The sequence below is a fragment of the Talpa occidentalis genome, unplaced genomic scaffold (assembly GCF_014898055.3).
Source record: "Talpa occidentalis isolate TD23 unplaced genomic scaffold, MPIMG_talOcc4v2.1 talOcc4.4, whole genome shotgun sequence".
Classification (NCBI taxonomy): domain Eukaryota; kingdom Metazoa; phylum Chordata; class Mammalia; order Eulipotyphla; family Talpidae; genus Talpa; species Talpa occidentalis.
Genome location: NW_023604295.1, coordinates 145,294,278 through 145,859,952, shown reverse-complemented (window position 1 = coordinate 145,859,952; position 565,675 = coordinate 145,294,278). Strand labels below are relative to the sequence as shown.

General features: G+C 54.9%; 7 protein-coding genes and 1 long non-coding RNA gene across 11 annotated transcripts; 4 read left to right on the top strand and 4 right to left on the bottom strand.

Moving 5' to 3' along the window:
• Positions 1-8,381: 8,381 nt before the first annotated feature.
• On the bottom strand, positions 8,382-8,871 carry LOC129146801 (uncharacterized). The gene is made up of 3 exons (XR_008554060.1): positions 8,852-8,871; positions 8,636-8,706; positions 8,382-8,484 (listed from the first exon to the last, which is right to left on the bottom strand). It is a non-coding gene; the product is annotated as an uncharacterized LOC129146801 (long non-coding RNA).
• A 1,836-nt stretch (positions 8,872-10,707) lies between these two features.
• On the top strand, positions 10,708-57,822 carry PINX1 (PIN2 (TERF1) interacting telomerase inhibitor 1). 2 transcript variants are annotated; one of them, XM_037526544.2, is made up of 7 exons: positions 10,708-10,770; positions 13,005-13,114; positions 14,150-14,242; positions 15,589-15,667; positions 18,320-18,412; positions 23,603-23,679; positions 56,965-57,822. In XM_037526544.2, exons 1-7 carry the CDS (start codon positions 10,752-10,754, stop codon positions 57,436-57,438), a joined length of 945 nt encoding a protein of 314 aa, XP_037382441.1. In that variant the 5' UTR covers positions 10,708-10,751; the 3' UTR covers positions 57,439-57,822. The 2 variants fall into 2 exon arrangements, with proteins under 2 accessions (XP_037382441.1, XP_037382442.1); XM_037526545.2 differs by lacking the exon at positions 10,708-10,770 and adding an exon at positions 11,077-11,212.
• Positions 57,823-72,436: 14,614 nt separating this feature from the next.
• Positions 72,437-78,382, top strand: SOX7 (SRY-box transcription factor 7). Its single transcript, XM_037524750.2, has 2 exons — positions 72,437-72,746; positions 75,804-78,382. The coding sequence occupies exons 1-2, from the start codon at positions 72,509-72,511 to the stop codon at positions 76,718-76,720; spliced, it is 1,155 nt and encodes a 384-aa protein (XP_037380647.1). The 5' UTR covers positions 72,437-72,508; the 3' UTR covers positions 76,721-78,382.
• A 14,855-nt stretch (positions 78,383-93,237) lies between these two features.
• CUNH8orf74 (chromosome unknown C8orf74 homolog) lies at positions 93,238-115,745 on the bottom strand. Its single transcript, XM_037526543.2, has 4 exons — positions 115,637-115,745; positions 114,051-114,243; positions 93,937-94,334; positions 93,238-93,563 (listed from the first exon to the last, which is right to left on the bottom strand). The coding sequence occupies exons 1-4, from the start codon at positions 115,682-115,684 to the stop codon at positions 93,327-93,329; spliced, it is 876 nt and encodes a 291-aa protein (XP_037382440.1). The 5' UTR covers positions 115,685-115,745; the 3' UTR covers positions 93,238-93,326.
• Positions 115,746-145,628: 29,883 nt separating this feature from the next.
• Positions 145,629-159,339, top strand: RP1L1 (RP1 like 1). Its single transcript, XM_037526714.1, is given in 8 exon segments — positions 145,629-145,848; positions 145,851-146,173; positions 147,785-147,905; positions 149,281-150,668; positions 151,083-152,045; positions 152,047-152,509; positions 152,604-153,314; positions 159,194-159,339. Coding segments are annotated over 8 exon segments (4,335 nt in total).
• Positions 159,340-187,988: 28,649 nt separating this feature from the next.
• On the bottom strand, positions 187,989-194,666 carry PRSS55 (serine protease 55). Its single transcript, XM_037524749.2, has 5 exons — positions 194,539-194,666; positions 194,011-194,203; positions 192,748-192,998; positions 191,433-191,575; positions 187,989-188,318 (listed from the first exon to the last, which is right to left on the bottom strand). Exons 1-5 carry the CDS (start codon positions 194,591-194,593, stop codon positions 187,998-188,000), a joined length of 963 nt encoding a protein of 320 aa, XP_037380646.1. The 5' UTR covers positions 194,594-194,666; the 3' UTR covers positions 187,989-187,997.
• Positions 194,667-199,501: 4,835 nt separating this feature from the next.
• On the top strand, positions 199,502-215,260 carry LOC119258035 (serine protease 52-like). Of its 3 annotated transcripts, none has more exons than XM_037526542.2 (9): positions 199,502-199,631; positions 200,433-200,480; positions 200,966-201,057; positions 201,679-201,932; positions 202,837-202,976; positions 209,039-209,231; positions 209,930-210,171; positions 211,318-211,439; positions 211,975-212,462. In XM_037526542.2, exons 1-9 carry the CDS (start codon positions 199,571-199,573, stop codon positions 212,011-212,013), a joined length of 1,191 nt encoding a protein of 396 aa, XP_037382439.1. In that variant the 5' UTR covers positions 199,502-199,570; the 3' UTR covers positions 212,014-212,462. The 3 variants fall into 3 exon arrangements, with proteins under 3 accessions (XP_037382439.1, XP_037382438.1, XP_037382437.1); XM_037526541.2 differs by lacking the exon at positions 211,975-212,462 and adding an exon at positions 214,977-215,260 and having other exon boundaries at positions 199,503-199,631; positions 201,011-201,057; XM_037526540.2 differs by lacking the exon at positions 211,975-212,462 and adding an exon at positions 214,977-215,260 and having other exon boundaries at positions 199,503-199,631.
• Positions 215,261-224,294: 9,034 nt separating this feature from the next.
• Positions 224,295-468,000, bottom strand: MSRA (methionine sulfoxide reductase A). The gene is made up of 6 exons (XM_037526539.2): positions 467,865-468,000; positions 362,787-362,855; positions 344,387-344,506; positions 299,636-299,740; positions 282,179-282,285; positions 224,295-224,777 (listed from the first exon to the last, which is right to left on the bottom strand). Exons 1-6 carry the CDS (start codon positions 467,998-468,000, stop codon positions 224,613-224,615), a joined length of 702 nt encoding a protein of 233 aa, XP_037382436.2. The 3' UTR covers positions 224,295-224,612.
• Between the last annotated feature and the right edge of the window lie 97,675 nt (positions 468,001-565,675).

Here is a 565,675-nt window from a genome sequence, read left to right as displayed (position 1 = left end):
TCTTCCCTGGCCGGAACTTAGCGCAAAGGGTAGCCTGAACATGCCCCCCTCCACGTCCCACGTGTCATTAGTCAGGGGGTCCCAAGGAACCTGCTAGAAAACCCCCATCCCCAGGAACAAGATTTGTTCCCTTAGGGTACTAGGTTGGTGGAGACTTGGTGGGGTTCAGCCGCCACCTGCTGTCTGATCTCTAGCATCACAGAGGCACGTCAGGGGCTGAGAGCTCTGTGCCCCCAGCCCCTCCCTTTACAGAGAAGCAGACTGAGCCCGGAGAGAGGGACAGTAACCGACCCCGGGAGCACGTTAGGTAGAGCGAGGCCAGAGTCAGATCCCACAGGCCTCTTCCGTCCCACTCCGACTTATCACCAGGACCTTAGAGCCCCCCATAATTTGTGAGATTCAGATGACATTCCCCAAGTGGTCATGGTCTATGTAGGTCCACGAGGAAGAAAAGGGTTCATTTTCTCAGCAACCACAGGGCTGTGAGCACAGACTCCAAACCCAGCTCTGAGCCAAGTGAAGAGCCTTGGGAGTGTGAGTAGGAAATGAGACGGTGGCTTCCTATGCTTTTTAAATTTTTTTTTTATTTTTATGGAAGAGCTGGGGTACAGGATTCACCAGAGACAGAGCAGGGAACAGAACAGGCAGACTGACGAAACACGCTGCTGAGGGGAGCAGCGGGCGAGACAGGAGAGGTCTGCCGCGCCATGTGGCAATCTCCCTGGCCGGCCGGGAATCGAACCCATGCTGCAGAGGCTGCGGACAGCTTCACAGAGCGGCGCTCAACCCGCTGCGCCACCGGGAGGCCTGGCTTACTGTATTTTGAAGGCCAAGGAAGAACAGTGAGAATTAGAAACAACAGAATCTCAGCCGACCCCCTGCCCTTACCGTCTCTTGCTACCGCAGCTCTAAGGGGCCCCCCACCCCTTCTCTGCTCCAGACCCTCCGGCTTTCCCTTCCCCGAGGCACCCGAACTCTCCAGGAAGAACATCCAGGCCCCTTTCGGGGATCTAGAGGGAAACCATAGCCTTTTCTTCCAAGCGAGTCTTCAGCGTTTTCACCATCCCCCTCCGTGAGTCTCCTGCGCGCGCCTCCCCTGCTGACCCCAGAGGGGAAGCTCGGGGCGAGGTGTGTTTCCCCACACAGAATGACGGGCCCAGGAATGTCCTCCTGGCGGACCCCCAACTGCAGCCCCAGCCCGCCCCTGAGGCAGGGGGGCCAGCCTGGCCCCTGGCCGTGCCCCAGGGAGAGCGTAAACCTCCACTGAGATTTGCTCCCGATTAGCAGCGAGCGTCTTCACTGAGAGTGGCCACTGCCCCGGCCCTGCCGCTGGCCCCGCGGCCTCCAGCCCGTAAGTCTTTTCCTTACTCAGGGGAGAAATGTCTCGACTCCAGTCCCATCACCCTGCCCTTTCTCCAAGAGGTCAAGGACCTGAGTGGAAGCTTTGCAGGATTCCCTTGGAGTGTGGCTGTCCCAACCCTTGACACCCCCCTCCGACATCATAAATATGAGGTCCCCTCCCGCACCAGCCCTCAGCCAGCGCCCGAGGGGGACAGTCGATGTCCTTTCCTGGCGGGGGTTCCCCTGAGGAGTGGCTGCGGTGGCCGCTGTGCCCCACTAACCCTCAGGGGGCGCACGTTCTCCCTAGGAGATGCCAGGGCGCCCCGCTGGGAGCACCTCCTGGGGGCTTTGCAGGGGTGGGGGCTTCCAGGGGTTGCGGCCGAGTGGGGCCAGTTGCCCACGGCCCTCAGTTCTGGCCTGAAAGGAGGCAGAGTCATGCCCCGCAGGGTAGGCCGTCGCTCCAGAAGCCAGTTTGCTTGGTGTTAGTCATCATTACTAGACAATGATGTGTTTTTTAAAAACTAGAGAACCTTTCATTCACTTTCCCGCCTTCCCAGCACAGCCCCTCACCGTGGGCCCCTGCGCTCTCCCCACCCGGGGCGCCGTGCAGACTCTCAGTTCTGCTCGCTGTTATTTTGGTTGCTGCGATTTGTGTGCTAAACTGTTAGTCAGTGGGGAGAGTCGAGCTCCTGGGTCCCAAACATTCCTAAACGTGCCTGCAGGACACAGCCCGAGAGTACGGAACCTCGCGGTGGCACCCGGGACCCCAACCCCAAAGCTGCTGCCTTTTCTGGGCCCCACTGGCACCCCAGAAGGGGTCTGTAAACCCCACAGACACTAACGGGTACTGGCCATTATGATTTTCTTGAGGCTAATTGGCAGGATTTTCAAAAACAGCCCCCTGCTTTTCAACATGGTCAGAGCAGAGTTGACGCGCTTAATGGAGCCTTGTATTTAAAATATAATTCCAAGCCAGTGTCCTCACCCCCGCAGAGAGGGTGCTGGGCTGCTTCTGGCTCAGGAATGTTCCCCTGAGACTTCGGGTGTGAGCCCCCTGGGATCCGTCTGTGAGATGAGGCCTTAAGCCACCTCACCTCTCGATTTGCACTGTGGTCTTTTCAAAGCCCGTACTAAACGCGTGTGTGGGGAATTGCACGACCAATTCCCACCCACCCATCAGCTCCAGCAACAGTCAGCTCGTGGCAGCCTCCTTCCTGAGGCTTGACAGTCACATTTGTTTCCTTGTTGGTCCGTCATGGTGACCCCTGGAACCTTGGACAAAACGCCATCCCCTTCCCAAGGGACCAGAAGATGAGGGCTTCCGTCGGAGAAAGCTCAGGCAGGGCCCCAGGCCCCAGACGCTGGCCATTTTGACATGTCGCTCTTCCCTCACATCTTGTTCCCACAAATGCCCGCCTGTGAAGAGGTCCTGAGCGATGGGCGCCATTGCGGCCTCAGCCCCCAGGCTTTCCTGGAGAGCTCTGCAGACCGCAAACTGATGCTAAAGGAGCGCTTCTCTGCCTTGTTTCCCGAGCTCCCGTGGGCGGCATTGGCTGGAGCAAGGAGTTGCTGGCCTTTGTTCATCCAGTGCCTGAGAGCCAGGCCTCCAGTTCCAAAGTCTTAGCAGTCAAGTTGTTGCCGAGCAGTGAGCTCCCTGCACGATGCGCACGGAGGCTGACACACATGATGCCAGGCTTTGAGAGAAGAAAGTTTTATTGCAAACACACTGGCAAGGAGGCAGGAAATAAACTCAAATCTGCCTCCCCAGTTAACAACAGGAATGAGGCTCTATAGATTTGGGGGCCAAGGTTGAGGGAAAAAAGTAAAATTGTACCGGCTGTGGAGTGGGCCGAGGTCCAGGCTGAGCTCACTGGCTGGGTGCAGGCCGGCCCGCGCTGGGGGAGTATGGAGAGGCATTCTTCTAGATAAGTGGAGTTTTGAATTTTGCCTCTGGATGGACCCCACCCCAACACCCACCCCCACATTCACAGGCTCCGGCTCCAGCCAGCCTCGCGGCTCAGTCACTCCTGCTTGCTCTCGCTGGGTCCGCTAAGAAAGCTGTTTCTGAGAACACAAGCCTCAGAGAGAAAGTGAGATCAGTTTCTTTTCTTTTGTGCTGTAGGGTCTGAGATCAGTTTAACCATTTACAAGGTGACAGCATCACCCAGCATCTTGCCTGAAGTCTGCCCAGAAGGACAGGTCATTTCCCCAACCCCGGCCCCCAGCCCCGCCTCCCCCCGCCCCCCAGCAAGGAGGAAGGACAAGGTTCTTCTGCCTGTCGTGGTCTCACTTCTGGGTGCCCCTGTGAGTGGATTCAAGTCAAAAGAGTTTCACTTCCCTCAGGACCCACACACGGGCTCACAAACCTTCCTAAGACCTCACATTCCTGTGGCCTTTGTAGCTGTCATTCCATCTGCGCCAGGGGGAACATTCCAGAACCTGAAAGGCTAGTCCCGTTCTCCAGCTAAGTCAAGGGCTTCCTGGGGCAGGTGGGCCTTGGTCTGGCTTTCCAGGACCCGCGTGGACAGGCTGTCGGGCGGGCCAGAGCGTCTACAGCAAAGGACTTGCCCCAGCTCTGCACGAGCCCTGGTGCTTCTGCTTCTCACTCGATAGCTGGGTGAGCACAGCCTGCCCGCCAGGAGAGCCCCTCAGGGAAGAGTCTAGAGAGTAGGAACTCGGTCAGGTCTCCCCAGGTCAGGGACGAGCCTTCTTTTCCATGGAGCCTTCCAAAGGGCAAGCCCTCCGCTACTGCACACTGTAAATTCAGAGCTTCGGGGCCGAGGCCTCCCGTGCTTGGGGAACGTAGCTGAGAGAAGGGACTCCCTCTGGCCTTTTGTTTACCTTCAATCTGGCTGAATTTAGCTGCCCTTAACTTCTCGTTTGCTAAAGTCCTTATTGCCTTAACAACCACCTAACAAGCAGTCAGAACCAGAAGAGAACGCCCCTTCCAGGGGACCCAGTGTCAAGCCCCCCCCCTTCCTGGTCTCCCCACTGCTGCTGTGCCTGAAAAGAGTCCCAGCCCCAGCCCCTAAGGGCTGCATGAGCCTCTCACTGAGACAGAAATATCTGGCTGAGGGCGAGCCCAGCCCGGCTCAGGCAGAGAGAGCCCCCCTCCCCCGCCCGCTCACGTCCCCACCCCTTCGGGGTCCTTCGGTCTTGCTTTGCTTCAGATCTGGACGGTGCAGGCCCCGCCTCTCGTTCCAGAGACTCCGCGCCCATCCTCCTCAGTGCCTGTCCTGGGGACCATCTAGACTTCTCGCTCTCCCGAACATTCTACCCACCTTCAGCATTTTCTTCAGCCTCTCCACCAAGCTCTTTCAAACACAACGCAGTGCTGTCTTCCTGTGGACAATAATGAATGTATCTACTGTAAGCGCAGACCATGCCGAGAAGTGGCTGGGTTAATCACAAAGAGGGTTTTTGTAAAGCCTGTTTATTTTTTTAAGTCCGTTCTGAGCATTTCTATTTTACCACCCTTCACGTGGTTTTGGGGAACCCAAATTGCATCAAGGTCTCATGCCAAAACAAGCCAAAAGTTGTTTTCTTCACCTTTTTCCTCCATGCACCATGATTTCAGCGATTGTTTCCGTGTCATTTTAAATGTTTTCTTGTGACATGTACTGACGATAAAAGTCATCTTGACAAAAAAGATTTATACATGAATCAGAAAGTATTTATTTCAATTTTGTACCTTTCCATTTTAATACATTATAATGTATTGACTCAACTGAGATAATATAAACAGTTCATTTTAATAACACGTGTGTGCGTGTGCCTCTCCTTCCTGCCCGCGGGGGAGGGACGGGCGCCCGAGGGACCCCCGCCTGCGCCGTCGCCTGTGCCTGCCCCCTGGACACCTGGGAGGGGCGACGAGGAGGTAAGTGGGCGCCCCGGGCACCAGCTGCCCCCACAGCCTGACACGCCCCCTCTGCCCACAGGTGGGGCCGCCCTGCAGAGGACCGCGCACCCCAATGCAGGCTGCTGCCGGGGTGACGGGGAGAGCCCAAGCACATGGGGAAGCAGAGAAGGAGCTAGAGAGAAAGGTCAGTGTTCAAGGCGGGCGCTGTGGGAGAGACAGGAGTCCCAGGCTGTGTTTTCTGAATGTAACTCTTTTTGCCCAAGGCCTTACCCTCGATGACTCCCTGGGGCCAGCTGCCTTCTGGTGCAGCCCACAGACATCCAACAAAAGGGTTTCCATCGGGGTAATTTCTCGTGGCTATGCCAGGGTAAACAGGACCTGGGCTGGGCTCATCTGCTGGGCGGCAGGGGGCCGGCTGGGCCGGAGGCGCTGGGAGAGCGGGGGAGCGGGCGTGAGGAGCCCCTGCACTGGGCTTGCATTCAGAGGTCTTTTGAAGCATATCTGGCAAATGGGGTGCTGATTCTGTTGCAGGGCATCCCCTAACAATTCCAGGAGCTTCCAGACCGTGACCCTGACTCTTGGACACGGTCAGTGTTAAAGAGCCTCGTCTGGGGAGAAAGCAGCTCAGTACCTGAGCGGCCCGTGTCGGTATCGACCTTTCTTCCCAGTGGGAGTTGGTCCAGTGGGGTGACTCTGAAGGAGGGGGGCTGAGGACAGGGAGGGGGGCAGAGTAGAGAGGGAGGCAGGAGGGAGAGAGAGAGCAGGTCAAGTAGGAATGGAGGAAGGAGAGTCAGAGAGGGAGGAGGGGAGAGGGAGGAGGAAGATTTGACCAGAGAACAGATGGGGGCGTCTCCGTCCTCGTCCTCGGCTGCAGGGGCGGTGAGTCCCCGCAGTCAGCCACTTGGCCCATCTCCCCTCCCTCAGTTTTCCCGGCTTTCCATTCCCTTGCCTGTCCCTTCCCAACCTTTGTAACCAAGTAACTCTCTGCACTCCCTCCGGCTCCTCCCCCGGAATGAGGCTGGGTGGGCACACACCCCCCCATCCCCTGTCCGCCACCCCCACAGGCCCTGGTCAGGCTCTCGGGAGAATGCCTGAGCCCAGGAGGGGGGCTCACGAGGACGCTGTTTCAGGCCTAAGTCAACGCGTCAGACGTGAACTCAGGGCCGACTAGAAAGTCAAGGGCTCAGCAGCCCTCCGAGGGGTGAGTCTGGTGACTCTTCTTCCAGCAGGCAAGAGGCAGAAAGCCCCGCCCCGCCCCGCCCACTCCTTTCCAAATCTCTTTTCCAAAATTCCCATTATTGCACAGACAGGTGACCGTCGGCTTGTGAGGTCCCCCCGTTTAAAGAGTTTGGGTGCGGGAGAGAGACATGGGAGGCCCGAATACCCTTAGCCCCAAATCTTTCCTCCTCGAGTCCACATGCTTTGCTAAACGCTTTCATCCAAGCCGGCACCGGCACCCCTTCCGGAATCCAGGGGATTTGCCGTGGGGAGCAAACACGATCCAGAATGTCGAGTTCTTCCGTGGCCAGAGGTCTCTGTGCTATTGCCGCCCCCCAGATTCCAGTCCACTGACCTGACCTGTGGGCCACCAGGACCGGGGTCACCTGCACAGGAGCCTGCCTCCCGCAACGGAAGGTGGCCTTACCCGAAATGACCTTCTTTCTGTGAATGAGACGGTGCTCCCCCTTTGCCAACGCCACAGGCTGAGAGGCGCAGGGGCTTCCCCAAGGCCTTTCCGCAGCAGCAGGTGGGACAGCAAGAACCCTCAGAGGATAAAGTGGAGGATCAGAGGTGCTCTCTGCCCCCACCCACAGCACCTCCACACGATGGGGCACAGCCTCCCATGGGGGTGGGGGGCCACATGCACCCTCATCTCTCGCTTCCTGCCTGGCTCCCTACACACCGCGTCTGCTTCCTCGTCAGGCTCCAGAGCCCCTTCTCCGGATCCCACCAGCTTTCCACATAACATGGGAGAGTACCCTGCTGGGCAGGGCACCCTGTGTTCCTGCCTCTCTGGGTCTTCCCAGGGACAGGAGCTTCTCCCCGGCAACGGATGCAGTAAATAGACTCCCTTTTAAGTGAGACCCCAAATTCACCCAGGCAGCCCTACCCTTTACAGTGCCAAGACACTAGCGCCAGCTGTGAGGTGGGGTCATGTAGGTGTCGTTCTTGGCTCAAACAACTTAATTTCTCTGCACCTCCATTTCTCCAACTGTAAAGTGGGCGCAATAGCATCACCCACCCAAGGGATTTCTGTGAGCACTAAAGGAGACAACTGCAGAGTTCAGAACAACGCCCACCCCAGACAAGAAACCTCTCCTTGACCACACTCCAGCCAGGCCCCACCTGTCCTCCCTGCTGCAGGCCCGTAAAGACTGGAGCAAACTAGCAACACAGTTTCTAACAGTGCAAGCGGCTGCCCTTGTGCCCTGTGCTTCCTGCTGCTGAAGTATCGGAGGGCACGGAGGGCTCAGAGGGCACGGAGGGCACGGTGGGCGCGGTGAGAGCTCTAGAGCTAGAGCTGACTTTTAAAACGTGGTGAACTGTGGACCAGACGCACGAACGGACGTTTCCGCAAGAGGACGCACAGATGGCAGGTAGACTCGTGAAAAGATGTGCCACGTCGTCAGCAGGGGGGAGCGCAAATGGAGACCACAGGATCTCCCCGCACGGCCGAAAGAGCGACAGCCCGGCGGGAGAGCGCCGCGCCCAGCCCGCTCCCGCGTGGCCGGCGGAGAGGGACAAGCCGCGTGGCTGGCGGAGAGGGACACGCCGCAGCCCGTGGAAGCCGCTTTCGTCAGTTTCTTCCAGGTGTAAAGGTACAGTCGCCGTGCGACACGGCAGTTGCTCCTGGGCATTGACGCCAAGCAAATGGCTGTTTCTGTTAGACGGGAACCTTCCAGGAACACTGCCTCGTCCAAGCAAACCTGGAAGCAGCCCCGATGTCCTTGAGCAGGCAGAGGCCGGGTCCTCTCGCCCTTGGACGCTGCCCGGAGCCTCTACAGGGCGAGACGGCCGGAACAGGCAGTCACTGGGGTGGGTCCGCAGGGAACGGTGCTGAGGGAAAACCAAACAGAATCTAAACCAAATCCAAAAGTTGCATGGCGTAGGGCTCCACTCGCGAGACAGTGTTCAAAGGACAGTGTTCAGGGATGGAGGACAGACTGGCAGGGGTGGGGGCGCCAGGACGCGCTGTGGGTCCCGAGGGTCTGGGCCGCGGCGGTGACGGTTGGTGGCGACGCCGTATTGAAAATGTTCAGTGTGCCCAGAGCAGGTCTTCAGTCCTTTCAACAAGTAAAGAAATACGTAAGTAAGTAAATGTGCGGGGTGACGCGTGTGTCCATCTGCTTGAGGTAGCCCCTTCAGGCGCGCACGGTGTTCCAGCAACACACGGTAGCCCTCGACACGCGCCAGCCCCTTCCCATCTGCACTCACACCTCGATAACGCGAGGAAAACAGCTCAGTCACCACTTGCCCCCAGCGCTGCTTTTCAGTGACGATTATCCCTGCGAGAAGAGAGCGACGTACCCGTGACTAGGACTACGGGGCTCCCCTCCCCTCACTGCCCACCTCGCCCCGCCCGCCCCTCCCCGGCCGCCCCTCCCAGTTAAACGCACACCCAGGCCAGTCAAGCTTTATCACGAGTGTTACCTGCTCTCAGTCAGTCAGTTTTTATTGTGTCCAACCTTGGGTTGCTCTCCCGGGAAAACTGCTTATTCCTGAGTCTCTCCTGGCGTCTGGGCATTTGGGGCTTGTGGGAAAGGCAGCGTCTCTGGTCCCCGCCCAGCCCTGCTGGAGCAGAATTCTCCTTTGCACAAGGTCCCCTGGCGGTCTCAGGCGCGTGTGCCGTTGAGGACCCCACCGGAAGAGGCTGTGCCAGGGGAAGGCAGCACAGCACTGAACGTCCCACATGGCATGCTCCTTAAAAGTGCAATTTCCACTCTTGATGACCAGTTGAAGATATAAAGAAGATTCTGTGATTGTCTGGAAATCCCAAAGTGAACACCAGCTTTCTCAGTCAATGGTCCCGAGAGATGTCCCAGGCACGGGGAAGCCGGGGTTGGAACAGATCTTGGAAACCCCCGTCTGCCCCGCGTTCACCCAGCAGCCTCTTCCACACATTCCTGTGGGTGCCCACCAGCGCCTCCGGGCGGCACTCACCCAGCCACAGGCGCCACTCTCTGCCCCCCACGGCCTTACTGGGGTGACAAACATCACCTGAGCTACAGTAACAGTGTGGCCAGGAACAACACGGTCTTCCTGAAGTCATCTGCCGGCATGCGTGATGCTGAGCAACGCTGGCCTCCCATCCGGCTGCTGTTCTCTGGGCTGTAAAACCACCTCCCACCTTCCTGGTCGAATCAAACAGAGCTGCTAAGTGGCGTACGACCCCGTAGCCCTGCTCTCCTAATGCCGTGCAAGTTCAGCTCCGGCTTAGTCCTGTTCCCCGTGGTCCCTTACCTGCTCCTACCTGGACTGCGGGAACTCACTGACCTCGCATCTCCTCCCTCCGCTGCCCCCAGGAGCCCCCAACAATAGCAGGGATTCGCCAGCATTCCTGTCCTCTTGCTGGCGTGCAGAGGTTCACCTGGGCTGACTAGGCTCCTTATTTAATGATTTCATCTAGAACAGGAATCCAGTCGTCCCTTCTCCTGGCTCCCGGGTGAAACTCAGTGTTCCGCTCATGAGAAGAAGGCTCCCCCTGCACTGTCACCCGCAGCTGGGAGTCACCTGTCCCGATCCATGTCCTTGTTGTCTGCCTGAGGTTCCCGTTGCCAGAAGCTCACCTGCACTCCCCTGCAGACAAGTATCTACGGAGTCCCTAGTCGAGTTCAAATGATTTTGCTAGGTGATGACGCAGATACAGAGAGGAATTTGATAGGGGCAAAGTTCCAGAAGGCAAGTGCAGGGAAACAACAACAACAACAAAAACCTTCATTTTGTTTGAAGACGAGAGAGACATTTCCCCCAGTGCAGTTACTGCTTACCTGGGGATCCCACAGACGGAATGGGGTGTATCAGAGTCAGGCTGTCATCCATCTAATCTGCCATTTACCATCTGCCCAGCTACCTGCCTTGCCCTGAAGCCACCTGGCCTCCCACCCACCTGGCCCGTCTCTGAGGGCCGCGGTAGGACGTGAAGAGGACGCCGCCCGCCGCGAAACTCCCGCGGTTTCCAGCCACTCCGCGGCCCCTAAGGGCTGTTTATTTCGGGAAGCACCGGGCTCGGCCTGGAGTGATGGCTGGTGGGGTGACCAGGGGCCCGCGTCCAGCGCTGGCCCCGCAGCAGACGCGCCCAGGTGGGGAGGCCGCACGCCCCGCCCCCTCCGCCAAGCCCCGCCCCCTCCGCCAAGCCCCGCCCCTAAGCCCCGCCCCTAAGCCCCGCCGCGTCTGCGCGCTCTGCCAGGTCGCCTCGCCCCGCCCACTCGTCGCGTGCGCCGGAGCGCGTCGCGCCCCGTGACGTCACAGCGTGCGCCCTCGCCGCTGCCGCCCGTGTGCCCGGCGTGCGCGCCCCGCTGCTCCGCGGCCGCCGCGTCCCCCGCGCTGCGACATGTCGATGCTGGCGGAGCGTGAGTGAGGGCGCGAGCCCCGAGGGCGCGAGGGTGAAGCTCCCGGGAGGCGCGCTCCGCCGGGCCGAGGGGCGCGGGCGCGGGGCCCGGAGCCGGCAGCCCCAGCTTCGGCCCGCCCTGCCGCCCCGCCCGCCTCCCCGCGTCCCCCCGGCCGCTGCGGGTGCCGGTGTCCGCGGGGACGCTGGTCCTCACCTGCCCCGCGCGCGCGGGCCGAGCGGGGCCCGGGCCGGCCCTTCCACCTGGCGGGCGGGGCCCCGCTCCCCGGGTCGAGGGAGGCGCCGGGCCGGCGGGCGCGCTCGGGCAGGGGAGCCCGGTCTCGGAGATGCGGAACCGGAACCAGAGCAGCGGAGCGGTCCGAGCGCCGAGCGGGACGCTGGCCTTTCCCAGGCGTCGGGCCCAGTGACTAAGTCTTAGTCCTTCGGCTTTGACCGCGTTCCTTGGGGTTAGGACCACTCTTTCTTGACTACCCTCGGCCGCCGTGCCCCGGCCGGCCTCAGTTTGCCTTTGACATTTACCTTCACTCTGGGGTCCTCTCACCCCATCCCTCTGGAGGGCGGCCTGGCCCGGGAACGGTGGCCGCGGTTGCCTGCCGCCAGATGGCGGTCTTGCCGCGGCCCTGAGAGGCCGGCCCGTTGCTTGGGGGCAGTAAGCTTGGTGAGCGGTAAGGGGGTAGTTTAAAAGCCGCCAGCAGCCACCACCCGGGGGGCTTTGTGAAATCAATCAGTTGCTGTCAGCACTCTCTCACAGAAAGGGATGGAGGCATGGGAGCATGAACCGAAGCAGGTTCGGTGCCCTTCCAATTCTGCCGGCCAGAAATTGAGATGAAAATGATTGACCCAGAGTCATTGATCCAGTTGTCACTCTCTCACTACATTCTCACCAGTACGGTGGGCAGTTTTCTCTTGTTTTTAAGTGGAAATTCGTAGGAGTATGTTTCAGCTGTGACCCTGCAGGTGCTATTTCTTCTTCCAGAAAGAAGCGGGAGCCTACCTAGATGGTGGAGATCCCTCCTGCTTTTCCTGTTCTGTGATGTGTGTTTCAGTCAGCATGCCCGTCACAGCCTTATCCCTGGCTCTGAAGCTCTTTTATGTCTCTTGCTGTGAACAGTATCTGTGAGGCTATCAAAAGCTTCTTTTACTATCATCATCACTAGGCTGACTTTAAAATCGATGAGATGGTGACGGGGAGGAGAGTTCTGAGTCTGAAGTGGTGTGCAGGTGTGAAGCACCGTTTGTCGACATCGGCTGTTCCAATCTGTAAAGTGAAGAGAATATTTCCTGTTCTTGCCCCACCATGACTCTCAAGTCTCAAATTTTTGTTGTAACACATAATATTTTGTCTCGTGTCTTTTTAAAATGTGCTAAATTAACATCTGCGGCATCCCTTGTGATTAGCTCTTGGGACTGGTGGTCTTGTTTTAGAGATGAAAAAAACAGAAGCATAGAAAAGTGCCATAATTTCACTGTCCAGCACTTATTTTCTCTGGTAGTTGATGAGCATGGGGTCATCCTGCAGTTACAGCTTTTCCACTGCACCGAGGGTGCTGTTTACTCTGCTGTGGACCAGAATCTGGTCCCTCTGTGTTCACTACAGGGGCTTACCCATTTTTCAAATCTAGTAGTTTTCTTTGTTTTTCTCAACAACATTCTTTATTCTTTCTGTAATTATCAAGTGTTACTGTACTGGGTCTCCTTTATGTAAGACAGGAAACCAGACTTACACACCTTGCTTGCCCCGCATAAGCCAAGAATTTCATTGCTCTCATAGCCTAGTCTTATATAATTTGGTGTTTCAGGCTCAGGTTTTTGGTCAAGATACCAGGCTTTTCATATACTCTACTTTTCCAGGGCATATTTGACACTTGGCATTCATTACACTTTATAATTAAGTCCTAACATGGACAGTGCCGCTGCTTTAAATAGCTGCGCTTTAGCTGAATGTGGAGCCCACTGATGGAATACTGGTGGTTCGGTTTGTCACATTTGGGGGGATGTCTGTGTCTATCCAAGGTCGGTTTGTCTGTTGGGAATATACAGCTGCTGGGGAAAACCAGGATGATGATCTAGTCTGATGACACTTCCATGAATGTGCAGTCTCATCCGTGGCTGATAAAGTACAACGTGTGTCATTCTGTGCATGTGTGTGTATGTGTGTGTGCTAGGCCTGTGTGTATTTGTATGGTGTTGTCCAGGTTTGAGAGAGAAATTGCTGATGAGATGTTTTGTCATGTACAGGTCGGCGGAAGCAGAAGTGGGCTCTGGATCCCAGAAACACTGCCTGGAGCAATGATGATTCCAAGTTTGGCCAGAGGATGCTGGAGAAGATGGGATGGTCTAAGGGGAAGGTACGTCAGAGAATAGCTAAAGAGATCTGAGCCTGGAAAAGATGACAAGTGAGGATTGCAAATGCGTACTTTCAGGAGACTGTTGGGAACATAAATGTCAGCTCTGTAATTGGAAGTACCACAATTAGCATCTTTCAGACACTGACCTTTTAGTTGCTCTTGGAGTTACACTTAACCTTGGAGTCACACTTAACCATCAGAGTTACAGAACCATCAGGACTGTATGTTGCTATATTTTATTCCCTCTATAACAGACTACCCATGTCCTTCCTTTTTATTCCTGATTCCAATAGGGCTTCTGCCGACATCACTACACTTACATCATTCTTGTCAAGATCTTTGATGATCTGATCGCCAAACCCATGGCCCTTTGCTTTTCTCAGCTTTACTTAACCCCGTGGCAGCATTGGACATAATTGAGTATCTCCACCCCCTTGAAATTCTCCCATCTGCCTTCTCTCCCACCGTTGTCTTTCCTGCGTTCTCCTCTACCTCACTGGCCCTCCCGAGTTTATTATGAGGTCTGGTCGCTTTATATCATCTTATTTCCTCTTTGATCACCCTCTGTGCCACCCTGCCTGCCTGAAGGCTCTCCAGCACTCCAGCTCTCTGGGGCACCTTACAGATACTGCTTACTGGCGTGCACTGAAGGGAGTCCCCATTCCACAATGAAGTTTTGTAAAATAACTTCATGGCGAGAACTCTAGACTTGTAGTATGTCCATTGGGCTGACATTTCTCGGCTTCTGCGGCACGGAAGAAGTTGTGTTCATAGTGTTTGCATGGCCTTGAGTGGCTGTTGGTTTGAAACACTGCCATTCGTTGTTTTACCTGTGGCCTTGGCTTTCCGGGTGCAGCTGGTCAGCACCCATCAGACCTGGGTCCCTACAGCCCTAGATCTGGGAATCCTCATGGGGCCCTTGGGACAGCGTCTCAGTCCAAGGTGCTTGGGGACTGACCGGGCATCAATGAAAGGCGGCTGCGGTGGTCTCTCTGTTTATCTGATGGACACTGACTCTCTGTTCAATCTCCACAGGGCTTGGGGGCTCAGGAACAAGGAGCCACAGAACACATTAAAGTTCAAGTCAAAAATAACCACCTAGGACTCGGAGCCACAGTCAACAATGAGGTGAGCAAGAGTGTTTCTGCGGGGGCTTTCACCGTGTAACTGACTTTTATAAATGTAAAACCAGAGTCCAGTCCAGTTGATTGATTGGCGCGTCGGCCATGTCTCGGTTACCGATGAGCCCGTAACTGGTGACTGTCACGTTGCTTGTTTATGTCTAAGTGACCCAAATTAGTGTTACTGCTGAACTTTGCAAAAAGTATTCTTTTTATAGACACTCCATTTTGGGACCGAGGAATGGTATCTCTGCCAGTGCTCTAACATTTGAGTCGTTACAGCTGGCATTCGGCTTTAGAAACTCCTCAAGGAAGTGCCATTTTCCCGTCCCCTGGTCTGACTGTTGGTGTTCAGCAGTTGAGTTGCTCACATATCCTCGCAAGCATGGACTCTGGCAGCAGGACACCAGAAGCTGGCGACTCAGCCTTTTCATTTTCCTTCTCTTTTTTCCTTTTTCTGCTTTAGAAAGGGTCTCAGCTGAGAGCTTTGCTTTTAAGGTTTTGCAGCCAACAGAATCTTGCAGAAAATCAGAGAGTTGGTGTTCGGGAAGCTGAACTTTGATTAGTTCAGTCTCTCTTGGAAGTGGGCCAGAGCAATTGAAATTTTCTGGACTAACAAGCTAACATTTTAAACTAGTAAGGAAAATTTATGTTAGGTTGGTTTTGAAGGTAGCTGTTGAGAGATAGTCACAGATGTGCTTAATTTTTGAGCACATCTTTGCTTGGTAAACATTTTCAGCGTACCTTTAGTTTAACTGTTAGTGTTCTTTAAAAAGTTGTATGAAGCAAGTTTGTACATTGAAACCCTGCTTCCCGCGGGTGTAGTGTGACTGGGAGGTGGTCATCCTCTCGTTTCAATCGGGGGACCAACTGCCCGGCTGAGGGGGCTTGAGGCCTTCCTCCCATGCCTTCCCAGCGTTTTGTGAAGTTGGGTTCGATGGAGGCAGATGGAGTTGGCAAAATAGCTGAAGTTCAGATGAGCAGAGAAGAGAACTGTAAATCCATTCCTGCTTTTTTCCTTTGGCCCACATAAGTTTTCCCTCAGGGAAATAAGATTTTTATTTTGCTTTATTTTGCTCTCTGCCACACATGTTGCCTGGTGACGGTCAGCTGACTGTTGATAGGTAACCCACATGGAAATCTCAGCTTAAATTTGTAACAAACCTATTTTTAATACTGATAGAAGTAAACTACATTTCACATTTATGTTATTCTCCAAACTTATACTATTTTGATGAAACAATTAAAATTTCAGGTTAATTATCACATTTCTTTGGGCCGACAGTATATCTTATCTCAGTCTGTGTGGGCACCACACTGGCTGGCTTCTGACTGACTTGGTTGTATTTTTAGGACAACTGGATTGCACACCAGGATGACTTTAACCAGCTCCTGGCTGAACTGAACAGCTGCCATGGGCAGGAGACAGCAGGTAAGGAAGCTGTTGCGTTGTTACCCACAGGTTCGTGAGGATGTAGTCTCAAGGGAGAACGTTTTCACCTCTTCTCGCTGTCAGCGTCACGTCGGCCAGTCGCTGACTGAGCTGGTACAGACGGTCACTGCTGCTTGTGTTGCAGGGGTGCTTTCCTTGCGTGACCTGCTCTGTCACAAGTACTATTTCCCAGGAAGAGCTGAGAATGGCAGAATAAATTCATTTAGTTTGCAGTCTCAAATAGCAAAATGATCTTTCTGAAATGTGACTGAAAACATGTTTTTAAAGTACAAAGTCAGATATATCAACTAGCACCATACACAAGCAGCTTTAAATCAGACCGCTTACCAGAAAAGTCTTTTGCATTACTCTGCTTAATGGAATTTGTTTTACTTTTTGCTTCTATAAGAGATTCAGATCGCTCAGTATGGTGAAATTTGAAATTTGTTGCAGGAAACTTGGTGCTAGCACTTGTACTTGCAAGCTGTAGGAAGTAGAAACGAAACTGTGGCCTGCTGGTTTCGCGCGTTACGAGGGCAGGTGGGCGTGCTGTTGCGGGCAGGGGCGGGGCATGGTACTGCCTTCAGACCTGCGGGCCTCCAGTGTGTTAGCCTTTACAGAAGTTTCTTGTCAGGTGGCTATTTGGAAGGCAAGGCTGTCACTTCATTTGAGACAGCTGCATATTCATGAAGAAGTCTAGACTATTATCTCTTGCGCAAACTTTTTTTTAAATAGTGCTAAATACACATAATCTAAAATGGAAAATCTTAACCATTTTAAGTGATTTTAAGTAGTGTGTTAAGTACACGACATTTACATTGTAACCAGTGTCCACTCTTCGTCCTGCAAAACCAAAACTGTCCCTATGAAACTGGAGTTCTCTGCTCTCCCTCCTTCCCACCACCAGCACCCCGTTTTATTTAGTCTCTCTCTTTGACTGCTCTGGGAAGCTCACATGAGTGGAATCATTCAGTATTTGTCCTTTTGATTCTGGATTATTTTACGTTCCATCGTGTCCTCAAGTTTCATCCAGAGTTGTCACTTCGCCTCCCTTGAGCTGAGTGGCGCTCCCTGTGTGCGCAGGCCACGTTTGGCTCATCTGCTCACTGATGACGGGCGCCTGCCTCACACCCTTGGCTCTGTGGTGGTGCCGCCGTGAACGTGGGTGTGCAGACACCTCTCCAAGGCTCCATGTCCTGCCCTTTCCCGCCCGCCCCCCCCCACCCCGTCTTTTGTTCTTCTGGGTGTCACCTGGAAGTGAGATTTCTGGATCACATAGTGGTTCTATTTTTCAGTCTCTGAGGATCCAGAAAACTGTGGCCACGGTTTCCTTTTCCTCTAACCGTGCACAAGGGTTCCGCCTCCCCCACTGCTTGTTTTCTGTTTACCTGGGCAGCTGCCCTGAGAGGGTGAGGTGATGTCCCTGTGGCGTGGCTCCTGGGGTGTGGCTGAAGAAGCGCTCGGGGGTCGTGGTTTAGAGATGAGCGCGGAGCCACACTGCCAGGATCCCAGCCCGGCTCTGACCCTGTGTCATGCACCTTGACTGCGCCCTAAACCTCTCTGCCTGGGTTTCCTCTTTGGTGGCCTGAAGATGCCGGCTCCTTCCCTGGGAGGCGGTTGAGGCTTAAATACGTTGCTACAGCAGCAGTGCTTGGCGCTGGGCAGCACACACGACGGCTCAGCCAGCGCGGCGCCCTGCTCCTGGCTGCCGTGGCAGCGTCCCCGTCGGAGCTGCCACCCAGAGGAGGTCTCTCCTCTGATTACTTTCGGTAATGAGCACGCCCTGCCGGTAAGTGGGGCGGTAGTGGTAGTGGTAGATGGATGGTTGTGTCAGTATGCGCGACACTTCACGCTTTTCCTGGTGTCATTAATGAAATCAAAGGGAATAGTGAACTTTCTCCCCAAATAGTGATTTTGAATGCTCTTAAGCTAATGGATATTATAAATAACTGTACTAATGACAGCAGGATATCAATAAAATTTGAAATCTCTGCTGCCGATGACAACCTCTGGTATTGCAAAGTGGCAAGGGAAGATGACAGATAGCGCGTGTGGCATGAGTTTGTAGGGATAACAATGAAGGGAATGTGCGTGTGTGAGATTGGGCATGTCCGCTGGCGGCTCCTGATGGGGGCTTGACTTTGGCGGTGCCTGGGACATTTTTGATCTCTCAGTTTGGGGCATCCTGTCCCTGAACCTTCCACTTGTCCTGTTATCTGGAGAAGGTTCTGTCAGTGGGGTCACAGCGTGTGCCGCTAGCCCTTCTCACTCCGTGTGGCCCCAGGGTCAGTCAGGCGGTGTGTGTCGTCGCTCACTGCCTCTCCCATAGCCTGTACGGCGAGGCAGCGCGGGGTCTGCTCAGCCGTGCCCCTTGTGGAAGGAACTTTGGTTGTTTCCCATGTTTGCAGTGGGGGGTGAGACTCCCGTGAACGCTCAGGCGGGGCTTTTGTGTGCGGTTTTTTGATTGCTCTTCCTGGCAGATTTTGCAGGTGTCTGCAGGATGGCCTGGCCTGGCCTTGAGCACACAGCTGAAGGGAGATAGCCCTCCTCAGTGGGTTAGAATTCAGCAGCAATGACGGTGTGCCCACGGTTTTCGCTTAGCGGAGGCCATGCGCTGGTGACGCTTTGACCTTTTTTTTATTTTTTTTTGAGATTCCTCAGACAACAAGGAAAAGAAGTCTTTCAGCCTTGAGAAGAAGTCCAAAGTCTCCAAAAGCCGTGTTCATTACATGAAGTTCACGAAAGGTAAAGCGAAGCGTTTCTTCCTCTGCTGTTGAATTTCCTGTTCACTCACGCCCACCAGTGTCGTTTCTTGTTCTGTGGACAGAGGGGGAGGCTGGACAGCCTGACCACCTGGCCTAGGGGGGCTGAGGGCCCAGCTCTGCAAGCTGCCTGGAACAGTCAGATTCTGCACACCTGAGGTGGGGTTCAGGCCAGGCACAGGCTGATGGCCACACTGAGAAAGGGCTTTCGTGGCCTGCTCAGAAAGTGACGTGACCATTACACATTTTCTGTTCCGTCCCGTGTTCCCGTGTCTTAGAGCAGAATGTCAGTGTTGAGTATCCTCAAAAATGTGCCACTTTAGATGCTCGGGCTCTATGTGGGAGCTCCAGGGTGGCAGATCTTGCTGCTGAGACGACTCATGCATCGCGGCGCACCTGTTTTCCATTTCTCGGAGTGTTGAAGTAGCATTCCCTGTCTGCCCAGACCACCAGAGCTGGGTGGTCAGCCCCACCTCCCCGCTCTGGCCCCTGGCCGGTGCGCCTTCCCCTGTGGCCACCAGGTGGCGACCTTGTGCCGTCCCAGCGCTGCCCGGCTCTCCAGCAGTGTCTGGACAGAGGTGCACTCCCGGCGCAGAAGCCCGTCCAGTTCATCGTCTCCCCAAAGTGTACCGGTGCTCTCTGGTCACCACGTCATGCTTGTCTGGGACGTGGTGGGAAAGCGCATCCTTCACATGGGTCTGTTGGCCTGACTGGGGGTTCCCTCACAGCTCGAGCCTGCCCAGACGGCTGTGGGAGCGGGAATTCCCACTACTGTCAAGGAGTAATGGGGGCTCTCATTTCGGGGAGACCCCCATAAGTAAGGGTGGATTTGCCTTCTGCCAAAGCCCATGGCGGTGCTGAGTGGATTGGCCGGGTGCTTGGCGGGTGGAGAGGGGGTGGGAACTGCTGCTCTCTCCCTGCTCCCAGCAGGTGCAGTTTGCAGGACTTGTCTTCCTTTTAGTCTGGAACCTTCCTTATTGCTTTCCTTATGGCTTCAGAACAGGCTTCTCTCCATCCGACCTGCTGCCGAATACAGACGGTGGTGGGGCCTCCCAGTCCTTTTGAGGAGAGAATGAAGGGTCACTTCATCCCCTAAACAAGCCCCCCTTTTCCTCAGACCCTAGAGGAGAAGCGGGCACACGGTGTTAAGTGACGGTAGCAGGGGCCTGTGACTGTGGGTGGGGTGGTGGCTTTTAAGCTTTCACTTTTGTAAATAGAATCTTCCGGTTTTCCTTTATACCTGACTACATGCATGATTTCCCCGGAAGCGTTTGCTGAAGCTGGTTTAAGGCCCTTTAATCTGCCTTAATCTCACGGACGCCGCGAGTGTCTGCTGTCTGTTTCTGTGGAGCCACTCCCTTGCCCTGGTGACCCTGTCTCCTGCTGGGGGCCTTGCCTTCCTCCTCTGGCTTTTAAAACCAGGTTTGCTGTTGTCAGCCTGTCACAGAGGGAGGGTGCTGTTCCGCAGCAGCAAGAGGTGGAGACAGCCAGAGAGGCGGGCTGGGAGAAGGGATAGCAGAGCTGCTGTGTACAGGGGGTGCATGGAGCAGGAACAGCAGGCCCAGGAGTGAAGGAGAGGGTATTTGCGTCCGCTCGTGAGGCGCAGGGCAGGGTGGCTACAAAGCCTTTATCTTGAAGTCCCTGTGGTTTCCTGAAAGGCATCCCGGGAGCAGCTGCCGCACTGATGTGCCGGGTCGACCGAAGGTGGTCTCCTCGCAGTGACTGTCCTGGGCCCGGGGAGCCTGCTGCCGGCCACCACCCTCGAGGCAGAGCTCTCGGCCACTCCCCTCCCATCAACTCAGTTTCCTTCTTTGCAAAATGAGAACAGATTTTGAAGTCGCTATTGAGCTCTGTTTCATGACCCATTTTATGAAACATTTGCTTGTTCTGCATTTTGGATGTAAGGACTTTATCCCATGGTTACGCTCGTAAGGAAAGCGACTAACTCACTTATTTGATGGGGAAGACTCATGTTATAACCGCGCGGATGGTCCAGGAGTGAAGACGCGGGAAGATGGCCTTGCATGGCCTGGTGTGAAGCGCGAAGATGAGGTTTACTTCAGTGAGCTGTCAGCAGCCAATGGTGCTGCGAAATTCGCTGCTGCTGTCTCATTTTACAAGCTGATTTCATCCGTATTTGTTGACAATCCTAACTCTAGGGTGGTTTCTCTTAACTTGAAAACTGTGTGGCTGGGTCACATTTGCAGGGAGGAGAAAAATGGAGAAAGTCCCCATTTTGACATTTCCAGTAGATGCAGCCGCATCCAGGACGTGGGGGAAGCATGGCGGGGTGGGGGAGGGGAGGCTGGAGGAAAGGTGTGTGAGCTGTAGTTGTGTGCTGAGTATCTACTCACGCTTCTTATTCCCGTGATGCATTATATTTTGCTTCTGAAGCAAGAAAATTCCTGGCACAAGGTATCTTGTAGTCGGCTTGCTAGTCTGGAACCAGAACTTTCCTTCCCAGCGTGCACACTATCTCCCCTCAAGCTGGTCTCTGCCACCTGGGCCGTAGGTTGCCTCTTCTGATTCTTGCTACATTAAAATAGAAGGTAGCTCTCTCGCAGGCTTCATGACACTGGAGCGGTGTCGTCATGGTGTGAGCCCCCTCCCCCAGCGCCCCCAGGCCTTCGCAGGGCCCTCTGCTTCCCCCACACCTCACCTTGGTGGGGGGGGGGGGCTGTTGTCTCCTGCCCTGGATGGCTCAGCCCCGTGGTTTTGTTTTAAAAAATCAAAATACAATGACAGTTTTCTCTTCTTGATCAGGATGCAAGGGACTCTTTTAAGCAAGCGCTATACCTCTGTAAACCTTGAAGTGGCTTTATTTTAACCAACGAGAGTTCCTCAGCCCACCCTGCCCGCCCTTCCCGCCCTCTTTGCCCCACTGGGAGGGCGAGCAGTGCTTCCGTGGGCGCTTGGACACTTCTCCCCTTAGAACTCGTTGGCGCTTCGCGGCTCCGACACTGCCTCAGACTCCTGCTTCTCCGGCTCTGGTGCCTGTTTGCTGTTGTTTTCATGGCTTCCCGCCTGTGGATGCCCCCCGGGCCTGCTTGCTGGAGAAACAGCTGAAAAGGTGGTGCTTGGAGTGAGCTCTCCCGGGAAAGCCCGCGCGCGCCCCTTTGTGGGCTTGGCCACATCAGCTCAGCTGCCGGAGGCCTTTTTCCTGGCTCTAGAAAGGCCCCAGCCGCTGCAAGCCTGGCGGGTGGACCTCAGCGCCGGCTGCGCACGCTCTGGCCTGTCCTGAGCGCTGAGTTCCCAGTGGTGGTTGCTGTACTTTGACCATAATTCTGAACCGAGACCCATGAGCTGCCGGACTCACTTTTAATATGTATTGTTTACCCAAGAGTGGCCCTAACTTTACAACCTCCGTAGGCTGCTTCACCGGGCCCACTGCTCCCAGCTCCCAGCACTGCTCCATGTTCCTGTCTTCCTCCTGTTCCTCCTGCTGGTCTCTCACTCTTCTTTCTTCTCTGTGTTTTGTCTTCCAGATCAAATCCAGAGAGCAAGGCCTGTAACAGTCCTGGTTTCTACATTTACTTAAGTGAGCTTTGCTAAAGAATAGCACTTTGTCACACAAGAACCCATCACCAAAACTTTAGCCTCGCTTGCACCTGCGCTGGTACAGCTCACGGTCGCCCCCGCCCGGCGGTTTTCCCTTGGCTCTTAGGTTTGTGTTGAGGCTCCCCCACAGACCGCCCGTCCCTGGATCCTGGTCTGTTCTGCCTCTGCCCTCCCTGCTCCCCAGCGGTCCCCCTGCAGGCTCCCCCAGCAGCTGTCCTGTGGGTGATGCTGTAGAAGAGGTCTCCGTTTACATTCTGTTAGCCTGTCTTTCCGCTCCCGAGGGTAGCTTAGCGAGAGGGGAGCTTTTCTGAACCTGCCCCGGCTGCTGCCCCACCACGCTGGGCCCCGGCGCCAGTGATGCCCGACGTAGACCTAAGACCCCGCCCCCGCCCAGGGCTTGCCCACGTCTCATCGGCACCGGCTCGCTCCCGGCTTCTCTGGCACTTTGCTGAGTTCTTTCTGGGACGGGCTTTGTGGTGTTCCTGAGTTTCCCGCAGGGTCTTTTATCTGGGTTCTTCTGAATACTCACTCGTAGCCAGGAAGCTGTCGTTTCTAGCTAAGGAAGAAAGCAGCAGAGGGCCCGGCAGGAGTGTCCCCACAGGAACAGGTCCTGCCAACTGGCCCGCTGTCGCCAGCCGCTGCCTGTGGAACTGGTTTTGCGTGAAATCTCAGGGTGTTTTGTTTTCCATTTCATGGAGTCACTGAGCAAAATCCTAAGTGGCTGCCCCCGTGATCGGCAGTGAGCGCGAACTCCTGGGTCACGACGTCACTCTGCCCGCCAGTTCGTGGCAGGACACCGCAGGACAGGAGTCGTGACGGTGGAGCTCGGGCTCCAGCTCCAGCCAGACATTCCTGTGCGCCCCGCCTGAGGCTTTCCGTGAGGTAGTTGCATTTTCAGACGCACCTGCCTCGGAGTTGACACATGGGACAGATTTGGTCGACTGCTCCCAGAGCGGGACTGGCGGGAGTTCCAAAGCAGCAGGTTTTAAATGAGCTGGGTCGTGGGTTGGAAACGCAGCTTAAAGCTCAGTTGTTTAAATAGGGATCGTGGATCCTTTGGCCACTGCTTTACCTGAAGCCATTTAATTTCCTGCTCTTGCTGCTTGCACTTTCATTTAAAGTGGCGTGGTGACAACAGGAGAAGACGCTTTCAAAAGAGAAATCCAAAGCCCTCTCGCCCAGCCCAGCAGCTCCTTGCATTCATCTGCCCGCGGGGCCGCAGCTCTGCCCCGCGCTGGGTTTCAGTCCACACCCCTTAATCCTCAGGGGGCACACAGTCTCCTGGAGTACATAAGGGCTGTGCTGCAAGTGGGGAGCTGGGACCTCAGCTCGCAGCAGCCGATGCTTTCCGCTGCCTGTGGGCCCCGGTGGTCCTGCCTTGGCACTGAGGTCGGGCGCTGCTTCGAGCACCCATATTTGCTTTTCAGTGTTCTTTTAGTTTAGATTTAATTTAACTTTATTAATTAAAGAGCTGTAATCTGTGAAGGGAAGACAGTAAATAGTTTGCAGAATTGTTCATTTATTCAAAACCATTCTTTTTTAAAATGTGGTCTACATTTGTGCTGCTTATTCTAGAAAGAAAGGTCTTGCTGAACGGCCTCGTCTTGTTTTCTAGGGAAGGATCTGTCCTCTCGGAGCAAAACCGATCTTGACTGCATTTTTGGGAAAAGGCAGAATAAGAAGACTCACGAGGTATTCGATTTTCCGCGTGGGTAGAACTCCCCCGTCTGTTGCTACCCGGCTCTGCACAGACTCACCCAACCTCACGGAGGCTGCGGTGGTCTTGGGGGGGTCACAGGGTAGGTGATGTTTCATAAGGAAACATCTTGGAAAATTTGTTGGTGTCCCTGGTTTTTTCCGGTGGGAGGACTGGACTGGGAGGGTGCCAGTTACTGGTCTCCTCAGAGGGGGAGGCCTCTCCCTTCCCCACAGGAGAGGGAGGTCGCTGCAGGACTCCGGGTGTTCTGCTCAGCCTGCATCCCTGTTTAGAATATGCCTGGGGGTGTCACTGCTGCTCTGGCCCTGCTCTCTTCCATCCTTAAAGCACTTTGCGACGTGGAATCTGGAGGGAGGGGCTATGTGTTACCTGCTTGTGTACCAGATTATTTCAAAGCTAGAAGAAGGTGACAAACTGTCCTTACCCAGCCTCTTAACTAAATCCCTACATAGCATCAATCCGTAATTCCTAGTCCTGACTCTTAAACAAGCTGTGTGAGTAGCACTGACATGTGTGGTATTTCCCGGTGTCACCCTGTGTGGTGTGGACGGCAAAGCACTGTGAGTTTTGAAATGTGGGTTTTTGGAGATAATGGGATAAAAAGAACTTGAGTTGATGTTTTCTGCGCAAGCTGGACAGCGTCCTTGCTCCATGGGTCCCCTAGTCTGCCTCTCAGTTCCCAGCCAGGGTGTTTCATTGGCTCCTCACATGTCTCCAGACTGGCAGAAAATTTTCCAAGTTGGTAACTGTTCGTTACTATTATTTTCAAAGACTACAGTAACGAGTTACTAGAAATTTTGTTTAGCGATGTCCCTGGCAGGTTGGGATGACATTCCTGGTCTTTCAGCACCGTTCTGCCCCTGCCCCTTTAGCAGTGCGGATGCAGGCCCCGAAAGGAGACCTGGGCTCCCGGGCCCCCGCCTTGCTGAGGGGCACGATGCCTTCTCGCCCCTGCTCTGCCCAAGCCTCGCCTCCAGAGCCAGCCCTCCACGCCTGCATGGGGCATCGGCACCTCCCCCGCCCGCCGCGTCCATCCTTCCCGCGGCCCCTCAAAGCCTGTGCCCTGGGATTGTGTGATCATCCTCCCTTTTCTCCCTGCTGCCCAGCTTCCTCTTCTGCAGCACCCTCTTGGAAATTTTGTACTTGACCCTAGGAAGACCTCCTATTTGTGGGCCTTGGGCAGAACTGTAAAGGAATGAATATATTTGGCAAAACAGGAAAGCTTTCCTCTGGAGGAGGCCCTCGCTCTGGCCCTCTGGCGGTGTCAGTCTGAGGACTTGGTGGAGTTGGTGCCGTGAGGTTTTCACGCTGTTCCTTGTGGCTGGACTCCTGGTGGCATGGTTGCTCGTAAGCGTGTCAAAGCAAGCAGCCTGCCTGTCTGCAGGGCCTGGGAAACGCTCCCTGGGCCTCAGCCGGCGGCATCTGCTTGGCTGTAACTGGCGTAGCGAAGACCATGGGCTGTGTGTGTGGAGCGGCTGCTGCCGCTGCTGCAGGTGAGATCCTGCTTGCTGGCGCTGTCTGTCCTCCGAGCAGCCAGCCCCATCTGTGGCAGCTGTCCTCGGCACTCAGTCGCTACCTAGGGAGCGTTTCAGAAAGCGCTCATGCCAGGCTTCCAGCCCCCCGCCCCACCCCAAACTAGGGTGGGGAATGTGGAAGCCCTGACGTGTGCCTGTACTGGCCTGGCTCTGGACTGCGGTGCGCCTGGGAGCTTTATTAAATGGAAGATTTGGGTTCATGCTGGGAGGCGGGGAGACTGAGACTGTGCATTTCTCAGGGGTTCCCAGGCCACACCCCCACCCTGGGTAGGGCTCTGCGTGTTTCACACTCACCACGTGCTGCAGGTCTATATAAGACAGACCGTCTAAGTCCGGTCATATTTGAAGGCACCAGGTGAAGGGCCTCTGGACAGCACCGCCCGCCTGTCTTTCACATGCACGTGGGCTCCATCTCCCCGCTTTGCTTGTCTTGAGGCTCACCTGTACCGCGTCTGAAGGCGCTGTTGCTAAGACACCTCGCTGTGCTGGTAACAACAGCTCTGTGGCCAAGAGCAAGAGGCCTTTGATCAGATCTGTCTGAAAGTACAACTTCTCTTGGCTCCTGTTTGCTGCTGGAAGGAAATGGCTTTGTTTTTCCTCCCTTGACCCCATAGCAATGCTGGCGTTTGTGTTTGGCTTCACCACAGCAGAGGTGCTGCCGGAGGCCAGACACCTGAGGCGCCTCAGGAGCCAGGGCAGCCTTGGTGTCAGAGGCGCGGTCCCGCTGCAGTGCACTAGGAAAGGTGTGACCCAATCTCGTTGCTGCGCCTTGAATGAAGGGGCCGTGGGCAGTGGCCACATCTGGCTCAGCAGCACCCTTTCTCACGCAGCGGCCTGCTGCTTCTGCCACCCTCACTGTCTCAGCCACCCAGACCGCAGTTCTCACGCTTCTGAGCCACGCCCTGCACTCCCAGTAGCGCCTCGGCTGGTCCTCACCACGCTCCTCCAGATCAGCACGTCGTTCCCGTGTTAGCGAAGAAACTGAGGCTCAGAAAGAGGGAAGAAGCTCCAGTGTGGGATTAAATCCAGGTTCCTGTGACCCCAGTTAGTGCCTTTACCCTCCCTGTAGCCATACTGCAGGGGTTTTTGGCATTAAAAAAAATCTACATTTAAATGATTTAGTTATGCTTTTGAAGGTTTATTTGAGCTTTTGCTGGAGACTTAGCAGCTAATACTCTATTATGACTTTGTGAGGAAGTATTTGGCTGTTATTCTCATTTTGCTGAAAATGGTGTATCAATTTCAAGACCTTCCTTTCTTGCCGGCAGTCAGAGCTGGCGGTATGGGCCCGACGCTCGCCTCCCAGTGCCTCGGCCACTCTGGGGACACGTGGCCGTGGCGCTGGGGGCGAGGGAGGAGCGCCAGCCCGAGTTTCTGGGGCATCAGTGGTGGGGCTGTTGGTGTGTTTTCTGGTCTCAGAGGGAACGGATGATCTGCGCACACTCACATCCAAGAAACATCGGCCCTTTGATTAACAGTCATAAGAGGTTTTTTTTGTTTTTACTTTTACTTTTGAAATAATTGCAGATCTGCGGGAAGTCGGAAAGATGGTTCCCGGTGGTTCCATGTGCATAACGAAGTGCAAGAAGACCAGGAAGTGGGGACTGGCCCAGGGGGCGGCGGGGGGAGGCGGGGGTGTTCTGTGCCGCTTCATCATTTTTGTGGATGCTGTGCCACGCCCTGATTAGACACAGAGCGAGCCCCTCACCCCAGAGATCTCCCTCTCGCTTCCCTATGACTGTGTCCCTGCCCCCAAGCCCAGGGCATGGCCAGCACAGTTGATTCCAAGTAGAATATCATGTGTGCGCCGCGTCACCGCGTCAGGTGGGACCGCAACTGTCTGGGATGCTCAGCTCAGGCCTCCTGTGCTCGTGTGTGCTGCACTTGTGTCTCCTGGGTCCGCACAGGTAGCCATGTGGCAATCGGGTCATTTGATGCCTCAAAAGTCCAAGCCTGTCGCCACATTGTTTCCATTAGTGATTTCCAGAGTAGAGCCCACTGGCACGCTGTATAAAGCACTGTCGCTGCCATGGCCATGCTTGTCACCTGCTGGGTGAGGCTGGCGAGCCCCTGGAAGTGCAGGCCCCGTGGGACAGGTGCACACCCAGGTGTTGAAGCCCACTGTGCCGGCAGGCCTTTCCCTGTTTTCCTCAGCTTCTCAGAGGAGTCCTCGATCCAGAAAGAAGCTGTAAGATCCATGTCTGTGCATAATTAAGGTCTTCCCCATCCACAGGGAAGTGAGTCATCTGAATGACACTCTTCTCTGTGAGGGCTGTAGGGGTGGGCCTCGGACTGTCTGGGGAACCGACTGTCCCCGCCCAAGTGATTCCTTGATGACTTTGCGTGTATTAGATGGGAAATTAAAAATACAGCATCAAAACAAAGCAGCAGTCCAAGCTAAACCCAAAATATCTAGGACATATTTGTGAAACTTAAATGCTCTCTTCTGCCCTCTCTCCGACCTTTGCGTCCTTAGCGGGGAAGCGCCTGGCTCGCCCCGCAGGTCCCCAGCCCGGGGTGAGTCAGGGCTTAGCACACGATGGGGCATCCCTGACTGAAATCTCATTGTGCTTTTTAAAAAATGGTCTCAATTGTTGCTCATCTTAAAACTGTGGCTTGTATCGCTTGATGGTTGGCACCCAAAATAGCTGTTGTTTTCGATTTCTAGATAACCGTCTCTTCTCTGAGAGTAGAAGACAGTCATTCATGAATGACCAGTCTCACGCCGGTTCCTGAGAAGGGTTCTGGAATGAGTGTTTGCTTGTGCCATGTTGTGTTTTTAAACATCTGGGGCTGTGTTTCGTTGACAGGCGTCCCGCTGCCGGGGGGCTGTCTCCCGGCCTTGTGGGCGGGCTGGCCTGGCGCGTCCCCGGCCGCGGCCATGTGTGGGGCTCGTTTCTTCCTCTGCAGGATTCCTGGCTGAACCAGTGAGGGCGTCACCGATTACTAGTCACTCAGGAAACTCTTCAGAGCTGTCAGGTGCGGGCACGGCTGGTCATTCGCTTCTCCTTCCGGGGCCGCCTTCCCCCGCGTCTTTGTACCGCGCTGGTCGGGAGGCGGCGGCGCTGGGATGCCGCGAGCCTGTGGAGATGGAGCGCTAGCTGCAGGGACGAAGGGCGGGTCGAATGGACTGAGCTGAGTGAGGAGGCCCCAGCCCTCAGGCTGACCCGAGCCCGGAGCTGTGAACACGGCGTGTGTCTCTCTGTCTGTCTGCGGACTAGGCTGGCGGGTTGGCGTTGGAGACGCTGAAAAACAAATTCCATTAGTTCCTATCTGGGTGAACTTCCTGCTGCTCCTATTTTTTTTTCCTCTCTCATATTTTCCCTCCCCCACCTTCCCGGTTTCCTTCCTCCCTGCGGCGCGTTTCCGGAACCGGCCTTATCACTAGAGACAACACTCCTCTGTCCCAGCGAGGATGGAGACTGTGTCACCAGCAGCCCCACTCTGTTCTCTAGGCAACCTGCCTCTGGCAGAGGCTCCTGGCAGAATAATCGTCAGTTTCCTTACCTTCCTGACCTGTTCACATCGGAATCCTTGTGTTTCTCACACTCTCCAAGTGGACGAAGGTGGGAGACCCAACTAATGCCCGCGGGCCTTGCATTCTGACGGCTGTGCCTTTTGAACCGGAAGCTGGGCTTCTGTGCGCTCCGTCTTCCTTTCTCATTGGTTGTCCTGAATCTCTCGTCTGTCACTTGTCTTGCGGATTGTCTGGTCTGAGGGAAACCTCAGCACACCCTGTCTTGTGCTTCATTGAATTCACAGGGGGCTTGGACTGTCTTCAAGTTCTGTAAATTGGCGTAAGTGCCTCTTCAGGGCGATCCCTGGGAAGAGAAAGTGTGTGTTGTTGTTTTAATTTTCACACGTCATGTCGTTGAGGGCAGGCTCTTCGTGCTCGCAGCTCGTACCCGTGGGGGAGCTCGGCTTTGTGAGCGGCTTCGAGGGTGTGGGTGACTGCGCTGGACTCGCGGTCTCCCTGCAGCCCGCCTCTGCCTGGCCCGCCTTCCCCCGGAGCCAGGCACTGGGTCCAAAAGTTGGACATTTTTCCCAGCCTAGTATTTGCTTAAGTCATCTTTAATCTTTCATGAAGACCTTTAAGAGACACATTTAAACTAAGCCCACAAGCAAGTCAAACAGTCCCCTTAAGGTCTAAAGTTTCTTTCTTGGGGGCCTCCCCTGGTGGCGCAGCGGTTGAGCGCTGGGCTGCGAAGCTGCCCGCAGCTTCTGCAGCTCCAGTTCGTTCCCCGGCCGCCGGCGAGGGTCCCACAACATACATACATACATACATACATACATAAATAAATAAATAAAATAAAGTTTCTTTCTTGCCAGCAACAGTGATTGCAGTCATTTCGTCACTTTGCTTAGCAGGAGCAGTCATGCCTCAGGGAGACATTAGACCAGAACCAAGTAGATGAAATTGTGTGGCCATCTGTAAAGTCTTATTTAACCCTGGAAAACTCTGCCTTGGCTATGGTAAGACGAGAACGAAACGCGAGGCTGGGACGTCACCAGATCCCAAGTTTCCCCGCGGCCGAGTGCAGTCACGACGGCCCGGAGATGTGGGGGTCTGAAAGCGTGTTCTCACAGCCTGAGCAGACGTGCAGCAACAGTGAGACCACACGTGGGGCACTCGCGTGGGGAGCAGCTGCCTCAGAGTGCTCCGCTTCCCTTGGCTGCAGCAGGGGAGCGTGGCTTGGCTTCTCTCCTTGGAGCTCTGTACGCGGGCACCTTGGGCTTTACTTGCTTCGGCTCTGTAACTGGGGTGCTCTTGAGCTTTGCCAGCAGGTTGTTTCAGGGGTTCAGGACCTTGGAGAGCTGTGAGCAGTGCCAAGTGTCCTACACGTGCCTACTCATCTGTGGCCTTGGTTTTCTTGTTGACGCGTGTGCTCATAGTGGAGTCTGTTTTCCAGAGAGGCCCTAGTGGTATCTTCTATCCATGGGCTTTTTTAGATGATCCCTGCCCTCCACATCAGGAGGTGGAGCCCAGTCCATCCCCCCCCACCGCCCCCCAAGACCCGCTGGGCAGGCTGTGGCTTGCTGTAGCCCATGGAAGCTGGTGGTGGGCTCACCCCGTCACCTCTGGGGCTCCTTAGCTAAGATCCTGCTCTTAAGCCTTCGGCCTTCATGTCAGTAGCCCAGCTGCTCTTAGCTCCCAGCCTGCAAGGAAGCTCAGGTCTAGGCTAGCTCGTGTGGGAGACTGTGACATGAAGCGTTATGAAGGTACCCCAAGATTGCATGAAGAGGGGGGTATCTGGTTGCCCCCCACTGTGTTGGCACTAAGCACTTTTTGACAACAGCCACCGAGAGTGACCTTGAGCCTGAACTTCCCAACCAAGCTCCCCCTTGAATTGCTAACCCACAGATCGTGAAGCAGTTGTTATTGTTTTAAGCCTCTAAGTTTTGGGGCGGCTTATTACCTGGCTGGCTGAAATTGCTCTCTGAGGACCCCTCACTCTACATCTGTGTGAGCGTCTGTGGATGGTGAAGTTGCCAGAGCCACCTCAGCTGGTGGAGTGCAGTCCTTTCACCTAATGACATGTCTCGTTTCTCTGTTCCTCTGAAGGAAGTGCAGCCAATGGGCTGTGCTGCTGAGTGGGCCTGTTTGCACCTGACGGGCCTGCATTTGAGCCCATGTGTAGTTGAAAGACTGTGATGTGGGGCAAGTTATTTAACCTCTCTGAACCTCGGTTTCCTCATTCACAAAGTGGGGGTAATGAAATACCTGTCAAGGATTAGTAATGAGCATGCGCTGCTTAGCAACGTCCTGAGCACCAGGTAAGTGCAGCGCAGTTGCTGCTGCTAAAGGCTCTGTCGTCATCACCACACACGTTGACGATGGTGAGTAATCACATCCCCTGAAAGGTAATTTAGAACTGAAAAAATTGTAATCCACATGCACAGCCACTCCGATTCTGAACAGTGTTTGGTGTGAACGCCCTGGATCCGTCCTTGCCACGAAGTCTTCCCTGTGCTTAAAATCTTCAGTCAGAGGCTTTTCATTGCTGTTTTGCCCACAGCAGTTACAGTGCACTTCGGGATGTCGTCAATTTCCGGCTACGCCGCGGCTAAGTTAATGGTCTTCCTTCTGCGGGAGGTCCTGTGTGAGCCCAGGTGGGAGTCCGGGCGTCTGCTTAGAGTCACTGCTTAAAAAGGTGAGATGCCCTTTGTTGTCGTCCTGTATGAGCGGCCATGGCCAGGACGCTGCTGACGCTGATTCTCCTTCAGGGTGGGTGTGATGCTGCCCTGTCCTGACAGACCCGCCGTGTTTTAGTAGATGTCAAGATAACAGGATCTTGAGGACAGAAAGACCCTTAGGATTATGTACTGATGTTCCTGTACCAAGTGGGACTATTTCTGTCATCACTCTGGAAGTTAGTCCGATTCCATTAACACTAGAAAGAAAGAGATTTTTTTTTTTTTAAAGCAATTTTTTTTAAGATTTATTTATTTATTTATACAAGCACTGGGTACAGTCAGAGGCACGGGAGGGTGAGAGAATTCACCAGAGCCAGAGCGGGGAGCAGAGCAGGCAGAAGGACCGAAGTACACTGCTGAGGGGAGCAGCGGGCGGCAGGAGAGGTCTGCGCGCCATGTGGGACCCTCTTTTGGTGGCCAGAGATCGAACCGGCACTGCAGAGACTGCGGGCAGCTCGCAACCCAGCGCTCAACCGTTGCGCCACTGGGGAGGCCCAAGGAAGACAGATTTTTTAATGTGCGTTTCAGGGAGTGCTTTGGAAGTAAAAGCTGTTCTCATTTAGAGAGTGAGCATCACAAGAAACACCACAGAAATCTTAGCTTGAGCCGACGCTGACTAATGAGATCCAGTGCCTTCTGCGAGAACTTAGGGGCCATCCCCAGGAGGCACTTGGGGCACAAGCCTTCCCTTCCTGCATGTGGACATCCCTCTGAGCAGCATCACGCCCTTGGGGGGAAACAAAGATGGATTCGTAGTTTCCTGCCAATGCTAGGCTTGAACCAGGATGATTCTTTGACTTAGTAAGACCTTCCTTTCTGTTCATCCCCCTGAAGCCAGACACAAAGATACGCCCAGGTTAGGCACATCTGTTTTCTTCTCTTTCCCACAGTAGCTGTAGTTCATGGATGCATATTTAACAGCGCACAGGGAAGGAAGACCTCAACGGTGATGAGTACCCAGTGCGTGCCAACTGCTATTCTAATTGCTGAAGCTACAAAGACAATAGGACTTTGCTCCTTCGTGGAATTCTTGTTCTTCTGCTAGGTGGGGGTGGGGGTGGGGGTGGGGTGGGGTTGATGGGGGTTGTGATGGGGGTGGTGATGGGGGTGGTGATGGTAGTAAACCTTCAAGACAAGTGAGACACGCCTGTGACTGCATCGACACAGACTGCTGGTTTGGAATCTTTGGTGTGGAGGCCAGAAAGCCGGGTGGTTTTATCTACTTGCATGTGGAATTGCACAGCCGAGGGCAGCGGCCTGGACCCGCCTTGTTGGGGTGTCTGGCAGCACACTGGCATTTCGGCGCGCCTGTGGGCTGGTCCTCTGCGGGTGCTGTGCTCCCCTCATCTTTGGACCTCAACTTCTTGGTGCTTCAGTGCTTGTCAGAGGCCCAGGGGCAGACGGGAAGTTTAGGAAACTGGTAGCTCGCTAGGCCCCTGCGTGGAGTGAGACGGGGGTGAGCAGTGCTGGCGGCTGGACCGCTCCTTGTCTGTCCTGAGCGCAGGGGACACCGCCCCGGTGAGCAAGCAGCATTCCAGAGCGGGAGTTGCTATTGCTGCTGCTTTTGATGAAAGGAAGAAGAGCGAGGTATTGACTTTCTGGTGCTTATTCTATCAGTGGTCTGTTAATCAACAGAGGATAAATTATTGCTCTTCAGAAACCGGAAAGGATCCCCCTTGGCGTGAAGGCGTGTGTGCCTCTCCTGTTTGTTTTTTCTCTTTATTGGCACAGGAGCTCGCCTCTCGCCAGCGCTCCTTGGGGGTTTTGTTAAGGACTGAAGGGAAACTGAAGGGAGCTCTTTTGATTTATCTCCTATCCTTTTCTTTTGGTCACTCCACAGGGCTGAAATAGCCGAGTTGGCTTTAATATGTCGCCATTAGAGACCAAACGTTAGCTGGAAGGAGCCATCATGCCTCACAATGAAAAATGTCCCCTGATTGGCTAATTAATCAGTCAAAGGGGAATGACATGGCTCTCGGCTTGAGGGACTCTGCGGGAGAGAAACGGGCTGTTGATAAATGGTTTTCCAACAAATTCATATATCAAGGAAACTTAGTCATTTTTTAACTATAGTTTGTGTGACTGCAGTTTTTTCCAACTTTTTCTTTTCTGCTGCTCTTGCTGTTTAGCTGCATTTCTTGTTGTTGTTGATAGGAAAGTATAGGATTTTAGACATGAGAATATAAATTCTTTCTACTTCTATATGCCTGGTAGTCTGACTGGTTTTCATTGTCTAGGTTTATCAGTGGGTGAAAATCAGATAGCTTTTTCCGGAATAAATTGGGAAATTAAATTTTCCTGCCTGCCTTCAAAGCGAAAATCTCTAGATTCGGGTCCACGCTGCTGAGGTTGCTGCCCCGCTTCCTCCGCTCCAGGGTAGGGCAGCACTGGCCAACCCCTGGCCTCTCTGCTTTCCTTCCTCATCTTAAGGACGGTGGTGATGGTAGCCGCCCCCCGCCCCCAAGGGTGCTGGGGAGCATGGGCGAGCTCATTTCTACAGCGGGTGGCACCCACTGGGAAATGTTTTTTTAACCAAAGTACTATAGGCACATAGATCTAAAAAGTAAGCTGCCCTGACAGCTGTACCAAGCAGCAGCGTTCTTCCGTCACACCCCTGCCAGCAGCATTCTTCCGTCACAGCCCTGCCCTCTCACCTCGGGCCTGCTCACCGCACACCTCAGTTCTCTGCAGATGAAGCTGTGTTTGTGCTGCAATGCCCTTGGTCATCTAGCAGTTAGGATCTGTGAGCTGCTCATCACAGCTGCAGCGCCAGCTGTCAGACTGGGATGGGAGCAGCAGCACGCTTTCCTCAGAAGCGGTTAGGCGTAGGTCAGTGAGTTATTGGTGTTTTGAAACTAGGAAATTTAGGTGCAAGTTGCAGTTCTGTCACTTAGTTTGCAGAGTAACTTGGGGCAAGTTGTCGACTTTTAGAGCTAAAGGGACTATCTTGTTCTTTCCTTGACTTTCCAGAGGAAATGGAGGCCACAGAGGTGGGGAGTGCCCATCACAGGCCAGGGCTGGGAACCCGTCTTTCACCTTGTGGCCAAGGGCATGTCTCTGGCCGTTGCTGCCCTGAACTTGTACATCCTCCTCTGGAAATGCCATGGAACCAAAGCCCCGAGAGTCGTCATGACGAAGCAAATGTAAAGCGCGTCAGTGCCCTGGAAATGATGGCGCGGGTGGGTGCACGCCAGTGTCTGGGCCGTGCTCATTCGCTCCCACTCTGTGAGGAAGGGTTTGAAGTGCGGCTTTGTGAGCCATCGGTGGAATTGGCCCTGGTCCTTTACTCCTCACCTCCCTCTCTGTAGGGTGAGGCACGATTAATCTCTGATACTAGGAAGAATTTGCTCCGGTTTTTAATGTGTTTTTTTTTTTTTTTTTTTAAGATTTGTTTATTTATACAAGAACCGGGGTACAGGCCAGATGTGCAGGAGGGTGAGAGGATTCATCAGAGACAGAGCGGGAAACAGAACAGGCAGACTGACGAAACACACTGCTGAGGGGAGCAGCGGGCGTGACAGGAGAGGTCTGCCGCACCATATGAGACCCTCTCCAGCCGGCCAGGATCAAACCGGCGCTGCAGAGGCTGCAGACAGCTTCATAGTGCAGCATTCAGCCTCCTGTTTCATCAGGGGAGGCCCTGGTTTTTATGTGTTTTAAGACTCCACTTTTTAGCAATGGTGTGTGCGTGCAGTGTATTTATCTTACTGAGCTTGTGATGATAAAATACAGAGTTCAGGAGGCCCACGCCAGTGACAAGCAAGGATCTGAGCTGAGCTTCAGGTGCTCTGCGCATAAAGGTAGGCGGGGCCGCTTGTCCATGTCGTAGGTGCTGGTAAGCGCCTCGGTCAGCGTGGAGGCTGGCCGCGGGAAAGCAGAGAGGGGATTGGTGTCCTCGGCCATGGCTGCTCCTGTAACATTAAGAATTTGACTCTCCACCAGATCAGGTAGATGAGCGCCCCTCTGTTGTTTTCATTGAGCATGATTAAGAGAAAGCCATGTGCTCAGAGCAGCACTTTCCATAAGATCCATGAAATGGTCGTCGCTGACGTTACGTGGGCCCCTGCAGGCCATACATCTGACCCCCCCCCCCCACTCCCCTGGCACTTAATAGCAGGTCACCCTCGGTTGGATGGGGGCACCTGGGCATGTGCAGTGTTGACTGGGTCACCAGCCCTGACTCCCACCCAGTTCTGTGTCACAGAGTCTGCGGGACTGTTCCTGCATCCAGGGTCTCATTCTGTGGACGTGACAACGTAGATGGAAAAAATGTCATTTAACCCTAAACCAAGCGGCCAGCAGCATTAACCCAACAGAAGTAATACATGACAGGATGACAGGCATGAAAAGGATGACAGGCAGTGTGAAGGACAAGGGTGACGGGCAGTGTGAAGACCTGGGCCCGGCCTTCACTCTGCCGTCTAAGCCCTGTAGCTTTTCCGAGCCATGCGAGTCAGATGGTGGCTCAGCCAGGGCTAACCTGGACCCCAGTTCAGAACAAGTTCCTGGTTCAGCTTTGTCAGCTATCAGCCTAACTTGGAAAAAACTGTCTTTCCCGAGGAAGTTCCTCAGATCCGCGTCCCAACCCAGAGTCCCAAAAAGTGCCCTCTGTCCCCTGCTTGCTTGCTGGCCGGCTGGCATCTAAGGGTCCTGCTGCCGCCGATGCCTTGGCTATCCTGTTTCACCACTGCCCCCGCTGGGGCAAGGTGGCCCCAGAGAGGTGTGGGTTGTGGCCCCCTTGGGTCTGGCCCCAGTGGCCATGCTGTGCCCTGGGTGCCTTCCCAGGACAAGGCCACTCAGCGGTAGCCAGGCAGATGTGGTGGGAATGGACTAGAATCTTGGGCGGCCGTGGTGCACAGGCAGGGGTGGGGAGAGCTCAGCTAAAGGAAAGTGGGACAGGAGCAGACACGTCTGTCCGTCAGCTGCTCAGCAACCGCCGGGCCTCTGGGCCCAAGGGAACTGTTCGGCTCAGTGTCAAAGCAACAATACGAAATATGTCCAGTGTGAGCACACTTCAGGTCTTACCAGTTTTGCTGAGGCCGTCTCACCCAGATGCCATGTGTGGTCAGTGGTATGGAGCACAGGGCGGGCTCCTCAGCTGTGCAGCTGAGCCCACCGTTTGCTGTGGTTTTTCCTTCTGTCCAAATACAGTACAGTGGATTCCAATTGCACTGAATTAAATAGAAATAGAAGACCTTCTTTAAATAGTGGATTTTATTTTAAAATATTTAAAATTTTATCCTATTGCTTATCAGTTTTCTCAGGAAATAGGAAGGTCATTTTTCTAAAGCGTGTTTGGCTACAGACGCTCACTCTCTCATGTGACAGAGCAGGCAAGTCTTCCTGCAGAACATGATGTGAGAGAAGTGTGTGGCGCCCCAGCATCGTGACTAAGTCCAGCGCAAAGCACAGATATCCTTAGGATTTGGGGAGACCATTGTCCCTCTAATATCAAATAATCCTCACTTGTGCTGTCTGGGAAAACCATATTTTGTGAGCAGTGGACACTAGGAGGCGCCACTGAGCAGCATGTATGCGCTGCCGGGCTCCCACCTCCAGTTCTCAGCAGGGAAAGTTTGTTAGATGGGTGGTGTTGGCGCTGGCTGGATTCTAGAAATAGGCGTTTTTAAAAGTTTACAAGTAACTGTGATAGGTAATTTCCAAAACATTTCCAAACCATTAGAAAGAAACCTTCACCGTGGGGTGTGCAGACGTGGGTGTCGGCCAGGTTACAGGTGAAGGGCTTTTCCTAAATACCCGCCTGTGCAGCTTCGGGTCACCTGGTTGGCTTTTATTAGTCAGGTGTCCTGGCTGCATACTGGATCCATAACAAGACAGTGTACGTTTTCCTCTTCGGTGAGTCCCATTTGCGTCTGCGCCTTCCTGCTGCCTTTTGAAATCATGTGTTAGTTCAAAACTGTAAGAAATAGTGTGTTCCCACAACACCTAAATCCGCCTTATTTCCAGTTGTGCTTGAAGAAAGAGAACTTGGAGGTGGCGGGAGTCAGTTCTCAGCGACGGCTCCGCGAGGCTGCTGCTCTTCCTCTCCGCGCCCACGCCAGGGCCTGCGCGGCTGCAGGGACTGCGCACGGGCGCTGCGGCCAGGCCAGAGGCGCTCCACGACAAGTTTGGTTAAATTTTCCAAAATTGGGGCTCGTGCCTCACTCAGAGAAAGCCTCCCCGTGTCTGTATCTCAGAAGTACCTTGCAGCTAAGAAGGATCCAGAAGGGTTCCGGTGCACCGTCTGCCCTCCCCTCCAGTGCAGCTCTCCTCCTGAGCCGCGCAGGGCTGCGTTTCCTCCGCTTAAAAAGGCCTGATGCTGCTTCTGGTTAAGTAAAGTAACAGTTGTTTGACTTCATGCATCGCTTGGAAACTTTATACTTCAATGCGTTCATAGGGAACTGGATTTTCTGATGTTGATGCATTCATGTAGATTTTTTTTCTCTCCATCAGAAATTGAAAGACTATCAGTTCTGTTGTACCACTTCCTAATTGCCAAATGTCTGGAGGAATTGTGTCTTTCTGTGACTGAAAGTAGCTGTTTTCTTTTTCTTCAAGTTATTAGAAAATACCAGAAGTTGGTTTGGGGAGCTTTTTGTCATGATGATGAAGCCCTAGAAATAAAGGTGAATTTAGATGTACTTGGTCCCAGGCATCTGTGCTTAGGTTTTTCCCCTGAATCTGATCCAGAGGTTCATTTTATTTGGAATAAAATAACTGTTTATTCACCCCTCCCCCCACCCATGGTAATTTACATGATTTCGGCCATATTTGTCTTTAGAATATTTATTTTTTAAACAACTGTCCTGCCTCAGCACCCCATGTGCAGCCTCTGAGTTCAGCAGTGAACCCCTTTTCATTCCCCTGGTCTCCTTAAACCAAGCATGGGCCCGGGGTGTCCAGCCAGAGCCTTTGTCAGGCAGGGAGTGGGCGACCGTGGTGATCATGCCTTGTTTCCCGGAGCGTGTGATTTAGGCAGGGCAGGTATCAGACCCCAGGGGAGACAGCGAGGGGACAGAGCCCCTCTGGGTGATTTAGACTGAGTCTTGACCTCAGCCCACTGCTCTCATTGCCCTGAGCCCCTGCGCTGCCTGCGGGGCGGCCCCTCTCCAGCCAGAGCGAACTAGGGCCAGCACCAGGTTCCAGTGGGCCACACCCCATGCCTGTCGCCAGCCTTGGGATGTCTCCATTCTTGCCCTAGGCCCCAGGCCTCTGCCTGGCATTTGGTGACACTGGGTGAGCTTTTCTCACCCAGGTTGTCTTGGATCTCACTCTCCGTGGAGCCCCGAGTTCTCCCGATCGCTAAGCTTTCCCACTTGGCACCAGTTCCCTCTATGAAATCAGTACCTTTACCATTCTTCTATGGGCATAGCAGTTTTTCTTCATCCACCTCCTGCAGTTAGCGCCCTTGCTCCAGGTGTCCATGTAAATTCTGTGTCAATTAAAGGAGAACGAAGCTGAGGCAGCTTGAGAGGAGATTCAAGTATTTGTGAATAAAGACCTTTTTTGTTGCCTTTTTTGTCACTATCATAATATTTGGATACCAGAGAATAAATTTTAATTTAAAAAATGCAAGACTGCTGTGCCAGGCTTGGTTTTTCTTATAAGCAGTGAGGGTAAAGGAAGTTACAAGGTAGTTAGTTACAAGGTAAAGGCTTTTTTACTGAACATGATATAGATGGTTGAAAATTTGTGTTGGCATCTTTTGAAGGCCCCTTTCTGCCTCCTTGATTATAGCAGCTAAGAAAGACAGCAAGGAAGGGAGCTGCTCAGAGAACTCTCTGGACCTCCCTGGCCTAGAGGGAGTCTGGCTGCTCTGGGGTGGTGGAGGGGGGAGGTGTAGGTCTGGTGAATTTTCTCACTTTGATCTTAGCCCCAGGGGGCTTTGTTGTGGTCCTTGTGGAGGGAATTAGCCCTAGAGTTTTGAGTAGCCTCAGGGAGCTTTGGGTTTTTATTTCCTGGTTGTGTAAATAATAACTTGCTTTCTAGATGGACACAACATCTACCTCTTTAAACATCTGGAAGTGTGTGCTGTGTTCATTTCTAACCTCCACCCTCGTCTGCCAGTTCTTTCCTTCCCTCACATCAAGTCTCCTAATCTGCCCTGGACTAGGACTCTTGCCCTGAGTAAATGGTCTTTCTGTTCCTGGGAGAAATTGGGAGTGCTTTCTGCGCTTAATGTCACTGAAAACAAAATACCACTTAAAAACATTTAAACACTCAGATTTTAGTCTGAAATCCTAAAAGTCTGATTTGAAGGCATAGGTTCTCTCTCTTCAGTTTGTAATTGAATTTATTTCAACCTTGAGCAGATACACTTTTGGTAAGACAACAAAAAAGAGGTGTCTGTGTGAATGTATGTATAGAGCCTATTTTTTTTAATATAGTTGTAGTGACAGATTTTAATCCCAGTGTATGAGCATTGACACCTTGGTTCTGGACAGTCTGTTTCTACAAGTATACCTTTGCTGTGTTTCCCGGATAGTCTCGCTTTTGAAGGAAAAAAAAATCCATGAATTATTGTGCTAATGACCAACAATTGCTAAGCAATTAGCAAGTCCACTTCCCAACAGTTCACCTTTGTTGGCCTTGAAGACCATGCTGGCTCTCCAGTTCGCCAGAGAGGCTGCCCTGGGCCGAAAGGTTGCTCATGCCCAGTGGGATGATTTTGCCTCGTTTCAGTCTGTTAATAGGTGTTCACTGCAGTAATGCTCGTTTTGAGTTTATCTTGAGCACAGCCTCTGCAGGTGAGAAGGAAGGAATGCACTGAGAGGCTCCCTGATGACTCACCTGATCATGATTTGTTCTGACAGCGTGGGCTGTGTTCACTTGGTGCTGACAGAGAGCCCCAGGCCAAGTGACTTATCCTCACTCTACTTTTATTTTTGAAAGTGGAGATCTTTTTATTTGGTTTGACATTAACATCCTTTCATAACAAAGATTAAAACAAGGGTCTGCATCCCACTGGACCTGTGCGTTCTTCCCTCACTGTCACCCGTTTGAAGCTTTTTGGAGAGAAAATCATCATCTTGGTCCAAACTCATGAGCAAGCTGAGCTTGGGAACACAGCTCTTGGCGCCGAAGATGCTTAGGCCGTAGTCATTTGGCTTGAAAATGTTTTATAGAGCAGCTAATAGAGAATTATATAGAGAATATGCTTATTAAAATAGCTGTAGATGGGCGAACAGCTAACTCAAGCTGGTGCTTCTCGAAGCTCTTTCACGGCAAGATCTGGCACACAGCACGCGCACTGCGAGTGGCGGCAAGGCCTGGAGCAGCTTGCTGAGAAACGGCCACGGGAGCATGATTTGGCACAAGGAAGAGGAGGAGCCCTCAGCCAGGACCTGGAGTGGGGTGTGGAGCCCTCTCCCCCATGGCAGGGAGAGCCACCTCCTCCGGGGAGAGGGGAGAGAGGAGAGGCCGCAGTGACCTAGAGTATGTGCCCCAGGCCGCAGTCAGCAGAGCACGCTGCATTCTGCAGTCACCTGGCGGCTACCTCAGTACACATGGTGCTGTGCCTCGTCAGCGCGGGTCCCTGCTGTGTCACGTGTGCATGTGTCACTGGTTACTAGCACGGGTATGCTGTGGGCCATGAATCATGACAACTTTCAGGCCATCCTGTCCTAATTAGAACTTGTGTTTCTATTACATTCACCTGTCAATACAGCTTCTTGTGAAAAGCTTTTTGGAAAGTTCCTTGAGCCCCATGCAAGTCCTGTGGTCCGCTCCCGGCTCGCCATCCAGCCCCGTCACAAAGCCGGTCTCTTCGCTGTGGGTCTCCTTCGTTCAATCACCCCATGGACTGTTCTTGAGCATCTGCTGGGTGCCAGGGCCACCCGTCAAAGCAAGGGACCGAGAAGAAAGGCACGGTCCACTCCCTGTCTGCACCCCAGATCTCCAGTGCCCTCGAGGAGACAGATCGTTGGCTATCTTGGTGCAGTTTGGGGTGCGCACATGGCCTCTCTGGAACCCTGATGGTGTGCTGTCCCTCGCCAGGACTCCCACCTTCCTGGAGGAGGACGTGTCTAGCTTATCCATAAGGGGCAAATGTCTTGGTACAGGAAGAAGCAGGGAGGGTTTTATGATGAGTGCAAAGGCGACATCTAGAGCGTACTTGGAGGTGTGGGTGGAAGAGGCCAGCAGGTGAGGGGCTGCGCCCACGCAGCCTCACCAGAGATGGCTCTCGGGAGTGGGGGCCTACAGTTGCTCATCACCCCAGGCGGGGTGCAGGGAACCACGTGCAGAGGTGACTTAGGAAGTTGTCCTCAGTCCCCAGCTGCCAAAAGTCCCTTCTTTCTGCTCTGGATCCCAGAGGATCTCCACTGGGTCCTAGCACCGGGATGCCCGCAGGCCGCAGGCACCCACTCCCTGTGCAGCTCAGAGCGAGGCAGCCCCACCCTGGCCCTTCTCCCAGCTGTGACGTCAGATTCTTACTAGAAAGTCAGGCCACGCCGGGACACCCCGAACACAGAGAGCCTCGCTGTCCTTTGAGAAGAGCACGGCTGTGCTTCTGGCTTTGCCCGAAGCCCAAACTGAACTAGTTTGCCAAGCAGGTTTGACCTGTGGGGTTATTTCCCAGATGAGCTCTGCGGCTCCTGGGCCCTGACAGCTTTGCTGCTGTGCCAGGAGGAGCCTCAGCGTTCCAGGCTGGTCATCTGCAGCTACCACCGGCAAGGTCTCCCCCACCGCCATGCGTTGCTGCTCACTGAAAAGGGCTGACCCACACAGGCTTCTCACACGCAAGGGAGGGCAGTTTGCTGCCACCAGAGTGTTTACAGATCTGTATTGGATTTTGGGGCGGATGTTGGAATGTGGGTCATGGTCCCCAAAGGGAGGATTTTCCCAGAGACGCTAAGGAAGAGGTGAGGTGGGGTCCTGGCCTGTGGGCTGAGGGATGTGAAGCCTGGGGGGGGCCTGGTTATTTTTACCATTTCAAAAGGGCCTCATGGGTGCTGGAGGTAAAAGAATAAGAACGAGGAAGGGTGAGGGAGGGCAAGGCCAGGTAGCCCTGTTGGAGGCTGTTATTCCAGAGAGGCCTGGGAAGCCTGGGCCAAGGTCGGCTGAGAACTGGAGAGAAAGGAACGGATTCCAGCCATAAAGGGACAGATGCCCAGGGAACCGGAGTGATGTGGGGATCAGGGCTCCAGGACCACCTAGGTAGCTTCGTGGGCAGGTGGTGGGTCCCTGCTGGAGAAGCGGAACAGCAGAGCCGCTCGGCCAGTGCTGAGAACGTGTGTCCCGCAGCATTTGCTGGCAACTGTCGCCCGGTGTAGGGCCTGCCTTGCCTTTGTCCCTTGGGTCCATCTGCATCTGCAGGTCCCCGCTCCCCTGGAGCCCTGTCTTCCCGAGCCGCCTTGTCCCGTCCCTTCATGTGACAGTTGCCCCTCCTGTCCCTGTGCACGCCTACGCGGGTGGGGGCCTTTGGGCCCTGCGGGAAAGGGGTGATTGAGGAAGGAGGGCGGAGCTCTGCGCCTGTCACCACCGGGACGCCTTCAGAGACCTGGGCCGGCACCTGCCACCCAGGCAGACTGCGGCCTGACCGGAACACTGCAGCCTGCAGGAAAGGGCGCCGTGCCCTGAGCTCACGGGGCATGTCTCTGCGGGCAGAGATGACTTCATTATGAAAGCAGTGACCACTCACTGTAGAGAAGTTGCTGCCTCTAGACAATGGGTTTAGAAGGAAAAGCCATGGTCCAAACACCAAGAACTATCCATCATTAAGACCTTGGTGTGTGGAGGCATGTGGATGTGGTAGAAATAGCACCCACCTTTCCTGGCTAGCTGGAAAACAGGGCCACAGTGTCCAGCCTTGACGCATGCACACATCTGTCTCTCGGAGCTGGCCTGTGCTGCCTGCTGCCCTGGCTGACCAGATGCATTCTAGAACACTCCTCCATTGACTGCTGCTAGCTCCACTCCCTGGCCGTGTCCTAGTGGCCTCAGCACTCAGGGGAGAGCAGAGGGGACCGGCTGGGCTGCGCTGGAGGAAGTGGGCCTGGGCTTTGCCATTCCCACCTCCACCTTCATCCTGCCCCTCCTCTCTCCCCCTCATCCTGCTTTTCCCAGTCTCCTCAGTTCCCTGGTATTACATAATATTCCTGTTAGGATCAGTTCCTGTTTTGCCAGCAAGAGGAATTGTGACTCTCTCAGGGAAAAACCCTGTTCTAACATTAGCAGCGCTGTTGTCGGCGGTGTATGAGCTCAGGGGGAAGCACAGCTCTCCGCTGTCTCTGCGCCTCTGAGTCAGCGCACAGGTGGGGTTGCCTTTCTGGGGGGTTGCCCCCCCCCCATTTCCTCTGCAGGAGGCCCACTACCATTTCTCTTGTGGTTGTAGGACTAGAGCTGGCTTCAGTTTGGCCAGCTCCTGGTGTCACTTTCTCTGCCTTGGCTGATGTACTGTATTCAGGAAAAGTCCTCTGTTCCAGTGGCAGATGGGTTTTCATTTTTAAAAAGCATTTTATTGTGGAAAGCTTTAAGTATAATTAAAGCAGAGCAGCAAGAAGAGCCCCTACCCACCCATTCCAACCTGTGATCAGTTCACGGCCAGCCTTTGCCGGCCCCCGCTCTCCCCTGCAGCCAGACCATCCCTGGACAGCCTTCCCCACACGGTCACATTTTATCCTTTTCAGCACAGGCCATGGCAGTGCCTGAAGGCGTGAACCGCAGTTCTTGGTGTCAAGCCCCGTCAGCGCTCACATGGCCCCTGTTGTCTCGCGACTGGCCAGTCGATGTGTGTGCTTGGACCCGGCCCTGGGGGGTCTGTGTCTGTGAGCCCTTTGAGCTGCAGGTCCCATTCCTTGTCTTTCTTTTTCCTTGTGGTTCATTGTTTAAACTTCGGGTTCCTTGTCTTGTAGAGTTTTCTAGGTTCTAGATTTTGTTTATTTTGTCTCCCTAGTGACCTTTGATAAGTTTACTTTATAAAGAAACTACACCAAATCCTTTCCTGTAACTTAAATTACCATCCGTTTAGCATTACAAGGCATTTTGGATTAATGAAAATGTGAGAAGGTGACAAGGAATCAGGAGCCAGAAACTTCTGACCCGTAGCATCTGCCAGCATCTGCCAGCTACGTGAGTGGCCTCCACTCGCCCCTCCCATGTCTTCGCTCACGAGACCCCTTCCTCTCGTAGCCGCAGGCCAGCCCACAGTCTTTAGGTAACTCATTCTGCCGTCTGTAATTTGATTTGCCTTCTAACAATCTCCACACTTGTCTAGCTAATGAGCAAAAAACTATTCCTAGCACATCCTTTGTGTTCCTTTATAGTCAGCGTGACTGCCTCCTCACTGGGGGTATGCCCTCGCGCAGACACACAGCCTGCACCGGAGCCCTCATGCAGTTGCACACAGCCTGCACTGGAGCCCTCATGCAGTTGCGCACAGCCTGCACTGGACAGGAGGACGTGCACGCGTGTCCAGCGGCTGCGTGCTCAGCAGACTTACACAAATCGGGTACTTACAGATTGGTCTTTTCATTTATTCAGTGTTGTGAAAAGTATTTGCATTCAAAATAATTCATTTCTTATTTCAGTTTAGGGAAAAGAACATTTACTCAGCGGAAAAAGCAGCTACAATCCCACCTTATTTAAACTGTCCCAGTGGGATTGCTTTGATAAGAACTGATTGTAATTAGTACAGCACATGTTTGTATATAAATGAAGGTTACTAAATTGCTTGAAGCTACCTGAATGCATTTCTATTAGGTAAATTAAATATTTACCTTGGCCTTGGAGGTCCTTGTAATTAAGTCATTTGGATCCTTATCACCTCAACACCATTGGATGAACTTTAAGAATCTTGTCTTTTGTAGACCTTGGTTCTATTAAGGAGGATTTGGTAATTTCCTAGGCCAGACCTCCCATAAAGATAATGCAAGAAGGACCCAGCCCTAAATTAGTTGGATTTAACTAATAGCTTTAAATGTGATTTAATATATTTATTGATGTTTATCAGTCATTAAATTGTAAATTTTATATAATTACATTGGAACCACTTTATAACAACCAAAGAGTTCTGTTTACAACTTAGTCTTTAATTCACCTGAGAACCTTCGTGGGAGTGTCCAGATACAGCTTTTCTTCCCTAGAGAGACGTGCAAGTTCTCTGTGTTCACTGGGAGTCGGTGTAACGGTTTTGTTCATTCTCACCTGAAGCCAACAGAGCATCTGGGAAACTCACTGGGGTTTCTCTCTGCACCTGGGCTCGGCCCGCCAAGAGCTCGTGCTGAGTGAGCCTTGAGGTTTGCCTTCTGAGGCCTGTTTTAAGCAGAGTCACGGCAGGGCTGGTGGGCAGCCTCCAGGACCCTCTGCCCCGAGGTGTGGCCGGGCCCTTCTGTGGCTCGTCCCCACGCATGCTGTCTATTTCACTTGATGGACTTTGACGTGTTCTAGGAGCTTGAACTCCAGATAGCTGTCTGACAATTGCTTAAGCTTATTTTCTATCTTGATTTCAGTAAGCTAGATTTGATGGGGTTGATATTTCTACAAACAGAAAAGCTGACCTGGGGAAGCTTCTCTACAGACATTTCACACCAGTACCTTTTTCTAAAGGGAAGGTGGCTTTTAATTGTTGAGTACTCCAGAAATCAGTAAGATGATTTTCTTTTATTTCTGTTTCTCATCAAGACTTGTGAGTAGCATGTCAGCTTTAGAGTATTATTCCAAATCTGTTAACTTTCAGACTGGAAATTACATGCCTGCTCACTGTGTGACCCTAAGGGAGTCTACCTGGACATCTTTTGAAAAATTGTGACTGACGTTACAGTGACAGTGAATCACTCGTGTGGTTAAATCGGTTGACATAGATGGTCACCCTCACGCTCACCCCTCCTGCTGGTCCAGGGCATGAGCACACTGGGAGGCCAAGATGGCGCCCCCTGCTCTGCTGTGCAGCCCATGTTTGTATATAAATGAAGGCAGAGACAGAGTGCCTACCATGGTGACACGCTGTCGTCACTGGCCACGGTCTAATGTGGACAACTTTTAGGGATTGTTAGAAGGGTCTAGAACTGTTTGGCTGGTACCTTGTGGGCACTTTCTTAGAGCTAGTGGCTAAGTTAGCTGTTGACACTCACTCTTCATTTATGCTGCAGGGGCAGGGGCAGTGCTGGCCCACACCCTGGTTTCCACAGGCAGAGTCTGTGACTCACCTCAGTGCGACCTCTCGCTACCTCACCTAAGGAATAGTATCTACTGTCTGTCATTACTGTGCCACGCACATTGCCATCTTGCTTCCTCCCTCGTTCCTCTGGTCAGAGCCTTCCTGTTCCCTGATGAGTGCTCAGCAGCGGCGTGGTGGCACGATGGATGGGCACAGGAACAAGACACCATCGCTGCTCACAGTCCTCAGAGGCGCACTGCCCGCCAGAACAGAGGCGGCCGCAGGTGCCGCTCCAGGGTGTGGGGACCCAGACGATGTGGCGATGAAGCCAGCTTGCCCAGACACAGAAGGTGGCATTTGCGGTGGCCTAAAGGAGCCAGGTTCTGGTCTGGCCTCTTTCGTTCTCTGACAGGTCTGCATGGATAAAAGATCGTCATCTCCACACAGACAAAGTTGCTTGAAAGGCAGAGGGTCTCCTGGGAGTGGCAGGCTAAGCGCTAAGGGTGGGTGGAGAGGGCCAGGGCCCACGCACCTCCTCCCTGTGTTGCTTTGAAATAAATGCCAGTGCTCTGAGCACGCTTCCGTGCTTCGTTGCGGGTCTCTGGATGCTAAAGGACTGTTTAAAAATGTTTACTCCGAGACCATGATTGTACCCTGGCAGAGTGGGCGATCCCCGCACGTCACCTTTGGTGAGTGTTCAGAGTCAGTGTTCGTGAAGGTCAGAGATTTGGGTTTTCTTTACAGTTGTTTTGAATCGGGACCCTAAGCGTGACCTAACATCTGGCTGATGATCTATTGTTTTTTTTTAATCCGTGGCTCCCTCCATATCTTTTCTGCTTTCATTTTTAGAGAAAATTTAGAAGTTTCCCCATACCTGCTATTTGGTGGCCCTGAGGTAATAACTCTGTAAGTATTTTGTTTCCTTGGCCAGTTTTCAAATGAAGGCATTTGTCTAACATTCTCCGAAGGTGGCCAGAGCGTTTCCTTTCTTGTGTCACTCATGGATTGACATACATTTGATGTATTTCATCGTATTGCGTTTATTGTTATATTGATCAGATTTTCTATCTTAACCCAGTCGGAGTTGGCCCTTGGGTTCTCTTGACATGACCCAAATGGTATTGCTCACTCCTCCCTACCTGGGGAGCGACCAGGCCCACCTTGTACATGCAGGCCCCGGATTTGGAGTCCTCCATCTCCACGCGGTTCCTTTGGGTGGCGACGACATTTAGAGAGGACATTCTGGGCAGCGGGCTGCTCGTCGCCACCAGCTCGGCGTTTCGTCCTCAGCCTGGTTCCGTGGAGAGAGCCCTGAGGTGTTTTTTTAATGATAAAATCTATTAAGTGTTTACACTTATATACAGTCAGTGCCTATTCAGAGACTTAACCTCGTTAATCTTTCATCTTTATTTACCCATGGAAAGAAACCTTGGAATCTATTGATCCTAGAAATAAAAGCATTAAAATACCACATTACTCACTTGGTTATTTCCATTGTCTGTTCAGTAGTCACAGTATAACACCAGTGACCTGATTATCAGGAGAAAGATGAAGCATTTGTATTTTGTTCTGTGTTGCTTTTTTGCCAGTTCCTTTTCTCTTTAAGGTATAACTACACTAGGCTTATACAGCCAAATTAGGGTGTTTTAAGTCTCCTGGAATTTTGTTCTGTGATGTAGTCAACCAGCTGGCTGTTGAGTCAGGTTCGTTTGTTCCACTGTGACCTTAGGAATGGCGTTCAGAGTTTGGTTGTGTTACACGTCCGTGGACTGCCGGTCATGCTCTCTGCCCTCTCGGTGATACTGTCTTCACTGCTCTGTGGTTTCAACTTTGTGCACTTTGCAGTGGAGCTGGGCTTCGAGGCCCCTCTTCACCCCTTCGTCCCACATCAGACTGCGCCGTGCTTACTGCCCGTGTGTGTGGCTGGGAGGGCTGCGGCAGTCCCGAGGCTCCGCGCGTGTGCCCGCGGCATGGCCTCGGAGCGCCTCTCGCAGAGGGTACATGTATTTGGGGTCAAAGAGAGAAACAGCACAGGTTTTCTTCCGAAACTGAGTTCATTCTGAATCCAGCCCAGTTCTTCATAGAGGGGCGTGGAAACAAGACAGCCTATGGATTTGAGTTTCTAGCTCCCTGGGGCCGGGTTGGTCAGTTTCACAAGGACCCACTTGGCACCGCCCGGTTCTGAGACACTGTCTTGGACAAAGGGCTCGCTCTCCTCCACAGTGACTTGCAGAAACGAGAGGGGAGTCAACCTACAGCCTAAAAGGAATTAACCAGTCACACTAGGACCCTTATCTGGAACCTGAAATCAATCATAACGAGAACCCAAAGCCAACAAAGCCCGTGGGAATGAGCAGTCACTGTTTCATGCTGATAGGGGGTGCGTGTTAGTCTCTTTATGTGATGAGATTGTACTTATGGAGTTTTTCTTGGAACTGTCACCTTTTCGAGATGGATAGTCTCTGTCCACTTTGAGTCGCTGGCCGTGGCGTTGGCCATGGCGTGTGGTGATCACTGAAGGTGGGTAGTGGGCACATAGGGTTCAGCATACTGTTTTCTCTGCTTTTCTATATGTGTGAACATTTCCATGATGAAAATTTTAAGAAGACTGCCGACTTTGTGTCACTTCCGCATGAGTCCATTGGGGATCCCTGTGTCCAGAAGTAGGTTCCCTTAGTCCTGACTCCTGGCCGCAGCTATCCCCGTTCCTCACCCCAGCCCGGAAAACAAGCAGGATCCCCAGAGCACATGCCCTCTTAGAGTCACCTGTGTGATGTGTCGCAGGCTCGGGCGCGTCACCCCAGTGCCTGCTCTGCCGGGAGGCGTGCCCCAGAGCTTGCTTTTCCTTTGCCGGTGGAAGTGGAATTGTGAGTGCCCTGGCCCCAGAAAACTGCTTGTGTAAATGGAGGTTCCTGTGCCAGAGGAGATGTGCTCACCGGTACGTGCCCAGGAGCCAGTAGTGCCGGCGCTCGGGCAGGGCTGTGAGCAAGGAGCGTGGTGGCGCCTCCCAGCCAGAAAGGAAGTTCTTAGGAAAACTTCTAGCCGCAGCTGCCGTGTGAGCAGAGGCCAGCGTGTGTGAGAGGCACCTTTGTTTGTTGTTGCCAGACCGTTGCAAGATAGTTAGAAGCCTCCTCTCTTCCTTGTTCTTCCTCCCTGCCTCCCTCACTCCCGCGGCTGCCCGCCCAGCCCCCTCCTCCGGCCGGTTTAGTTTCTTGCCAGGTCTGGTGCCGGCTGCTCTGGGAAGTAGCAGGAAAAGCTGATAAGGTGCTGAGGACAGAAATCTCTGCCCTTATCTCTCCCGCGCACACGGAGTGGAGAGTGCATCCTCTTCCTGCCTAGGACGGGAGACATAAACCGCCCCTCTCTTGGCAGCACGGACTTCAAACACGGCTCGGGCCTGCCTCTACTTGCTCGCATCGCCAGAGAGGAGAAAGTGGGTCACCGCCTTCTCGAAAGTTGTTTCAGTACCAGTAAAAATTTACGTCGTCTTCTAGATTGACAACCACCACTTCATATTAAGACATTCGTTTACAAAGAAGAAAAATCAACCACGTGTGCGTGGGGAGGAGTGACCCAAACGCCGGCCTCTGGGCGTTCAATTTGGTTCCACTTCTGCGAGGACGCAGGTCGGGCCTGAAAGGATTAGATTTGGCTTTCTGTTTGTTGACCGGATCAAGCCATGGCTCTAGGAGGTTTTGTGATAAGAAATTGACACGCAGATGGCCTAGTGTTGGAGAAGAGTGAAATATTGGCTCATTTTTCCTTCTGTCCCTTTGTCCTGCCAAAAAAGCAGAAATAACATTCTCGCCCAGATTTCCATTCTATGATGTCATGAAAATGGGATGAAGCAGAACCTCCCTTTGGTTGAGGGCAGGGCTGGCGAGAAGGCGAGGCTCTGCTCCTGGCGGGCAGTCTGAGGGAGCGTGGTGGGGCGCGGGAGACCTGGCTCTGGATGTTCCCAACTCCTCCCCAAGCCCATGACGTCCTCCTCCGTCCCCTGGGTCCTGGGTCCCCAGTTTGCAACTTGGGACTTTACAGCATTGGGAAGATGAGGGTTGAAACTTTATTACTATTTTGGGGAGAAAGCAGTCCCTGGACAATTCTGATAGACAGCCCCTTGTTCCAGTTCCAAAATTAGGAACCACTTGGAGAGTTGCATGCTATGTGATGGCAAAGGCACTGTTCTTCTTGAAAGTTCTGAGCCCCACCTGAACCGCAGTTCCCCTGAGGGTTACTTCTTGGCCTTCTTTTTTTTATTTGATTGGAAGGAAGGTGCTCTGCTGAGACTTGGGCGAAGTCACTGAGCAGCCTCATTTCCTTGTTCTGCAAGTGGGGCCTAGAAGGCCCCGTGACAGGTTCAGAATCAGGCCTCTGTCAGATGGAGTCTGATTTTTGACACCCAGGTTGCTGCCTCTTGTATTCTGAACTCAGGGCCGCCTTCCTCCCTCCCTTAGGCTGCTGTTTCACAGCCACGCTGCTCAGAGTCGGGGCCTCAGAGTGGCCTGGGACCAGGCCGCAGGCACGGAGAGCGCGCCGGCATGTGTGTGAGCAGTTGGTGGTGGTGGCGTATCTGGACCGGAACTTGTCTTTAAATTCTGTTTTCCTAGGTTTTTTTATTTTTTGTTTTGTAACCAAAATCTTGACCCACAATGGCGTGGAGACTCAAGAACGCCTGCCCTGGTGGTCTGAGACACCCCGACAGTGGCAGTGAGTCCCGCGGAGGCAGGTCTTGCTCAGGGAGCCGGCTTTGGATTTGAGCAGGTGGGGGAGGCAGTGTTGTCACTTGAACTCTCACTGTCTTACCATCTTAGCTTATAAAATAAATAATACATAAAACTCAAGAGATGAGAGAGGTGGTAGTGTAACAGCGGAAGCGAGGGGGGATGTGTTTAACAGCCGTGATGTTTGTTTTTACGAGCGCTTGCTGGTTGCAATCCCAGGGCTATTGATTAGGGTTTGTGTTGAGGGGGTTCTTTGGTGGTTGGTTTTCTTGTTTACTTTCTATTAGAAAAGTAAATTCACACTATTTTTGGAAATTTTTTTTAAAAGATTTATTTATGCATACAAGAAGTGGGGTACAGGCCAGAGATGCAGGGGGTGAGAGGACTTACCAGGGACAGAGCGGGGAGCAGAACAGGCAGACCTACTGAAATACACTGCTGAGGGGAGCAGCGGGGAGACAGGGGAGGTCTGCTGCGCCATGTGGGTAGCTCCCTGGCCAGCTGGGGATCAAACTCGTGCTGCAGAGGCTGCGAACAGCTTCATAGGTTGTGTCTTAAACCCCTGTGCTACCAGGGAGGCCCTATTTTTGAAAATTTTTATTGTGATATGAACACTAACGTAGGAGCTATAACAGATCTTATTTTTTACTACATGCCTTAATGAGTTCAGAATTTAATTTACTCATTACTAACTTAAGTATCCTTTAAACATAAAATTATTTGGCCTTACTAAATTTACTCCTGTGAGTATTTTGATTTTTGGTTAACTCAAAAGAACGTGAAGAGGATCGATCTTACATGGTGCGTGAGAACTGAGAAGGGGACTTATTTTGTATAAAGTATTTTTTTGCCTAATTGATTTGCCTTTCTCTTTAAAAATAATCTTGACTGTTTATCCCAGATACTATTTGTATTCTGTTTCTAGTTTCAAAATGCCAGGTTCTCTGAAACCTTTCTCAGATGCGTTGTTGGAACCTGAGCTGGAGTTGCCACTGCCCTGCAGCCTTCTGTGCTGTGGAGCGGTCGGAGGGCAGCCCCGCGGCAGCCCCGCTGCAGCCCCGCACAGGCGCGCTGTTGTCCTGCGCTCAAGGGCAGGGCGCGGGCCGGGGCCCAGAGGTGCTCCGTGCGGTCAGTCTGGACTATCTTTAGACTCCACCTGAGGGCTGGCGCCGTGTCACACTGGTCATCTTGCTTTGCAGAGCCTCGTCTGTCTTGGCGTGGCCAGTGCGTTGTACACACCTGTCCCCCGAGTCCCTGCGGCTTCCCCTCCTAGCGTCTTCTGGGAGCCTGGAGACCCGCTCTCTTTTCTTCCCCTCCCTCCCCAGAGACCCTGGGGCTCTACAGCAGTCTCTGGGAAGGGGCTGCTGGCGCGCCCCTGGACCATATCTGCGCGGCTTCTCTCGGCCGGATGATCTGAGCGGCTGACCCGGTGCGTGGGAGAAAATGAGCTGCTTTGCTGGCCCCCGCCTTCATCTGAGGCAGTGGCCCAGCTGAGGCTGGTGCTGCCCTCCTGTTGTCCAGTGAGGATCCCGGCCTTCTGTCCCTGCTGCCGCTGCTTCTAGGAACGCCGTTCCAAGTGGTGTTTTCAGTTCAAGATACAGCACTGGCTGCACCTTTCCCTGAGCGAGGGGAGCATCCGGGGGGGTGCGCTACCCTGCTGTCTTCTCAGAACGAGCTCCTGCCTTTGCTTGTGACGTGCCCTGAACTCCCTTGTGCCCCCGCCTTTTCTTTTGCTGGTAAGAACAGTTCCACCTACACCCCTGGCAGTGGCCTGTGCCTGGCCAGTCCAGCATGGACCGTGACATACCTGTGCACCACAGTGGCCCACTCCGTCCGGTCTCATCCCCCGCAGGTGCTGTGGTGGCGTGTGGACTATTAGACGGGCAGGATAATGTGCAGTGACGTGGTTGTGCACACACTCCCCAGCACTACCTCCATCTGAACCAGGCAGAACGTCATTCCATCGCTGAATCTCTATAAACCAGACAGGTGCAATTTCTGCCTACCAGTTTCTGTTTGTCACAGCTGTTCTCCTGAAAAGTCTGGAAAAATTACAAGATGTCCTTTCAGATTGCTGGTTTGAAGTTTAGCTTTTCAGACTAATCCAGCACAGGCTGACGACCAGACTCAGGCACAGTGCGCGCTGGTCATGACTAGCAGCAGCCATCAGCTGATCACAGTCGCTGCATCCTCTACCTGGAGCTCTGGGTGCAGGAGGCAAGTTTGCTGGAGGTGTTGGCCTTGATCTGTGTCTTGATGTGGAAATCGAAGGCTTCTGTGCTCTTGTCGCTCAGATCTGTGGTGATGAGAGAGGTGGGTGCCCACAGGCTCTGCGAGCCTCCTTCCCACACCAGCCAGAGCTTTTCTGTTTATGGTGTATCTGCCCAAACGCCTCCCTGCATTCTCTGTGCAAACTGCTTCGTGTCCTGTCCCATACAGACGCTACCACCGTCTCTGGGGACAGCAGAGAAGTCGCTGACTGGCGCGGAATGCGGGTGCTGGAGCACCAGTGTCCACATCTGGCCAGCGCGGGCTGTGAATGCAGCGGCGCTGGGGCAGCAGCTGCAGAGGAGCTGGGCCTCTGGTGGATTCCCTACAAGAAGCTCGTGGAGCTCAAGCCTCCAGATGTGTGGGAGCGCTTAAACACAGGGTTCCGCACCTTTCAGACCGCTAGCAGCATGTGGGGGTATTCTCATTGCTCTCTCGAGGCTCCCTGGGCACGGTCTTTTATTTCCTACCTGGAGGCATGAGTAGCCCACGGTTTCCAGCACTCTCTGGAGTCCGGGCCAGACCTGCTGTTGGGGCTGAGAAACCTGAGAGCAGGTGAGCTGGGGGAGCGCACCCTGGTGGCGCAGGGGATCCCCAGGAGGGGTCTTCTCTGCAGTGTGGGGGTCCAGCTTGGGCTTCACTTCCTGCTTCAACCCACACACTTTGCCAAGGAAACGCGCATGCCAATTTGACGAATTCTAAAAATCTTAAACCTGGCCTCAGGCAGTTGTTGAGTTGAAGAGCAAACTAGACAAGATAGTTGCTTTCCAGGGAGAAAGTAGCATCTGTTTCCGGTGACAGTTTCTTGCCATGAAGCTTCGTGTCTGTTCGCTTCTGCCGTCATCACAGGTGAGCGGGGACCTTAGTCCTGAATATTATGGCCATGGATGGGTTTGTCCATGCTGGGCCAGTTTTGGAGAGTATTGCAGGGGGTGGCTAGAAAAGGGGCCTGTGAAGTGGAGAAGAGGCCTCTTCCCAGGCCGCTGCCCCGGGAGGTGACATGATCATGCGTGACCATCATCCAGGTAGCGATGGCTGCTTGTTCGGGGACATCCAGGCAGCGGCCCTGCAGTCAGATTTCCCTCTGTGATGGAGCCGGGCCGTCCCAGGTCCCTCCTGGTTCAGGGGTGCTGCTCCCCCTGGGTTTCAGAATAGTTACTGGTAGGGAAAATTGAGGCCCTTGCTACCATTGGGGAAAGTCGGCCTTCGGATGTTTTTTTGACTCATGAGCTGTAGAAGGAATGAGAAGCCTATGAGGCTTTGGAGATTAGCCCATGAGACAGTTTTTAGCACACAAGCAACCGTTTCAGCCCCTGCTGTCTCCATGCCCTGCCACGCTTGGTGCGTGCGCAGGCCTGAGGTTACTAGATGCCATATCACCAGGGTATGATCATGAGCATAGTTGCTTCTGGGATTGAAAAGGCCGCTGAATTCAGCAAGTGACTCCAAAATGCTTTGTATTTTTCCAATAAGTAAAAGTGTGATTAATACCACAGTGTGGTGGTGCAAGGGGTTAAGACATAATCTATGAAGCTGTCTGCAGCCACTGCAGCACGAATTTGATCCCTGGCCAGGGAGCTACCCCACATGGGGCCAGCCAGGGAGCAACCCACATGGCACAGCAGACCTCTCCTGTCTCCCCGCTGCTCCCCTCAGCAGTGTGTTTCAGTCAGTCTGCCTGTTCTGTCATCCGCTCTGTCTCTGGTGAGTCCTCTCACCACCCAGGCCTCTGGCCTATACCCCAGCTCTTGTGTGCATAAATACGTAACTCTTAAAAAAAAAAAAAAAATACCACAGTGTGACCTAACTGTTAGGAGCAGGAATTCAGAAGGTAGTAAATAGGTGAGCAAAGTGTGAGCCATAAGCCCCAAGTTGAATTTGAGTTCCTAAGACTCAGATACACTCCAGAAGAGTCTTCCCACATAAGACAAACTCCTATTAGCATGCTCTGAGCCGGGCCTGTGGGACCTCCTCCAGCCCCTTCTCAGAGACCGCATGACCATGTGCCCTTGGTGGATGGCTCGACCTTGTCCCTCACACCAGACTGGGCCAGCACCAGGGAGGCCTTGACACCGTGGTTCGTTCTGCTGTGCAGGATTGTAGCTGTTTTCAACATTGTAGGCACAGAAAGACAAAATGTCCTTTTCTTCCTGGTGGGGTAGCTGTTTTGTTTTTGTCTTTTTTTTTTTTTTCCCTCAGTGTTACTTGATGGGAATTGAATTGAACGCTGGTGGATAACACCTGGTGGATAACACCTGGTGGATAACATCTTAGTGCAGCTTGGTTGGCATATCCACGTGCTCCTGGGTTTTCTGCGTCGCCCTCGGTGGACTGGCAGGCTCGCTGCTCCAGGGCCAGGGGCTCTGCTGTCCGTCCTGCCCACCTTCCCAGTGGGTCGAGGCTCTGACCCGCTGAGCTGCCTTCCCGTGCCACTATGTCGGGAGAACGGGCTTGGGGTTGGTTTGTGATCGTGCCGGCTCACAGCACACCTTGGCCCCTGAGGCCAGAGTAACTTGTGGACTTCTAATTTGGAAACTGCTTTATTCAGAAAACTTCTCCCCCCACCCCCACATACAAGGGGTCGAAACACCATCATCAGCGAGCACGAGGGACAAGCCAGGCAGCTGTCGGCCGCTGGCTTCTGCTCAGTCTGTGGAGCAGGGTCGCTCCAGACACTGGCGTGACTTAGAGTGGCCCGTGCACCCTCCACCTCGAGGCGAGGGCCTTCCTGCGCACGCTCGCACCCCTCCCTCCTGCAGCGCTCAGCCAGTCGGGGTGCCAGCTTTTCTTTTTTATCCCAGCCTGTCGTGGTAGGAATCGTCTCTCTTCTCAAGACTATAGCTCATGGTTTTAGTTAAAATTAAAATGTAAACCTCACTTAATCCCAGTTGTTAGGAGTGATGCTTCATATTTAGAGACAAGACTAGCATAATCATGAGCAGCTCGTTTGCGTCACGATGGGGAGGGGGCGTGGGGGAGCCGGGCACACTGCTCTTGCTTCCGGGGGCCTTGCTCAGCCATGGAGGGACCTGCGGGCCTTGCTGGCCAGGGCCCTGGCCCCACGGGGGTTACCGTAGGCAGGGGCAGCTAAGTTTCTAGGTCACGGACAAAGATTGCATGGAAGTGGGTGTCTCACCAAGTCCCAGAGCCCCAGGGCTGCAGGATGGCAGCATCCGTTTCCTACGGGACACTCCGGCAAGTTGATCGCCGCTGATGACGTGTCGCCCAGGCGCTGCCAGTTCAGAAGCCCGCGGAGGGGCCTGCGGGCTGGCTTCTGAAGTCCGCTTCCGTCTGGTCAACCCAATGCCCAATTCAGTGTCACCCTGAGTGCTGGCCACCTTCTCACTTCTCCTGGGCCCCTGCCCCAGGTGGGGTGAGCGCCCCGATGCTGTGACAGTAACCTGCTGTGCTTAACCGGTTTTAACTCTTCTCCCCACCCTGCAGGACGAGTCCCACCCCGCCACTCCGGACGGGCACGTGCCCTCCTCTACCACCACCAGCGCCTTCACCATCCAGGAGTACTTTGCCCAGCGGATGGCAGAGCTCAAGAGCAAGGCCCAGGGCTCGGCTGCGGGGCCCAGCCCTTCGGAGACCCAACTGGGAAGGAAAAAGGCCAAGAAAAGAAAGAAAACAGATGAAAACGTGGAGACGCACACCCATCCCCAGGCCAAGGTGAAGAAGAAGAGGGAGCAGGTGGAGTCTCCGCCCGGAGACCCTCGTGAGGCCGACAGTGCAGAAGCTGCTGCTGCGGCCGGAGACGACGGGGCGTGGCCAGCTGAGGACCAGGACTTGCCTCAGAAGCCCAGGAACAGGAGAGGGAAGACACCGCTCCACAGGCAAGCCCAGGCAGCGGTGGAGGCGCCCCTGGAGGAAACCCTGGTGAAAAAGAAGAAGAAAAAGAAGAAAGGTGCTAAATAACTCCCTCCTCTGGGGGGGCTGCCCTTCCCCGTGGGCTGTCGGGCGCCCTGAGGCCAAACCCCTGGCCTGAAGTCAGAGCCTGCCCCGGGGGGAGCGGGCAGGGCCTCCTTCAACCTGCCCTGGGCCTGGGGCTCACCCTCCTCTTCCCAAACCATATTTCCAGGAGAACTTTTTAATGTTCCCAACCTTGGGTCGTCAGCAAATAAATTCCTCCCGAGGCTCTGCCCTCCCCTGTGTGTGTCCTTCCCTGTCACGCACAGCAGCTGGCGCTGGAAGCGCCGTCCGCACGGTCCCGAGTCCCCTCAGTGACGGCGGCTGAGCTTCCTTCTCAAGGGCTTAGTCTAATTAAAGGATTAGGAGGCAATAGTTTGGATTCAGATAGTTCTTTTTGTTCTAGAGCCAGCCAGCCATTTTTTGCCAAGTAGGTATTACATGATTCCATTCCCGACCAGAGCGCTGTTCGGGCCCCTTTGGCTGGCGTGGGGAAGTCGCTCCAAGGCCCTTTCGCCCACTGGGCGGTGGCAGCCGCGCGCTGGCGCTCTGCGGTCTCCCCACACGGCAGCGTTCAGGAGGAGGGCTGCGGGCTGCCTGGGTGGGGAGCCTCCCCGGGGGCCCTGGCTCCGGCAGTCACAAGTCCTTCCACTTGGGGGTGCTTGAGGAGCATCCTGTGGAGCGGACCCCTCATTTCTCACAACACGGAGGTCTGCGGAGGCTCAGAAAGCCGGGTCTAAGGTCACGAATTCATTCACCTGGAAAGGAAAAGATAACCCGCAGTGTCCGTCCCTGCGGAGTCACCAGGCCTTGCCTTCTCCCCTCCCGGGCGGCCCCCGGCCTGCGTCCACGCTGGTTTCTGTGGTTGCGTATGTACCACGGAGCCACCCAGACGGGTCTCTTTGGTCTCACGTCCCGCTCGGTGACTGTTTGGTTGCCTCCATGTGGCCGCATGTGTCGATCATATTTGAACACGCAGATTGTTCCTCTCGGGGGCACCACAGATGAAGTGCCTGCGGGGAGTTGTGAGCAGGACTGTCCCCTGGGCCCGTGCAAGCTCCCGGGGCACAGGCCTGCATGACTCGTCCCGATGCCCCAGCCCCGCTCGGAGCAGGCGGCGGCCCCTCGCGTTTGCTCTGCCTCCTGCCACGCCCTGGCGTGGGTCCCGAGTTGCTGGTGAAACTCTCTGGGTTTGCCCAGGTGACTTCAGACCCCCTCACACCCTGCGCGGGGCGCCGCGATGAGGAAACGGCTGCGGACTTAGCCATCGGCCCGCGTCTCTCCTCCTGCCCCGCTCTGCCTTCCTAGTCCCGGCCTCTTCCTCCTCCTCCGCCTTCCACGCCCTGTTCCCTCTGCCTGGCTGCCCCCCTCCGTCCCGTGCGCCTTCCCCTCGCAGGTTGGCCGCCCTTTGTCCTGCTGCTGCTGGTGTCGGAGCAGCAGGGCCGAGGCAGCAGCTGGGCCTTTCCGGGCTGGGCCTGCCGCTTGGCCCTGGGTGACAGCCGCCGAGACAGACGCTGATCCTGCGCCTGTGCCCCGGTGCAGCTGGGGCCCGGGGTCTTAGAGTTGAAAAACAGTTTCACGAATCTCTGGTTTTATAGTTGCGTGCGTGCACACCCCACGGGAGAGCCTCCCGGTGTCACAGCGCTGGCTTCACGGCCCCAGAGTTCAGAACCCAGACCAGGCCCAGTCTAGGAAGGCACCGAGGAGGGTCAGAGCCCCTTGTCTTCACAGCGGGCACAGGCCAGGTTACCTCTGCCTGTCCTGTCTTGTATGTGAAGCTGGAGTTCCAGAAAGGAAAGGGGGATGGTGCCATTTAACGAGGGGGGTGTGTGTGTGTGGTGTGTGTGTGTGTGGACTGCCTGTTTATTAAACTTCGTTTACAGTAGAAGTAAGAGCCCGGCGTGCACGTGGAGTTGGGAGCCGGAGGAGACCGGTGTTTCCAGAGCAGCTGAGGTGACGCTGAGTGCGGCGGGGTGAGGGGCTGGGGAGGCAGTGCAGGCAGGAGCTGGGGGAGCTGAGGTGCTTGGAGGGGGAGGGGAGCGTGCCCGAGCGTGCCCTCAGCTGCGCGGTGTGGCCGTGGCTCCCGCGGGCCGCAGAACGAAGCCCCGAGTGGGTCGTTCACGTAAATGGCCCGCTCGGCCGAGCACAGCGAGGCCACTTGCTTCGAAGGAAGCGGACACTTCCCTCCAGAAGGACGCAGAGACCCTGCACTGCTCGCGGGTGTCTCACTTCAGGCTGCTTAGCCTTCTGCACCTCTGGAAGTTGAACAACGGGATGGTTCCGAGCCGTGCCTGTCATCGGCGTGATGCCATTTGGATGGTTAACGCACGACCCCTGCGTTTTTCCTGAAGTTTCACTCAACCAGGAGGTGCGCGCCCTGGCTCACTGCTCTCCCGGCGCCCCCGCTTTCAGAGGGGCCGTGGCTCCAGGCAGCGCTGCCCCAGGAAGAGGCTCTGGCGCTCCTCGGTGCTGAGCAGGTGACCCCAGCGTGGTGGGCCCGGTGCCTGCCCCGTCCCAGGCGTCCCAGGCGCTTCGCCGCCACCCGCTCGTGGCCCCCCTGAGCGAGGCTGCCCCGTCGCCGACCCCCTTCACAGAGGCGCTTCCCCAGGGGCCGCTTTCATACCCCTCAGCCCGCTCACAGGTCCCTGCCCCTTCTCGGCCCTCGCCCTTCCCACGTCCTCCTCTGTCCGGCTCAGTGGAATTTTCTGTTGCTGAAGCTCTTACTCGTGTCTGCTTTCCAGCGAGAAGCTGCTTGAAAGCAGCTGGTTTACGATAGAAGGACGAGCCCGGCGTGTACATGGGGTTGGGAGCGGGAGGAGGAAGCGGATGTGACGCTGAGGGCGGCGGGGTGAGGGGCTGGGGAGGCGGCGCAGGCCTTCAAGAAGCTTATGGGCACTCAAGTTCCTCTTATTGACCCAAGCTGCAGAGCATACTTTGGGGTGCCTGCATGTGGGAAGTTCTGTGGGTTTCCCATAACAACTTGGTCAAGAGGTTGCTGGGAAATTGGGTCGGTAACTCAGCTGCTTCAAGCCACCAAGGTAAAGGAATTTCTTCTCATCGGTGGAAAATGCTGCCAGTCCTGAGAGCCGGCCGCAGCCCCTCTGCTTCCCGCCTTCACCTGTTGGCCTACTTGGCAGGAGCGAGCCGGGGCCTGTTCTTAGAAACAGCTTCCGAGCAACTTCAGCAGCCTGGGCCCCTGGACCAGCCCGCAGCAGCGGCGTCCAGGTCGGAGGCAGAGCCAGCCCACGTCACCTGATCATCTGCCGCCGCTGCGGGCGCAGCCTGTCGTGCCGCGAGGCCCAGGGCACTCGACCGCGCTCCCCGTTAGTGGGCAGGGTGGCATCGGCCCCTGATAAGGGGATACGAGGCTCCTTGCAAAGAAGGGTGCTTGCTGCCAGCTGGGGAGCTCCGGCACGCGCAGGGGACACCGCAGAGCCCGTGGCAGGGGGCGGGTGTGAGGCGGCAGGCGGAGGCTGGGGGCGGTTGCGCTTGGGTTGCCCAAGTGCCCCCCAGGGATGCGTGGGCCGGTGCCACCAGCACGCCCAGTTCTCCTCCCCCCGGAGCTGAGCGTCTGCGTCAGCGGGAGCAGCGGACTCCAGGAAAACCGAATTCTTTAACAGCAAAGAATTTTGTAATTAGCTAGATCTCGAATGTTCTGTTTGTAGTTCCTCTGTGGAGGGTCCCTGGGGAAAGGTGCCCGGGCGCTGGAAAGCCGCCACTCGTCCTGAAAACCGCTACTGAGCCCCACTTGGGACGAAGGCCTGGCCCCTTCAGGGTGGAGTAACATCCGCCCAGGGGCCGCCCCCTCGGGGTCCCCCAGCCTGTCCTCTAGTGGCCACCGTGTCCCGGAGCGCTGGGGGGATGCAGGCCGGCCTGGCCTCTCCCGGCTCCCGCCTGGCAGCATCTGGCCAAATGGAGGGAAGTAGTGTCTCCCACCTGCTGAGTCTCCCTCCCAGAGCTCACGGGCCTCCTTCCCCTCCCCACCCCCCCAGTCAGGCCCACCTCCACTGCGGGGCCGGCCCCCGCTGCCGCAGGTCACCAGCTCGCCAGGCAGTGCTGCTTCCGGGGCCATTGCACCCGCTGCCCCGTCCCCACCCGCTGTCCATCTGGCTCTGGCCACGACCTGGCTCCTCTTTGCTCCCTCCGCTGCCTCCCCGTCATCCCAGCTTCCCCAGCCCTCCGCCCCCAGGCTCGAGGCCCTCTCTCCCTCCGCGGGATTGCCACGGAGCTCTCGACTCCCCCCTAGTCTGCCCGGAGGAGCGGGGGCCTCTGAGGGACGGTCGTCCTCCCGGAGTGCCCTGGACAGCACCTGGCGTGGAGCAGTGCAGGGCAGCGCGGCGAGTGAAGCACCAGCCGGGACTGCGGGGTGCCCCGGGCCCCACTAGGGCTCCTGGGCATTCCCAACCCTGTAACTAGCCCCTACACAAGAGCTTGATTAGGGACGTCTCCCGAGGGCATTTGTGACGGTCACCTGGCCGCTGGCATCTCAGGCGACAACCTCCCAGGACCCTATTCGCCATCTCCCTCTTCACAGAGGCGTGACAAGACAAGCATGAAGGGAAAACACGCGACCGCTCCGCACACTCCACGCGCAGGAGGGGAATGTGAAGAGAGGGCCCTGCCAAGAGCCGGCGGGGCCAGAGGAAGGTGCGTGTGCCCGGATGAAAAGCTCAGGCAGCTCTCCCGCGCCCCCGCCACCCCTGCCCCTGCACCACCTCTTACGTGCTGCCCGGCTACACGCCCACCTGACTGACAGGCTGGGGATGAGACACCCTAAGGTGTGGCCAGGTCATCCTGAAGACACCCGAGTCCCAGGAAGGCTTAAGGCACCCGCTGGGGCGGGCGGGGCTGGCACCCTGACTCAAGGCTTCTCAGGTGACGGGCCTCGGGATCCTGCCCGCCCTGGGACTCTGCAGCCGGCCAGCAAGCTGTCGCAATGCGGCCTGAAGGGATTGCCAAACCCTGCGTGCGGGCAAGGCCCTGCCAGCCCGAGACGAACAGGGGACACGGGCCGTGCGCCCGGAGCAGAGGGAATGAGTGTGGCCTGGGCGCGAGGCAGGGGCTGCCTGGGGGGTGGGGGGGTGCCTGCCGGAGGCGCCTCCTGCAGAGCTGAGCTGCTGAGCACGTCCATGGGGCAGGACCGGGGCCAAGTCCCCGGGTCATGGAGTGACAGAGCAGCTCTAGCAGCCGCCACCCCTTTTTGGCCCTGGAGAGGCTGCGAGTGTTGTGCTGGGAGCTTGTTCTTAGGAACTGAGCTGCTGCTTTCTGCTCAGTGCGTGACGCGGTCAGGTTGGGTGCCAGGCGCTGACAGCTGCTGCGTCGTTCACAAGCCGAGGACTGGCCCTCCGGGTCGTCAGAACGGTGGCTGAGGCCTGCGCTGGGGGTCAGGAGTACCGTGTGACAGAGCCTTGCCCCCCTTCAAGAAGCTCACCCTTCAGTGCACTGTGCCTCGCGAGTCGGGAGAACAAAGGCCTCGCGCTTCCGCTGGAGAGTCACAGTAGCAGGCATCCGCTCCGGAGGACGTCGTCTCCGCCAAAGCTTCGGGGCCCATGGCGTACGGTCTCAGCCAACGGACCTGCAGGTTCAACGATCACCGTCCCCACGATGGCTTTTGCAGATGGAAAAACCCACTAAAATTCCGAGGGAATCTCAAGGAGATTCAAGTAGCCAAAAAGGGTCCTGAAGACCGAAGCTGGACATCTCACCCGTTCCGATCTCAAGGCTTACTCCACAGCCGTGGCCACCCAACCCTGCGTCACCACGTAAAGGACACGTAAGCCCGCAGCTAAGCGGAGAGCAAGCCCTGCACCTGTGGCCCCGCGGGTTTTGACAAGGGCAGCGAGACCGTCAGTGAGGGAAGCGGGGAGGCGTCTGTCCAGCCCTTTTGCCCACTTCTTTACAAACTTAGGCGTTGGTTTCCTTGGTGTTGAACCCCCAGAGTCCCTGGCATGCTTTGGCTACGTCCTTCACACAAATCAAGGACTTTTTGCAACTGTTGGGGTGTGGGAAAAGTCATGTAGTTTTGCTTGAAAAACAGAAAAAATACATCATGACGTTTCCCACAGCCGAGTATCTTCTCTTAGTCCGTGGCCTGTCCGCAGCGTCCTTCCTGGGGCCGTGTCGTGCGCGGTGACGAAGGCCACCTTTTCCGCGGTGGCTCCGGGTCTGTGCTGAGCGCCACGCTGGCGGGCGGTGCCGGCGGGGCCCGCCGTGCCTCGGGGCTCACCTCACAAAGCAGCGTTCGGGTCCTCACTGTCCCGTGTGATGGCAGCTGCAGCGCTCGGTAACTGTTCTCCGTCAGCTGGAGAAAGTTCTGCACCCCGGTTCGCTGAGTGTTCTCTGGGGCACGATCCGGTGCTGGCGTTTGTCGCCTGCCTCTGTGTCTTTTGCTACCATCCGCCGTTTTTCTCTCCAACCTGTTGAGGTGAAGTCATCCATTCGTTGGCGTCCAAATGCGGACCCAGTTTTGCCTAACGGGTCGCTCCCGCTGGGCCGAGGCGCCTCAGGCTCTCTGTACATTTTGGAACTTGATTTGCTGCTGTGCCAGGAGCACCTCCGCCTCCGTGTCCACGGGGGGTTGGCTTGGGCCTTTCCTTTCTCTCAAGGCGGCGCGGCTGGCTCGCAGACCGGCAGACCGAGTGCGGAAACATTCCTCCGTCTTCTGGAAGGGATGGCAGATGATGGGCATAACTTCTCCCTTCGGTGCTGGTGGGACTCCTCTGGGCCCAGGACCTTCTGTTTTCAGATGATTACTGACTCAGTTTCTTTAACGGCGCCTGTTCTTCGTCTTTTCCTTTGCGTGAGTCTTGCAGGGGGCGTCCTGCAGGAGTCGGCCCAGCCCGTCCAGGCTGCCCAGTCTGGGCCCGTCTTTCACAGTATTTCTTTATTGTCCTTTCCGCGTCCTGCGGTCCGAGCGGGTGTCCCCGCTCCCGTGTCTGGCGTCCGTGACGCGTGTTTTCTAGCTCTCGGCGCGGCTGGGGGCGTCTCTGTTTCATCGACCTTTTCACAGAGCCAGCCCTTGTTTTCGTTAATTTTTCTCTTTTAAGTTCCGATTTTCAGTCCCATGGGTGTCCGCACTCATTTTTATTGTTTCTTTTCTTCTGCTCACTTTGGATTTAATTCAATCTCGTTCCTCTTCCCTAAAGCGGAAACGTAGGCTGCTGGTTTTAGCTCTTCCTTCTCTGCAGATACATGCAGGCGGCCCTCTGCTTCTCTCTAGGCACAGCTCTTTTCCCTCGAAGCACTGCGTTTTCTGCATCCCGCCAGTGTTAAAACGTTGAATTTTTACTTAGGGCAAAATATCTAAAACTTTTTCCTGAAATTTCTTGTGTGGTGGTGTGTGGTTTCGCCTCCAAGCATCTGGGGATTTTCAGGGATCTCGGCTCTAGATTCCTGGTCTGACGGACCGCGCCTGAGGGCACGCTCGCCCGGTGTTCGTGGGGTAGGCGAGGGCTCCGTGTGAGGTTAGCGCGGAGAGCGCCTGTGACGCGAGGGGAGCGGCTGACCCACACGCAGATGCCCGTCCGGGCGGCGGGTGCTGGCCAGCGGCGGCTCCCGGTCCCCTTCAGGGGGTCTCCTGGAAGCGGAGCCGTGATGCCCCTGGCAGCTCTGTCCGCTCCCCTCGTGTGCTTTGACGGCCGCTGTGACGTGCATGCAAATTAAGGATATGGGGGGGGGGCGTTGATTTTAGAGCCGGCTTCATCACTGGGTGATGCTCGTCCTACCCCTGAGACCGTCTCTGGCTCGGAAGTCTGCGTTCTCGGAAGTGAACGTGCTCCGTAGCTGTCTCTGGATTAGTGTGTCACACAGTCCTTCCCTTCTACTCTGCATCTTGCTGGTTAGGGCGGGATTCTGTCTGTCCACCTGACCAACGCTGTCTTCAAGTTGGTGTATGTGGAACATTGACGTTGACGGTGACGGGGGAGCTGATTTAATAGCAACTGTATTTGCTTCTGTTTTCTGTTTCCTTTTTCCCTTTTGATTCTGTGCTTGCCTTCCATTTCTCTGCTTTCTGGGGTTTTAATAGAACCTTTTAAAAATTCTGTTTTCCTCTTTTCTTAGCGTATGAATTGTCTCTTTTCCTGTTTTTACTTTTAGGGCTTCCCCTCCAGTTTGCCATATTATTTTACAATTAATCCACATCAGTGGCTAATAACCCGAAGGCGGTTCACCAGCACTCGGGAATGACAGTGCTCCTCGCGTCTCCCTCCTGTCTCTCACGACGTGGCTGCCATTCATTTGACTTAGGTATAAGCTATAACCACCTAATCCTTTATTTCTGTTTTCACTTTGAACAGTTACGTTAGCTCAATTCGGAACAAGACAAACTCACGTTCCTCCCCGACTGCTCTCCCTGCCTTTCCCGACACCCCGCTGTCTGACCCACATAACTTCCCTTCTCTCTGGAGAACTTCTTTGTGGGAGAAGCATGACCTCCATTCTCTGAGGGCTCTCCGAAGAGCCGTTCACTTGCAGTTGACTCACCCTGTCTCTTGCTGGCGCTCGGTGGCCCTGGCGGCATCTGAGCGCCCATCGCGGGAGGCCCGAGTCAGCGGGAACCTTCTCTTACTCCTGCCTGTGTCTTTGCGGTTCGAGGCACTCTCTGGCCGGCACCATCCAGTCGGTCTGGCTCCTGTACGCTTCCTCACAGGCTCTGCTTCTGGAGGCTGCAGCCCAAGTGCCCCGCGCCGCCATCCAATGGCAGGGCTTCTCTGCACACTTGCAGGTGAGGCCCAGCCCCCGGCGATGCCGGAGACTTTTGTAAATCTCTCCCCTCTTCGCCCCCCTCTGCTGCCTCCTCACCTCTGAGACTGCCAGTCTGCTTCCCTTCCCAGAGCTTCCTCCAGGCGGTCCACCTGGGTCCACCTGCCTGTTTCTCTTTGCCAGAACGACTGTCCTGCCCCGCGGGCATGTCTGAGCTCTTATCTCACACTCCGAGCCTAGTTTTGTGTTGTCTAAAGTGGGAGGACAAACCTGGCCCCTGTTTCTCCATCAAGGGCAGAGGCGGCAGTTTCAGTAACTTGCCGGTTACGTCCTTAGGTGTGATGTTGTTTGCGTGGATCCGACCCCATTCCATTCAAGCCCTACCTCTGGAAGGCTTGCGGGGAATTAAGCACTGGGCGGGTCTCGAGAAAGCCTCCAGGAGCCACTGGCCTGCTCTGCCGCCCGCTCGCTGCCGCTGAAGGTGAGCCTCAGTCCCTCGCGGTGGAAACAGGAGATAACAGCATAATGAAATGAGATGTGATGCATGAGAGCACCTTAAATGTTTTGACTAAAAATACCTGTTGACGTGTGTCAGATCCACCGAGATCAGCGGCTCCAAACGTGAAGTTAAGGAAGCGCAGCGTCGCAAGCGAGGGGGTAACTGTGGTTATAAAGGCAGCTGGAGAAAGTGTCTCCTTGACCGTGAAATATGGTGGTTGCTACCGTACAAGGAGGAGGGAGCCGGGCGGAGAGGGCCGAGGGGTCCGCGTGGCGGTGTGATGGGCCCTGGCGGTGGGCGGGGAGACGGACCCGTGTGGAGACGTGAAGCCAAAACACACTTAGGATTATAACTCTGTGGCAAGTCGGTACAGTTTTATTTTTTAAAGAAAGTCAATTGAAGAATCTAGAAGCCATTTTCCCTACCTGGACTTTGATTCTTGGCACAACATCCCCAACTACTCATAAAACTACAAACCCCAGGTCCAAATGTGGACCCAGAGCCCATTAAGCCATTTTCAAATGCAGCTTTAATATCCAAACCCAACCTGACCCTTTAAATTGGCCCTAAAACACAGCTGGGCCTCAGCATTCCCCCCTCACCTACCCCTATTAGCTTCTTTTTTTTTTTTTTAAAGATAAAGATTTATTTATTTATACAAGAACCGGGGTACAGGCTAGACGCGCAGGATGAGAGGATTCACCAGAGACAGAGCGGGGAACAGAACAGGCAGACTGATGAAATACACTGCTGGGGGGAGCAGCGGGCGAGACAGGAGAGGTCTGCCGCGCCATGCGGGTATCTCGCCAGGCAGCCGGGATCCAACACACACTGCAGAGGCTGCGGACAGCTTCACAGTGCGGCACTCAACTGCCTGCACCACCAGGGAGGCCCCACCCCTATTAGCTTCTTCGGGAGCTCTGAGAAGCCTTCTGAAGCAATGGCGGTGAGTAGGGTTGCCTTTAAATATGCGCTGGAGAGAGGCGTGAGGGAGGACCCACCAGCCCTGGGCCTGCTGACTCCACTCAGCCAGTCGAGGGTCTCTCTGCATTACTCAGCTATACTTTGTCACCTCAAACCCCCCCTGCGCTCACCACCACCACCTCACCCCTGCGCACACCCACACACCTCACATACCCACACACCTCATGGTAGTTTTAAAACACGGCCACAGTTCTTTCATAGTCCCTATGTGGGGGCCTGGGGAGCTATGTACCCTCCCCTTCAGCCTGGCCAGGCGGTGACTGCTCGACCAGTGAGAGTTGGTCACAGACAATGCCATGGGACTTCTGGACCGAAGTCATAAAGGCCGTGCCCCTCTGCCTCGCTTGAGCAAGCAGTCGTCCAGGGAGTGGAGGATCCATCCTCTCGAGGCCACCTGGAGAAGCCCTGCATGGTCCCGGTCAGCGGGCCCAGCTGGCCTTTGAGTCAGTTCAGTCAGACATGGAGTGAAGAAGCTTCCAGAGGCACCGGTGCCTGGCTATGCGAGCTGCTGCCCGCCCTTCACACTCTTCCACCGAGACCACAGGCAGCTCCCGAGAGCCGGCCCACACCACCCTGGCCACGGCGCCAGCTGTCCACACTGCCACGTGCAGGTGCTTCGCATGCAGGCATCTGAGCCGCCCCTGCCCAGATCATTCAGCTGGCGTGGACTCCGGGCGGCGGCCCGTGGGCCCATCTGAGTCTAAGCAGGTGCCGTGAACACGTGGCGTGGCCGGCCGCCTGCGCAAAGGCGCCTCTAAGGCCACGGCCCCTCAGCTCAGAGTGTAAGCCTGGGAGCTCCCAGGTGGCGCTGCCGTAGCGACCCACCTGTGCTCCTGGGACAGGAGCTGCCTGCTGAAGCCCACCTGCTGTCGCCCAACTCGCCATCCACTGCCAACTGCCCCTCCGCCTGCCCGCCGCCTTTTCTTCTCTCCTTGAGGGGAAGCGCCGCGCAGTAGCTCTTGGCTGTGGGCTCTGGAGCCCGCAAGCTAATGTGCCTTACGGCCTGTCTCCACCCTGGGCTCTGAGTGGGAGGCTTAGCTGGCCCTGAGGGGCTGTACCCCAGGAGCCAGCCTGAGAGTTCCAAATAGCAGCCGCTCAGCAGCTAAAAGTGAGCAGCCCCTCCAAGCCCACACCCCCTCTCGGGGCCAGCGAGTAGCACACCTTTTCTGTGGAGACGGGCTCCCGGGGAGACGCAGAGGCAAATTTCCGAATGAGCCTCAGCCTGTCTGCCCACTGCCCTTGGCCTCCCCGGCCCCGGGCCCCCCCTGAGCCCTGGGTGAGGGCCCTCCGGTCCACGCAGCCCTCACTGGCCCATCAGGCTGGACCAAGGCCTTCTGGCTGCAAGTCAGGCTCTTCCACCCCTCAGAGGGGACAGTGTGCACCTGGGGAGCAGGGGGACTTTTGTAGGAACCCCAAATTCTGAACCTGGGTTTCTGTCCCCCTGTGTTTTGTTCCTTTTGGAGTGAGAGGGTTCCCTTACCTTCCTGTCCCACATTTGGGGCTGTGCAGCCTGAAGGCCCTGCTCCTTCCCCTGGTGCCCTCTAGAAGGCCCCTCAAGCTGAGATGCGGTGAAACTCTGTCCACTGGCGTCGGGAGTCCTGCCAGCTTCCAGGCCGCGCAGGGGAGCCCACGGGAAAGTCACAGATCCCAGCTGGGAGGCCCCATCCTCTCAGATTGTTCTGCACTGGGAACCTGGAGGAATTCCTGAATGACTAGGCAGAGCCGCGTGGGTGGCAAGAGGAACTCTGGCTGGGGGTGTGGGGGCCAGTCCCTGGGGGAGGGTCTGGCGGGGAGCCTCTGCCCTGAGGCCAGGAGTTCCCCAGGGCTTGTCACTGCGCCTTCACTTCAACCCCTCCAGACAGGACAGGAGAACTCTGCTGGGACAGAGGTCAGAGGGAAGTGCTGCCCTGTCTGCTCCCGGGCCTGGGGAGGGATGGGGGCGCCCACGCGCCCCGTGAGCACAGGGAGAGTGCCGGCTTCCCGCCCAGCCAGCGGGGCGGGCACGGTTAAGCCCTGGCTTTCGCAGAGGGCAGAGCAGCCGCCTGACCCCAGCGGGTGGGCGGGTGAGTACTTGCACCCCAGGCCCCCGCCAGCCCCGCACAGCGGCTGTCCAGGGCCCGCGCCGGGTGCTCCGTCCACCCGCAGCTCCAAGCCAGGACGAGGCTGCAGGGTCCAGCCGGGCCAGGAAGGGCCCCACTCCGGGCCCCGCGCCCCGCGCGCCCCGCCGCCACGAGGTCTGTGCCAGCCAGAGAGCTGCTGGGGGGCCGCCCTGCAGGCCTGGTCCTGCGCCCTCCGTGGCCTCACCCTGCACAGTAACTACCGTCGTGGAATAAGGGGCGCCGCCCCCACGAACCTCTCTCCGCAGCCCGGGCTTACCCGGTGGGAGGTGGAGACCCTGAGGTCGCGGGTCAGGGGCGCGCGCCGTCCCGCCGGGGCCGCGGCAGCCACTTCCCGCGCTGCGCCTGGTTCGGGCCGCCACGGAGCCGAGCGCGCCGGGCGGGAGGGGGCGGGAGGGGGCGGGGGGGGGCAAGAGAAGGGGGAGGCGTGGGGGGAGAAGGGGCAGGACAGAGGGGCTGAGGGGAAGGGGAAAGGAAGACAAGGGCGCCCGCGAAGCCCCGTGCAGGGCGCGGACTCTCCCCGCGGGCCAGGCCCGGGACCGGGCGGCGCTCGGGCTTCCAGACCCCTCGGTTCGGCGGCCGCGACCGCGTGCGGGGGAGCCGCGGAGGCCCCGGGGCGTCGGCGGGCGCTGGTGCGGGGCGGCGGGGAGCGCCCGCCCGGCCGCCAGCGCCCCCCCCCCCCCCCCCCCGGCCCCAGCCCCCGCCCCCCGGGCCTGAGCTCAGAGGCCGAGGCGCGCTTTGCAGCCGCGCGGGTGCGGATTCACGGATTCACCGCAGCGGGAAGAGCCGTCCCGGCCGGGCCAGCCGCCCCGGGAGCGCGGGATGGAGCAGCCGGAGCGGCGGCCCCGACGCCCCCGACGCCCCTGCCCTGCGGCCCCGCCCCCACTGTTTCCTCCGGTTTCCCCGAGTACGAGCCCCGCCGACCGCTCCGCGCCCCCGGGTCCGAGCAGCCTTCGCCCGGCGGGGCCGCCCCAGCGCGCCGTGCGCGCCAGCCCGGGGCCGGGCGGCGGGGGGCTCGGGGCGGCGGGGGAGCGCGTCCCTGGCAGCCTCCGCCCGGGGGGCCCCTCCCCCCACGGCGAGTGGAGAAGGTCGGGGTCGGATTCCTCCTCCGGGTCCTCCTGCTCCCCGCGGCCCCGGGACGCACCGACCTGGCGGGTTTCCGCAGGAACGCGGGGCCCGGGGTCAGCGCGGGGGGCCGCGGCTCCGGGGTGGGGCGGTGCGCGGACACGCGGCACCTTCTCTCCGCTCGCCACCCCCGGGGCCGCCGCGCGCGGGCAGCGCCCTGGTCGCTCCGCCCCGGCTCCGGGATGCGCCCCCGCGGCCGGGGTGGGGGTGCACCTGCCCGTCCCGGCGCCGCGCCGCGCGCCCCGCGCCCCGCGCCCCCGCAGCGGAGGAGCGCTGCTGCCCGCCGGGGCGGCCCGACCCTGGTGGGAAGGGAAGCCGATCTCGGGCGGCCGTTTCCCGGGGCTCGCGGGGCTGCAGCTGAGCTCGGGGCGGCGGGGACTCTGCCTCTCCCCGTCCGCGCGGCGCGCGCGTTGGGCAGCGGAATCGGGCTCAGAACTTAGGGCCCCGCTGCCTGGGGTGCCGCTGGCCGCGCCGGCCTGCTGGGAACGTCCACACGCCCGTCGCGGGTCTTCACAACGGCCCGTGGTGTCTGTTCCGTGACAGCCGCCCCGCGGACAGCAGGGCCCGGGAGAGCCCGGCGCCCAGGGTCCCGCGGTCAGTGACCCCGGCGCGGAGACCCCCGCGGCGCCAGGCCCAGCGACCCCCCCCCCCGCCGCCTCCCGAGGGTCGCCCGGCGGAGCCCGCGGGGGTGGCGCTCGGGGAGCGCGGGAGAGCTGGTCCGGGAGCCTCGGGCCTGCGCCGGGGGAGTGGCGAGGCCGTCCCTGCTCACCTGAGCTGGCAGCGGGACGGCGCTGAGCCTGGGCAGCCGCGCGCGCGTCGCCCCGACAGGGGGTGCCGGCCTCCGAGGGGCGCGGAAGGCCGGGGCCGACCAGTCGGGCCCCGCGGGTTGAGCGCAGGCCCAGAGCCTGCACCCCGCTCGCCTGGGGAGTCGGGGTGAGGCGGGCCCGGGAGGCTCGGGTCCTGCCAAAGCCCCGGGGAGCGGGAGCAGAGCCGGGAGAGGCCGCACCCCAAGGCTCAGCAGCCCTGATCCGAGGAGGAGCGAGGAAGAAGCAGCGAATGAGAAGGAAATTCACTGGGGAAGAGCCGCACCCCGAGACCAGGGGGGCCAGAGGAGAACTCAGAGACAGTGAGGAAGGGCGAGCGAGCGCGGCAGACCCCTCGGCGGGCAGGGGGCGCGGGCCGTCGAGGGGGCCCGGGGCGCCGCTGCGGGCGCCCCCTCTTCGGAACGGGCCGGGCGGCCGGCGGGGCTGGCCAGGGGCTCCGGGTCGGGTGTCCCGCGCCCGGGCGTTCCGGGGAGACCTGTCCGGCGTCTGCTGGGCCCCGCGCGGGGGTGGCCGGGGCCGGGGCCGGGGACGCGGCGGGGCGCGCGGAGGCCGGGCGGGCGGCGCAGGGGCGGGCCGGGGCGCGCGCCTCCCTCCCCGCCCCTCCCTCCCCCTCCCCCCCTCCCCGCCCGGCGGGTCGGAGCGGGGCCGCGGCCGGGGCGCGGAGGGGCGGGGAGGGGCCGCGCCGCCGTCGGGAGTCCTGGGCGGACGCGCCGCCCGGAGCTGATAAATAAGGGGCCGGCGGCGGCGGGCGGCCAAGTCGGACGCCGGGACCCGCGCGAGGCCAGGTCAGGCCGGCGCGGGCGGCGAGGCGAGCGACCCGGGCGGCCATGGCCTCGCTGCTGGGCGCGTACCCCTGGCCCGAGGCGCTCGAGTGCGCGGGGCTGGAGGCCGAGCTGTCGGACGGGCTGTCCCCGCCGGCCGCCCCCCGCCCGCCGGCCGACAAGGGCGCGGAGAGCCGCATCCGGCGGCCCATGAACGCCTTCATGGTGTGGGCCAAGGACGAGAGGAAGCGCCTGGCGGTGCAGAACCCGGACCTGCACAACGCCGAGCTCAGCAAGATGCTGGGTGAGTGGCCGGCGGCGGGCGGCGCGGGCGGGGGGCGCGGCGCGGGGCCCGGGGCGGCCGTCCTGCCCGCGCGCGTCGGCGTCGGGGCGGCGCGGAGGCGCGCGCGGCCCGGGGTGCAGAGCGGGGCCCCCCCGCCCCTCCGCGAGCCCCGCGGCCGGCGGGCGCGGCCGGGAGGCCCCGGCGGGGCCAGGGCGAGCCGGGTCGGGCGCGCGAGGCCCCGGGGACCACGGCCGGGCGCCGGACCGAGCGGCCGCAGCCTGGTGGACGCGCCCGCCGAGGTCGGGGAGAAACCCCAGCGGGGAGACCCGCGCGCCCCGGAGCGCTCCCCGGCGGGCCTCGGGGCGCCGTGGCTGGGCCTGACGAATTTTCGCCGAGACCGCGCGGGGAGGCCTCCTGGCGGCCGCTCAGCTGTGGAGCCGACAGCGGCCCGGTCCACGCCGCAGACCCCACTCCGCGCCGGCCTCGCGGCCTCTGGGGCGTGGAGGGGCGGCGCAGGGGCCTGGGAAGGTCTGTCCGGGCCGGGCTCCCTCCCTGCTCCCTGCGCTGTCCCCGCAGCAGGGGCTCGCGGAGGGTGCGGGCCGGCCAGCCCCCGCGCCCCAGAAGGCTGTGAGGGCGCCCCTGAGAGTTTGGGCCGCGGTTCTTCTCTCTCCCGTCCGGCGCTTTGCAGCTCTGCCCGGCCCGACCCTTCGCCCGGCACTGGAGTTGCTCATTTTAGCCCCAAACCCTTTGAGGCCACTTTGCACGCGCAGCAGGCCCCGCGGTGAGAAGGGAGGGAGTGCGGCAGCGCCTGGCCTTGCCCTCCAGCCCCTTGGAACCTTTTTCCTCTTTCCGCTGGGCCGCGCTCTGGGCTTCTTCCAGGTCGGAACCAGTCAGGGCCGCTGCCGTTCTGCGGGCTCGCCGGGCTCCCAGGGGTCCCTCCCCGCAGCCACCCTCCTCCGGGGTGGTGCCTCCTGCCAGCCAGGCCGGCTCTAGAGCCCCCTCCTCTGCGAAAAATGCAAACATTCTGTTTTCTGTGTGTTGGGGCCCAGATATATTAACGCACAATAATCAAACACTTTCGTTCACCTAAAATTTCCTATTTTTCCAGATTTGAAAAGAAGTGACGTTTGTTTTGTGAGCCCCTGAAAGTTTTCGTGGTGGGTCCTGGGCACTGGCACAGCTTTTGTGCCCAGAATGGAGCTGGTTTCTGCAACAGGCCCACGCCAGACAAGGGGGGACAAAGCAGGCCCGGGAGCCTTGCCTTTGCAGTGAGGGTCCCCGGAAAGGGCAGGCAGAGGGAAGGGAGCCCCCCCCCCCAGCTGGGGCCGGCTTGCTGTGGACTCGGGCAGTTACCTGCCTTTGGCAGGAAAGCCTCCGCTTTGTTCCTGCCCAGCCGCGGGACCTGGGCGCCGGGCACGGGAACCCACAGCGTTGCTTCCTAAACTCTGGGCTTTCTACCCGGTGGACAGGGGAGCTGCGAGGAAGTGCTGGACACCGGACCCCACTTTCTCGACTATGTAACTTTCCAATCTTAAGCATTAAAAACTTCACCCGGTAGCAGCGGTTGTTTTAGGTTATGAAGGAGAAAGTGCATAAAGGCCGCTGTGAGTCCAGTGGCTCCGAAAAACGAACCCCAACCCCCAGGCTCACGGGGGCCCCAGAGACCCGTTTGACTTCCAGTTCACCGGCAGGGTGTGGGGTGTGTCTGGATCTTGGGCCAGCCAGAGACCACTCTGAGGCCTCGGCCACAGCCTGGGCCGCTCACCCTAACCCCAAAGCCGGAATTCTTAGCGCCGCTTGCCAAGCCCCCAGCAAGTGACAGCGACACAGGCTGGGAACAGTTGGGGTGGCTAGAAACCTTCCACCAGGACATGACCTGCAACAATCTCCTTCTTCCTGCTCCCCTTGCCGCAGCCAGCTTGGGCACTGAGGGACACCCCCACTCTTAGCTCTGTGTGGGGCCCTGTGCAGGGGGCTCCAGGGGAAGCTAGCCCCCCCAAGGGCTTAGTGAGGGGTACTTACGCCCTGGGCTAAAATCTCTCTCAGACTTCAGGACACCTGAGTCCTGGGGGACATGTAGGATCTCCAGCCACCCTCAGAGGTAACAATCCAGGGTCTAGAAGAGCCCAGAAGCACCTTCAGAAACCGGCAGCCAGCTGAGGGAGGGCAGGCCCTTTGAGCCATGAAAGAGAAACACTAAATGATTGCTAAGTCAGTGTCCAGGCCGCTAAGGGACAGAAAATACAATGAGACCAGCAGTTGAGCCCCGGTGGGGTGTGCGGGTGCCTCTCTGAGAACTTGTTGAGGTGGGTGGGTGGCATCACAGCACCTTTGTTGTGTGGTGAGAAAAACAGTCCTGGGAAGTTGAGGGGTTTGCTTTTGTATAGAACCTGTGACTGCGCCTGTGTCCAGGGCCACAGAAATACATTGTGTGTGTGTGTGTGTGTGTGTGTGTGTGTGTGTGTGTGTGTCCCCGCGGGGCTTGCATTGAGCAGCTCCCTGGCAGATGCCACCTTCTGGTCTTCATACATCAGGGTCCAAGCTGACCGTCCGGTGACAAGGGTAATGGTGGGTCACCCTCAGCGAGCCCTAGCATCTGCATGTGGGTGTGAAACCATTGCCGGGGCCTGAGCGCCCTCCCCAGAGGGCCTGGGAGCTTGAGGCTGCACCTAAATGCTGTGGGGTCACTTCCTGACACCTACAGAGGCACGCAGGAGTGGACGAGCCCCTCCAAGGAAAAGGGATCCCCAGTGACTCCTGTGGTCCTTAAAGACTTGTCCCGTCCTGGCACCGGGTCAGCCGGGCCTTTCGCTGTGAAGCCCCGTTGTTCGAGGCTTGTGGGCTCAGGTGGCGGGACTGGGCGGTTTTGCAGGATGGCTTCACTGTGCGCTCAGGGTCTGGGCTTCCGACGGTGCCAGGCGGAGTAGGTGGCCTGGGAGTAGGGGGCGCCCGCTTGTGAGCCGTGCCCACGTGAGCATGTTTGCACACGCGCGCACAGCTGGCTGGGAGGTCGCGCCGGAGAAGCGCTGCGCCGCCGCTCAGATGCTAACAGTGACCCTTGTCCGCCTTTGCGAGCAGGAAAGTCATGGAAGGCGCTGACGCTGTCCCAGAAGAGGCCCTACGTGGACGAGGCGGAGCGGCTGCGCCTGCAGCACATGCAGGACTACCCCAACTACAAGTACCGCCCGCGCAGGAAGAAGCAGGCCAAGCGCCTCTGCAAGCGCGTGGATCCCGGCTTCCTCCTGAGCTCCCTCTCCCGAGAACAGAACGCCCTGCCCGACAAGCGCGGCTGCGGCCGGGGGGCGCTGGGGGACAAGGAGGACGGGGGTGAGTACTCCCCGGCGGCCACCCTGCCCAGCCTCCGCGGCTGCTTCCACGAGGGCCCGGCTGGCGGCAGCAGCGGCGCGGCGGGCAGCGCGGACACCTACCCCTACGGGCTGCCGACGCCCCCGGAGATGTCGCCCCTGGACGTGCTGGAGCCGGAGCAGACCTTCTTCTCCGCCCCCTGCCAGGAGGACCATGCGCACTCCCGCCGCATCCCCCACTTGCCCGGGCCCCCCTACTCACCCGAGTACGCCCCCAGCTCGCTCCACTGCGGCCACCCCCTGGGCTCCCTGGGGCTCGGCCAGTCCTCGAGCGTCTCGATGATGTCCTCAATACCCGGCTGTCCCCCGTCTCCTGCCTATTACTCCCCTGCCACCTACCACTCTCTCCACTCCAACCTGCACGCCCACCTGGGCCAGCTCTCCCCGCCGCCCGAGCACCCGGGCTTCGACGCCCTGGATCAGCTGAGCCAGGTGGAACTCCTGGGGGACATGGATCGCAATGAGTTCGACCAGTATTTGAACACTCCTGGCCACCCGGACTCTGTGGCAGGGGCCGCGGCCCTCAGTGGGTCTGCCCCGATCTCCCAGGTGACTGCCACGGAGACCAGCCTCATCTCCGTGCTGGCGGACGCCACGGCCACGTACTACAACAGCTACAGCGTGTCATAGAGCACAGGCCGCCTGCCTGCCTGCGCCCGGAGTGCCCGGGGGCGTGGCGACTCTCCGCGGGGCCACCAGCTTTAGGGCCTGGTCCGCAGGTCTGCACCGCAGGGGACCAGCCAGGCGGATCGGATTGTAGGCCCCTCCCCTGCCGACTGGTGTCCCAGCCATTCCTCTGACGCCTCAGGGGCCACCCAGCGGCAAAGAGGCAAGAGAGTTGCTGGAAGTTGCTGCTTCCTGGTCACATTCACCAGCCGCCCTTCTCTGCCCCTTCAAGGAAGCAATTGGCTGGAAAGCTGCAGCCACCACACCTGGCCTGCTCTGCAGTGCTCTCAGGGGCTGCCTGATCTCCGGGTCCTCCAGGTGAGGAGCGCCAAGCCAGACCCCAGTTGCGCCTCCAGAGCCTGGGGATCGCAAGACATGGCCTCCCGTCTGCTAGGGGAGGAGCCAGACTTGATACCCAAGGCAAACTCAGAGGGAAGCAAATGGATCTTGGAGGCTTGTCCTTGCGCCAGGGGGCGAGGGAGCCTGGCACAGCCGGGCACCGGCACCTCCGCTGGATCCCACGTCAGGGTTTCCCAGGGGACCCGTGTCCAGCCGGAGAAAAGACTGGATTTGGGCAATTGACTAGGGTGATTGGCTGCATTCCTGAGAGCACGACGGAATTCAAGCTGATGTCTTTAAATGTTGTTTTAGAAAAGTCCTTGTTTGTCACACATGCCCATTTCAGGAGAATACACAGAACCTGAGTGTGCGCAGTTAGCGTGGGGCTCACGTAAGGAGCACCTTCCTGCACCCCGAGGAAGAAGTGCTGTCCTTTCCTGCAGCCATCAGATAATCCGTTAATGACAGCAGCTTCTGGCAACTTCCTCTCCCTAATCCCCCGCCGAGCCCCCGAGAACCTATAAGGAATTTCAACAAAGCAGCGTCACTTTCCTCCCAGCTGGTGTGTTGATTTCTTGAGCTTCCGCCCCACTCCCTTTCCTGGGGTAACTTCTCTCCTTCCTCGACTCCCTCTGTCCCGAGCCGGCCACTGTTTTGAGGGAGCCCTGACTTTAAAAGCCGCAGCGAGGTTTCCAGGGCTGGGTGGGGATGGGTTCTCCTCGGCACCCGCACCCGCCACGGGCTCCGGAGCCCCTGCCTGGACACTTGGGGAGAAGCGGCCCGCGGCACCTCCCAGCGCCCACTTGCCAGGCCCAGAAACGCACTGTGTGTGATTCAGCAAAGGTTTCTGAGTCCCGCCCCGCTCCACACGGCCGCCAACCTTCTCCCAGCCTCCGTTGAAGGAACGTACCTAGCCACGGACAGTTGTCTGGACGCAGCGGCGTCTGCTTGTATGAAATATGTGTTTTATATATTCTGCTATTATTTTCACCTTATATTTTATATTGTTGAGAGATCCTTTTTTTTTCTTCCAAGGAGTCTTCTTGTAAAATCACTTATAAGATCCGATTAATAATTATGCGATTACTGGATATGACATTTGGCAACAAGTAGTAAATCATTGACAGTTTGGTGCAGAGCAGAGTGCGTGTTAATAACCTTGTGAAACCGTGTCGCAGATACTAAGCTAACTGTTCTGGTTTGGGGTGAGAACAACACATGCTTTGCAACAGTTGTAGATATCCATTTGCCTAAAATATTTAATTTAAATAAATGTGTTTTTTGTACCATGACCATTGGAGCGTTTGAAATAGTTTTGCAAAAGGCGGTCTCCGTGGCCGGCGCGGTCCTCCGGAGGGTCTTGGCTGCGCGGGCCCAGATGCGTTCCTCGGCGACGGTGTCTTTGAACAGGCCATGTCTTGGGGGTGAGAGACCTGGACACAGCGGCCGTGTGTGATTATTAGCCGGGGAGGAGAGGCCGCTTGTCCCACCGGGGACACCAGCACCTTGGTGCTGGGGGCGGGTGGTCACTGGGCTCTCCGGACAGGAAGTACGTTCTACCCGGGGGCTTGCTGACTTCAGGCCGCCACGTTTTTCCTCCCTTTAAAACAGCCTCGACAAACTCCCAGCCTGCCCTCCTGACCGCGCTGCCCTGCAGGGTTTCACAAGCCGTGGGGGAGTCTGAAAGCTCACCCGGACCTTGTGGGGGAGAGGGCGGGGCAGGGGTGGGGCCAGCAGATGTAACATCTCCTGAGACCTGGGATTAGAATGCCAGCCAAGAGGCGCTGGGGCAGCGGGGATTACTCAGTGCCCGTGCGGGTCACCCACGTCTGGCTTCTCTCTGTGGGCAGCAGTTGGGACTTGTTTGAGTCAAGGGCAGCTTGGGGTTCTCCCAGGCCCTCTGGGCCAAGGAGTGGGTCTTGGGAGGGCCCAGATGGGCAGAGGCTCAGCCCTCAATGTGATCATAATCTGCAGTCATTACTTTAATAGCACTTTATAGGTGTAGGGAGTTTTACAGCCAGTTTTATGGACTGTTTCTCATCCACAGCCCCAGGTGGGGCCTGTCACCCAGCCTCCCCGCTGCACACCAGGGACACTGAGGCCCGGGGCGGGGGGCGGTGGCGGGGCGCTTTCAGCACCCCTCGGATTCATTCCTGGCAGTGCCAGACCGCAGCCTTGCTGCTAGAGGCCCCGAGTGGTGAGGGGGCGCTTGGCCATGGCGAGCAAGGGGTGGCATGGACCCCCGAAGTCACTGCTGCCGGGCCTGCCATCAGCTGCTGGCCATGGCCGTGGCAGGGTCATCACTGGTCAAAGCACCGTCTGGCAGTGCCCAGCGAGGCACAGGCCCTGCCAACGGGCACCTCGGCCTGTTTCATTCCAGGATGTGCTGTGGGGGCGGGCGTGTCCCTCCCCTGTGGGCGGGAAGGCTGGAAGGGGGCAGGCCCTGGTCCCTCCCTCGTCCACTGTGTCTGAGCTCTGCCCAGAGCCTGGGATGTGGAGCTGTGGCTGCCGATTGGGGTACCCAGCTGTCCCCCCAGCCCCAGTGACAAGAGCACTTTCACTTTGCCGGATGAGAATGAACACGTATCTGCGCTCATGAGTTCTTTCTGTGAGATCCTCTGATGCCAGGGAGAGCGGAGGAGGGTTCACTGATGCAGGGCCTGGTGGGGCCCTGGGGATGTGCCCACTCCACCGTTCTTCTCTGCAAACTTTGCACACATGTTTTCCTTTCAGACCCCTCCCCGCCATGGTACAAGCTGCAGGACCCACACCCACTGGCCCCTGTGGCCATCTTCTTTCTAGAAGCCTCTCCAGTCCACGTTCTGCTTCTACCTCGCGGTGTTTCTACCGAGTGGAATGCCTGTGGTCCGAGGAGCTCTCCTTTCCATGCTTCCAAGACCAGGCAGACTGTGCTCCCACCCCCCTGAAGACCCCCACACAGGTCCAGCATGTCCCAGGCCTGCCCAGGACGTCTCTAAACCCCCACCCATCCCCTCAGCTCCTGCAGAGCCCTAGAGGGACTTGCTGACCGCAGGCGGGGCTGGGCCTTGCACCATCCGCAGGGCAGACATGGCAGCAGCCCCATAGCGAATGGCAGAGCAGCACCCCAGAGCCTGGCTGCTCCTGTGAGCCTCAGTACTAAGACCTGACACCCTAATTTCCCAGCCTGTCCCCCTTCAAGCTGAGACCGAAGCCTGTGTGTGAGGTTCTCGGGGCTCCAGGTCGGAAGCGATGCGGCCGCCCACCTGCTGGAGCCCGGGCCGGCGGCTGTGGAGCTGCCCATAGAGCCGAGGGTGTGGTGAGCCTCCGTCCCTGCGCCCAGTCCTCCCCACGCTGTGGATTTCATCCCGCCGAGGGGGGCCTGGAGAAGAGAGGAGGGCGAGGGCGGGAGGGGGGCGGGCGAGCAGAGGAGACGTCCGTCTTGTCACGCGCCGTCCTACGCAGCCTGTCAGCACCTTAATTGTCAGAAGAGACGTTGTCTTCGTAGAAAATAAAATAAAAACCCGTCGCCTGCTGCCCACAACTTGGAGACATTCCCGTGATCATTCCCCGCGTGTCCGTCCAGCCTTCCTCGGCGCGGCCCGCACCCGGCGCCCGCCACACGGACGCAGCTCTCCTTACTAGCACATGAACATCTCACCACGCCTTCTTCTGTAGGAGGTGTTTTCCTCCTAGTGAAAAATCAGCGCGAAAACATAACAGAGGCCCCCTCCGTGGCCTGACAAGGCCGTTTGCCGCCAGCGCACTCCCGTACCCGGCCGCTGCGTCCCGGTGCGGCCGGCGAGGTGGCTGCAGGCGCGGGCTCCCCGGCGGCCCGGCCTCCCCACGTCCTGTGACAGCTTCGCCATGTGCCGCAGCGAGGCCCCGCGGCCGCCCGGCCAGACACTCCTCTCCTTCCTTTCTCCCCAGGGAGCGGCGTGGCTGATGGGGGCCTCGCCGTGGGCCCGTCACAGCTTCTGCCTCCCGCTGCCCATTCTCCTTCCCAAAGAGCCTCCGGGGCCAGCTGGGGCCCAGGCTCCCCGAGGCCTGCTTAGCGGGATTCGCTCGGACCCGCTCCTGGACGGCAGGGCCCTGCGGCCGGGCCTCCGCGAAGACCTCGTGTGCGTTGGCTGCTGGTTCCCATGGACAAACTGGGGGTGTCCCCCGAAAGCCAAGGGGAGTGGCACGTCCTTCTTGGGAGGATTATTCCACCAGCCAGCAGCGAGGGCTTGGCTCCCCAGAGAGCCCCCCAGCCCTGCTGTGGCTGTGTTCCTGGGGTGCACATAGCTCTGGCCTTGGGGGGGGGGCTCTGAACACAGAGAGGGGGCAGTGGCTATGGGGAGGGGGCTGTGGACACGGTGGGGGGCTGTGGACACGGCGCCTCTGGAAGGGACTGGGACGGGGCAGGGTCTGAGCATCCCCATAACCAGATTTTGATGGACTCGGTGACCCCCAGGCCTCTGCTGTCCTCCCAGGAGCAGCTGGGGGTGGCAGGCACCGAGGAACGGTGAAGCCCCCTCTGCCAGCGGGGTGCTGTTGACGGCTTTAAGGGGCCTTAGACAATTCAGATATCCTCGGGCCCTGAGATTCCCTTGAGAAGTCTGGAGCTGAGTGTCCAGCCCTCGTCGTGTCGGGGTTGACTGCGAGGAACGGGGGAGAGTAGCCTGCAGCGTGGCCTTCGGCCGGAGCCTGGAGGATTCTGTCGCGTGCTTTCTCCAGACCGGTTTGAAGGAGGCCGGTGGGGTCATTTCGCCTGGCCCTCCTGGGATGGCCTCTTGGCTGCTCGTGGGAGGTGGGCTTCTCCTTGACGTGAGAATCCTCCAGAAAAGGGAACCCTCTCCCTAAGCTCTGTAAATCCACCCCCATCCTGTCCAGGGGCTCATGCCCCTTCCCTCTGTGTGTGTTGGGGGGTGGCCATTGGCACCCCCTCCCTGCCCCCCACACCACCTCCCTCGGCCCAAAGCTGAGCACCTGCACGGGGGTGAGCGGGGGTGGGGATTTCTCCAGGGCGTGGGCAGGTGACGACCACGTGGGAACCTCTGGAATGTTCTGCATGTGGGCGTGGGGCGTGGACATTCTCGAGGTGCGTGCCACCTCGTCCCCTGTGGGTCCACTACCTGCTCCCTGTCCTCTTGCTGTTGCTTGCCTTTGGTCCCACGCAGGGCTGCGGGGTGGCGGGAGGGACCTTAAAACAAGAGAAATGCTCCCTGGGCAAGGCCCCGCTCGCTTGGCGGGGGTTCTAGGGGGAAGGTGAGCAGGGCCTCCGCGGCCCCCGCTCGTTCCTCTGGTGTCTCCTCACACGTTGGCTCCTCTGTCCAATCCCAGCGAGTCCCGGAACTCTCTTTTCCTTTATTCCCTTTCCTGAGAAGGGCAGCGCTGACTCCCACACCTCAGGGGGTGTGCAGCCCCAGGGAGCAGGTAGCAGCCTCCCCCGGCCAGAGACAGGGGCCAGGGCCTCGTTCTGCTGACCGGCAGCCCGAGGACAGGGGCCTGGCACTTGACTCGAAAGAACGCGGGACTTGGAAGTAGGAGATTCTCAGCTCCATGACCTTGAAAAAAATCACTGAAGGTCAGAGCTGGAAGGAATGGCTGTCAGACCCCAGATTTGATGAAAAAGGAAATGGAGCGGTCAGGGGGCGGCCTGAGAGCCAGCAGCCCAGAGCAGAAGCCAGGAGGGAGGAAGTGGGTGGAGGGCTGCCTGGTGGAGGCACTGTGAGGCCCCACGGGCCGCCGAGGAGGACGGCTAGGAGTCGCCCGAGGGGGACCTGCCGCTCCGTCACTGGACTGGGGGGCTCAGCAGTGGGCAGGGGCGAGGGGCACAGGGCTATGGGGTGATGGGAAGAAGGGGTGCTGGGGATGCAGGTGGGAGGGGACAGGAGCCCTGTGGGTAGCCTTCAGGACGCTGGCCTTGCTGCTGCTGCCCAGGGAGTGAGGAGGAGGGGAAACAGGCCCCAGCATCCCCCTAAGGGGAGCCAGACATGTGGCCTGGGTTCCCGGACACTTCAGGGCTCGTGGTGGCGTGCCAGGGTGGGGGCTGGCACAGAGGTGCCAGGGAGCCCCCCAGACATGTCTGGGTACCCCTTTGTCCTGTGTCCACCATCCCAGCCTGCCCTGACCTGTGTGGCTGCCGGTGACCAGGGCTGACGAGGGGCTGGGGGGCCCGGAGCGTGCCCAGGCCACTGGTTACTCCACACTTTGGCTCCCCAGTGGGCAGCGGGAAGACAGAGAGGAGGGCAAAGGCTGGCGGGAGGGGCAGAGGGGGGCGCAGGGCTGCTGAGTGTTTTCCTGCCCGGGAGCGGCTGTGACCAGGAGGAGGATGTGGCCCGAGCTCAGTGTTTCCTGCCTGATAAGCCAGCCCCACCCTGGGGGGCTGACGGGCCTCCCTCCTCGCCCAGAGCCTGCCCAGGGAGGAGCGGCCGAGGAGGAAAATCACTTCTCCAGATAACTTGCCAGGCCCAGCCTTCCTCCCCGGCCCTGTCCCCGCAGCGGCCACAGGAAACGCGCTGGGCCCAGCCCGCCCGCCGCGCCCGCCGCCCAGCGCTCCGGCTCCAGGCCCGGGACCCTGGCGGTCTCGAGTCCTCTGTCCATGTCCCCCGCGAGCGGACGCCCCCCGCTCCGGGTCAGCCTTGCCACGAGGGCTGTGTCTGTCGGGTCTGTGCCCGGACGGGAGGCTGGAAAACTGGTCACTGCTCACGGTCAGGCCCACACCGGCCCCCGCCCCCGGGCACTGGCTCCAGGGCGTGGGGCGCTGGGACCCGTGGTCCTGGGAGACAGGACGCCGGCTATGACCTGCATGAGACCAACCCCCTCCGAGCATGACCCGGTCTGGGCCTCAGAGCCAGGGCCACGCTCCTTTTCAGTGTTCATGATGGGGGGCCAGGAGCAGCAGGCACAGGGGCCACTGTGAGGAGGGCTGGGTACCCCAAGAGGGCGGGGGCCGCTCGTGCCCTCCTCCCCTCTGGCTATAGTGAGGAGCATCCTGCCTCACCTGCCCCCAGGACCCAGGAGCCTGGACTCCACATTGTGGGGGTGGGGCTGTGCAAACAACCCCAAGCAGGGGAGGGATGCTTCTCAGCATGGTGGGAAATAAGGGTGGAGACCCCGAGAGAGGGGGCGCTTCTCACAGTCACAGCCACAGAGCTGAGCGTCCGGACGCCCAGGTGACGCTCAGGCCACAACAGCGCGGCTCTCCCCCAGGCCACCGTCCAGGCCACGTCCTTCCACCCCCAAAGGCCGGGTCACCTCCACCCACCCTCCCCAGCCCCTGCTGGCGAAAGCCCCCTCCAGACCCCACGGCGAGAGGCTCTCTGTAAAGACGCACCAAAGGGCAGGAGAGGCCGGCGCAGGAGCACGCGCCTGCCTGGAAGCAGCGTCTGCGCAGGTGGGGAGGGACCCCGGAGTCAGCGTGCGCCCCGGCCTGCACATTCGGGCGTGGCTCCCTCGACAGAGCTCCCTCGTGCTTGGGGTCCCACGTGTCTGTGCTGCAGTCCCGACCCAGGGGCGCCTCTGCCTTTCCCAGGCAGCGATGACCCTCAGGGGCCCAAGGGACCGAGTGGGATGGCCTGGCTGGAAGCAGAGGCTGGAACGCAGCGGCGGGAGACAAATGTGCACTCCCCATGCCCAGGGGGGCGCCGCCGCTGGGCCTGCTCGCGGGTGGGCATCAAGCAGCCACAGCCGAGCCTCGGGCCCTAACAAACCGCAGGTGACCAAGGAAGGTGGGACCTCCAGGTGGGACCTCCCCGGGCAGCAGGATGCCTGGCCCCCCGATGGCACAGGCTCCCGAGCGTGCCGCTCCCTGTTTGGGGGCGCTCAGAAGGAAGGCATTTCATGATGCTCCTCAGGGCCGGCCCGCCCGCTCCTCGGCCGTGTGACCTCGGCAGGTCACTTTCGCTCCCTGGGCCTCAGTTAACTGGGAGGTCAGACTTGACTGTTTCCAGAAGCCAGAACACCCTGGTTCTGCGGTCTCCTCCTCTCGGCTGCTGGCCTCAGCCCGGAGAGGCAGCCGTGCTGGGGAGTCCCCGCTGTGTTCCCTGAGCAGAGCTGAGGCCCCCACCTCCGGGCCCTGAGCCCCTCCCTCCACGTCGCCCACTCCTGCCTTCCGCCCCGGGCGCCACCCAGCCCTCGGTCCCAGGCATGGCGTGGGGCCCCCACACACCTGGCCTGGCCCCGTTCCCATGTGTCACCGAGCCGGCCCCGCCCCCTTGGCGGTCCGCCCCACCGTGCCCACATCGCCTGATCCGCTCCCTTCGCTCGTCTGAGCCCAGCCCTGCAGGTCACACAGGGGCACCCTCCCTGCCAGGTGGGGCGAGTGGGAAGGCTGAGGGAGGATGGGGTGGGCACGCAGCCCACAGAGACTCCTGGCTCTGTCCCCCCCACCAACTGCTGTCCCCTGCAGGCCCTCCTCACTGTCGCTCACTCACCATCCACTCACGAGCTTGCCCCCCGCCCCGCCCCAGGCCAGCTAGAGGCTCCGGGAGGTCTGAAAATGTCCTCCTTTTGCTCCTGCTCTCACCTGGCGGGCAGTGCCCAAGAGGTGAGGCTCAAACTTTCAGAGGGACGTTCAGGTCCCAACTCACCTGGCAGCCTCTCCTCCCACAGCACACCCTGTGTGCCGGGCTGGCAACTTTCCAAGCAGGATACATTTCCTCACACCACCGTGTCTTCCCATAGGCTGGTCCCTCCAGCTGGAATGCCTTTCCTTGCGCCTTCACTCAGAAGATTCCTGCTCCTATCTCAGGACCCAGCTCAACTCTTCCCGCCCAGAAAGCCCATCCCACCAGCCCTCCGCCTACCCCACCTGCCCTCTCCCAGCACCCCAGGAGTTTGGGGCCCATTTCCTGCACACCCCCAGGCTCTTCTCCCCACACAGGCAGTGTGACACGCAGCTTCTCTCCTCCCCCTGGCCTGGGAAAGCGTTTATCTGCAAAGGCATCTGACTTCCCTCCATGGGTATGTCCAAGAGTGTCTCTTAGATGACAGGGCAGCTGCCCAGCTAGCACACATATGCCCCCCGCCCTCAGAGCTGCCACCAGTGATGTCCTTGCTCTGTGACTCAGTTTCCCTTCTGTAAATGGGGGCTGGCTCATGGCAAGAGCCTCCAACCATGGGAATCGACAGTCGCAATGGAACTCGCTGGGGAGATGGCCATGGAGGGTCCACACCCCACCTTGGCCTCAGTCAGGAGCCAGCACTGCCTGTAATCCTGTCCCCGCCAGGCAGGTGAGGAAGAACGCGGTATGGCGTGTGGGCAGTACATGACACGCACACACGCCCCCTGCACACCCGCACAGGGACGCACACATATGTGTGCACACACATGCATGTACGCACAGGCACACCCCGACTTTCCGAGACCTGTTATCTGGCCGTGGACGTCGCGTTGCCCCTGAGCCCCTCGGGGACCCTGACCCTGACATCAGTCACGGCCTCGGGTTTCTCAGGGGGAGGAGCCGGCTGCGAACGTTATGGTAACACGGACGCTGAGTTCTCTGGAAATAAATGCAGGCCCTTGGTGAGTTCCCTTCGCAGGCCTATTGACAAGCTCGTGCTGTCTGTTAAATACGTCTCGCCGGCGCGCGTGGAAACCTAGGAACACGGGCACGCACAGGGAGAGGAGAGGCAGGCGGCAGCCGGCCTGCGCAGGCCGAGGGGCCGCAGAGGGAGGTGCCGAGGGACAGGTCGCAGGCGGAGGGAGCAGGCGAGCCCGACCCTGCCATGGCGGACGCCCGTGGGGCCCGTCTAGACGCCTTCCTAGCTGCTGCGCGCTCACCCAGAGATTTCGCTTCCTTTCGGGATATTGGGGTCCTTGGTCAGAGAGAGCGTCCAGGCCCGACGAGTGCTCTGCCGCGGGCCCTCCCAGACGGCCTTGGGCGCCTGCCCTGGCCAACCCCTGCATCAGCCCCTGTGCCTGGAAGGGGCACCCGCCCTTGCCAGGGAGCGGGGGCGCTGTCACGCGGCCTGAGCCTGCTGTGCAGTCCGGGTGGGGTCCTGGGCCGTGCAGGGCAGCTGCCCACAGGCCCTTCTGTGCAGGCCCCTCTCCCCGGGAGTGCGGGGGCTGCCTGGGGGCGTGCCTAAGACAAGCACCTGCCCCCCACGGCCGTGCTCCGCTCTTCCCACGCCAGCCCGTCCTCTCCCCTCAGCCCGCCGCCGAGGCTCTGGCACAGGCGGTGAGGGGTGCAGGCCCCAGCCGCCAGCGCCACGCCGGGGGCCCGGGAGGGAGCTGCCCTGTCTCGGGATTCCTCCCTCCGTGAGTCAGCGGCTTGGCCAGGCTGCCCCGACAGTGCTGGGAACCGTGGGTCCTGGCTGCCAGCCCGCCTCTGCCGTGCCCCATCTTGCTCAGGGCGGAAACCTCTCTTCCTGGGAAGGAGGGGCAAAGGCCCTGGGGTACCCTCTGATCGAAACTGCACCGGGGGCTCGGCTCGGGAGGTCCTTTCCCGCGTCGCCTCTGTCCTGCCAGGCCGTGACTGTGCAGGACGTGGCCTTCCTGCCTCTGCGCCTCCTGGGCTGAACCCCGTCCAGCTCGTGGCTCAAGGGAAAATCTGTGCACGGAGGAGAGTGACGCCCTCGGCGCTCGGCGCCCCCTGCGTGGCGTGGACCCGGGCTGTCCTGTCCTCCCGTTGAGCCTCGGCTTGCTCAGCCGGAAGGGTGGGATAAGGAGACCACACAGGGAGGTGGGTTGACTTCCACGCCGTCGCCCAGGCTCCCTGATGGTGCAGGGCCCCTTCCTGCGAGCCCTCCTGGTGCTCCCCGCCGCGGGACAGGCGGGCAGGCCGCGGGGCACTGCGGGATGTGCACGTGCGGCTTGAGGGCGGCCCCTGGCTTCCCTCTGGGAGCCTGGCTCGCCCCCCCCCCCCCCCCCGGCCCCAACCCTCCCACACAAACAGTCCTGCTTCCACCAGCAGCCTCCTTGGGACGGGCCCCAACCCTCACCGCCCACCCAGCTTCGCAGCCACGAGTCTCTGCTGGGGCTGGGCCTGGCCTGGGCAGGCGCCCTGTCCTCCCCACTCAGAAGGCTCCCAGCCCCCAGGCCTGCCCTTCCCTGCCCTCCCGGTGCCCAGGTCCCTCCTGGACTTGGGCCAAACCCCTCCTTTGACCTGCTGCCCCTCGTCTCCAGGGGCCGGTGGACTGAGAGGGAGGTGTGTGAGCCTGTTCCGCAGCTGGAGCTCCCTGGGGGAGTGCTCGCACCGCGGGGGGCGGGGGGAGGGTGGGCAGCTGAATCCCAGAGGTTACTTATTAGCTCAAAAATAACAGGTGTGTCCCCGGCCCTTTCAAGCCCGGGTTTCCTCATCTGAGCACTGAGACTGTGAGCCGCCCACCGCTGGCAGGAGCTCAGCCCGGAGTCAGGCCTCCTCCCTCTCCTGGCACCCCCACACCTGGCGCCCCACACCGGGGCTCCGGGAGCGACACGGCTATGGGGGTGGCCAGTGGGGACTGGCAGGCGTGCGGCCACCCCACGCACACAGGAGGGACTGGCAAAGGGGCCCGAGGGGCCTGGAGCTCCAGCCCCACCCTGCACACTCAGCCCTGCACGGCTCCTGGGCTCAGCTTTTGAGCAGCCTCCAGCAGCCGCTCGCAGCGCGGGGGGGACGCGCTTCCAGGGGTTGCACTTGACGGCCACCAGGACTCTGGCCCTGCGCTGGTGTCTGCTCGCCACTGACCCTGACCGCGACCTGGGGCCAGTCCCTTCCTTCCCTGGGACTCGCTCCGTCAGCTGGACAGTGGGGTGGTGGCAGGGGGTCCCCTCAGCGCTAGTGTTCTGAGACTCTGAGATTAAAACACAGGCTCCTGCAGTTCCGAATGCAGGTCGCTAGCGTTTCCCTCTGACGTGTCCGAGGAGTGAGGCTGAGTGGGGGACGGCACAGTGACTGCTGCGTAATGGCTGACGCATCATTGGTTTATGCATTTGCTTAGGCCACTGGCCATTTGTTTGTCTGATTATCTAGGGTTCTGGGCCAACGTGGCAGATCAGAGGGGCCTACAGCCGCTTCCTCCCTCTCTGCACTGAGAGCCAGCTTCCCTTTCCCCGTCCCGGATTCCGGCCTGGCCTCCCACTGCTTTGACCAACCAGCCTCTGCCTCTTCCTGCTGGAAGCCGCTGCCATATCGTGAGGGAGCCCAAGGGGCCAGGCGGAGAGCCCGGGTGGGGGAGGATCTGTCTTCCTGGGCGTCCTGCCAACGGTCACACCCGCGTGCAACGCCATGGTCAGCTGTCTGGGGAGTGTGTCCCTCAGCCCTGGTCAAGCTGTCCCAGGGGAGGCCATTTGGAGCAGAGATGTGCTGTCCAAGGGGCCCTGTGTGCGGTGTGGTTCGAGCGCCGCTGCCTGAAGCGCTGTGTGGGGACAGCGTGCCGGGCAGAGCAGCGCCGGGTGTGGAGACAGTTCCCGGGAGTGCAGCCCAAGCGCGGGCGCTGCTCGCCAGCAGACCCAGAGCAGTGGTGGCTACAGAATATGGCTTTTTCGGGCGGGACCTTAGGCAGCAGGGAGGAGGAGCAGCGCGAGAGGAGCAAGGCCAGTGAGATGTGTCCCGAGCGGCCCACGCTGCGGCCTTTGGTGCTAGATCCCGCCCCGACCTTGTGTGAAGCCCCGCGGGCGGCATCTCACAATTGTCTGAGGGACGGAAGAGAGAGAGGCGCTGGGCCCCGGGCGCCACCTCCCACTGCTGGGGTGACCCGTGGCATGTGACCCCTAACTCTTCTGGAAAGTGTGTGTTTGACTGCCCGCCTGAGGGTGCCCCATGGTGGACGTGAGAAACGTCCCAGGTAGCAGGAGGACGTGCCTGGTCTGGGCCGAAGGTGAGATGCTGTCAAACGAAGTGGACAAAATCTGCCTGGAATCAGGTGAGGACTCGGGAACGGAGGTGGCCACAGGAAGTGGCCAGGATGACCTGAGAACCTGGCCGTGTCGTGCCCCTCGGCACTTGGGCAGCGGCCACTCCACGAGCTGTCAGACCACCTTATTCTGGGGTGTGAATCTCAACCACCTGCAATCTTTGGTTCAGAGCTTGAAAGCGAGTCCGTTCCAGGACCCGGGGGCACCAGCTGTGGTGTCCTTGAGATGGTGGCTCTGGGGGAGGCTCGAACAGCGCTGCCCAACTTTTGCCAGCAGCTCCATCCTTTCACTAGAAAAGTCCCAGAGGCTTTGTTCATCTGCCTGGCCTACATCATTCACACAAACAACAGAAGTGTAGGGAATCTTCCAGAAGAAAATACATGCGATGAATCTCGACAATTTTGAGCTCCACCGCGTGCTCCGTTGCAGTGTTCTAGATTCTGCTGGAAGCCGGAAACCCACAGAAAAGACAACCTCCCAGATGACGGGGCTGGTCTGGGATTCAGAAAACGATGTCCCCGTTCTCTGGCCCTAGTGACTTGGAGCCTCCCGGTGCCCTGCTCACGAGTCCTCCCCTGACTCCAGGCAGATTTTGTTCACTTCACTGACCGCGTCCCTCTAGGGATGTTGCCAAGTCCCCAGAATCTGGGGGCAGAAAGGGGCCTCTGAGGGACGCCGCGCTTCCTTGCTCATTTCAAAAACGTGGGCACGGCCTCTCTCTTCCCAATCCTTTGAGTGGGTGTAAAGGCACTACCCATGCAGGAAAGCCCCGTGCTCCGGGAGGACATCCTGCAAGGACGCCGTGAGCAGCTCTAAGAGAAGGCCGGCGCTGGCAGCGCGTCTCTGGTGGATTCCCTACGGAGCGAGGAGGACTCGATGACTCTGTTGCTGGGGTGGAGGGAGCATCGGGGATTGGGCAGTTCTGCTTCAGGATGCTTGACCTTGACCATGTGCGAGGTTGCAGAGGAGAGCTTGGTCCCCTGCACCCTGAATCACTTCAAAGGAGGAGGCCATGGGCAGGCCACGGTGTGGGGTCAAGGCCGTGCCCTCGGAGGGGTGGCTGAGACAGGAACGCTGCTCCAGAGGGGAGGGGTTCTGGCTGCTCCTGCATGACTTCACACTCCCGATTACTCAGCTGACCTTGAGCAATCATTGCACCTGTCTGAGCCTCAGTTTCCTCATATGTGATGGGGGAGGCAGGCCCCGCCCTGCCTGTTTCATTGACCTCAGCCAGACCTTAGGTGTGTGCTCTGACTCAAGCCAGGGCGGGGCGGGGCTGCTGGGGGCAGGAGCGTGGGGCAGGGGCTGGCGTCGGAGCTCACGCCGGCAGCCTCTCCCGCCTCTCCTCTGCTTCTCTCGGTGTGTGTTTCTTCTCCCGGGCAGGGTCACAGCTGCGGGCTGCCCCCAACTCCTGGAACCCCACAGACGGCAACCAAGAGGGCAGAACCCTGCCAGCTCTAGGTGGAAAAATCCCGATCAACCACCAGAGCCGGTGTGTGGGTGGGGAAGGTGGGGACTCTGATTGGTCCCCTGGGGTCATGTGCCCACACTTGGCCCTGTGAAGGGACCAGGGCAGTGGGGCGCTGTGATTGGCTCACTTGGGGAACAGCTCGCCCCGGGAGGCCCCAGGTGGCAGCACTCCGAGAACCACCTGTCTGGGGAGCAGTGGAGACTCGTCGGCTCGATGCCCTCTGAACCGGGAGGTGGAGGGACCTGTAAGGGGTCGTCAGTGTTTCTTTATTGAAAAAGCTCTAAATCTGTTTTTCTCCTGCTTCACTGCGCTGTGGGGGACCTAGAGGGGTCGCCACGACGGACATCACAGCCGGCACTGGGCGCCTTTGACCCCCTCTGCCAAGTCCCCCAGGCCCCTCGCCCACCCTGCCTCTGGTGGCCGCCGGCCTGCGCTCTTCCTGGGCCGTCGGTGCGCGGGTGGCTGGACCCCGTCCTCCGCGGACTTCGTCCCTAAGGCCTCGGAGGCCGCCGTGGGGCTGCACGTGCCGGGGTTTCCCCGCGCTCGCGGCTCGGTGTAGTCCATCACCTGGACACCAGCTCCTTTGGCCTTCACGGCACACCTTGCCGTCGTGAATGAGGCTGCCGTGGAGGGGGCGGAGAGCTTCAGGGTAGAGATTGCGGTGCCTTTAGGTAGACGTGGACAGCTGGTCCTACCCTCTGTTGGTTTCTGCGGAGCTGCCTGCGGGTGCCACAGGGGCTGGTCATGCGCCTCAGCTGTGGGCCCTGGGCCAAGCCCCGGCTCCACTCTGCGTGGCTTGGCTGAGGATGATGGGAACTCGGCTTCTTACTCGTTGAGAAAGTCCCGACGCCTTATGGATCAAGGTCCTCCCATCTGAAGCAGAGAGCACGGGAGGAGCTCCCCTGAGTTGCCCCGGCCCTGGCCCCTTGGCGCTAGGTTCAGCCTCTCTTTGCTGAGCCGGGTCTTGGCCATGCCCACGGGTCTGTGGGCATGAAGTTCTGTGCCCTGTGAGGGTCTCGAGAGACAGGGCGGGTCCTTGTGGCCAGCCCTGAGAGGCTGGACAACCACAGTACAAAGGGGTGAGTGCTTAGGAGCTGGTGGGTGAAGGAGAGAGCAGCAGGGACGCAGGAGGCCTCAAGGGGCCTGATCTGGGGTCTCGGGAACACACTGGGAGCTCAGCAAACCTCGCAGGTATAATGCACTCTCCCTGCTGGCAGCGGTGGGGGTAAGGACCTGGGGGGCACGGGGAGAGCCTCTGGGTAGCGCCCCCTCCCCTCCAAGGCCTTCCCAGCCAGAGGTCTGCCTGTTGGGGTCAGCCCCACGCCGCGGAAGCCAGCGAGCGCGAGATTCGTGCGGAGGTTTGCAGGAGGCGAGCCTCAAGGCCTGAGTTCTGGTCCTGCTGGTGACTGGGAGGTGCTCCGTCTGCTGAGCCTTGAGCCTTAGAAAGTGGGAGCAACTGCTTTTGCCCTTGAGAGTGTTAGGGAAGGTGGGGCTCTCTCCGACTAAGAGAGGCACAGACACCAGCCAGTAAGCCCCCCAAGCCCAGGTGAGAGCTGGGGCCCAGGCCTGGAGGGACAGCAGAGCTGGGCCTGTGGCCTCCAGCACAGCCTCCCGCTCCATGCGGTGCAGGTGCCCCGAGGGACGCGTCCTCCGAGCAGCGACCAGCCCTCCAGCAAGGAGACCGGCGTGAGCACACGCCCTCTCCGATGCGGCCTCCCGGCCCCCGGGAAGGAGGCCAGTCCCGTCCCTGCTCTGGGTTCTGGGCACGGGGGAGCGGTCGGCCTGCTCGCCACGCGAGGGAAGCCCTGGGGTTGCGCTTGCAGGCCGTGGAAGATGGTCCAGAAAGATGGGGCTGGAGGACGCGTGTCATTCTGGTTTTTAATTGCTAGAAACCTCTGCGCTGCCGGTGCCGGGGCTCAGCCCGACCCATCTTCAGGCCGCGGCGCCGGGACCTGCTACTTCCTGGCTTTGCCTTTCTTTCCCCTGCTCGCTTTGGACAGCTTGAGAGGCTCGTCTTGGCCAGGCTGGCTGGTGATGCAGAGAGGGAAGGGGGTCGGGGCGCCGAGGGTTATTGTCTTCTTCTGGAGCTTCAGGTCCAGGATGTCGAAGGTGGCCTGGATCTCGTGCTGCAGCAGCGCCCTCAGGCATTCCACCTGGACGCGAATGGCCTCGCTGACCAGGCTTTCTACCTCCTGCGGGAGACGGGACCGGCTGGTGACGGGGCTCTGGGGAGGTGAGGTCCGCCTGCGCCCGGTGCCCCCCCACCCCACCCCCCAGGTCTGGTTCTCTGCTCGGCCTCCTCCACCTGGCCAAGACCTCCATCTCCCCCTGGCCCCCTCCCCACCCCTCCGAGCCGCAATGTCTCAGGGTGGCGGGAAGGGTCACGGGCTCAAGGGCCCCCGGGACTCGGCATGTGAAGCCCAGGCAGGTGCCGGCTGTGCTGCCCCCTCCAGCCCCTCCCATGTGGGCAGACTGTGGGGTCCTGTCCGCCTCCGTCTCCAGCCTGGCTCACACTCTTGATGGGAACGGGGTTTGCAGGCGGCTGGGAGCGGCCCCCCATCTCACCTCTCTCCTGAGGGCCTGGCCCTGCGGTGCCTCCGAGAACCTCTGGTGCAGCTGCTGCTCCTTCTCCAGCCGCAGCGCCTCCTGCAGGACCAGCACGCTGGCGCGCCTCTGCGCCTCCGCCAGCCCCAGCTCTGCCACCTGCTGCTCGCGCCTCCAGGTGGCTCTGTCCACGCCCTGGGCCAGCGGCAGGGGCTGGGGCGGCGCGCACACCTCTAGGTGGGTGACGGAAAGGTGGACGTCCTGGTCCTGGCCCAAGACATACTGGTAGAGCCTGTAGTGGCGGATGAAGGTGTTGTGGCAGTAATCGCAGAGCGCCCGCAGGTGCTTGGTGCTGAAGCGCCCCTGGTAATCGCGGAGCTTGCTCGCCAGGACTGTCATGGCCTCGGTGATGGAGCAACCTGTGGGCAGAGAGCGGCCGGGCGTCAAGGGCAAGCAGGCCAAAGCTGCACCGAGAGCTGGTCCATTCAGGCCCCGAGCCCCTGTGCGGCTGGTTATTCCGTGACCATTTGTTCCCTTGCAAGTCCTGTCGCGTCACATTTCCGTTGTTAGCTCGGCTTCTAGGAAGCTCAGAGCTAGTTTCGTGAAATGACTTATTTATTTATCTTATATCTTATATATTTTTATCTTATATCTTCCTATATATTTATTCCACTCCTTACCTATATTTTGTTTTTTAACTTTTTTGGGGAAGATTCATTTATTTATGCATGCAAGAGCTGGGGTACAGGCCAGAGGTGGAGGGGGTGAGAGGATCCACCAGAGACAGAGTGGGGAACAGAACAGGCGGATCCACTGAAATCCAGGCAGGACAGGTCTGCTGTGCCATGTGGGTAGCTCCCTGGCAGGCTGGGGATCGAACTTGTGCTGCAGTGGCTGGTGACAGCTTCATAGCACTGTCTTTAACCCCTGCGCCACCACGAAGACCCCTTTGAACTCTTGGTTGAAAGACTGACTTTAGCTGTTTTATATCGTTTCCACTTCAAACCCTTTAGCCCTCTGATGCAGCAGAGCCGAGATGTTGGGGGGGCACCGTCCGGGCAGCTGTTAGGTTGTGGTGTCGCAGAGTGGGGCAGATGCTGCTTCTATCACTTGATGGCTCAGCTCTGAGAGCTGCACCATGGGTGCGTGAGCCCCCTTCTCCCTGCCCCTCTCCAGATGGCGCTAGGGTAGAGATGAGGCTGGGGAGACAGGGCTCCCCCGGGATATGACTGGGTCTTAACACGGGGCGCCTCCCGTGTGCCCGCCCTGCTGAGGGACATCAGGCAGAGAGAGGCCAAGACAAGGGCAGAGAAAGAAACTGCCAGGCCCCAGACCTAGCCCTGATCCAGATGCCACCCTGAAGGGCGCTGTAAACGCAGCCGAGCCCCCCAGGCCCCTGACCCAGGCTCCACCTCCGCTCGGTGGTGACCAGGAGTCACGCGCTCCGGGGAGCCCAGGGTCCTCTCCGCTGCAGAGGGAGACCAGGTGTTGGCAGTGGGGAGCCGGCTTTCCCTGCGGGCAGAGGCCCTCCAGCGCCCGTGCGTGGGTCCGCCAGGGAGCCTGGTAGCACCCCACTCCCCAGCCAGGGTGCTCCATGCTCCGTTGGGGGAGGCTGTTTCTCTCTCGTCTACGTCGTCATTTTTAGCGCCCCCCCACCTCCTGTGTTCACGTTACTCCTTGCTCTTGGCCGTGCGCGGGGATGTTCACCTTCATCTCCCCCAGGTGCTGAGAGGGTGCGGGTCTTGGCCTTAGCGAAAGATCAGCAGGCCGTGCCCTGCTCCGCTGGGAGTGCGTCGCAGGCCGCGGGTGTCCCTGGATTTGGGCCCAGCATCCCGGGGGAGGGAGGAAGCCAGCGCAGGGTGTGGAATTAAAGGCCGCGTGTCCCCTGGGTGCGGGACAGACAGTGGCCTGAGGGAGCTCTCCAGCCCAGGCGGCGCAGGGCGGGCTCTGGGCTTGGAGGCGTGAGCCAGCTCTAGCCCTTCCTGCCACAGCTTCATCCCCTTAAGTGCCGAGCACGGGAGAATAAAGCTTCCTTTCCAGGATTGCCGCGAGGTCAGCTGGGATGACGTGACCCGTCCAAGCGCAAGTGCAGGGTGCGCGGCAGGCGGCCACCGGGAGATACCGTAGGAGGAGGTTGGTTTCTGCCCTGTGAGAAGTCGCTCTTGTCGCACCTGTCCTTCCTTCCAGCTCTCCACGATCCATGCACACACGCGTCCCTTTCTCCTTTCTGGTCCACCTTCCCTTCCTTCCACCCAGCTGTCCGTCCATCCACCCGTCCATCCAAGCCCCCGTCTCTCTTGTCCCCGCTACCCACCCATCCGTCCACCCTCTCTCCCCCTCCCTCCCTCCCTCCCTCCCTCCTCCTCCATCCACCCACCCACCCATGCATCATCATCATCATCCATCCATCCATCCATCCATCCATCCTCCGTCCATCCATCCAAGATTAATTTGTCCAGCTGTTACTAGGCGCCTATTCATTGCTACACTGTTTGGTCCTGGCAATGCTGTGAGCGGCATCCCTGCCCTCCGAGCACCCCCGGAGAAGCACGCGCGTAGATGTCATGACTTACGTGTAAAGAACAGAGTCAGAAGAAGAGGAATGTTCAGTCGAGGACTGACGGAGGATGGAACAGGAGCCGGGCCTTAGAGGCTGGCGGAACTGAAATAGCAGAGGGCGGGAGAGCCCTTGGGGGGGACAGCCCGAGTAGGGCAGAGGGCAAGGAGCAGGATGGGGACAGTCAGGGCCCCTGAGCGCACCCCTGGACCTGCGCTCTTGGCACCTACGAGAGGCGACAGACAGTGGCAAGGGCTGAGTGGAAAGGTGGGCGGCAGACAGATGGAGGCCCTGCAGGCGGGCGGTGCCAGCCACGCTTGCCTTGGACTGGCTGGCACAGGTGGTCATGTGGAGGCCGGCGGGAACCCGAGGCCCGTGAGGACATGCAGTGTGTGGTCAGAGACAGGGACATGCATAGCGCTGGGGCTTGATAGGCGTGGGTGACGGAGAAGTGATATCCGCAGCCCCACTCCTGGGTTGCCAAGGGCTGGCACCCGGACAGCACCACCACCCCGTGCTTGCCAACAGATGGCTGGACTGAGAGAATGTGGGGCACGGGTCGTGAGCTGCTAAACGATGTTTCGGTTAAGGAAAGGGCGCACCGACCACGGGCCTCTGCAGCCCAGGGTGTGGTCATTACCCGCATGGTGGGCGAACAGTGACGAAATCACAGAACGACACATTTCTCAGAGCAGGTCCTTGTCATCCAGAACCGACCAGACAGTGGAATACTATGCAGGCGACCCGTCGTGGGTGACCTGGACGGCCGGCGGCCAGGAGGCTGCCAGAGTGGGCGCGGCACAGAGGGCAGGTGCCTGTGCGGGCCCCCGGGTGTGTCTACAAAGGGGAGACTTCTAGAAGCAGGGGTGATGGGGTGAGGGCAGATGCTGACCAGGCACCCCTGGCCCGAGTCGTGCGGGATCAGTGCGTTCCGGGCACCTGCTGCCCAGCGCCACAGCCTGGCGGCGCCAGTTTCCTGGGCTTGGCGCCTGCTGAGCGGGCAGTTCCTGGCCGCTCTCGCTGTCGCACAAAGGCGGCGGCGTGACGCAGGGCCAGCTCTGCACGCACACCCCGGAACACGGGGCTCGTCGTAAACACCCAAGTGTCACTGACACCGCAACAAACCGAGGAAAACCACGACTGAACATGAGACGTCTGAGGGCCGCGGGTCAGGGGCTGCTCCGCGGCGAGGTGAGCAGCGCCCTCCCCGCTTCTCACCTCACTGACACACCTGCTCACCTGCCAGCCCTGGGCCACCGGGCCAGCGACCTCGCCTGCCTCATGGCTGGGGCCGACACCACGGCCCCGCCCGGGCCTGTGTCCCCGACGGAGCAGAGATGCGAAGCTGCTGGAGCTGAAGCTGCAGCCGTGACCCAGGGCCGAGCCAGGCAAAGGCCCGCCGGCAGGGACAGGGTCCAGCCCTCCGCGGGGTCGCCTGCCCTCGGGACCTCACTCTGACCCTGTGCCGGGGCCTCCCTGCGGGGCGGGCTCGTGCTGCCGGGACCCGCGGCGGGCGCGCTGCGCCTCTTCCTTTCTGCTTGTGGCCACAAGCCACCCGGAACCTTTGGTCTCTGCGGCTTCTTAGTTGCCCACGTGCAGCGCGGGACGCATGAGGGGCGCTGTGTCCTCTGAAGCCGTGCGAGCCTGTGCGAGGTGTTGGGGAGACCGGCTGGCAATGCGGGGAGTTATGGGGGTGCAGGCCTGCGGGGGCACAGGGAGGCACCCTGATCCAAGATGTGGGGGGTTGGGCGGGAGCCAGGGGAGGTTTCTCAGAGTCGCTGGAGGCCAGGGTGGAAAGACGAGGGGTTTGTTGGAAGATTGGGCGAGGGCGGGGGAGGGGCACCCCGGTCGAGGGGCCTGGGGGTACAGGGCCCGAGCGGGTGGGGCCCGAGACCTTCGGTTTGCAAAGCGCGTGCCTTGTGTGCAGCTGGGCCCCTTGCGGAAGCTCCTTAACCAGAGTTCCTGGAACCCAGGGGTGGCCCAGGCTGGAGCCCCAGACCGACACCCACAGTTTTGCATGAACCCTTTTTCTGGAGAGAGTGTGGGTAGAGGATCACAGATTCCTAAAACGTCAGTTAAGAACCGAGCAGAGCTGCAGGGCCGCGGGAGGTGCTAGGCTGGGAGGCGAGGGATCAGCAGGGATCTCAGCGGGAGGGGACGGCCTGGACAGGACGGCCAGGGCCTCCGGGAGGGAGCGGGATGAGGTCATCGGGCCTGGCTCTCCAGGTGGCACCCCAGGCCTGCGTGGAGGCGACTGAGTGAGCGTGATGAGGTGAGTCAGCACCCCTCGGGGCGTGCAGGAAGGTGGCCTGTCCCTCCTCCAGCCTGGTTCAGAGCTCTCAGGGGCCGGGCCGCTGCCCCTCAGACATGGGTGGCCAGGACTGCTGTTGAGCACCGCTGGCCCCTGGCCTTCTGCACTTGACCCCGCTGCTCTGGGCAAGGCCAGGCTTGACCTCAGAAGTCCGGTGGTTGTGCCAAGCACCCCAGCCAAGCGGCTGCCCTGCTTGGGCCTGAGCTTTGGTCCTGTCCTGGGGGCTGTGCAGCCCCGGGGTGGGCCTGGCTGGGCCGAATTCTGACTTCTGGCTCCCAGGCTCTCTTCCATCCACTCCTGGTTTCCAGCCAAGTTCTTCCCAAGTGGGCACACGAGGCCCCCCTTCTTGGACCCCAGGCCGCTCTCCATTTGCCAAAGGTTGAGAAGACAGGGTGACTCAGAAAGAGGATTAAGTCTCAGGGAGAAGCCTCTGGCTGCGGGGCGGACAGATCCCTACCTGCTCCTGCTGCTCTTCAATAACAGGGAGTGGCCCTCATTTGCATTGGCTGCTGGAAACTTCCTGAAGCTGGTCCCCAAACCCTGGAGGCCAGCACCTGTGCAGGGACTCAGGAGGAGGCCAGGGAGGAGGAAAGAGCTGGGGAGGGATGGCAACACCCGGCTTCCAGAATCAGGGCAAAAAGGCACTGGGCTTGGGCCAGGGGTGCTGGGCCGCCTCCCGCCACGCTGCCCCCGGGACTGGGAGAGAGCTGGGGGGCTGTGCTGCCTCCTGCAGGGCTGGGAAGGGTGATGAGGGGCTGCACCTCCTGGGTGGGCATGAGGGGAGGACCCAGGCGCACCCATGCCCCCTGACAAACCAGTTTGGTTGCCCCCGCCTTGACTCCGGGTAGGAAGCACATCAGGCCACAGCCAGGCCTGGTTCCCAGGGCTGGGCCACTATGGGGGAGCAGGCGCTAGTGCCAGGCCCCACCTCTACCCCCACCCTGCACCCGCTGTCCCCTGCCCTGGGGTCCCGCTTTCTGCCCTTGGGGAGGAAGATTGACAAACTTGATCACCCCAGGGGCCAATGCCAGGGGCAGCTCAGAAGACAGGGTGTGCTTTCCTCCAGGACGGTCCTGCAGGGGACTCTGACTGCACCCCACATTCCCTGGGTCATTGTGGCCTCCGCCCAGCTCCTCCCAGTTGGGAGGCAGGTGGAGGCACCAGCCCCACTTTCCTGTGAGAGACTAAGGCTCAGAGAGGTCAAGAATCTGATCAAGGGCACACAGCTGCTGCCAGTCCAGCCTTCACCTGCGTAAGGCCCTGCAGCGAGCCACCTCTCCCGCAGCTTTGGGGTCCCTGGAGGCGGACACTGGACGGGGACCCCAGCCTTCTCGGTCAGTTTTCAAAGGATGTTCTGCAAAAGGCATCACATAGAAATGAATGCTCCGTGGCCAGAGGCCTTGTTGGAGCCAGAGTCCTTAGGTGCAGCCAGCGGCCCAAGCCTTGAGCATTTGCTGTTTCTCCAGCTTCTTGCAGCGCGTCTCTGGTCTCTGGTCTGGGAGCGCCTCTGCAGCTGCGGAGCCAGCTCAGTCCGTTCTCGCCAGGCGGGAGCAGGGCCTGGGGATGGGAAGGGTTTGCCGGCGGCCCCTGAGGCAAAGCTAGGACCCGGCTCCGCCCACGGGTCTGGAGTCAGGGTTCAGGACTGTGGTGGGGGTGTCCCTGTCACCCTCAGAGCGTGCTCAGCATGGCCAAGGCTCTGGCACCCTGGGAGGTCAGAGACCTGGGCAGGGCCCAGGGAGGGGCCGGGCGGAGACAGGGTCTGACTCTGCCCTGGGGTTTGCTCCGAGGCTGCCCAGGCCCCAGGACAGGAGTCTGGACGGGAGCCGGAGCATGTGCCTCCTGAGACGGCGCCTGGCTCTTGAACACGGGAGCACAGACGGGGCCTCCACGCCTGCTCTGCTTCCAGGTCCCTCGAGCAGGTCCTTGGCTCCTCCATGCCTCAGTGTCCCCGTCTATAAAACTGTGGCAAGGAAAAGGGCCCCCTTGTTGGGGCAGATGAGGGCCGGTGTCTACTGCTTCTGCAGTCCTGGCCCCCAGGAAGCACCCCAAACATGACGGGGTTGCGGGATCGCCCCGAAGCCTCTGCATGCAGCTCTCCTGGAGCAGCCTGCCTCTGCCCAGGGCGGCCCTCCCCGGGCGCGCGGCCCTCCCTGGTGTCTGCTGCGCTCTCCCTCCTGGGCCTTTGGGTGGGGCCGGGAGGCGGGAGCCCTTTCCTTCCTGACCACCCAGGTGCTGGGGGGAAGGGAGGCTGGGCTTGGCTGGGCCCCACATCTGGGGAGCGGCGGGGAGCCCTCTGGGTCAGACTGCTCGGTGTGGCCCCATAGCACGTGGTCCTCCCCGACGTCGCCTGTGCTTCCTCCTCTCCCCGCCCCGGCGAGGGCACCCGTAGCACGGACCAGACCTGCTAGGATGGACTGGATTTACCAAACCCCGAGACTTTCCAGAAAGCTCTGGACATGGGATTGCCGCTCGGGTGTCGGCAACAGCGCCGCCCACCAACAGCGGTGCCGCTCCCCAGCCTCAAGGACCCCGGTCCTCTGTCCACCTGTCCACTTGGCTGTGGCCCGCGCCGCCGCTTAACAACAAAGAGGCTTAGACAAATAACAAGAAATCGGGGCTCAGCCCATCTCCCACCCCAAGGGGCGCCCGTCACAGCTGCCACGTGTGCTTCAGGGATGAGTGGAAAATACACGGAACATACAACGGTCGTTCTTCCACCAGCGCTTGTCACTTTAATTTTGTTTATTTATTTTATTATTTTTATTTTATTTTTTTCTACACTGCTGAGGGGAGCAGCGGGCGGCGGGAGAGGTCTGCGCGCCACGTGGGACCCTCGCCGGCGGCCGGGGACGGAACCAGCGCCGTAGAGGCTGCGGGCAGCCTTGCGGCCCAGTTCTCAACCACCGCACCACCAGGGGAGGCCACTTTAATTTTGTTTTATTGTGATAAAATACACAGAGTGTAGAGCTTATCTTTTTAGCCCTTTACATCGTTTTGTGTGTACAGTGCGAGGCACTAAGTCCGTTCACGTCACGGTGCAGCCCCCGCCACCGCTGCTGTGCTGCTGTGGGTTTTTTTTTTAAGAGATTTATTTATTCATGCATACAAGAATTGGGGTACAGGCCAGAGGTGTGTGGGGCTTGAGAGGATTCACCAGAGACAGAGTGGGGAGCAGAACAGGCAGAAGGACCGAAGCACACTGCTGAGGGGAGCAGCGGGCGGCAGGAGGGGTCTGCCGCGCCATGTGGGAATCTCCCTGGCCGCCCGGGAATCGAACCCGCGCTGCAGAGGCTGCTGACAGCTTCACAGAACTGCGCTCAACCCACTGCGCCACCGGGGAGGCCCGTGGGACATTTTTTATCACAAAACTGAAACTTCACTTCCAGTAATCACTAGCTCCACGGACTTCCCTCTGGCTGGTCCCCAGGATCTCCCGTCTACTTCTGTCCCTGCGAGTCTGACCACGCTGGGGCCCTGGTAGCAGCGGATCCTGCACGTTCGTCCTTCGGCGGCCTCGTCACTCAGCAGCACGTCCTCAAGGCGCATCGGTGTGGTAGCAGGCGTGAGAACAGCCTTCCTTTTTATGACCAAGTAATATTCCACCGTGTGGGCTACATTTTGTTTATCTGTTCATCTGCTGATGGTCCTGAGGTTGCTTCCATCTCCTGATTTTTGTGAGCCGAGCATCTATGAACAGGGGTGCAGGCTGACCTTCCCTATAAGGTCAGAGACATTGGTGGGCACCCACAGTGCTCAGAGCTGCTGGTGGCCTAGGGAGGGTCTCCAGGTCTGTACCCCCGGTGTGTTTGCTAGGTTTGAGTGGAGATTTTGTGTTTCCTTCTTGGGGGGACCACCCTACTGTTTCCCACTCACTAAGTTTTGTGGTTTCTTGATTTGTCTTAAAAACAAAAAACCTAGTGATGGATTTTATTTGCTTTTTAAAATTTTCCATCCTGCCCACTTTCCTGGGACTCCAAGCGCAAGCGCAGACATGCGTTTTAACGCCCGCCAGGGGCAGGGGCTTTGCCAAGGCCTCCTCTTTGCCCACAGTGGTCTCCCCGCCACCTCGTCTGCTTGGCAAACTCGTTCTCAATGCACCTGCCTCAGCCCCCAGGACTTCATGCTGGAAGGACAGACTCTGGGCCAGAGGGTCTCAAGGTCGGTGCTGGTTCTGCGCTGAGTGACCATTGGCAAGTCGCGACCCTCTCTGAAGCTCAGCGGCGCCGTATCAGGAGGGGGCACTAGTGCCCACCCAGTGAGCTGAGCTGAGGTGATCTTTGCCAAAAGCCTGGAGCACCACATGGGGTCCCGGCTCACGTGCAGTCCCTGGCAGTGCGTGGGGGGCTCTGGGGTTGGCTCAGTGAGGGGCAGGGTTAGGCTGACTGGGGAGGGCTCGGGGGGCAGAACAGAGGCGATCAGCAGAAGCTTCAAGGAGACGGATTCCAGTGCAGCCACAGGGAGAACTTTCTAGAAGCAAGCGTCTATAGTGGAGTGGGTTAAGGAATGAGGAGGCACGTAGCTGAGAGAGGACTGATGTGCGCATGGTGGTGGGTGCTGGACAGGCGGCCACTTGGGTCCCTTTCAACTCTAAGAAGCTCTGGTGTTTCCACAGAGTGGACAGGCCCCTCGGCACATCAGGTCGGGCTCTGCAGCATCCCAGACTTGGTGACGGGAGCTTGGCCTTAGGTCCTTGTCATCATTCCTGGTCCTGCCATGAAAACAACCAAGGGTCTCCTGCCCTCTCACGCCCAGCACAGCACCCAGACTGAGAACGGACACACACCTGGTCCCCTTCAATGCCGGGGGCTACGAGGCCACCCAGCATGCCCAGCCGGCCGAGGAAGGACACAGAAGTTACATGTAGGGCACAGCGCCAGGTAGGGCACAGGGTCACTCCTAAGGTCAATGGCCCGGTGTCCAGAGCACTGCCTGCCCACACGCGGGTGCCAATCCAGGCCAGCACACTGGCTCCCTGGCACAGTTGGGCCTGAGCCACCCCAGCTGCAGCTGCCTGCCAGGCCCAGCTCACAGGCCCGGCTGTGCGTCCCGCTGACCCAGTTAGAAACCCAGCCCCGAGGTGCTGACCTGCTCCAGGCTGATGCCGCTCTCCCCGCCCCAGCAGGCTCCGCGCGCAGCCAGGGCGCTCCCGGGCTCTTGTTCCTCAGACCCTCACGGGCCTGCGAGCAGATCCCGCCGGGCAAGAGGAAGGTCAACGGCGTGTGTTCTGGTCAGGCCAGGGCTGGAGCTCCGGCTGCATTTGTCAGGTGCAACCTGGGACAAGTTTCTGGACTTTTCTGGGCCTCAGTCCTCTCACCTTCCGAATCGTGGCCGGGGTGCACAGGGGGGTTCCGGAGGCTGCCACAGCGGGGGCTCCGCTGCCCCGACTCTCCTCCTCACAGCACGCCCGGCCCTCAGGGAGCTGGGAACTTTCTACGGCACAGTCTCCTCTGGTGAGCTGGGGCCCCGCTCGTGTTCTGGAGCGGATTAACAGTCCCCCCAATCCACGCCGAAGCCTAACCCCCAGGACCTCAGAATGTGACTCCTGGAAGAGAAGCTCGCTGGAGGCGCAGCTACGGCGGAATGAGGTCATGGGAGGGTTCACCACCCAAGGAATGTAAAGAACTCGGCTAACGCAACCCGCCAGCACCCAGCCGGGGAGGGCGGAGGTCCGCGGGCCCTGCTCCCTGGGCAGCCACGGGAGGCAGGTGCGAGGGCGCGCGGCGTCACTCGCCAGCGGGGAAATGAAAGTGGAAACCCCGAGGCGCGGCGGCCTCACTCCCACGAGCATGGCCTGGCACACGCGTGGGAGAGGCTCCGGGGAGGGCTGCACGCGGGCGCGGCCTCCGTGGAAACTGGCATAGCGCCTCCTTGAGAAAATATAAACTGAAAACACCCTGTGGCCCAGGCATACCCCTCCTAGGTGCTGATCTGAAGAACTGGAAAAGGTTCACGCGCCCCTGTGCTCACGGGGGATTTTCACAACAGCCAGAGGCAGATGCCGCCTAAACCCCCACGGCCGTGGCTGGATAAAGGGCGATCGGTGCACACAGGGGACACCGCTCCGCCGTCACAAAGACGAATCGTGCCTTGAGTGACGGCGGGCGGCAGCCGAGACGACGAGGCTAGGCAAGAGGACTGAGACAGTGGAGGGCCGTTCCAGGCGCTGCTCCTCACATGCAGGCTGGCAACAAGCGCAGGGGACAGAGACGGCGCCCAGGGGAGGGCGGCAAGAGCGGAAAGGACACAGAACTGCGGGCAGGTGAGGTGAGGACGGACCCTCGCCTGCTTTATATGGTTTTGTGAAGCCATAAATTTTATTAAAGGCAAACAACAAAACAAAACAAAGCAACGAGGCCGTGGGGGCGGCCTTCTCTGACCGGGCGGTCCCTTCGTGAGACGAGGCGGCTGGGGCCTGGTGCAGAGGCGAGGCTGCCGGAGGCGGCAGGGTGGCGGGCGCGAGGCGGGAGTGAGGCCCGGAGGACACCAGCCCTGCCCCCCGGCTTCCGACGTCCCTGTGAGCGGGACGTTCTGCTGAAGCCGTCTGGCCTGGGCAGACGAATGGATGTGGGGACCAGGCCTCAAGTGGGGGTAACTGCTCATTTGCCCCAAGACCTCAACCTGTGGCCTCTAGAAACCCATCCTCCACCAACATAGATGCTGCCCCCATCCTGGTCCAGCCCGGGGCGTGTTGGGGGGCCAGGGGAAGCCTCCATTCCCTGAGAGCAACCCCCTGTGGGGCAGGATGCCTGGGGCTAGCGGTGAGCACCTCGGTCTGGCTCCCGGTTGAGGTGGGTGGCGGCCTTCCATCTCTGGCCCCCTGGCCAACATTCCCTGGGGATTTCGGGGGGCGCCCGGGTGGACACACCGAGGACAGCGCTGTGACACACTTCTCAGAGTCTGCCTGGCCGCCTTGGCCTCCTCCACCCGGTCATCAAGGCCCACTTCCACCAGCCCCAGGGTTAGGGGCCAGGTCTACAGGACCGGGGTTCTCCCTACCTGAATGGTCGAGAGTGGGGAGCCCACCAGATGGTGACAAGAGGCAGGAGCTGCTGGGTGGCCGGAGCCAGCTCTGGGGAGGCACTGCCCCTTGGGCGCCGCGGCTCACCTGCCCCAGTTCCCTGATGTGCACAGCCCCGAGCTGGGTTTGCGGTCAGAGTTCAGACCCACCGGCTTCCTGGGCAGCCTGAGCTCTCTAGCTCCACAAGGCGAGGACGGAGCCTCGGGCCCCCAAGCGCTCCCTCGCCCGCCCCTCTGGCCTCCTGGCCTGGGTGGTTTATGCAAAATTCACCCCTTCCCGCAGTTTTCTCCCACCGGGCAGGGCTGTCAGCCCTCTGTCCCTCTGCGCGCCTGTGACTTCATCCTGGGCCCGAGGGGCGGCAGGACCGGATCTGCCCAGGGCTCCTCAGAGGCTGGCAGGGGAGGTGCCGAGCACTGTTTTCTGGCCTGGAGTTGAGACCAGAGCATCCCGGGACAGAGTCAGCTTATGCTTTTGAATAAAGGGCCACCCTTCCCCTCCCGGGATGGGGCGATGGGCCGGGAGATAAGCCAGCCGCTGGCGGTCCTGGCAGGTCCCGGTGCTGTTGTGCAAGCGCCGCCTCCTTAGGTGCCGTCTGACAAGTTGCTTATCTAGCGCGGCGCAGGCCAACTTTCCCAGCCAGAGGAGCAACACAAAACTCAGCAGAGGGGCCTTCCAAGAAAGTGACACCCAGAGAGGATTTTAGAGTGTGAGCTCACCGGGTGGTGGGACCCCATCTGTCTGCACCCCAACCCCACAACCCGACGGGACAGACAAGTGTCCAAGGAGGGAAGTGGGGACACGGTGTGAGATGTGACCTCCCAGCTCATCCTGCCCCCAAGAGCTAGAGGTTGTCCAGGCCTCCAGACTGCGGGTCCCTGGTTTGATTCCACCTGCAGGGTGAGGAGAAGGCAGACATGGCATAGAGAGAGAGCTCCCAAGGGCAGGAGGCAGCAGCGTCTTTTCTGGACCATCTTTTGGCTGTCAGTGCCTCCCTGTGCATGGGAGGGCCGGGCTGATGGCTGAGGGGCACTTACTGTGTCCCCTCACTCTGCTGTCCTGCCTGCTGTCTGGGTCAACCCCTCCAGCCGCCCGGTGTGTTGGAATGTTTGCCCTCACTTTTTTCAGGATGAGGAGAAAGCGGCACAGAGAGGTCAAGCCCAGTGCACTAGGTCACACAGTAATACGTGATGGAGGATTGAGCCCAGATCTCTGGCTGCAGAGTTTGGGGCCTGGTCACTCTGCGTTGCTGCCTCTGATGTGGCTTGTATGTCAGCCCACAGCGAAGCGGCCGAGATGAGTAGGGCCCTGGCGCATTCTCTCTGTGTTCTGAACACATGGCTTTCAAGTGCATCAAGAGCCTACTCACTCACTCATTCATTCATTCATTCATTCATTCATTTCTTCAGCATGGCACCATGTGCCCGTCCCTGACTGGCGCTAAGGGACAGACAGAAGGACAAAGTGAAGAGGGTGAACACCCTTTCCAGACATCTGACCCCCGCCCCCCTGGTCTGACTTTCCTTTTTGTCTAGTTAGGTCTCGAGGGAGGAGTTTGGGTCAGAACTGAGCGGGTAGAGGAAAGCGAGGTGGACGGAGGGTCTGGGATGGGGGAACGCAGTGCCCCCGCAGGCTGTGGAGAGGACGGGGCTTATTGAAATCAGGGGTGAGTGGTCCAGGGCTCTGGGGGGTCGTGATGGGGAGATGGCCCCAACTGGGCCTGATGCTGGAGGCCCAGGACTGGCCCCAGGGGTGGAGTTCGGGGAGCTGGAGGCGGAGCCGAGGTGGTGTGGCACGGAGGCTGGGGCTCTTAGTCAGCATGGCCTGCGGGTGCCAGGGCTGGGCCTCCGGAGGGAGGCTGAGTGGAGGGGAGATTTGGAAACACCTGCCAGTAGACAGGGCTGGGGTGAGATGCCCAGGTCCCAGGCCTGGGGTCCAGGAGGGAGTTGGGTTACCAAGAGCTGGTGGGGACGGGGGAATAGAGGGCCCATGTGGGCCAGCCCTTTAGAGACCGTGGTGCAGGCCTAGGAAGTGTGGTTCCGATTTCATCAGATGGGAGAGAAAGAATCAGAGCGGAACTAACTCAGCGAAGGCAGGAGCTATTACAGACAGAGCTGGGAGGCAGCCTCTGTGGCTGAAGGCTCCATAGCACACCAGAGCCCGTGGGAATGCCTGGGTGCCCCGGACCTCCAAGGAGACCCCCTGGAGTAGGGACAATAATCTCAGCCAGCCCCACCACAAGGTTACAGGGTTCCCTATCTGCCAGTGACCAGTCCAAGTGCTTTACACACGTGAGCTCATCGACTCTCCCCAATGCCCCACAGGCCAGGGCCATTCTTGTCCAATTTTGCAGCAGAGGGCTCTGAAGCACAGGAAGTTTAAGGGAATCACCAAAGTCACACAGCGAGGAAATGGCAGAACTGGGACTCAAACTCAGGCTCCAGAAATGTTGAGGTCTAGCGATTGCACAAGGGCAAGATGGGGAAAATGATGATGAATTTTAGTGGTCTGCCTGCCCAATGTAAATCAATGTGACTGTGATGCCAGCAAATACCATAAATGCACCCACAGGCTATATAAACAGGAGCATCACCACCAGAACAGGGAGGTGATAAAATCCCTTCCTGATCACGTCACTGATCTAAATGCAGGTTGTATTGTGTTTGGACCTGGATGACATTTTTTAAGAATGATATTGACAAACACAAGAATACCTGGAGAAGGCTGAAAGGGCTGTGATGGGGGGAACTGGGGTGGGGAGATGTATGGTGTGATGCCACAGAAGAATGATAAAAGGCACTGGGGGTATCTAAATGAGAGGACATAATAGTCACATTATATAAAGCTCATTAAGCATCGGCTTCTAGAAGACAGACTGTGGCCAAGTAAACGTGACGAGGACAGGTGGAGCTGCCTATAAGGAAGAAATACAAGGTGGTCCTGCAAAGGGGTGCAGCGACTAAGACGGAGGGAGCATCCCCCTTATTTGGCGGCTGCCGGCAGAGGCTGGAAGAGCTTCATCAGCTGGTTGAGGCAGCTCCCTGTCATGAAGGGAATTAAGTTTCTGATCCCTAAGCCTCCTTCCAATGCGAGGTTTTAGAAGCCCGCAGGACCTCGATCGCCTGTGTCGGCGCGGCAGTCCCTCTGTGGCCAGAACTGCCAAAAGCCCCAGCGCGATCTAACCGCCTGGGTTTGAAGTAGGGTTTGCATCACTATCGACTGTTTCTCAAGGGCTGGGCCGTGGAAGGCTCTGATGGAAACTTGAAAGCGCCCGAGTTCCCACCTGCTCAGGGCTGACATTCCTCTTCCCACTCATCAGTGTTTGTTCTGGCCTTGCGCCACCGCAGAGCTCAGAGGACGGGCTTGAACTCTGGTACCCACGTGGCTGGGCGCAGGGGCAGCAGGACCCAGAGGGATGCCAGGGCGGGCCTGGGGGCGGCTGCGGCTGGCTGGGGCGGGATGGAATTTCCCAAGAAGTTGTGAAAACAGCCTCTGAGCAATGCCTTGTCCTTCTTGCCCAAACCTTCAGATGGGACCACGGGGCAGGGGCGCGGGCCTGGAGGAGTGTGGAAAGGCGCCCACGGAATGGGTTGACTCGCGAGCACGTCGGGCGTGCAATGGGAACACGGAGAGGCTTGAAGCGACCGGGCAGAGGCTTGCGTTTGTGTCTGAGAGACTCCCATGGCAGCTGGGTGAAGGGGCACCGAAGGGCAAGACTCGAAAGCAGAGGAGCAGCCAGCAGATGGAGGCAGGCGAGTGCAGAGGAGAGGCGGTAGTGGCAGGGGTGAGAAGGGAAGGATGGAAGGGGCCATTGGCAGGACTGGGGGGCAAGCGCTGAGTGCCCTGGAGGACGAGGCATCGCGCACTGGGGGTGGGGCCTGGTGCGTTGGGGGTGGGGACAGCATGCCCCGGGGACAGGACATGAGCTGTGCTGTTTGCAACTGTTGGAGATCTTGGTCAAAAGGCCAGCGGGGGATCTCATATGTGCCCCACATTTAAAACAATACGATATTTTGAAAATGTAGTTCCGTAATGATGAAATTCAATACAGAGAAGTTTCCAACAGAGTACACGAGCGGGGCTGTGTGGGAGAGACAAGAGCTCCATGGCGTGGACTGGGGTCCAGAAACAGACACACACATCAGCCTCGCTCTGCCAACGGGGTGGGGCTGTGGGTCGAGCTGCGGGTGGAGCAGGGTGATCTCGCAACATTGGTGTTGGAAGGGCTGGATGTCCACAGGTGGGAAGTGATTCTAGAATGGACCTTCCACCCTTTCCAATAATGAAATCAAAGTTGGTCACAGACATAAATGGAAACTGCAAGACTATAAAACTCATAGACGACCCCACGGGAGAAAATCGAGATGACCTTGGCTTGGTGACCTTTTTGATACCAGAAGAATTGGTAATCTGACTTTATGAAAATCTGAAATCTTTCCTGGGCAAAAGACAATGTCAAGAGACTGAGAAGACAAGTCATGACTGGAAGAATATTTGCAAAAGGCATATTGGCAAAGGAGTGTGACCCAAGATAAACAGAGAACTCTTAAACCTTGACAATAAGAAAACACCCTGGCTGAAAAACGTGTGAAGACCTTGACAGACACCTCCCCCCAAAAGATATATGGACGGCAAATGAGCCTCTGGGAAGACGAGCTGATCGTAGATGACCAGGGAAATGCGCGTGGAAAGGGGAGTGAGGCGTGAGTGCCCGCCCACTGGAGTGCCCAGCCCCAGAACACAGACACCACCAAGTGCAGGCGAGGATGTGGGGTGCTGGGAACGCCCACTCATTGCTGGTGGGAGTGCACAGTGCTGCGTCTTTGGGAGGCAGTTTGGTTTCCAACACAGCCAGTGAGCGCGCTCCTGCGGGTGACCCGGGGGCAGCCGTGGCCTTCCTTGGTATTTCCTCAAAGGACTTGAAAACTTGGGCCGCAGGAAGACGGCACGCAGAGGTGTAGCGCTGTTTGGTCTGACACCCTCACATCTCAGAAGCAACGAAGATGCCCTTCAGCGTGCGTGGACACGAAAACTGTGTCATCCTGAGAGCAGCCACTCGGAGCCCAAGAGAAATGAGCTGCCTCGCCACAAAAAGACACGGAGGAAGCGGAACCGCACGTGACTCGGTGGACGAAGCCACATGACAAGGCCACTTACCATGCGCGGGGGCGCTGCACGACGTTCTGAAAAAGGCAAAACGCTGGGGACAGTGCAGGATCAGTGAGTGCTACAGGGGTGGGGGTGGGGGGCTGAGTAAGCGGAGCGCAGAGGATTTTCAGGGCAGTGAGTCTTCCCTGGAGGCTACTGGAATGGTGGGGTGCGCCATGACCCATTTGTCTACACCACGGAGGGGACACCGCTGAGGACGACCCTAACGAGCGCGGTGGCCCCTGAGTGCCGATGGTGTGGTGTAGGGTCCTCAGGGATAAAAAAGGAACATTCTGAAGATGGGGGTGTTGCTAACGGGGGCGGCTGTGCATGGGGGGACAGAGGTTCTGGGGGGAATCTCTGTACTTTCCATTTTGCTGCCAACCTACACTTGCTCAAAATAGTAAAGTCTCTTAAAAAATAGTACAACCCGAACCCACAAAACTTATAGAAGAAAATAGGAAGAAACCCCTGGACGTGATCTCTAAGCACAAGGCAAAACTGGGAAATCAGCACAGGCGAACACCTGGCCCCGAGGAGCAGCCCAGGAAGGAAACCCTCAGCAAGACGGACGCCGCCGTGGAACGGGAGCAGCAGCTGCAGGCCCCGCGTCTCACGTGGGCGCGGCAGCCAGAGGATAGGGGCCCCCGCGGCTCGAAAGCGGATGCCCAAATAATCCAGTTAGAAAATGGCTGAAGGACTCCGGCTGACATTTTTCTGAAGACGACACAGTGTTGGACGGGTCCGTGGAGGGGACGGCAGCTTTAGTCAGCGGGAGATGCAAATCAAAACCGAGGAGAGGAACACCTCCCACCTGTTAATGACTCTCCGCAAAGAGAGAAGCGCTAACAGGTGCAGCGAGGACGGGCCTCTCCTGCAGTGGACGCGGCCTCCGCGGGAAACAGTAAGGAGGTTCCTTAAACTGAAAAGGGGGGCGCCGAGCGACCTCGGCCCCGCTCCCGAACACGTCCCCAGGGGAGCCGCGTTAGGAAGAGAAACACTGTGGTCTCCCGCGTGCGGGAAATGGAAATAAACCCTTGTGACGGCCGGAGGACACGGAGCAGGATCTCCATGACCCGAGCAGACGCGTGAGTGAGGCGTCCTGGAGCCCTCAGTGGCTTTGCAGGCTTTTATTGGGATTTACCAGGCACACGGCAGGCAGGGGTGCTGGGGGGCCAGAGGCTGGCAGGCCTCCCAGCCCCCAGCAACTCTTCACTCTACCTGGGCTCTCCGGCCTTCTCTGGGGACTTGTTCTCTGCTACTCTCCCGTTCGTTGTTCTCTCTCGTGGTTCTGCTGGCGTCCCCGTGACGCCGCTCTGATAAGCCCAGTCTCTCAGCCCGGGTGCACCCACCTACCCATGCCCACACCCCACTCCAGGTGCCGCCATCAGGCATGCATGCAGGACTGCAGGATCCATCATCAATCTTAATGGCAGGAGGGCACAAAAGCCTGACACTGTTTACCTTACCCTACAACCCTGAACTCACGGAGGCAGGAACAGATGGGGGTTGCCAGAGGTGGGGGCATAGGTGGACAGGCCGTGAGATCCCTGGTGCTGGGGAGTCAGGCCCTGCGGTCGCTCTAGCTAACGATTCTGTGTTTTCCACCTAAAAGCTGCTAAGAAGAGGCCTCAGACATTCTCATCACAAGAAGGAAAAAGATGGAGCCAGATGAGGTGCTGATATTAACTAATCGTATCGTGGTAAGTGGTCCCTCACGATAGGCCCAGAGCAAATCACTGTGTTTTCAACGCATGCAATGTTTTTTGTCAGTTACATCTCGAAAAGCCTGGAAACATTAGTACGAAGAATCAACATTTTCATGTCCCAGGCATTTGTGACCATGGCCTTTAGGACCGGGGTCGCCCTGGACACAGCACTGTCCAGGCCTCACCCCCATCTCTCTGGGCGTCCTAGTAGTGTCCTTTGTAGTCAAAGGCCCAACCTGGGGCCACACGTCTGGTCTCCTGGCACCTTTTCAGCTGGCGTAGCGCCTCTGTATTTCCTTGGTTCTTGCGACCTGAATGTTTCTGAAGCTGACTGGAGAGGGGCTGTATGCACGTCCCCAATCTGGTGCTTTCCCATGGAGAGAAGGCCCCGAGTTTCCTAGAAGCGTCACAGGAGGACGCTGGGTTCCCCTTCTGAGGGGACAGGCAGTGCGTTTCCCCTTGCAGGTGATGTCTTCTTGCATCCTCTGGCCAGGGAGGCATCTGCCAGGCTCCTTCATGGTTCAAGTCTTCTTTGCCCCTTTATGGTCAGTGAGGAGGCTGCGGCACCTCGGTGAGTGTGTGACTGTCCCGATTCTCACGAGCCTTGCCCACTGGGTCTGGCACCTGCGGCAGGGTCCTGGCTGAGTTGTGTTACTAGGACGGTGACCAGCAGGGGCCACTTCATGTATTTGCTTCATGAATGAATGTGCATCTCACAGCTCAAGAGGCATCGGTAGATGACATGTCCTCGCGCCATGGACTAATAGGGGAGACGCGCACCTCTTGTCAGGAAGGCCCCACACAGTGGACGGGTGGGGGACACACCCTCTCTATAAACTCACCTGGATGCTACTCCCCCAACCCTGCCAGCAAGCCGACACCTGTCAAGGACTCCTATAAGACATTCAGCAAGAAAACCCGATGGCAGGAACAAGGTGAGTGGTGTGAGAGGACGTCAATGAAGAGCTTTAAACAATGATACTTCTGATTTATGTTAAGTAGAAACAAAGTTAGATAAAAACAAAAGCTCTGAATTATGGCCCCTTCCTCTCACTTCCCTAAAATAAATTTGATTTCTCTGAGCCCGCTCTCAACTGCCTGCCCCTGAGGTATTGATCTCAGAATGAAATTCATACTAAAGTGTGAATGACTAACTGAGAAGCAAACACTCTTGTTTCTGTATTGAAAAGCTTGGAATGGTGCAAGATTTTTCATCCAAGGACACTCGTGAAAAGACTCAGTGAGAATATTCTGCTTGCTCCACCGTTCAGAAGCTACTGGCCTGTGTATTTATGAGCATGTGAGGAGGCCCCCTGGGGCCATGGACACAGAGGGGTCCACTGCACCCTTCTGCCCTGGCAGGCCTTGCCAACTCCCTCCCTGGATGCCCGGTACCTTTGGTTTCCTTGAGCAGCTCTTCCATGAACTTGACCACCTGGGCCACCCCCACCCATGGGAAGCCTTTGCCCACAGCAAAGATGATGCTTTCATACAAGGTGTCCAGCAGGATGCTTCTGCGGGCATCCCTCAGCTCATCAAACTCCTCCCAGTTCAGCAGTTTCCGCAGGTGCTCCCGTCCTTCTGGTTTCTGCAGGACACAGAAATCAGGATGCCCTCTTCACTCACAGAACAGTCCTGGGATCCCCTAGTGGTGCCCCACAGTCCTGAGGCCTGGCTAGGTATGTGGGTATGCCTTTGTGTTTAGACAGCCTTGCCTCCCCTTTCTAGGGAAGAGCACTTTTCTCCAGCACTGCCTGGCTCAGTACCCCAGCTTCATACAGCTCAGCGGGTCCCAAGTGCTCCTTCTGCTTCCCTAAAATAAAGTTTGACTTCTCTCTGGCCCACTCCCAACAGGCTGCCCCAGATGGACAGTGAAACTTAGACTAAAGTGTGAATGACTGACCAGAAGAGGTTTGGGGAGGCAATGCTTTAGCAGAAGAAATGTATCTTGCTTTGTGAAGATTCAGGCCCTCTGGCAGGCCAGGGGGCAAAGACTGGGGTGGGTCCCCTTTTATCCTGTGTGTTCGTCAGAACTCATTCACTTGAGAACATGACTGGCCCTTCTCGGAAGAGTCTTAGGGATCATCGACAGATGTAGGAGAAGCAAGACCCCGTAGAGGAGTGGTAAGAATATTTGTGGCATGGAGCGGAGACCCGCCAGTGGAGACGTGTTGCTCCCTCAGGGTGACGGGAGGTTCTGGCCGGAGGAGCTGTGTGTGTGGGCGTGTCCAGTGGCAGACTTGGTGCAGGGAGCCCCCTGTCCTCAGCCCCTGTCCCTCCACCGCTCTCTGTCTGGTCCAGGCAACCCTCTCTAGGAGCCTCCGCAGATGCCCGCATCAGCGTCTGCTGGGTCAGCAGCTAGAAGATCTAGGCGGAGGGGGAAGCTTGTGCCAGGGGAGGGAGGGAGGCCGCCGGGGCAGCCTTGCTGGCGCCGGCCCATCAGATTGTAAATGCAGGTCAGAAGCCGACCTGGGCACGCAGTGGGCCTGGGGTCCTCCTGCCTGAGTCCGGCCCTTTCCTGACACCCTGTTCTGGAAGAGGCTTGCAGGAGGCCCTCCAGCTCACACCTTTCAGTCTTGGAGCTGGATCTGAGAAAGCAGCGTCTTTGACCCCGTCCCCCTCCCAAAGCAACAGAACCCCCTGCTCCACACACACCCCCCACACTCCCCAGGCACAGCGCGAGTCCCAGGCTCGGCAGCCCTGCGGCTCAGTGAGGGCGTTACCCGCCATAGCCGGCCCAGGGCCTCTGGCCTCCGCACTTTGGAGCTGGCCCTGGGGGCAGTGGGGTGCGCAGGCCAGGGGTTCCCACAGGGCTCCAGAGGCTGGGGGACCGTCCTTGTGGCATTCCTGTGTGCCCCCTGCTGTGGGCCTCAAGGGGGACACAGGGCCACCCGGGGAGTTACCCTCCAGGACTCCCCTTAACCCCTCATCTTAGGGCCACTGAAGAAATGCCCTAAACAACAAGTAGGTTTTCTCTTCACCTGGAATCGGAAGACCCTTTTCACTCCCTGGGGGGTTAAGAGCGCCATGGCCCCGCGTCCAGCTGCTAGGAGGCCTAGCAGGACTGACCAGGCCCCTCCTGAGGCCGGGGGAGAGGGCACGGCTTTGTGAGGTCATGAGGACCCTCCTGGCAGCCCAGCCCGGGCGCCGTCCCTCGGGCCTCTCTCCAGCCCGGCTGGCTCCAGACCCCCCTCGTGTCCAGGGGCCGCGTCCCTTTCCTGCCGCCCTCTCCCTCCTGGCTCCTTCAGGGCGTGTCCCCTCACATGTCCCAACCCCCACGTCCTCTGGCCGCGTCCTGTGTCTCTCCTCCCATCCACGCACAGCCCGGGACGTGTCCCTGCGAGGTCACCGGCCTCCGTCGTGTCCTCTCCACGCCGCTCCCCCCAGGACCTGGCGTCCCCGCCCTCACTGCCGGTGGTGTCTGTGACTCCCTCTTTCCCACATCCTGACTTTGCTCTGGGGGTGCAGAAACTGGCTCTGTGGGGATGTTCCCAAGCCCAGCACCCAAGGGTCCACCAGGCGGATTCTTAGGGACCCACCTGACTCCCTCTCTCCTCTCTTGGTAGCTTTGCACCTCTCTGTCCGCAAAACCCTAGTGCCCTCTGGTCTCCTGAGAGCAAGCTCTGTCCGCCAGCCCCGGCCGCGTGCCCAGGGCCCTCAGGGAGGGAAGCCCAGCACCGGCTGGTTGGTGGCTAGGGGCACCCCTTGGCTCTTGGGGCTCGGGCCTGGCTGCAAGTAAACAGGACACGCAGCCGCTGGCTGTGCTGACCACAGCTCCGGGGTTCGCCCATCCTGCACCAAGGCGCGCTGGCTAGCTGGCCTCTCCCGCCCTCAGCCCCCGTTCACACTCTGAGCCCATGAGGTTGACTGTCCTCGAGATGGCATATGGGTGGAATCACACAGTTTGTCGTGCTGTGACTGGTTTGTTTCACTTAGCACAGTGTCCTCAAGGTTCATCCATGTTGCGCAGGTGCCAGAATGTCCTTCCTTTTTTTTTTTTTTTAAAGATTTATTTACTTATGCCTACAAGAGCTGGGGCACAGGCCAGAGGTGCAGGGGGTAAGAGGATTCACCAGAGACAGGGCGGGGAGCAGAATAAGGGGACTGACTGAAACACACTGCTGAGGGGAGCAGCGGGAGAGCCAGGAGAGGTCTGCTGCGCCATGTGGGTTGCTCCTTGGCTGGCGGGGGATCGAACTTGTGCTGCAGTGGCTGCCGACAGCTTCGCAGTGTGGTGCTTAACCTCTACGCCACCAGGGAGGCCTGAATGTCCTTCCTTTTGAAGGCTGAATAATATTCCATTGTGTGGCAGGACCACATTTGTTTATCCCCCACTCACCTGTGGATGGACACTTGGGTGGTTTCCACCTTTTGGCTTTTGAGAATAATCAAACATGGGTGTGCAAATGAGAGCACTGCAATTTGTAGGATCGCAGCTCCGCACTGGCCCTCACCTCTGGCCCAGCACCTTGTAACTGGTGACTTCAAAACGTGGCCACAGCGGGTGAGGCAAAAGCAGGAATCTTCTTCCAGCTGGAATGTACTGTTGGACGCCAGCAGCCCATAGCCAGACTTTGGGGCTCAGGAATTGCACAGTGACAAACAGTGATGGGGTCTTGGGTCCCACGTGGTTACTGCCACATGGAATCAGCTGGAAGCAAATAGAAGCCAAGTCAACTCAGTCTGGAGTGGACTGTATTCCACCGAAAGCTCAGCCTACAACATCCCGTAGACGTCTCTTCAATCCCTGAAGCTGTGCTAATCCTCGAAACCCAAAGGAAAGCGGTGAACCTCTTCTGGGGTCACCCTCTCAGACACAGGTCTAAATTGGGGGGAGAATGGATGAAGAAGAGCCTTCCAGGGGAGAGAGCCCCTGGCCGGGCTGGTTGGCCATGAATACAGCCCATGGCCAGGACCAAGAGCCTGCGCTTGTTCTGCTAGATGTCCCATGACTGCTGCGGGCGGTGACTGCGGGTGTCCTGTTCCTCCCTGTGCCTGACGGGAGGTTTTATGGAAATTATCTTCCTCTCGGCCACTGCATGTGGAATGTGCTGGGACTGACTCTTTGAGTTTTCCTTTTTAGAGTTTTGGGCCACAAAACTCATATCCAGACATGACCGCGAGACCCACCCTTATGCCCGTGGACATGAACGTGGAGAAGGGCGTGTGTGACCGGGGGACAGCCACAGAGGGCAGATCTGGGCAGATACTGGTTGTGGTCTGAGTGACATTTGTTGTCCCCTTGTCTCCCCCACAGAACCCCCATTTTCCCAGGGGTAACAACGTTTCCTCCTCCCGTGCAGACTGGAGCAGCCCCATGACAGAGTGTCTGGGTGGGTCTTCTGGACTGGAAAGTCTGTTTGCCCGCTACCCTTTCTTTCAGCTGGGAACGCGGCGGTGACTGCCGGAGCACCAGCAGTCACGCTGCAGCGTGTGAGTGAGACCCCACCCCGAGGTCCCTGGATGACCAAGGCCTGTGGCACCAGCCCCTGACTGCTGAGCCCAGGACATCTTGTGTGTGGAAGACCAAGCACCCACATCTTGTTTAAGCCGCTCTTCCTGGGGCTCAGGTTTACATGTTGCTCCACACCCCCCTCGGGTCTGCAGAGACTGCTTTCTGAGGCTCACGTTGGGTCACACCAGGTCACGAGCTGGCCCAGGCGACCAGGGGCTCTTTACAGAAGTAAAGTGATTTGCCAGGGCCAGGAAGTGGGGCCGTCCAGGTTTCAGGATGTCTCCCCTGTCACCAATGTCAGCTGCACGTCCCACTTCCTGTCCAGGCCCTGAGAAAGGGACAGTAAGTCGTCTGGGGAGAGTTTTCCCGGGCTGGGGAGGGTGGGAAGCTGCTCGTTAACATAAAGACGCCAGGCAAGGACAAACATCCTGATAAAGCGAGTCCACCCCACCGGCGACGCTTGTCCAGAGGCCCGCTGAAGCTTCGTGACAGGAGGGGACCCCTGGAGGAGGAGGGGCAGGTGCACAGTGGAGAAAGGTCACGTTGAGGGCCGGTGAGCCTCAGCACGTTGCCCAGCATCACTCAGCCACGCAGAAGCACCTGGAGCCGGCGCGGTGGCCACTCTGCTCGAGCATGGGGCGCAGAGAGGCGGTGCCCGGCCGCCCCGCCCTCCTGTGGCTCGGCCCTCTCCTGTCCTCCTCTATCTGCCTCCGTCTGGAGTTTCTACACCTCGGGACCTCCTTCTAGGGTTTTCGCCCCTTTTCTGGCTCTGTCCAGAGGCTCTGTCCAGAGGCTCTCCGCCCCGGTGCCAGGTGGGGGCTCACTTTTCTGGCCACAGCCCACCGCCAGCCCCGCCTGCCTGCCCCACTCTCCACCCCTCGCCGCTGCCCCCACCCCAGCTGACGTTCACTTATCACTGTCACCCCGCAGAGCGTCGGGTCCTTCAGAGCAGGGTCTCCGCTTTGCGCCCTGCGGGGCCCGGCCCGGGGCAGACTTGCCCTCGCTGTTGGTTGAAGCGGTGAAGGCAGGCCTCGCCCCACGCGCCCCAGCAGAGGGAACTACTTTGCCAAGGGCGAGCTCGAAACGAAGTGGCTGCACTCAGAGTGTGAGGACAAGAGGGCCCCGGTCCCAACATGCTCCCGGAGAGGATGGCTCAGCAGGAGGCGGGGGGTGCCACTGGGGAGGAAGGTCAGGGCGGAGAGAGAGGATGGGGTCTGACAGACAGCCGTGGGGGGCACTGGGGACCCCTTCCTCCCCACGCCAGTGGGTGGGCGATGAGGCGGGCATGGTAAGGCCAGCGTGGGCAGTTAGAGAAGGGCCGTGGCGCAGAGCGGCCCTGACTGCCGGGTGGGAGAGCCACGTGGACGGGGCTTGAGAGTGGGGGGGTCCTCTGCAGAATTTCCAGCAGTGTGATGGGGCCCCCAGGCTTGGGAAGAGGGCGCTGGACGCCTGAGCGGGAGTGGGGCGCGGGAGATGCTGAAGGGCGGCCGAAGAAGCGGGCATGGCTCGGAGGCGCGGCCCCCAAGGGGGGTTTCCATTGGCCACGAAGGACGTGGGCGTGGCCCCAGGCCTCCGCGCTGGACCAGGGCAGTGATGCAGGGGTCAGAGCGGAGAAGTGGGGGACCTGGCGGGGTGGGCGGGGCTGGGGGCTCCAGGGAGGAGGCCGGAGAAGAAGGGAAGGAGGCAGGGTCTGAGGGCAAAGGCCGCCGGGACAGGCCTCAGCTGGGAAGCGCGAGGACTGTCCGCTGAAATAATCTCCGCTATGAAGCCCCCTCGGGCCGCGCTGTGCATGGGGCCAAGGTGGACAGCGTCCCCGGCGCCCCGGGAGAGGAGGTGGGGCGGGGGGGCGGGGCAGGGAAGGGACAGTGGAGCAGGGATAATTTTAACCCTCTGGACACGAGCCAGCCGTTATCAGAGGCCCGTGCACAGGAGGGGGCGAGTGTCCAGAACAGCTCTGGCGAGGACGGGCGGCCAGGGGCGGTGGAGACTTGAGCTGTCCTGGGGCTGATGTTGCAGACATGAATTTGAAGGAACTTCGGTCCTCGGGGGCGAGTGAATTCCTCCAGCAACTTCCAAGCCGTGCAGGTGGGAGAGGGAGGAAGGAGCTGGCTCGAGAGCGTGTCTGGGGCAGTGCCACGGGCATAGGCCTTGCACGTGTCCCCTGGGACATCCCCTGCCTCGCTGCTGGGATTCACGCGGGGTCACCTCCTGGAGCTTCTGTTTCTGAGAGGAGTGGGGAGCCCAGCCAGCCTGTGATGTCAGCCCCACTTACTGCTTCCTGTTTTTCTTCTGGTTTTTGGCAGTAGAACTGTCTATATGGTCCAGGATGTCTCTCCTGGGTCCCTACCCCGAGAATACAAAAACACCGATTGGAAGGGACAGCTGCCCACCTCCGCTGGCCGCTCACCGCGCGGGTTACAAGGGTCTAGATGTGGGCACAGCCCGAGTGGACAAAGGGGGGTGATAAAGAAGACGGGGTCTGCATGCACGGCGGAACACTACTCAGCTGTTAAGAAAAGCAGGTGAGATGCTGCCGTGTGCGGCAGGTGGATGGAGCAGGAGGGCGCGGCCCAGCGCTGTCAGCGGGAGAAAGACGGACACCGCGTGAGCCCCGCGCATCTGTGGAATAGACAGAACAGAGCGGCGAGACCCGACCAAACCACACCACACCCTAGAGATCTGACTGCAGAACTGAGGCTCCCAGGCAGGAGGGAGGGGCGGGGAGGCAAAGCAGGGGGGTCCCCATGGACTGTGGTGGAGGGACATGGGGTGTGGTGTGGTGACATACATCTGTGCCCCTGAATCATACACTGGGTTGTAAGCCAGTGTTACCTCAATAAAAACTAAATGAACAGAAATAAAAGGGTTATTTGCTTCCTGGCATCACCTGTGTTTTAGGAAGCCTACTTGCCTCTTTTTAGGTCCCTTTTCCCCATTCATGCCCCACCGGGGAGCCCAGCTGAGCGCGGGCACCCCACCCTGGCATTCTCTCCCCCAGGTCTCTGTGCCGGCGAGGCAGGGCATCCCTCCTCAAGTGCGCTCAGGGCCGTGTGTGGCCCCAACCCCCACGGGGCACATTCTGCTCTGGGCCCGGGGCTGAAGCTGACTTTTCCTGGCTTCCCTGGCATCGTCACGGGCGCCCAAGGACACAGCCCATGGATGGTTAACAGAGGCGCCGGGTCCTGAATCTGCTCATGGACACAAAGGCCCCTGGGCATCAGGCTCAAAAGTTGGAGTTGCCTTTTGGAGCTTTTTTTTTTTTTTTTTTTAAAGATTTATTTATTTATTTATACAAGAACCGGGGTACAGGCCAGATTCGCAGGAGGGTGAGAGGATTCACCAGAGACAGAGCGGGGAACAGAACAGGCAGCCTGACGAAATACACTGCTGAGGGGAGCAGCGGGCGAGGCAGGAGAGGTCTGTTGCGCCATGTGGGACCCTCGTCGGCTGGCAGGGATCGAACCGGCGCTGCAAACAGCTTCACCGTGCGGCGCTCAACGGCCTGTGCCACCAGGGGAGGCCCGCCTTTCAGAGCTTTGAGTCATCGAAGCAGGTCCTCTGTGGGACGAGGCCGTATTCCCAGCCGGCTCAGGGAGCTCAGGCTGCTCTTGGGTTGGGGGGCGCTGGGTTCAGACGACTCCGCTGCCAGGTGTGATCAGTAAAGTCCCAGTCACGCCGAAAGGGTCTGGGTTTGGCTGACAAAACGTGTGGCCACTTAGCGGTCACTCCCTGCACTGCCCTCCGGCTCAAGGACCGCTTTGCACATATTCTGTTTTCCCTTCCCCTGCGGTGCTTCTCCACATTCCTCTGGGGAGAGCAAAGCGAAATGTCTCCTGTCCTCGCGTTCAGGGTGAATCGGCGCTTCGCAGACGCTCCGCGAACGGGGCCGCCCCACACTCCTGAAATTTCTCCTGCACTTTCCAGCTCACGCGGTTTCCCGAAGGTGTCGCCAACACAAACCCACGCGGGCACCGTAGTCTGAGGTGGGCGAGAGCTCTGTGCGGGGGAGCTGGGTACACACGGGCCGGTGACGAGGCTGCTGGGCCCCCGGGCCTCCCGACAGCTCAGTTGGGTCTCCCGCGCTGGGTGATATTCCCTCTCTGCTTCTTTCCGGGAGCTGGGGCCAGGATGTGTGTTTCTGTGGGCCCCCTGCCACTTGGGGTCCCCGGTAAGCCCACGGCGTGGCCCAGGGGCAGGGGCCCGGGCGCCAGCTGCAGAGCCCGCTAAGCTAATTACTGCCCCGGCACATGGCGCCCTGCTGATCCTCTTCCGCACCATCACAATCCAGCCCCGCTCTGCGGAGAGCTGCAGGGCGGCTGGCCCCAGGGCAAGTGGACGGCTTGGGCAGAGGAGGCTGCGTGGCCCCTCTGAGGGGCTGGGACGCCAGGCTCTTGGGCGCAGGAGAGCGGCCCTGAGGTCGGCCACCAGCCCTGCACCCCGGGAGGCGTGACCCGCTGCAGCAAGGGCGGCGCGCCCAAGCGGCCTGGCTGGACCTTCCCCTGGGGCTGCTCAACGCCAGCCAAGCCCGTGGGTTCCCGGAAGACGGTGAGTGGGCACTGCCTTTGTCCCTGGGGCTGGCCCTGTGGGCAGAGCCTGGTGCTGGGAGTGGCAGAGCACGGGGAGGCATTCAGCCTGAGACTCTGGGGGGCCCCCAGCGAGGGGTGTCCAGGTGATGCGCGGCGCTACGGAGGGGGGAATGTGGGGTGGGCCCAGGCCGCGGGGGGCTAGGTGGGCCCAGCCTGCCCCGCTGTCTGGTGCTAGGTCACGTTCACACACGTAGCAGCCGGGACCAGGTTCTTGCTCCTTGGTTTATTAGCACACGTCTTGCTTTCCCCCCCTGGACCTGGAGGAGAAAGGGGGTGGCTGGGGCCTGAGAGAGCTGCCTCGCAGAGCCGAGGCGTGGCCGCCCTCTTGCCCACAAGGCCGACAGCCGAGCTTGGAAGGCACATCTGCTTCACAGGGGTCAGGACTCCCAGCCATGGCTGCACGGGGCCTGGGCCACAGAGCGCGGCCAGGACCGGGGCGGGGCTGTGCCCTGAATCCCTGAAGTCAGCACCACCGTGGCTCTGTCCGCAGAAGGCAAGGGGCACTGGGAGGCCAGGTGCTCTGTTTCAGGCCACCCCGGCCAAGGAAGTGCCGCCTCCAGCCCAGGTTTGCCAACAGAGGGACAGACATGGGGACAGCGGCGGTGCTGGCTGGGCCCATGCTTGGGTTGGGACCTCACTGAACGTGCCCTCCACAGAGGAGAATGTCCACTCACAGGGAGGGACAGCATGACTCTGACCAGGGTCCTGGGGGTGTCTCTGGTCACCTCCCCTCAAAGGGGCACAGCCCAGAGGGCAGCAGGGCCTGCTTGAGGCCGCCTGCAGGAGGTGGGACCCGTATTGGTTCCTGGTGACTCCCCTGGACTATCGACTCATCCCGAGATCCTCTTACAATGACGGGACCTCCTGTGAGCTGGTCTCCTTGTCTAACCTCGGGGGTGAGAGAAGAGCTGGTGGCCATTTTCAGCAACTTGGTGCTTCCTGTGCATGTGTGTGTGGGGTATCTGTGCACATGTGCCAGCGTGCATGTGTGTGTGCAGGCGGAGGGGCCTCCGTGCCGAGAGGCCACTGAGTGGCCGCCGTGGGCCACAGCCCTGGCTGGCACTGGCGCTTCTGTCCAGCCGCAGGGCCTCTGCGGGCAACTCAGGAGCCTTCTCTACTCCGAGGGAGAGAGCCCCAGTCCCTTAACCTTTCCCCATAAAGCACATGTTCCAACCCTTTAATCACCTTGGTGAGTCTCCTCTGAACTCCCTCCAAGATGCCATGTCACGGGATAAGTATGTCGTATAAATTAGCCAGTAAATCAGTCTGTCAGCGGGCTCTCTTGAGCAATCCCAGGCTGACAGGAGGTGCTGGGCTGATCCAACCCCACATGGGAACAAAAGGGTTTTCACTCTGGCTCAGACCGCAGGGTCACTGGCCTGGCCGTGGCCAGAGTCTTGCTGGGAGGACACGGTTCCTCGAAGGTCATCATCCCCCAAAGACCGGGGCCTCCCCTCGCACTGAAGCCGGGAAATGCTTTAAGTGGACCCGGCCGGTGCCTCCTCTGTTCGGGGCTGGGGGCGGGCACTGCGGAGGCGGGAATGTGGGGTGGGCCCAGGCCACGGGGGGCTAGGTGGGCCCAGCCACCCCACGGCGGCACTTAGGTGAGCTGCTTGCAAAGCTTCCCCCAAGAGGGGCGTGATCAATATTAAGCGAAGCAGCCCAAGAATTCAGAATTTGGAGAAAACCCCAGTTTTATTTGCACAGTGACGTCACCGGTCCTTAGTGCGTGAATTTTGGGCGAGCGTGGTAAGCCCTCCTGAGCCTCGGCTTCTTTGAGGATATCGCGGGGGGATTTTCCCTACCAGGAGGGAGTGTCTGGCCCCAGGACAGCACTGTGCAGGCCAGGGCTGCCGTCCATCCGCTGGGTCTCTTGTTCACTCCCCAGTGCAGAAGAGCCGAGCCTCGTGTCTCTGCCCGCCGTGGGTGTGGCCGGGCCCCCATCTTTGGGGCTGTAAGTCCCTTCGGTCTACTCTGGAGCTGCACGATCGTGTCACCTCTTGCTTATTGATCCTAACATAATCTCCTTCGAGGTGGAGGACAACCTCTTACTTGCGGTACAGCCTGCGCTTGTGATTTTAGTCTCGGTCAGCCCCTGTCGCCTTGTGCCCTGACCTTTCTGCTTGGACGTCACTATTCTTTGTAGTTTAGCCTCTTTGTAGTTTTCTGGATTAGGAGGAGTGCTCGGTCCTTGGCCAAGGCCTGCCCTGGCCTGGCTGCCCGGGTGACGCTGGACAGGGCGCCCAAGACATCTTCTCCACTGCGCGGGCGTCCGGTTACGCGTGGTCCTGGTGGAATGTGGGCTCCCGGGCCCCGCCCTGAACTTTCTGATTCAGTGAGTCTGGGTGGAGGCCGATAATTGGCATTTCTAAGAAGCTCCCCGGGAGGCCGCGACTGTGGCCCAGCTCCGGCACCATGAGAACGCGAGGGAAGAGCAGCCGGGAGCCGCGTGGAGCTGGACCTCACGCGTGCGCCTCCTTCAGCCTGTTTCTTCCTTTGTAAACGTTTACCTTACAGACTAGATTTAAAGGTAATAATTAGACAAATTATGGGCAAAGAGCTTTATACACTGTAAAACACAAATACCTACTAATAGCTTCCTATTCCCCATCAGCTTTAGCTTACTCACCTATAAAATGGGGATAATAATAGTAATTTTTACAAAGGTTAAGTGAGAGGATCTATATAAAAACACCGTGTGCAATAGAAACAACTCCAGAGTCTGTTCTTATGCCTTACCTGGGCCTGGATTTCCTCATCGTGGGGTGATGGGCCGGCCGGCGGGTCCGTGCCGTGCCCAGCCGTGGTCACGTGGCGGCTCATTGTTCCAGCTGAGAGTTGCAGGTTTGTGCCTCCCTCCCTGGCTGGTGCTGCCGTGTCCTCTTGACCCCTGTGGTCAAAGCTGCCTGTTGAGTGATCACTTAGGGTGCTTTGGGCTGCGGGAAGCAATTCCCCTAAAAGTGGCTTTAAGATCTGGGGTTCTTTGTCTCACCCAAAAGAGGTCCAGAGGCAGAGTCGGGTTCAGGGTCGATGAGCCCCAGGACTTGACCAAGTAGAGGCTCTTGACTTTCTCCTGATGGTCACGTGGCGGCTGACGAGGCGCCGTCTATCCCTGACAATCAAACCAGGAAGAGGTGAATCCCTGGCTCGTGTTCCTTCTATTGGCTGAGAAAACTCTCCCTTGCAGCTTCTGAAGTTGGCCAGGCTTGATTCACAGGCCCTGTAACAAGGGAAATGGTGGTGCACGTTTGGCTTACACTGGTCCGCCGACCACCCGCGGCTGGAGATGTGTGAGCACGTGGACACCCACAGGGCTCTCAGCCCTGGGGCACGGGGTTCAGGAGTGGCTGGAGGGGAGACCAGCCACAGCGTCCACCTTGCCAGAAGAACTTCCTTGCACATCTACCTTGTGTGTGGCACCGGGGGGTGTTCCTGTATCAGGGCGCAGCCAGAAAGAGCCCCGGCGGAATCTGGAAAAGCCGTCTAAACTGGTGTTTGTGAGTCTTCACAGGAGAGACGGAGCTCCCGGGAGCCAGGGCAACCGTCCAGCCCCCCATGGGGAGATTTCCAGGGTCTGTACCACCTCGTCCCTGGGTCGTCCTTCCAAAGAACCTGGCAAGGAGGTCAGATCCTTCAGCGGGTCACAGAAGAGAGGCCAGGACTGAGCACACGAGACCTGGAGTCATTCTGGAAAGCAGCTCTGGGCTCTGGGGTCCGACCCCCATTCACCCTTGGCTGCTGCCTGCCCCTGGGAGGTTCACCTCGCCCAGCTTCCCTGAAGTAGAGGTGGTGACTTTGGGGCCGCAGCGGAGCGTGGATGGGGAGGGCAGGATCACGTCAGCATGCGTCCCACACCCACATGCTGGACTCCGAGTTGGCGGGTGGCCGATGGACAAGCTGTCCCCAGCCTGGCAGGGTCACTCTGCCTGGCCTGGTGACAGGGGCTGCCTCCTCCCCCCACAGCCCACCAGACCCCTGTGCTCAGAGCGTCACGGAAGCTCAATGTCACAGTCACCAGCAGCGTCCCTCGGGGCCCTCCTTCCTGGCAGCACATCCATCCCAGGACTCATTAAAGTGACCCTGGCAGGGCTGCACTTGAGAACCACCTGTGGGGATGCCACCTTTCCTCTAGGACTGGGCCCCGTTCTGTGGGCTGGCGTTTGGAAACTCTGACTTCACCCACAAGTCACGTGCTCATATGGGGTCTGTGCACCCTTCTGGCGCTGATGAGGATGCTTGGAGACCAGTTGCCGTTGGGAGGAGATCTTTACAGCACTTGCATTAACATTCTATTTTTCTGCTTATTTCCTCATTCCCATAAGAATGTGAAGTTTGCAGACACCCGAGAGCCCACTGGATGGGCCTCCTGAGGCTGTGTCCAGCAACGGGCAAATGAGTGACATTTGCACAAAACTCGGCCAGACTGGCTGTCGGCACCGCGGGAACTAGACCACTTGGCTGAGCTTCATGGTCTCGGCAGCAGCAGCCCCTGAGCCTGTGTGGAGTCAGGGAGCAGTGGCCTCCCTCGCTGTGCGAGAGCGGCCCGCAGGACGATGAGCAGAGAGCAGGTCCCAGGGACCGCTGGGTCTGGGGGCTCCGGGTGGAGTTTGAGAACTCTTGCTAAGGCATTGTCGGGGTCCCCAGTCTCCAGCCGAGCCTGTGAGGTAGGCACACTTCTGTTTTATTTTGTGGTTGAAGGAGGATGCAATAGCTGAGGGCCAGAGAGGCGAAGGGATCAGCCGGTGTCACGGATGTCGTAACTTCACCTTGACCTAGCCGAGCCTCAGTGGGCACAGCTCCCGGCACGGCTGAGTGCAGAGGTGAATCAGGCTTGTGTGGCTGGTACACTCCGGGATCCAGGCAGGGGTGGTGTGGGAAGGGCCGTGCGGGCTGCGGCCTCTGGCACTTGCAGCTGGGACTGCACGGACTTCTGCACAATCACAGACATCAGGACAGGCAGCTTCTTAGGGCCCTGTGTCCTGCCTCCTCGACCAGATTTGTGGTATAGGGTCCTCCAGCTCTTGCTGGCCAGTAAGGTGGCCTCAGACCCACCTGGCCCAGTCCCACTCACTCCCTGTGATGCCATTGCCTGGTCCTGGAATGGAGCAAGAGAGACAAGGCGCCATGAGCAACTGCCTGGGGCAGGATTGAGCTGGGCGCTTTCAGGACCCAGCACGGCCTCCTCACGTACCAACCCAGTCCCTGGAACACACTCCCCCTGGCTGACAGATGCTGGCAGGTTCTGCTGCCCTTCCTGACTGTCTCCCGACCTCCTTCATCCACTGCTGGCCACGTTTGCCAAAACCACACAGTCTGCACACAATTTTATTGCTCCTCTTGCTGCTTATAACATTCCAGTTGCTTCCACTCTCTGAAATTTCCATCGATCTCTCATCATGTTGCTGGAACTGGATCCTTTGCCGCACACACCACCTGCCCAGGTGAGAGGTAGCCGGCGAGCCTCCGGGGCAGGAAGGAGTGTTTTTCCAGCGCCCACATTAGGTGCTTGGCTGAACCAGGATCTTCTCCTTCCTGGTGCAAGGATTAGCTTTCCTCTCCCAGGCAGGAAAGACAACATTCCAGCCATCTCCAGGCTCTGCTCCCTGGCAAAAGAGAGATGGGAAGGTGGTGCTGTTCCTCTTCCCAGGACATGAGCAAGGGTGCTTGCTGGGACAGTGCCTCTCCTCGCCAACCCCAGCCTTCCAGGAGCTCACAGCAGATGGGCCTCGTAGGGGACAAGAGGGTCAGGAGCCGTCAGAAGGGCACCCGACACTGAGCCCCGAGGCCTGCCAGCATTTTCAGACACATGCTCTCACGCAGACGTGGGGGTAATTAACACTTTCTTTTTCAGATGAGGAAACCAAAGCTTGGGCCATTAGTTAATTTACCTAAAATTACATATCTGGTAAAAAAAAAAAAACAAACAACAAATCTGGTTGAGTGTGTACCATCTAAACTTCACTATGTTCCGAGTTAAAAGAGGGAGCAAATGAACCACTCTGCTCTTCCTCTTAAAAAATATCTCTGCAGGGCCTCCCTGGTGGCACATGGGGTTGAGCTCAGGGCTATGAAGCTGTCCCCAGCCTCTGCAGTGCACATTCAATTCCCGGCCAGCCAGGGAGCTACCCACATGGCACGGCAGACCTCTCCTGTCTCGCCCGCTGCTCCCGTCGGCAGTGGATTTCGTCTGTTCTGTTCCCCGCTCTGTCTCTGGTGAATCCTTTCACCCTCCCGCGCCTCTGGCCTGTACCCCGGTTCTTTATAAATAATTAAATCTTTAAAAAAAAATCTCTGCACATTTTAAAAGTCGAACAGCATTTTGGAGAGCAGGTGTCCTGCGTGTGTGATCACCTGCTGTGTCTTCTTCCTCTTATGTCATTGAGTATCCAGCACAGGCAACCCCGGGCCACAGACAATTCTTGTGTAACCCACCTACACCTGGGCGGCCTGGTGGCACTGCTTGGCATGTTGCTGGACTCAGAGAACCTTCTTCTGATAATACACACTTTTTTTTCAGAAGCCAAATCCTTACTAAAGTTTCCTAAAAGGCCTCAGGGGAATAACTTCACAGCAAAACATCCAACAAAACTTACTCACCTGTCCTTCCCCCAGAGGTTTTCCTAGAAGCTATTCAAGGAATCTTCCTCTCTGGGTCTTGCTGATACCATTCATTGTTCTCCACGCACTTCTTTACTGTCAACTTTTTAATTATTTTTGTTCTACCTTGAGATAAATCCAGGTCATCTCTGCCTTTTACTCACTGAGGTTTAAGCATGATAAAACCCCAGGCCATCAAATCGCCTTTCCTCTGTGGAGGGGAGGGATGGTTGGGAAGAGGTAGGTGGAGAAGAAGCAGAGAAATGTGAATTACTTGGTATACCAGTTAGGATTAGGCTTTCCTGTTATAAAAAAAAAAAAAAATCAACTTTCAGAGGCTGATTGAGAAGCTCAGAGGCAGCCCAGGGCTGGAATGGTATCTCCGTGCCCATTGGCATCTAAGCTCTTCTATTCTTTACCTTTAGTCCTGGATCCCATTGTGGTGGCAAAATGGTGCCTGTGGCTCCAGCCATCACACACATATTCCAGGAAGAAGAAAGGAGCAAGGGGAACAGTTATAGCAACTTTGAAAAAGTTTCTGAGACGTCCCTCTGAATGACTTCTGCTTGAAACTCATTGGCCATCCCCATTCAGAAAGGAGTCTGGAAAATGTTTTAATTACTTGATTGCAGTGTAGACCCAATATAGAAGATTCCGAGAGGAGGAAAAACAAGGGAGAATGGGTATCAACCGTCTTTGCCACAGGTGGGAATAAACTTATACCTGCCACTCTTGGAACTTTTTTTCAAATGATCAAAAAGTTAGCTTTCATGTTGAGATAAATGCAGATGTATATGCAGATGTATATGCAGATGTGAGACAATGTGGTGGAACCTCCTTGAACACTTTACCCAGTTTCCCTTGTGACAGCATCTCACAAAACCGCAGAAGAACACCCCCCGGGCTTGAGAGTCGAGATACAGATGTGTCCATGGCCGCGAGGACTCCCCAGCAGCCCTGTTGGGACCACATTTCCTCCCTCCCAGCTCCACTCCCTCCTTATCCCGGGCAACCATTCACCTGTTCTCTATTTCTGCTATATTGTCCTTTCCAGATAGTTGCACGGATGAAAACATTGAGTGTGTCACGTTTGGCATCAAATTTGCTGTGTGTGTCAATAGTTAGTTGTCTTTTTTTTTTTTAAAAAAAGATTGATTTATTTATGCACACAAGAACGGGGGTACAGACCAGAGGTGTTGGGGGTGAGAGGATTCACCAGAGACAGAGCAGGGAGCAGAGCAGGCAGATCTACTGAATACACTGCTGAGGGGAGCAGCGGGGAGACAGGAGAGGTCTGCTGCGCCATGTGGGTAGCTCCCTGGCCGGGGATGGAACTCGAGCTGCAGTGACTGTGGACAGCTTCATAGGTTGCGTCTTAACCTCTTGCGCCACCAGAGAGGCCCGTTAGTTGTCTTTTAAGACCGACCAGTCTCCCCGGCGTGCAGGGTCAAGCATCGTCGATGGAGGGACATCTGGGCTGTGTGCAGTCTCAGGCTCTGTCAAACAGCGCTGCTTTGGATACGTGAGATCGGGGTTTTGTGGGAACCTGTTTCCTTGTCTCTGGGATCAGCGCCCGAGAGTGCAGGTGCGCGACAGAGGGCAGTTGTGTGTGTGGCTGTGTAGAAACTGCCGACTGTTGCCGAGAGCTGTACCCTTTCCACCGGCAAAGCGAGGGACCCCCGCGCCCCACACCCTCACCCACGTTTGTTGGGGCTATTGTTTTTCTCTTGCCCATTCTGCGGCAGGTAGAGCTGTCTCGTGGCGATTTTAATTTCCATTTCCCAAGGGCTAGTGAGGCGGAGCGTATTTTGACGTGTTTACGTAGCTCCTCTTCGATGAAGTGTCTGCTGAGGTCATCCGCCTCCTCCCTTCCAATTTAATTCTTGGTCTCCAGAGTTCTTTGTCTGTTCTAGATACAAATTCTTTGCTGGATAAGTGGCTGGCAAACACTCTCCCACCCGGTAGCGGTAGCTTTCCTTTTCATCTTATCATGGTCTTTTGTAGAACAAATGCTTTAGATTTTGATAAAGACCTTATTTACTCCTATTTACTCCGTTTTTCTTTTTCTGGGCTATGTGTTTGGTGCTGCGCCAAACACAGTCCTCAAGATTCTCCTTTCCCCCCAAAAAAAATTTCATCAGTTTGTGTTTTTCATTAAAGTCTGTGATTTATTTTTAGATATTTTAATGTAAGATATGAAATTTAGGTTGAATTCAATTATTTTTTTTACATATCCAATTATCCCTGCACCATTTGTTGAAAAAGGTATCATTTCTCATTTCGCATCTTCGTAAAAAACCAGTTTGATGTATTTGCGCGGGTCTGTTTCGGGGTTTCCTCTTCTGTTCCATTCATCTATGTCTCTGCTGTCACAAATGACTGGGTGCTTTTAAAAGAAAATGGCTTTTTTTCCACTTGAAATAACATATCATAGACTATTGAAAATATACCAAAAAGGTTTTTTTAATCACCTATAGATACCAGTACCTAAAAACAGAACTGTAAACAGTTTGAAGTACTTGCTCCATGCATCTTGCAAAAGCGTGTGCTTTTGTTGACCTCATGTTTCTAGCGTGTATCGGCGTAGACGGGCTATGTTAGGCTACAACGACAAATAGCCCCCAAATCCCAGGGACAGAATCCAGCAGAAGTTCATGCCTTATTTACACGGGATCTTCATCTGCTCAAACCACCTCTGGAGCTATTGTCCTTCACGGAGTGACCGAGGGGTCCCAGCCTCTCACTGATGCAACCAGAGCCGTCCACACTCACCGCGCCAGCACAGTGAGGACACGGCTTACATCCGCCCCTCCTCGCCAGCAAGAGCTGGTCACGTGGGCAGAAATGTGGCCACATTCCCAGGGAGGAATGTGCCACGGGGCCTGGCGAGCCTGTGGCATTGCCTCTGCTCCAAATGGAATGAGAAATACTGTAAATGTGTAGGTTAATGTCACATGTTCCCTTCCGGCTTCTTACAAATTCTTCCCAAAAAATTTAGAATGATTTACAGCATAGAAAACGATCTTGGTATTTTATAAAATGAAACATCTGTTACCTGGGAAGAAAAATGACTCATTCTGCAGCGATGTGAGGTCTGGAGGCCTCTCTGTCAGATTCGGGTCATCGCCGAGACAGGGAACAGGGCGAGTCGTGTGCTGCGTTCAGCTGCTTCCTGGGCCCGAGGCGCCTGTCAGCCTCTCAGCTCTCCCAGCTTCCAGCTCATAAAACCATAGAACAACCTCCCCACCAAGACGCGGACATCACACAGCCACGAGGCAGAACGCTGCCTCCACCCGCCGGGCCATGGCAGGCAGCTGTGCTTGTTTGTTTAGCTGGCATAAGGTAGAAATAAACAACAGCAAAAGCCTCTGAGCTTCGAAAACTATCCCCAGGAACGTGCTGCCAACACCATCCCCTAAGCGGAGGGAAACGCCCAGGGCCTTTGCCCGTGCTGCTCTTTCTGCTTCAAGTGTTTCTCATTCCCCCTTCGCCAGGTTAAATGCTACTCAGAGTTCAGATTTGCCGTGGGGGGAATCTTGATGCATTGGTCATCTGAGCACTGTTTGGCCAAGATTTCCCAGGGATCACGAAACGCATGAGCTCATAAGAAGATGCTCAAGTAACACGGCTTATTAAATCAGTTGAAAATGACAGCAGGACCGAAGGGAAGGAAGTGGGGCACGTTAACACATCAGGGTAGCACTGCACTGCGCCCCCCCCCTCTCTGTCCATCTCCCTACACCCTCCCCCCACCTCCCCTCAGCTGACATCACAAGGACCAGAACTGCGGATGAGCAAAGGCTCTCGGCAGACAACCAGACAATGTGCTTGCTCGAGGAGTGGGGGGTGGGGGGTGGGGAGAGGTCCTGGGTGCACCTGCCAGGCTGAGCAGCTGATGGGTTTACCACGTCCTTCTATCTGACTCTGTTTATTTGCCCTCCAGTCTGCTCCCAATAACTCCAACCCCCAAACAATTTGAAATGAAAATTTCACCTTATTTTGCAAGGAAAAAAACCCAAGGGAACGAGTTACTGCGTCTCTTCCTTCGATTTTTTTCCATGTGAAGCCGTGTCCTACCTGCTTACGTCCACACCGCCCGTGGGGCATTCCCGTTTCGTCCTTCCCTTGGTATCTGTCTAGCTGGGCTGACCAAACGGCTTTGCTAGTCCGTGAGAGGCGGGTGGGGGTCCGCGTGCCCGTGGAGACAGGGACCGTGAACGTGCGATGTGTTTGCAGGGGCAAGCTTGGCCCGTGTTTGTGTGTTCACGCAGGAGTGTTCACACGAAAACCACACGGAAACTAGCAAGTGCTCCAAAGCAGGTGTTTTCCAACCGTCCTCCCGAGCTGTGGACTCAGGGAGGTTCCCTGGTCTGAGCCCCTGTCTTCTAAGCTGCTCTGGTCTCTGGGGCCACCAGCAGCTGGACGCGGCTGCGGCCTCCCCTTCTGCAGCAGGGAGGCAGGCCCGGGGCTGCAGAGCAGGGACGGGAGGGGCCGGCCCCAGAACCAGCTCCTTATCAGGAGGATGCAGAGTCTGGAAGACGCCCCCTCCAGCTTGTTTTTCCTTTGGATCTCAGAGCATCTTTTGATCTTGAAATTAATCCGCTTTTCCTCTCTCTGGCTTCCTATTTCCCCCTCTCTCTTTCTGCTCCAGTTTCCCTAAGTGGCGACGAGCACCTATGGGCTGGGGTGGGGGTGCAGTCCCACCACCAGCAGCTCTGCCAGCCCCGTCTGCGCGGGAAAGCTCACTGCGTTAAGACTCTGGAGCACCTGGTGCAACCACGGGCTGCCGGCCGCAGAGCTCGTCCATGGGCTGTCCGTGCCTCGGCCCCGTCCCTCCGTGACATCGCACGCAGCAAGTGCACGTCAGATTTATCCCAACTGATCTGATTTCAGCGCGTTAGCTAAATACTGAAGGGGACTGTGTGTCTCCTGGGGCCAGAGGGGCCTGTCCCTTGGGGAGTCTGCGACAAGTCTAGGGGCCGGAGAGGTGACCCAGAGCTCAGGTGCTCTCTGCGATGATGCTGATTTGGGCCCAGACCCCACGTGGAGGACGCAGGCCCTGGGAGTCCCTTCCATCACTGCGAGATGGCGAAAGTGTTTGTCTGTCTTGAGCGCTTCACCGATGGCCTCTGGCCCAAGGTGGGGCCACTTGGGAGCACTGAACGGTCCCCAGGCCTGGCCACACCCCACGCTGGGGCATCTGCCCGGGTAGTCTCAGCGTTTTCGACCTGTGGTGGGCAGTGGGCCCAGCTCTAAGTTGCCTGATCCCAGCAAAGAGCGTTTCTGATTCCTTGACTGCTGCCCTCCTGCAGCTGGATTATCAGACGTGGCTTGGGGAATAGCTTGTTTATGATGCCAGAGACAAAGGGAGGAAGCACAGAGCAGTTACAACAACAGTGCTTCCTGCTCTCCGCTGCCTTTCATCCAAGGAGGTCGTGACGGAGCGGGCTCCTCAGGGTGGCAGCCCCAGAGGAGGTACGCGGGGGCAGGGACACGGTGCAGGAAGGCCCACGTCGGCCCACCCCCTGAGAGGCAGGTGACGTCTCCACTTGCCCACAGCGTGGCTCTCAGGTTGGCCCTTGGTCCTGGTTCAGGGGTTCACAGCTGCTAGAGGCAGCCGGGGCGGCTGGCTGGCTCCAAGCCTGTTTCTTCACCCTCTGCGTCAGATGGTTGTCTTCATGATGGACAAAGCATGCCCGATCGCCCCCTGCACCCCTTTTCCAGTGCCAGCCATGGGGGGTCCTGGCACCCTTGTTATAGACTCAGAAGTGTGAGCAGTAGAAGGACTCAGAAACATTGTGGGATCCAAGTAACTGGCTTTGTCGATGGAGACACCGAGGTCTCATCCACACCCACGCAGCCCCTGGCAGCAGGCCGCGCATCAGCGGGCAGCTGTGGCACAGGGGATGGAGTTGGTGGGCATGAGCGCAGCACCCAGAACCAGCGCCCAGGCATACTCCCTGCACCGGGGTCGGCCGTGGTCTGGAGCGGCTGGCTCTGCCGCTGCCTCCATGCATTGCACCCACGGTCCCCCGTTGACCCGAGCCCCCACTATTCCGGCTCCTAAAGTAACTAGTAATTCTTTTGAAGTGGCTTCAAATATACTGGAAAGTGCCCCCAAAGGACAGGAACTCCCACATCCCCCACCATCTCTACAGATACCCTCACCCAGAGCCTCAGAGCTCTGGGCCAGGAGGACAGGGAAGAGAAAGTGGGGGAGATGGGTGGCCTCAGCGCGAGGCTTGCCCGCGGGTGCCCAGAGCGCAGGACGCTGTGCCCTGGCCATGCCCTCGTTCTCCTTGGGAACGCCCCGGCCGCAGCTGGTGCTGGAGGTCGCGCTGGGCTTGGGGGACGGCCTGCTCTCAGCTGGGGCACAATCTCATCAGCTGAGCTCATTCAGGATGCCCAGAGAGAATGGGGGGGCCCGGGGATGAGTCCCCAGGGTGGTTTGGGGTGACAAGTCTTCCTAGGGTGGAGAAGGCTGGGAGAGTCACTTGGGGATTGCTGGACGCTGGGAAGGGTCTCCTCTTGGAGGAGTTATGAGGCTCAGGGGTGACTGGGGGCTCCCTTCCCTCCCCCACTTTTCCCAGTAACCTCAAGAACAAGCGCTGGCCCATGGCAGAGGCAGGCCCGTTTCCTGAGGCCTCTCCAGCCCACCCGGTGCAGTGGCTCGGGCACTGCCCACCCTGGCCTGGCAGTGCGACAAGCCCTGAGGCTCAGTCTGGGGTGGGGGTGTGTGGGGGGGTTGTGCATTCCTGAGGGCTGGGCCCCTAATTCCTGGTGGGGAGGGCTTCGGGGAGGCTGGAGGGCCTGCTCTGGGTGCCCCTTGGGGAGGGCGTCCCAGTCGGGCTTGGGTGGGCCCCACCAGAGGGAAGAGCCCTAGCTCCTGGGACACGTTTACTCTGCTCATGGAGGGGTGGGTCCCTGGCCTGGAGGGGCCTGGGGAGGGGTGAGGCTGACGCTGCAGCCGCTGTCCTTGCGCCTGACGTCAGGTCGGGTCGGGTGTCCTCCAGCCCTCGCATGGCCTCTCAAGCCAGCAAGACCCGGTGGGACGCGGGGGTCTGCTGCTGGCTGCTCACCCCACCCCACACCTCCCACGGCTCCTGCCAGAGGTGCCCGAGTGATGCCAGGAACCTTGGGGTGGCCCAGTCAGTGGCAGAAACCAAGTGCTCCCCAGGCAGCCACAGGACCCAACTCCCCCCTTCTGTGCTCTGGCTGATCCTTGCTCTTTGACTTGACCCCCCGAACCTGACTCAGCCGGGGCCAGTCCATTGGCTGCAGGAGCTGGAGTTGCCCCTGAAGCCAGGCGGCACAGGGCTGTGGGCGGCCCCGTGCTGTGGCGGGTGAGGGGCAGGCGTGAGCTCGGGTGAGGCTGAGCGAGGGGTGGCTTCTCCCCAGCAGATGCTGTGTGCTGAGCCCACTCAGCCATGGCCTGGTCCAGCCTGCCCGCCTGGAGCCGAGGCCCGGGCTGCCGGGGGCCGGGGCAGGTGAGTTTGGGTGTTTGCCCAGGCCCTCCGGCGCCCTCTTCACAGGTGGAGAGCGAGGGCGGGGCTTCCAGCCGAGCGGCCTGGGTCCCTGACCCCGTCCCTGCCTTGGCAGGGTGGGGGGGAGGCGGCGTCTGTGCTAGCCTCGCCGGCGGGAGCTGCACGCGACGATCGGACAGCGCCGGCTTCTAAGAGCCGCCGCACCAAGCAACGGCCTCGGCGCAGAGCCCAGGCCGCGGGCGCGCTCTGCCACCTCCCGGTAAAGGTCCTGGCAGCAGCGCTGGCAACCAGGCGGGAGCCGGGGGAGGGTCCTCTCCCAGCTCCGTGCGCCCTAGGCCCCTCCAGGTGATTCTGCGCATTGGAAGAACCAGCGCTAGCTTGATGTGTCCACTGGACAGGGGTGCTCAGAGTCGGCAGAACATTCTTCTGGGGTGTGTCTGGGAGGGGTCTGGGGGAGACCAGAGGTGCCGCTGGGACCTGTAGACTGAGTGGAGCAGAGAGAACCCCAAGGTGAGCGGCCCATCCTGTCCGCGGAGCCCCAGAAGGAACACACAGGTGCAGGGGGCCGGCGTGGCTGTCGGCTGGGGCCTGGGGGGGACAGAGGTGGTCCCGGAACGCACTGGGATTCACACCGCTGCCCCCTGGTGCTCGGCCTTTGGACTCCAGGAGATGGCGCCCCCGGGTCCCCGGTGCCAGCCTGCGAGGGCCTGTGCTGAAGCCTCCCCCGGCCCCTGCCCTGCCTGTCTGTCTCGTTGGTTCTGCTTCTCTGGAGATCCCCATCTGACACACGGCCGCCGGGTATGAAAACAACTCTCCCACCTGCCCCCCTCAGCCTTCTCACGGGGTCTGCCCCCCATCTTTGCTCCTTTCCTGTCCACCACCCCCTCGCAGGCCCCGCCGGCCCTCTCGCACTGCATGAAGCGTGATGTCAAAATGACAAAAACATTCTCAAGGAAATGAGTCGCCCGGCTCGAGGAGGGCGCCGAGGGTGTCGGAGAAAGCAGGGCTGGGAGGTGTCCGTCCACTCCATGGCCCGAGTCCAGCCCCGCTCCCCCCCTTCCTGTTCCTGGTCAGACCTTCCCCGGGCCAGGCGGGTCCCGGCCTCGGCCTGCCGGGTCTGTCCTGTGCTGTTCTCCCCCCCAGGGCAGGCAGCTGCCCCCCAGCCTGGGCCACGCTGGCTGGCGAGAGGGGACCCCTGAGTGTGAAGGCCGCTCAGGCCTGACGGGAATCAGGCCCACGGCCGGGGCGCCAGGGACAGACAAGCCCTGGAGCGAAGCCAGCCTCCCACCCGCCTCTGTTCAGGGGGGTTTCCCCGCCTCCTCTCCTCCTAGGGTGTGGCAGGAGATGAAGTTATGGTTTTATTGTTTATGTTATATAAATATGATCACATGGCATTTAAATGCATTTCTTTTTAAGCATCTAGGTATATTAATCAATGTTTGTATATGCACAATATGTTCTATAATATAAATTCTAAGTAGCCACTATAAACCGCCTATTTTATAGCACAAATACAGTGTACACTACACATGTAAATACAGCACATATAACATGTTGCTACACATAGACGGAAAATACACACAGACTCACTTTAAATGCAAAAGCTTCACACGCAGACTGAGCTCATGCATTTTTTTTTTTTCCTTTTAACCTCTGTTTCTGCGGACGTTCATCTCCCACTACAGAATGCCCAGCCGTGGGGTCTTGCTTGCATCGAGTTTGGTGAACCTGTTCAAAGGAAGAGCGTGGGGCCTCTTCTAAAGCTGCACTCAGTTTCTGCTGAAGCGTAACGTGAATCCTCGCGGGTGTCAAAGGGGGTTGGGGGAGCATGTTGGGTGACGTGTCACCAGTGGTCGTCATGACTAGGGGCCTGCAAAGATCAAGAACTGTGCCCTGCCTGGCCCCTGAGTGCCCCCTCCATCATTGATCCCCCCAGCGCAGCTGCCGTCTGGCCTCCAAAGAGACCATTTGAGCAAATGGCCACTTCGGTGCCTCTGGGCTGTGGGCAGGACCACACAGGAGCTCGGGGGCTGGCTGGGAAGCTTGGTAGGCTGTCTTGGTGAGCATAGAGACTGAGGGGGTAGAGGATTAGTGCCAGGTTGACCGGGTCCCAAACAAACTGCAGGACCCACAGCAGCCATGTTGTGACCATGAGGAAACTGAAGTCAACAGTGAAGATAACAGGGCAGAAATATGGAAGATTCCAGGAACACTGATGGCATCATGGCGCCTCCATACCAGCTCAGGGGTGTCTAGCTCTAGGCTTCTATTTTGTGAGAGAAAGGAAATTTCTACCTGGCTTAAGTCATTTGGGAGATAGGTGCCTGTTACTTGTAGCCAAACGCAATTCCTGATCCATGAGTCATCCTGGGCTCGTTGCAGTGGTTTAAAGACGTTTCCTGTGTTGAGCTTAGATCAGTGTCTTAGGGAAGCTTCTGTCATCTTTAACTCTCAGGTCTACCTCTCGGGTCCCCGCCCACGACCTTGGTCCCTTCTTTCTCTCCAGCCTCTTCCCAGTTCCCTCCTTCTGTCGTCTCCACCTGCTCTTCACTCCATTGCCTTTACCTGCAACTGTGCGTTTGTTGGGCCCCCGTAGCAGTTTCCTCCGCTGTTCAGGGTCACGGGCAGTGGAGGGTGAGTGTCCAGCTTTGCGCTTCTCAGATGCTCTGAGCTACCCCCGACCCTGGCCGGCGTTGGATTTGTGCTTTATGCGGCTGTTGGTTTGTTCCTTCCATGTACTGGCTTGTGTTCAGGCAAGAGAGCTTTCTGCCCTTGGGCTTCCCTGCCCCTATTTACGATCTCATTCCTGGCTGACTGTGCTCACTGCGGCGGGCCCCTGGCACCAGCACTTGGCCAGCACTTGTGACTGGCAGAACCGGGATGGGGACAACCAGCAGCGCTTCCTCCTTTGAGGAGTTCAGACCCCCGCTCTGCACTCCCACTTTGCATCTTAAGCCCTGTAAATCTAGGCCGCCTCGTTGACCTCTTTCCCTCCTTGATAAGCTGCCGGGGAATATTAGCAAGTGTGGAGGAAGTCAGGGAGATAGTTTAATGCTGGTCTGTTTTTTTTCAGACAGTTTAGGGATTTTACTTCCGATGTCAATATCAGGTTTCTTTGGGTCCTGGGGATCTTTCTCAGCTGTCATGGCTGAGCCCTTCCTTTATCACCAGACAGAAAGGAAACCATCTTTGGACAAACTTTCCCCTGCAGCTGCAGGCTGAACCAGAGGGCCTAGAGTCACAAACACCATTTCTTTCCTTCTGTCTAAGCCACACCACTGACGTGCCCCGGGCAGCCCCGAGCTCTGCCCTCTTCCTGTCCATCCCCGCTCCTGGGATCCTCACCTCTAGGACGAGATCGAAGGTTCTCTGTGTGAGAGGGAAGGTTAAGTTCTACTCTCCTAGCAAATTTCAATTACGCAACACAGGGTTATTACCTATCGTCACCACGTTACGCTGCAGCAATCCAGGCCTGAATAATAAAAAAAAAATAATAAGCCTGGATTTCCTGAGTCTCGAGGGGGCTTCTGTGGCTGGGCTCAGACTGGCCTTCATGTCCCCTGCAATTGTCCGCCGTGTGTTTTGTGCATGTGGGATGAGCTCATTTTTCCAGTGTGGGATGTCGTTCGTGGGTTGCACTGTAAGTTGGGAAGGGGGGTATGTAGTCTGTAATGTAAGAACTAAGCCCCCGATAGTCTCTAAAGAGGCCTCAGATGCACAGCTCATGGCTGACATTGCCGCTGTATGGATTATCGTCTCCTCGAACTCCTACTGTAACCTAAGCGGCCTTCAGTGAGCACCTCTGCTGTATGGTTAGAGTAACCACAGCTCAGACACGTCAGCAGCTGGCTGTGGCCGTCAGCTGGGTACCGGCACAGCAGGGCTGGGCTCGTGAGCCGGGGCCTTGCAGAGCAGTAGGGACACTCACGTGTCCAAGGCCTGGAGGCCCCAAGGCCAGGCCTCCTCCCGTCCACCAGGCCCCGGAAGGAACACACAGGTGCAGGGTCACTCTCAGCGGGGGCCTGGGCTGGACAGAGGTCCTGGACTGTGAGCTCCGGGGGGGCATGAGCCCACCTCCCCACCTGTGTCAGTCTCTGTGTCCCACCCAGTGGGCAGCACACAGTATGTCTCAGTGTTTGCCGCTCAGTGGCTCACTCCTTTTAATCAAAGTCCGGCTACCCTTGTGAGCGCCTCCTCCCAGACTTCACCACTGGGAGCTGGAGTCTGGGGGCCCCGCCTGACCCCTGCTTCAGGGAGTCTCTGCCTACAAGCCGCCTTTCTTAAAGGCAACTCAGCCCTGTCCCTTCCTTCTTAATTTTTCTATTTTTCTAGCTGTGATAAAACATACATATGACAAATGTTATCATTTTAACCACTTTTAAGCGTGGGCTCGGGGCCACTGCAAACACTACATTATATGCAACCACCCTGTCCATCTCCAAAACTCCCTCATCTTCCCAAACCGAAACCCCAACCCCAAGAGACACTCGCTCTGCCTCCCCCACCCCACCCCACCCAGCTGCTTCCTTGTGGGGTGTCAGAGAAAGGGAACCCCCACAGTGCTGTCCTTGGGGACGGCTCCTCTTGCTGAGTGCCGTGTCCTCAAGGCCATCCAGGTGGCGCAGGCATCTGTGCGTCCTTCCTGTCTAAGCTGAAGGGGCCACTTGTTGTTTACCTGTCCATCTGGCGGTGGACACTTGGGCTGCTCCCGCCTCTGCTTCTCATGAATCACTGAGTTATGCAGCTCTGAACCCCGGGTATAAGTCTGGCTTTCACATCCTTGGGGCGCACCCAGGAGTGGGGCAGCTGGACCTCATGGGAATCCTGCGTCGGGCTCCGTTTGCAGCTGCCTCACCGCTGTCCCGGCCACCACTGACCTCCGTGCCCGCCTCAGCTCCTGCCAGGCCCCAGGTGCTCGCCTCCTGCCACTCTCCGCCGGGTTTCTTGGGAATGGCCTCCTAATGCCTAATGGGGGTGAAGGGTTGGCTCCTGTGCCCCCCCTTTCTTTACAAGTCACACTTGCCCATCTGATCGTCATGGCAGGACTCTCGGGTTCCCTGACGCCCCGTGCCCAGTCCACCCTGGACTTCGTGGAAGTCACGAGCCTGGCCTCGCCCGGCTCCTGTCTGTGTGTATGCTACGTAACACACATTTCTTTCCCATGGTTAATATCTCTGGAATCAGGATGCATCTTGCCATTAATAGCATGTCTTTGTCTTGGTTTGTCACTGTTTTTTTCCCTTGGCTCATAAAATCACGATGCTCCTGACAGCCACGGCGAGTGGAGGGGGTGCTGGCGCTGTGAGGCCCCGCTCCCCGGACACCCCAGGCCTGCAGGAGGCTACACGCCCCGTGGCTCCTCGGGGCAGCTGGTTCTCATCTCTGCCCCCTCCAGCTGCGCGTGTGCAATGTCACGGCCGTGGCCAAGACCTCCAGGTTTGTGGCCCCGGCGTGTCCCTCCACGTGGATGTCACTGGTGTCCCTGCCACGCCAGAGTTGCTCCTGCAAGCTCAGCCTCCATCCTGCCGGCTGGGCCTGATTGTCCCCTTCCCGAGCCCATCCCTCTTGCAGCCCCTGGCCGGCCGACCCACTTCCCGGACCTGGGACTCGCTGTTTCCTCCGGGGCCCCCGGCCCTCTCCTCACCAGGGCTGCCGCCTTTTGGAGCACTTCCTGTCACTTCTATTTGTTTCTCTTTTTGCCCCTTAATCTGTTTTTCTAGGCTCCCTCCCCACCCACGCGCAGCTGGAGGGCCTCCTGGCTTTCTCGCCACTTCCTCCCGAAATCCCCGCGCCCGCCGGCCCATCCTTGACTGCACCAGAGCACTGCCTGGAGGGCCGGGGTTTGCAGGCCCCCCCATGGTAGGAGTGATGCGCCCCCAGTCTCCATGCTCACCAAGACCTGCTACCCCTGCTCCCAGCGAGCCCCAGCTCCTGAACAGTCCCGTCTGCACCCCAAGGCACCCACCCTCAGAGCCCCTCCGCTGCTCTGCCCAATATTCTTTGGTGAAGGAGGCCCTGCCTGAAGGGAGGGGTGTGGGGAGTCCAGACGGAGGGGTCTTTGGGGCGCATGCTGGGGTCTTCCACGCGGGAGTGTCTGCACCTGACCTAGCTGTTTCCCCCCACCCCAGGGGGCTCCACCTGGCCCCAGGCTGGGAGCAGAGCTGGAAAGCAGAAGGGCCTATCGCCGCCCTCCAGCTCTGCGTCCTCCCTGTGACCCCAGTCCCAGGAGGGCCAGGCTCCGCTGCCACAGCCCCTCCTGAAGTCTGCGCCCTGGGCGCCCAGGGAGGCTGACCGCTCTCGCCTCATGTGGCCCATCGGGCTCAGGAGGGACCAAGCCCCTGTCTCTGGGCCGGGCTGGACTCCCCCGGCTACTCTTGTTGAAGAGGTCACAGCCCCTCTGCTCCTGCTCCGGGAAGGGGCACAGGTGGTGGTTTTGAAAGAGGACCGCCGCCAGGAGGGGAGGACCAAGAGATGCCACTTCCCAGGGGCTGGTGGTTGGCTCTGTCCCTCCTTGAGGGCCTGCGGCCACCTGTGCTCTCCTCAGCACATAGGAATTGGACACACATCCGCCAAGGGGACACAGCGGGAGGATCTGGCAAAGGCCTCGGAATGGTGACACCTCCTCCCAGCGCCTTCCTAGCCCAGACACTCAGCTCCAGAGACAGAAAGGCAGGCACCCATGGGCGCTGTTCCCAGGGGTTCCGTGGCCTTTCTGTTTCACAGACAGAAATCCCAGCTGGACACATAGGCCAGGGCTGCGGTCGGCTGAGAGTCCAGGCTCCGCTTTGGGCTGTGATCTTGGGCCTTGCTGGGTCCAGGGCTCGGCCAGCTCAGCGAGACGTGGCCCCATCCTGCAGGGGATGGCAATGCCAGCTGACCTTGGCCTTGCTGCCAGCAGGGCTGGGGCCAGAGAGAGGCCACCGGACCCTGAGAGCCTTCCCGGACCCCGCAGTGAAGGGGTAGGACAGGGGGACTGACCTTCCTGGCCAGCAAGTGTGAAAGAGGAGGGGAGGGGTGGAGGGGAGGGGAGGGGAGGGTCAGGAGGGGGTGGGTTTCCTGCAGGAAAGAAGCCAGAGCCCTGGCTGGGGGGCAGCGGCGAGCAAGCTGGACGGGGGCGGCAGAGGCGAGTGGGGGGCCCTGCACGGTTACATAAAGGCCTGGGATTCTCCTGCAGACTCTGGGTGCTTGAAGGGCTTGGAGCCCAGGAAACATCTGGGTAGAGACCAGGTTTCAGGGCACCTCGGCCGCAAGTGTGCAGGGCAGAGTGTGGCGGGGCCTGGCGGGGGAGCCCCTGCTGAGGCGAGGGTGCGGCACCTGGTGGGATGAGACCACAAGTGGACAGGGCAGTGGCCTGGACCCAGCACGGCTGGCCAAAGCCCCTGCCTCCCAGGCGGACGGCAGGAGGCTGCAGTGCTCACCCCTGGGGTCCAGGAAGCATCTTCCAAGCTGTGGGAAGCCCCAGGGGAGCCTTCTTTGTAGATGAAAGTGACTACCACTCAGCATGGAGAGGACACGGGGCGTCGAGGGGGCTCCCCTTCGGGTGACAGGGTACAGTCTCTTTGCAGCCCCGTCTGGGGCAGTCCTGGCAGCTGGAGGATGTGAGTCCAGCCAGGTGGGGATTCCCCAGGTCACCCCGAGACCCGACATGCCGAGAGTGGGTCTCCTGAATGCTGTCCAACCCCTTGTGTCTATGGCATTTCTCTTTCTTGACCACATCTTTAGGAGGTAAATTCTAAATTATTCAAAGTTCAAGGTGGCAGTAGCGGGCAGAGAGCCAGGAGGAAGGACGGAAAGGGGCAAGAAGCTTTGGTGCCCGCTGGGAGCCGGGCCCCCGTGGGCCGTGTCCAGTCGTCACCGCTGCAGAGGGGAGCGGCTGCCTTTCCAGCTGGGGTCCCCACTCCCCGATCACATCATCAACCTCTTGGGTCACACGTGTAGAAAGTGCAGAGTTGGGGTGTGTTTGCTTGGGTAGCTCTGGGCCCACAGTTATAAACCTGCTATTCGTGGCTCCCGGGCACCCCTGTTCTGCCTCTTCGGGGCTGGCAGTCAGCATGAGGGAGCGGGGTGCAAGCATTTGGCTTCTCCCCTAGGTCAGGCTTTCCCCGATGTGCTCGCCTTTCCTGGAGGGCCTCTGCTGCGAAATCCAAGCTGGGAATGGTTTGGGGTGCGGCTGGGTCTCCTTCTAGTCCTATTATTTTGTGCCAACCCAGAACCATAGGGCTGAGGCTCACTGGACTGATGCGTGACTCCAGCCCACCAGTATTATTAATTCGCTTATTTACAGCCTGCTTGCTTTCAGAAAGCATTGTAGGAAGTCTCCGGGAAAACAAGAGATAAAGGAAATACTATAAGAGCAAAAGAAAAGATGGGGGCGGCTGGAAAGGAGAGGCAAGGGATCCGCAGGAGCTCAGGAGCGCCGAGCCTCCCACCAGCCACGGCAACAAGGCAGCTTGCAGGATTCGGGGGCACTCGGGGGGCGCTCGGGGGGCGCTGCTCAGGAGAGGGCCCTGGCCACTCGGGGCAGAGCCGTGGGTTTTTGTGTTTTTTTGTGTTTTTTGCTGACCATGTTCAGGATTGTGGTGGGCCCCGAGCAGCAGCTTCCCGGGAACGTAGACATCACCCCCTTTCGGCGATCTTGGATTTTGAAACGCATCTAAGACAGTCAGGACGGCCGTGGGCTCACGTTTCCACCTCCCTTCTGTTCCAGCAGGTGGATGACCCGGCCTCTGTGGACTTCAGTGGACTCATGGGGGGTGGGAAGTTCCTCTGAGGGAGACAGGAAACGCAAATCCGGGGGGCTGCTCTGACTCCCTCTTCCTCCCACCCCTCCAGCCGCCCGGGTCTCCACGCCATGAACACCGCCCCAAGGGACGCCCAGGCCCCGGGCCACTGTGGGCGCCTCCGGACTTCCGCGGCCCAGACCCCCTCTGTCACCCAGGTCCCGGCAGCCAAGAAGATCACCTTCCTCAAGTGGGGGGACCCCCAGTTTGCCGGCGTTCGTCTGGCTGTTCACCAGCGGGCCTTCAAGAGCTTTGGCGCCCTGATGGATGAGCTCTCCCAGCGGGTGGCCCTGCCCTTGGGGTGCGCTGTGTCACCACGCCCCGGGGCCTGCATGCAGTCGGTGCCCTGGAGCAGCTGGAGGATGGGGGCTGCTACCTCTGCTCCGACAGGAAGCCTCTCAGGACCGCCCGTGCGCCGGGCCCCAGGGAGGCGCCGGAAGCAGCCTCTCGCTGCAGGGGCGTGAGGACACATCTCCTGGCTAAGAACGGGGACCTGGGGCTCCAGCACACGGTGGCTCTCGGCCACGGGACCGCGGGGACCCTGGCCGTTCTCAGCAAGGCCTTGGCGCGCCTACGCTTCCCCGCGCAGCAGCGGCACACGGCCCGCGGGGAGAAGGTAGGCTGCGGGCAGCTCCAGGGCCTTCCGGAGCCGGAGTGAGGAGGGGCCTTTCAAAGCAGCACTTGATAGGCCTGGTCACCCTTCCCGCCTGGCCCTCGGCCGGGGCCAAGAGGGACACGCGCGGTCAGTGGGCGTGAAGGCACGTCAGCGTGTCCTGGGACGCTGTCTGCAGCCCTGAGGCAAACACCGTCTCCTTCGGTTACAGGATGTAGGGGGATCTGGGGAGTCGTTGTGCCGGAGCTGAGGCTGAGATCTGGCCTCTTGCAGGGTCCCCCCTCTACCTGAAAAGGGGGCTCCAGTTGGGTATGATTCAGCAGGTGACTTTTTTTGGTCTGGGCATGCTCCTCCCCCTCATTTACATAGAAAACCCTCGCGCATTCCAGAGCCTACCACAGGGACCGAGTCCTTTTTGGGGGGGGTGGGGTGGCGGGCTGAGCCGGGTTTGCGTCTCTGGTGCGCTTGCCCCGGGCTGCAGGGACGCGGGCACCGGCTCATGGCGTTTCAGTGCCTGGCGGCCACTCTCTGCTCCTGAGATTGGGCTGCACGAGCAGGAGGCCCGGGACCCACCTGGGAGCCCTGGGGCCCTGGCCGGGCAGAGCTGAGCGCCAACACCGGTGCCGGCGTCCTCGTCTCTTGCTTACTCGTGTCCCGTGGGGCGGCGGGCGGTCAAAGTCCCTTCGGCAGCCCTGCGGTCACCCAGCAGAGGCATCCCCAGGCCCACTTATCTCTGCAGGCCACGGGCGCCAGTGTCCCATTGTGACCGGCCCACCCAGGCCAGATAACTAATCCCACCGCCCGTCCCTGGAGGCCTATTGCCTGCAGCCACCTGCAGCTCTGGCCTCGTGAAGTCGGGAGTCGGTCCGGGAGTCAGATGTCTCTCAGGGGCCAGAGCCCGGAGGGGTCAAGCAGCGTCCCTGCCGCGGGGCCGGGTGGGAAACACCCAGAACATCACAGAACTAACCTTTCGGGGCCGATACTGTGACCCAAACAAGAAATGGGTCTCTGGGGGTGCACTGATAGCGCTCAGTACCCCCGCTTCCCCATGGCTGTGATCCAGAGGAAGTCGCTGCTGGGGACTCGGGGCGGGGCTGGAGGACACAGGTGCCCGCAGGAGCCTGGGGCCCAGGAGGCAATGAGCCTGCCCTTCCCGCTCCCGAAGGGGCAGAGCAGAGGCCGGGGGCTCAGGTCATGCCGGAAAACACAGATCAGACCCAGGAGAGGACCCCTCAGGGGACAGAACAGGGTCGTGAAGTACGTCCTTTATGGACACTGGAGGGCTTTCTACACTGGCTGCTTATAAAAAAGAAAAAAAGAAAATTTTGGGGGGTGCATGTGGGCAGGGAAATAGAATAAAGGCTTCCCATCGTCTCTTCTGCCAGAGGAATCCAGAAAAACCTCAACACCTTAGGACTCTTGCCTGGCAGAGGGAGGGGGGGCAGGGAGGAAGGTCCTAGTGGGGGGGGCCAACCCCCTCTAGCTAGGGGGGAGCTGGAAGGACTCACTTGTCTGGGAAAGCTGGGGTGAGTCGTGCACACATCAGGAACGGGCTGGCAAGAGTGGGTGCTGCCTCCCTGGCGAGGGCCCTCCTCACCCATCTCTCCTCTTCAGGCGCTGCCCAGCCCCCCGGTGCTCCCGTGCCCGGGCCCCGAGCCCGTCTGGCCTCCCGCGGTGGAAGAGGCCAGAGGAAGCGCGGCTGGAGCATTGTCTGGGCAGCCCTCGAGGAGAAGCGGTGAGTTAGTTTTGGGGTTTCCCTGATCTTATTTGCAGAGCTGGCAGATACCCCTTCAGGTAATTCAGGAAGTCGCCTGTGGCCTCCATCTTGGGACCCCAGTTGCTTGGAGGTTTCTCTTCCTCCTTCTCACGTCCGCAGCACCGGGCTGCGAGGGGAGTCCGGGGTGTGGTGTTAGAGAGAGTGGGGATTCTGAAGTCCTGAGTTCCTTACTTCGGGGGATTAATAACAAAATAAGCTGCAAGAAGGACCGGGGGGGCTGGGTGTGACGAGTCAGCGGGCAGCGGGAATGTCGCTTCGTCCTTTGGGAAACACGACTCTTAGGCCAGAGTGGGGGCCGACCCGCTCAGGCCAGTGGGGACCACGCGGCCACCAGCCATCTGTCCGTCCAAACTCACGTCCCTCCAGGACACCCTCTCTGCACCAGAGTTTAGGTTTTGTCATTAAAACAAAACACCCACTTCGTTCTCGATGCACAATTGCAGAATAAGTCCAGCAAAGTGATCGGGATGACAATGGTCACATTTTGGTTCTTCATGAAAACAGTTCAGGAAATGACAAGGGTCTGGTGCTTGCCTGTGGCCAGGAGTCGGAGCTACCAGACTCCGGTGGTGCCGGTGGAGAAGCAGCACTTGGCAAAACCTTCTCCTGCCCAGCGGGACCCGAGGGGTCTGTGTTTCGCTGGCCGGAGGCTCGGCCCACGCTCTTGGCCGAGCGTCAGCGCAGGAGAGGCCGGAGGAGAGCACGAGGACACATCTTCCTTTCTCTGCCCCGTGCCCTTCGCCTTCGTGGCAGAGGTGCAGGCGGCTACTGTGTGGCCAGGTCCTTCCCTGCAATCATTTATCAAGCCCGAAGCCTGATGCGTGTCAGGGTGACAAATCGCCGCTAATAACCGCAAAGCATTCCCAGGCTGCGGTCAGGCTGGTGTGGGGTGGCGTATTGGTTTTGCTTCCCGTGGGGAGGTGGGTGTGAGCAGGGCATGGTGTTGGCTTGGTGCCGCCTCTGCTCCGCCCCAACCAGTGGTCTGTGGAGAGCCCACCTCTGCCAGCAGCTGTGAGGGCGGCGTTAGCTGCACCCCCCGCCCTTCGCCGCAGCCAAGGCCCGAATAGGCCTGGTCACGCTTGTTTCACTGCTCAGATAACAGACTCTGCCCAAAGTGCACAGCGGGGAAGCGGCAGGGCCGGGGCTGAAGTCAGGCTCACCTTGCTAGGCTGGGCTGGCGCACAGGCTGCAGCTCCGTGGAACATTCTGAGGCATTTCTGCCCTCATGGGCTGGGGAGACAGGGTGCAGGGATGATACAAGTCACACCCAGTCTTTCCTCTCCCTCTCTGGAGCTTACCATCTTGCCCTTGTTTCTGCTCTCATTGCCGCCAGGGAGCTGGGGGCCCACGGCCGAGCGGAGCGTGATGCACTCGCGGTGCAGGCTGGGCAGCAGGCCCAGGCCGTCCTCGGTGCTGTCGGCGAGGTCTGGTCTCAGTGACGCCCCCGCGTCGAGGCATCGTGCCAGGGTAGACAGGCACCCTTGGGATACACCCACCCAGCTGGGCCCCTTGGTGACTGGCGGCGACATGGAGAAGGTCTGTACGAGCGAGGACGGCGGCCTGGCTGTGGAGATGAAGGTCCGCGTCCACCTGCTGGCCGAGGATGTGCTGCTGTGGCCCAGGGGGTTGGGCCAGGCCAGCACCCCCGCGGGGGCCAGAGGGGAGGCCCCTGTGCAGAGGGAGGCAGAACCCCTCCACTGGGTGTGGGAGGGCTACCCTGAGAGGTCTCTGGAGCCCAGGGCAGGGGGCCCGGGCCCCTGTGAGACAGGGTGCTGCGAGGACACGTGTGGTCCAGGCCAGCGGCACCTGGGGTCTGGATACGAGAGCTGGACAAACCGCCTGCATGCCTCCCAGGAGGCCGGGCCAGCTGCTCAGAGGAGGCTGGGAGGGTCCCAGCACTCCCACTCCAGGGGGCCCTGGGGCCCAGGGGGTGCTGGCAAGAAAGGAAGCAGCAAGGGTAGCGCCAACCTGGCCTCGAGTCACAGGCCCTGCCAGGGCTCTGAGCCAAACTCCTCCTGCTGCTGCGGGGCGCCCGAGGGCAGCGGCGGCCCACCTCCGGCCTCTGGGGCTGCCTCCCAGAGGGGCCCTGGGCAGGCAGGGGCTCTTCTGACCTCCTCAGCTGGCGCTGGGCCCCAGGGAGGGGGCAGGGGCATGGGCGAGCACCAAGGCTGCCCCAGCGAGGCAAGGTCCACGACCTCTTGGAGGAAAGCTACCCTGCGGGGAGACCCAGACTCCCCCATGGGGAGTCCCTCATCTTTGAGGAGTGGAGACCCACACGCAGAGGAGAGCAGACAGGGCGCGGGGCAGCCCCCAGCCAGGCATGGGGCTGGGGTGGGGCTGCCTCTGGCCGCGGGCCGGGCTGGCTCCGGGCACACAAAAGGCTGCCCCCCGGCCTCTGCCTGCACCTCAGCCCCGGGTGGGAGAAGGCGGTGGGAGAGGAGGGCTGAAGCCGCGTCCTCACCAGGCACGGCTGGTCTCGGCCAAAAGGCCCAGAGGGGCCACCCCAGGCAGCACCCCAGCCCAAGGGACACCCACTGACTGCTCAGCTGCCCTGAGTCCAGGCCAGGCCCTCCCAGCAGAGTCAGGACACGGCTGGAAAGCACTGCACCCCATCTTTTCCATAGCTCATCGAGCACCAGGACCCCAGCCTCTCAGGGCTCAAGGCCGCCCTCCTCAGCCTACTCGGTCCCACAAGAGGTCAGCAGTGACCCCACCACACCCGTGAGCCGTTCTGACTACGCTTCCAATCTCCACCCCCCAAACTCTCCCTCTGCTGGAAGGGAAGGGGAGCCTGAGTCCGGGGAGTGCTCATCAGCCCCCATATCTTTCAGCACACCCCCCTCTTCCTGTTCACAAGCTGGGGGCCTGAGTGAAAAGCCTGGGGGCTGGTCCTTGGTTCTGCCAGGCGGATGGCCTGGGGGCAGGCACCCCAGAGCCCAGGGAGGCTGCTGCTCACCTGTGGGCCCAGGGCCCCACAATGGGGCCAGCTCAGGGCATGTCCGGTTCTGCCCCACTCCCTCAAGGGCAAGGCCCTCTGTCGAGCACCCCCCTTCATGCAGCAGGGGCCACAGTGATGGCCCCGGGGCTGGTGGGGGGCCAAGCGGCAGCCAGCCAGGGGACTCCAGGCGCCCGCAGCCCCTGGGCTCTCGGGCCAGCGCTGCCTGCAGGAGAGCGGCCACAGCAGCCAGAAGGGGCAGCCCCACATGCAGGCCCAGGCCCAGTAGAATGTCGCAAGGGAGGGTTGGCAACGGAGGGGGACACCTGGGGGGGCAAGAGGATGGTGGGGTGACCCCCAGGGCTCTGCCCCGAGCCTCGCCAGAAGCCCTGGTGCGCGAATGGCTGAGCAGCGTCCCGGAGGAGCCCGTGGTGCTCATGGAAGATGAGCCGGTGAACGGAGGCTGGGACACAGCTGGGGGTAGCCCTGGAGGCCCCCGGGAGGACCCTGCAGGCGAACTTTCCCCGGAATGTCTGGGGGAGCCTGCTCAGGCCGGACAGTCGCCCCTGGGCGAGGACACCGAGCTGGACGGGGCCCTCGTGGAGATGGTCGATGTGGGGCCCAGGTCGGGAGAGGGTCCTCCTGACAGCGGGGTTTCCAACGCCCCCCAGAGGGCCGGGGCAGGCAAGGGTGTGGCCTTGGGCTGCAGTATGGGCCGGTGCGTGCTTCCCGGCAGGGTCTCGGCCTCCGTGCAGGTCATGAAGGCACTGCTGGGCTCCAGGCAGGGCCAGCCCAGCAGCCTGCCCGAAGTGTCGGGGGCAGCTGGCAGGAGGCTCAGCCGCTGGGCCCAGGCCCTGCTCAGCTGCCTCACCAGGCTCCACTTCTTTGATAAAGACCTGGTGTCCCCCGCTGGCCCTGTGAGGTTCGCACACTCTCCTTGGTACCAGGAACTTCTGGATACCTTCTGGGGCCTGTGGCTGGGGAGTGGCCCAGGGCCGGGTGAGCTGGAATGGAGCCAGGCTCTGTTGGGGCTCAGGACCCACGTCAAGCCTGAGGACCTCACGCCCACGTCCTCCTCCGGAGTGGACATTGGCAGTGGCTCTGGAGGCTCTGGGGAGGGCAGTGGACCCCTGGCTCCTGAGAGGGCAGAGCTGCCCTTGCTAAACCCCTGAACTTAGGCCTGATTCCAGAGCCTCAGAGGACCAGGGTGGGCAACAGCCAACTGGTCCCGAGGCCTCCTCTTACTCCCCAGCGTGGGCTTGTTCCTCCGGGGGAGACAGAGCAGATGGGGGGCAGATGGTGGGGAGTAACCGGGACCAAGAAGTAGAAGACACAGTTCCAGAAGAGGGGGTGCAGCCAGAGAAAGGGAAAGCAGGAATCAAAGGCACAGAACTTCAAGGAGAGGGTGCCACAGAGCAAAGGCTTCCAGAAGAGGCAGGTGTCTCCCCTCAGGCACTGCCAGGGGCAGACTTTCAGGAGGCAGAGCGCACACAGGAAGGCAAGCATGTGCAGGATGAGGAAGCAGGGGGCATCTGTGCCTCTGAGGTGCTGTGCCCTCCAGAGAGGAGAGAAGACCCCACAGAGAGTCCTGGGAGCTTCAGCGAGGGGGACTCCAGCACCATCAGGAGTCACAGCAGCTTCAAAATGGAGCACAGATTGGAGAAGCCGCCCACAGCTGCTGAGACAGGCCTCAAGCGCAGCACCCCCAAGCTCACCCCCAGGGGCTGGGGAGAAGGGCACGTCGAGGCCTTGCAGAGTGTCCCTGGGTCCTGACCCCCACTGGGTGTCCAAGCTGCTGAGGAAAATGGAACAGGACTTCATGGCCCACCTGGCCAGTGCCACAGCCGAGCTCCGAGCCCGGTGGGGGCTGCAGAGCAACCACTTGCTGGACCAGATGGCGTCTGAGCTGCAGCAGGACGTGGGCCGGCGGCTCCAGGACAGCTTGGAGAGGGAGCTTAGGAAGGTCCAGAGCCGGGCGGGGTGGACGGCGCCACCCCAGGAAGGCCTCAGGTGGAAGCTGTCCCTACAGATGGAGCAGCACAGGCACCGCCTGCAGGGCCTACACAACCTCTCGGCCTTCTCTGAGCAGACCCCAGGCTGGGAGACACCCTCCCTCGCCCTGGAGGCACGGCTGGCTGGGGAGGGGTTCTGTCCCTGCCAGGCCTGGGTGAGGAAGAAAGTGAGCCCTGCATACCCCAGGGGCAGCGTGGGGGTGGCCAGTGCCCCCATCATGAAGGCCTTTGACCTCCAGCAAATTCTGAGGCAGAAAGGGCAGTGTGCTAAGGGGGAGATTTTAGAGGCAGCCCCTGAGATGACAGGGATGGAACCAGCTCAGGGGGACCCCAGTGGGGACCTGGACTTGGGGTTAGGCCCTGACCCTGGGGTGCAAGTTGATGGAGATGGGGCTGAGGGCAGCCAGACCCTGGGCAGAGGTGAAGCCCCCAGGTGGGGCGAGAAGGAGGTTCCTGGTCACAGGAGGGAAGGGATGGAGGATGCCCGGGCCGGCGTCAGCTCGGGGTCAGGCCTGGGGGAGAAGGGAACACACTCAGGAGAAGGCTGTGGGGCTGCGGATGGTTGGGAGGCTGAAGCCATAGGAGGTGACTGAAGCCTCAGGAAGAGGTGATTGACGCCCAGGAGGACAGGACATTGGGGCCCACACTGCAGAGGCCGGGGTGGGGAGCTGCAGCCAGAGCCAGGAGGAGAAAGTCGGAATGAGAAAGACTAACCCACAGGTAGGCACAGGGGGCTGGGGTTTCTGGAAACAGCAGTCTAGACCCAGAGGGGAGGCCTGTGCTGTCCCGCGAGCCAGGACAGCCCCTGGGGGTGAGGACACCCTCAGGCCAAGGTCAGCCCTCTTGTCCAGCTCATCTCTGAGAAACTGCTCCCGGCTTTCTCAGGCCCCGAAGGGCCTTCCCATGGAGACACAAGTTGCTTCCAGGACGTGGCTGAGGGTGTTCCTGCTCCACAGAGAAGGATCCCCGCCCGCTCGGGGACCCCGGAGCAGGGAGCAGGTAAAGGCTCTGACTTGGGAGCCAAGAAGGGAGCTGATGGTCTTGCACTCACAGAGATGCGGCTCCAGCCCTCTGCGTGGACAGGACAGAGGGCTTCGGCCACGAGGACTCGGAGCTCCAGTGGTCCGGGTCTGGGTCTTTGCTTCTGCTGCTATTTTGTCTAGAAAGCGGAGTGCCTGGAGTTGATCAGAGCCAGAGAAGATCAAGGACTTGCAAGGACACAGCCCTCCAGGCGTGACTCTGGGCGCCACACTCTGGAACTTCAGAGGCCCGAGGGGCGGGGCGGGAGGTTATCTCGGACGTGGCCTCTTATCCGAGGTCAGCGGCTCCGCGCCCTGCCCGGCCGGCAGGATGGCTGACTGGCAGCGACCCAGGAGCGTTTGTCTATGTTCAGTTTTTGCTGGCGAGCAGTTCTCTGCTCCTGCCCATCGATCTCCTGTTCCACCTGCTCTTTTTCTCCTTGGCCTCTCCCAGCTCCCACCGCATTCGCCTTTCAGGTGCTTTTTCTGGTCTCGAATAGATTTGGTGACTCTGCAGATGTGACGACTTGGGGCAAGCAGGTCAGCCCAGGGTCACTGGATGAAGTTCGCTCTCCGTGCAAATGTCCGCGCACGCTTATTTCATTCATTTTTTTTTTTTTGTAATGAAAAAAAATCAGAACATGCCAAGAAGCAGGGAAAGAAACAGTAACTTGCAGCCCCCGACAGTGTTCCCAGCGGGGAGGGCTCGGTCCCAGGGTCTGGCCTAACCGTTTGGTGGTTATACAGTTAAAAAAAACAAAACCTTAATATAAGAATTTCCTCAATTTATCTTGAAATCTTCATAAATCTATTTTTAGAACCTGAATAATGGTTTCAATGGCTGAGCAATCCTGCTGAGAATATAAAACACTTCGCCACGTCCCTATTGTTGGCCACTGAGGTGACTTCCATTTTTTCCCTGAATTGCAGCTTATTTCCTTCGGATCGCTTCCCAGGCCTGGAATGACTGGGTCAAAGGTTATGGGCTTTTTTGAGGTTCTTGGGCTCTTGCTGCCAAATTGCTTTTCCAAAGTCCAATCTACAGCTTCCCACACTCCTCCGCACTTGGTATTGTCCTTAAAACAAGACTCCTCTTTTGCTAATTTTACAGGAGAAAAGCAGCACCTCTTTTAACACAGATTAGCGTCGATGTCTTTGGTTCTCACAAGGGGAGTTTTCTAGGTTTTTTCTAAAGTTATATGCACGCCAGCGATGGTTGCCCGCTTTGTGCCAGTGCTCTGCTGGGCCCTGGCGTTTGTTAATGGATTGACGTCCACGTGTCCTTTATGAGTTTTTGAATTTCTAGATATGATTTTTGAGATTCAAAAGATGCCCTGTCTCTGCTCCTTCTAGAGCCACGCAGCCGCCAGGGCCCAGCTGGGGAGGGGCTTGTGGGCGGCCATGTGCTGATCCTGGCATGGCTACCCACTCACGGGTGACTGCTGGGTGTGTCCTGAGTGACAGCAATGCACCCTTCACACAAAGGTGCCCCCACAAAACCAGTGTTGGACGGGGTTGTGTCTCCATGCCTGGGTCATCTGTTCTGCTCTGTAAATGCTAGAAATGTTAATAAAATTTGACATGTTTTTAAAGTTTTCGTAAAGTCTTTCCATTAAAAGTTTATATATAGATCTCTCTGCACACACACACACACACACACACACACACACACACAGAGATAGACAGTAGATAGATATGCAACGATAGATATTTATAGATATTCCAGGCATGGAATTATATTGAATAGACTTTTTTTTTTAAAGTTTTGTATCTTGCTGCTCATAACTACATATTATATCCACCTCTAGCTATCTTTTGTCTGTCAGTCAATCAATCATTTACCTGCCGTCCATCCATTTATCTCTGTCTGTCAGGGCCTACCCAGCTATTATCCTCATCCACCTAGCAGCTGGTGACTGGTTTGGACGTGACAGCCTGTCCAGAACTGGTCACTGGGGTTGGCATGGAGCCTCTGCCAGGTACCTGCCCTGGGGCTTGAGGCCCCAGTCACCCCTTAAGAGATGCTCTGACCCCTTTAATCCACCATCTCCCCACACACCCGGAGCTGCCCTGGCTGCCTTGGCCGCATGAGAGTGCTCTGTCCGCCTCTGGTCAAGAGAACCCACCACAAGGAGCTCGGGGCCAGTGAAGGCTCTGCAGTGTCCACTTCTGTAGACTGTAGAGGGGCAAGCGCCGCTCTCATCGCATCGAGGAGGGGGGTGGGAGGGCATGTGGAACCTCCTTTTAATGGGGAAATCTCATTCTTTTAATTACGACTGTTTTCAAAGCCTACTACGCTTCAGACACCACACTAGCAGCTGCCAAGTCAGCTCCCAGCAGGCGAGGGCAGCCGGTCGGTGGTCATCCCACCGCTCGGAGGAAGACGCCGGCCCAGGAGACGCAGCAAACTGGCCCGGTCAGTTGGGGCCAAGCCAGGACTTCACCCAGCAGACTCCAAAGTCCACGCCCTTCTCCACTGTACCATATTTTCTTCATTTCCATTCAAACCCCATAAATCAACAACCTAAAGGCGGCAACACTCTGTTGAATGAGTTTACCTCAAAATAGTTAAGACTTAGGAAAGTAAATGAGACGGGATTTTGCGCCGCTGATTGCATTATTTCCTCGGCAATGTTCTACGGACGTGCAGATACCTGCGGCCTGAGATAACCTGGTTTTTAAAGCTGAAGGTTAAACCAGAAAGTTATCTGGCTGCGGGACTCTCCTTTTAGTTACACGCTCACCTGCTTTAAGCCCTCAAATATGTCTGCCCTTTATATTAAAAAAATCACTGTTAATGGAAAACTTAGTGTTTTCTTCTGACCTGGAGAGAAAGGATTTCAAGGCATCCTCAGTTCAGGAGGGATTTTTGCGTCTCCTCCTCCGCCCTTCACCACAGCAACCAAACCCACCACAGCCCTTGGGCCCTGGAACACGCCGGCGTCCTGCGGCCTCCATGGCCCCCAGCAAGACATGACCCTTGACTCGCTGTCCCCTGTGGGACACGTGAGCCAGGGGCGTGTGCCGTGGGTCTCTTGCGGCAAGGGCAGCGAGCGGAGGGGCGAGCTCCCGCCGGCCCGTGCTGTCTAGCGGGTGGCCAGAGGCCGCCTTACCTGGCGGACCCACAGGGGAGGGGCCATAGGAAGCTGCTGCCAGGCCCTCACCTGTGCCCTCTCACCCGCTACCCAGGTAGAGGGATGGGCTCTGGTTTCCTCGCTCCCACAGGGCCACCAACTTCCTCCAGGTCACCGGTCCTGGGTCTTCTGCCCTCTGACCACAGACGCTTCCCAGTCAGAGCCGGGCCCCCACCCAGGGAAGAGGCCGCCACTCCAGAGACACTTCACCCCACAGTGTCCCTCAGAGAGGCTTCCTCACCCCCTGCCCCTCCGGAGGCTGCCACACACACTCGCCTTCACGCATGGAGGTCACAGGGGCCCGGCGTGTTCCTCAGCTTCCATATTTTTGGACCTGGTGATCACTGCTCAAGGCCCCCATTTGGTGATGAGGCGGACGAAAGAGCACCCAGGGCCCAGGGTCATGCCCCCATCTCAAGTCGCTGCTCTCAACACCCCCAGACCCTGAAATCTCTCTGCCTCCTGTTCCTCAAACACAGCATGTTCGTGCCACCGTCTCCTGGGATGGTGGCGGCCGACACCCCGGTGATGCCTGGTCCTGGGACAGCAGCTGGCCCCGCACCAGCCAGCGCAGCTCCTGGACCTCGGCGGCCCTAGGAACCAGAAACACTGGGTTTCCCGCCCTCCTCTCCCCTTCATCGGCCTGGGGGACCTCAGCCCCTCAGGCTGTTTCTGGGCCTCCTTTGGGAGGGTGATGCCCACGCGGCACTTCAGTCCAGACCTTGGCTCGAACTTCCAGGCTGTCCGGAGCGCCTGGAGCATGCGCCGTGTTGCGCAACACACGTGCCATTAGTTAAGTTTCGCTTTACCGTTTCACCTGCTGAGAAACCACAGGGGTTTCCTGTTAATCAAAGGAGATGGGAGGTACGAGGGGAGGCACTACCAGGATAGAAGAGGAGAACCACGCGAAGGTCAGGAGGTTATTGCGAGAGGTCACCGCGAGAGGAGCAGAGAGAAGGCCAGGGAAGGTAGAAAGACAGGGAAAAGTAAAAGAAGGTAAAGGAAAAATAAAGAAGCACACGCTAGCGTCAAGTTGTCTCACGCTCCTCATTTCAATCCTCAGCCCTTCTCTTTTCGTGCCTACGAATCCCGCGGGTCGGGACACCAGGCACTACATTGTTTCAAGAGCAAGACACCCAGAAAGAGCTCCCTGTGTCCAGCCTGCTCCTGCCCCCCACCCCAGACCTGGCACCCCTGGACCCACCCTAGACAGGCTTTGCCCCAGCAGCCCATCAGGTCCTCTCCCTCTAATCTACTGAACCCAGCCCTGGTAACTCAGTCCTCATGCTTCCTCCCCACCCCCAGAGCATCTCCCCATTTCTAGCCTTGCCCCACTTGGATACGTGGCACGTATCTAAAGGAGAAACCCCCCTAGGTTACTCACACGTGCCTCCCACCCAGAACCAAGGCCAGGACACTTGGCGGGCTCCAGGCAGACCTGGGTGGCCCCATCCCCTCCCTCTGCCCTCTCTCTACACCGCCCCCTGCCATATTCGTCTCCCCTTTGCCTCCCCCCTCAGCTCCAGTGGTCTTGAACCCCAGGGAGCTCCCTCCGCTGGAGGTGTCTGCACTGCAGGGCATTTGCTTTGGAAGCTCCTGGCCCCTCCTGGGCCAGTGCCCACGGGCTCACCCCGCCACCTCGGAGGAGGGTGGCCCCCGCGCTGGGACTCCAACCTGCTCACAGACCACCCTGTGGCCCTGGCTTGACTACCACAGGCCTCATCGTCCATGGCTTAGAGGCCCCAGAGGCCTGGACTCTGATGGAGGGGGCTGGCCCTGGCCCTGGGGTGGACCGAGGGGCTCCAAGCTCACCTGTACCTCCTGCCGCCCTTGACTCCACCACCTGCATCTGAACAGCGAGAGTGACCCTGCCCGCAGCGGGCCTGCTCGCCCACCAAGTCCTCAGACGCGGCCAGCTGGCGCCACTGCCACTTGGTCCCTTTATCGAGCGGAGTCAGCTGTGCCAATCAAAGAAGAGCGTGTGGAGATTCTCGGCCAGGGATGAGGGCACGTTCCACCGGCAGCGGCTGGCCCGTCCCAGTGGGCGAGAGTGGCGTGTGCATGAGCCGCACAGAAGCTGGCAACGGCCAGGCCCCCCGAGGCAGCAGTGACGCTGGGGGCGCTTAGGTGTGGGGACACGTTCCAGGTGGAGGAGACAACAGGAGCAAAGGAGCAGACATGGACTTGGAGGGTGAACAGCGACAGTCCTTGGGAAACGCTCTGTCCAGGGCGCCCTCGATGGGGGGGCTATTTGCTCTGAAAGGTGGAATTCCACCTCCCCAGCCCCCTTAAAACCTGCGACCACTCCCGCTGTCTCAGAGGCCACTTTTGTGCCCCTTGTCACCCTCCGCCCTGGCCACAACCCTCGAGGCAGTCTCGGTCTACCTAATAGGACAGTGGTGAGTCCCAAGGACATGGCCCAGGCCTGACTCTCCCAAGCTGAGCCCCACGCTCCAGACACCTCTGTCCTCAGTGCGCAGGGCTGAGCCTCCCAGTTCTCACGTCCTGCCCCGGCTGGCATTGCTCGCCACTTCCAGGGCCCACCCTCTCTGGGGCACCCCTGCCAACCCCGCTGCCGGTCCCGATCAGAACAGGGAACTGCGCCCTCCCATCGTGGGCCGCCCCGGGCAGACAGGTGTTGCTTCTCCTCATCCAGCGCCGGGACTCCGGTCCTGGCCCTGGCGCGGGCGTCAAGTGACTGCAGAAGAGGAGACGGAGCTGGGAGGAGGTGGCTTCTGCAGGCCCGTGGCCAGGGCCTGCACCCCACTCCCCTGCCTGCCTCTTGCCGCCAGATCCCAGAAAGAACGGGGTCACTACCCAACATTCCAGGCCAGTTTGGGAGCCCCATGCCCCGAGGGGAAGGGGCAAACTGGGTGACCTTTCGAAGCGCCATCAACCCCAGCAGGTCCGGAAAAGGACAAACCCAGCACAGATAACCGCTGGGGCCGGGGTACAGGCGCGGGCAGGGCCAGAGCTGGTATATGATTCATTTTCTTGGAAAAGGCTGAGCCCCACATCCTATTTTGTTCTGCCCCAACACAGCCAACTTTTCCTTGCCCTGGGGGAGACAGGTCCCGACAGAGCAGGCAGCTTCTGAAAATGTTGGGGACCAGGGGCAAAGAGGATTCCTTTGTTCTGCCACCAAGAAGCAGTTAGCTCTCTTCCGCTCTTTGACCTCAGCCTCCCAAGCACCCCGAGCTCCCCAAAGACGTGCCAGAGTCGAGCCCACGGAGAGCCCTGAACTTGAGGACAGGAGGGAGCCGTCTGGGGCGTGCGTTGTGTGCCCCCCACCCCAGGCCTCCACCTCTGCACGGCCAGCACCATCTCACCTGGCCGGCCGGCAGGGGGGCGCTCACGGCTCCGCCCTGGGCCTTCACCATCGGGTTCACCACAGCACCGCGAAGGCTCGTCAAACGGGGCGGGGGTGGGGGTGCGTCCTTGCACCTCAGGGCCCACGGCTCATCGCGGACGTGCACGTTGAGGCGCTACAGCTGACCTGTGTTGGGCAGCTGGTCCCTCCAGGTCACGTGCAGTGACGAACCTGCCGTGCAGCCCCGCCCGGCTCACTGCCCAACGCGCCCCGCCCGCAGGCCCATGCGTTCCTGTGCGGAGTAGCCGCTGGTGCAGGTGCCGGCAGGAGCCCCGGCAGGCCAAGAAATCTGGGTATCGCAGGGACGCGGCCACATGGCTGCCGGGCAGCGTGCAGGAGCTCCCAGCGGCTGCAGTTGGGGTCTGGAATCCTCCAAGCAGGAAGCAGTGTAGCCACAAGGGGGTCAGCTTGCCACAAGGGAAGGCTGGGGTGGGTCGGTGGGATGGGGTGTAGGATGGGGTGACAACAATGAGAAGAAAATGGGGGAGCGCTCACATGGGGGGGTGTCTGCAGGGTGGGCAGAGGCCACAGAGGGCGCTGAGTCACAGAAGTGCTGCCTGGCTGAGGCAGGGGTTCCACGACCCCCATGGAGGAGAGACTCCAGCTCTAGAACAAAAGTTCTGTTAGGCGGGGGAGGGCGGGAAGGGGATTGGGCACCTTCACGTAAACAAGACAGAAGGAGCTTCGGCTGGTGTGAGGGCAGGTCCTCTGGGGCTGGGAGGTGGCCCAGCTGGCAGCTCAAGGCTGGCCCTGGCTCAGAGACCCTGCCGGCCACCAGGTCCCACACACGCCCAGGAAGATGTACTTGAGAATGAGAGGGGTGCAGCTGGACTGCAGAGAGGCCAGGACCTCCAGACCCCTGACTCTTGGGGTCAGGGCCAGGCCCTTCCACTGGGATTCAAGGTCCAGAGCGGCCCTGCCTGTGGTCAGCCTGCGGTCAGCAGCCACACGGAGGGGCTGGGCCAGAGGGCATGACCCGCCTTACCCAGAAACACTGGGCTTCTCGGTTGATGACAGTGAACTGTTGGAAAGCACTGCTGTCCCCAGACTCTGAAACAGGAGGGTCACACACCTGCTACCCCTCAGCCTTTGTGATGGTCGCTGGAGCCTGGGCTTAGGTGGCCCAGGGCCTCCTTAGAGAGCCACGCGCAGAGGTTCAGAGAGGCCATGGCCCGGCCAAGGTCACACAGCAAACCCATGCAGAGTCAAGCCGGGAAACCAGGTCCTCTGATTTCCAGCTCCGCCGGGGCGGCCTCCTCTGCTCCGGGGGCGCGGGCGGGCAGGGAGGGCGGGCAGGGAGGGCGGCCTCACAGCCTAATTAGAAGCTGTCGAGGCACAGGGACATGGGGGCCGTGCTCGCGGATTAGTGCCCTCTCCATAGATCACAGGCAAGGACATAATAATTAATCTGCCCAAAGGTTTTAAAGGTAAAAATCAGCAAACCATTAATAATGTCCCCGGCACCATACATCACCCTGAAATCTTCCCGTTACGCCTCTGCTGAGCTGAGGAGGCGCCTTTCCCTGCTGCTCTTCCCCACCCCGCCCCCTCCGGGTGTTCTGCCGCTGGCTGCAGCCGAGCTGGAAGCGCGGGGATGCGAAAGCTCAGGCTGCGGGGGGCACCCTCGCCCTTTCTTGGGGCCCCTGGCAGAAGCCACTTTACCTTCCGAAGGATGGAATGGAGCCGTCACCCCTGCCCCAGCGCCCCCAGCTTTAAGTGGGGATCACTCTGGGCCTCAATCAGAGACCAAGGCTGTTTAATTAATTAGCCCAACAGGGTCACTTTACATGGAAAAAGTGCTGAGCTGTCCACTCCCCGGTGGTCCCCGCGTGGGGGAGGCGGCGGGAGGCAGCCGGCGCGGGGCCCTGGCTCTGAGATCTGGGCGCCTCAGACGGGTTTGTAATTGAAGGTGATCAGGAGAATCAGGAGCTGGAATGAGGAACATTCAGAAGGCAGCAGGCCGATGCCCGCGGGCACAGGGAGTGGACGGCCGGAGCTGCACTGAGTCTTCCCTCCAGAGCCAGGGCCTTCGCTGTGCCACCACCACGCGGACTCTGCTCCTCAGCAGCTGAGTCAGAAGAGGGTTCCTGGCGGTGCCACACACCCACCCTGGGGTGAATGATTCAGGAAGCGGCCACTGTCGAGTGGTGGCTTGAACACAGGCTCCACCCTGAAGACAGCATTCTGTGTCAACCGCTGTGGCCTCCTGGGATGGGGACCCTGGTGAGGCCCACGGGGGGCTGACCTGGCAGCGAGGGCCAGGGGCTCCCCTCAGCTCTGTCATAAGCTGGGGGGGGGGCAGACTAGAGCCGGCTCCTCTGGGCCCATTTCCGCCCGTCCCCCAGGTTCCCAGAGCCCCCGCAGCCTGGCTTCTGGGCTGAGCCACCGCGCGAGGTTCCCGTGCAGACCTGAGCGTGTGAGCTGGCGTCTACGAGGGCGTCTGTGAAACCTCCCCGGAGCCTGGTGGAGCTGGGGTCTGCCCGCCTCGTCTTTCTCATCTGGGCCCAGACGCACGCCTCTCCGAGCCAAGCTTGTGCCGCTGCCCCCGCCAGGAGGGACAGGAGGACCTGGCAGACCATGCTGCACACGCGGGGCCCTGTGTGTCTCACAGTTGGCCGCCTGGGGCCCTCAGAATGGCTCCGGGAAGGAGCAGGGTGAGGTGGGCTGGGCCCACTCCATGGATAGGGAAACCAGCAGGAGGATGAACAGAGACGCTCCCGAGAGGCCCCAGGCGGCCACCCTTGCAGGCCCCTCGTTGGGGAAACTCCCTCCCTACAGCGTCTTGGGATCTGGTGCAAGCCCCCCATGCTGTGAGCTGCCTCTCACCCAGTGGGGGAGAGGCTGCAAGGAAGACCCCGATCCCAGGGCTGGGAGCACCAGGCTGGAGGCCAACAGGCGCCCTGACAGGGCGGGAACCTGCTCCAGACACATCCGGCTTTCCCTGCTGTCTTCCCGAAAGCCCCTCGCCCAGCGAGCTGGGCCCTCTGGGGGCCACGTCCCCCATGCTGTGTCCTGGAAGCCTCGGTCCGGAGCAGGGCCCCGGGGCACATGGGCTCTTCAAGGTTGTGCAGGCCAAGCCCCTCTGCTCTCCTTGGCACCCTCAAATCAAGCCAGGCCCAACACACATCCAACTGTGTGAGAATAAATGGGGTAATAGGCGTGGCCGTGCAGGGGAGCCCAGTCAGCCAGTCAAAGCCGGAGCAAGGCCAGGGGCAGGCTAGGACCAGGGCTGGGGAGGGGCTAGCGGTAGGCCAGAGGGGCTAGCGGTTGGCGGAGTTGGGGTTTGAATGCCCCCTAAAAGATGTGGACTTGCCATCACAGGAGTTTATTGAGTTGGTTATCACTGTGGTAGGCTGAGGCGTGGCAGTCACTTGAGTCAGTGGGTGAGGTTGAAAATCCACCCAAAGTGGAGGGCAGTGACTTGGAGGGGCTCACCAAGAGCAAGTAATGGGCACCTAGAAGAAAGAACAGGGGCCTCCCTGGGGGCACAGGGGTTAGTCTCAGTGCTATGAAGCTATTGCCAGTCACTGCAGCAGGAGTTCAACCCCTGGCCAGGGAGCTGACCCACAGGGCACAGCAGACCTCTCCTGTCTCCCCGCTGCTCCCCTCAGCGGTGGATTTCAGTAGATCCACCTGTTCTGCTCCCCACTCTGTCTCTGCTGAATCCTCTCATCCCCCATGCCTCTGGCCTGCACCCCAGTTATTGCATGCATAAACAAATAAAAATAAATCTTTAGAAAGAAAAGAAAGAGCAGGCTTTTGAAGGGAGGAGCTGGGATCCAGGGCGGGGAGGCCCAATGAACCAGCTCCAGGCAGGTTGGGAGGCGGGGGGTGCCCGGGCCCGATGCCACAGCCCAGGAGCCAATTCTGACGGTGGCATGCACTTTACCAAGAGTCGTCCCAAGAGGCCATGGCTCCCCTCCACCGCCGGTCACCATGACAGACCCGCGGCCCCACTCAGGCCTTGATGGATGGCCCCCACACTGGACTTCATGCATCTCCGTCTTCCCCAGAAGCCGTGACACAAGTAATTGGTGTCACTTCTGCTGATTGCTTGCCAAGCGCTGACAAACAGCCCGTAACAGGGAGCTTCAGGCCTGCCTGAAATCAAGGGCAGGAGAGCTGCTGGGAACTGAGCCTGCAAGGCCCCAGGGCTGCGGGGGGCGGGGAAGGGGCAGCAGCCCGCTGTGCCAGTCTGGAGCAAGTGCGAAGTGTCCTGGCTGGCGTGGGGCGGGGTGGTGAACGGCCAGCCTGCCGGCCCCCAGCCAACCGCAGGCTGCATTAGACTGGGCCCAGTGGCCGTGGCAACGGGCCCCTTCCAGGGCCTTCTTCATTGGTCCCCCGACACTGAGAAGCCGAGAGGCAGGTCCCAGGCAGGGAAGGCCCGTGCCTCACTCAGTTCTCTCCAGGAAGAGTTTGGGTGAGAACTGGCTTCAGTGTTAGAACAGCACTTGGCTCTTCCTCCCTCCTCTCAAACAAGAACTTGCAACAGATCACGTCTCTCAAGGGGACCAAGGTGACCGCTGCCTTCGTGGCCCAGAACGCTGGACGCTGCGGTGCCTGCGCTTGTAGAATTACCTTCTCCCCTGGCTCCAGCCTCCACCCTCCCCTTGTTTTCCTTCCCCTCAACTTTGCTCTTTATTTTAACCTATTTTATCCTGCTTTATTGTCTGCCTCTTCAAAGGCGCTGCAAGTCCTTCTCAGCCTAAGCGTGGATAAACAGACACGGTCTCAGCACACAGACCTGGACTTTGTGTGGGGATGAGGCAAGTATTTGCCAAGGTCCATCACGTCTCCCCAGGCCCCCCTCCTGTGTCTCCAGTTCTGGCCTGGGGGGCTGGAAAACATCCTCCACAGCTGCCCACACCTGCCCCTCAGCATGGGCTGCAGACAAAATGGCGCCCACTCATGGCTGAGAGCAAAGGCAGCTCCTCTGGGGAGCTCGGCAGCGCCATGGGGCACTCAGCCACTGAGACAGCCCGGCCAGCATTTCACCAAGCTCCAAGGTTTCTGGCTCTTTCGTTCTGGACAGCTGGTCTACCTGGATAGACAGGTCAGTCCACCTGGACAGCTGGCCCGCCTAAGTGGGTGGCTTATGACTTCAGGGTGTGGAAGAGGAGGGGACAGGCAAGAGATCAAAGAGTAAGTCCAAGGTCGAGGGGGCTGCAGGGCCACTCTGGGAGCCGCGAGATGTCCTGCCAGGGGCAGCTGGGAAGGCATCCTCTGGTTAATGGTTCCCTGTCTCCATCTGCTCCACCCAGAGGCGAATGTTGCTCGAGGGCTGGAGCGATGCCAAGACTACCCCCTGGAGGGACAGCACCCCTGGCGCCTCTCCCCAGGCACTGGGCGCTCCCCAACAGCCCCACCACAGAGCCGTCTCCAGCCTGGCCCCTGGGACCTGCAGATCCTTCCTCAATCCCGCCTGGCCTGGGAGAGTCCCTGCGACGGCTCATTGTCCCCTCCTGCCACTTTTCCTCTGCCGCATTGTTCCCCTTATCAGCATCCTCCACGCCGCAGCAGCCGCACAGGAAGCCAGGCTGCCGCGGAGGCCGCTGCGGAGGCCGCAGCGGGGCCAGGTGTCCTGCCGGCGGGGGCTGCCTGCACCGTGGGTCCCCAGGCCCGGCCCGAGGCCCGGCCCCCCTCGGGTGCTGGGGCACAGAGCGTGAGGCTGTGCTGTCTCTGGGATGTCCCGTGCCCGGGGCTTGTTCCCACATTCCAGCTGTGCTATCGGGAGCGGCATCCAGCCCCTCCCAGCCTCTCCAAGGCTGCGTTCCACACAAGCCAAGATCTCCTGCCTCAGTTTCCTTCTCTCTTAAGCGCAGGGCTGCCTGTTTCAGGGACAGCCCCCAATAAGGCTGAAGAGATGAAAGTATGGGGGATCTCCACCCACAGTTCTGAGGCCTTCTCTGAAGGGAAGGGATTAGCTGCCACGGACCTAATAAAGCAGCTCCCAGCCAGAGCCTTGGGGAGACAGGGCTGGGGGAGGGCAGAGGAGCTGCTCTGGTCTGCTCTGCAGACGTGCTGCATGTCTCGGGAGAGCGGGTGGCAGAGGGTCCGCAAATGCAAACCCGGGGTGCCCAGTTCAACTTGATAAAGAGTGATTCATAAAATGTAAGTATGTTCCATGTAATACTGGGGCTACAGTTTATACTAACAAAACTACACTTTGGTTTTCTGAAATTCCAGCCAAGTCAGGAGTCCGGTGTTTTATCCGGCAACCCTGCATAAGGCCCCCGGGGCCCGTCGGGGTCCTCAGAAGGCTCAGGTAGGACCAGGACCTGGGGTACCCCCCCGGGTCCGTCTCAGTCCCTAGTTTCTCTGGAGCGCCTTTGGGTGCTCTCCACCCAGAGCACAGGGGTGTGGGGCCAGACCCTTTTCATCTCCTGAGAAGGGGGCTCGGGCCCCTGCAGAACTTGCCTGCAATCAGGCCCAAGAAACACCCTGGCTTGGCACCTTCCTTCCCGCTGCCGGGAGGCCGCCCTCTGCTGGGCAACGCGGGCACGACAGGGCTTTCACCAGGTGGGCTCGAGAAGACCCCGGGACCGGCGGTTCAGGGCCCACCTTCAGCTCCCTGGGCCGCCCTGGGAAGGTCTGGTTGGTGACTTTCCTGTGGAGGAAAACACAGCCCGTGGATCTCTGTGTCCAAGAAACCCAGTTCTTTCACTCTAGCCAAGCAGGAACCGGGCTCTCTAGCTCTCCAGCCTCCAGCGCGGGGCTCTGACGCGTGTCCCCCCAGCTCTGCTCCCGGTCTGCCCCTTCCTCCCAGGGCTCAGGTGGCCACTGGGCGTGTCGAAGCCGTTGCTACACAGCGGTCGGCGGTGCTGGACCACATGAAGGGGCTGGTGTGTGTGTTGGACAAGTTTGGGGTGGCCCAAAGTCGGAGGGGAGCAAACAACTAATTTCTGGTTAAAATATTGGACTTGTACAAATTTCCCAAGGACCTACGTCGTGTGACGGTATCGCCAAGGTGCTTTGCTGCAAGGAGGGGCCCCGGGCTTAACCGCGGCGGGTCCACGGCTGACCCCCCACTGCAGAGAGATCAAGGCCAAATCGTACCCAGATGAAGTGAACATCACCCACCAAGATGTGGCTACTCTCGAGAGAACCACATATGGATTCCCGGGTATTTTCAGTGTTTCGAATGTCTTGGGGGGCATTTTCCCGAGAGGCATAGTCGTGGGAAGAGAGATTCTGGTTCTTGCAAGTGTTTTGTTCAACCTGACTTCCTACCTGGAAGTCCACTAAATCATGAGAGGCTCTACCTTACTGTGCGTGAGATCAAGCTTTATCTCCAGCTCTCATGCAGTGGAAAATTTAATCTGCCAAGTTTCAAACTCGGCTCGATTTGTTCTGTCCAGACCCTGCCCTGTGCCGCACCCCTGGACACGGAGCAAACGCAGGGTGAACAAGAATAACAGAGGCCCGGCGTGGCAGAGCAGTCGCGCTGCCCAGCGTGAGCAGGAGGTGTGAGTCGGTGGCACAGAACAGGAGGAAGCAGACACAATGGTGGGTTGGCGCGAAGGTTCTTGACAAGGAGAACTCCGACCTCGCGACCAGCACCAGAGGACGCCAGGGCTCTTCGTGAACGGGGCCTCCTTGTCCACGGGGCTGGTCTGCACTTGGCGTGGAGAGAACCAGTTAAGCCCACTCTGTGGGCACCAGATCCCACACTTTCTCTGGGCTTACAGGATTGTAGGTAAGCAGCGCCCTCTGCTGCCAGGCAGCTCTCGGGACAGCGTGACGGGCGTGGGGCAACAGCATCAGGAGCAGGAGGGCACCCAGGGGGCAGTGGAACAAGGGGAAATGATGGTTTGATCCCTAAATCACCAAGTGACTTCAGCCAATACGGAGGTTTCCTGCCCAGCAGTCTGTTCAGACTCAAGCGTCAGATTGTGGTCGGCCTACGCGGCCTTCAAGCCCTTCGGCAACAAGATACAAGAATATTTCAATTCGTTTGGATAATTTAACACACACACACTTTTTCTACCTCTCTGGGTCCCCTGATCGGCTGCTGTCTCATACCAGATCAGGATTTTGCTAGCAGAACAGAAGACGTCGTCAACTTAAAAAATCACGCAGTTTCAAGTTAAGCATCTCTCTCTCCCACCTCCAGGGACCTTTGATTTTAGTTAATTTAGGAGCGGTCAGGATCAGTTCATTGGCTCCTCTGCTTTATGCCACTTGGAATGCCCCCTGGGACGCCTGGATTTTCTTCTAGAGACGTGCGGAAGCTACAGTGCATGTAGCCATCTAAAACAGCGGTGCGGGCCCAGAAGACAAAACCCACGCCTGCGTCTCTGGGTGCCCGGCTGCCTCCGCGGTCACTGCTTTCCCGCCTGGGCGTGCAAGGAGATGCTCTCTCCTTGACTCTGAGGCCTGGGGAGCCCTCCAGGCCCCTGCTGCTCGGCCATAAATTAGCAGCTTGGCCCCTGTAACGGGCAGGAGGACACGGAGCAGGTTCTTTATGACCCGAGCAGACGGGATAAGGAGGAGAGTCCTGGAGACCTCAGTGGCTTTTCAGGCTTCTATTGGGATTTACCAGGCACACGGCAGGCAGGGGTGTTGGGGGGCCAGGAGGCTGGCAGGCCTCCATTCTATCTGGGCAAGTCTTCACTCCATCTGGGCTCTCTGGTGTTCTCTGGCGGCCTTGTTCTCTGCTGCTCTCGTTCTGCTTCTGCTTCTCTGCTCTCCTCTCCGCTTCTTCTCGTGGTTTTCTTTCGCTCTCGTTCTCTCTGCTTCCGCTTCTCTGCTTCTCTCATTGGTTCTTCTGCTGGCGTCCCCGTGATGCTGCCCTTATAAGCCAAGTCTTGGCCCAGGTGTACCCACTTACGCATGTCCACGCCCCACTCCAGGTGCCGCCATCAGGCCTGCATTCGGAGCCGCAGGGACCCATCATCCATCCTAACGGTGGGGGGGCAGAAAAGCCTGATGCTTTTTCACTTCCCCTACAGCCCCAAACTTTCTTCTCTCCTGGGAAGTGGAGACACAGGTCAACCACGGCGTCTTCCAGCTCCCGCTGGGATTCAAGGGTCCCGTTTCTCCCCCAGGCCTCTGCAGCGCGCCCACCCCAGGGCAGGCCAGTGGTCAGGTGGCGTGACGCGTGGGCAGTGCTGGTCTCGCAGCGGGTCACCTCCGCGCCCCGCGGCACCCCCTTCTCCCCCTGCTATCTGTGTTTAACATCTGAACTCAGCATCCACGCATCCCTTCGCAGGGCGAGGAGCACGCTCGTCAGATCACCCGGGACTTGGCAGGAGAAAGGGGACGTTCTGCACGCGCTCACTTAAGCATCACGGACGACTTGACAAGTTGTTTTACTAGTGCACCCGGCAAAGCGCCTAGACTCACCTGTGTCTGTGATAGTTTCAAGGTGAAAGCCAGTCGGGAACCCCCACCCCAGGGAGCCAGGCTCAGTTTCCAGCTAGCCGCACAGCCCAGGCTCAGCAGGGTCTTTATCTGCTCCAGCTGGCAGATGCCGGGCTCCCGCCCTGCCAGCCCTGGGCGGAGGAGGCGCACCCCCCCGCCCCCGAAGGAGTTCCAGCCCAGCTCTGCACACCTGAGGCTCCGCCGTGCCAAGTCTGCTCTGAAGGAGGCAGCGCTCCATGGAGCTCTCAGATGCTCCCAACCATGCTCCTTTGGATTTCTCTTGCAGCGCCCTGGCCTGAGGACGGGAGGGGAGAGCCTGATAACATCACGATGAAGCCATGCTATTGAGCCAGGTGCCAGAACACTCCCGAGGGCCAGGAACCACCTCAGAAGATAATAAATAATAATGACAGACAGAAACAAGGGTCTCCTGCGCCCCTTTGATCTCTGGTTTCCTCTGCAGGGGTCTTGGCGCCTGGGTTCACGTCGACTGGAGCGTTTTGTTCTACTGTGGGCTGCGCCTTGTAGGAAAACAAAAACCCAACTTCCTCCTGGATTCAGGGCAACCCCAGGAGAAGCAAGAGGAAGTGCTCTGGGCACAGGGTCCTGCTTGTCCCCACCCCACCCACCTAGCAGGTCCACGTCTGGGGGACCTTGCACCCCAATCTATGATGAGGCTCAGGTGGAGAACTTGGAAAGTGAAAAGCCAGGTTTAATGTCCTGGGCATGCGCACACGTGTGTGAGTGTGTACACACGCACACACATGCATATGCACACACACCCCCCCCACACACGCGCGCATGCACACACACACACACACACCCTGGAACTGTAAATACAGGATTTAGCCTATAAAAGAAACAATAAGTGCTGGACTCAATGAGGTTCCCCCAGCAAATGGAGTGTTTAGGGTTTTGTTGGGATTCCATTGTGTAGACTGGAGTTTCTTAACACAGTAAGACAGCAAGCAGCTTCCTGTTATGGAAACAGCCAAACCCTGACATTGAGAAAGTCGATCTATACAGCAACTGGATAAACAACCAAGATAATGATCAGCCATAATCGGCACAATAGCCAAAATGGGATTGCTCGGGGAAAAGGACTGGCAGAGGCCCAAGCCACCAGTGAATGCAAGTCATCTCCCGGCTAACAATCCGTCGTGGCGCCCGGGCCGCGCACACACCCTGGATGCCGCGGCCAGCAGCGGGCAGGCACAGAGGGGCCGGGGCTGAGCTGGGGCCGCCGGACGGACAGCCGAGGCCTGCCTGGGCACTGTGTCGGGACGGGCTTCCCTGTCCCGGTCAGCTCTGAGATGGTGGCCGGCCTCAGTTTCCCCCTCTGTAAGAGGCCCTCTGACTAACGCGTTCAGATCACTCTGCCCGGTTCCTTTGGCGGCAGCACCATGGGGCACAGAAGAAGGGGTGGCAGAAATGGCTTTGTTTTATAAATATCCGAGCCCTGGCTCAGGCCTTGGCCGCAGCGAGTCTGGTACGGGGGGACCTGTTTCTGTCCTTCAAGTGGCTCCAAATAAAGAGGGGGTCCTGGTCCCACATCAGCTCTGACTCAGCATGCGTCCAGCTAGTTCCCTGTCCTGGGCATCAGCAAACTCACCTGAGGATGGAACTGACCTACTTTGCTGCAGCCGAGTGAGCTGGGTGACCTCAGGGCATGCCGACCTGGGCCCTGGGAGGCCCCACCAAGCCCCAGATCCATCGCTGTCAGTCAACTTCCAGGTGAAAGGAAGTGCCCGCCACTCGACTTACCTCATGGGGTCAAATGAAAGTCGGGATGCATTGCGAATGGGGTGCTGTGTCAGGAGGGTCCCTGCTGGTGGGCACAGTACAGGAGGGCCCCTCAATGTTTCCTCCATGCCTAACTCTTTTGAGGTGAGAGCAGATCAGACAAGGGCTGGAGGTCACAGGGCAGTGTGGGGGCACTGCCAGGGCCTGGGTGGGACATTCTGTCGGGAGGAGAGGCCAGCCTGGGGCGATGGGGGCTCTGGGAATTACTTGGTGGAACAAGGGGCAGACAAACCCCAATCCATAGACACCTTGTCTGCACAGCAAGGGGCTGTGATACATTTAGGGTTTTCAAAGGCCAGGAACTTACTCTCTAGGTCTCGTATTTCAGAGCAAGCAAGGGTCTTAGAGCTCATTCTAGCCAGAAAGGGAGGCTCAGTGGAAGGACAGGTCCAAGGTTGCAGGGCCAGTGAATGCTGGGCTGAGGTGGCCCCGTTTCTGAGTTTTTCCTTCCTCCACAACCCTCCCTGCTTCCACCCCGGCCATTCCACGCTGCTCGCCCCCATGAGTCCTGGGCTTTTCAGGAGTTTCACGACTCCCCCGGCATCACCTTCCTCTAAGCTTGGGGCTCTGTCCCCTCTTGCCCTCAAAGGGGGCCCGGCCTGGTCTGGAAGGTGCTTGCTAACAGAATGCCTCCTTCTGGGAGCTTCCACCCAGGGAAGCGGGAGGTGATGGCCCAGCAGCAGCTGCCCAGCAGCAGCTGGGGACTGGGCCGAGTCTGCCGCCAAGAACGTCGGTCCTCAGACCCCAACAGTCTCCCCATTCCTGCAGGGCCAGCCGTCACCGAGATACTTCGCCTTGTCCCGTTCAGTGCCATGGTGTCCTGTGTCCGTATATCCTATCGTCCCATTTTGCTAAGAGGGAAACTGAGACCCAGGGGTCCAGAGGATGCAGGTAAAATCCAGTGAGTCCAGCGGGGAATTTCTCCAGTTTGTTCGACTCCAGGCCCCCCTATAACTTGCTCTACTAAGTCTCCCCAAACCCAAATCCACAGAGCACCCTACCTTAAACATTACCTGGTGTCTAATCCCACAGGGGACACGCAGTTATTCTGTCTCTCTGCCCTGCATGGAGCGCCCTGCTGCCTTTAAGGGAGTTGCCCCACGGAGTCCTCACCCCACCCCACAGTCGAAACCATCACAGCCAATTTCAGAAGATTCAGTGCTGAGAAGGCCCACTCATGCCTGGCGTCTCCCACACGAGTTCTCAGAAACATGTGAGGGATGGGTGGTTATTTCTGCCTCGACAAAATGGCGGCTCAAGAATCTCAGCCTCTGTGAAACACTACATGACAAATACCGCAGTAACATCTTTAAAGACTCATCACCCAAAGCAGTGATAGTGAAGGCAAAGACAAACAGCTGGGACTACATCAAATTAAAGCGTTTCTGCACAGCAAAAGAGGCAGTAACCAAAACAAAGAGACACACCACGGATTGGGAGAAAATTTTTGCTCACAACACTAATGCTAAAGGGCTGATCACAAAAATCTGCAAAGAGTTGATGAGGCTCAAAAAAAAAAAAAAAAAAAAACAAAGAAAATAATCCAGTCAAAAAATGGGCAGAAGAGCTAAAAAGAAACTTCTCTGAAGAGGAAATGCAAATGGCCAACAGGCATATGAAAAAATGTTCAACATCACTTGTCATCAGGGAAATGCAAATCAAAACTACCATGAGATACCATCTCACACCAGTGAGAATGGCACATATTAAAAAAACTAGCAACAACAAATGTTGGCGCGGGTGTGGAGAAAAAGGAATTCTCCTGGACTGCTGGTGGGAGTGCAAACTGGTCCAACCACTGTGGAGAGCTGTGTGGAGATTTCTGGACCTACTAAACATAGAGCTTCCATAGGATCCAGCAATTCCACTCCTAGGTATTTACCCAAAGGACACAGAAACATCAACTCCAAAGAGCACCTGCGCCCCTATGTTTCTAGCAGCACTGTTTACAATAGCTAAGCTTTGGAATCAACCCAAATGCCCCAAAATAGATGACTGGATCAAGAAGATGTGGTACATATACACCATGGAATATTACTCAGCATTCAAAAAAGATAAACTCATGCCATTTGCAGCAACATGGATGGCGAGGGAAGGGATCATGCTCAGCGTAATAAGCCAGAAAGAAAAAGAAAAATACCGGATGGTCTCACTCATAGCAGGAATCTAGAAAACATAAATAAGGGACCAGGAAAAAGACTAATTATAATGAAATAAAAATCAAAATCAACAAGCAGCTATAAACCAGAGATGGGGGGTGGGAGTAGGATCGAAGCAAGGGGGGGTGGGAATTGTATGGGGACTATAACCAAGATGAAAATGTATATATTGTGCAAAAATGAAAAATGATGTAAAAAATATATAAAATAGGGCCTCCCCGGTGGCGCAGCGGTTGAGCGCTGGGTTGCGAAGCTGCCCGCGGCCTCTGCGGTGCCGGTTCGATCCCCGGCTGCTCCCCGGCCACCGGAGGAGGGTCCCGCATGGCGCGCAGACCTCTCCTGCCGCCCGCTGCTCCCCTCAGCAGTGTCCTTCGGTCCTTCTGCCTGCTCTGCTCCCCGCTCTGGCTCTGGTGAATCCTCTCACCCTCCCGCGCTTCTGACTGTGCCCAGTGCTTGCATAAACAAAACAAACAAATAAATAAATAAATGCATAAATAAATAAAACATGCCTCTAAAAAAAATTGATCTTAATAAAAAAAAAATATATATATATAAAATAAAAAGAATTTTTGGTTGAAAAAAAAATTTCCGCCTCTGGCCTTGGAGCCCGTGGGGCGGGGGGAGCGCACAGGCCTGATCCCAGGGGGTCTCCACCCGGATGATGGAGGGTGAGACGGAGACGCCGGACAGGAGCCGCGCCCTGACCCCACCAGCACCATGACTGGGGTGGGGCCCAGCTCCTCCCAGGGCAGGGCTTCTGAGGGGCGAGCCTGTGAGGAGCCGCCTGCAGATATGGCTGCCGAGGCCCAGGGACCTGGCTGCGGTGGGGCGTGGCCGGGGAGGAGAGGCTGGTGCAGGGACGTCCCCCCAGCTGGGCTGTCACCGACCTCTGTTCCCAGACTTGGCCTGTGAAACTCGGGGCTCCTGACTGGCCCCACTTCTGCCTCTCCTCCCTGGAAAGAGAGTCCCTGGAGCGAGGAGGGCTTCTCCCAGGGGCGTGAGCTCCCCGGGCTGCAGAGAAGTGGGCTTTCGTTGGCCAGGCCAGGCCCAGGACAGGCCGGGGTCTGCACCCGGAGCCCGGGGGGCGGAGGGCGCCGGGAGGGACGACGGGAGCCCCGGGGCAGGTGGGGCAGGAGACCGCCCCGAGCCAGAGGCAGGCGGCGGCTCACCCGCCCCGTCTCCACACTCTTGGCGCACCGCGGGGACAGCCACGGCTCCAGCACGGCGGGCTTGGATCAGACTCTTCCCGCCTCCACCGGCCCGACGGGACTTCGGGGTGGAAAGTGAGCGGCCGGACTCCGAGCCTGACGGGCACCTGCGGGGAGCACCGGAGCCCCCTGGCGTGCCCGGCGATGACTAGTGGAGACCCCGGAGGACCATCCGCTGGGGGGCAGGGAGACCCCGCATTCCAGCTCCCTCCGGAAGGCCCGTCGACCAAGACCATCCCTTTCCTGCCTTTGAACCCCCGACCCGGGGGGACTCCCCTGAGGACTGCCCCTAGCTGCGGACCCGCATCAGGGCCCCTCCCCTCCAATAAAGGCTTCTTGACGCTGTTCCAGGGTGGGGCTGTTCGGCGCTCACAACCTGGACTCCAAAATGGAGGGGAATCAGCGTGGCCGGGCCCACCGAGCCCCAAGGGAGCTTAGGAAGCTTCCGGGGAGGAGACACCAGCCGGGGCCCGTCGCCGCCTCGGGGACAAGGAAGCGAGTCCCGTGGTTCACGGGAGGCTCCGTGGACGGGCCCGAGACCCGGGATGGGCCTCCCCGAAGCCAGAGGCCGCAAGTCTTCGATCCGCCATTTTGGGTTCGGGCCGCCATTTTGGAGAGCGTGACGCGGGGAAACGGCCCACCCGCACACGCGCGTTCCGAGAGCCCGCGGGGAGCACCCGGCTCGAGTGGGCCTTCTCGCAGCACCGAGGCTGCTTCTGGGAGGTTCACCTCTCCGCCCGCCACTGCCTGGAGCTCTGCCTTGGGGATGGCGCGGAAGGGCCGCTCCTCCCCGACCGTCTGCGCAGGCCGCGCGGGGCCGCAGCTCTGGGCGCGCAGGGGCCAGGCAGGGCCTGAGCTCTCGGGCTTCCCGGTGAGAAGCAGCGGAAAGTGAAACAGAAGAAACGACAAAGCAGATGCTCGGGGGAGATGGCTTGATGGCCATGATGGAGTTAGGAGCAGGCCGGGGGGCGGCCGGGCCCGGGCTCCTCACCTGACCATTGCCAGGGGCTGTCTGCCTGCCCCCCGTGCCTGGCATGAAAGTGTCCAACCCTGTGCCACCCCACCTCGCATGGGGCATTGCTGACCCCCACAGTAAGGGCCCCCGGAGTCCCCGGTAGGTGAGTGGGGTGATGGGGGTCCTGTTCTCGCAAGCAGCAACAGGAGGGAGCAGCATCCTCACTCCCCGCTGCCTGCTGGGCCAGGGTACTGGGTCTGCTCGCCAGGAGTCAGACGCCCAGACGCCCAGCTGCCGGCACTTCCGTGGGGGATGCCCCAGCCTCGGAACTGTCAGGAGCGCGCCCACAGTTGTCGTAGCCACAGATCCAGGCAATGTGTTCCCGCAGCCCAGAGTGACCCGGATGCTCCTCTCCGTCTGCTCCTGGCGGGGGGAAGGCGGTGGTTTCGCTGCTGGTCATTCTGACCTCTTTGCGAGAGAATTCCATGACGGAGTTCCACCCCGGGGCTGGGGGCTTCACTGCTGCTCCGCCACCTCACAGCTCTGGCAGCAACCTCAGGTCAAGTCAGAAACCAAGGTGCAGAATTGCAGCCTCTGCATGAACCCCCGGGGTCCCCTGGGCCTCCACCTGCACCCTTCCAAAGAGCTTGAGGATCAGAAAGAGATCCACGACCAGCACCACCAGCTTCACCCAAATGTGGAAATTGCAAAACTGCCAGGGATGTGTTTGGCAGAAGAGAAGGTGGGAGGCAGTGCCCCAGGGAGGCAAGGGGAGTGGGGACCAGGGAGCTTGGAGGTTGGCGGATGGGGCTTAGCACCTGCATTTGTTGCTTCGCTCTGGATCCTGTCCTGAAGGCGCTGGGCTTGAGGCAGCTGGAGCCGAGGGGAACACTGTCTCTGCTTCCGGCTCCCAGGTCAGGAGCTGGCATTCCACCAGCTATGCTGCGTGGGCTCCTGGAAGGTTCCAGAGTTCCCCTGCCCCCCACAGTGCACCGGAGGGCGTTGTAGAATCACTCACTAATAGAACTGGAAGAAAATAAAAAGGGCATCAAATGTATTTCTCTCTGTACCAGGAAGGAGGCCAAGGGCCAGCCGGGAGGGGCCCGCACAGCTAGGAAGCCGCTGGCTTGCCCCTGCCCAGCGATCCGCAGAACTCGCTCTCTGCAAGGACCGCATCCTCACCTGGCAGCACCCGCCTGGCAGAGGCCCTGGGCCGCTCAGCTGCCTGAGGAGCTGGGGGTGAAGGACCAGAGGCTTCAGAGCCCCTCAGCCAGCAGCAGCTTCCCACCACTGGCGCCCTCCCGATGGCTCTGCAGACCTGCTACTCTGGGCGGGGGGTGCAGGGCGCCTCGGCCACGCGCGTGTTATGACAACATCCAGAGCCTCAGTGCTCTTGTCTGTTCAACGCCCTTCTTACCTCACATGGTTGGTTAACAGACCCAGAAATAAAACCCAGGCTCCAAAGCGCACCCCTGTCTTCATGCCGGGGCCTCCTCCCGGCCCTGTCAGCACCGCCGTTATCTCTGCCAGCATCGCCGTCGCCCGGGGGGCCGAAGATGTACTTGATCTTGGATGTCCTGATGCCTGCCTCTAATTACTAATTACCAAAGACCTTAGGCAGCTAATAAAGATACCAATCAGACACCTGGACTGTCCATCGTCACAACTTGCTCTGAACAGCGGCAGCCTCCTTCCAGGCAGTCCTCGCTGGCTCACGCTGTCCTGCAGACGCAGCCCAGAGAGGCTGCAGTGGGAGGACTGAAGCGCCCAGCTGGCACCTCTTACAGCCGCCACGTGCTTCAGAGTCAGCAGGCCCAGAGGCCCAGATCATCAGGGCTCCCAAACACGTCCGTCCCCTGGCTGTGCAGTCTCAGCAGGCTTCCTGGAGGAGGCAGTCTTCCTACTGGTGATGGGGAGGAGTGACTGAGGCCCGGAAGGGTCAGGGCCACAGCTGGCCCAAGAGCGCTCCTCTGTCCCGCTGGACGTGCTGCAAACCCCGCTCTGGGCAGGGCGAGTCCTTTATGATGTGTTTCCTGCCCCGAGCCCCCTCATGTGGGAATGAAGAAGCCCCTGGCTGTTGTATTGCGTCTACGACATCTCGGTTAAAGGCTTAAGGGCCCCACTGCCCACCCCAGGGCTCCCATGGAGTCTGGTGATGGGAGGCTGGCTTGTGGGGTTCCACCTGGGGGCCTCCAGGTGTGTGTGGTGTTGGGGTGCATGGGCAGGGCCGGTCGGCTCCCACCCATCCCCTCAGAACCCCAGGCGACCACACTCGTAGGTGCCCCCGCCTGGTGGGTGTGGCCCCTGGAGATCAGAGACGCCTTTTCCCTGCTGGCTAGAACTTTGCTGTCTCCAGGCCTGGTTCTGCCTCATGGGGGTAGCCCCAGATGGGCTGCCTGCTCCCACCTCATTTGGGGGCTGAGGCCAGGCTCAGTGAGGGGGGATCTTGTCCAGGCCCCAGGGCAGGTCAGCAGTGGGCCCCAGGGAAGCCTCCTGGTGCCTGCCTCCCCCTGTGCACCTGTGTGAATGTCTCAACGCCCCCCTCCACCGTGGTGTCCTCTGCTGCTGGGCCTCCCACCCCTGGCCCCCACCCTGGCCACATCCGTCACCCACAGTGCCGGAGGAACCGTGTCCATGGGCGCCCCAGACCCCACCCAAGCCCTCCTGCCAACACCGGAGGGGGCACCAGGATCCATAGACCCCGCCTCTCCTGCCGGTGCCCTCGCCCTCATGCCAGACCAAGTCCCAGAGCCGGCCCCGAGGGTGAGAACCTGCCCCGACGGCCACGTCCCAAGAGTCCAGGCCCTCATGGCCTCTAGTGGACCCGGGGAGGTCAGGGGCAGGCAGCAGGGGTCGGGGCGCAGGGGGAGGCCTGGCCCTCGAGGCCATCCCCGCGGCGGAGTGAATAGCAGTCCCGGCGGAAACACCTGGTGGCGGCGGAAATCCAGGACAACTTTTATTATCCCTGTTCACAGGTCCATTCAGCCGGCATCGGGCCCCGCTTCCTCTGCGGCGCTCCGCGCTCCTCACAGCCAGCGAGGCTATTGTGCTGCCGGCCGCGGCGAGGGGCGGGCGGGCCCTCAGCGACCTGGCCCGAGGCTTATTTTTAAAACTGTTTTCCCCGGCGAGTCTTGGCTTATTTTTTCCTCCTCCCGCAAAGAAACCTTCACAGGGTAGTTTTCTCCCCATCAAGGGGGAAAAGTAACAGTGAGCTCCGTTTCTGAGCCCCTCGGCGAGGGCAGGCCGGAGCCACTGACCGGAAAGGGGTCCCCCTTTGCGCAGGGTCCCCTGTGGCTGGGGGTGAGGGGCTGGCTCCAGGGCAGCGTGCCCAGCTGGCCGGCGAGGGAGGGGCGGGCGGCCAGGGTTTCCCTCGGTTCTCACGCACGTCAAAGGCAGGTCTTCTTGGTGCTGGCCCCATGGAGTGGGGTCTCTGTTTAGATGGGCGACACCCCCCACCCCACCCAAGAGTCAACCAGCGCGCCAGAAACCCAAGGTCCCCAGAGAGCCCTGTGCCCACACGAGGCTGTTCTCAATAAAGAAGCCTCTGCTTGGGCCGCCACCAGCCCAGTGCGCCCCCCGGGGACCCTCCACGGGGGCTGCCGAGGCTTGTGTCCGGGTCTCTGGATTCCTCCCCCTAAAAGAAACCCCACAGCTGGCTCTTCCTCCTGGCATGACGCCCGCTGAGTGTCCTCGACGTGCTGCCAGCCAGGTGGCAGGTGAGCGGGCACCACCTTGCTTGGCTCGGGCTGACGCGGGCCTGTTAGTGTCGCTGTCACCCGGTGCAGGAGCGGCTGTCGCTAGGTGACGCGGTGGCTTTCCTGAGCACCCTCGTGGTCGGTGTCCCCTGTCGTGGTGGGGCGCAAGACGGGCACTCGGTTCCAAGGATCGTAGAGAGTGGGGTTCCCGCCAAGGGGCAGGGGATGGGAGTGGCTAAGGGGGTCAGACCTCACCCGGGGTCTGATCAGGTGTTGGGGTGATGGATGGCCCGAGTGGAGGGTCTCCCTGAACAGACTGAGTGGGATTCTTGCCAGCGGGGCTCTGAGCGGCCTGGCACAGGCACCCAGGGCCGAGCTGAGCAGGGAGGAGGAGGAGGAGGGCCCCGCTCCGAGTCCGGTCCAGGAGGGCGTCACGGCCTCGCCTGCCCCAGCTCAGGGAGCCGCTCTGGGGGTTGGGGGGCTCCCCCACGTGGTTCGGAGCAGGTCCGGGCTGCTCTGTGCCTGCTTCTTAGTTCTGCCCTGGGACTTTGCTGGCTTGGGAACCCCAGGAAGGAAAGAGTGGGAGAGAAGAAAGCTGATCACCCCAACTTCGTCTTGGCCCTGGACTGCGGGGTGGAAGAGCTGAGCAGAGACGTGCAGAGGACATCCGGGGACAGTGTGCCGGGGCGGGCGGTGGGGCCAGGCGGGTGCGCTGACTGGGGTGACTCTGGCCCTTGAAAGGGAGGGGCACCCCATTCTGACTTGTGCTTCATGTTTTAATCCTGATCTCATCCCTCGCTGCAAAACTTCCCCAGGAAGCACAATGTCCCCGTTCACACCCCGGCAACCTCGGCTCAGGGAATCTCCTTTGCCCTAAGTCACTCCATTGCCAGCGGCTGAGCCGTGATGGTCCCTCTGTCTCCAAAGCCCTGGGGCCAGCACCCCTGTTCAAGTTGCAAATGGGGCTCTTGGTGCTCATCCCCTTCCAGTGCCTCGGGGGGGGGGTCTCCCTTGGGAGCTGCCCACCTCTAAACTCCAGCCACTTGGAGAAGAGGTTCTGGGGCCCTCTGTCCCTCTTGGACCTCGGGGGCCCATCGTAGGCAGCAGGGCCTCCAACGAGGACCCACAGTGGAAGGGGTGGGCTGGGGGATGGGTGGTGCCTGCTGACCCCCGGTAAACTGGGGGGCTCTGCAGCCTGCACAGCTGCCTCCCCTCAGGGCTGAGTTCTCTCTTCATCCCTGGCTCCAGTTGCAGACAGTCCACACATGTGAGCACACGCGCGCGCGCACACACACACACACACAAGTGCACACACAGCCTCGCCCTTACCTGCACCTCAGACTCCAGCCTCCAGACCGTGGGGTGACACGGTTCCGTCCCGGAAGCCCCGGTCTGTGACTGCTGCAGCGCCTGGGCCCGCAGACGCCTGCCCCCAGTGCCAGACCACCCGGGATGCTCAGCGCCCGAGGAGGGGCTGCGGCTGAGTGCCGGGCGCTGGGCTGCCGGGCCCTGAAGGTGCTGTGGCCCGCGGGCTCCATGAGGGCCAGGCCACCAACTTTGATTCCTGTTCAAGCCCCAGATGCATCAGACAGGCAGTTCTGACTTCTGGAAACTTCCACCCCAATAGGAGAGCAGCCCCAAGTGTGAGGAACGGCAGAGGAGCCCTGGACACGGCCCTCTGCAGGCAGGTGCTCCAGGATGGACTCTGGCCGCGGTGCAGCTAGGCTCGGAGAGGGGCCTTACGCCACCCGGGCTGCGCCCCGACGGAGAGTCGGTCTTGGTTGGCAGGTGTGTGGGGAACCCAGTGTGAACGTACATGTGGGAGCCCATTCCAGCAGTCCAGAGCCTGGTTCTGGCCCTGGCGCTGCCTGGGGTCTCTGTGTGGCACCGAGCAGGATACAGGTGAGCCACGGCTCCTGGCCCTGTGGCATCTGGCCTCAGGGCCTCTGGATGCCCCTGGCCCCTCAGGTGAGACTGTGTGGTGAGGGGCTGAGGGCTACCCACGTCCGCGCCCTCCTCTGGCCTCGGGGAGCGCCCTAACTATCATGGGCTGGGCTCCAGCTGCACCCACCTGCCCTCGTCTGTCTTCAGCTCCCCAGAGTAACCCTTCCCATTTGCTCCTGCCAGCCCCGAGATGCCAGGGCTCCATCATGGCCCCCTCCTCCTGCAAGGATGAGGCTCCAGGCCAGCCGGGCCCCGGGGCCCAGGGCGAGTCTTCTCCAGGCCAACCCCCCAGATCCGCAGCAGGCCACTCCTGGTTTGCTGTGTTCGTTGAAATGTGTCTCGGGCTGGGTCCCCTGGTTGGCGGCGGCTAAGTCTGTCCTCCAGGCCCACCCTGACCCCCAAGTCCCCCACGCATCACCCTCCTGCCTGCAGCCTGACCCCAGGTCCCAGCTCTCGGGGTTCTGTGTCTAAACCCCGATCCCAAAGCGCATCTCTCCCAACGCTTCCTGGGACCCCGTGGTCTGCCCCCAGCCCTCCGGGGAGATGTGGGTGTGGGGAGAGCCCCAACCTCGCTCTTGTAAGGGTTAACAGAGAGGGGAGCCCAGAGTCGGGGTAGGAAGCGGCTCGCGGAAGAGGGAAGGATATCTTGCCTTTTCATCCCGGTTACAATGCTGAAAGTGAGCCAGTGGGGGAGGGGCTGGAGGCCAACAAACAGCCGCCCCCAAATAAAATTATGAATGGGCTGAAGCCACACAATAGGGGAAGGCCGGGAGAGGAGGGAGCCGGGCCTGTTGACAAGCACAAGGTCAGGGCCCCGCCGGCCTGTAAACAAGGCAACAATGCCCTCCCGGCCCGCTGCTCCCCGCAGGTCCCCCGGGCCCGCTGCTGTGTCCCTCGTCCCTGCCCGTTGTCACTGCAGAGCCACCGCTGCTTCCTCAGGGAAAAGCCGCCTTTTGTGAGCCCCTGCTTCCTCCTCCTGTGGGAACCGCTGGGCCTATGACAGCTGCTGCCGGCCGCTCTCAGGGGGCCAAGGTGGGAAAGGAGCGGAGCGGCGTGAGGGGCTGCGACCTGTCCGGACTGGGATTGTCATCGCAGGCCTGGGAGGGGGAACAATGGGGCCCCCCCCCTCGGGGTCGATGCTGGTGAGAGCTTCCTCTTCCCACAAGCCTGCTCTTTTGTATGTGTGTTTATTGGGGGGTCAGGGGAATTCTTTTGTTTTGCTTTTGCTTCCCTTTTTTTTGGCTTGGCCTTTGGCTAGCCCCAGGGGGAGTGGGGCTGCCGTGCCAGCGGCGGGGAGGGTGGACTCGCTCTCCAGAGCAGCCCCGGCGCCATCCTCGGAGTGGGGGTAGTGAGGGGTTTGGGGGAGAGCCTGTGCAAGGGCCTTGGGGACTCTGCAAGGCAGGGCCGAGGGTGCTTGGTGGGGTCACCACCTGCCTTTCTGTGGGGAGACCCAGGTGCCCGCTGCCCAGCTGCGGCTCCGTCTACAGGGGCTGGAGGCAGCTGGATTCCGCGACTCCGTGCTGCTCGCCTTCTAGGAAGTGGCCCAAGGAAGCAGCCAAAATTCTGGGACCGACACTGCCCTGTCTGCTCCCCATGGCTGGGCTGGGCCCGGTGGGTCTCCCCCAGGATGCCCCGGGGAGCCCCAGGAGGCAGAGGGGCTGCAGAGCCCAGCCTGGCCCCAGCCGGGCCCCAGAGGGGTGGTTCCCCCACAGATGCCCGCGTGAGTGCCCCCTTAGCTCAGCCACAGGAGAGGCTGGCCTGGGCCTGCTGAGGCGCCATGCGGGGACTCCCCGGGAACTGGCTCTGGAACAACCACGTGCCTCATGTGCCATGTGGGTGAAGTGACGTGCTCAGCCCAGCCCGCTGAGCTCCAGAAGCTTGTGGCAAAGCCTCGATTTGGCTTCCAGAGTAGCAAGTCTCAGCCAGGCCGCTCAGGACAGTCAGAGTCAAGAGCAAGGTCAAGGGGCTGCAGCGCAATCCTCGACCAGCGAAGCTGTGAGCCCTGACCCCACAGCACACGCGGGAAATGGGCACAGCAGCTTCCTTGTAAGAGCCCCGAAGTGGGGCCTTCCCGGTGGCACAGTGGGTGGAGCGCAGCGCTGTGCAGCTGTCTGCAGCCTCTGCAGGGTGGGTTTGATTCCTGGCCGGCCAGGGAGCTACCCACGTGGCGTGGCAGACCTCTCCTGCCTCCCCGCTTCTCCCCTCAGCAGTGTTTTCGGTCCATCTGCCTGTTCTGCTCCCCGCTGTCTCTGGTGAATCCTCTCACCCTCCCGCGCCTCTGGCCTGTACCCCAGCTCTGTATAAATAAATAAATCTTTAAAAAAAAAAAAGGAGCCTCGAAGCGGAAGCCCCGAAGTGCCCTGTGGCGGGCGGTCGAGAGCCTCCCAGGCTGGTCCTCCGGGACCCCGCTTCCTCGTTCGATGGCAGCGCTGGTCCCCCGTCACCAGGGCACTGGGTAAAGCACCCGCCTCGTACATTATCTGGCAACTTTCTGTCACCCTCTCACTGTTACCAAGTAAAATGCACACATTAAAAATCAGACCCAAACACTCCAGACCCCACCCCTCCGGGGGAGCCCGACCCTTGTTGGTCACACACATGGGACGAGGTCGGGACCCAAATGACCACTCATGACCTTGGTCTCACCTGCTGTCACACCTGGCAGGCTCGGCCAGCCTCCGTGGGACCCCGCAGTGCCAGGACACAGCCAGAAGCAGGCTGGGCACTCGAGCGCGGAGTCCACCCTCTGTAGTCCTACCAGCCGGGGCTTCTCACCCCACGGCTCCTGGCCGGGCCCCCCTCACTGCCGGCCTGGCCAGGCCTTGCTGTGGCTCTCCTGCCCCAGCCCCTTTCCACACAGCAGCTACCAGGACGTGAGCGTGCCCCTCCCGTCCCAACCCTTCAGAGGCACGTCACGGTGGCCTCGAGGACTGTTGGGGTCCCCAGGGTGGGGACACCTGGTCCTTCCCCCCAGTGCATCTCCATCTTGACCCCCCCTCTATGACCACAGCACCCCTGTAGGGTGCAGCTACCTGCCTCCGCACCAGCAGTCACACACTCCCTGCAGAGGCTCAGAGAGTGGAGGTTTTGGGCGCCATGGCCTGTGGTCTCTGGAGCCTGCCACCTGCCCCCTGGCCCCAGGCAGCCGTGAGATGTGTGTGTCCAACAGAGTCAACCACAGATGGTGTGAGGGGGCTCAGCCCCGGCATGGTTTGCAGCCCACTCTGGGATGCCCAGGCTGCTGCCCTGGGCCTGCCCAGGGCCTGCCACAGGGAGACGCTTCATTAGAAGTCCTGGGGGATACACGAGCCAGGCCATTGGGGGTGGGGGGCAGGGAACCATGTGCTGGGCCCATGGGTCCTAGCCTGATGCTCCAGCACCAGGCCCAGGCCTTCTGCCTCCATCGGCACCCTCTGGAGGGGACCCCGGCTTTGCAGGTCAGTACTTACAGGAGCCTTAAGGGAGATTCCTGCCCCAACTGACCCTACCGCCGAGCAAGGGTGCCCCTCGCCCCTGCCGGTGCTGAGGGGAGCCCCGTGGTGGGGCTGGTCTCAGGAGCATCTGTGGCAAGTCTGCGGGGAGCCCAGGCCCCAGCTGAAAGGTGAGTCTTGGGGTGGCAGCCATTGGCATAACGAGGGGATCCATGGTTCCCAGAAAGCTCCAAGCAGCTGTCCTTTTCCTCACTCTTCAAGGTGCCCCTGCACCCCTGGTCTCTTGGGACCTGCCAACGGCTCCTTCTTTGCAGAAGAAAGAACTTGGCTCCCGGACAGCTGGTGAATCTCAGCCGGGGGCACCCTGCCACCTGGTGGTGGCATCTGGGAACTGCAGCCCTTGCTGCCAACCCCAGGGAGGCCCAGCCCGGTTAACCCGGCGCTGCTCTGCGAAGGCACCTTTGCCGTAAACGCCCTTTTTCCAGGTGGCAACAAGGTCTGTCCTTCCTCAAGGTCTGCGCGCTCAGCCAGGTCTGCCTCCCGGATGAGCGAGGACCCCAGCCACCCTCCGGCCGGCCGCCCTGCTTCTTTCCTCCCTTTCGAGCTTTCTCCTCCTGTCGTGCTCAGTGACACCTGTTCATGGTGCCCGGCCCCCACGGGCTCTCTTGGTCGCGGGTCCACCCTTGGCTGGGCCAGCAGATGTTTGATGAGTGACTAAACGGCACCAACGCCGCCAGCAGTGCTGGCCTTGCTCTCTTAACCCTGCTCCTGTTTCTTGAGCACACGCCTTTGAGTCTGGAAAGAGGCCCTGAGGGTGGGCTGTGCCAGCTCAGGGGGCGTCAGTAAGAGGAAGAAAAGGCTCAGGAGACCCCAGGGTCCAGGGAGCAGCCTCAGTGGCAGGAAGAGAAATCGAGGAAGCCGGGACCACCTCTCCAAGTCCAGGAGGGAGGTGTGGGGTGGGGCCCATTGTGGGGTCCACGGACAGATGCCCACAATGTAGGGTGGGCTGGGCCTGCTCGGGGAGACACGCTCACTCACGCGGGGTGTGTTCCAAGGTGAGTGGCGAGGTGGTGTGGACCATGAAGCTGAAAGCAGGAGATTGAGGGATGTGAGCCAAGCTCGTGCAGGGAGTCCAGGGTCTGGGAGTCCAACCTGGCCCTACAGGAGCATGTGGCTGTCTGGGAGGCCCCCGAGGCCCCCTGAGCATGCCTGAGAGGGAGCCAGGCTGCTCCGTGTGGGCCTTTGTTCTCCCTGTGAGAACTGTGCGAAGTCCAGAAGGGCTGCCTGGAGGCGGTGAGTTCCCGTCCCCTGTGGATTTCAGTCGGTCAAGCAGTGGTGTCCACTTAGCGCTGAGCTGTGCTGACCTCGCTCCTCCCACACTCGCTCATCAGCCTGGCGCTGGCCTCAGTGGTCCGTGTGGTGAGTGAGCATCCTCGCCCCAAAGCCAGGGAACCTGGGCTCCAGGTGCACGTTCGGGCCTGAGCACCGAACCTTGGCCGTGTGACTGGCCCTGACTCCACAGCTCAGGCCACTGCACCAGGGCCACCTGAGGACGGGACCCGGCCCAGCTGGTCCCCTGCCCGTGGGTGACTGAGGTGGGGCTCTGCTCTCGGAACCCCAGAGGAAGGCCCCCTCCCTTCCCGTCCTTGCCGGCAGCTGCGCCCTCAGCATCTGCACCTCAGGGCGATCTGGGGACAAGGCTTGGGGAGTGGGGTTCCTCACGTGCACACAGCCCGCAGCAAGGAGAGACGCGGCCTCTCACCGCCCGTTCCAGAGCAAACACAAGAGGTGCCGCCGCGGCAGCGCTTGCAGAGCTGAGCTGCATGGGGCAATGGGCCTGGGGCCACGGGGGAAGGTTGTGACCTTTTATGGCTCAAACAACAAATGACCCACAAGTCTGCACCGGCCCAGCCCACAGGATGGCTCGTGCCACGCGCTGGCCCGAGCTGGCCGGTGCCCAAGCTGGCCGGTGCCCGACCTGGTCGGTGCCCGAGCGCCGCGGGCCTTGCCACCCATGCCTTCGCCATCCAGGCTTGCCAGCCCAGGGCCCCCCCTTCTTGGTGATTACAGTTCGCGTCTTTTGGGGAAGCCCTTCTCGACGCGTGGAGCCGGCCCACCCCAGCCTGCTGCCGCTCTCCCCCACGCCCGCGGCGGCCCGGGAAGCAGGCGGAGCCCGGGCATGGGGAGCTTCGTGGCGATTTAGCCGAGCGATTGTACATGATTGAATCACATAATAGAAGTCTGGGCTCGCGATCTCCCTCTCTAGCCCGCCAGGGCTGCTGGGGTTAGCAGAGGATTGCGAAATGTCGGACAGTTACCAAACCCAGCTGGAGCCCTTCTCGCTCGCAGAGCTGCCACGAGAAACGCAGAACCTGTGCTTCACCCGCCCATGTCCGCAACGCGGCGCGGCCCGGCTCTCCCCGGCCTCCTGCACACCTGACTGCCGCGCCGCGGGGGCTCCAGCCTCACCACTTAGGGGGCGCCAGCCGCGGGTGGCAGCGCTTCTCCCCTGGACCACGTTGCACCTGCTTTAGGGACCTGCTGGGACGTGGGCCCGGAAGCAGAGAGGGGGCGGCTGAGTCCTGAGCAGAACAAGCCCCATCTCGCCCAGCAACTGTCTCAGGAGAGGCCGGTCCCCATTCCTTGGGCCGCGCGGGGTTAATCCCGAGGCCGGAGAAGCTGCTTCCACGGGCAATGACCACTCAACAGAACTCGGGGCTCACTGTCCCCAGCTCCATCGGGGTCTTTCCAGACACCCCCGTTTTCGGTTTTTCTCCTCCTCGTGGCCTGGCCTCTCCGTGGGCCCCCGCGAGGTGAGCGCGCCGGGCGGCGGGAGCGCAGTGCCCGCCTGCGTGCGGAGGCCCCGGCGGAGGGGAGCTGGCCCGGCTGGGCTCTGACCCGCCTGCTGGCCTCCTTTCTCCAACCGCCTCGGCCCCAGGCCTGCGCCCCAACCCCAGCCAGCCCCTCCCCTGGGTGTGCGATCTCACGCTCCCCCCTTGGTGAAAGACTAGAATCTGTTTAATTATCTGTGGAAATAGCCCAGAACGGCAGGGAGGACCAAGGGCACGGCAGGAGTCAGAGCGCGGGGCTGCGGGGTTCCGGGCGGGGGGGCGGCCCAGGAGCTCGGGGGCCTCTGCTTGGCAGCCGAGCTCATCTTCCTCGCGCCCAAGGGCCTTCCCTCGAGCTCTGCCACCTTCTTCACCCAGGAGCTGTAGTTCTCTAGCAAGGTGTAGATCCCCGGGACGTCCTTCTGTCCACAGCTCCGTCCCCAGCTGATGATGCCCACCTGGTACCACCTCCTGTCGGACACCGAGAGGCAGGCGAGGGGCCCCCCGCTGTCGCCCTGTGGAGAGAGGGCGTGCAGTTGGCGTCTCCGGGGCACCACAGCCCCCTGGGGCAGCGCCCCCAGACCTGTCCTGCTCTAGATGACAAAGGCCACGTCATCACCATCTGCCAGTGCCTCCCACCCCGGCTCTGGGGGAGTACACGGCTGCCAAGCTGGCCGGGAAAGGAAGAGGGGGTGGTGGAGGGACCCATCATCCCCCCGGCGACAGCACAGCTCCATCGGCAGCTCGACAGGGGTGGAAGTGGGGGCACGAAGTCCATGTCACACAGACTGAGGTCTATTTGGGGTCCCCCAATGCCAGAAGCTCTGGAGAGGGCAGGAATGCAGATCGTGCCCGAGAAGTGTGGGGCGGGGGCGACAGGAGTCGGGGCGCCTCTGATATGCTTCCAGGGGCCCAGCGCGGAAGTGCCCATGTTCCCACAGCCTTGGGCGTGGTGCCGTCCGCGTAAGCACAGGGCGGGAAGGCCACTGGGCTGGGGCCGGCGCAGCCTCCTGCCACCAAGCCCACGTTCTGCCCACTTTGCCAGTCTGCCAGGGGTGGCTTCAGAGCATTCAGCTTGAGGGGAGCAGCGGGGAGACCGGAGAGGTCTGCTGCGCCCTGGCCGGGGATCAAACTCAGGCCGCAGCAGTGATAACGCTGAGCCTCAACCCCTGGGCCACCAGGGAGGCCCGAGTTTAGGACGTTTTAAAGACTTTATTGTATTAATACGGCGCCTCGGTTCTTGTTTCCTCACATAAAGGGGAGAGAACTGTTCCGGAGAAATCCGCTGTGAAAGCCTCAGTTTCCATGTCTTTAAAATGGACATAATACCAGCTCGTGCCCAGCTCGTGGGCAGATGAAGCCTCACAGGCCTCTAAAACCTCTCCGCACGGGTCGCCGCTCCGTGGTCAGGGCTCCGGGCGCGCGAGGCTCCTGTGCGCGTCCCCTGCAGGTCGCACGCTCCTGTGTCTTCCGGGAAAGAGGCTCCGTGGGCTGCTGGGACATGTCCTTTGGGGCACAGAGCCTTTGATTTTTCTCCTCCTCCTCTTGGAAAGACAGCGAGGACGGCTCCCCGGAGGGTCTGGCCGTGGCCAGCAAGGACGGGGCTGATGACGGCCCCTCCCCCCGCCCGCAGGCTTTTGTTCAAGGCCTGAGGCTGGCCGCCTGGTCCCATCTGTTCAGAAGCACACTGACCACAGGAGCCCCCCAAGAGCGCTGCTGTGTGACGACACCCCGGAATCACTCCTGTCCATTTTGGGGGCGCGGTAGGTGCCCCGGCTTCTGGCTTGGCCCCACCGCTACTGGGCACTTGTATTCTAAGTCTCCATCTGTTGGACGGGAGGGCGGGCCCCACAGCCATCTCTGGGGTCCCGAGAGAAGGAATCTCGGAAGGCGCCTGCAGTGACCACGCTGCCTCCGCGCTGCCCCGTCCACTCACGCGGCGAAGGGCACGGCCGACGGGTGCGGGGCCAGGCTCTCCAGCCTGCGAGACAGGGTGTGGATCGCATCCTTTCACCCCTCCCGGCTGCGAGAGTCTGTGATGCTCCAAGGTTGTGTGGGGTGCGGGGAGCGCTCCGGGCCTGGGGTGGTGATGTCTCCAGGTGACCCCTGGAGAGCCGCCCAGCACGGTGAGAGGGCGGGCCCAGGTCATCCTCTCTTTGTCCAGACCCGCAGGTGGGCGACGCCCAGAGTGAACCCTAGTATAAACCGGGGGCTCTGGGTGACGGCTGTCAGCGTGGGTCCGTCGTAACCAACGCACCGTCATGGGGAGGCTGTGCGTGAGGGGAGCGGATGGGACACCTCTAGACCTTCCTCTCCATTTTGTGAACCCGAAACTGTCTTTAAGGAGGTGAGATGCAAGGCAGCGCGGCCATCCCGCCCTGGCCACCGACAGCCGCTGGCTACGGGCTCGGCCTGCGCCCTTAGCCTCCGCCCCCTGGGCCTGCCCGCGACGCCACTCTGCCCGGCCCACTGCACCCACCGCGCGCTCCACCTGCGCGGCTCGTGTGGGGTCTGCACCCGCACACGACGCCGTGTCCCCTGGCGAGGAGGAGACAGGTCAGCCCAGAGCCGGTCGCCCTTGGCCGCGGCGCCTGTCTCTGAAGGCTGCTCGTCCTGCTCAAGGCCTCGTGAGACTCGCAGTGACAGACGCTGGGGACGTGTCTGCTTTCATGTTGTGCTTAACGGTGCCACTTAAGTATTTTCTTTCAACGAGCTCCACTGCCGCCCGCCGCCCCCATTATTACCTTTGTCAGGGGATGAAGGCCAGGAAGGATGCTGAGAAAAGCAAACCAAGACATTCAGGGGTTTCAGCTTTAGCATTTAATTTTACTGTGTATTTTAAGCATTGCTACTCTTCTTACCATTATGTTGAACACATTTAAGTGCTCATTATAATATTATCCTTTCCCTTAATTATGTGATTGCCTGGTTTTTAAAAGTTTGCAAAATTTGAAAGTATAACTTGATTTTTAAGGGCATTTTGATTTTTAAGACAGTCTAGAAATAGGAAAGGCCTTGGCGTCCTATTGCTCCCGAGAGCTTGGCGAAGACCGGGAACATTGGTGCAGGCTGGTTGCACAGACGTCCCGCTGCGCCTGGAGCAGGCGGTGCTACTCATACAGTAGGTGCTCACTCCTACTCACACAGTAGGCGTTCACTCCTATTCACACAGTAGGTGCTCACTCCTATTCACACAGTAGGCGCTCACTCCTACTCACACAGTAGGCGTTCACTCCTATTCACACAGTAGGTGCTCACTCTATTCATACAGTAGGCGCTCACTCCTACTCACACAGTAGGCACTCACTCCTATTCACACAGTAGGCGCTCACTCCTACTCACACAGTAGGCGCTCACTCCTATTCACACAGTAGGCGCTCACTCCTACTCACACAGTAGGCGCTCACTCCTATTCACACAGTAGGCGCTCACTCCTAGTCACATAGTAGGTGCTCACTCCTAGTCACACAGTAGGTGCTGACCCCTGATCCGAGCCACCACCCGGGCCAAGCCCCGCCTCCCACCTATGTTCCAGACTCTCGTGATCCGTGCCCAGTGCAGACACGCTACCCTGGCCGGGCAGCCTTGGCACGGGGGCTTGTGAGGGAGGGAGGGGAGGCCCCCATTACCTGGCAGGCATCGTAGCTCTTGTTGTGGTATCCGGCGCACAGCATGTTTTTGGTGAGTTTGGGAAATGTCTTTGCACATCCCTCCCAGTCCATGATGGCCATGGGCACTTTCAGCAGGTCGCTTGTTGTAGAGTGCTCGTCATCTGCCCCCGGAGAGAGCACTCGTCAGGCCCCGGACAGGAGGCCCGTGTGGGAACGCCCTGACTGCCCCCCAGCCCCAGGCCCAACTTCCTGCCCTCCCCACAATCCCTCTCTCTCCTCTTCCTTCCAGTCACCCCACTCTTCTCCAGAGCCCAGTCTTCTCCAAAGATCACCCCACCTGCTCGAATGATCCCTTTCACCCAAAATCATGTTCCTCCTTCCAAGATGGCGGTCGGCTTGACTGCACGGGCCTGCAGACTAGGCTCTTTGGAGCTGGCCACAGAGCATGTCTCCTCTCCTGCCTCGTCGGCCTGTCGCCACTGCTAGTTCGTACTAGGTGCCTCCGTAAGTCCCTAGTGCGGGGCTACTGGGGGATTCTCAACTCTAGCGAAAACCATCAGGACTCCAGGCAAGGGTGTAGACTGAGCATCTCGGGGGTTGTGGGCCCGTTCTGGGCAGCGGGACTCTGGGGACTCGCCGCACAGACTCTGAGCACACCGAGATCCCCAAGCTCTTCTCCTTGGCCTTTTCTATCTCGCAGGCCCCGCTCTCGTCCTCCGCGGCTAGCTTGCGGGTCATGTCCCGAATCAGTGGGTCACCAAGCACCCCTGGTTGCCAAGCTCCTGACTCGCCTACGGCCCTCTGGACCCCACTTCCCATGAGGCACCCCGGCCCCGCGGCCTCGCCCAGACCTGAGGCAGGGTCATGCTGTTCCTCCCTCCCCACCCCTCAGCTCTAGACTCCCTGACCTTTCCTTTCGGGCCAGTCCACCCAGGCGTTCGCAATCCCTTTCTGCCCCAGGAAAAATAATGGCAGGTTCCTTCCTGAGAATGCCCGGAGCAGCATAGGCCGCCAGGGCCAGGCAGGCCCTCGGAACGCCCATGGACCCGGCAGGGCGCACTAGCGTGGTGACTCACAGGAGACGTGAGGGGATCCAGGGTAGGGGACCCCTGGCAAGGGTGCTCTGAGTGTGGCCTGGGTCGTGGGGGCAGGTGGGGGCTGGCTCATGGGGGATGCCTCTCTGGGCGGGGGCTGAGGCCAGGCTTCCGGGCATCTCGCTGCGCGGGGATTGGCTTCAGGGCCAGCCCCTGCCCCGTCACCTGACCCCCTCCCACCCTCCCTGCCCCCGGACGCTCCTTCCCAGCCACTCTCAGGACCCTGAGCTGCCACCTACCACTTCTGGTCTGTCCCCATCCGGCCACCCAGCACTCGCGCCACTTGGCAAGGCCGGGCCGCCAGGGCATGCAAATGGGCGTCTTCAGCCCGTCGAGCACGATGGGCGACTGCAGCAGCAGCAAGGCGATGTCGTTGTTCATGTCGCTCCTCCGGAAGTCCTTGTGCAGGATAATCCTGGAGACTTGCTTCAGCTCCAGGGACGTGCTGCTTAGGTCGCTGCTGCCCAGCCCGACCATCACGTCTTCTGGGCTGGGGCACAAGCAAAGGGGCAGGTGCCGGGACTCTCACAGCTGTGCCCCAAAGCCTAGTCTCATGGAGTTCCAGGGCCTGTAGGGCTCTCCTGCCGGGGGTGTTACTAGAAGATTCGAACCGCCAAGGAACACGGAGGAGGGGAGGGGGCCAGGTGGCTGGCAGGGCCCCTACGGAATGAGACACCCTGGCTCTTAAAGCACTACCTGGCCAGATCACACGGCCCCCGGGCAGAGGAGGTGTTACCTTCCCAGCGACCGGTCCTCCAGCAGCTCAGAGGCCAAGGGGAGGAACTGAATCTAGACCCGCCACAGTGGGGCAGCCGAATCCTGCCCCGTCACTCCCGAGTGTCCTCCAGGAGGGCCGGGGATGTGTGCCAAGCCCACCACGTGTCCCAAGACAGCAAGTGCTCGGGCAGCTGGGCAAAGCCCTGATGACACCCCCGGGGTTTGGTTAACCCTTTGAAATCAGGCTTTCTGGGTAACTTCACCCTTTCTTGAGTGTGGCTGAAAAGACATGCTGGGGCCCAGGACAGCCCTGTTTCTGCCTCCCCGCTGGGTGCTGTTGGCGAATCACCCAACCCATGGACCTCAGTTTCCTGCTCTATAAAAGGGAGTCTCATCTGACCTGTCTGAGGCTGTCGTGTGATTAAGAGGCTAATGGAGGTCATTTCTTAGCTGGTCACCGCACGGGACTAGTAATCAGGAAATAAGCTCTTGGGGCACAGAGAAAACTGCACAAGCAGCGGGGAGGTGGGGGTCAGATGGCCAGGGAGCCCCAGATTCAGAATCAGAAGGATTTTCTCCTAGCAGGACTTGAGTGCCCCAGGGAGCGGACGGGTGGGTCCAGTCCCGCACTGATGTGGGGAGGGCCCTGCAGAGGGCGGGCCTCGAGCCGCGCCGCCTCACCCGGCTGGGGACGCGCGTGCCTGTGGGGCTGCCTCAGCGGTCATGTGTGACTGGGTATGGGTGCCCTGCGCGGACGCTGTCGGAGCAACGAGGTGGGTACTCACCTTAAGTCTGTGTTGTGGAAGCAGTGGGCGGCCGTGAGAACCCACCACTCGCTGATGATGGAGCCGCCGCAGAAAGGCTGGCTTCTTGCCTGGACGCTCACCTGCCACGGGAACTCGCCCTCCCCAGCCTCCGCGCCCTCTATGATCCTGGAGTACCGAGTCCCTCCCTCAAAAACGGGCCTCTCACCGCAGCCTGGTGGGGAGAAGAGGAAGGACAAGAGGGGACTGGGTCCCTGTCCGTGCACACCCACGCGGCCACCGTGACCCCTCCGAGATGTGGGGCCGCATGCTCCGTCCCGGAAGCCCTCAGCCCCCTGCAGCTGGGTTTCCACGGAGGCTCCGCTTCGGCGAGATGGATCAAATCTTTGTCCACTGGTGACCAGCTCAACCTCTGTCCCTCTTTGGCCCCGGAAGCCGGGGCATAAGGCTGAAAATCCCAACCCTCCAATCACAGGGCTGGTTTCTGTGGCAACCCCATCCCGGCCCCAGCTTCGGGAGCTGCAGGGCCCCTGGGGGGGCTCCACGTACTGCCAGGGGTGCCCCTGGCCCGGGCCACAAGCAGCAGAGCTGAGAGCAGGAACATGGCTGGCGGCCCAGGGGGAAGAGCCAGGCCGGGAAAGAGCTGACAGAGCCGAGTTCCCAGCGCGGCAGCCGGCGACGTCACAATGGGGCATGGAGCTGGGAGCTCCGGCCGAGGTCGCACGGGCGCTCTTGCTGCTGGATTTCTGGGACAGCGGCTCCAAGGACTTGGAGTCCTAGATGTCAGAGCTCCCCTTCTGGCCACGGGTTACCAGCCACTCTTCTCCCCGCCTCGGGGGCACCTCGCTTTCGTGTCCCCAACACCCAGCCTTCCTGTAGGCTGAGTGCTCTATGTCTGGAGCCTGGCTCACCCGGACCCTCTGGATGGCATGTAGGCCTGAGTGGGGCTGCCAGGCTGCAGCTGCAGAGCCTTCTGGGGGCGGCCTCAGGAGGACCAGAGGCCCCTCAGCTGCCCCAACTCCCTGCTGCCTTCCTGCCCTGTGCTCACCCACTGGCATGGACCACATAGCCCAGGATTCGGGGGTCCTCCTCACAGGCCACAATGCTGCTCTATCCCTGTGTCTCCCAGCTTTCCAGATAAGCCCCAGCCATCTCTGAAGATGAAGCGATGTGACTCAGAGGCGGAATGCCAGGCGTGGCGCCCCCATAAGGACTCTGCCTGGGACTTGGCCTCACTGTCTAGCTACCTGACCCACATAGACTCAACGGGTTCACCGAGCACCCTGGGCTGCCTGCCCATGCCGGCCCACCACAGTGGGGGTGAGTGTGTGTGGAGTCCAGGTCCTACAGTGACTGCAGGTCCTTCTCCAGGAGACTGTGCCCACCCTGCCAGCCTGGTCCCTCCACTTTCTCCCCTCGGGACAGGGAGGTGGACTCACAAGTGAAAATATTAACAGTAGATCTACCCCGTGACGCTGGAGATGTGTCATGTGGACAGACAGACGGCCAACAGGCACAAGAAAAAATGTTCACGGTCACTCTTCACCTGGGAAATGCACGTCAACACCCTTTCATTCCCGTGAGCTTGGCCACATCCAAAAGGCCAGAAATAACTAGTGCTGGCAAGGGTGTGGGCGAAAGGGTTTGTGCACCGTGGCTGGGAATGCAGGCTCATCCAGCCCCTGTGGAAAACAGTGTGGAGGCTTCTCAGAATATTAGCAGTAGATCCACCTTGTGATCCAGCAGTCCCTCTCCTGGGATCTACCCGAAGAACACAAAAACACTGATTTGAAGGCTATCTGCACCCCACGCTCACCATAGCACTGGTTACAATGGCCAAGTGGTGCAAACCACCTGGGTGCCTGATGAGAGCAGGGAGGGTAAAGGCGCCATCTACATACTCGGTGGAATACTCCTCAGCCACAAACAAGGTGAAAGCTTGCCATTTGCAACCACATGAAAGGGTCTTGAGGGGAAGATGTTCAGTGAAATAAGAAAAAGACAAACACTATGAGTGGACAAACACTTACAAGTGGAAGGGAAAAAAACAAAATAAGCAAATGAAAACAAGAACAAACTCCCAGATACAGAGCAGAGCGGAGTTACCAGAGGAGAGAGGGGTAGGGGTAGGGGCAGGTAGAGGAAACCGGGCATCTGCAGGGTGCTGCATGGAAACTAGCCCCGGGATGCTGCAGTGGACATAGCAGTGGACCCAACGCTGAACACCTGGCACTTTTCTGCTGCTGGAAGCCAATGGCACTGCTTCCAGTGCTTGTTACTGCACTGGGCGTGAGGACAGTCCACCTGTTGTGCCGCACAGACACCATCACCTCGGCCATCACACGCCTCCGTCTAGGCGGGTCGGGGAGGGGTGGCTGGAGCTTCATGGTGCTGAACAGCACCTGCGCGGATCTCACTCGGGCCTCTGAGCCGGGCGAGTCACCTAGCCTGCGTAGACGGCAGGCCGCCAGCCCCATGGCCACGCCTGGCCCCCACCAGGCCGGACAGACAAAGTCCTACTTGGTGACTCCTTCCCACTGAGCCAAGAATCGGCCTCTGCATCTCGTCCCACATGGCCATGTAGGGGCTGCTACTCGGAGATCAGGGGAACCCCAACTTCGTCTTTGGCCATTGCCCCTGCAGTCACTGACGGGCCCGAGTGAGGACAGCGACCAGCATTGGGAGGTCTCCTACCTGAAGCTCAGGCCGGGACTGGCTGCTCCAGCAAGTTGCCTCAGCTGATCTTGCGACACGTTCTGCAGAAGGTGGTATTGGGTGTGGGCCCCAGGCCTGCCGCTGCCACGCCCGCAACGGGCCTCGAGCGGGCTCGGCCTCCCTGAGCTCCGCTCCCCAAGTCTCTACGTGGGAGACACTCACAGGACCTGAGTGTCAGGGCCGAGGTGAGCACGGCTGCGGTCAGAGGCTGTGGCTGCAACATGTGACAGCGCCTGAGACTGGCCCGGGGCCCAGACGACAGACACGCGTGATTCTCATAGCGCGTCCAGTTTAGTTACTAACCTAGTGCCTAGTGTGCGCCAGGCACTGCACCAAGGTTTTGGAATGTAGGGCAGAAAAAGCCCTTGTCCTTGTTAAGGTTGTGGGCAGTTGGAGAGACAGAAAGGAGATCAGTCCTGAAGATAAGCCATGAGCACCGTGGAAATAGAGCCGCAGAGGGCAGGGCCGCGCGCTGGGGAGGCCTGGCGCCCGTGGCCACCTGGCTAGTGCCAACTGAAGGGAGGAACCAGCCTTATAAATAACTGGGGAGGCTGGACATCACTGGGGAGGTTGTAGTTGACAGGAAACCTGCTGTGATATTCCGATAGTATAAGAAATGTTTGGTCCTCACTGGGCTCCTGGCCAGAGCTGCTAAAATCCTTACAATCACCTGATGGAGCCGTCTTTTGTGTCAGTACTTGGCCTCCCCTAGTTCCCGAAACACACGGAGAGGCGGAGGTAAAGGAGACCCCTTGCTGGCCCTTACCGAGCCCCTTTCAGCCCCTTTGGGGTCTGTGCTCCCGAGCTGAGGTCTGGACGCCCCCAGGATGGGGTTGCCAAGGAAACCAGCCCTGTGATTAGAGGGCTGGGATTTTCAGCCTCATGGCCTGGCTTCCTGGAGGGAAGTGAGACAGAGGTTGAGCGAATCACCAGGGAACAAAGACTTGATCCATCTCGCCGAGGCGATGAAGCCTCTGTGAAAACCCAGCTGCAGGAGTTTGAGAGCTTCAGGGGGGTGAACATGGGGGTGCGGGGAGGTGGCGGCCCACAGTCCTCAGAACAGGTGGCGAGAGTAAGCAGGGCACTCTCCCGGGTGGCCATTGTAGCCTCTGTGGGCGCTGGGGGGGACGTGGGGGCCGGGATTTATAGTCAGAAATAGAGGTGTCGACCTGGGCCCTGGTCAGTCGGGGTGGGGCAGCCTTGGGGGATGCAGCCCCGGATCTGAGGTCTGCACTGACCCCAGACGGTTAGAGACACAACCGAGGCAACTTGCAGGAGACCCAGCTGACGTCCGCGGAGCCGCAGCTCGGCGTCGAGGGGCCAGGCCCTGATGTCAGGGTTGCGCACAGAAGGAAACAGGACTTCTTCCTTTTCCTGAAGGTCACAGCTGTTCCTTTCCCCCCAAGGGCTGCTGTGTTTTGCAGACTGCTGTGAATGAGGGGCAACAGGATGGGCTGCAGGCACTGGGGCGAGGGCCTTTGGACCCCTGTCGATCTGTTTCTGAAGGCTTTGGGGGGAGAAGACCAAACACCTTAGCAGGCTAAAGAGAGAGCTGTGGAAGGGGCGGGCGAGCAGGGCTGGTTCCGTGGCTGCAGGAGGCCTGAGCTGGAGCTACGGGGAGGGCACATTGCTCCTTCCAGAACATTCTAGCCTTGTTTCCCGCACTGACATGGTTCTGTTTTTCCTCCATGGCGCCCCTTTCCTCCTGCTTCTCCTGAACAGCCCCAGACGGTTCTCAGGGGGCAGCCTCAGGTCTCTGCTTCTTTTCCCACATTCTCTGTGAAAATCACCCACTCGTGATTTCTGTTGACCCCAAGCAAAAGCAATCAGTTATTCCAGCAACAAAACGAGTTTATTCAGAAACAAATGACAGGAGAAAGGGCAGAGCAGAGAGTGTGCTTGTGCTGAGACCCCGAATCGGGCCACCTCTGGTGCACCCCCTCTCGGCTCCCAGCCGGGAGAAGCCAGGCCGACAGGTGCTGGTCTAGGTGTGCGGGCGCCCAGCCTCCTGGCTGCATTCGGTAGGTTTGTGTCACACCTGGACAGAGCAGCTTGCACCTTCACCCCGCACTGTGCCCGCCGCTCTCCCTTGGGCTCCCTGAAGTCCCCGTGTTGGAGGCCCAATCCCCACCTCACAGAACGTATGGGGGTTTGGAGATGAGGCTCTTTAAAGAGGCGATTGAGTTCACCTGAGGCCCTTGGGGGACCCTGATCCAGCAGTCCTGTGTCCTTACAGGAAAAGGAGGACACCAGGGGTCCAGGCACAGAGGTGATGTGTGCAGAGGTTGGGAGGTCACCATCTGGCACCGCAGAGAGGGGCTGGAGCTGAGGAAACCCCCTCCCTCTAGGCTTGCGCCTGCAGGACCCCAAGACAATGGCTTCCTATTGTCTGAAGCTCCCAGGCTGTGGGGCTTGCTACGGCAGCCCCCGAGCCCCACGCATGCTCCTCTTTCTTTTAATGCACGGGGGACTGTACGGCCCAACTCAATGCCGAGGCCCACTTCACCTCACGAGAGTCCCAATCCCTCAGCAGGACGTGGCAGGCTCCCAAAACCTGACTCAAGAGAATACAAAACCTCACCAATTGCTCTTTAATGCCAAAGAAGATGCCAGAATGCATGGCTCCCCAGCGGCTCGGGCAGGTGTGCGGGCACGTGCGGCCTGTCCGACACGCGTCCCTCCACCCTCACCGTGGAGGGCGGGGCCGTGCTGGGGCCAGGCCGGCCCTCCCTCCCGCTGCCCCCACCTTGCTCACTGTGAAGTCACCGCCTGCCCTGCCTGCGGCTGGGAGGGCCCGCGGGGCTGCTGGCAGTCATCAGCTCTGCCCGGAGCGGGCTGGGCCGTGCTGGGCTGGAATGCAAAGAAGATGCTCCAGCTGCTAATCCCACCGTTGCTGGTGCTCAGGGGACTTGCTCAGGGGGATCCAGGTCTGTGCCAGGCTCACTGCAGCGCTAGCAGCAGGCCGAGCGGCCAGAGGGTCTCGGAGCCCTCTGTGGCTTTCTCGGGCTCTTAATCATCTTTCTCTGCCACTTGTAGTGTGGCACCAGGCGCAGGGCAGGCGACGGGGGCAGGGGGCAGGAGCTGGCGGGCCTCCTTGACACCCCTCAAATCTTCACTCTCTCTGGGCTCTCTGGCCCCTCCCATGGTCTCCCCACCGCTCCCCGCTGCACGCTACGGCTCCTGCTACCCCGTCCTCTGTGACACCGCCGGGTGTGCTCAGCCTCCCAGCCGAGGTGTGCCCGCTGGCGCACGCCCACACCCCTTCCAGGAGCCGCCATCAGGCACGCGTGCCCTGAGCCCATGCGCCCAAGCGCCTCCTGCATTCGAGGCCTCAGGTGACAGTCACAGAGGCCAAGGGCCAAAGCCTGAGCATCTCCGTTCCCCTATCCTCGCCCAGCGCAGGGGGAGGCGAGAAGCGCAGGTCTTACCCGGACAGGCGGGAGGGGAGGCCAAGAGCTCAGGAAACAAGACGAGCCACGAAAGCGGATTCTTGAACGTGCTCCTTGAACGTGCCTTTGGGAACAACCCCCAGGGCGGGACCCGGAGCTCTGAGGCGCAGGGGCAAGGAGCGCCAACACTGCAGCTTCTCCAGCCTCTACACCGCTCTTTGTAAACGCATTGAGTATCTTTGGGGGCCCAGGGCTGGGGATAGGTGGCAAAGGAGTCATATTCATTCATTTCAGTGTTTTGCCGAATATTTACCTGCACTTCTGCTCTTGTGTTCCCAGCCTCCAGATCCCCGGACCCCCTGCATCCACCCAGCCGTCCCAGTGCAGGTTGGCACACAGGCTCCTGGGGAGAGCGCTCCAGGCACCCCGTGTCCTCAGCCCACCTGCTCCCAGGAGGGGTTTCCCACTCGCGGGACGCTGGGACAGCTCTGGCCTGGCGGGAACCCAGCAATGCCCTGGCCGTCCCCCCTGCAAATACCCCTTCTCCTTTGAGTCTGACCCCAACTGCCTTGCCCAGCCCTGGGGCGTCCCGAGAGTTCCGTCCTCTCTGCGCAGGGACTCCCCTGGGGCGGTTTGTGACTCTGGGCACTGAGCTCTCCCCTCCACATGCCCCTGCTGTGTCTCCTGAGCGGTCCCTCCCCGTGGCCCCCGGCACCCCTCGAGGTACTGCGAGGGCAGCGCTGGAGGAGGTGTCTTGGGGGGTCTCCTGTGACCTGCTCGCAGCCCCAGCCCTGGGCAGCGGCGGGCGCTAGGCGTGCAGAGAGGCTTCCTCCTGCTCGCGTGGACAAAGGCCCTTTCTCTCTTCTCTCAAGTCCAATGTGGCCACAGACCTGCCTTTTCAAACTCATCGTCCTTAGACTTCCGTGAGCTCTTTGAGGTCCAGAAAGGCGAGTTCCCGTGGCAAGTGAGTATCCAGCTCTCGGGGAAGCACCTCTGCGGGGGCTCAATCGTGCACCGCTGGTGGGTTCTGACAGCCGCGCATTGCTTCCCGAGAACCCTGTAAGTGTCCGCGGCCGCCCAGCTCACCCCTGTCTGCTCAACTGCTTAGGGGGCCAGTGCACCGGGCCCCGAGGCCATGGGCTTTCCGCCTGGCCTGTTGCCCCTGGCTCTGCACCCAAGCCCTGCTCCCACCCTCGCTCGGCTCGTTCACCGTGTCCAAAGCGGGCTGCTAAGTTTGCACCAGCATTGATACTCCGCGAGGGCCCCGCGCTGCAGGCCGCTGACTGCGAGGGCCACGCCTCTCGCTGTGTCCCTCCTCCTGCCCTGGGTGGGGGCATCGCGTCCACACGATGGCCCAGGCCCGTCCTCAAGGGCTCATGTTCTGTTCTCCCCACGCCTCAGTCCGTTCCTGGGGTCAGAGACGCCTCCCAGACGATAGTGCCCGGGTCAGAGACCTGTGGTCCGGCCCCGTCCGCACCCTGGCCGCTGCCGCCCTCACTGCCCGTGTCCCGAGGCCGTTCCGCTGCTTAGCCAGGTGGACTAGGTGTAACCACACTGCATCTGGGGCTGTTCTCTTCGCTCTTAGACTGGACGTAGGCATGGGAAATGTCACCGTCGTCATGGGCGGCAGGACGTCCAAGGACGCGGGCCTGGAGAGAAAGCAGGTGCGGAAGATAGTCGTGCACCGAGATTACCAGCCGCCCCGCCCAGACAGCGACCTGGCCCTGCTGCTGCTGGCCACGCCCGTGCAGTTCACCAGCTTCAAGAGGCCCATCTGCCTGCGGAAGCAGGAGCGGAGCTGGGGCCGCTGCTGGATGGCAGAGTGGGTGCGAGCGCGAGGTGGGTGCCGGCCGGGGCTGCCCGCGTGAGGCAGCGCGTGCTTGGGTGACTCGGGCTGGAATCTGCTCACGCTTCCAGCTTAGGGATCCGTGAGCTCCTCCACCTCGCCCCCCTCCGCCTTCCTCCCCTGTAGAGCGAGGGAACGTCCCCCTCAAGTGGGTGAAATGCATATTCCTGGTAAAAGCCTGGAATACAGCGGGATTTCAAGACCCGAGGCTGACGGTCACCTTTGGGGAGCACAGAGCGCGGCGGCGAGGCCCACGTGGGCTCTCCGCCAGGGGTTTCGCCGGCTTGGTCCTTCCTTCACCGGGGCTCCAGGATGCGCTGCTCCCCGCCTGCTCACCACCCCAGGAAACCTGGAGAGCGGCTCCAAGCCGGTGACTCCCCGGCCAAGCCGGCCATCAGTGATGCGCTCCAGCTGGCCAGGCTGGGAGGCGCTCGGGAGGGCAGTGGGGTGGGGAGCAAGCAGCCCGGGCACCTCTGGGAGGAGGGTTAGCGCCTTCCCTCAAGGGGGCCCGAAGGGCCATCGTCCTGGCTTCTCCACTGGCCCAGCACGGCCCTGACGACCCTGCCTCAGCCCTGGGGCCCTTCTGAACCTCTGTCCAGGACAAAGCCCGGGTGTGGGGAGATGGCGGAGCCCCAGAGAAAGGCATCTCAGGGGACTCACCCTACCCAGGCTGGGACTGGGCTTCGGGACGCGGGTGCAGAGGGAACAAACAGAGCCGAGAGGACCCCTCCGAGGAGACGCCAGAGGGGGCTGAGGGGCTCCAGCACTCGGCCTCCTGCCCTCCACGTCTGTGGTTTGCGGAGTTCTCGGCACTCCAGGGCCTCCACCCATGCGCGGGCCTGGCACCGCCAGTGGCGTGGGCAGCGCTCATTCCCACCCGCTTCCTCACTTTGCCAGACCAACACGACTCACACATCTACCTGCAGAAGCTGCGGCTGGTGCAGCTCCCCTGGAAAGAATGCAGCAGGAGGGTGGAGCAGCTGTCCAGGAGCACGCTCTGTGCCTGGAAGGAACCAGGCACCAAAGGCCACGGCCAGGTACGCCCCTGCCCTGCGCCCTCCACCCCCACCCCTCTAGGTGCTTGGGAGGGAGGCCCCTGCCCACCCCAGGACCCCGCCCCGCCCTCTTGCTGGATGAGCTGACAGCTTGCAGACCGTGCCTCCCCCCCACCCCAGGGAGACGGTGGGGCGCCGATGGTCTGCACCAACTATGGATCCCAGAGGCTCTTCCAAGTGGGGGTCTTCAGCTGGGGCGTGAGATCTGGCGTCAGGGGGAGGCCCGGCATGTTTGTGTCTGTCCCTCACTTTATCCCGTGGATCTTGGAGGAGATGGAAAAGGAGGGCAAAGCCTTCACCACCTCAGGGGCCGGGGCGCGCCCCCCGCCTCCTGGTCTGCAGCCCCTGTTGTTGCTGGGCGTGGGGGTGCACATGCTGCTTAGCACCATGTTCCCTGGTGATGCACCAAGTCCCTGAGCCCTCGCCCCGTGCCCCTCCGCCCCTGCTCCTCTCCCTCCTCGCCGAGCACCTGCGGAGATCTGGATGGAAAAACCTCTACGCCGGGCCCTGGGGGCTCCATGTGGACTCAGGGCTCCCGAGCCTCAGTCTAGCGAAGGAAGATCGAGCAGAGCCCAGGAGAGGGGCGAGCAGCGGGCCAGGGACCAGAGGCTGCTCCAACAGCGGGGCAGGGAGCCCAGGACGGCCTGGGGACCTCGCTGCCTGGTTTCCGGGCCTCTACCTGCAGAAGCTGTGCCGGCGGCCAGGGGATCCACTCAGGCATTAAGAACTTCCATCACCCTGACTTCTTGCGTTTCTCAGTAGCTTCCTTAGCCCCTCTCCAGGACACAGCGCGGCGGCCGGCGACCTCCCCGTTAGTCAGGGGCCCAGACACAGGAGGCCCACGTGCTGTCACCTCCTGGGGTGCAGGGAAGCGCTTCCCGTGCACTTTAGAGGTGAAACAGGGCGGGGTGTGTTTAGAGACACCTCCCCGCCCCTCCCCTCCATATTATCCACACGTGAAGCTAAAGCTAGGATGATGGGGCGACGAGGAAGCCGCAGCACCCACTTTCTCTCCATGCATGCTGATGGCTGCGTGAATCGTTCCTCCCAGGCGAGCAAGCGCGGGGCGCGAGGGCGAGAAAGCCAGCAGGCCCTTCCCCCCAAGGACGCAGAGTAGAGAGTCGGCCAGGCTGACAGACAGAGGATACGGATCCAAGGACATGGGGACCAAACAGCTCAGGGGCTGCTGGACGAGCCTCCCCGGGTCCTCGCTAGCTGGGTTCTGCCGTGGAGGCCCGGGCCGAGGACGTGCAGGCGGCCATCGAGCAGGCCTGTGGAGCCCACGCGGGGCCCCGTCCGCCCTCAGACCCCTCGTGTGCACAGGGGCTGTGACCTTGCCGCGGACGTCACGCCTGGAGATGCACCCAGATACCGTGTCACGGGCTGCCCTAGTGACTGCTTTGATGGGCTATGACTGTTTCACTGATTTTTTAAGGTTTTCCCGGGAAAAAGAATCAACAGCCAGCAGACGGGTGGGGGGCGGCGGACAGGGAGGAGGGAACGTGAAGGGGGACACGCAGAGGTTTTAAAAGCTGCCCCCTGGATTGTGGGGCTGGTGAGTCTGGAATCTGCAGGCCAGGTGTGTCTTGAGCCTGAAGACAGCGCGGAGGAAGAACTGCTGCTTTTTACATACCTTGCCATGATTTATAGAAAGTAAATGGAAAGGACAAAAGAGAAATTTTGAAGTATCTGCAGCTTCTCATTCTGAGAACTCAGAGGCAGCAGCAGCGCCCGCGGGCGGGAGGGGCCTCCAGGAGCATCAGCGCTCCCCCCAAAGCCGGGCTGTTTGGGGCGCTCCTCCAGCGGTCTGGGGGGAGCCTTTGCCCATTTCAGCCCCTCCCAGAGGCCAGCGGCTCACCCCGACTCGTCACAGGCCATCTCCCTCGGGGGGCTGGGGCCTCTGGAGGCCGAGCAAATCCACTTCCTCGCACGCCGCAAAGCTGCTCACCAGGGGCCGGCGGGTGGGGGTCGGTGAAGCCGCCTGCTCTGTTGGTCCTGCTCTAGAAGGTGCGGTCAGCCGCGGGCGCCAGCGGGGCAGCCAGCAGGGAGATGCCGTCGGCAGCAGGTAGCCGAGAGTCAACGTCGTGGCTCCGGCATTTGCCAGGCCTGGCTGGGCCCGCGCCGCTCCTTGGTCTCCCTGCCTGCGTCCTGGCTGCTGCTGCCCTGTGGATGGACACCCTGAGGCTGGCGCCGGCTGACCAGCGCCCCTAAACCCCGCCGGGGTGAGCTCGGTCCGCTGTTGAGGTGCACCTGCTCGCTGTGCCCCCTTGCCTGCTGCCTCAGAGATCCTCACGCCCCCAGCCCTCAGCCCCTCCCTCCTGATGCACCAGTAGGTGGGAGCAGCCCCGACGGCGGTGGGGCTGGCCGGGAAGTCCTCCCATGGTGAGGCCCAGGGCTGCAGTCCCACACCGACCCCCCGCACCTACCCCCACACCCCAGGGGGTGGGCTCACGGGCATCACCAGGGCCTGGACCCAGGAGGCTGCCAGCTGTGGCTCCACCCAGGGCCCCCATTGTGACCTCGGCGGTCAGACAGGCTGTGCGCCGGGGACACAGAGCCCAGCCCCGCTACTTGCCAGTCTGTCCTGAATATGCACGGTCCCCCCCGAGGCCTCTCCGTGGGCTCGAGCCAAGACCCCGGCCAACGACAATGGCAGCATGGAGAGGCCCCAGAGCAGCCATCCTGCTGCGGGTCGCCCTGCTGCTGCCCTGGGCACACGATTCCCTGGCATGTATGTCTCCCGCGGCTCCTTGTCCTGGGTCTCCCCTGCTTGCCCAGGGCGGGAGAAGAGTCACCTGGGGAGCTGGTTGGAAAGGCCAAGTCCTGATTCCGTGGCTCTGGACTGGATGCAGGGGGTGGCCCTTCCTCAGCCCCCAGGGGATCTGATACGGGGGGTGCCCTGGGCCAGCTAGGAGATGTTGCTCCCACATCCCCCAGCGTGAAAGTTACATGTGGAGGAGCCTGGGTGCGTGTGCGCGCGTGTGCGTGTAAGATGTGTTTGTCTAAAGATGCCATTTGAAGGCCGGAATCAGATGCTCAGGCCAAGGTGGTACAGGCAGAAGTGCCCTGAGGTCTGCGCTGGGGGCTGGCAGAGGAGGAGGATCCAAAACGAGGGGGAGGCGGCACGGCCCCCGGCATGGGCAGAGGCCCAACAAGCACATTCCTCCAGGGAAAATCCTGCTTGGAGAGGGCCCCACAATGAGCCAAGAGCCTTGGGCAAAACTGAGACTTCTTTCTCCTGGTGAAGACGCGATGCCAAACGCCACCCTCCAAGTCACCGCCACGCCACGCAAGCAGCAGGCACGTCAACACTCACCTCCTTATCTGTGTAATAAGGCGAGGACTTCGAGGGCCACAGAGGGTCCGTTGTGCCGCCAGGGCACACGCTTGCCAAGGATGGAGCCAGCTCAGAGCTGCTGACTCCAGTCCCACCTCCCGCCCTCCTGACGCGCAGGCCAGCGGGGTGCGTCCAGACCGCCGTCCCTCCACAGAGTCCTCGCCTCATCCCCGCCATTCTTTCTCTCTGTTGCCAACATACTGGCAGGATCTTTTGGGGGAAAGAGAATTGCTGAGACCCCCTAACAGTGCAGGCAAGGGGGAGCCACTTAGATTCAAAAGGCTGACGTCTCCTGTCTCAAGCTGGCCGGCCCATCCCCGGCTGGAGGCCCAGGGCTCGCTCCAGGAGACACAGAGTGTGGAGTGACTTCTTCAGCAGCACCTGCCGGGGCACATGCGCCACCTCCCCCCTGGGGAGCTTCGCGCTGGGCGCTGGTGGACCAAGAATTCATTTGGGTCTGGACCTACAGAACGCATTAATCCCCTGGGCTCCCAGGTAGCCCTTAAAATTCACACCCACGGTTCTGTTTTCCGGGGAAGCTCTGCTTCTAGGTAATTTTCAACAAAGTTGAACTATTCGGCATATAAAAATAGGGGAGAGCTTTTAAACGTGGGTGAGACTGAGCATGCACATAAATTTACATTCCAGTTTGCACGACCCTTGGCAGCCTAACATAATGTCGACACAGCATTTAAAATGTTCTACTTGAAATTGCATGCCCCTTAAGGAGAAATTAAGAATAAGGTGCTAAATTTTGCTTCAGTGTTTGCATGTAAGAATTTAAATAGTTATGTTTTATATTCATGCAATTTAGGTAAATATATGTCCCCTCATCATTTTGAAAAGTACACTGCTTTGGAGCTGGAAAGAACCTTGGAGATAATCAAACCCCTCATTTTATGGGCCGCCTGTTCCACTGCAGAGAAAGCCACAAGGTTCATGCATATGTTAAAGCACACGCCCCTCCTTTGGCCGCCCCAGCCTCTTCTGGTGTCCCAGTCACAGGTCAGCCTCCATTGTGTGCCATTCCCAACAAGTAGGGTACCCCAAGACTCACACTTCTGCAAGATTTTCCACCCACCGACGCACGCACCATCTAAACAGTCTGATGCCACATCTTTAAGAAAACCCCACAGGGGCTGAGCCTTCCTTTCTCTTATAGTCCTTCTAGTCTGCAGCTCCCCAGTGTCTCGCTCCCCACCTGGGCACGCTCCATCGGCGATATCCTTCCTACCTCTGAGGTTCCACACTGACCACCTGCCACTGGCCCCACAGTCTATGAAGGGAGCCTCTGGCCAGCACCCGTGGTGGACGCTCCCCATGGAGATTTCCAGGTCAGGCTCCCTCGCAGCCTTGAACTTGGGGCCTGTTCTTTGATAGCCAGAGCTCGAGTCTTCATGTCCATCCCTGTTGAGTTTGATGCTGATGGTTCATGGGGTTTGGATCTGGCCGAGGAATTTTTACTCCAGGTTGTGCGTTCTGTCAAGGCCGCCCGCCCAGCTCGTGGCATGCATCAGGCACTTCTCTCTTCTCCCCAGCGAGAGATGGCCGGTCCGTCTAAGGTGGGGAGGCGTCCACTATTGCCAGCCGTAGGCCCTCCGAGTCTCTGCAGAAATCACCACAGGTCGCCTCTGCTGAGCTCGAGGCCCCTCCGGCCCTGTTCTGCCCAGCGCCTGCAGCAGCTGCATCCAGCAGAGGGCCCCGGGCCCCTGCCCTCCAGGAGGAGCCTGCCCGCCTCACTCGGGGGGCGCGTCCCTGCAGGTGGGCACGGGGTTGATGCTCGGTGCCTTGGATCTAATGTCTCCACCGCTGTGACTCTACCTCGGTGCTCCGTCGCCCACCCCAGCGGTGCTGCCGGCAGACTCCGCAGCCAGACTGCCCGGGCTCAAATCCTCGCTCAGTGGGGTCCTTACAGCTGGGTCCGGCCAGATGTCCTGCCCTCAGCCTCGCCTCTGTTGTGTCACCTTTAAAACGGGGCAAAAATAATTTGCGCTACCTCACGTGGTTTGTGTGGGAGCTAACTTAATCTAGACCAAACCGGGCTATTTGCCTGGACGTGGTAAACCCTCAGCAGTTGGGGTTGTGAGGTGCTCGGCTTTCTGCCCGTGGTGCTCAAATGACTCCCAAAGGCATCCAGAGACGCCAAAGCACTCCTATCACGCGGACCTGCCCCAATTTTTCTCTCTCTCAAGTTGCAATTAGGATGATCCCTAGAAGAAAATGGGGTGAAAGATGGCGCCTCTAATAACAGGAGATGCAGAGGTCTGGGGCCTGGGTCTGTGTCGTGCACTGGAGAGGCCTGTGGAAATGCGTGTCCAGGGCTGAGGAGGACCATCTGGCCTCTCGCGAGGCCCCGTTTTCCAGAAAGCAGTGAAGCTAATTTGAAATGAGTGAACCTTCTGCTTGGCCTCCCTTCCTCACTGGGGTGCCCTGGCAAGAGCCGGCCTCTCCCCTTTGTCCCCCCACACAGACCCGCGATGGAGATTCTCCCAGAAGGAAAACCCCAGTGGGGGCAGGCCCTGGTGCCAGGGCACCTTCTCTGGCGTGGGGCCTGGGGCGGGGCTGTCAGTTTGCTGGGGGCCTGCTGAGTTGCTGCCGTCTGTGTCGGGGGGTGAGGCCTGGGGGTCTGAGCTCTTGCTTCTCACAGGCTGAGCGAACAAGACTGGGTCCTGAGCTCTCGTCCCTCTTCCTCGGTTTCTGCTTTTAGTGATGTGTGGCAGGGCAGAAAGCGACAAGTCCAAGAACACAGACGTGCTGCCCGTCGTGAGGGGCGAGCCGGCCGACATCCTGGCGTTCCCGTGGCAGGTGAGCCTCCGCATAGAAGGAAAACACATCTGCGGGGGCTCCATCCTCAGCGAGTGGTGGATCCTGACCACGTCCCACTGCGTCAGGGACGTGACGTAAGCGCTGGGAGTTTTGTGCTGAGGCTGGTGTGGTCAGGCCTGCCCCGTACTCTTATTCTTCTCCAGGCCTGTGGCTCAGGCTTGTCCCGCAGACACCCAGAGCAGCCCACCTGGTGCCTGCCCCGCACAGCAGCTGGGAGGACTTGCTCAGGTTGCTTGTGACCCAGAGGCAGGACAGACATTCTGTGGGCTTCTCCCATCTTGCTGAGTGCAGGGTCCTGGCCACAGTGGGGCCCTGTGGTCAACGTGTGTGGCCCCATAAGTCAAAGGGTAGAACGGCACACCAGCCATCCCCCTGAGCACCTGCTCCCTCGCCTGCGGGTTGGCGAGCCCTGAGCAGGGCTAGGCCCTGAGGACCCCTCTGAGGCCAGGGATCAGAACTTCTGGGTCTTCCAGGCTGGACACAGCCAGCCCAGGCCGCAGCAGACTGGGCAAGGCCTTCACCTGCTCGAGTGCCGCAGCTTCCAGGCGTTTGTCCAGGGCACTGACAGGTGAGGCCAAGAGATGCTTGGCCACAGGTAGGGCCGGAGGCAGATGTGTGTCCAGTGGGGCCTCTGTTCCTGGCTCCACGACCAGTGTGGCCCCAGCTGCCTCCTGCCTCCAGCTCTCAGGCCCTCGGCCTCGGAGGGGCGGGGTTCTCTGCTCTTCCGGCCCTTCTGCCACTCGCCCTTTCTCTCTTTTGGTTTTGAAATAAGATCCGCCCTGGAGATTTCCTACAGTGGAGAAAAAGTTAACAATGACAAGCTGATGAAGATAAAAGTGGTCAAGATAATCAGTCACCACAATTTCAACAACTGGGTCCTTGACAACGACATCGCGCTGCTCCTGGTCGAGTTCCCCATGAGGCTGGGGGCCGCGAGCTTCCCCATCTGCCTGTCAGAGGTCACGGACATGAAACGATGGGAGAACTGCTGGGTGACCGGATGGGGCTGGACAGGTGAGGTTTGCGAGGCGCAGCGGGTGCTGGGCACTCTGCGGGCCTCGCGGAATCTGCCTGCGGATCTGGGGGGTCCAGGACTTGTTCACATGACGTGCCGCCTCCTCTGAGTACAGGGGTCATCCTTCCTGGGCCTTCCTGCATGTTTTTATGGCCAGACCATGGAATAGTAGCCCTAAAAAGAGCGCCAGGAATAACCAGGAGAAGTTTTTTCTGAGTATCGGTGATGTGGAGGAATTTTGAGGGACGTATTTTTGGGCCTATGGGTGGCAAAGTGGCCTGACCTCCAGGTAGTCCCATGGGTGCCCCCAGCCCAGCGCTGCGCCAATGGATGTCACACATAGCCCCTGGGTGGAGAGCTCGGTGGCTAAAATATTTGAAAACCACAATTCCAGGCCGAGGAGAAGGAGATAAATGACTATAAATGCATCTTTCTAGAGAGACCCGGGCCTGCTCCTGCCACGTTCCCCGCCAAGCCCCACCACAGTGCCCTTTTGTCTTTCTTCGTGGTCAGTGTGCCTTGCCCTGTAATCCAAAGGGCAGAATAAACGTTTTCCAGCCCATGCTGCCCTTCCATGCTGGCACCCAGGTGCCCCCACAGCTCAGAGCCCTTTTAGAAGTCCTGTTTGGGAAGGGGCTTTTCATGAGCTCCCAACGGGGCAAAAAGAGAGTCACCCGCTCAGCTCCGGGCTCTGATGCTTCGTTCTTCGCTGGCCGCCTCCATGTCCCGGGCGGTGCTCTGGGGACTCAGCAACCGGCCACCCCCGGCCGGGGGGCGTCTAGGTGCTGGGCTCACCTCCACCCTTCAAGGGACCCAAGTCCATCTCTGTGCCAGGGACCCCATGTCGTGGGTTCTCGTCACATCCTCACGGACTGCAGTGAAACACCATTCTGGGACCCTCCCTGGGGCCTGGAACCTTCAGCGGGGTGAGGAGAGGGCCCGCTCGGGCTGAGACCTGGGCCTGGGAGCTCTGGTTCAGCGTGGGTGGGCCTTGGGTGTCCCCGACACCCCTGCACCCTTTCCTCCTTCAGCCCACGTGTAGGTTGTTCTGTGGGCCCCGGGGTGCTCTCTGGCATTGAGGTAAGGAGACATAGGTAGGCGGGTGGCCTCCTCAACACTGCCCCCCTGCCTCTCCCCTGGGGCAGCTCCCCTGCAGAAGGTCAGCATGGAGCTGGTCCCATGGAAGAAGTGCTTCCCCGTGCTTCCCCTGATCACCAAGAACATGCTGTGTGCCCAGAATTCCCACGGCAACAAGGACGCCTGCCAGGTAATGACCGTGCCCGGCCTGCCCCCCTCCGGCTGGGCTCCTAGGCTGCTGTCACCAGCCGTCTCCAATGGGTGGGCGAGAGCGGCCGCAGGGGCTTCTCTCCCGGGTTGGAGGCGGCAGTGCAGAGCTGATGTCCGTGGGGACCGTCCTGTGAAGGCTCTGGCGAGGGCCCCGCCCGGCCTTCCTGGTCACTCCTGGCACTGGACACCTCTTCCCAACCTCTGCAGCCGCCTTCCCGGGGCGCCTACCCCCGTGTCTCTCCTCTGCTTTCTTTTCTCCCGAGGGGGACCAGTCGCTGGGTTGGCGCTCACCCCAGGCCAGTGGGACTTCATCTTCATTTAGCTAATTGTGCCTGCAAAGTCTCGAGGTTGGATTCGAGGTTCTGGGTGGACATGAACTTGGGGGAGATCCCACTGAGGTGGCACAGATGCTCTGTAGCCCAAGGGAGGCAGTGCAGGCCAGCGGCTGGGGCTCCCCTGGGCCCCCTCTGGCTCCTCTGCCCACTGCCTGTGACTCTCCCCGCCCCCACTACCAGGGCCTTCCCGATCTCTCATCTCCAAAGGGGAAGTACTGAGATCTCCTACCACTGAGAACTGTCGCCAAAACTAAGTCAACACCCCATGCGAAGTGCTTTGGAGGTGCATGCAGAGCATCGGGGGTCACCAGCAGCGTGAAGATGTGGCTTTATCGATCACCACCTCGCTCACCTGTCCAGTGCCCAGAACTGCTCCTGCAGACACACAAGCGCACATGAACTAGGCACACGACGGGCGATGGAAAGACTAAGGCGCAGGGAAGCCGACCGCCTGGCAGAGGACCCGGCAGGGCGGCAAATTACAGACCCAGAGTCTAACGGGCCTAGGTTTTGCAGCTAGAGAGCCATCTGGGGTTCCGGTAGAAAGGGGGCTCCCCATCTAGCAGTGCAGTCTGGCCAAGCCCAAGTTTGCTTGGATGAACACCCACAAAAATGATGGGTGTTCAGGGCCCAGTGCTGCCCAGCTCAGTGACGGACGGCGGTGTCCGGCCGGGGAGGGGTGATGGCTGGTTACCTCCTGCATAAAAACCGAGCCTTCGAGAGCTGAGGAAATTCTCCCATCCTTCCAGCCTAAGTGTTCAGCCAGGGCTGGAGCCAAGGTCCGCTGGGCTCCCGAAAGTGCCCCGTGGTGCGCGGGACGTCACGCAGCCCTCGCCTTGGGGTGGTGGACTTCCTCGCGCTAACGGCAGGTCACGGGCCGTGGCAGGGACCTCCAGGAATCTGGTAAAGGACAGCTGGGTCCAAGTTCATGGGCACAGCGATGTTCATGAGAACCATCTGGTTGAACAACAAAAGTAACTCAAACTGTGTAAGGCTGTGATGGCCTAGAGAGGAGCGCCGAGGGGGGTGCGGGAGTTCAGGGGAGCTTGGGGGAGCAGAGCACGTGCACAGGCCAAGGGGTGAAGTTGTGCTCCCAAATTATATAGTTTTGTAAATGCATGGCAAATCAATAAAATTTGATTTAAAAAATGTGGTTTAAAAAAAATCAAATAAATCCATATCCTGCCTTTTTGGTTTGGTCGCTTTGGATTTGGATTTGGGGGAAGCACCGAAGGGTGGCCTTTTCGCCTTCTCTGTGTGTCTTTAATGTTCTCAGAAATAAATCTTGGTCTGTTACGTGGCGGTATGTCCTGCCTGATCCTAATCATGATAAAGGTCCTATTAATAATGATGGGTATTTGCAGACACCAGGGATGTGGAAAGTTAGATTTGACTAAGGAGTTGCCTCTTCATGCTCTGAGTCAGAGACGTTGATTTCATCTGAGCTCATAGTAAAGAAAGTTCCAGTGAGACAGATGTGTGCGGTGCCTTCCTCTATTTCTTCTCCAGCCCACTCCCCAGAGAAAGCACCGTCGCCTGCTCCCCTCTTCCGGAAATACTCTCTCGGCACGCGTGAGCGTGTGTGTCTGGGTCCTTACTGACGGATGTCATTTTCGGTAGACCGCATGTTCCTTTTCCTTATTTGAATATCCTGATTACTTTATAAAGTTCCATGAATCTTTAATAGAGTTTTCAACACGGCCCCAAAAGGTTTGGGGCATGAGAGCGGGTATTTCTCACTTTTCAGAGAGTGTTGTCTGTCCCACTTACTTGTGATTATTCATCAGTCTCTTTCATGATGTTAAAAACTGTTTAAAATTTAATGTTTTTAAATCCCAGTGCAATATTTTGACACAGCTTTTGTATTTTTTTTTTGCATTTGCACGTATCAGCTAGCGTGCCTGTTATATTCAACCAGCAACCCCTTCTGAGGCAGGATGCAGGTTTGTGTCTGCTTTTTGCTGTTATAAACAAGACAGCAAGAGCAAATTGAGACAGCTAAAAAAGTGCTTAGAGGCAAGATGGACTAGAAAACTTACTCTTTGGCACACCAGAATGAACACATGCAACGGAGTGACGATGGCGGTGGTGATGATGGCGGTGGTGATGATGGTGGTGGTGATGATGGAGATGGTGATAATGGTGGTGGTGATGATGGTGGTGATGATAATTGTGATGACGGTGGTGATGATGGCGGTGGTGATGATGGTGGTGATGATAATTGTGATGATGGTGGTGATGATCGTGGTGATGGTGATGATGATGGTGGTGGTGATGATGGCAGTGGTGATGATGCCAGTGGTGATGATGGCGGTGGTGATGATGGTGGTGATGATAATTGTGATGACGGTGGTGATGATGGCGGTGGTGATGATGGCGGTGGTGATGATGGCGGTGGTGATGATGGTGGTGATGATAATTGTGATGATGGTGGTGATGGTGATGATGATGGTGGTGGTGATGATGGCGGTGGTGATGATGCCAGTGGTGATGATGGCGGTGGTGATGATGGTGATGATGATAATTGTGATGATGGTGGTGATGATGGCGGTGGTGATGATGGCGGTGGTGATGATGGCGGTGGTGATGATGGTGGTGATGATAATTGTGATGATGGTGGTGATGGTGATGATGATGGTGGTGGTGATGATGGCGGTGGTGATGATGCCAGTGGTGATGATGGCGGTGGTGATGATGGTGATGATGATAATTGTGATGATGGTGGTGATGATGGCGGTGGTGATGATGGCGGTGGTGATGATGGCGGTGGTGATGATGGTGATGATGATAATTGTGATGATGGTGGTGATGATGGCGGTGGTGATGATGTGGTGGTGATGATGGTGGTGATGATAATTGTGATGACGGTGGTGATGATCGTGGTGATGGTGGTGATGATGGTGGTGGTGATGATGGTGGTGGCAGTGGTGATGAGAACAATGGATATTTATTTTTGACCAAATTGCCATTTGTGACCATTGCTTTTGACCAGATTGTGGCCTTGGGTGACCACTGCAGAGCTGGGAGCACAGGCAGGCAGCTGCAGCTTTGAATCCAAACTATATACACGTGCCACCATCAAAGCGCTGCACAGAGCTTTGGTGCCGCGGCTCTGCCTCCATAGGCTGTGGGCGTGACGTGCTATTGTCCCTTCCACTCCCAAACAACTTTTTCTCTCCTAGGGTGAAAATGGGGGCCCCTTGGCTTGCCAGAAAGTAAACAACAAAACGATCTGGTACCAGGTGGGCATCGTCAGCTGGAGCTTGGGATGTGCCTGGGAGAAACGGCCTGGCGTGTACACGAAGGTGGCTAATTACCTGGTGTGGATCAACAATGAGACCACGAAGCTGGGGAAGCCCTACCGGCATATGCCAGACTCTGGGTACAGTTGGCGTCTGTCCCCCAGGACCTTGTTGTTACTGTGCTTTGTGATGCTTCTTCTATCCCAGTGATTAAACACCGTGTTGCCTCAAAATCAAGTGTCCTCTGTTTGTTCAGCAGGAACAAGGGTGGGCTGCAGCACGCGAGGACGGTTCTCTTCCACTGGCCACGCTGAGCTCATCTCACACCAATGGGTACTGAAAACATACCCGGGACCCGCTCCCAGGCCTGTGCTTCCCTGGGACTTGGGGCGGGCTGCCAGATACACCTGAGGCCTCTCACCTCAGCACCTTCACCGGGGTGAGAGACCTGCTCTTCCTCCTCCCCAGCAATGGTGGGAGCACAGCTACTTCGTCTTCGAAAGGAGTGAGCAGCACCCACATTTGCTCCTGGTACTTGCAGCCCCCTCCCTGAGAACTGCAGATTTGGTTTCCAAAAAGATCCTTGATCCCCACCCACCCCCTTGCTTCCATAGCTGCCAGAACCTGGCCCAGGGCCCCAGGAAAGGTGGTTTGGGGTCCCAGAAATTGTAAGCTAAGATTCAAGATCAGGAAATCACTGAAGTCAAAAAGCCTGGGATGGGCGGTAAGGAAGCAGCACATGGCTAAGTTGCCGTGGAGCCAGGCACCTTCCCTGCAGGAGTCGGAAATCCCACCTGAAGCAGGACAGGACATGAGAACGGCCGGGCCCCTGGAAGCCCCAGGAGGGGCAGGCGGTCTCGGGAGACTGTTCTGGAAGCCAGCTGGTGTTCTGACGTGGGCCAAGAGTCCACCTGGGACCTTCTGAGGGGCCTCACAAACACCTGTCAGCAAAGACTTTCCAGCCAGCTCAGATGTAATGAGCAAGGTTTTCCCTTGTCAGGCAACTCAGCACATCTGAGGAGGAGAGAAGCGGCACGGTACTCAAAGACACGTTTTTATAGGAGTCTGCCTTAGGTGGCGTTTCTTTTTTTTTTTTGTGGGACCCTCGCTGGTGGCCAGGGATCGAACTGGCTCTGCAGGGGCTGCGGGCAGCCTCGCAACCCAGCGCTCAACCGCTGCGCCACCAGGAGAGGCCCTAAGTGGCATTTCTTGAGCTGTTTGCAAAAAAAAACAAAAAAAAACAACAAAAACAAACAAACAAACAAACAAAACAAAGAAAAGGAGAAATCGAGTTTTGAGAGGGAGAGAAAACTGGCGCTGTCACCGGCGGCGTTGGAACAGCCACAGACGCTGACCTGTGAACGAGGGCGAGGTGGGCTGGCGGGGCCTTCGGGGGACTGAGGGCAGGAGTCAAGGTAGCTGCCTTGGCCATGGCTGCAGTTACGTGACGCTGCGGTCGGTCAGCTGGGAGCCTTGGCCTCACGCAGGTTCTGAAGGGTTTCCTCCTCCTCCTCACAGAAGAGGGGGCTGTGCCGACTCCCTGGCCGCCAGGCTGGGAAAGCAGAGGCTGGACGAGACCAGGAGGCCCAGACGTGGGCCCTGGGCTCAGGCCACGGGTGACGGAGAAGGGGGCGCAGCCAGCAGTCCCCCAGATCCCCAGAGGGCATGGGGGAGGGGCTGCCCCACCTGACCAGGCTCCTGGGGAGGGGGTGTTGGGAGGGCCGGCTCGGCCTCCGTCACACAGCATGTTTACCAAACCTGCAGATTTTACCAACCTTGTAAAAAGAAGAGTGGACTCAAGGCAGCATTTTTCCTTCAAGTTCAAGTAGAATTTGTATCGAGAGACATGCCCGATCTTAAGCTGTGGTTGGATGCGTTTCTGGAAGGCCTGAGGCCATGTGACCCACACCCCATTGAGACCCGGAACATTTCCTTCTATTCCTAATGTGTGGAAATTTTTACCATACTTTTTTTTAATCCACAAAATGATATCTCCTTTTTCTGCTAATGCTGTGAATAACATTATTATTATTATTATTACTATTAATATAACTATTACATTTTCAGTTTTCACCCACCCTTTCATAGCTGGAACAGACTCGAAGATGTTGCATTTTTCTCTCCATCTGACACAGGATTTCATTTACTAACATTTTGTTGAAAAATTTTGTAATGTGATCATAAAACAGGCTCATCTGCCATTTTTCGTTGTTGTCACTTCCTTGTCACATTTTGAAACCCTTGGTCTCTAAATTATATAGAACTTCACTGTGTCATTTCCAGGCCGTGGATTCTCTAGTTATTATTAATTTCTACCTTCATTCCATGTAATCAGACACCAACATCTGAACGGTTTCAAGCCTGGGATACTTGCTGGTGCCTCCTTGAGGCCAAGTATGTGATGCATTTTGGTGTCTGCGTCTTCGCTCGGTGTGCTCGTGTGTCAGTTCCATCAAGTTGGTTCATGTGACAACAACGTGTGAAGTTCCTTTGCATGTTTATTGATCTTTTGAAAACCTCGTTGTCGCATCAGCCGTTTTGGGATGTTGTGACGGCCTCGCTCTCTGTTTTTGGTGTTATCTTTATGGTTCTGAAATTTTTTGTTTTATAGATTATGAAACTCTGTTGTTAAAGGCAAATGGAGTTAGTAATGTGGTATCTTCTTGTTGGGTGATCTCTTTGCCCTCATGAAATGAAACTATTTCTGGTAATGTTTTTTGACACAAAGGATCCCTTGTCTAATGTCTATAGCTACACTAGCTTTTTGGGGGGCTGTTAGTGTTCATCTGATATATATTTTTAATCCTTTACTTACAACTTTTCTGTGTTCTTATATTTAAATATGACAAGACTAAAACTGCATTTTTTAATCCAGGCTGATAATCTACTAGTTGTATTAGTCATTATTGCTACAGTATGATATATATGTATGTATTAATTATTGGCTTTCTACTTGACCCATATTTTTGTTCCTTTCTTACTTTCCTTTTGCATCTTCAAATCATTTAATTCATAGTTTCCATCTATTAACTTGTTGGCTAGTTATACTTTATTTTATTATTCTTTAGAGACCAAGACAGCCTATAAAAGCATTACCTTGCCACGGCCCTCCCACTGGGGGAGCTCAGGATCTTGTAAGGCTACCACATTCCAAAGACGCTGGAGGTCTGACTGTGTGCAATGTATACTCATTTACTCTTTCTGGTTTTTGTTTGTTTCCACCTTGCATTTTCATACAGGGTCCTTTTTCTCTTCCCATAGGTTTCCTAATTATTTTCATGTAGATCTGTGGGCAACAAATACACTCAGGTTTCATTTGCTTCAAACATTTTTACTTCACCATCATTTTTGAAGGGTGTTTTACTGAGTCAGGATTCTAGATGGTTTCTTATTTTTCTTTCATCACCTTACAGATGTCATTATATTATATCCTCGTTGTTTCTGTGCGAAGCCAGGCTGTCACTGGCAAAGGTGTTCCCTGGAAGGGGCTGTCTTCTCCCTTCTGGCGGTTTGGAGATTTTCTCTGTCTTTGATGTTCGGTAGTTTTACTCTGATATGTCCACTTGTGGGCTTCTTTGTGTCTCTCTTGGCTGAGGTTCTCTGCCCTTCTTGAGTATGGGGGTTGACAGAAGTCTTGAAAACCCTCAGCACTTTTAAAATAGTAGTTTCGTCTCATTCTCCTTCTCCCTCTTTCTGAATAATATTCCCTCCTAACAGACACTCTGACGTGACCCACGGGTCTTAGAGACCCACTCGGTTATTAATTCCAGATACTGTACTTTTCAAGTTCTGCAAGACCCACTGACTTGAGTTTACAATTCTCTTTCGAAGTTCTGAATGTTTCTGTTCATTCTGTCCACCTGGCCTCTGTTTAATTTGACGTAGGAATCACGGTCATTTCAGAGCCCCGCTGTGTCCAGTATCTGAGTCTGACGTGATTCCCCCTCTATTAACGACTCACGGCCCCTTGACATTACTGTGGCTTCCCCGGCTTTCTTTTGGTTCGTGTTTACATGGCTCAGCGTTCCTATGTGCTTACCGTTAACACATGTCCTTACATTTATTCTGTGTAAGCAGCATGTAGCTGGGCTTTCCTTTTTAACCCACATAGGCAATGCTAATCTCTAGGTTGTGGAGTTATATATTCGTGCTGCTTTGTGTGGCTAGTGATTTGCATTTTTAAGAAATTTTCATTAAATTTAATTAATTCAAATACTCAACGTTGTATATTTAGGGAGAGAAAAGGAAAAGAGGACCCACATACTGTTGTCTTCCTCAAGAGGCTGCTCTGCCTTCTTTTGGCAGATAAATGACAGGGCCGGTCACCGCAGGCCTGTCCAGTAGGGGCTTAGCTGGTGAGGCCGGCCTTGCCGGTGAGCACGGGATGGACCTGGCTTCCTCTCCCTGGGCTGTATTTTCTAGGAAGGTCATTGCAGCTCCTGCTGGAGTCTGGCAGGCCGCGGGCTCCTCAGCCCCGAGAGCCCACATGAGACCCCGGTTCCAGCATCCGCCTGCAGCCTCTCGCGCCCACCCCGGGGGCTCAGGCTTCCAGCCTGTCGGGCAGCGGGGATGGGGATCTTGAGGCAGGATCCTTCCCCTGGTGGGTGTTTGCTCCCTCAACGTTGGAAGCGGCAAGGTATCTGCTCTCGCCTGTGGGAAACACTAGTCTGACTCCTGTGGGCCATGCAAATTGTGTGCCGTGGTTCCCCCGGTGCCCAGCTTCTCCTCAGATCCACTCATTGCTGCGGACTCAGTGGCTTCCCTCCGTTCCTTGATCAAGGTCTCTGGGCCACGCCTGACTCAGCCCATGGTCAGCCCTGTCCCGGGAGGAGGAGGGGACAGACAACCTGTTGGCCTTATCCGCTCACTCCAGGACAGCGCCGGTCCCCCGAGGTTCACCCGGCCGGGCCCTCGCTGCTCTCGGCTTCCTTACGCCGGGGCGTTCCCGGGGACGCAGGGAGGCGCTGGCCGGCCGACGAGCCGGGACACCGCGCAGGAGTGACAGTCAAGAGGTTTTAGAACGCCATGAGGAAGGAAATCCTCTTCCCTCGGGTCAGCCGTGTCCACCGATGTTTCTGCTCTGACACACGGACCGTGATCTTAAACGTAACACGCGTTGTCTTAAATGTTCGTCACGAGCACGTCACAGCTCTTCCCCTAAGGGCCCTGAGGGAAAGGGGCGCGGCTGGGTCTAAACTCTGAGGGTCTCAGGGCGGGGCGGGGGGGCGCTGAGGAAGTGCAGGGTTTTTTTTTTTTTTAAAGATTTATTTATATTTATTTTTATACAAGAACTGAGGTACAGGCTAGAGGCACGGGAGGGTGAGAGGATTCACCAGAGACAGAGCGGGGAGCAGAACAGGCAGACGGAGCGAAGTACAGAGCGGGGAGAGGTCTGCCACGCCATGTGGGTATCTCCCTGGCCAGCCAGGAATTGAACCGGCGCTGCAGAGGCTGCAGACAGCTTCACAGCGCTGCGTTCAACCCGCCGTGCCACTGGGGAGGCCAGGAGTGCAGGTTTTGAATGAAGGAACTGGAAGCCACGCTGGGCTGGGCCCTCTGCTTGTGGGCCGCGCGGGGCTGGTCACCCGCTGCTCTCGGCCTCAGGGTCCTGGGATGTGAAGTGAGGTCCGTGTGACCCTGTCCAGCACCCTGGTGCTGCACAAACCCAGGAGCCTGGACTCGGCTCTCCACCTGTGGGAAATTGGCCCCGGCACTGCGGGAGCCCCAGCAGAGAAGTGGGGTTTTCTAGCTGCCAAGAAAATGAGTTCTTGTCCTTTGAGGCGATTTCTGCAGTGCTGGAGTGGGGTGAAAGCGCGAGCACTGCGGGCCGGGAGAGGCAGAGAGCCCGGGAGGGCGAGGCCGCCCCGCTCCACTCCTACCTGCTGGGAGGGATGTGATGCGGAAGTTAGGAGTCCTGGAGCTGGCCAAAGGGCTCCCCAAGTCCCTAATTCTGTTCTGGGCACGAGGGGCCACTCTATGATGTGATGGGAAGCAGATCAGGGGCCGAGAAGGGCGGAGGGACCGGGGCTGACATTGCTGAGGGCCGGTGTCAACACATCACCCTCTCTCGGCCTAGTTCAGGGCTGTCAGCGGGCGGCATCTGCTGCAGGAGAGAGGCCCTCGGCACAAGCACAGCTCGGGGGAGGGCAGCGGCGCTTTTTGGGCCAGGAGACCGATTAAGAAACAGGAAGTTCTCCCTGTGGATTTCAGCCTGTTTTCTTTTTCCACTTTTATGTTTGAGCCCTGGCCTGATTCTTTCTCGCTGCCCGCCAGCGAGGGCGTTTGAGCACAGAATGGCAGCAACTGCACTCGAGTCATTAATTCTACCTGCGACAGATGGATATGAGGGTCCTGGGCGTGTGCCCTCCAAAGCAAGGGAGTAGACTCTGAGTCTGTGTGGAGGGGAGAGCTGAGGTCTTCTAAGAATGGGATCGAGTCTCAACACCAGCCTCACTGCGCTGTCTCCTGTGCACTCCCAGGACTCTGGTGGTGCAGCACCGCTGCCTGCTCACGCAGGGGCTCGCTGGCCTGGAGCCAGGCAGGCCTGTGATGATCAGACACGCAGCCCGCTCATGTCCACACGGGAGGAACCACATCATTCTCTACCCTGAGAAGGGTTAGAAGCGACAGGGACAGCGTCAGCCACCCTCACTGCGTCTTCAGAAAATTGTCTCCACGCGAGTGAGTTTTGAGAGCTAAGTACTTTCAAGTGTGCTGCCATTTTGCCCCCAAACCCCCACATGGAGGGAGTAGGTCATTGCCATCCAGGATGACCCTACCCTGAGTGTCAGCCCACGCCTGAACCCCCCTCCCGGGGTTAGTGCCCCGGACGCACTGGAGACGTCTGCATCGCGTGGCTCCTCCCTGCCTGCGTCTGTCTTCACACAACCGTCTCCCCTCTGTGCTTCTGCGTCCAAACTTCCCCATCTTGTGAAGACACCAGTCATCAGATGAGAGCCTAGTTCGGTCCAGCAGGATCTCTCTTAACTTGATGACATCTGCAAAGACTCTGCTTCCCAATAAGGTCACCTGCCCAGGTCCTCGGGATTAGACGTGAGCATCTGATTTCCCTGCTTCGTGGCTGCTAAGGCCGGTCATTAGGTGAGAGCCGACCTGGGGAGGCAGGGGATGACTATTTACAACACTCTTCCTTGAAATAAAGTACAAATCAAACTTCACAGAAACTCGGGCAATATTTGTGCTTAATGATGGAAAAGAATCATTACGTACCTTGTTTCAAACCAGAAAAGGGCTTTAACTTCTGAACTGTCACTGATTTTTACTGTTCACACTCCCTGGTTTGCAGACATAGCTAGTAATCCATAGTACTCAGGACAATGTTGTATTGGCAGAAAGGCAGACAAACAGATCGATAAAACAGAAGAGTCCAGAAATAGGCCCATATTAATACAGACAACTGATTTTCAACAAAGGAGCAAAATCAATTCTGTGGAGAACGGACAGTGTTCTCAACAAACAATGCAGGAACAACTGGATATTCATATGCAAAATAGATGACCAAATAAAACTTCGAGTTGCACTTTATTTCACATACAAAAATCAACTCAAAATGGACCATAAGCCAAAAGGTAAGACCTTAAACTAAAACGCTTTTAATCTTAGGCAAAGACAGCTTACATGCGACATCAGCGGTACAGTCATTAGTGGAAAACGTGATAAACTGGACACCAACAAAAGAACTTCTGTCTTTGCAAGACATCGGTTATAAGGCAAACGACCGTCTTTGCAAAACAGGTATCTTGAAGGACTTGTGCATGGAAGAGGCATGGGAACACTTTGGGGCGATGGCTCTATTCACTATCTTGACCGCGGCGATGATTTAATGGTTACAGGCGCATACCAGAAACTTACCAAGCTGCATCTCTGTAATATGTATAGTGTTTTGGATGTCCATTGTAGCTCAATATAGCCTTTTAAAAAATGAAATCCAGAAGTGAGATAATTGCAGTTTTAAGAAGAGAATCAACAACAACAAAAAATCAGGAAGTCGCCCTGGAAGTTGGCTGGAAAAGAAAAAAAAGGAGCAGCCCCAGGCAGCCGGGGTGTCCAGTGCAGTTGAACTGGGTGTTCACGGTGACAGACACCAGGACCCCATCGTACTGCTCAGTTAGAAAAGCCTAGCCATGGCACACACGTCGCCATCCCCACGGCTTAGCCTTTACCAGCCGCCGCTCGGCCTCCCACGACGCTGCTCTCCCGCCCCCGGGCCTGTGCCTGCTGGGCGCTTGGCTGCTGGAGCCCCCCCCTTGCCACATCGCCCGCTCTGTGCACTAATTCTCACGGCCCCTCAGAATCCAACAACGATGCCACGTCCCCTGCAGGGGTTCACCCCCGTTTTTTCACTCTCCTACAGGAGCCGAGGGTTGCCCTGTGGCGCTCCCCAGGCCGGCGCAGACCGTGCGGGGGGCCAGTGAGCACACGTAGGGATGACAAGGGGGGGCGGGGGGAGGGCTGAGCAGCTCTGATGTCCAGAGACTTTTACAGGCGAGACGCCGCCTCCGTTCGGCCCTACTCCTCTGCTTCCCCCGCAAGGGGCCACGGTAGCTGAGCAGCCGGGAGGTGGGCGAGGGCGGGTGCCCAGACAGATATCAGCGCCCAAATAGCTCAAGGGCAGCTCTGCGGCGCCCCCCGCTGCCCCCTGACCCCCAGGACCCAGGGAGGCCTCCACCTGCCAGGCCTGTCGCCCCGGGTCTGCACGCTCACTGCTCCGCCTGCCCTTTGCCTGGAATGCAAAGGCCGAGGGCAGGATCGCGCGTCCGCCTCGCCGGCTGGAGCAGGCTCTCGTCCAGCGGAGTGCGGCTCTGCGTCTGGAAAGCGGCTCTTAAACGACCGCAGTTGTGAGCAGCTGGCGAGTACATGTTTCCCCAAAATCACAGTCGTGTTTCCCAGTCGGGAGGAAAGGCTCCGAGGCGCCCTCGCCGGCTCCGCCCAGCTCCGGCTGGGCCGCAGCGATGCTTCGAAACCCCTACCCGCGCCAGGACGGGACAGACCACAGGGGAGGCCGCCGGTCTCGGTACCGCAGGTTTTTATTAGAGCAAGCACAGCTGTAAGACCCGCGCACACACTGCTTTCCCTCCGCAGGGCGGGGAGGGCGGGGTCCCCACCCGAGAGAAGCCCGGCTCACAGGGGCCCGTGGCGCGAAGGACTCCGGGGACGGCTCCAGGGGACGGCAAGGCCCCGGCGACTACACGGGCGGGCGGGAGGAGAGCTGGGCCCTCCAGCTCCCCCTCCCCGCGACAGCCCCCCGCTCTGCCCCCTGCTTCCCCGCAGGCACCAGGCACAGAGAGGTGAGCAGAGCGTGGCCTTTATCCTCATTCAGACCCCTAGTGATCCCCCCAAATTCACCACCCCAGTCCCACCACTAATTGGAAGATAAATTACATGTTATCAACTTGCCGTTGCGCTGCGTGTAAATCAGACTCGATAACCAGATTTTGGGGAACGCTTCATGCTTTGTGCATTTCAAAAAGCCACGGACCTGAGCCCCCAGAGAGCCACCTGATCTGGGAAAGCGCTTTTTTGAGGTGCCCTCGGAGGCTGACGCGTGGGGAGAGGTTACTTTGGAATCCCCAGGGGGCAGGCCACGCCGGTGCCCCCCAGGCCGCAGTAGCCGTCGGGGTTCTTGCTCAGGTACTGCTGGTGGTAGTCCTCCGCGTAGTAGAAAGGCTGCCCCTCCCGGATGTCGGTGGTGATCTGGCCGTAGCCGTGGCCCAGCAGGACCTGCGGAGACAAGGCCGCGTGAGGACCGCGGGGCAGACAGTCCCAGGGAGCGGGGCGGGCTGGGCTGGGGCCGCAGGCAGACTCAGGGCGGCAGGGACTCGTGGGCTCTGGGCGCTGCGCCTCCCACTGGGTGATCTGGGCCAGGCCGACCCCGTGCGCAGGCCGCTGGGCTTGAAGGTCAGGGGTCCTGACCGCAGCCAGGCTCAGGCCCTGCAGCCCTGCTGGCCACACCCCTCCCCCGGGCCCTGTTGGGAGCCCTGGTTTGTGAGGTGTTAGGGGGCCCACCGAGTGCTCCCCCAGGACACAGCAGGATGGCCGACTCCCTGTCGTGGAAGGGAGGGAGAGGCCGGGTGGGCCAGGGCAGGCTCTGCAGTGGCACCACACTGTTCCCTCTGCCCAACCGGGACGCAGGCCCCTGGCCACTCTCAGCTGGACAGAGGACCTCCCTGGCATGCCGCCAGGCTGCAAGGACCCTGCCATCAGGCCCTGGGGAGCATGGGGCCGGCTCCACCCTTTCAGGCCGCACCTGGATGTGAGGTCAGGGCAGGACAAGGCCCAAGGGCTGGAGAGGGCGCCTTGCCCCTGTGATCGAGCTGCAGGCGGGTGGCACCTGCTGCCTGGAAAGACACCTGGCAGCGCACGGGGAGGGGAGCAGAGCCATGTGGGCAGGAGCCAGGCTGGGAAGGCTCCCCGGAGCCCCCAGGCGCAGCCGTTCTGCTCCCTTTTGGGCTCAGCTCTGCCCCACTTCCCCAGCAGCAGGCGCCTGGTGTGTGAGCACAGGCACTGCACCCCATTTCCTGGGGTCCACTTTGGGCAGGGCCAGACTTGTCTCCCCAAGGGAACCGTGTGGGTCTCTGCCGGCCCCCCCACTCCAGAATCACTATTCTGATGACCCTCCACTGCTGCTCTCCCTGGCGCACCCCCCCGCGCCTGCACCCCATCCAGGCCTCTGAGCCAAAGTTGCCACCGAGGCGCGAAGCCCCAGGTCCGGGCCAGGGGCGGGATCCAGACCCTCGGGAGGATGGGAATCTGGGGCCAACTGCCCTGGCTGGGTGCGGGGTCAGGAAGGGGCTCGGCGCGGATGGAGAACTGGCCGCACACTCCCTCAATGATCACAGGCAGCTTCCCCTGAAGAGGTGCCACCGAGGGAAGGCTCTGGGGCCCCGGGGGCCGACAGGGAATATTCTGGGGACCCTGTCGCACGAAGTCCTGGGGAGGGCAGGCTGCCTCCCAGCCCAGGACCTCACAGAAGGAGAAGATGCAAGGTCTGGACTGGACGTTCCCGCCAAGCTCACAGAGCCTGGGACACCTGGGGCTGGTCTAGGGCCATCTCCGTGTCTGGGAGTTGTGTCTCAGGGCCCAAGGGGAGGCGCACCCCGAGGCTCCGGGAGTGCGGTGGAGTCACGCCTCCTGGCCCGAGGTCCAGCGGTCACCTCAGCGACGCGGGCACCTTCTGGGGCCGTCTGTGGACACCCCACTAGGGCGTGCTCCCCTCCTTCCCTGCTGGGCTCTCTGCGTGCGTCTGTGAGTCTCCCACATTCTGAGAGGACCTCATATGTTGGCCCCCAAAGTTTCCCTGCTCTGGCCAGAGAGCAGAGCGGCCTGCTGCTGAGCTCCTGCGTCCTCGTTTGTGCCCCGTCCCCTCGGGCCAGCCCGGCTCCCTGTGGCCAGGCTTGGGCCGCCCGCAGCCACCGCCCTGACCCTCCTCCACCGAGGACCTTCCGCCCGGTAAGAACTCATGGCTTCCCGAGGCCCCGGCGCTCCCCAGCACCATCTCCAGAAGCTTCTCGAGGACACAGACTCCCCTCTCTACCCACACCAGCTCTGTGACCCCCCGGCCCCGACGCCCAAGGGGCAGCACCCTCTGGAAGAGGCCCGGGCAGGAGCGCAAGGTGGGGTCCGGCGGTACCAGGCCTCGGCCACAAGATGGCAGACGCCTCACTGGAATCCGAGGGGGAAAAAAACAAACAAGCAGCCGGAAACCCGCACAAGACAGAGCCAGGAGCTGCCCTCCGGCGCCGCCACAGTTCACGCCGCAGGGAGGAGAAAGAACATTCCACAAGGTCGTGCGCGAGGGGCTGGAACCTTCCGGAAATAGAGAAAGTTCAGAGGACACAAGGAAGGTCCTGGAAGGAGGGGGGAGGCAGGAAGCCCTCAGGGGTTCTCCTGAGGGACGGGCAAGGTTGGCCGGGACCTGCTGGCCAGTCTGCTGGGGTGGCAGCCACGTGGCAGCTGCCCGGTCTGGGGTCACGGCCCCCCCCTTGGGGCTCAGGGCTGAGGCTGTCCTCACCGTCCCTCTACAACGGTGGGGGGAGGTGGGCAGAGACAGGACTGAGTCAGGGCAGAAGCAGCAGGAACACGTGCACTCCTCTCTTGTCCCTCTTTGTCCATCTCCCCGCAGCCCCGCCACCTCCCAGGGCGAGGGGCTGGGGGTCCTGCCAGACACACATGGGGTGGAGAGGTGCAGGGGGTCGGGGCCCGCCCTCCTGCGTGCTCGGGGGTGTCTGGGCCTCCTCCGGCAGGCGGCTCCGCTGGCGTCCTTCCTTTGTTCTCGATTCTGCCCCCTCCAGCCCCTGGCCCTGTGTGAGCCCACGCGGGGTGCACTGAACGTGACCACCCGAACCTGGGGTCAGAGTCCTGCCCCTGAAGCTGCTGACCCGCCTCCCAAACCAGGGAGAGGAAGCCTCTCCCCATTCCTTAGGACACCCCCAGCCCTTCCCCGGAATTTGGGGCTGCAGGTAAGTGACCCAGGGGCCGGGGCTGCGGTGTCCTGCAGCGTCGCAGGGCAGATGGTCAAGAGGACCTGCCAGGCCCCGTGGGCGGCGGGGGGTAGGGGGGGCGGGCAGGGACACGGGGTGTGCACATGTGGTGAGGCGTGTGTGTATGCACATGTGAGTGGGGGGCTGACCCCCACCATGGGAGCGGTGACGGGTAGTCCCGCCCACCGAGATCACTTTCCTAGACCTGACACAATTTATCACCCTGAGCCCGTGGGACACCGGAGTGTGAGCGAAGACCTCAGCCTCAAGCCGTGGCTGCTCCGGAGCCCACCGGGCAGGGTTCAGAGGAATAGGCTGCAGGGGCTGCGGGGGCTCTGGGGGGCTCCCGGGGCTCTAGGGGGCTCGGGGCTGGGGAGGCGGCGCAGGGAAGCCGGGCTGGTCCGCACTGCGCCCTCTGGAGGCGGCAGGGAGCGCGAGCCGGGCGAGCCCTGCCCGGTCCTGCACCGAGGCCCCTTCTGTTCCCGGAGATCCTTCTCCCTGAATCCATGTGTCCATCCTGCACGTGCCCGGGCACGCCCGTGCACGCCCGTGCACGCACACACACGCCCTGTGCAGCCCAAGCCAGTGGCCAAGTCAGCAGTTTTATTTCCTTGGCAGCTCTGGCTGACCAGATTGCCACCCATCACAGCTTGGGGAAGGAGGCCACGTGAGCGACGCGGCTCCTACACGGAGACACACGCCAAGCGCCCGAACTGAGCCAAGGCCCTGTTTCCGGCTCAGGCAGCACCGGGCACCCACACAAGCTGCAGGAGTGCAGAGAGCAGGTTCGTCCTGCCCACGTTGGTCCCGCCACATCCTCAGCCCAGAGAGGACCCCAGAGCCGCAGGGACTGGGGTCCGGAACGAGGAAGCACCTGTGACCTCCGGAGGCACAAAGCAACGCGGGCACAGGTCCCGGGGCGGAGGCAGCCTCGACCAGGACCAGCGCAAAGGGGCCGGAGCCTCGGGAGGCCCCGTCTGCACCGCCCCGACACTCCCCGGCTCTGTGAGCCATGGCAGCAAGCTGGACAGAGGGCGACACGGTCAATCTGATTCGGTCCCGAGTGCTTATGCACCGGCGGCCCCCATGGGCCGTTCCCCGGGCTGCGAGGGCTGAAGAAGTGAAGGTGGATGGGGAGGCTGGAGATGCCGTGACCGGTCCTGCTGGCTCCACGTCAGGTCACCCCACTCCACACTTTCTGTTCCCACCCCCTTCACCCCCACCCAGCCCCCAGCCTGCAGCCGCCGTGAGGTGTGGGAACACTTTGCAAGATTAAAAGAACCACTTAAGCCTGGCAGAGTTGGCAGAGGCCTCTGAGGCCAGGGCCTGTCCTGAGGGGGTTGCAGCTGAGATGGGGCTGCAGGGGAGATGCTCTCGCTTATTCCTCATTGACCTTGCCCCCCCATGTCTAACACATCCAGGCACCATTTCTCTGTGTAAGAGGAGCTGGCACCTCCCTTCTCCCGCCTCCCTGCCTGGATGGGGCAGCCCCGGGAGGCCGGGGAGAGGCTGAGGTGGCCACTGCGGCTTTAGGCCAGGGCAGGGTGCGAGGCGGCCACCTGCCCCTGCCCTTCGGGGGCCTCCCGCAGCAGGAGGGGCCTAACACCAGTCACACGTCCGCGAGCTGGTTTCTCCTGATCTCATCTCTGCTTTGAAGCAGAATTCAAACCACCATGCCCGGCGCTGCCGTCTTTCCTGGCTGTCGGGTTCCCGCGGCAGGACCTCCGCCCCCCACCCCCATCGCTCTCGTCTCTAAGGGTCACAACTTGCTTTTCCGCGTCTGAAATCAATTAGCTCCAACCTGGCTTTGCCATGTGCCCGGCACCTGTACACAAAGAGCCGCTCTTCACTTTTCAGGGAGCGCCAAGGACGCTGGTTTCACCTTGGGGAGGAAACGCGTTTTCCTTAAAAGGCAAGAGCCCTCGCTCTGAAAGGCTGCAGCAAGGACTCGGAGCACAAGGCCAGCGGCTTCAGTTTAGAGCAGCGGCTGCAGCGAGGGGGCTGCGGGGACCCAGAGGCCCTGAATGCGGCCCAGCGGGGCCCGCAGGCGAGCAGGCAGCCGGCAGGGACGGGGCTCTCAGGCCGCAGCTGAGGGAGTCTCTGGCCAGCTGGGAGCGAGGGTCCCGGAGCGCAGAGCAGGCGAGGAGTTCACGCCTCTGGCGTCAGGCGCTGGGCCGCGGGGTTCTCAGTGGGAAGGGCGGAGGCTAAAGGGGTCGCCCTCCTGGGCGGAGACGCCCCGGGCTGCGCTTCTCGGGGGGCTGCCTTGTCGCGCGCAGCTCACGGGCCGCGAGCCACGTGCTCTCACTTCTGCTCCTCAGACTGAAGCATCTCCGCGAGCACGACTCCTTCCTCCTGCTGCCGATCCGCCCCCGGCAGTGATTCTGTTCACACTGACGCTCCTGGACGCTGAACTTCTGCTTCGCGCCCGCCCCGCGCGCCGCTCGTCCCGCAGCGCCTCTGAGGCGTTTCCTTTCCCGATGCAAAGTCCTCGTCCAGTAAGTCCTACTTCCCCGTTTCTCAGTCTCGTCCTTTTTTCTTGAAAATCGGGCATTTTAAATGACATAAATGTGGCAACTCTGAAATCAACCCACCGGCTCCCCGGGTTGGCTGCGGCGGCTCCCGGGGCCTGTGTGTGGCCGCGGACGCAGGGGCGCTGGGGCTGAGCACGGAGCCCAGCCCTGAGGAGCCCAGGCCGCTGCCCTTGCCGGGGGGCTCTCGCCGTGTGTCGGAGCAAGGGCTTCGCTGCCCGAGCAGTGTCCAGCGCAGCCTGGTCTTTCTCTCTTTACCTTCACGGCCGCCAGAGCAGCCGGGGCGAGGGCGGCCTCGTCAGGGGCGCAAGGCCAGTGTCGTCCAGACCGTTCAGGGCATCGGGGCTGTTTTCTGTTTCTATAGTGACTAAAGCTGCCACAAACACTTGGGCTTTGGTGTTGCGTGAACCCAAGTCTTATTCTCTTGGGTAGAAACCCAGGAATAGGCTTGCTGGGTCACGTGGCAAACGCATGTTACACTTGAGAAATTTCCAGATGGTTTTCCACACTGGTCGCACCATGTCGCCATGACTTTTTGATTCGGTCGGCCTAAGGGGTGTGCGCTGGCTCAGTATGGCTGTAATTTGCTTTTCCCTGTGGACTCACGCCATCGGGCATCTTCTCGCGTTATGACGGACCTTCTGTCTGGCTTCTCGGGTGCAGTGTCTGTTCACATCTTTTGTTTGTTTCTTAAGATGAGATCTAGCTGACATCTAACGTGATGATAGTTTCAGGTGTGCAACACAATGGTGTGATTGTGTCTGTATTGTGAAATGATCACCGGAGTAGATCGGCTACCACTTGCCACCACATAGAGTTACACATTTTTGTTCTTGTGATTGAATCTTTTAAGATCTATACACTTTTTTTTCCCCCTAGTCCGATTATGTTACTTTTTGAAAAAGCTCTACTCTCAGCAACTGTCAAACATACAACACAGTATCATTAACGGTTGCTACCGAGCTCTACTGCACCCCCAGCAAGTATCACCCCCGCACCCCCAGCCCCACTCCCGGCCACCACCAGGCTGCTCCCAGCGTCTGTGCGCCCAGTTGCCGCTTGTGTTGTTCGGCTCCACACGCAGGAGGGGTCGCCTGTCTCTCCCTGACGTCTCTCGGGGTCCTGCCACGCCGTGGCCTATGGTGGGGTGTCCTTCTTTGTAGAACTGAGTACCTTGCTGGTGAGAACACAAAATGGAGTCTTTTTTCCCATTTTCTTTACCCGTTCATCCTCCTGGGCGGCCTCTGTACTGACTTGCGCGCAGTGCTCCTTCCGGCCGCTGTTGTCATGCCTTGGCAGGTGCAGAAGTGGGGCTGCTGGATCAAACGGTGGTTCTTTCCCTTTCCGGAGGCGCCTCTGTCTTCTCCATAGGGGCTGCTCCAATTTACATCCCCCCAGGAGCGCATGAGGTCCCCCCTCCACGTCCCCACAGATGACACTGCCCCTCACCTGTCTGGTAAGTGCCTCTCCCGGGGGCGTGGGGCACCTCTCTATGATCTGACCTGCATCCCGGGGCTGGGGGCGCTAAGCCCTTTCACCACGGGTTGGGGTGTACATGTCTCCTTTTCGGGTCCTCTGCCCATGTTGGATTGGATTTTTTTCTTAGGCTACGGGGTCATACAAGTTCTTGATCTCTGTTGGATGTAAACCCGCATCAGATGCCTTTGCCATGTTTCCTCCCACTGGGTCTGTCGTCTTCTCGAGCGATGGCGTCCTCGCGAGCAGGGCGCTGGCTGGACGTGGCCCTGCCCACGTGCCTTCGCTCCTGCTGCCTTGGCTTTTGGTGTCATCCAAAAATACATCAGCGCTCATTCCAGCACCAAAGAGCTTAATGTCTATTTTCTTTTAGCATTTTAATGGTTTCAGGTCTTTCCTGTAAGTGATTCATCCATTTTGAGTTGGCTTCTGTGGCCAGGTGGGATCCAGCGTCATTCTCCCGCACGCGGCTGCCCGGCGCTCGCGGCACTGCTATCACAGTGACTGTCCTTCCTCCTCTTGATGTTCTTGGCTCCTTTGTACATTAACTGACCGTGTATGTGTGGGGTTTTGCCCATTTCTAAATTGATTCATTCGTCGCTACTGTTGAGTTCTGGGAGCACTTTAGAGATGCCCAAGTTGCTTCATTTCAAGTGCAGAGTCCCTGACCCGAGGCTCCAGGACGCCCCCACAAGCCGTCTTGGCTCTCACCTGTAAGGCAAAGCTTCGCGTTGTGTGTTATGTACAGCATCTATATGCACAGTTCCTTAAGCAATTTGTTTTTCCAGTTTAGCTCAAGAAACACTTAACTGAGCCCCTAGGAGGGCATTGTACAAGGTACCAGGGGGTGAGAATCGAAGAAAAGCATTTGGCTCCTGCAACTGAGGTGCTTGTAGTGTTAAAAAATGTGACTTTAATTTGTATTAAATTAAGATAAATAAATGAAATTTGTATACATAAGAATGATTGCCAGTAATACTTGAGCTTTTTGTGTAAACAGTTATTTGTTGAGACAAATGGTTGAAACGTGTTCATTGTGACTTTATAAATACCAGTAGTTATTGGCAGTAAATTCTTTCGTGTACAGTCAGAAGTATCCCTCATAGAGCCCCTTGCCAAAGCAGCAGAGAGGCTGGAATAACGTGGTGTGGACGACAAGGTTTCTGCTCTCTTTATAAATGGGTGCTCTTGTCTTCCTGGCACATGAGCTGGGGTGAAGTCAAGTCCTGTTCTCGTCAGAGAAAAAGCATGCTGCCTCCACACACGCACCCAGCCCTTGCCTGTCCCTGGCCAGGCGAGGGAGGTGTCTACAGAATAGCTCTGAGAAACGTGTTGCTTAACTGCAATCTCACTGTGTCTCTGCAGAACTGCTGGAAGAATCTTCCCGACACGGAGAAAATTAACTTTCAACAGTAGCTTAAGAAGCAATTGCCATTTCTTAAAATCCTCTTACGCTGGGTTTAAAAAATGAGACTTAGTGACTTTATTGTTTTTTTATTCACCGATTAAGACAATAAAAGTTGTGCTCATTTCAATATTAAGAAATTAAAACCTCCCTTGAGACTTTCTCTGCCCTGGAGTGGGTTACATCTGTCAACGGCAAACAGGCTGGCCAGCTTGCCGGCAGAAACCCCCCTGGGGCTACAGGATCAGAAGCTCACACTGCTTGTCTCAGGCTAAGAGTAAAATGATTGAATTTTTTTTTTTTTATTATCAAAGGAAACTAAAAATAGGACTACAAAATAAAATATAAGCTATAAGTAAAAATGCACTTAAGATATATTTTACTTTAATGCTTTTGCTTCCAGCCTCACATGGTAGACAATATATGCTGATGTTAAAGAAAGAAAGAAAAGAAGCTTTTGTGAGTTTGCTCTAAAGCTTAAAAATGACACAGTGGGAGGAAGCCGAGGACGGCCTGTAAAAGGCTGTGTCCCCGCAGTCCTGCCGGCCTGAGGATGCAGGTGGACGCGGGCAGAGCTTTCCAGTCGTGACAAACCATCCCCTCTCCCGAGTGGACAGCGCAGGCGGACCTGGCCTCTGCTGTCCCTCTAATTGCTAACACAACCCCAGAGGAAGAAATAAACCCAAGGGCAGACAAAATGGAGGGCTGCAGGCGAGGGAGACGCTGTCCCCGTGGTGTAAGCTTCTGGGCAGTGACGTACAGTCGGCATTTTTTTGAGAGAAGACAGGAAGAAGGGACGATGAGAGGAAGGGGTGGGGGGAGCGAAGAAATGAAGAAATTAAAAAGGATCCCAAAACAGGCCATGGTGTGCTCTGCCAGGGGATGATTTGCAGTTTCTTCAAGGCCCAGAACCAGCGGGAGAACTGGGTTTCCTCGGGAGAAGAGAGCAGGGACATAAGCTGCTCGCCCAGCTGAGATGCGCTGGAGCTCTCCAGCTAAGGCCGCGCACGCATGACAGGAGACACCAGCTCCACACACGGAAGGGAGGCGCGTGTCTCCAGGCCCTGGGGTAGCCGGGCGAGGCCTGAGGGGCTCTGAGCGCTCCTGGCTGCACCCAGCCCCCGGCCCTCGAGGCTGCCTCCTGGAAAATGGGCTAAGATGCCTGCCTCTCAGTGCTGTCTCCAGGCCCGGGTGAAACTACAGATTCAAAATAACACACCGACACGGTCTGTTTCAGCAGCACCGCTTTCCAGGTCAGCTGCTCGGATCGCTTTGAGGCTCGGGAATGTCGCACTGAGGTAACTTGAGGGGCAGGGGCTCTGCCAGAAAAGATGGGGAGCCAAGGGCCCCCTCACTGAAGCCTCGTTCCACCCTCCCCTGCTGGCCCCCAGCTCACCCCAATGAGCATCTGAATTTCTCATTCATGCCAATTTGGGTGCTGTGATGACGCGGGTGTGGCCGGGAGTCCCACGCTGGAGCACCGGGCCCTGGGCCTGGAGCTCGGCCCTGGGGAGCGCTGGACATCGCATCACAGCAGCAGCGGATCCCACCTCCCAAGACCCAGCAGGTGGTGCTGGCCGCGCCCTGTGGGCTGGGCCACAGGCCACGGGGGACACTTTCTCTCTCACTTTCTCCATGGAAAAGCATCTTATCAATGTCCACTAAGACCCCAGGAGCAGAATATGGTGTGGGGGGAAGGGCTAGAGAGGGGGTGGCCTGAGAACTGGCCTTTCTTGAGCGCCCCCTGCGCATTCCACAGGCACGAGATAACATCATTAACCCCGTTTCTGTGACATTATTTCATTCCTTTTAATAGAAAGTAATATTGCCAGCCTGGTTTCTGTAAGGAGGACACTCAGCACAAAGGGGGGAGCCTGCATTTGAACCCAGCAGTGCCGCTCCAGAGCCCCCTCTGCACCCCTTGACTTCTCACCTCACGTCCTTGCACGTGGCTACGGCACAGTGTTAGCCTCGCTCGGTCTCTCACTGCCCAGGAGGGATGACCTTTCCCCACAGACCTGGACGTGTGTGCCACACCCCTCCGTGAGCATCACACCACGATGTCACACGAGCCTCTCCCCAAATGGGCATGAGGGCCTTGGTTTTTGCACCTCCAGAGATGTGGCTGCTCCCCCAACCCACAGGCTAGTTCCCCTGTGGCCACTGCTTTCTGCTGTGCTACCTTGAGCTGCACCCTGGAACCACAATTGGAATTTGGTGCAGAAACTTGTCAGCGTGTCCGCTGTTCTTTATTGAAAGCCTGAGACAGCCACACCGATGGTTCTTCTCTGCCGTCCCCTCAACCCACTTAGAGGCTCCTGCATCGCCAGAGGAGCTGCAAGATTTGCGTGGTCCCTGACAAAGCTCTAGAAACGGATGTCTGCTTAGGAAGCAGAGCGCAATTATCATAGGCCGCAGAAGAGGCAGGAACTAGACTACACTGGACAAGTGAGGTCTGAGAAAACACACGCCTTCTCCCACACTCCCAGGACGCACGCGCCACCGATCCCTGGACGCCAGACCGTTGTCTTTTACTTGCTTCCTGGGCCCTGCCTCCTCCCCAGAGCACCAGGCACCGAAACTGCAGCCCTTTCTCCCCAAAGCCTCCGTCTTCTCTTCCCTCTCAGCCTCCTGGCCACCCCGGGAAACATCTCCCGTCACTGTCACCCCACCCCATCCGACGTCTCCTGGCCAATCCTCTTTGCCAAGCACATCCTGACCATTCACCCCAAATGGCTGGCAAATCTCCCCCCTCCTCGGGACCCTTCCCAGGCCAGCCTTTGCCGCACCGTGGCCGACACCCGCTGTCCCGTCTCACCGCCGCAGGCCTAGACCCTAAGGTCGACCCGTCGCCTGATCCTGGCCACAGGCACGGGGGACGGCTGGCCCCGGGCGGCCCCCGGGAGACTGGGGCTGACTCGTGTCTATCACGGTCACAGCAACGCTGAGCAAATGTCACCAGACAAGGCGGGGCCGAGCCGTGAACCCGCCTGAGCCGAACCGCAGCTCAGGATGAAGGGCTCCGCGAGGAGGGGCAGGAAGCAGAGGCGCCAGCACACGCGTGGGGGCGCCGCTCGCGTGCGGAAAAGAACACATTTGGGGTGTGGGAGGAGGCCGCGGCTCCGTTCCTGCCCCGGGGAAAGTGGGCGCCTCGAAGGTAGGCCGGCACGGGCGGAGGCCGGCGGGGACAGGTGCCCCGGCAAGCTGGGCTGCCTCCCCCAGGGCTGCGTGTCCCGACGCCCACTGGCCCGGGGACCGCGCGGCACCAGCCTCCCTGGGTTTCATTCTCCCTCTGCCAGGCGCCCGCTCGCCCTGGAGGGGGACTGGCTGGGAGTTTCCAGATGGACTTTTTAAAACATCAGTTTTGGTAAAATACACATGACCCGGCTCCCACGCAGCTCCGCGGCGCTCTAAGCGGCTACTCGTCTTCCAGAACCACCCGCAAGCAGGACCCGGCGGGGACATCACTGGCCTGCGCCACACAGCCCGCCGGCTGCCACGAGAGGTGGGGCCACAGGGAGCGCCAGCCACGCTTCCTCTCCCCACCGGGGCCAGGAGGCGCCCTCTCCCCACTGCCGCACAAGCTGAGGCGCCGCTTTCCAGCCCCAGCCTGGCCCCCAAGGGCCCAGACGGTGCAGTCCTCGGGGGCAGACTGGAGGCAGCGCTTAGCGCAGGGGCCTCACGCAGAGCCACTGCGGGCAGAGGAGCCCGGCTCTGGGGAGGCTCCTGGCGAATGGCTCCCCTCCGCCCCCTTGACTCTGCGCGTGGCTGAGCATGTGTGAGCAGAGTGAGTGTGTGAGCATGGGTGAGTGTGAATGAGCACATGGGTGTGCCCATGTGTGTGTGTAAGCACATGGCAGCTATGTGGGCGTATAGGCCCTGTCATGTGTGTGAGTGTGCCACACGTGTATTGTGTGTGAGTGCATGTCACATGTGTGTGTCAACCCGTGAGCGTGCGTGTCCCCGCGGAGTCCCCTCTGGCTGGCCCCTCATCCTGCAGCCCAGGGGTGCCCCCCAGGGGGCAAGCCTCGCTCTCCAGGAGCCCCGGGCAGGGGTGCTCAGGAGTCCACATCCAGGGAGAGATGCGACAGCTGAAGTGCCAGGGTAAAAGCGGGGCCGTGGGGCGGGGACACACTTCATCCTCTCTCTTTAAGGGCCTGGCGTGTGCGCTGGCCTCCTTACTGCCAGGGCTGAGCAGCAGCGACTTGGCACCGTCTCCAGCAGATGTCGCCTCATCTGGCTGCCTGGGCTGGCGAGCTGTTTGGAAGGAGCAGTCCACACACAGCTCAGGGGGGCCCGGAGGCCATGGGCGGCTTTGCAGGGTGACAAGAGGGCGCCCTGATCTTGGGGGGGGGCAGTGTGGGCAGCTGTCTGCACCGGTGTAGGGTCAGCAGAAGGCAAAGGGACAGTCACTTTCTCTTGGGCACAGACACGCCTCCCTGTCCCCCCAGGCTGGGGCACAGACAGGTCTTGCTAATTTAGGAAGATGAGGCTCTCAGCACCTTTGGGGTCCAGCAGCCAGCAGAGGGGCCTTTTGCTCCCAAGGTCTGTAAGACCGGCTGGGGAAACAGATGGCAGAGAGGGGGCAATGGTGCCACAGCTGTGCATAGGGAGCCCTGTGCCTGGGCCCTGCAGCTTGGCCTTCATGGGTTCTTCCAGGCTGAGCCTCACACCAAGGTGGGGTGCCAGGGGCACCTGCCCCGCTCCTGGGCAAACTCTCGGCCAGGAGACCGCGGCCGGAGGAAGGAGGCCACACCTGGAGCAGCGGGCACCCATGCCCAGAGCGGTGACCAGTTACTGGGGGGTCTCAGACAGAGGTGGGGGAGGTGGGGGGCCCTGGGGCCCAGCGTGTCCTCTGGAATAAGGCTCTGGTGCCACCCGAAGCCCGAGGCAGGTGCCGGGAGCACAGAGCGGCTCGGGTGCGTCTGCACACTCACCGGCGTGTGGAGGGCGCGGTGGGCCCTGCCAGCAGCCCAGGCGGGCGGCCATCTGCCGCACAAGCGGGCTCCTGCCGGAGCAGCTGGCATGGCAGCGAGAGGTGAGGTGGGAGGGAGCGGCCCCACCCCACGGTGTATTGTGGCGCTTGGCCTGGCCCCCAGGAATGCCAACTGCTCGCTGTGACGGCCATCCCCGGGGCGGGTGCGCGCCCCGCTGCCCTCCACGCCCCCGCCCGGGCTGTCACTGGGCTCAGGCAGGCCTCAGGATTCCCCGGGAGGAGAGCGGGTCCAGATACTTCCACAGCGAGCGTCCCCATCGGGAGCCAGGCTGCCCCATGTGTGTGTGTGGGGGGGGGGTGCTAAGGGAAGCAGAGGAGGGGCAGGGCTTGGGGCTGGGGTCCTTGGAGGCATTTTCTTTAAGGTAAACAAAATTTAATTCATTCAGATAAAAGCCTCAAATATGGCGACGGCTCGGCTCACACAGGGAAAGGCCGGGGTGGGCGGCACCTGGCGTAAGTGTCTCCCGTTTATGGGCTGCTCGGTCCCTGCAGCCATGCCGGGACCTGGCTGTCTTCAGTCCCACGGAGGTGGAAGGTGCGGCTGGACCCCTGCTCCCCACGGGGCGGGGGGGGGGGGCGAAGGTTAAAGATGCAACGTTAACCACCAGGGACAAGGGGGCCGGGCCAGTGGGTGCCTCAGACCCTGAGCCCGGAACCAGGGCTGCCCCTCCCGTTTTGGGAGAGATCTTGGGGGGCGTCCAGTGGGCAGCACCCGCACGCAGGCTTTGCTCATGGCTTCCCTTCCAGGCAGCACCTCAGATCCCATGGGAGTCCAGGCCCACCTCGTAAGCCCTTGGGGCCCAACCACCAGGCAGCCGGGGCCCTTCCATGGCCAGGGGGCCAGGCGGGCTGGTGGAGGGCGTGGCTTCGAGCCTGCCTCCCGCCACTCCTGGGACTTCTTGTGGGCTGGCCAGTGTCATTTCTCTCCTGGGTGTGTACATGGCATGGCCCCTTCCTTCTGGAATCTTCACCGCTGCTTCTCCCTGTCTGCTGGCTGGGGTTCTGCACAGCTTCTGGAAGCTTCACTGGTGCCTGCAGAGGCCCTCCAACCAGCTATGAGACATTTCTGTCGGCGGCATCTAACTTGTGGGGCTGGACATGGGTCTAAGCCTTCAGTGGCCATGGCCTAAATCAGGGGGCGGTACCACTTCCTTGCGGGGACCTGAGGCATCTCCCGTGGGTGCTTGGAGGCCGGTTTCTCTTCCCGCTTCAGGGCTGCACCAAGGCCTTTGTCCATATTTTAATTGGGCTGTGGAGGTCGTCGAGTTGTAGAATATCCAGTTATTCTGGGTTTTATACCCTTAGGAGGAGATATGTAATTTCTCCCCCATTCTATTAGTTGTCTAGTCACTCTTTGATGTATTTATTTTTCTTTCGTTTGCCTGTTTTTTGGGGGTGATATCCAAGAAATAATTGCCAAATCCAATGCTGATTTCCATTAAGTCCACTGAAAAATCCAATGAAGACTTTCCTCTACATTTTCCTCTAGGATTTTTAGAGTTTTAGCTTTGAAGTTGAGGTCTGACTCATTCTGAATTGAAATTTGCCTATGGGATAAGGTCAGGTCCAACTTTATCCTTTTGCACTTAGATTCACTCACTGGACACCCAGGTTTCCCAGGACCATGTCTGAAAGACTGACCTTTGCCCCGCCAAATGGTTTGGCACGCTTGTCAGAAGCCAGCGGGCCAGAGCTGCGCGGGGCCGGCCTTCTCTCTCACCCTGTTCCTGACCCTTCTCTGTCTGCCAGGACCTCAGCATCAGGGCTCGCCTGGAAAGCAGACAGCTGCCCATTCCCTGCCTCCTCCAACCAGATATTACTCCTCCAGGCAACAGCCCCCAAAAGCAGGTGCCACATTCAAAGTTAGCACCCCGCCAACACAGTGGACTCTGTCCTCCCGCATCTGTTCCCACTCCGGTTCTCCCTGTCGCAGCTCCAAGGCCGCCACAGGCGGGGCCACGGTGTTATTCTAAGGTCCAGCCCTCACCCACCATCATTTGTGATCCCCCCCCCCACTACCCCCCACCAGACTGAATGGGTCACAGGTCATGAAGTCTGCCTTGTTCTGAAATCCATCCCCTCCCTCCAGCCTCTCCACACCGCCTTCCTCCAGGGTCTCTCTCATCATTTTTCACCCTTGACCCATCTCCTGCCCCCCAGCCCCACCCAGTTCCTGCCCAGCTCGGGTCCCCAGAGTGCTCGTGCACCCGACTTTGTTGCTGCTGCTTGGAGTTTCTGCAGGATTGTCCATTTCTAGGAATCCCATCCATCAGGCAGTGCTTCAGCCTCTCTGCACACAAGGCCTCTCTGCCTTCCTGCCCAAGGCCACCACGACTCCTCAGGCCTCTGCACATCATGTCCCTTGTCAGCAAAGCCCCTACCCCACTGCCCACCTCATCGCCCCCCAGCAGCACAAATGGCACCTCCTGGGTGACAAGGTGCCACTACTCCCACCCCAGCTGGAGCAGCACTGGTGGGTCCTCCCCATGCGCTGCAGGGACGGCAGCCGTGCCCAAGGCCACCCCCTCGGCCACCGCCAGCTCCGGGGCCACGCGTACCCCAGCGGGGCAGGTCCACTTCTGCAGCAAGAGGCCCAGGCGGTCCCGTCTGTCCTCATTCACCTCCCTCCGCACCCAGCGGTGTTGATACATAGTTGCTAAATAAAGGAATGACTTCAAGCTCTGGCGTGAGAGTTTTGCAGCCCTTGGAAAATTCCACAGTTTGGGCAGCTGCTCATGTCCTCTGTGTAAACAGGGAGTTTATCGCCCCAAAGGCTGGCGGCAGATCTGCTGAGCCGGGCTCGTCTGGGGCTCGCTCCCAGAGCCCCATCCCACCCAGGCTGCCTGTGCTTTCTCGCCGGGGCTCCTGCCAGGCGCCAGCAGAGGCTCCGTGCCCCTCCCTGGGCTCTGACGCTATTTTCCAAGCAAACTCAGAAGCGGTGGTGATATTTTTTGCCCTTAAGAACAAGACAACTCCGTTGACATAATGAGGTTAAAAAAGAAAGGAAAAACCTCACTGTTTTTCCTTTCAGCTGCACTGAAAAAACCCCCAATCTCCTGGTTCCAGCTGGCAGACCGCTGGACTCTCAGCTTCCGAGAAGGGAGCGGAAGGATCAGCCCTCGGCAGCTGAGAACTTATTTTGGCTGAACAGCTGGTGGAGGATTTGCTGGCACCAGGCAGCATCCTCCCTGCACAGACTCAGGCACCCAACATGACCTGACAGCACACCCCTCCCCAGGCTGTGCAGCCCTCCCCAGGCCGTGCACCCCGCTCCTGCACCCACAGGCCCAAGTCTCGGGGCCCATGTAACTCCAATGGTCCAGGACCTTCCTGGGGAACCTTTGAAGAGAAAGTGGTGCACAGGACCCCCCACCCCGCCTCCCTGCCCATAAAGGCTCCAGGGGAACTCCCCCCCCAGCTCAAGGTCACTGTCTTGTAGGGAAGGACATTGCTCCGCCCTGCTCTAGACCTGAGGCTGGGCCCATGGGGACGGTCAGGAGGAAGAGACCCTCCCCTTTCTTTCGAGGTGGCTGAGAGCGGGACACACGGCCCTGACCACCCAGAGGCTGCCTGGCGAGGAATCTTACAACAAGGGTCCCCAGTGGAGGAAAGGGTTGGCTTTTTAAGGTTGGGGAGGCCACTGGACCCAGTCAGGAGTGGAAAGACAACAGCACTGCACGCGGAGGCCACAGTTCTGGGAGACTCCAAAGTGGGTCACTCCCCTCAAGGACGCTGTGCTGGTTTGCTCGGATGAAAGCCCCAGCGATCGCCAATCTTCATTACTCTGCGCCGACTCCGTGCTCTCGAGAGCCTTTTATCAGGGGGCTGAAGCCAGGCTCAAGGCCTCCATGCTGGACAAGAGAGGAGGGGTCTCCCGCGGCAGCTCTCGCCAGGCTGGTGGGACGGGCTCCCTCCTCTGCTGCTGGTGCCCACCTGGGTCATTTAGAACAGCAGGGTCCTTAGCACTTCTCAGGGATGCAGGACGAGAAGAAGCTGGAAACCTTCTCAAGAGCAGGCAAAGGCATTTTCACCGGGGCCAGGAGGGCCTCCACGGCCTGGATGGACAGGCGGCTCTGCAGGCAGGACAGACCCAGGGTCTGTGGCCAGGCAGACGCTCTCCACACTGCAGCCACCTCCTGCTCTGGCTGAGAGGCACGGCCGGGCTCATCAGGAATAACGGTGAGATCAGGAAATGCTCTTCTCCGCTTTGCTGCTTATTCCTCTACCTTCACAATGGTGCCGCGCGTGTCCACACTCCTGGGGCAGCTCGCCAGGCCCGCGTGTCCGACCCCCCCAGGCAGCAGGATGCACTACACAGTTGCCAGGCCATGCTCTGGTGTTTAATCACTGCGATGCCTTGACAAACAGCTAAAAAGGCTCCCAAATCATCACGTGACGTTAGTCGCATGTACAGGGGTTTCTTGCTTGGCTTTCTCTCACGCCGTCCAGGCCCTCGGGGACGCCCAGACTGCCCGGCGGGCGGGGAAGGGCTGTGAGCTGAAACGAGGCCCCGGGGGCAGGGAGCCTGGCCAGAGGAGCCTGGGCAGAGCTGACAGCTCCCCAGACCAGTCCAGATGGGCATTGGTTCCTGGTGGACACGTTCACCAGGTAATTCCAGGCCCCTGATTTTGCACAAGAAAACAAAGGGCTGCCCACTCAGCTCCCCCCTCCGCCTGGACTTGCCCTCACCACGTGGGTCCCTTTGCTCCTTCCAGCAAGACCCTGTGGACAGAGGCACCGGGCACTGCACACGCGGCCACAGAGCAGCCCCCAGACCCAGAAATTCTGACAGCCACCGAGTCGGGAACCAGCGGAATCGAGAAGCGGGCGCGGGTGCACTGAGCCGGGCACACGGCAGGGCTGGCCCGGGAAGGGCATGGAGCAAAGCCTGGAGCAGGCGTGGGGGCGTCAGACACCAGCCCAGGCGTGTGCTGAGCTGCCCGCTGGGGGCGGCCGAGAAGGACCCTGGCTCTGAGCCAGGTGAGCCAGGTGAGGGGGCGGAGGAGCCGGTGAGCCAGGCCCGCGGGAAGAAGCAGGCGGAGAAGAGCCGGCCCGGCAGCCCCCCACCCGCCCGGAGGCAGGAGTCCCCCCAAGGGGCAGGATCCAGGTCCTGTCACCCGTGTCCCCTCCATTTTTTTAAAAGATTAATTTAATTACTGGACCCATAAAGTCACAATTGGATGGGAAAACACAAACAACGACACATTTCACAAGGTTTTTAGAGCAGAGCTACTTTTAACAACTTTTGCAAAGGAAACTGAGTCTTCTTTTCAAGCCCTCGCCGGCTGCGCGTCCTCCCTCGCCGTGCCTCAAGAGCAAGCTGAAGCCTCTGCAGGACGAGTCGACGGCCCTGAGCCGGGGGCGCTTGGGAACGTCTGGGGACCGTTTTGATGATGCTCTGGGAAGGGACTGCGGGCCTGGCCTGGGGCACGCTGGGGCTGGGCAGGGAACGGGGCACAGCCCCACCCGGCCGCCGGGGAGACGGCCGCTCCCACGGCACAAGGCACGTCTGCCTTAAAACACGGGGCCTGCGTCTGGGAGTCGGCGGAGCTGCAAAGAGTGCAGAAAAGCCAGGGCTGGGCCCTGAGTGGCTCCTTAGCGGTCCTCCCGGCACTCAGGGTAGCAGCAGGACAAGGGGAGCTCTGACGTCTCCCCGTGCCGGCTCCTGGACGCTGATCTGAGGCTACTCTCCGCGCCCAGCTTGCCCACCAGGACGGGGCTGCACAAAGGCAGACCCGGGGCGTCCACGCCGCGGAGGGACTGGACTTCGTGAGGCCACCTGCACAGCGGCAAGCACCTGGCCAGCGGCCCCAGGCCTCAGCTGTGCACCCCAGCCGTGCGGCAGCCCCGGGAAGGTACCAGAATCGCAGCCACTCTGGCTCCGGCTGACAGAGGACCTGCATGCTGACGGGGGGCCCCGGGGGCGCACAGTCACCTTGGAGAGGCCCACTCGATGGCACCAGGGGGCCGCCCACCGCCCGAAGAGGAGGCTTTCCTGCATGTTGTGAAGACTAGTTGAAAAAACAAAAAACTCTGAAGAGCTCGTCAAAGGCTAGATCCACCTTGATTTCCTCTGGAGAAAGGATCTGACGCAGGTTGGAGAGCCAAAGCCACATGCGTTCATCTCACTTTTGGAAACAGAATGCTAAGTCTGTGCGTGTGAGAATGCACATGTATGTGCGTATGTGTGCATGCATGTGTGTGATGCGTGTGAGTGCATGTGTGTGCATGCGGTATGTGTAACTGCACCTGTGTGCACGGTGTGTGTGTGCGCGTGCACGTAGTGTGTGAGCATGTGTGTGTATGCATGAGTGTATGATGTGTGAGTGTGCATGTGTGCACGCGTGTGCGGTGTGAGTGCACGTGCGCACACACATGTGTGAGTGTGTGCGCATGCAGTGTGTGTGTGTGGGTGAGTGCACATGTGTGCGTGTGTGTGTGTGTGTGTGTGTGTGTGTGTGCCAAGCTCTCCCAGTGGCTGCACAGTGTGGTCCCGGGATGGTCAGCACCCCTGGTTGCTGTGTGGTGTGTGAATCTGGGTGTGGCTACATCCTGCCGAGCCAGAAGCTCGAGCTGTTTGAACACGCCCTCCAGGTGCGCAGCTCACCAGCGGAGGTGTCAGAGCCCTGGCTCCAGGCTCCAGGCCCTGCCACTACTGAGAATCTACCAGAGGAATCTACCGCCCGCAGTGGGACGGCCCAAGGCCCACAGCCAGCGAGCGCACCCACCTTCCGTCTGCTCCACCTGTGCCCTGCAGCAGACCCTTACTTCACTGCCTTCTGGAAAGCCCCACCCAATTCTTCTGAAGTAAACATGGCGGCGGGGAAATGCTGAGTAAGTCCTCCCCCCAAAAAAAAGTTAATAGGGTGGAAAGCCCCACCTGGATGGTCCAGGGAGGACCTCAGATGCCAGATGTCCACACTGAACTGGCCCTTCTGAGAGCCAGGCTCCCTGACCTCCTGGCAAGACGAGCCTCCCTTTAAACGGCAGCCCACGCCTCCCACTCCTCAGCCCCGGCCCCCACCCAGCCTCCCACGGCCCCACGCCGCACCCCTCCACGCGCCCGCCATGGGGTCTCTCCTGACCGAGCTGCGCGGGAGGCTCCTCGAGGCTCTTTCAACCCACCTGGCTGTCAGGTTTCCGGGCTTGTCTCTGCTAAGCCACTTAACCAGCACCCCCACCTCCCTGGCTGGTCGCTCCATCCCTGATGGGTTCCTCACTTGTCAGGCGACGTCTGGCCACCAGGCCTTCCTTTGGCAAGAATCCTGCGGGCCCAGCCCCCCGCCCCCCCATGCCTCCCACTGTCCCCCTTGGCTCTCAATCCCCACTTGTCCTTGTGGAATTTGATGCTGAGCTTGACCCCCACCCCACAAAGCCTCACCGTAGTGGCCCCCCTGGAATCAAGTCCTTAACACGTGTCATGGACCATTTTATTTTTTCCTTTAGCAGTTCCCCAAATGCTACTAATGTGAGTCCTTCTACCCCACCCAACGATTCTCCTTCTAGGCTGCATCCTGGAAACATCTGGAAGCTCTCAGAATAAATGAACCCTTCATGCCTGGGCCCCACCTCAGACTGGGTAACAATCACAATGGGGGAGGGGCGGCAGCAGGTGGCCTGGCTGCCCTTCGCCCTGCGCCTGGGGACCAGCCACGGGGCAGGAATTTTTACTGTGGTTCCCGCAGGAGCCGGGCGCTGGCCAGGGTCCTGACTGACAGGCGTGCGCACGCTGGAGCCAGGGGATGCTCGGAGCCAGCAGCGACTCCTCCACCCTCCCCATCGCTAAGGGCGGGGGCAGTTGTGCCTCCGTCCTCTGGGGTGGCACACACTCTGTGTCGGGCATTTCTAATTTAAGCCACGAGCTCGACACTCATAGTCGTCCTAAAACTGGCCGGCAAGTGTCACGGCATCTTAGCAGGCAGCTCTGCAGAGCAGGGGGCTGTTTGTGGAGACATCGATTTGAGGGTGAATATCAACTCTGTGGGCATCAGTCATGTGGATGTGGTCCCAGCCCAAACCCTCCGAGCCCCTGGGAAAGGAGTGGGGGCGAGCACATGAAGAAGGCCCCAAAGACCCCTCCAGCTCCAGCATCCTGACACACTTCGACCAACCAGACAGAAATGCTTTGTCCCTAGCTGTGTGCGTGAGAAGCAGCTCACCCGGTGAGGGGTGACCGGGAGCCGGGGGACAGTCTCCAAGGCCGCCGGCTCTGCGTTTGCTCCCACATGCGGCCGCCAGGGGCCCTGTCCAAGACGGCTGGGGAGGAGACTTGGGCGGCCAGAGGAGTGATTCCAAGATGCTTCCCAGAACCATGCACTTGATATTCCTTCTGATTTCAAGGTGTCTGAGAGGGTTTCCAAGACATTCCACAAATGCCAAACTCACTGTCAACCCTAGACCACCTGGGGAGAAATAACTGACAGTCCGCGCAATTACGGCGCGCTCCTTCCCTGCAGTGTTTCTGGGCCTCAGAGGCCACAAGCAAACTGACACTGCAGCCAAGGGCTGCCGGAGCAAGGGCAGACACAGCCCATGCTGCCTCCTGGCACAGGTGCATGCACACACGTCACACACGCACCCCTGCATGCACACGCATGCACATGCCCACACATGTAGCTGTCTGACAAGATGAAACGTTTCGTGAAGTCTGCATGTTTCATAGAGTTTACGTGCAGCACAAATCACCCAAATGTACCCTTCAATGGGTAAAATTCTTGCTAAATGGACCTCAATCGAAGACAAAATGGAACCCGTGCAAGAGGAACCAGAACCTCGTCCTTCCTGGCACAGGCCCCCGCCCACCCCCTCGCTCTCTCAACGCCCCTGCCTGTCGTGCGCAGGCGAGTGGACCTGACCCGCCACTTCCCCGCGGCCTCCTAGCCTCCGGCGTGCAGGACGGCCGCGCCCTCCCTGGACAGCCTGCCCCATAGGCTCATGGGCTGAGCAGGCCACTGGCCCCCAGAGACCCGTTGGGGCACTGATCCCACCCCTGGTGCTTCCGTGAACCCAGGAGAGCACCTGCCACTTGTTATTTTCAAAAGCGAGGGCTTGGGGATGCTCCTGCCACACCCAGCACCCCAGGAGGAGACAGAGGCTCAAGAAGAGGCAACACATGCCTACAGGGAGCGGGCGGGGGCAGAAGCCTGCCCACTTAACCTGCCGCACGCAAGCAGCAGGACACGGCAGACGTCCTGACTTCAGCGCCCGCAGGCCGTCGGCCTTGTGCTGAGACCCCGCCGTCCCCGCCGGCCGTTTTGGTCCTGCGTCTTGCTGGGCAGACACAAAACCACACCAAGGGGGCGGAACTGCAGAGTACATTTCTGGGTAAGAGATCCACGTTCCTCACCTCATCCCCCTCACGCCCCCCTCCCTGCCTCCAGGCCCCTTCGCACACACCCAAAGGCCACAGCCCCAGAGAAGCCACAGCTGCGACTGCTGCTGAGGGGAACAAACAATCAAGATCTGCTCATAGAAAAAGAGCTACATGGTGACATGCAGGCGGGACCCACGAGGCTGATGCTTAGCAGGCCAAATTGGGCCTCCCGTCAGAGGCCCTGGGGGCTGCCAGCAGAAGTCTCCCGAAGGGGCGTCAGGCCACCTCAGGGCTGGGGTTTGCCCGCCAAGAATGTCAAGTGTAATTAATGCACAACCCCCAGGCAAGCTGGCTGGGCCCGCCCTCTGCCTGGGTCCCGCTGCGGCAGGCGAGTCGAGGGAGCCGACCCTCCAGTGTGCAGCGGGGAGGACACAGAAGACCAGGTGAGGGGCCATGTTCCCCGACATTTGCCGGGTGGTCAGATCTGGGGCAGGTTTTTTACTATTAGGAGGCTCAGCTTACTCGCTGTGCCCCCCACGGAGTTCTGTAAAGCACAGGCGGGAAGCGCCCAGCCTGGGGCCAGCCCGGGTGTGGGACCCCACCCGACCCCGACCACCCTGGACTTAGGAGCGCACACCCCCCCATACTGCCCAGCTGTAACTCAAATCAGGTCGCCGGGGCTTAACACCCCCCCCTCCCGCCCCGCACTTGCTTATCACAAACGCCACAGGCAAGTAAGTGTTCTGGCACCAAAAGGGCCTCCACCCAGAGAGCAGAGGCCCAACCTCGCCATCAGTGAGCCCAGCGGACAGGGACGGCCCTGGGTTTGCTTGGAGCTGGAGAGGGGGACTCAGAGCCTGCCCCAGGGTCCGGCCCACGGCCACGTCCTGACCCGGAAAGCCAGGGGTCACAACAAGTCCCCAGTGCTGGTGTCTGGTCTTCACATGCCCCGTCATGTCCCAGCCCCTGAGGCCCCAGCATCATCTGGCCACTCTTACTGGTCCCCCTTGATGCTCACAGCCCCGACACCTGATGCCCCAAGTCCCAGGAGCTGCGTGCGTGCCTCCTGGCATGCTGGCACCTGGCACACCGCCTGCCCTCTCCACGGGGGTCAGTCTGTCCCGGGCAAGGGCAGCTCCTGCCCGCTTCCTCCAGGAGCCCACAAAGGCAGCCTGGCTGCCGGCCACACTGCCCAGCTCCCTTCCTGGCCTGTCCATGCCAGTCCCTGCCCACTCTGGAAGGGGTGAGATGCTGCTGTAAGCACGTACCAGCCATGCTGCTGTGGGCACACACTTGTAGCGTTAGAGGAAATCCTATTTTTTACTTCATTGGCATTTGCAGACCGTTTTCAGTTGTCTGCCTCGGCTCTGAAACCCTCTAAAATGAAACTATTGTTTTACTTAATTTTACTGATTTCCTGACCGCTGTGCGCTCCGTGCCCACGCCCGCAGGGCTGTTTGCCGGCACGCGCTGCGCTGCCTGGGCGACCTCAGCTCAGCCGTGTCTAGCCGGACGCACTGCCCTTTGTTTACAGCTACAGAGGGGGCAGGAGAGGCCTGAGGCCCGGGCCACCTCTGTCCGTGGGAACTCAGGTTCTCTGAGTCTCAGGTTCAGATTCTCTAGAAATGGGGGACAGGCGCCTGCCCTACTGACCCCCCGCTGGTCGTAGGAGGAGGCGACACGAGGGATGTAGGGACCAGCGTGTCTGAGGGCAACGCTCCGCAGAGGCGTGGGGAATCTGTTTATCTTATTTGCAAGCACAGTGAAAATAATCTCCATGGAGTTCTCTTGGAAAATTACCCCAAACACTTCCGGCTCAATGAGGCCTGTGATTGCAATCGTCTATTTCTTAATTCCTAATTGGACCCCTCTGGCTCCAGGCAGCAGCTGCCCGGCAGGACCACGGACACCCGGCGAGATGGCCCCGGCCTGGAGGGCAGGGTGGCAGGGCTTGCGGGGGGAGCCCTCAAAGCAGAGGCACCGTCCGGACACCGGCCGTGAGCTGAAGGGCAAACTAAGGCCCCCAGTAAAGGGGGCTGTGGACAAAGGGGGGCCCTGCAAGGTGGGTGCAGCCTCACACGCCATGCCAGGAGTCCAAACTCCACCTCCAACTGGGAGGGTGCCTCCGTGCCACCGCTGGCTTCTGCCCAGGCAAAAAGCTGAAAATACGAACAACTGGGTCGACCCCAAAGTATGGGGAGCTTCTGGCGAAGTCTTGTGAGGGTCCCTCATTTATCGTGTGTTGGGCCAGGGATGCTGAGTCAGGGTGCCGGCCAGCTGAGGCTGGGGACTGACGAGTCCCTGCGTGAGTCCCACGAGAGAGCATCCCGGCAGCAGCCTCTGCCCCGAGGCACAGGTGTCTCCAACCTTAAATGGCAAATTACTTTCCTTTCTGACTCTCCAGCGTTGTCTGGCATTTATCTCTTTCCTGGCCTTGTCCCCAAATAAAATGCCCTAAAAATAACTCAATAACTAAGTTGTTGCGTTACCAGCCACCTTGCCTCACGCAGAGCTCCGCCTTCTCGGGGGTGGCAGGGGTGGGGAGGGCGAGCCAAGCCCGGTTGCGCATTCCCAGCACAGAACAGCCCGCGAGTGGCCCGTCATCAGGAGGGCCAACCGGAAGGGGCTGGGATCCAGAATCACAGCGGCGCTGCCCCCTAAGGCGGGCTCTGCGTGGTGAACGCGAGGCCGCGGATGTGTGTGTGGGCTCCCGACCAAGAGCACCTGAAACGTGTGCAATGTCAGAACGCGAGGCAACTTCACTCTGAAAGGGATGCATTCCCAGCGCCTGGCAGTGCGTGGCCACGCGCGTGTGTGACAGCCCGACCTGGACAAAATGCCAGCAACCCCCCTTTTTTTTATTTATTTATACAAGCACTGGGTACAGTCAGAGGCGTGGGAGGGTGAGAGGATTCACCAGAGCCAGAGCGGGGAACAGAACAGGCAGACTGACTGAAATACACTGCTGAGGGGAGCAGCGGGTGCGGCAGGAGAGGTCTGCGCGCCATGTGGGATTTTCGCCGGCTGGCCGGGATAGAACCCACGTTGCAGAGGCTGCAGGCAGCTTCGCAACCCAGTGCTCAACTGCTGCGCCACCGGGGAGGCCCAACAACCCCCCCTTTTTTTTTTTCTCTGTGGCAACTCTGGCCCACATTTGCTCAAGCAAGCGTTCCCACGTCGACTGGGCCACTTGGTACAACGGAAGCCCCGTGCCTCCCACAAGGGGACCGGCAGGCCGCGTGGTGGGCACCAGGGTCCTAACGAAGTCTGCTTCCACGGTGACGAGCGACACATGCCCGCCCTCCCTGATATTCCAGGTGTGGAGGAGGCAGATGAAGAAGGGAGAGCCAGGTCAGCAGAGCGGGGCCCACTGAGGCCGAGAACTGGACGTCTCGTTAACAGAAGAGTGTGACTAAGCGCTCCAGTGTGAAATCTCGGCTCAGAAGCCTCGGACGGGTGCTCGAGTCTCTGCCTGACTTGCTCATTCTTGTGTCCTGGGACCTGCCCGAGGGCCACCTTAGGGTCAGCGCTCACTGGCTCTCGGGAAGCAGCACCGTGCCCTGCGGTAGAAGGAGGCTGGCACTCAGAGTCAGGAAATCTAGATTCACAGCCTGCCTTTGCCACGTCCTGGCTGTGGGATCTTGGGCAGGTCACTTAGTTTCTCTGAACACAATGGTTCCCCCGTCTGTAAAACAAAGGTACCAATTATCTCATGGTTAGGAGGACGAGAGCCACGCGAGGAAGCATCTTGCAGCTGCAGAGCACGACGGGAATGCTGGCTGCTATGAAACCAAAAAGCAAGAACAACGAGAAAACAACAGCACCTCAAGGTGTTCCTGGTCTGACTGCTCAGCATCACGATTCTCCGGCAACAAGAGAAGATTGGCGCCAGGTACCACCGGGGAGACTGCGGGGTCTGTCGGCGATAATCTGTCGGCGCTGCCTCAGATGCCTCATTTCCTCACCACGTGGGAGGAGGAGGAGTTGCTGCTCCTTCTTTATCAGCTGCGCGGATGTTTTTAAACCTGGAAGACTGATGAATAATTCTCCTGTGTGTTGTTTTTCCTCCTATGAAGGCTTTTTAAAAGACATTGTTCTGATTTGTGGGCCCTAAAATAGATGACTGAGGTAGCAGCGATGCACAAGCAGGGGGCCCACGGATGACCGTGTCCGAGCAAAGCTGAGTGACTTCCGTCTGTGCCCATGTTTGACAATGTTCACTCAGAAATCACGCTCGTATACGGGAAGTTCCTGTACGTTTTTGACATTGCCTTCACTTCACTTCTGATGGACGTTTAGCGTAGAGGGCATCACGAGGCAAAAGGCAAGCGAACGTCAACGATGACGCCCCCTTCCTTCAGCGAGTCTGCAGGAACTGCCCGTGAGATGGGTCTCGGGGTGGTGGTTCCCTTGTGCCTTCTCAGCCGCTGCTCTTCCCTCTAGGCACTTGGTCTGCAATTAAGGCACCCGGCCACCAGGTGGCAGTGCTGTCCTAGTCACGCTGCACCCCGATGGGCTCCTGCCCAGCATCTCTGGCTGAGAGGGAAACCTACTTTTCCTTTTTGGGGGGGAGGACAGTGCTGAAAAGAGCCACATGTCAACAGCTGTACAGGACCACGTCAGTGGCTGATGGAAGGGGGAAGTCAAGTAGAAGCAGATTTTCCTGAAGTCCTCATCCTCAGTTACGACGTCACCACTCAGTGGTCCCGAGGTCACTGTCCCCCGGAACTGGCTGCTGCGTCCATCTCAAACTCAAGTGCAGAGAACCCTGAGGTCGGGTTTGGGCCCTGCTCTTCCGGCTTTCTGGACTTCAGGACGGTGGTTTCAACACACCTGAGGACAGACCCCTGCTGGCTCCACGGAGAACCCCACTTTCTCACCGGGCTCTAAGAGGCAACCCGGGAAGGCTTGCTTTGCTGTTGTGGCTGCTGGGTCGGCTAGAAGGTCCTCCGGGGCTGACTGCCCCTCTCCCGGGCAGCAGGGAAGGCCGCGGCAGACACATAGGAGCGCCCGCGGGCAGCAGACACCAGGGATTCCTTCACACACGGAAGAACGTGATTCTCCGCTGTCCCTTTGGGGGGCAGCAGCCCTGCTGCCCAGGGGGACCTGGAGATGCAGGCTCGAAACATAATCTCTCTCTTTGCAGTTCCCTTAGTAACGACACTCACGCGGGTCACGTGATCTGTCTCACAACCGCTTTATAAAAGAGCCTCCAGCTTTTAACACACAACAGTGCGTCTGTGCAGGTGGCTGGGCAGGGTCTGGAGTCTGGAGGGTCCCGTCATGACCCGCAGGGGTGGCGCGCCCGTCGCAGGGGCTCTGACCCTCCATGCCCTCCCAGACCCTCTGCTGAGAAGCACCCGCAGCGCCCGCAGAACGACAGCTGACCAGCGCTGACCGTCCCTGGAATCTTCCAGCTTTGCAAAGGAAAACGCCTTTAGGAAAGCAAATGATAGTGTCGCCTTTGGTCTCACTTTTAACCTTGAATTTTTCAAAAAAAACAATTGGATTCTTCTGATCAGCTCGGCAAGGCGCGGGAGGGGAAGGCCTCAGAATGACTCACTGCAGATGGGCTGAGACGACGCCGGCGTCGGCGGGTGGCGCCTCACGCGCACGCTGGGCAGGCCGAGTGCAGGTCCGGGACTCAGAACAGGCGTCCCCTGGGAAGCGGGGCCGCCCGGGGAGGAGCCCTACGCTTCCCGCAAGGGCCTCTTTGTGCCCCCATTCTACTGCCAACAGGCATCGTCCACCCTCGCCAGGCAGGGAGTCCTGCCGCTGGGTCGGCTCCCTCCAGGACGACCCTCGTCTCCACGGTCGCCGCGGCGCCGCCGCCCTCGCTGACCTTATGCGAGGCGTGTGCAAGGCGCCCGCGCTGACTCGGGGCCCTTTCTGATCAACTAGCACCTGCTCCGTTGCCCCTTTCACCCCGAGTCCCCTCCTGTCCCCAGAGGAGGTGAGCACGCCCCCTCCTGCGAGGACAGCCCCTCAGAACCCGGGGGGCCAACACAGGCGGGCGTGGCGTCCAGCGACCGGCCCGTGAGCGCGCTCTGGAGGCTGTGACTCCTGACAGTGCGGATCGGAACGCAGCCAAAGCCCGCGTAGACAAAGCAGCCTTCCCAGGGCCAGGGCTGCGGGCGGGCAGGTGGCAGCACAGCAGGTGGGGGCGCAGCCAGCAGCTCCCGGCTCCCTCTGAGTGAGCATGGGGTGCCGCGCCCCGACCTGCCGGGACCGTGAGGAGGTGGCCCTGCCCGGAGGACTCTCCCGGGGCTGGGGGAGGGGCGCCTGCTTCTAGAGGGGCTTGAGAGAGGCCTCCAGGGGAGGGCACCATCTGGATAAGAACCAAACCCAGCCGGCTCTCCACAGCCCTCCGAGCCGACGACTCTCCTGGACCCAGCGTGCTGTGTCCCTTGGGGTGAGGCCGCCCCTGCCCACCGTGGCTTGAGGAGGCCGCAGGGGCCGCCAGGCTGGCTCGGGGCTGCGCACCCGCGCTCCGTGTCCTCCTGCTTCAGCGTGGCCTGCCCATGGCCGGGGCGCCAAGCCGTGGGCAGGTGCCTGTGGCATAAATTTAGAGCCCTCCGCTTCCTCTGCCCACTTGAAGCTTCACACGCTCCCAGGCCGCCCTCGCCTGCCGTGGCTTCGCTAGTGAAACACGCAACCTCCTCTGTTGTTCTCTTTCCAAAAAAAAAAAAAATTCCGCTCCCACTTGCTGCGGACACCCCTGCAGACTCCGCGGCTCCGCCCCACCCCCGGCCAACATCACGGTCCCCAGATGCTCCCCAAATTCCGCCAACACCCGTCTCCCCGCTGTCCCGGAGCAGCGGGGGGGGGGGTGGGGGAAGCGCGGATGACAGCTGCGGTGAATACCCAGAAGGGAGACCGGCTGAAGGGTGCCCCCATCTCTGAGGCCGGGTCAGGGCGGGAGGGACACCCCGGAGCCGGGCTGTGTGTCCAGCACATGACGCCGGCCCGCGCTCCGCCTTCACGCGTCTCCGCTTTCTCATCTGAGCGAGCAGGAGGCAAAGACAGAAGGGGCCAGCCAGGAGCGCCCCGCCCGGGTCACCTGCTCCCCTGCCCGTGACCCCTCCTGAGGGCCGGGCGCGGGGCAAGGCCACGCTCCCCTCTCTGAGCCCTGCCTGCCGGTGCAGCTCAAGTGAAATGGCGGAAAATCAGGTAAAAAACGCTGAAAAATAAACTCTCTGTCAAATGCCAGCCCCCGCCCCCCTGCACCCCCACCACGTTCTTTTTTTATACCCATGTGGTATTTGTTTTTAATTCTGGCTGATTGTCAATTTTAAAACCTGATGCATAGAGGGGCTTGCTATTCCGGAGGCGTTATTTTAAGATGAAACAATGTAAATTCTGACTTTGGATGGCAGATGGCTGGCAGTTCACTGCTTGGCAAACCAACTGGTATGGTATGTTGGAAATTCAGAGCAGCAGGTATGCGGTTCAATCCGAAACCACCACAGATGCTCGCAGGGCGCGGGGGAGGGGCGCAAGCTGGTCAGGAAATTGAGAGCCGCGCCGGGAGCAGAGGGGAAGCGGCGGTAATTAGCTGCAAGTTTGCTTCTTCCAGTCTCTACTTTCTCTCTCTCTCTCTCTCTCTCTCTCTCTCTCTCTTTTGGTTGCTTCTTAGAAAACCAACCAAGAAGGGCCTGAGAAGTCGGCCCAGCAAATTGTGCTCTAATTTTGCGCCGTGGCCGTCTGCCCGGCGGGCTCAGCCCCGGGGAGGAACTCAAAGGTGAGGGAGAGGGAGACCCGGGGCTCTCAGACACGTTCTTCCACAGAGAGGCGCCGCGGACGTCGCCCGAGAGCCGGCTGCGCGCCAGGCAGGGCCCGTGGGTGCTGTTTCAGGAGGGAGGGGCGCACGCTTCAGGGGAGACCCACGAGCAGGAAATCGGCACAGCCAGAGGCCGCCGGGGGGAGGCAGGTGGGCAGCACCGGGGATGTTCAGGCAGGAGGGGGCTGCCCAGACACCCCGCCCCGGGCGCCGCGGGGCAGGGAGGTAAGGGCTCCGAGAAGGTCCTGGGCTGTGCGCCTCGCATCCCCGGGTCCCGCCACAGGATATGGACACAAGCGCGGGCAGGCCGTGGGGGTGCGAGGAGACTGAGCGGTTTCTCCGGCCCTGGGAGCCCGCACCGGAGCCGGCGAGCAGGGACGCGTCTCTCGGTGGCCCCAGGGCTCTTCCCCGGGCGCCGAGAGGGCACGGGAGACCCCACACAGGACGTGGGGCGCAGGCCGCCAGGTAAGATTCGGCCGCAGGGCACAGTCCTCTGATGCTCACCGGCGGGCTGGGGCGCGGTTTTGAAGCTTCCAGAAGCAGCTGAGCTCCCGCTCGGTGTTCCTGAGCCCAAGGCGGACCCCACGCAGCGCGTGGGGAGGCTCCCCGCCGCGGGCAGGTGCTTGGGCCGGAGCAGGGAACTGCTTCAAACTCCAGCCCCATCCAGATGCGCGGCCGGCGGGGAGCAGAGGGCTCCGGCGGGGGGGACGGACTCCGCGCCCGTGTGCCGCAGCTCCCGGGAAGCACGGCTGGGCTCGGCGAGGGCCAGTGTCGTGTCCTCCCTCGGCCGGCCCGGAGCACGCAGGCAAGAGCGCTCCAGCCCGAGGGGAGACACAGCACCGTCGGGGAAGGGACCGCAAAGAGCAAAGGGGACGCTCCCCGCCTGGCCCCCGAGGCCCAGCGTCCTCCCTGGAGGGGACGCCTGACACACTCATGGGCTGGGTGTTGCCCACACTCTGCTGGGCCCCGGGGTCCAGGGGGAGCACGTGTGTCCAGCCTTTCCCTCCATCTCGCAGCCCAGAGAGGTGAGCGGGACCAGCCTTGGTTCCCTGATATTTTCTACACCCGGCTCAGACCCCGAGGGGCTGGGTCAAGACGGGTCTCCTGCTGCCCAGAGCTGAGGAGGAGAGCCCGGACGGGGTGGGGGGGGTGGGTGGACGCGGTGGGGACGCTGTGCCCGTTCGGTCACCAGCCAAGCGCGAGCCGCAGAGCGAAGGAGCCGGCGAGGGCCCGGGAGTCGCGTGTCCTCGTGCTCCCGACACCAAGTGGATCCAAACGCGACCTCCCGCGACGCTGCGGAAACAGCACGCCCTGCTGTTGCTTCAAAAATGACATCCAGCAACACGAGCCGCGTGCGTGGGGTGGGGAGGCAGCGTGGGACAGAAGGACAGAGAGTGGGGAGCCAGGCAGGGCGGGACGGCGGGGCAGCGGAGGTTGGTGGACAGAACTGAGTCCAGACACCGACCAGGAGAGAACCCTGGGCTGCAGGCAGGAACCGGAGCAACTTTAGGGAAACAAAATGGACCCCCCTCCAAGACCACTCTCCTGCTGAGAGATGATGGGGGGACAGGGCCTCTGGGGCTCCCGGACACAGAGCCGCCGGGACAGCGCCAGGAGCCCCGCCCGACACCAACATTCTGGGTTCGGGGGCCTTGGCTGGCGGTCACCGCGGCGGGTTTCCTGATGCGTCGCGTGGCTGCGGGACGCCGGCAAGGAGACACCCCGCCTGCACGGGGGCGGCCGGGGCGCCAAGGCACAGCAGCCCTTTCGGCAAGAGGTCACGTCTCTAGCGGCAGGAGAACCCCATTCAGGGCCATTGTCGGGGGGCCGCTACAAGTGCCGACACCCGGGCTTCAGACCCCGGGCCCGTGGGCAACAAGCCGGGCGCGGCTCTTACCCACTTTATGGGCAGGAGGACCGAGGCCGGGGGCTGCCGGCGGGGGCCACAGCGCGCATGGACGGGGCCGCCCTCGGGTCCAGGCTGCTTCCTCCCGTGAGGAAACCGGGCGGTGAGGGGCGAGAGACCCCAGGCCCCGGGGAGCAGCTCCCTTTCCAGGGAAGGCGGCGGGAAGAAGACAGTTTTGCCTCGACGACGCCAGCATGAGAGGAGGGAGCTGAGGTCTTCAGGCAGATCAGGGAGACGTTTCTCCCGCCACACAAGCCGCATTCACTTAACAAAGTGATTCTCTCTAGAGCTGCTTTCAGTGGCTGCCTCCCCAGGTGCGTGCAGGCCAAGAGCCGAATAACCACCTCTCTCACGCGACTCCTGAGGAAGACGGGGTCAGGGTGCTCCCCACCCTGGGCTGTGGTTCTTTTGTTTTAATCATGTTTCACTGTGGTGACCGCACGTGGTCTACGGCGCAGGGTCCAGGCTCACAGCTCTTCAGACCACACCCACCAGCAAAGGTCCCCGTAACCCTCACCGTGGTCCATGCCGCCCTACCCCACCCCCACTCCCCCCTCTGGCAGCCTCCTCAGCTGCAGCTTTTATTAGCACCCAGATTTCCAGTCCTGGGAACCCTGACAAAGTGCACCAGTAAGTGCACGCGCTCCCAACACTCAGGACATCACGGCCTTCTCGTACTGGGGCTCGCGGGGAAGAAGCCGCCCCCTTCACAGCTGTGCCCACAGCCGCACACCCCAGCGGGAGCTTCAGCCCAAAGAACGGAAAAAAAGAGGAGAGAACCCGAGTCTCAGTACAAGTCTCTCAAAGAAAAGTCTATCCGCGCGCAGAGCAGAGCAGAGCAGAGCAGAGCAGAGCGGCGTCCCCACCTGGGCAGCTCTCCCCGAGCGCTGCGTCCCCCAGGCCTGCGCCTCAGGAAAGGCTGCATTAGGCGTCCCGTCCCTGGCATCATGTCTCTGAAGGACACACGTCCCCTCCTGACATGTGTCCAGGGGCTGCTCAAAGCAACAGGAACTTAATCCCGACCCCAGGAGTCTGGGAGGACAGGAAGAGGCAACCGCCGCCTAAGCCTGCCAGACATGGGGCTCTCTCCTGGGCGGAGAATGGCTTTCGGGGGGATGTCCAAGAAGAAGCAGAGACTCAGCCTCAGGTTCCGCCGTCACAGGCCCAGGGGTCCGAGCTAGCCACCCACTCGCCGACCTGGCGCTGGGTCCCGGGGGCAGGTAGGGTCTCCCCCGGCAAGACCACTTTTCTGACTCACACAGAGCAGGCAGCAGAGGGGACCCTCCCGCGCCAGGACCCCACCAGGCATGGGCTGAGACGAGCCGTGTGGCCGGGTGCACGGCGATCCCAGCCTGCCGGCGGCTTTAACCCCTCCAGAAGCGCAGACGGTGCAGCCCTTGTGGAAAAAGGTTCCTCGAGATTAAAAATGGATCTTTCATGCAACCCAGCAGCTCCACTCCCAGGCGTCTACCCGTGGCCAGGAGCTGCGGGTGGCACTGGCATCCGTTTTGAAGGGGTGGGAGGTGGGAGGATGCAGGCCCCGAGCAGCAGAACCCACTCTCCAGGTGATGGGAGGGGGGCGAGCGGCAGAAATAACAACAAAAGCTGTGATCCCAAGTGTGGAGGAGGGGACAGAAACAGGATGTCTCAGAAAGTTGACATGCCTTTTTTTTTTTAAGGATTTATTTATTTATTTATACAAGAACCGGGGTATAGGTCAGATGTGCAGGAGGGTGAGAGGATTCACCAGAGACACAGTGGGGAGCAGAACAGGCAGACTGACGAAATACACTGCTGAGGGGAGCAGCGGGCGAGGCAGGAGAGGTCTGCCATGCCATGTGGGACCCTCGCCGGCCAGCCGGGATGGAACCAGCGATGCAGACACTGCGGACAGCTTCACAGCGCGTGCAGCGTTCAACTGTCTGCACCACCAGGGGAGGCCCAAAAGTTGTCATGCTTTTTACATGAAGCAAGAGAAGACGGAGCACTGTCAAGCTGGAAGAGCTAAGTAAACCACCCTCCTCCAGACAACTAGGAAAAGCAATTTCACATCAAAATCCACATTTTGCAGAGAGCCCCCATGGCAACCACCCTCCTCTTGGGGAGTTCTGGGGGGGTGGGGGGTGGGAAGGAGAAGAGGCTTCTCTGTGGGGTATATTTGCAGGTAAAATCCAGCCTGAAGTCACTGTCCACAAAGCAAGGAATGGGGAGCAGGACAGCGTCCCTAGGACAGTCGGGACCTGGAGGGGGGCTTGGAACCATCAAAATCGTGGCACATTGTTTCAAAATGGGCTGAAAGGTCTTAAGAAAATGATGCAGGATCTGAAATATCAGCAAACAGTTATTTTAAAGACATAGGCCAAACTGGAAGGCACACCACGGCACCCCATAAATCAGATGGGGTGCAAAGGGGGTGGCAGGGGCATGGACTGGGCGTGAGGGCCGCGCCTGCTGACCGCAGAGCGCTCTGTCCAGGGTGACTATCTGAGGGCTGAAGACTCGAGAATGTGGGCAGTGTGACATGATAAGACAAATAAAATGCCACCATGAAAAGTGGGGAGATCGCATTTGGCTGTTTCCAGTGACCCTAACCATTGGTGGGAGAGTGGCTACTTTGTAAGACCACTGGAGCCATTTGGGGTGTTCCGGGTCCACCCGGTATCTCCAAGCACCGGGATTCTTCACGTGAAGGAGGGAGACACGCATACAACACAAAGGCAGTTGAGTGAAAATGCGGCAGTTCCGACTGTGAGTCAGAAACTGAATTCACTTTTGAATTCACAGAGTGTTTGCCCGCCCCCTCCCCAGCACACGCATATCACACCTGCACATGCCCTGTCCACTGAGAAATCGAGAACACAACGGCCAACCAGGTGGCAAGACGGCACCCACATGTGGTCTTGAAAAGACCTTTTTCCATTAAAAATAAAGGGAAAAAACAGACGGGCTTCTTGGAGGAACGGTTGATGCCAGGCCTGGGGCAGGAAACACAGTGTGAACCAGGGCGTCCTCACAACACGCATGGTCAGAAGACCGAGACCAGTGGCCACGTCCAAAGGACCGGGTGCCGCCAGAAGAGGCAAAGATGGGAAAATAGGAGCCTCAACGTGGAGATGGCTACGGTGGGCTGGAACCTCTCGGACACGAGTAAGTTCTTGAGTTCATGGAAAGAACTGGTGATGTATTATCTTGAAAACTGGGTTTATGAAATTTACTGGCATTGGAATTTATTCTGTCTTTCCTGCAAGAGCTATGCTATGAGGTAACCAAATGATAAAGACATGGAAGCGTCTCCTGAAGAAAATTCTCCCATAAATGAAAGTAAAAGGACATGTCAGAATGACGCCATTTTGCATTTCACCCTCAGTGCGGTGATGGGCTGAGGATGGGGCATCCCAGGGTGGCAGCATAAAAATGGAGCAAAAGACACACATTACGTGCTCCCTGATGAAGGCACCCTTTCCTCTGTAGAAAGACCGCAAGGCGTCTGGGCGAGCCTCTGGCTGAGCAGGTGCGGAGCGGAGGCGCTGATCCCGGGACAGGGGCAACCGGTGGACGAGCAGGTGGCGGGTGCCGGGTCCTTCCCACAGGAAAGGTTTGGGGGACAGGAAAGGGATGAGGGGATGCTGCAGCTTTTAAAAGAGATTTCAAGGATTTTTATTTATTTTTTGTAATGGGCAAGACGGAGATATCGCAGCAAGGTAGCAGCTTAGGAGGCAAATCTACGCAGAAATGTGGGAATGAGACTCTGAAGGTACAGGAGGAGGCACTGAGGGGGGCAGTTTCTCTATCAGGGAAACTTCTCCAACTTCCCTGCAACTTCCTCCTCTATTACCCAGCACAGCATCCAAGCCAGCCTGCCCACCCTTACACGTGACCCCAGTTAAGACTCAAAGACTGTAGTTCTGGAAATGCCCCCAGAGCCCTCAACATTGCCCTGTTTTCCACATTGTCTCCGAGTTCACCTCTGCATGACCTACGTTAGCAAGAATCCCACTAAAGACCCTTTAACTAGAATCCCCACCCGCCCTGTCCCATCATGCTCCAGAAGGACGGGGTTCCTCATCCCCCACTGTCTGCCAGGGCACTGAACACGCTGGGCTGCCTGCAAGACCCCCCCCCCACCTTCCAGGCAGCAATTTCCATCCAGCAACCCCCACCCTGATCCTTGGCAATAAATGCCCCCTTGTCCATGCTGCACCTGGACACGAGGCCACTCCCCCCACTGCAGGAGCACATGGCCGACACCCATCACCCTGTCCCTGGAACAGCCTGCCTGTCTCCACAAGTGTCACACACGCTTTTTTCTATGAGTGCCACAGCACGGAAGGGATGTAGTGCTGTCAAGTGCCATGCATGTCAGCAGTCTGCGTGCCCACAAGTACAACACCCTCCTCCTGGCATCTCATCTAGGGGAAGAATCACAGATGCATGAAGAGTTCACCCTGGCAGTGCTTATGAGTGGAAACAACCCCAATGGCAAACAATGCTGGGTAGGTTAAATAAATTGTGGTATATCCATTCAGGGAACGCCATGGAGGGAAAAAACATACAGGAAAATAACCTGCAACAGTATGAGAAGATATTCATGAAATCCTGGCTGGTGAGATTACACTTCACAGAATGGAATATATACTACGATTGTATTGTCTAAGGTATTTATTTCCACAGAGAGAGGAAGAGCAAAATGGTTAAAAATATGATCACCAAGAGTCATGTTTAGCCTCTTCTTTTTGCATATCCACGCTTTCCACATTTATTACTTGGGTAATAAGAAAAATGAAGATAAAATATTGCTTCTCCACCTTCAAAACACATCTGACTCTCTGGCGCCTTCTCAGTGTCTTCTCAGACCCCTGCTCTAGTTGGATCTTGCACACAACTCAGGGATAAAGTCCAAAGAAAGGCATCGCAACTCAGCTGCTGTCTCGGGGCTTCCAGGGCGGCTGCTGTCAGCACCAGGAGATGAGCGTCCCCTGGGCGGGAACACGGACCCAGGGCTTTACAGAACCAGAGACCTTACACTCCAGTGCTGACCACAGGTGCTCAGAACAGAGTCATGTGCTTTTTGATGGTTACTGCGTCAGCAAATGCTAACAAGAGTGGCGAGGTGGCCACAGGACACCCCGCGGTGCTCTCAGTCCATCATCGCCCACTTCTGAAATGCACCCGCTGGAGAAAGAAACGCAACCTGATTTCCGCTCACTCCTCGCCCCGTGGGCCTGTCTTCTTACCCCTCGGTTACCTGCTTTCCTTCACAGTAAAGTTGTTTTCATCCATCTTTAAGGTCCTTTGCATCATCTTTTTTAAAAAACCTATTTTTGAAATGTGGTCTCTTCAGACACATTACAAGACACAGGGAAACAGCTGTTTAGTTCTGCTTTTCATTGTTCTGTGTGGGATTCAAAAAGAATTTTGCAAGTGGACCCCGTCACCTGCTCGGCATCTTGGAACACAGACGGACGGTACAGGTGCAGGCGGAGGAGGAGCGTTCGGTCACAGTCGTGCTGCCCCGGGGGCAGCCAGTCATCGGATCTTCCGCCGTCGAGCATGAGGGCGCCCGGCGGAGAATCGGCAGCAGGAGCAGGGGACTTAGGAAAGCACCGCAGGTCAGAGGCCTCCCGGAAAATCCATGGGCTCGCAGGTGAAGTCTGCTGCTCTCAGAGGAGCCAGGCCCCAGTTCCGAATCTGGGCAGCCCAGCCCGAGCCTGGCCGGCGGGCCAGCACCCTTCCCTGCACTAGGTAGCCGGGTCCGATCAGACGATTCAGCTCAGTGATTTATTTTCCTGATGTACTTCGGTGAGCGCCCTTCCACAGAAGCTAGCGGCTGCTGAGTGGCTCCCCCAAGAATCGCCCCCTCTCCCCTCCAGAAGCAGGCTGTTTGCAGAAGGCAGCGCTCTGGAGAGTGTTCCGAGCACCCAGCACCCGGCTCTGCTTTGCTCCAGCCTCTCTGTCTCTGGGGGGCGGTGTGAGCTCGTGCTGGTGGGTGGCCCCCAGCAGTCACAGCGAGTGCGGGGGAAGGGGCGCTAAAGCTCCCGCTGGGGGACGGAAGGCCTTCTCGTGCAGAAGCACCCCCAAGGACAGCTCAGATGGCTGAGAAGGCGGCAGTGTGTCTTGCCAGCTGAGCGGGCGCAGGCCTCTGATCGACGCAAGGCGGAACTGATTTTTTTAAATAAAAAGAAAAGCGAGCGCGGCCTGCTCTCCCCGGTTGTCGTCGACTCTCGGAAACACCGGGTCTGGCGCGGGCTCTGATCCCTGGAGTTTGACGCACACTTGATTCACAGACGGCCGCGTGTCTGCTCCAGATGGCCTCGAGTTAATGAACACAAACTCATCACTTTTGCTCACCAGGGAAATGTGCAGCTCAGTCTGATTTGTACTCTACAACTAAAAATATTTGAGTATTTTTAGGGAGCATTTTACTGAGACAAAATGGCACTTCAGGAAAGCATTAAAAGAACAGAGATGAACCAGCAAATCGCAGCGGCCCCTTCCACAGCGGCGAAGCCAGCTCCGCTGCACTCTGGACCGTGACTCGGCCTCGAACGGCACGGGAAGGGCTCCCACCCTGCCCCACCCTGCCCCTCTCCTCTAACCCCTGCACTCGGGAGTCCTCGGCCCAAGCAGGCCTTCTCGTTCACAGACTAGCTGGAGCGCCTGTCCTCGGGGGTGACCCCCCACACACATGCACACACACAATCACACACACACACACACACACACGCTGCTTTCACAGACTCCTCTCTATTCTCATGCATCACAACTTCAGGAGTCAGGAAACATTTGTTAAATGAACCCACAAGACTCCATCTTGCCTGACGGCCACGGGGCTTGGTTCAGCTGGCGCTTTCCTGGCACAAGCACCAGCAAAAGGAGTTGCTGGCTCCTGATGACGGCTGGGGGACAGGAAGCTGCTCCCCGCCGTCGCTGCTCCCCTCTCTGAGCGCCGCCTTTCCTGCTGCCTGACGATTCGGGGCACAGGCACCTAGGCCAGCTCTTCACGTCTCTCCAAGTAGGTCAAGCACCTCCCCTCAGGCTCTCTCCTAGTCTGCGGAGACGAGGAGTCTCAGGCCCCCCAAACCTACTGACACCCAGGCTGCGTGTTCACAAGGGCCCGGCTGCCCCCCTGCAGGAGGAGGTGTGATGAGCCAGCACCTGGTCCCGGGGCTGGGTGCCGACGCCCTGACGGGAGGTGGCGCCATCTTCCCGCACTGCCCCTGCTCTGCAAGCGCCGGCTTCAGTGGAGAGTTTGTATCTTCTCGTAGCGGCCACCTATGACCAGGAGCCCACTGCTCAGGAGGAGCCTCGCCCCGCACCAGGGCCCGGGCACGCGGCCCAGGAGGGAGGGCTGGCGGCGGCTGCCACGCCAAGACACAGGCCTCTGAGCTCCGCTGCCGACTCACGCAGCCCAGCGGGTGAGGGCATCCAGCGCCAGCCGTTCTGGGGCAGCCGCAGCGATGAGGGGAAGCAACGGTTATGCGGGGGTTAAAGGTCATCCTCTCTGGGCCTCCCAGTGGTGCAGCAATTGAGCGCTGGGCTGCGAAGCTGCCCACAGCCTCTGCAGTGCCAGTTTGATCCCCGGCCCCCAGCGAGGGTCCCACATGGCCAAAGCTCTCCTGCCACCCGCTGCTCCCCTCAGCAGTGTATTTCGTCAGTCTGCCTGTTCTGTTCCCTGCTCTGGCTCTGGTGAATTCTCTCACCCTCCTGTGCTTCTGACTGTACCCTGTGCTTATATAAATAAATAAATCTTTAAAAAAAAAAAAAAAAGTCATCCTCTCGGTCCCTGGAGGAAGCTGCAGTCAGGAGAGGCATGAAAGGGACTCTGGGCCTGCCAGGCTGACCTCCCCAAAATGGGTGAGAGCCAGAAGCACCCTGTGGTCCAGAAGGGACAAGAAGCCACGTGAGGGGGAGAGCCTGTTGGGGAGGCGGTGGAGGGGAGGGGCTCTCTGTGCAAAGCCCAGGCTGACAAAGCTGACCCTGCACATTTCCCATTTCCATCCTGGCTCCGGCTCCAGCACTGTGGCTGCTGCCAAGTGAGTTCCAATTCAGCAGAACACCCTGGTGGCCGTGGGCTAATTTAACACAGGAATTCACCGGGACAGCGGGTTCACAGACGTCAGGACAGGAAGGACTTTCTGGGACCTTCTCATCCACAGGTGTCAGGCCCAGTGCCTTCAGAGGCCAGTTCAGGACAGTAATTTGCACACAGTAGAAGGGTCTAGAAGTGCACTGGCTGGTGCTGTAACCACGGGCCACTGAAGTGTGGCCAGCCCAAACCAGATGTGCTGTGACCGTGACCTGCACAGGTTTCAGGGGGCGGAGGGGTGGTGGTTCATTAATAAGCTTTATAGTAGTTACATGTTGAAACAGTTTAGACATATTAGGTTAACCAAACTATTAAAATTAATTTCACCTGCTTCTTTTTAACATGGCTACACGTGACTCAGATGCCTGATTTCGTTGTTCGTTTCGGGATGTCACATCTGGGGCCTCAGGGGCAGAGGGAGGTTGTTTGACAGGGTCAAAAGCTTAAATGGCAGCTGGAGGGGAATCTGTGCCCATAATTAAGTCCCTTCCCATAACAGTGACTTGTGTCTGGGAATGAGGGGTGCTACGGACAGCATCCCCAGGCCCCCTCAAAGTTCACGTTGAAATCTAACCCCCAGTGGGATGGTGCTTGGAGGTGGGTCCTCTGGGGGAGATGGCTTTGGGATGGAGTCAGTGTCCTGACAAGAGACCCCACAGAGCTCCCTCACCCGCCCCGTGCAAGGACACAGCGGGAGGGAGTCCGCAGTCAGAGAGGGTCTCCCCCAGCCTCCAGAACTGTGAGAAATAAACGTTAGCAGTAAGCACCAGCCTGCGGTGCTGTGTCACAGCAACCTGAAGGGACTGAGACGAGGGGCAGCGAGAAGGCCCCGGGGTCCCGGGCTGGGATCCCAGCACTCGGGGGCAGACGAGAGACGGGTCGGAGGCCAGATGAGCACAACTGGGGGGTTGGCAGCTCGAGGAATTCAACTATCAGGGCCCCAACTCCGGATCAGGCCTATTTCATTAAGTATGCACTGGTTCCCCGCGAGCATCAGGCCCCACGCCAGCACAGCGAGGGACTTACAAACGCGACTGCAGCCAGGTCTCCTGGTCTCTGAGGAGCTGGGAGGTGGAGGAGGGAGGGGCCGAGCCGTAGGCCTGGCCAGAGGGAGGGGTGGGTGATCAAAGAGCAGAGCAGGCTTCATTAAATCCTGAAGAGGGAAAAACTTGCAGAAAGTATTAGGGATATTCTAGCAGAGGGAACATTCTGGAAAAAGACACGTGCTGATGAAGCAGCAGGAGAAGCAGGACATGGCCAGAGCGGGAGACTTTGGGATGGCCGCATGGGTGCCCCCGCCCAGATCGCCACAGTACTTGTGTCCTCCCTTATTTATAATTGCTTCAATTATGGTTATCACGCATAATTTGCATTACTGAATCATGTTTTAAAACGAATAGCTGCATTGCTTATGGTTATTCAGAGCGGCAGGCATCCTTCCATCGCCGTCACGGGCGGCGCACCCAAGCACCCCAGTTGCACGCTTTCTCCGGCCGTGCAGGCCCCAGGCAGCCGCTCCCTTCTCCGCCATGCTGGCCACAGACTCATCGAGTGCCCGTCCATGCCCAGCCTCTCTCCCCTCGTCCTCCTCCAGCTACCTGTTGGCCCCCAACCTGCCAGGCTCCCTCCTCCCAGGGTGACAGGTGACTGCAGGGCTCATGAATGAGGGCCGCTGTCCGGACAGGTCCGTGACCTCGGGATGCAGGTCAGAAGACAGGCACTTCCCCGGGTGGCGCAGCTGCAGGACGCTGGATAAAGCTCCCAAGAGGAGCTTTATCCTGGAGATCCCCAGGAGAGGCCGAGCGCTTGCTCAGACACAGAGCACGCGCGCCTGCTCTGACAGGACCGGCTGAGTGGACGAGGCGGGCTGGACGCCGCTGCTCGGATGCGCTGTCTCTACCAGTCTCCGGTTCCCGAGCCTCAACGGCAGGTTTGACTCGACCAATCGCCAGTCACCCGAGGACAGACACAACCTCCGTGCGGCCGAGCCCTGACGCGCAGACCAGCTTCATCATTCACGCCGCAAGCGCAGCTGTGTCGTCAGGGGTCGCTGGCCGCGGCTCTGGGCTTCTCTGTGAGACAGACAGACGTGGAAGGACACACCTGGTGCAAGGCCGGCGAGCTCGGGCTCCGTCTGCTGTGGGGCGCCCTCTGTACACGCCTCGGGGCAGGGTGAGCGGTGCCCCCACCTCTCTAGAAATTTTTTTCCCATTTGTTTTCATATAAAACACATTCTGCTCGGTGTCAGCAATAAAACTTTAAAACCTCTTGGTTCTATGTGAGATGCTCATAAACAGCAGACGTGTGGCTACATAAATAGAATGAAGAAAACGTGAAGACTCGTGGAACGGAGAGTGCAGGTTTCTTAGTGATCAAAATTAAACATCACAAAACACTAAAGGGCGCGCCGGTGTCTGACTGAACATGAAGCCCCCTCGGGCCGCGCTCACAGACACGAGGCTGCCTTGGGGGCCGCGCACCAGAGTCTCACCTTCCAGAGAGCCAGTTCCCACGGTCTCTGGGTGGGGGCGGGCAGCCGAATTACTACGCAACCTCCTTCGCTTCTCACCCTCTGGCAACGGTGTCCCCTGGCACTGTCCTGGGGGAAGGCCGTGGCTGAGCGCCCCGCCACGTTCTCAGAGGAGGGTGGCCTGGGAAGTGACTCCGGATACTCCGGGGAGCCGGCAGCGAGGTCGACCAAGCACGAGCCCCGAGGCATCTCCCCTCGGCTCCCCTCGCTCTCCTCCCAGGAGTGAGCTGGACGTGGGGATGGATGTTCGTTGCGTTTTCCAAGGGGCCTTCTGGCAGCCAGACCAGCCTGGGCTTCGGGATGGAAGTCGCTCTTGCCACTCGGAACCTTCTTAGCAGCAGCTGAGTCAGAGGCCAGTTTCACCTCTCGGCGCCGCACACAATCGCTGGGTGTGACGGTTAGTGGTTCTGCACGCAGCTTCCACGAATCTGAGACTTTCTCTGGAAACGACTCGGAAGACAGCTGTTCTGGAAGGTCATATATTATTAAAATTATATCAGTTGGCTCTCTACTGTTGGAACAATTTTCTTTTTCCAGTACTTGGAAAAATTTTTTAAGAACTTCTTCGATCGCTAAGATGCTTTTTAAGTAGGATTTGAAAACGGTGTGTAAGCTGCTGCGGATGGAGTGACACAGATTTTCACTTGCCGCGTCTGGAAGCAAGAGGGCGTCGTTGTGCCTCCTGGGTGGGGGGGGGCAGCACACCCCGCTGGGCTGTGGCCTGCTGGGCTCTGGGGCGGCTGGCAGCCGGGCCGCCTGGACTGCAGGCCGCCACTCTAAGTGTGAAGCTCAAAGGCGTTTCCTAGACACGTGTGACTCCAGAGCCAGGAGGTGAGTGCGCCAGAGGACCGTGCCCGACTCCAACTCAGGTGGAAAGAGCTAGATAAGACAGGGCTCAGGACGCAGGGCAGGAGGGGGTGGGGGGGCTCGATGACTATGGAAGGCCGGGGGTTTCAGAAGCAGGTGGTCTACCCCTCGCTGGTGAGGGTGTGGCTGCTGCAGTCATTTCTGATGTGTTTCTAAGTCACGCATGTGCCTCGACAGCAAAGCAAGTGTACACACGGCCCCCGGAGGCACTGAGGGAGGCCCTCCCTCACCGGCCCCGCTCCCCTGCACCCCGCGAAGCTCTCTGGTGCTCTCCATGTACCAACTCCTCCCACAGGGAGGACAGGGCCTACGCCCAGTCCTGGCCCCTCAGGGGCTGGCGTGGGCACTGGGGAAGCTGTGGGCTCACTTCCGCTCACAGCACGAGGCTCCCCCCGCCCCCAAGATAAAGGCAAGACATGTTTATTTTAAAAATAGAGAAGACCACACAGAAAACAACAGAGGAGACTAACGGAGAAGAAACAAAGGAAAATAATTACAACCCTACCACTCTGAACTTGTCACCTTCCCCACTATTTTTAGTGCATTTTTCTTATACTTGAAACCACCCAGTATTTACATTTTTAAATGCTCATGTTTGTCTGAGCCGCAGTCCCAAACACCTGCCCGCAGGATGGGGGATCTTATAAAGCTCCCGTTAAACAAACAAAAACATGCCATTGTCAGGAAGCAGATTCGCTCTCCCCAGCCCTGGCCCCGGGAGGCAGGCGACTCGAGCCAGACTCCCAGCCCACCTCACAGTAAGGGGGTGTTGCTGCAGGCGAGATCGTTCCTGCACTTTCTGGGCATTTCCCTTAAATAGTTTCTTAGCAGGGGGTAACCCAGCATGAGCAATGAGGCCGCTGAGAGGCACCCCAAGCCACTCCCCAGGGAGACAAGCTCTGCTGCAGTTCCCGGTGGCTTTCTAGAAAAGTCTGTGTCCACCTCTCTGCCACCTCTGTGTGGGGGTGGCTGAAAGTGGGGCCTCTTCCTTTTATTTTGCTTTTCTTTCTTTCTGAGAGGATACTTTGTTCACGCACTTCCTGGCTGTCTTGTAGCTCTCATCTGTTGTTGGACCCCTTTGTAGAAGCCACCGCAGAAGCCGTCCGTGCTGCCGATGTGCTGTCGTTTGTTTCGTCTTTTAAATCCTTTGATCTTGCAGATTTTAGTTGCTACGTGTTCAAACGCCAGCCTTTCCCGCCGTAATGTCTTGTGTTCATTTGAAAAAAACGCTTCCTCGGCGACTGCATTTTCTTAGTTTCTTCTCCTTTTGTTAACTCAGAAGCGTGAATCCACCTGATTTCGTAGGGCACATGGGTTTTCATCCAGCCCAGGGTCACGCAGACTTCTCTGCAGATACCCACTCAGACACAGAGGGGAAAATCAATACCTAATATATATTCGTTTCTTATTTCACAACATGTTTAGGTATTTTCACCCGTTAGTTTTCCCCAAAGAGCTTTATTTGAGTTTAAAAATCCCATCGATGTTTTTTTATCAACATTTCATTGATCTTTGAAGTTAATTTAAGAGGCTGCACCTCTTGTAAAGCTGAGTCTGAAAGCTCATGGGTAGAGAATGTTGCTTAAAATAACGTTGGTTTCCCTGCTGAGGTGGCCAGGGAGTATCTGCTTAGGGGTGCTTGGCTGAGCCACGGCGGTTTTCAAGCGAGGAGGGTGCTTCTTCCAGGGAGGGGTGACCCTAGGGGGCCTGTGTAGGTGGGCTTCTGGCTCTGTTTTGTCAAGAATTGCTAGGAGGCTGAGACTTTACCCAGCTTTCCAGCTGACGGCTGCCTGCCAGCTGCACGGAGCAGGGGTCAGCGTTGCCGAGCCAGACCGTCCGTGCCTGCAGCCATGAGTCACACAGCCCCTGGACCTCCGTGAGGCTGCCAGTGCAGGACGCCCAGTCCCATCCGAGTTTCAGATAAACAGCAGGGACCCCCAGAGCAGAGCACCCCTCCACACACAGGGCACACCTGGGTTTTCTGTGTGTGTGGTCCCGAGCCCCACCCTGGAAGGCCTCACAGCGCACAGTCCTGACAGGGAGGCCTTCTCCACCCGTCCTCTTCCCAGCGACCCCGTCTTCGCTCCAGGGGTTCTGCCTGCACAAACAACCTGGGGTCAGAGGGGTGAGCAGAGGTGGGGGGCTCGGCCCTCCCAGCACAGGCCGTGACCCCTGCTTCGGCTGCCGTGTGTGTCTCAGTCACACGCCATCACACAGAGCCCCAGCTCTAGGCTCCTGGTGATGGGACACGCAGGACATCAGCGGCTCTCACAAGCAGTTCCCAAAGCACCTGCACCACGGGGCTTGCTGCACCCCTGCTCCTCCCACTCTGCCCTCCGTGGCAAGCGCCTTCAGGGGGTCTTCAGGCAAGCTGGGCACTCAGGGCGCCGCTGCATGGAGGCTGATGTCTGTGGCCCGGATTCTGCGTCAGGTGCTGACAAGTCACACCTGTGACCTCACAGCGGTCTCATTAGGGTTAGGCCAGGAAACTGGGGCGCACAATGTCGACCCACTGGCCCTAAGCCCCAGTCCTGTAGCGCACAGCCAGATTCCAGCCCAGGCTGCTGGCTCCGAGGCCACAGCCGCTGCTGGGCGTCCTTCGGGCCCTGGAGCGAATGTCCAGGCGACGTCGAAGCACTGGGGCTCGGCAGTGTCCCGGATCAGACCTCACGACCCTGACAAGGGTGGTGACCCGTGACCTGCGCCCTCCTGCTGCAGGAGAGGCTCCTCCAGTCGCCGCCTTCTCCGCCTGCCCCGCCCGTGCGAGGCCTCCTCTTTCCCCCGCAAACCCGACTTTCTGACTCCCGGGCCCGCCGCACCCCAGGCTGTGCGCACGGCACTGCCTCCAGCCCCAGAGCCCAAGGCCCGGGGCCACACCCGTGTCGGGGAGCAGACGCGCACAGCCCGAGAGAACCCCGCGAAACACCGCCGTGACACACATGGAGAAACGGACTTCAATGAACTGGTTTCTCGTCTAAGGTTTAAAAAAGGAAGGAAGCGCCTCTGTCCCAGATCTGTGGCTCATTTATTTTTTTTTAAGGAGGGGAGTTGATAGACCTGACGGGTGACTGAAGAGTTTCGCATACCCTTTTCCCTCGGCATCTGAGCAGCCGCGTGACCACCCCCATTCCCGCGGCCCCCCCACCCCTGGCGCGCTGTGCAGGCTCCGGGGCCCGCGGTGGGCCGGGCAGGCTCTCCCACCTCCCCAAGGCGCTCAGAGCTTCAGGCCCCCGCGTGGAAGCTGTGCAGGGTGAGAGGGCGCAGAGGGAGGATCCGCCGTGTCAGGGCTCTGCATTCGAGGCAAACTTTTGGGGTGGCCCTGCCTCGGCTCGGAGCCCAAACCACTCTGCTGTTCCCGGTGTGGCTCTGAGCCACACATGGATGGAGCCGCCCGCCCGCCGGGGACACCCCAGGTCAGGCCTGGTTTCGCCAAGTTGTGGGAGAGACGATGCTCACGCCATCACACGCTAGACCAAAAATGGCCGAACGTGCTTTTCTACCGCTTAGTCCTTTCAGAGGTTTAGGACTCAATCCTCAAACCTCTCCCTTCAGGGCAAAAGAAACAAGCCAAGGAAGCCGCGAGGCAGCGTGACTAACACTCCCCCAGCGCCCTGCACCCTGTTTCTATCGCAGCAACGCAGGGCCCTCCCCAAATAAGGGAGCCGGGGGTCTGAGACAGGGATGGGTTTTAAGTGCCACGGGCTCTGACCGGCCCCTCCTGGCCCCGACTTTCAGACTAGGACCCCAGGCAGCCACCAGAGGGACAGCAAGGACTCCTCAGCTCTTGGCCCCTGCTCTTGACAAATGAACTCTAACAACTCTAACAACTCTAACAACGCCGCTCAGCATAAAACAGGCCTGGCAAGGCCTGAGTGAAATGGGAGGAACGGTCTGTTTTACAGCCCGGCCCCCACGTAGAAATCTCTGGGGTGTTAAAAGTCCAGGGCCCACCCTGGCCCCCCACTGACAGAAGCAGCACATGGAGTTTGTGCGCCATTTCCCAGCTGCGGCGGTGGACCCTTCCCCAGGAGGGTCTCTTGTCAGGGGGGTGGAAGGCGGGACCGGACCGCATCACAGGCTTCCGGGAGGAGCCAACACCAGGTGCTCCTGGCAGGGCCTGCTCCGTCCTCCACTCTGTCCCCCGGGGTGCGGCCACCATGGAGTCCCAAACCCCCATCCTGGGGAAGTCCTGGAGGGTGGGGGCCCTGGTGGAGTCACCGGAACCCCCTGGGCAGGTGCACAGATGCCCGTCGCTCATGTGGATTCAATCCCCCGCGCAGAAGGGGGTGGAGGGAGGCGGCTGGAGTCCAGGGGTCTGGGGGGCTGGTGCGCGGTCAGGCTGGGCCCGGGAGACATGGCCAGGAGCTGAGGACAGGAACGACCGTGGCTGAGGGGCCGGAGCAGCCAGTCCCACCCCTGCCTCCGCCGGCTGTGCCTCCAACAGGAGGAAAATGACCCTCCAGACCATCAGGCGCGGCCAGATCTGCGGCGACAGCTGTGCTCCTCTCAGAGTGACGGGTCACGGTCAAGGAAAACCTGTCGGCTACAGGCTCTTCTTCTGACAGCCTGACTCCGCCTGGGCCCTGGCTCGGGACGCGCTGGCAGAGGAAAGGGTCTTCCGGGCGTGTCCAGTCCAAACAGGGGACAGCGCAGGGGGAGTTCAAGGTGAGGGCGAGGCCGGGCTGTCTGGACGCGCTGGCTTTTGTCCGTCACACGCTTCACACTTGGGCGAGAACTAATGGCACTGACCTGGGGGGCCTCCGAGGGCGGGGACGCAGCTGTGGCACCCCGTGGGCTCTGCCCGGCCGCACTCCCCGCGCCCTGCAGTGGCCAACTGCGCGCAGCGGAGGTGGCCTCTAGGCCAGGACCCCTGACCCCGCGGGCCTTTTTCCTCCTCTCCGCTCGCAGCCAATGGGCGGGCGCCCCCAGCGGCTGCCATGGCAACGGGAAGACGGCAGGCAGTGCCCAGAACAGATGTCACATGAGCGAGATGAATGTGGTGGGGGCGGGGAGCTGGGGCGCCGGGGAGGGGGCGCTTGGAGTTAAATAGTCCCACCAGAGGGAGGGAGGCCTATTTTGAAGCAAGTGCAAAGTGGTAACATCTATTTTCTTTCTTCTCCCTGTCCTTCAAGTTCTAAACACACAGGCGCGAACACAAAAGTCCTTTCATCTCCGCTCCCGGGGCACCGGCGGGCGCCGGTCTCCTGGCAAACAGGAAAGCTCTGATTTCTCCAGCTTCAAATGGGCATCTGCGCCTCCGCTGGGGGAGCAAGCAGGGTCTGTGGCCATCTAGGAACCGGCCAGGCCAGAGCAGGGGCGCCCCCACCCCAGCGAGACCACGTCCACAGGAATTTGTTTGCAGGCCCCCTGAGACCCGAGCAACGCCGGCCCAGGCGCCTCTCCGGCAGCTGTCGGGGAGCCACGGGCCTCCTGAGCCCAACCCCGGCAGGCCTCAGCCATCACCTGCCTGAGCAACCAAGTGCTTTTGTTGTGTCTAAAATAGCTTCCCCCTAACTGAACCGCTGTGTTTAAAATGTTCCCCCTGTCTTCCCCTTAGCTTCCTTGGATTTAACCAGCCCACGACCAGCCCAAGACCTGCCAGCGCTGAGGACAGGAACGGAGCCAGGACAGGAGGGTGAGGGCGAGTCCCAGGCTGGACAGGGGGCCTTTTCCTCCCGCTTGCAGTCCCTGGGCAGGAACCTAGTCCCGTTCCCATTATCAGGCCACAAGGATGTGGCAACAAGCGGGGCAGTGACCATGTCCCGCGTGATCTGGGAGATGACATGCGGCGAGTGTGTCAGAGGATGGAAAACGTGGCTGAGAATCATTTTGCGCTTGTGTTTAATTCCACCGCCGTCCACAGAGAGCTGGCTTTGTGCGAGTGCCCCGCGGCTCACGCGAGGATGCCAAGCGAGGAAGGAAAAGGAAACAACGTGGACGCTGTTGTAAGGGGTCAGGTGGGGTGAGCATGGCCACCAGCGCCATGCGCCCACGGAGGCGGGGCCAGGAGATGTGTCTGGGGCGAGGGAGATGCGGCCCAGGCAGTGACCAGCATGCCGCACGCAGGATGCTCTTTACACCCAACGAAGCAGCCACGGGCATCCTGTTGAACAGAACAGGATGCCCAGGTGCAGCGAGGTCCAAGGCCATGTAACAGCTGGGCCACGGTGGCCATCCTCAAGGCGCAGCCCTGATGGAGAGCCCTGTCCCCTGGACAGAGCCCGGGAAGCCGTGCCTAGGGTCAGGAACAGCGTGAGCAGAACTGCTCCTGGGCATGCGGCATAGACTGGGCGGCTCAGGCGCTCTGTCTCCCCTAGTATATATTAAAATAAACACACACCTACGCAAATTGAAAGGCTCATCTGGAAACAGCCTAAAATCACCTTGGGCACGGGCAGGGGCACATGTGCGGTGCCTCCCAAGGCTGCCCTGAACGACGAACAGGTGCGCAGCCCGTGGTGCGTGTGAATTCACTCAGAGGTCATCCTGTGCTTCTCAGGCCTGGTTTGAATCTACAGCTGCATTAAAATGAAAGCGTCTCCTTGTGCCTCCCAAGAGCACTTTCTGCGGTTCTTCTGGCTGGCGAGAGGAATCCAGTGTGCTCGAAAGCACGGCGTGGAGAGCAAGGAGCTGGAATAGGGAGACGGCGGGATGGTCCAGCAGTGCCCCTCCTCGGCCCAGCCCCACCTGCCGGCCTCCCCGCAGCAGCGCACGCCGCCGCCAGGGGGCAGTGACACAACCAGCCTGCTCAGTTGGACCCAAAAGTGGCCGCACACGGTTTAATAATATGTAAAGCCCATTATTACAAGCTTTTCCTCTCCCCACCCCCTATTAATGAACAAATGCCCAGGGGTAATGCAGATATTTCTAAATACAGCGCAAGAAAGGGCAATCTGTACTTATACACAGGAAGTCTGCACACAGTAATAAGTGGAAATGAAAATAATCACCCAGATGCAAGTAAACCATGAAAGCTAAAGATGGGGCTCACCCTGTGGCCACAGGCACAGACGTACAGGTGCCTGGCACCCAGAAATGGGCGTTAACCCCTTTATGTCACATGTTCTTATAGAGACTCATAGTGACGCTGGTAATAATGACTGAAGCCACACGAACGTTCTAAGAGCAATTCTGCCTGTGCTGGAAGTACAAAGGGGCTTCCTCTACGACTGAGGGAAGTTAATGCGTTCCCACAACATTTTTAAAAATCACAGCAAAATGCTTTCAAAAATAGCACAAATAGAGGGTTTTTTTTTTTTTTTTTTTTTTTTTTTAAGGAAAACTGCTAATCCCCAAACCATACAACATCAGCTGACATTTACCCACGTCTGTTCGGCGTCCTTCCGTGCAAATAAGCGGGTCTCGGTGTTGGCGGCAGCAGAAGGCTCCGGGTGCCGGCGCTGACTCTAACCTCACCGCGCAGAGCACAGGGCAGGCCGAGGAGGGAGACTTCGGTGCGCAGCCCACCCATCTCCCCCGGGACAAATAAACAGGAATAGCCCTGACAGCTTCTCAGCTCCCAGCAGAAGGAAGGTTCCCTGAGCCTGTATTTTTGCAAAGGGGCGCCCCTCACCCCTGGAGGCGCCGGGGTCATCGGGACGTGAGCAAGCCTCCGAGCTTGTCCTGCTTGGGTGTACGCTGGGGGCGTGTGGGGAGAACGAAGCACTGAAAACTGTCAGGACTTAAAAAACGTCGCTCATATTCCCCCATTTTATAAACAGGGAACTAGAGCTTTAAAGACTTGTCCAAGGGCATGGTCGGTGGGGCGGTGCAGGCCTCAGCCGGGTGTTCTCATCCCAGGCGTGGCTCGCCCCTCCCTGTGGGGTCTGGCTGGCACCCGGGTGAAGCCACAGACTGGGGGTTTCAATGACAGACCTTATTCCCCACAGCCCCAGAGGCCACCTGCCCGAGCCCAGCGCCCGCTTGCCACAGCTGCCATCCCAGGCGGGCTGCCCTGCCCCATCTGTGTGTGTGGACGGAGCTCGGGCTCTCTGGGGTCTTAGAAGGATGCTAGTCCTTTCTGGGGCCCCCCCATGACATCATCTAAACCTAATCATCTCTCAAAGGCCCCGCCTCCAATAAAAATGACCCCACTGGGGATTGGCATTTCGACATGTGAACAGGGGGCACAAAGGGGCTTCTTTATCCTGCTACACCTTTTCAGTTCAGGTCAACAAACATTTGCCAACAACCTGCCAGGTGCCAAGCATCGCCCAGCCTGAGGGGAAGGAAGGGGGCTCAGGAGCCCCCAAGAGCTCACGCATATTAGGAGACGTCACAGGAAACAGTCTTGCAGGGAGCAACCCCACGCGTGCACTGCTGCCGGGGTGCGTGGGGCGGTTTACCGCGACAAACCTCAGCGCTCCCCTGCCGGCAGCCGTGCGTGAGATGACTGTGATGAGAACCTGGCAACGAATCATGTGTCACTAATACTTGACGAGGTGCTAACCTATTAACTCACCAAGGCGGTGAGGAAGGGGAGGACTTTCCCACCTACAGATGCTCCGCAGGGAGCACGGAGAGCCGGACCCAGAAGGCCCTCGGCCCGCGGCACTGGACCTCTGCCACGAGGGGTCTTGGGTTTCTCCCAGTCGAGGAAGCGCAGGGAAAACTCCTTCCTGAATTCAAAACTGAATGGCTCAGCTTTATATAATGAGTACACACACGTCTGTGACACGTACACGTATCGTCCACCCCTAACAAGGGGCCTATTACATACATAATCTCACTTAATTCTGATAACAAACTTACGAGGACATTTTGCTATCCACGCTTCGATAGTACAAAAATGATGACCAGAGAAGGCAGGGGCTCACGCATGGCGAGTGGCTGAGACCGTACCGGAACATTCTAGTCACCCTTTCAAACACTATTTGGGTTACTTACACTCACACACAGCCTTCTCCTCCCACCCGCCCCCAACATTTATCTAGCTTTTAGGATTTTTTCCCCACTGTTTTTTTGGGCAGCTGCTTTGGTAAGCAGTGGGGGAGAAACGGAGTGATTGTGAAGGCAGAGGGGGTCACAAGACACATTTACACAAGTTTCTTCCCCCCTTCAAAGTTCCTCAAAGACCCTAAGAGAGAGATCAAGTCCGTGCTGTTTGGGGAGCCGGGTGTGTTGTGTGTGCGGCCCTGGATCCAGGGAAGCCAGGAGGGCACCCGCCTCTGCTGAGCAGCGCAGGAAAGGAGAGCCCGGCCTCAGTGCCAGGCCTGGGGCGGATGTTCCGCAGGGTGGGCGGGAGCCAGGCCGTGGGGCCGTGGCAGGCTAAACAACGGTCGCTCCAAAATGCCCACGCCCTATTGCCTGGAACGTGCGAGTGTGACTTTGGGTGGCAGAGATTTAGTGGCGGTGTTTAAGACTCTTGAGATGGGGAGATTATCCTGAGTTACTCGGTGGGCCCTAAGGGTGACAGGCAGTGTGTAAGAGAGGGAGGTGGCCAGACATGAGGAAGAGAAAGGGGCAGCAGGAGCTGAGCTCGGAGTGGCTTTCCCACTTAGGAAAAACCTGGTTGACAAGTAAGTGGAAATAGCAAACGGACAGTGGAATCTGGGGCTCTGGACCCCAGAGGGTAGCCGGGCCAGAAACCTGAGCATCATGAGCATCTGAACTTGCGGGAAGCAGCAGCAAAAACCCCTCAGTACACCGGCAGGTAGGGTATTTGAAAATGACAGCTGCTCGCGCTCTCTCTCTCTCTCTCTCTCTCTCACACACACACACACACACACACACACACACACACACACACACACACACAGAGCAGCCAAAACCACAACTGGCCAGGGCTTCATGGAGACCATGGGGAGTCAATAAATATTTGCTGCAATCTAAGTACTTTGGGAAGAAAATGAAATAATCAAAGCTGAGCAAAATTCCAAGCAAGGCTTGATGCCATCCAATCACTGCCCATTGTTTTCATTTCTCAACTCCGGCTCTTTCCTTTAAAATGATAGTGCAAGGAGAGCCGAAAGGACAGGGGATAGATTGCTAAATAATTGAAATTTAAAGATAAAATGTAAATATTTAGAGATTAGCGCTATCTTAAAGATAGGGCAGATGGATGGGTGAGTGGGTGGGCCGCTGGCTGGATGAACAACCAGGAGGGATGGACAGAGGTTCTAAAAACATTGCTTCATATTTGAAACACGGTGACTAATTTAAGCAATCACCCAAAGAGGTAACCCAGAGGGAAGTTTGCTTCAGGAGGCCAAAGCAGGCTTTAGATTTATTATTTCTCTACCAATATGAAGAAACCTATCTACACTGATCAAAAGATTGAATTCCTAAGCGGGGGAAGAGTCGCCTCTGCAGGACGAGGGACACACGTGAACCCCGCCCCCCCGCCCCCGCCAGCGGCCACGACTCGGTTTAGAATATTAGAGAAAGTTTGTTGTGACAGGCTCACCAGGGAGATAAACTATCAGTACTTGATAATCCAAAACTAATTACTGATACATCAGACACTGTCCTCCCATCAATACCGTAAGCAAATAATTCCACCATGGACTCTGAGGACAAAATATGAAAACACACAGTTAAGGAAAGCTCCCAGGAGTTACCCAGATGGGCGGCAGTTCACCACAGCTGGAGGGCAAGCAGAGGGAAGAGGCGCAGGCTTTGTGCAAAGGCAAAAACACCCCCATTTTATGCAAAGTCCCTGGCTTGGAAGACCCGAGGTTGCTGTCAGTTCTGCCAGCAGGACCCGGCCCAGCCAAGGTTGGCGAGCCCAGCCCAGGCCTCACTCCGCTCCTCTGTGGAGACAAGAGCGGCTTCACCAGCCTTTCCGTGTCCTCCGGTTGTTGGGGGGCACAGGGCCCACGGCCCAGCCAACTTTGCAGAAAACCACAGTTTCAGTGGAAAATCACTCTGGGTTTCTGGCTCATCAGCAGTACTGCACATCTAATTAGCTCAACAATTGGTCCCTGTGATAAAAATCAGCTAATTTTATGTTCAAATGGCTGCTCGGTGGTAAGCAATCCTGTCACTCTCCACTCGCGGAAGAAGAAGCTGCTGAAGAGGCGGGTTACAGGGGGTCACTGGGGGCGAACTAGCGAAACTGTTAAATTAGTAGCCGGAGTCAGGGCTAGAATGAGCGCACAGGGTCCCCCCAGGGCTCAAGTAAGTGGAATCCCCATGATGGAGCGACAGCACCAGTGGCAGATCTTGAAGGGGAAAGTAGCTGACAGAAACGATGGCTTGAGTCATCTGAACTCTCTCCCGCTCCCCAGAAACACACCCAGACGTTTCCCACGAGCAGGCCATCCCCAGAGGGGAGCCTGGCACTTGGGGGGGGGGCGCCCTCCCTGGAGGAAAGGCCTCTGCTTTGCAGGAATTTGCTCCAGATGGTCCTCGATACAATACCCAGGGTCGCGACTCCAGGGGTGTCGACCTCTCCAGCCCACCTCCCGTCACTGAACTGTTAGGGCGAATGGCGATATCTGAGTCTCCCCTATTTTGAGGGATCTATTAGAAACCACATTATTTTTAAGGCAAATGTAAAAGGACAGATGAACTCGATGGTGTAGAAGTTCCTTACGCCACCCTTCACTGAAAACTAGCTGTGGCGGGGGCGGGGGATAGATTATCAATTATACTGACTGAAGGGACCGTGAGCGCTGCATGTATGTTTCAGAGCTGGCACAAGAGACGCACGAGCACTCACACCATTCCACAGAGACACAGAGCCTCGTCCTGTATCTCAACGCACGTCACAGCTGTGCAGGTATCCCAGGTACATCAATGACACCGTTTATACAAAGTGTGTAACAGTCCTTCACACCACGTAAGTGCCCTGGTACTACATGGCTCCAGAGAGGGGACGTTCTAGAAGGTGCTGCTGGGCTGTCTCACCGCCGAGCGCATGTCACAGGGATCAATGGCACAGACCCAGGCGTGCAGCGGCCCTGCACCGGGTCATGTCCAGGCACCACCATCACAGATGCCATCGGTCCCTGACCAGAGCACGGGGCACGCAATGGTGGCTCTTACAAGTGCCCACCACATCACACGTCTGCATGTTGCATAAACGGCCAGGAGATGACCATGTGTAATCGCTGTGGCTGGATAAAAATTAAACTTGTGTTTTTCTTTCTCTGCTTTAACAGAAGTGCCCGAAAGTCACTGAATTGTGGTATATGCGGTCAGTGAGTGACCTGTGGGGTGCACGGGGGCCCTCAGAGGTGCCATCAGCCCCTCTACAGCTCCTCTCCAGCCTGGCAGCAGTGTGTGCTCTCTGCCAGGCACCTGCTGTGCCCTCTCACCTGCCAGCTGCCTCCCTCCTCCTGCCACAGGGATGCCGCACCCTGCGCCCATCTACACCTAGAAGGGCAGGGAGCCCGCAGTGGAAGGCCCCCAGGGGACAAAGGCCCCCCTCCTCCCTCAAAGAAGAAACCCCCAGCTCCCAGAGCAGGGCACCTGGTACTGGTACGTGCCTCCTCTGTCCTTTCCCGGCCCCTTCCTCCAGCCCCACGAAATCACACAGCCCGAGGCGCAGAGCCGTCCGTCCACAGACCTCTCGGCGGTCACCGTGCACTCACCGGGGCGCACCAGGGAGGCGCCTGGTCCTCTGGTTCCTGAAACGGCGACAGCGTGGCCCTGGGCGATGTCACAATCACCCTGCTCAGGCGCGCTCGGACGGGGTCTCCCTAGGGTGACTGTGAGGAGGCCACTTGGCCCTTAGCAGAGGCTCCAGGGCAGGGGGACAGAGGAGCTCCCGCTGCAGCAACTCTGATGCCAGAGGCACTGGGCTCCAAGGCTTGGAACCCCGAGTCTCCAGCGAGGGAGCCAGTCCCACATGCCTCAGCCCCTCAAGCTCACATGTACCCCCATCACCTTCTACTGGACCATTCAGGGAAAACCAGCCGCGTGTGGTTATTTAATGATGCACTTACAGTAATTAAAATGAAATAAGACAAAGCTGTCACCCCCCCAGTTGCATGGTGCAGGGGAGTTACTGCACCCCAGCAGAGCGGTTACTGGCCACGCGTGGCTGCCCGGCACTGGGAATGTGGCCACGGCCGTGAAGTCCTAAAAATTAAGGCAGCTCAAATTGTTCATAAAAGCACTAAATCCCTATAATTGGAGGAGTTTTTTCAAAATACAAATTAATAGTGGAAATAAGTATTTTGTGCGTAATTTGTTATCACTGAAAAGTATTTTTATCAAGTCAGTTTACTGTACCAGCAAGAGAGAGCGCATCTAGGTCGAACTGTCCGCCCCCCATGGAGTCCCCACCCCCAGCACGCCCCAGAGCATGACTTCACAGAGGCCCCTGAGTTAAAATTTGGTCACTGGGGGGGCGCTGATCCAGGGTGACCGGAGTTCTTACGAAGGGGGACATCTGGACACAGACAGACGGGCACACGGGGAGGACGATGAGGAGAGCCGGGAGGAGACAGCCGCCGACCTGCTGCTGAGAGGCCCACGGCGGGCCTCCCCGCGCCAGCCCAGCCAGCCTGGGCACGGGCCGCCTGCCCCTGAGCTGTGGGGCTGCGTCGCTGTCGCCCCCGGGTGCGGAGAAGAGGAGACAGTGATTCAGAGGCGGGTGGAGAGGGACAGGAAGGAGGAGGAGCCGACGTGAAGCCACGTCCAGATGCGCTGATTTTAAAAAGACACGCTCAAGGGCTGTCCCTGAGAGCCTCGGCCGCACATCCTGCGACTCCCAGAGGGTGAGCGCCATTTCCAGATTGTGCGCGGCGGAGCGCGGCGCCAGACGAAAGAACCAACCTTCCCCAGAGGGGCCGCGAGGGCGCCTACCTTCTGGTAGTCCTCCCTGGAGCGCAGGGCGGCCTGCAGGTGCTGCGCGCAGGTCGGGTAGACGGCCGAGCGGTACTGGGACCCGTGGTCGTTGCCTTGCCGCAGGCCTGGGAAAGCGGAGACAGGGTTAAGGGGGCCGGCAGGGCGCGGGGCGCACTGTCACTGTGACGGCGTCTCACGGAGACAGCGCTCCCCTCAAAGAAGCGGGAACCAAACACGATTTGACCGTTTTACTTAAAACACATGTCCTCGGACTTTTAACCGCCGGGCTGGGCCACAGTAGATGCTCTGCTAATGCGTATTTTTCGAGGCAGCGTTAAATCACAGCCCGTTCTGGCCGCCACCTGCAAAGCACTGTGATGCACTTCCAGGATCCTAAGGAAGCCCCTCCAGCAGGTACTGCTGCCCCTCACTTGGCAGGTGAGGAGACGGGGTAATCCCTGGGAGTGCGGCTCACGTGGTGCTTGGCACACAGGTGGTGACAGTGAGCAGAGCTATGCGGTGAGGCGTTTGCCTCAGATCAGTTTGCCTGCATTAAAGGATCACCCGGGACTGGCAGCCACCCAGCACCCGGCCTCCCTGCTGCAGAAGGGGAGTGGACACGGGGGCCCCTTCTATCCGGGCAACAGAGTCCCCAGAGTTCAACAGCCACAGGCTCAGCATGGATGTCCTACCGCTCTCCATGCTGTAGTCAAAACAAACTCAGCCAACTTACTGGAACATTCAAGAACCAGCTTCATTTTAACTAGTGCCCCCAAACTCCTGTGGTTGAAGTTGGCCTCCCAACAGGAGCAGCTATAATTGCAATAGTAACGCACCCCATCTGGTGCGAAGCAGCAGACAGATCCTGGCTCAGCAGGTCTGGGGGGGCCCGAGATCTGCATTGCTCACCTGCGTACAGGTGGCACGGGTCCTAGACCACACTTCCAGCAGCAGGGTTTAGAGTTTGCCCAGATATTTTCAAGGTTCCCTTATTTGATCTGTCAGCAGTGTTTTGAATTTCAAACCAGGGAGACCAGGCGTGATGCCCCTCTGCACCCCACCAGCATGCACGCTCTTCCCACTGGATGTTCCAGCCCATCCCTCTTGTTCAAGTGTCTTCTCTGCCAAACCTCCCTGGACGCCCTCACCACTGTGACAGCCCCTGGCTCCCCAGGCCGTGCAGGGCCCCTCTTGGGAGGCTTCATCACCCAGCAGCGCCATCATCTGATCACTGCCCTTCCTCTCCTTCCACACGGCGGGCGTTACCCCTCTACCTGGTCTGGTGCAGGCAGATGGGCAAAGTTCTACGAGTATCTGTTGCATGAAGAAGGTGCAAGTGTGTGTCTTGTCATCCAAGGCCCTGCATTAACACCGGAGCCTGACTCAAAGTGCTGTGTCATGCTAGCTTTGTAAATGGAAATTCAGAAAGAAATGAAATCCTCTTTCTGAAGACCATGGGGAAGGGCTGCAGGTGAGCTCCTTTGTTTGACTTTTACTGGGCGAGCAAGTGCAGTCGCTTGAGAACACCGAAGGCTCCCTGAGGCGGCCAACGGCTCAATGAGCTAGAATTCACCCCCAAAACTGCAGGCCCCAAAAGGGTGAAACACTAACAAACTAATAGGATTTAGGGTCGGGCCACAGGTTACCTAAGGGGTGTGTGTGCCAGTGTGGGATTCTGATGCCTGCTCCCTCTCACCCCGGCGTCCATTCTCCCCCCTTCAGAGTCTTCCACCGACAAAGGTCACAGGGGGCCAGGGAACTAATCAGTGGCTCACAGAGTCAATACCAAAAATGACCAACACATTAATTTAATAATGCATAATAAACATAAACCAGTCCATGCCTCTAATCAGTATCACGTAATATCAAATAAGGATACCTATTTCACTCCTGTGTAAGCTACGTATTCAGCGAAGTAGTGCGGCAGTATCATGCAACACTGGGCGCTGCAGGGGGGCACTTGCAGCATGCACAGCACAAGCACGGTCACAGCATATTGTTCTTGTCACATCGCTATTATAACAGATTGCATAGATCACATATTAGACATGTGTAATATATTAACACGCGACAATAACACAATATGATGGGTTATAAAGAAAGCCCAGGCTTCACAGAGCTCACTTGCCATCGGAACCTCGAGACTGGGGAATAAACATTTACGGCACTTTGGCAATTTCTTCAGTTTTCCCTTCTTCACATACACGGAGGGATATTCTGGAATATTCTTCCCTACCTTTTGTGCACAGTGACATGGTGGCAGCATGACTGATCCTTCTGAAACATCGTCCAGAGAGGAAAAAAAGGCTGCCGGGCGGCCGATCTTCAGTCAAACCTGACCCCACCCCATTCGCGCAAGCTGCAGAAAAGCAGGCTCCGCGTGGGGCTGCTGGGGTCTTCTTTAGTTTTCTCTCTTTTGCAAGGGAAGTTAGTAGTGAGTATAAGAGAACCTGCAGGTGTGATTTATTTACATTTTTAACAAGTTTCACTAGATCCTATGTGCCTTATACACCGAAGACAATAAATACGTGTATTTGCTTGCAGGTCTCTGAATTATCTTAAGAACAGAGGAAATTGTTGCTTATGGATAAAAATGGACTTTTTTTGTACACAAAGTGGGAATGATGAAGAATCATCCCAGAGAAATGGTGCAATCATGGCCTCCGCTGAGTGTATTCTCAATACACTGGTAAGAGATGTACAATGAGACCCTCAATTTTACACCGTATTTAGAGCTTTTCTTATAGTTACATGACAACCTAAGGATAGAAATATCTGGAAACTTTCACAAAATTGTGTAGTTGGGCAGAGGAGAGGTGTACACCGGAGTCTGGGAGGGGATGGAGGAAAACTCCAGAGTCTTGGCTCAATCTCCTCGTGTCTTGAGAAATAGGGGACAAGACTCTGCCTGCTCATGAGTAACAATATCCATTTAACTGGATCATTTCCCCAAAGTTTCTAGGAGATTTTCTAACGTCAAACACAGTTGGGCACAGCCACAGATGTGTGTGTGCACGTGTGTGTGGCTAATTCTGATGCAGGCACCTTTCTGTTCGCTGATGACAGGGTTTGTGAAAGGAACAGGAGCCTGAAATTTGCAAGCAGGTGGTTCACCAGGAAACATGATTTGATGCTGAACAGACTGAAAAGCCTATAGAACCGCAGACGTCCCGTCCTCACTTTTAACTCGTCACACTTGCAGGTGTTCAGCACTGAACTTCCTACCACTTCTTTCAACCTCCACTGGTTTAAGCTCTGAGCGGAGCGGTGACTCACATGCGGGAGAAGCTGTTCACGGACCCTCCGGGAGGGTGCCCAGGACACGGAGCTACAAGACCTGGTTCTGAGTTTAAGTCTAAGCGCTGACATGTTTTATGCAAATCGCCTCATCTCTCTGTGCTTCCAACCTCATTTGTAAAACAAGGATTATAAGGGTCTGACCTGCAGGCTTGTTGGGAGGAAAGAGATGAAACCGGGATGTGCTTGGCTGACTCTGGAAAACGGCAGAGGCGTCAGAACATTGACTTCTATGCTGTGACACTCACGAAGAGCTTCACTACTCTGGACAATTCTGTATCTATTTTTCCCTTTCTCCCTCCCTTACCACGCAGGGGTTCCTGGTTCCGTCTTTGGTCGACACCTGCCCTTCCAGGGACCCTGCAATGGACTCTCTCGCTTTCTAAATGGAGAACTTACACGTCAACATGGACGACCCAAGCGCGGGTTCAGGCTCATCATGAAAGTCACATTCCTGTAGGACATTCTCCCGTCTGGGCTCCATTGTCCTCAACTGGACCTCATTATCTTTCACCTCTCTCGCCCCTATCGACTGGCAAGCTCATCCTCTCAGCACCCGAGTCCACTCCCGAGTGATCCATGTTCCATTTGCGCCTTTTCATGCCTCACACCAGGCTGTCGTCTGGACCCGCCTGTCTTTCCTGTAGCGCGTCCTCTCTCGCCGCCCTCCTCGGCTCCGCCAGCCCAGACCCGGCTGCTCAGGGCTGCGGTGGTCAAGTCCCGAAGAGCACCTGGGACCCGTAGGGCCCAATTCAGGGTTGCTTGGTAAGTGCTTCCTGGTCGTGTGGGCTGAATAAATGATTGGTAGTTTCTTGCAATAGTGGGTCATTCCGCTGCGTAATCCTCACGCAACTCCCAGAACCAAGCGCTGAATCTCTCACTCCTCTTCCCAGGAACAGTCGAAGGACATTGCTGCTCAGACCTTTCCATGCTCAGAGCAAAGTGAGCAAAATCATACAGAAAAATGGACGTGGTCAGCAACTCTCCTGTAAAACCCGCTCAATTTCACACCTCCTACCCGGGCTCATGGTGCGGAGGGGTTTGTTACGGCTGTGAACGTCAGGACAGCAGCGCGCTGGCCAGTGACTCTCAGTCCATGTTCACCAGAGTAAGATGCTTTTGAAAACTGAAGTGAAAGCAAGTCAAGCCAAATCGCCTTCAACAATCCACTGGATTTAGGACATAAATATGCTCAATTCCTGATTTTTCAATGAAGTCATCCCAGGACATTACAATGAGTCAAACGCTGGACGTTAAGATCAGCTAATGGTGACCAGCAGCGAGGGGAGGGTGCCCCGGGAGGGCTGGGCTCGGGCACGCAGCCGTGCACTTGGTGTCGTGTGCGCACACGCTGATCGTCAACGATGAACACCTGAGATGGACTCAGCGTGCCAACGCAGTGCTACTTCAATTACATTTTTCCTTCAATTAAAAACATTTTTAAAGAAATGTGAGCTTCCATGTGATTTGGGTTAAGCATGAACCTTCGGCTGCAATTCTGCTCACAGGACATGGCACAACACGGTCACTGGAGGAGGCGAGAGAGTCCGCGCTGCTTCAAAGAGGGGAGGAAAAGCTAAGACGTCATGACCACACTGGAAGTGAAATTTAAGTGCTTTCAAAGACGCCGTTGGACGGCTGATGAGAGGAAGGGGGACGCCGAAGGACTCTCTGCGAGTGCCAGCTTGCCCTGGCGGCTCTCGCTGTGTGGGGCTGTGCGCACCGCGGGGCGTGCAGCAGCTTCTCCGGATTCTACCAGCCGCTGCCAGCAGCACCCACCTGTCCCGACAATCAGAAATCTCTAGACACTGCCAAATGTTCCCTGGGGCACAAAATTGCTTTATATAATACTTCACAGAACGAGCCACATCTTTTGATATCATCACGTATAAAGCCTCCATTTTCAAGGCAACCAGAGGCGGCCACACGTACGCAGTCAGGGCGGTGGGCAGACGGCACCCAGGAGTTGCAGCATGCCGGAGGCTCTGGTGTTCATATTTTCATTTGTATTCACTAATTTCAACGGCCACCAGTTTCAATTTTTTATGCCCAAATTCAAAAGAATGGAGATTTGATAACAAAACACAGGACTATTTTTCTTTTTCTGGTGAAACAGCATTTTAAGTTACAAATTGAAAAACTGAAAAGAAGCGCAGAGGCTCTTACAGACTCTAATCGAATCAGCACAAATTGAAATCAACATGCATACGGTCTGAAGGGTTCTCAGGCGAGTGGAGAAAGCAAAAGTCTTTTCTCCTTCCTCACTCAATAATGTAGACAACGGAAAAATCATAATCTGTTGTCTGACGACTACAGCCTCTTACCATAACTCTCAGGAAAATCTCTGTGACACCAGTTGTCCTATCTTACCAGACCAATTAGAGACTGCCATCAGTTTAACAGAGAAAACAAAAATAATAGTGACCAACAGATAGACATATACTTCTTTTTCACTTAAAATAAGTGCAAGCTACTGAGTAGGCAGTCTAGGGGCCGTGGGGTGTCTCTGTGGTCACCAGGGACTCAGACTTCTTCCTTCTACCCAACTGTCCCCAGCAAGTGGCTCTCGCTCCGCCAGGGCCATCACCTCTGAGTTCCAGGCAAGAAGGGAAAATGCAGGGACACCTCCTCCCACTTACTCATTCTTTAAAGGACCTTCCCAGACGCTGAATGCCACACCTTCTCTTACATCTCACTGGCCAGGAAAGCCACGTGGTCACACCTCCAGAACTCCCCTCTCTGCACAGTGAATCAGGAAAAGGCCCAGTTACTGAGGCCACATGTTAGTCGGCTCCTTCCCCCTTGCTATCCCACTTGTCTCGCTACTTCACAACACTGTCCACTCGCTTGCTTTAAGAGCACGTCCTCAGTAAGTCATAAGCGCTGAATCCCTGCCTCAGGCTCTGCATTTCGGGAAATTTACTGCCCACCTTTAATGCGTTGTTGTTTCTTACATTCTCTCACTTCAGTTGTTCAATTTGTGGATAGATTCTTATTAGATATGTTGTTTAAGTATTATTAGACATATTAAGTTGCTACAAATTCAGAGATCAAACTTCTTATGTAGGCCTACGCATGCCAGAGGGACATCATTCTCAGAAAAAAGATCACAGACTTCCATATTGCATTGGCCATGCTCAGGATGTATGGCTACGTGTTATTGACGTCTTTGTGAGATCAGCACAGGGAGAGGCTTAGCTGCTATCACTCTATTTACTAGAAGCTGAACACTCCCACTGCTTCTTCAAAATTTATCTCATGAAAATGAAAGAATCTATGAATGACTCAGAACTTCAAACATTCCAAGCACATATCCTGAGTTAGTCCCACTACATCTTGCTTCTTAAACAGACCCTGCCTCCACAAGACTTGTTACAAAAAGGCTGCCTGTGTGCTGCAATTGCACAAGAAGCCCAGCCCAAGAGACTGTCACTAGAAGCACAGATCGTGTAAGTGTTACCCCTGCCATCACCAGGAAGACAGGGCTCCCTGGGAAAACATCATAGGACTTGGAGTCCTCCAGCAGGAAGACGCCCTTCATCCCTCACAGTGATCCACGGGACTTCTTAACACCCACGTAACCCCTCCTGGCACATCTGGCCTTTAGCTAAAGTTTTAAGACAAGCCTTACTAATATGGAATAGTCTCGCTTTACCTAACTGAAAACTAAATCTGTCAATTTGAACTGACATCTCATCTGCACTTCAAGGTATTGAATAAATGGATGGACAGCTCTTGCTTCACAAGAAAGAAAGGGGGGATGGGGTGGGGAAGGAATGGGAAGGGGTGGAGAGACCATGACCAATGGCCCACTACGCAAATGGCCAGTCCATGTAGAACAGAACTCCTGACTCCTTTCACTTCCGTCTGGGAAGAACGAAAGTCGCCCCAGCTAAGAAAAACCAAGCCGCTCGGTGTGGGTGGACACTGGCAGCTCCGTGCTTGCCAACTCACTGACGTCTGTTGGCGTTGAGCTTTTAGCTGTTGCGGGTATGCTTGTTTTGTAATGGCATCTCGCTTGATCTTGACTTGCATTCCCGTGATTAATAAGGACGTCAATTACGTGTTTCCTCAAAGCTATGTCAAGACCTTGGTCCATTTTTTCCACACGGTCTTTTTTTTTTTAATCTAATGGAGATCCTTCTTAAATCTACTTTTTATCTATAGTCCTTTGCCAAGTATAATCAATCTCTTTTTATTAAATTTTCATTTTAACTATGACTTTTTTATTTTAATCTAATTTTTTTAATCAAACATTGCCTCTATAGAATTAATGCTTTTTGTGTCTTGTTTTAAAAAAGCCTTCATGAACCTAAGACCATTTTATTATCTACTTGGATTTTGTAGTTTACCTTCACATTTATGTCGTTAGGCTTTTATATACTGATTTATGTCTATGGTGTGAGGTAGAAACCCATATGAATGTTTCCCCATCTGTTCCTAAATCATCTTATCACCAGTTATTAAAGAGCCATTCTTTCCTGGTTTCATGTGTCACTTCCATAGATGTGGGTCTTTTCCTGGATTCTCTGATCTACAGCGTTCATCTATTCATCCAAATTCACATTGTCTCAATAATTGCTGCTTTATGATAAACCTTGATATCTGGAAGAAACAGTCCTCCCATCTTCTTGAATGAGTATCTTTGTATTTCTTGACCTTTTGCTTTTCCATATAAACATCAGAATAAGTTCTGAAGATCCACAAAAATAACAACAAAGACTGCTGGAATTTCATTTGGGTTTGCACTGAATTTAGAAAAACGTTCAACAACACAATAAACTGACATCATTACAAACCATAACCAAAAGGCATTATTGGCCTTGCAGATGCCAAACACTACACCAATGCTATGCTTTTTGTTGTTGTTTTTTCTTTTTGAGTGTTGGGGTAACATTCTACCTCAAGGTACCAATTCCTGACAAATAAATAAACCCTGAAATTCCAGTGGCTTAACTTGCTAGACATTCATCTCTTGATCATGCTAAGCCCAAGTAATAATGAAGAGTGAGAACGGTCTTGCTTCATGAACCCCCAGAGAACTGGGCTCTGGACTGCCCAGCCATCCTCAGCCGGGTTTCCTCGGGATCCACGCTTGGCTGGCAGACAGAGGAAGAGGAAGCAGAAGTTCTTTATGGGTCAGGCCTGGAGACAGCACGTGTCATGTCCAGAACTCAGTCTAGTGGCCCCTCCAAGGGAGGCTGGAACTATTGTGAAGTGAGAAATGGAAAGGCAAACAGGCCTCGGCCACATTTTTCAATCATATATTTTGGGTTTTTTTAACTCGACTTATTGCAGGAGCCGCGCCTCTCAATACCAGGCTGTTGGGGTGTTGCAATGACAGCCTAGCAGTTTCTCAGTATTTCACTATTAAGGGTGAGGCTGGCTCTAGGCTTTTGTACACATTATTTACTGGATTAAGAAAACCACTTTTTGTATGAATATTTTAGTATGTGTGAATATGGAACTGTATTAAATACCTTTTTTCTATCTATCTTGATAATCATGTTTTTCTTTTAATCTGCCATTGCTGTGAATTATATTGATATTAAACATGCTAAACCAACCTTGCATTCCTTGGAGAAACTTAAACCAGTCACAATATATTATCCTTCTTATATGTTATTAAATTCAGTTGGCTAATATTCATCTTAAACCTCTGCATGTATTTCATGAATAAGACTGCCCTATATTGTTCTTTTCCCAGGTGTTGTATCAAGGTCGTGCAAGGATCATAAGATGAAGTGCATCTCTCTTAACTTCTAGAATTCCAGTTGTGGGAGAGTATAACCATTTCTTCCTTAAGCATTGGTAGAATTTACGGAAGCCAGCTGCCCTTGGTGGTTTCTTTATGAGAAGCATTTTAAATACTGATTCAATTTCCTTGATGATTGTAGGTTGATTCACTTTGTTAAATTATACTTTCAAGAGCTTGTTTAATCTAATGTTTAAATTTGCTGACAAAAAGTGAGAGCCCATATTTTATTTCTGATATTGGGTATTTATGGCTTCTCATTTACACTTTGGTCATCAACTGACCAAAGTCTTATCATTTTATTATTTTGAAACACCAACTTTAGACTTTGTAGATTCTATTTGTTTACTCTCCATTTCATTCATTTTGGGTCTCTATTCTTTCTTCTTCACTGGTGTATTTGTGTTGTTAGACTTCCAGCTCCTTATGATGGATGCTCTTAGCTCAGTCTTTCTCCTCCTCTAGTGAATAAATTTACAACTCTACATTTCCCTCTAATAACTGCCTGAGCTACGCCCTATAAGATTTGATGTGTAGTGTTTTAATTACCAGTTTAAAATGGTTTCTAATTTCCATTCTGATTTATCTTTTATCCAGAAGATATTTAGAAAACTTCCTACTTTCTAACATAGGAGAATCTTCTACATCTTTTTGCTCCATTCACAGCATAATTGCACTAGGGTAAGAGAAACATAATCTACATGCTCTTAATCCTGAAATGGATTGAGCCTTACAGCCTCATATGCATCCCTGTGCGATGGGGCAGGGTGCTGCTTTGTGTGTGTGTGTGTGTGTGTGTGTGTGTGTGTGCGTGTGCTAGCCCCGGTGCTTCAACCATGCTGGTCACACTTGCTGCAGCCTAAGTAAGGCTGTCAAAGCTAAACTTTTCTGGGGTTGGCAAAGTCCCTCAGAACAAAGGTGTTTCAGTCTTCTGCTTACCTGTATAGAGTCCTGTGGTTTCTTCCTTTCAACCTGGTAATTCCTAACACTTTTATAGACTCTACGATGTGATGCTTTTGTGTTTTTACATCTTCTCCAGTATTTAGGTTGCTTTTGGTGAGAAAGTTGATCCGAATTCCCCAGTCCACCATTACCAAATTCTGGAAATTCTAGTTCCTGCCAATTTAATCAGCTCTGGCTTTTATCTAGTTTACTGCTATTGTATGGGAAGTAATGGAATTCTTTTGACTTCATTTCTTATTAATTTTGTATCATTTTAGCAATTGTAAACCACCTAACTATTCCTATCTAAAATATTTGGAAATCTTCCTTGCTGCAAGTTTTCAAAAGCCTCTTCATCCTGCAAAGCCTTAACAAGATTCTATCATGACGGATATCACCAGGCACTCATGAGGACAGAAAGGCTTGCTGGAGAATCTGCTGTTATTCCCACTGAAGTAGCCTCCTGCCACAGCCTGTGTGCTGGACAGTGGAAACAAACAAGCTCTGGAATTGAGTCCTTCAGTCAAAATTCCAGCTCTGCACACAGGGAACCAACTGGTTCAGGCCAAATCATTCCATCTCTCTGGGCCTGTTTGTTCATCTGAAAAATGGGCCCAAGACCACCTATCCAGAGGCAACTTGGTGGGTCAAATGGAAGCACCTGCATGTCAGCACCTAGCCCTATGCTCAGCCCTGAGAAGACACCAGCAGAGCCTCTCCTGCTGCTCAGACACCCCAAGTCCATAGAGCTCGAGAAGAGGAAGAATGTAAACATGAGCTGCGTGGTGTTCAACGAGACAGGATCTGGAGAGGCAGACGCCATGTGCGCCGTGTGTGGTGATGTCAGGCGAGGAAAGTGCAGTTGAAAGAACAATTAATAAAGACAAATATCAGTTAAATTCTTTGTTTGATTTTTTTCCCTGTTTCTGAAATTCTTAAAAGAACAACATCCCTTTCAGAATCATAATGCCGGGTTGGGTCGTTTTTGCATTTAATCTGTGTGCAGCTGTTCCTCCACTATAAGCATGCACATCTGCTCATTAGCAATACAATGTCATTTCCACTGTCTAATTATTTGCAGATGATAGATTCCTTGTACATGGTCTAAAAAAAGGATAGTCCTTCGAAACTGGTGACTTCTTTAAAAAAAAAAAAAGGAAATAAAAGGGTCAGCACAACGAAGTTCAGATATTAATTTGGCAAGTTCAAATATGTGAACACCAGCTCTTAATTGCCAACTTGATGCGAAACAGCTAGAAACAGAATTTTTCTCTCTCCAGTTAATGCTTCCCAGCAGACAAGTCCCTTTCTCCACTGTGCACCTGTCGTGAGGTCGTGAGGCAAACCTGCAGAAGATGGGATGGACCTTCTGCACCCCCAATTCTCTGGGGCGTCCTGGGGCCAGCCCACCTAGAGCAATGCTCCTGGTCTGTGCTGGGGGAGGGAGCTGCAGTCCAGGGCACTGAATAGAAAGGAGTCCTGGGGGAGTTCCAGTCCCAATCCCTGGCTGAGGAGTCCCATTAATCCCCTACTAGTGGCTTTAATGCTGTGGCGGCCCCTGAAACCACACCACGACAGTGTGGCCCCAGGTCAGGCCGGAGACAGTCTGTGCCCGACTGGGAGTGCCCTAGGAGTGGGCGGCGGGCAGCATGGAGGGACAGTGGGGCTAGGCGGCCTCTGAGGACAGCGGGTGGGAGCCAAGCAGAGGAAATGAACAGGGGTATTCGGAACACGAGCTGGAGAAACGATATTGGGAAAGTGGAGGCGTCCTGGGGCTCAAGGTGTCAAGGTGGAAGGGGCCGGTGAAGCCGCCCAGCACCGGCTGGCACAGCATGCTGGGCTGCCCGCCCTCTCGCGCCGGCTCCCGCGCCCGGGCAGGGGCACAGGCTCGTGCACGCATCCATGCACGGGGAGAGGGCCGCGGCAGGCACACAGGTCCTTCCAGGCACACCGGTGTCAGGCAGGAAGCGACTTGGGGAGCCCCGGCAGTGTGGTCTGGGAGCACCGCTGCAGTCAGGGGGGGTCGGGGAAGACCTTGCTGAAGAGGAGATACTTCAAGCTGAAGGAAAAGGCTCAGCTGCAAGACTGAGGGAGGCCTGAGCCCCGGGAACAGGGCCCAGGCAAGAGAGCGCTTGTCCAGGATGGTGGGCGAAGGCCACAGTGCCAGAAACGGCGGGGGGCGGGGGGTGGTGGTGTGTGTGTCACAGTCTCTGCCAAGCTGGGAGCAGTTAATCCCAGTCGTGCCGCCAAGCTGAAGAGCGCGCACGTCACCCAGAAAACAGGCAACAGGCAAAGCGCTTTAAGCAGGATAGACATACTTGGTTCCGTGTTTTTTGGCGGGTTTTTGTGGAGACCGGACTGGGAGAGGGCAAGGCAGGCCGGGGAGGGGCTGTGGCAGCCCGCGGAGCTGAGGACGGCTCAGGGCAGCCGAGGGAAGGGACAAGACGTGGCGTGGGCGGGGAGCTCACTTCGCCAGGACTCCCGCGAACGCCTGGCAGACCTGGAGGAAGCCACACCTTCCCTAGCTCAGCCGTGCTCTTAAGATTTGATTAAAGATGTTTTAATTAAGCAAACATTTTAATTAAGATCTTCAGAGAGGTGACTGAGAGTTCATCGCCAGTATGGCTGAAGGCTGCTTGGCTAGGGTGAGCTTCAGCTACTGGCGCGGACAGAGAAGACCCAAAACAAGCCCAGCCTGGGTCCAGCCTGGGACGGCGCCTTGGGAATCTCCCTCCCACGCGAGGCTCGCATAGGAGGCGAGGCCCTGCCCTGCAGTCTCGGGTGCACATCCCCTTGCAACTTGCGGGGAGGGAGAACACCCCTCCAAGCACACACAGCCCGGAGGTGGGACCCCGTCACTGTACCCACGCCTGGCAGTCAGGACTCTGATGGGCGGCCACCCTTAGCCACGAGGAGTTGGGGGGCTAAGCTTTCATCAGCAGCTGCAGCTGCTAAAGTTCCAGTCCCCAGGAGGGGGGACCTGGCTCGGGGCTACTCTCAGCCCAAGGCCTCTGCAGAAAGGCCATTGCCCCAGCCGGGGTGCCGTGAGCAGCCCCCCACCTGAGACCACTGTGCCCGGCGAGACCTGGAACTCTGACGGTGGCCCACAAACCCAACTGCGCAGCAGGCACAGCCTCGAGGCTGTAGATAGAACCGTGGATGCGTCTCCAGCTTCCAAAGCCACGTGACTCATGGTGGTCCATGAGACGGACACTCGGTTTACAGTGTGACCAAGTTCACGCAGCATTTAATATACTGGATTTAATGAAGACACTAAGGCACAACTGCTACCCTGTGGGAGATCCCTAAAAAAAGTTTACCCTTGGACGAAGTGCTCCTTGTCAGGAAGCTCAGGCCCCTGTGGAGTAGGGGAAAGAAAATGGACTGAGCTTTAGACAAAAAAACTGGACTCCCATAGACAGACTGCCTGTCTTCTGGACCCTCATTTCTTCTGTCAAAGGAAGATAATGAACACCAGCTCTAGGGTTATGGAAAGGGTTAAATGAAATTCCGTACTGACACTAATAGTAGTATGTGTGTGCACACGTATGTGGCATGTCATTGACCCATCAGAGGTGCTAATGAGTGTTGCCCTCCTTCCCCCAAGGTGGAGGAGAGTGACATGGGTTGGACTCGATAATCAGATTTACGGGATCAAGCGAGCACTATGATACAATACGTATTGTGGCTTGCGGCCTGTTATCCCCCCATGCAGGAAAAGCAGGACGGAGCAGCCATCCAGGCCGCAGGCATGTGAGGTGGAGGGACACAGACCGAGCATGACAAGCTGGTTGCTGCTCTGGTTCTTCTGCTGATTTCGCCTGCAGCAAACTTCAGGAACCTTCTAAATCCACCACAGTCCCCACCACCATGCCGGTTCATCTCAGAGTGACCGGATAAGCAACAATGAAATCTTTCCAACTAACAGGAAGTACAAAATTATCTCTGTGGTAGAAAACCTATACTTTTGTAGAGGGGGTGAACTCTTTGCCCACAGAAAGCAAGGACGTAAAGGTAAGTCAATCGGGTGTGACTGTGCAGTTGCCTCGAGGACAATGCCTGGCATCTGCATGGTGCGTCACCATCTTCAAGTTCTTGTCATGTAACTCCACACAATCCTGACGCGAGTCCATGAAGCAAGCAGTGTAGAGTTACTTTTTGAAGACGAGAAAACAAGTTCATATTGAGTAAAAGTTTGGGCCAAGGTTGTGGGGTCCACCTGGGGCCAGAGTCCAAATCACCGGGGAAATTTGGTGACCATGTGGCCAGGAATCGGTGTTCCAGGGCACGCGTGGAAGTCTGAAGGAGCTACATCAGCCCCCCGAGTGAGCTCGGGAGCCAGAGCAGGTCACGTTCTTTTAAACAGGGGTATGTGAGTGTGTTGGCAGATGTAGAGGTTTCGTGGTAACGGGTAAATGAAGAGAAAAGGCTATTCCACTTCCTAGTGGAGCGTGTAATCACGCTATTACATTTGTTACTTCACCTGAAGCTGGTCCGCTGAGTGGTGTCTCTCAGGCCACGGTGCGCCGGCTGCAGACAGGTCTCTGTCCCCACCTGCAGCTATCAAAGCCCCCACTTTCGTCCTGCTGGGCTTCCTTCAAGGTGGCGGACCACAGGGGTTTCCTCTCACCCAAGAGGACTGATGTTGTGAGAGTTTCTTCAGCTCCTCGAGGAACTGAAAACCTTGCAGGATTTTCCCTGTCTAGTCTGTGCCATGAAGAAGGGGTTCTGCTGAAAGGGAACTTTAATTAAGTTTAAGTTCTTGTTGTTTCTACCACAGTAGACCTTGGACATTAGCAAGAATCTCCACATTGCAGTCTAGGCTATTACTTCTCCCGCAAAATGCAGCAAACTATAAGTTAAAAAAAAAATTGAAGTGGTCCCTTCAAGTCCTTAGTGACTTTGAAAACAAGGCACTGGAGTCTTCTGACATGCTAATTGCAAGAAAATTGCTTCTGGGTCTTATTTCTACTGAGAACCATGTCTTTGGTCACTGCCTCCCCAGCTTGCGCAGGAGCCACGGCTATTTGCTGATAAGCAATTCCGGCCTTCCTTGGGAAGTGTTAGGAATCTCCCAGTTCTTGCTAGGAGTCTATGAGTTACAAACCCCTGTCAGAATAAAAACACTTCTGGAACAAGGGTGCACCAAGCTGCTACATTAGTGGACAGCCTGGGGGCCTCAACGGTGCACCCTCCACCCCCAATTCGTATGTTGAAGCCCTAACCTCCAGTAACTCACAGTGTGCCCGTATTTGGAGAGAGACTTCAAGGACTAAGATTAAAGGCGATCGTTCAGAGAAGCCCTAACCCAATAGAACTGGGGTTTCTAAGAACAAACACACACACAGGAAAGATGGCATGAAAGACCCAAGGAGAAGGCGGCATCCATGAAGCAAGGGCGATGCCTCCTGAGAAACCGCCCCTGCCGACCCCTTCGTCTCACACTTCGGCCTCCAGGCTTCGAGAGAATAAATTCCTGTTAAGTCCCCCATCTACGGTGGACGAGCAGATTAACATAGGTAGCAAGACACAAATTTCAAAAGGGACTGAGCCACAGTTGAGCCAAATGTGGTTGGTTCTTTTAAACCGTGGAGCTTCTTTTAATGGCACACTACCCCTGGGGTTCGGAGGCCAGACAAGGGACCTAATGAACTGAGCTACGCTGGTAAAAATGCAATAAATAGATAAGAAGTCACGAGAACGAAGAACAGAGACGTGGCCGACCCGCTTCAAAACTCTGCCAGGACTGAGCACAAGGTGGCTGTACCAGGACCGAAGGCGGGCTCCAGACAAAGGCCACGCCCAGCCTCCAGGCCTGTGCGGAGCCGGGCCCTACGTGGCACAGGCCTGTGCGGAGCCGGGCCCTACGTGGCTTCCTGCCTCCTGAGGTGCGAATCCGCTGAGGGTCTCAGAACTCTCATTTGATTTGATTTCTTTGAATTCGGTAAATGAGAATATTCATATATTTGGGCCATCCACAATGGTGGCCAGGCATTTTATCTGAAGGCACACACAAGCAGAAATCCCGCGCGGGCATCCTGCTGTGCCCCCGGCCTTAACTGCTGACTGGCTGCTCCTTGTGATCAAAGACTCACCCGCATGAGCTCCCAGCCTGGACCACCTCGCTTGTGACGCTCGCCCGTCAGAGCTCCCTGCTGGGCCACGGCTAAGGTATTAGGCCTGGGGATCTTGTGAGCGATGACAGTCCAGTTGTCCAAACTGGCTGACGTCGGACCTTCTAGGACAGCTCTTTCCCTGCCAGTCCCCCCTCGCCTTCCCCACACCTCATTGCTCTCAGCTGAGAGTCACGCCCCTGCAGCCCCCATCAAACCGGACTCGTTCCCCAGGAAGCCAGCCCCCGGTCCCCTTCCAAGGTGATCACCCTGGTGGTCTAACCTGGAGAGCAGGTCAGCCTTGCCCTGCCTGAGTTTATCCTGCCACTATTCTTGCCTTAGGCCTGACCTTTCCCCTCTGGCAAGTCACCCTGGCTTGGGATGCTTCTAAGTACCAGAACTCTGGACCCACCTGCCAGGCTGCTGGGTCATGTTAGGACGCCCCACAAAGCCCAATGCACGTCTGGAAACACATCGTTCATCAGGAAGCAGCCACGCGGCGCAGCGGCCACACAACCTGACGCCAGGGGGAAGATTTGTATTCAGCAGCCCGACTGCTGAACGCACGGGGTTTGTGAAAATCCCGCCTATTCCATTGGGCTTTTCCGTTCCTAAGCCTTGTAATATCAGACCATCGCACCGGCAGAGCGAGGCTGGCAAGGCTGTTAGGAAGAAATGTGGAAATTGCTCATTATGGAATATTACAATGATACTTGCCAACGCGGGATTTCTGCGTGTGTGTGCGTGCAAACACCGTGGCTGGCCACCATTGTTGATGGGCCAAACGTTAGTATTTGTACTTACCGAATTCCAAAGAAGACAAATGAAATATTTAAATAATCCAAGCACCGCGGCCCCGCTGAATACTGCCTTTTACCTTTATAGGCTCGGTTTTTTTTTTTTTTAATCACCGATAGACATTAAAAAATATATATAAAACAGCCTGATAATGTCAAAAAATGAGAAAGGCTAAATTCAGGAAAATAAAGGAACCATAAATCAGGAAAACTTTGGAGCTGCTAGAAAGACACTTTAATTTGGGAGACAAAAGACTGCATGAAGGAGGAATAACGCGACAACCAAAGGTGACCGGGTCTCTATTGTCTGCATCCTTCTCTGTGGGAATGTTCCCAGCCCTGACAGCTGTACGGGGGGGGGGGGGGGGGGGGGGGGGGGGGGGCGCGGCTGCGGCTGGGCTTTATTCTCTCAGCCTTTTCTCCCCAGCCCCCCCTTCTCCGTCAATAAAAGTCTGCAATCATATTCTCGAGCTCCTGTGTGATTTCAAGGTTCATCTCTTCCATGCAGCTCAAACACTAATTATCCCAGCTGTAATTAGTAAGATAATTAAATACTGGCTCACTCATCTACCTTGGGTAGGGTCATGGTTCTCCCAGAAGACCTTGAGCAGCTCCTCGAAGCTGATGCGCTCTGGCTGGAACACCACTCGGACGACTTCTGCGTGGCCGGTTTTTCCTTGAAAGAAGCAGAACATACAACCAAAATGTACCGACAACACCCAGGCATGCCACGCTATTTGTGTAAAAAAGCCACTAGGCAGAAGCTGACATTCCTCCCTCTGGAGGAGAGCGGGGAACTTGGGCTAACGGGGAGTCCTGAGTCTCCAAGGAGTCAGGCTCCCCCTCCCGGAGTGCGCAGGGTGGGCCCTTCTCCCCCAGTGAGCTTCCTGCAGCGGGAACTTCTTCATTGTGCTCTCATTTTTTTTTTTAAGTTCAAGAGAAAACAGACTCAGTTTTCATTTTTCAAATCTCATGCTTATGAAACCCTACTGATGCAGCCTGCCACGGAGCTGGAGATTTGAAACTCTGCAAAGGGGAATGAGCCAGTTTACTTTTATCTTCACCCCGTTCCCTATGGAGGAGGCACAGCTGCATGACAGGGTGACGGTGCCGGAGAGAGAGACCTGTAAAGTCAGCCGGCACCGCCTTCTCATTGGGTCACTTCATTCCCGAGGGATGTATTTGCTAATACTGAGCCAGGGTCAGGTTCCTACACCCAGCAGGACAGTAAATGTTTTCTCAGCCTGGTTGGTCCCTGTAGTGAACAACCACCAGAGCAAGGTCCTCAGCAGCACCACTGCGAGCGTGCCTGCTCTCAAAGGTGGTCCTGGAGGTGGGTCAGGGACGTGGGTATATGCAGTACCCTTGGGACCTATGGAATGCCCACCCTTCTTACTCTACGGTGTTTAAATGTAGTAAACAGAGAACCCCTCTATACTGACATCTCTAAATTTGCTTTCCATCTCTTTTCAGTCACTTTGTATGTGGGCAAAATTTGGGCATGCCCAAAGAGAGATCTGGCCTTTGTCATGGCCTCTGGAACATAACCTGTGTCATAGCTGATAGGACTGTCCCTGTTTCAGGTGGGGCTGGCCACACTGGAACATGGGGTAGGGTGGCAAGGCTATGCCGCAAAGATGAACCGAGTGACTTGGGGTGAGGGCCTAGAGACAGAGTTCAAACACAAAGTCATTCAATCAGAAAGTGATGCCTACATAATCGAGCCCTAATAGAAACTCTGGACACCAAAGCTTGGGTGAGACAGGAGGGCAACACATCCTCTATGCGGGATGAGATAAGTGCAGCTTGGCATTGGAACCCTTCTAGAACCTGCCCTCTGCGTCTCTTCTGGCTGATTTTGATCTGTATTCTTTCTCTGTAATAAACCATAGCCATGAGCTTAATTCCTCTCAGTGAGTCCTGTGAGTCCTTCCAGCAAATTATCAAACCTGCTGGTGGGATTAAGATCCCCCAAATTTACACCTTACTTTGCAAAAGTGTTTTCTCATATGTTGGTTATTTCACTTTAATTCTCACAACCAACCAATGGTGTAGGCAGGAAATTCCATTTTACAAATGGGAAAACTGAGATATATGTACATTAGATTTTCCCAAGGCCATAAAACTAGTGAATTTCTGGAATATAACCTAAAAAAAAAGCTTCCTGGCTCCTCATCTAGAATTCTGTCCAAGACACCAAAGAGAGAAAGGTAAACATTTGGAACGTGAATCCAGGAAAGGAAAGAAATCTATTTATTATCTTTGTCTTTTTTATAGTTAAATTTCTTTCTGACTGCAGAAATAATACTCACAGACATTATGAAGCTTAGAGAATGTGTGGAAGTATAAAAAAAATCACTTACACTCCTCCCATGAAGTGCTAGCAATATATATTTAATGCATCTCTTCTTGGATATGTATCAGACCCACACGTGTACACACCAGGCCCTACCCACTTTGCTCTACTGTTGCCAACGCACCGTGCTTTTCCCACTTAACAGCATAGTGTGAGCACCTTCCCAAGTCACTGAACTTTGAGAGAATACCAGTGACAGTGACCGCGTAGCGAGACAGAGATGGCTGTGCAGATGTCTGTGGTATTACTCAGCCATTCCCTGCCACTGGGCAATTAGATCGAACCCTAGTTTTATCAATAAATGTAAATGTTTTTCTCTGTTTCTGAGCTTGCCTCAAGCCAGTTACATAACTGGAATTTCTAAATCAATTTGCTTAAACATTTTTTAGTTTCTTAATACCTAGTGTCAAGCTGCTTTTTAGTAAAGTTGACCCAATTTTCTCTCTCCACTGGCAGCAGATTTGAGGGTCAGTTTTAGTTATTAGTAGATTGTCTTTAATCCTTATCAATTTATAGCTAGAAGATAGTACCCTATTGTTTTATTTTCAATTAATTTCAATTAATTTAATCATTGGTGAGGCTTTAATATTCATGTTTATTACTTATTCTTATTTTTCTCTTTTAATTTTGTGATGTCCTTGTTTTGATTTAATTGATCACGCTACATCATCTTAATTCAAATCTTATAGCCATGTAAGTTGGCATCTAAGTAGGTTTCCTGCTAACAGTTATGAAAGGCCGATGCAGGCACCAGGGGCAGAAGATACATTCAGCACAGAGATCATGTCCTCACAAAACCACTTTTGATTTACTTTGAAATCTGATTTATATTCTGAAAAGCTTAAGTGAATGACTTAACTACATTAAGCAGGAAAATCCTCTGGATATTAAAAACGGCCACAATATGGTACAAGCATGCTAGATGCATGTGGTAAGGAAAGCACAGACACCACACTAGACAAATGGGCAAGGACGTCACCGGGCGGCACAGACGGGGAGAGGCAAGTGCAAGTAAGACGTGAAGACCACGCAACAGTTCAAATGATGAAATAAAAGCAACTACAGGTATGTTAAAACATTAACAAACTGTATCCAACTTTTCACAATTTGCAAAACCGCTCACAGCATGGCTGGGGCAGAGAGGACGGCCGCCACCCTGACCTGGCTGGTGACAGCATAACTGACCACACCCTTTTGCTCCCCACTGGCATAAAGAGCAAAGGTGAAGATTAGGTTAATTCACTTAAATGACCCAGAAAATTATCTCAAACACATACCCCCAAATAACGGAAAAGAGGGGTAATCTCTATGAACATGTCACTCCATCACGACGCCAGGCAGAAACAAGCCGTGTACGCCGGCCGCTGAACCACCCTGTCATTAAAATGAAACATCCCAGGGCCTCCCCGGTGGCGCAGCGGTTGAGCGCTGGGTTGCGAAGCTGCCCGCGGTCTCTGCAGCGCCGGTTCGATCCCCGGCTGCTCCCCGGCCACCGGAGGAGGGTCCCCCATGGCGCGCAGACCTCTCCTGCCGCCCGCTGCTCCCCTCAGCAGTGTACTTCGGTCCTTCTGCCTGCTCTGCTCCCCACTCTGGCTCTGGTGGATTCTCTCACCCTCCCGTGCTTCTGACTGTACCTAGTGCTTGTATACATAAATAAAAATAAATCTTTTTTAAAAAATTAATAAAATAAAATAAAACGTAATGTCCCAATGCCAGTTAAAGCTGCAACTGGTTTCTGAACACTGACAAGAACATAGACACATTATCTACTAGATGTTCTTCGATACTCACAAGCTTTTAATTTTTCTCTAAATGCACAGAACATACAATTTACTCTCTTAACCTCTTTTGCGCTTACAGTGCCTTCGGTGCATTCACACTGTGGTGCGACCACCGGGGCCCACCACCCACCCACAGGACTCTCATCTTCCCAACCGGAAACTGTCCTCATCAAACATTAACTCCCCATTTCTCCCTTTCCCCAGCCTCTGGAAAACACCATTCCACCTTCTGTCTTTGTGAATTCCACGACTCTGGGTGCCTCATGAAAATGGAATCCGGTACTCATCCTTTGGTGACGGACTGATTTCACTTAGCTGCATGCCCTGGGGCTCGCCCGTGTTGAAGGTGCCTTTTGTAAGGCGGAAAAATATTCCATTATGTGGACAGACCACATTTTGTTTCTCCATTCTCCTGTGGATGGACTGGGTTGCCTCCACCTTTTGGCTGCTGTGAATAAAGTTGCTATATAACCAAGCCACACACATATTGCTCACAACAATTTTACCAGAAGGATGGGATCCCATTTTCAAGAGGAGAAAACTCAGGCCTCCACAAGTTTTCTCACACACCATTCCACAGCCAGTAAGTGGCCAGATCCAGTGAAAACTTGACCAGATTCTTATTGTTAATTTACTTATGCATACAAGAGCCGGGGTACAGGCCAGAGGTGTGGGGGTGAGAGGGCTCACCAGAGACAGAGTGGGGAGCAGAAGAGGCGGATCTTTTGAAACGCACTGCTGAGGGGAGCAGCGGGGAGACAGGAGAGGTCTGTTGTGCCACGTGGTTCAGCTCCCTGGCTGGGGATCGAACTTGTGCTGCAGTGGCTGCAGACAGCTTCATAGTGCTGAGACATCAACCCCTTGTGCCACCAGGGAGGCCCAAAAGTTGACCAGATTCTAACCAGCGGTGAAACTCGGGTTCACCCAATGACCCTGAACTAAGCTCCCGCAGGTGGACAGCTGAAGGCAGCAAGGGACAGCGTGTCATGTGGGCAGCGCCCCAGGAGACATCACGGCTGTGGGTCCCCGGCACCCAGGCTGTCCACAGCCCTGCCCAGCAGTTTCTTCTCCCAGTACAGCAATGTGGTTCACGAGAGCGCTGCACGCAGCAGCAAGCACTTCAGACAGCGTCTGGGCACGGACATTATCCTCAGACGGGCTTAAAGAAGCTCGGCTGTTTCAGGAAACTCCCACCATTAACATTCCAGACGCATCTGCAACGACAAACAGTGCGGACAGCCGCGGCCAGACTCACCTTTAACTTTCTTTACTTTATTTCTCCAAAGTACAAGAACCTGTGTAAAAATACACAGTGCAAATGATCAAAGGGATTAAGGGACTAGGAAGCGCTTACGGAGACGCCCACACCTCCGGAGCCGCCCCGGCAGGCTAGTGGGGCGCCCCAGCCCCCGGCGAGCACCGCCTCAGCGTCCAGGGGTGGAGGCTCTGCCCTGAACACGAGGAGCTGCTTCCGCACGTGACTTGGCAGGCAGCAGGAGATGTGACGGGCAGGCAGGTTAACGCTCACGCCGCTGACCCTGTTTCTTAAAACTACCTCGAAAGGCACAGGGACAAGGCCAATGTCCTCCCAGTGCCTCGGCCCTCGGCCCCAGGGCGGGCGGGGGCCATTCTTGACACAACACCCGGGAAGGGACTTGGAGGTGTTCTGGGGCCAAAGAAATCACATGCTCTAGATTCATCCAGAGTTTGGTGGAAGCCATTTCACCCACCGAAGCAAGGCCGCCCAGCGCTATCACACACTCATTTGTTGATTTGTTCTTTTCAGGACGGGTGTGACGTAACCAGTGCCGTGTTCTCCACATCCACCCTCTGGGAGCTGCCTGCGCGGGGGGTACTGCGGTCAGAGGGTGGAGGGAGAAAGGTTCCAAGCTACGGGGAGGCCAGGTGAGAGGCGAGGAGCGGCCATCCTGAGCAGCTTTTCTTGGAAGGCCTCATCAGACTTTGGGGGTAAAGGGAAGGGAGGCAGCCAGTCCCCAGAGTCCTGGGTCACAGCTCTCCACCCCTGGGGAGTGGGGAATCGTGGCCTTGAGCCCTTCCAGGTGAGCCTGACTGGCCGCTGTTACTGTCGGCAGCACGTCCTCCAGGCAGCGAGCAGAGCAGAGCAGAGGACGCAGCGGGGCAGTTCCAAAAGCTGGTGGGGGTGGGGGGTGTTCTGGCGACCGGCACCCACTTGGGATGGGGCCTGGGCTGTCGCCTGGCTCAGCTCCTGAGACCTGACCTTGGCAGGGCCAGGGAAAGGAAAAGGCAGGTTCACATCAGGGCTCCCTAGCCAATAGGCCATGACTTCCCTCGGGGGGCCCTCGCCCATCCTTGGAGGCTCTTTACCTTACCCATCTCATGCCTCAGTTTCCTCATGTGCAAAATGGAGGGTCAGAAGAATGTGTGGCCATAGGATATAAGGGGGATGACCCAGAACTTGGCCGCGTCCAGTGCACTCAGTTCTCTGCTGCTTCTCCCACACCTGTCCTTTGCCACGGGACCCCGGGCCCCTCCACAGCTGCTGCTACCCCCCCTCATTCCCCAGCACCCCTGTCCACGTGCCCATCTCCACCCCCAGTGCCTGTTGTTCCCAGGCCACACGACCCCCCTCCAGCCATCTTCAACCTAGGCCCTCCCCTTCTCTCAAGGTACCCTGATATGCTGCTTCCTCTAGGCAGCCCTCCCTGAGTATGGGGTTTAAGAAGAATCACATGCAGGGAGAAAACACGGCCAGTGGCTCCTGGATCTGGGCTCCAGGTCGTGATGAGGACGATGACATAGGCAGCAAGCAGCATTCAGGGACCCACACAAACATGATCTTTCTCCTCCAAAGTCACGGACCCGGCCTGGATTCTGACTCGCTTGGGATCAGTCCCTTACCACGAAGCCGGTGGTTTTCAGAGCTGGCTTTTCCCTCCACCACAGGGGAACTCCGGGGAACGGAGGCCCGGCGTGGCCCTGTCACCCCAGCCTGGCGTGACACGGGGTGTGGCGCTCGCAAATGCGTGTGGATCACGAGAGCCTCAGCACGGGGGTCTCCTGGCCTCCATCTGGGGAGCGTCCCCGCGACCCTTCCCGCAGCCGAGCCGGGCCAGGGAGCAGCATCCTGGCTCCGCCGGCCGCCGCGCTGGCGCCCACAGACCGCACTCCGCTGGAGACGGAGGGGGGCGTCGGGAGGGAAGTATCGCCTGTCGAGCCCTTCACGGTGCCGTCAGCACCATGGCTGGCCGAGTCATTCACTAATCTGAACGGACCGGAGGCCTCCTCGTCCCAGGCCCCGGAGTCAGCGGTGACAGAAGCCCGCGTGGCCCGGGCTAGAAAAACTCTCCCCGTCCAGCCGCTGCCTGCGCGCCGGGGCCCGGGAAGGACTGGCTTCCAGAGAAAACCACCCGACGGATTTTATGTATCCAACGGGCAAGATGGAGGGGGATGAGCTTTAGTTATTTTTTTTTTATTAAATAATAACCATTCTTCAACTCGCCTCATCTGCCCTGCCAACGAGACCCCGCCGAACCATCCCACCAAGTCAGAGCACACAAAGACGGCCGGCGTCTGAGGGGAAGGGAGCCGAGCTGACGCCTGCCTCCCTCTTCCCAGGCAAGATTCAAAACACTACCTTCCTCTTGCTAATTAACTACAAAGAGGTAAGATGTCAGCTCAGTTTCGTCCCAGCTCCTGCAGATAGAAAATGTGATTTCCAACAATGTACTCATTATAAAAAAAAATCCTAATACATCAAAATTGGATGCCCTGTGGAGTTCATTATAGGATTTGAGGAGTGTCTATACTGTCATTTTATCTTGGCTTTTTTCTTTTGTCTCATCAGTCACTTAAAGTGTCCAAAGAGAAACGTAGGCTTTAAAAAGCATCCTATTGATTGAAAAGTAGGAAAAAAATACTGTTAGCGCAATTGTCTTTTTTTTTTTTTTGGTCCACCGCCGGGAGACGTGACGGGGAATTTATAATCCTCGGGCATATGTTTAATACGGACACATCCTTCGGGGATTATGTCCTCCGAGGAGGGTAATAAACACAGTTGAGAACTTGATCGAGAAAATTCCTCAAGACAGCGATCAACTACAGCCGCCACTTCTCTGTGCCACTGGAGGTTTCTCCCTGCTACAAGGCTACAAGGCTAACTAGTGGCGCTAACTGGTAGAGCCAGCTAACTAGTGGGGCTAACTAGTAGGTAAGTCCCCCAGGAGGGCAGCCCACCGGTTTCAGTACCAAACCTGCTGCTTATAGAGGCCGGCCTCCAGGCCCCTCGAGCTTTTTTTCCCAGAACTCAGGGTGTATGAAGCTGCCAGTGCCCACGTCCTGGGCTAGCGCCAGTCCCAGCCCCTGCGAGGGAGGCAGGTATGATGAGACACCAGCCAGTGGAGGCGCTCCAGGTTGCGACCCAGCCCCGTCCAATAGAACTTAGCGATGAAAAGCCAGAAGCTTTCAAATATTTGGGATCTAGGTGAGCAGACAGCAATGCGCCTGCTCCCGGAGCCAGGGCGGGTGTTTCTTAGACGTGTATGTGTTTCACGCTGGAGCGGAGATGCCGCCAGAGGAACCCCAGAGCCTGGCGAGAGAAGGGCCCTCCAACCAAGTCAGACACTGTCCTAGTCTCCATGACTATGCCCGGCGCCCACCAGCGTGAGGCACCGCCTGAGCCCATCCCTGACACTGCGGCTGCTCACGTGGATTCCAGAAGATCGCGCACATCACCCAAGGTCATAGCTGCCGCTTCACCTCGCACAGTCCTCATTTTTGACGTCTATGCACCGGGCGCGTCCTCCCCCCACATGCATGGCCCGTTACCCGTAAGTGCTCCGCGTGGGGGGGGAGCCGACCTCCCAGGAGGCCCTGATGGACGTCCTGGCCCTCCTCATCCACATGGACAGGACTTTAGGTGTAGGTCAAACGTTTCTGGGCCTCCCCGGTGGCGCAGCGGTTGAGCGCTGGGTTGTGAAGCTGCCCGCAGCCTCTGCAGCGCCGGTTCGATCCCCGGCTGCTCCCCGGCCACCGGAGGAGGGTCCCCCATGGCGCGCAGACCTCTCCTGCCACCCGCTGCTCCCCTCAGCAGTGTACTTCGGTCCTTCTGCCTGCTCTGCTCCCCACTCTGGCTCTGGTGGATTCTCTCACCCTCCCGCGCTTCTGACTGTACCCAGTGCTTGTATAAATGAAAGAAAATAAATCTTTAAAAAAAAAAAACAAACATTTCTGAGAAGGAACTGGGAGCCCAGCCTCTAGATGTGGGCGGCGCCTGGCCCCCCACTGGAATGCTGGTCTGGGGTGACGTGGCTCTGCCGGTCCACCCCACACCGGAGTCCCGATTATTTTATATCCCCCCCCAAAAAAAAATTCAACCCAACAGCCTTGTCTTGAAAGTGGGTCAACAAGATGAGCGACCAAGGCTTGCTCTTGACTCTCCAGCTGTGTAAATATCACATAGAAGCAGTTACCAGATCCGCAGCCCAAATGGGCAGGTTCCATAAACGTAGTCAAGACAGTGCAAGCATTCTGGGGGTGACCACTCCCGAGGGGAAGACTGGCTCTAGGGGGGCAAAATCCTCTTACCTGTCAAAATGTGTGCCCCAGAAGGCCCCAGGACATGAACAGACGTATACAGCACATCTGTGACACTCGATTTTAATGGGGGACAGAGGGAAATAATTAGGAAATGATGGCCTGGGGGGCCACAGTTCTTGGAATGCTGAGAGACACTGTTCTCATTCGTTCCATGAACACATCGAAGCACTCAGAGTCACCCCAGCCCGACTCCTTCTCCCCTCCATGCGCAGCCTGTCACGCCAGGAGCACGGCTGGCTCGCCCGGCGCTGGACAAGCCATGGCGATGGGGCTGAGACGGCCGCTGGCCCAGAGCAGCTCCTGACCTGGGAGGGCCAGGAAACTGTCCATTGGAACAGAGGGATGAGGATGGCCTGCCAGGAGAGGGGGCGTCCAGGGTTCCTTGGGGGCACATGGAAGGGGCACCCCAGGGAGCCCTGAACCGTCGAGGATGAGCCCAGTGCTCGCAGTGCTGAGCTTGGCCACACCTGATGTGGCCTGCAGCCGTTCTCCTGGTTGGCCACTTCCCGCTCGCCAGACATCCAGAGAGCCTGGGCGCACGGAGGGCACCGTCCCGCTGTCTCCACCTCTGCCTTTAGTTCTTTCCATCTGAAGGAAACAGACCCGGGCCAGATTCCACCAGGTCAAGGCGTGAGCACAGGCCAGCCCGTCACATGCCGACGGCCTCAGTCCCGAGGGCTCCTATGGTTACTAGCACCGGGTCCTGGCTTTGGACTTCAGGGCCTTGCTCCGCGTGAACCCAAACTCTGCACCGGCTTTTCCTGCCAGTCAGCAGGTGTGGAGTCCAAGAGGGGCTCGCTGATTTCCTGCCTCACGCCCTCTCCCGGGAACCATTTGGAACTAAGGGTAACCCTGATTCACTGCTTCCCGTGGCTAGCTCTAGGCCCAAATTCAGCTGTACTCAGACACTGAGCATCATCCAGGCTTAGCCTTCATTGGCGGTTCTTCAATAGCAGCTGCTAATTAACTTCGGAGGCCAAAGACGTGCCCTGGGGATCCGAAGCAGGTGGTCGCGGCCGACTGCCCTGAGACCACGGCTCCACCACTCTGGAGACCTGCTTTGCCCTTGCGCTGTGTGGCTTCTCTGGCCTCAGGCTCCTCCTCTGCAAAGCAGTTACATGCAAACACCAAAAAGGCGCACTGCACTGACCTAGATGCACCCGGTGGAAACACACACTTGTGCAAGCACACGCACACACGTGCATGCCCACACGTGCACAGGCTTCGGTAATTCTGAAGGCGGGAGCAGCTGTTTTGAGGGAATGGGGTTTCATTTTGCAAAATGAAGGCGATCTGGAGACGCTGCGGCAGGAGGCCGCGGACAGGAGGCTGCACAGACTGCGCGTGACCATGACGCCGCTGGACGGTGCGCTGTCGAGTGGTGACGGCGGTGAACACATGTGTGACGTGGATCTGACCACCATTAGAAAGGAAAAGAGATTTGGGGGGATAGCCAAAAAAATCTAGATAAAGCCAGTGCTCAGATGCTTCAGAATGATCTTTAAGTTCACTCAGATTTTTTTTTTTTTTTTTTTTTTTTTTTGGTGGGACCCTCACCGGCAGCCGGGGAATGAACCGGCGCTGCAGAGGCTGCGGGCAGCCTCGCAGCCCAGCGCTCAACCACTGAGCCACCAGGGGAGGCCCAACTTCCCTCAGATTTTAAAGAAAAGTAGAAATCACGGTGACCCTAATAATGGCAAATGCTCTTGTGAGGCCCAACCACGTGGGTTCAGGCACTGGCATATTTAATCCTCCCACCAAGCCAGTCCGCGGGTGCTGTCGTCACAAAGACGGGGGACAGGAGACACAGAGACCCCAAATGGCGAGGCCGGAGGCCACCACTGCCCAAGGGTGCAGTCGGGATCCGGACTAGGGAGAGCGGCCCCTGCAGGCCAAGGCGGGAAGCCGGAGAGGGCCAGGGAGAGGAAGACTCGGCGCGAAGGCTGGCGCGAAGGTACACGTGCCTTCACTTAAGTCGAGGAAAAATGTTCAAGGTTTCTATGAGCCTTTTGTTTTTTTCATGATTCGCTCTCCCTTTGATCAGCTTTCCTAACACCATTATCACCCAAGAAAGCCACTGAGCCAGCGGGAGGCGCTGGGAACCGGCAGGGGGTGGCTTTGCGGCAGCGGGCGCAGCTCCACGTGCGCCTGTGACCAGGGATGTGGGTGCAACAACTATGCCGGACCAGGTGCTGTTTGCAGGACAAAAAGCCCCGAGTGCCCTAGCAGAGGCCTGGCTGCGTCTGCTGGGATGCTGAGGAGACACGCCTGTAGGAAACCTCTCCAGCAGAGAGCTGTGTGTGCATGCATGTGTGCATACGTGTGTGCACGAGCTCAGGCCTGGGGTAACGTGACTGTGCATATATGTGTCTGCATGTGTTGTCTGAACGGATGGGCTTTTAGACAAATCTGGTTCAAGAGATTTCTGGAACTAAAATTAAAATTTTCCCTCTTCTGTCTCCAAAAGCAGCCTGAAAGCGCTCTGCATTTCCTCGGGGTCAGTACTGGCCTCGGTGTTATTTTCTGCAGGGTGGGCAGGGACTGGTTACTTATATTAAATTCAAGTCTTTTCCTCGACAGACTGTGGAGAGGAGCTGATGAGAAGGGGATGCAATGTGCTTTTCTGTGTTTTGATGGAGAACCCCGAATTCTGAGTGCAGGTTTGGCGACAGGGAGGTAGCTGACCAGCGCCAAATTATTTTGACATTAGCCTGGGAGCCCAGTGAGGGCTGTTTGGGTGGTGATGGGGTCCCCAGGGTGACACAATGGCTCAAGGGCCTCCCACACTCTGGGTTCCCCCCACCCGCACCCCCGTGGCGCACCCGTCACAGACTAGCCTGGAGTGCTCAGGGGCTCCGCAGGCAGCACCGTGCTGGGGGCGGCTGCTGTCGCAGGGACTGCAGACTCCACTGGGGGACACAGTGGTTGCATGTCCCCCAAATGGCCACAATGCTGACCTGTCGGAGCTTCACCAGGTTCGCCAGTATCAGAAACATCTGGATAAGTGAATTTTAGAGTTTCCATCTTGATCACCAAAATAACTAATGAAGAGAAGTACAAAGTGACTTTCAAAACAGGAATTTCAAGCTGCAGAGACATCAACAGCTATTTCTGGACCATGTTCCCCATCTTGGCCCTTCTGCAAATTAGGGATAATTGTACTTGCCAGACACTTACTTTGGAGGTTGGTGAGAGGGTGATGTTTGTAAAGCTTGTTGGTTTTCATGGATGAAAGGTTTTTGATTAGTCCAAATTATAAATTATTACTATTCATTAGAAAGAACAAATGAATTCCCTCGGCTCCTAATGCATCTCCGACACCCATGAGCTGGTGCGCGCAGGAGCCGGCGCTGCGGAGAACACGCCCTGTCCCCGCACCCCACGGAACAAAACCGCGTCCTCCACCTCAAAGGAACACTTCAGAGCAGCCTGAAAACCTGCAAAGTCGCTCCCATATTTCTTTGTCCCTTTATCTCAAAAGCGGGGAAAAATATATAATTAGAACGTGGCTGAGAAGCCTCCCCATTGTGCCTGGTTACAAGCTCCAGATGTTCGGGTCCCAGCCCGACAATGCCGTGGCCGTGATCGGCGCCCTTCACAAAGCAGGTGCCCGCACGCGGGGCGGGCCAGGGTCCCCACACAGCAGACGAAGGGAAACAATCCACAGAGGAGCCACCCTGGGCCTCGGGGGTGGTCTGGGTCTGACACTGTCCCCCTGGGGTGCGTGCCGGGTGGATCCCAGCAAGGCTCTAGGGTGAGCTCGGCAGGGCACACGCGCTCCTCCTGAGCTAGGTCTGCGTTCTGCCTCCCCAGCAGCATCAGTCAGGCGGGGTGCCCCCCAGCGAGGACAGCTCATTCCCCAGACTGAGTCACCCCAGCCTGTACGCCGCTATCCAGGAGGGCGAGAACTGGGAAGCTGTGTTCACATCCATGTGCTCCGTTGTTCTTCTTTATGTTGATCCTTTTTCATAAATAAGTCAGGCTTTGGGATCAGACATCTTGAGGGCGGGGGGTGGAGGGGTGGAGGGGGAGAGAGGAGGAGGAAAACGAAGACTTGCACACACGAGACTAAACAGTTTAGGGCTCTTATGACTGATTGGTAATTTCATCGAAAATGGCTTCTTCTTTGGTAACGTTTTGTTGAGATAAAATCCATATACTGCGCAGTTTACCCACTGAAAGGGTATAATTCAAAAGATTTTAGTATATTCACAGAGCTGGCCCACCACCACCACAATCAGTTTTAAAGCATTTTCATTTCTCAAAAACAAACTCCACACACTTGAGTTCTCACCCTCCAGACCCCTGTGCTGCTGGCCCCTGGCAACGCGACTCAGCCTCCTTCAGTCTCTGCAGCCTGGTTCCCGGACACGCCACATCAGGGGAACCCGACTCTACGTATGCTTCTGAGGCTGACGTCTCTCGCTTAGCATGTCTGCAGGGTCAACCATGCTGCCGCCTGTATCAGTAATTCATTATTTTTTATTGCCAGGTAATATTCCACTGCACACAGAGATCACATTTTATTTATCTATTTCTCAGATGATGGAGACTTGAGTTGTTTCCACTTTTTGGCTCAAGAGCAGCCAAAGAAAGCTGCCGTGAACATCCCTGCATAACCTTCCCTGCGATCCTCGCTGTCACTCCTCTCCCTGGTCCACCCAGGAGCGGGACTGCTGGGTCACGGAGAAGCTCTCGCTGGAGGCACCGCCCAGCTGATTTGCAAAGCAACTGCACCGTTTCCCTCTCCACCAGCATGTGTGAGCTTTAACTATGCATTTTTTTTTTTGTACTTAAGGCATTATCAGAATTTAAAAAAAAAAAAAAAACTTTACATAATAAGTAATTCAAGAAGAGAAAATCACAATACAAATTTTAATTCTTTTTTTAAAGATTTATTTTTATATATTTGTGCATACAAGAACTGATAAGCCAGAGGTGCGGGGAGAGGATTCACCAGAGACAGAGTGGGGAGCAGAACAGGCAGACTGACTGAAAACACTGCTGAGGGGAGCAGCAGGCGAGTCAGGAGAGGTCTGCTGTGCCATGTGGGTATCTCCCTGGCCGGGGATTGAACTCATGCTGCAGTGGCTGCAGATAGCTTCATAGGTTGTGTCTTAACCCCTTGCGCCACCAGGGAGGCCCCAAATTTCAATTTTTTTTTAAAGATTTATTTATTTATTTATACAAGCACTGGGTATAGTCAGAAGCGCGGAAGGGTGAGAGAATTCACCAGAGGCAGAGCGGGGAGCAGAACAGGCAGACTGACGAAATACACTGCTGAGGGAAGCAGCGGGTGGCAGGAGAGGTCTGTCGCGCCAGGTGGGACCCTCGCCCGGCAGCCGGGGATCAAATCGGCGCTGCAGAGGCCACGGGCAGCTTCGCAGCCCAGTGCTCAACCGCTGTGCCACAATACTTAAAACTGAATTAAAATGAAAACACTTCTCAAAACTACTGGGAAGCAACAAAAGTGGTTTCTTGCTGGAAATTCGTCACTTCAACTCAACCATGTTCTGAGGAAAGTGCAAAAGGCAAAAGTAACAATGAGTAAAGTCACAAGTTAGAAAATGAGGATAGAAAAGCACACAGAGCGTTGAAGGAAGTAATGAAACACGTTACAAACATTCAATAGAAAGGAATCCCAAAGCCAAACAGTGAGCAAGGAATATAAGGGATGGCTTCCCTGGTGGTGCAAGGGGTTAAACACCTCACTATGGGGCAGTTCACAGCCTCTGCAGCACCTGGCCCCCCAGGGAGCAACTCACATGGCGCGACAGACCTCTCCCGTCTCGCCCGCTGCTCCCCTCAGCAGTGGATTTCAGTCAGTCTGCCTGTTCTGCTCCCCGCTCTCTCTGGTGAATCCTCTCACTCCCCATACGTCTGGCCTATACCCCAGCTCTTGTAAGCATAAATAAATAAATCTTTAAAAAAAGAAAAAAGCTACAAATAAGATTATGTTTCAAAAAAAGAAAAAAAAGGGAAAGCACAAATAAATTCTATTACAAATAAATGGCCCATAACTACAGGCACTTAAAATTAAAAGATGAGGAAAACAGGAGCACTTCATGCCAGCACATTTCTTAGAAAAATATAGCTCTCCCGAACCGGCCCCCAAAGGGAGGGAAAGGCTGGATTCGCTCCATTTAGAAAGAACTGGATGATTCTTTTTTCAAAAAAGTCAGAAACCAGGAGGTAGAGAAGGTTTATGAGGTAAATTCTACAGAGCAGCCAAGAAAGAGACAACCTAAATCTTGTATGAATTCTTCAAAACAACAGAAAGATGCAGAATGCATGCCAGCACATTCTGTGTGGGAGGTGTAACGATTCTAAAATCAGACAAGGGCAGTACAAAAGAAAGATTACTACAGGCCAATCTCACTCAAGAACTAAGATGCAAACTCCCAGCCAAAACTAATAGCAAAATTAACCCAGCAATGTATTTAAAAGCTGAAAATGCACGGTCAACTTAGGTCAAAACCCACAATGAAATCAAAATCCTGACTGGGAATTTTTCATGAAAATTGACAAGCTGATTGTAAAATGTGTACGGGACAGCCAGGGGTTGACAACACTCTCCTGAAAAACTTATCTTAGCAGATAACGTAAATAACATGAGAATAGCGCACTGGAGCAGCGACGCAGACAGGAAGAGACAGGACAGGACGGTGAGGCCGGGGAGACGCACACAAGCAGAAAGACCACAAAAGACACAAGTTATACTGCAGACTTCTGCAGCAAACGATTATAAAGACAACACACATAAGAAATCAAAATCAACTCTATTTCATTGAACTTTTAATGTAAAAGGTAAAACTCCTTTATTGCCTTTTGGAAGTTGCCAGAGGGGGATATACTTGTGACACTGGCTTAAGGACTCGAGGCCAGATACAGAATGCACAGTCCATAAGGCAGGAGATGAGTAAATTCACCCACCTTCAAATTAAGAATCTGTACTCATCAAAGACACAACAAAGAATTTTGAAAAGGAAAGCCACCAAATATATGTGTGTGTGTGTGTGTATATATATATATATATATATATATATATAAATTTGTCACACATGTAGCTGTCAAAGGATTAGCACCCAGGTTATCAAAGAACTCCTTAAAATCAGGAAGGAAAAAAAGACAAACATCGCAATAGCAGCAAAAGATCGAAAAAGCCTTTTCACAGATGAAAATACAAATGGCCAATAAATATATGAAAACTATGTCTACTTCCTTAGTCACCCAAAAATGCAAATTTAAACCACAGTGAGATACCATTCCAAGCCCACAGACTTGGGGGGAAGGTATACCCTGAAATACATCCGACCTTGGAAATCCAGGTCTGTGGCTGCCCTACAGCTCAAACATGCCGAACAACCCTAAAGATCCTCTTACACACAAGACCGGGGATACTTGGCAGGATATAGAAATCAGCACTGGATTTATACTAGGAAAAAATGGAAATAACCCATCCCCTATAGGAAAACGAAAAAAGAACGACAGCAAGACCACCTAACAACATGCCACACAGGAGCAGGACAACAGCGAGTGAGCCGCAGCTACACAGCCCCTACGGACAAGTCTCAGGAAGGAGAGGCTGACGGAGAAAGAGATCACGTAAGGACGCCGCGTGGAAACGGTCCACCACGCAGGCAACACCAAAGGAGGCGTTACTTTGGGACGGACAAGTAAGTGGCAAAGCTGCAAAGGGAAGCAATGGAATAGCAACACCACGCTCAGACGGGGCGCCTCTGCAGGAAGGCGTGGGGCGACCGTGGGCTTCTGGCCCACAGGGGTCGAGATGGTCACAGTAAAGTTGAGCGATGGGCTCCTTTTCTCATTAGGCTCTTTGGTTTAAACTCGCTTTATATGACCCCTTTCGTGGATCAATACTGAATGTGACTTTCAAAGGCACACTAGACGATCGATCAGGTTACATCCATTCTTCCCAGAAGATGTTCACCTTTATTTTTCTTGTTAAGAACAAGTTATTCCAGGCCCCTCCCCAAGTGTTTAATTCATTTACCTTTAATTACATATGCAAGAACACAAGTAAATTACTGGGCTACTGTATACTTCTTAAGTTACACTGTGTCTGTCCAGAAAGGAAAGTAATCGCTTTCATAGTAGGGGCCGAGACCCAAATCTCATTTTTGCTATTCCGTTGAAAGCCACGCTTCAGAAGTCTTGCAAAACACAGCAGCCAAGAACGGCTTGGAGGCTCATTGGCTCTTGGGGGGTCTCTGCCGTGAAGTTCAACTTGAGAGACACTTGAGTTATGGCTGACCTTCCACGAAGAGCCAAGGAACGCCGCTCTGGGCACACGTGACCACTCTCTGCGGACACAGGCTGTCTCTTGGGGACATATTTTGCAGTAACTGGGGGCTTAGGAATTGCAATCGCTGCATTAATTACCAAGTCAGACCTCGAGGCAGTTGTATTATTCCTGGCTGAGGTGTGAAGACCTCCCCACCAGGGCCTTCTGAGAACATCTAAGCTGCCTCCTAACCCAGGCCTGCCTCAGGCCAGGAGGCGTGAAGCTCAAAGGTAGTGCTGACCCCGAGATAGCAGGTGTCACTGGACAGCTACTCCCTACGTGTATTAGGCGCAACCACCTGCAATCACTGATATTCAACCATTTTTACTACATAAATAGCAATTTTTCAGGGAGTCGGTGTTTCAACCTTGCCAGGTTCAGCAATGACAATTCCACAGAGCAGGGCCGGGCTAGAAGCGAGTGCACAGGCTGGGGTCGGAGCACTCGGGGGATATTAAGCCTGAACCTGGGGCTCGGGGAGGGTGCCCAAAAGAGAAGGTGCCTAAAGTGAGTTTAAGCGGGAATGAACTGTGATAGTACTGACTCTCTAGTCCTCCAAGGCCATGTATTTCTAAAATGGATGTCCATACTCTCGCTATTTCACCCATTACGTGCGTCTGGAGAGCAAGCTACTTTATATTAATTCATGTAACAGGGCGGTCTCCGGAAAGCTGGGCAACGCCTGCTTTCGGTACCACACGGCCCAACGGGCTAGAATTAATCCCCCACTTTTATTAGGAAAGAGACCGAGGTTCGTGCCAAGATCATGAAGTAGCAAAGCTGGAAAAAATTGTGGTAGAAAAGCATGGAGTGACCCCCGTGTAATCAGTGACCTAAATGCCCTTTGTAAACAAACAAACAAACAAAATCCACTCAACTATCCTATCAAAGGGAAAACTTTAATCTGTTTGAAGGAGGAACCCACTCTGGTCACATGCCCAACAAGAAGCCCTAGCTGTCCTGTGTGACCAGCACCCAAAGGTGCCAGCAAATTCCCCAGCAAAAAAACAAATCAGAAGACAGACACATCCCAAGGGCGTCTGGCCATGCCTAGATCTTTTGACTCAACTTCCAAAGGCCACTGGAAACATCTGGAGCGCCACAAAGAGCTGCACTCACACGATAGCTGCGTTAGCCCTTTCTCCAGGAGCTGCCACGAGCTTGCGACAAGGAAGAGCCGAAAGCCACGTAGGGACTGCAGCAGCCGGCCTCTCCCCAAGTCCTGGGTGTCCAAAGCAAAGGCCACGGTCACTGCAGCTCCCTCAGTCCTGCGCCTGGGTGGGTGCGTGGCACGGTCCACCAGAGTGTGAGCAGGAGCCCACGGGCCCTCGCAGAGCACGGCCTGTGGGCAGCGAGGGACGCGCACACGGGCGAGGCTGGCTGCAGAGCGGGGCCCGGGCAGGCAGAGCCACAGCGGCAGCCGGCTCCAGCGCCCAGAGGAAAGCTGCGGTGACAGGTGACCAGGACTGCTGCTTCCCGCTGCCCGCGACCGACGCAGACCTGCGTGGCGTCTGAGCCCCTGTGCGTCTGGGGTCTGCTTGTTACAGCAGGTGACCTCCTCCCACAGGCAGGGGTCTGACCAGGTCAGGTCACGCCTCGTGTACAGTGATCTGGCCAGACGACTGCCTGGGCCCAGCGGCCGTGCTCGGCCCGCATCCCCCACCGCGTCCAAGAGCACAGCGCGGGCAGGTGAGGCCTGCAGTGTCTGCAAATGACGTGGCAGCGTGAGCCCGAGAGTCCAGTGTGTCCCTGGAGACTCGGTAGCGGGACGGACGTGGGAGCCAGAGACGGTCTCGGCCCGGCCCTGGCGGGCAGCACCGCCTCCTCGGCGGCCTTTCCTGCCCGTGCAGCTCCTTAATGCAAACGAAAGTGAGGACGCGGGAAGCCGGCGCGCGGTAAATCCGGTGGCCGTCTATTTACAGAGACGACTCCAAGCACTGACGCCCTGTTACATTTTTACTTTTTTGAGGCCTTTTAAGATGTGTCCTTCGAATGAAACGGGACAGAGGCGGAGCGGCTTGATTTATGCGGGTATGAACTAAAAACCACAGGAAGGGCCAGGTCTGAGGCCCTAGACACGATGATGACAGGGACAGGCGGGGACGCTGGAACCACCCCTCTGACCAAAATGTCGTGGAACGTTGGCCGTTCGCTCTCGACACCTTGTGGAGGGGGAGAGCGGGAAGGCCGCGCGGGCATCAGAGCCGGTGAGGCGGGTAGTGCAACCACAGCACAGCAGAAGGAAACAACACAGAAAGCTTCCTCCTCAATTTCCCAGTGTTACCCGTGGGAAAACTTCGGCACAGCAGGTGGAGTGACTTCCCCAAGGAGCTCAGCCCTCCGGTGAGAAGTGGGCGACCCCGGGTTTGCTAAGCCCCACGGCTGGGGTCTTTGCTCTGACAACACAGAAGGAAGATCAGCCTCAGCCAGAAAAAAATACGTGAGCATGACATATCCTTTCTGCTGGCTAAATTACACTGCGGGGAAAGGAGCTGCGACCTAGATTTCGTACCATTTTCAGTTTGCCAGGACACATTTTAAAGAATAATTTCACTGAGCTTAAAAAAACCATTAAAGACATTTTTAAAACACCGCTCTTATTTCTCCTGCCGTCACCCGCGCCGTTATGATAACAATCCAGGTCTCAGGTAATGAGGTGCATACTTTCTTATTTAGAAAAGCCAACAGCTTATTTTTAATCATCATAATGCCTACACACTTTTAATTACAACCAGGAGAAAATCAAGTCCCTTTTAATTCTACCTTTCATAATCCTGAAGGCCACTTCTCCCAGATTTCACCAGCTGATACAAGTCAGATAAAAAGGGATCCTTTCTTTATTACTTAAAGGGAGCTGCGAATCAAACGGCGCCCTCAAGATGAAGGGAGGGGGTGAGGGGCAGGGAGATGGAGGAAGACTTGTTGGCTTATTAGGTTTCCGTAGAAAATTAAGAAAATAGGCAGATCTAAACGTGCCCGCAACCGTAGCCTGGGATCAGGTGCTACTAAAACACTCAAGACTTCTTACAGACAAATTGCAATCAGCCAAACTTTCTGTCTCATATACATGCATGTGGCTCCAACTGATGAGATGTTATTAATAAAGGAAGAGATGGCTACAAATTAAAGCAAGCCCTGCTTAATCACATTAATCCACAGCAAGTCAAAGGCTTCAATTTTCGAAATAATTTTGGGCTTAGTGCCTTGGAGATGGGCAGACTGCTCCATTGAGGCAGCAGCTGGTCTAATTTAAGCTGCATTGTGAGGCCGGAATTGTCAGGTCCTTACAGAAACAAGGAAGCCTGACAGTTTTCAGGATGCTACCAAAACTGCTGAGACAAAGGAAACTGCGAGAACCCGAGAGGGCCTGTAACAATGGCAGGGCGGCCCGGGCGGGGCGGCTGCCTGTGATTACCCGGCGGGCTGTGGCGCGGCCGTGCCCCTGCCACGGAGCCCCAGACAGCTGCTGCAGGGAGCAGAGCCGGGAGTCACTCTTCTGGGTGACCGAGTAGGCACAGGGCTGCCCATAAAGAAATGGGGGGCAGTGCTGCGGGCCCCTCACGCGCGAGCCTGTCTCCACCGGAGATGGCGGCTGCACCCACAGGTCACCAGCCCCCCAAGGACCTGGCCCCAGCGGTGAGGGTCAGAGCAGGCAGCAATTGTCGGAGAACAGGTTTCCAGTTGAGGGATTTTGATTTTCTTGAGCATCATAGAATGATTTTCTATGCAACAAAAGTAAAGGTAAGTCCAAAGGGAAAAAAAGCAAAACAAACATCACCACCAGAGCCCGGCCTGTGAATCCAGGAGCCTCATTTCTAGCCCAGGTATGCACCCCTGCTGGGCGATGTCGCTCCCCGTTTTCCAGAGTATCTGCTGCCCTAGGCCACGCCAGCCTGGCCACAGCACGGGCTCTGGAGCCACAGGCGGCTCTTCCCACTCGCTGGCTGTTCCCGCGACCTCCGTGAGGCTGGGCTGGCCGCGGGGCAGAGGCCTGCGGGGCAGAGGCTCGTCACCGCCTCACTCCCGCTTCTGAGCTCCAGCTCCTCGCAATCCCCATGGGCCAGAGAAGCCAGCCCGCCCGGGGCCAGGCAGTGAAGCCCTTCCACGGACTCTCAGGCAAAGCCTGAGCTAAGGACACAGACGAGGCCCGCAGCGAGCCCCCGGCCCTTCGCCTGGACGGGAGGGGCCGCACGGGCCACTCCGGCATCCAGAGGCCCGGCCGCGCCGGCTCGGGGTGCAGCGGCCGTGGCCGCTCACGTGGCCGCTCTGGTGGCCGCTCTGGTGGCGCGGGGCCGTCTTCAGCCTCCTGGCTGACGCTGCGAGTAATTTTTAGAAAAGGGACAACTGGGATATAAACAGCAGCAAGTGAATTATTCCAACAGTTAAACGGAATAAAAACAATGCACCCCCAGCTCCAAGTTCACGCCACAGCCCCTGGAGGCGACCGGCAAACGCGGCCGCGGGGGAGGGAGTCTCCGCCGCGAGGAAGGGCTTCCGCGGTCACCCCGCGCTCAGGGGGGCGGGCGGACGGGGAGACGGGCGGACGGGGAGACGGGCGGGCGGGGACGCACGGGCACCCCCGGGCCGCGGCAGGTGTTCCTGGAAAGCCCAGGAGCCTCGGCGGGGAGTGGCCCGGGGCCCGCGGGGCTCCCTCGGCCCGCAGGAGCCGCCGCCCACGCCGGGCGTTTCAGTGTCAGGACGACCTCGCCTCGCTAACCGCCTCCCCTCGCACGCGCCCCCCGGGACGAGGCCCTCGCGCGCGGCTCCTCACACGCGCGGACGCGACGCGCGGCCTCCCGCCGCCCCAGGCCCGCGCCTCCCACTCGGCCGGGGCGTTGGCGCGCGGCAGGCCGCAGCTCGTGACGTCACACAGCGTCAGTTCACGGCCTCCCAGCCCCGTCCTCCTGGGGGTCAGGAGGGTGCTCCCACCGCGGCCGCGGACCCCCCCGCGCGCCTCGGACCCCAGGCCCCGCCCCCACCTCTCGGTCAGGGGCCTGCACAGGGGCCCTGACGTCACAGCGCACACCCTGTCGTGATGACGCGCCCGGGGAAGGGCGTCGCGCGGAAGGGGGCGAGGAGGCCGGGTGGGGGATGCGGACATCCTCGGGGCTCCCCTCGGGCTCCGCCCACAGGCGCCGACCCCCGCGACGCCGGCGAGCCCCGCGCGTGGACACCCGGACGCGGAGGCCGAGCCCAGCCGGGAGCCCGTCCGGGGTGGCGGGGCGTGACGTCGGGGCACCGAGGGATGACGTCAGGCGCGGGCTGAGGGAGGCGCGCTTCCGGGGAGCAGGGGCTTCAGCGGCCGCGGAGGACGAGGAGTGTTTTACTTCAAGTGCTTGTTCATTGTACCCAGGGACACGCGACGTTTGATCAAATAAAGCGCAGTCACGGGCCCCACAGGCAGGCCGCGCGGGGCGTCGGGCGGTCACCGGCGCCTCAGCGCTGCCGGGTCCCGCCGGAGTACGTGGACAGCTCATCTGGCGCTCGCCGGGTCCGCTTTTAAAAAAAGCCGTCGTCACCTTTCGTGGCTGCTCGTATCAGCCCCGAGCCCCGTCATCTCGCTAGAGTCATAGTTAAATTTCGGACATTAAAACTTGATGTTTTCTCACTTGACGAGTCTCTCTTGATCTGCTGCAGATACAGTCATTTATGGATTCCTTCATTCAACAGGCTTTTTTTTTTTTTTTTTAAATATTTGGTCAATGCCAAGCCCTACGTTGCAGGGATCTGGTTCTCTGGGAAACCCTGATTAATACAATAAACTTGTGTGAGGTGCAAAGTAAAGACAGTCATTCCAGAGGGAGGAACAGGCTTTCAGAAAATTTGGAGGCAGGAAGGAATTTAGCATGCTTGACTGTAACGTGGAAGGACTGAGGAAAGGAAAAAGGCCAAGTTGTAAGGATTTAGAAAAAGAACACTCGTGGAAATTAAATAAATTACTGAATGCAATTCCACGGTAAATCATTTTCAAAAACAATCCCCTTTGTAATGCAAATAGACAGATAAATCTGAATTTTTAAATAGCAATAAAACCATTTTTAATTGAATTTATGGGCAGGTGTTTCTTGCATGTTAAATGAACAATAATCTGTTTCTCATATGATGTGTCTATTTGCTTATATTTCATAGTCGGCATAATTCCTAGAAAGATGGCTATAGAGAAGTTTATTATGAAAGTTTTCAAACATACACAAAAGCAAAAATAATAGTAAAATATATCCCACTTTCCCACCTGTCCTCCAGATGCAAACTTTTTCAACATTTTAATATACTTCTTCAATCTTTTTTCCTTTATTTTGAAGTATGTTAAAGCAAACTTCTTACATCATCTCACAGCTATACATTCATATACAGCTGCTAAAAAAATAAAAGATATTTTCATACATAACTGCAACACCATTATCTCACCCAACAAAATTAAGTCACTCCTTAGTATCATCTAATTCCCAGTCAATGTTCACATTTTCTGACTAGTGTCCAAAAAGTGCTTTTTTAGATAAAGTTAAGTTTTTTTCAAAATAATTTCCATCCTAGGTGGACACAACATATGGAACTGTTATGTCTCAAGTTTAATGTGATTTCCAGCTCTGCCTGTGACTGTGTCGTATAAGGTGTCTATCCCCTTCATTTCCTGTTTGCTGAACGTTGACGCTGAGCTTTTACTTTATTTACCATTTTAGCAAGGATTCTTGCTAAAGATGATGCTGTGAACATCATCTTGCATCAAATCAGGAGGCAGATCATGTGAGAACAGCCACCTCACCTCACGTTCCCCACAACGATGATCCTAATCAGTGATGTTAGCATGATGAACACAGTGCGAAGAAACTATTTCACTAGATGTTGCAAAATGGTGAGTTTTACAATTCTACAATTACTACTAGCTATTAAGCTAGAATTCCTCCACTGAGATAAGTTTTGGTCATAAAGTAGGGGAATTAAAAATATAAGGAATAGGAGTCGCTACAATTGACATACAGTAAATTATACATTTCAAATGCAAGTTCTAACATGTATGTACACTCTTGTAAACATCACCACATCTTTCTTCCCACCTCGTATTGGCCCTGACCCCAAGCAACCATTATAGTCACTGAAGATGAGTCTGTATTTTCTAGGGTTTGATGTCAGTTGAATCATACAATATAAACTATGACTTTTTGCCAAACTTCTTTCACTTGGCATAATTGTTTGAGATTCATCTATGTTGTATGTATCGGCTGTCTAGTCCTTTCTGTTGCTGAGTGGTATTCCATTGAATGGACGTACCACAACTTGTTTACATGTTCACTTGTTGTAGACATTTGAATTGCTTCTCCTACGTGGCTGTTATTAATCAAGTTGCTATAAACTTTCCTTGTAGGATTTTGGTAAAAGTTTTCATTTCTCTCTGGCAAATGTATATTAAACCTAACAACAAATTTTCAAATGGTTTTCCAAAATGGCTGTGCCATTTTGCACCCCTGCCAGCAATGAGGGAGGGTTCCAGGTGTTCTGTGACTTCACCTGCACTGGGTATTGACAGTATTTGAACTTAATCCTTCGATAGGCCATAGTGGTGGCTCAGTGGAGGTTAATTTGCATTCCTTGATCACTAATAACTCTGAATATCTTTACGTGTTCTTATATACCATCTGCATGTCTTCTTGGGTGACATGTCTATTCAAATCTTTGCCTACTTTCTTTTTAAGTTGTTTGATTCCTTATTATTGAGTTTTGAGAGTTCTCTATATAAAAATGTATTTTTCTATGGAATATAGAAAAAGAGGAAGCTCATAAACGAGCTTCAAGTTATTTACTGCCAGAATAAAAATGTGCACCAGGCAGCTGGGGGCTTGAAATAAATCTCTTCCAGGGATGAAGCATGTTCTCTGCCAACTCTGTGTTCTGTGGCCGCAGAGCCAAGCTGTGGGAGAGATGCCGGCTTTCCATTGTGTCGGATGCCCATCACCGGCTGCCCGCATTCCCACACTGCCATGCCCGCAGCCTGGCGCGACAAACAGTTATCGCCTTTGGAAGAAAATACCCAAAGATCATGGAATCAAGCCTTTCCTAAATTGTTCACAGGATCATGTGAGCTCCTGGTACACTTTAGATCATAAAATCAGGCCCCCTCATCTGATTCTTGACTCCCCCACTGCATCCTTCACAGGCATTTGAAACTGCAGTTGGTCTAACAAGGCTGGACCGACCTTAGCTAGCTTCTGGTGAACTTCTTCCTCCAGCCGTCCAAATGAGATGCTCGCATGGGCGGCCAGTCTCCAATGTGCGAAATTCCCTTCATTTCTATAATGACACTTGGATTAAAATTTCTATTCCATAAATAAGGCACATAGTGGATTTCAGATCATTTTCCTGTGGGTTTGCCTCAAAAGAAGACACACAACATTTCTATGGAAAACGAATAGAAATGTGGCCCTTGACCAAGCAAGATCATGTTGCCTTTCATGGAGACTTTTGAAGCTAAGGGTATTCGCTTGAAACAAAGGCAGCTATTGCTAGGCAGAACTTTACTTATTGCTTATAATAGAGTCTGGCATATAAGTAACATTTCCAGAGACAGAAACATAACAAAACAAATCTTTCTGCTAGCACTGCATTGAGGAGAGACCAGGCTCCGGATGGGAAACTTGAATGAGTTTTTCAGTTCACACAAGACTGCGTTATTTCTCCAGCAAGTAAAAGGGTTTGCTCTCCCATTCAAACCATCTGCATTGTCCTCCTCTTTGACACTGTGACAAACCCACGACGGAGCTGAGAGGATAATTGTTCCACAATCACATAAAGGCAAGTGGAAACAGTCAGGTTGACGTCCACATTTTCTGCCTCCAAATCCCCTGCTTTTGTCACTGTGCCCCCCCCCCATCTCCTTAGGTGACACTTCATTGTTGTCCCACATGTCCTTGCCTTGATGCATCCAGGAAACTCAAAGAAGGAACGGTGTTGCCCCAGCCGTACAAAAGCGATCCTGTAATCATCATGATTTCCCCCCTATAATGGATATGATCATGACATATATCTGATTCTGTTCTAAGTTCTGTTTCTTTAAGAAAAGAAATTCCTTCAAGCCTTTATTTTCTCACTGAAAAATAGTTGACAAAAGGATATCTCACAATGAAACCATTTAAATGATTCAGAAAAACTGAGAATGGCTCGCTCTGCGGTATCATTTCTCTGGGCACCATTGTTTGAGCACAATTGTTTGGATGAATTCTACTCTTTCCCATTATTTGAACACAACGTGTGGCTGCAAACTGCACTTCTGTGGTAACAATGCACCCGCACTGGCTAGGGCTCTGTCTTCAACTGCCAATGCATGCGCCAGAGAAGCACGGAAACCTGGGGCCGAGTGGCTGGGAGGGGCACGGGGCGCCTGCGATGGGCTGGGACACGCTTATCTGCGAGCAGCTGAGGCACTCAAATCTGCCCCTTCCAGAAAACTAAAAATAGGGGTCCCCCAAGGTGGGAGGTTAGTACTATACAGAGGAATTAAGACAACAAGAAGGGAAATTGTGTCTGCATCCGGGAGGATAGGACAGGGTGGCTCCTGGGCAGGCTGGCCCGACCACGGTTGGAGAGCCACTGCCTAGGCCGCTAGGAAGCACCTGCGGCCTCTTGCAGAGGGGGACAGGCCACAGGGCCATGTGGAGACGCTGCCGCCGGCAAAGAAGAGCCGTGGCCTTCAAATGTTTGAAACCAGGCCTCTTGCCTTCCCACTCTTTATGGTGTGGAACCTGCTGAAGCACACACTTTACTTTTATCTTTTGTGTACGGCTGTTCACCAGCAATTTCCTGAGCTCTCGCCGTGTGCCAGGCGCTGCTCTAGATGACAGGGCGGAGTCAGGGATAAAGCCCTGGCTGAAGGTGGGCATGAGCAGTGACCAGTGGCAGGGAAGGGAAGGCAGGGACTGTGGGGGCACACAGTGGGGCCTCGCCTGCCTTGGGCGTGGGTCAGTAAATCAGAGACTTACAGGCAAAGAAAAGAATAGTTTCTCCTGTCTTCTCCTACTCTTTTTTTTTTTTTTTAAGATTTATTTATTTATGCATACAAGAGCTGGGGTACAGGCCAGAGGTACGGGGGGTGAGAGGATTCACCAGAGACAGAGTGGGGGGAGCAGAACAGGCAGATTGACTGAAATACACTGCTGAGGGGAGCAGCGGGGAGACAGGAGAGGTCTGCCTCGCCATGTGGGTAGCTCCCTGGCTGGTTATCGAACTCTTGCTGCAGAGGCTGAGGATAGCTTCATAGTGCGGTGCTTAACCCCTTGCGCCACCAGGAAGGCCCCTCTCCTACTCTTCAGAAACCATTTTTCAGCAGCAGGCTTTCCACCCAAATGTCCTGTGTCCATAAAATCTGTTATTAGACGAGCATGAAATATTCCCAATTTGTTTAAAAATGATGGCTGAATCTGTGTTGTGGCAAGAAGGGTGGTCTACGCGGGTTCACACGCGTGTCCATCTCCTCCTGTCAACGAGGCACTCCTTGACACAGGCGTGTCCCGCTCATCTTCATATTTATTCCTCTACATGTTTATTAACCAAACACTAAATGGCACTAAAGTCATGGAGACAGACGAGAGGTCTTGGCCTGGAAGAAACTCCTGGTCCAGGCAGGGAAAGAACCAATCTCTGTACTGCAGGAAGCGCAAGATGGAGCCTGCCCAGGGAGCGGAGGGGAGCAGCCCAGCCTCGGGCCTGGGAGGAGGGGAGATGGGGGAGAGCTAGCTTCTCCTCAGACTGGGGAGGGGGTTCGAAAGATCCCCAGGGATCCCAAGCCAGTTCTCATGGTGTCTCCCCAAAGAATACGTGCAAGTAATTCTCCCTATATGGACGGATGAAGGAAAGCGGCTGTCACATCACTAGGGAGATGGTGCAGGGCACGTTCTCCCGGCATGCCCATCAGCATGCTACAGACACGCTTCCCCTCATTTGGCAGAAGGTAAATGCCACTACTCTGGCCTCCCAGCAGGTGTAAGGCGCAGTTAGGATGCAAACACTTCCATCCCAGAGCCTTTGTCTGTATCTACTGTTTTTCGAAAAACAAGCACACCCGTGGGGCCAGGGGTGCACTGGGAAGCTGACTACTAGGGCCCATGAGGAATCCTCAGGGACGAGTGACCAACTCAACCCTGGGTGACTGTGCAGGGACCAGAGTCATGTGCCAATGGGCTGAGGTCAATGGGATGGTGCTGAGGGCCCCCCTCCTCTCTCAACTACAAAGGCCAGCATAGCCCAAACCCCAGACACCCTCCAGGGCCCTACTCGGTCTCCCCAAGCCATCTCCTGCCCTGTCTAGGCCGCCGTCTTCAGCCACTGCAGCCTCCCCTCCAGCTGGGCCTTCACAACGGAAACCCAAACAAACTTCTCTTTCGGCTGTTCCTAGGGATGGCGGAGAGAGTGCCCCGCATTGTTCGGGACCTAATTACATGATTAGGCTGCTGCATCCTCTCCAAGAATGCACAAGCCCATAATTACACAACAGGAGGGGATGGGGGTAAACAATGTGCAATCACTGATGTTGACAAGGTGGCAAACTTGAGTCCAGGACATGCCGGTCCACATTAAGAGGGAAGAGGCATGCTTCTCATCCCACTATGCTCACATCAGGAAATACAACAAACTATAATCAGGAATATAATCAAGAATATAACAAAACACTGATTGCCCTTAATGACCTTATTGTTCTTTCGTTAAATGTATTATAAAAACTGGGCAACGTATTTTCGTGGGTTTTTTCGGTGATGTACACAATTAATGTATGGTTGACCTTTGCATTTTAGACATGACGGTGTTGACAGGAGAGTCGATAACCACGTTGCATAAAGAGACCACAAGCCTTTTACAAACTGCACATGTATCAAAAGCCTGGGGTTGTGCCCCACAGCCAAAAGATACAAAATGGGCTACAGACCTAAGTGTACACGTTCAACTACACGACTTGTAGAAAAATGGGGAACATCTCTGTGAATGTCCAGGTTGGGCAAAGTTTCTTAAATACGACACCGTCTCTATGAAAGGCTAGACCACATCAGAACCTACAGCTTCTATCCTGCAACAGATGCTGTCATGCACAGACAAGCCACGGGCTCAGAGAAAATCCATGCAAAGCATAAAGCGGACAAAAGACTTTTAATCATATATAGAAAAACCTTGCAAAACTCGAAAATAAGAAAGCAACATGATAAAAAGTGTATAAGAAATAAGCAGACACATTTTAAAGAAGACGACGTCGGGATGGCAAGCAGACCCCTGAAAAACACTCAGTACCCCGCAGGCAGCAGGAAATGCAAATGAGAAGCATGTGACACCACGGCTCACCTCTCAGGCGACTCAAGTTCAAGGCCACCCTGGCCCGGTGTTGGTGAGGACGCAGAGGAGCCAGACCCTCACAGACTGCTGGCGGGAAATTTCTTAAAACATCAGACTTAAAGTGACCATGCCACAGAGTCAGTCCAGTTCTAGGTACTGATCGGAGAGACCTGATGTTCTGCACCGAGACAGGCTGGCCCAGGGACGTGACGGCAGTGTTCTTCGTAAGAACCCAAAGCTAAAAGCAGCGTGAACGTTCACCAACAGCTGGGTGGATGGTCTGCCCACACGCTGGAACACTGGTCTGCAGGAGAAGCACCCCCTGCTACCCGCGAGCACATGGATGAATCTCAAAACAAGTGTGTGTTGATTGAAAGAGGCCACACGGAGCGCGTGCTGCGTGGTCCCGTAGGGCATGAGACAAAAGGCAGATGGACCCACAGTGACGGAAGCAGATCAGAGGTTGCCTGGGCTTGTGGGGGATGGGGATGGGGACCTGGCAGGGGTCGGAGGGAGGGCAGGGGATGAAGCAGGCAGGAAGGAGGGATTACAAAGATGATGAGAAAACTTTAGGGGTGACAGATATGTTCGTTATATTGATTATTGATTATGGTGATGGCTTATGATGATTACATATGTCAAAACTTATCGGGCTATACACTTTAAATATGTGTACTTTACTTTGCCAATTTCACCTCATTAGCGCTCTTTCTAAAGAATTGATGGTGATAATAAACAGACCAGGGTCCGACTGGGTCCCTGCCACAGGCCAGTGGCCTGGCGTCGGCAAGCCTCACTGTGTCCCATTTCTCACCGTGGAGAAAGAGACTGCAAGGCCCCTCCAGCTCCCTGCACCTGAAGGCCCTGGGCCGCTTGCCCAGGCACTCAGCAGCCCTTGGTCATCGCGACCACCTGGTGGGGGGAGCCCGAGCTGACTGCCTCCCGGAAGGCCCAGTGACCCGCCCATCCCACCATTCCATGCTGGCGCTGCCCATGTGCCCTGGGCCTCCCCGGAGCCAAGCGCAACCTTGACGCATGGCCACCTAGCCCTGACTGCGCCTCTGCCTCCTCCTCTCCCCACCGCCTGGTGTCTGGCCAGGCTCCCCACCCGCCAGCCCCGGGGCACTGTAGCCTCTGGCCTGGCTCCCCGAACGTGAAGGACCTCTCCCACATTCAGGATTGAGCTGGGTGAAAACTATTATTCAGACAAGACATCCAGTCAGCTGCAGGTGGAGAGAGTGATGACCCACATGCTCTGGCTTGAATCCAAGGTAAAATCCTCAGTTTGTCATGACCTGACCCGAGTGGCCTCCTGGGACTCACCAAAGCCCACCTCGCTCCAGCCAGAGCCGCACGCTCAGAGAGGCCACCTGATGGCCCCACTTTCCCCATTGGGGTGCCGCTTCAATCCCATCAATGCACTGGCCTAGCTACCTACCTGACCTCCCTGTACCCCTGCCTTGGCCTCGCATCAGTGCCAGGTGCCGTCCCTGTGCTGACGCAGAGGACTGCTGCCCTGCGCAGGCGTCGGGGCTGAAGTTCCCACACGCTCCTCCTCTGAACTGAATCCGGAGCAGACTCCAGAAGGCAATCTCCCAGCAGGCGCCCTCCTTCCTCACCTGGGCTGCCTCTCTCCATGCCCGCTGTCCAAGCAGCTCAGGCCCAGCTCCCTGGCGCCCCCACCTGGGCCAACCTGGGGCAGCTCTGGCCCAGATCAGCCGTATTTCCAACAAATAAGCAGAAAATGGTAAAAGATTTTATGCTGAGTTTCTAGGGATAAAAATTCGAATGCTGTGTCTTGCTATTACTTCAAATTTCATTTGATAGTAAGATTGTTTTGGACAACGAAGGACCTGGCATGTTAACACCTGAGTGACGTGCTGGGCTCTGGCAAGCCTGTGGAAATGACAGGAGCCCGCTGAGCAGTGACTTCAGGACACAGGTGTAGTTGAACGTGACTACCACAGAGGAGGACGAGCTTAGGGTGATTCTAGCCAGACTGCCTTTAGAAGAGTCAAGGCTTTGACATTATCCCATAGTTTGACTTTGGTGGGGTTTGTTTCCTCCATCCTATGAACGATGAGCTGATGAAGATTTACTCTCCATGACAAGCAGACACACAGACCTGCAGCTTAAATAGCTATGTATTTTTAAAGCACAGAAAAATATGGTGAAATCATTGTTTTCCTGAGTGAAGAGAAGAAAATGAAGGTATGAACAAGCAAGTGACAACGCTTTTAAAATCATGGAAGCGTGGTTGTCTGGTGTGTTCTGTGTCTATACTTGACTCCCAAATGCATTAGATTTTCTGAGGATTCACTTTTAATAAAGTAACAAAATCAAGCTGTGAAGACAACCACAAACTGGGCCTCTCCAGCTCCCGTTACTCACTTCCCTTCTGTGGAGGGATGTCCTCACGCTGGGGGTGCAGGTGCTGCAGCTTCTCTGGAAGACAGTCTGGCAATTTCTTACAAGGCTGACACACTCTAGACACCTACTCCAGCTACTGAGCTGAAAGCTGAAGCACACACGATCCCTGCCCAGGGACCAGGCTTCTGTCATAACTGCCAGGAGCTGGAAGCACCCAAGACGCCCCCCAGCAGCCGAATGCACAAGCAAACCGTGGTTTGTCTAGACAATGGAATAGTATTCAGCGATCAAAAGATATGAGTTCTCAAGCCCTAAGAAGACACGGAGCAGCCTTGAAGGCATACTGCTAGGTAGAAAAAGTCAGTCTAAAAAGGTCACGCACTGGATGGTTCCATCCTATTTTGGAAAAGGCATAACGACAGACAGTAAGAAGTCAGTGGCTGCAGGAGATCTGGAGACGAATGGGCAGAGCGCAGGATTTTTAGGGCCACAAAACGACTCTGTGGGATGCCGTGATGGCAGACACCTGTCAGTCTCCACTTGTCCAAATGTGCGCAACGTGTAGCACAAGAGTGAGCTCCCGGGTCAGCCCCCACTCCGGGGAGGGGTCAGGTGCCTGCGGGCGCTCATCAGTTAAGACAGGCGCAGCACATGACTGCAAGATGTTAACAAAAGGCAAAATGGCGGTGGGGGGGGGGGAACTAGGGGAACTTTCTGCATTTCCTGCTCAGTTTTGTTGTCAGCCTAAAACTGCTCAAAGCATTAAAGTCTAAGTTTAAAAGCAATGCGTGGACGACACCTTCACACAGGCCACACCTCACATGGCTGTACCTTTGCGGAGACAAAGCCCACTCTGGCTGCTCAGTGGCGTCTGCCCCAGCACGTTACATTCACAGAGGAGGAGACTGACTCCCGCACGCTCAGCAGAGCTGCTGACACGAGCATAAATGGATTTGGAGAGTGGGCAGCAACTTAAAAACGTGCCGATTCATTCATTTTACCATCAAATGGAAAGGTTGCAGGCACCCGGAAACCAATACCGTGTTCGTGGTGCACAACCTACATCTAACCAGAGAATGTTTCAGTTTAACACTATTTGGTCTCTGAATGAAGGCTGCACCTTGCAGTTTGTATTGCATTTTGAAAATTGAATCACAGTGTTCAGACTTTTCCAGAAAGTTATTTTGCACTTTGTGCTTAGAAATAAAATTCAGGAAATTTATTTCAATACACTGTGCACGTCCATCAACTATCCCAGGGTTATTTCCTCTTCCAGGGCTCTGAATGGCACAGGACTACCACACTCAGAGTGACACAGTAACATCAGGCCTTACGACACAAACCGCAGACAATAAATACTCGTACAAAACATATCATGTACATGTGCATGCACATGCGTGCACACGCACACACACGATGAATTTCCTTCACTCCCTTATTGAATTTCATTCCCTTTTCTTCCACAAGCACAGGCTTCATTCACATCCTCTCAGACCACAGGCACCTCTGCCACTAGGTCAACACGATGTGTCCTAGGATTTTCCACGAGATCCCGCGGTGTCCAATTCATGCGATGGATGGTCCATCTGCTGCCCTAATGCCAGGCCACGTGACCAGTCCATCTGTGCTGCCGACCTTCGCCCACCAGGCTCCTGTGCATGCATGGGGAGGGGGTCTCTCTCCTGTGCTGCTTCTCTGAACCACAGATCCTGCGCTACTTTCTACCCACACCTTTGAATATCCAAAATCAGCTTCCTTGGGATGCCCACCCCACCACACCGCCCCCTGTATGTGGCTTTCTCCATTTTACAGCCTGAGTCTCCACGGTGGACAGATGGTTTCCCCAGAGCAACTTCAAACTATCAAGCAGCCGAACACGCCTTCGACAAGGTGACGGGTGTTTTTCTCCCCGTGCACAAGGACACATGAGGTCAGGCACCGTCAGACCCTCCTCCCAGCAGGCAGCTCGGCTGGTAGGGGCGCGGGCGGGCGTGACAGCAGCTGACAGTCATGGGGGCTGAGGGTGGGGAAGAAGCCCTAGTGACAGGGAGCAGGGGGTGCTCTGGGCCCCACTGACATAAGAACCAAACCTTGCACAAAAGCCACCTGGGCTTAGGGCTACCGGGTGCGCCAGGTGCCCGGGTCACCTCAAGAATAGAGGGGACGGGCTCTCTCTGGATGGCCCCCCTGGCAGTCCCAGGATTCCTGTGATACCCAGCACATCCCAGCAGGCAGCCTGGGAGCCAGCACTGTGTTTGACAGGGGGGGGGGGGGGGGGCGGAGGGGGGGGTGAGGGGGAGCGGAGGGGAAGGTCTCCTCGGCTGCTGTCTAGGCTGAGCGCCTGAGGACTGCTGGGAGGCAGCGTGCAGGAACGTCGCGGCTTAATGCGGTGTAACTGCAGGAAGGGACGGAGCAGGATCTCTGTGACGGAGCACACGGAGTAAAGGAGGCGCCCTGGAGCCCTCAGTGGTTTTCAGGCTTTTATTGGGATTTCACTGGGTACACAGCGGGCAGGGGTGCCGGGAGGCTGGCAGGCCTCCCAGCCCCCAGCAAGTCGTCACTCTTTCTGGGCTCCCCCGGCCTTCTCTGCTTCTCTCTCACTCTCTCTTTTGCTCTCATTCTCTCTGCTTCTGCTCTTCCTCGGGCGCCCCGTGACGCCGCCCTTATAAGCCCAGTCTCAGCCCAGGTGAATCCCATCTATGTAGGTCCACACCCCACTCCAGGCGCCGCCATCAGGCCTGCATTCGGGACCGCAGGGATCCATCATCCATCCTAATGGCGGGAGGGCAGAAAAGCCTGATGCTTTTTCACTTCCCCTACAGTGGCTTTCAGAGGAACCTAAGGCGCTCAAGAAAGGCACACGTGAAATGCCTTTATGGAAATGAAGGACACAAAAGTGTCGAGGAGATACCCAGAAATACAAGCCATGATTTCTTTTCAAAAGAAACGCCATCAGAAGAGGCTGCTAGTTAGCGGGGGCCATGGGAGCAGTGGCCGGGCCCGGCTCCCTCGCTGTGGAGGGCGGTGCTGAGGCTGCTCCGCGTCACAGGCCCAGACAAAGGCCCGTGGGGGTGCTCGCAGGCTTCGTGAACGGGTGGCCATGTGAGCTGCTGTGGAGTGTCTGGAGAGTGCCAGGCTATTAATCATCTCCTGGACATCGGCCTTGTGACTGGAGTTGACGCGTGAGCCTCCTTGGCTAGAGGGGGAGGGGCGGAGGGGGAGGATACAGAAGAGGAGGAAGGCGACAGGGCTGACGCGCAGGCGGACGCAGGCCCTCACCTGCAAAGACGTGGGGTCAGCCCCGGCCCGGGGTAGCCAGCTGGAGCCGCAACTCCGTGCACCCCAGCCGAGGTTTTCTAGCAAAGCCGGGCCGCAGCCAGGGTCTCGGGATCCGAGTGACTCAGTGTAGGGTAAGGTAAAAAGTATCAGGCTTTTCTGCCCTCCCGCCATTAGGATAGATGACGGATCTGTGGTCCTGAATGCAGGCCTGATGGCGGCACCTGGGGTGGGGTGTGGGCATACGTAGATGGGACTCACCTGGGGACGCCAGCAGAAGCAGAGAAACAGAACAGAGCAGAACCACAAGAGAAGCAGAGAGAAGGACCAGAGAACACCAGAGAGCCCAGACACAGTGCAGACTTGCTGGGGGCTGGGAGACCTGCCAGCCTCCTGCCCCCCTTCCCCCCCAGCATCCCTGCCCGCCATATACCTGGTGAATCCCAATAAAAGCCTGCAAAAGGCACCGAGGACTCTCTGGACTCCTTCTTTACCCGGTCTGCTGGATCAGAAAACCTGCTCAGTGCCCATCCTGCCCCTACACTCAGGCTGACGAGGCCCAGGCAGGGTGCCAAGCAGCAGCCACTCTTCCGAGGCTGCTCTCCTAGCGAGCGTGGCCCTCTGCTCTCCAGGCCCTCTGTGGCTGCAGTGAGCCCCTAGGACTGCAATCTGGCCCCAGCAAATGGGCAGCTACTGACCTTGAGAGCTGTTTTTAATGTAACTTAGGGGACAAATGAGAGAAAGAAACTGCATTCGAAGGCTCTGAAAAGTTTCAGTCACTGTGAAGGAATTAAGGCCCAGGGTATCACATAAAATTCCAGAAGCTCACCCATGAGGCCGCTGCCTCGTGGCGCATTGTGGCTTGTTCTCATGATGTGAAGCGTCAGCGTAGGCGCCTCCATCAACTGCTTCTGCAGTTTCATCTGAGAGCTGCTTGCTCCCGCAAGTTCCTCTGACTCTCCCAACTGGCTGAGCATGCAGTCCCGAAGCAATGAAAGGATGACCTCTCTCCAGGGCTGGGCGAGTGCGACATGCATGTAGTATTGCTCCCTTCCGCTGACTTTATTTCCACTGAAATCACCTGTTAGATGTTACCATCTAGTCAGATCAGATGAGCTGAATGTTGACATCTAACTGCTGAAAGTCCATCATTCTGCTGACCGCTGACCACCACACCTGTTCCCAGAGAGAGATGGGCTGGAGAGAAGGGAAATACCAAGGTCCTATGAAAAACAGGCAGGCGTGCAATCGTCTTCAAGGAATCCACAAACCACCAAAGTGCATTCACTGCCCCGAGCCCCCCTTAACGCCAAAGGACAGATGAGCCATCACTGGAGTCTTGGGGGGGGCAGGCCCACAGGGGTGGAACCCCTCCTTCTTCCCGTGCACCTGCCTGTCAGGGTCTTCAAAGCTACTGAAAGTCTCATTCCCCGGGGTGTCCAGTGCTGGCTTGAAATCCTCTGGCAGCCTCCAGGCGTCTCAAGCAAAATGTGCTCATGGCGATTTTGTTCCAGCTTTGGGGAATCTGAGCCGCTCTTCAGCCTGGTGGTCCCACCCAGGTAGGTCAGAGACCCCTAATTTTGTCCAGATGCTGCGTGAGAGCCCCAGCTCCAATTTTAGAAGCGAGGGAAGCGGAAGCAGCGGTGAGCGGATGACTGCTGAGGCCTTGGGCACGCCTGGCAGGCAAGCCAATCTGCAAACCGCCAGACAGGGCAGGTCCTGTGGCCACCGCCGGGGCTGGATACACTGGCCGCAGAGGCTCTGACAGCGGGAGGGGAGGAAGCAAGGCAACCAGGCTTGCTCCCGTTTCAAGATTCCCCTTCTCCCTCCTAGTCCTGGCAGATACAGAGGAGGCCACAGCCTCCGCTACTAGCATGGCCCCCGCAGCGCTCTCTCTCTGTGGCCCCCGACCCGCCCGGGGGCAGACAGTGCGGGCAGCAGCCGGCAGGCACAGGCCTGTCTACTGGAACCCCCTCGAAATCGAAACATTTCAGCTGAGCAGCCATCCCCACTCTGAGTCCCTGGTCCCCAGCCCCATGGAAGGGGGCCGTTGTTGATACAGGCTTGACCTCCTTTCGGGAGTCCAGAAACACCGTTTGGGAAGGGAAATTTTCAACGCTTTCTCTCCACTCTGCCTCCCGCATCACTCGCCGTCAGGCTCGCTGGCCTTATATCTGGCTAGAAAGTCAGCTCAGTAGTTTTGAAACAATGTGAACAACTTCTGAATAAAAGAATCGCTGGGGAGGCGGACAATATCTGATGGAGCTGGAAGCCATGCGTGAGCCTCCAAGCAGCTGGAATCTTTGTCAGTCGGGGTGCTTCCCTGTGGCGGGGTCCCCCAAGCACTGTCCCGGAGCCCCGGGCTCTCTGGTCGCTGTTTTGAAAGGCAGTGGGCGAAAAGATGGCAAAGTCCCTTCAGGGCCCGAGGCCCTGGACCCCTGACCTGGGCCCCAGGACTTCCAACCCTGGCCCTTCAGAGGGGTGCCCCTTGTCAAGAAGCCAATGTTATCTTTCCCAGTGACTGAGCCTTAGAAAACCAAAGCAGCAGTTCCCCGCGACCCATGTCGTCCTTTGGGCAGTGGGTCACTCCCTGGCCGGCCCTGGCAAGCCTGGGCGGGTGGAGGAGCCGCGTGAGCTCCTGGGGTGATAGCCGAGCCCCAGGATCCCTGGCCTTGGGGCTTGCTTTCTGCCCCTGGTGTTTGAAAGAGATCATTTTTCATTACCTGCTCCAAGGTCAAGGTCAATTTTATGTCTGCAATAAGAGGAACAAAAAGTGATCAAATTGCTTATAGCGAGAACTGAACGCCAGCGTTCCTGCCTTTTAGGGTTATGTCAATAACTTGGTAATTTACCTTGACTGACATTGAAGTGAGTACAATAAGCCTTACTATGCACTAAAAAGAGATTTAATGTAGTCTGTGAGGAATTTAGAGAGAGTTTTACATGGCTTGATAAAATCTGCTAATAACAGAATTCATCACTACTTTGAAGAAAGGCATCATTAATCTCGCGCGAGATACAAAGACATGTACATCCACCCAAACACTTCAGAAATTAAGCCCAGCAAGAAAAGCACACCGAGTTGCTTTCTATTCGCAGAGAAATTATTCACGGCTCCCAAGCCCCTGGCGGGAGGCGCTGGGACGCACCTTTGCAGAGGGGCGCGCACCTGCCCGCCCCGCACAGGCCCGCAGGGGCCGGCACGGCCGCCTCCGGTCAGCAACACGCCCGGGGCCCAGCACGATGGAAGGCGATGCCCTCCATTTTCTAGACTATTTCCAATTCAAAATAGCTGTTTCAAGTGAGAACCTCGCCGCCCATCCACAGGCGTCGGCGCGGGCCCACTCTGCACTGTCGGGGGGGCAGGGCCCGGCGCCCCGGCCCGGCGGCTCGGGCTCCCGACGCCCCCCCCCCAGCACCCCCCAGAGCACCCCGTGGGTGCCAGTGCTGGCGGCAGGTTTTCCGTGGTGCTGGGTGCCCGAGTTCCACATTCTCTTTCAGGCGTCGCGATGCGGTGCCACTTGGCTGTATGTATTTCTAAAGGCCTTGAATAGACTAATAAACATGGAATTGTTCTGAACATCTGTAAGATACGAAAAGATAACCCAGTGAATGAACATCCTGGGTTTTCTTGCCAGCAATGGGGTTGTTTGTCCTTAGGCTAATGCACGGAAATTAACCCAGAATGCTTCTCCACGGCAGAATGTCTTTTCATATTTTCATCTGTATAGTCGTTATTATAAAATGTAGGACTAATTCTCTATCTAATTCTCCATCAGGGTATTCAGGGCGCTGAATAGCTCAATTACTTCTAAAATCCACGTAGTAAAGCAGCAGCAGCCAGTTTATCAACTGGCTTTTGTCACACTTTTGGGGAATGTGTGTGTGTGTGTGTATGCACACGTGTGCGTGTATAAGTGTGTAAAGAGAAAGCCAGGGTCAGCACAACTCTTTAAAACAAACGTGAAAGACCAAGCTTCCACGTGACCTAGGAAAAGGGCTCGGAAGGCAGCCACCAGCACCACAGCCCATCGCCCCTGGCACCCAGAGCGGGTGGCACAGGACACAGCCCCAGCGAATGCCGCACCAGCGTAATCGAGAAAGCCAAAGCCGGCATGAAACGTAGGCTCCGCGTGGCTCTCCCGTCCCGGGCTCCATGGGTTACCGGCGCCAGGCTCACCCTGAGCCCCAAATGTCCCAATCGTGGGTGGAAATGAATTTTAGGAACAGAACAGCGGCCCCTAAGACTCAAGGACAGCCCAATACACCTGGCAGGGACAGGGCCAAGCAGGGGCCGTGGGAGAGGCTCCCGCACCGCCCAGCTCCCCAGCCGCACTGCAGTTCCAGGGGCGGGAGCCGGGTGGGCAGGCCTGGGCGAGGCCGGTTTCCCAGCCTTTGAGGTCCAGGTTCTGTGTTAACTGACACAGGAAGGAAGTTTAAGTGCCTGTTACAGGAAAATGTTCACATTTAAAACAACTTTAAGTGAATGGGTGGGCATGCAAGGAGTATGCGTTTCTGGGGAAATGTAAGGAAGCAACAAGTGTCCTCACCCATATGATCTAGCCTTTGACTCTCAGCTTTAAAGGCCAAAGTCTTCCTCTAAAAAGCCATTTTTATCATTTAATTCAACCCAAGGTTAAATCAATTTGGATAGAATGACCCATGCAGACTAAACTCATAATAGACTGAGAGCTGCATCCCAGCTGGCATCGAATTGAATCTGGAATGAGTATCAGAACTGTCTGGCTGACCAGTTTGTTCTCATTGCAATTTCTTCCTGTAACTCTTCTCTGCAGCACAAAAGAACTTTCTACAGAGCCTGGATCAGACGAGAGGAGTTAGTGATAAAAACATAATGGTGTCAGGCTCTGGCATCATGGGGTCATGGTGTCTGCCCAACAGCTCAGCCCTCCCAAGGCTACCCACAGGGCTCCAGCAGGATTCCCTCACCCAGGCTGGCCTGACCAAGGTCCTGTCTTTTTCCTTTTCAGCACACCAGGCATCCATCGGGTTCCTCCTCATTCCTGCAGGCCCAGAAGGCTGGCTCTCTCTAAGTGACTGCCACACCTGCTCTGATGCGACACAGCTTGTCTAAGCCTCGTGCTCCCAGAGGCAACTTCATTGCAAATTCTTGAGGGATGGTTGCCCCTGCTGTCTTTGATGTGTGCAGGCTCGGTCCAGTTAGGCCACCCAGCCTGCAGCCGACCTACTGGAGAGCCACTGACAAGTGTTCTGCGCGCGTGTCAGTCTACTCAGCCGTGAGTCACCGTGGGGTGACCTCTCCTGGCTGCTGCTGGATGCAGCCCATCTTCGGACACACCAGCTCCCCAGGCCAGCTCAGGTTTCAGAATCAACAGCTTTTACAAATCGAGGCAGAGATTCCTATGCATCCTGTCTGGACACACACCTGCTTTTACACTCACACATACACTCATGCTCACTCAGCTCCTGAGGCTGTGCACACCCACTCACAAACAGGCATGGCAAAGTAGAGTCTGTGGTTGTGTTGCACTGTCTTGTAAACACCCAGCTGTGTGCCGGCTCAGCGCCCTGGGAGTGCTGGCATCCAAAAGCACCTGCTAGATGGGGGCAGGGAGTGGTCAAGCAACCCTGTGGGGTTTGAGACCCCTCCTGAGAGCTACCCTGTCATTCCAGCACCTGCCCCAAGAGGTCAAATGGTGCCTTCGCTCAAATGTGTGTGGCCCCTGGCACACAACCCAAGCCTCTCCGCAAGGACGGGGAGAAGGAAGGAAGTTCTTACAAACACCCCCTGGTCGTGGACCATCTTATAAACTTTATTACAATCACGAGAATAAGCAATTTTGAAATTAATGCCAATATGGAACACAGACTAGCATTTCCCTCACACAAAATCCTCAGCAGTTATAAGCCACCTCAGTGGAGCCTGGGTTTATCTCTTTCGCTAGTCAGACCCCCCAGGCTGCACATGTTGGACAAGGCTTCGAGCACCCAAGGCCTCAGCAGGGAGGCCTCGCCAGTATAACCTCCTTGCTGGCTCCCTCCTCTCCTTGGTCAAAACTCCTTAATTAGCTGCTTGCCATAATTACTCTAGCAGGGGACCTTGTTTGTTCTCTTTCCCCGCTACTCCCAGGGATCTGAGGGCCCTACCACTTCTGGGCCAGAGGGACCTTCTATCAGCTTCTCTTGCCTTTTTGTTTTTCCCTTTCATGATCAGAACAACAGAGGGGGGAAAAAAAAAAAGCCTGGGGAAAGAAATCATCTCTCCTTCTGTGTCTGGGTAAGGCTCTATAACTATCTTTTTCCAATCAGGACCGAGTTTCCATGACAACCACGCTGCCGATGCCACCGCTGCCTTAGCAGGTAGCGTGCACATCAAACAGAGAATTCCTCGCCAGCCCCGTGGCGTCTGCACTCCCACTGCCGCAGGCCCCGTACGCCGCCCTGTGCGCGCGCTGTGTCTGAAAAGGGTTTTGTCCTTTATCCTTCTAAGCAGCAGAAAGACCAAAAAATAAATTGCTAGGTGCTTTCCCTACAGTAATCACTAGAAAGCACATCAACATATTGAAAAATCCAGCAGGGGCAGACATGGAAGGGAATGCGCGGCTTGGAGGGACGTGTGTCTGCGCCATGGGAGAAAAGCCGCTGTGACACAGCCGGCAGCCGGCACCTTGGTCATGGGGAACCCTTGGCAGGCCTTGGAGCCAGCACTATGGAGCATGGGGCTCCCGCGGTGGCAGCCCCAGGAAGTTACATCGCCTCTCTGAGCCTCAACTCTCTGTCTTGAAGATTAGATGGGAAAAAAGCAAAGGCACAAAAAGAGCTCATCACAGTGTGGCACATAGTAGGACTGCAACAGGGCAGCAGTCACTGTGAGGGTGAAGAGCTAAGCTGAAGGAACACAGGCGCTCAAGCAGCCGTGGCTCTAAGTGACGCTGCCATCTTGCCGTGAGGTAGAAAGGACTGGCAGTAGATATTTGGAGGTTTTCTTAGCACCCTTTTCTCTTACGCTATTAAGCTATGTCTGCAATTATAGGAAGGAATCTCTTCATTCCCATTCCTGAGACTTAAGAGGATACACCTGGGCAATCTCTAGGGTTCATGTGAATCTCTCTATTTATAGCTCTGCATAAGCATTTGTTTAATTTTGAAACAGAAGCAATGGAAAAATGGATTAACCATTAAAGTGTTCACTTGTCCACATTCTCAACACGATCAGAATATTCCAATTCTCCTCCAGAGGCAAGAAAAATAAGAATGTACCTATTTTTGTGATATTTTCATTGTTGCATAGCTCAAATTTCATTTCAAAGTCAAAATCTGCACTGTAGCAAGCACATGGAGGTGCTCCTTGTTGCGCAAGCTCACAGGGCCCAGTAGCCACCCCGATGCAATGCCCTCAGTGACTGCCAGGCCTGACACACACAACACCCACTCAGGTCTTTCCTCAAAGAGAGAAAACTGTTCTGGTATTGTTAAAATTCCTTCAATAGTCGACTACATGTCTAGATAAACTTTATTAAGAGTTCTTAAGATGGTGAATAAAATATTCTTTTTAAAATGTGTTTTACCGTTTGGATGGTCCTCAAAAAATTAAAAATAGAACTATCATACAATCCAACACCCTCCTTCTGGATATGCATGCAAAGGAAATAAAAACAGGATCTCAAAGAGCTACCGCACCCATGTTCACTGCAGCACGATTCACAATAGCCAAGGCAGCGACCCAAGAGGTCCTCGACGGATGAGTGGGAAGAGAAATTGTGTGTTTGTGTGTGTATTTGTGTGTGTAACTGATTATTATGCAGCCTTAAAAGTGAAGGAAATTCTGCCATTTACCACCACGAGGATGAAACTGGAGGACATTATACTAAGTGAAATTAGACAAAGAAAAGAAACTGTTGCCTGATCTCACTTACATGTGGAATCTAAAAAAATCAAAATCAGTGAAGCAGAGAGCAGAATGGTGAGTATCAGGTGAGGGGGAGTGGGGAGGTATGAACTACTTCTCAAAATCTAATGTCCACTATGGTGACAATAATTAATAGGACTGTATCTTATACTTGAAATTTACTACACCAGCAGATTGCAGGTTTGATCCCACCAAAAAAAAAAAAAAAAAGTATCAAAGAGATAGAAGAGTGAATTAGTTTGACTGTGGTCACCCTGGCCTATATACACCAAAACACTATATTATATCTCAAATTTACATATTTTTTATTTTTAAAAAGTTTTTTTAAGAAAACAAAAAAGTGTATCTTAAATGCTACCTGATCTGGTAGCAAAGCAAAGGAAATCCTTGAAGCCCAGAAACAAAAAACACATCAGAAAGGGTGTCTGATATTGAAGCTAGAATTTGCTCTGGCAGCAAATGCACCCGCCTGCCCTGCAAACCTCGGGCTGAGGTCTAGGCAAATTCCTCTCTGTGAAGGGGCAGACGGTGGGCACTTAGATGTTGCAGGCCCAAGTGTCTCCTTTGTGACCAATGGACTCTACCACTGCAGCGTGAGAGAATTCACTGAAAATCACACATTAATGGGCACAGCTGTGTTTGAATAAAACTATATTTACATAAGCAGGTACTGGGTAGGACTTAGCCTGGCGGCCAAAGTGTTCCAATCCCTTCATTATAGCCCAGATCTTAATGTGTTTCTCTCAAGAAAATAGTTTGGTGCATGACACACTTGTCCCACAGGGCAGACTGTTACAGGAATGGTCCCAGTTTCTTCACACCTCCCTAGACATCTGTCATTGGAGAGTCCACATTGACTCTGGACCAGACCATATGACTTGCTCTGGCCAGGAGGACAGTAGTAAGACACAGACAGAGACTAGAAAGGCTTGAGCAGAATGGATCTTGACCTCTGCTGCTGGTCCTGGGGTCTCTGCATCCGCCATGGTGCACACTGGCCTAGGTCAGTGTGCTGCAGACACGTGGCTCCTCATCCCCAGCATCCCAGCCAACAGCAAGCATTATCCAACAACCAACTGCCCAGCATGAGTCAAGCCATTCTAGAACATCTGGCTCCCAGCTGTCTGGAGTACCTGAGCCCAACAAGACCAGCAAAAGAACCGCCAAGGTGAGGCCAGCGTAAGTGGCTGATCTACAGACCCATAGCAGATAAACAACTGTTTTAGTGATTAAGTTTAGGGGTGATTGTTCTGAAGCAAAAGCTAAAGGACACATTCCTTGGGAAGCTTATTATCTTCTAAAAATTCGGCCAACAAGTATATTTACATAAATGAAAAAGAGAAGCCTAAGGGGGCACAGAAAGTTCTATTTCCATTCCAAAGATCCTGGGGCTCCTGGCAGCAGGGACAAGTCCTTCCTTGTCCTCCCAGTAGCTCTACTGAGCAAATTCTTCCTACCTGAGCACACTTCTTTATAAGTAGGGTTGGCAGTGTAGCCTCCAGCAAAACCAACTTGAGTTGAATAGACTCCTTTTAGGGTCCAGAATTTCCTCTCGGCTCCCCAGAAGCAGCCCATTCCTAGGAGAAACATGAGACACTGATTAGACCTTTGTCGAAGCAAGATGATCGCTGCAAAGCAGGAGTCCCGCTGCGCCGGGGAAGAGAAACCGCGCCTGTCATTTGGCAATCAAAAATGGCCGAGATTTTATATTCTATTAAAGAAGGAAGAATGAAACAAGTTTTAGGTTATTTGCACAGCACATGTCTTTGCTGTCTTTGTGAAAAACCTTAGAAAACCTCAAATTTGCACGGCATTTGTAAAGCCCCGCCTTGCTAGGTAACAGAGGGAAGGCTCACGGAGGTGGTGATTGCCACGCTGGATTCATCGCGGAGCCGACAGAACAGAATAATTTGTATTAAGAATAGAGATTTATTTAATGATCAGCTCCCTGGTCATGCTTTTAAAATTTTTTTTAAGAAAGTAAGTTTCTACTAAATTATGGATTTAAATGGAAAACACATCGCAGATTGGTGCAGCATTCAACTAACAATTTCACGTGTGTTCCGTTCTTTTAGCATGTGAAGTCACTACAAAGTTAGACGTGACGAGCGCCTGCCCGCTGCAACAACACCTTTGTGAGTCCCGGGGTCATGAAGAAAGCAGACAGAGAAGGGGCGAGCGGGCGGCGCGCTCAGCAACACCAGCTGCGTTCCTTCCACCCCTTCACACACGGCTCCTCTCAGCAGTTCCTGGGCTCCTGTGACTGCAGGATGGAAAAGAAGACCCAGGGATACACGCACCTCCACACGCTGAAGGCGCCATGGCACAGTCTCCTGGGCATCCTTGCTTTCTACCAAGAGTTTCTAAACTGGCCACCTGGCTATTCTGTGGCCAGTTTCCACATGGAAACAGGACGACGGCTGCGCCCACGTTTTATGCCGTCACCCGTCAGTAAGATCGAGGACAGAACGACAGTTAGCAAATTAATAGATGCCTCCACCTTCTACAGTCGCTAGGTTGTTGGAGTGGATGACGGTGCTGAGAGGAAAATGAGAAGTTTTCTGAAATACTTGACATTTCACTATTCTACTGGAAAAATTCTGAGCAACAATAACCAAAAAGCATTATACATTATACAAAAATATATTTGCTCAAATATGAGGGGAAATACACCAATCAAAAATAGGCTAACAGCTCAAAACATTATAGAGCCAAATAACGAAACCTAACGCAGTAAAACATCATTGTGATGACAACGCAACTTGTAAATATACATCTATGACTATATCACGTTACTTAGGGAAAACACAATTCTATGTGTATTTTTTTACAACTACAAAAAAAATTCATACCAAAATAGACTAGGAGGAGATAGACAAAGTTCTAACTATGATTGTATTACAGTGCAGAAAGTACTGGAATATTTTCTCACTTTTCAAGTCTGTGTGTAATAGGGTCACGTCTTTAAAATATGAAAAAATACAAACACGTTGTTAAAGGAAAACAAAAATTTCTAAAAAAAAAAAACCCCATAAGCCAATGCAATCATTGAGCTATATTCCCTTCGATACCACTTCTTTGTTTACAAGTGAATGGCTTACTGCAACTTAATATAAATAAGTATTTATTGAGTATGTATGAAATTGAGTATCCTCTAGTCTCTGGAATAAAGATCCATTGTTAATTTAATGTCACTGCATTCCTGCAATGTAGGGATTTTATTAGCCAGAGTTCGCCACAAGAACAGAACCATGCAGAAATGCCCTCACAGGCGCATCCAGAACAACGCCTCACAGCTCTCTGGGCATCCCTTAGCCCGTGAAGGGGATACACAAAACTACCCGTCACCCATCGATAATGGACTTGCTGGACAAGAAAGGGTGAAAAGCCAGCTGTCAGCTCTACTGAACAGAAAAGGCCCCCAAGACATCCAGGCGCTGCACCGGGAGTCAAGGCGGCCAGGGGGTGGGGTGGGGCGGCTCCAGCCCCTGGAGTGCGGAAGTTCAGTGACCGGTGAGTGAGGTTATTTTTGGGCCGCAGGGAACTAGCAGGGCCGACGCTGGCTCCTTACATAGGCTGAGTCCCGCTCAGAGGGCCTCGCTCTTCAGACCATCATCCTCATGGTACAGATTTTCAAACTTTAAACTGATCTTGGCTAAACCAAACAAATAATTTGCTGGAAGTAGAGAGATAAGTAATTCCCTTCTGATGTTTAGCAGAGATTCTGAACAGACCCTGATGGAGAGAAGATGGCCGGGCTCCACCTGCGCAAAGACACAGACCTGGTACACAGCACATGTCAAAAGTTCTGGAAAGGCGCTTGACTAGCAGTTGTTATAAGAATAAAACTCCTCCTTGAAGCATTCTCTTATTCTGAGTATGTGTGGGTGTGCGCACGTGCGTGCACACATGTGGGTGTGTGTGCAAAGAAAACAGACTTATTTATGGCAGAATTTCTCAGAACTTATAAGAGTCCAGTAATCAAAATGGATATCATCAAAGACACAGCAGCCGCTATTTCCTTTAAATTATTTTTTAGCCTTTTATTATCAAATAAAACACAGACACAGGAAAGCCACACAAGGCAGAGGCATCCTCAGTGCATCATTCCTGGGTGGACGCCCCGGTACACACCACCTGTGTCAGACCAGAGCTTTGCCATATGCCCTAGAAATCCCCCATTTCACACACACTCACAACCCCTTCCTTATCCCCAAAGTAACCGCTGTCTGACTTTTCAAATAATCATTTGTTTGTGTTTTTTTTTTTATATCTTTATGAGTCAAGCATTCATCCTGATACTATAAGTTGGTCTTGCTCATCTTTTCAAATTTGGTCCTTAAGTTCTTTCGATCTGTTGCTCTCCCCTCTTTTCCATTTATTTACTGATGAACATGAGTCACATGACCTGCTATTGCCCATAATCTAGATTTTGTTAACTGCCTTCTGTGGCACATTTTGATGTCTTCCTCTAGATGCAGTATTTGCTGCAAATTTGCAGCTCAATATAATCAGATTCCAGTCTCTGGCAAAACCATAGGTAGCAGAATGTCCATTTTTTAGCTTATTTTTTAGTGTTATCAAAATATTATTGACATGATATCATGAGAACCTAAGGTGTACAATGTAACAATCTGACACACATATATATTGCCAAAGTATCGCCACCACCTTAAGATTTCTAAACAGTTTCATCACCTCACAATTACTTTTTTTCCCTAAGAACATTTAAGATATCCTCTCATCAAATTTCAAGTATGTAATACAATTTTATTAACTGTACTCACCACACCGAGTATCATAATCCAAAACTTACTCCTCTTGTAAGCAGAAGTTTGTCCAATGCTTTTGACCAACACCCGCCCGTACAGATGCTTAAGTTTTTATTTGTGGCTCAACTTCTCGATCTTTTCCTTTGTAATTTGCGCTCTTTGCGCATCTGGCATGAGAAGTCCTTCCTTACATTAAGGTTGTAAAGATAATATCGTATATGTGAAGAAGTGTTGGTTTGTTCTTCATTTAACATTGTGACTCCATCTGCAAATGATTTTTTGCATGAGGTAGGAATTCAAATTAAATTTTTGTCTCTATGGGTAAGCATGTATCCAAAATAAATTCTTATTTACCAAATAATCCATCTTTTCTCCATTTCATTCTTCTATTCCTGCACACTAAACATACTGTTTATCATTCATTTACCAGCAAATATTTATAGAGTGTCTACTATGTGCCAAGAAGCGCTCTACTTCTTGTGCCTACTATGTGCCAAGTACCTATACTTGGGATTCACAGTGGACAGACCGAAGAGCTGAACCTTTCGTAAGTGCTTACACCCCAGCAGTGAAAGAACTTTTTTATTGGTAAGCAATAAAAACAAGAAATAAGTAGATGGTATAGCAAGTTAAAAGGTGAAAAGAGTTATTTAAAGAAAAGAAAAACAGGGTCAAAGAGACCAAGAGTGTCGGGGAGGGGTCCAGCATGGACCGCAAAGAGATGGAAACTTCAAACAAAGCCTTGAAGGCGGTGAGGAGGTGGCCTGATCTGGGGTGTGGGGAACACTACAGGGAACAAGGCACTGCAGGGAAGGAGCGGGTGTTGCCCCACACTCCTCAGGGGTCTCTCAGGCGAGCCAAGCAGTCAAAGTGATATAAAAGAGATTAGTGGGAAAATGGGGAACCCACATCATTGTGGATTTCCCTGCGACTGAGAGGCACAGTGCAGGGGGGATGCGTATCCTGAGCTAAGGAATGGGGTTCAAGGACAGAGAAGGGGGACTCACGTAAACCAGAGCAGACGTTCTAGGGTTACATGCTTCCCTTCCATAGAGTGTTCTCTAACAGTAAGGTTATTTCTGATAAAAATCCTAATTCTGGGTCAAATCCCCAATTTTCATTCAACATAGTTAGGGAGTGGAGAACTTTCCTGTGAGCTGGCCTTGACTGACCCCAGCTCAAAATAACCCACAGCGCCTTGGAGGCAGCTCCGCACACTGGCAGGGCCGCGCCGCGCCGCGCTGGAGCCTGCGCAGCTGCAGGGACAGAAAGGGCAGGTGTGGCCTGAGGGGCGCAAGCAAAGGAAGCGGTGGGACCCGGATCAGTGAGCCAGATCGCGGGGGCCAAGGGTGGCGAGGACTCGCCGTCCGGTGAAATGGACAGCCGTCGTGGAGTTTGGAGCTGGACAGGGATGACGTGATTTAGGGTTTACAAGCGGCCCCCGGCTGTCCTCTGCTGAGAGCAGGCTGCAGCAGCCGGAGGCAGGCGCAGAGGGGGCAGGTAATATGCGGCACAGGGACAGGTGGTGGAGACGGGGTGGTGGAGAGCAGGGAAAGTGAGGGTCAGAGTTTCCACAGAGGGTGAAGAGAGAGACAAAGGATTTCAGGGCTTAAGAGAAAAGAGAGCGTCAGGATCGACTCCAAGGTTGGGGGCTTGCGCGGGGAACACTGGAGGTGGAGCCGATTTGTAGGGAAAGATCCGGGTGGCAATCACTGGAGCTTTAATGCAGCACAGTATCCAGCAGAGCACGTCTTCTTGTCTTGTTCAAAAGTTGGTTTGCTATTCTCGGTATATCGCTACTCCCAATTTTGTATAGTATCAGCTTGTCACATTCTATAAAACACCCGGTAAGCTTTTGCTTACAATTACATCGAACTTAGAGATTAACTGGAAAACACCATGTCCTATTAATCACACTGAGTCTTTTCATCAACGACGGTAATACAGCTGCCCATTTATTCAGGCTCTTTACTGCCGCATTATAATTTTCTACACAACGGCTTGCATATTTGTGTTACATATGGTTCTCTGTAGCCTAAGATTTGTGTTGCTACTGTAAACGCTGTATTTTCTACTGCGGCATTAATGCTTATAGTTGGGAGATAAAAGCATAATTGATTTTAGTATGCTTTCCATATAGTCACAAAACTTAGAAAAATTTCTTATTGGTTCTAATGGTGTGTCTCCCAGGTTCTTTTTGATTTCCTATGCAGAGAATCATATTTTGTACAAATGACAGTTTTATAGCTCCCTGTCCAATTATTATTCTCGGTGCACTGCCTCGTTTTACTGCAGGGGCTAGGCCCTCCCACACAATGCTGTTGACAGGGGTGATGGTGGGCGTCCTCGTCTCACCCCCACTGAAGGGAGAGTGCTCCAGTAGGCGTGTGGCCTGTTCTGGGTTTTCGGTAGACAGCTCTCCCCAGGTTAGGAAAGTTTCCTGCCATCTCTCGTTTGTAAAGAGCTTTTCATTATGCATGAGCTTTGAATTTTAACATTTGAATTTGAGATGACCATATGGCTCCCCCCTTTAGTGTCTTAAAGTCATGTATTAATTTACAGATTTTTCTGAATCATCCTTCAATAAATCTTAGCTACTCGTAACGCATCTGAATACTAAAGAATTACTTTTGCTGGTATCTTCCATTTTTTTCGTTACTGTTCATCAGAGCATTTCTCATGGTTTTATTTTCTTGTTCTGTCTTGTCCAGAATGAGCACCAAAGATGCATCGGCCTCTTAAAGTGGACTGGCTAGCTTTTCTTCTCCGCCTCTGCAGCAGCACTACCTTACAAAAGGATTATTTCTTCCCTGAAGTTAAAAAAAAAAGTTTTCGAACTCCCAGCACCTGTGTCGCTACAGCGAAGGGGCAGACTGCGATGGTTTCATTGCTATTCATTCCCTCAGGCTGGCTTCTGCGCGGAGGCTTCCACTGCACTACAAACCTTGGCTTTCACGCATCCTCTGGATTGTCTTTTTGTTCACTACCTCTGCTCCTGCTTTACTATTACCTTACTATTACAAAGGTGCGTTCACCTTTGTTCTGTTTCTTTCCTATTTTCTGGATGCAAAACCCTGACCTTACTCATTCTCAGGTGTTCTTTTCTGATAAACACATTTAAGTCTGCCCATTCACCTCGAAGTTTTGCTTTCGCGACACCCCACATATTCAGCTATGTAGTAGCTTCCTTGTCATCCTTTTCTGAACATTTTATAACTTCCATTTTTATTTCCCTTTTAATCCACAAATAATTGGGGGTGTACATTTTAGGTCTCAAATACATGTGCTGTTCATTATTCTATCTTTTGTTTTGATTTCCAATTTCACTGTCTTGTGCTTAGAGAATGTGGCTTTCTCAAATTTGTTGAGGCTTATTCTGTGACCCGCTACCAGATCCCTGGGGCATGAGAGGAATCTTTTATAAAACAGAATCTGAGAGTTTCTTAAAAGAATATTTTATCCTAGGGTGATATTGATGCCAGCAGTCTACAGACTGGGCTCCGGAAGTCAGGGATTCAAAGGATTCAAAAAAGAATTCACCGCTATTCTCAAACTTCCGAAAAGCACCTTCTTGCAATAGAAATAAAGTTTGGCATTAAAGGGAAAGAGACTCAAACTAATACCATAATTTAAGCACCTAAGAGATTAAAGAACATAACAAAATAACACCCGTACCCTGATCAGATGTTTTTCAAACTATCATTAAAAATCATTACTTGGCGTGAACTTTCCCACAGCCCTGCTGATTTTATTTTCACTTGTTTGGATTTACTCCCTGCCTTTCTAGTCCAACTTTTTTTCTGTCATTTCTCATGATTATTTGTGATTATGGGCTCTTTTATATTTGTGGGAATTACTCTATTTTCCCTAAGATTTCTGGCCCTCCGCTGAAACCTTCAGAAAGAACTTTAGAGAAACTTCAAAGTTCCCTAAAGCCCTTTGTCCAACCACTTCAACCGCAACTTTTGATCTCATTAGTCAAGTTCTGTGACTGTTAAAAGGATTTTTTTCTAAAAATAAGTGAGAGGCAGACCACCACTGCCTTGGCACTCTCGAGAGACAGCCTTACTCTTCTGCGTCTGTGCCCTCCTGGAGTCCCCCGCTCAACTGGGGAGGGCATGAGCACATCCCATTCCCCAGGCACACGGACACCCCACTCCCCAAATCTGCCCGCTAGGGGTGTTGCTGCTTAACAAAACCTCAGACAACAGATGGGGCAGGAAGGGGGTCACGGGGAGGCCGCCAGGTGCTCCCTTGGCATTTTATCCAAATGCTGCCCTCTTCCAGCTCTGTTCCCCCCAGTAGACTCACACAGAACACAGCCATGTCCATAGGGCTTTCGGGGGCTCCCTCCAATACTGGGGTCCTAGATAGTCGGACAGGAGAGCAAGCGTGACAGCAGCCACTTCTGAGCCTGCCCGCTTTCTCCCAGCTCACTGACGTTGTGACGGTTCAAGGCCCCAAAATCACTTTGCTGGCTGCAAGTTTCGTGCTCACACTTTCCTCTTTCACACTTTCAGAGCAGTCCCTCCCCACCCGGTTCAAACCATCTGTGCTGGCCACCTAGGGAGCCTCTGGAAAGAGGCACCTTTCCAGTCCCTGCTGGGTGCCCCCGGCCTGGACAGCTCCCTGATGCCTTATCTTCGCTGAATCTGAAACCTGACTGGCCAACCAAGCCAGCCTCCCCTTGTGCTGTCTCCACTGGCTTGAAGGGCATCAACATTTCCCTAGATCCTTCACAGGGAAGCGGGAGCCACCCTTGTTTCTCCCTTGGCTCCTCTCAGCTCCCCCAGCTCCTGGTCCTGCCCCATCTCCGGCTCCTGTCACCGCCTTGGTTCAGGAGGGCACCCCAAGACCCCACACTCTTGAGGGGTCTCCTGTCTCAGCCTGCCTCTCGACACCCTCTTCACGCTGCCTTCGGTCCATCTTCACCTCAGACACCTGCATTGGCAAAGGGCCGTCATCGCTCCTCCTAAGACCACGAATAGGTCATATGCAAGAATCTTAAAAGCACCAATATCTTTGAATCCTGTGATTTGATAAACAAGTTCTAAGGAAACTATTTTGATTGACAAACACTGATTTTTCAGTAATGTTTCTGGCAGCATTATTTATAGTAATAAAAAATTTGAAACAACCTTAATATTCAGTATTAGATAAAGGATTTAATAAAGGATGGTTCACCCATAATTTGGGAATTACACGTGCATTTTTCTAAGATTATTAACTGCATGGGAAGGACTCCAAATATAAACGTGAAGAAAAAGGGGATATTGAATGGTGTGAAGAACTTGTGTATACGTTTTGAAAAACAGACTCAAGTGGACTAGGCCAGTGGTGCCTCTTGTCTCTGAGTAGGATTATAGGTGATTTTCATTTTCTTCTTTACGCTTCCCAGCAGTTTCTAAATTTCTACAAGAAGCATGAATTCTGGCATAATCAAAAGGATTTCTAATGTGGCTGGATAGTGACAGATCATCTAGAAGAAAATGCAGTGAAATGATGGAATAATGGTCACCTCTTTTGGTTTTTATGTATTTTCCAAATTTCCTATAATGCATGTGTCACTTTAGAGCCAACAAAATTAAGCAGCTGCTGAAGTGCTAACAGCCATACTCTCCATCAGCCAAACCAGGACCCTCCATTCCCTTATCAACCCCCTCCCCAGGCCACCGCAGGTGATTATCCTACTATCTGTTCAGGCCGGCCTCCCCTGCTAAACCTCCGCCTGTGGAAACCCTGTCCATCTACCCCAAATTATTACCTCCTCTTTTAAGTCTTTCCAGAATGCCACTCGCACATAAAATTTCTCTTCTTGGAACCTCAAAGCCCATCCAAGACCTCTTGGCTCGGGCATTTACACCTTCCTCCCTGTGCCACAAGAACCTCAGGCTGAGGAGCCGGGGACTGTGGGCCAAGGGTGGTTTTGCCAGGTTTGCTTCCCTCACTTCAAGGGCTGCACCGCCTCCAGGTTCTTCCCAGAGGCCAACATTTGGTTGCTCTCCAGTCCCTTAGGACAACTGCATTTTTTAAAAAATATTTTTGTCCAGAGATAAAATTATTTTCAGCTGGAGGCTCAGAAACTCCTTCAAGTTCAGCAGCCAAGTTGGGGTTTAAACCTAAACGTGGCTGAAGACAAACCTCTGACTATCCGTCCCGACAGTACGTAAAGGTGGCAGGGGAAGAGATGAAGGCAAATGCTGATTTACCTCGCCGATATATCTCACCTTCAGTGTGGATTTCCTGTCATAAACCCCCCACCATGTGCCTTTGGTGGGTGCGCCAGTCCATACCCTGAGCCCGTCAGGGGGCATCTGGAGGGCCTCCGGACTACTCCATGCACGGGAACAGGCATGGATGGAAGCCATGGGCGTCCACGTGATACTGTGTGGTTTGAGTCACTCGACTCCACCAACAAGGCAGAAGGGCTGGAGGGCGGCACAGCAGTGATGCCCGAACACGCCACAAAGGATTTTCACTTGTGTTTAGCTGCCTGTCATTCAAAGGGCCACTGAAATTCTTAATATCCAGACATGGAAAGTATTCTAAAACTATAAAGATAGAGCATGTGAGAAAGTTCCACAAGCTTTTTCAATTTTCATTAATTCAAGATACTGTATGTTTCAGATCACAGTATTAGAGTAGGCGGTAAAAGCCTCCTAAATGGTATTCCTGCTTCTCACTAGCCAAAAAGTCACATTATGTCACTTTTCTGCCCAAAATAGTCTAAAGGCGTCTCACAGCGTGTGAAATAAAAGTCCAAGTCCCCACAGTTACCCACAGACCCCCACGATGGCGCTCCCCCACGGTCTCTGACCTCAGTCACTGCTCCTCCCACCCTTGCTTATTGCACTTCGCCAGGCATGTCCTGCCTCGGGGCCTTTGCACTTGCTGTCTTCCCGCGCAGGATGCTGCCTCCACATTTCTCTGTATGACAACCTCCCTCATCTCCCAGCCCCTGCTATTGTGCTATTGCCTGTCATTTCACCAGAGCCTTCCTTATTTTAAATTGAAAAAAACAAACAACCTGGTATTGCCTGTTTTTTCCTGCTTTATTTTAATCCACGGAATTTAGCACAATGTGCCATCCCTGACCACGTATTTTCAGCACCGATCATATTTTCTGTCCTAATGCACTGTTTGTCTCCTGGTACAAAAAATAAACAACTTGATGAATAAGTGAATAAGTTGTTTCTGTGTTAGACCTAGTTCTACCCTTAACTAGTTAGTGAGTATTCTGTCCCTGAAAAATTCCCTCAGACTCACTGAGCCTCAGTTTTCCATCTCAGCTTTAAATAGAACAAATGAAACAAGTACTTCTCAGCATGGAGCTCACAGGCCACATCAGCTGAATTCCACATCCTGGGGCTTCAGTGATGACACTGCCAGTGACTCCTGGAAAAGTGAACCCACACTGTTTTATTTGCCTTAAAAAAACCTATACACTCTATTGGACCTAAGAAATTTCAATTGTAGGAATTATTTTTCTACACAGCATCCTTCCAAAAGAAAAATTTGAGCCAACTGACAAAACAACATACATGAGATAATTAAAAAAATAAAATGAGATGAAATAAGTGGGTCAGTGGATACTCTGCTCCTCAAATCCCCAGAAGCTTGGGGTGAGAAGTGCAGGTCCTCTGACCTACTCTGACTGTGGCATAGGAGGCAGAGAGAGAGGGACATGCCCTCTGAAGTCCGCCTCCTGCGCGCCTTGGGCTCATGCACAGGATGCAGCCAGACAGGGAAAGGTCACAGAGCCGCCAGCTGTGGTCGTCACGGGGGCCGCGGGGCTGGGAGGGGCACTGCTGGGCTGCTTGTCACTCTTGTCCTTTCACTATCTTGGAAGAGCTCCATGTCCAGAGCAGGCCGACCCCAGCGCCCAGGCACTGTCAGCAGTTCGGCACGTGCCCTGCCCCGTCCCCTGGAGGGCCAGCACAGCTGGGTGGTGCTCCTGGGCCCAGCTCTGCCTGGGACAGGGCCTTCTGCAGCAGACAAGGTGTCTGTCTACTGTCATTATATTTTCAAGCATTTGACCAAATGCTTGCAAATTTCAGCCATTTGGTTGACGCCCACGTGAGAATGGTCATTCCATCAAATGAATGAGGTTCCACCACTTGTTAAGTGGCCTCTGACTTGAGCAGCTGGACTCCTCTCGGCCTTGCACTCGTGAACACGTCGCCCCTGCTCAGAGACACGGAGCAAAGGGTGCATGTGGGGGAACGAAGCTGCTTTCCATAGCAGACTGGACACCACGGGGACCACACAGGCGATAAAGGGAAGCTTCTCTTGATAGAAATATTCTCGTTCATGAGTAAAGGCAGACGCTAGATTAGAATATCGCCATCCTGCAGCTGCCAATAAAACAACAGCGCCCCGTGACAGCCATCGGGGGCTGCTGGCTTCGCCCACAGAGGAGCAGTGTGATGGCCGTGACTCTCCTCACGCTGCCCACTCTAGGGGTGCGGTCGGCGGGACTGCTGACCGTCATGTTGCGAGTTAGACGGTGTTCCCCTACAAGCACCCTGAGTCAAGGGGGAGGTTATGAACTGAATGGAAGGGGCTGAAGTTGGGGTCACTGGCCTGAAGCCAAGCTGGCCTTGACCAGGGAAGAAGGGTGCCTCCGTGGAACAGCTCCCCTGTGAGCACCCCGTCCTGCTAGACCTACCAGGCCCTGTCCTCAGCTCGTCTGGTCACAGCCCGACGGCCCCCCGTGAAGTAACTATTCCCCCCTCAGTGCATAGTGAGGACCGGGGCTGGGAACACCCAGTCACACGCAGGTGAGCTGCCGGCAAAGACCCCTGCGACTTCCAGAGGACGCCCCACGGCTTCTGGGCAGGGTGGGCTTACTTTCTTGCTCTCCCAGCCTCCCAAATGGTTGGGTGACGGATTCGTGGTCTCTAAGCAAGTGTCACTTTGTCACACATCATTCGATTCACTCCTTCCGGCAATGAGTTCAGTTCCGTCCTCCGAAGGCAGACGTCCCACGCACTCTAGTGTATTCCCCTCGCTGCCTCACCCCCGGGGGCCTCTCTGACTCTATTCTGACCTCCCTGGACCAGGCCCAGGACGCCATGGTCCAGTCCGTGCCACACAAACCAGAGGGGATTTTCGACACAGGCTGGAAAAGGCCTCTTTCTCCCCGCCGGCCCCCCAGCCGTGACCTCTCCACTTAAAGGGAAAGTGACGCTTGAGATCACCCCACACATGAGATACCAAATCACCAAGCGCTGCCCCTTCGAGGTGCTTCACATTTCCACGGGAGGAAGGCCTATTTTTGCTCCCCCAAGTGCCTCCTCATTTAAGAAGTTTGCACCAGTTAGCAGCCTGCTGTTCTAACGGGCTTGTGAATTTAGATTGTTTAGTTAATTATAAACACATTTCCAAGTCATCCTTCCTGGCCTCTTTCCTAGAATGAGTGGCTGTCACTCCACAGCTCACAGAATGGTCTTCAGTAGCGCTCAGTCAAGGTTCAGGGAGAAATACGCCACACCGGGATTTGATTATTTACCAACATAATGTTGGACCCGGGCCAATGAGACACCAATCTATCTCCTCTGAAGTCTGACATATTGCTGCTGCTTTCTCTGCTGTTTTCTTGGCTGGCAGACAAAATAACTGCAGCCGCTTCAAAAATCACCCCCAATGTAACTTGAGGGGGAGAGTCTTCAGATGGACCCGCTTGGCACCCCCTGACCTCCTCCTCCTTTGGGGGCATCTGAGCCCCACTCCGGGATCCGTCCTGGTCTCAGCTATTCTAGAAGGAGCGAGTGGATCCTGGGCCCGGGGAGATATCAGCCCATTGCCAGGCCCCAGCAGAGCCCTGGGAGAGCCAGCACCCCAGCCCCGAGTGGCGGCGTTCACAGAGCCGCTGCCTCCGCTGTACGGAGTGTGACGATGACCCTGAGGACCCCCCGAGGGGTCTGCTGGGGCTCCGGTGCCAACTCCTGACCAGGACAGTGACTCACGGCCGGGCCTCACCTCTCCCCACTCAGCCTGACGTGGGGTTCAAGTGACATGATCAAAGAATTTTGTGTGACGGTGATTTTATTTTTTTTAAAAAAAAAAGGTTTAACATTCTGAGACAAAAGAGATGCTCATTAATTGGGACGAAAGGCTCTTGAAGGCCGTTGCACCCCATTTCTCCACTGGTGGGGAATGACCCCCAGTGTTGGATCCGCATATGTCTCTGTACCCCTGGCCAGTGCTGGGCGAGCACACGCATGTCTCCTTTTCTTGTCGAAGCGCCACGGACCAGGCTTTCTAAATGTGAGTTCACTGTTCCTTTCAAGTCCCTCCTAAGAACACAACAGTATTCACTGGGCATCACCTACGGTCCTGCAGTCGCTGGGGGTGCGCTCATTACCAACGCGCGTAGTCTAGCCTCGCACTGCACGTTTTCATTCATTCACTTCATGTGATCTGCCTACGTTCATTATTTTGTACCCAACTTCATTTTATTTCTCAATTTCAACTTTTTCCAATGAGTCTTTGCTATTCACGGCACAATATCCTAGGATAAACATTCTCATGATAGGGCCACATCATATCTCAGTTGCCCGAAATCTTGTGTTTATACGTCAAGATTTTTAACATAATTTTTAACAGCACCATTTTCATTCTTGAGAAGTATCCCAGTTAGAATGATACATTTTCTGGTCAAGGAGCATACCTTAAACGTTTACCAAAAATTGTATTTCATATTTCTAAGTTATACCTGAAAATCCCAGCCCCAACATCTGCACACTTGTCAGCTAACAAGCTTTCCTTTTATTTTGAAAGAATTCAGCTTGACTATGGAGAATTTTCAATAAAATGAATAGTTGCTCTCTGCATGGACGGTGGGGCCAGCACCACGGGGACTTAAGTTAGGTTACCTGGGGCGGCCGAGAACCTTCCTACCAGGCCAGCACATCAGCAAATGCAAAGTGGCCATGCTCACACCCATGACCGTGCTCCCCAGACGCAAGCATATTTCTTTCATACTTGGGTGCCTCTGCTTCTCTGTCTCTGGAAAAGCACAGTAATGTCCTCTGTGGGCCTCTTCCGGACAAGGAGAAGCCACCAGGAGCTGAGCCTGATCCCATCATGACCAATGTCCAGGAGGCAGAGGACAGGAGGGCAAGGCCGAGGCTAATGCACTGTGGTTACAGAGCAACAAGAAAAGCTCAGCGCAACCGAGGGGTCATGACAGAAAATCGGGAAAAGCAAACATCTTGGTTAAAAATAACCTGTGAAGATTCTACACCAGAAACAGCTTCTAAAGAACCATCCACATATTCCGTGCTGACTTGCTAGAATAACACCCTCAGTTTTCCCAAGGAGGTGGGCCCTGTCCCGAATGCCCAGTGGTGGACCAATGGCCATTTTCAGAGTGGACCCAATGGTCGAGCTTCTATTTAATCTGCGCTCATCTGTAAGGTGCCTTCAATGGCGAAGCACAGGCCACGGAGCTGGACACGGGGGCGTGGTCTTGGCATCCACATCATGCCCTCCTGAGCTGAAGGCCGGACCCGGGGGAGCAGGAAGGGCAATGCTGCTCTGCTGAACTCGCAGCCACGTGGATGGGCGCCCTTCCGCACGTTATTACATGCCACAGCATCAGTACAGGCGGCGGCAAATAGCAGAGCTGTGGCCGCACACGGCGTCGCCCGGCGAAGGCTGTGTCACCTGAACCCTCCAGAGCACCCCGCAATTGCACAGAAATTCAAAAATCAATTTGCTAATGGGCTTGGCTGGAGATCACTCTTTAGTGCTCGGATCCAGCTGAAAGGCATTTTGGAATCCACCAGTCTCTCCCCGGGCCTCTTCAATCAGTGCCAAGAGTCGGGGGGCATTGTAAAAAGACTGTGGACTCCACAGTCAGTGAGACTTGGGCTCCAGTTATAGCTGCGCCCTCTCACTGACTCAGGATCAGTCACGCGCCTCTCTGAGAAACGGGCTTCCTCATCCACCAGCCTGGCGGAGGCCGGGAGGGCGCAAAGGCCCAACCAGCGTCAGAGGCGCTATACTTAGTTTGACCTTTTCAGTGCAGCTATAAATGGCCCGGAGTGAGAAGCCGCCCCCCAAACCATCGGCTCCCTCGCTCCACGTAAGCCACATGGACAAGCAAGATCAAGTGAGAACAGTTTTCAAAACATCAATATAAAACGCTTCATATACTCTACCACAATAGGGGCCTTAATTTAAGCATCTGGAAGAACTAAACTGTTGTAGTGTAAGAATTCGTGAGTGTCAAAGCTTTTCTAGTTCATGATGTGTACAAGTTTGTGCATGTGGAACTCACGCACATGACTCACCTCTTGAGCCCACACCCCAACTTGGCCATTCACGGTGGGCAGGAGCCAGGCCCAGGCTGGAAGGTGCTCAGAGCCCGAGAGCCCCCTCATCCCACAGTGGGGAGAACTGGGGCTCGGGGGACTTGCTTGTCCACAGTCAGGCCGGGATAGCCTTGGCTCAGTACGGGCAGCGGTGAGGCCACTGTCAACCATGCCTGTGACCAAAGCCACAGGCGCCGGCCACAGAGCACTAGAAGCCGATCACCACGGCCATGTGGCCGGCTGGGTCCTGGAGCCACACGCCTCTGCCCACAGAGGAGCCTGCTGGGACAGGGCAGTCTCCTTTCACATTGGCAAATTGATGTGGGGCCTGGTTTCCAGCATGTCTGGGGGTTAATAAATCTGAAAGACCGAGAACAACCATCAAGGGACACTTTGGACACAGGTGAGACATGTGCCTCCCATGGCAAGACTGTGGACCTCAAATAAATAAGCCCTGATTTCACCCGCAAGAAGGGTTTATTCAGGAACAACACCAAATGATTTGGAAAGAGGTCTGGGGAGAACCTCACACAGGTCATAAGGACAGAGGGACAGAGAGAAGGTTCTTTCAGAGAGGTGAGAGGGGCTGCCTGCGGGAAGAGGCCAGCTTCACCCTGGCTAGGCTGCTGCTGGGGTGGGGGGCGGCTCTCCTGGCCACCCCCACAGGGCTGTTCTGGGGACACTGCAGAGCCTGCCTCTCCAGCTGGATCTGCAGGTGCCAGGGCACCTCCCCAGCCTCCCCACCTCAGGGTTGTTCATTTTCACAAGACGCTGCTCGGCCTACGATGGAGACATTAACTGAACACAGTTCCTAATCGGAATGTCAACAAATCAAATATTGAGCACGTTTTTAGTGGCCATCATGCTTTTTTCTAGGAAAATCAGATTCTTCATTTAATGTTCTGAGCACAGAATGTTTAAACACTGACCAGTGATTAGCCCAAATGGACCAAGATTTGCAAGCACCTCAGCAGAATTAGGTCCCCTGTTTCATGACTCCAACTATTTATCACCGTCAGTGACGAACCTTGGTTCCACCCACCGTCACCCCCTTATCCAAGGTTTCGCTTTGCACCGTTTCAGTTGCCCATGGTCAACCGTGGTCCGAATATGTGACAATCAATAAGGTATCCTAAGAGAGAGAGGCCACGTTCACGTAACTTTTATTACTGTAGATTGTTATAGTTTTTCTGTTTTTTTATTAGTTATTGTTGCTAATCTCTTCCTGGGCCTAATTCAGGAAGTGACCTTTATTGTAGGTGTGTATGGACAAGAACGAAGTGTACACAGGGCGTGGGACTGTCCTTAGTTTTAGGCATCCTGGGGGTCTAGGATCTACCCCTCCCCAATAAAAATAAGGGCCTACTCCATGGAGTTAAGGAGACATTCTGTCCTGAATAAAATGATTTAGAGACAGTTGTCCTGAGGCCGATTTCAGGCTCTAAGATGCTGCAATGCTTAAAGCAGCTTTACATCAAGAGCCCCAAGGGAGACACCCTTCAAGGCCAGGGTCAGGTGGAAGCTGGAGGAGAAATGAAGTCAGGGAACCTTAGGTGTGTAGGGCTGAGGGGAAGGAACTGGGGCTCTGCTGGAGACCAGCGAGGCAGAGCGGTGTGGAGAAAGGCAGGAGGGGGCGGGCGGGGCGAGCCGGCAGAGAGCGCCATCTGCACAGGTACCCTGGGGAAGCGTGGCCACCTCAGATGCGGAAGTGAGGGCACACTCGTGTAGAAATGACCACACAAAGCAGCTCTTATAGCCACAGCCCCCCGCGGCCACTCACAGTGGCCTCCCAAGGGGCTCCTGCCAGGGCTGCAGGTCCTGCTTTGTGAATCACTTGAACTGGGGGTAATTTTTTAATCAAAGGACCCGAGGTTTGGAAATTTACAGGGAAGTTCTGTTCAGTTATATAACTGGATCAGCAGATACACAGGGGTTAGATTTTATTCTGTTTAAAACATGTTAGTTGAGGGGCCTCCCTGGTGGCGCAGCGGTTGAGCGCTGGGTTGCGAAGCTGCCCTCGGTCTCCACGGCGCCGGTTCGATCCCCGGCTGCTCCACGGCCACCAGAGGAGGGTCCCACATGGCGCGCAGACCTCTCCTGCCGCCCGCTGCTCCCCTCAGCAGTGTCCTTCGGTCCTTCTGCCTGCTCTGCTCCCCGCTCTGGCTCTGGTGAATTCTCTCACCCTCCCGCGCTTCTGACTGTACCCAGTGCTTGTATAAACAAAACAAACAAATAAATAAATAAATAAAACATGCCTCTATAAAAAATAAATAAATAAAATAAAACATGTTAGTTGATGTTTTCTCCCCAGGGATGTGCTCAGGAAGAGAAATGGGCCCTTCCATTGGACTGGTGTGTGGGATAACAGTTCAAAACTCATTGAACCCCAGTCTTTAAGGAAGATATCGGGGGGAAATCCCTCCTAGGATAGGAAAAGTCAAACCCTGCATGACCAGGTTAATTGAGTGTGGACGTAAGAAATAGCAAATACTCAGCCTGACGTCCGGTTTGCCCCCTGCGAAAAGCAAGCATGCTAAACTCTACAGAATCAGTTTTCTGACCCCAGAAACACCAAGAATTTGATAGGTTTTGGGGGGTGCTTTTTTTTTTTCTTTTTTGGTTTTGTTTTGTTTCTGGCTGCAGTGACTTGTAAATATCTAGAAGAGCCCAGATTTTGAAGCCCCTGAGGACACTTGCTGAAACTCAGAAATTTGGCACCGGCCTTTGAACACAATTTGGGTTTTCTTTCAAAGCTGATATCTTACCAAATAGAGCCATCTGCGTTCCCTCTGGGAAAGGTTCGACTGTTCTGTTGCCATTGACATGATGTTTGGCTAGAGAAAAAAAAGAGAGAGAGAAAGAAAGAAAGGCAAGTTAAGTGTAAAGTTCTACACACATACTAACACATGTCATTAAATGTGTCAAAGAGCCTGGTTGTTATTTTTAGTTAGAAGTGGCACCAGCTTCCCCCTTAAGAGCGTTTCATTATTATGCTTTTATTCTCAGTTGGAAGAGCCTAGAGGAGGTCTCTTGTTTGACACTGCCCCAGCCTGCAGCGCCTTCTGCCGCCGCCGAGCCAGCTGCCTGAGCAGGGACCCCTGCGCCTGGCCAGGCCCTGGGGAGCAAGGGGACCCCCCGCTGCAGGCAGAGTGGCGGTGACCTGCCCTGGAGGACCCGATGATCAGCTCAGCGGCCAGGTCAGGAGAGCGGGCTGGTAGGACATGGGAACAGCGGGGAGTTTCCAAAACCAGAATGTCAGGCCACGCGGCTTCCCGCAATCTTCCACTATCCCTAGGGCCAAGGGCGCTGGGCTGGCAAGGCCGCGTGGACGGCCCCTGGCTTCCCGGTGGGCCTCGCCCACCCAGCCCCTGCATCCTTCCCGCCCCAGTGCAGACTTAGAAATGAAAGGGACCAGGATCCAACTCCGCAGCATCGACTTGTTCCCACAACCTCCAAGCTGTGGCCAGGAGGAGGCTACCGAGCATGGTCCGCCTAGGTTCTTCTTCACCCCCAGTGTTCCAAGGGGAGCACCGCCGCCACCTCGGAGCGCGCCTTTCTTGATTTAGTGGGTCCCCTTAGCTGCACTCAGTTCTGGCAAAGGGCTCAACACTAAACCCAGGCTCTGAGGGGCTGGGGCAATAGGACCTTTCCCGGAGGACACCCTCTTGCGCAGGCAAACATCCCAAAGGCAAACTGCCAGGGGGGTACAGTTCTGCTCGAATCCTGGAGCGGGGGTTGGGAAGGGCCACCAGCAGCAGGGGGAAGAGACGAGCCCAGGGTCTCAAGGGAGTGGGAGGGTGTGGGAGGCGCGCGGCCGAGCATCTTGAGCGAGAGCCAGGAGCAGATGGACACGAGGTGCACCCGGGGAGCGTGCCGGGCTGGGCGCCGCGGAGCTGACATGTTGGGGACAGCTTAGTCGGCAGGGTCCGCATCACAGGGCGCCAGAGATCCCGCCCACGCCCTGGGGAACCTGGGCATCTCTGCAGCACCCGCATCCTCGGAGACTCAGTCTCTTGCCCACCTCCCTGCGACCCCACCAGTGGGGGGTGCCCGGGGTCCTGCTGGCTCTACCCTCAGAACAGAAAGCCAGGGAGAGGGAAGGAGTCCACCCAGCGGGCCCGCGCGCCGGCCTCCGAGCGGCATCTGGGCACCTGCCACTCATGGGGGACACTTGACGACGGGCGCAGGCGCCTGGCCCCAGCAGGCCATCACGAAGGGGGGCCGGAGTCAGGAGCCCACTGCCGGGGCGAGGCTCTGTGGGGGCGCAGTGCTGCAGCTAGCACCCCACAGGTTCTCGGAACCTCTGCCTTTACACAATCAAAAGGTGGAAAGCCACTCAAGCTCTTTGACTAATCATACCCCTGTGATTTCATCTGAGGGAAAAATGCAAGAGAAAGACAAAGGTGATGCGCACAGTGCTGTGGTATGTACTAACGTGGTCGCCGTCCCGATGGAATCTGGAGATCAAGTAAACACCCGAAAGTCGAGAGATGTCTTAGAAAATTCTAATTCGTAATTTATCAAAAGAGTGGAATATTGTGTGACATGCTCTACATACGGCGTTTGAGAGGCATACAGGAATGTGGGGGGCGGGGTGCTGGGGATACCCGTGAGTGAAAACAATCCTGTTACACACTGGATGTAAATTATAGTGACAACTAATTAAAACATAAATACTTCAGGGGAAAGACTGGCGGGAAAACAGGCAGCAGTGGAACCAGCTAGGGAGATCACACAGGATGTTTATCTTCATTAATTTCCTTGGTGATTGCTGGAGTCTTACTGTCCAGATGAAAACGTTTGCCTGGACTCACGACCATCAACACAACGCTCTCTTCCTTTAAAGGGTTTTCCACAGTAGCTGATTTCCCAGGTCAGGCCATCAAGGCTGAGTTACAGCCTGGCCGACACACCACACCAGTGCACCTGCTCTCACATCCCTGGGACACCCCGAAAGTACCTTCCATCACCCCCGCCTGGGAGTGGAATTGCCCCTCCCCTCGCTCACGCTGGCCCAGAGCCTCTCCCACCCTCTCCTGCCTCCTCCCCACCACGTCCAGGCACAGGGCCTGCCCTGTGGGCGCCTTAGGCCCTTTCACTTCTTCCCTCACATCCTTCCCCACTATCGCGGCCTCCGACAAGGGCCGCCTGCTCGTCTACATGCCCGATGTGGCCACCGTTCTCTTGCTAAAGAAAGAAAAACTATAGTTACCGGACACAGAAGTCCCGCGCCCAGCCCCGCCCTCCATGACTTCCCCTGCTCTCGGGTTAAAGTCAGACTCTTGGGCTTGGCCCTCCAGGACCCGCAACAGGTCCAGCCCCTCCGTCCTCTGTCCCTGCCGCCGCCGGCCTGCTGCTCCCAGGACCAGTGACAGGCCATGTGCTCAGGGAGGGCCGGGCTCACGTCGCCTGCACAAAAATGACCATCGACAATTCCAGCCAGGTGGCCTCGCCTTAAATGCCCACCCTCTTCCTTCCTTGCATGGACGCCCATCTGGGAAGGCTGGGGTAGGTAGGTAGAGAGAAAAGCTCCCACCCTGGGAGAAAAAGTCACCTGTGGCCTCTCCTCCCCCAGGGTTCCCCTGGACCCCATGGGCGCTTTCACTCTAGGGTCCCAGGCCCAATGATAACAGGTTCTGTAAAACTTGACCTTGTGTTTTCCCCTGAGCTACAGCCAGCCTGGTCAGTCCCTGAGCGTGGACACAGCCGTAAGGGGCAGGTGACAGCACCTTGGCAGAGACGAGATGCACAGTGACTCCCTCTCTTGCTGCCCCAGCGCCCTCAGTCCCCGCCCCAGCGAAGCGACTGGGACAGGGCCTGGGTCTCAGAGACCCCATGTGGCCAGCTGCGCACCCGGAGAGAACCGCCTTTTCCACCGCAAGAGCCGAGTCAGCCAGCCGTGCAGGCACGACCTGGCCCCGGCCCACGCCTACGTCGCATCCCCCACAGCGCACAGTTCACCAGCCCCGGTGCGACCACACCCCTCGCTAAGAGTGCCCCCAGCTTGGCTTCCGGGTTAGTGAGGGCAGGTGTGACGACATCCCACGGCCCATCCTGGTCTAAGTGCGCAGAACAGAAAACCGGTCCAAGAAGGCAGTCCTCGTTTCCGCACGATGAACACCACCTGTGTATGAACCTCCGGCCCTGGAGAGCTTCGGGGGCGGGGGAAGGGGAGCTGTTGAGTGCGACTGTCCAGCCCCTGATGAAAGAATCGGGTGTTCTTACAAACAAGCAGCAGCAGCGCTGTTCCCAGAAACCCAGGCTGAGCCTCCAGGGGCGTCTCCCCTTTGAAACTCTGCTGAGGCAGGTGTCTGGGGGGTCAAAGAGTCAGGAACCCTTCAAACGCATTGTATAGGTCAAACGAGATTTGGGGGGAAGGGAGGGCTCCCCTGCCTAATTGACACACATTTCCTCCCCCCAAAAATTGACAACACATTGCACCAGAGAAACAAGCCAACTTACTAAACAGAAAGTCACCCACTGACTGGGTGCTAACTATTGATCACCAGCAGAGCATGAAATGGGGACAGGAGGGGCGCCGTGGGGACATCTGTCGCCTGGCCACAGCAGGGCCATGCCTCCAAGCTGGCGGGCTGGGCAGCTGTCCCTGCCCGCGCCCCAGGGGGCTGTTCCGAAGGCCCGGCTTGCGAGGACAGCCTCTGCCGAGGGCGCTGACGTGGCCTCCTCGGTCAAGGGTACGTGAGGACGAGGAATAGGTTTTCATTTATCTTGAAAGCCCAGTGCTGGAGGAGCAGCGAGGTTAATGAGAGCAAAACTGGGTCAAAGTCAACCTCTGAAGAGGCTCTGAAGGGGATCTGGGGGGCAGGCTCAAAAGCTTCAGAAGGAGGCACTGACTTCTCGTGTTCTGTGAATGTCCAATGCCCTTCAAACTTCAGTGCCGTTTTCTTTCTTGAGAAAGGTACAATAAAACTGCTCGGCAGCGTGTCTGCCACCTTGTGAAATCAGACACAGCCAGTGAGCAGCTCCCGCCTGGGCTCAGACGAGGAGAGGCCGGGGTCTTCTCTCCCGGGGAGCTGCAGTCTCCTGTGGGTCCGGGTGGCCATGGCCACACATCCCAACTGGTGATTCCAGGCACCGCCGCTGCTGTCCTGGGCAGCCCCTGGACCGGGCGCCTCCGGGACAGGAACATTCTGGATCGAGCGACAGGTCAGCTGTGGTACCAGCCGCAGCCACTGACCGCAGCGGGGCTGTGTCCCTGCCCACCACTCAGGCTGCCACGAGCCCGTCGGGGGTGACTGGAGTCAAGGGCGCTTGAGGAGTGAGGGGCATCTATTCCAGCGTCCGGGTAATAAACCTCTGTCCAGCCCCCAAGTAAACACGGTCTGGCAGCCGTCCCACTGCTGGTTTCTCTGTGGCCCTTTCAGAGTCTTGACCTCTCGAGGTGCGTGTCGGCCGGGGACAACGTAGGGTTCACACATGGCCATGCGTGCCGGCCTGGTTGGCTCTCCCACCTCCAGCAGAGCGGCCCTCACGCCAGGACCCAGCTGCCAGGTGCAGAGAGGAGGGGGCAGGAGTCCAGGCCATCATGTCACAGGGCAGGGCCCAGGGCCCCCGGGGCTTGCACTGTCTTGTCGCCAGGTTATCCTATAACTCGGGGCTGCTGTGTTTGAAGGGGAAAGTCCACCCAGCGTGGGTTTGGCCCAACAGACTGCTCTGTCTGTGAGGGAGAGGGGTCAGCAGGCGGTGGGCAGGCCACAGGGAGGATGCTGCAGCTGAGGGCAGCCACTGGGCCGCCCAGCCGGCGTCCCTGAGTCCTTGCGCTGAGGCGGGGCGCAGGCGCGGCTGGGAGGGGGCCCGATGGAAGTTCCCTGGAAGGCAACGGTGGGGTGAGATGGAGCCCCACTGCTGTGGGCACCCAGGGGCCAGCACTCCCCGGGAGAAGAGGGCGGCCCTCCCCACCTTCCTCACGTGGTGACCATGGTACGTAAGTGGGTGTCGCTCTAAAAACCAAAGACTCACCACGTGAAGAGCCGTCCCGTGGCGCGGCCGAGGATGGGAACACTGGGAAACTCGCCCAGGATGCCAGCCCTCTGGCCCGACCACCCGCCCCCCGGAGAACCCCATGCTCCTTCCCGCTCTGCTCCAGCAGAGGCACCCCCAGCTTACAGAGGCGACACCACCGGCTCGGGTGCCCCCTGCCCAGAAGCCCACGCCTGCCAGCATCACCTTCACGCACTGAGACACCACCCGGAGGAGCCCTGGCTGCACTGAGGTCCCCAGATTCCCCCGCCAGCCGCACGGAGGGTCACTCGACCCCTCGCGAGGACCGTGCGGGACACCGTTCCTGCCCGGGGCGGGCGTCCCCAGCTCACGAACTCGTGGGCAGGCAGAGGGAGGGGTCAGGAAGGTTAACAGAGGGACGGGGGAAGGGGGAGCCCGCATCTGCCCCAGGAAGCGAAGCGCATGGCTCCCCATTCTGCGCACATTCATTCTCAGTTCAGAAGCGACGGCACGCGGGTATGTGCCGCCGGCACCGGGGTCTGCTGGTGACCGCGAGACGAGGCCCCCCTCCTCCCTGCTCCCCGAACCACCAGCACCCAAGCCCGCCAGCCTCGGGACCGCTGATCAGCACCTCTCCTGCGTCGTCCCCGTGAACGCGCCCTCTCAGCCCACATGACCAGGCCAGCGCGAGCGCCTGACGTCTGTGACCGGCCCGGGGAGGGCACCCTGCCTCCTCCGTGACGTTTTTAGAGGAATCCCACATCGCTTCTGGAGCACTTTCATTGGCTGCCCAGTGAAGAGCCACGCCTAGCTCCCAGCCGTGACAAGCACGCACTACAGTGGATGGAACATTTCCACCTGACTTGTCTGAGATCTCCCCACCGCACCCCCTTAACACATGGAATTTCCAGTGACGACGAGTATCAGAGCTTCTGAAGAGTAAAATCTCCACGTAAAATAAGGTAACTTTAAGGATTAAAATGTACACGTCCCCCCATGGACGCGGCGCCCTGTGGACAAGTGCCAGGGCCAGCTGTGCTGAGAGCAGCGGCGTAACCCGGCCTGCTCGCCTTCCATCCCGAGGGCATTCGCTGTGGTTCCTAAAGCACGGGGTGGACTTTAAGATGAGCGCTGGCCAGATCCACAGACCCAAGGTACTGGTTTTGAATTTGGGGACATTTGAAGACTGGGTGGGGGGTTGGCTCCCAGGCTGGCCCTGCCCTGGTCCCCACCCAGCCTCGAAGCCCAGTGGCCACGTTCTCTCCAGCATCCACTGCTGTCAGATCTGCCACATCCAAACGAGCAGTGCGGGCGGACGGAAGCCCGGGCTCCCCAGCCAGTCCCCACTGGTACCGCTGCCTCCACGCTGCCCGCGGCCCAGGCCCCGGCCAGGAGGGCTCTGCAGAGGCCCCCGGCACGGGGCATCTTCCTTCCTCCTCTGGACCTGGCGGGGCCTACGGCAGGAGGCTCATCTCCTGCCTGGAAGGGCAGGGGGTGCTGTCAGCTGTCAGTCAGCCGGTGGGCAGGAACTATCCAGTGCCCCCTTCCTGCACCCCACCCCCTGTGACAGTGATAAATGGCCGGGCCCCAAGCTCAGTGGAGCCTGACAGGCCCACCTCCCCCTGCAATCTGTTCCAGACCAACCCGAGGCCTGGGGGGGAGGGTTGCTCCTTTCTCGCTGCTGTTCTCATGAAAAGGGATTATTATAACTCGTTTCTTGATTCTCTCCATTCAGAAGGGATTCTGTGGTTACAAACCTTGCCTGAAACTTGTCTCAACTGTCTTGCTCACATTAGAAATGAAGGAGGAACAACCAGACACGGGACCCTCAGGAAAACAAAGGGGGGCTCATCAGAGACAGAGACGTGAGTGCAGCGTGGCCCCCATCACAAATGAGGAGCTTCCGATGTATGAAACGACCGTCTGTGGTTGTTACCTGTTCCACTGTATTAAATCACCTGGTGTTGGGAGGAGAAACAAAAGACTCCAAAGGAAATAAAACACGGATAAGCACTGGGCACATCAACCCTGCCACCACCAAGACCCACCAGGAGGGGCTCCCCAGTGCCTCTGCCCGCACAGAGCCGCTACAGGACAGTTTGCAGAGATCGGCACCAACCTCCCTGCAAAATACCGCTGCTGGCTCCCCCACGCCCTGAAGAGAGCCAGGAGCAAGGTGGCGGCAGCGCGCACGCGGCTCCTGGCACGCACGACAGTTCATCAGGGGACGTCTGGGGGCAAGGCAGGGCGCAGAATATGCCACAATTTTTTTTCCATGTTTACCATATGAACTTTGCCCCACACGATGCATGACTTTTTGAAAGGAGAAATTTAAGAAGCTGTGCAGGGCGCCCAGTCGGTGCTATCCTGCCACCCCCTGTGCCCAGCCGAGGCTGAGTCGCGATGCAGGAGGGCCCGGTCAGCCCGACGTGTCTCCAGCCCAGGGCAAAGGCCAGGGGGCCCCACCAGCATCGCACAGCAGCAGAGCCCAGCTTGATGATGCTGGGTAGGGCACAGAACCCCCCAAAAAACTCAAGGTAGAGAGGAAACTCCAGTGACTTTCTGAAATTGCTCTGCATTCTCCAAAGCAGTGCATTAACTGTCCCTTTGTAAAAAGCATCCATCCTTTCAAACTTCAGGTGAAATTCAAATGTTATTTTCTTATAAAGAAAACAAAGATGTTTTGCGTTTCCCTCTACTTTGTTTAGGAGGACAGAGGGCAGACGGGAGGGAAGGAGGAAGAGGGACAGGCTAATAAATCAGCAAGTATTTTGCCTTTCTGCAATTGGACGGCTATTTTTTTTTGTTTGTTTGTTTGTTTTAGATTTATTTATTTATTCATACAAGCACGGGGCACAGTCAGAAGCCCGGGAGGGTGAGAGAATTCACCAGAGCCAGAGCGGGGAGCAGAGCAGGCAGAAGGACCGAAGTGCACTGCTGAGGGGAGCAGCGGGCGGCAGGAGAGGTCTGCGCGCCATGTGGGACCCTCGCCCGGCGGCCGGGGTGCAGGCAGCTTCGCAGCCCCGCGCTCAACCGCTGCGCCCCCGGGGAGGCCCCTGGACAGCTCTTTTAAGAATCTCTCTGTTCCTGCTGCCTCCCTTCCTTTCTTCCTCCCTCTCCCTTGCAATCTCTCCCTTCCCAGCAGAAGATAAGGGCATTTGTAAACCTATTTTAAATGTACTGAGCAGAACACAGATTATGCCACTGCTCCGAATTTTAAAAGCAGTTGAAATATTTTACATTTCCCTTTTCAAAAAGGCGAGGTTTTACTATGAAGACTTCAACCGATTTTTTCAATAACTTGGTTGATTTTTTTAAACCCCGCTCTTCCTAGAGAGACAGCGCATGCAAATCATCTGCTATGAAAATTTCACCCAAGGACCCATCACTTGGAGAGCAGGGGTGTTCACGGGGCTAGAGGAAGCCGGGGAACTGGTCCATGCCTGAATCAGAAAAACATAACAGACAAATCTTCAACTCTGGCCCGTGAATGACACAGCAAGGTGTTTTATGATTTTTTTTTGGGGGGGGGGGGCTTGTCTTGCATGAAACAGTAACGCAAATCTGAACGTCTTGTCTTGGGGAAGTGAAGGGGAGCTTGGGGGCGACTCTTCAAAGCTGACTTTTAAGATCTGATGGCAGGAAGGGAGAGAGACTAGTGCCTTTGTTCCCCTTCCTTAAACACATGCTCAGGTCGACCCCTGGGCCTTCGAGCATGTTCCATTCCTGGATGAACCCTCTAAAACTTGACCGGCCACTGCTGAAGAAAATGAGAACCGTATGCGAAAATCCCAAGCCACAGCGGGCGCCTCCACAGCGGGCACCTCCACAGCGGGCACCTCCACAGCAGGTGCCTCCACAGCAGGCGCCTCCACAGCACCCATCCGGGGCCGAAAGTGGGTGGGGGCTTGCTCAGGGGGAGGCCGTCTGGCCCCCATGTCGACATGGCCTGAAAGGAGCCAAAGCTGTGTCTCCTCTGCTAAACTTTACCGGGTGCTTGTGGGAGTAACCTGGGAAGACGCCGGAATTCTCCAGAGGAGAGGAGACTGCAGCAGCTGCGAGTCACCTGTAAGGAACTTCAGGACCGGCCTGGCAGGAAATCTGACCTTGAGCAAAATTATGTCTCGGAAGGTCTGCCAGGCCCATAGTGCTAGGAGCAAATTACAGTAATCTCTATTCCTGTAACTTCTCTTCCCAAACGGCTGATAGCTCAAAATGTAAACCCCTGGGGAGGGGGTCCTGGCAAGGACCCAGTGAGATGCAGAAGTCCCGACTTAAAAATGAGTCATTTTCAAAAGCCGTTTATGAGACAGACGCCCAGGACACAGAACCCATTTTCTCATGAACGTGCTGTTGCCAGGGCCTGCTCGACCTATAACGAGTCTCAAATATAGCTCTTTCCTAGGATTCTAACCCCCATTTATGGAACGCTGTTTCAGTGTGAAAATACATGCTAAGTTCCACCCTCCAACATCAACAGCACACCCTTTGATTCTGCTTAAGGTGGTTGTAAGTGACAAGCAGAGAAAAGAAAGTATTTCCCTACTTTCCCAAATAGCCTAGCTAAGAACTGTTAAAAAAAAAAAAAAAGTCCGCTTGATCCATCACCATGGAAAAGGAGCTTCCTCCCAAGGAGTGGCGGGCCCTTCATTGCACAATGCTCACTGATCAAATGCAGGTGCTTTCGAAGTTCAGGTCACATGTCGATGAGGAGGGGATGCCGGGTCGTGCTGGTGCAGCCTCTCCCACAAGGCTGGGCTCTAGGAGCTGCTGGGGCTGCGATCTCATCCGAAGTCTCATCCGCTGACAGGACCCAGGGAGCCGGACAGAAGATCCTCACCAGGTTATAAATAGAGTCCTCCTGCCAAGAGGTGAGCTTAGTTCTTTGCCCCCAGGGTGTGGCAGTACTCGGTGACTCATTTCTTTTGCACGGAACACAGGAGAAACGACAGGAGGTCAGTTGAGACGCTGGGTTACAAACTGTAATGACCATCCTAGGGGTTCCCTGGTTCCTCCTTAGATGGCTATGGTTGGGGGAACCAGCTGCCATGATGTGAGGAGGCTCTGTGAAGAGGCCCAGGTGGCAATAAATTGAGCCCCCCCGCCAACAGCCACATGAGTGGACAGGGCAGCAGGTCTTTGCCCAGCTGAGCCTCCTGAAGACGCAGCACCCTGACACCCACTGGGGGCCTCCAGGGCCCCCAGCTCAGAAATAAAGCATGATTGTTGTTGTAAGCTGCTAAGTTTGGGGGTAACTGGTTCTACAGCAGTGGACAGCTAATACACTAACATATCCTAATAGAAGATAAATAGTGTCCTTTTCATCAAAAGATAACTAATGACAAAAAACAAGAAATCAAACTATCCTTTACAAGAGCGTTGTCCACTTGAGAAATGTCTTTCTGGGCCAGAAGATTTACAAACCAACCTCTGGAACATGACCCATTTCTAAGTTGCATTTCTATCTTGGATTTTATTTTTTCTACAAACTTTGTTCCCTGGCGTGCTGGGATTGCTAACACAGGTATTCCTGAGCCACTCAGCTCTAGGAATAGCGTATCAAATCTCTTAGTAAGGCTTTTAGCACTGCTGCAATAATTCTGGCAATTTTTATTCATTTGCATCATCCAGAGAATTGTTAGTTGCTTTTCCTGCTGTTTTGTTTGGGGGAAGTTGTATCTCTGCCTCATAGGACTTACAAAAACAATGAAGAAAAATGTTTTTCCAAAATTCCCAGGGAGGCTAAATTTAAATTCATGCCAAAGGCCCTTACTGCAGTAGAGAGAATTTTTTGTATTTCAGTGGGGTTTTGTTTGGTTGATTGGTTGGTTGGTTGAGGTTGGGGGCTTTTTTTCTTTAACTAGATGGCAGTGAGAGGTGGCTGGATTATTTCTTTTCATAGTGGTGCCTCTAAGAAATACAGCCTTTTTCGTTTTACCTGGGAATCAAAATCAAACCTAAAAAATCAAAAATTATTGCCGATTTTCTTTTCAACTATGTTTTTTATTAGCCTGGGTGCTTTGTCTATAGCAGTTTTTGGTCTGAGCACCTCAATTCTAAGCAGCAAACAGTGGGACTCTAGTAAATCCTGTGCTCACAGGACATTTAGAAATTCTAAACATCTCTGCTAAGCATCACAAAACACCGGAGCTGATCATGCCAAGAATGCAGGCAGCCTTGTCCCTGGCTTGCCGACCACTGAGATGCCGTTCTTGCAGAAAATGCACTCTAAACACGCTGTTGTCCCCCTTCCCTTTAGTACAGTCCGAGGCTACAATATAAGGGGAGCAGGTGAGTGAGTGGGGAAGATAAGTACTAGCTGAACACACAGCATTGTGTCCAAAGTTTCTTGGACACACGTCACAAAAGTCTCAAATCCAGCGGTGTTTACCAGAAATGCCTGTGTATAAGTCTGGGAGCAATCAGGAGACAGAAGCCACGCAGTGGGCCACACGGAAGCCTAACACAATCTGAGGAAACTCTCTATGGTGCCCTAGGCTCAGGGGTACCCAAGGAAGGGCAGACTTGGAAGGGCTCCAACCTCACTGGAGAAGGTGCACTTTGACCACAGGGCAGCAGAGAAGTTCACGCGTTTGAGCTTACCTAGAGGCTGAAGCGAGCAACAGGCCACCCTGTAGGTAGGTAATCAGAAACCAGGGGTTTGAGTGGATGAGGGGTGGGGTGTATAGGCTCCTCTGGAGGGGTCAGTATGCCTGTGGGGTCTCAGAGCACATGGTCAGCACAGGAGTCCTGATTTCCCTATACAGAGGGTTGCAGAAAAATGATCACCAGCCAAAGCTGTAAGGAGCTCTGAGCCTGCAGCAGAGGCAAACCCACTGGGGTTCTCATGCCTACAACACTGACCCTGGTCCACACCAGTCAAGGCAGGAAAGAATCTTCCTCTTGCAAAGTTTCCTCAGTGCCCTCACTGAGAAAGCGTACCACCATGCTCACGCAAAAAGGAAAACATTAAAGCAATTCCTTTGCTTCTCACAGAATGTGCTCAGAATGGTGCATTTGGATCTAAGAGGCCATAAATTAATAGTTGGCATACCTCAAAAGATACACATTACCAAAACTGACACAAGCAACACAAAAAACTGCATAGAAAATCTGAAGTGAAAAATTCTAGGCTCATGTTTCGCTAGGAAATTCTAGATACATTTAAGAAAGAAATGACACCATCCTATGTAAACTCCTTCAAAGGGAATTTTTATAGTTTATTACATGAGACCAATGTTATCCTGATACCAAGAAAATTATAGACATATATCTCCCTTATGAATATAGACACAAAAATCCCTTAATGAATATTAAATACAAATATATATATATATTTTTAAAGTATCAGGCTTTTTTTTTTTTTAAGATTTATTTATTTATTTATACAAGCACTGGGTACAGTCAGAAGTGCGGGAGGGTGAGAGGATTCGCCAGAGCCAGAGCGGGGAGCAGAGCAGGCAGAAGGACCGAAGTACACTGCTGAGGGGAGCAGCGGGCGGCAGGAGAGGTCTGCGCGCCATGTGGGACCCTCCTCCGGTGGCCGGGGAGCAGCCGGGGATCGAACCGGCGCTGCAGAGGCTGCGGGCAGCTTCGCAACCCAGCGCTCAACCGCTGCGCCACCAGGGAGGCCCCAGAAATATATTTTAAAAGGATAATAATTATAACCAAATGGGGCTCATGCAAGGAATTCAAAGTTATTTTAACATTCAAAAAACCCAGTATAAGTTACCACATTAACTGATTAAAAAAGAACAAAACGTGATTATCTCCACAGATGATAAAAAAGAATTTAACTCAATTCAGCACCTATTCATGATTTAAAAAAAAAATTATCAGTGAACCAAGAAGAGAGTTTGAAAATGAACACACACAAAACCTACAACTAGCATATAGGACCGATATAAAGCTAAGTGCTTGTAGCCTTAAGTTAGGAAGAAGAAAAATATCCTCATATGCCGACATGATTGTAACAGTAAAAATTTCTAAGGAATCTATTTAAAAAAAAAAACCATCTGTACCAATAAGTAAGTTTATCATGATCACAGGATACCAGGTCAACACACAGAAATAAACTATTTTTCTCTAGAGCTGCAACAAATGGAAACTGAAAAAAAATTTCCAGTAGTACTATTTACAATAATACAAAATAACATGGAATATTTAGGGGGATTTTTAGCAAAACATATGTAAGCTCTGTACCCTTAGAACTATGAAATATCATTGGCAGACATTAAAGATGCAATTAAATGCAAAAATAGACCATGTTCATGAATTAGAAGATTCGGTATCCTCAGAGGTCAACTCCCCCACATTCATTAATAGGCCAACACAGCGCCAAAGTGTGAACCCCAGGAAGTTTTCTGGAGAAACAGACGAGGGGACTCTAAAATTTATAGAGAAAAACCAAAGACTGAAAACAGCCAAAACGCTTTTGAAATACAAGTGAGGGGACCGCTACTCCCTGCCTCCAAGACTTACTGGACGAGAGTGACTGCGAGGCAGAAGGCCTTGGTGGGGGGCAGTCCCATCAATGAGTGACCCCAAACAGCACAGAAGGAGGTTCTGACAAAGGCACTGAGGTGATTCAACCCAAGTGGCGCTGGAACAACCCAACATAACAGGGACAAAAGGAACCCTTGGCCCTTCCTCTGCCTCCCGGAGGTCGGACCCGACAGGAGACCGTGCGTGTCTGTGCGGCCCCTTCCCAAGTGTCCCTGTGTGGAGCTCACCTGAAACCCACCTCTCCCTTTATTGGTATTTTCACAACTTAGCAAAACAACCTGAACAAAAGCCGGTGGGGGAAAGTGGCTGTGAAAGGGGGACCTGGGGGCTTCTCTGTCTTGGGGTGTGCTGGGTGCTGACAGTGGGGGTGTATCACCCAAATCCACGGTTAGGAAGTTTCCTGGGGTGCTCCACCCCACAGTCCGGCCATGCCTGGAGAAGCCCACGAGGCCTCTGCTTGAGGTAATGGTGCACGCGGGGCTTCCCTGCCGAAGACGTGTTAGGGAAGACATTTTCAGTAGGGGAAGCGCATTGAAGGCGCTTTGGAACTATTATTTTTGCAACTTTTTGTGAGTCATATATACACACACACACACATATACACATATTTAATATATAATATATATAATATTCTAATTGTCTGAAACGAGAATTTAGAAACACTCAAAGCTTGTAAAGCAAACTGAAAAGATTTGCCTTCCCAGAACCTAATTCCCAAAGTCGGAGAGCACTAACCCACTCGTCTAAATTAAGTCCCACGAGTTTGTTTGTAGCCTGCACCATAACCAGGAGAGGACTGAGCGACTGCTGGTCCTCGTTGTCTGGCAGGACAGAGCTACTGCAGAACCCCCCACCCGCGGCCCAGCCAGGTGTAAGCTCCGCCGGGAGTAACATCTTGTCTGTAAACCTGAAGGATTTTGTAAGTTTCATTTTTAAATATCTCCGAGCGGCCTGAGTCTCGGCAGGCGACCTGGCACCCAGGCCCAGCCTGCGACGCGAGGCGGGGCTGGCAGGGGTGGGTTCTGGGAACCACCGAGACCCCAGCTCCTGATGGGGTCTCCATTTCCTTTCCAGTGCAGCTTTCCAAGTTCCACAACTGGTGAAACATCTTATGCAGATGTTTTTTGTTTTTGTTTTTTTAAAACTCCAGGATGCCCCCCAGGGCGGGCAGGAAGCAAACTCCCCCAAACGCCCCCAGGTCACCAGGGGCTCAGGCTCGAGGTGGGCGGGGCGCTGTCACAGAAGCACAGGCCCCCAGGCCCACCTCCTCCAGATCCCGGCAGCTGCCTGTGTCTTTCAAATGTAGTTGGGATGAAAACATAGAGCCCAAGCTGAGAGTCAATGTAAGCCCAGACCGAGAGAAGCGCTTCACTCCCTCCTGTCTGCGGCTCGCAGACAGACCCAAGCCCGGCACTTTCACAAGAACCAAAGAGCTTTTTCTCTGTGCAGACCTCAAAGAAAAATGACGTGCAGGACTTAACCCTAACACTTCACTGGCGAAGAGCGCAGCCCAGCAGGACTGACCTTATTTTCCTCGGAGCTCCCCCGGGGGGCGGCTTCTCCCACCCACCACCGCAGTAGCCAGGACGCCCAGTCCCCACGGGGAGGCCCGAGCCTTCTTCCCGCGTGCCAGGCCGAGCGGTCGGTGCTTCCAGGAGAACCAGCACGTTTCGGTTTCACCAAAAGGTGGATGATCACGACCAGGGCCTCCGAGAGCAGGGGCTGGCAAGCCACAGCCCGCAGGCCAAAGCCCACCCTTTGTGCGCAACCCCTGAGCCGAAAGTCTTTCACGTGTACGCTTTTTAATGGTTGAAAAACAATGCGAAGAAAACCGTCTCGTGACACATGTAAATTATCTGAAATTCAAATGTGAGTGTCACTCAATAAAGTTTTATTGGAACGCAGCCACGGGCGCCCGTTCCCTCCCTGTCTGCGGCTGCTCTCCCGCGGCAGCCGGAGCCGGTGACAGAGACCGTATGGCCGCGGAGCCTGTGCTATCTGCCATCTGCAACCCACGGAAAAGTTTCCAGGCCCTGGGCGGGAACACGGCTCTGAGAGGCAGACAGGAGAGGCGGGTGAGCGCCTGGGGAAGCCTCTTTCCGGCGAAGAGATAAACGTGGGGCAGCCAGGGGCCAGGCACTCGGACGTGACTGGGCGACCTCGCCAAGTGCCGGGGCCGGGAGAGGAGCAGCCTGCAGGAGGAGCGGCCGGAAGGTGCGCGGGCAGGACTGCCGAGACAGGTGAGGGGCTGCGCACAGAAGCACTTGGCTCACACGTCAGGGGGAGCCTGGAAAGACAAAAGGTTCCCACTAGAAGAAAACCGGGGACGGAGGAAAACATCTGAGCTGCAGCGAACACACGGCTCAGAGGCCCAGAGGATCCAGGGCTGGTGAGTCTGGGCCGTTGTCTGGGACTCGGGGAGGACATCACCGAGGCGGGTGCAGAGGCCACTGGAGCCCCGGCGTGAGGGCCTACAGTGCCATGTCCAGCTCTTCTCCTTCACTCTCCCCTCTGTGTTGACATCCCTCTTCCCGAAGACCCCCTGAGCCCCTCTCCGTGTTCCATGACCATCAGGGTCACTCACTCCAGTCAAGCCCCCCACGCACTCTTCAAGAGAGCTGTTCTGAGGTAGAAACAGGCTTTTCTTTCCTCACCAATCATCAGATCATTTGACCTATTTGCCCCCAAACCTAGTATTTGGGAGAAGCCTTAGATCCACACCTGGTAGCATCTCCCAACTGCTGAGTGGGAGTAAATGAGGTTCCTGGGGCTCTGCGCCCACCGCAGTGAATTCTAATGGCTCCCAGGCCCCAGTGGCGCTGCGCGCTGATGAACACCCCTCGCAGCCAGCCGTCCTCCATGCCAGCTGTCCACGAGGGGATGCCGTCCACGAGGGGCACAGCCAGTCTCCGGAGGTGAGAGAGCAGCAGGGGCTCCGAGGAAGGCAGCGGCCGCCCTCCAAGCCCCAGACAGGGCTTATCCGAAATGTTGGAAATATTTACAAAAGCAGAAAGCAAAAGGAAAGAACAGTTAAGAACCAGGTTCAGTCCTGGAACAAAAATACAAGGTGACATATACAAGGTTACATGTGCAAACTATTCTCCCTCATGTTTTATTCAACAACCCTTCTGATCCTTCCCTTTGCTCACCCGTCCTCCTCTGCTTACACAGGCTGGGTGATCAAATCCGGCTACTGGCTGTTCAATCTGAGCACAGGATTGGAGTGGGAAGACCATGGCAGGAATCCTGACTACGTACAGTTAGCAGCTGCTGACCTTTGACACATCACCTACCTTCTGGGAATCGAAATCTCTTCACGCTTCAAGCTGGGGTCCTGCCTGCTCGACCTGCCTCCCGAGGCTGCCCAACGACCAGGCGGGAATGTGTAGAACGATGGACATGGCAAACTGAAAGCATCACATGCCCTCAGCGACACTGTGGTTTTAAACGTGTCTTCCTCTCTAAATATTTCTTGCCATTTTCTAAAACAACTAGTCAGGGAAGTATTACCAAAAACAAATAAATAAGCAAAAAAACAACACCTTGGAATTAAATGTAAAAGCAAGTCATTTATTCCCATTCTGAAAAAAGAGGGCTTCTCTGCTATTTCGCTTTGTAGTAAGCAAACCTTCTACATCTAGATGGAAGTAGTGGTCAAGGTACACTGTTCCCAGGACAAGCCACCAACTCCATCTACTGTACTTCATGGAAAGAGGTTTGGAATCTACAGATCTCAGGGAGAAGTGGAAGGATTGAGAGGTTGGAAGTGATTCCAGAGGCTGACAATGCAGGAGCAGCAGTGAGAGAACTAAAACCACACCAACAACACCAGTACCTCCAGCACTAAACCACCACCAACACCATCACAACACCAATGCCAACACCACCAGCACCTACACCAATTCTAACAACACCATTACCAGCTGCATACCAACACCATCAAAAAGGCCAACAACCTTAGTACCATCAACAAGACTAATGCCAATGCCAATAACATCAACACTAATGCCACCAACACACCAACACCAATTCCAACACCAAAATCAACACCACCCAGACCAGCAACACCATCAACAGCACCAATACCAATAACAACATCAACACCAACACCACCCAGACTAGCAACACCAACACCACCAGTACTACCAACAGCGATTCCAACACCAATATCAACACCAACACCACCCAGACCAGCAACACCAACACTAATACCAACACCAAACACCAAAAATAGCGCCAATACCCATAACAATATCAACACCAACCCCACCAATACACCAACATCAATTCCAGCAACACCATCAAAAACATCACCGATACCAACACCACCATCCACAACACTAACATCACCACCAATCCCAACAACAACAACAACACTGTTAACAAGGACATCAACACTACTAACACCACCAATTCCAACAATTCCGGCCTCTGTCATTGCCACCTCTGATGCCACGCCTTCCTGCCAGCTTGCAGAAAAGAAACAAAGTCTCTATATCTAGACCTGGGTTTCCAGTGACAAGTGAAAAAAGAAAAAGGAAAAGAAAGTCTTGGACCAAATATCCATGCCGTGGATCAGCCTGCCTCCTGCTCTCGACTCGTCAGTGTGGCCCTTCTACTCAATCCCAACTTCCACATTTTGCAGTTTCTGCCTTGACGACCACAGCTGCAAGCTCTCAGACCTTTAGTCTGCCTTCGGCTGAGGCTCCAGTGGCCCCCCAAGCACTGCTCTGACATCTTCACTGTAGGAGTCTGCTCTGGCTGTAGAGCTCAGGGAGCCCCACCCCCCCAAGCCATTTCTTACACCTGCTGCTCCTCACCCATCACTCACCTCTGGCTCTGAAAGTACCAGAGGACAAGCCACAAGTGTGTGTCCTGGTCGCTCTCACAGAGCCCCCATCTGGTCACAACTAACCTGTCTCTGTCACCCCCTATACCCAGCACGCAGATGGCCTATAATGACACAGTCCTGGCCAGGACCACAGGGGACAGGCAGTGCCAGGTCTAGAGGGCTGACCAAACCTCAAGAGCTAAGAGCAAACACAAAAATTTAAGACCAACTATAAAATGTAGGGTTCTCACAGGGGGTTCTCCCACATGCTCTACAACACTAGTGAGACTACCAAGAACATGCTAGGAACAGACGAGATGGCTGATGGCATCATGAAGCGTGTTGTTTTAAGAGGAGCTCTAAACTATATATCATATGCTTTAAACGTAGGTTGGTGTAAAAGGGAATAAAAGCACAGAAGGCAGAGGGCTTCAACTGGATTAGCTTACGCAGAGCCTCCAGACCTCAGGTCTCAGACAAAGTCCAAGATGAGCCATTCCTATCCCATCTGGCTCCAGGTCTCTGACCCCTGTGTAATGCAGTGCATTTAAAGTGTTTCAGCCCCTGAGGCTGACTTAAAAACCATAAACTGCCGGCTTGTGGCAGGCTAAATTTAACCCATTTACAATCCACTGGATTGAAAGTCAGAAATCCCAGTTCTGCCTCACAGTACCTGCCGTCTTGTGTAAATCGCATCACCTCTGTGAGTTTCGGGTTCCTCATCCATAAAGCACGAGAGGCCCCCAGGTGACATGCTCGGAGTAAGCCCATGGCCCACAGATTTCGCAGGCAGTCTCCAGGCTGGCCTCCAAATACTCTTCCCTCCTGGTGGTCACAGTTTTGGGGAATCCCTTCTCCTTGAGTAACTCACTCCTAACTAACAGAAGACAGCAAGGTAGAGGGGAAGTCACCTCCGTGATTAAGCTACACGAGACTGTGATTTCCATCTTGCTGGCAAACTCTCTCTCACTTGTATTGATGAAACAAGCTGCCGCGTTGGAGGGGGCAATAGGGGTAGAGAACGAGACAGCCTCAGGAGAGAAGCAGCAAGGAACTGCAGCCCTCAGTCGAGGCCCCTGAGCAGCTGCCTCCTGCCAACCACTACACAGGTGTGCCACCTGCCCCAGCTGAGTCTTCAGATGAATCTACAAACTTGGCCAACACTTTGAGTGTAGCCTTGCAAGAGACCCTCCGGCAGAAGACAGTCTAGACTCCGGACCCACAGAACTGTGTGATAACAGGTGTACAGTGTTTGAGGACCCCACACATTTGAGTAAGTTATGCCACAACAACGGGCGGTCAACATACCTGACTTTGCACCCATGGCCTGGACAGGCTGCATCAGGCCTCTTGTGCTGCAGACCAGTGCAGTGATATTCGGGTTAAACGAAGGGCACCGGGAACTGGAGTCAGGGACGAGGAAACCAGGCTGAGCTGCCACAGCACAGTGGGTATGCCCTCAGCCACTCCCTGCTCACTCCCCGTCTCAGAAAGTAAGAGGAGAGCGCCAGAGCTGCACTGAGGAGTCTCTGGGGGGTCAGTGCTGAGAGAGGAAGCCAAATTATTCATGGCCTCTCCCGCCAAGAGCAAGGCTACACTTTAGTGGAAATAACCAGAAAACATGGCAGTTGGTGTGGTGACAAGTCCCCACTGGAACCACTTCTGAGGGGCTGGAGGAGCCCCGTTTCTGCTCCAGCCCCTGCCATGGCATGAATGGCGTGGGCCGCAGGTAAACCCTTTGCAGCACTGATTTGGTCTTCAGGCCCGCAAAGGTCAGAGGAGCGACGGAGACAACTGAGCGTCTCTCCACGGAAGTCTCTTGAGTCAGATTTCTCCTATCTTTTTCTTCCCCAAAAAGGAGGAAGTCGGTTTTGTGGAAAACCTGAAGACAGAAACATGCTAATAAGCATTCAGCGTTGGAGGCCGCTCTGACTACACACCAAAGCCCTTCCTACGGGGCTGTATGCACCCCACCCCGGCCTGGGAAGGCCTCTGGCCGCTGCCCCGCCCCTCTCCAGCCTGCAGTCCCCGCCCTGGTCCTCGGAGGCCCTCTCCTTCGGAGCCGCGGCGCCCGGTGGCCGCTCAGACAGAGCTCTCTTCTCTGAGGCTAGATGTGAGTTGAATAAACGCTTCTGATTTTAGAAAGGACAGATTTGAGAACTTTTCCACAGGCAGGCTTCTTCTGAAACTTGAGTTCTCATCCTGAATTTTAAAACCATAATGTGACATTTTAACATATGGCAAAGAGAGATGAATTTGAGATCGTTTCAAACTGCTTAAAAGATCTACATTAAACACAGATTTCCATTATTACAGATCTAATAAGTCCTATCCTCATCTGGGCTATCAGCACCAGAGTAAGTAATTACATCCAACTTGGGCCGTTCCAGTCCATTAGCCCAATACTGATGACTCAGGGAAAGCCAGACGCGGAAAGCAAAGTGCTGAGAAGAGGTAAAGTGGCGTGGAGGAACGTGCCGCCGCCTCGCCCCATTCTGCTACACCGAATAAATAAATAAGAAATAAATCAAATATAAATAAAGCGTGATGCGGCCATGAGTCCACAAACAAATACTAAAACTAGAAGAGGCGTATCCACTTAGATGGAAGAGTAACAGCAAAGGCCTCCCTGAAGGGATCACGCGGGTCTGAAGGCTCTCCCGTCACCAAGGACGAGCCCACCTAAGGGCAGGGGCTGGCTCGGAATGAGTGGCGCCCAGCACCTTCCACAGGAAAAGCTGAGATAAGTGAGTCAGGTATTCACGCAACAAACGCAGGCTGATAAATCAGGATTCCTGCTGGGGGCTGGCGAGACGACGTCAAGTAGACACCCCCCTCCCTGCAGGCGTCCGGGCTCCGGGAGGTGCTCCCTTCCAAGCACTGCCCGCGCCACGACCCGGGGGACGCGTGCCGCCTGGACGGGCTCAGGCGGGCGGGACCGCGTCGGGTCTGAGTGTAGATCTAGCCCAGGGCAGACGCAGCCATGGAGGGATTCTGGAAGGGGTGCCTTCTGGAGAAGGATCTGAAAAGGGGAGGCTTGGGGCCAGGGTAGCGGTTCCAGACCCAGGGCGCGGGGGCGCAGGGCCGCGACGGCAGGAGGCCGGGTGAGGCGGGGTCAGGAGAGCGAGGCGTCCGGGAACCGCCGGGAAGGCCGAAGTCCGCTAAGTCTCATAATCAACACCCTGGGCCGAGCCCGGAAGCACTTGCTCGTTGAGCAGGGGAGTAACATGGTGGCTGCCGTCCTCGGGGCCGAGTGGGGAGGGCGGGCGCCTGAGACAGCCTGAGCGCGGCTGCGGCAACGCGGGAGGCGCGCGTGGCGGGAGAGAAAGGGGAAGAGAGAGTCAAGACTTCCATCTACCCCAGATGAGGACTTGTTCCCTCCCAACTTCCCCCCCCGAGATTTAAGTTCACGAGAGTCCAATTCCTCTGTGATCTGGAAGGCCCGCCGGCTGTCGCCCGGCTGTGGCTGCGCCTGTCCCGCGGTCTTGGCGCTCGGCGGGGACAAGGGCGCCGGTCGCTGTGCCTGGACGAGTGTGAGCAAGGCGGCACCTGAGGAGCCCCCTGCAGACAGCGCAGGGAACCCCACGCGGCTCCAGGCTCAGGGTCCTACAGGAACGAAGGGGCAATGGGTGATGCGCAGCGTGGGGCGGCGTCCCGGGAGGAGGCCCGGCGCGACACAAGGATCACGGCCTGGGGGGGCCTGTCCCTAGAACGTCTCTGGCATCGAAAGGGCTAAGCAGGCAGGGGAGACGCTCCAGGGATGCGGGGGGAGGAATGGCCGTCACAGGAGGAGAGAAACGCCGATGTCTGGGGAAGGTCGGAGCTGGAGACCGCCGTGTGGACCGAGACCACCATGGCCAAGCGGGGAGAGGAGGCGCCGCTGAAGTCGGGGGACCTGAGGCCCCAAGTCTATCACAGGAAGAAGGAAACACAGGAAGAGGCCATCTGGGGAGGCGCCGAGCTCTTCCTTGCCGTAAGCCACTTCGCTCAGGCAGGGCGGGCGGGCGGCGGCCACCCCGCGGGCTCCTGCCGTCAGCTGTGGGCTGCATGCCGCGTGCAGGGGCCGGCGAGGCGGCCAGTGGAAACGCCCCACACGCCGTGAACAGGGGCGGAGGAGGGCAGGGGAAGGCAAGACCCTGTCCCCACAGAGGGCGCCTTGTGGCCAGGAGCGGGAGGAGCTCCAGGGATGAAAGCCGAGCCAGAAGGCGGGTCTGTGGAGGCACCAGAACCCAGACGGGGGCTCCGCAGGGTGAGATGCTGATAAGACGCTGCCAGTGAGTCAGGAAGAGAAGCAGGCACGAGGGCCAAGAAGAGCTGCTGGGACATGTGGCTGCACTGGCCAGGCCAGGCCTCCTCCCCCAGGGTGCCCCAGTGTCCCCTCACACCTGCCTGTCCCCAGCACCATGCGGGACCCTCTCCCACCTTCTCTTCTCCAGCGACCACCCTCAGCAGCTCCCGCGGGCTACTCTCGCCCTCTCCTCTCTACAGGGTCAGCCCAGCCCCACTTCCACCACGCACTCTAGCCATGAGCCCACGAACAAGCACCAGAAGCCAGGTAGGTGCCGTGCAGAGAGCAGAGAGCCCCTGGCCCCTCCCCAGAATCCTTCTGGGTAACCGCGGGCAGGGCATCCTCCCTCTGGGCTCTTGTCTTGGAAAGCTGCCCACTCTTTGGTTTGCCCCCAGATGAAACATGGCAGGGGAGACCCAGCCAGCTCCTCCCTTTCACTGCACCCAGGTGTGCTGCCACGGAGTAGGCAGAGCCACAGCCCTGGGTTAAATGGAAATGTAGCCATTTGCAAATGCAAATGCATAAGAGGGGACAGACTAGGAACACAGATGACTGCAGGAAAAGCGAAAAGAGTGACAAGCAAACGGTGACAGAGAAGGGGCTGCAGACTGAGTTAATCAAGGCAGGATTTGGAAGACAACATCTTGAAAAGTCGGGCCTGGCCACAGGCCCAGAAAAGAGACAAGCAGAAAGATTCCTGGCGTGGGCCCACGGAGGGCTCAGCCGGAGGTGTCAGGGAGATGCCTGGAGAGCAGTTGCAGCCTCAATTTGTGGGCAACGCCTGGAACCAGCCAGAAGGGGCTGACTCTTCAGGGACAGAGAGAGGCGAGTTGGCCTGGTGGAGCAGCAAAGTGACACCCACCTGGGAAGCATGACCCTGGCCCTGGCTGGGCAAAGCCACATCACGACAGAGGCTGTCACCACTGACTTCCTGCACCCACGGGGCCTTCAGCAGCGTCATTTCTGGATTTCCAGATACCTGGGCGTGACACTGCTGGGGCTGACTCTGATGGCTCATGGGGCAGAGAGCAAAGACCACAGGCAAGGAGGGTCCTCGGCATGGGGTGCGGGCCCGTAACTGCCTTCTCTCTGAGAAGCTGAACGCCACACATCTGAACCAGAGATACTAAGATTTTAAATAAAACAATTTATACCAGGGAAGACAAGACTCTGAACAAATAAAAGGCTCGGAGGAAGAGAGATGGCTGTGGGCAAAAAGCAACTCTGCCTTCAAGCTCCTCGAGCTGCTCGCCCACCTGCTTAAGTAATGCATCACTTCAAAAGGCTTTGTGCCTCCCTGCACCTTCCAACCTCTTTGGAGACCCGCTCGGACGTGAGCTCGCTTCCCTCCTGTCTTTGCTGCCTGCATTGCCACGTGGGATCATGCTGCCCATTAAGGGTCCTCAGTTCCCTTCTCAATAGAACCCAAGACCCTCCTATTTCTCTGTGTGACACAGCAGGGTGCCTCACACGTGGCAGGTGCCTCTGCGCATGATCGCATGGATGATGGAAAGACCCCACTTCTGGAGAGGTAAGCGCAAGGCTCTCCTGCTGCTGGTCACAGGCAGTCCTCGTTTTACGGGGTTCCACTTCATTGTGCTTCATGGGTATATTCCTTTTATTGTTTTTTTTACAAAACCCTCCAGGAACAACAAAAAAAAAAAATTACGATTCAGTGAAGACTCAGAGGATGGTTAACATCTTCCAGCGTATTTTAATTAAGGTCTGCACGCTGATATTTTTCAGACAATGCTATCGCACAGCTAATAGACAACAGGATAGTGTAAACACAATTCTTATACGCGCCGGGAAGCCAAAACCCCATGGGTCTGGCTTGATCGTGCTACTCAGGTTATTGTGGGGCCTGGAGCCAAACAGACACGTCTCTGGACGCCTGCGTTTGCCCCAGGAACACAGACCTGCTCCCGCAAGGCTCCTGGGCAGCCCCTCTCAGTAGGCTAGCTCCGCCCCGCAGCCTTCTCCCTCAGCTTGAGCTGAGCTTCTCCCTCCTAAGTCCATCCTGACAGCCCTCCCAGCACCAGGCTGGGCCACTTCTCTTGTGTCCTTGGCCTGGGTGTCGGTCTATCCTCTACTCCAGACCAAAGATAATGCCCCCTCGTTAACTGGTGTCCTAACTGGCGCACTGGCCTAACCTCTGCCTCTCAGCTACTACTTCGTCGCCCAGCCAGAGTTCCAAGCTGGAAGCCTCTGTCATGCATGTTTCTCCCCCCTTTTCTTGCCCCCCACTGCCCAAGTGGACTGAGCTTTAGAGTCAAACCCTGTGTCTTCCTGCTTGCCCCGTTCACTGTGCCTGCTCTGTGCCCCCAACTCAATCAGGGTTGAGCGCACCCACAACGTGGTTCCTGTGCTGGTCTGAAATCCGCGAGCTCCTTCAGTCGCCCAGCCCCACCTCCCACGTGGGGCGACCATCCCTCCTCCTCCCAGGTCCACCGCCTCTGCTCCTCTCACCTCCTCTGTGGATGCTGGCGTGGAAGAAGCGTGTGCCCACACCTCACCCCCTCGGACCTCACCACCTCAGAGGGCACTGCTGAGTCTTGGTGGAAATCTGGAGGGAGTGGTTCATCCATCCATTCATTCATCCATCCATCCATCCAGTCATTCATTCCTGCATCCCCACTATCACATGGTCCATTATCTGTACACGCCCTGCCCAGAGCTAAAGTCCTGACTCCATTGTCCACTTAAGACTCCAGATATGTTCTGTTATCTGTTCTAACAGGAAACACGTAAGCACCTTATAACATTGTAAAAGAAAAGCTTTGGCCAATCTAAACAACAGATATCACACTCTGATTTCAAGTAGTTCTAACAGAACTACAACACTATTGATAACGACTGAGACTTTGCACAAATCCACTACCCGCCAGACAAATTGCAAAGACCTTTTTAAGATGATTTTCAGTGTTTCCACGTGGTCAAGCCGGTGATTTCGCTTCTCTGGGGAACATAATCTTTATTTAGTTAAGTGGTGACTCCGCACTGGTCTTTGCTGTGGCTGCCGGGCACTCGGGCCTGCAGGACTCGGCCCCGGCGGAGAGCAGCGCTGACACAAGTCCGTTCCTTCTCAGAGCTCTGCTCGCTGATAACAGTTCCTCAGTGCCCTAGCAAAAAAAGAGCGAGGCCCTTGCTTTCTCTCACAGAAACTAGGGGCAAAGTGGCCGTAAGAACCCTGGTCATGAAAGCAAGGAATTGCTCCTACAGCAGCGCAGCCCAGCGCCGCGCCCGCTCAGTGAGGCAGGAGAGGAGCCCGCGGCGAGGGTGGCGGGAAGAGAGCACAGCAGCGTCAGGACCACGGGAGACGGGTCTGCATGGCAAGGGCGGGGGAGTCGCGAGGATGCCAGGCCTCAGACAAACAGGCCGCCCCACAGGAAGATGCAGTGAGCGTTTATATATAACAAGGAGCAGTTAGAAACTGAATTATTTTTTAAGATATCACGAATAGTGGCACCACACAAAACGAAATGCTTAGGAACAAATGTGGGCAAGATTTGCCCTTTCATTTTCTTGATGTCTTTGGAAGAATAATTTTTGATTCTCCTGAATAGCAGTTTTATGTTTTGGGGGTGTGTGTCCTATCTGAGAATGACAGACATCTACATCGCGAGCTCTCTCCCCACGTTTTCTTTGGAAACGTGGTTCTGCATCTTAGCTGGGCTCCGTCCAAGTTGCTTTCCCCCAGAGGGCAAGGTGCGTGGCTCTGGAACAGGCAGACACCGATGTGGACGCCAGCAGGGGAGCCTGGGCCGCGGACGGGAACAGAGGCCTAGCCCTCCGAGCCGCTTCCATCCATCAGGGCGCAGCATGAATCTCTCTCCCTCGACATTGCAGAGCTCCTGGGACAGCAACGGTGAAACGGGTGCGCCCACCTGCGCCGTACAGGTTCTAGGCAGGCACCTCCCGCGCGCTTCCCTGCAACGACCTGGGCTCGCCTCGGGGTGCGGGGGAGCATATGCATGTGTGGATGGGGGAAGCCCCTCGTGTCTTTGAAACAGACCTGTGTTCAAGTCCAGCTGGATCACTTCACTCCTCTGAGCTTCGCCTTCCCAGTTCGAGAAAGGAACTTGGGTGCCTTGTACTCAGGGTCTGCCTCTGGGGTTGCAGGGCGCGGAGCAGCTGTTCCGTCCATGCCGGGTCTCTCCCGCCCACCTCCCAGCAGTCACGCGGCTGCTAGAATTCTCCTTTAAGGCTCTCTGTGCCAAGCTGCACTGCTCGGCGTGGAGCAAAGGGAGATGCACGCATGTGCCCGAGACCTGCCTGGCGCCATCCGAGCCGGGACACGCGTCCGCGGTGTGAATGGACCAACCCACACCTGTATTTCCCATGCCAGACGGGGACGCCACGAGTCACACATGGAGGAACCGGGAATCCCAGTGAAAATAAAAGCAGTGGTAAACGTGTGATTGGCACCGTTTTGAGCCTTTTATACATGTGAACCTGCCTGATGGCTCCAGACCCTGCACAGGGGCTGCTTCTCTGGCCCCATCTCACAAAAGGAGGACGAAGGCAGAGGAAGCTTCTCTAGTCTTGCCAAAGGTCTCAAAGCTATTAGTAAGGTACCAAGGTGAGACTTAAACCCACGTTCAGGTGCGAGTCCCTGCTGGTCCGCAGAGACCAGGAAGGGGCAAGTGATTCCTGGTCAGGCGGGGGCCTTGCCACGCCCCTTCCTGTCGCCTGCGCGGCTGCTCTCTGGGCCTGACTTTGTTCTCTGGGCCTGACTTTGTTCTCTGGGCCTGACTTTCTTAAACAGCTTCAGGGGACACTGGGGCAGGGGGCGGGGAGGAGGCTTCTAGGACACTGGCAAATTCTTTTCTTTGGGGAAGAAGGATCTGTAATTATTCATTACATTTCACACACTCTCCCGAGTGTGTGTCTCACAATAAGAGATTGTGTGTCTCACAATAAGTGTGTGTCTCACATCAGCATCCAAACAGGGGCCCAACAGTGTAAGCTTTTGCTGCCGAGAGGGCTCCTCGGTCAGCTGTCCCTGAGACCCCGGAGACACACCACAGAGACCACAGAGGCCGGGAAGCCCAGGAAGGAGGGTGCTGCCCGCCCCGCACGCCTTGAATTTGCATGCTAGAACCGCCAGCCAGCGCCAGCTCAGCTAATCTCCTGGCTGGCGTGATGCTATTATCATGCAGTGCACACATGCATATTCATCCAGATTTAAAGGGGAGAAATAAGCCTCCCTCATGGCAGCGCTGATACACAACCCCCAAAAACTCTTTCCCCTGCACTCAAATGAAACCCCTCCTGAAGCCCGGTCATACTAAAAGCGATTTGCCCGTAAGTCTTTTATATGTTAATAACACTGTGCATTGACTATTTCATTCCCAGGATCATTATTTGATGGGTTTCCATGAGGTGCTCAGCACATGGAAGGGGACCCAGAGATGTGGGGTGCCCCTGGATCCCAATCTCCACGGTCAAGCTCGCGTCGCCGGCATCAGGCATGCACACACACTGCCGCAGAGCCCCAGCCTGTTGGTCGAGTCGGCTCATTTCCAGACAAAACAGTTTAACTCCTTGTGTGGGAGGGGCTGGGGGCACGGGCGCCGCTGGGACAGAGTGGCAAGGAGGTGGGGAGGAGCGGGGGAGACGGCGAAAGGCCGGAGCTGAGGTACTTGTCGTTCCTGCAGCTGTGGTAAGGCCTCTCCTTGCACATGTGAGGTGCATACAGTTGGGGTCACCCCTCTAGGTCCCTCTTGCAGGAGTCTGGTTTCCTTAAGGAGCTGGGGTGCGGAGGAGCGCGGGAAACTGGGAGCAGACTAGACCGCACTCCAGGGTTGATTTGGGGGTAATTCCACGGGTCCTGCAAACATTGGTGGTCCAGGCCGAGCTGCGCACAGAGACGGGGGATGGGCTGAACCAACCCTTGGCGCAGGTTCGGCTGGGAGAGTAAAGCGGCACCTGGCCCGCCAGTGTGGCCCCACGGCTGGCTTCGGCAGCAGAAGATGCCACAAGACAAAAAGCAGAAGCCCATCCAAGAGAGCCCACAAGTGAAGGATGGGCCAGGTCACAGGTTGGGCCGCTCTCCAACACACATGCACACACACGCGCGAGTGCACATACAAGGCCAGGTCCTCACACACCACATCCACTGTCCTGCTAAATACATCTCTAGCTGTTTCTGTTCCTGTTAGTTGATGACATCTGGCACTCATCCGCGCCTGCAGCAGCCCCGACCAGACCCTACGAAAACTTCTAAACAGCCGACTGCCGGCCCACCCACCTGCACACACCTCGGTCCCTGCCTCAGCTCTTGGAGAGCCCAGCAAGGGCGGCCTCTCACCCCCTCACTTGGCTTCTGGCCGGGTCAGCTAGGAGACTGAAGTCCATGATCTACTGTGGGTTTTTTTTTTGTTAAAGATTTATTTATGCATACAAGAGCTGGAGTGCAGGCAGGTGAGAGGACTCACCAGAGACAGAGTGGGGAGCAGAACAGGCAAACTGGCTGAAATCCACTGCTGAGGGGAGTCGCAAGGAGACAGGAGAGGTCTGCTGCGCCGTGTGGGTAGCTCCCTGGCCGGGGATGGAACTCGTGCTGCAGTGGCTGGCAATAGCTTCACGGTGCTGAGACTTAACTCTTTGCACCACCAGGGAGGCCCTGAAGTCCATGATCTAATTCTTGTCCGGACGTAGCTCAGGGGCTCTGTTCTGGTGTGAGCTTGGGTTTTTAATGGAAACCCAGTTTACAGGGTATTTAAGCCAGAGAAAGTGTTAATTCTCATTAAGTTTAATGCAAAACAAATGCGCTGTATTGTAACGCTATTAACCCTAATTAGAAGCCAGCAGCTCAAGAAGCACAAAGCAAAAAGAGGCCAGTTGCATTCTTCTAAAAATGCGCTTCTCAGCCGAGGCTGCACATTAGAACTACCTGGGGAGCTTTTAAAAAACACTGACACCTAGACCGCACCCCTGAGATTCTGACGTAATTGGTCTGGGATGGAGCCCAGCGCCAGCGTCTTTTTTTTAAAGCTGGAATGATATTCACGTGCAGCGGGCCTTGAGCGCCACTGCTCCGGAGGGGAGGATGAGCCAGGAAGCCCCGTGTTATAACCTGCCTCAGACACAAAACAGGGCTTACTCGAAAAGCAAAAATTCCACAATTTGGGTCCGGCACACAATCCTGAGAGCTCCCCCATCCTCGGAGGCATCGGGCTGCTTAGTACATAGTCTCCTCGGCAGGGCCCCGGGGTGGGGGGGGTCACGACCAGCAGGGTGCCCACAAAGCTTGCACAAAGCTCCAGAAGCCAGGGGCACCTATGCCTGACAGCACCCAGCAGCAGTGAGATGCAGGGCACTGCCGTGGGCAGTGGCAGCTCAACTCTGCCTGCCTTCTTTTCAGTTCTTCAGAAGCCCCTGACAGCACACCCCCAAGCCCCATCTCCAGGCCGTCACCATCCATCCTTTCTCCGGGGCCTCTGAGGAACGAAGGGCAGGGCATCACCATGGAGAGAGTGGACAGCACCAGGGGCCTGTGGAGAGCAGCAGGACCAAGAGAGTCACTCTCCTGGGAGCAATGGCGCCTGGGGCAGGCACGGCCGCCATCACGGGTGTAGGGGCAGGAATGACACGGGGCAGGTTTTCTGACCCAGCAGACCAGGTAAAGGAGGAGTCAGAGGCCTCAGTGGATTTTGCAGGTCTTTTATTGGGATTTACCAGGCATATGGCAGGCAGGGGTGCTGGGAGGCTGGCAGGCCTCCCAGGCCCCAGCAAATCCTCACTCTAGCTGGGCTCTCTGGCCTTCTCTCTGCTTCTCTTCTTCTCTCGGCTTCTCTTTCTCTCAGCTTCTGCTGGCGTCCCCGTGACGCCGCCCTTAAAAGCCCAGTCTCAGCCCAGGTGAATCGCATCTACCTAGGCCCACCCCCTACTCCAGGTGCCGCCATCAGGCATGCGTTCAGGACCGCAGGGTTCCCTCATCTATCCTGATGGCGGGAGGGCAGAAAAGCCTGATACCTTTTACCTTACCCTACAACAGGCTAGACTGCTCCTTGTCTTGAGAACGGAGATGAACGTGGCTGGATCCAGGCCAGGAATATGAAAGGGGATGAGGCCTTTGGTCTGTCTTGTCTTGTACTTGACTCTCTAGGCCAGCCCTCGTGGCTAGAGATTTGTCCTTGGACAAGGCAAGCAAGGAAGCCCCTCTGCCCCTCATCGGCCTAGCTAGGTGGGGCACCTTGCACACCACGGCAGGGGGCCCCACTGCTGACACACACTGGGTCTTCAGGACCATCATGTCGGCAGGAGGAGCTCAAGGCCGCACCCACACCCCTAAAGCCGCTACTCTGCCACCACCCGCGTTGCCAGAGCTGCCAGTGCTCTGCAGTAGCTCAGGCAGGTCCGCCACAGGCCATGCTGCCTCAGGCCAAACTGGCACTCTGTTCTCCTTCATCTCCCCACATGGAACGACCAAAGACTCTGCTTCCAGGGCCACCCCCCTCCTTGGCATTGGGAGGAGAGGGAGGGGAGGCCGGTCCTGGGAGCGCCTGCGGAGGGCTGGGCCCTGGGCCACTGGTCTCCAGCTTCCATTGCATCCCACGACCGCCCGTAAGCAGGGACACGGTGACGGTCCCCGCGGGCAAGGCACAGCACCGAGGGTGGAGCCCCAGGAGCCGTGATCTTGGGGCCAGGGGCACCCCTAAGCCTGGGTCTTACTGGCAAGGGACCTTGGGGAGACAAATCCTTTTCCCTTGCTTCTGTGCAAAAGGAACCACCCAGACCCCTCTGGTTCTTCTCGGGCTGGACGAGTCATCAAAACAGCATCGCAGGCGAGCAAAGGAAAACCGATCACTCTAATAACACACATCTAGGGAATTTACATGGTTGGAAATGCTAAAGGATACTGGGGTGGGCCAGGGTTAATTATCCTGTGATTTGGAACCTGAGCATCAAGGACACAGAGGGGGAAACTTCGCCCCCTAGACAAAAAGGGGATGACCTCATCCCTGTCTGGGTAAAGACAAATTTCTCAGGGAGAACCTGCCACTGGGTGAGCCTCCTCCCCCAGAACAACATCCTTCTAGATCATAAAAGGGGGAGCAGCGGCGGCTCCCAGCCTACAGGGCCTCAACCCAATGCAGCCTGGGTTCTTTAAGTGATGGGGCTAGAGCCCCGACCCGCAGGCCTGGACTGGCCTCCAGTCCCCACACCGAGGTGACGAGAGGCTACTACTCTGGGCACACTGAGAAAGCCTATGCGGCCCTTTTGGGGAAACTTGACCCCACACTTCCCAGATGCAGACCCCAAGACCCTAAGAATGCACGCCTGGTATCAGCAGTACCCCTAGATTCAGAAGCCAGGCTCCTGCATCCTTTCTGGTGCATCTTGTTCTTCACTCGCCTTCTCTTTAGCAACGAGGATTTTCAGTATCACCACCAGTTTGTTGATTTCAAGCGAAAAGCAGCTCTCCGTGGAGACCAGAGCAAGTCCCAAATCGTTCCCTAAAAGAACAACTTCAGGTTTTCCTCTTCTTCAAACAAATCAGTTGAAAGCTACATAAAACCTGCCCTACTTAGAGCTTCCGCGGAAGGCCGGCCTTCTCGGGGTGGTAAATCAAATTCAGCATTACTCAGGGACTCATCACCCCAAGTAGCTAATGAAGATAATCCATCAGCGCTGCGGCACCGTTCCTGGGCCATTCCTGCCCAGGGAAACAGCACAAACGGCCAGGGAGAAAAAGCCACCAGGAATTAAATGGGGAAACAGATGACATTTAATTATATAAATATTCTCAGCAATGCTCTGAGGAGGGGAATTATTGGCTTGCTGGGCAGCCCCTCATTGAACCAGGCGGCCGAGGAGATTTATACCACCGAGTTCATGTTTTCATTAGAATTTGCACGGCCCGCATTGAGCAAGTAGGTGTCTTGGAGCTGGGGTGCGGGTGCGTGCTCGTAATCGGATGCCATGAGATGGTGGCGGTAAAAAGAGAAGGGAACCTCCTCTCTTATTCATTTGATATTTACATTTTATTAGTGTTATTATTTGACATAATTACATACAGAGAATTAGCGATGTTAATTAATGCTGCACTAATGCAGTCATAATGACTTCCATTTATTCTAGAGCGTAAGTGAATTTATAAATTATTTGTTTGGCATTCAAGTGACTTCTTGGACTCACATTTTCAAAAACTAACATCTCTTTGCCCAGCCTCCCCAGCGAACCCGGTGGAGGGGAAAGGTGCCTAGAGTTTTAGCGGAAAAGGACCCTCTGGCTAAATTCGTAAAATGGAAAAATAAAGTCACCCGAGGGGCCCATCATCCCCCCGCGCCTCCCTCGTCCCCTGTTGGGTGTGCTCGCTGCTGTCTGGGCCCCGCGTCCTCTGGAATGAAGTGCGTGAAGTGGCCCGAAGAGACTGTCCGCGGGACGTCCCTGCACACTTCGACTGCCAGGGGCAAAGGGAGAGAAGCAGCAAAGCACTTGACTTTGGTCCCCCGCGAAGCGCTGTGCCGAAGGCCGTCTCGAGGGCCACGAGAGCTCTCAAGCTGTCAAGGCATCTCGGTCCCCTGGAGGCCTGTCCCGACCCGCGGGACTCGGAGGCAAGGAAAGAGAAGGGCTGAGGATTGAAACGAGGGGCTTGACAACTTGACACTAGCGTTTGCTTCTTTATTTTTCCTTTTCCTTTCTTTTCCTTTTCCCTGTCTTTCTACCTTCCCTGGCCTTCTCTCTGCTCCGCTCGCAGCGCTCTCCTCTCTCGTGGTTCTCTTAAATCTCTTTTCTTCTCCTCCTCTCGCTCCCGCGCTCTCCTCTTATACCCTCGTAGCTCCTCCCCCGGACCTCCCAGTCTCCTGTGCTTTACAGGAAAAACCTGTGGTCCTCCGAAGGCGAAACGGTAAAGCGAACTCATGGCACGCATAGGCGACACGGCACATACTCCGGACGGCTCCGGACAGAGGCCGAAGCCCAGGCAAACTTGAAGCATTTCCTTCCAGATGTAACAGCAAGACCGCCATTCAGAGCTACCATTCCAAGATGAGGACGAGGGAGTGAGCGAGCGAGTGAATACCCCAAAGGAATTCGGAAGGGGGTGCCTGGACAGTCTCGGGGATGCATCAGGCACGCTTCCTCGCGCGCCTCTTCCGGAGCCAGGGGCCGTGACATCCCAGCTGCACCTCAACAAGATTTTTGCTGGGAATGAAGTTTGCAAGAGATCGCGCCCGCCAAACGCTGCCGGCCAAGAGGCAGCCTCCCTCCCCTCCGCCCTCCGCCTCGCTCCCTCTCTCACACGCGCGCGCACAGACTGCCTGGCTAGGGCTCTGTGACAGGCGCGCTCCTCGAACACGTGTCAGTCAATCGAAGCTCACGCCACTTGAAGGCCCTGCCACCATATTCCGTGCTGAGCATGAACAGAATCTCTATCCATTTTTTAAAGGGAAAAAGGTATCACAAGGCTCCAGAAAGGAGTCGCCCTGCACCCGCACACCCCAGGGCGGGGGCTTGGAGCCCCGCCCCCAGACTTGCACAGAAAGCCTGGAAAAGACTTCGAGGGCTCGAATCGAATCCCACCTCACTCTGACGTGGAGGGGGAGCAGCGGGAAAGGCCCAGGGGGCCTGCGGTCTCGTCCGGGAGGGGCGCGGGCCAGGCGGGTGGAGGGGAACATGCCCCACGTCCCTGCTTCGCTGAGCCCCTCCTGCCCCCACCCCGCCTGGATCTGCCTGGAGGCCTGACACTCCCCCCACAGCCTCTCCTCTCTCGCCCCCCAGGTCCCATGACACCCCGGCCACCACGCTCCCTCCCACCGGGCTGCAGGAGGGGCCTCCCACCCGCATTAACCTGCCAAACGCCCCCACGCTGAGCATTTGTGAACCACAGAGGGTGACAGATTTCAAGCCCCGGTGGGTAAGAGTTGCGGTGCTCTGCTCTGTAAGGGCCTTGCCCCCAGGTTCAGCTTCCCGCCCGGGTGGGTGACCGCCTGGTCAGGCTGGTCGGCCACCCTGTCTTCCTCCCGCGCCCCCGGCCCCGCATCACCGCGCCCCAGGTTTTCCAAATGAGTGGTTTACAGCCCGTGCCCGCCAGCGTCCCTGTCGATGGCCAGCGCTCCTGCTCCTTGCACTTGGCCACAAAGCCTGCCGGCATGTCCTGCTGCCGGCACACGCTAGTGCCCTGGGCTCCCCACTTCTCCACGGGCTTCTGGTCGTGGAAAATGGAATTTAGAAGCCAAGATCTGGACGCCAGAGATGCTCGTTGCTACGGGGATGACATGGCTTCTCGCGTCTCTCAGGAAATACAGATAGGAAATGTGAGTATGAGTATGAGTGAGTGTGTATGAGTGTGTGTGTGTGAGTGTGTGTGTGTGTGTGTGTGCGTGAAAGACACAGAGAGAAAGAGAACGAGTAACATGAGTCCACACTGATGCTCTTAACCAAATCCAGCACCGAGAGATGTGCTCAACCACAGCTCCTTCTCACACTGAGCCCTCCTGCTTCCACACCAAGAACTGGGATCCCCAGCACATCGCCATGTTTACTCACGTGCTCGCTCCTAATCAGACAGAAAACAGTTTCAGGATTTCACCACCAATATCCCTACCATTAAAAAAACAAAGTTCAATGTTACTTCCCTTTTGTTATGAGATTATAGCCAGTGTGTGTGTGATTTTTTAAAATGCAAGATTCTTTAGCAAGCTTAGAAGAAATTGACCTTTTAATGATTCTGTTAATCATCAAATGAGCTTTTTCTCTCAAACTGTGAACATAAGATACTACCGACACAGAAGAATCAAATCCTGTCTGCTCACTGAGCCTCCACACTCGATTTTACAGTCCCAGCGGTACTTAAAGGGTTACTGGCGAACTTCTGTGAATCAGCAAAACAAAGCATGTAAAGACCATGGTTCCAATTTCCATAGAAACAACAGGTCACTATTTCCAGGGAAAAAAATTAAAACCTTTTTCTTTTTTTTATTATTATTTAAATTTTATTTTTATATTCCCCATACAATTGCAACCCCCTTATTTTGACCCCAAGCCCTCCTTTCCCCGCCCCCCCACCCCCCATAGAGTGTCTCTGGTTCATAGTTGTTTGTCGATTTTGATATTTTCTTTCTTATGGTTATTCTTTTTCCTGGTACCTTATTTAAGTTTTCTAGATTCCTGCTATGAGTGAGACCATCCGGTATTTTTCTTTTTCTTTCTGGCTTATTTCACTGAGCATGATCCCTTCCAGCGCCATCCATGTTGCTGCAAATTGCATGTGTTTATCTTTTTTGAATGCTGAGTAATATTCCATGGTGTATATGGACCACATCTTCTTGATCCAGTCATCTATTTTTGGGCATTTGGGTTGTTTCCAAAGCTTAGCTATTGTAAACAGTGCTGCTATAAACATAGGGGTGCAGGTGCTCTTTGGAATGGATGTTTCTGTGTCCTTTGGGTAAATACCTAGGAGTGGAATTGCTGGATCATATGGAAGCTCTATGTTTAGTAGGTCCAGAAATCTCCACACAGCTCTCCACAGTGGTTGGACCAGTTTGCACTCCCACCAGAAGTGCAGGAGAGTTCCTTTTTCTCCACATCCTCGCCAACATTTGTTGTTGCTAGTTTTTTTAATATGTGCCATTCTCACTGGTGTGAGATGGTATCTCATGGCAGTTTTGATTTGCATTTCCCTGATGACAAGTGATGTTGAACATTTTTTCATATGCCTGTTGGCCATTTGCATTTCCTCTTCAGAGAAGTTTCTTTTTAGCTCTTCTGCCCATTTTTTGACTGGGTTATTTTCTTTGTTGTTGTTGAGTCTCATCAGCTCTTTGCAGATTTTTGTGATCAGTCCTTTATCATTAGTGTTGGGTGCAAAAATGTTCTCCCAGTTGGTGGGGTTTCACTTTGTTTTTGTTATTGTCTCTTTTCTGTGCAGAAGCTCTTCAATTTGATGTAGTCCCAGCTGTTGATCTTTGCCTTCACTATCACTGCTTTGGGGGATGTATCTGTAAAGATGTCTTTGAGGTGCATATAATGTAGTGTTTCGCCTATTTTTCCTTCTACGTATTTTATGGTTTCAGGTCTTATGTCTAGTTCTTTAATCCATTTTGAGTTGGTTTTTGTGTATGGTGTGAGGTAGTGGTCAAGCTTCATTCTTTTGCATGTAGCAACCCAGTTTTCCCAGCACCATTTATTGAACAAACTTTCTTTGCTCCAATGCATATTCTTTGCTCCTTTGTCAAAGATTAGTTGACCATAAATCTGTGGGTTTATCAGAAATCATTTTCTTAAGATGACCTTCAAACAATGAACAAGTTTGAGCTGCGCTTTAATATCATTTCATGAGAAAGAAGGGAAATCGGTCCATTTCAAGTGGAATCATTGTTCCCACAAAACGCAGATATGGGGGCCTCCCCAGTGGCGCAGCGGTTGAGCGCTGGATTGCGAAGCTGCCCGCAGCCTCTGCAGCGCTGGTTCAATACCCGGCTGCTCCCCGGCCACCAGAGGAGGGTCCCACATGGCGCGCAGACCTCTCCTGCCGCCCGCTGCTCCCCTCAGCAGTGTACTTTGGTCCCTCTGGCTGCTCTGCTCCCCGCTCTGGCTCTGGTGAATTCTCTCACCCTCCCGCGCTTCTGACTGTACCCAGTGCTTGTATGTATAAATCAATCAGTCAATCAATCAATCTTTAAAAAAAAATGCAGATATGGCCGGGGAGCAGGCGTGGCCGCCCCTGGTCAGCAGGGCCTGAGTGGGGTGCTGGCCTTGGCTGTCACCTTGGCAGCGGGCTGCTCCTCTGCCAGGGTGGAGGCAGGTGTCCCCCGCCCCACGATGAATGGCGGGCGTGTCTGACCCCATCTCATCCCTGGAGAAGACACCGTTACCCTGTTGTGTGCTGGGGTCCCAGACGATGGTCTCCTCTCCCAGCACCGTCTCTGAGCCCAGGCGCCTCACCCCAAAATCGTAGCAGCTCTGACTTCCATGGTGACTACGGGTGTTGAATACACACAAGAAAGCGGCCAAAACCCCACCAGCCCGTAGTTTCTGTGTGACATCAGACATGTCAGCAAGGAGCACCCTAAAACCTCCTTCCACGTCAAGTGAATTTTAGCCTGACATTCAGCACACAAGACTGAGAAGCAACTCCATGCCATCTCCCTGGACTCGTTCTACACCCGCCTGACTCGTCCTTCCAGAAGCGCGCCTGGCAGCGGCGGGGCTCCTGGTCAGAATGCGCGTGGCCTGCTGAGGCCCTGAGGGGCCACCACCGCCATGTGCATCGAAACCCTCACTTTCAGTCAAAGACGCCGTCATCATCGCTAGACCTCCCGCCGCGGCTGAGCAGAAGCCTAAAAGGGGAAAAGAAACAGAGGCTGAAGAAGGACGCGCGGGCGAGTCTTCTCTGCGGGTGAAAGGAAACCAGGTGTGTGGGCCGAAGACCATGGGGTGAGCAGACGCGTGAGGGGCACAGGAAGAGGGCAAGTCACCAGGAGGAAAGGAAAGGAAAGAAAGAAGTGGGGGAAGAAAGAACGTTCAGCGTTCACCAGGAGAGAGACCCGGGCCTCTGTCCCCCTCAGGCCGCACCGTGGTTTCCACACCAGACAACCCCGACTTCTCAGTCTTCTGCCTTCTCCACCCTCCAGGAGAGGCGCCACTCACTTTTCACATTTTGGCACAATACACAGAATGTAAACTTTACCACCCTAGCCATATTCAGGTATCAGTCCAATGCACTAAGCGCTCACATTGATGGGCAACCATCCCTGCCTTCCAGAACATTCCCAGCTTCCCAAACTGAAACTGCCCCCAAGCAATAACGACTGCCCACCCCCCTCTTCCCAGTCCCCAGCAGCCCCCAACCCACTTGCTGTCCCCATGGACTGGACTGCTTGTAGGTACCACGTATAAAAGCAGAAGTACACAGAATCTGCCCCTTCGTGACTGGTGTATTTCACTGAGCTAACGTCCTCTGTGCCCACCGTGCTGCGGCAGGTGTGAGGCTGCTGAGTGGCAGCTCCTGGCGTGGAGGGGCCACATTCGCTCCACCCATTCACCTGTCAACGGGCCTGGCTGCTTCCGCCTGTTGGCTGCCGGGTCGGGGCTGCCGTGCACACGGGGAGCCCGCCCCACACCCGTGTTGAACAACTTCCTTCCGAATGTACACACAGCATGGCCTCTTTATTCCCTTTTTTTTTTTTTTTTTAAAGAAATGTCCTTACTCAGCAGGAGAGCCACAAAATCCGGAAAGCTGAAGACACATATTTGTTCTCACGGTGCCCCAGACCCCTGGACGCCAGTCACCGGCTCAGCCACGGCTCCTAAACATCCAGCCTGAGAGAAGTTTGCCCCAGGATTCTTTTCAGGCTTATGATTCAATCCAGTGACTCATCAGCTTGTCAAGAAGATGAGGAATGGGGCAAAACGAAATTGACACACGCTAGTTCTGGGTCTTAAAAATAGCTCTGCACGGCAGCTCTCCTCCGAGCCACACACACAGGGCCTCCTGTGACAGATTGTACATTGGATGTATTTAGGCTTTCATGACTCACCCAACTTTATTTTTTATTTACTCATGGATGCACACATGTGCACATGTGTGCGCACACGTATGTGTATAGATCATGCATTCATTTACACTCAGAGAGCTCTATTCTCCATGAAGCCTTTTCAAACTGAAGTCCAATTTGCTGGATTTTCAAGGGAATTTTTGACTTCACGACGCATAAAAAATATGCTCACAACCTACTTCCACATGATAAAGTTGCCAGGCCGTTCCCGAGCCAGGCCGCAGAGCGGAGGTGTGTGCACGGGGGAGGGCCATTCCGGAAGCACCCCACCCCCTTTGAACAAAATAGTCACAATAAGCTGGGCCTAAGCAGCCCAGGAAATAAGGCTCAGGTGATGGGGCACGGATAGTCTGTGGTCGTGCCGCTCTTTCTGAATCAGGCAAAAAGGCCAGGTGACCTGCAAACAGCCCCCTCCTCGACGTCAGGGAAGCGCAGGCTGCTCATCTGGTCACCTGCAGATTAAGAAGGAAGATGGACAGACTCGTCTTCCCAACCCCACCAAACTGCTTCTCTCCAGCAACTCTCAATTCCAGCCGACCTGTGTTCTGCACAGAATTCCTTCCTTCTGCTGGAATGTTCTCTCCCCCAGTGTCTTCCGTCTGAGCGCTTTCCATGCCCAGAGCCTCCTGCTTGAGGCCCCTGCCCCCCTCCCAGCAGGCGCACTTCACTCACCCCTCCTCAACCCTCTCCTTGGGGCTCCCAACCAGAGCAAAGGGCACGAGAGGACCCTGCCATGTCGTGCCCCCCACACGCTCACGTGGGCTCCTGCCCCGCCCCACATTGTGTCCAGGCAACTGCGGAAGCTGCACCTTCCAGCCCACGCCTCGTGTTCATGTCTGCAACATGAAGCTGTCATGGTCGAGACCACCACAGCCTCTGGTGCTGCAGAAAGGCTGCTCCACACGGACTCTCGTGAAGGAGACACCACCAGAGCTGGGGGACCTGTGCTGTGCTTTGTAAGCGAGAGAGAGACTAGGCCAGCCTTCCTGACAGAAGTCAAATTACCAAATCAGACACAGAAACAAACTCACAGATATCTGTCAGTCAAACCAGGCCGTAATTGCTATGTGAGGCTGCTTTTTTTGTTGTTTGTTTCTGGAGATGTGAGGTCATATATTAACACATTAATTGAAATTTTGGTCATAATTAACATGTATTAAGCTGTTGATTACATGGTTGCATTTTGAAATTTTTAATTGGTTTGTTTCAATTGATAAAAAGGTAATTTTGTTTGGGGATGCTGTTTAGAATTATGTATTTAATTATCATTGAATAGGTAATTAATATAGCGCAGCAACAGTACACAATGACGGCGCAATTATCGCCGCAGCGCACGCACGTATGGGCTGATGCGCGGGGCTGATTCTCTCCCGCAGCCGCTCCGGCCCTAGCGGGGCTGCTCGCGCCTCCGCCACCCACGGGCCGAGCAGCCCTTGACTCACTCCCCTTGCTCTGGAGGGCGCCTGGAGGGGCCAGGAGGCCGGAGGCCGCCCTGAGGGCCGCAGAGTCCCGCTTGTCCCATCTGCCAGGGCCGGCCCGCAGCACCGTGCCAAGGGGCGCTGGGCACTCCTCACCAGGCCGGCGCTGGTGGGGCGGCCTCCTGCTGTGGGAGCTGCTGGGGAGAAGGGCAGGGCGCGACCACAGGCCAGCATCACTGTCTGGAAACTGACCAGTGAAGGTGAAAAAGCCCGTGCTGTTTCAGCGCGCCCTCCTTCCAAAGGAAGGCCCCAGCTCGGGAGAAATCACCACAGCCACTGTGGTTCGGTTTGCAAAGTCTGGCTGCTTGTCTGTCCATCAACAAAACTGCTGCATAGACAGGAGTGTCCTCCCATCCCCCAGGGTCCCAGAAATACCCACAAAAATGTGGGGGCCCAGAGCACCCCAACTGTGGGGCTCAGAGATGTTGTTCCTGTCTCTCCTGCCCTTGTGGGACCTTGCCTCTGCCTTCCTTTCTTCCCTTTCTGGACGCAGGATAGGAAGCCAAAGGCAGTTGTGCTGGGAAAAAGAAGTAGCTCCACATCTCTCCATCCTCATCCTCCCTGAGAGAAGAGGGAGCCGCCCGGCCCCGCTCCAAAGCCTGGCTGCACACCACACACAGCACTGGTTCGGCAGATGCCCCAGCTCACAAGGGTAAAGTAACAGGAATGAGAGGTCAATCAAAGTAAAGGGGGGGCAGGACATCCTACACATAAGAAAACCCCAGCCTAAGTGGCGGGAGCTGCACACACACCATCTGGGCCTCACACCGTCCAGTAAGAACTAGGACAGACGCTGGGGCGCCTCTTTGGAGCCGTGGAAGCCAAGGCTGGGGATGCAGAAGTGAACGCAGGCCTGGACAGACGCACTGAGACACAGCGTGCTCTGTCTGCAGTGCATCCCTGAAGCCCACAGGCAGAAGCCACCCCCAAAGTGATGGCACAGGCTGGTGAGGGCTTAGGGGGGTGGGGTTTAGAAGAGGTTGTGAGGGTGGTGCCCCGGGACAGGATTCGCATCCTTCTAAGAGGAGGAGGCCACAGCTCTATGGCCACGTGAGCATCAGCAAGGCAGGGGCCGGACGGGCGCCCGCTCCTGACCCCCAGCCTCCCGAACCGTGAGAGCGAGGGCCTGCTTGTCACAGCAATCCACGCTGATCGAGACAACCGTTTTGGACACGTGATGGAATCAAACTGAGGAGCCCGACAGGGTTTCCCCGATGTTAGTCACGCCCAGACCATCTTCACGATTTCTGCGGTCCGTACCCTTATTCACGTCACATCTTTCCCATAAGCCCTCTGAGATGTGCTGCATTTATTTTCCAAAGAGAATCCCACACTGCCGCCAGAAAGGGGACGCTGGGGTCTCTGTGCACACACACAGCTACATGGCCCACACGTCAGCCCCAGCGGCCCACCCAGGCCTCGGGGGGCCTCCTCTCTCTGCACAGAGGGTGCTGACGTGGGAGGGGGTGACACTTCCGTCACTCAGCAGAGACTGGCTGGCAGGACAGACATTGGTGTGAAGGACAATTTACCCCCAGCACAAGTGATGCCAGGTTGGTGTCAACCCCCCAAACACCAGCATTTTCTGCCTTCTCCGTTCAGCATGTAATGGCCTCTCTTCCCCTTAACAAATTATAAGAAACCAAGCATCTAGGACTCGTTATCTTGTAAATTCAACTACGTTCCCATCCTTAATTTTAAAAGAAACATTTTTCATATATGAATTAACAAAAGTATCCACTCCAACCCCAAATTAAAATTGGGTGCATTAGATTGGGGGTACATTTTAATATACTTTTGAATGGCACAGAGACCACAGAAGGTTCACTTCATCCCTGGGTTTCCAGAAATAGAATGTTCCCTGTGACCCTCATCCAAGAAGGTGGCCCCTCGCAGCCTCACAGGATAAAGTGGGGTAGGCTGCAGAGGGGGCGTTTCTTTCTATGCCCCACTCCCCAGCTCGTGGCTGCACTGCACTGCGCTCAGCTCTGTGGTAGCCCCGGATCAGTCGTGCAGCCCTGCCTGGCTGTGGCCCTGGCGGCACTGACTGCCAAATGGCAAAATGGCAACTGCAGGGCTTCAGATGTGTCCCCTTCCGGTCCCTCAAGGCCCTCCTGCCTCTGAGCTTTGGGTCATGAGGTCATGGCATGGCACGGGGGCAACGTCTGTGGTCTGGAGTCTCTGCCCTGTCCTGCAGCCCCTCAGAATCCAGGACAGCACAGCCCAGCGGGCCGGGGACTGCCTCTGGCACGCAGGGGGGCGGCCTCCGTGTGGAGAGGGAAGGAATCCCCCAGCAGCACGGGTCCTCGCAGCCCTCCCCGGGAGCTTTGGGACTCCCGCTCAGAGGCAGGTCACAAAGACACCCACACTCCGATCTGCTTTGCCCACTGTCAGCCAAGCACTCCCGTCCCGAGGGTCAACTCTGATGAGGGGGCCCACGAGGTGAGGCCCGCAGCCAGTGAGCGCACCCCTGGGCAGCAGTGTCCAATCACCCGCCTGCAGACCCCCATGCTCTGCGGCCAGCTTCTTTCCTGGGGTCACAGTCACTTTTCCAATTCTTTGCCAAAAGTGACCTTTGGCTCAGTTCCCTAGATCCAGTACATGGGAAACCAGGCATCCCCCAAACCCACTGCACTCCGCTTCTCAGCCCTCTGGCTCCCAGCCCCCAGAAAGGCAGGCAGGAAGGCAGCCTCCCTCAGCTCCCCCGCCCCCCGCTCCCATGCCGTCCAGGCCCCGCTGGGCTCTTGCACTCTGTGTCTCCCTGTGGCCTCTTTCCATTCTCCCCTCCACGATCCCTCTTTGCTCGCCTGCTCACCCGAAATAGCTCAGCTGGCACCCCAGCTTCCAGAACCAGCCTCCATACATCTGTGAGTGGCTTTTTAAAGAACAGTCTTGCTACGCACCAAGCCCCTACTTTAAAATGGCAAAGGCCCCTTCCAGCAAGCCCTGGCGTGGAGACAAAGCCCACCTGTCCTTCCAGCCTGTGCTCCCAGCGGCTCCTCCACCCATCCTGCTGCGGGGCGGGCACCAACCCAGCACAGCCACCTGGGACCTGTCACAGACAGTCAAGGCCACCCCAGAGACTCTGATCCCGCCGGCCTGGCAGGGGAGCCGGGCGGTGTGAGCTTTTATCAAGCCTTAATGAGGCACAATTCACATACCAGGCAACTGACCTACTTAAAGGACACAATTCAGTGTTTAGTATATCCGGTACGCCACCATCGCCACGTTCAATTTTAGGATATTTTCATCACCTGAAAAGCAGCCCTACCCATTAGCAGTCACTGCCCATGTCCCCTCCCCCAGCCCCAGGTGGCCACTGACCCTCTTCCTGTCCCCACAGATGGGGCAGGCAGCAGGCACGTGGGGGGGCTGTTCTCCAGTGGGGTCAGAGCAGAGCCGGGGAGAGCCTGCAGCCACACAGCCTCGCGCCAGTCAGCTGCCAGCTTTTCCTGGGTTTCTTTCAGCTTGGGCTGTTTTTCTTGCTTCTATGTTTAAAATTCTCCCCACACCTCAAAGCAACCTTCAAATACAATCTCCTCCATTAAACCTTCATTGATCCCACCCTTTCATCAAGGAACCTTCCCATGCCCTGAACAGCTCTGCTCTGAGGAGCAGAGCACACGTCAGTTCTTCCTCTAGACCCCCGTGCTCCCTGCGCCGCCAGCAGGCCCTGCAAGCGCTGCTCGGGGCCGGAGGAGCGGGTCTGCGTCACCTGTGTGCTTGCTTACCTGTGGGAGGTACTGAAAATGCACACTCCAGAGAGCTGAAAACGCCTGCCTGCAAATTTTCTCCACTGCTACAAGATTTCAAATGGGAGGGCCTCCTGCTCCTCTCTCATCCATGCTAAATCTCCATTTTTTTTTTCCTTTAATAACAGTAATAATGAAACAATGGCATGGAATAACCTTTGAAGTTACAAAATCAAAGCCTTTACACACACACACACACACACACACACACGTGTGTATGTGTGTATACATATATACATATATATATAATTTTTGTATTTCCACTGCAGAGAGCAGGGACAGTTATAACAAAACACATACAATGAGTAGTCTATCGTCGCAGGAGCCACCCCTCCTTACAGCATTTCAGGGAGAAGAGATTTTCAGGCAAAGACCTGTATTTTTTCAATGAGGAATCATGAAAATGCAGCGGCGCCGAGCTCGCAGACAAACAGCAGGACAGCGAGGACTCAGCCCACAGGAGGGCGGCCAGCAGAGGCCCCTTCAGAGGCACATGCGGGGGAACTGGGGGCAGGGGACGAATCGCGCAGACAGCACACAAAATAAAAATGAAGACAGTGCATTCTTGAGCTAAAACACAGGCTCACGCCATCTAGGCGCTGGATGGGCCGGAGAATCACGCGCGGACGCTGGAGAATCGCACGCGGTGATTTCACAAAGAGCCCATCTGACCCAAAGGTCTGGCGTCATCCTCGATCGGAGGGTCTTCTCCGAGACAGTCTTTGCATTATGTGGCTTTTCCTGCTTGTTCTGCGTAAAGGGCCGGTCCCGCCCCAGAGCAGGGCTTCCTGGCAGACCCTCTCTCCAGCCCCAGGCCCTGCCTCTGCCACTGGAGTTTTGACTCAGCTCCGTCAGTGAAAAATTAGACTTCATTTCAGTATGCTAATAGCAATCTCTCCAAAACAATGTAATCAAGGCCTCGTGTGCACCTATAATTTCATCCTTGACACAAGCCTGACAGCTATTTATTGTCTGAGAGGGGAGGGGCAGAGCGAGAGCGGGAGGGGACGCTCCATGCCCCCTCCCCCAAAACAAGCCCAGCAGCTTTATGTTTGAAGGCAGAGTCTTTGCAAAGTCCAAACAAATGGCAATAATCATGGGGTTTACATATGTCTTGTCTTGAGCAATCACGGCGGAGGGTTAACAGAGGAGCGCGCTCAGATGCGCCAATTCCCAAACTGCCCACCTCCGATGAGCCAGCTGTGAGCCGCGACTGTCACATTATAATTTAGGCAAAGGGGAAAAAAGGCATCAGAATACACACTGGATCAACATAATTATTCACAGCAGGATGCTGCAGAATTAATTTAGCCAATCAGATTTATACTTGGGGGCTGGGCGCGCTGCAGAGAACAGCGAGAGCTGGGGAGCCTGGGGGGGGGGGGGTGTGGGGGAGGGGCGCTGGCGTCCCCCTTCCTGCCATTTGGAGGCTGGGGTCCGGGATCTATTTTGAGTGCGTGCAAGCACGGTGGTGTTTCGCTCCCATTTATTTACAAACACCTGCACACCACTCACGTCGCGCTGGCTGGTCTGAGCACCTGACGAACGGTGGCGCATGTCATCCCCACGACCGCGACTGCGGGGTGGGGGCCGGTATCCCCCTCTTTTTACACAGGAAGCTCAGAGACACTGAGGAACTTGCCAAGGTCACGCAGCTGGCACCACGACTGGTGCAGGGCGGGAGCCCAGAGCGAAGGCTAGGCTGGAGCTCTGCCTCCTGGTTTCTTGGAGCTGATCTCCTAAGGATGGTGGATCTGGCCCTACCAGACCCCGCCCCTGTGCTGCAGGCTGTGAAATTGCCCGCCTTGACACTGTCATCACTTCTCCAAAGTGGGAAGAGCAAATGTTGTCCCCCCACCCCCAGGGCACCCTCTGTGGTTTACCACAGAACAGCCCCAACAACTGGGGACTCCCTGCCCACCCCCCCAAGTCTTCCTGGAGAACAGCAGCAGCTAGGAATCCAGAAAGCTGACTGGAAAGAAAGGAAAGGCTCCAAGAGTGAGAGTTCGGGAAAAGCCTGACGTGCAAGCCAGATAAAGGGCTGGAGAAGGGATCAGAGGCCGCGCGACCCCCCTCTTGCCCCGATCTCGTCTGTGGCCTCAGGCTGGCAATGACAGGGATGGTGCCCGCCTGCCCGGGGCAGGGTGATGAAGACTGTCCTCTTTCTCCCCTGCTTGGCATTCTGTCACGAGGACAGAGAGCAGGGGAGCCAACAGTAGCCCCGATGTCCTTGTAAAAGTTAGGCCTCGGCTGGCAGTCGCCGCTTCTGGTAATGGGGGAAAATGACAGGGAGCAGGCCCCGGGTTTTATGTGTGGCAATAATGTTTGATCTATGCCGTTGTCAACGAGAACTGTGATTTCATCCATAAGGAGATAGAGCCTCCTGATGAAAGGGGAATAACGGCAAATCCTGATTAACAATCACCGCTACACTCAAGCAGGTTTCCATAGTAACAGGCCTGAAATTATACAACAAACTGTGATGCCACACCAGGCAGATTACTCTGGGAAGGGGCCCTTCGCTGGAAGCTTTTGGCTTTCTGTGTTCTCTGAAAATTAAGATGCAAGCATCTTACTTTCAACTTGTGTTCGCTTTCCTCTTTTTTTCCTAAACACTCCCTCTTCAGTTGGTCTCGGATAATAAGAGGTATGCACACGCGGGAGAGGCGCCAGCCACCAGCCACATTCCAGCCCCTCCCCCTGGAAGGAGAGGACAGAACGAAACTATGGCAAAGAGAATCTTCCTGTCCTATCGTCTTCGGGTGAAATCGGGCTTCATTTCTGATTCAAGGAGTTGGGGTAGTCAAAGTGTGTCCCAGAAAAATATTCTACCTCTCACCCCACGTAGCAAAGTTCTCTGAATGTACAAGAGAGACCAGCAAAACGAAAGATGGGCGGGAGGAATCGGGAAAGGGAGGCATTTCTTTTGTTCCCAAGTATGTTTGCTTTTCGATTAGATTCTAAAAAAATAAAAAGTTTTTTTCTTTTTTTTTTTTTTCCAAAAAATGTTGTTTTCTAACGCCTTCGCAAAATAATTTCAAAACTGCGACAGGAAAATCTGCAATGACTTCAAAGCTCCTGTGGCTACTATTGCAGCTGGTTTGGGCAAGAACCTTTCTAGAGCAGCTCTCATCAAGCAGCCTGGGGACAGCCGTTGCATGACAACATCATACTCCATGTCCTCTTTCAGTTTCAGGGATAGAAAGGGAAACAAAAAACAAACAAACAAAAGAGAAAATCATAGTCCAGAACAATCTCTTACAGGGGTGAAAGATCTGGAAGGGGGTAAAAGAAATTCAAGCACAGCAGATAATTTATATGCCTTCTTCCAAGGGAGGAAAAAAACAATCCTGGCTTCACATTTTTCAGACATGCTACGCTTCTAGAAGAAAACCCATCTCCCTCGAGATTGACCTGAGGCTCCAGTTTGAGTCACTGATGGCATGCGGTGGACTCGAGGGCAGAGCCTGCGGGCGGGGCCTTCGCTCGGCACCACCAGGCCGTGGGAGGCCCCGGCTTCCTATGGGAATACAATCTCTAGCTTGCTTTTGTCAAGAAGTTTCTGAGATGATTAGCCAAATACTGCGTGTAAATGCAGTCTGGAAGCTGCGATGGTATCTATTGTTAAAAACCAGCTGAAGCTCAGGATCAGTGGTTCACCTGAAGGAGGGCCTGCCCCACGCGCGGGGAGCGCACATGTGGCCCTCCTCTGGGATGCAACCCGCTGCCACCTCCTCCTGTCTCCAGCAAATCCACACCTTGCTTTACATTGACACGGCCTCAGACAAGCAAACAAGCCAGCAAAGCAAACAGAAACAGCAGGCGCTTGCCAAGGGGCGGGAGCCCCCTTCTTCTGCACACCCTTAAGGGGAACCAGCGCACTGACCACGCTCAGGATGCCATGACACGCGCGGCAGGGATGGGCAGGGCGGGGATCCCGAGGAAGCCCAGCTGGAAGGTCGCCAGTGTGCTCTGTGTCTGCATTAGTCCGGGCCGGGTGAAGGTGCAGGGGAGGTGGCTGGGCTCGGTGGTGTCGCTGTGCCTCCTGCATCTGTGCCTGAACTTTGGATGCAGCCCCTTCTGGAGCCAGACTCCTCGGGTTCAAATCTCATCCCCCCTCTCACCACTGTGTAGGTCAAAAGCTCTTTGCCCCTCGGTTTCCTCACTCTGAGATGGAAGACCAACATGCCTCCTGGGTGTGTGACGAGCATCCTGGTCATTCAAGGTTGGGTGGGCAGAACAAGGTCCGCCCCCACCAAGCCCTCAGTGTTAGCTCTTTGTTCTGTGGGGGTTCACCACGCAGGGGCTGACCTGGTGGCTGGCAGTGACAGGGCATTCCTTTGATGGGCACAGGCAAGGAGGCACCTCACAATTAATTCTACAGGGTTGCCCAGCACCTCTCCTTAGGTTGTGTCATTATCTGCCTGGCCCCCTAAAGGGACCTCCACCTGCCAGCTCTGCACGTGCCTGGATGTTCACCTTTGGGTGGGTGTCTGTTTCCTGAGTCCACTCTCACTCTGGGGCTTTATTTTTTCCTTTGTTTCTGTGTGCGCAGGTGTTTATGTCTATGATCTCTCCCTTCTCTCTATTTTCATCTTTATCCTTCCTTAATCTTTTTTTTTAAAGATTTATTTATTTTTATACAAGAACCGGGGTACAGGCCAGAGATGCGGGGGGTGAGAGGATCCACCAGAGACAGAGTGGGGAACAGAACAGGCAGACTGACTGAAATACACTGCTGAGGGGAGCAGCGGGGAGACAGGAGAGGTCTGCTGCGCCCTGTGGGATTCTCGCCAGCCGGCTGGGATCGAACCCGCACTGCAGAGCCTGAGGGACAGCTTCACAGCACTGTGCTCAACTGCCTGTGCCACCAGGAAGGCCCGATCCTTCCTTAATTTTTATCTCTAGCATTTATTAGAGTTCCATCCCCTGTTGTTAATTTTTAAGATAGAGAAATCAGAACACATTCCTCTCTTAACGAACTTAAGTTGTTCTGTATTTAATAAACTTTGATTCATTCTTCCTGTGGTTCAGTGGTTTATGATTGAAAAAGCACTTCCCACTTTTGCTGCAAGAAAACACAAATTATGAAACAGGTAAATTGCGGAATTATATGTTTTTACAAAAGAGCATTTTGAGGTTTTTTGTTCATCATTTTTTGTTTGTTTTTAACAACGGGCCCTCAGTACATTGAAACAGGCGCTGATAGTAGACCATTAAGTGTGAACGCTGACAGAGAAACGTGAAGCGAAACATTCAGGAAAAACTGGCTGAAATCTGAAAATGAATCAAAAATGAAAACAGTAAATCTTTGGAAAACTATGCAAATGAATGGGAAATACGGGCACTTTCTACTCAACTTTCAGGAACACAGCCCATCTCTACTTTTAATATACTGGGAATCCTTATTTATCAACAGCTGTGTCATTCCAAGTCTTTAAAATGCAATTTCAAAAATAAAATGTGAACTATTGTTTTACCATCCCACATTTGAATCAGTTTTTTTAACTCACAAGTTACATATGCTTGTAACATACAGCCAATCTGGCCCAATGAACATCATAACACTCTTAGATTCTTTCTGAGAAGCTTTCAACAGTGAGGAACCCATGAAACACGAGAAACTCAAACCTAAGTGTTCTCGGGTGTCATCCACACAGACCCAAGTCAAATTACTTGTTCTAACGTGAGAGCCTGATGAAGACCCTTAAAGTGGCAGAATCTTTGGTCTCAAAAGAGCCGAGTGGTCAAATGTGCCACTGACCGAGTGGGGGGCCCAGCTCGGCTCTTGTAGGGATGGGGGCCAGGGGGCCCCTAGAACACCTGCCCCTGGTGACTACCTCTGTGGCTCTTGGGCCTGTCGCTGCTGCTGTGGCTGGTGTCAAACTGAACCCAAATTTCTCACTGAATTTCCCACCTTTGGACTTAATTCTGTGCCAGCAGCAATGCACTTGGGTATTTTTTCTGCAAGTGGTTTTTGCCCACATCAAATTATGAAATAAATCGGTGGTGAGCAACCTCTTTACCCAAGGATGATTCAGGAGAGGCAAATGTGTGGAGCCTTTATTCCATTCAAAATGCAAATAGCTTAATTTAGTCCCATGGGGCAATATACAATATTCTTACCATCCAGGCTACCTACTATACTGAATGAAAGACTGTGGTTGGAAAAATTGATACATTTGAGAAGTGGCAACATGAAAGCAACCTTCTAATTTCTTAGCCTGAAAAAGGAACAAAGCCGGCATTTTAAACATGGAAGGCTGCACGTGGCTCCCTCGCCAGCACTGCCTGTTCCTGAGGGTGCAGCCAGTGCCTGCCCGTCGCAGCTGCCCTGTCCCCTCAGCCTCCCTCAGTGGGACATCACCCCCCCCCAGGGCCCCCTCAGGGCCTCAAGCCCCTCCTTAAATAGCGTCTGGTCCGTTTAGCAGGACCAAGTCAGTCAGTCACTTCATTCTCAGAGATCCCCATGTTTACACCCACTTCTATCTACACAGGGCCGTACCCCACCCTGGCTCTGGACACCCCCGGCTAGATCATCGGCCCTGGACAAAACACTCCCCGGACACTTGCGGCCGTCTGCAGAGTGGGCATCAGCGAAAGGAGCCCTAAGCTGCGCGGCGGGGAAGTGCCTTCCAGTGCCGCTGCCCTCACCTCCAGCCTGGCCTCGGACCTGCCGCAGGGCCGCCTTCCTCAGTTTCCTTTGGGACCCCCAGGGTCAATGGGGAAATGTGGGGCTTCTGTCATCTGTCCCCCAGGGGCAAGTGAAATGAAACATAAGTCACACCTCCAGGTTACGACACGCCGCTCCCCAGCAAGCCGGCTGGGCTGTGCAGCTAACGGATCGGATCGGATCGGCACGATGGTCCTCAAGGCCCCGGGGAGGCGCCCCAGGAAGAGGGGTTCCTGGCGCTCCCCAGCACCGCTCAAGGTCTGTCTATTCGAAGCACAGGGCGCCCAGTTTTCACTGAGAAAATGCTACTCCCCTCTACCAAGCGCTGGAAACCACTGGCTCATGAGTTCGCTCCCTGGGTCGTGGGCGCCGCCAGGTGCAGGGCGGTTCTCTCGCAGGGGGAGCTCAGTGGCTGCAGGCCAGAGTCCCCCGGGTCCTTCACTGCCCAGGACACCACCGTCCTCTCGGAGGGCAACAGCCCGATCGGAAAGTAAACGCTGACCCCACGGGTGTGCGCCAGGCTCCCCGGAAGCGGCTCCCTTCCGTAGGTTGAAAGGCTCCGGCAGGGGACCGCTGGCGCAGGGCAGGCCCCTGGCCCCAAGTCAGGTCTTGGCGCACAAACACGGAAAGCTGCTTTTTAAAAACACACCTTTAAGGAAAGCTGGGAAAGAAGGGGGAATGGCATTTTCCAACACAGTGTCAGAACAAAGGAGACACCAGGGATAAGGTGAGCTCGGGGGTGCCCGTCAACGTGCCGCCCTTCAGTACCAGCCAGGTGGGAGGGGGACTGGGCTTCCTCGAGGTCGGCACACGTCACCGGTCACTGCCGGATTCAAGAGAACTGCACACCTGGCCCGGCTTGAGGGAAAGGCTGGCGGAGGACCAGAGGGGTTCGGATACCCTGGTTCCTTCACTGCAGACCCCAGCAGCTAGAATTCAGGGGAGGGGGCAGAAGAAGAGTCAATTTTAACTCAGTGGCCTGATGAAGGGAGCCCCGCCCTGTGCTGTGGGGGAGGTTTGGAGGAGCCGGACGGTGCAGGGCACCGGCTGAGCACATGGCCTTTCTGAGAGAAGGGGCCACGTCAGGGCTTGGGCACTAAACCCTCTCTCAAGTGACTGACGCCCGTTGAGATGGGCCAGGGTGGCCCCAGGGCAGGGAAGGACAAGAAGACCCCTGAGGTAAGCCCCGAGAGGCAGAGGTGGGAAGATGAACTCAGCTCTGTCCCAGCCAGCACCATGGCACAGACCTGCCTCCTGCCAAGTGCCAGGGGCCCTGAGCGCTCTGCTGGGGTAGCAGCAAACCCAAGGGCCCCTGAGGGCCACTCTCCCAGGCCAGGCCCCCACCCAGCCCTCGTCTGCTAGTCTCTCCTACCAACAACATTCCTTCCCCTCCACTTCTCTGCGCCCAGAGCACCCCACACCTGTGAGCCTGCATCCGGATGCTAGGCCTGGCGCGGGTACTGGTCTGCTGGCCTGCAGCTGACATCAGTAGGGGAGCTGGGGCTCGGTGTTACAGAAACCGCACAGCCCCACGCCCAGCCCAGGCCCGGCAAAGCCCCTGCCTCCCAGGTCTCGATGCTAGACAAAGAGACAGGGCCGCCCCTCAGGCCCTGACGCCGCTTCTGGCTTTTAAGCTCTGTGGTCAGAGTAACATATAAAATGTATGTTTCTGCCTGATTAGCTATGCATCCGTGAAAAAAGCTCTCGTTTTTATGCCTGTGAAACATGTTAGGGATAGCTGAAGTAAATTTTAGACCCCTGTCTGCCAAGTCTGGGTGGGCACAAATGTGTGTCGGGCTGGACCACAGGAAAGTGTCGGTATTTGACCCTTGTTCACAAAAATGGCAGTTTCGCATGGTCCAAGCTAAACGCCCTGGCGTGCTGTACAGTCTTCCTATAGGTCTTGGCCTTGTTCTGGTGTGGCTCATGTGTGGGCATCATATAAATGCCTGGTACATCCTCAACCAGGTCTGACATGACAGCGCCGATGAGACCAAGAACATCACCCACTGGCACTGCCTGTTTCCCTGCAAGAGGGAACTTCTTTTACCTCGTACATAACAGCAAAGTGTCTGAAGGTGGAGTGGGGTTGGCAGAAGGAAAATAAGCACTGAGTAAACCATGGAGCTTCTTTTGTCCTCTAGAGACTTGGGTTTCCATGGTCAAAACTCAGAAGCACTATTCCTGCCTCATCCCTTGCCTCCCTTGGAGGCAGACAAGGCCTGGGATAGAGGCGGCCCTCACCAGGGCCTGGCCTGAAAGGTGGGCAACCTGAGGACAGCCCCTCAGACACCTTTTGGGAAAGAAAAACCGAGCTTCCTATCACAAGAGTGAAACAGAGACACTCACAGTAGCGCGTTCTAAAATGAGGATGCCCTTGTCCTAGTGCCTACTCTGTCCCCTCTTCACCTGAAAGGAAAGCTGGCGGGTCAGGTGGTCCATGAGCTACACATGTAACAGCCACAGTTACACACCTCAACTCCTCAGTTACTCCCCTAGCCCCAGCGCTGACTTGACAGCCCGCCCCCGCACGGAAGCCTCCAGCGCAGGTTCTGGGATGGCTTTCTGGAAAGCCTGCAGCGCAGGCTTCCTGGTCAGGTGCTCGGACATGACCGGGGGTTGCTGGCAGGCGGGTGCTGGTCATACTCAGGGCCAGGGGGGTGACGCATCCACACGAGGACAGTCAGACAGGGGTGGGGGCAGACGCCCACTAGGAGACGCCAACGAAATGCCCGGCAGTGGCCGGCTGCGCCGCCGGCTCTGGGTGCTGGCATCACCCACGCGGGGTAAGCCACCTGAAGGCCGGGTCTCTTGTGAGGGGCGAGACAGCACTTCCTGGGGTCACATTCCCTATTTATAGACCAGCCAGGGTGAGCGGCGCTGCCTCAAAAGGCACCGCTCAAATCAAAAATAGCCATCAGCCCTGAGAATTTTATTGGCAAGGCGGGGATAATTCTACTGTATCTGAACCATGATAGAATATAACACATGTCAGTCTTCACCGTTCTTCCCTTTATTAATCAATTAGGAGACCAAAAAAACTCAATAAAAATTCATATAAAAGGCTTATAAACATCATTCAAATCTTCTTTACCAGTCATTTGCTTTCATTTAGTATAACTGATTTTTCCATTAAAAGAAAATTAAATAAAATATGAGATGTTATTGTAGTTACTTAAGAGGAGATTTGGGGATTACACTTCTTCGAAAAGTAATTTCCATGCCCTCCTGCTCCCGGCCTCCCAGCGCCGCACCCCATCCAGGGACACACAGCTCGCACCTCCGGAGGCTGCCGGGCCGACGCAGGCCTCGGGCAGCGAGGGCAGCGGCTCTCCGGGATCTTCCAAGCTAGGGTGTGTGCAGGGCGCCCTCGGTACTCAAATGTCTACAAGCTTCACTGGACCTTCGTGGTGCTTCAACAGGTGAGAACCAGGGTCCAAATCTCTAATAATGACCAATGATTTATCTGAATGACCAGGACGACATATCAGGGATCTCCTGAGCCTTTCTGCCCCCCTTTCACGCCACTGCCACCCCAGCCGTTGCGAATGCCACTCCACGGCTGAGGGAGCCTCCCGCCCCGTCCCTCCTGTCTCCCCGCAAGCTAATTGCTACCTGCCCAAACCCTACATATTCTCGAAAACAGCTAAATACCACTTCTACTCTTCCTCGGTGCAGCTTTCTTCGATCCCATCAGCCAGAAGTAATTTCTTCTGTGCTAAATTTCCACTGAATTCGGGCTTTACTTGCTTCGCCATCGCCTTCCACCAGCACCGCAGAGAGAGACGCGCACTCTCCTCCCAGATTGGACGGCAAGCTTCTGGAGAGGAGCGTGCACCTCGCATTCACCCTTGCACCCACAGAACCAGCACAGGACCGGTGCTCTGTTGTTACACAGAGAAGGAACCGAGGAACAAAAGAAGGGTGGAGAATGAGTGTCCTTCCTGATAACTTTTATAGTTGTGTAGTTTGCAAAAATAAGCTGAGCTTGCTCCACAGACCATTAACATTTCCAGACACACACTCAGCCTGCTAATAAAAGCACACTGAGGATTCTTAAAGGCCCTGTAAGAAAGGTTTTATATCCTGGCTTTAGCATTGCTGGCATCTGTGGCATCTAAAGCCTGAGAACGCTATTCCTCTGAGGTATCATTAGCTTTCCGCGTGTCTTCAAAGACTCAAAGACAATTTCCTGGCCTCCGAGAAGAATGGCAGTTTCTTCCCAGCCACTCACTGCAAAATGTATCTTAGCCGCGCTGGAACTGACTCTTGTTTTCTGTGCCAACAAAAGCACCGCGAGAGGGACGGCCTCACGCTGTCATCAGCTCTGTGGTCTCCCTGTGTCATTTCAAAGGAGCCCTCCAAAGTCCCTGGCACAGTGAGGCTGAGATTGAATTCCCAGTGAAATCCCTTGTCCACAGAGCCCATCCTGTTCCTACCCAATCCCGTCTCCACTGAAGCATGTGAGGGGAAAGACCCCGGCGCCAACATCCAGTCTTGCTTCCCCCACACCTGTATTAAGAGAACAATTGTAGAATGCCCTAAAATCTGAAATGATACTCACACATGTCACAGTTCAACACACTGAGACTCCCCAGCAGGAATCCCAAGCCAGTCGCTGGTCTCACCGAGTAATGACGCTGCGGCTCAGCGCTGGCTTCTCCCCTGCAAAGTCTTACCCTTTAAGACAGAATGCAAGTCTCTAATTCACAAAGTTGCCGAGGAGGCAAGCGGGGTGGGGGTGGGGGATGGTTCTACATCCCTGAGGATGCCAGTAGCCATCCCCACTCATCATGAGCACAGGAAACGCACTCCCAACATTTCCAGTCACCCAGGAGCGCGGACGGATGGGAGTGACCACGGAGCATGTGGACCCCGGGGTGTACACACTTCAGTCCCACGCTGCTGCTAAGTGTTATGTTTGTGGGTTGAATGTATGTGTGTCTCACTGGCAAGGCGAAGGGAGAGAGAAGGGCGATGGGGAAGTGACATGCGTCTCACACCCCTGTGAGCGAGCGACATGCACGCCCCTTCATAAGCGTGGCCCAGTGGCCCCAGGGGCCCAGGCTACTCACCGGACGAGCCCTTGACCATCTGAGTGACGTCACGGGACTACTGGCTTTACGGGAGAAAGAAGCGCCTGCTCCCGCAGTCAGGTTTCCAAGCAAAAGCAGCTTCGGGCCACACCGACGTGCACAGGGTCAGCGCAGTGGCCCAACAGCAGCGGCTGCAGCCGTGGCCCAGCGGCCCAACCACATGCTCCCCGGCGAGGATCTCAAATTCAGTGAGAAAAGGGGAGGCACTTGGCCTGCACCTGGGCACGAAGGGTCCAGGAGTGAGGAGGCATCCCATGGAGGCAAAGGCCTAGGCGTCCAGCCCCAGCACAGGCCTAACCAGACAGGACCCTCTGCTCTTTCAGGGAAGCGCCTGACCGCCTTCAGTGCTCTCCAGAATGTTCTGCCAAATTATTGGACTTTTCTTCACCATCTAGTAGGTAGACACTCTGAAATCGCTAGTGACCAGTGGTTTACCAAGTAGTGAAAGTGGCGACTTACATCAAAGTGTCTTGGTTCAACTGTATACTTTCTTTCCATCTTACACTTTAATCTCTTTCTTAATCAAAAAGTGAATTATCTTCCAAAATAACAAATGTTCAATACCTTTCTAAATAATAAAATACATTTTCTCAGCACATAAACCAGTAGCTTTATTTTTATGCTAGAACTGATGTGAAATTATAGGTCATGAATAATTCATGCCATCCAATTTAATTCAATTATTTTTACTGAATTCATATCTAATCCATAAAAATGTTTAACGCAACCAAGAAAAAATCATCTCTGCACTCTTGAATAATAGATTTCGTGCAAAATTTCAGGAAAGATAAGTGGATATTTGGTTTGAAATGGCAAGGCAAATTATAATTGTAATGATGAAAATAATTTTAATTATTTAACCATACATTCTGTTCTATTTACTGACTGATGTCTCGTAAAAGAAAACTTATTTAATATCAAAGTGGAAATCATGGGAGTAAGTTCCAATTATGGCACCAAAGCCACTTGTAGATTTTCCACAAGAGTCACTCAGGGCGCAGGCGTTTGCCCCCGAGGCAGGCAGCCGGAGAGGCGCCCAGTGAAGGTGCCGCAGGAGCAGAAGGGGGCCACATCCCTCTGCCTTAGCAAGACCCCCCTGCGGCTCGGGCATCTCAACTGCTGCCCTTGGATCTGTGTCTGCGTTTACCACGGCTTTGCCAGCTGTCTCGCCCCTCAACCTCAGCACCCCAAGTGCTGGCCTCACTAGGTGATCTCGGTGCCCCAAAAGAGACGTGGGAACTCCCCTGCCGGCCGGCCCTCCCTAGCAACACGGACATGACAGCCACACCCAGACGGGAAGCCCATCCACCCTCCGGCCACCTGAGCTCTCTGACCACCACCTCCCAGGACGCTCCTTCCATCACAGCCGCACCTTCCATTCCTCTGCCCCACTGCGCCCCTAATCAGGAGATACATCCCGTCATTGCTCTCTTTCGTTTAACCAACTGGAGGTCTTTGTTTAACAGTCATGCCGTGAACCCAAGGGAATGGGGTCCCGCAGCTCAGGCCCCGCCGATGGGTCTCAGGAGCTGTGCCTCCGTGGGTGGGCCCACCAGCTTCTTCAGCTGCACCCAGGTACAGCTGGGTGAGCTCTCCTTGGCCCCCCCTTTTTTCTGATCATTTTCCCTCACAAGTTCCTAGAAGCGACTGCAGTTCTTTGAGGGCTAAATGTGTTCAATCTGTACATTGACTCCCTTGGCAATAACACTGTCCTGTCTGTGTGTGTCCACAGCAATGCCAACTGCACGCTGGCAATGCTGTAGACCTCGTGTGTTGCTGTGGTAATGTGGGGGACAGTCCTTTCTCGACAGTGCCCATCCCCCTTGATGTCCACAGTGTCCCCCTCCTGCGGACTCGCAAGCCTGTAGCCCTGTTTTCTAAAGGCCTGGGGGTCACGGCAGGTGCCTCTCCTCTCTCCCACTGCTCACCCTTTGTGCATTACTGGGAGAGAGAACTTCTGAACGAGAGGTTGAAGTCACCCTTCACCCCAACCTCCAACTCGCTTTTCATGCTAAACCTCTACTGCTGCACCTGCCCCACAAAATCCCATCCCGGGATCATTCTAAGCATCAGCTTTCCCACGTCTACGCCAGCCCGAGCTCTTAGCGGAGGGAGCCAGGGCAGTCAGAGCACCCAGCCCTAGGTGGAGTGTGCTGCCGCCCAGAACTCCTGGGCCCTCGCCCACACGCCACATCATGGGTCTCAAGCTTCCCTCACCCTCCCCCAGCTCCCACACTGCCTTTCATGGCCCACCCTGTTGGAGCGGCTGGTGCAGTCCCGAACTCTGGCCCGCCATCTGGCACCGCCCAAGAAAGAGGGGCAGCGCCCGCACAGAGCCGTGGCCCAAGTCGCCCCAATGTCCTGAGCAAGGAGGCTGCTGGGGAGGGGTGGAGCTGAGCGGCCATCTTTGGGAGTGGCCTTTGGTAGGGAGTGATGCACGCTCTCTTTTTCATCAGAGATGCTGTGGAAGGCAGTCATCTCTCTGGAACGGCAAGCCTTGACCCCTCCCCCTGGGCAGGGCCGCCCACAGCAGAGGCCCACCGTACCCTGCTGGACCCTGTAGCTGCAGCTCAACTTTGCACCACCCGTCAGTAGTAACAAGAATATCTCCCTTTCCCTCTACCCTGCTAGCTCTTCCTCTGCCTCCACTCCACTCTGCTGGTCAAAATAAATCTTTCATCCTTTGCTGCACCTATTCCTAAGTCAGTGACTTTTTTTTTTAAAGATTTTATTTTTATTTATATAAGAGCTGGGGTACAGGCCAGATGTGCAGGAAGGTGAGAGGATTCACCAGAGACAGAGCGGGGAACAGAACAGGCAGACTGACGAAACACACTGCTGAGGGGAGCAGCGGGCGAGGCAGGAGAGGTCTGCTCGCCATGTGGGTTGCTCCAAGGCCGGTGGGGATCGAGCCTGCACTGCAGAGGCTGCGGACAGCTTCACAGTGCTGCGCTCAACCGCCTGCACCACCAGGGAGGCCCCACATCAGTGACATTTTTTAAGCGACTAGTCATTTATCATACTTTTCCAAAATATTTGACTTAGCTTTAGTGCAAACAAAAGCTTTTTATTTATATTTACTTTGCTAGTTTGCCTAATATGTAATTGAATTGTGTAAAAGTAATAAGCAAAACACCTAAAAAGGCTTGAGAAGGAACACAGCAGTCCTGGGAAGCAGACAAACCACAGAAAGGCCCAAGCACACAGAGACACAGCCCTGAGCTGACAGCCCCACCCAGCAGCACGCAGGCGCAGCAGCCTGAGGAAGAACGAGGTTCATCCACTAACACAGTGAGTCTGTCAGGTGGAAACCACTCGAGAGACTTCTACCACTCTATTTTACATTTATCATGCTTTACTTCAGCCACACAATTTCTTACTACTCAGCTATTAAAAAAGATGAAATCTTGCCTTTTGTGACAACATGGTTGGAACTTGAGGTGATCATGCTAAGTGAAGTCAGAAAGTGAAAGACAATTACCGGATGGCTTCTCTCATACGTGGAACATAAATAACCAAAGCAAACAAACTAAAATCACAACAAAAGTAACCCTCAGACTCTGAAAAATATAGCAGTTACCAGAGAGGGGAGGTGGGGGTGGAAGGCCTCAGCCTGAAGGCGGGAGGCACTAGGCCTATGGCAGCGGGGCCATGAGACCTACACACACGCAGGTAATGATGTATCCCTGCAATTTACAGAGTTTTGTGAATCAATACCGTCTGATTTAATTAAAACAGTGACAATGACAGGAGTTCCTTACAGAGCCATCTCTCCTACTGCATCCTAACTCCCTGAAGGAAGGCTCCGTGCCTCCGCGTTTTGGTGCACTGGGCAGAATCTAGCACAGCGCCAAGGGAACTGCAGCTGTTCAGCAAATGTTTTGAATGGAACTGAATGGAACAGAAAGGACGGGGACGGAAGCAAACAGAATGGGATGGAACGGAACGGAACGGAGGTGCTGGTAATGGCTACAGCCTCAGTATAGGAGTACTTAATCCTGAGCTCTTGGTGCCACTGCCCCTTTGGACACACTTCTTGGAGCTATTCTCATAAGCAGACGCCAGTGGGCAGACTACAGGCCTTCGAGAGCATGCCGTCCCGTCCAGCCAGCAGGAAGTGCCCGCCCACCCGTGGAAAAGCCCACGTCCTCCCTCTTCGGTGTAACTACAGACCCACCGTTTCCAGCCTCAGCACAGGCCTCATGTTGCTGAATTGCTTTCACTTAACTATTATGTCTTCTACTGGATATTCTATTTGCTCTTCCCAAATGGTTCCCCAGCCTCCTGGCCCTGGTTGGCCCTATCTGGACTGTGCGCCCACAGGCTCCCTCGATCTCTGGCTTCTAGCAGCCTCAGCCAATGGGAGACGCTGGCAGGAGGTTGGACAGCAGAGAGACTGGCTGAAAACGTCTTCCCCTGGCTTTCCCGCCTGGCCAGGGCTCTGTTCCCCTACTGAAGGACACAAGTCCCTTAGAGTGACCTCTCCCACAGCCCCATCCTCTCCTGGGGCTCGCCCCTCCTCCTGACCGGCGCCCCGGGGAGTGGTGAAGCTGTGCCAGCTCCTGGGTTCTTGCCCATCCTCCAGCAGCCACGCCTCTGTAAATAACGATTTCATCCAACTCTCTTCAGTGACCCGGGTTGAATGTCCTTCTGCCAGGGCCCTGCCAGGGCGGGCTCCTTGTCCACTGCACAAAGACAGTTCCCAGACGCCACTTCTACAGTATTCCACCAGGACCCAGGCCTGGGACACGCCCCTCACCCCCTTTTCTCCTCCTGCTCAGCGGCTGCTCACCACCAACTTGCCGTTCTCCCGGAACAAGCACCTGCCTTTGCCAGCGCACTTGCTGCCCTTCTCTCTGGCACACAGACCCCAATCGTGTTTCTGATCTTCCCAGCAACCCTCCCGCTTAGCAAAGAAGTGAGTGCAGGAAGACCCTCTATGCCGGCCTTCCCGCGCTGGAGCAGCTCCACGCTCCGTCATCACCGCAGCCGCTCCCCGGCACAGGACGGCAGCCCCAGCCCCCTGCGGGTGCTGGAGACAGCACGAGCCACATGGCTGGCATAGTCTCCTCTACTGCTCAGGCACTTGACCCACTGACGAGGTGGATGGCGGGCTCCTGCGGTGTCCTGTCGCTGGCCTAGCCATCAAAAATCATTTTCCTGCAACAGACGCCCATTCATAGTTTATTATGAAGATAAGTATTTTATGGACATGCTACACAGTAATATTAAAACATACTAGAAATACTATCCAAGAGAAGGGATCTCTGGGGCGTTGATAGCTATAGTTCACGATCACACTTTCAGAGAGTGCTTGTGGAGACCCGCGCTGTGAGCCACAAAGAAACAGAACGGTAAGTTCCACGGATGTGCAAGAGCTGAAAGGCACATCCCAGGAAATTCCAGAGCTCTCAGAAATCGGGGACTCTCCTCCCGGACCTCTGTCCCCATGAGTGCTGAGACCTTCCTGGGGGGCAAAACCAGCCGGGGCTGGGGCAGGAAAGCTGAGGATAGCTTCCGTCCCCGGTGCCAGTGACCTCTACCTAAAGGGACCCGGCGCCCAGAAGTTCCAGCACATGCCCAGAGACCTGCCCTGCTGGAGCGGGGAGGGAGGGGAACTGGGATAAGAGTCCCACAAAAACAGGGAACAGATGAGCTAGTTTTACCGAAAGTGCAGACATTCACCAACCAGAGTGAAAATCAGGATGAGCAGTCTGAGCAAAGCAAACAGGAGTGCGGAGGCCCAGAGGCCGGGAGAGCACAGAATGCGGGGACAGTGGAAAAGGCCGAGCTCAGGCTGTGGAGCATATCGAGATGGCATGGGGCCAGGCTGTGGGGCAGCTGAGGACTCAGCTGAAGACTCTGGACCCAACAGTGGGGAGACAGGGAGCCACTGAAGGTCGTTAAAAAGAGATGACCAAGCTCTAGTGTTTCCTTGACGAGGTCAGAAACAGACTGAGGTTAGAGCCGTGTCTTCTATGATTATTGAGCTCACCCAGGGCCCTTACGAAGCGCTGCCACCATGACCTAGAACTTTCTGCTGCCCCTTGGCACACCCATCCTGCGCACAGCCAGGGCTTGCTGACGTCCGCTGAATGAAGGTACAAAGGAGTCATTGTCATAAAGTCCGTCCTACGATCTTGGCTGGACGCTGTGGCGGACGGTACCTGCCAAGGCCACGCGGATGAGGGGCAAGCATTACCCCGACACAGGAATGGAACCAGGCAAGCGGCAGCTAGTGCTCGCCATCTGTCAGCCCACGCAAGCCGGGGAAGGTAAAACAGCCAGGAACTTTCACTAAATTCCTGCAGACACTTTTGATTCGGCTTCTGTGTGTTTCCTGACTGATGAAAATTCAGCATCTCCTGAGTGATGAAGTGTCCACATATTTGTGTTTACGTTCAACCTTTGGTATCTCCTGCTCAAACGGAATGTCACATTTGTGTTCACTCAAGGCAGAAAGGAGGGACCCCGGATTTTTCCTTCTTACAGCAATCAGAGATCCCTTCGTGACTGAAAATGAGAGACAATTAAGGCTCCTCTGACAACAGTTCTAACTGCCTCATCAGAGCAAAGAGTCCAAGTTATCAAAAATTAAAATAGTTTAATACTAGCAAGTAACCTTCACAGCCATCAGCAGAAAGCCTGAAAAATACACAAATTGTTTGTATTCACATCTGCGCCATCAAATTACAACTATCCTCACACAAAAAAACACTTTATTTGATGACTGAAAACATGATCCCAACAATTAAGTTTCACTCTAACACCCAGAATACAGACACGTACCCGTGCAGAAAGCCCGGCTCTTCCTCCGATGGCGGGGTTGTGAGCTCACACTTACCGAGGACAGTAGGGTGCCCGCCGCACCCCTGCCGAAGAAAGCTGGGGGGTTCCAGACTATCTGGCCCCTTCTTGGGGCTCTCTCTTCCGGTTCCTAGCAGTTCCTCTCCTCCAAGGCCCAGGCACCGTGTTTCCAGCGCCCTCTTCTTCCACCTCCCTCTGGGCTTCTCATCCTGCGCCCCGCCCTTTGTCACGGGCTCCTAGCTTGGGAAGTCAAGCTCCACCTAAGTGGGGAAGCCTAAGCAGAAGGCCTGTGAAGTCCTACGTCAGACCCGAGGCCTAAGAGGGGACCCCTGGACAGCACAAGGCAAAGGGGTGACTGTCTAAGGCAGAATGTCAGGCATTACTCAGCGCGGTTACTTGGGCTGGGGTGTATTTTCACGCCCCGCGTGTTATCCCCTAAGGTAACGGGATTTTGCACTTGGAGTGAATATTCCAGCTATTTTGCCAAAATCCAAGCCTCTGCCTCACACAGCCCGAGCACAACTTCCTGGGTGTTAAACTCGACTCCGAGTTCCACCTCAGCAGGCCTGGCCTGGGCGTCTGTGGCGTCCTCAGCGTGTGGCGACAGCACAGTTACCACACCTCAGCAAAAGCATCGGCTCCCTTTCCTGGCTCTCACCCCACCGGCGGGAGCTACCTGAGGGCGGGGCCGCCGTCTCTGCTCTGCACCCCAGAGCCTGGCACGGTAGTCACCCACATAAGTACTGAGAACTGCTGAGCAAATGAATCACTTTTCGCTCCGCATGGGAAATGAACGAGCTATTTCTGAACCTACTTGCCATCGGTGCTTTTCCTCCTCGACATCCAACTTTCAGCCGCGGGCCAGGAAGGCAGGCAAGGCCACTACTTCCGCGGCGGCCGGTCCCAGCAGACACCGTGGCTGTTCCGGCCCCAACGCCCCATCGCAGTCTGATTTTTCCAAAGTTAATGCCTCCGTGGTTCTTTAAATTGACACCGTTGCTATTTTCTCATGTGCCCCATATACCATCCGTGCGGTGAGGAGACTTCCGGTGTCAGCTTGGCTCTGGCTGCCCCGCGGGCCCGGGGCGGGGTGCCGGGGCCAGTGCAGGGCCTCACACTCATCGTGCAGATGCGCGCGGGCTCCTTAGCCATGAAAATGAACATCTTGTCTACCCAAGAATTGAATAATGGAACACAGCTTATGGTATCAATCTCTCAGGAACTCAGCAACGTCCCTGACTACTCCCTCTCTCAGATCTAATCTGATTAGTCACCGCACGCTTCTCCTCGGGCTGCAGGAACAAATGACCGCACACAAGCTGCCTGAGACAGGAAATTTACTCCCTAACAGTCCCAGAGGCAGAAGTCCAAATGAAGGCATCGGCAGGGCCATGCACCCCAAGACAGCTCCTGGGGGCTCTCTTTGGCCCCTCCTAGCTCCTGTGGCACCCCGCAATGCTCGGCACTCCTGGCTTTCTAGCTGCAGCCCCAGTCCCTGCCCACGTCTCCACCTGGGCTTGCCCTGCCCCCCTCCTCACATGCTCCCTCCTGACCCTTCCACACATCTGACCCCACTGCCAAAGTCTCTCTTCCACTGGGCCAAGGATAGTTTTCCCCATAAACGTTCAGTCCACCTCTAATTTATTTTGCTATAACATGTGACGTAGGGACATTGCTTTTTAACACAGCTAGGCACCGCTGCCACCACACTATTTATTAACGTATCGATACTTTCATCTCCGATGCTGTGACGTCGTCTTATAACAGCCACGTGAACGTGGGTCTTTGTTGGTTCACTAAGCTGTTGGCGTGTTCCACTGCTAACCACACTGCTCACACACGCTCTGGGGTATTTTAATATCTGGTGTTTAAGTCCTCACCGCTGCTTCTTTTCCTTTTTGCCAAACACATCTTGAATATTTTCATACAGTTGTTGCTCCTGTTGAACTTTGTAATTGTTTTAGCAAATCCTCCAAATAAAGCTCTCAGTGGGATTTTTTGCGGGAGTTATAGTTCACTTACCCGTGAGATTCTGGGAGACTCGACATCTTTACAAGATTGAATCTTTCACTGATTTAAGGCTTCCTTTTGCGAAGGCTCATAGTTTCCTTCCCAGCGGCCCTGCATGCTACAATTTCTGAAACAGGACGGAATCCTGTGATGACGGCAGCATTTGTAGCTGGTGAGGACGTGAACAGGACGCTTTTGTTTCCGCACCAGTAAGTCAATGAGGTTGCCTGCGGCTCACTGGTTGCCTTCCTGCTCACTGACAGAGCGTTTCTGCCTCTGCTTTTAAGGAAAAGTAGATGTTGAATCAAGGTGGCTCTGCAGAGCCATCAGAGGGCCACACAGTCTCTCCTCACCAGTGCATTAACCTGGGGCCATGACAACAGGCTTTCTGCTGCCAGTGAGCCTGTGTTTCAGGAACAAGCCCCACTTAGCTGTGGTGAATTATTCTTTTAAAATGAGGAGGCTATCTAGGACTGTGGGTGAAAGCTGCGCCTTAGGTGTCAGTGCTGACTAATGAGCTAGAGAATGAACCAAAGGCAAACTAGGAAAGAAAAAATCCATTAGGATTGAAAAATAAAACTACAAATGAAAGTTTTGAAAAGAAAAACCAAGTTGACAAATTTTAGGAAAATCCAAGCAAGAAAAAAGAACCACCACAGGAAAACGCAGTATTAGGAACCAGAAGCTGTGGGCTCCTGGGCAGTGAGCCCAGTGGGCCCTGAAGTCTCAGTTTCCCCCTAGGAGCACAGACCGGGAGCCTCACTAAGGGCCGAGTGAGGGGCAGTGAGCTGGGCTGTGGGGAGCACACAGCTCTTTAAAGACTCCATTTGCTAACATCTGCTTTGGGCGGTTATTTTGACCATCTTTATCAGGTTACACCAGTAACAGTACAAAGAAGGCCATTCCCTTCTTTCTGTGTCTGCAGGAGTCGAAAGGCCCTCGACTTTCCCCATTCTCATACACGGCGGGTCCTGAAGGGGCCCTGCTCCGCCCACAGTCATTTCCTCACAAGGTTGCTGAGGAAAACAGAACCTCAGCCGGCTGAACAACGGGCATTATTCCAGGGCCTGCCGTCCTGACAGCCTGTCCTTCCCCGGACGGCCAGTCATGCTGAGTGAGGCCTTCCTGTGCTTGGCTCTGAAGACCACGTGGTTTCTGAACCAAGGCACTTTAGATCCGGATTCTTTAGCAGCATTTTCAATTTCTATTTTTAAGGAAATTTTGGTAATTTCTTTTCTCTTAGAAAATAATCCTAAGATTTTCACATTACGAAGTTCTGACATAGCAATCTCCTTGCCACAACCTCTGCACGTGTGGCTGCCTCCACAGCAGGACTTCGGGAGGGCCCTTTCATCTCCCACAGCTACCTCCCAGGCCTCGCTGGGCCACGCTGGCTACCCACCAGCGCCAGGCACATGCCGTCTAATGTCTGTCTTTGCTGACGTTTCTCCCTTGTCTGGTCTGTTTCCTTCTGGTTCCTGCATTTGAGACACGTCCACTAGTCCTTCTTGGTGCAGGTCAGTGTCAACGTAATTGCAGAAAAGATCTGGTCGCTCCTGCCTGTTTGGTCCGCCTTGCTCTAATACCGCCATGGCATCACATGCATGTATTATTCTCTGTGGCAGTCCGAGGTCCTGAGTTCTCATTAATTTTCTCTTCCTGTCGCATACCCCTGCTTACCTCATGTAGCCAGTGAAGGCGGGTGAAGGACAGAAGAAGAGTGACCACAGCATCGCAGCTCAAAAGAAAAGTCACCAAAGATGGCCTGGGCCTGCCAGCCTGTGCACACACAAGGACTCCACTGGGAAAGCCGGGCAGCCCCTGACACAGAGTCTGCAGATAGGGAGGGTCGGAGCCATGGCTCCACCAGCTAACAGCTAGTTTACTGTCCGAAGAGGAGAGTCCACTCAAAAGCAACAAAAGACGACCAGAGAGAGTCTTCAGGTGCACCCGTCCGACACGAAGGGGCAAGAGTCACATTAAACAATGTTCACACCCCACTCCCAGCTAAACTGTTCACCCCACTTCTAGCCAGTGAGATGGACTCAATTTGAATCTCTTGGCTCCAAACACCCTCTGATATGCATCTTTGAGCCCCTAACCCATATAATCCCCATCTTTGGGGGAAAAAAATCATCCAAAAATAAAGAAGAACTGAGTAAATAAAATATGCAGAAAAGCCTGCTTCTATTACAAACTGAACAAAAGTTACTCTGACATTGCCCAGATCTTGCCAGTTTCAAACCCAGCTTCAAGTAGATAAGAACTAAATAATTCTGAAAGTGCTGGAGGAAACCAAGATGGCTGAATGTGGGTCAACATTCCAGCCCCAGGCAGGCACTCCGCGACATCAAATGTGTGAACCATTCAATGAGGCGATCGCACTTAGCCTTGCCTCTGGGAGCCAGACTAACTGAAATCCAGGATCTGGGGGACCTTCCCACTCAGGAGAGCAGGAGCAGCAGAATGCACTGATGGATTTGGGGTTCATAAAATGTGACCTGTCTTTCACTGGCTAGTGATGGTCAAAGCCGCAGTGAGGTGTGGGACTGCACCAGAGCATTTGATCACCATCCTGGACAATTCGAGTGGCCATGAAAAAAGATATCAAGTGAAATTCATGGGACTAATGAGTTCAGGTCCTCATTAAAATTCTTCATACCAGACATTGAGCTACTATCAGTGACACTGCTCCTTCAAAAACACTAGGATATAGTTTCCAAGCATGCAAGTTCAACTGCTAAAAGTACATTGTAAGAAAAAAAAAAAAGGCACTAACACCTTATTCTTCCCAGTATTAATTTAAATAACATTAAAATTAAGCAGCACAGAGAAAAGGGGTGAAAACCGATTTATCGCCAAAGTATTCATGTTAAAGGCAGGCGCGATAGACAATGCATCTCCTGGTCTCAATTTGTGTTTTGCTATGCTCACCAATTTTAATGCCAAGAGAAAAAACTAAGTGAGAAAGGGAATGTACTGGTCTGAACCTGGAGAGCGGGTCTAATTGAACTGAAAAAATTAAAACCTTTCTCCATCTGCTCGGCGCACCTGCTGACGGTGCACAGCACAGGTAGGGAGGAAACCCATCAGAGACCAGTTATAAATAGATTTTTATTTCATCTGCTAAAAGCCTGGCAGACGAGGTGGGAGGGCTGCCCGCACTGGCAGAGAGCGGAGCTCGGCGCCGCTTTCATGTTGGGTAAAAATAAGGCGTGAGGAGACAGAACCCTCAGAAAATGAAATAAAATGGAGTCAATTTCCCAACAACTCATCTGACAACCCAACAACAGTCATTAAGTCTGTTTAAGACGTGGCGGCACTTGTGGCACGTGCGTGGAGGGGGCGGCCGGCACCCCCGGCCGGCACCCCCTGGCGGCACCCCCGGGCCGGCACCCCGCGGGCCTGCAGGGAGGAGGCGCCCCCCCTCCGGGGCCGGCACCCCGGGCAGGCACCCCAGGCCTGCGGAGAGAAACTGGGCGGCACCCCCGGGCCGGCGCCCCGGGCCTGCGGGGAGACACCGGGCGGCACCCGGGCCGGCACCCCGGGCCGGCGGGCCTGGAAGTCGCAGCCGCACTGACGTCACGAGGCGCCCACGTCCCTCGCGGTCCCGAAACCACACGTCACGGGCGACGGCGCCGAAGACGCGATGACGCCAGCGGCACGCGCGGGCCGCGTCCTTCCGAGCAAGCCCTAAAATGCACAAAGTGCACATCGGATACATTTTGAAAATAAAATCGCAATAAATAAAGTGTTCTCGTGGCAAAGAAACCCCCGTCAGACGCGTCTCGGGAGCCCCGAGGCGAGGCGGCCCGGGGCCCCTCCTCAGGGGTGCGCGCCCCGCAGGGGGCGCGGGGGGACCCGGACCTGAGAGAGCCGGTGCCCGAGGCCTGGGCCCCAGGCGCCCTCAGGGGCAGGGTCGCCCCCGCCGCGCGCGGAGACGTCGGGGAGGCTCCGGACATGCCGGGAAGAGGCGGCCTGCGGCCCCGCCGCCACCGGGACGCGCGGAACCAGAACCGGGGCGAGCGGAAGCGAGAGAGCTGGGTTGAGCATGAGGAGGAATTTCCTGCCAGCAAAGGTCATTAAACGCTGGGAGGGAAACCAGAGGCTATTAGGGATGCTCTCTGGAGGTCTTTAAAAAAGAGCAGCTTGGCAGCTATCGGGGTGATTTAGGTCCAGCTCTGCCCGCGCTTCTGGCCTTTATGGGGTGGGGGGTGTAATTCGTCCCCAGGCCCGGACAAGACACATTCGCCACCGTAAACTGCTGTCACACTCTGCTCCGTAATGAATTCTCCAAAGCAGAATAAGCATTAGGAAAATGGCAAAAGCGCTCTTGGAAGTGAAACTCATTTTTCTTTATTTAAACTGCACGTTGGGTTTTTCAAGGTTTTCTTTTTTTGTCCTAACGCAGATCCAGAAATAGCCAAACAAAGCTCATCGCCACTGATCTATTATCCAAAGCATTAAAGGGAATCTGGGTGGAAGATTAAGCGTGGGAAATGCTCTGAGTCAGAGACACGCAGGAGGATTCAGCCTGTACCACTCTGCTAGGGCTGTTCGCCACCGGAACTGCTGCCCAGAGATTCCAGAATCTTCTCAGGACATTCTCCTTGGTTTGACCACAAGGAGACAAGCCTCTAAAGTTCTAAAATTCCTGATTCTTTATTTGATGGCTCTACATTTGGTGTTATATGAAAACAATTCAGAAGAGCCTCATCCCAAGGGCCCTTGTCTGAATACAGGAATTTATAGTCTCCTTTTTTTGAAGAGGGAAAGGTGATTTTTACACCAAGACTTTCTTCTGTCATACCCATCATTACACTTGATTGAATTTCCTTGCTTGCAGTCTTCTACAAACTCCATGAAAGCTGGGGTACGGGCGCTGTTCATTATCGCGTATTCATTGCTTAGCTTTAAGAGACACTCAGATGGTAAATGATGGACTGAATTGAATTCTTGGATGGATGAATGATGGATGGATGGATGGATGAAGGATGGATGAATGGGTAGATGGGTGGGTGGATGCACAGTGGGTAGAGAAATGAGCTGAGCACACAATTCAGGTGGTGTTTGGATGGCCTTTATAAAAGCAGCAACTTGCTGTTGTCCTAGTAACCCCATCACAGAATTAAGCAAATAATGGAGTGAACAATTGGGGCAGAAGTCTTAATCTGAGTCCAGGGTAGCTGCTATCTAGGCCACTGAGCTTCGCCAAGCCTCAGTTTCCTCACCTGAAGCATAGATGTGTTGTCTCAGAGCTGCATTGACTCAGGCAATGTCAAGAAAACAGGGTTTGTGATTAAACAAGTGACAGTATTGTCACATATTCTTCACAAAAGTTTTCTGTAAAACCTTTACACAGTGGAGGAGCAGTACAGAGACATGACCCGCGCCAAACACTGACCCCATGGAAGAGTTCCTGTGAGCAGGTGGGACGATCCAAGCTCAGTCTCGAGCAGACACCTTGCTGGCTTCCCCCGTGCTCTGGGGGACGTCGTCACTGAGCCCAACAGCACCCAAGTAGAAACAGGCAAACACGTGGAGCGAGCACAGGGCCGCTGACTGCATTTAAGAAAGGCAAGTCTGCAAAACCCAGACCTGGGCCTTGCCCTACAAGGGTCAGCCCGCAAGCCAGTCTTCCACCAACTGTTAACTCTACCTAGACTTTGCTCTTGATCATGGCAGTGGTGCCAAGTGCCCTGGACGGCCAGGCTTCCTCGCAGGCTGGCGAGGATAGCATACTCCGACGTTCGCACAGACAGGAGCTAGGAGGGCAGCCCCACAGACTAGGGCCCAGCAGGGAAAGGAGAGGACTACTGTGAGTTAAACACCCAGGATCCCCCTCACAAACACACACACACCCCCCTCCCCAATACTCCTGGCTTCTGTATCCTGTGTGGGTTCTTTTGTTTTGCAAAGTGATTTGGGAGATTAGGTGGGCTTTGTTTGGGCAGGACAGCTTGAGGAAAGTTGGGGAATAAGTGCTACTTGATTGCACAACAAAAGATACACAAGGAGCCTCAGCCACAGCTCAATCCCACTTGCCCCAACAGTTTGAATTTCTCAATTAAGTTATTTTGTTAGCCCGATGGGCTGGGGAAAGGAGAAAGTGCTTACTGCACCGAGAGTATTCACTGTATAGAAATCATGGTAATCAGATCAACAGAGAACATTCTTTCTAAGGGCGGGAGAACTCCTCTCCACAGTGCTGCTGACTCTGGGAAGGCACCTCGTGACTGGTTGGTGTGCTGGGGGCCTCCAGTGTGGAGTAAAACACTCTCAATTGTGCCTCAAAGACTGGAGCTCAGGAACTAGGGGCTCAAGGATTTCAGTTGACCTGAAGTCCATATGGACAATAAGAAACTTTATTCTCTAGATAATAATTAAGGGGATAAAATTCTGATGTTTTCAAAGAAATGTTAGTCCCATTGCCTCTCTCTACTACATCTGAAGGCACAGATTACATTAGCACTAAAATCATCTTTGAAATGAAGAAAGAAAGCACTTGATTTCTTTATCATGTTTTCTTCATCTTTATCTATGTCTTATTCCAAAAGTCCCATCAGGAAAATAAAAAGACAAAACAAAGATTGAGAACATACTTTCAGTCCATATAGTAATGAATTAATTTATGTATGCATAATGCACTACAAATTAGTAAGACTAAAACAACCCCAAAGAACACTATGCAAAAGATATAGACAAGGTATGGAAAAGGAATTCTAAATTGTAAATATAAAAGAGATGCTCAGTCTCACAAAGTAATCAGGTACATAAATAAAAATAACAGCAAAGTATTTCCTGTCCATCAGATTGACAAAAGTTTTTATTAAAGTCTGATACTACCAAGAATTGGTAGATGGAGAGATGGTAGAATTTTGAAGCCCTAGTGCAGGGATGTTTACTGGCACAAACACTTTGAAGAATAATTTGGCATTATTGAAGAAAGTTGGCATATTCAGCACCTAATTCCAATTCTAGATGATTTTTTTTAGAGATCACAAATATGTATAGCACACACATGCAAGCATGGCCATGATAGTGACTGAGCACAGGCGATGCATGAAACACTCTTGTATTGCTATGACATTAGCAATACAGATAAATCTCGAAAAAAATCCTCATTTGCAAAAGGATAGGAGCAGAATAAAATCATTTCATATTAGTTTTAAATTATGTAAAACAATAGTTATAATTTTGATAGTAACACATACGTAGTAATACTACAAAAAACACACATGGATATGTTGTACGGCAATTTCAGGGGCGGGAGAATAGGGATTTAGTTATACTCCAATGTTTTCTTTTCTTTTTGAAAAAGATCTGAAACAAATAAATATGGCATTTTTTCATTTTGGAGAATGAGTGACTGGGTATTTGTTTTGCTTTACTGGGTATATTACTATGTGTATGAAAGTTTTTCATAATTAAAACTTTTAAAAGCATTTTTTCAAATATATGTAATAACCCATAATCTACTAGGACCCAGAGCTGAAAAGGAAGCAGAAGTAGGAACCTCCTTTACCCATCAGTCACGTGCTTGAAGTAGCGGGACCGGACATCCAATCTCCTGTGCTATCAGTTAAATTGCTTTCAGACACACTATCTCATTTAAGATTCTTAACAACCTTTTGTCTTAGGTATTATGCCACCCATTTTTCTGATGGGGAAAGTTTGGGACATGTCCCCAAGATTACCCAAGTTAGTGATTCAGTACTGGGATTTAGTGCTGCCATTATTACATCACAGATGGCCAGTAAGAACCCAGAACATCTAATTTTCTTAAGACATAGGCACCATCTATAAGATCTCTATTATTGACCTAAAGCCACAGGTATTGGTTAGCCAATGAAGTTAAGTACTTTGTCACTGAAATTTTAAAGTATCCCATCAAATCTACTTCTTCTGTTTCTAATATGCAGACCTCTTCTAAAAATAAGTTACAATAGCCTGATAAAAATATAGCATGTTATTTTTGAGAAAAATGGACACCTTGCAGTGGTAGGCTTTTCTTTCCTTGAAAAAAAATAAATGTTCAAAGGTAAGAAAGTAGAAACTATAATCTTGTTTATTCATTTGAAATCTTTTTATTGCTCAATGTGCTCTTATGATAAACACAGACTAATACAGTGACTAGCAAGGACTCTGGCCCTAATTTGAGAATTTGACTATCATTAAATCAGTTATCAAACACCAGGAGCACAAACAATATCAGCTTAATTTAAGGAATACACAGCTCAGGGACTGTTCACGTTCTTCACCAAGAACAACACTGACAATGTGACAGCAATATCACCAATGGAGCCTGACCTTCACCCCCTCTCAGCAGTAGCATGGCACCCCTCCTACCCTGTGCAGTAAATAAAGGGCAAGGAAGAACCCGAACATCTACTGCCACCTGGGAGGAAAGACAGAGTGCCCTCTACCTGCTGGCATGGTGCAGAGGAGGTCTAGAAAAACAGAATCTCACAAAGTAATACCCAAAATGTCCAGGATGCCATCAAAATCACTAGTCACACCAAGAACCAGGAAAATCTCAACTTGAGTGAGAAAAGACAATGAACCAACACCAATACCAAGACCACACAGATGTGGAGGTCAGGTGACAAGAAGTATAAGGCAGTCATCATAAAATGTTATGAACACACATGAAACTGATGAAAAGCTAGAAAGTCTCAGCGAATAAACAGTAGATAAAATGGAACAGCAAACTCAAACTCACCAGGAGGGCTCAGTAGCAGAATGAAGATGTCAGAGGAAAGAAGCAGCAAACCTTACAGGAGGAGCAATAGAAACTACTGGACAAAATAGACTGTAAAAATGATCCTTGTCCAATAAGTCTGTATAAGACCTACAGGACTAGAACAATATGTCTAGGATTCGTGTCATCCAAGTCCTAGAAAGAAAGGAAAAAGAAAAGGCCTGAAGTAGTACAGGAAGAAATAACCACCAAAACTTTGCTAATTGGCAAAAGACATAAACCTACATACCCAAGAAGCTGAGCGGACCCCAGGAAAAGCCCAAACAAGTCTGTGCTGAGATGCAACCTAATCAAACTCCTTGAAAACTAGGAACAAAGGAAAGGATTTTCAAAGTGTTGAGGAAAAAAAAAATTTCACCTTCAAGGAAAAACAGTTGGTATGATAGGTTTCTCCTGAGTAACAGCAAGGGCAGAAGGAAGTACTCTGACATTTTTCAAATGCTGGGGAAAAAGAACTGTCATTCCAGAATTCTATAGCCAGCAAAAATGGCTTTCAGGGAAAAAGGGAAATCAAGGCATTTGCTGATGAAGGGAATCTGAGGATGTGTTACAAGTACTGCTATCCTGAAAGAATGGCTAGGGGACATTTTCTAAGCAGAAACAGTAAGAACTCTGAGCAAACTTCTTGAGCTAATAATGAAATATGACTGTTGCATTCCATGGTGAAGTATAAAACTACTTCATGTGAGTGATTTGAGTATTTCCCCAATTAGCACACCATGCAAAACTCCACATTATAAAATAATTCAGACATGTTTGAGTGATTTCCACTGAAAGGTGGACATCATGAGTTCTTACTCTGTCACCTCCTACTTGTACCACTATCCATACTGGAAAGTCAAATTCTAAGTCCTTAAAGTCAAGCCACAATAAGTTTTTCAAAAAAAAGTCACCTACTGTGAGTGCTAATACTGCCATTGGCCCAGCAACCCCCCTTTCTGGATACACACCCAAAAGAAACAAAAGCAAGGATGCATCCAGGTGTTTCTGCACCCACACTCAAAGCAGCATTATTTTGCAGTCAAAAGGTGGAAACAATCCAAGTACCCATTGGCAGATGAGTGCATAAATAATATGTGGTCCATACAATGAAATACTACTCAGCCTTAAAAAGGAAGGAAATTCTGACACTGCTACAACATGGATGAACCTCAGGCACGCGATGCTAAGTGACAAAAGCCAGACACAAAAAGACAAACACTGTAGGATGCTGCTTTTCTGAAGTTCCTAGAGTTGTCCAATTCAGAGAGACAGGAAGCAGAGGGTGGTTTCCAGGCACTGGGGGAGGAGGGGGCTAGGGAGTTGCTGCTTAATGGGAACGAGATGAAAAGCTTTCTGGGGATGGATGATGGTAATGAAAACACAAAAATAAAGATTTACTTAATGCCACCAAAAGGGCCACTTAAAAATGGCAAAGGTGATACATTTTAAGTGTATTTATCACATTTTTAAATATTTAATTTAAAAATTAACAGTAACATGTATTGAATACTTACTATGTACTAAGCACTGTGCTAAGAGCTTTGCATGTGTGTCTTTATTTCTCCTCCCAAAAACTCCCGAGGAAGAAAGTACGATCCCTATTTTACACATGAAGACACTGGCTTTATGTATCGGCAGCAGAGTTCCACAAGTGAAGAATGAAATTGGGAGTCAAATTCTGGTTGCCCAGACTCCGAAGCCCATTCTCTCCACCCACGATGGTAAGGCACGATTTGCTGACAACAGGTCACTGTTACTGTACATTGCAGCCACATCTTCAACGGGTCTATGAAATCTACTCGGCGTACATAAAATCGAGCACGTGAGCTGTGGTTCAAGCTTCCCTTTTTAATTCCTCCTCACCACATTTGAATTGCTTATTTTGCATGTCCATCAGAAGATGTGAACTGAAGCTTTTTGGCCAATAAGACGCAGCGACCTAGCTGATGGTGAGACAAACCCTGGCAGCTGCACGCGCTGCACCTAAGCTTCTAGGCACCACTCTGTAACGTACACGCATTGTGCAATCCCAGGTAGCACAGGCTAATCTATGGAAGTGAATCTCTTCACAGCACTGCTCTTTCCTTTCAGGGTGTCTATACTTCATTTAAAATCTATTCCATCTTCTGTCCATGTACACGGCTTTCTTCCCTGCTACCCAAAATAACTTCCGCAATAAAATGTTACCATCATAAGTGGGTGGGCAGCAAACATTTGTTCAATAAACAAATAACTGAGTAAATAATTATAAAATGCTGGATGAAGGCCCATGAGACGTTCCCATTACGTTTGTAGAATTATTTGCTTGTATGTTCAGGTACATAGCTAAGTGGGACTTAATAAAGGCATCAAGTAGCGGTTAAATATGAGTCCATTTCTGTCAATAATTCTACTTCAAAATATTATGCAATTCAAACTAAATGAATGTATGCTGAGATAGAGTTCTTTTACAATCATTGTGCTAATGTTTATATACCTTAAAGTAAGATCTGAGATAGAAATAACCAATGGCCTAAATGTCAGTGTGGTTGTAAAAGTAAAGAATGCATCATGGTAACTCGAACATAAACGTGTTTTTAAAAACGTGATCAATACAATTTCGTAAATCTACCCTTCTTAAAAAGTTGTACAAAGGACTCTCTGTTAATACTCAGTTAACAAAAAGCATCTTAATAGGAGACATTTTTCATTTTAAGATATACAGCAAGTAGACCAGAGAGAATATAATGGTAAGAAGTTTTATCAGATATAATAGCTAATATTTATCAATCTCCAAATCTACAAAAAAAACTATAAAATGCAATTTTACCAGAATCAAAAAACTTAGTATTTCTTAAAGTCTGTTCTCATTTTTTGTTTTTAATTCACTTATTTTTTGTGATATTGTTAGAAAATAACTGGCCATAAAATAGTCTGGATATAAGTTTGTTCTTACTGAGTTCACTGCAAGTAAGTCGGGAAATGGGCTGGTAAATACAATTCTTTCAACCTCAAGGGGAAATGATGGTAAGTCAACTAAGAAAGTTACATATGAGCAAATCTAAATGACAAGAGGTCTTGTCAAATATTTAGGAAGTAAACGAAAGTGAGCAAAGAGCGCACACGAGACGGTCAGTCTCTCAGGGCAGCTCCACGCCTCGCGTCTTTGCTGGACTCACTTTCCGCGGCATGTGTAGCTGGGCGCGAGTACAGCACGAGCGACCCTGCATCAGTTCAAAGAGGAAGACTAGCCAAGCAAGCTGCCCCTCCGTGCCCACCAGCCTGTCTTTTATGTCTGCGTGTCCATGTTACGAGTATCAGCGAGGTGGTGCATAAAGAAGCTCGTAAAACAAAGGTGGTCATTCTGGCAGCCCTTTTGGCATGAAGTGATTTCCTTTTACTGAAGATCAAAATGCTGGTCAGTAAAATAGTTGAAGAAGTCCTGAAGCTTAACTATTTAAACGCCTGGATAAGGCTGTACACGTTTTAAAATCGTATTTATATAGCAAATGCCATTTTCAAAATTGCTGACGTGTCATTACAATATTATAAAAACCATTTTGCACAACTGATTCGTTAAGCGCACCGTGACATAAAGCTATAGAAAAAAAATAATAATTGCGAAAGGCTTAAGAAATCCATGATTACACACTCCAGACAAAAGCACGTTTGCGGGAGCAGCCTGTCCTACTGCCCCAAAGGGTGAGTGCTTATGTGGATGCACACGACCTCCCCGCTTTCTTGCAGAACAGAAACTAAAGAGGATATGAGCTGTTACAGGAGCTCACGAGACCACCCTACAACTCCAGCACTGCACGGGAGCCACCGAGCCCTGACTGCCGGCCAGCGGTCCAGGGACCCCACCTCACGCCCACCTCTCCTGACCTGCTGATTTCCCAGAGCAGGACTAACACCATCCTGGCGCAGCTGGGCCTGGGCGCAAGCACGGATTGCTAAGAAATTAGATAGAAAGGACACGTCTAAGTGAAATGCCAGGTCCTACTGAAAAGAAAGTCGATGGGCTTTCTACATTTTCCTTCCACTTAAAAACATTTTGAGAGAACCGGGCTATTGTAATCGTTTAATTATACCACCTAATCAACTAAAAATAATGGAAATATTCTCCAAGTATTTCACACACAGCTCACCACTTCTTATCCAAAAGATTTAAATCTCTATTCTCTACCATCCCCAGTCATTTCTGCCAACATCGTAAAAATTACCTTTTATCATTTCGTCTCACAATGAGAATCCCCTAATCGCACACAGCTTTACACAGACACCTCCCCACCCACCTCTCCACCCACCTCCAAAAACTGGTTCAGAGCAAAGACACACACACACACAAGAACAACCAAGCTCACAATTCGTGTCTGCCCTTCAGGCGAGGTCTGGTGTCTCCGCTGCTCTGGTCCTCCGTGTTGTCACTCGTGGCTGGGGAGGCAGGTTAGGGCAGCCAGGAGCGGCAGAAATAAGAGCTGTTGCTTTAAGAAATCGTTTTCTTAAACACATGGCTAAAACAACTTTTACTCTGACTTCCTGGCTGGGTTGCATAAAATCTGAGAAAGACTCCTGGAAAAGTGAATGTCTCCAAACGGGAAAAAAATAAATAAAATAAAATCTGAAAACTTACGTTCTGAACACAGTCCGAAGGCTGTCTGATTTGATTTGAAAGCAGGTTTGTATTGATGAACAAACTTTATTTTGTAGAAAATGAATATTCTCTCTAGTCAGAAATTTGCCTTGCCATCTTCTCTATTAATCCTGTCTCTCATGGTGTAATCATACATGCAAAAAAGCAAATACAGTATTTCCCAAATGCATGGACACTGTGGAAGCTTCATTTTGCAAAAGGCTTTTATTTCCCTTGACACTGGTGACTAAACGTCATTGTATGTACCAACACTTTCAAAGAGCCCAAGAGACTTAAAAAGCCTTCTAAGTTTGAAAACCAAAAAGTTCTGAGTTTTTCTGTACCCCAGGACGGTTTTCTTTCCTGAAGCTCAAGCCGAGAAAGCAGACAAAAGAAGCTGATTTGACTGAGCAGTGCCAAGTCTTGCCTTTTTTTCTTCCCTCAGCTCTCCCTCTGCCTCTCTCTCCCTCTCTCCCTCTCTCCCTCTCTCTCTCTCTCTCTCCCCCCCCCCTTCCTCCTTACCTCCCTCCTCCCTCCCCCCTCTTTCTTTCTTTCTCTCTCTCTCCTTCTCTCTCTCTCTCTCACTCTTTTGCTCCCAGTATGGCAACCTTCCGAGCAGTCTTGGCGGAGGTCCAGCCTGTGCCAGTCTGTCTGAATTCTTGTCTCCAAAAGATGTCCTTTGCGGATCAATTAATACATTTGAAAACAGGAAACTGGCGCGATACCGAAATCCTGGCACCGACAGCAGCGACTTCTGCCAAATCACCTTACAGATTTCATGGTGTCCTACCTTTCATCATCATTACTAACATGTTCCCGGAGCAATGATGGAGGACTAGACGCCACTCACTGCTCAGCGATAAGGGCTCTGTTCCCTGGAAGTGTCCATATGTGACATGTGCACAACCTGCAGGAAACGAAAGCTCTCCTGCGAGAGGAGATGTGTGTAACTTTAATAAGCGCCACATACTCGATTTCTTTTTATAAGACTTGCTTTTCCTTGTCCTGCTGCAAAGAATCATGGGACAGAATAGAAAAGGAGGTATTAAAATGAAAACTGCATGCCCAAATAAGTCACGCTTTACCCTATGGGAAAAGAATGTCGTTCTGATGCAGTAGCAATTCCTATTTTTAAGGAAATGTTCATATAAACTGTACCTATCCAAACTGCTACTGGAGAAGAAGGGGGTGGGGGAATTTTTCTCAAAATATAAATATCAATTAAAAGGGAAAGAAAAAACAGGGTGGCTCTACTAAAATTAAGCATCTTCTCATATTTTGACCCTCAAGTTTCAACATAGACACTTGCTTACTAAGTTCACCATGGTACAATAGAATAAGCATAAATAAATGCTGTCTATTTTTATTTGTAGCATGCGCATCTTTTGAAGCAAAATATTCAATCCGTACTTCACATATTTACCCTGTTTAAGAAACCGTTCTTACCTTTGATGCCTGGAAATACAGAATAGCCATACCCTAAAATCACTATAGTTCACAGAGAGAACCCAGAATGTGAGGCTAAGGTCCTAGGCTCTGTCTGTCACTTTCTAATTTATGGATCACATAGAAGACTCAATGTCTCAAAATACTTAACCTATACAATCATTACTTTGCCCATCTATCAAAAATAAAGATCAGCGACTCCCTCCTTTGTACTCCTAAAGTACTCTGTTTATATTCAGTATAACTTCATTTTAATTGTATAGTACTTAGTTGAGTAGTGTCATCTACCTACCAAATGTGTCAACTCACAGGTAGGGCCCTGTATCACTTCTCCAAGAAAACAGAAAGTCTTGCAGAATCTTCCACATGCAGTTGCTCAACAAATCTATTCCACATGACTAAGGGGATGGGTCACATGAATATCACTCTGAAGAGCCATAAAAGTATGAAATATGATCATGAAAAAAAAACCACATATTACTAGATCATAAAACTGATAAATCAGAGACATGCGAGGGACAACATAAGGATTGAATTCAAGCACTAACAAAAGTATCTCATTTTATCCTTTCAAATAGGGATGATAAAACATGGGCAGGATCACAATGATTCACAACTTATAACCAAACTTGTGAAAGCTGAAGACAGAGAAAATCTTGAAAGCAGCAAGAGAGAAGTAACTCCTCATGTACAAGGAGCCTCAATAAGATTAACAGCTGATGGCTCAGAAGGAACCATGGAGGACAGAAGGCAGTGGGATGCACATTCAAAGTGGTAAAAGAAAAAACCATCAACCAAGAGTTCTGTATCCGGAAAACTATCCAAAAGTCAAGATGACATTAAGTCATTCCCAAATATACAAACAGAGAGAGTTTGTTGCTAGCAGGTCTGCCCTACAAGGAATACTCAAGGGACATTTTCTTCCAGCTGAAATGAAAAGCGAACTTGAATCCACATGACAAAACAAAGAGTACAAGTGAAGGTAACTTCAGAAGTAAATATAAAAAATAACATATATGTATTTCTTGTTTGTAACTCTTTTCTCCAACCTGAGTTGAAAGACATCAGCATAAAGCAATAATTACAGATCTGTGCCAATGGGAACCCATGTATGAAGAGGTAATCTGTAATGATAGGATAAAGAAGCAACTTTTTTTACAGTATTGAAATTAAGATGGTTTTAATCTAAATTAGGATGTTATAAATTAAGATGAGAACTGTAATACCCAGAGTGACCATTAAATAAACAAGGGAATTACCATAGAAAAATATTTATTTAACACAAAGGAAAGCAATAATGAAAGAACAGAGGAACAAAAAAGATAACAAGATGGCAGAAGTGAATTCAAGTTCATCAGCATAGTCATTAAATGTAAATGAACTACAGACTCCAGTTAAAAGACAAATTGGCAGATGGATTCTTTCCAATGATCCAACTACATAGTATCTACAAGGGAAACATATAATATTCAAAGGCACAGATAAATTGAAGATAAAATGATGAGAAAACAATATACAAAAAAGCAACTGAAAGAGAGCTAAAATGGTTATGCTAATCTTGACAAGATGAATAAGGACATTTTATAATGATAAAAGGGTAAATTCATCCAAAAAATGTTTATAAACATATTTACAAAGGCTCCAAAATACATAAAGCAAAAAATGAAGGGAGAAATAGACAACTCAGTATGTAAATAAATGTCCAATATAGTCATAGATTTTAATAACCCACTTTCCATATTGGATAGTAAAATTAGATAGATTTTAAAAAGGCAGAGAACTTGAACAACTAGACCTAATACACATTTATAGAACATTCCACTCAACAACAATGGAATAACACACATTTATAGAACATTCTACTCAACAACAATGGAATACATATTTCTCTCAAATGCACACAGAATGTTCTCCAGGAAAAACAGGACATCAGGTCACAAAACAAATCTCAATTAATTTAAAAGAACTGAAATCATACAAACTATTTCTCCAACCACAATGGAGTAAAAGTTGTAATCAAAAATAAGAAAAAAGGGCCTCCCTAGTGGCGCAGGCGGTTGAGCACAGCACTGTGAAGCTGTCCGCAGCCTCTGCAGTGCCGGTTCGATACCCGCTGGCCTCGGAGCAACCCACATGGTGAGCAGAAATCTCCTGACTCGCCCGCTGCTCCCCTTAGCAGTGTATTTCGTCAGTCTCTCTGTTCTGTTCCCTGCTCTGTCTCTGGTGAATCCTCTCACTCTCCTGCGCATCTGGCCTGTACCCCGGCTCTTGTATAAATAAATCTTAAAAAAAAAAATAGTGAAAATCACAAATACATGGAAATTAAATAACACTTGTTACTTAAATAACCAATGAAAAAATAATAAAGACTGGAGTGAAAAAAAATGAAACAGAGAAAAGAAAATCAGACAAAGACATTGCAAGAAAATTATAAACCAATATCCCTTATGAACAGAGATGCAAAAATTCTGAACAGCAAACTGAATCTAACAACATATATAAGGATTATTCACCATAATCAGGGGAATTTATCCCAGGAACATAGGATGGTTCGCCATAGGAAAGTCAATCTATGTAATATGCCATATTAACACAATACAGTACACGAACCACTTGATTGTCTTTTTTTTTTTTTTTTGAGGCATGTTTTATTTTATTTATTTGTTTGTTTGTTTGTTTTGTTTATACAAGCACTGGGTACAGTCAGAAGCACGGGAGGGTGAGAGAATTCACCAGAGCCAGAGCAGGTAGCAGAGCAGGCAGAAGGACCGAAGTACACTGCTGAGGGGAGCAGCGGGCGGCAGGAGAGGTCTGCGCGCCATGTGGGACCCTCCTCCAGTGGCCTGGGAGCAGCCAGGGATCGAACCGGCGCCGAAGAGGCTGCGGGCAGCTTCGAAACCCATCATTCAACCGCTGCGCCACCGGGGAGGCCCCACTTGATTGTCTTAATAAAGCACTTGACCCAATAATACCCTTGAATGATTAAAAAATTAACACTCACCAAACTAGGATGAGAAGAGAAATTTCTCAACCTGAAAAAGGACATCTATGAACAAACAGCAGCTAACATCATGCTTAACGTGACTGCTTCCCACGGACAACATGGACAAGCCTAGAACGTCTGTTCTCACCGCTTCCAGTCAACACTGCACTGGACGTTCCAGCCCAGTTACGCCAGATGAAGTGGCACCCGTCCAAACTGAAAGGAAGACATACAACTACCTCTCCCTGTGCTAGACGTGCTCTTATATCCAGAAGTCCTAAGAAACTCACACACACACACAAGAACTATTAGAACCAGTAAACAAGTTCTGATACAAAAGCAACACACAAAAAATCAGCTGTGTTTTTCTACACCAACAATAAAAATTCTGAAATAAAAATAAGAATACAAGCACATTTGCAATCACAGCAAAAGGAATTTTTTAAATTAGTAATTAATTTAACCAAAGAAGTACAAGACACGTGCAGTGAAAAGTGCAAAACATTGTTGAAAGACATGAAAGGCCTAAGTAAACCGACAGGCGCCGTGCTCGGGAGGGAAGCGAGAACACGGTCACGGTCTTGCCAGCAGAACCTCCAAACTGACCTACCAGCTCAACGTAACTAACGCCAGCCCCTCTCAAAACCCCAGCCGACTTCTTGGCAGAAATTGACGGGCTGCTCCTGAAGCTGATGTGGAAATTTAAGTGACTCAGAATAGGCATAACAGTACCGAAATCAAGGGCAGGCTTGCAGGAGTCACACTAAGCTGCTGCAGTAAACTAAGTCTCTGAGAAACCCAGAGGTAAATGCGAACCGGCCAGCCTTCAAGATGCCTCCCGCGCAGCAGGAGGACAGCCACTTACAAATACTGCGCTTGGCCTGTCATGGTTATTATTCAAATCTCTCCCGAAATCCTAACTCTTGCGTGCTCCTTCCTGAGGGCGTAAAGTAGAAGATAAATTGCCCCCACAGAGTTTAGCTGTGGAATGTCAGTGGCCGGCCCTCCAAAGGCAAATCCAGATTATATCCATTCTCTCCCCTCCTTTCTCTTCCAGCTCCACCACCACAGGCATCACCTGCAAGTGTTCATTTATCAAGCCAGGATTAGCCAAGCACCTGATTACGTACAAAACAGGGGTTACTTCATAGATGAGGAAACTGACATCAGAAGAAGCCATGTGGCTTGGCGGGACCATGAGGCAAATATCCATGCACAGAAAAGCGAGACGGTATTTCAGATCATTGTTTGATGAGTTCAGGAGGAATGAACGCAGGTAGCCTCGCGCACCCCCACTGACCGCACAGCTCCTCACTGTGGCAAAAGGCACCGGGGCTCAACCTGGCCAAATCAGAATGCTGGACTTTTCTCAAGAGTTCATGCCTCTCTCAGCCTCCATTAAATATGCAACTGTCAACCCAATCCCAGTGTCAACCTTGATTCACCCCATATCACTCACTAGAAGGCTGCAAGGAGAAAGATGATACCACGTGTTGGTGAAGGCACTGGAACTGGAACCCCACATTCTGTGGGATGTGAAATGGTTTGGCAGTTTCTTAAAAAGTCCCATTTCTACTTAGCACAGGACCAGGAATTCCCACTTCTAAATCTACGAGAAATGAACATTTGCACACACAAAGGTGCTCACGTGAGCACTCAGCGGAGCATTATCCTTAAAAGTCAAAAACTGGGAACAATCCAGAAGACCACTGCATGTGGAACTGGTAAACTACGGTCCACCCAGCACCTCTAAGTAAAGAAAAGGCACACATGACTGGCACAGGCAGCAACAGGACGAGCTCAGAAATGTGACACAGTGAACGAAGCCACACAGAAGAGATGACGAACCGTGTGAACCCGTTTCTCTGAAATACATGGAGGCAAGAACACGCCAGAGGCAGAAAGCAGATACCTGTTGACTAGGGCTGCGGCTGGAGGAGGGCTGAAGGCGCGGGGGCAGCAGAGAACTTGGGGGTAAAGGCAGTACCTAAATCTGATGAGGCTGTTGGTTTCATAACTGCATAAGCTTATTGAAAACCATCAAGTGGTTTTTAACATTTTCATTTAACGCTTGACAGTCACAACAGGTGAACTGAATGGTATATAAATGATATCTCAACACAGACACACAGCTATTAAAGCCTTCAGCAACACTCACCGCACTGCATCCGGCCAGAAGGGGACACTGAGATGACTAAGCCACGACCCCCACCCGAAAGGTGCTTCCAGTTGCAGAAACAGCACGAGTGCATGGAAAGAGACGTCACAGACAACAAAAATGACGGCCAAGCAGATGGAGCAGACAGCACACGGGAGAAAGTCTGGAGATAGGAGAGGGGCCTGGAGCAAGTAACCAGGCAGGCTTTGCAAAGGATCCTGGCTTTAAATGGGGCCTTGGAGAAAAGCAGACCCAATCTGTCTCTGTGAGTCCTCTCACCCCCTCCCCACACCTCTGGGTTATACCTTGCTCTTGTGTGCATAAATAAATTAATTTAAAAAAAAAAAAAAGCGAACTCTGGGGGCATTCCAGGGGGAAAAAAAACAAAGGTGGGAAAGTTTCAGACAGTCAGCAATCCAAACCCAGGAGAAGAGCAGAGGGCCCCGGGGTGCTGACTCCCAACGCCAAAGGTGCCAAAAGGGTGTCCTGCACTTTCCCTGAACCTCGGGCATTTGAGTACCGTGAGGTGATCTTTGCTGTCTTTTAAATTATAGTATGTCTGTTATTTACTTAACACTCTTTAAACTCACTTCTTTTCAACCAAGATTAACTTTTAAAGAAAACTTTATGTAACAACTCTAAAGTGAAAACCAGCAGCTTTATTAGCCAGAAAGAGAAAACACTGGAGAAATCGATGTTGTTAAACTGTCAAAGCCTGCAGCTGTCTCTAAGCGGAGCCCGTCTCTAGTAAGAAGAGATTAGCAGTGCTGGGGAGGGTCACTCAGCACCAAACTACCATGTTCATCCCGATCTCCTCACAGGAGCTCGTTCGTTTTTGTTTTTGTTTTTTGTTTTTTTTTATTTTAAAGATTACTTATTTATTTATTTATTTATACAAGCACTGGGTAGTCAGAAGCACGGGAGGGTGAGAGAATTCACCAGAGCCAGAGCGGGGAGCAGAACAGGCAGACTGACGAAGTACACTGCTGAGGGGAGCAGCGGGCGCGGCAGGAATGGCCTGCGTGCCATGCGGGACCCTCGCCGGTGGCCAGTGATCGAATCATTGTGGCAGAAGCTGCAGACAGCTTCACAGCCCAGCGCTCAACCGCTGCGCCACCAGGGGAGGCCCAGGAGCTCGTTTTTTGCCCCCTTCATCTTCAAGCATCTGACATCACCATCTCGTGTCAGGAATCCCATGTTTTGGGAAACACTGGCCTACAGTAAATCCTACAAGGGGATAAATATAACAACTATATTTATCTAGCACTTATTTGTGTGTCAGACACTGTTCTAAACTCCTTTCTTTATTTCACTTCATCATTATTATCATCGTAATACCTACCTCACAGGACATTATCAACCCATTTTTCAGGCCAGGAAACTGAGGCACGGAGAGTTGAACAGACTTGCCCAAGGTCATACAAGTCTCCAAGGTTATACAGTTCATAAATGGCAGAGCTGGAACGAGACCCAGTCAGTCTGTCAGCAGCTGCGCACAGAATCGGGCTGGCTCCCAGGCGACATGACGCTGTGGGAGACCATCTGGCTGGGATTTGAACTGAGGAAACTGGTGCGCTGACCCAGGCACAGGCCAGGGCCCGCTAGGCCTGTTTTGCTAGTTGCCATTTGCTGTGGGCAGCAGAGGGCAGCAGAGAGCTGTGGAGCAAGAGGGGCAGGGGCCTGAGGAGACACCAGCCAGCCAGCATGGGAGAAGGCAGAGTGGGAGGTGCTACCTCTATCTGCCAAGAGGAGGACGGGCACACCAGGGAGGGGCCAGACATGGTGCCTGGGGGGGGAGGGGGTGCAGATCAGTTGCAGGTGTAAGGGAGCAGCAAGAGGGTGGGCACCCAGCCTGCCCTCCATCCTGCTAAGCCCCTTTTCAGGGGGGACCCTGCCCAGACTCCCTCACGTGCCACTTTCCCAATGTGATGTTGGCATCATGACCTTAATTTGCAAAGGGATTTCAGGCCTCTCAAGATGCAAAAATTTGGCTACTCCTCAACCTAAACCTCTTTTAAATTCAAAATATTCTCTTAGGATGGTATCTGAATCTCAGAGTGTTTTTAAATGAAAACTAAGAAATACATTCAAATGCCATTTCCTAGCCTCTGACAGGTCTGAAACATCTGAATACAGACGCCATTAATCACTGCCATCAAAATTGTTTTATTACCTTATATCTTCTAAAATCACTGAAAATAACAGGAGAGTAGGTAAGACTGTCAGAATGGGGGAGGAGGGGGCCTCCTCAAAGAAAACTGCCTATGCATGGTTTTAAAAGAAAGACTCAAAAAATTAAAAACAATTGATCCAGAACTGCCCAATTTGATGCTTAACTCAGATTTCATTAAATGAAATGAAAAATTAGAAGTAGGTTTGTAATTTACTCTTGGAAAAACTGTAATTTCTTATTTCCCAGGAGAAAAGCTTTAAGAGCATCAATAGATTTCTCTGGATATCAAATATTTCTCCATTATTGTGAGTAAATTATATTTTGATCAAAATCAGATGGATTAAATTCCCCTTAAAATGCCCAAGAGATTTAAAAAAATACAAAAAAAAAGTGTCACATATCTAAAAAACAATATTTTATCCTAATATCTCCAAGGAACTGCCTCCCCACTAAAATAATTAGCCAGAAAACAAAAACTAACCTGAGTTTTAGACTGACTAAATTCAAAATAACTTTTTGAAACTAGATTGTCATTTGTTGACGCTAAAATGAAATTTGTAATCTTTGGTCTCTTTTAGAACTCCTTGGAAATGTGGCTGCTACATTTTTGGCTTTAATATGAAAAAAAATGTATCTGAATCAGCGATATGTTGGATAGGAATACTAATTTATTTAAATGCTAAGTACACAACAAAGAACATAAATACAGTTAAGCAGTTCCAAATTCTTGATAAATTCAGCCCTCTGTCAATGCCACAGTCTCATTACGCTCATGTGTGTTTTTGTTTTCCTGACTATGCTATAAACTTCTTAAGAACAGAGATTATAACGCCTTAAATCACCCACTGGCATTATGCTGAATGCCTCTGCTGAACACCTACCATATTCAAGACACCTTGTAGGTACTAAAGATAAGAATATGGGAAATGATAATTGTGCGGGAACAGTCCTGCCTCCAAAGAAGGGACTGTCTAGTTCAGGGGTGGGGCAGGGTGGGGGACAGGTGTAGTGAGCGTTGGCTCAGGAGCAAAGCTCCAGTTTACACCAGGCGCATCGGTGGGTACCATGTCTCCGCGGAGCTGTGCTGACGGGGACAGCGCAGAGCCAGAGCCTGGGTGGTTTTTAAAATCCCAAAGGTGGGGTCGCATGTTGAACCTGGCTCTCCCTGCCATCTCAGGCCTGCAGGCATACGTGCCCAGCGGGAAAGGCTCCGGGTCTTGGGGAGGCGCCTGCAGCCAGGCACAGTGTGGAGTGGGGGTGGTCCTGGACCATGGTGCCTGGCAGACGACCCCCAGGGTGCAAGCAGCACCCCAGCTCTACCGCATGGGGTACCAGGCTTGTAGGTGAGCACGTGCCCACACAAACTGCCCAGCGCACAGTGGCCATGTTCTGGCTTCCACACTGGTCGCCAGTAGGAGAGGAAGAGGAGGGAGGGGGGAGGAAGGGAGAGGGTGAGGGAGATGTAGGGAGAAGGGAGAAGAGAGGGAGGGAGGGAGTGGGGGGAGGAGGCAGGGAGGAGGAAGGGTGAGGGGAGATACAGGGAGGAGGGAGAAGAGGAAGAGGGAGGGATCAGGGAGGGGGGAGGGAGCGGGGAGGGGGAGGAGGGCTGGGGAGGAGGAGGAGGAGGAAGGGACAAAAAGGAAGTCTGGAAGCTGGCTCACCTCTCCCCCAAAGTTCCAAAATTCCTTCTGGGAAACTAAGTGAAGAAATTCCCCCACATCGGCTGTGTAAACCAGTTCTGAGTCAAGCTGTCACCCCACTCTAAAACAGGTTGCCTGACTGTGGGTCGCCACCCACGCGCTTAAAGGGGCTTACGCTGCAGGCACACACCAAAGGTTAACAAAAGTTTATTTTCTTACAAGGGAAGGGGAAGGAGGACATGTACAACTCAGGGAGAGAAGACGGAGGTAAATTCTTAAATGCGTCCTACCCTTTCCACCCACCTAGAATCACAAATGACCGTCCAAGACTACACCTGCCTGGCTGAGAGCAGGAGCCAAGCGCTGCAGACCCCACTCACGTGGCTGGTTATAAACACAAGCAGAGAAAATGGCTGCTTAACTCCACCCTTAGGTCCTCGCAACCTCCCTTTCGGGATCATGGGATTTGTAGTTCCTGGTGTCTTGATGGAGTGGGGGTGGCATCCACAAAGCCTGTATGGAGTTTGCACAGGACATCCTTTCCCCCTAACAAAACAACAGTTTTGTGTGTCTGATTCCCTCTGCTGCTGCTCTTGACAGAAACTGACTGGGCTTACATCCCTAACCCTTCACAGGATTAAGCATGAAAGTGAAAAAATGAGCAGCAGCAAAGGCGGAGCACCACACCCTGAGAGACGCCTGGCACAGGGAAGCCACGCAGCAGCAGTGCAGCAGCTCAGGCTGGGCTGCGGGAACAGGAGGGCAGGAGAGCCCAGCCCTGCCCAGTCCCGGGGCACTGAGCCCAGCCCTGACCAGCCCCACGGACAAGGCTGCCAGGAGCTGTTACCAGACCAGTTGTCAGAAGCCGCAGGGGAGAGAACCTCAAAGGAGAGAAGCCGCAGAAGGAAGGGTGGGGAGGCAGGCCAGGACGTCTGTCAAAAGGGCGCAGGTGCCAGGAGGACGCTAAGCAGCCCCGAGCAGGCGGGCTGAGGCAGCACAGATTCACAAGCATTTCTTTTCTCCGCATGCGCCCATCTTCTCGCTTCAGAATGCAGGTGCTTTTGAGTTTCTCCCACCTTGCAAAACCAGCTGTCTTGGGGGCTATTGCCCCGTTTCCTTTCCTTGCAGCCAGGCTTGTTGACAGAGGTGGGCGATCCCCTCACATGGGGCCCTGGTCAGACTTGGGGCCCCCGCTCTCCTGCTCAGCTGAGCCTATCCCCCCTCTTCTCCTGGCCCCCCTCTCCTGCCTCCTGAGTGCTCCTCCCTCTGTCCCAACTGCCACTGCTGTGTCTGCTCAGTGGTTCTTCTTCCTCCGTTCTCAAGCATGGGACCCCGAGATGGTACCCGAGCCCCACAAAGCAGCTCTACAGAGAGAACGTGGAGGGGCACAGAGGAAACGCACATCCCTGTGGGACCCCCACAGTCACCTGAGCCCCGCTTTACCCTGCAGGGGAAAAAAGCGGAGGCTTAAGCAAAAACCATGCCCACTGCCTCTCAGTGGACCAGCAGCCAGGCCTGCAAGGAAGGCTGGCCGGGGAAGGCGATCGGGGTCACCATTACGCGTCCCCATCCCACACGCAGCTCCCGGCCACCAGCCACTTTTCCAGAACAGGGGTGACAAGACAGCAAGTAAGCTGTCCCCGACGTGTCCCCATGGTGCCAAGGAGCATCTGCCAGTGGCTTCTTCCCAGGGTTCGCCACTGCTTCCGTGGTTCTACAAATGACAACGCTGAGGCCGTAAACCGGCTCGAGGTCTCGCAGGTGGCAGCACGTGAGTGAAGTTCCAAACCGCTAACAAACAGGAAACACCTTTGCTTTCCACCCATCCAGCCTGTCAGTGCCCATTTAGATGGCAGTGCCCACGGTATGAGGTTCCACAGAGAGCCCACGGCAGGATTCACTTCCCAGCAGTGCAGACCGCGATGAGCTCCACATCTCGGACTCAGCGGAGAGAGGACAGCGTTGGGAGGAAGATGCCCCAAAGGCAGGCAGCGGGCCCGGTGAGCGCATGGACAGGAATGCTCTGTGGGCTCTGCCGTCATGATGCTGACACCGATGAGAGTGACAAAGTCCTTCGCGGAACTGGTTAAATCATAAAAGCACCTCTTGGTTCTAGAAAATAAAACAATGTCTTTTTATGTAAACATAACCTCGAAGGGACGGCAGGTGATGCTGGGTCGTTTTCTTCTTCCCTGCAGGGAGCCACTCCCCACTCACCGATATTTTTACGTATTTGCAGAGAGACCTCTCTTCCACACGTATTCAGCACAAATCATAACGTAGCGCTGAGAGCGCAGATCTCATTCTAATAACTCTGTGGAGAGTCGGCCACAAGCTCACACAGGCTCATAATCAGATTTCTAAAGATGGAGAGTTTGTGCAAGAAGGTAACTCAAAAACAGAGCCTCTTCCATCTACTGAGATTCACTAGTATTGATACCCATCGACCTGCACCATCCTAAAAGGATTTTCTTGAACAGACAACTTCCAAACATAATACTACACAGCATATGAGCTCAATCATTCTTTCATTAACTTGACGAGTGATTCTCGAGGGATAGAAATGCGCAGAGGCGGGCGCACGCGGAAGCCAGCCCGCGCAGGGAACACGGCCCAGGCGGAGAAAACACACATCGCGGGGAAGTCACGACTGCAAAGTTGAACATAGTGAGACGGCGCGGGCGGCTGCTGGCCAGATGACAGGGAAGGAAGAAACGCCAGGGAGCCCCGGGAAGAGGCCAGCGGGGCTGGAGGAAGGGGGGACACCAGCCACAGCGGGACAGTGGGGGTCACCGGATGAGAGGACGCTCCGGCAGAGAAGAAAGAGGGGTATCCGCGGTCACAGCAAGTCCTGGAGCAAGTACATCAAGCGGGACATCAGGTCTCTGCGAACCAGTCATCGACACGCTGAAACCCACGGTGGCTGTGACCGCTCAGTGGCTCCTTTTCCAGCCTGAGGCCTCCGGCCGCCGGTTATCCAGCTCCTCGTTTGCAGTCGAAGCAATAAACTTGTCAACGCTGAAGACTTTCAAACACAAGCTAGAACAAATGCATAACTACAGTGTAAGGAGTCATGGGGTTTGGCACCAACACCCCACTCATGCATCAGAGATCACTAAAGTCAAGTGCCCTCCCCTTGGGGAGAGGGGGTGGGGACTCACAGGAATGCAGGCGGCGCTGAGTCGGGCCAAAAAAGAAAGTTCAGACCAGGAAGTAAATGCAGTGCAGGGAAGGGTTCAACTTGCCATCTTAACCACTAGTGACCACGTACTCCGGAGGCATGAAATACAGTCACGCTGTTACATAACCACCGCCACTACCCGGCCCCACAAGTCCCCTCATCCTCTGAGACAGAAAGTCTACCCTCATTAAATAGCAACTCCCCACCTCCCCCCTCCCCAACCCTGTATTTATGCACTAACTTATATATTACATAACTAAGCTGCAGCCGCCGGTCCGCTTTCTGTTTATGATTTGGACAACTCTAGCACCTCCTATAAGTGAGCATACACCACCACAGACCAGTTTATTCTGAAATACGGACAGGCACAGATATTAGGCGAGCTGACACACTCCTGAAGGAGAAGAAAGTGGGAGGGTTGACTTTATTCAGTATTAAAGCCAATTCTGCAGACACAAACCAAGACGCAGGGCGTCGACAGAGAGAACAACACACAGATCAATAAAACAAAGTAAGAACCCAGAAAAAGATGCACACAAATATGCCCAACTGGTTTTTGACAAAGATGCAAAAACAATTCAGTGGAAAAGGGATTTCAACAAATAGTGCTTCATCAATTGAATGTCCATGGATCAAAAAAAAGGCACCTCAACCTAAATCTCAAACTTTAAACAAAAATTATTTCAAAATGGATCTTAGATTTAAGTGTAAAATGACACAAATTTTAGAAAAAATAGGGGAAATCTTCAGGACCAAGGTGAGACAGAGTTCTTAGATTTAACACAAAAAGCAAAGTCCAAAAAAGAGGGAAAATTTGACAAATTGGAACTCATCAAAATTAAAAGCTTTTTCTCTTTAAAAGTTATTATCATTTTTTTAAATATTTATTTATACACGAACAGGGGTACAGGCCAGAGGTGCGGGAGGGTGAGAGGATTCAGCAGAGACAGAGCCGGGAGCAGAACAGGTGAATCTACTGAAGTACACTGCTGAGGGGAGCAGCGGGCGAGACAGGAGAGGTCTGTTGCGCCATGGGGGAATCCCGCTGGCCAGCTGGGATCGAACCTGCGCTGCAGAGGCTGCGGACAGCTTCACAGCGCAGCGCTCAACCTGGTGCGTCACTTGGGAGGCCCTAAAAGTTACTATTAAGGAAATATTTTTATTTTATTATTATTTTTTTTTAAAGATTTGTCTACTCATACAAGCACTGGATACAGTCAGAAGCGCGGGAGGGTGGGAGAATTCACCAGAGCCAGAGCAGGGAACAGAGCAGGCAGAAGGACCGAAGTACACTGCTGAGGGGAGCAGCGGGCAGCAGGGGGGGTCTGCGCGCCATGCGGGACCCTCCTGCGGTGGCCGGGGAGCAGCCGGGGATCGAACCGGCGCCGCAGAGGCCGCGGGCAGCTTCGCAACCCAGCGCTCAACCGCTGCGCCACCGGGGAGGCCCTAAGGAAATATTTTTAAAGCTACAGACTAGGAGAAAAATTTTCAAGCCACATATCTGACCAAAAACTAGTATTTAGAATATATAAAGAATGCACAAAACTCAAACGTTGAAAAAAATAATCACGCATCCAGTACTAGCAACAGGGGGAAGCGGGTCGGGGAGGGGCACGCGGAGGACCCTCCGCGCTCTCCGGTCAGCGTCTCTGCACCTCCCGCTGGCGTGTGGCGAGGCGGGAACACAGGCCCGTCCTCTCCCGTGGACACCGACGTGCACAGCCCGGGCGGGGCGGGGTGTCTGTGCTTGCATGAAAGATGGAAGCTGAGCGGTGGGAAAGGCTCTCTGGGCTGTGGACACCGGTCCTTGGGGGGTTAGAAGAGGAGGATAAAAATGCGCCACCTCCGAGCTCAGAGGTCAATGAGAACCCGCGGGGGCGCAAGGCCCGGGGGCGAGGCCCGAGCAGGCGGGCGGCATCGGGGGCTCTGGCTCAGGAACCCGCCCCGACTGTCGGGGTGGGGGGGCGGGGGGGCGGGGGGGGGTGGGGGGGAGTGGGGAGGCGGGGAGCAGCGGGAGAGCAAAGAGCCAGCCGCCCCCCGCACTCCCACACGCCCGGAAGTCCGTCCGTCCGTCCGTCCTGTCAACGCCGCGCTCCGGCCCTGGACACCTGAAGGGCCGGCGAGGGTCGCGTCTGCTCGAGCAGGGCCGCCAGGTTTTGGAAGAACCAGACCAGCGAAGACCCGGCCCGCGGCTGAGATCCGCGGTCCCCGGCGCGCGCCCAGAAGACAGCGACCCCCTCGACTCCACACACTGAAACAACCCGCAGAGCCGCGCGGTGGGGGCAGAACCCCGAGACGCGGAAAGCAGCTGAACGTCCCCAGCACGAGCTGCCCGACGGCAGGGCGGCGGCCTCCCGGGGTGGGGGAGCCCTTCGTGGCCTTGGGGCGCGGGGCTGCCAAGCGGGGCGCGCTCGGGGCGGCGATGCAGGCGGCTCTCCCTGCCGGCGCCAACACGGTTTGCTTCTGTCCTCGGCGCAGGGCCTGCTGGGGGGCATCCTCGCCGCTGGGAAGCGAGGGGCCCCTCCAGTATTTCATTTTCATGGCTCTTGCCTTTTGTGTCAAATCTGCTGAAGTGTTGAATTTTTCCAGTGGTTCAAAGACTGATTCCCAGCTTCACCTGCACCGGGCCTCTTAATCCTTCATGTCGGCTTTGACCTAAGCCAACTGCAGTAAAGAACCCGTAAACGAAAAATTAAAATAAAAATCAAATGTAAGATATAAAAAAAAAATTACAGAGGGAAAATCAACAGTTATATTATTACCTTTTACCATGGTAACACTTTGAAAAGAATTCACTTTATATACATGCTCTGGAAAGACATTCAATGTTCCTAAATTTTCTTTTTTTTTTTTAAATGTAATGATAATATATTCATTGAAACATATTGTAACTCTGCATTTCTTCCCGTTGCACTATTACCACTCTTTGCTGTATTATAATGCAAATTTAATACATTTATTCAGCAAGCTAGTGGATCAGAAGTAGACCCTGCTGAGAGACACGGTAGATGTGCGCACGCGAAACGATACCAAAGTCCAACAGATATACAAGGAACAAGCCTCTCTGCAGGAGGCAACTATCACACCCCTTTCATGAGAGGCCGACACGGGAGAGGCTCCAGCTGACCTGAGGATGTGGTGGCCTCTGGCCCACGTAAAATCAAGCACTTGGCATCAGCAGTCAAAGTGCCCAGTGTCTCACCAAGTGAAAGAACATTCTGATAGGTCTTCAGGAGGTACCAGGAGACCAGGCAGCTCTTCCCTGTCATCCCAGAGTGCCTGCCTGCCAGCAGGGCGCCATGGCCAGGCCAGGAGTTCAAGAAGCACAGAGGAGAAAAACGGCAATCCCTCAGCTCCAGATATATTAAAGGAACTGCAGCTTTGCCCACTAGGGAGAGACACTGGCATGGAAGCGGGAGGCAGGCCCAGCACCCGAGGGCCGCACAGTCAAAGCTGGGGCACACCCCAAGGCAGCATGCAAGGGCAAGAAGCTGAGACTAGACTGAAAAGGGGGTAGACGACACCTGAGGAAGAAAGCTGACAGGCTGGGGGCGGGGCCCAAGGATGTGTGACGGCTGACCCTAGGTGTCCACTTGGTTGGCAGGTGCTCATGATGGCTGGGGGTGTCTGGGAGACGTCAGCATTTGAATCCAGACTGAACAGAGCGCACAGTGCTCACCAATGGAGGCGAGAACAGAGCAGAGAGGCGGAGGGGGCTGACTCTTGGCTCTGCTTGCTGGGGAGGTATGTCTCCTCCTGCCCTCGGACTCTCCTGGGGCTCAGGCCTTTGCAGCTGGACAAGCGCAAACCGGCTACCCTGGTTCTCAGGGAACCTCGTGGAACTACACCACTGGCGTTCCTGGGCCATCAGCTTGCAGGCCGCAAATCTCGGATTTCTCGGTTTGCACCAAGTCAGCCGATCCCTCGGAGTCCTCGCCGTCGCTATCTGGCCTAGTGATTGCTCCTCTGGAGAACGCTGACGAGCACTGGAGACAAGGAGCGAGAGAGGCAGGGACCGAGATGAAAGCGGTTAAGGCTTCGGGGACTTAAGAACATAGTGCCCCGGACAGAAATGGGGAAATGAAAATATGTGGCCAGGGCATTGGTTGGGAAATGGTAAGTCTGTGTCGGAACTGAGCGTGGTTGCCGCAGGACAGACCCATCTGGTAAGTGTTTGGAAATGGAAAAGCAGAACTTTTGCAAGGCAAGAGAATGTTTTCAGGTGCCATCCACAGAAAAGAGAGAAGCAGCCAGTCGGCCACGAGGCGGGAGAGAGGAGAGCAACACAATGGGGGCCTGGAAGCGGGTGATGCCACCCAGGGCCAGTGCCACTTAGTCAAAGATAGCGAACACCGGACGCCCCACCCTATCATCTCCCGGCCTAACTGCGGGTAGAGTGGCCGACTGCTCTGTGCTGACGAGCCTGCGACCTGCAGGGCAGAGGCTGTGGTGCAGCCAGGCCCACACGTTGAGGCACCTGACAGTGAGGAAGGTGAGGAGACCGTCTAGGTGAGACAGGGGACCGGCACGCCTTTCCTGACCACACTCACACTTGCAGCTGGCTGTGGAAATTCCATGCAGCTAGTAGTCTTCTGGGGCAGGAAAAGCCTATAACATGGGCACCAGCGCCCTGGCGGGCCGCTCTTCCTTCCTCCCAGCGCACGGCTCTCCCCTGCTCACTCAGCATGTGCTGACGCCCCTTATGTGCCAGGACACGTGTGCGTGCGTGTGCGCGGAGAATACCGAGAGGGGCTGCCTCTCAAAGAGCTGCGGTCACACAGCAAACCTCTGTCGGCCCCAGCAACCCGCTCAACCCCGCACCAGGGGATAGCTGCCCTCAGGGAGATCCCCTTCTGGCTGGCCCTGCATCTTCCGGAAAAGGTGGAGGTTGTGACGCGCTCAGACAAAGTGGGGACTTAAGGTGTGAGGAAGATGAAGGAACGGGATGTGGAAGACCCACACTCTCATCCGTCCACCAGGCACTGGCTGCCACCCCAAGCCAGCTGTGCAGATCTCTCTCTCATGTAGCACCAGAGCGCATGGCTCTCACTGGCACCGGGGGCAGGGCCTGGCACTGCTGTGGCATGGGAAGGGGCCTGGATGGATGCTGGGGTGATGGCTGGCAGAAGCTGGGGCCTCAGACAGCACCAGGCTCAGCAAAGAGGCCTCCACTCTGGACCGGAATGAGCTTCTGGGGTCCCTGCTCACTGTCTTGGGTCACAGGCTACGGACTGAGGCCTCCTGGATCTCCCTCCTCCACCCAGGCAGGGGATTTGGTGACCCCGAACTGGGGGCAGGCCAAGGCTCCCCCTAGACTGCGTTTTCCTGCCACTGATGCTGACTCCATCAGTGGCGTTTTCCTGCCACTGATGCTCTCCCTGCTGGGAGACCTGAAAGGGAAGTTTCCCACTGACCCCAAGAGTGACTGAGGAGAAAGATGGAATTGGCACAAATCACCCCTCGTGGAAACACAATTCAGAGTACGTACCCCGGGAACAGGTCAGCCGTGCCAAGTTCTCTTGTGTCACAGAGGTCACGCGGTTTTCAAGCATCGACCCCGACATCCACAGACCACATTGAGTGCCTGCTGGCCCCTCAGGGCAGTGCTTCACCTGGTCACGCACCCCACCCCCCACCTAGAGGAGGGAAGCTGCCTCTCCCTCCCAGCACGTGGCTCTCCTGGGAGCGCACCATCCCGCCCACAGGTGGGACAGAGCTCGGAGCACTTCCACAGCAACAGAACATCCACTCAAGAGCGCAAGATCCGACAGGAAAGAGTCAAGTAATAGCCCCTAATTAGGCGTCCACTAAGGAAGGCTGGAGAGAAAGGGGGTGGTTAAGGGAAAAGCAGAATTCAAGCAGGGCAAGTTTTGAGGGGTAAGTAGGAATAAGGAGGGGAAACAATGTTTTGCCTATTTAGGCATTAAACAGACACTTAATGAGCAAAGAAATGAAAAGTTTGGCGTGTGGAATGCTCACGGGGGATCACACAGACAATTCCAGAGGCGAAGCACTGAGACAGGGTAGCCGGAAGACAGGGTCTCTAGGGGCACGACGGGGAGACAGCCTGAGAAGGCGAGGATCAGATCACAGGAGGTAACCCTCCAGGCGGGGAAACGCTGAAGGTCTGAAGAGTTGAGCGCTTCAGACACAAGGCAGGAGAAGAAATAATAGTCCTGTGTCCTACAATTTAGAAATTAATCACACATTGGGAAAAATTTTTCTAAAAGGAAAACTGTTTTCTATCATTTTCTTTTAAATGTCTATGTACATCACTCAAAATAAAAGAAATACACATAATGCCTCTACATAATAGTGGAAGGAATGTGTCCCCAAAGATCTTTTCTTTGTAAAAATGATGCCACCACAATTGATGCTTCAATAAAAATGAATATTTATGAAATGTAAAATGACTTGGATTAACTTATTCCAATTTCACCCTCTAAATTTAGATTTTTAAATCACGCCAAAATGTAGATTTTGATTACAAAAGCAAGTTGGGGAAGAAAAAAAAGACCTACTTGACAAGAAAAGAGAGCAAATTTTTTTTTAAAAGAACTTGAAATAGGGATGACAAAAGATGATAGAAAGGTGGTCAATTAGACGAAGAACAGCAAAGGGAGATGATCTTCGAAGTGAGTGATTTAATTCAATAATGCAGTCACATTACAAGAATCAAAAGTTATAAAAAAGCAGGAAGGAAAAAGTCTTGCCCCGGTGTCTCCCTCCGCCCTCCACTCCCGCGTGGCCCTCTCCTAGCAGCGAGGAGTGCCTCAGTTACCCTTCCAAAGTTTCTTTGTGCAGATAGGTCACCTCCCTCCGTGTTAACAAAGTTGGCATTTCTGCAGCACACGGTTCTGACCTTGCTTTTTTCACTTAATACTACATCTTGGCCATCTCTCCCTACCCATTCATATAGATTTTTCCATGTTCTTTTTTACAGCTGCATGTTCCATTGTGAGGATGAACCATAATTTATTTAACTAGCCCCTACTGATGGGCATTTGGGTTGTTTCCAATTCTGGGTTATGGCAAACAAAGCTTCAGCGAACAACCTGGTACAGTCGCATTTGGCACGCACGCAAGTATATCTGCAGGATAAGTTCCCAGAAATTGAATTCTTGGGTCAAAAGGTATATGCATTTAAATTTTTGATAGATATTGCCAAATTGCGTTCCATAAGAATTGAGCCAATTTGCACTCTCGCCAGCAATGTATGAGAGAGTGCCTTCTTCTTTAAGGATTTACCAACAGAGTGTATCATCAAAGGTCTGGATTTTTGCCAGCCTCAAAAATGAAAAATGGAATTTGCATTCTCCTCATTATGAGTAAAGTTGAGGATCGTTTTATATGTTTAAGAGCCAAATGCACTTCCTTTTCGGTAACTGCTCATAACCCTTCCTGTTTTTCTTATTAATTTCTAGGAGCTTCTTACATATTAGGGAGAGCAGTCCTCACCTATGACACGAGTTGCAAATATTTTTCTCAGTTGGCCTTTTGAATTTGCTTAGGTGATTTTTGTCACACAGGAGATTTTTATTTCGGTGTGATCTACTCTATCAACTTTCTCAAGTCTTCTGATTTTCATAGCATGGTTAGGAAGACTTTCCTCCCGCCAAGATTAGAGAGGCATTCTCCCCCTCTGCTATGAAATAAAACCGTTTCATTCCTTACATTTAATCAGATGAAAAGGCAGCAGTCAAGGTCACTCGCCAGTCAGACGGCCTAGGTTTGGAGTCGAGCCCACCACCAGGAGCTGAGCCCACCACCAGGAGCCACAGGACCTGGATCAGCCATCCAACCTATGGCCCTCCGTCTCCACATCTACCAATGGGGACGACAGCAGTTGCCACCTCATGGGGTGCTGTGAGGCGCCAATGTACCGTGCTAGCGCTACGAAGCGCCGACTTCGTCCACCTAGAGCCTAGCATGGTGAGCGCTGAATAGTGTCAGCTGTTACCACAGATCTGTCTGGAATTTATCCTGGTCTAGGATGTGAGGTACAGATGCAACTTCCTTCCAAACGGCTACCTAGTCAGCCCAGCACACTTGCTGGATGCCCACCTTTGGCCCATTTTGGCGTCACAGACCGCTTACCCACTTCTTGCCAAGTTCATTCTTAAATTTTAACTTTTTTGCTTTCTATTGTAAATAGGATGATCTCTTCCATTAGAGCTTCTTACAAGCTCTTTATATAGAGGTAAGTTATTGGTTTCTGAGTAGTAAATGTATTATCTGATACTTTGCAAAGTTTCTCTCCGATTTTCCAGGCATATTAGCTTATCATCCGCAAAAGATGTGAATTCCAAGTTCTTCTTTCCCACTGTGCTCCTCTTAAGCTGCCTTCTCTTGTCTGCCTGCGTCGACTGGCCTCCCCAACATGTCCAGTAGTGACCACCCACCCAAAGGAGGCCTATCGTGCTTTGATGCACCAGGCAACCTTGAAAAAGTGAAACTTTAAAGGCTGTGGAATCATACCTTCGTGCAAAAAGAGATCTACTAGGCCACAGTTTATACAAGGATGAAAAGTTTCTTAAGAACACAAGAAAGGAGGGATTAAAGCGAAGACGGCACCTCTTAAGAACAAAAGTATTTAGTGCTAGTACACACCTGCTGAGCATCCTTTCGTGCCTGGGACTTCAGTGGGAATCTCCACTGTTTCCTTAAGCTTGATGTTGGCCTTTGGGCTGGAACAGATCTATCATATCATGTTATGGAAACAGCCATCTCTGAGCGCTGTTATTGAGAATAGCTGTTAAATTGAGTCAAGCTTTTCAGCACCTCAGGAGACAGCTAGATCATTTTCCTCCCAGGTTAATTAAATGGTGAATCACATAAATAGACTTCCTGATATTGACCCACCCTTGCATTCTGGGACTGAGACCCGTTCCTAGACTTTGTTTACTCATATTATTGTCCAGTTTTGCATCAATATTCATACATGAGACTGGTCTAGAGTTTTCTTTTTTGTGCAATCTTTATCAATTTTGATTTCAATGTCATACTTGTTTCTTAAAAAGAATGTAACAGTCCTCTCATTTTAGATAGTATTAGATTATCTCCTCTATAAATATTTAGTAGAAGTCACCCATAACATTGTCTAGACAAAATGCTTTGGGAGGAGACCACTTTTTGACAACTTTATGTCTTCTAGAAAAATCAACTTGTTTAGCTTTTCTACCTCTTTCTAGGGTGAGTCTAGGTCAATCACATTTTCCTTAAAATGTTTCTATTCAATCCAAGTTTTCAAACCTACTTTCAAAAGAGTTGAGTAAATAGTCTCTTATGATTCTTTAAATTTTCTAATATTGCCCCTCCTGGTTCTTACTTTCTTTCTTTCTTTCTATATTAGATTAGCTAATAGTTTATAAAGTTTGTTGTCACAGTTCAATTATTTTTCAAAGAACCACCTTTTCGATTAGTTATACCACTCTATTTTTCTACTTATATTTAAAGTTCTTAGAAGAGCATAGCTTTAGCAGGTGTTCTGCATTGCCTCCTCTCCCTAAAAAGTCAGCACAGTAAGAAACACCGTCTAAGAATGTAAAAGCAAGAAAGAGATTAACTATGAGCTGCTAATGTTATCTTGAATTCTATCTACAAATCCCAAACACCTGATCAAAACAGCAGATTAGTGACATTTCCAATGGAATTTTTTTAAAAAAGCACTATACAACTAAAACCTAGGCCTTCACAGTAATTAATTTACTGGAAATAAGATCAATTCTAAAGTTAATAAACTTACATTTTAACAACACAGGAGGCACCTTGAGGCTTCCATCATAACCTTTCTACCTCCTCCTCACCTCTGCCAAGCAAATGCCCACCCACCCACTGACACGAGCAAAACCCTCCTTGTCCTCCAGTCCCAAATTCTCTGAGGATGCTTTACCGCCAGGACTGAAACACAGCAAGACCACACGTCAGACCAGGTGAACTGCCGTGCCCTGCCAGCCACCCAGCACCAGCCAGCACCAGCCAGAACCCACCCACAGCAAAGTGTGCTGCAAAGGCGGCAGCCCAGTGCAGGTTTAGTTTTAACTAACCACCAAAGTAAACCGACTTGTGCTGACTCACTCTGGGTAGCCTGGAGAAATGAACCATTAAGGAAGCTTGAAGGAGTGACTCTTAAGCTCCGTGTAAAGTAGAAATCAACTATTAGGCTACAGTTTTTGAAGCGGTATACGTTTCCTTAAGAGTACCCAAAAATGTAGGATTAAAACTACGCTGATTGGCCCTTCACACCAAAAGTATTTGGTAATAACACACACCTGCTACCTGGCTGAGCCAAAAACATGGCGCAGACAGGCTTTGTCATCTAAAATCACAAGGTGGTGCAATGGAAACAGAACTGAGAATCAGGGCGCAAAGCACAAGAGACTGAGATGAAAGGAAGAAGTGAAGAGTTGATAAACGGCTTGAAGACTAGAGTAGCAGCATATATAACCTTCAAAGCAGTAAGCCCACAAGTTCAAAATTACGGCTACAACACACACCAAAAAACACTGCTCATTACCTGGGCCGATGAGAACTTTCAGCAAGCTGTGCAGGTAGCAGCAGCAGCCAGAATGGACACTGGAAAGGCCATGATCTACAATTTAAAAATATTTGGGGGCCTACCTGGTGGCACAAGGGGTTAAGCACCGCACTATGAAGCTGTCTGCAGCCTCTGCAGCATGAGTTCGATCCCCCAGCCAGGGAGCAACCCACATGGCGCAACAGGCCTCTCCTGACTCGCCCGCTACTCCCCTCTGTAGTGTACTTCAGTCAATCTGCCCGTTCTGTTCCCCACTCTGTCTCTGGTGGATCCTCTCACACACACACACACAGCCCGCCCCCACATCTCTGGCCTGTACCCCAGTTCTTGTATGCATAAATAAATAAATCTTTAAAAAAAATTTGGAAGGGGGGAGTTACTATAGCTGAACAAGGACATATGCACTGCAGGCTTGTCCCTAGGCCCCCTTCTTCCCCCCCAAAAAAGCAGTTTACTGACTCAGATACAGATATGCGTGCATCACTAGGCAAAAGACCACAGAGCCTGGAAGTCAACAAGGATCCAAGGTTTTGCAGCTACTTTGATGATATGAAAAATAAATTGTCTCCTTTCCATCACGTCAGATCACCTTTTGCCAAAAGTGTGACTTATATATTAGGGAACTGCATGGGGAGATTTTGTTAAAGACAAAACAGAACTAAATTTTGATCAACCTGATCAAGAGTTTTGAATTTGTTGGTCTGATTTTGGGCCACTGTGACTGATATTGGGAAGTCTCACCTAAGACACTGCAGGAGTGAAGAGGAAGGGCAGGCTGGGGACTAGTACAGCACTGAGAAATCAGGGCCTTTCAATATCCGCCCATGAATCCTGCTGTGTAAAAGAGAATTTGTTTTTAAGATAAATTAAGTAGGTTTAGCTATCTGGGTTGTATGGTAAAGTTAAAGAGAATCTGGGTTTTTGTTCGTGGGTTTTTTGTTTTTTCCAAGCTCATTCTCTGAATTTGAGTAAAAATAAAATAAACGTCCAGAGCTGGTTAGTATGGGGACACAGGGACATAGCCAGGCTTGTTTAAAACACAGTTTGGGTGGGGAGAGGCCTGAGCTGTGAGAGGTGCTGCATGGAGGTCACCCTCCTCCCAGGACTAGGATCTGGGCTGGTGGACCCCCTGTCCCCCAGCAGCAATAGAAACTTGAGCTGTTGATGGCTAACATGCACACACAAAAAAAATTCATCATAACTTATCATCAGGGAAATGCAAATCAAAACCCCAGTGAGACACCGCCTCACACCTGTGAGAAAGGCCCATAGTAAAAAGGCCAGAAGCAGGAGTGCTGGTGAGGATGTGGAGGAAAAGGCACCCTTGTCCACTGCCGACGGGAGTGCAGCCCCACGCAAAGCAGTGTGGCTTCTCAAAATTTGGCTAACAAATAAATCTGCCCTCGCACCCCACAATCCCCTCCTGGGAATCCACCCAAAGGACACAAAAAGGAACCCTGCACCCCATGTTTACTGCAGCACGACTTACAGCAGCCAAGACATGGAAACCACCTAAATGCTCCAAGCAGATGAGGGGCTCGAGAAGACACGCTCTAGCCACACAGCGAAAGGGGGCTCAGGAGGAGGAGACTCGTGCCACTTGCAGCACCACGATGGAGCGGGGCGAGAGGGCCCTGGCGGGGTAAGCAGCCGGGAGAAGGATGAGCACGGGACAGTGTCACCAACCCCTGGAATGTGACGTCGCCAGAGGGTCAAACGAAAACTCTAAGACCGACTCTGGAAGCTGACCCCAGACCCGGGGCGGGGCGGGGGCGGAGGGGGAAATCCCACCCTGCCCAGATGCCAGCAAGCGCGCGCGTCAGGGGCTTCTTTCCAGAAGGAGAACCACGCTCCCGCCCTGTCTCCCGCTCGCTCTCAGACTCGGTAGTTTAACGCGCTGGGCCTCCGGCACGGCCCGTGCTCTGAAACTTCCCTTTCACTGCATTTCCCAAGTCCTTCGGCAAGACTGGGGTCTTTACAGTGTTTTAAAGGTTGACAAGCACAGCTCTTTGGGAACCGTGACCCTGCGCGGACCCGGGGCGCTGGGCCTGGCCCTGGGCCGGGGGGCTGGGCCGGGAGCTGGACCCAGAGCCTGACCCCGGGCCTGACCCGGGCCTGACCCCCGGCCTGACCCCACCCGCGACCGCCAACGCCTCGGGCCACGGGCCCCACTGCGCCTGCGCGCCGCGCTCCCGGAGCGTGAGGGGACCGAGCGCGCCCGCGCCCCGCGTTCGCAGCCGTCGGGCACGCGCCCCCTCAGAGGACGGAACCCGATAGACCAGATTGCTCCCAACAGCCCCGTTGTGTCGTAGGCGGCGAGATACTGAACAAAGATGGAGCCCGGCCGCGCGCCCCCGCCCCGGCCGCGCGCCCCCGCGCCTCTACGCGCCTGCGCGGACGCAGCCCCCGCCGCCCCGACCCGCCCCCCGCGCGCGCGTGCGCAGTCCGCGACCTTACCCGCCACCGCGACCGGCTCCTCCCGGCCCGGAAGGGCCTCCTGGGGGCTGACGAGCCTCGAGGCGGCGTCGCCCATGCTCGCCGCGGGGAAGGCGCTGCGGAGGCGCTGGCCGGCCCGACGCGCGGCCCAGAGCATGAGGGGCCGGGGGCCCGAGGGGCGCGGCTGCGCGGGCTGCGCGGGCGGCCGGCGTCGAGGAGGCCCGCGGGCGGCGGCGGAGGGAGTGTCCGCCGGGGCGCCCGGGGCGCGGTTGCCCCAGCGGGCCGGCCGAGGGCGTGTCCTCCCCGGCCGCGGGCCCCGACTGGCCCCGACTGGCCCGGCCGGCTGCGGCGCAAAGGTCCCGGCCCGCGCGGTCGGGCCCGGTACGAGAAGCCGCGGGGGCCAAAAAGCGCCCCCGGCCGGCCCTCCGCGCGGTGCCGCCCGGCCCGCCCGCCCGCCCGAGGAGCGCCGTGGCCGGCCCGGGGACGGGCCCGCACCCTGTTACGGGGCGGGGAGGGGCTTCCTTCCCCCCAGCAACCCCTCCACAGCCCGGGGCGGGGTCCCCGCAGGTCGGGCAGGGGGTGACCCTGTGTATGCACATGTGTGTTCAAAACGCTCGCCTGGGCCTCCTGGGCCTCCCCGGCAGCGCGGGGGTTCAGCGCCGCACTATGAAGCGATCAGCCGCTGCAGCACGAGTTCGATCCCCGCTGCCCAGGGAGAAACCCCGTGGTGGGGCAGACCCCTCCTGTCTCCCCGCTGCCCGCCTCAGCAGGGGGTTTCAGTCAGTCTCCCTGTTCTGCTCCCCACTCTGTGTCTGGTGAATCCTCTCACCCCCCGCATCTGTGGCCTGTACCCCCGTTCCTATATGCATAAATAAATCTTTAAAAAAAAAATAAAACGTTTCCATAAACTGCAGACACACAAATAACATTGAGGGCACCCATTTTACAGGAGGGAGAAAGAGCAGAGCGAGGCGCTGACGCTGCCATCAAAGCAGTTTCGGGGAGGCTCAGTCTGGTTTCTCAAGCCCCGGGAGCTAACATTTGTTCCTGTGACAAATTTGCAACCCTAAAAATAAGGTGGGTGGAGCCAGATGGGTGACTTGGGAGTCCATATGTGAAGTTTTGACTTTATGCAAATATTCTGCCCAAACCAGAGAGGGTGTGGGAGGAGGGGGGCATTGCAGAGTAGCTGCCGCAGACATGAGCCGACTCGGACCCCTGGGCCAGCCGGCCCTGTGCTTTGCTGCGGCCTGGGCTGGAGCCCAGGGAGACGGGGTGAGGCCGCTATGCAGTGGCCTGATGAGTACCCCAAACTCCAAGTGTTTATTCTGTAGCTGAGATTTCCTCTGGGCAGTCTGCCTCTGTTTTTACTTTTGATCTATTTGTTTTGTCTAGAGATTACACCTCTTCCTGAAAACACCCCAAAGTGTCCCTTCTAAGCTGGTGGCGGCCTGGTCACTACTACTAAGCCGTTGAAATAGTAAGGTCTTCTGTCAAAGGAGAGCTTTTGTGGTTTTTCTTTGAATGACTGCCTTTCCGTGCACCCCAATTTGCTTTTTCTGTTTTGTGCCTGATTGTAGGAAATCGAACATGTTAGAAATACTCGACAACTGAAAACTGCATAATTTTTCAGGTCTAGGGGGATCCCGGGGGAGCTACAGTGTGCCTCCTGTGAGTCCTGGGGACACTGAAGGGCCTCCACTTGGCCCCTTCTGAAGAAAAACTAGAAAACATCCAGGCAGTTGCTGCTTGGATAACTAATGGTCTCCTGTTTTTCACTTTTCTTCAAACCTGTTTTTAAACATCCAGCATGACTATAAAGTTCCTGAGGTTGGGGGCCTCCCTGGTGGCACAAAGGGTTAAGTCTCAGCACTATGATGCCACCATCTGCAGCCACTGTGGCAAGAGTTCAATCCCCAGCCAGGGAGCTACCCACACTGTGCAGCAGACCTCTCCTATCTCCACGCTGCTCCCCTCAGCCGTGCATTTCAGTAGATCCTCCTGTTCTGCTGCCCACTCTGTCTCTGGTAAATCCTCTCACCCACCCCTCACACCTCTGCCCTGTACCCCAGCTCTTGTATAAATAAATAAATCTTTTTTAAAAAAAAGTTACTGAGGTTATTACTTTCATTATAAAAAATAACATTTTGGAAGAAAAATACCAGTTGTTTTGTCTCCTGTACCAAAACACTGGGAGAAAGGTTATATTGCATGTTGGTTGTTTGTTGAGGGATAAAACCCTCTGCCTTCAGGAGCTCATGTTCTCCACTCAACTTCTTTCTTCAGCCTCCTCCTAGCCCCTCTGAGCTCCACACTGAGCTAGTCTTTGTTCACATTCTCCGTCTGGCACACTCTGCCTTCATTTGTTAGATTATTCTCTGATTTCCCCGAAAATTCTAACAATGTCTACTTACTGACTGCCTAGAACCAGTCCAAACAGCCTTGTCGGTGTAACAGACTCCAAAACAGCACAGTTAAAGCAAAACAGAAGTTTGTTTCTTATGTAACAACCCTGTTTAGTGCTGCAACAGTGGCCTCAGCCCTGAGCAGGGTCACGTCTTGCTTCTTGCTTCCAGAATGTCTTGGGGTGGCTTTTATGGGCTGACTTAGATGAGCAAGTTTCTTTTCTGTCTGGTCAAGAATGTCTCTCTTGCCATTTGGAAACAAGAATGTTTAAAGTGCTCCCTAAAACAGCCTCAGTTTCTGGCAGGATCTAGGTGAATTGCTTTATCAGGGGGCCAAAGATACTGCCTCTGGAGCGAGGTCTTTTTGGGGTTTCCTGTCAGACTGGCCCACAAGTGGGCAGCACGGGGCGGGCAGGACAGCGGGCTGTTCGTCCTGCGTGACCACTCCAGCATCTGCCATCGAATCCGTGCTGTGGCCCAGCAAAGACAGCAAGGAAAGGGGGTATCTCAGCAGAGGGTGCGCAAATCCCTCCCATCCTTCCGTTGACCTTGTTAGAAGCTGGCTCCGTGGAAGCCTGGGAAATGTAAAAGATGAAATTCTTTAGCTGAGCACCATGGACTCAGCTGACACGTGACTATTCAGCAAGTGCACAATGATGTTACCATCCTCTATAAGTCTAGATGCAGCTCCGCATGATCCGGTGACCCATGAACTAGAAGGTGCAGTATCTGCTCCCCTCATCCACACACCTGCTGCACGGTGGGGAGGTGGGACATGCAAACCAGTGGGGGGACAGGAGCAGTCACTGGTTCACAGCATAAGCAGCTATTGCAAAAGGAGAGCTTCAAAAGACAGCACAGGTGGTAAAGTTTTGATTAGACCCTAGCTCTGCTTTTTAGAAGGAACTCCCTGGGTGTTGCTTCTGAAGGTACTGCCTTTCCCTGCTGGGAGACGGGCATCCCCGATCAGTGATTCCTTTTGAAGGGCACTCGTGGAAGGCTACACATCTGCGCGTGGCCAGTTGCGGGGCTCTGGGTTAATTAGGGGCAGATAGACATAGGCCTCAGCCAGCTGGGACGGTAGCTTATCAGTTAAACTTTAAAAGATATGGAAGAGGTCCCTGGTCTACTCCTGCCCTGGTTCCTCATGTGAGTAAGGACTGCTGAAGATCGCAGGTAGCAGCTGGTCATGCCTGACTACTCTTGGTTTTCGTTCACAAGACTCTTTGTCTGGCCCGTCTGCTCTGCACCTATCCCCTGAGCGGCGGCAGCCGGCAGGAGAGGCAGGATGGGTTGGGGACTCACCCCCCTTCTGATCACTCCCATCAGCTGGCAGACAAGGCTCTGCCAGTGGCCCTTGAGAAGGACCTTAGGGCGCAGTTTCCTCTGCTGCTATTGGGAATGTGTAGCTTTAGGCTTTGTCGAAACTAGCAGCCCCCAAATAACCACTTGCAGCCCGTTGCTAGTGCAGACTGCAGGCAGAGAGCTGCGATCTTCCCTCAGCCACAGCCCTTCCGTCTGTTAACAAAATGCTAGATTTTACCCAAGTTGTTTACCAAAGAGGACTTTACTGAGGGAGGCAGGAAGCAGCCCATGCTCCATGGTCAGAGAATCGCCTTCCTGATCCTTTTGCTACAGCCGCAGGTTCAAAGAGCATGTGCTCTGCCTTCCACAGTGGGGCTGCCAGCTTTTTCTGTGGTGGCATAAGAAAGGCCGCTCGCTTTCCAGCCATCAGCAATGTCCCCGGTGGTCATACGGTGGCACCTTGCTCACAGGTTTTTTGCCTTTGGGTTTCTCTTGGTGAGGATTACATAAGTTCATGCGGGTAAAGTATGTGAGGTGGGGTCTGCCACAATGAAAAATGGTAGCTATGGTTATGATTTACATGTGTTAGCGTGAGCACTCGAGATCTGTCTCTGCTAAACACAGCCCCAGGACGCCAGGGCTTATGTCCATTTATCACTTCTTGTATCCCAGGTACCTACTCAATGTCAAGGACACACTGAGCACTCAGGCACTATTGCTTGAATGCAGGAATCAGCCCCGGCACCTCCCAAGTCAATTGCATCTCTCCTGAAGTCCCTTCTCACCACACTCCTGGATGTCCGGGGAATCTTCTCTCCTAATTTTTTACCTAAGTGTTCTGCTAGTACATAAATCAAACTCTTCCACATGCACTTCACATATCACAGAGGTCCCAGAAAATGCAAGTAAAAGATCATTTTGTTCATCGCTTTGTTTGTTTTAACAGCCCTACTGAGGAATAATTGCTGTAAAAGCTGTACGTATTGATGTATAGAATCAGAGCATTTGGGTGTAGAAAAATACAACAATCAACGTCATACACATATCCATCACCTCCAGAAGCTTCCTATGCCCCTTTGCTTGGGTTTTGGTTTGTTTTGTTTTTGCAGGTAAGAACACCCGCTTAATAAATGCTTAAGTGCACAGTGTAGTATTGTTAACTACAGGTGTTACATTGCATGGCAGAGTTCTAGAATTTAATCATCTTGCATAACTGAAACTGTATACCCACTGAACAGCAATTCCCCATTCCCCCCTCCCATCAGCTACCAGAGACCACCATTCTGTTTTGTGTTTCCCTGATTTTGAATATTTTGGATACGTACAGAAGTGAAATGATGCAGTATTCATTTTCAGCTTTGTTAAGGCTGCATAATATCCCACTCTGTACACATCCTACATTTTCTTGATCCATTCCTCCACCATCAGTGGGTATTTAGGTTGTTTCCATGCCTTGGCTGGTGTGGGTAGTCCTGCAGTAAACATGGGTGTGCAAATATCTCCTTAGAATTTTTAAGCATTTTTTTAAATAGTCTTGAGTTTACAACAAAATTACAAGAGAAGTACAGAGATCACTCATGTATTCCCTGCTCGCACGTGTGCACAGGCTCAGCCATTATCAACACCTCTCTCCAGAGTGGTGTATTCTTCACCAGTGGGAACCTACATGTCACATCACTCTCATCCCAAGTACATAGTTTATCTCAGCAGTCACCCTTGGTGCACACCCACCCTGTGGATTTGGATGAATGTGTCAGGACACACATCCATTGTTATATACAAAGTGTTTTTACTACCCTAAAAATCTTATGTCCTCTGCCTATTCCTTTCTCTTCTGACTCCAAAAGATTTTTAAGAATACTACATTATCTTTTTTACTCTCTGAGATTAAGTGACCATTAAGCAGGATAATCCAAGTGAAAATACATGATAGAGTGCCAAATGCCAAGTAGCTGTTATGACTATTCTTGTCCCAATTATGACACACGACGAGCCCGGAACGTGGGCCACCCCTGGAGGGACAGCATAAGCCTTTGTTGGTTCAGTGAGTGATGATGAAGTGAATGGACTGAAGAGGAGGCCTGGGGTATTGGAGTTTGAGACTCACTTGTCCCGCGACCTTTGCCTGCTTACTTAGTGACTTAGTGTTTTGCTCATCTGTGAAAATGCAGGGGGTACGGGGAGGTCACAGCTTCTCTAAATTCACTGAATCATCCACTGTGTAAGCTGAGCTGGCATCTGGCAACCCTGTCAGCGAGGGGGGAGTCAGTCGGGCTCACTCAGGGTGCGAAGACATCACTGCCAAGCTGTCCAGGCTGGGCCAGAGGCTCCTGGTGCACAAGAAGCTCTAGACACATAGGCTCAGGAACACACCACTCAGGAGAGACGTGTGGATAGCGGTGGGGTCTGTGCACACACGTGAGCAGGGGCTACACGAGCAATCTCTGTATTTCTCTCTTAATTTTGTTGTAAACGCAAGACTGTTTAAAATACCAGCACAAGCGTGTCGAGTGGATAAAAGAGTGAATCATAGGATGTTCTCTAACTTAAACTGATTTGCACAGGATTTTTGGAAAACAGTTATCACATGACTTCCTCGTCCACTGGTTAGCAACAACCATTTGGTTGAGTACTTTTGTCAAGATAATTTGATCCATTCATCATCTTTCTTGAAGACATTTTTGCCCACAGGACACAATAAATCTTTTGTTTTTCTTCAATATGGTTTTTAACAAAATACAATCATTTTAGAGCTTCATTACTTTAAGTGTTGGGGGAGCTGGGGGGTGAGGGGAGAGAGACAGCACGTTCTTCCGAAGGCTGGATGAACACACACCAGGATGTTACAGGAATTATCTCTGGAAGGTGAAATTAGAGTCAATTTTTTGTTTTCTTTTGCCTTGTTTCTTTATATTCCTTCTTTTAAGTGTGTTTTCTTTTTTTTTTAATTCAGAAAGACACTATCTATAATTCATTTATTAACTAGTCTGAACTTAGGGGATAAAAGCACAATAAACCGAAGTCCTTTACTTTTCGATTATGGGGATAATGTAGTTGAAGAACATTTGAAATGTAAAGGAAAAAACATAAACCACCTTGCACAGTACGGGCCACGCCTTCCCAGCCGGGCTGTCGATGTCTGGTGAGCTCCCTGAGCTTCACGGTCTTGTCCAACACAACTGAAATAAATGAAATAAGAATTTTTATTTTTTTGCTAGAAGGAATGATGCTCAGTGAAATAAGCCAGAAGGAAAAAGAAAAATATCGGATGGTTTCACTTATAACAGGAATATAGGGGAACCAAATGAAACATCAGTGTAAAAAAAATAATAACTGCACAAAACACAACAAAGCAAAAACAGACAATCATAAACCAGAGCCATCCTGCAGGGGAGGAGGAGGGAGAGGGATCAGAGGGAGGGAGTGAGGGGCACAGGGGACTATGGTGATGGTGCACGGGTGCCTTGGGGAAGGAGATTCTATGGGGACTCAATCTGAGGGGTGGGGGAAGCAAATATTGTCTAAAAAATGTAAAAAAATGATAAATGTTAAAATAAATTTTTTTTTTAAATAAAATGCAAAAAAAAATTTTTTTGACATCCGGATAATTAAAAAAATAATAATAACAATAGTTCAGGACCTCCCTTCTGGTGCAGGGATTAGCCTCAGTGCTATCAAGCTATCACCAGTCACTGCAGCCTGCGTTGGATCCCCAAGTTTGATCCCCAGCTGGCCAGGGAGCTACCCACATGGTGCGGCAGACCTCCTTGTCTCCCCGCTGCTCCCCTCTGCAGTGGATTTCAGTAGATCCGCCTGTTCTGCTCCCCGCTCTGTCTCTGGTGGATCCTCTCACCAACCCCCACACCTCTGGCCTGTACCCCAGTTCTTGTATGCATAAATAAATAAATAAACCTTATGTAAAAAAACAGTCCCGCTGGGTACCTACTTGGAGACCTCATGCTAATGCTCACTCACTCCCACCCTGCTCCCAGGCCCCCACGAACCCAACTTCCTGGCCAAAAGACACGGAGAAGGAGGGGACCTGCTTCTCACTCTATCTGCTTCCTGTTTGGGATCAAGCTCTCAGGATTGGGGACTGTCAGGAGGGTGGAGGAAACAGGATGAGCCCTTCCTCAGTGTATGTCTGCAGGTTTCTCTACTCGATTCTCAAGGTCACTGGCTATCCCTGGTGCGCCCCCCGCCCGGGGACCCCATGCAGATGCTCAAAACACTCAAGGGAACCTCCCACCACATGTTACCTTAATGGGACCTCCACGGCCAGGAAAACCTGCCCAGCTCCTGGCCGGAAGGTGCAGGCCTGTGTGTTGGCTGCAGAGACTCCCTCATCCCTAGGAAATCCTCTGGGGTGCGGAGAGGTGACTTGAGTAAAAGCTACATGGCCTTCCAAGCTGTCCTGGTGTCCCAGGGAGTTTGACAGGCTCCCCTTGGCCTGCCCGCCATGTCTACCCTCCTCTGCCCTGCTAGGAAGGTGCTGGGTGAGCAAGGACAGGAGTTAGCAGACATTTTCCCAAGGGGAATGCGCATGGATCCTTCAGCTTTGCAGGAGAGAAGCATTCCCAGGAGGAGACTCTTCCCAGCTCTACTGGTCTCCCTGGCATCTGCACCTGCCTCTGTTAAATACATGGAGGGGCTGGCCCAGCCCTTAATAATCTAGTCGTCTCCAGGGAGGTAGTTGGACCCCCAGCTGTTTGAGGTGCTGCTGTGACCACGCTCTGTGGCCCCCAACCCGAAGCTTTGGGTCCTCCTTCCAACTCCAAACAGGAAAGATTTCCCTCAACACCCCGAGTCACCGGGAAAAGAGTGGCAGGATAACCCGAGGCCAGCCACACTTCTCGCAGTGGAGTTGCAGGTGATTTTAAGCTTTTCCTTTATCCTTTTCTATTTTAAAATTTCCTAGCGTGAGCCTGTATCGCTGTTGTAACCTGAGTGTAAACCAACCATTTAACAAAAACGAATAGTACAAAAGCGAATTGTAGATTGGCAGAGCAAAAAAAATCAGCTGCCTTAACCAGTTCAACTTTTTTCTTTTAACCCCAAATAGTGGGTTATCTGGGTCAGCTAGATTTCTGTGTCGTTTGGGTTACTCAGAGCCTGAGCGGGAAGAGAAAGTATCTGCTTTATCATGGACAGAAAACTTTCTGCACCTTCAGAGGAAATTGTGCTTTTAAAAAGTAACTGTCCAGCTTTACTTTATGCTAATCCGTATTTATAAGGTATGTTATGCCCTCAAAAGCCTTTGCTGAGTTTCTTGATAACTACTTCAATTTTTGTTTAGAAGTTTAAAAATGATTTGCTAGTGAATATCACTGCTGGACCTTTTAAATCTATATTTGAAAAAAAAAGCTATATTTAAAAAAATGCAGAGTGACCTCATTGTAATTGTCTAGAAAATTTAACACCACTTGCTACCTTGATGTTAGTGTAATTAGCAAACAGGACCTCCAATTCATGGCTGTCTTTGGGCTACGCCCCTCTGACTGGTACCTATTTGGTCATATACTTGTCAAATCAGTGAATGGAATTATCTTTGACTGGGTTTCTCTTTCATTCTTTACATTCCAAAATTATAAATAAACATACGTGTTTTCCAAACCTCACACGCCACAGAGCATCTAGAATATAAAGCTGAAAAAATCACTTGAATATTTACCACCCCGGAGTCTCTCCTCCAGGTCTTGATATACATGCATATGTTTATTTTTTTAATTATCTCATTAAAATGTTTTAATCCAATCTAACCATTTCAACTCTGGTTTTCATATATCAATATCATGCTGATAAATGCTGATGTCTGAACACGCGAAACGCTCAGCTTGCAGATGAAAAGCTAGGGTTTTCTAGGTCACAATTATTTTTGCACCAGCTCTTCTCCTTGAAACTGTAACCAGCACTCTGCACACAAAGGAAAAGGCTTCCATCTTTGCTCCGGGTCCGCCACGCATTCCCCACCTCGCGTGAGCTGTGCATCAAGTCACAGTCACATTCGCTTCAACAACCTCTCCCACGCTTTCCTGGGGAGCCCTGCACGCAATAAATATTTGTGGAGTCGAACTGAATTTCAGTAATGATTCTGTAAATCTTAAAAGCAAGTAGCTGCTGGAAGGATGTTGCACAGTTCCGTTGTTATAAACCAGTGTTTTTCACTTTGAAGGTGGTAGAAGCTCTACAAACCTGTCCCTGAAATCAGGGGATGTTGGTCAGCGGACTTGTGTTGGTGATCTGGGGTTTGCCACGGAGGACCCTTTGATTTCTCTCCTATCACGCTTTGTATTTTTTTTTCAGACCCAGATTTCTAAGGTAAAAATCTCCATTGGAAATAAATTCATCCCTTAAGCCATCTGGTGGCTTCCACTTGTAACTACAACATCAGCCGCTGGCCAAGCCCAGACTCAGCCTGATGCCACTGGCTTCCTGTGCCTCTTAGCCGACAGGTGTGATGAAGATACCTGGGCAAGGTGCGGGTGCTCAACACCTGAGAGAAATCATCTTCCTAACCTCAGGGCCAGCGCAATGTCAAGAGCAATGTATGCATGGCTGATCGAATAAGAGAAACCATATTATTTTATTAGGATTACATACAAAGACAAGTGTTATTGAGCACTTACTATGTGCCCTGCCATATGCTCACACTAGAAAAACCAATGAGAGGAACCCATGTTCTCAGGGAAAATAGGGGCGGTGTGTGGGCAGATGCAAGGAGTACGGTAATGTGCTGAGATGCGAGGGGGAAACCCCGAGGAGGGACCCTTTATCCCACACTGGACACCATGGAATGAATGGTCCCTTCCAGAATATGCAAATTACCAGGAAATAAAATCAAAATTCTTTTTTGGAGTCAGCTCAAAATAAAACTGAACAAAATAATAAAGGTGTCCGAGGTGTCCACCCAAAGAATACAACAACGCTGACTGGAAGGGGTGGCTGCCCGCCGTGTCCTCTGCAGCTGTCTGCAACAGCCAGCCACGGCCACGCCTCCGGGCCCAGCAGCAGAGCGGGCGAAGGTGCGGTCCGTGTACCCAGAGAAAGACAACCCGGCTGTGCAAGAAAAAGACGAGGTGTTGCCATTTCCACAGCACAGACGGGCATGGAGGGGATGGGGCTGAGCAAAGTGAGTCAGAAGGAGAAAGACGAACATCCCGTGGTTGCACGCACACGTGGAACACAGAGAAACCGAACAAAGGATCAGATCATAACACAGCCTGGAAATCTGACCGTGGAATGGCGGCGACCCGAGGCGGGTTGCGGGCTGCTAGGGGAGGGACGCAGTGACTGTGGGCACCTCGTGGGGGCTGTGCTGGGGTGACATCCCTCCGAAGGGTGTGGTCCCTTTCCTCTGAATCACACGGTGCTGCAAACCATTGTTACCTCGATAAGACAAAATTTAAAAAATGTTAATGCTGGTGTTGTGTGTGCATGGACGGCAGGAGCTTGGATAGCTACAGACGCCAGAACATGCACACCCTTGTGGAACACACGACCTGCGAGGCCCCAAGTTGGATCCCACAGGAGACCCTAGGACCCCGGTCAGTAGATGAGCCCCCAGGTAACCATCACCCCTCCAGCTCCAGCTGCGGGAGGAGGGCCGGCCGCGACGAGGACCCAGAGCCTGCTGGACACTCCCGCTGCCCCCTCAGCCACCAGCTGCGAAGGAAGGAGAAGCATGAGCCACCTGGGAGAGTGGGAGAAGGTGCCTGCGGGGCTGTGACGGTTGAGCTGGGTGTGGAGAGTGGGGAGGGAGTCACCAAATGGGTGCAGGGTCAAGGGCGCGCCTTTTCCTGGGGACACAGAAAAAATCAAGGCCTGTCTGAGGGCCTGCGGGCCACTTGCGAGGGCATGGAGGGATGTGGCACACAGCAGGTGGGGAGCACTGCAGCCGGGAGTCCCCGCACCTACCACAACCCCCGGCAGGGTGGGCCATTAGCTTGATGGTAATGGGGCCGCTGGGGAATTTTTTTTCAAAGATGTATTTATTTATGCATGCAAGAACTGGGGTACAGGCCAAAGGAAGGGGGTGAGAGGATTCACCAGAGACACAGTGGGGAGCAGAACAGACAGATCTACTGAAATCCCCTGCTGAGGGGAGCAGCGGGGAGACAGGAGAGGTCTGCTGAGCCATGTGGGTATCTCCCTGGCCGGGGATGGAACTCGTGCTGCAGAGGCTGCAAATAGCTTCAGAGTGCTGAGACTTAATCCCTTGTGCCACAAGGGAGGCCTGGTTGGAGGATTTTAAATCAGTCAAAGACACAACCTTTGAGTGCAGGGAAAACGTGCTGGAGGTGAGGAGGATGTTGGGCCAGAAAGGATTTACAAGGAGAATTAGAAGGTCAGGCAGGTGGTGTTAGTATGTTCTAGGCGAGACATTCTGGGGCGTTTCTGGATGAAGTTAGCGGGACTGAAGATGGACAAAGGGAATGGGTTTGAGGAGTCTTTAGCTGGGAGAATAAACAGGTGGACAGCCTGGCATGGAAGAGACTGGATGTAGAGAGGAGTCTAGGACGGTTCTCAGATTTCGGGTTTATGAACGGCTGCTCCTCCAGCAGCAGGTTTACACGCAGGCCCGAGGCTCCCGTGGGACAGGGACCCAAGACGCAGGTTTGGAAGCGACATGCACAGACGTTTCGGAAAAGGACGACGCTGTCCTGACCAAGAGTAAACAAGAGTAAATATGAATTCTTACAGACACCCGAGAATACGCAGATAGCCCAACCGATGGAATAGGAAGGAGCCAGCATGGCATTTTCTGCAGACCAGGGTCAGGAAACGAGGTTGGGGTAGGGAGGGCAGGGCACCCACAGTTCTGAGGTTTTGAAGATGAGGCAGACGGCTCTCAGAAGGGGCACGTCCCCCCCGTGTTAATATTACTATCCTGCTGCATTAATACCCTGGAAGCGAAGTCACATGTAAGTCATTCTTGTCCAGGGCAAGCCGTCACTGTGTCTTCAGCCTGGACTGGAGCATAGAACCCCAGACCCAGCCGGCCCTGTGGGGCGGACGTGATGGGGGGTGAGGGCGCCCGCCCAGTGGCGCTATGAAAACCCACGGTCTTTACCCAGCGATCTCAGGCCAGTCCAGGTCACGCTGGGCAAATCTCATTATTCATCTATTGGAACTTCAAATCACCAAGCTCCCTATTTCTTGAAGGGGAGACACGAGATTGCTTCCTCTGCCACCCATACGTCAAATTTTCCCTCTCCTCTCCTCTCCTCTCCTGTCATGTTTTAGAAGAAATTAATTCCTGCTAGTATGAAAATGAGAAGCCAGAAATTATGGAGGATGCCCGTGGATGCAGTTCCAGTAACTCACTGAGTCTGTCTGTCCGTCTAGGTGTCAAGAACACACTCATTTTTCTGTCGTTTGAATGTTCACGGCGTATCCATCTGCTCCGGAAACAACTCGGAACATGCGAGCTTATAGGAACACGCAGGGCCCTTTAATAACATGAGAAGCTCCATGTCCCTTCCAGGCATCCAGGAGCCACCACCCTAAAGGAAGGTGTGGTACCCCACAAGGACACTGTAGGAGTGAAATTGACCCTTGTGGAAATAAACCCCAATCCAGAGCTGGCTGTGCTTCCTTGTTCCCTTATTAACATGTAAAGGTAAAAGCCACATCCCTATTCTACTACCTTCTGCTCAATCACCCGCTATTGTCTTCACAAGCCCCAGGTGGCAGGATCAAAAAAAAGTAAGGATTTCTCAAAAAAGTAAGGATTTCTCAAAAAGACCAAGCACTTTCTAGAAAATGCTTTGACGTCAATGAGGTAAGCGTTCCTTTGTCAATATTCTTCTCCAAAAGGATCTTGGTTCCTCTCCCCTGTTCACTCTTGTTGATGGATTTTGAATCGCTTGTCAATTGCCCCCAAAATCCTCTGGGGTTTTGACTAGAATCTTTTATATACCATGTTGTGAGCTGGAGAAAACAGACATTTATAGTTTTTCTACTCTCCACTCATTCAAGTTTTTGTCTTTTTCTGCTTCGGTAAATGTGAGCATTTTCTTCAGCTAGGTCTACCTAGCTCCTGAGTTCATTATCCTTTTACCAGAGCTTGCTGCTCTTAGGATATGGCCGACAGTACAAGCCAGAGGGTTACATTTATGTGTATGCTAAGGAACTGGAGTATTTTTATGATGGCATTTTTTTAAGTCACAGAAAATAGAGGGAAATGTGGCCAGTGTCTCTTGTTAAAAAAAAAACAAAAAACTGCTCACTTAATAAATTACATTCTGAGGCCTCCCTGGTTGTGCACCAGGTTGAACGCAGCACTGTGAAGCTGTCCACAGCCTCTGCAGCACGGGTTCAATTCCTGGCTGGCCAGGGAGATACCCACATGGTGCAGCAGACTTCTCCTGTCTTGCCCGCTGCTCCCCTCAGCAGTGCTTTCAGTCCATCTGCCTGTTCTGCTCCCTACTTTGTCTCTGGTGAATCCTCTCACCTCCCATGCCTCTGGCCTGTACCCCAGCTCTTGTATAAATAAATAAATCTTTAAAAATAAAATAAATTATATTCTGGTTGTTTTAGGAAAACACCTACAAAATCACAGTGTGATGACTGCTAATGTGGAATTTGGATGACCAGAACCAGTCAGATCCATCCAATTACCTTCTAGAACAAGGTATCTGACTTTGTGGTAAGAGTAAAGAATTACATGTGAGGTATCTGGATTTCAGGAAGTCTCTATTCTAATGAATATGATTCTGTCACAAGGAACGTGGTGAATATAGTCTGGCGCTGGCTACATGGGGGAGAAGCTGAGCTTGGAAAAGGCTATCTTCTCAACTCTGTTTATTCATCAATTAGAAGACAACCAGCCTTTACAGCAAACACACATCATTATTACAGGTGAATTCAAATCACTTTTTGCAGCATTACCTCTTCCCCACATACACCCACAGCAATCAGACCATGATGGTGGCAGCTTGAGGATAGAGAGAGAACCACAGCAAAGCAGCCACCTCGGGGGCCCATCTGTACAGTTGGGTGTAGGGCCCGCCCTGTACAGTTGTTCATGTTGTGCACGCATAAAGTCACCCCTGTATTTACCCAACAGAAACAGAAACACATGGCCAGCGATGGACACGTGAATGCGTGTATCTACTTTACTCTCGCAACTCAAACTAGAAAGTAGGCCAGAGCCCACAAGACAACAGATGGGCTAAATACAACGCGATCCCTCCATAAAATGGACTGCAGAGCAGTAACGGGGAACAAAATATTCAATCCCCCAACATGGGCGATCTCAGAATTCAGTTTACTGGATAAAGAAGTGGGACACGAAGTGTGATGATGCAAAGACCTGGAAAGGCAAATGATTGTGAAGCAACAGAACAGCCGCAGCGCTGGGCGAGCAACTAGGGAAGGGACTTGGCGACAAAGGGGCAGGAGGAAACATTTTTGGGCGATAAAAACGCTCTTTACCTTGGGAGATGTTGTTGTATATGAAGGTTACCTCCATGAACCTGGACAAAGCTTCAGTAGCAGCAGAACATTGATGACTGCGGAGAGAGCCGAGTATAAGCCACGCTCAGCTACAACACTCAGCACAGCAAGGCCGTGTTCTGTTGGGTGGGCGCTTTGGTGTGACCGGAACCATCCCAGCGCGCAGGGCAGCTGTCCTCTGCTTCCTGTCTGTGGAGTGGGCAGGACTCTCGGAGGGAGGGAGCTGCCCAGCTCATCCGAGTGCAAAGTCCTGGAGCTGCGGCTCTTGTCACCACCCCCACACCAGCAAGTGTCTGGGCTCTAGGCCCCCAGGGGTACGCAGCCTTCACCCAACTCCAGCCACCCCACAGGTCAGCCAGGTGGGACTTCAGGTTTCTCTGCCCACCCACGCGTGAGCTCCGCAATCGCAAACCGAGTTCAAATAAAGACGATCCTAAAGGCGACACCACCTGCAGGCGGGTGCTCTGGGTTCCTCTATGACAAGTCACGCTCGCTGAAGGTCTGACTTTGAAATGTCTGGAAAAGGCAATAAGCGAACCCCTAAAAAGTCATTAGCAATTAACAATTTGGATTTTTTTTTAAATTCAGGCCAGAGGCACAGGAGGATGAGAGGATTCACTGGAGACAGAGTGGGGAGCAGAACAGGCAGACTGACTGAAATACACTGCTGAGGGGAGCAGCAGGCAAGACAGGAGAGGTCTGCTGCGCCATGTGGGTAACTCCCCAGCCGGCCAGGAATCAAACCCACACTACAGAGGCGGGGGACATCTTCACAGCGCTGCACTCAACCCGCTGTGCCACTGGGGAGGCCCCCGGAATTTTTTTAAGTGACCGGTTTATAACACGAGTTCCAGGTATGCAGTAGGTAAAGACTCCATCCTTGGAAAGACGTACGTTCAGGCAAAGGCCCAGCCTCAGCCTCAGCCCCAGGGAGCTTCAGGGTTGAAGCGCTACCTGAGTTTGATCCCTGGGGCCCAGGACTCAAGGCTTCCCTGGAGCATGTGAACCCCCAGGGAGAGAGCACAGTGGGTGCCGGCAGGGCCCCTGAGGCCATTTACTTCTGAACCCCCAATACCCAGTGCCCGGCATGTACGAGGACTCAAGTGCCAAGGCTAATTTGAACAGGTCAGCTGTTCCAGAATTTAGCCAGAGGTTTGAGAAGATTTCTGGATTCTTCTTAGCATTCCATGCCTCAGACAGAGCTCAACCGTGTGTCAAGGAAGATTTGTGAGTACGCTGTGTGTTTTACGGGCACACGTTGCTCACAGAGGCTGGAAGGCAGGCCCGACTCATCTCTTCACAGTTTATTATGCAGAAAAACACAAGCCTTCTGTTTTCCTGGGCTGTTAACTCGGCGCCTCATTTCATGTCTAAAACCTGCATTAGAAGACACCACCTCTGTGAGCTGATCAGACATCTGAGGACCCAGCATGTGACATCAGCATAAGACCCACTTCGAAGATGGGGAAACTGAGATTCAGGAGGGGCCGGGGCGGCAGAGCCCCTCTCAGTCATGAGTTTTCAAAGACTCTCAAAGCGACCGGATTTTTTTTTTTTAATTAATTTATTTATTTATACAACCACTGGGTGCAGTCAGAAGCGCGGGAGGGTGAGAGAATTCACCAGAGCCAGAGCGGGGAGCAGAGCAGGCAGAAGGACCGAAGCACACTGCTGAGGGGAGCAGCGGGCGGCAGAAGAGATCTGTGCGCCGTGCGGGACCCTCCTCCGGTGGCCGGGGAGCAGCCGGGTATTGAACCGGCGCTGCAGAGGCTGTGGGCAGCTTCACAACCCAGCGCTCAACCGCTGCACCACCAGGGAGGCCCTCAAAGTGACTGGATTTTAAAGAAAATAGCTAACTGCTCCTCACATGGAGGCTGGGGCTTGGGGTCTTTTCTTCATGCATGGGACATTCTTCAAAGCCACCTGAGGCCACTTGTGTTTCTGAGCACTAGCTGTCACTTGTTTCGTTTTGGGAGTGATTCTGGAACCATGCGGGTCTTTGGAACTTGAGGAATCATCTTCTAAGAATTACCTCCACTGGGGCCTCCCTGGTAGCTCAAGGGGTTAAGTATCATCGCTATCAAGCTATCTGCATCCACTGCAGCATGAGTTCGATCCCTGGCCAGGGAGCTACCCACATGGCGCAGCAGACCTCTCCTGTTTCCCTGCTGCTCCCCTCAGCAGTGGATTTCAGTAGATCTACCTGTTCTGCTCCCCACTGTCTCTTGTGAATCCTCTCATTTTCCCCTTCTCCGCCCGCACTTCTGGCCTGCACTCCAGCTCTTGTATGCATAAATAAAATAAATTTTAAAAAAAGAATTATCTCCGCTAGTGGATCTTCAACTTTCTGAGCCAGGTGTGGAGAATGAGGCAGGGGATGGGTGGTGGTTTCAGGACAGATTTTCAGTGCCGACCCAAGGACAGGTGGGCGGGGTCCTGAGGTGGCCCAGGAGCCAAGCAGAAAGGGTCTCAAGTTGACTTTGCCTCTGACTATCTTTAAGGAGGACCTCGAGCCAGGGCTTCTCTCCTGTGAGACCATGTCCAGTGCCCAGAACCTCGTGAAGGGACTGTGAGACTAACGTGAATGCATGTGTGTCAAGCAGGCCCTGGAAGGTCAGTGCTTCACAACCAACAGGCGTCACTATTGGTCAAGAAAGGTTTCTCCAAAAAAGTTTGGCATCTCAATAGCATCGTTCAAAATACAGCTTCAAGAATATGACCTGGGGCCTCCCCAGTGGCGCAGCGGTTGAGCGCTGGGTTGCGAAGCTGCCCGCAGCCTCTGCAGCACCAGTTCAATCCCCGGCTGCTCCCCGGCCACTGGCAGAGGGTCCCGCATGGCGCGCAGACCTCTCCTGCCGCCCGCTGCTCCCCTCAGCAGTGTACTTTGGTCCTTCTGCCTGCTCTGCTCCCCGCTCTGGCTCTGGTGAATTCTCTCACCCTCTCGCGCTTCTTACTGTACCCAGTGCATGTATAAATAAATAATTAAATCTTAAAAAAATAAAAATAAATAAATAAATATAGAAACTCATCTATAAAAAAAAAAAAAAAAAGAATATGACCTGGAGGCTGAAGCTCTGGTACCTGTAACATATGTCCAGGACAGGTCAGCAGTGCAGAGTCCACCCCAATACCTTTGCATCCCCATGGGCTAAATGCTTTCCCACTGGGTGGGGACCTGGATTTCACTATGGTTGCAACAATTAAATAACACCCTATTGAAAACCTGGTTGTTCCTTGTCTGTTCATCACTGCTCTGAAGCAAAACAACTTTGCAGGGGGAAAAAAAAAAAGAGGTGGGTTTCTATTAAAATAAAAAAAATCTGTCTTTACAAAGGACCAGTAAATAACAGAGCTGACTACGCCCTGAAATGATTGGTTCAATATTTATTGCAGGGTTTTATACAGTCAACTGGCTGACTGGGATTCATATCCTAAGAGGATTTTTTTCATCGAACATATATTTCTTTTTTATTACATTGCAAATATATGTTCCTTGGAGAAAAACTAGAAATTGCTGACAAGCAGAAATAATACTTAAATCACACATAATCCTACCACCCAGAGATAAATACTCTTAATATTTTGGTGAATATCCATTCACATGTCACTGTATATTTATCTATTTTTTACACAAATGGGATCACATTATATGTGCACCATTATCACATGGTTTATTAACTGAGCGATAGCATGACCATCTCTCTATGCCAATAAATGTACTTCTACAGCACAGTTTTCATCAAATGGTGCATAGTACCCACTTAAAGCACGTACTTATCCAATTCTGTATCATTGAAACCTTGTGTCATTTCAGAATCGTGCTTGTGCTACGAGAAACGATACTAGGATGAGGTCATCCCAGCAAGAATATCTTTAGTGAGAAGAAGACAAGCAGGGCCACAGGACCTGGCCATGCGTATACGCCACTTGGGGCGAAATGCGGCTGGAAGGACAAGAAAGTGCACCCAGAAGACAGAAGGTGAATGGTGGTTGCGCAGGGCTGGGAGGAGGCGGGTGGGGAAGAGACGTTCAAAGGGTTAGCTTCCACCATGCGTGATGACGATGTTCCAGAGTCGTGCGGCACTTTGGGTTAATAGCCACAAGTCCATACTGAACACTGAACCAATTGCTAAGAGGACAGAACTCAGGGTATGTGTTCTTTACCATCATAAAGATAATGAATGGGTGGATGGAGGGCAGGAGGAGGGAGGAAGAGAGGAAGTAGAGAGACAGGGAGGGATTTGAGGGGTGAGGGGAGATGGGGGGCAGAAGTGAAGATGGGAGGGAGAGAGGGGGAGCGTCAACCTGACTTTCTGGGCCGGGCGTGGGTGGCTGGCTGGGCAGAGGTGCCTTATAGCCTGGTTCCCTGCTACCACGTAAGAGTCCACATGCTGTCGGGTGTCAAGTGCCCCCAGTCTTGCTCTGCAACTGCTTAGAATTCACTCTCCCTGCTTGCGCCTCAGAAACATGAAGAATGTTTTATTGCTTGAGTGATTTCTGCCCTATTTGCTCTCCACAAAACCAGAAAAAAAAATATGCCATGGAGGTGATTCCCCTCCGATGCCAAAGACCATGGTACCCGCCCTCACTCTACTCTTCCCAGCCCCCAACCCTGCTTGAGATGGTCTTTCATTCTGAGTGTAGCCTGAGAGATTCCCCACCATGCAACCATTTTTCATGATCGTGCCCCGTCTCCCTCTATGAGGTTTCTTCACTCACCACCCCCACGTCTTTGCTCCCCTGCAACGAGAGTTCAAAGCAGTGACCTCCTGCCCCATGGGGTTTAACTATGACTCCATCATGCCTTCTCCCACGTGTGTGCCATACATGCAGGCTGCAGTAGTCATTTAGCCCTTAGATCTGTATGTGTGTTTATATGTTTGATTAGGGGTGGCTTGAGTCATCTACAGTTAATACCCTGGTGTTACCTCTATAGGTCATTTTGCTCTTCAGGTTGATTAAGTCTGAAGGATTAATCAGGAGGAATATATTGATGAATGTCTTATGAGAAAGGGTCTAAGGAAATTAAACCATACGCAAGATTTCAACACAACTTCCCAACCAAATATCTTATCCCAACCAAGTATCTTATCTGAGACAATCACACTGTTGTTCCTCTAAATAGTCCACATCATCTTGTTTACACCATGGACAGCATAGCTGGCAATAATTCTAATGAAGTCAGAGGGTAGAGAATATGCCAGCATATGTTCAGGATAATCCTTGATGGGCATTAACTCTTGAGAAGTTGAACTAAAAACTTAAATATCTCCCAGATTGGGCCTCCCCAGTGGCGCAGCAGGTTGAGCGCAGTGTTGTGAAGCTGTACGCAACCTCTGCAGCATGGGTTCGATTCCTGGCTGGCCAGGGAGAGGTCTGGCCCAATGCTCCCCTTAGCAGTGCTTTCAGTCCATCTGCCTGTTCTGCTCCCCACTCTGTCTCTGGTGAATTCTCTCACCCTCCCGGGCCTCTGGCCTGTACCCCAGTTCTTGTATAAATAAAAATAAATCTCTTTAAAAAATGTCTCCCAGTATTTTGTAATCTTGTCTGAGGGGCTCTCAAGGTTATCATAGACTTCTTATACTGACTCAGAATACTGCTAGTCTCATCTCAAACCATTGAGGAAGCAATAGATACTTTTTGGTCATGGAAAAACTATCAGTTGACTCTTCTAGTGTTTCTATACCCAGCACATGTGACAGCATGGAAATGGTCAGCTACTAACTGATTAAAGTCTTCTGTGTAAAGAGAGTGGAGAGCCCTGTTTGCTATCACTTATCAGGCATGATTTTGTTCTTTTCAGTTTCTGAGTCACATGTTGCTATGGCAACACCTGTTTTCTCAAGTGAATTCCCTTAGAGGTGATCAGTGACCACATTCACGGTAATGTCATTCTGTCTCTCACCCTCTATTATAAAACCTCCAATGCCTCTCAAAACCTCCTTGGTGATTTCTAAGAATTTCCAGAAGATGTCTCATTATGTAAATGAGCAAATTCACCCCAATCAATGGGTCATCTCCCAGGCTATGCTCTTCTGAACTAGACCCTATGGCTCACAGGCCCACATGAAGGTAACAGGTCCGTGGGGCTACTAAGAGAGTGTGAAGGTCGGTCCCATGTGCACACCAAGTGCACATCGAGCACTCATAGAAGGCAGCTCCCTTACCTGACACCATCACCACAATGTCACAGAAGCTTCCATGCCACAGAATTGACACCCTCTTATGTTCTCTGCTCAGTGCCTGCTCTCTACAGGACTCTGAGCCCACAGGAGCAACTCTCAAGAGCAGGTTCCAGCTGGACTCACAAGCACCTCCATACTGGACACCAAGCTTGCTCCAAAACCCAGCCAGGGTGCTTGCCTTCCTTTCGGGAGCGTTCCTGCAGAGCGTTTATTGGGCTCTTTCAAAACTGACCTCTGCTAAATATTCTTCAGCATGCATGAACCCTGAAAACGTTGTGCTAACTGAGATGAGTCAGACACAGAAGTGATTCCACTAGTATGGTATCCCTAAAATAGTCCAATCCCACAGACAGAAAGCAGAATGGTTGTAGCCAAGGACTGAAGGGAGAGGGAACAAGGAGCTGGTATTTGAGGGGTACTGAGTCTCAACTGGGAAGATAAGAATGATCCAGAGATGCATAGTGCTGATGGTTATATAGCAGTGAGGCTGTATTTACTGCCCCCAAACTCTGTACTTAAAAATGGTAAACATTCTATTATTGCATATTTAGGAACAGTAAAAATTAAAATGTATAGTACATAAGTATGTTCATAGTATATGCATATAATATATATTCCATATGTTATAACTATAAAAAAATGACCTCCCCCAAAAAAATCTGGCCTCTGGCTGGCCTACCCCATCTGGCCGCTGGATATGTCTGGATGTGTTGGCTTCCCAGGATGGCCTCAGTTGGCTCAAGTTCTGTCTCCAGCACAGAGAGGCATGTGGGATGAGCCACCATCGTAGCCACAAAGAACCCTCTGAAATCCTGCCATGTATGACAACATAGGTGGATTTTGGGGGGGACTCACGCTAAGTGAAATGAGTCAAACAGGAAAAGACGAATATTGTAGAAACTTATTTTTATGTATAATCTGAAGCAATAACAACAACAAACAAAGCAAACAAAAGACAACCTCACAGCAAAAGAGAACAGATTGGTGGTTTACTGGAGGCAGGGGTTGGGGTTGGAGTGGGGTGGGGGTGTGGTGGGGGTGTGGTGGGGCTGGGATGGGGAAATGGAAGGAAGAGTCAGGAGAAATTAATGTTTAGTATACTCTGACATTTTCATTTGAGAATGGCATCTTTTGAATACTAAGTATTTGTGTTATCTTCCAAAATTTCAAATAATTTGCATTTATTTGGTGTTAACAGTCCTGTCTTTTTTAGTGTTTTCTATTATCAAATGTTTATATCAAGGAAACACCATTTCCACATATTACTGAAATACATAATCTTCATAATATCTCAGTTAACATGATCAGCCATTGATTACATGGGCTAGATTTTTCTTCATAAAAACCTTTATCTAACACCATCACAGAAAAAGGATGCATTACGTATTATCATGATCGCTCGTCATTTTTGGACTCTTAAATAAAGTGGGGTGCCAACATTGAGGGAAACTGGTAGGAGTGTAAGATGTGCCTCACCTGAATATTTCACATCAGAGTTTCAAATATTGTTTTTGACAGGGAGGCATGGATTGTGTGTCCCCCCAAAACTTCATGTGTTCACGTTGCAATTCCCCGAATATCAGAAAATGACTGTGTTGGAGATGGAGTCATTAAAGTGATGGCCACAGTAAAATGAGGTTATAGGTGGGCCCTCAGTCTTGGACTGGGGTCCTTAGAAGAGATAAGGAGCAGACATAGGGAAGCCAGCCCCGTTCAGGCTACAGTGAGAGTCCTGAGAAGAAGCCAGCCCTGTCCTTGCCTTGATCTTGAACTTCCATTCTCCAGAGCTCTGAAGAGTAAGTGCCTATGTAGACACCCTGCAGCCTATGGTATTTTGTTATGGAGGCGCTAGCAAACTCATACACAAGGGCAGATCAGAAATCAACCAAACCAAATTCCACCTGACTTCCTTTCACGCCTATCACTTGTTCATACTCCCTTGAGATCAATTCCTAGAGCAGCCAAATTATTAACTCTCTGAATCTACCAGAATTAATGGGCTTTTGTAATTTTTTTTAATCAAAGGGAGAGTCTCCAATAAGGCATTAGATGCTTTTGCAAGTAGAATGCAGCAATATATTCAAATAGGCACTATATGTTTTAATGAATAATTTATGTATTGCTCTGGTATTAGCTCTACAATTATCTTGGTACCACTTGCTGGGACATAGCAACAATTATTCACATATTAGCACACTGATTATTGAGATTGTAGAGCAACTTCAATCAAGTGAATAAAAGAAATGAAAAAATAATAGAAGTTATAATGAGTTCTACAAAAAAAATAAAACCTAGAATTTGTAGAATCCACAGTGAAGCCTGATGCAAAAAAAAAAAAAAGAAAGCTAGAAAGGCAAATTTGGCTGAAATACCAAACATTTACATAGCTGTGATGAATGTCAACTTTATACAATTATTGGTTTATTCAGTTCAGTGGCTGCTTTGGGGATCGGAAAAAATCATTCAAATTGAGCAAAATACATTTAAAATGATCAAAGACGGGAGGCCAAGGGAAGTTACTATGCAGCAAACAAGAAAATAGCAAACCAAAGCACTGGTTTATTTATATGTTTTATCAGAGGACTGAGAAGTGCCCTACAAACTCTATTTAATCAGGCTCATTTATGTGAGAGCAAGAAAAATACATTTTCTGCTGTTCTGTGTTATTTCTTCTTCCTTGTCTCTATCCTTTAGCCAGCTCCACTGCTTCTAGTAGCCACTTCTTCTATTTTTTTTTTTAATGTCTCATATTTTACATCTGTTCAATTGCATTTTATTGTTTCTCCATTTGGACAAGCTCTTTCGATTCATATCAACTGTCATTTAGTGTCTTTGCAGAAGGCTCTGAGTTAGGGGGGAGAGGGAAAATGAATGCAGGCCCTGTCCTCAAGGTATTTATAATCTAGAAAGGACAAGCACGCAGAGGTTAGAACCAAATCTTTTTAGCTCAATTACAACTCCCACTACAGAGAACTGGGACAAGATTTAAATGTGAAGTCATTGGACCCTCTCCTTCCAGCACCTTCTCACCCCCGCAACCCCTAACTGAGCACATGAAACTACCCTTCAGCTGTAAAGCGGATAAATAGCTGGTGGTATAGTCATACAAGGGAAAACCACAAAGCAAAGAGAATCAGAAACCTATATCTCCTTTCTAGGTTTCAGTGTATTTCTTCTGTGTGAGAGTCACAAGTGTGCTGAATGGAAGATTTGGGGGGGGGGTCTTAGTTGTGGGCTGCTGGCCATGTTTTCTTTCTCTGTACTGATTAGGCGTGTTCGGTTTGTGAAATTCCACTCAGCTGAGCACAGAAGAGATGTGTGTTCTTCTCAATGTGCATTATGCTTCCACACAAAGATTTTTTTTTAAATCATCAAAATGTGCCCAGCACTACAAAGTTTTCTTAATAATGGTAATAATTTAGCTCTAAGTTTTCCTGATTTTAATAGAGAGAGATAAGAATAATACTTCAAATCCACAAATCTCGAAGAGGGAGGCATTACTTTGTTTGAAACACTTAAAAGGGTCTTCATAGCAAAGGACCCTTTACATGTGGCCTGAAAGAGAAATCTGTGCAACACAATTGATCTAGGTTTGTCTCCTTTGCCCACTCCCACTGGTAGGCAAAAAGCCCCAGGAAATTAGGCTAAAGTCACACAATCAGTGCAGTCCAGTTTTTCAAGGCAGCAAAGGGCATGTGTTTAACAAGAACTCCAAGTAAGGGACCAGCTGAATGAAGTAAATGTGTTTTTAAATTATTTCTATTTGATGGTGAAGAAAAATGCTCTTTAAAAAACACTCACATCTTCCATTCTAACACCCATAAAGCAAGAATGATCTAATGGACGCACCACTGAGTGGGAAATGAACAACTTGTGAATACAAAAAAGACAACCAAGTGCCTTGTTTAACGCAGCGACACAGAAATACACATGGAATCAATTGGACCAAATGTGTTTAAAAAAACAAACAGAAATCCAGTTAAGGAAGCACCCCACCAAAAGGAAAACCCATTGAACATTGAGACGGAAGAGCGTTCTAAACGCTAAGATCTATATTTAATTGGCAGAATTGAAAAAACATGAGAATGATAATAAGAGTGTTGAATTTTATCAGCCCAAAGTCAGCATCGGAAACCCTGATTAGAAGCCTACTAAATCACGGCATGACAGATGAAAAACGAATCCATCGTCCATCCTTGATTTCAAATAAGGGCTGAGGAAAATGGCTCAGAATATAAAATTATGGAAACCATTACAGTACATCAAAGCAAAGCAAGTTTAATTAGGCTTAGTTTGATAATTGCTGAAAACAAAGAGCCTGCCTCACAGCGGTGCTGGTGTAAAATCCAGCAGTAAGTCCAGTTGATCCAAATTAAAACCGGCCTATCTACCGTCCGCACGAATCCTTTTATCTGAAGTCTACAGAGAACAAAGAATTACAATTCAGCTCAGAATTACAGAAGGCCAGTCATCTTTTTCATCAGCGAAAACTGGACAGTGCAGGTTTCATTTCTGTAGTTTAAAAATATAACATACAAGGCCTCTCAGGTAAAAGCCAAGAGACTAACCAATACTAGCAAAAGCCACCTCAGATGCGTGTGTTTCCTCAGTGTATGCGGATCCATAGAATCCATTTCTACTTTTCCCGATGTAGGACCCACAGGAGAGAAAACTTTGTCATCTTGCAGCCGAATTCGTTTCTGAATTATTGATTCTCTAATGGGAAAGCGTAAAAATCGACGTCTCGGGAGAATTATAAAATCTCCCCTAAATTTAAATAGATTAGGAACCTCATGCAATTAATTGGGTCAAAGCGTTATTACTATGCTAATTTTTCAAAGTGAGAAACTGGACAGCGAATTGGGGAGGGAGGTGGAGGTGGAGCTGGAATACAGCTCAGCCCCATCACCCATGGTGGGGCCATCCCCAGACTCCGTGCTGGGGCTCCTCCAGCTGCCCACCTCAACTCACTCAGAAAAATAAATTTTAAAAACTCAATCATCCTATGAAAAAACATTCAACCTCAGTAATAATAATACTAATTAAAAAGCAATTAAATATCATTTTGCTTATCAAATGGGTATAAATGTCAAACAAATGGCCACATTGGCCACAGAGTTATGGAAGAGGCACTTCTGTGAAACCTCCAGTGAAAACACCAATTAGTATTGCCTACTTTTAACTCAATTTGACTACCTAAAATCATGAGCCTCATAAAAAGTTATAGTCTTTGAACCCTACCTCTAAGATTTTATCCTAAAAATAATAATCAAAGTTATGAACCAAGATTTATACAGAAGAGCAGAGATGGCGGGTTGGAAATGCCACCCTGCATGCAGACCATGCAAATCCCAGTGTTAAGAAAATGTATTTACCAAAAAAACACAGAATCATTAATTCAAAAGGGCACCTGCACCCCTATGTTTATAGCAGCACTATTTACAATAGCTAAGCTTTGGAAACAACCCAAATGCCCAAAAATAGATGACTGGATCAAGAAGATGTGGTACATATACACCATGGAATATTACTCAGCCTTCAAGAAAGATAAACTCATGCCATTTGCAGCAACATGGATGGCGCTGGAAGGGATCATGCTCAGCAAAATAAGCCAGAAAGAAAAAGAAAAATACTGGATGGTCTCAATCATAGCAGGAATCTAGAAAACCTAAATAAGAGACCAGGAAAAAGAATAACTCTAAGAAAGAAAAAATCATAATCAACAAGCAACTATAAACCAGAGACACACTACAAGGACGGGGTGGGGGAGAGAGGAAGGATTAGGGTCAAAATAAGGGGGGTGCAATTGTATGGGGAATATAACCAAGATGAAAATGCATACATTGTGCAAAAAATGAAAAATAATGTAAAAAAATATACAAAATAAAACAAATATGAAAAAAAAGAAAAAGAAACTGTCAGCCAGAAGGCATTACCTTAGAAAGTTGAGTATGTGTCTATCCTATGACCCTGCAATTTCATTGTTGGGTATATATGTCCTAAAGAAATTCTGTCACCTGGGCATTTGCCCAGCACTGTTTATAACAGCAAAAATAAGAAATAGTTGAAATACCCATCAGCAGAGAGCAGATAAATTATCATACAATCTTACAATAGAATGATACACTTCTAAAAATAATGTTTGCAGCCAATCAAAATTAACCAATACATTTTTGTTTTTCTAGTACTATATCTACAAACATTTCCTCTGTTCCATTTATGGAATTTGTTAAAATCCAGGCTCCGCTTCCTGGAGTCTCTTTGTCCTCTCGTAGGTTGTCTTCTCTCTGTGACCTTGACTTCTGCTTGTCTTTTGCGTGACCATTATTCCCTCGGGCTTTCCCCTGTATCAGTTGTGCCAACTTTTAACAACTCTATTCCATTTACTGATTTTATTTATTTTGTCATGATTCCTCGTCAGCTGTTTTCTCAGTTCTCATCATCTCTCTTCATCTACCTCTGTTGTTTTCTTTTGAATTCTCCTTTTATTGAAGTCATATTCTTAAGCTCCTCTATAATTGAAAAGTAATTAACAATTTAAGTCTCTTCTTGAGGTTTGTGCATGGCATTTTCTTCAACTATATTTTTGTTATATTTTCTTCATTTTAATATGTTTGTATTGCATCCACTCCCTCAAACTTAACACAGACCTCTCCAAATCTTCTGTTTTCTCTAGATTGCATTTGATCCCCCCCTAATGACTCTTTCCTGGAGTACCCCAACCTCAGTGTCCTTCTGTTTCCCATACCAGCCTCAGTCCGGGGCTTTGCTCTGTTGCTCTAGCCGGAGGGAGAGCGGCAGGGATTCTGGGTATAGTTTCTTCTAGGAAACCTGAGATGAATTCCTCTTCTGCTATTGAGGGATAAATCCTCCTGACTCTGTCCCTAACTATGGTGTAAAAGAGCCACTGAGGCTTCCATTCTGGCACTTACCCCTACTTGCTCATTTCTCTCTATCCTTGTTTCCGATTCCAATAACAGAAAACATTAAGACATTGCCCCAGTTTTATTATCTCCAGATGTGGGAATATTTCAATTTATAGAACCACTTTGGAGTATATTGAAAACACTTTTTCTTACTTAAAAGCTGCTAGTAATTTTTGTTATTATTTTATTTTCACTTTTTGCTGTTGTTCTTTTCAACAGTAGGGAAGTTTTACTTTATTTTAAAAATTCACATATCATGATCAAAACTGGCTTATCCCAGGACCATAAAGACCTATGGCAGGGTATGAGGCTGAACGCAAGCATGCAGGGCAAGCCCTGGGCACAGTCTATTCAGGAATAGTAGTGGCCTCCCCTCTTTATGGAGGAGACTCTCTGTTTCTAGGGCCTTCTTGGAGTCCCCAAATTTTAGTGTTCTAAGATTTCACTCATTTGGTATTTATGAAATCTTTGATGAGTCCAGGATAGTGTAGTGGTTTGGAGGGTGGAGAATATAATGAGATAGATGAGGAAATTAAAAATAAATTGGAGCTGAATCTTAAATATGCAGGCCTTGGGGAGCCCATGTATAGGTTTTCTTTGTACTGATACTATTCTTGCAACTTTTATTTAAATTTCCAGTTATTCCCAAAAGAATTATATGGTAATTTTGGTCACTTTTAATTTTCAGATTGGGGAATTAGTGCCTAGGTCAAATGTTTCTCTGAGAAGAAATTGCTTTTTGAAACAAAAATCTAACATAATACTTTTCTCTTTTATTTAAAAAAAAAATTAAGTTTGATTTACCCAGAATGTAGGAAGAAAGAAAGGGATTTAATGAACACCAATGCATCCTAGGCCCAAATGTTCAAGGAGGAGTTTTATTACCATTTTTCAGATGAATAAACCAGGCCCAAAGAATTCAAAGTTCCTGAGGTGAGTGGTGGAAACTGGATTTGAATCCAAGTCTAGTTAGCTTGTTTTTGAAACATATTATTATTATTTCCCATTGGTTTATAATACTATGTAAATTTGGGAGGGCAGTGTCATACTTGGATAAATGTCTATACCACACTGACCACCACCAGCCAGAAAGAGAAAAACACCAGCTGATGTCGCTTACAGGTGGAATATAGAAAAACCAAACCAAGGTGAGACAAAGACAAACTTTAAACAAACCCTTGAAAGTTGACCATCTATCTACGGCTTTTGGGGGCGGGGGGAGCACTGTGGACTATGGTGGAGCACTGTGGGTGCTCAGTGGTGCCAGAGCTACAGTGACCACACCTTTGGGGGCATTCTATACTGTCACACACTAGCAAGGATGCAAAACAATGGTGCTTCAATAACAAAAAATCAAATTAAATTAGTTCTTGAACACCAAAAAATTCTAGCACCAGTCACCACCATCAAAATGACCCCCTCGACCGGCTCCCCCCAGCCACTGGCGACCGCCATTTCTCATCAGAGGAGTTGCCTTTATTGTGTTTTGTTCATTTGTTTGTTTTGTTTCTTTATATTTCACATAGGAGTGAAACTATCTGGCATTTGTCTTTTCTGACTTATCTCTCTTAGCATAATCACCTCCAATTCCATCCATGTTGTCACAAAGAGCAAGATTTTATAGCATCAACTCAAACAGCAATAAATATTCATAAGGTATGAAGAAACCACAATCATCTCACTATCTGTAAAATAAAAGACACTCATAAAAAACATTATATTTGACATTAACCCAGCATTAATTGGTGTCCACCCTTTTCCTGGATTATTTGAAAAACAGAGTTTGAATTGTTTGTCATTAAATGCCTTACACCTGACCCTGCCGAAGCTTTGAAGACCGGAGCAGAATCGTGACGCCAAGATAGGAGATTCTGTAGCTGAATGAAGGAGGCACCAGAATCCCCTGACCGGAACCACCCACCCGACCCACTGGGTCCAGATTTTCACTCTACATGTGCTGACAGTTTCTCTCCCTCTCTCTCTCACACACACACACACACACTCACTCACCTCCCGCCCACCCAAACCTGTGCACTCCCAACTTGGGGCTCTGTCCTACCCCCCACCGGTCTGTGACCAGAGAAGGACCACAGGTGGCGAGAGCCCACCCCCAGGCAAGACCCCCTAGTGGCACATCTCTGCAAACTGGTAGCACCACAGGTAATTTCACCCAACAATGCACTTCATTGATTCGATTTCCTTTGTCACTTTCTTTATTGTGATTCCAAACAGACTCAAATGATGTTAAACCAGACTGCGAATGTTCTGGAGATCATATAGGACGGAATTGAATGGAAGAAGAGGTGTCAATTATCGAAGACTGTTCATCCTCTCCCTGCCATGGTGGCATTTGAAATTTTTGTATTACTCATTTAGATTCCAATCTCTGAGCTTCCCTCTCCTTTCTTCCAGCTTCTAAGGCAAACAGATTTTTTCTCAGCAAAATAACCCTTCGGTTACCACCAGGGACAGGCTGGTATGTGGGCTACGGCAGATGCACAGACCAGCTCTCCAGGCGTGCGAAAGGGTCCAGTGTCAAGATAAAATTTATCTAATGCAGCATTTCCGCTCAAGTGCAATTGATCATCCCTTAGGTGCTGAGCCCCTTATAAATATTAGATTCCCTCTTTTAACAAACCCTGTGTGTTATTTTATCCTTGATTTGGGACAGGCTTTGAAATAGATTGATGCTTTTTGTTTCTGCTTGTAAATTTACTTTCTTTACTTCCAATTCTAATATTTCCCTTTGCCTTGAAATTCAATTTCTGTCCAACATTTTGAAAAACAGTGTCATTAGAATGTGGCATATTTGAAGAGCTGTTTGTTCCAAAATGCCTTTTAGCATCTCCTCATGGACACAGCGGCCACTGGAGGACCCGCCTCCTGGAAAATAGGTGGAGACCACAAGTCACCCATGGCCTTGGGCGATTCAACAACGCTGCCGTCACGAGCCCTTTGCAGTGACTAAGCAAAGAAACCCAGTGGCATCTAAGGCTCTGGAGCCTGATGGTGCTGGATATTCGAGCTCGCAACTGTGTCAGCTGATTCGGTGCAACGGGATTGGGGAAAGGAGCCCAGAGCACAATCCGAGACAGCGACGATCAGGCCCCACTCCGGAAGGGACACCAGGCCGTGTCACGGAAGCTGGACTGAAGAGTCTGACAAAGGCGGGACCTCCTGGAGGTAGAACTGGAAACCGGCGCAAAACAGAGAGCGCAGAACCCAGAGGGGGTGTGCAGACACGTGGTGGGCTGGAAAAGCAAACTAGAGGAGGCAAGTTCTAGAAATGAGCCGACAGCCTCTGCCGGCCCCCTTCTTTTCTTTCTTGAGCACTTGGGAGGCCGGGATGCAGAGACTTCCAGCCTCACACCTGCGCTGAAGGAGACTTGCCAACACCTCACTTCTGCCTGGCATTCTCTGGTCTCCCCCACTGAAATTCCTCAGCGATGGCCCGGACCCCACAGCACTCTGTTACCTTGTCTACAGCCCGTGAAATAAAGCCTGTGCGAGCGTTTTGTAAAGGGAACGTACCGGGCAATGTCAGGTGCTGGGCGCCAGAGATAACGCGCCTTTCCCTCCTGAGTCAAGGCCAACGGGAGAGACACTGGGAGTCAGGCGTCAGGCTTGTCACTGGGAACAGCTGGTTCAGGTACGAGGCCACAGTGAACCTCCTCAGACTTCACCCCAGGCTGACAAAGGAGCCCAGGCTTACTAGGGACACTGTTCCTTCTCCCTAGGGTGGCCTGAGGGAGGGAGCAGCAAGGGGAGGCCAGAAGTTTTACTCTAAGCCCCTCCACGTAGAGACACTCAGAGAAGCAGAAGCCCATTCACCGTGCGGGACTTTCTGGTCTTCACACTTTCGTCATGAATGTGTTCTTGGTGGGCTCAGGCCTGGGTGCTGGGAATAGAGAGGCAAATGAGGCCTCTGGGAATTTATAATCCTGTGGAAACTATCAATGACCCCATGTAGTAGCTGTACGTTCTGCCCCATGAACCGGAGATTGCATAGAGCAGGTGATACTGAGTTGGCCCTTGGAGTATGCATAGGAGTTCACCAAATGGAACAGAGAAGGAGGGAATTATTCCCCACAGAGGAAGTAGAAGGGCAAACACAGGAAAAATCAAACTCTTTAGGCAATGAACTGAGACACCAAAAGAATGGACGTCCATAAGCGCTTGCCAGCAAAGTTCTACAGTCTCATCTTACTTGGCTGTAGGCCAAAGTTGAAGCCAAAATTCAGAGTAATATCCACGCTTTTTAACTTAAGATAAAACTGAATCTTTTCTTTTCTAAGCCTACTTATCACTCGCAATTAAAACTTTCAGAATTGCTTTCAATGCTTTTTAAAAATAGGTCTGAAAACGATCTTGAGCCTTTATGAAGGAAGATACAGGACATCCAGTCTTGGAGCTTCTACCAAAAGGTGCAACCAACAGAAAACATGGGTTGGGGGGAGGGGAGGGCAGAGGGAGCCCCCTGGGGGGTGGTGGGCAGCGACTGGACTTTTGGTGGTGGATATGGTGAGAGGTGCATTTGTTGAGGGTAGAAACTGTACTTCTAGACCCTATATCAGGCTGTGAACGACATCGCCTCAAGAAAAAGAAAGAAAAGAGGGGGTGTCGCCATTCACTTGTGTCTCTTGGGACATTAAAGGGAATTTACATAGTCTGCAAGGCTCATAGCTTATAAGATCCCCTTTCTTACTCTACCTGCTCTCTCAGACTCCGAATCTGCACAGAACCTCTCGCCTCAATAGACTCCTCCAAAACAAACACAGCCTTCTGTGGGGAGGGGCAGGAGCGCACCACAAGCACCACAACCCCCATGCTTAATCATTTATGCCCTAACTAGGAGAAAAGGGCTGTCTACCAGCTACGTAGGTGAGAGCGTAAATTTCCACTCAATACATACTGTGTTGGTCACTCAAGAATAAAATCTGTAGCCAAACTCATTTCCCATTGCCCTGCACGCATTGAAAAGCCAAACATGTTGGCTGCTTCCTCTAAGTTCACATCTTCAGGATTCTCTTACACGCATTTGTCTTAATTTTGTTATTGAGCAGCCTCCTTCGTGCTGGGGAATGTAACTGCACCCGTCTGTCATCTGAACTTTTTCAAATAAGCTTTCCCAAAGTCTGAGGACACTCCTTGCCTTTGAACTCGAAGATGTCAGAGTCGCTTTTCCCAACTGCTCCCATCACACCCACGTCAGCAGATGCGCTCCCAGTGCCCAACACACCCGGGGCCCGGGCCCTTCCTCAGCCTCTGTCCTACCCTGCTCCACCCACCTCGCTGATTTGCTCAAGGGTTATCTGTTAAACCCAATGCCTCCGCTGGGCCTCTCACCAGCACTCCTCGACAAGCACCAGTCACAACTCTTGACCAGAATATTTCTGACTGTCATATTGCCCCCATCCCCACATGGCTGGGCTTCTGTCCCATTGTTCCGGCGGGAGTATGACTCAGGGCACCAAGCTGCTCAGAAAAAAAGTTGATCATGACAAAATGACAAGGAGTTAAAATATTTAATGTAGTAAAAAACAATTCCAAAATAATAATAATAATAGGACCCTCAATTAAAAAGTGGATAAACAATGAACCAAAATTAAATACAAATGATTAATAAACAAATGCAATTTTTACACTTTCAAATAAAGCACTACAAATCAAAACAATGATTAGACAAAATTTGATCAGAAAGATATGTAAAAGATGATACCAAAGGTTTCATCTGTCAAAGGTTTATGAAGACAGATACTCTTGCAAATTTCTGGTAAATTGGTGTGATCTCAATTTCTGAGTATTTTCTTCCAGTTTTAAATCCTATCATTAGGATAAAATGAAATAAAAATGTAATACGTTTATAAATAAAAAGAGTAAAACAACACTCTACTATTGTATTGTTCAGCATTATTTACCTTGGCAAGAAAATTAAAAATATTTCAATATTTTTAAGATAAATAGTAAAATGCTATTCACAATGCTGATATTCTAATGCATAAGAAACTACGGAGGTCTGTACAATGTGCTGTAATTGTGGAAATATAGGCAGAGGTGCATAGAAAAATGAAAAGGAAACACCAAAATATTAACAATAATGGAATTTAAATGATGGAAATGAGGGTGATTTGTTACCTTACTTCAGCTTTCCTGTTAAATAAATTCTCTTTCATAAGAATGTGTCACATCTGTATTAAGAGGGGGAATCTTTAAAAGATATTTGAATTGAGAATAAAGAAACCTGTTTTCTAGTCCAAGTTCTGCCACTAAAAATATTGTTGCGTTTCAGATCATTTATATCGTCTCTCTGAGCCTCGTTTCTGGAATCTGAGAGCGCGGCTTTGTAATGCACCAACTTGAAGAGAACGACGTGGTTTCTCAAATTTCTTTCCCTGTGAGTTCGCAGCTGCGGCAGGTCCTCCAAACCCGGAGGCAGCACTACAGCGGCCACCACAGTGTTTGTTTGCTCCACCATTCACGTGCTGCGTCACTTCTGGGGCAACTCAACTCAGCTTGGTAGCTGGGCAGCGGTCAGGCCTGAAGATGCCCTACTCTCCCGCAGGTCCTCCCTCAGCTTGGGCGTGACCTGGGCCAGATGTGCGCTCAGCTCCGTGACAACCGCCGTCGGCATCTCCATCAGGACAGCCATGCCATCAAGGTCAAGGGCAAAGACCTGACAGAGATGTGAGTCCATCCTCAGGACTCCAGCTCATGGTCTTCTCCATGGGAGGGCTCCATCTTGTCCTGACTCTCCCCTGACTACATCTCTTTCCTGCTCATCCTGCAGGAAAGGATCAATGCAAAAACAATAGTCCTAAAGAGACGTTTTAATCACCACCTTCAATCATTGTGAAGGGCCAATTCCTGTAATTTAAAAAAAAGGGGAGCCTCCCTGGTGGCGAAGGGGTTAAGCACCGCACTGAGAAGCAATCCACAGCCTCAGCAGCTTGAGTTCGATCCCCGGCCAGCCAGGGAGCTACCCACATGGCGCGGCAGACTTCTCCTGACTCGCCCACTGCTCCCCTCAGCAGTCAGCAGTGTATTTCAATAGATCTGCCTGTTCTGCTCCCCACTCTGTCTCTGGTGGATCCTCTCACCCCACCCCCCGCATCTCTGGCCTGTACCCCAGCTCTTGTATGCATAAATAAATAAATCTTAAAAAGGATACCCAAACGGTCATGCTTCTTTGAAGCCATGACTGATAAAGAAAGCAAGAGGCGGGTGGGGTTTCTTTTTTAAAATTCAAGTTCCTTCCAACCCTAGACTAGAAGATTCTAAAGTAAATTCTCAAAGTCTCTTCACATCCATAATCAAGTGAAAATCCAGAGGACAGTCATCTCCACACAAAATTAACATCTACATAAAGGCGGGCAGCTCAGGAAGAGGCATCAGGGAGATACAGGGGCACCGCCTCTCCTCCCACGACCTCATGCAAAAGACGGTGGGATAATGTGAGAGGCGTAAACCCACGAGAGCCAAGAGGGTGGGAGACAGGAAGAATTTTAACCAACTGCTGGAAGACATCAAGCAGACGGAAGGATGGCAACTTCCCTCTGGTCAAAATTGAGTTGTTTTTCATTTTAAAAGAATTTCTCTATTTCAAATGCTACCTGCGAGGAAATTAGGGCACCTACTACGCCATGCCTCACGGAGGCTGGCCTGGGAGCGGTGCGCTTTGGCTCATTCTGCTGGCTTTAAACTCTCTGCAGCCAGAGAAACTTTGTTATTTTTCCTCAGTGGTGAATCACATCTCCTTTGGAAGAGCCGAAGGAGAGAAAGCAGTGTCCTTCCTGTCGCTGCCCCGGCAGGTGACTTCCTTTCTGCTCATTCTCTTGCAGTTCGTGTCCATGTGCTCACATAATTTTGCTTGGTTGTAATCAGAAGAAGCACAGAATTTCAAAATCCAGGAGCTCTGAATTTCAAAGGCACAGAGATAAGGCTCGAATGATACGCAGATGTAGAAGGGAAATGCAGGTCTATGGGGGAGCCGTGTGAAAGGGGAGAGGCGAGGCAGCAACACGTTGGGGCAGCACATCTGGGGTAGTGCTGACAAAGGTTTTAATAAAATTTCTTCTCCTTCCTTTGTCTATTGTTCCTTACGGAGCCATGATGAAATAACTGTGCACTATTTTCAGCCTATATTTGTATCCTTTGATTTTTAGGACAATCACGGTGTTTAAGGGAGGGAAAATACCATAGCTCGTGGTCCTGGAAGTCCCCAGGGAATCACCTCCAGCCTCCCGCCTGCAAAACACGGTGAAACCAGAGTCTCTGGTCTTATCGCCCTAAATCTTGTTTTGATTTTTTTTCCCTAGCTAATGTTCTTACATGCCGGACATGCTATCAGCTTGTTTCCCCACCACCCTCCCGTATATTCCTTTCCCCTCCCTGCCCCCTCCTTAATTTCGGAGGCCTCACCTCATCTGCTAGAGTCCGTTCATTCTGACGGCAGAAGCGTTCTGCTTGGGGGCTTTCCACGGTGTCCACGGCAGGGTGTCTCTGCCGCTCTGACTTGCTTTTCTGCGCGTGGCTCCCTGGAGCCCCTTCCACGCGGCTGGGGCCGGCACCCCTCACTCTCCTTAGGCTGGAGAGTAGCCACAGCGTGGGCCCCAGCCTCCTCCTGGGGCGCCTCCCTCCTGGGCACCGAGGCTGTTCTGTGTCCGCGCTGGTCAGCGCTGCCGAGGAAGCACTGGCGAGCAGGTGGTTTTTAGAGCTGATGCGTTCATGCTTCTCTGATGGCCTTTCCAAGAATCTTCCCTGGGGATCAGGCGCTGTGGCAGGGCTGGGAGCCCTGAGATGACTGCAGTGCAGGGGGCCTCGAGGGACTCCCCAGAAACCTCGGTGAACCAGCTCTGGGCAGAGTTTCCTGGACCCCAGGGAAGCTGCGAGCAGGACTCCCCTCCTCTGGGAGGCCAAGGCTGGTTCCTCCTGCAGCTCTGAGGGAACCCCAGCTTTCCCTCTGCCTTCCCCTGCACGAGCTCTGCTGTCCACTTTGCTGTCCACGTGGAGGCTCTCAAAGTTGTGGTCACACGAAACCTGGCTGCGTTCCTTTAGCTTTGGGTTTTTGCTGCCTTCACTGTCATGTTTACAAAGCACCGAACTCTCTTTCTTCCGAAGCCACCATTATGGCGACACCACCATGGCCTCCATGTGTGTCTCTGAGTCCACGGAGCTCCCCTCGCGGCCCTGCAGACTGGCGTGAGGAGCCCGGACTCTGGGGGGCGGGGGGTGCCCTGCACCATCACTCCAGAAATGCGCCTCTGTGTGCGGGGCCTTCGCTCGCTCCTTGCTGGTAAAAATGCAGGAAAAGAGCGAACTTCCAAGCAGGTCAAATACGAATAAATCAGCTCCAGGTGGTGGCAGGGGAGAGGCAGGCACCTGGGTGAGGGGTCCTCACCGGGGCAGTCAGGATGGCCTCTAAGGGCATCTGATTAGTCCCAAGTACCTTAGAAGGTCTCCTTTCTCGTTTCCATGGCAGGAGCCCTCGAGTCAAAGATTAAACCCCCCCAGAAACCAAGCCTCTGTGCTCCCCCCCCCACCCGTGCATGCCAACTGGAGGACAGGGGTGGGCGTTTCTCACCTTTGGGTTGATGGTCCCAATACCCAAAGGTGATGCCTGGAAGGAAAGACGGCGGGAGGCAGGAGAGGCGAGAGGGAGGGAGGGGCGGGCAGAGGACAGGAGGCAACCAGCCGATTCCCGCGAGCGGACAACCAGCTCCAGGAGCAGACAGGACTCAGGACCCCCCTGGTCAACAGACGAGCTCTGGCTCCAAGGGCCACTGCAACATGGCGGCCCCCTGTGGCCATCTCGGGGTCCCAGGCCCACGCCAGCTGCTCTCCTGAGCTCAGTCCTTGTCCTTGCAGGGACCCCCGCAAAGCCCTGTCGTCTACGCAGAGGCCCGTCCACGTCCCCGTGAATAAGGCCGAGCAAGGCCTGTCCACTGCAAGACCCGCCTTCTCCTCAAGACTGTTCATCTGAATGACGCGGGCAAATCTCTGCTCCTCTGGCCTCGCCCGCAAGTGTCTTGACCTGTTCAGCCACATCCTGCACGGTCTCCAAGGGGCCCTCCTGCCCGGAACCCTGCGCGTCCCCGCGGCGGCCAGCTCCATCTGCCATCCCCAGAGCTCCTTTGTGACTCAGGCCCTGCCCTCCCCTGCTCCTCCCGGGCTGGCCACCCGCTCACAGCCCACACGGCCCCCCTCTGGAGGAGAGCAGCGCCCCCGGCACAGGGATCGATAAACAGGGTAACACTATTTACGTTAAGCCCCGGAGAGCATTGGCTCTCGAGCTGGACACAGAGGTCAGTGCAGGCTGCGACTGCTGCAAGGCTTTGCGAAATCTGATTAAGCCCAGCCAATCCCTGGCCGCCCTCTCTCTGCCAAGGATGCTTCTGGCTCTGCAGGCCCCAGCGGGTCCCCTCGCCTCCCTCAGCGGCTCAGGCAGTCTACACCCTCCGAAGTTCTCAACACAGACCCGTTTTTCTTCTCTGTCCTCCTTCTGCCCAGCCCTGGTGCCTGGTTTCTCTTCCTTCTCATTGTCACTACAGTCGACAGTCGTAAGGATAAAGGCGTTCGGGGAGGCAGAGGCCTCTTGTTTATCCATCACACAAACACATTAGCTGCCAGTGATTACAGAAAGCTCTAGATCCACCCACAACCCCCAGGGGCCCAGGAGATCAGGAGAGAGCTTTGCTGCTTCCTCTGAGATGGGGAGGAGAGGGTGGGAGCGAGGAGGCTGTGCCCGAGGAGGGACAGGAAGCCACTAGTATTAATGTTCAAAGCCCTGAGGCTGGAAGCACCTCGGGATGAAGGCATCACATCCCTCTCCTGAAGGACTTTTCTACCTAGGGAGGGAGACAGGGGCATGAACTGATCATTTGCCTCAAGCATCCTGCAAAAAAACCACAAAATGCCAAATGCATCCTATGAGAGAATTCCAAGAAAGTGGTCTTTGAGTCTGCCCTGGGAGGATGCAGACAGACACGCCAGGGGAGGTCAAGTGTGAGACCCGGGTCTTTCAGCTTAGTGAGGGGTGGGAGCTCTCACTGTCCAGGCCCCTGGGCTCCGTAGCGGACACAGCCCCCCACCGCCTCTATCCCCGTCCTTGGGCAGCTGGGGCCGTTGCCTGTGTGCCCGGCACGCTGAGGCGGCTCTAAAAACAGAAAAACACAGAGCCCACCTCTGGTGGGACAGAGGCCGGGCAAGTGACAAGGACAAGACAGGCGGTGAGTCGGAAAGTGGAGCAGCTGTGATTGGGAGGGCAGAGGGGAGAAAGTTCAAGCACAGTTAGATGTGGAGGGTTTAGAGATGCTGGTGGGACAGAAGTGTGAGATGGGAAAAGAACATTCTGGAATCACACAAGCAAAGGCGGAGACCAGGATACAGGGTGGCAGTGGGGGTAAGAGGAGTAAATCTACAAGGGAGGCAGGAGCCGCCTCGGGTGCCGGCTGCAGGTGGCGGCAGCAGAAGTACTTGAGGAGTTTCTTCAAAATGCCCAGTGATCACAAGGGCTAAACTCGTGCCATCTGGGGCAACATGGATGGAGCTGGGAGACTAACACTCGGCAAAGCGAGTCAGAGGGAGAAAGAGAAGTAGCGGAGGGGGTCGCTCTTAAGCGGAACCTAGAGAAAGCAAAGGGGCAGGCAAAGACAAGCCTTGAGAGTTGACCATAGATTTGTGGCCCCCAGGAGGGCCTGGGGAGGAAGAGCACAGAGGCTGTGGTCATGGACTGGGGGTGCTTTGCGGGTGGGTGAACTGTGGGGGCCACACCTGAGGGGAGAAATCACATATTGTCCAAAAATTAACAACGTAAGAAATGTATGTTTTCAAAAATGTATATTTAGGGACCTCCCTGGAGGCGCAAGGGGTTAAGTATCAGCCTATGAAGCTGTCCGCAGCTGCTGCAGCACGAGTTCGATCCCCAGCCAGGGAGCTACCCACATGGCGCAGCAGACCTCCCCTGACTCACCCGCTGCTCCCCTCAGCAGTGTACTTCAATCAGTCTGCCTATTCTGCTCCCCACTCTGTCTCTGGTGAATCCTCTCACCCCCCCCCACCTCCCTGCTCCTCTGATATCCACCCCAGCTCTTGCATGCATACATAAATAAAATAAAATCTTTAAAAAATAAAAAAAATTTAAATGTATATTTTTTAAAAATTTACAAGAAAATCCACGCAGCACTGTCTCCCCACCCACAGATCCTTGTCTTTTTGAGGGGAGGGGGCCACCAGCTTCCTAGAGGGCTCACAAATCCCTTTGAAAATAAGAAAATTGGGTACTCTTTCCCACACAATTCTGATTTTTTTTTAGATTTATTTATTTATGCATATAAGAACTGGGGTGTAGTCCAGAGGTGCAGGACGGTGAGAAGATTCACCAGAGACAAAGTGGGGAATAGAACAGGCAGATTGACTGAAATACATTGCTGAGGGGAGCAGCGGGGACACAGGAGAGGTCTGCTGAGCCATGTGGGTAGCTCCCTGGCCGGGGATCGAACTCATGCTGCAGTGGATGCAGATAGCTTGATAGCGATGAGACTTAACCCCTTGAGCTACCAGGGAGGTCCCTGATTTTTTTTTTTTTTTTTACTGCAGTTCAGCAGCGTCAAGTGTGGCCACATGTTGTGAGAGAGATTTCTGGGACTCTGAACAACAGCCCTGACCTTCTCCCCAGCCCCAGGGACCACCACTCTGCTTTCTGTTCATGACCTTGACTACTTCAGAGGCCCCACACATGGACGCTGGCCACATGCGGACCCTAGAGATGTCACGCCAGTGCATGAGCCAGTCCCAGGAGGATGTGCCGCCAGCATGGGGGAAGGCTGGGAAACAGCGCGAGGCCTTTTTGAAGAGAGACCTGCGTGGGATATAAAACATCTCGTATCTTGTAGCTCCGGGGTCATCGTCAGGTTTCTAGTTTCTCAATACTGGGCTTCGGAATTCTGAGAAAATTGTTCAATAGGAAAAGGGTCCCTTCAAAAATGAAGTTGGGCCCCCATTCCTCAGCAAGGGACAATCTGGCAACTTATCCGATGACACAGAGAAAGGGGGAGGCTGGGTTTGAGGGACACTGAGGAAGTAAAACAGGGAGCAGGGACTGACTGAAGGAGCGCATGCTAGCTGAGGCGTTGTAGATTCCAGGACGTTGCACACAAGCTGGCGTGAGCACCAAAGGAAATGACTGTGTCGTGTAATTGAAAGAATCCAGCCACAGAGAGGGCCTCAGGCGTGCTTGGTTGAGCGAGACCCTGGGCTCCCACCTGGCTCCCCTCGGCTCTGCCCTCTTGGGTGGAGGGGCCAGACCCCCGCTGACTCCTCCATGCTAGCATGCCCAGACCTCACAGCTGGATACAACCTCCTTCAAAATACAAAGGAGGGGGCCTCCCTGGTGGTGCAAGGGGTTAAGCACCGCACTATGAAGCAATCCCGCAGCCTCTGCAGCACGAGTTCAATACCCAGGGAGCCACCCACATGGTGCAGCAGACCTCTCCTGTCTCACCCACTGCTCCCCTCAGCTGTGCATTTCAATATGCCTGTTTTGCTCCCAGCTCTGTCCTGGTGAATCCTCTCACCACCCCTCATCTCTGGCCTGTACCCCAGCTCTTGTATGCATAAATAAATCAATCTTTAAAAAAAAAAAATACAAAGGAGGTTTTCCTTCCTCCAAACATCTTACTCCACTTCTCCATCTGCTGTTTGGATCAACCTGGACCCGCCTGCAATCAGCTCAGGCAAGGCTCACGCCCTGGATGGCTTGGGCCTCCGAGCCCACCTCTGTGGGGATAGAGGGGACTCTCTTGTTGCTTGATACTGTCTGATCAGGGCCTACCAGTCGGCCTTGGGGCAGGGAAAATTTCCCCCAAACCATACAGCATAGAAATAACAGTGGGGGGCATGGTGATCCCCCAAAGGAGTGTTTGGCAGAGGGACCTAATGGAGGCGGGGGAAGAAGCCAGCCCTTGTCCATAATGGAGGGCAAGGAAAGAGGGCGCCTAGGACCAAGGACAGCACCACAGTTGCTGACCTAGACCACCGTGGACACGAGCCCTTAACAGAGACAGAAACACGGGAGAAGAAACAGGGTTGGGGGTTAGGCAGAGAGGCGAGAGGGACACAGGGATTTGTCGTTGAGTTTCAAGCTATTGTAAGACGTATAGGCGGAAATGCTCCGTGCTTGATAGTCAATTCCGGCTCTTTCCGGTAACCCCACACCAGTGAAGCCACAGCTAAGTGGCCCCACCGTTATTCACAACACTATGCCCCGTCTCTTTGGAGTTTTGAAATCCCCCACAGTTATTGATGAGCCATTAGTGATTCCCTCTGACCCAGCCTAAGTACTTCCTGTTCCTCCTCAGTGCTACAGCCTACAAGTCGCTGGAAATGGGGTTGAGCAGGTGCAGATCGGAAGACAAAACATTCCTCTTAATGTGAGAAATTAATTTGTGGCTCTAATTGCCTCAAACTCTAAATGAAAAAAAAAATCTACATTCTCCCAGCATTCAAAATAGAACCGAGGCTTTATCTGAATAAAGAAAATAATCTGTCAGTGAGGGAAAAAAGGACTTAAGCTGCTCAAATGTCAATCTTGCTACATTGTTAAGGAAAAGCAAGTTTAATTATATTCAAATCTACATAGACGCACTTCTGAGTGTGTGCACAGGAACCCACAGGCCTAGGATTTCAGGACTGACAAGAGACATTGAACAAAGGCGACAGGAAGGGGCAGGGACTAAAGGGGTGCGGGTGGTGATGGCGGAGTCAGGGCCTGAGACTGGGCCAGCTCTGCCACCAAGCCCCTCTACGATGCCCTCCAGGCTGCTGTGCGTCATCCGTGAGGGAAGGCGCCAAGGTGTACATTCCCATTGCTTCTCTGTCTGTAAGATCCTCCCAGAAAACTGAGTCTAAACCCTCCTCTAAAAATACCTGGTGTGTAGAACACAGTCTTGGCTGTTGTACATCCCTGGGAAGTCTATGGAGAAACGACCTGGAATTTTCCAATTCACAGATGTCAAAACAGAGGCAACAAGAGAGGCCCGTCTGAGGTGAGCCAGAACCCAGGGGTGACTCAGAACAGGCGAGTGAAACCTGCAGCCCAGAAGCCGGGCCCCCAGCAGCCGGCTAAAAATACACGGCTGTTGGCTTGCACGCCACAGAAAAGAAGCCAATCCTAATCGGTCTCCCCTTTTCCTGCCCCTGCGGACCTTCCTGGAAAAAAGAATTGGGAGGAAAGTAATTTTCAGTGTCTCCATCCACGTCAGCCCAGCTGGCCTGCTGGTCTCGAGGCCGCGAGCACCAAGGCTCCCGGCCGCGGGATGAGCACCTTAGCGGAGCACCTGCTCTCTACGTGGGTGTGCGAACAGACGTTGGGCGGGGGGAGGCAACTCAAAAGACTAATTGCTGTAATAAGCTTTAAGGGCTGTACCTCCAGAGGCAGCAGCTGACCAGTCCCGGGCCGGGCCGCTGCCCTTCACTGCCAATGGCTCCACCCCACTCCCCAAGGCCAGTCTGGTGAGGCTAGTTCCTGCCTCTCCTCTTGTTTTCTATTTAACAGTGAAGCCCTGGGGGGAGACTCAGCTCTTGGTACCCGCATGTGTGTGTATCTCCCCACTCCTGAAACCATCAGGAGCATCAAGGATAAGCCGGAAAACACAGAGTGTGGGAGAACCCAGCAATGGACCCAGGCGGTCAGGGGACGCCCCCACGGTAAGCCCCTGGCAACAGCAGGTAGCGCTAAGCGCTCACACGCAGGACCTCTCCGGGCTAAGCCCATTTTCCGAAAGGCCGATGCCCAGGACCAGAATTTTGCCTCCCAAAGCCAGAAGCTTCCAGCTGGTTCACGGGTCAGGCCCCCAGAGCGCCGCAGGAAAAGGCTGTCTACCTCGGGCCATCCTGGGGAACACAAAGAGATGGGCTGGAATCCACGAATCAGCTCGTGGAATGAGAACGACCCGCAGTTTAATATGCAGCTACCGAAGCATCGAGACACGAACGACAACATGGAGAAATATCCAGCAGGTTCTGATTTTAACTTCCCATCTGCCTAGAAACTGCTGAAAAGCCCCGTCAGATGCGGCAGGCGACTGCCTTTGTCTGGGCCGGCGGGGATTTCTTTTCCTCACATGACCTGGTTTAGCCGGTCCTCTGCGTCCCAGGCTGTTCTTGTTCCACGCCATTCTGTGCCAGAATGGTTACTTCCTGAGACGAGTGTCATTATTACTAATTTCAGAAAATATCTGCCTCTTGGCCTCAGATTTTCGAAAACCTTCATGCATCGTTATTACAGGCTGCGGAGCGGGCCTTCCTCTCCTGCTCTTTGTGACATCCGTTTGCTGGTGGTTTGTCTCTGCAACAAGGGCTTTTTCTCCTGCCTGACTGTGGCTTCTGTCGCTCCCCATATACCTTCACCTGAAACCTCTGTGTTCCCCCAGAGTTCTAGGCAAGATGGTGGACTCCTCAGCTGGCTCCACTTGACAGGAAGCTTCATCTGCAAATCCAAACAGATCTTTCCCTTTCTCACCTCTGCAAAACCTCGCCCCTTCTGGGGCTGCCCAGCCCCTCCACAGCCCTAGATTTCCTGACTTAACCATTTCCCAGCCTCTGCTGTGTTCCAGTAAACCTGAAAGTTTGTGCCTGAGCCAAGCTGGCTCTCCCTGCATCCTGACTGGTAACCCAGCGGGACTGCCTCCAGACTGAAATAAGACCCCAAAAGGTGCAAAGGCACATGAGCCTAGAAAGCAGACCGTATATTTTTGCCTCAATCCATGTTTTACTTTCCAGGGATTGGTCAAGGATGCGCTGCCTGCGGCAGAATGTGCAGTTGGCATCAAATGTGTTTGTACACCGGCATCTGGGGCCCGGAACGTTTTGCCATGACTGGTTTTGGATCTAGATAGGAGCAAACCGGTTAGAGGCCAAGAGGAGAGGTCTGAGCCCTGAATCTGTGCAGCAGTGCTTTTATCAAGGGAACCTGAAGCAGTCATCTCTGAGTCGACAGTCAGTGTTTGTTTACAGCTAAAACTGTTTTTTTGTTTTTGTTTTTGTTTTTTTGGTTTGTGTGTTTGTATTTATATGGATTTATTATTTTTTATTCATTACATTTTTCCAAAAAAAAGTGTTTTAAAATTCATTTCCAGGTGAAAGGAATTCAGTTCCCACCAACAGATGAGTGGATAAACAAAATGTGCTCCCTCTGTTACGACGAAATATTATTCAGCCTTCAAAAAGGACATTTTGCCATCTGCTACAAAAAGCCTGGATGAGCCTTGAGAACATGATGCTGAGTGACATAAGCCAGTCACCAAAAGACAAGTAGATGAGACCCTAGAACAGTCAGGTTTACAGAGCCAGAAAGTAGAATAGGGCAGATGGTCAGGGGCTGGGGATGGGTTTGGGGTTGTTTTAATGGGAACAGAGTTTCAGTTTGGTTGACAAGATAATAAGTTCTAGAGATGGTTGGTGGCAGTCGCTATATCACACCAGAAGTTTACCAGTGCCACTGAAATATACACTTAAAAAGGCCCAAATGTAGAATCTGCTGTTACATAGAGTTCATGATTTTTAAAAGTAGGATCTACATTTTTCATTTCCAAGTGACAATTTTTAGTATTCCCCAAAATATCTGGCTCAGTGGTTGAAATGGTTTCCACAGGGCCTGAATCAGCTGTCCCGTGACCTTAACAATAGACTCAGACTCTCGAGGCCTCGTGAGTATGGGGAGTCATGATATCCACCTGCAAAGATTTGCAAGTTCTGAGCAAGAAACCACAGGTGCTTTTTTTGGCTTTCCAGACAATGCTCTGCTCCTAGCAGGCTTTTCAGTTCTTCAGAATTCAAAAAGTCATGCTTTGTTTGTCTCTCTGGGAGGAAGACACGGCTAACAAAACCATTCGCGACAGGTAGTTCTCGAATCACACAGGAAAGCTGTTCTCGGGCTTGAAGTCAATGCCCCAGACCCGGGCCAGCAGGGCCCCCCCACCTGTCCACTCCCCTCCGTCCTGGGCATGTTCTGCTCATAGAACGGAGCAGCAGCGAGAACATGTCCGCAGCGGGGCCGAAAGAAACACAAAATGCATAAGTGTCTGCTTTGCCATTTTAAAGAGAGCTCTCTAGGGGGCCACGTTACCTGTTTTGTGGACCGGCGGATGACATCAACTTCACATAAGGTACATATTCATCACCACATGGAAACTGAAATGAAAATAAATGCCAAATTAATTCCTAGTGAAAAGAAGTCCTTAAAATAGACATAAGCCTTTACCCTGTTTTTTATCAGTAACTGTGAGATGACTCTGCATTTGATTCCCTTTCCCATCTTGGCCTGTTTCTTGATGAGGAGGATGATGTGGCGGGCTGGGGAGGGGCGGGGCGGCCTTTAAAGCCAGAGGAAGGGATCCAGTCCTCTCGGCCCGCGCCAACGCGCGGCTCCGGCTCTCTCCAGAACCCCAGCTGTCTGCCGCAAAATGGGGCTGGAAGCGCAGCCAGCTTAGCAAGAATTAGAACTTATGGATGAATCGCATCTGAAGCAGCGTCTGGCACGTAGTACATGCTCAATAAAGGGGAGCGTGGATCGTGATGTCTGCCTCTCACGCTCAGTGCCACTGTCACCCACCAACCCCGGCCCTGGGCTCCCCGGCCCCGCCTCGGTCACAGTGTCCCACTCGTCGTCGGAGGCTCACGGGGCCTTTCTCCCTCCCTGCTCATTTTGACAGTCGGGGAATAACACAAAGTCAGTAAGAATTTCTTCTCCATAAATGCTGCATCCAGCTTTGGCACTCACGGGGTAAGGACGACATCAAACCCTCATCCTGGGAGAACGGCTGGCACGCTGGCTAGACAAGGGTCAGCCCAGGGACTGCTCGACACTTGGCCCTGCTGCCCTGGTTCTCCCCACTCTGGTCTCTGTCTCTTCATGCTCCCGTTCCCCACTGTCCTCTTTCACGCAGAATGAATTACCTGAAATACGAACATGAAGGATTTTGTCATGGGGTGACTGTGCATATTCCAAGGGAGTCTGGCACATGTGGTGTGTACCTGGGTCCAGGCTTGGCATCCCCTGCCCTCAGCATTGGAGCAGACACCCAGGCACACGGATGTGTGCTTCTCAGACTCATTAGTCACTCCCCTTCCTGTCCTGCTTTGCCCCCAGTCAGAGACTCTTCTCCCATGGTTGCAGCTGAGTAAGCAACAGCAGGGGACCGTACCCCTCAAACAGCTGGACCAAGGCTGCCCCCCCCCCCCCGATCCAACTGTGCCCATCAGATTCTCTCTTCCAAGAAGCAATCATTGTTTCAGAAAATCTAGCTAGCCTCTGCTGAGGACTAAAACTTGGATGTGGCTGTTGGGGTGCAAAGGAAAGCATCTGTACCCCACAGGGTTCCTCTAGGTCGGTGAAGTAATCAAACAAGCATTAGATGGGTTGATGAAAGAAAAAGGCCAGTAGGACACCTAATAACAACACATGTACGTCCTCGCCCCGAGAGAGGCCTGCGGGACTGAGTGACTTGCCCACGTGGCCTCTGAAATAGCTCAGCTCAAGCCAAGGGACTTTGGATGAGCAGAAAGAAAAGGTCAGTCAGGGACATTATGGGGAAGGCAAGAGACGCAGGTTAAGTTCTGTTTTCTCCATGGAAGCCTTCCCGACACAGCCTTACACGAGTGTGTACGTAAATACCCTTTTCAACAGCAACATCCACCAGCCTTCCGGGCCTCTTCCCATGAAATTCACCTCTTTGCACAAAGACGAATTTCAGGGTGGCAGAATTTTGCTCCCCTACATATCACCGTGAGGTAGAGTATGTTGAGTCCACATGGAAGCAGAACTGAGAAGTGTGGTCGGCAGAGAAATACACGACGCAGATGCCCAGAAAAGCAGAATGAGAACACGCATGGGGGGCGGCGGGGACGAGGCCGGGGTGGGCTCCCCGAGGGCTTCCCAGCTCTCGGTTCCAGCCTTTGTGAAACTCAGGTGTCTGCCGTCCTTGGGTTCTTTGAGACGCTCCTGTACCCACACCTGGATGACTTTCTCTGCGTAAGCAGGTTGAGTGGGCTTTGTTCCTTGAAAACAAAGGGACTCTGAGACAATGTCTCTCCCCTTAGCCACTCACCCCTTCGTCACCCCAGCAGCCGTCCCACCGGGCTGCCCCTCTGGGTGCGGGAGCCAAGCCCCAGGGAGCTGCCCAACCCTGGACCACTCAGCCCTGGGGCCGCTGGGCAAGAGAACCAGCAGCTCTCCTAGAGGAGGAAATTCCCTGGGTGAAGCGCTTACTGTTTTCTGGTGTCTAAATCCCCCCACCTTTGCTACCGCCGAGGTGACATGGCTGAGTGCGGGGTGTAGAAGACGTGGTCACACTTGAGCAGCTGTCGGGCCACACAGCCCCCTGTCAGCACGCTCAGACTGATGAGTGTCCCGGACTCCCTTTGCCTACGTGATCTTGGTATCTTGCTCTTGTTTTAATGACTTAAGTTTTACTAGCTCTAAGTCTTTTCTTCTGAGCCAATTTAAAGCTCTTTTGGAGAAAGCACAGTAAAATCACCTTTAAAATACAGCCCCGTTCCGTTCCTCTCCGAGACCTGCAGTTTCATGCTCTTTCAGACGCTAAGAGAAAAATAATAATAATAATGGCTCACACTGGAACAGCAATTTGCAGTTTCTGAGTTAGCTCAGTGGCTATGGCGACAGAATGCGGGCGGGGGGGGGGGGGGGGGGGGGGCTGGGGGGTGTCACCGTCAGACCCAGCTGCTGTGCAGAGGCCACGTTCCCCTTCACTGACTCATTCACCCCACGCATCCATCCCGGCGGGCGCTGGACATGCACTGAGCAAGCAGAAGAGCAGATTCCTGAATCAAGGTCACGGCTTTTCCAGGCTGTGACAGCCTCATGTGCTCCGGGTGAGACCAGAGAGAAAGCAGGAAACAAGCGTGCCCTGTCCTCGGTTCCGAAAGAGCTGCAGGGCAGCTGCTGCAGGTCAACAGCACAGTGGTCAGGTAGAGCACGGGGCACTGTGGATTCTCACCCGTGTGCACAATTGCAAGACCACACAGCCTCAGGGAACAGCAGCAATGGGATTATTTATGCAACGGGGAAACAGGGTTCCTATGGCCACCCCACCCCAGAGTGTCCACAGTGTCCAAAAGTCCCAAAAGAGAGGCTGCTCATTCAAGATGGCGCCACCCCACCAACGCGGGCCTGGAGCATGTGGCCGGCAAGCAGCGGGCCAGCGTCCGACTCCCCACAGAGGCGCTCACAGACGAAGCCACCACGATGAGGCTGCAGCAGCCCCAGCTGAGACTCAAGGCCAGGGCAGAGAGCGCTGGATGCTGGACCAGACGGCAGCCAAGGCAGCAGCCCTGGGAGGTGGTGCCAGGCGAGCAGAGGTGGTCAACAGCCCTGAGAGGTGCCGGAGCAGAGCGCCAGTCCCCTGTTAGCAGTGCTGGGCAGCACTGGCCAGTAGCGCTGGTCACCGGAGGCAGTGTTAGAAACACCACATCCCAGCTCTTTGTGAGTGCTCGGCCCACACCAGCTGCAACTCAGTGAGATGCCAGGCGCGGTGCCCGGGGGTCCCTCCAGGCATGGAGCGGCTGCGCTGGAAGCCGCCATCACCACAAAGCTCTTTGGCTTCTCTTCAGAGGTCGGGTTCTTGATGCTTCTTTCTTCTTTCTTCTTTGGAGGCCAAGAATGTAGTGGGAGCCTGGGCGTCCTAAGGGGGCTCCTGCACTGCCTGATATCCTTTCTCAGGTTCCCCTCCCTAGTTCATACCCGTCTCATTGGACCACTTTCAATTTTCAGTGACTGGATCAGTCTGTTAAATTTCAACCCCAGCACAAACCATTTCCAGAGTCACCTTTGAGTCACCCTGAGTGATTTGATAATCAACTCAACCATCCTTTCCTCGGATGCCCCTCACTCCCACTGCCCCCCACCCTGCTTTGTAAGAGACCCAAACGTCCCCAGGCCCCACAAACCTTGGGAACCACAGAAGCAACGTCAGTGACCAAGCCGGAGCCTTCGCTTCTAGACTGAGTCTCCATCCTGCGGGTTCTTCACAAGGGCTGGTATTTGAGACGAGGCTCTCTGAACGTCTTTGCAACACATGTGAGTGAACTCTCCGGCCAAAGGCCTACAGCAGGTTAAAAAGAAGGCCTCCTTTCCTATGGCTTTTTAAGTCTCTATTTTTCAGATCTCAAAAAAATTTTTTTTTAGATTGGAACTAGCGAGGGTCCCAGAGGCCCCTCCAGATTTGGGCCTGGCCCTCCCTTGTTGAAAAGCCTTCCAAGATCTGGGAGACGCAAGGGCTCTTCGGGGCACAGTTTGAAAAACCCTGCATTAGGGAGCTCTCCGCCTGTGCACAGGCCAAAGTGGATTGAGCGCTGGGGGCAAGAAAACCAGCTAAGAGTTTCCTGCAATTGCTCAAATGAAAGATAATGAAAACCTGAACTGACCTAGGAGGCACTTCGGAGATAAGTCAGAAGGACGGGCAGTTGATTGGACACGCGGGTCAGGAGAAAGGACAGGGGGACCTCCGATGGTCAAGCTTGTGGAGCAGCAAACACGGAGGAGCCATTGTAGGAACAGTTCTCAGGAGAAGGAAATAGCCAAGAGGGCCTGGGGCGAGGGTGTTGGAAGAGTCTAGCCTCTTTCTCTGAAGCAGCAGAGGAAAGACTGACTGACTCTGAGAGAGGCCATGACTTGTGCGCAGCTTCCCACAGGAACAGGGAGCAAGCAAAGACCTCACAGTGCCTCAAGGACAAATACCCACCAGACACAAAGCTCAAAAATATGCGCCAATTACAGAGAACAGCCCCCAGGCTGTGGGTCTGCTTACCCCAAAGTCATCGGCCACTGGTCAAGCTCATTCTTCCAAATAAAGACACGTTTCCTCTCCGGGCTCAGCCCTTCCGAGGACACGAGCTGTGGCATCCCCGAGAGCCCGGATGCTGTCAGATCACATAGTCGACAAATGTTTAATGAGGGCCTGGCAGGTTGCGGGGAGCCTAGAGAGGGGAAATTGTGGGCTCCCCTTAGGACTCCACCAGCTTAAGCACACAGATGGGGTCACGGAGAATTCTGTTTGTCTTTCCCAGTAAGTTCATTTGTGTTTATCTCAGCACAACTCCCCACTGTGGCGCCCCGTGGTGCTGACCAGGGACTCTGCTGGAGACCTGGGCGGGATGCGCTTGGCCTCGGAGTTGGAAAGCTGTGGGAGAGAGACCTTCCAGAGCCAATCTTCTTTCTCCCTCTGTTTGCCGCTGGATCACCAGAGAGGCATATGGCGCACTGCAAACACAGCTCTAACCCAAGCAAACGTGCTGAAATCCAGGCTGCTGATGGAAATCCAGGCTGCGGTGGCCAGCCCAGGGCGCGGGGCTCACGGGGCCACTGGGTGGGGTGCCAGGTGGACTTCAGCTCCACGCTGGGGCACCGTCCTCAGACAGCCTCCTCCACCTGTCTCCCGCCATGCCTCAGTTTCTACATCTGCTCCCAGATTGGAGATAGGGCACATGGAGATTTTAGGCTCACGGCGCACACCCAGTAGATGCTAACTGCTCTTCAATCCTGCTCCACGGAGGAGCGGCGGCTGCAGGGGGAAGGGATGCCCTAGCGTAAGATTTTTCACTCAGAATGTGGGAATCTTTGTCAATAACACAGCAGAAATTTCAGAGTGGGTGGGAAGGGGCCCTACTTGCTTATTGCAAAGCCTCCCTCTGCAGAGCCTTGGAAATAGGGGGCCCAGCGGCATGGTTTCCGCATCGGCACCTGCATCGCCCCATTCTCTCTACGGACACCTGCGGCGTCCACGCATCACAGCCCAGGGTCGAGGGTCAGGTCAGGGTGGGAACTTTAACCACAAAGACAAGGCCAGCTTGCTTGCGCCAGCCCCGTGGCCACGGCTCGGACGCCCCGGAAGGGGACACAGAACGGGCTTGCACTAATCAAATGAGAACTTGTTTTCTATTTTCTGCCTCTGGGATTATCTAAGGGATTGGCAGGTCTTTAAATCGCTCCAAGCTGCTTGACCACAGCGCCAGCCCTGCTCCCGAAAACCCCCGGCCAGGCTGATGCGGTTTATCAAAACAAGGTTTAAAAAAGTCTTTTCTTTCCATTTCCACTCTATTTCCTCATCGAGAAATACATAATCCCAGGAGAAAATCAGCCCTCATTTCTCGTCTCCCTCAGGCTCCTCTCCCTCCCTTCTGCCCCTCTCCCCGACTCCTCCAGCTTCTATCATTTTAAGCTGTATGCAAGCCATTCTTCAGGGGATTAAAGTCAAATTTAGTCTTCTGCAATTGTTATTACCTACCCCTTGGCTTATGAGATGCATTTGCCTGCATTTGTAATGCATCAATAACTTCCACTCTCCTCCACTTGTAAACAATGCATTATATTAAATAGCCTGTGTCTAGCCTTGTATTGAAACAGACGATAAATTAGGACTTCCACTTCTTGGTTTTTACTGATTCCTAAACCTGCCAGTTACATGCCTGTCCGCCCCACTGAACATTCCCTCTAAAGCTGGGGATGCACAAAGCCTTGTTCATCGTTCTCCTGTCTCCATCACTGCTGCCGCCTGTCAGTTTCACACCACCAAGCAGATTGTAATTGGCAGGATGAGGTGCAGAAATAGGGAATGGCTTGAATATGTGGTTCTCACCACACACGTGCACGAGCACGCGCGCACGCACACACACACGCACTCACACGGGCTTTCTGGCTCACAGCATCCTGCAAATGTAGGGACTTGATATGTGAAGCTTGTAATCAGAACCCACAAGGGCCGCCCTTGCTCTTGCTCTCTAGGCCGTGGGTTGGAAGCAAAAGCAGGAAACACAATGGCATGGACACCTCGTGCTGTCTCAGCACCCACCTAAGCAGGGACCCCCAGAGCCCCCCAGGTCCAGGATGGCTGCTGCTTTGGGAATGCACCCTGCTGGGAGCCAGCCCCGCGCTTGGTGGGGGCTCCCTGGGATCTGAGGTGGCCACCTTGTCGACCTGCTCAGCCTCCAGTGCAGTTGCGGAGCTGGGGCAGAATCTAGCTGAGCTCTGGGAGTTTTTCTGGGTTTTTTTCCTTTGGGGAAATGAAAAGTCACTCTCAGTCTCGCCGCTCACACAGCAAGCCCGGCCCAGTGGCTTCCCCAGGCCCGGCCGGTCAGCCTCTGCACTGACATTTCAGACGAGACCATTCTCCGTCGGGCAGTCCTGTGGGCCGCAGGGTGTCTCCCAGCCTCTCTACTCACTGGATGCCGTAGCAACACACTCCGATTTGTGACAGTCAGAAACGTCCCCGATGCTGCCAAATCGCCCCTGCAGGGCAAAACCCTCCCCACCCCATTAAGAACCACAGTGACTTGGGGTCCATTTGGTCCTGATGCCACCCAGCGCGGCTGTGCTCCCAGCTGGTAGAACCCAGTGCCTCTTCTGCTGCTCCCAGACCCTCAGCAGGAGCTGATTGGAAATGCAAGTGATGGAGCTGCACCCCCCAATAGTGACTCTGGGGTGGGCTTGTGTTCTGATCCTTTGTCCCCTCTGAGGTATCACCTACTAGCAGAGCCCAGGCCTGCATCTAGCCGCCATCCTGTTCCCGTCCCTGCCCATGAGCAGGGGGTGTGTGAGGGCTCAGGAGGGTGTGGGGCTGTGTGAGTTTGTGGGTAGCTGCCTCGTGTCTTCGTGTGTGAGTCTCTGAGAACATGGCTGTGGGTGACTGTGCGTGTGTGTGCATTTGTGCAGGTGTGTGCATTTGTGCACGGTTGTGCACGAGTGTGCGAGTTCAGGGCACAGGCGGCAGAGGGGCTGAGGTCACCGGGGACGGCAAGCGCCTGCTCCCCAGCACAATCCCTCTCGGGCCTGGTGAGCTGTGACGCCGGTGGCAGCTCGGCCTGGGTAGTCTGAGGGCTGTGGCACGCGTGAATTTTTGAAGGCAGATTCCAACCGGCAGACACTGACAGGTTCCTTCTTTTGGATAGGATGGTGGTGAAAGTTCATCTCTTGGGGCTTTCCAGAAGTGGTACGTTAATCAAGAGTCAATAGATGGACTATTTTTAGGCTAAAATTCCAATGGTCTTTGTGATGTTTTTCCCCATAGAACTGATGAGTTGTTAAAATTTGAAGTTATTTTCACAGGGGATAGAGCGTCTGACCCCTAGTCTTGTGTGAACATGAATAGTTTTAAAATAAATAAGATTTGTTTTAAAATAAATAATCAGGGCCTCCCTGGTGGTGCAGGGGTTAGGTCTCAGCACTACAAAGCTATCACCAGCCACCGCAGTACAAGTTCAATCCCTGGCCAGGGAGCTGACCCTGCGCGTCCCCGCTGCGTGCACAGCACACAACGCTCTCCCGGGCCGGGCGAGGAGCGGAGGGAGCCTCACTCGGCTCATACTCTAGCTCAGCTCTCAGGAAACCAGAGGTTTGCTCTTGTCTTATTCCTGGATCAGAAAAATCGGGAAGCACGAGTCCCAGGGCTGCCTTGTCTTGTGGCAAAGATTCCGCGACACCAGAAATTAAAGCTTTTTTAAAGCTTATTTTTTAAAGCTTCCACATTCACTTTTTAAAATTATTTTATGGCATTGAAGAAACACCGGTGTACAACAGTAAGAGGCTCCAGGTGCACAGCATCGTGAATCAGTAGCTGTATGCACCACAGCATGCTCGCCACTAAAATCCCAGTTGGATCCTCCACCGCGCAATCGACCCTTTGACTCACCTCACCCAACCCTTCCCTTCTGGGAACCACCGTGTCGCTTTGACAGTCTAAGAGCTGGTTGCAGCCTTTTTTATTTCTCTTCCCCATGTAAGTGAAATCATACAGTGTTTCCCTTTCTCTGACCTATCTCACTAGTACTGACCTCCGCTGGGTCCACCCATGTCTTTACAAACGGCGGGACTGAACTGGCCGAGAAGTCCCCCCTCGGCGCTACCTCGGCCTTCTTCACCGGCTCATCTGTGGATGGGCGCTAAGGTTGTTTCCAAAGCCTCACTCCTGGGAACGATGCTATGATGAACACGGGGGCGCATTTCTCTCTGCCACAGAAGTTATTTCTTGAATTAAAAAAGAAACAGGAAACTGTTATGACAATCCGTACTTATTTCCCTTGTTTATTTTAAACCATTTCTTTTTCTAGCAGGTGAAAGGCAATTTTATGAGCCCCCCACCCCGCAACAGAAGACCATCAAACTTCCTTCGTGCAGAACAAGGCAAAGTCAGCTGCGGGACTGAACTCGGGGCAGCTCGGGGGTCTCAGCTGGTGCGACCACAGGCTGCTCACTGATGGCGCAGGGGTTGGAAACTGAAAGTAATATTTTCAAAACACTCAGAGCAGTTGGACGTTGTAATCTGTTGACGCTAGTAATAAAAAATTGGAGTTTGAATTTTGTATGTCTCTTCTTTTATTCCATTTTTCCAGTTATTCCATGTGAACATATTTATAAAAGCATGAGTTCACAGTGGAATTGGGATTTTTTTTAAAGATTTATTTTATTTATTTATGCATACAATAACTGGGGTACAGGCCAGAGGGGTGGGGGTGAGAGGATTCACCAGAGACAGAGTGGGGAGCAGAACAGGCAGACGGACTGAAATGCACTGCTGAGGGGAGCGGCGGGGAGACAGAAGAGGTCTGCAGCGCCCTATGGGTAGCTCCCTGGCTGGAGATCCAACTCGTGCTGGTGCTGCAGTGGCTGGTGTTCGCTTCATAGTGCTAAGACTTAACCCCTTGCGCCATCAGAGAGGCCCAGAATTAGAAATTTTTAAGGACTTTCCCCACAAATGCCTGGGAAGTGCTTCGTCACCAGAGGCAGACGCCAGCTTAATACAGTGAATAGCTAACATGGACGTAAGATTTCTTAGGCATCAGGAGGTCTACAGCATAAACTCGTTTGCTCTTCAGAGAGCTCTATGAGGCAAGATGAGGAAACTGAGTCACAGAGACACTCAGTTACTTTCCCCGTGTTGCACACGTGGTGTGAGACCTGAGAGAACATCTGGAAAGTCTGACTGCTGACTCCCTCCTGACAACCTGTCGTGAACTCTGCAGAAAAATATGAAACAGCTTGATTCCTATGGAAGTGGAAACATGGAAGGAAAATCAAGGAATGATTAACGGGAAAACTCCAGAGAGAAGACAGTTCTGGGGCAAGGGAAGAGGGACTATGACTGCAGAGGGGACTTGAGAAGCTTCGAGGGTCTTAGGGAGTCCCAAGCCTTCACCTGGTGAGGGATGTGCATGCAGTCTTTCTGCTGCAGGTACACTCCGATTGCACACGCACATTGTGTACACTTCTCTGTGTGCCTGATACCCTTCACATTTGTTTGTTTGTTTGTTTTCAGAAACTGGGGCAGTCGAAATGGCCCCCAGAGTCTCTGGCAAGGACAAGTGTCCCCTCACAGAGCAGATGGACCCAGCCAATCCAGGCAGCCAGGAGTGGTCAGCAAATGACCTGAGGTCCCTTCTGTTGATATGAGTCTTAGAGTCTCTCTTCAGTCACATTCCAGAATTCATGGGATGGAAGAAGCTCACATTACCTGAGATTTTGAGCTAACACCTCTATAAATTGATGCAGAATTAACATTTAAGGCTGACGGAAATGCCACACTCGAGGAAGCACGGAGCACAGCTCAGGGCGAGGGGTGGAGGAACTCCTTGATGTGTTCCAGGAGCTTCACTGCGTGCGATTTACACGCTAAAGCTGACGTGGACCACGGAGGGCCATAGTAGCCCCCGCCCCCCTGTGAACGTGAAGCTACTTGCCTCGTAGGAGACCGAGGGGAAAGCGTGTCCACGCCACACAGGAACTCCCCTGAGCTCACAGGGCTGATGTGGCTGCGCCAGGGCTGGCCTGGAGAGGCCCAGCACCCGCTGGCCACCGTGTCACGACAACAACCACACAAGATGAAGACATGGCTGCCGTGGGCCAGGAAAACTGGGTCCATGTGCCGGGTGCGTCAGCCGGCCCGAGGCCAGGTGTGCCGAGTCCTGGCCCCACACCAAACCAACTAAGCCAGCATCTCATGAGTTGGAGCCCAGAAATCTGCATTTCTGCAGACCCCCCCTCCCACCGCCCACCGCCATGCCAACTGACATGTTCCTGGGTTTCAGAGACGCCAGGTGAAGCAGACCTGGACTTTCCGTGGTGACTGTGGACAATCACGTCGATTCTCAGGGATGAGCACCTGGAGCTCAGATAATGTCATCATGCAGCATGACTTCAATTTTAGAAAGATACACAAGTATAGTTAAGACCAAATTTTTAATCACACACACCTAGGCTGAATCTTGTTTCTGCCACGAGTCGAATCATCTTACTTAACTTCACTGAAGCTCAGTGGTCCCTTCTGTAAAAGCGGACCATGCCGCTGCTCGCCTCCCAGGGTGACTGCGAAGGGTTAATCAGTCATCTGCGTGTGCAGGTTCTTGGCACTAACAAGCACTCAGCGTATTTAGTGCCACTTAGTTATTAGCATTTATGGGCACCTGTAATGTGCGAGGCATTGGGAAGAGGGGAGAGAAGACAAACATGAGCCAATAGCCCCCCCTTCATTGCCATTAGATGTGGCAGGGCTGCCTTTAAAGCTTTCCTATCAGCTCACTAGGAAAAATAATTCTCATTTTTCTTCTAGGATTTTCAAGTCGTTACAGCCTGAGGCCAAACCATGTGAAAACTCTTGACCTTATTCAGAAAATACTTATAGAAGCTGGAGGTGGGAAGTCTGCTGGGGAGAAGGATGAGCCAAAACACCACCCTCCCTTGAACCAACCCTGCACTGAGCGGCTTTGAGCTGCCGGTTGTCAACAAAAAGCTCCCAGGCTCTGGCCTTCGGTCGCTTCCTCTGACCCTCGAGCGGAGAGCACGGAGTGAGATGCGGTGCTGTTTCTGGGTCTCCTTCAAGGCCCCCGCTGGCTTGTATCTGCCCGACCAGGAGGGAGCCTGGTGGGGATGGCCAGCCCAGAGTCGAAGCACCTCTGCCCCCACAAGGCTCTCACTCTCGCTGTGTAAGTGCCAGAGCCAAAGCTCTGCACAGAGGAGATATCACTAGCAGCTTTATTTCCACAATGATCTCGTTACAAGGGGCCTCTAAGATGACACAATGCTTCCAAGAAATTACTCCATCCAAAGTGGCCCGGGGAAAGCGAAAGAGTACTAGGACTTTATTTCCTGCACACACCTGAGTCGTTCTAGAGCTGAGCTGAGCAGCCAATGCCTCTGTGCTGGTGGAGAGCAACCCCAGACTGGTTTTCCCCTCTCTGATTCAAACCCCACCGGAGTGGATAAGCAGGGTTTTCATTCAAAAGGCCTCTTATTAAAATTGCAGACTGCGTAGGTGTGCAACTATCAATGAGAGTTGGTGACTCCATTGCACTAAGAATGTTGCCACTCTTGCTGATGACGTCAGGAAGACATTGAAACCAAGTTTCCAAGGAGTGACAGCAGCCAGGTAAGGTACCAACAGCTTAGAGCAACCCTTTAGATTCTTATCTTCACGCAGTGATGTTCAGGAGCAGTTCTTTAAAACACAGACGCCAGACCCTATCCCCAGACCAATTAAATCCAAATTCTTGGGGTTGGTGCCAGGCACAAGTATTTTTTAAAAGATCCCCAGGTGGTTCTAATGGGCAGCCTGGGCTGCGACCCACTGCCTCCTCTAACAGCTTAGTCACCTGAAGAGGTAAATGTTGCTTTTAAAACAGTTTGACGTTTTCCCTTGAGCACCAGACAAATCATGTTGATTAATTAGCATTTTCCAAACAACAGCAATGAATTAACTGCTGCTAATGTTCAGGCCACGGGATTAGTCATGACTCCCGGGCCTCAGACTCGTGCCGTCAGCTGGAGGCGGTGGGGGGAGGGGGTTTGAACATGGATCCTGAAGATGTGGGCTTGGGCTTGGCGGGCAGCGGAGAGGGATTGACTTCAGCTGAGCACATACATGCAAGGAATAGACGACGCGAGGAGCTCGGAGCTATGCCCTCCAACTGCTTATTGCGTGAGGCGCTGGGCTGGGGCTGGAGAGCCTGAGGCTCAGTGGTGCCCCCAAAGAACTGTCAATGGAGAAAAAGTGTAGGGGCAGGAAGGGACACGGAGCAGGATCTCTAGGATCCCATGCAGACTGGGTAAAGGAGGAGAGAGTCCTGGAGACTTCGGTGGGTTTTCAGGTTTTTATTGGGATTTACCGGGTACGTGGTAGGTAGGGGTGCTGGGGACCATAAGGCTGGCAGGCCTCCCAGCCCCCAGCAAGTCTTCACTCTATCTGGGCTCTCCGGCCTTCTCTCGTGTTCTCTCTGCCTCTCTGCTCTCCTGTTCGTTCTTGGCTTCTGCTGGTGTCCCCGTGATGCCGCCTTTATAAACTCAGTCTCTCAGCCCAGGTGTACCCACTTCAGGTGCCGCCATCAGGCATGCATTCAGGACCACAGGGTTCCCTCATCTATCCTAATGGAGGGAGGGCAGAAAAGCCTGATAGTTTTACCTTACCCTACAAGAAGAAACAAAACTTTGCATCCCGGGTGTAGTGGGGGGCAGGGCTGGACTGTGGAAGCACCAGGGTGGGGCAGGTAAGGACAACCAGAGGTAGCAACACAGGAGCTGAGTCCAGAAGGGGGGGGTGGCGTCACCTGGGTTGAAGTCTGTGCCAAAGTGAGGAAGAGCATCACCAATTCTGGGACAACACAAGTGACGAATGAAGCTAGAAAGATGGATCCTTGTAAGCCATCTAAAGAGTTTGGATTTAACCTTGGAAGCGGCGGGGGTTATTTTGGATTTGAGTGGAAAGGCAATCAGATCAGACTCATGCTTAGAATGAACACTGAAGGGTAAGGAAAAAATGTCAGGCTTTTCTGCCCTCCCGCCATCAGGATAGATGATGGATCCTTGCGGTCCCGAATGATTGCCTGATGGCGGGCACCTGGAGTAGGGGGGTGGGCAGATGTAGATGGGATTCACCTGGGCTAAGACTGGGCTTTTAAGGGCGGCATCACGGGGACGCCAGCAGAAGCCGAGAGAAGCAAGAGCAGCAGAAGCCAAGAGAAGCAGAGAAGGCCGGAGAGCCCAGATAAGAGTGAAGACTTGCTGGGGCCTCCCGGCCCCCCAGCACCCCTGCCTGCCATGTACTGGGTAAATCCCAATAAAAAGACCTGCAAAAAGCCACAAAGGACTCCGACTCCTCCTTTACCCAGTCTGCTGGATCAGGAAACCTGCACTGTGTCCAGTCCTGCCCTTACAAACACTCTAGCAGTTTAGAAAGACTTCTTACTCAAAGTGTCGTTGATAGACCAACATCATCAGTATCACAGAGGAGCATGTTAGAGATTTAAAAAAAAATCTCAGGCCCCATCACAACTGTACTAAATTAGAATCTGCATTTTAACAAGTTCCCCAGATGATTCACAGGCACATTAACATTTGAGATCCACAGTTAAAGAGGAGAAATTTTCATGAGAAAGGGAGGTGAGACTTTAGGAAGACAGTTAGGAGACTAAGATAACAATTTGCTAAGCCCTCCCTCTAACCGGGGTAGACCATGGATAGACTGTCTCCCAAAATAGCCAATTGTTAAATGGGAAAAAAAAAAAAGGAAGTTGCCTTCATTTTCCACCAGATTCAGCAGAATCCTGCAGACGCAACTATAGCATGAGCGCTGCGGGTCATGTGAGCTGGGATATGCAGTGATATTTGCTGTGCAGTCTCAGACATCGTTTCCGCAAGAGGGATAGAAGATAGAGATCCCTCTGTCTGGTTTTGATGGTGGGTATGGATAATGAGACATAGTCTTCCTCTCTTGGGAGCCCAAAAACCGTGTTCTGGTTAATGCTATCTTGGTAGTGGAACACAGAGACTCAGTTTAAAATCATCTGTGAACTCCACAATTGCCGATTTGGTGTGTTGAAAGAGAGACAGAGAGATGGAGACACAGAAGACAGAGAGAGCTGAAGAGAGATGGGAATGCCTGTGTGTCATGGGGGGAGTCTTCGGTGGAGATAATTCCATCTCTTTAAGCGTAGGCAAGAGTGATGACTGGACCAAGCTGGGACTATCCCAAGGTAGTCTTCCGATAACCAGAGAACATCCTTTTCGAAGAAGTGAATCTTGAAGAATTTGAAGGAGAATCTTGAAGAATTTGAAGTGAATCTTGAAGAATTAGTGTGAAACACTAAGTAAGAAGTAGGGAGTATGAAAGGACAAACAAGCAATTAGTCTATAAATAAGCAGAAGTGCCCCTCATCTTTAACAATCAGCATGTTATTGAACAGGGTGTACAAATTGGACTGAGGTTAAATTAAACCTATTTTAAGCCCATTCTGGGAATTTGCTATTTAAAGGGATCCTTTGTAAAGTGGATAATCACCCACTAATGAAGCTTTTGTTAAATCTGGAATTCTACAAAACTGAAGTTCCCAAACAGAATGTGATTGGAAGATCACCGCACAGATAGCTGGCAGAGTGCATTTTGTCTGTGTGCCAGAGAACCGGGTTCTGTAAAGAGTCCAGTGGTGAGGAAACGCACCCTCGAAAGGAAACAGAGGCCTGCCTTTGGGAAAACTGAGTAGCTAGGCAGAGAAAAGAGTACACGTCTTGGAGACTAGGCGAGAACGTAAATGAAGCAGGTGGAGGACTGGTTAGAAAGAACAGATGAACTTGTGGCCAGCACTCCAGAGGTACACAGGAGAAAGAATGAACACCAACAAAATCTGGAGATTGTACTTAAATTGTGATTAAGTCATTCTTTACTCATCTCAGGATTTCTAGTGCTGGTATCCAGAATGTTTCAAAATATTGTGAATTCAATTACCTGAGGGGCATCTGTGAGCTCTTAAATAGCTGGAGAGACATTCTGGTTGGGAGCAATGTAATATACAAGTAATTTAGTGTTAATCAAGTAATCTTGCATCTCTTGACTCTAAGTGCCAAAAGGAGACATCTTTCTGTGCTGGATTTCTTGGAGCGGCTTCACAGAAAAGATGGACCTTGAATGAGAAATATGGGGAAAGGTTGGCTATTTGGAAAAGGATATAGGAAAAAAAACTAGAGTTAAATCCAAGGGTATAGCAATTTAAGTATCTCTTTAAATTGCCAACCACAAGCCAAATAAGATATAGCCATACGTTGGCATGGGGCCCCCAGAGGAGGTAGGGCCAATGGTCATCCTGGATCATCAGATTCTTCTCAACCCCCCACACTTTCCATGAGAGACTAACCCCTTCCTAAGCCCAAGGCTGAGTGACAGAGGTTGGGAGGTGTAGCAGCACCATCCAGGGAATTGAAAGAAAACTTAAGGGATGAAAAAATCCACAAGGTGGGCCAGTGAAAAAATCCACAAGGTGAGAGTGGAGTCAAGTAGGGTCAAAAGAAGCTCCATTTAGATTTCAACCAAGATCAGCACCAGCTATTTCTCAAAAGCTTTTAAGACTTTATGTAACTTAGCAACTGACTTATGTTTGGTTTTTGTTTTGTTTTTATCCACGTCAATTTCTCTGTAGTTACTACCAACAAAAAGTGCTCAGGCTTGTGCCTCTATGGGAGGGGGGACAAGGAGTAAAAATTTATGTTCTGTCCTGTTTGGAAAGGTTGTGACAAAATTGGACGGCAAAAGACATACACAAAAAAATGCATCTTTGCACTTTGGTACAAAAAATCTTTGAGGTGCTCAAAAGAAGACTGGAGGCCTGAAGTCTGCCCCTGGTATCCGGATATATTCTCTGGGGAGGACCCTGGCAGGGTCTTTTCTTGAGATGCCTCAGGATGGTATTACTCGCCTGCCTGAAATCAGCACCAAGCCAGGTGAGTCCCTTTCATACACCCCCTTTTGTCCCACATTGAACCAACAGGCCTGGGAAATAAATCAGGCTCTCTTACAGTGGAATGGCGGCCCCCACACAAACCCTAGCCCCCCCCCCAATCCAACCAGATTCAAACTCTTCTTACTGAAATGCCATGGTAAATGAACTCTCTCCCTGACCCTTCATTACTCCCCCTGGAACGGGAGAGAGTCAGATTTCACTGTCACACACTCACATATCCACTGTCACCCTGTCCTCCACTGGCTCCTGATCTGCTGTGCATTTGCAAGCACAGCCACCAGGGTAAGCAGCCCCCAGGGTAAGCAGCAGGTGGTGCAACGTGCAAATCAGCACCACCCTGGCGGACAGGTCATGGCACACCCGCAGCGGGCGAGTCAAGGGAGGAAAGCAAACTCACTAGCTGTCCATTCAGCGCCCCTTTCCCTCTGCCCTGAGACAGAACCAGGACATTCTGTGACCCTCTCAGCTTAGGGAGGCCACTCCCCTCCTCAGGCATCTCCCCACACGCCCAGCAGTCCATGTAGTGCTTTACTTGAGAGTTAGGCATCTGGTGGTATGTGGTTATTGTTACTGGTTTAGACCTCAGTGAGGACCGCAGGAATTCTGGATCTTTCTACTTTCCCATTCTATCATCCTTAGTTTGTTGGGTTTTTGTCACTGAGTGATCTCAGGATGGCTGCCCCTACTCCAGTATGACATCCACATTCAAGGAAGAGAGAAGGGAGATGGTCAGGCACCCCAGAAACTTTTGTTCATTTTATTAGGAAGTTTTCCCTGAAGCATCTGGAGATTCCCATTTAGGCCACATGGGCCAGGACTGTTAGATGACCCCTTTCAGCTACAAAAGAGGCTAAGAGAATGAGTACTCAGCTCTCCCAGACTTTGCAGTCACAGGTACAAAGGAGAAGGGCATTCACCTAATCAGCGAACATGTTCGCAAAAGCAAAAATTGTAAACACTGCGCAGCTACTTCACCATCTATAAAATGGGGTAATTCTAGCGTCTGCTTCTTAGAGATGACATGAAGCTACAAGGCATGGTTCCCATAGGGTCGGGTCCAGGACAGGTATTGGGGAGTCCACAGTCATTATAGGTGCACACACAAAACTCTGGTTTCTAGTGTGATACCAATGTTTTTTAAGAACTTTTCAGGCAAGAAATTTTCACATCTGTATAAAAGTAATCAGGAGCTTGACTCTTCTTGACTTCAAAGTACACAGCCATTTCTTTTTGAAAAGGCTAATAAATTTGACTATGTTAAAGTTTATTCCCAATTTACAGGGGAGAATCTGGGGCTCAGGAAGTTTCATTATTTGCCCAAGATTGTGTAGTTAATAGATTGTGTAGTTAATAGTATTCATGACAGAAGTTGCCATTTGTGGATATCCTAGTTTGTTCAGACATGAAGTTTAATCTTACAACAACCCTACATGGCAAGTATCAGTCCCCGCTGAGCTCATCCAGCTGGTGGGGTGGGGGGCGGGGTGGGAACCCAGCGCTGTCTGATTCCCCAGCTTCTCCTGCTCCATGCCCAAGCGGTGCCTGCTACCACCCATAAAGGGGACCCAAAGAATGATCAAGAAGAACATTTGAGCAGATCAGTTCTGGGGCCTGTCCTTTAAGTAAATAGACCAGATGCCTGCAGGCCCCCTGAAGGGGAGACTTTGGCATGAGCAATGATGAGGCAAAATTGTTGCTCCCCCTTGCCGGCCACTGCAAACAAATGCGCGAGCTCCCGGCTCCAGGGCCATCACCCTCTGCCCGTCCCCAGCTGCCCCACAGCTTCTTCCAACCCTTGGAGGCAGAAGCTTTCTCCTCAAAAGACACTGCCCTGCCCAGCTATTGCAGCACCTGGAGACCACACAGAAGGGCTTGCAGAGAGGTCCCGTCTCCAGGAGATGTTATTCACCATCAGAGTTTATCAGAAATGAGCTTGGTCCATCGCCTTTCTAGTAGACAGTCAGCTGAGAATAAAAGGCAACCTCGTGCGGGTTGCTTATTTGGAGGGCCAGGGGGGCTGGATCAGGTTTATTGGAGAGAGCACTGGGCCGGGAGTCTGCAGCCCTGTGTTCTGGCTGCCGTCACGCTTCTCCATCCGCTGTTGGCTTGGTCAGTCTGTTAACTGCATGAGCTGCAGGATCACTGCCCTGGCGAGGCAGAAAGCAAAGGGGAGTCTAGACCTTCTTGGCCACTAGGAGCTATGAGGTCTCTGAGTGAAATTCAGGGTCAGTATCTTTGAAGCAGCCACTTGAGGGGTGGTAGGGAGGCGGAGATGTGGTGCAGGGAGCAGCTAGCTACATGCTGAGAAATCCCAGAAGACTAAATCCACCCTGGATTTCCCCATAAGGAGAAAATGGTGGCCCTTGTCTTGATGGCCACCCCTCCCTATGCTGGAAGGGTCCAGTCGTGAGAGCGGTGGCTGTGGGCCACTTCCTCAGCCGCAGTGCTCTCTGACAAACCCTGGTTGCTGGTACATGAAGGAGAAAGAAGCTTCCTTATTCAGCCAAGAGACTGAAGCCAGCATCACCTCCACGCCAGGCACTGTGGGAGATACAGAGATGCATCTAGAAGGAGACTTTCATGAAACAACAACTTTGTGTCAAGTCCAATACTAGGAGCTTTGCATCCATTAGCTCCTTGGGGGTTTAGAGGTCATGATTACAAAGTGAAAGGAATCATCGGCCATGAGAAATTTAGGTGACAGTTACAGTCATGGTATCTAGCACCTCTTGGTGTTTGCTGTGTGCCGGGAGCTGGTGTGAGCACACTGAGATCACATGCCATCTAGAGGCGCCTTGATTTTTCTCTTCCCCTTCTTCATCTGCCCCTAGTCACCCAGGCTTCCATTTCCTGAGTTTCCTTCCTTCCTGTTGTGTGGGGCCTCTGAGCCTGTTTCTGGTCTCAGTTCATAAAATTGGTTCTGGGAAAGAGAAGAGGCTGGTCTTGATAAGCTGGAGCCCGAGGGTGGCGTGGGTCAGTGCCTTGACCCAAATGGAGGCGCAGGAAGAAGAGCAAGAAAGAACAGCTCCCCAGAGAGCAGGTGCATTAACGAAGGGGCACCCCTCGGGAAGCGATCCATCACTTGTGACATTTCAAATGGAGCTTGGAAGAATCAGAGGACAGAGCCCAACAGAAAGGCGCTCCCTGACTAATACCCAGAAAAATGAAACTGATGCGCCCCGCCAGGGTTCTTCCGTCTGACTCCCCGGCCTCCACCCTGCAGGCTCAGAGTCCCTTCCAGGAACCAGTGGCTCAGCCTGGCCCCACGCAAAGTCTCCAGGTTTTAAGCCCAATTAGATTCTCCCTTTGCTACTTGACCCGTGCTCTCTCAAGTAGTGTCTACACAACCCCAAAACATCCTATCAGTTGAGTCAGAAAACTCAGCTAGAGGTCTGGGCTCCCAATCTTCAGACCCATTGGAAAGGATGCTCTTATTGCATTGATTAAATTGACCAGGCGTTTCCCCTCTCTGGCATGGCCTCGGGTCTCTATCTGGTTACAGCATTAGCGCCAGAGGGCCGGCAGGGATCCAGGGCAAAAGTGCATTTTTTTAACCTGAATTTTTTTCTTTAATGTGGTGATGGTGCCTGGGTGAATTGCCGGAGGAAATTCTATGGGGCAATACCTGAGAAAAAACAAATATTGTTTAAAAATGAACAATGATGTAAAATCTATATAAATAAATGTGCATTTTTTACCTCGGGCTTCTGCTTACTGCATTTTACATGAATAAAGCACCATGAATACAATAGGTTTCTGTGAACCAAATCCATCGAGGAGGCTCCGCCCTGTTGGTGACCCTTCTGCAGCAACAGCTACAATTCACAAGGCACCTTACAGGAGAGAGGGAACTTCCCATCCATTATTTCCATTGAAACTTGATGCAAAAACAAGGTCATGTTTTATTTCGCCATCAAGAATCAGTATTCCCGCTGGGCTGGGTGGACCTCTGTTCCGACAGCGCCCAGATTACAGTTGTTAGAAGACATTTAAACAGGGAGAGCGCGACTCGCCAGACCAGCATCCCCACGCGCTCCAAACGGACAGAGAAACAAAGGGGACGCGAGAGGGTGGACCTGGTGGGGAGGCAGACCGGGCAGCTGGGACTCCCAGCCTGCGGACAGGGGGCACCCACCGTGTCCTTCGTGAGACTGAGGACCTCATGTGGGTTTGTTCTGGACGCCACAAGCAAGGTGGTGCCCCTCTACTCCCCCAACCACCCCTGCTTAAGAACTGAAAGCTGCTGCTGGACAAAGGGTTTTTAGGGCAGTGAAACTGCTGTGCCTGTTCCTGCGATGGGGGGTTCACGTCACTCTACATTTGTCCAAATCCATAGGATGGACAACACCCAGAGTGGCCCTGATGCTGACCACGGCCTCTGGGTGACGATGACACAGACTCATTCTCACACCGAGGCACCTTCTGCTGGGGGTGTTAATAGTGGGAGAGGCTGTGCAGGGTGGGGGAGCGGTATGGAAAATCTCTGTTCCTTCAGCTGAATTTTGCTATAACCTAACACTGGTCTAAGGAGTAGGCCTTTTTGAAACTGCTCCTGAGTGAGTGCTCCCTGGGTTGTGCTTACTCCAGAATGGGAATTTGGGGACCTGCGGCTAAAGGTGGACCGAGTGGCTGTCCTGAAACCAGGAGCAGATCAAGGCAACCACTGACCCACCCGGTCAAACGCTGCTTAGAGACATGAAACCTGCCCTACTCTTTGCTGTGCCCCCTCCCCAGGATGCTGCAGAGCCCAAGGTTGTCTTCAGCTCCTTCGGACTCTTTCTGCACTCATGCCTCTGTCATATCCTGTGTGTTTCCCAAATGTGTGCGTGTAGCCTTGACCTCCCTCTCTGGCCTCTTGGGACATTTATATAAATTCCACAAGAAACCTGCACTCCCAGGTGTGTTGCAGCACTATTTACAGTCGCCAAGATAAGGAAACGACCTAAATGCTCCCGAACACATGAATGGATCAAGATGATGTGGTCCGTAGACCGAGTGGAATACTACTCAGCCATCAAAAAAGACAAACTCATGCCATTTGCAGCAACATGGGTGGAGCTGGAAGGGATGTTGCTCAGTGAAATAAGTCAGAAGACAAATATCAGAGGGGGTCATTATATGCGGAATGTAGAGAAATCAAACAGAGGGTCAAACAAAGACAAACTTGAAAACCAACACTTGAAAACTGACCATAGATCTGAGGCATCCGGGAGGGAAGAAGACGGTTAAAAACAGGGCTGGGGGAGGCAGAGAACACGGCCTATGGCGGACACTACGGGTGTTTGGGTGGTGGGAGAGCTACGGGGCCCACACCTAATGGGGGGAACCCTATCTTGTCTTCATCCACTTGCGCATCTCTAGGGCAGCAGGTCCAGCTGCAAAGGGGGCGCCATAGTCAATTCTCTGCTTCCTAAATGCAAAGGCAGGTAGACTGTGGACCTGGGGCGGCCGCTACTTACATCCAGGCCTGTGGTTTCACTCTCAGGAGCCGCAGGCACCTTGTCCTCAGACTCTTGCAAGGGATCTGCCCACCCCGCTCCCACAGGGAGGCCACCTTCTTCCAGCCTTGCCCAGAAGCCCTGCACCGGAAACAAAAGCAGCAGGCATTGTTCCACTCAGTCAAGTGATTTCTGGAATAAATGCAAGGGGCTCCTGGAATAAGACCTGTGGGGATTTCTCCAAGACCAGCCAGAGGCTGTGGGTCTCCATCCCAGCTGGAATAGCTTGACCTTTGTGCTGGGCAGCCTCAAAAGGGGTCCCCACCCCTCCCCCCGCCCCCGCTAGGTGTCACACCTCCGTGGGATGTGGGTGGGGTGAGAGAGTGGGTAGGGGCTGCAGAAATGACAGTGTGTCACTTCCCAGCTCAGCCGCTGCAGCTTGCCTTGGGGGCCGGAAGAAGCGGGCGCCGGTGTTAAGGCCGCCCGGTGGAGAGGCCCCGGCAGGGAGACCCCGGGGACCCCAGCAGCACTGGGCCAGCCTAACGGCAGGTCACCTATGTGTGAGTCCTGACAACTTACCACAGACCCAGGAGGGGACCCCAGACCCCGGATTCCTGACCCACTTAGCCAGATAACAAACGTTCCACGTTTCCACATTTTGGGCTAGTTTGTAACGCAGCCATGGAAACCTAACAGGCCTGTTTTAACAGCCCTCGACCCCACAAGCCCCGAGGCCCCCTCATTTGTTCAGATGGCGACAAACACAGGCAGCGCGGCTGTCGCATGCGTGATGCCTCTTCCTCGCATGTGGATGCCGACCCGGCACTTAAACAGAAGATATTTCTTTAAAGGGGCATGAAAGCTCTCAGACACCCTTGCCCCAAGCTCCCCAGAAAGCAGTCTGAAGTGAATTTTAGGTGCCAGCCTCCAGCACCCCCACAGGACCCCCACAGCCAAGCCTCCACAGGGCCCCGCGTGAGGAGGAAGGTGGGGGACGTGGCCCGTGGTCACAGCTTCCCAGAGCAGCACAGCCCGTTGCTGAGTTCCAGAAAGGCCCTCTGGATTTAGGGCGCCAGGCCAGTCCCCAAGGGAGCAAAGGGAGTCCTCTAAATGTTGCTTCCTCCCTATGTCTGTGTCCTGAGCTAAACCAACCCCCCACTACTCCCTGGTCATGTATCAGGCTCCTCTGACAGCCACTGGGGAACCACTTCCTGCACCCGTGGCCTGGCGCTTCCCCGAGACCACGAAGAACCCAAACGCCGCCCCTCAGGTGCGTCAGGCCACGCGGGGCAGCCAACGGGAGCGGCCACCGCCTTGGCAGACGGGAGGAGGCCTTGCCAAAGCCTGGCCCTTGCTCCGAGGAGTCTGGGACAGATGGCATGGTCAGGAGAGGAGGGACAGGGAAGCAGCTGCGCTCTCCGGTCATCAGACAGCCAAGAACCAGAGGGCAGCGAGGCTGAGCAAATCGGGGAGGGGCAGGCGCGGGTTTGGACGGTCGGGCCCACCTGCCACGGGGATGCGACCTCACCTCTGAATCGTCCACACTGGGGCTGCGTGGACCGTCCCCTGTGTACGGCAGGAGCCGCCCGTGCAGGAGGCGGAGGAAAGAGGGCTGCAGTGCTGAGCGATGTGGTGGCGTGGAGGCATCCTTACCCCTCAGAGTTGCCCTCCTCAGAGTTCCTAGTCTGGCTTCCTGTCCTGTCACCCAGCATCCAGGGGATGGGGCGACCAGGAGGCTGTGGCACCTGAGACCTGACTCCATCTTGCAGAGGACCCTCAGATGGGGCTGGCCAGTCGGGCTGGGCCCCAGCAGGAGACCAGGGGCCGGGCCTCTGTATCCCTGCATGAGGCAGCATCAGCAGGCCACACCCCGGAATGGCCATCCACTGCCAAGAGCAAGCCTCCGCAGGGGACCCGGCTCTGAGCCTTCACAGCCCGGGTTCCCGGGGGCCCGAGGATGGGCGCACAGCCCCCCAAGAGGGGACCTAGCTGCCTGTGGCGACCATCTGGACTGAACCTCTGCTGAGAATTATAACTTAATCTAACTCTGGTTTTCATCCAACTGAGGACACTCACTCACCTAGACCTTTTCCCAGAGTCAAGTGGCTTCCCACCAGCTGTGGCGAAGCATCTCCAGGGCAGTTTCCAGGGTCGGATGGTGTTTCCTTCCTGGCTCAGGTGCTGCCCTGACTTCCCACAGCGACGGGAGCAGGAGCCCAGCCACAGGGAACCCCAAATTCCAGGCACCTTCTCCTTTACAAATACTTGAAATGCAGATTCGACTTTCTGAACATTCATGGCTGGACTTCCTTGACCCTTACACGGCAGGGCTACCCCTGAGGGCCCTGCCCTGCTCCCCCAGGTCTAAAGTAGAAGAAAAGACACTTCACAGGCCTGCCACACTCTTAGCTGTGGGGTGCCCCACCCCCTTTGATCTGTCTCCCCTGCTGGCCCCTAATGCTTCTGCCAGGGGCCCTGCTGGTGCGACACCAGCAGGATCCTGTCACCCGGCCAAGTCCTCAAACTCCCCTGACTTACCAGCCCCCAGGATCCCCGGTTCCCTGAAGTCAGGGCTGCGGGGTCTGGCCCAGTAGGGAGTGGGTGCCTGGCCCTGGCTCTTTCAGAGCAGCTGTTGGGTTTCTGCTTGGCTGTCGTTGCTGTCACGTGCAATCTGCCTCTACGCTCGTCCCTATCTGTGATGTTTTCTAGAGAAAGGTTAAGCAAATAACTGTTCAACGTCCGAGGGTCAGCACCAGTGACGTCACAGGGACCTGGGTCTCCTGGGCTCCGCTCTGCCCCTGCACTTGGCGCTGTCACCGGAAAGCGAGAGGAGCAGCCTCCAGCAGGTCCGCGCTCGCCTGGAGGGACGCTTTTTTTCTATTGTGTTCTGTTTTGCGTGGCCTTCAAGGAGGGTGAGCAGAATTGCTTACCAGCAACATCTATGGCACAAGGTTTTCGTTTTCCATAAATCCATTTCCAATCTTTAAACGAGCACATCTAAAGAAAACTGCTAAATTAAGAACAGCGCCGGCTCCTGCCATGGCAAGGGACACGCGGCGGGGTGGGGTGGATGCTTCCCCCGCGGGCAGCAGTGTCTTGCTGGGCTTCCATCTGTGGCCATCACCACCACCTTCCAAGTCCTCTGCTTGCCAGTCATGAGGACCAGAGAAGCTCCTTCCAGACGCTGGAGATGGGGCTCGGGGCCTGCACCCTGAACAGGCACCTCAGCTTACTTTGATGCCTAATTATCCTCCTCCTGGGAAATCACTTCTCCAGGCCACCAGACCAGGGGCTCCCCGAGGCTAAGTTCATGTCTGACCATGCTCCGCTGTGCCGAGCACCCGGTCACCCTCACGGCGCATGCGGCCTGGGGAACGCGGCCAAGCCAGTGGGACGGGACCCCATGGGATCAGAGCTCAGAGAGGTGAGGGCCTCGCGCCAGCCCGAGGCCCCTGAAAGCTGAGCCACCAGGCGGCTGTCGCTGGGCACCAGGTCAGGCTCTTCCCTTGGAGGCTGAGACCACACCCCTTGCGCCCTACCCTCCCCCAGACCAGGAGCAGGAGTTCACAAGAACCCAGAAGACCAGGGACACATTAGGCAGTTCGAGTCACTGTTCCACCGTCATCTAAGGCCTGAATTTTGCAAAAGCACCAGGAGAAACGCAGGGAGAGCTGCCCCTGCAGGACTCAGCTCCTTCGCGGAGCCACACCTGCGTCAGGGCCAAGCCCGACCTGGACAAGGCTGTAAGAACGAGCAAGAGTCTCACACTTGCCGGAACCTCAAGCAGGCGCCTGCACAAGCGCAGTCAGAAGATGGCGGCGCCCGCAAGTGTGCCACGGATGAGATGTTTGCCCCCCAAATTCACCTTGGGGCCCTACTCCCCCGTGTGATAGGGCTGGAAAGGGGTCAGGCCGTGAGCGTGCAGCCCTCGGGGATGGGGCTGGCACCCTTCTGAAGAGACCGCGGGGTTCCTTGAACTTTTAATGGTGCCCTTGTGCACCGACACAGCCCGCCCTCCACGACGGTGTCAGAAGTACAATAAACCAACTGAAGACACACGCTGGAGAGGCTGCTGGCAGCCAGCCAGTAAAGGGGTGTTGTTCATAATGTATTAAATGCTCCCAACAAGTCAATTAAAAGCCCACGCAAAGCACTGAGAAATGGGTGGAGGGCACAAGCCGCCGCTCACACACAAACACCGTTGACAAGAGGTTTGCGGACAATCGTTCTGCCTCAACAGATGGCAAATACACCCTGCCCACCCATGGCCGGTGGGGCGTGGTCCTCAGGGCAGGGCCCAGCTTCCCACAGGGGCCTGACCGCACCCGGCCCTCAACCTCCCTCCCTCCAGGTCAGCCTTCTGGGCACTACCTGGGCTTCAGGCCTCAGAGTCCAGCATCACCAGGGGGATGCCAGCCCTCGGGCCCGGCGGCGCTCTGCAGTCACACTGTCTGCCCCCAGAGAACACGAACTCCTGCAGGTCAGAGGCATCGGCTCACAGCCCCGTGGCCCTGGCTCCTTCAGGGTGTACCAGGCATCCCCAAAGTGCCCCCATGGACCTTTGTCTTTTTAATCCAACCTGCAGGGAGCCCTGAGCTAGGGAGCTGGTTGCTGTCATCCCGTCCCTCGTCTCCATGTGCCTCCACCCTGCAGCCCCGTCCCCTGTGCACCTGCCACTTCGGAATTAGGGGCTGAGCGGGAGCAGCCGTGTGGGCATCCCGCTGCCACGCCTCTGCCTGCTCTGGGGGTTGTGGTCCCCTTGCGTCTGCCCGGCTGTTCCGGTCCGTCCGCCCGCAGCCAACTGAAACTGACAGGCTGGCGGGGATGCTGGCACGGGGCAGCCGCCGGGGCCCCAGGGACCGGCCGGAAAACCCCAGGTGGCCGGGCAGGGTAGAGACAGGAGCATCGAGAAAGAGACAGAAAAATCGGACAGCGAGGGGCGGTGCCAGGCATTTCAGCCTTTAGAAAAGAAAAGAAGAAAAAAAGAAATGAATTAACAGATGATTGTTCATTTATCAATTATTAACAAACAAGTAGCTCTAATGAATAGCATTATTAAAGGGCATTTTGTGAAGAATAATATGCAGTTATATTCTAAATAATATTCTCCCTTTGGCCAGCCAGTAGCCTGCAATCTTGGTTCAAAAGTCACCTATTTTAATTACAACCATGGCCACCCCCATCAAAACGCCAGTCACACCCCTGGTTCTGTTTCATGGTGCCAATCACCCAATAAGACACAGGGGACGTGCATGTCTCTATTTTTTTTCACTGCCTACCTGCACCAGAGCGTGCACTCACGTGACAGAGACAAGGATTTTTGTGTTTCGGATGCTGATGGGAACAAGTACCCAATATACCATCAATGCTCAGGAAATATTTATCGAAAAAATAAGATGGCATTAACCACGACGGGGGAGGGGTTTCCTTGCAGGCACCCCCACCCAAGTGCTGGAGAATTCCTCTCCCCTCTCAGCCCTCTCGCTCATCCAGGACCTGAGAGAGAAGCAGAGGGGACCTGCACACAGCGTGACTGTCCCCTCTGCATCTGAGCACGCTGTGAGACTGACAGCCCCTGCAAACCCCTGGCTGCTCCCCACCCCCCAGCCCTGCACTCTGAACCCAAGCCAGCAGCACCCACAGGAGCCTAAAATCAGCAGAGCAGAGCTGAAAGCGTTCAGCCCCCTTACTTCACCCATATGGACTCTGGACCCAGCCAGGTGGAGCGACCTTCCCACGGGCACACAGCGCTCCCGCGTCCTCCACCCGCGCTCCGGATGCACCTTGCGGTGAGGGCCTGGCAGGAGGTGGCCGAGGCCCACCTTGGCAAAATGCCAGAAGGTAGAAGCTGCACCGGGCTTGCTGCCCTGGCTTGCTGTGTCCCCAGCCGGCTCCCTCCTCACAGGTCTGTTTGCCGGCCTTCCAGCACCGCGGTGTCCTCACTGCTTCATGCACTGATTGCTTCTGAGACAGCAGACAGAGCCCCAGGGTGGATTTCTCCAGGAGAGGAGGCTCTGACTAGAGGGTTTCAGCCCTCAGGGAGCTGACTAGAAATATATTTTTCAGAGGAAGATAACCTTGTCCAAACTCTACGAGGTGACCTTTCCACAGAACTTTCAAACCCACATGAAAAAGCAGAAGTCCAGTCCCTGAGAGGAAGTGACTGACCCAGGGGCTCTGAGCCCGGGCCCGGGAATGGAGGTTTCCCACTGCCGACTCTGCCTGCAGATTTTCTCTTCTGTTCATTGTCATCATTTCAAGCAGGGAAGAGCCACATATGCAGAGAAAAATCAGGCAGGTTTTGCCAAATTCCTCCCAGTTTACATAAGCCTGACATTTAAATGCTGTTCTCACCCCTTTCTTCCAAGTGGATGAACCACATCACCAGAGGCCGAAAGGGAAGGCCTTGGAGCAAGAGGTGAGAACCCAGTGCCGCGACAGGTCACAAGGTGCTCCATTTGTTGAACATCTAATAGATGCCAAGTACTCCCAGGGATTCGCTATAATCTGCACAGCAATCCTGCAACACAGGCTCAGAGAGGCGGAGCAGCCTGCCAAGTGTCACCCAGCCAGCAAGCCTCAGAGCTGGTATGCAGACCGAGGCTGCCTGGCCACCCACTCAAGTCCCGGCAGGGATGGAACAAAGGGCCAGCTCCAGCTCACCTTTGGGAGGACAACTCTGGTCCCCCGAAGCGGCCATCACCCTGAGGTGCTTCCCATGCTTCCTGCTGCGGGTTTGCGCAGCTCGCGTTGCCATGGCTTTCGGGGCTCTGGCCGCATGTGAAAACCCAGGCCAGGGAATGAAGAGGACTCCGCTCTTAGATTCGAGAGCTGACCAATGCTTTTCAAAGACAAACACACTCTGGCCCTCGAGCCCGGTAGAGAAATGGGAGCAAGGTGACGAGGCTTGTGAGGCTTGGCGCTTCCAGCTCCCCGCCCCATGGAGTCTGGCTGACTCTTGGATGACCTGTTTCTTCTCCCCAGGCCCGTTGAGGGAGCCCAGGGAAGAGTCGGGGACAGCTCTGTCGGGTGGGACCAGGGTGAGGCTCATGACCCCCATGTGCCACACAAGCTCCTCTTTGCTTCTCATCTGCCTGGCGTGAAAGACAAAACCCCCACACACTGGCCTGTTCCAGGGAAGTGGGGACTTCTGTGGGGGCCATGGCTTGCCCCATCCAGTTTAAAAGTCCAAGAAATAAATGTGTGGTGATGTGTAGACTCTCAGAGACGAGAGTACCTTATTACACCTATGCCTGCTCCCCCACCCAGCACCGCCTGGCAGATTCCAGAAGAGCAACAGAAGCCCCAAGAGATGGATCAGCCTGAAGGGGAGGTGTTCCTGTGCCCCCCCCACTCCAAAATAGCATCCAGCTGGGCCTCCCTGGTGGTGCAAGGGGTTAAGACGCAACCTATGAAGCTGTCCACAGCCTCTGCAGCACGAGTTCGATCCCCGGGCAGGGAGTTACCCACATGGCGCAGCAGACCTCTCCTGCCTCGTCCGCTGCTCCCCTCAGCAGTGTACTTCAGTCAATCAGTCAATCTGCCTGTTCTGTTCCCCACTCTGTCTCTGGTGAATCCTCTCACCCCACACCTCTGGCCTGTACCCCAGCTCTTGTATGCATAAATAAATAAATCTTTATTAAAAAAAATAGCATCCAGCTGCTAAGACTTCCCTTCCTACTATTTGAAAGAAGCAATTTCCACTCACCCTGGGAGCTTGCCCCCCACTCACTCCCTTGTGGCTTTGTTTTTTCCCCAAGGCTCTGCTTAATTTGTGCATGTTGATACAGTGAAAGAAAATGCCCCTTGGGGTCAGGCAAATTTGGATTTAGAGCTCAGCTCTTCCGCCACTGTGCGATTTTAAGCAAGTGAGTTAATATTCTCTCAGTCTACAAACTTTAAAACCCGCTCTTGAGCACTGACCATAGAGCTGAGGCATCCAGGAAAGGTGGGGGGATAGGAAGGGAGGAGCAAGTGCAGGGAGGGGAGGGGAGGGGTCAGCACCATGGACTGTGGGGGGGCTGTGGCTGCTTTGGTGGGGGGGGAGCGACGGTGGCCCCAGCTGAGGGGAGAGACCCTATATGCTCAAAATATTAACAAGAATATAAAACATTCCACTTCATTAAAAATAATTAATTTTTTAAAAAGAGGGAAATTTCCAACAGCCTGTGCCTGGGGCAGCGCATAAACACAGAAGAAGGAATGGCAGAAGAATGCGGTTCTAGAATGTTCACCCCTATCAGTATATGTGAAAATCGAGCACAACAGACACTATTTAATAAGAATTCACCCAGGAGTTCCTCCTCAGATTTAAACTGAGCCATCTACTTACCCGCCTTATCAGAATTAGTCTCAGAGGTAGTAGGGCCTGGGGGGGCTAAAAAATATTCTAAGAACTCAGGAGTTGTAAGTTTTCATGCCTGACAAATCTTGCCATGTCCAATGGTCCTGCACTTAAAAAAGAGAAGAAGAAGAAGAAAAGACCATGGGGCTGTCGGGAGAAGTGGAGCTAATGGATTTGCATTTCCTTTGGGGGGACAGTGATGAAAATTCCAGAAAATAGACTGTGATGGTCTCGCGTAGCTGTGCATGTACTAAAAACCATTGAACGGGCAAATTGTATGATATATGACTATATCTCAATAAAACTATGTAAAACCTTCCTAGGCAGCTGATTCTCAGTCCCATTATTTCAAAATGGGCACAATGCCTTGAACGCAGTGTGAGATCTGAGCTCCTGTCCTAAAGGGCCAGCCCTTGTTGCACTGGGTGCTCAATAATACCAGCCGCCTTCGTCAAGGAGCGGTGGGCAGAGGCTGGGAGGGCCGCAGTGACTGGCCAGCGGGGCAGTGGAGTTGCTCCCACCCCACAGCAGCCCCAAGTTTCCTTTCTTCTCTAGGTTGTCAGTACTCAGTGCATTCGTGCATTTGAAAAATTCCTCACCCAGCCTTTTCTGACATCCAGTCTCTTCTTGTCCAGAACAATTACTCGTACCTTCTCTTCAGCTGGTCTCAGAGTTAAAGTAACTGTTAACTTGTTTATATCGTCCTTCAGGGCAACCAGAAACCCCCAAGGACAGAGAAAGCAGTTCAGTGCTGGCCCACAAAGACTTGCCCTTGGGGCGGGAGGTGGGAGGCTCCATATGATTTCTGGACTGGATTTTCCTACTGGGTCTGTTTGTCGGGAGCATAAAATTAATCTCCTTGCCGCTGCTTTTGTCCCTCAGTTCCCGCATCTATCTTTTCTGATTTCCATCTAGTAGCCTATCAATTACTTATCAGTGAGTAGAAGAGTCAGTCTTTAGACATGGCTTCTTCCACTTTGGCCACCTCTGTGAGGCAGAAAATACACTAGAATTAGTCATCAAGAGAGACTTTCATAGAAGGGTGGGCACAATGCCCCCTCAATATGTTTCTTTGAGGAAGATTATTAAATGTGGCCCCCGGAACCCTTTGTATGTAGAATCTTGGACCCCAGGTGTGATAGGGTCTTCCTACGCCTCCTTTCCTGGCAGGCTCCTAGCTCTGTAGCTAAAGGACATCCTGCTACCCGAACAAAGAAAACGACACAAATCAACCAATTGTTCTGGCAAGTGGGGCTTGGAGCCTAAAGGAAATAGAAGCAGTGACTGTTAGGAAGGAATCTGAATACCTAGCAAACTAGGACCCACAGCCTGGTAGAGTATGTCTCCTGACCTTTGCCCATAATGCCCTCTGTCACACATGGCGAAGAATGGCTCGAGGGGCTCAGCAGATATGTGGGTGCTGAATTCAGGTGAGCTTGATAGCAAGTCAAGGGTAGGCTGCACTGCTGACAGGGGGCCTAGACCGTGTCTTCACCAGCTACCGAGAGTGCAATGCTTTTGGCAGCAGCTACAGAAATCCCTGCTCAATCAATAAAGAACTTGATTATCTCACATACCAGGAAGGCTGGAAGAAATGCAGGTTTCAGAAGTGACTGATTGGGTGACTTGGCGATGTCACCCAGGATCCCTGTTCTTTCTGCCCTCTGCCCTGTCATCTGGACTGTTGGCTTTCATACCAGGCTGGCAGCAACTGGGCAGCAGCAATTCTCAGCATCCCATCAAGATATTTTGTCTCCTGGGGTAAGGCAACCTCCCCAGAGACCTGCAGCATGAACTGCTGGCCAAGGGGACGGGGAGAGGAAGACCTTTCACCAAGCAGGCCGCCGCGGGAGCTGGGGTGAGACTCGCTTCTCACAGGCGCACATCTGCGTGGGGTATGGAGCGGAGGTAAAGCCCATGACTATAACCAGAGCTCTGTTAGGGAAGGAGAGAGGGGACAGGGGGATTGAGGAGGGAGCCAGCGTGACTGCTCCAGGCGCTAGCTAGCACAGAACCGGGTGGCTGGCGAGGGCTAACCGCTCATGCGAGCTTGGAGACAGGAAGTCCATTGTCCACAGGCCTGGGGGTGATAGGATCTACCCTGCCTTACAGGCAATGCATAGCAGCTTTCTTAGAAACTCTAAAGGATGCTCAACTCACCTGAGAGATAGGGCAGCGATGAGTGGAGGGGACGTGAAGGTGACCGAGGGGTGGACAGGAGCACGTGAGCCATGACTAATAAAGACTCACAGGCTTCTATGAGGCTCTGAGATGTCTGCCAGTTGGGGGAGGGGACACATCACCAGCTCCTCCAGCAGCCCTGCGACTGCCTGATAAGTCAAGGATGTCAGTATGAGTGTCCCTGGCTTATTAAGTTAGTGGAAGAAAACTAATTTCTTTCACATACAGAAAGGGACCCAGGCCAAGTTCGTAAGCAACAGCCAACTCCAAGCAGGATGATGCTCCCCTTTGAGCTGTCCTGACATCACTCTGTGCCTGGCTGATGGACATGACTTGACATTCTCATAGCCCACATGGCTAGGAAGCCAGTAATGCCAAGTCCTTCCCATCAGAGGCTGTGTAGGGCTTGTGTCAATTATTGGGTGGAACGCTGCAGCCAACAAAACATTTTCTTGTATGTGAACCCATTAATTTTTACATAAGGGAGGTGTGTGTTGCTACCCACCTTACAGCTGATGCAGCAGAGACTCAAGAAAGTTAAGTGTCCTGCTCTGATCGCCAGGGTTGGGGAGAGTTAGAGCTGCCCCAGGTGGCCTTTCATAGAGGTAGAATATTGCTTTGTCTTTTATTGCAGAATGTGTGACGTCCGGGAGGTTCTGGAGGCCCAGAGAGGCGCTCTTCCACCTGGACCTAAAATTCTACTGCTGAGAAGATGCCCACTGAGCTAAGGCATCGTGTCTCCAAAAGGCCTGTCCATTTCCTAGGGAAGTGGAAAAGGAACGAGTAGCCGTTCTCTGTCGGTTCATCTGTGCCCACACACGGCTTCCCTGAAAGCCAAGGCTCTACCAACTCTTGCATGAACAATAGAGAGCCAGCGGTCCAAGGAAAGAACACACATAGGCAGAAATGAACGAGCTCAGTCAAGACTGGTTTCAGCCTCCAGCACAGCTCCCCAGGACACGGATCACATGTGCCAGCTCCCCAGGAGCAGCCCAGCCCCAGAGAGGCGCTGTCTTCGGTGCTGAAACAGCGCGGCCCGAGCCCAACCCCGAGGCCACGAGGACGTCTCCAGGCGGCGCCCTGCTCCTCTCAGGGAGCCGCAGCTTTTGACCCTGAAATTCAGCAGTTCTGGCTTCAGAGCTGGGACAAAGGGACTTAAATCCCCACCTTTGTCTTCGCTCCCACCGCTCCCACCAGCTCCTTGAGGCAAAGGGATTTTTTTTTTAAGTAAATTTTATTTTTATATTCCCCATACAATTGCAATCCCCTTATTTTGACCCCAATCCCTCCCCTCCCCGCCTCCCACCCCCATAGAGTGTCTCTGGTTCATAGTTGCTTGTTGATTTTGATTTTCACTTTCTTATAGTTATTCATTTTCCTGGTCCCTTATTTAAGTTTTCTAGATTCCTGCTATGAGTGAGACCATCCGGTAGCACCTGCACCCTATGTTTATAGCAGCACTGTTTACAATAGCTGAGCTTTGGAAACAACCTAAATGCCCCAAAATAGATGACTGGATCAAGAAGATGTGGTCCATATACACCATGGAATATTACTCAGCCTTCAAAAAAGATAAACACATGCAATTTGCAGCAACATGGATGGCGCTGGAAGGGATCATGCTCAGCGAAATAAGAGGCAAAGGGATTTTTGAAGCTACAAGATCTGTACCAACCCGTCAGCCAGGCCACTGCTATCTCAAGAATCCACTTTTTATGCTTGGTTTCCTCCTGCCGTTCTCCCTTCCCCGTTTCAAACACATCCTGCCATAACCTGCTCCCCAAGCCCGATCTTGGAAGAGCCTGGGGGACCTTTCATAAAGCACAGTGATTTTAAGTGAGGGTGGGGCTCCGTTGGAAACGTGCCGCGGAACGCAAGGGAATGCTGCCACTTTACAGTGTTGGGGAGGACATGAGGAGGGAGGGGTGTCTGCAGGCCGGGCCCTCTCACCTGCAGCAGACGCCGGTCGCCTCTCCACAACGCCCGTCCTCGTTACTCTGACCACCGCACAATGGGGAAGGTTTGGGTGGCATGGGACAAAATAAATATGATAAACCAAGGATATTTATTCATTTGTGTGAAATACAAAAATGACTAAGACATTGGCACAAACTATTCGGGGCGGGGGAGATGCCAAACTGCTAAGTCATCACTTATACACCAAGACACGAGCCGCCAGTGAAGGGGGCCCGAGACCTCCCAAGAATCTAGGTACAGATTTGGAAAAAGAGTTTATTTGGCCAGTAAAAGAGGAAGGAAAAAAATGCAGCTTTGGAGGTTAGAAGACTCAGGTTCCAGTCCTCACTCTGACAATCACGCAGTGATCTTAAGACCCTCATTCAGTGTCTCTTTCCTAATCTACAAAATGAGACCAGACCTACTGGGTTATTTTAGAGATGAACTGAGACCATGGGGACACCTGCGTCCTACACCGAAAATCGCTAGTCAATAGAAAGGCGACACCTCCCGCCTGGCCTGGCCTGTGAGTGCTGGGAAGGCCGGCAGGGGCCACCGGCTGGCCTGAGCACCTCGGACGGCAGCACGGAACCAGAGAGGGTTAGCAAGAGGATTCTGATTCCAAAAGAGCTCTGACTTGAAGAAAAAGATAATTTTGTCCTCAGTGGCCAGTGCTGCCCAGCCCCCTCCCTGCCTCCCCGGGGTGCGGGGCTGAGAGGTGCAATGGAAAAAAGGCGGCTCTCACAGGAGGAGTTGGCCTAAAACATTAGCTCCAGATGGAATTTCAGCTGGAAGCATACAGCAGCAGCTGAGCTCAAAGAAATGACTGAGGTTTTCTGGACCTGCTCTCTGGCTGGTGGATGAGATGAGTCAGAGAGGAATAGAGGACAGGTGGTGTGTGCAGAAGGAGAAGAGACGCGACGGGGAGAAGCAAGGGAGGTCAGGATGTGGGGTCACATTCCAAATCTTTTGCTTGGATGGAAATTTTCAATGACTACAACGGCTGCTGGACCTCGCCGGAGCTTCCCGAAGAGACACTTTTTCGAAAGAAGATGCCATGGATTATGAAAGATGGGAGAGACCTTTAAAATTATCTACTCCGACACCTTCATCTCACAGAGATGGTGAGGGCCACAAGGGGTGAATTTTAAAGTCAAGAACACAAGACCCTTTGTTGGGGGGTGGAGGGAAGCAGTAGGACTCGGTCCTGACTGCCAGGTCCGTTTGCCCCTCCGCACTCAAGAATTGAATTAAGGGGAAGTTTGAGATGCTGCATCATGTCATCTTGACACTGCAGAGATTTAAGGGCCCAAAGAAGTGGTTTTTCCCTGCTCACATACCAGTCCTGATGGGAGCAGACTATTGGGCTGGATTCCCCGGGAAATCGATGGATAAGGAGGTGTGCACACAGACGTTCACAAGAAAGTGGTTTCTGGAACAACAGCTGGGTAGAAAATCTGTTGCAGTGGCAAGAGACTCTCCAGCCAGGACTGCCGGGATCACCTTTAGAATTGTCCAAAACCAAGGCATGGAGACCGACATTGACCAGTCACTGGCCTCTCCCTGTGGCTGAGCCAGCTCTCTTTGGCCAAGGGCGATTCCCGAAGAATTCAAATGCGAACTGTCAGCAACCAGCGTTCCCAGGAGTGGGGACATGAGTGCTTCGGGCCCGAAGCGGGAGAGGCAGGCAGCCTCCCGCAACGTCCACCACCGCTGGGGTCCAGGTTTTTGGTGGGGCCAGCAGCCTTACTCCACATGGCCATTCAGGGGTCCCTCAGGGAGTGAACTTTATCCCGGGACCGTGCTGAGTCACCCTAATGCCTGGGGTCATCTCGTGGGCAAGAGAAAGAGAGCACGGTGGGGACACACGCGTATCTAAGGCAGCAGCCTGGGAAACGGCTGAGAGACCTCGATAGGAGCACAGTCACACACCGCAGCCAGCCGCGGGAGAGGCCGGGAAGCCACGGAGCACAGGCCTGGGCCGGCCACGGTGTGAGCACGTGTCAAAGCAGAAGGCCCCAGGCGGCCGTTTGTTTTTCCCTGAATATGCTCCGATGGTCTTGGGGTGTTTCCCCTCCTTTGGGGGCGGCACGGCCCCAGCCATCTTATCCTTCCTGCAGCCAGATTTCCTCCAGATTCACTCTTCAAGACAAGGTCAAGCCAGCCTGCCCCCGGGGGGGTACCTTTCTCACCTCCCCTTGTCGTAACTGGAAAACCATCAGAGCCTTTCGGGGGGCTATCACTCTGTTCTGGAGAAAGTCTGGGTCCTCCAGCTTCTCCGTGCTCAAACTCTGGAGGGCATGAGGGGCAGCGCTGCTCCCCGCCCTGGGGGTCGTCCCCGGCGTGTCAGAGACGCCCGTGAATGCTTTGCCTGAACCGTAAGTGTGCAAATCCCATCTCTCCGCCTGTGTCTGGATGATCATGAGCAGCCTCTCTTCTGGCTCAACGCCCACTCTGCCCTGACCCCCATTTATTTCACTTCAGAATCCTGTAAACTGACTGCTTTTGCAGACAGAACTGAATTTTTCAGAATCCAGGAAAGGATTTCTGAATATTTTCTCTGAAATCCTAGAAGCATGCTGATAGCTCTGGTTGCCTGCAGCGCAACACCACCCTCTGAAATCACCACCTTCTTGGCGCGCCTTCCCTTCGGCCTCCACTCAGACAAGGAGGGATTGGCACCTACACTCCAGGGTGCTTCTATTGTCATACAGGGAACATATTTGGAGGTAAAAGGCCTCAGCCCAGGGCCTCCCTGGCGGCACAAGGGGTTAAATCTCAGCACAATGAAGCCATCTGCAGCCGAGTTCGATCCCCAGCCAGGGAGCTACTACCCACATGGCGCAGCAGACCTCTCCTCTCTCCCCGCTGCTCCCCTCAGCAGTGTATTACAGTGGATCCACCTGCTCTGCTCCCCACTCTGTTTCTGGTCAATCCTCTCACCACCCCCCACGCCTCTGGCCTGCACCCCAGCTCTTATGTGCATACATAAATAAATCTTTTTTAAAAAAAAAAGGCTTCAGCCTACTTGCCTGGGCCTCCTGCCACTAGGGAGGAATCATCATGGCCGCCCGACCGCGAGCATGGCGGGATCAGCCCTTCTTGTTAAAGTGCCCAGAGATCCCTAGAGCCTCCCTTGGGGGGGTCAGGTCTGCCCAAGAAGACATTCTATCTGAACACACATCCTGGCTGCCACTCTCACCTCATTGGTCTCTGCAGCTTACAAAACACATTTACACCCATCAACCCAGGGGCTCCCAAAGAGGATGCAAAGACACACAGAAGCATCAACTCAAGCACAAGAAGAAATATCAGCGCCTCTGTTTTATTTTAGATATCAGAAAGAAATGTGCCTTTCTTAAGATGTAACATATGGATGGACATCAACGACTTTTAGTCCATGTGTCGGAAGCCCAGGTGTCCGCCACAGAAGACGTGTGATCCCAAGCACAGGGGCGCGGGGTGCCGCTGAGGGAAGGTTAGGTGGGCTTCCAGACTATGCAATCTAGCTTGAATTAAACTCACTGCCCCCCACTAAAGCGGATGCTTGGCTTAGATTCCTGCCAAGAACCCCAAATGGACCGGAAGACTAAGACATGAGCAGCTAGCGGAAGCGGAGGGGACACCCCCACTCTCCTGAGAGCCCAACCGTGCCACCAGCACGTTCGCAGCTGGATCACAAGGTCAAAGCAGGGATGGCTTTTTCAGACCCAAGAAGAAGATGACAGAAAGCGTTTGAAAATAACACAGCGGTTTGAAATAGCATTTGCATCCACTCCCACTGGTCATGAACCTCACTGCAGTGTAGATCCGACTGCAGATGCTGCTGACGAGACAAGCACACTGCGTCATGTACAAACACATTCACATGCGAACACTGGGGTGTGCGTGCAGAGACATCTTTCCTCATGGAGAACATACTCGGAGGGTTTGGTGACACTGTGGTAAGTCATGGAAACAATCCTTCGTGACCTTCCCGCCAGCGGTGCGGCAGGTAAGGAAATGACACTCAAGTGAAAAGATGCCGAAAAACCAGGAGCGATAGGATTTCTGTGACAGCGGACGATCGACCACCGATCACACAGGAACCCCAAAAGCTGAGGGAGCAATTCAGGGGGAACATCTGGGGAAATTAAAGGCAAACCTACCACTTTAGCTAGTGCGTCCCAGGCTCTGCCCTGCTCTAGTCCCAACGTTCCAGGAAACCGACACCATGAAGATCTCATCCTGTTAGGCACGGTGTTGTTGCCTGAATCCTGGAAACCCACAGACACATCACCCTACATTAAAAAAAAAAAATACCCAGGCATTTCCCCAGGATGCTTGAAAGACCCTGTCTCCGTCCCCATCGACAAAGACAAATGTCACCCTGGGTGCCTTCTGGATCGGGAAGCATGACACAATCCCAGATGATGACACGCGGCCTCACAGGGGTGTGGGGGTTGATGGTGGCAAAAGCCAAGTTTTCTCAAATTCACCCCTTAGGGGCTGTTGCAGTGTTTGCAAGTAAATTTCGTCCCCACCACGGAGGCTCCCTGGGCACAGGCAGCCCTTGGAAGAGAGGAGACCCCGTCCCTCTGCAGCAATCCAGGCTGCCTCCCGCGCTCGGGATTGTGCTGCGCTCAGCACTTCTGAGCTGATGAGCATCCATGGTGGAAAAGGCGGGTGCTGCAGCAGCCACAGCAGCAGTTGTTCTAGGGGGTGGAAATCAGATTGCACCATTTCTACCTCATTTGGCAGCAGAAGGACTGAGTCACATGGAGGATGAAGTTCTAATCCAGAAGCCGCTGGGTATGTCACGGCAAAGGGGGTGAGTAAAAAAGACTATTCGCTGAGGCTTTAGATTTCTGTGCTGTTTCCCTGAGTGAAGATTCTGGGTCTCAGAGGGAGTGTGAGTGTGTGTGTGTGGGTGTGTGTGTGTGTGTGAGAGAGAGAGAGAGAGAGAGAGAGACTGCACACACCTATAGGCACTCATATTTTCTCAGAGCAGCTCTGTTTGGAAAGCTGTGCATGGAATAAATAAATAGACCGTAGTCTTGTGGAGCAAGGGGAGTCAGAGAATCATGCTAAGCCCCTGGCTGTACAGAAGGGGACCCTGAGGTTCAGAGAAGTGGAGCCATTGGCCTGAGACTGCAGAGCTAATGAGTGGGCAGGTCTAGAACCCAAGGCGGGATCCTCCACGTTGCTCTCTCAGGGTGCAGGATGGCAGTTTCTATGCCAGGTGACCCGGATCCCTAGGAAGGAGACTGCAAGCTGCAGCCACAGCACTAATGTCACGGAGACTCTTCTTGATGCTTCCAGCAAACATGGGAAGCCATTGCAGACTCACTGCAACCGGGGGTGTAGCAGCACATTTTCTCTATAAACTGCCCCGTTTCTGATGGCCCCTCCTCCCCGAGTTCTTCTTTGGGTCACCTGCAAACTGCTTGTGTTCGCACCAGCACATCTTCTCAGCGGGCCGAGCGGGCTGTTGATAGGGCTGGAGCGTGTGCTTTATCAATAACACCCCCCTTTGCTGGGAGCAAATGTTTGCTGGGCGCCATCCACACGCCAGGCAATGCGCAAGCCCCCCCCACCCCCGACATCCCTCACCTCACTTCATTCTCCCCCCAGCTCCGTGAAGACTTATTATTATCCAAACCTGACAAGAGCAGCTGAGACCCAGTGAGGTTAAAGTGCGGGAGCTGTTTTGAGTCTTTTAAACATTCCTCATTCTTCCAACAATCATGGTTTTTAAAAAATCGTTCTTTTCTGTGATCCTCCTTATCAGCATGGCCACTGCCCCTGGTGCAGAGGGAAATCCTCTGTCTCCTTCACAGAAAGAATCATCCGCAGCCTTCTGCAGCAAGTGTGCAGGCAGGGACCGGCAGGGACTATTTGCAAGCTCTGACCTAAATTAGGCACTGCAGGAGCCCTCCGGGGCCTCCTGCTTTCCTGGGTTCCGTTTCAGGTTAAGGGCACATGGCACTTGGGGGCCTTGGCTGCTTACCCAGCTCTCCCCCCTGGTGCATCCGGGGAAGGTACTTTGCTTATCTGAGTCTCAGCCTTCTCATTGATAAGCTGACAGCGAAGATGCTCTCTCTCCACCCCCTTAAGCGCTGAGATGTTCATGGATTCATTCATTTATTCCAGCCTCTCCCGGGTCCCCGTGCATGCCACAGGCCGTGCTGGCGGGGGAAGGAATTTTAGAGTCAACCTCCTCTGGCGCCGCACCTTCAGAGCCCAGGGAGGTGATTGGCCAAAGGCTGAGGTCCGGTGAGCAGTGAAGTGGGTATGCTTGCCTGGGTCTCCTCCCAGCCCTAGATGACTTGAATTTCCTCTCCCTGGGCTCTCTGCTTTAACCACAAGTACTGGGTACTTGCTCCCCAAAACCCAGTACAGGCTCTGTGCTAAGCAGTTTTCGTGCCTTACGTCATTTAATGCAGACAGTGATCCTATTCAGTAGATAACATGATTAGGCCTGATTTATGGATGAAGAAACAGGCAACTTGACCAAAATTGCACAGCGAAGAAGTGGGGACAGAGTCTCTGCTTGGAGTGATGAAAAAGTTCTGGAAGTGGATGGGGGGCCGGGGGTGGCAGGCACAGCATTTCAAATGTGCTTCACATCACCCACTTGAGCAACTTTAAGTGGTTACCATGGCAAGTTCTATGGGATCGTACATTTACTACAGTAATTAAAAAATAAAGTAATGGGAAATTCAAACCTGAGTAGCACCCAACTCCAAAACCTTCTACCCCTGACCACTCTCATCCATGCCCATCACAGACAGGACTCCAAAAAAATGTTCCCCTTCACCCACCGAGGGCTCAGGAATGTGTAGGTTGGCTCACGGGCATCACTTCTTAAGAAACCACACAGTCGAGCCCATATGTGGGGAAAGCGCCTCTCCGTGTTGAAGGCCAGCAGTGGCCTCTTCTGAATTGTGATCAGGTTCCCAAGTCCCGAAGAGTATGAAGTCACTCCACCTTCCTTCTGTTCTCACCCGGGGTGACCCCAAAACTGCATCCCCCAACTCCATTCCACTTGAAACACCATTAACCATCAGGTAGCTGCGCTGCACGAGGCCCTGGTCACGCGCCGCAGGGGGCAGTGATGGACAGAGGTTCTGCCTCAGAGAGTACACATTCTAGCCAAGGGGTAAACACACAAATAACTACAGAAGAAAGGTCACTCAGCAGAACAGCTGAGCACCTGTACTGGGGGCGCAGTTTCCGGTAATCAAGAAATCGAGGCAAGATAGCACCAATTCAGTGAGCACTGGGTCCTGCAGAGCACAGACCCTGGGGCTGCTGAGAAGGAAGGATCTCTGCAGAGGAAAGTTGCTCCTCACCACCATGAGCCGCACCCCATCCCTATTATTATTTAGAAATTTAGCAATGACCTATCCCCAAAAAATGATCTGTGGAAAAGCCAGTGGGTTTATTTATTGATCAATCCATTCATTTTTGCTAAGGATTTCTCACTAAGCTATGCTGTAGCCAACTAACCTGGCTGGGTGGCCTCATCCCGTCATGTTTGTGGAGACATGCTTTGTGGGCTAGCAATGACCAAGTCTCTAAAATGCCCCATGTATGCTCAAAAAGAATGTGATTTTTCTGATTATTGCTAAGAGGTTCTAGGCTTGCCTGTTAGAGCAAACTTGAATAGCATATTGTTCAAATATTCTAAATCCTTTCCAACATTTTTTATCAGTGACCCAGAGATGTATGTTAAAATCTTTTTCTTTTCCAATTTGTCATTTCTCTCTACAATTACTTCATTTTTTGCTTTTATATTTTGAAGCTGTATTTCTAGGAGCGTACAAGTTTAGAATTGCTCTTCCCTTGCCTGCTTTATATTATTCTTCTCGTGGGGATCATCTTCATCCCCAGTCATGCTCTGTTCTCCAAGTCTGTTTTCTCTGACCCATTTTCTTTGGGTTAGTATTTTCCTGTAATAACTTTACCCAACCTTTTCCTTTCAGATTTTTTTGCCCCACATTTTTGATGCACCTTTGATAAATAGGATATAGATCGTTTTTATTTCTGCTCCAGCTGTATATATTTCCTTCAAGCTCTGCAATTAAAAGAATAAGCATTTAAGTATTGATTTCCGGAAGGTTCTCAGGTTTCTTATCACCAGAAATGAGAGGTCTAGGTCCCTGTTACTTAAGACTTCGAAGGATGCTTTTTACGAGGTCTTCCTCAGAAGGTTAAAAACCGGCCCTTTCTCTCTGTCTGTGCTGTGTCATGGGATCAAATGAGTCCTAAATTCATCTTGTCTTTCCCAAACATCCCCAAAGAACGTGCCCTCCACTCCTAAAGTCTTCGGTGTCTCCTCATTCCTGCTGATAGATTGTTCTAGAAGAGAAACAATGATAAAGTAGCTACTGCAGGTTGTTGCTCCCCGGAAAACAGACCTGAACTTCAAGACTCAGGTCTCCAAAGAGCTGGCGAGGGAGGCAGTTGGGGACAACCGGCCTCTTCTGCTAAGCCCCCCACTCCCACCCCCGCCGCCCATGACACTGGGCACTCCCATCCCACTCAGTCTTTCTTGGCCAGTAGCAACATGGTTGCCTTGTGCTGGAGAGTTGGTTTCTTTGGAGGCAAAAAAATGTCTTGCCCTTATTTTGTTGGGTGCTTACCACGACAAAGCACATTGTGTTTCTAGGCGTTGCATTGGGTCAATTACCCTGACAGCCATGTGAGGTCAGTATATCTACTGTCCCTGTTAAAAGGAGCCCCCAGAGGCTGGGGATTGTGTCCAAGCTGTGCTCAGGTCCAGCCACAAAGCACATGCCAGTCGCTACTGGTTCCCCGAACATAACAGTCTACCCCTTCTCAACTGGACCCTCTTCTGGACTCCCACACTGTGTGGCCCTCTCGTCTCGGATTTCCAGTCACCTGATGACTGTGCAGCATTGGGCAAGTGGTTCCCCTCCCCTGGGGTGTCCATGTCCTTGCCTTCTGCTCTACAAGCCTCTCCCGCCTCTGACACTCCCCTTCCACTGAGGCCAAGACCTCAGGGCTGTGGGGGAGGCCGTGGCTCCCACCTGCTGGAGCTCCTTGTCTGAGGGAGCTCCTGAGACCCTTGGGATTCCACAACATCCCCAGTTCACAGCTGCATTTCTCCCTCTTCTGTAACACACTGTTTTCACGATGCTAACTCATCAGCTTGCGTGTCTGTGACCAGCTGCGTCATGAAATAGTCCTTACCCCAGGTCCCCCTAGGCCCGGACCTCTCAGCCCCTGACCTTGAACTTCACTTGCTGGCTCTTGCTGGCTCCCCTGCCCCCTCTTTTTCCTAGGAAAGGGAGGGGATGACAGGAGCAGGGGTCATCCCTGGTTCATCCTTTGAGGAAGGCAGGAGGACAGAAGGACAGAAGTGCACTGACTGGGTGTTCTTGCTGCAAACATGAGCCCGGTGAGGTCAGCGTGATCATCGCCCCACATCGCACGTGGAGGCCCACCCCACGTCCCCCGGGCAGGAGCAGGAGCTGGGAAGCCGGCTCACATCTATTTGCTCCGAGCCCACACCTGTGCTCCTGCGCAGCCCGGCCTCCGTGCCAAAGAGGACACAGGCCCAAGCAGGCCGGCACAGCCTCAGCAGAGCCAGGAAGCATCCCGTTCTCCCCCCGACAACCAGCCTCGCCTAGGGGCTCCCACAATGCTGTCCATTGGTGTTGGGGCCTTTTTCTGATCCCCCCCCCCCGCAAGAATAAACAGTGAGCGTGCCCTGCCCGCACCAGGAGGGAGGCTCTGATGGGGTAGCAGGGACAGAACAAAGACAGGTCGGAGTTGCAGGTAACCCCCGCTTCCCCGTCAGACAGGGACTGGGCACGGAGGACTAATCCGGGTCGCTGTCCACTGCAGACCAGAACAGGGGCCCGGTCCCTGCCACCTAGGCCCACAGCGTCTTGCTCGCCGGCCGGCTCCGGTATCAGAAGGGAGGAACTCCCAGTGATAGTGCAGTCGCTCACGTGGACGAGAAGGAATTTGGAATAAAATGCCACCTTTCCTTTGAGGGCAGCGCCATCATTTCAAAATGTATACTAAGCAAGGAAACAAGCCTCCTCATTCCTCATTCCTCGGCCCACCATTTCCTTTTTGTTGCTGTTCACCTGGGGGTATCTGATCAGTACCAAAAGCAGGCACACCCCACCCAGCGGGGGTCTGCTGCCACCGCCTTGGGGGAGCCTAGCCGGGAAGCAGAAGATGGCCCAGAACAAAATGGAAGTGCGTTCACCTTGATTTACGGCCTCCATCCCAGAATCCCCCCGGGCTCGCCGCTCCCCCAGCCCACCCCAGGTGACAGGCTGTGACTGTTAAGATGCTGTTTAAATGCAGAATGTTATTATCACTATAGATCATCCTATCGGCTTTCTGGGTCGTACAGAATGTCAGAATGATGCAAGGCAACATTTTTATTATTTAGGATACAGTAGACTAAGTTTATGTTGATTACTCCAAGCATCATCTGTGAAAGATAACTAGCACGAAAGTGTTGATAATGCCCCACTCTCGCAATCATATTTGCATAGTGTACAACAGAGTTTAGCAGGAAAAATTATCTTAAGTGGTGTTGCTCATCTGCCCTGTCAGTCTCGTGCTGCCGCCCTGCCTCGGTGCAGGAGGCGGGACAAGCGCGCCCGGTTCTTCTTTTTTTTACATCAGCTTTATGTTATATAACGTTAGCCCTGTGCCTTCTGCAAAGCCTGCAGCGGGAAGCTGTCAGGGGGGAAACAGCTTCTTTGGGGCTGACTGGAACCGGATTCTGACTGCAGCTTATGCACTTGAGGAAGTCATTTCTCTGCTGTGAAGTGGAGTCAGCTAGGCCTGGAGGGTGCGGAGAACACGCAAATCCCCCCCAGGACCCTGGCCTGGCCCATCTCGCCCTACTCACAGGGGCCCCCATTTTGCAGGCAGTGTTTTAAACGCCTGTTTACCACGTTCGGAAATGAAAGCCGTTTCCTGCGCTGGCCCTGGCGCTGACGAGTCCTGGGCTTCCCAGCAGAGCTCTCTATGCAGATAATCTGTCTGATGCTGCTCAGCGCAAAAGGGACACTGATTTTATTTCATGAACAATAGTTGAATGTCTCCTGAGTGTCGGCTACTGGGAAATAAATATTCCAGATTTCATCTATTCATTCATTCATCACAAACACGCATCCTCCAAACGACCCCTCCGCCTTCCTTCTCCCCTCTCACTTGTTTTTTTGTTTTGTTTTGTTGTACATTCCCCCAGGCCCGCCACTGTCTTTTTGCCCAATTGGATGCTATTTTTCATTTTCCTCTTGTCACCACCTAATGTCCAAATTTATTTAAATCATCCTCAGACACAATCCTACAAGATATGAATCACATTTGGGGTTTTTTTCCTCTGACTTGTCAGCTGTCTCGTTTGTGATTGACAAGATTTCCATTTCAGTCATTTCGACTAATTCTGCTTCAAATCTGTATATTTAATGAACACACCAATTGGCACCTCATTATTAGTCAGGCCATTTTTTCCCAGTGTAGCGCACTGATTTCATAATTTATAGTACACGGTAGCTGCCTCCAAATGAAACTCGAAGAAAGCCTTGTCCAGTTTGCATCAGCACAGTATCTTGCAAACGACGGCGACACAGGATTCTCTCCACCCCGGCCCACCCTTCACTCGCGTGAACACTGCACGCTGCCGCCAGGCTCCTGAACACAAACAAGGCTTTTCTCTTTGTAAAGGTATGTTGGGTTGCATATCCCTGCACAAAGCTGGAAAGAAAAACCGAGTTAGACTAGACCCGAAAAACCCAGTTTCTGCAAGGCAAACACAATGGCACACGTGCTCAAAACTGCCTGCAGCTCTGACAGGTTATAGATCTTCTCCCCGGGCAGATAATTCATTAGGACACAGCCTCCCACCCCGGGTAGCAATTGAACAAAAATATTTATTTGTGTAATATCAGATGATGAGGGTAGCAGGGTTCTTTCTGAACGAGGGGAGGAGGGAGAAGCGGCATTGGTGCCCGTCAGTCATAAGCATTGCAAATGAATGATTAGTCTCCATCCCCGAACTAGGTCAGGGTGGAATGCAGGGGGGTGGGGGTGGGGGGCTTTAAGTCTGCCTTGGGCTCAGGTCAGATGCTGAGGCCAAGGCCCAGGAGCAGAAGGCAGGCACTTTGTGCTGAGGCGCTCAGAGGGAGCCAGAAAAATGCTTTCACCTGATAGGGACCTTTTCCCTACCCAGAGGGTAATCAAGAAAAAAGGAGGTTGGGCTTTCAGATGAGAGCCATTTAAACACACATGTGCACACACACACGCACACACGCACACACACGCACACACACACATGCACTAGTTTTTTCTAAGCTTTCTGCGTTCAGTTTCAGGCCCTGATTAGTGTCAGCCAGATAGATTTTAAAGGAGACAACCTCTTCTAGACTCAGGAGCATGTGGAATTTTTGGAAACAATGAAACCATACCCGATTTGTGTGGAAGGTGACGAGAAATCACGTAGCCCCAGCACCTCCTGTGAAACAGAAGTTGGTGACAAAGGACATCCACTTCCTTGCCTTCCTCAAGCCACCTCGTCCCTCGAGCCCCCCACACCATCACAGCTTACTTTCTCTGTGGCCTCCTCCAGGCCTCCAGGGTGGCCATCACAACACTGTTTTCTAAACACTCTGCAGCCCTGAGTTGACTTGGCCAAAGGTGCTGGAGCTCTCGTGAGGTTCTTGGCCTGTCCCCCCAGGGCTGCAAGATGCTGCTGATGTGTTCCCCTGAATGTGCTCTGAAGTGTTGCTTTGCAATAGAAAACCTGAATTTCAAAACTCAACCCAAACTCTAGGGTCAGCTATTTCTTTTATTGACCAAAATCATATGAAAACTTCCAGTTAATATAGGGTCTCAGCAAAATAGATGGGCAAGAAACAAAGAGAACTGGTTTTGTTCTTAACTTGACCCCTGAATTTGCTACTACGAGCCACCTGATCCCGGCAGTCATTTTTCTTTCTCTCTAGGCCTGGTCTTCCTCTTTTACCCACATCATCTGCGTGGTTCTATCATTAGTGATGCCATTCAAATCCCACTTCCAAAATGGTTTTGCTTATTTTTTTTTTTAAGCCCCAGTAACTGCAGAACTATCTGTGGCTGATTCCAAAGATGTGAACTGACTCTAAAGGAACGCTAGGGTAAGTGCCGATCTATGGAAAGCTTTCAAAGGAGGTAGTTTCACTATCGAAATAATTCTCCAACACAGCGTTGCCTGATCTGGGACTGACATGATGAATCTAACCCTCTAACCAGTATTTTCCCCCCACATCACTCTCCAGATTGATTTGTGAAGGCGGTGCTGTTTTTAGTCTCCCTTGTTTTAAAATACCCGTTCAGGCCTGAAGCGAAGTCGGAGGGCAGAGCGTGCACAGGTAGATAAGGAAGAACAAGTCTGGTTCTTATCGAGCCTGAACACTTGCTGGGGGCCAGAGTTTGGCTTTCAGTTTCTCTGGCCAACCTAAGTTGAAGGTTATAGAATATTCTATTTCGGGACACCTTTCAAAACAAGGAGCCCGTGTTAAAGTACTGCAGTGTTATTTTGATTTCTGCACAGAGTGAATCACTCCTGCTGCATGCAAACACTAGCAAAGACTGCGGTAGAGGATCCGCCATCATATTAAAAATTCAATCCGGCTGTATTTCATAATGGGTTTTTCCTTTTTAAAGCGTGTTTCATCTTCCCACCGTGGAAACTGCACGCCGATGGCTGCTCTTTATAGTTAACACGGAGGCACCGGCCGAGGTCGGAGCCCTGCTCCTCGGAACAGGGAGCCACCAATGTCACCGACACATGGTATGTTTGGCAAATAATATATTTCTCTCCAATCCCTGCGTCTTGGGTTTGCCTGACGTCATGTTCATGGTAAGCTGAGCAGAGTTTATTTCTTGGGTCTTCTTTCCTCCCACCGGTGGGACCAGCGGGAGGCTCGCCTCGACAAGCGATTCAAAAGTGCACCTCTTTTGATTTTTGTTGTCGTCTTTATTTTAACCTCCAAGAAGAGCGAGATTTAACTCAGTCCTCACCCCAGGCTAAGCTAATACTTAGGTCATGTCTGAGCTCTCTGGGGAACCCCGCTTTATACCATCGGAGGGGCAATGGTGTCTTTTCACGTGGAGCAGCACAGCTGTGCGGCCATATGGGCCCCAAACAGCCCAGTCAATCGGATTTGGGGAGGCTTTACAGTGTAATTTCTTAACGTGTTAGTATTTGGGGTGAGTTTGATCAAGACGATGACACTTCTTAACCCCCAGGGTTTCGGTTGCGAGAAGCCATCACAAATGCCCCAGCCCCCTACCAGACTGGCTCAGATATGAAATGTGTGCGTGGGGGAGGGGAACGGACTCCTGACCCCCTCTTCGGAGAAAGCCCCAGGGGTCTGCTCTAACTATTAATTCAGCATCAGCTGCTTCTCTCTCTCTCTTTCTCTCGCTCTTCCTTTTCAACCCGGGGCTCATCATTTAAGGCGTTCCCACTCCGGCCTGCGGAGCCTGTTACAAAACCACGGCTCCGCTCCCCTCCCCCCATGCCGCAAGATGAGAGAGCAAATCCCCTGCATTGCAGCAGCGCGAGGAGCTGGACTGCACCGCGCCGGCCTCCAGCTAAACAAAACCGGCCTCGGAGAGACCCGGGCCAGGGCAGCAGGTCCCCTGCCCTCCAGTCCCCGCAGCCTGGCTCTGGGGGGGGGCGGGGGGAGCCCTGTCCTCCACGGAGAAGGGGTTCGCGAGCTAGCTGTCCCCACAGAACAGAAAACACACAGTCTGGGTCGAACACCCGCATCCAAAAGGTGGAGGCCGTGGCCAAGCCGGGGCCACTAGCATTTTCCACCAGCAAAGTATTCAGTTTGAGGGGGATGTGATCAGAATGGGGCGTCTCCCCCGAATGGCACCCCAGATGCCGGATGCGCTTTCCAACGAGTCTCCAGAAATTAAAAATCTGTCGCAGGGATGTTTTGCATTCTTTTTCTCCTGCTCTCTCGGTCTGTCTGTCTGTCTGTCTGTCTGCCTCTCTCTCAGTTCAAACCAAACTTCCCTCTCCTTGGAACTGACCCGTGCTGCTTATTTGGAAGCTTCTCGGGGTGCATTGTTGGAGGCACGAAAGCCAGAGCTGAAAGGTTAGGAGGTGCTGCTCTTCGATTGGGGCAAACGCCCAGGAACCGGCAAGAATGAAATGGCCAAATGGCCGCGGGGAGCGGGGGCGCGCCGGGGTCACCCTCCCCCGACCTTCCCCTCGCGGGCGCGCGGCCTGGAGCTGTCCAGGGCTGGGGCGTCCGTCTCTCGTGGCCCCGAATCCAGCGCAGCCCCAGAACATTTAATTTGGTTTTTAAGTCACCAAAGGAGAAAAGCCGGAGCAAGGGGAGCAGCTGGGCCCTGCGCGCGCCGGCCGCCCGGGTTGGGGTTCGCGCCCCGGCTGCTGAAACCGCTCTCCAGACAGGCCTGAGGGGCCTCACTGAGGGCGCTGGGTTTTGTGGGGGTCGGGCAGAAGGGGGTGTCTCGGGGTTTTGTTCTCGTGGGCAGATTCCTTCCTTCCTGAAGGCCAGGCTGACCCCCTGCTCCCGGAAAAACACACACCATGGCACAACCACCGCCACAAAAGGCGCCTCCCCGAAGTGAGTGTGAATGGACGCGGGACGGGCGGCGACTGACCTGCAGACGCACTTTTGTGCCTCCCTAATCTCGGCCCATCTGGCCCCGGCGGGCGCGGGAGGCTGCAGGGCGCCCGGGCCGGGGAGGGTGCGGGGGGAGCGGGGCGCGCGCACGTACCCAGAGGCGCGGGCACGCGCGCCGCTCTCCTTCACGGTCACCTTGACAGCAGGGGGGCGGGGACCCGACTACCCTCTCCCCGCCAATCCTCTCCGCACCGCACCGCGGCCGGCCCGCAGCCCACCCGGGGCTGGGGCGGGGAGCCTGCGGCGTCGCCCCGCGCTGCCCTGCCGCGCGCTCTGCGGTGATGCCAACCGCATCCGCCGCAGCGCCCCCACCCCCAATCCCCCCCACCCCCCGGCCTGGCCCGCGCGGCGGCCCCCGAAAACCCCAGCCCGACGTCTCGGGCCCGGGCACCAGAAGGAGAGGGCGCGCCGGCGCCCCGAGCCCCCCACTTCATTTGCGAAGGCGGGCGAGCCTGGGGGTGGGCGCACGGCGCGTGCCACGGCCACCCGACGGCGGGGGCGCGGGGGGCGCGCGGGGCGCGGGGAGCTGGGGGCGCGCAGGGCGCAGGGGGCGCGCGGGCGGGGGCCGGCCCGGGCAGGTGGCGCGCGCGTGGGCCCGGCACCTTCTCCCGGGATAGAAACGGATAAACGGAAGCGCGTGTGCGTGTGGGGGTGCGAATCGCCACCTCCGGCCTTGGCTTTCCCGCTCTGCCGAGCAGCTCCCCCTTCTCACTTTCCCCAAATCCGCATTTTCCTTGGCACGGTCTCCCCGCGCGCGAGAGGGAGGCGCCGGCCGCGGAGTGACGTGGCTGCTGCAGAGGGGTGGGGGCTGCGGCCGGCTGCACCCCGCGCCTAATCCTCTTGTTGTCGGTGCAGTCGGCAGATGTGGCTGCGCGCAGCCGAGTGATCCGCTAAAGGAATAATAATTTTTAAAGGAGTTCGACCTCGCCCGAGGAGGACGCGGACGACGCGGGGGCTCGGTAAGGACACATGAAAAGGCTCCAAATTCCCCTGCCCGCCCCCCCCCCGCCCGCGCCCCCTCCCCCCAGCCCTGCAATCCGCACTCGGCGCGGGTCCGCGCGCGGGGCTGGCGCTGGGGCCGGACGCGCTGCGCGTTCTTCTCCTTCCCCGGCGCTGCAGCCCCGCAGCCTCTGCCCCCGCGCGCTCTCCCGGCCGCAGCCCGCGGCGCGG

Bases quoted from the DNA above. Each gene is read 5' to 3' on its own strand.
- PINX1 (XM_037526544.2), top strand. The intron at 13,115-14,149 runs GTACGTCAGAGA...CAATCTCCACAG, and splicing joins TGGGATGGTCTAAGGGGAAG to GGCTTGGGGGCTCAGGAACA. The intron at 15,668-18,319 runs GTAAGGAAGCTG...TTTTTTTTTGAG, and splicing joins CCATGGGCAGGAGACAGCAG to ATTCCTCAGACAACAAGGAA.
- SOX7 (XM_037524750.2), top strand. From the start codon at position 72,509: ATGGCCTCGCTGCTGGGCGCGTACCCCTGGCCCGAGGCGCTCGAGTGC. The intron at 72,747-75,803 runs GTGAGTGGCCGG...CTTTGCGAGCAG, and splicing joins CGAGCTCAGCAAGATGCTGG to GAAAGTCATGGAAGGCGCTG.
- CUNH8orf74 (XM_037526543.2), bottom strand. From the start codon at position 115,684: ATGGCGCTCTTAACCCCCCAGGGAGTGAAAAGGGTCTTCCGATTCCAG. The intron at 114,244-115,636 runs GTGAAGAGAAAA...TGTGTCCTGCAG, and splicing joins AAAGGGTCTTCCGATTCCAG to AAACCAGAAGGACGGGAGCA. The intron at 93,564-93,936 runs GTGAGATGGGGG...CGTCTCCCGCAG, and splicing joins GCCAGGCCCTCAGGAGAGAG to GAGGTAGAAAGCCTGGTCAG.
- PRSS55 (XM_037524749.2), bottom strand. From the start codon at position 194,593: ATGTTCCTGCTCTCAGCTCTGCTGCTTGTGGCCCGGGCCAGGGGCACC. The intron at 194,204-194,538 runs GTACGTGGAGCC...TCTCCCCACCAG, and splicing joins GGCCAGGGGCACCCCTGGCA to GCTGCGGTGAGAGGCCCGTT. The intron at 191,576-192,747 runs GTAGGTGGCAGC...CTCCGGGGGCAG, and splicing joins ATGGGGACAGACCAGAAGTG to ATGACGAGCACTCTACAACA.
- LOC119258035 (XM_037526540.2), top strand. From the start codon at position 199,571: ATGCTCCAGCTGCTAATCCCACCGTTGCTGGTGCTCAGGGGACTTGCT. The intron at 201,058-201,678 runs GTGAGTATCCAG...CTTCGCTCTTAG, and splicing joins AAGGCGAGTTCCCGTGGCAA to ACTGGACGTAGGCATGGGAA. The intron at 202,977-209,038 runs GTACGCCCCTGC...TTCTGCTTTTAG, and splicing joins GCACCAAAGGCCACGGCCAG to TGATGTGTGGCAGGGCAGAA.
- MSRA (XM_037526539.2), bottom strand. From the start codon at position 468,000: ATGCTCTGGGCCGCGCGTCGGGCCGGCCAGCGCCTCCGCAGCGCCTTC. The intron at 362,856-467,864 runs GTAAGGTCGCGG...TTTTTTCTCTAG, and splicing joins GGAGCCGGTCGCGGTGGCGG to CCAAACATCATGTCAATGGC. The intron at 282,286-299,635 runs GTAGATGAGTGA...CCGCTTTCCCAG, and splicing joins GAACCATGACCCTACCCAAG to GCCTGCGGCAAGGCAACGAC.